The 530,139-nt window shown below is 40.2% G+C and overlaps 13 protein-coding genes, 1 long non-coding RNA gene, 1 other non-coding gene and 2 pseudogenes across 30 annotated transcripts; 7 read left to right on the forward strand and 10 right to left on the reverse strand.

Moving 5' to 3' along the window:
- Nucleotides 1-86,419: 86,419 nt before the first annotated feature.
- LOC136385827 (uncharacterized) lies at nucleotides 86,420-127,472 on the reverse strand. 2 transcript variants are annotated; one of them, XR_010747870.1, is made up of 6 exons: nucleotides 127,350-127,472; nucleotides 126,175-126,248; nucleotides 125,826-125,874; nucleotides 125,085-125,218; nucleotides 108,471-108,596; nucleotides 86,420-92,289 (listed from the first exon to the last, which is right to left on the reverse strand). It is a non-coding gene; the product is annotated as an uncharacterized lncRNA (long non-coding RNA). The 2 variants fall into 2 exon arrangements; XR_010747871.1 differs by lacking the exon at nucleotides 86,420-92,289 and adding an exon at nucleotides 95,189-95,433.
- Nucleotides 114,820-114,895, forward strand: TRNAS-GGA (transfer RNA serine (anticodon GGA)). The gene has a single exon. It is a non-coding gene; the product is annotated as a tRNA-Ser (tRNA).
- A 10,725-nt stretch (nucleotides 127,473-138,197) lies between the features above and the next one.
- Nucleotides 138,198-139,233, reverse strand: BEX3 (brain expressed X-linked 3). Its single transcript, XM_066356398.1, has 2 exons — nucleotides 139,158-139,233; nucleotides 138,198-138,809 (listed from the first exon to the last, which is right to left on the reverse strand). Exon 2 carries the CDS (start codon nucleotides 138,780-138,782, stop codon nucleotides 138,444-138,446), a length of 339 nt encoding a protein of 112 aa, XP_066212495.1. The 5' UTR covers nucleotides 138,783-138,809; nucleotides 139,158-139,233; the 3' UTR covers nucleotides 138,198-138,443.
- A 12,642-nt stretch (nucleotides 139,234-151,875) lies between these two features.
- On the reverse strand, nucleotides 151,876-455,266 carry TCEAL9 (transcription elongation factor A like 9). 6 transcript variants are annotated; one of them, XM_066357025.1, is made up of 4 exons: nucleotides 153,702-153,846; nucleotides 153,352-153,498; nucleotides 153,130-153,196; nucleotides 151,876-152,747 (listed from the first exon to the last, which is right to left on the reverse strand). In XM_066357025.1, the coding sequence occupies exon 4, from the start codon at nucleotides 152,688-152,690 to the stop codon at nucleotides 152,355-152,357; it is 336 nt and encodes a 111-aa protein (XP_066213122.1). In that variant the 5' UTR covers nucleotides 152,691-152,747; nucleotides 153,130-153,196; nucleotides 153,352-153,498; nucleotides 153,702-153,846; the 3' UTR covers nucleotides 151,876-152,354. The 6 variants fall into 6 exon arrangements, with proteins under 6 accessions (XP_066213122.1, XP_066213119.1, XP_066213120.1 ...); XM_066357022.1 differs by having other exon boundaries at nucleotides 151,876-152,750; nucleotides 153,702-153,845; XM_066357023.1 differs by having other exon boundaries at nucleotides 151,876-152,750; nucleotides 153,352-153,454; nucleotides 153,702-153,843.
- On the reverse strand, nucleotides 186,329-186,753 carry TCEAL7 (transcription elongation factor A like 7). Its single transcript, XM_066357244.1, has one exon. It carries the CDS (start codon nucleotides 186,623-186,625, stop codon nucleotides 186,329-186,331), a length of 297 nt encoding a protein of 98 aa, XP_066213341.1. The 5' UTR covers nucleotides 186,626-186,753.
- On the forward strand, nucleotides 196,813-198,350 carry LOC136385905 (protein BEX1-like). The gene is made up of 3 exons (XM_066357243.1): nucleotides 196,813-196,966; nucleotides 197,302-197,375; nucleotides 197,725-198,350. Exon 3 carries the CDS (start codon nucleotides 197,730-197,732, stop codon nucleotides 198,114-198,116), a length of 387 nt encoding a protein of 128 aa, XP_066213340.1. The 5' UTR covers nucleotides 196,813-196,966; nucleotides 197,302-197,375; nucleotides 197,725-197,729; the 3' UTR covers nucleotides 198,117-198,350.
- On the forward strand, nucleotides 209,576-212,535 carry LOC136385499 (transcription elongation factor A protein-like 3). 6 transcript variants are annotated; one of them, XM_066356468.1, is made up of 4 exons: nucleotides 209,576-209,691; nucleotides 210,665-210,722; nucleotides 210,931-211,036; nucleotides 211,673-212,535. In XM_066356468.1, exon 4 carries the CDS (start codon nucleotides 211,700-211,702, stop codon nucleotides 212,279-212,281), a length of 582 nt encoding a protein of 193 aa, XP_066212565.1. In that variant the 5' UTR covers nucleotides 209,576-209,691; nucleotides 210,665-210,722; nucleotides 210,931-211,036; nucleotides 211,673-211,699; the 3' UTR covers nucleotides 212,282-212,535. The 6 variants fall into 6 exon arrangements, with proteins under 6 accessions (XP_066212565.1, XP_066212564.1, XP_066212566.1 ...); XM_066356467.1 differs by having other exon boundaries at nucleotides 209,576-209,680; XM_066356469.1 differs by having other exon boundaries at nucleotides 209,576-209,680; nucleotides 210,931-210,998.
- Nucleotides 226,268-228,074, forward strand: TCEAL8 (transcription elongation factor A like 8). The gene is made up of 3 exons (XM_066356297.1): nucleotides 226,268-226,370; nucleotides 226,781-226,852; nucleotides 227,404-228,074. The coding sequence occupies exon 3, from the start codon at nucleotides 227,446-227,448 to the stop codon at nucleotides 227,797-227,799; it is 354 nt and encodes a 117-aa protein (XP_066212394.1). The 5' UTR covers nucleotides 226,268-226,370; nucleotides 226,781-226,852; nucleotides 227,404-227,445; the 3' UTR covers nucleotides 227,800-228,074.
- Nucleotides 267,209-268,979, reverse strand: BEX4 (brain expressed X-linked 4). The gene is made up of 3 exons (XM_066356704.1): nucleotides 268,869-268,979; nucleotides 268,474-268,547; nucleotides 267,209-267,778 (listed from the first exon to the last, which is right to left on the reverse strand). Exon 3 carries the CDS (start codon nucleotides 267,771-267,773, stop codon nucleotides 267,411-267,413), a length of 363 nt encoding a protein of 120 aa, XP_066212801.1. The 5' UTR covers nucleotides 267,774-267,778; nucleotides 268,474-268,547; nucleotides 268,869-268,979; the 3' UTR covers nucleotides 267,209-267,410.
- On the forward strand, nucleotides 307,833-313,555 carry LOC136386383 (nuclear RNA export factor 3-like). Its single transcript, XM_066357824.1, is given in 10 exon segments — nucleotides 307,833-307,922; nucleotides 308,047-308,161; nucleotides 309,112-309,197; nucleotides 311,103-311,162; nucleotides 311,276-311,394; nucleotides 311,466-311,524; nucleotides 311,630-311,745; nucleotides 311,838-311,880; nucleotides 312,427-312,499; nucleotides 313,390-313,555. Coding segments are annotated over 10 exon segments (927 nt in total).
- Nucleotides 333,299-334,859, forward strand: LOC136385469 (protein BEX1-like). The gene is made up of 3 exons (XM_066356430.1): nucleotides 333,299-333,412; nucleotides 333,772-333,852; nucleotides 334,225-334,859. The coding sequence occupies exon 3, from the start codon at nucleotides 334,230-334,232 to the stop codon at nucleotides 334,614-334,616; it is 387 nt and encodes a 128-aa protein (XP_066212527.1). The 5' UTR covers nucleotides 333,299-333,412; nucleotides 333,772-333,852; nucleotides 334,225-334,229; the 3' UTR covers nucleotides 334,617-334,859.
- LOC136386384 (E3 ubiquitin-protein ligase SIAH1-like) lies at nucleotides 346,028-347,015 on the forward strand (annotated as a pseudogene).
- LOC136386385 (extracellular tyrosine-protein kinase PKDCC pseudogene) lies at nucleotides 348,931-356,428 on the reverse strand (annotated as a pseudogene).
- GPRASP3 (G protein-coupled receptor associated sorting protein family member 3) lies at nucleotides 440,499-467,282 on the reverse strand. 3 transcript variants are annotated; one of them, XM_066357019.1, is made up of 5 exons: nucleotides 458,519-458,592; nucleotides 458,272-458,362; nucleotides 445,135-445,231; nucleotides 444,491-444,561; nucleotides 440,499-444,168 (listed from the first exon to the last, which is right to left on the reverse strand). In XM_066357019.1, the coding sequence occupies exon 5, from the start codon at nucleotides 443,883-443,885 to the stop codon at nucleotides 442,248-442,250; it is 1,638 nt and encodes a 545-aa protein (XP_066213116.1). In that variant the 5' UTR covers nucleotides 443,886-444,168; nucleotides 444,491-444,561; nucleotides 445,135-445,231; nucleotides 458,272-458,362; nucleotides 458,519-458,592; the 3' UTR covers nucleotides 440,499-442,247. The 3 variants fall into 3 exon arrangements, with proteins under 3 accessions (XP_066213116.1, XP_066213114.1, XP_066213115.1); XM_066357017.1 differs by lacking the exons at nucleotides 458,272-458,362; nucleotides 458,519-458,592 and adding an exon at nucleotides 467,197-467,282; XM_066357018.1 differs by lacking the exons at nucleotides 458,272-458,362; nucleotides 458,519-458,592 and adding an exon at nucleotides 446,675-447,000.
- On the reverse strand, nucleotides 462,163-467,304 carry LOC136385782 (G-protein coupled receptor-associated sorting protein 2-like). Of its 3 annotated transcripts, XM_066357014.1 has the most exons (5): nucleotides 467,197-467,304; nucleotides 466,641-466,724; nucleotides 466,051-466,119; nucleotides 465,645-465,722; nucleotides 462,163-465,342 (listed from the first exon to the last, which is right to left on the reverse strand). In XM_066357014.1, exon 5 carries the CDS (start codon nucleotides 465,019-465,021, stop codon nucleotides 462,484-462,486), a length of 2,538 nt encoding a protein of 845 aa, XP_066213111.1. In that variant the 5' UTR covers nucleotides 465,022-465,342; nucleotides 465,645-465,722; nucleotides 466,051-466,119; nucleotides 466,641-466,724; nucleotides 467,197-467,304; the 3' UTR covers nucleotides 462,163-462,483. The 3 variants fall into 3 exon arrangements, with proteins under 3 accessions (XP_066213111.1, XP_066213113.1, XP_066213112.1); XM_066357016.1 differs by lacking the exon at nucleotides 466,641-466,724 and having other exon boundaries at nucleotides 467,197-467,236; XM_066357015.1 differs by lacking the exons at nucleotides 466,641-466,724; nucleotides 467,197-467,304 and adding an exon at nucleotides 466,729-467,098.
- Nucleotides 467,305-492,837: 25,533 nt separating this feature from the next.
- On the reverse strand, nucleotides 492,838-497,006 carry ARMCX5 (armadillo repeat containing X-linked 5). The gene is made up of 3 exons (XM_066357020.1): nucleotides 496,937-497,006; nucleotides 495,445-495,511; nucleotides 492,838-495,112 (listed from the first exon to the last, which is right to left on the reverse strand). The coding sequence occupies exon 3, from the start codon at nucleotides 494,635-494,637 to the stop codon at nucleotides 493,150-493,152; it is 1,488 nt and encodes a 495-aa protein (XP_066213117.1). The 5' UTR covers nucleotides 494,638-495,112; nucleotides 495,445-495,511; nucleotides 496,937-497,006; the 3' UTR covers nucleotides 492,838-493,149.
- LOC136386386 (nuclear RNA export factor 2-like) lies at nucleotides 496,426-520,512 on the reverse strand. Its single transcript, XM_066357825.1, has 21 exons — nucleotides 520,462-520,512; nucleotides 519,771-519,854; nucleotides 519,559-519,663; nucleotides 519,367-519,447; nucleotides 519,181-519,250; nucleotides 518,962-519,050; nucleotides 518,756-518,863; nucleotides 518,488-518,597; nucleotides 516,713-516,749; nucleotides 516,223-516,291; nucleotides 516,087-516,142; nucleotides 515,838-515,945; nucleotides 515,654-515,712; nucleotides 515,433-515,548; nucleotides 515,298-515,340; nucleotides 514,659-514,731; nucleotides 513,962-514,144; nucleotides 504,959-505,019; nucleotides 497,454-497,665; nucleotides 496,937-497,058; nucleotides 496,426-496,442 (listed from the first exon to the last, which is right to left on the reverse strand). Exons 1-21 carry the CDS (start codon nucleotides 520,510-520,512, stop codon nucleotides 496,426-496,428), a joined length of 1,854 nt encoding a protein of 617 aa, XP_066213922.1.
- Nucleotides 520,513-530,139: the final 9,627 nt, after the last annotated feature.

Here is a 530,139-nt window from a genome sequence, read left to right on the forward strand (position 1 = left end):
TAAAATACTGTAAAAGGCATTCAGATTGGAAGGAAAGAAGTAAAACTATGTCTATTTGCATATGACATGATTTTGTATATAGAAAATATCAAGGAATCCACCAAAGAACTATGAGAACTAATGAGTTCAGCAATGTGGCAGAAAATATATACATAAAAATATTGTTGAAAAAAATTAAAGAATACCCAAATCAATTGAGGGACAGCTTATGCTCATAGGTTAGACTACACACACACACACACACACACACACACACACACACACACACACACGGGCAGGGAGGGAAATGATGACAAGCATCAACTCATTGTTGCAGCAATTTTATTTGTTCATTGATTGCTTGCTCATACATCCTTTGATCAGGTGCTCCAGCTAAGCCAGTGACCCCTTGCTCAAGCCAGTGATCTTAGGCTCAAGTCAGTGACCATAGGATCATATTTATGATCCCTCTTTCAAGACAGCAACCCCATGCTCTAGCTGGTGAGCCCATGCTCAAGCTGGTCAGCTTGGGGTTTTGAACCTGGGCCCTCAGCATCCCAGGCCAACACTTTATCCAACTTTTATCACCTGGTCAGGCATGGATGAACCTTGATAACATTGTGCTAAATGAAAGAAATCATTCATAAAATACCACATATGGTATGATTACATTAATATGAAAGGTCTACAATAAGCATATCCATAAAAACAGAAAGTAGATTCGTAGTTGCCTAGGACTCAGGGGAAAGATGGGGTGAAATAGGTAGTGACTGCTAATGAGTTTTTTAGGGGAGAGGTGATAAAAATGTTTTCAGATTCACCCTGACCAGTTTGCTCAATAGATAGTGTTGACCTGGTGTGTAGACGTCCCAGGTTCAATCCGTGGTCATGTGTGCCCTCACAAATGAAAGGTGTTCATCTGCTTATCTTCCCCTCCTTTTCCCTCCTCTCTCTCTCTTCCCCTCCTGCAGCCAGTGGCTTGATTGGTTGTAGTGTTGGCCACAAGCACTGAGGATAGCTCTGTTGATTCGAGCATTGATCCTAGATGGGGGTTGCTGGATGAATCCCAATGGGGTGCATGGAGGAGTCTCTCTACTTCCCTCCTTCTCACTTAAAAAAATGTTTTCAGATTGATTGTGGTAATGGTAGCACAACTCAATGAATAACTAAAAACCATTGAATTATGCATTCTAAGTAGATGAGTTATAGTGTATGGCAAGTATATATCAATAAGTCTGTTCTTTTATAAATCTGTCATAACATAATTTCAAAGTATTTTATTATATAGATTTTCTATACAATAGATTGAAATAAAATTACATGGGTTTTTTTTTTTGGGGGGGGGGGCTGTATTAAAGATGCTTTTGTGTCTGGCCTGTGGTGGCACAGTAGATAGAGTCTTGAATTGGAACGCTGAGGTCGCTGGTTTGAAACCCCGGGCTTGCCTGGTCAAGGCACATACGAGAAGCAACGACTATGAGTTAATGCTTCCCACTTCTTCCATTCCCCTTCGTCAAAATCAATTTTTAAAAAAATTTTAAAGGTTAAGAAAAGATGCTTTTGTATTTACATCTTGGTGCAATTGTCCGGTCATTTTATCTAGATTTATTCTAAAACACTGAGTTGACAGATCAAAATTAATAAAAACGTTAAGGTTTCTTGATACATGTAGCTAAAAGTTAACTATGTTGTCAACTATAAAAATTTTTGAATAAACACCAAACCTATAATATAGAAAGTAGATCTGTATGCTGTGCATTATTAATTTTTTCTATGCTTATTTCATATGCACAATTTTCATATTTAATGGAGTTATACCATGTATACTGTTCTGCTACTTGATTTTTCTACTTAAAAGTATATCTTCAGTCCCTGGTTGGGTAGCTCAGCTGGTTGTTGCATCATCCTGATGTGCCAAGATTGTGGGTATCTAAGACCTCATTTGCATACAGGGTGTGTAGAAATGGACACCATCAGCTTCCCAACCACCCTTCTCTTTCACTCCAAGTTACTGGAAAAAGATGTCTGTCATGGCTAAGCATCTTCTAAATCTACCTTTCCAAGTAAGGTGTCAGAAAAGCCACTTCCAAAACAGAGAAGAGGAAGATATGAAAGTTGCCCCAAAGACACTTACTCTACCTCTATCTATAATGCTTTCCTTCTTGGGCTCACTCCACTCAGTGCTCCACTGTCACCTTCAGTGGATCCAGAGGGCCGTGTGCTTGCTCCTGGGGGGATTGCAAGCACACCGTGTCTGAGGCAACCAAGGCCATATTCAGGTACATCAGCTCCAAATGAGCTGCCTCCAACTGCCAATACCACAGAGTCTGTAGGGGTAATGTTATTTACATCTTTTATTCTCATTTTCTCGTGACTGTATGACATAATTTTCCAGAGGTACATTATGTACCACAATGAGAACAGATTCGGTGCAGAAGATATAAGAATCCAAGAGACATCTATTAGGACAGATATTAAAGAGATTTTTCAAATATTTTGTTAATGCTCATCTCCTCATGAGTTTCTTTTTTTAGGAAATAAATTTTCTGTATGGATTTACAATTTAGATTTATATGAGGTAAGGATATTTAATTGTAAGTTTTAAATGAATTAAAAACATATTAAAATTCTAAATTTTAATATTAACATAGCAAATATAAACAGCTGTAACCCACGTAAAATTTTTTAACCTCTGTAATTTTTAAATCTTTGAAGTTCTCTGAGACCAAAACTGCTGCTGTGTAATCAGATCAACTGAAAATATTTAGCTTCTTTCCCAGGGACTTCTCTGCAGGAGGGGATGGCTGTCTTTTCCCCACCTTGCCAAATTTCATTTGCACATTTCTGGCAGGAATTATTTCCATTGCTGTACAATACTTAAAACATGCACTTATAAATAGCTCCCACAGATTCAGAATTAAGTAACCCGGAATGTTGTACACCTAATTTTCTTTTGAAGAGTAAAGTTTTCCCCATAGTCTCCACATTTGTGGTAAACAATAAATTCAAAGATTTTTCTTTTTTAATTGAAATATAATTGATACACGAGCATTACATTAGTTTTAGGTGTACAGAATAATGATTTGATATTTATACATATTGCAAAATGATCACCACGATAAGTCTAGTTAACATTTGCCAACATACATAGTTAGACAGAATTTTTTTTTCATGATGAGAAATTTTAAGATTGACTCTTAGCAACTTTCAAATATATAATACAGCATTGTTAACTATGGTTGCCATGCTGTACATTGCATTCCTGTGACTTACTCATTTTATAACTGGAACTTTGTACTTTTTGATTCCCTTCATCTATTTGTCCCACCAGCTGCCCACCACCACACACCCACCAACAAGCAATGGCCTGCAACTGGCACCATCAATCTGTTATCTGTATCTATGTGCTTGTTTTTTGTTTTGTATTGTTTTTTTAGATTGTACATGAAAGCAATATCATAGTGTATTTGTCTTTCTCTACCTGACTTATTAGCATAATGCTCTTAAGTTCTCTCCATGCTGTTACAAATAGCAATATTTTATTCTTTTTAATGACTAAATAATATTCTGTTGTGTATATATACTACATTTTCTTTTCTTTCTTTTTCTTCAACCAAAGTTTACTTTCAGTATTATTCTGTACCAGCTTCAGATATACAGCAAAATGGCTAGAAAATCATGCACCTTACAGAGTGGTCACACTACTGCCCCAAGCACCTACCTGGTCGCATACATAGTTATCATGACACTATTGACTGCATTCCACATGCTGTAATCTACATCTCTTTGTTCTGTAACTACCAATTTGTACTGCTTAATCCCGTCACCTTTTTCACCTAACTTCCCAACACCCTCCCCTCTGACCACTGTCAGTCTGTTTTCTGTATCTAGGAGTTTGTTTCTATTTAGTTTGTTTTGTTCAGTAGATTCCACATATAAGTATAGTCATATGATATTTGTCTTTCAGTCGGACTTATTTAGCCTAATACCCTCTAGGTTATCCAGTTATCTGTGATAGAAACTTAGTTTATTGGCCAATTTTTTAACCCTGTTATTTGTTTTTTTGTTGTTATTGAGTTCTCAGAGTTGTTTATATATTCTAGATATTAACCCCTTATCATATATGTGGTCTACAAATATTTCCTCCCAATTAGTTGGTTGTATTTTACTTTGTTAATTGTTTCCTTTGCTGCACAGAAATTTTTAAGTTTGATGTAGTCCCAAGTGTCTGTTTTTGTTCTTGTATCATATCCAAAGAACCATTGCTAAATCCAATGCCATAAAGATATTCTCCTGTTTCTGAACAGGCTGTAAGACAGTCAATAGAGTGTCAGCCTGGGACGCAGAGGACCCAGGTTTGAAATCCTGAGATAGCTGGCTTGAGTAGCAACTCATCTGGCTTGAGTGTGGGCTCACCAGTTTGAGCGCAGGGTTACTGGCTTGAGCATGGGGTAATAGACATGACTCCATGGTCACTGGATTGAGCACAAAGGTCACTGGATTGAAGCTCAAGGTTGTTGGCTTGAGCCCAAGGTCGCTGACTTAGCTGGAGCCCCCGGTCAAGACACATAAGAGGAAGCAATGAATGAACAACTAAAGTGCTGCAATGAAGAATTGATGCTTCTCATCTCTCTACCTTCCTGTCTCTCTGTCCCTATCTGTCCCTTTCTCTGTCTCTCTGTGTCTCTGTCTCCCCTTCAAAATATTCTCCTGTGTTTTCTTCTAGGAGTTTTATAACATCAGATCTTACTTTTAGGTATTAAATTCACTTTGAGTTAATTTTTATATATAATGCATGTAGGGGCATTCTTTTGCATATAAATATCCAGTTTTTCCAACACTATTTGTTGGAAGGACTATTATCTTGCCGGATAGCTCACTTGGTTGGAACATTGTCCCAAAGTGCAGAGATTGTAGGTTCAATCCCTGGTCAGGGCACATATAGGAGCAGATGAATGTTCCTGTCTCTCTCTCCCTCTCTTCCTTCCTCTCTATCTAAAATCAATACAATAAACATTTTTATAAGAAAAAAAAAAGAAAGAGCAATTCTCTTTGAATAGACTGGGCATCCATGCCAAAAATCAATTAACCATGTGTGTGAGCATTTATTTCTTGGTTCTTTATTCTGTTTCATTGGTCTACTTGTCTGTCTTTACGCCAGCATCACATTGTTTTGTTTTGTTTTGTGACATAGACAGAGACAGACAGAGAGAGGGACAGATAGGGACAGGCAGACAGGAAGGGAGAAAGATGAGAAGCATCAATTCTTTGTTGCTTCTTCTTAGTCTTTTTAGTTGTTGATTGATTGCTTTCTCATATGTCCTTTGACTGAGGTTCTAACAGCTGAGCAAGTGACCCCTTGCTCAAGCCAGGGACCTTTGGGCTCAATCCAGCAACCATAAGGTCATGTCTATGATCTTATGCACACGCCAGCGACCCCACGCTCAAGCTGGTGAGCCTGCGCTCAAGCTGGCAACTTTGGGGTTTTGAACCTGGGCCCTCTGAGTCCCAGTCCAATGCTACACCCACTGTGTCACTGCCCGGTCAGGCAGCATCACACTGTTTTGATTACTAAAGCTTTCCAGTAAGTTTTGAAATTGAGAAGTATGAGACCTCCAACTTTGTTCTTTTACAAGATTGTTTTGGTTTTTCAAGGTCACTTGAGATTCAATATGAATTTTAGGATGGATTTTTCTAATGCATTGAACCTATATATAGATCACTATGGATAGTATTGATTCCTTTTTAAAATTCTTTACTTTTTGAGAGAAAGGGGAAGGGAGAGAGAGAGAAAAAAAAAACACTGATTTTTTTTTGTTCCAGTTATCAGTGCATTCATTGGTAGATTCTTGTATATACCCTGATCAGGAACTGAACTCACAGACTTGGGATATTGAGCTGACACTCTTAGCTACTGAGCTACCCAGACAAGGTAGGTAGTATTGATTCTTAATAATATAAAGTCTTCCAATTCATGAACACAAAATGTCTTTCTTTTTATATCTGTCTTCTTTCATTTCTTTCAGCAACATTTTGTAGTTTATAGTGTATAAGTCTTTGCTTTATTGGTTAAGCTTATTCCTAAATGTATTATTCTTTCTGATGTTATTGTAAATGAAATTGTTTTCTTAATGGCCTTTTTGGATAGTGTGTTTTAGTATAAATGCAAATGACTTTTGCATTTTGGTTTTTCATAGTACAACTTTGCTAAATTCATTTTTTAGTTCTAACAGTTTTTTTTGTGGAATCTTTAGCTTTTTCTACATCTTTGATCATGTCATCTGTGAACAGACAAAATTTTACTTCTTATTTTCCAATTTGGATGCTTTTAATTTATTTTTGTTACCTAATTGATCTGAATAAAACATTCCCTGCTATGTCGAATAAGAGTGGCCAAGGTAGGCATCCTTGTCTTGTTCCTGTTCTTAGAGAAAAAGATTTTAGTCTTTTAACATTGAGTATGATGTTAGATGTGGCTTTTTCACATTGGATTTTTAAAAGTCTCTTATTATTTGCTTATCTCAAGGCTAAGATGGAAAATCAAGAAACTCTCCACCAGTTCACCTGCAACATGTATAAATTATTTTTTTCAAGTTTACAAAAATAGTCTCAGAGTTCCTGGCTTATTAGTAAACGACTTTCCTTTCTCTCCTTTATGGCTTATGACCCTGTAAGCCAACAAGGTCAAGACAGCTTTCTTTACTGGTCTCCCTACAGTCAACTTTAATTCTTTAACTGTAGCTGGTCATACCTGATTAAATGAACATCATTCTCAAATATAACATTTCAGGTAAGGTCTTAGTTGTATAACCAACATTTCTAATTATATTCTTGTAAAAAGGAGAACAGGTTCTTTCTTTTAAGTTTTTGTTTTTTGGGTGTTTTGTTTTGTTTTTGTTTTTTTTTTTGAGAGAAAGAGAGACAGACAGACAGGAATGGAGAGAGATTATCAACTCATAGCTGTGGCACCTTAGTTGTTCATTGATTGCTTTTTGTTATGTGCCTTGACAGGGGGGCTCCAGCTGAGCCAGTGACCCCTTGCTCAAGCCAGCAACTTTGGGCTCAAGCCAGTGACCTTTGGCTTCAAGCCAGTGACCTTTGGGCTCAAGGCAGCGACCATGGGATCATGTTGGTGATCTCATGCTCAAGCTGGTAACCTCATGCTCAAGCTGGATGAGCCCACATTCAAACCAGTGAATTTGGGGTATTGAACCTGGGACTTCAGAAGCCAGTATCCAAAAATGTACTCTTTCAAGTGTCAACAGGCTGAAATACCTAGCATAACCCTTTTTGGAAAGACAGTGTAACAGCACACTAATTTTGCACCCTTAAAGCTGATTGGTGATTAATGCAATCCTTATATACTTTATAGAGACAACACTGTGCATATGCCATCCCTGTCATAAGAGGACCCCAGAACTAGGAATCTTTAGCTTGTGGAACTCAAGTAATGGAAATTTGGCCACCAGAGCCCTTTACAAAGTTAAAGGTTCTTTATAAGAAAGATCTGGGGGCCTGACTACGTGGTGGTGCAGTGGATAGAACATCAGACTGGGATGCAGAAGACCCAGGCTCAAAACCCCAAGGTCACCGGCTTAAGTGCGGACTCATCCAGGTTGAACATGGGCTCACCAGATTGAGTGCAGGGTCGCTGACTTGAGTGTGGGATCATAAACATGACCCCATGGTTGCTGGCTTGAAGCCCAAGGTTGCTGGCTTGAGCCTAAGGTTGCTGGCTTGAACAAGGGGTCACTCGCTCTGCTGTAGCTTAGCTCAATCTGTTAGAGCATTGTCCTGAAATGCCAAGTGTGCAGGTTCAATTCCCAATCAGGGCACATACAAGAATTAATACATGGATGCATGAATAAGTAGGACAAATCGATGTTTCTCTTTCTCTCTTTCTCTCTCTCTCTAAATCAATCAATCAATCAATAATTTTACAAAAAGAAATATCTGGATAAGAAACAACAATCTTTCCTCTTCCTCTCTGCTCAGCAGCTGCAAATCAGCATCCAAGTGTGAGTGCATCTCCATTCACGTTGGCCAGGCTGATGTTCAAATGAACAGTGCCTTCTGGGAGTTCTACTGACTGGAATATGGCATCTAGCTTGATGGCCAGATGCCAAGTGACAAGACCAATGTGTAGTGGGGGGATGAGGGAGGTGACTCCTTCAACTTCACCTTCAGTGAAACAGGTACTGGAAAGCATGTATCCAGGGCAGTGTTTATAGACCTGGAACCCACAGTCATTGATGAAGGTCACACTGGTACTCTCCACGAGCTTTTTCACTCTGAGCATTACCTGATGCCACCTTGTTCTTCCTTACCCTTAAAACTTGTCCAGACTCAAGATTGAGAAGACAGATTTGAGTTGTGTCTTCTGTCTCCTGCAGGTTGACTCAGCAATAAATAAATCTTTCTTTCTCAAAGGCTTGTGTTCTACTTTTGGCTCCTTTACACATCAGGCAGTGGGCCCTTGCTCAGTAGCCATAGCTTATTTCCATCACCCCAACAGCTTTGCATGTATTCACAATGGCCATATAGACAAGGGTTGAACCGTTGTTCATCTAAGTTATAGAAAAATGCCTTTTGCTCTTCCCAGAGCACAAGAGCATGCAAGGCTTCCGGTCAGCTGTTATCATCACCCCATTCTACACTTACCACCCCCACCTCTATCTAGCAGGAAGTTATCAGAGAGTTTTTTATTTGTTGCCTCCTGGATTCTGATGAGATGTGTCTTTAGGACCACAGCTGTAGACTATACAACTTTAGCTGCAGGACAACATAGACACCTTAGAATCAGGGTATTCTATCATACACATTGCAATCACCTGAAGCCTTTTGTTTTTCCTGTTACCAGGGACAAGGAGAACTATTTACCTTTGGCTACTCATCTTTTTCTTCTTCTTTTTTTTTTCTTTTAGAAAGAGAGAGAGACAGGGACAGATAGGAAGGGAGAGAGATGAGAAGCATCAACTTGTAGTTGTGGCACCTTAGTTGTTCATTGATTGTTTTCTCACATTTGTACCTTGATGGGGGGGTGGCTCAAACCAAGCCAGTGACCCCTTGCTCAAGCCAGCGACTTTGAGCTCAAACCAGCGACCATGGGATCATGTCTATAATCCCACATTCAAGCCGGTGATGTCCCTGCTCTATTCAAGCCAGTGACCCTGTGCTCAAGACAGGATGAGCCCGTGCTCAAGGCAGCGACCTTGGGGTATCAAACCTGGGTCCTCAGCATCCCAGGATGATGCTCTATCCACTGCAGGCTACTCACCCATTTAATGTCCATGTAAGTAATGCACTGTATGAATCTAAAAAGGGCTCATTGCCTGACCTGTGGTGGCACAGTGGATAAAACGTCGACCTGGAATGCTGAGGTCGCCTGTTCGAAACCCTGGGCTTGCCCAGTCAAGGCACATATGGGAGTTGATGCTTCCTGCTCCTCCCCCTTCTCTCTCTGCCCCTTCTCCCCCCTTCTCTAAAATGAATAAATAAAATCTTAAAAAGGGCTCATTGTTTCTTTTACTAATAAAATCCACCATATTGTCTTTGTGTTGACATCCATTTCCACAGGGTTCTGAGACAGTTCTTTTTTCAAAACACAATCTTTGGCCTGTGGATGACTTATGAGTCTTCAGGCAAGTATCAGAGTAAAACAAAAGCTGTTTATAGATGTGATGTTGTGATTTATAATTAGAAATATATATTTGCTCTTTAACCTTGTTCCTAGCAGAGCTCCTAAAACCCTTGAAATTTCCTAAGTAATGACAGCCCCTTCTTCCCCCCAAAAGGTATCTTTTGTTATGTTAATGAAATGGATTGGGAAACTCCTCAGTAACTAGGTGTGAGCTGGTTACCAGGGGAACCAATCTAGTAATTAGAAGTTTGGAACTTTCAGTCCCACCCCTTCCCCCACCTTTGGGAAAGGGAGAGGGGTTAGAGATTGAGTTCAATAACCAATAGCCAATAATTTAATCAATTACATGTAAACGATGAAGTCTCCATAAAACCCCAAAAGAATGGGGACTAAGATCTTCCAGTTTGGTGAGCCTATGGAACTTTAGGGACAGTGGTGTACCTGGAGAGAGCAAGGAAACTTTGTGCATCTTCCCACTTACCTTACAGTATGCATCTCGTACATCTGTCTGTTCATGAGATATAACTTGTTATTTATTTATTTATTATTTTATTTTGTATTTTTCCAAAGCGAGAAGCCAGGGGTGGGGAGGAGGCAGACAGACAGACTCCTGCATGTGCCCAACCGGGATCCACCCAGCATGCCCACCAGGGGTGATGCACTGCCCCCTGGGGCGTTGCTCCTTTGAGGCTGGAGCCATTCTAGCACCTGAGGCAGAGGCCACAGAGCCATCCTCAGTGCCTGGGCCAACTTTGCTCCAATGAAGCCTTGGCTGCGGGAGGGGAAGAGAGGGACAGAGAGGAAGGAGAGGAGGAAGGGTGGAGAAACAGATGGGTACTTCTCCTCTGTGCCCTGGACAGCAATTGAACCCGGGACCTCTACACACTGGGCTGACACTCTACCACTGAGCCAACCGGCCAGGGCCTATTTATTTTTATTTTTTAATTTAAAAATATTTTTATTTTTATTGATTTTAGTGACAAAGGAAGGGAGATAGAAAGAGTCAGGAACATCAATCTGTTCCTGTATGTGCCCTGACCAGGGGTCAAACCAGCACTTTGCTTTAGGATGATGCTCTAACTAACTGAGCTATTTTACTGGGGCATATTACTTTTCATAATAAACTACAGCTAGCAAGTAAAATGTTCTTCCAAATTCTGTGAGCCACTAAAACAAATAATCAGACACAGGATGGGGTTATTGAAACCTCCAAATTTATAGCTGATCAGTCAGAAGCACAGAACTTTTTTTAACTGATGATTAAAACTTTTAATTAAGTAGATAGTTTTATAATTGAGTTGAATTGTTAGATATCCAGCTGGTGTCAGAGAATTGCTGAGTGGTATGGAAAAAAAACACTTCGGAATTGGTGTCAGAATTGGCATAAATGACAGAGGCTTAAAATAGCTGTGGTTAATTAATTTTTTTATTTTTATTTATTGATTTTTTGACAGAGTGAGAGAGATGGGAAAGAAGAGAGAGAGAAGAAGGAGAGAGACAGAAAGGGAGAGAGATGAACAAGCATCAACTCATAGTTGTGTCACTTTAATTGTTTATTGATTGTTTCTCACATGTGCCTGGATGGATGTTGGAGGGGGGGGGATTTCCAGCCAAACCAGCATCCTTAAGCTTCAAGTCAGTGACCTTTGGGCTCAAGCCAGAGACCTTGGGATCATGTTTATGATCTGGCAGGCACTCAACCCCAGGACTCCATGCTCAAGCCTACAAGCCTGCGCTCAAGCCTGTAACCTCAGCGTTTCGAACCAGGAACCTCAGCATTCCAGGTCAATAATCTATCCACTGTGCCACCACTGGTCAGGCATGTGGCTAATTTATTGATGGTAATTTTCTAAAGTGAAAGAGCCGATAAGCTCATAACAAGACTAATACAATTGACAAGGAAGTTTTATTGTTTTTGTAGCATGAAAAAGAATGATAATGAAGCCAATCCACGAAATTTTAGACAAAAATAGGTATTAGGATCATTATTACACATATTTTCTATAAAGACAACAAATGTTATAACTGACTTACAGAAACTGATGAATATAATTTTTATAAAGGAAAAAATCTCAAGACATAATATATAATAATCCAGGCACATAATATACCACAAATATACCAAGCATTTAGTCAGAATATATACCAAGAGAAAGTCAAAAGATTATTAAGTCTGGAGTAGGTCCTAAACATGTATATTTTAATAAAACTTTATAGGAAAGTCTTTGCCAGCATCTGTACATGGATTTAACTAGTATCATTATATAACTCGCAATTATTTACCACACATTCTGTTTCAGAGCTTTATCTACATTCTAATTGCTGTGGCTCTAGTTCATACATTTTGAATAGTGTAGTGTACTTTGCTGTATAATTGTACCATGATTTATTTATCCAGAATAATCTGTTGATGGATCTCTGTGTTGTTTCTGGATTTGCGCTTTTAAAAGGAGTAGTGCGCCTGGCCTATGGTGGTGCAGTGGATGGAGCATTGACCTGGAATGCTGAGGTCACTTGTTCGAAACGCTGGAATTTCCTGGTCAAGGCACATACAAGAAGCAAACAACAACTAAAGTGAAGCAACTATGAATTGATACTTCTCACTCCACACCCCCTCCTCTCTCTGTAAAATCAATAAATAAAATCTAAAAATCTAAAAAAAAAAGAGTAGTGCAAGGACATTTCATGTACAGATCTGTCTGAGCACACCTGCCAGGGCTCTGGGTATATACTTGTGGGTCCATTTAAAATGTCATTAGATAGGTACAATCTGCTGATATGACCGAATTACTCTGCAAAGGTAGTGTACTAGGTCACAATCCAACTAGTTGTGTATGGAAGTTCCCATTGCTCTACATTGTCCATCTAAAGAGGAGGCTGTGTGCCTGGTCCAAACACTTGTTTTTGAGTCAAGTACATAGGAATTATGATAGTAGCTCTTTCTCTTTGCTGTGCGACTCTAGAATATGTACTTAGCCTCTCTGAGCCTTACTCTTATAGTCTGTAAAAGGATATCCTGATAACAGACAAAATATATAGAAAATATAGACTAACTGCAAATGTTTATTTCCTTCCCATTTCATCTTTTCTCCTCTTTAAAAGAGATTTTTGTTTTAACCTTAAGATGATCACCATATCTTAGAGAACATTTGGGGAATGTTAAAAGAAAAAGGAGAACAAACACACTCATGTTTATTAGGTAACAGATTTTGAGTCATTTCTGTAATAAAAATCATGTTATGCAGGAATGAGATGTCTGTCAGAATCAGGTGGGAGAAAATGGTTTTTCCTGCTGAGTGGTTATGCCTCTGCTTTGGCTTTTGGGTTCCATTCAGTCCTGTACCTGATGATCTAGTAGTCTAGGCCCTTTTTGGAGCTCCGGAAGATGAGACACTTAGAAAGTGTGGATAAGCAGGGAGGAGCACTGGAGCAAGAATCAGAAGTGCTTCCTGAGTCCTAGTGCCTGAGCCTTCACAGCTGACAGGAACACAGGTAAGTAATTTTCTCTCTCTTTTCCTCAGCAACCAAAGAGAATTGCATCAGGGAGTCAATTCTACGAGGGTGTGCCAGAATGAATGCGTACGTTGCACTGTGCCATCTGTTTACCTGCATTTCTTCTTTTTTGTCAAGTACTTTTGCTCCAGTGGCCTTTATGGAGCAAAGTCCAATGTCCTATGAGAGAACAATATTGGAGATCTAATTTGGATGCTAAGGAGGCACAGAAATCCTTTCTTAGAAATTACATTTAAAAGGTAAGCTGAAGCCCTGGCTGGATAGCTTCTATTGGTTGGAGTATTGTCCCGAAGTGCAGAGGTTGCTGGTTCGATCCCTGGTCAGAGTACATACAGGAACAGATGTTCCTGTCTCTCTCCTGCTCTCTCCCTTTCTCTAAAATAAAAAAATAAACATTTAAGAAAATAAAAAAATAACCTGAAGTGTGAAAAAGAGAGAGCAAGGGTGGAAGACTCCCAAGTAGGGGAAGCAACATGTGCAAAGGACCTGGGGTGGGTAGTAGCTTGGCTCTTTTGGAATAGAGTGAAGCCAGTGTGACAGAGTAAATGTAGGTGAGATAGAAGTAGTGAGTAAGGTAAGAGTTGGAGCTGGCAGGGCTTTCTAAGCAGTTATAAGGAATTGGCATTTTAGGTGCTGAGTTCTGACAAGACGCTGGAGAGATTGTAAACAGGTGGAAGCCCACTTGCCTTTGGCAGGCAGGAAGGGGTTGAATTCTCAGAGTAGAAATATTACTCTTCCACTATTCCTGTGATCAGGGCAGGACTACCATGGAGAACAGTCTTGTGGATAGAGCCTCTGCTACTGAGGTGACAGAAATTTGTTACTATGGTGACAGAGTTATAAAGGCATTTGACAGGACTTCAGCTGGCCAGAGAGAATCTCCTAATTCTCCCACCTAGTGAGTATATTGCACAAGATAAGGAGAGTTGGGAGGTAGCTGATCCTTCCTGAGAGGTTCACGCTAATCTATTGGTCCTGATAAGAGAAGATAGAGTTCTACTTCCCTTGTCTGGCTCTGAAATACCTGGAAATTCCTCTGTTCATGACAAGAGACCCATATTCCTCCAGACATTTTCCCTGTTATACTCACACCCAGCCACAGTTCCTGAATATTTGATGTTCTTAAAAAGATACTATTATTATCTCCTCAGGGCATAACATTTTTCCTTAATGGACTATAATTCAGAAAGAACACAGACCACATTTATTTGGCTTTTTAACTATATCCACTGAGCATAATTTTATTTTTTGCATTTTTAGAACATAAACCACATGGAGCTAATAATTATATATTTCTGCATTGATATTAGTAGAACAAAGTGTTAGACAAATGTGTTTCAAATGTATATTGAATATGATTTTTATTTTCAGTACCCTTACTGCTTATCAGAATATTTTCTGTGTGTGCTGTTTCATAATGGATTGTAAGTATAAATAATTCATGTGTGGTTTAAAATGCCTCACAGCCAGACAAAGTGAAAGGCCCTTTTCTAACCAATATTCTTTTTTTAATTGATTTTTTATTGATTTTAATTTATTGTGTTTATATAGATTCTAGTGTTGCCCTGAATGCACCCCCCTCCCCCATATTTCCCTCAATATCTCCGTTGCTCCCCTCCTCATAGCGCCCTCCCCCCTTTCCTTCAGGTTTATCTCATCCTATCATCCTCTTTCCCTCTGTTCTCTTTTCCTCTGGTCCCTTTGATCCCTCCTCTGTCTCAATCTAACCAATATTCTTAATCCCACTCCTCACCAGGAGCCACTGCTATCATTTGATCTGTAAACTTGGCATAAATTTTCCTATGCATATTGAAATACATATCTGTGAAAGATACATTGGTTTATTCATGAACTGGTTTGTTTATTTCTCTTTAGATGCACATTTAGAATCACAGAATAACACTGATCTGGCACTTCGTTTTTCACTTAACAAGGTTCGTGCGTTTTAAACTATTTTCACTAAGGTTTAATTTAGAGAAACTAAAATTCATTTATTTTAGTATACAGCTCTGAGTCTTTAAAAATATGTATACAGTGAGTACTCATCACCACAACGGAGATACCACGCCAAAAATTTTGTCTGTGCTTCTCTGTAGTCAACCCATTCTCCTCAATCTCAACCCTGACAATGGCTTATTTGTTTTCTGACCCCAAATTTTGACAGCTGTAAATTTTCATTTGTTTTTTTTAATATTTATTTATTTATTTATTTATTTATTTATTTATTTATTTAGAAAACAAAAGAATGAGAGACAGAGACAGGAAGAGAGAGAAATAAAAAGAATCAACTAGCATTTGTATCACTTTAGTTGTTCATTGATTGCTTTTTGTACATGCCTTGACCAGGGTACTCAAGCAAGCCAGCGACCTTGGGATCATGTTGATGATCCTGTGTTCAAGCCAGCAACCCTGTACTCAAGCTGGATAAGCCTCTGTGTTTGAAATTGGTACCTCAGCATATCTACTGTGCCGCCACCAGTCAGGCTCATTTGGTAATCATATTTTAATTTTGTTCTATGTATTTTGTTTCCCTTGGAACTTCCTGTTTGACTCATAAAATAATTAAATATGTGTTTAGTTTCCAAGTTTTTGGCGATTTTTCTGTTATCTTTCTATTATTGATTTCTAGTTTTATTCCATTATTGTCAGAATATTCTATTTCTTTCTCTTTCTCTCTTTCTCCTTCCTCCCTCCCTCCCTTCCTTCCTTCCTTCCTTCCTTCCTTCTTTCCTTCCTTCTTTCCTTCCTTCTTTCCTTCCTCCCTCCCTCCCTCCCTCCTTTCTTCCCTTCTTCCTTCCTTCCTTCCTTCCTTCCTTCCTTCCTTCCTTCCTTCCTTCCTTCCTTAAGTGAGAGGAAGGGAGATAGTGAGAGACTCCTGCATGTGCCCCACTGGGATCCACCCAGCAAGCCGATCAGGGGCTGATGCTTCAGCAATTTTTAGCATCTAAAGCATCATGATGCACTCCAATGGAGCCATCCTCAGCACCGTGAGCCACACTTGAGCCAACCAAGCAACTGGCTGCGGGAGGGGAAGAGGGAGATAAGGGGGAGAGGGGATGGGAGAGAAGCAGATGGTCACTTCTCCTGTGAGCCTTGACCGGGAATTGAACGAGGGATGTCCATAGTTAGGCAGATACCCTATCCACTGAGCCACTGGCCAGGGTTTGATTTCAATTTTTTTAATTTCTTAAGGTTTGTAATATAACCCCGTTTTGCTTCATGTATTTTGAGACTCTATATTGTTAACTATAATACACATTTTAAAATATTTATCTTCTTGGTGAATTGACAGCCTTATCTCTAGTAATTGTGTTCGATTTTGAGTTTACATTGACTGATAACACTGGGGAACAAAATTTTTGTTGCATCCACAAAAACACTTGTTCTTACCTAATTCAAGTGTGCTGATCTCAAATCTAACATTAGCTTTTCTCTGTAAGCTACAGTTTTTTTTTTCAATTCAAGATTTTAGGTTTTCATCTTATTGTAAAATTTTCAACATTTAGTTTAACATAATGAAGTAGAATGTCTTCTTGGGTATCATCTTTGTGAAAATATAATAATTTATATAATGCAGCAAATACACTAATACACTGAAAGATATGATTGCATCAGAATTTGTCTACAATTTCAAAATAGAACATATTAAAATACTTATTTTAATCATAAAATTTGCGCAAAACTTATTTAAATTCTATTCAGGCAAAAATTTGCATTTGTAGCTCTTGCGTTTGTGTACTTGTTGAGGACAATCTCGTTTGATGCTCCAGCAGTAGTCTGCTCATCACTAACAGCTCCAAGATTTTCGGGAAACTTATCAAGGTGACTGTTCAGGAAGTGAATCTTAATGCTCATGTTACATCCAATATCGCGGAAAGCCAACAGCATCCTTTGAACCAGAAGTTATAGTTTTCTGCTTTTTTGTTGCCAAGGAAGTTCTTTGTAACTGCCACAAAAGACTGCCATGCTGCTTTCTCCTCCTTATTCATCTTCCTGGCAAACACTTCATCACGTATGAGGGTTCGAATTTGAGGTCCATCGAATACACCTGCTTTTATCTTCTCGAAAGACAAGGCAGGAAAAGCAGAAATAGTATATTGAAAGCATTCATTTTCTCTATTCAAAGCCTGAACAAACTGCTTCATTAAGCCAAGTTTGATGTGAAGTGGGGGAAAAAATGATCCTGTCTCGATTAACTACAGGTTCATTCACAATAATTTGCATCCCTTCTTCCAGAGTTTCTTGTTTCAGCCACTCCTTCTGTGTCCAGTATTTCTCCCGAGCTCGGCTGTCCCACAAACACAGAAAGCAAGAATACTTTGTGAAACCTCTCTGTTGTCTTAGCAGGAAATTTACCATTTTAAGATCCACACAAATGATCCAGTTATGCTCCTCATACTTCAGAAAGTCAAGAACAATTTTTTTGTCATTCTTACTAAGTCATTCAATTCTGGTTGGCTAAACTGCTGAGGGGTTAATGACTGCTTGGCATCAGAAGACCCTTTAGATGCTACAACCATTTCTTCATGCATCTTATCAAAATATACTTGATCACAATGTTCACTTTCTTTGTCCTTAGAAGAAATAAAACCATTGAGAATTGGAACCGGCAGTGTCTCAAAGTGTGGGGTATGTCGTATTGATGAAGGAATATTAGGATATGCGATTATATGCCATTTTTTCTTGCCAAGGCCCTTTGTATGGATCAGACAGAAATACCGTCACTGCTGTGGTCCTTAGGTTCACGCCAAACCATGAGAATACCATAAGGCATTCCTTTGCGTTTTCCTTTTGTCCAGTCATGAAGCATTTCCTCACAATTATGACAAACAATATGAGGAGCTCAAGTCTTGTCTTGAACACCAACGGGAACTTGAAAATAGGCAATATATGCACGTGTCACAAATGATGAAATATTGCGCCTTTGATGTTGAAGTGCGTAACAGCCACATATATAACAGAAGGTATCAGGACTATTCTTACATTTACGCCTATTTGAAGAAGCCATGATTCAATCTTATAACAAAATAAGAGGGTATTTTTATTAGATAATAACTTTTTACATTTAAAAACAACTACAATTATGTAAAAGTGATGTTTTTAAAACATTAATTGCCTTGTGGTTATATTCAATCCAAGAGTCGTTGCCCTTTAACTCCAATTTAAAAACCAATGCATGCCATTAACTGTAACAAAAAGAAATTAAAATTGCATAAAAACTAGAGCATTCACCAAAAAACAGATTTCAGATTTGGAATGAACGATGCAGAAATATATAGAAACAGTTATAAAACCTCATGCAACAGAAAATGGAAAAAAAATTGTTCCCCAGTATAATATATACATACACTCTCACTTAAATTTTTTTAAATTGATTTTTAGAGAAAGAGGAAGGGAGAGAAAAAAAACCCATCCATTTGTTGTTCACTTATTTATGCATTCACTGGTTGATTCTTGTATGGGCCCTGACCAGGGATTGAACCTGCAACTTTGGTAATATCAAGAGGATGCTTTAACCAACAGAGCTACCTATCCAGGGTTCTGATTAAATTTTCAAAACCTATTTAGAATCAATACTTTACCACTTTAATGCACATGTAGGGACTTCACCTTAATAGGTCTCTTGCCCTTCCCCCTTATGCTATATTTGCCTTATGTATTAATATCTACACTGAAATCTACAGAGATATCTACTACCTGTACATTATTGAAAGCTCCATCAGTCAATGTTATATTTTGCTGTGGTTTTCCAACATTTGTCATGCTTTTATAAACCCATTCAGCTATATCCTCATATTTACTTTCTCCCTAAATCTCTGAGTCCCAAACTGGGGTGGGAGGCAGTGGGAATGAAAAATTCACCATTCATGAGTGCTTTAAAATTTGCAATATTTTATTTTAAAAGTAATATAACTCATTATTAATAATTACATAATACCCTGGGAACACTGCCCAGAGAGATTAGAACATTTATATCCCCGGTGGTTTCAGGGCACAATGGTAGAAGCTTTAGATCAATTTCAGGTCCCACTACTAAGTAAGCATTGAAAGCAGTTTCCTTGATTTTCTTTTTTCTGCTTTTCATATGTGCCTTGACCAGGCAAGTCCAGGGTTTCAAATTGGTGACCTCAGCATTCCTGGTCAATGCTTTATCCACTGAGACACCACAAGGTCAAGCAGTTTCCTTGATTTTCTTAACCTCTCCTCACACCCTACCATGGTCTGAAATATGGGATTAAATAGGTAACTTGAGTAAGTGTTAAGTTAACGGAGATAGAATTTAGGGTACCACTTGTGTACATTATTATTTTTTTTTCTTTTCTTTTTTGTGTGACAGAGACAGAGAGAGAGAGACAGAGAGAGGGACAGATAAGGACAGACAGGAAGGGAAAGAGATGAGAAGCATTAATTCTTCGTTGCGCACCTTGTTCATTGACTGCTTTCTCATATGTGTCCTGATTGGGGGGCTACAGCAAAGAGAGTGACACCTTGCTCAAGCCAGCGACCTTGGGCTCAAGCCAGTGACCATGGGGTCATGCCTATGATCCCACGCTCAAGTCAGCAACCCCACACTCAAGCTGGTGAGCCCGCACTCAAGCCAGTGACCTCAGGGTTTCGAACCTGGGTCCTCTGTGTCCCAGTCCAACACTCTATTCACTGCATCACTGCCTGGTAAGGCTGTACATCAATTTTATAAACATTAATTTTCTACCTTTCTCATCATCTTTCTCAGAGGAAACATCTGCTCTGACTGATCACTTTCTACCTAAAATATTAAAAGCAAATCAATTCACATAATCCCTATACTAAATTCCCTTGACCTGGGAGGCAGGTTTTCATTTCTATCATCCTCTTCTATCACCAACACCAAGAATGGTTGTTGAAGGAGTACCCATGGGAAATTTAAATGACCTGTCCTTAACTTCTGGTGGCTCATAAGAAGTCACTGTGTAGATAAAGTATTGATCAAACTTTTTCCATTATCACCCCCAGAAGCCTTTTTTAGACATTTCTTGCCTAATCACCCACAACCCCCAGCACCCAGAAAAATGTGAAATTTTTAATACCACAGATCTAGTTTATTTGTTTGGAATAGGAAAATTTTAATACCACAGATATAGTTTACCTGTTTATATACTGTGATCTTTTGGAGGTTCACAGACCATTGTAATATCTATGAAAATCTAAGAACCAATCTTCAGTCCTTTAAAACGATGTTACCTCTGTTGAGAATGCATGGTATATTGAATACAGCAAAAGCTGTAATCCCATTCCTGTTCCATCTACCTCTGGATGCACACAAGGCCTAACCAGGTGGTAGCGCAGTGGATAGAGCATCGGACTGGGACACAAAAGACCCAGGTTCAAAACCTTGAGGTTGTCAGCTGGAGCAGGGGCTCACCAGCTTGAGCGTGGGGTCACTGGCTTGAGCAAGGGGTCACTTGCTCTGCTGTAGCCCCCTTGTCAAGACACATATGAGAAAGCAATCAATGTTCAACTAAGGTGCTGCAACGAAGAACTGATGCCTAACATTTCTCTTCCTTCCTGCCTATCTCTCCCTATCTGTCCCTCTCTCTGTCTCTCCCACTAAAAAAAAAAGAAAAAGAAAAAAAAAGAAAGAAAGAAAGAAAGAAAGAAAGAAAGAAAGAAAGAAAGAAAGAAAGAAAGAAAGAAAGAAAGAAAGAAAGAAAGAAAGAAAGAAAGAAAATCTGACCTGGCTCTGGCCGGTTGTTCAGTGGTAAAGGATCGACCTCGTGTATAGAAGTCCTGGGTTCGATTCCTGGTCAGGGCACACAGGAGAAGTGACCATCTGCTTCTCCACCTGCTCTCCCTCCCCTTCTCTCTCTCCCCCACTCTTCCTCTCCTGCAGCCATGGCTTGATTGATTTGAGTGCATTGCCCTGGACACTAAGGATGGCTCTGTGGAGCCTCTGCCTCAGGCACCTAAAATAGCTCAGTTGCAAATATGGGTCCCAGATGGGCAGAGCATTGGCCCCAGATGGGGATCACTGGGTGGATCCTGGTTAGGCACGTGCAGGAGTCTGTCTTTCTGTCTGCTCTCCTTTCACTTAAAATAATTATAATTATGATAATAAAAATACTCTGACTGGAAGCCCAGCCTCAATAAACCATCCATGGTGCCACCCAGTTGTTGATATGGAGAAGTATTCAGGTCTCTACTTTTTTTATATTATTCATTTTTAGAAAAGAGAGAGACAGGGGAAGGAGCAGGAAGCATCAACTGCCATATGTGCCTTGACCAGGAAAGCCCAGGGTTTTGAACCAGTGACCTCAGCATTCCAGGTCGATGCTTTATCCGCTGCTCCACCACAGCTCAGGCCAGGTCTCTACTCTTAAAGGTACCTGTAGACCTGCAACTTCATCCCTATCTGTAAGAAATCCTCCTTCCTTCTCTGTGTCCTCAGAGGCCCTTTTCTCCCTACCAAGTACATTTCCATAAGTTTAAGTTTTCACAAAGGTTGGGGGGAAAAAAACAGGCTCCAAACAGCTTCTGCTTCCAGTTCCTTCACAACAGCCCCTGAGTCAGGGGGAAGGGGCACCAGGCCTGGCTCCCCGGTGCAGGTAGGGTCAACAATGAGAGAGCAGAAATTGACCACCTCAGCAGCACATGTCCTGATACTTTTCCTAAAGCTCTCCCACCAGCAACTGAAGGTACCCATGTTGCCAGTTTCCATCCCTGGTTCTGGTAGCAGCACAGGAAACAAACAACCTCTTTACCACTCTGTGCTCTGGAGCATGTGCTTTGGAGTCAGGTGCATCCAGGAAGAGAGGATAGTGATACCTAACCATCAGGATGGTTGCTCATGAGGATTAAATCTGGCCACTAACATGAAAAGCCTGGAGCTAGGCCCCTATAAACAACATGCTCCATTAATAGCTGTCTTTCCTCCCTGGATCAGGGAGCTCACGTGGTCCTGTCCTGCCCCCTCAGCCAGAATCCCTTAACCAGACTGTTGATCAGAATCATCTCTGGGGCCTGACCTGTGGCAGTGCAGTGGATAGAGCGTCGACCCGGAACACTGAGGTCGCCTGTTCGAAACCCTGGGCTTGCTCGGTCAAGGCACATATAGGAGTGGATACTTCCTGCTCCTCCCCTCCTCTCTCTCTCTCTCTCTTTCTCTCTCCTCTCTCTCTAAAACTGAATAAATAAAATCTAAAAAAAAGAGTCACCTTGAGGATCCTTTTCTAAACCCTCATAAGAATTTCCTTTGTTGGTAGAAATAGGACTTCAATATCAAAGGCCATTCAAGTTGTTCAGCTGTCATAATATGGGCCTCAGAAAATGAATATGCCCATTTGGCACCAACAGTGTATATAAATATCCATTTCCCATTCATTCCACAAACATCAGGTATTGATAGTTTTTATCATTATTTCCAAATCTGATCTCTTCTTTTTGCCCAGACCAGCCCCATCAGAAGTCATCTCAGAAGTTCTGTTGTTAAAATTACAAATGTAGCTTGACCTGTGGTGGCGCAGTGGATAAAGTGTCGACCTGGAATGTCGAGGTCGCCAGTTCAAAACCCTGGGATTGCCTGGTCAAGGCACATATGGGAGTTGAAGCTTCCTGCTCCTCCCCCCCCTTTTCTCTCTCTCTCCTCTAAAATGAATAAACAAAAATAATTTAAAAATAAAATTAAAAAATTACATCATAGTTAAAAAACATTACAAATGTACAAGCTCCTTCCTTTGGGTTGACAGATTTAGGACACCTAGTTGAATTTGAATTTCAGATGAACAAATAATACTGCATGTGACACACACTAAAAATTATTTGTTGTTTATCTGAAATGCAAAATGATGAGTTAAATATAATCTGGCACCCTTACACATGGAGGAATCTGGAAAAAAAAAACAAGGTCAACAACCCCAGCTGAGCCTCCAACAGATGCTAACACCAATTATCATCCATGTGAGTGAGCTATCTCTGATGTCCCAGCTTAGTGAAACGATGCATATAACTGCAGCCCCAGGTGACAGACTCCACATGGAGCAGAAAAACACCCAGCTGGGCTCAGCCAACCCACAGAATTCTGAGAAATAAAAAGGACTATTGTTTTGGTAGAGTTTGTTGAACAGAAATGGATAACTGAAATGTGTGGTTTTGGTGAACTCTTTCCCTTCTCCTGTTGTCTATAATCATTGAATAAGATAAAGGTTTGCTGATCCTTGAAGATTTGGTGACTTCATTATAATTTCGGCTGTGGCCTGCGTATGGGTTTGTGTGTAGGTATAGATTCTGAACATTTCTTTGATTCTTTCCCAAAATAATTTCCAAGTGAAACTTGCATGATATATGATTTTCATTCTGTTCTTGGAATTTAGAAATCTTTTCCAATATTTTTCCACAAGACAAGCTTTCCTGCAATCACAGTTTTTGAGGGAATAAGGAGGCATTGCTACAAACCGCTCCCTGAGACAAGAGAGAGACACACAGAGACAGAGAGACAGACACAGGCAGGGACAGACAAGAAGGGAGAGAAATGAGAAGCATCAACTCATATTTGCATAGTTCACTAATTGCTTTCTCATATGTGCTTTGAAGGGAATGGGAGAGTGCTCCAGCCAAGCCAGTGACCCCTTGCTCAAGCCAGTGACCTTGGACTTTAAACCAGCGACCTTGAGATCATGTTGTTAATTAGGTGCTCAAGCTAGTGACCTCAAAGTTTTCAACCCAGGACCTCAGTGTCCCAGGTCGATGCTCTGTCCACTGTGCCACCTCTGGTCAGACACTCATCCCTATTTTAAAGAACAAAAGCTAAGAAACAGGGAGAAGAAGGTCTTGGGCCAAGACTGAACAGTGAGGGGGCAGGACAGCTTGGGTTTGTACCCAGCACTTCATGCTCCAAAGCCTACGAACCTGTCAGAGAATTGTTGTTAATTGTCAGAAGCAGTCTGCACAACAAGCATGCATATTTTACAAGGTCATTAGAAGTAATATTTATATATAATATGTTTTATGAATAGCCGGACCTAGTGACAAAAGAGGTGACTGACATTGGGACACTAGGCTGATTGCAATCAATGGGAGAGAATTGACAGTGCACTAAGATAAGGAGTCCGTGGGAGGTGAAGAATGTTAAGGAATGTAGAAAACTCTCGAACTTTGATGCAAGAACAGAGGAGGTATTTAAAAAAACTTTAAATGCTTGAAACGTGAGCCAATTTTAACCTTCATGTGAAGGAGTACTCTCATCTAGGATTTAACACCTGAATTTCCCTTATTGTTTTCCTTCTGACCCTTGTAGAGGATGAAAAATGATTTCTCTTCTACACTTGAAAGTTCTTCTGGCTGATCTAATAATCAAATTGACATGAAAGAAATTAGCAGAAGAAAATAACCAAATTTATTTTGCATGTACATATGAGACCTGAAGACAAATGGGGAACTTGAGGCTGTCAACTGGTTGTTGGCTCCAATTCAATGCCAACGGGCATCCCCAATTTGCAGTGTGGTGAAGGACACTTTATTCAGTGCAAACAGTTCAACTGTGCTACAGCACAGCTGTGAGGCAGTCCTCACACCCGGCCCCTCTTCAGCTGGGCAGCTCAGCTTTGCTCTGTTCTGGGGATATGCAGTCTCAAGCTGAGCTGTGTCACAATAAAGTTTCCCTCTTCATTGCCACCCCAAATTGGGGAGTGCGTTGGTGCTGAATTGGCTGAACTGGCAGGGCATGAGCAGAGAGGCAGACCAGCAGACCAGTGCAGAGTGTGTTTAGGGGCCCAACCTACTCTAAGATGACCTCATCTTAACTAATTACAAGTGCCATAGCTATAATTCCAAGTAAAGATATATTCTGAGGTACTGGGGTTAAGATTTCAATATATTCTTTTGGAAGAGACAATTCCACTCATAACAGCCAATGAACTAGTTGCTAAAGATGCAGCACAGTGAACAAGACAGTGCAGTGTCCCTGCAGAGCCTTTATTGTAGCTTGGGAAAACTGGCAGTGAGCGGGGAAATAACTCAATAAGCAGGACAATCTTATATAGGAATGAGTGCTTTTTAAAGATGTTTATTGATTTTTAGCGAAAGAGGAAGAGTGAGAGAGGGACAGGAACATTGATCTGTTCCTGTATGTGTCTTGACCAGGGATCGAACCGGCACCTGCTGAGCTTTGTTCGGGGTGATGCTCTAACTGGCTGAGCTATCTGGCCAGGGTGGGGGATGAGTGCTTTAAAGAAAGTAAAATTTATTGAGTAGATAATGATGAGGAGGACTATGATTATTATGTGGTTGGTTGTCAGTGAAGCTCTTTCTCAGGAAGTGATACTTGAGCTGAATACTGAATGACAACCTTTACTAAAGTCATAGAAAAACTTTTTGTAAAAGTAACAAAACTGCAGAAACCTGAATTTACATATCTTTATAAAAATTGTAGCATTTAGCCTGACCTGTGGTGGCACAGTGGATAAAGCGTCAACCTGGAAACGCTGAGGTTGCCAGTTCGAAACCCTGGGCTTGCCTGGTCAAGGCAACATATGGGAGTTGATGCTTCCTGCTCCTCCCCCCTTCTCTCTCTCTCTCTCCTCTCTATAATGAATAAATAAAAATAAATAAATAAATAATAAATTAATTTAAAATTGTAGCATTTATCAATCTGTTACTGTGTACCTCACACTGTTCTAAGTGTTTTCATGTATTCAATTAATTCTCAGAACAAAACCCTGTGCTATTGTGCGGGTCCAGAACAGTCTCACGAAGATGTGCCTCACTGGTATGCACTCTTTTCAGCTAAAGGCAGTAAATGTTTGATCCTCAAGAGAAATTTCTCCCAGTCCCTTTAACTACTTAGAAGAACTTGAATTAGGGGCTTTGCCCATAAAAAGTGATTATCCCACCTATATGGCACAGCAAACTTGTATTTACTAAACATCTATTCTTATCATCCAGTAATAACCCTTTGAAGAGCCCAAGGTGCATTATTGCATCCCTGGGCCAGAATGTCTAATATACCTCAGTCCCCCTTTCTATCTCTGAACCTCTCTTGCATGTGGGCTCCCACACATATGGATGTATTAAATTTGGTCACTTTCTCTTGCTTAATCTCTCTCATGTATATTTTTAAAATCTATTTAGTGAGTGAGTGAGAGAGAGAAACAGACAGACAGACAGGGAGATGAGAAGCATTAACTCATCACTGAGGCACTTTAGTTGTTCATTGATTGCTTTCTCATATGTGCCTTGACCGGGATGGGGGGCCTCCAGCTGAACTAGTGACCTTGGGCTGAAGCCAGTGACCTTAGGCTCAAGTGGGCGACCTCGGGGTTCCAAACCTGGTTCTTCAACATCCCAGGTTGAAGCTCTATCCACTGTGCCACCTCCTGGTCAGGCTATTTAATTGTTAGAGGAAACTGTCTTCTCCCCCACATTCCTTAGGAAACACTGATTCAGGCAGAAACCCAAGTTGTGCTCTGTTTAAGAGGTGAAGGCAAGAGGTATTTTATGAAAAAGGGAAGGGAAAGAATTTCATGTGTCAGTGTAAAAACAAGTCCAGATCAGTAGAGAATTTTTAAAGGAGTTTATTTGAGCCAAAGTGACAACATATGCCTTGGAGCAAGATCCAAAATGCAAGGGAGGACAACCTGACCTGTGGTGGCACAGTGGATAAAACATCAGCCTGGAATGCTGAGGTCGCTGGTTCAAAACCCTGGGCTTGCCGGGTCAAGGTACATATGAGAAGCAACTACTATGAGTTGCTCCTTCTCTCCCACCTTTCCCTCTTTAAAAAAATGCAATAAAGGACAGTTTTGCACTTTCTTTTATGCATTTGGAATTAAGGAGAGAACATAAGAAAGACGATGTGAAAGTGGGAGAAAGCAAGGCAGGGCAGGGATTGGACTACATCCTTCATGCTTCCTAAGAAGCACTGATTCAGGTAGAATCCCCAATTGAGTTCTGTTGTGTGCTCTTTTGAGGGTGGTCATGTCTTCAAAAGAGGAGTATTACTTCTGGTATTTCAAAGGTGTGTTAACCTAGATGCACAGAACAATGACCAGGGCTAGTTTAAAAACCTGTCACTAAAGACATTATAGGCCTAAGACATGACAACTCACCATGACCTGCCCAGTTAGGAATTTATGATTTATTACAACACCCCCTTTTCTTCATGAATGAATATAAGTAAGGAATTTCTGTGAGTGTGCTGTACAAAGGAAGGATTTGTATTGATGCAGGTAAGAAAACACAGTGATGCTAATTCTAAAGAATATCTTTAAGCCTGACCAGGTGGTGGCACAGTGGATAGAGCAGAGGACCCAGGTTTGAAACCCCAAGGTCACCTGCCTGAGTTCAGGCTCACCAGCTTGAGCGCAGGGTTGCTGGCTTGAGTGTGGGATCAAAGACATGACCCCATGGTTGCTGGCTTGAGCTCAAAGGTCACTGGCTTGAAGCCCAAGGTCTCTGGCTAGAGCCCAACATCATTGGCTTGAGCAAGGGGTCACTCACTCCGTAGTAGCCCCTTGGTCAAGACACATATGGAAAAGCAATCAATGAACAACTAAGGAGCTGCAATGAACAATTGATGCTTCTCATCTCTCTCCCTTCCTGTCTGTCTCTATCTGTCCCTCTCTGACTCTCTCATTCTCTCTCTTAAAAAAAAAGAGAGAGAGAGAGAATGTCTTTAATTTTCATTTCCATAACCATAATGTCTGCTTTCCTGTTATCTTTGCAAACAGTTGTTTGGAATACAATGCTGCTTAGACACAGTCTAAAGGTTGTTTTGACCAGGTTTAACATTGCAAACATTTGAAGGCTAAAGCTTGCAAGGCATTTCCTTTGGGATGGCAGTTCTGGCTCCTTTTTGAAGTGGCTCCATTTATATTAGCTTTTTACAAACCCGTGAGGTAAGGATGATTGTTTTCTCCATCTTACAGAAGAGTAACGTGAAGCACAGAGAGGTTCTTTCACTATTCCAGGGTTTGGAGAGAGCCAGCTATCCCAAAGTCTCTACAGCAGAATTTTTAAAGTGATTTTATTTCTAACCATTTATTCTTGTGTTAACATAAAATGTCTGAACCTGTTAAGAATCTTTAAAAAATATATGTGAACTAAACAGAGGATACACCTGGAAACAAGATCTCAACAGACTGAGAAAAATGCTTCAGAGAATAACAGTTTGCAGTTTATTTCATTCTTTTTCTTAATTGAATTTTAGAGAGAGACGTGGACTTATTGTTTCACTTATTTATGCATTTATAGGTTGATTCTTTTCAAAAAAGGTTTCATTCATAGATTCTAGAGAGAGGAGAGAGAGAGAAAAGGGAGGAGGAGCAGGAAGCATCAACTTGTAGTGGTTGCTTCTCGTATGTGCCTTGACCAGGCAAGCCCGGGGTTTTGAACCACAACCTCGGCATTGCAGGTTGATGCTTTATCCAGTGCACCACCACAGGTCAGGTCATTGATTGATTCTTATATGTGTCCTGACCAGGGATTTCACTCACAGCCCTTGACATATTGAGATGACACTCTAACCAACTGACCTACCCAACCAAAGCTAGTTTGCACTTTCTTTTATGTGTTTGAGATTAAGGAGGGAAAGGAAAGAAGATTACATCAAGGTGGGAGAAAGAAAGACCATGGTTGAATAACTGGATATGTGCTTTAGAGTCAGAGGAGTGGACTGACTCTTAGCTCTGGCCAACCATTGGCATCTCTGGCCTCCCTGGACCTGGGAGAGGAGTAGGCAAGCCAGATGTCTTGGAGCAATGGGCTTGCCAGGCATGAGCACAAATTTGTCAAGCCTCCAGACTACAAATGCAGAGAATCAGCCAAAGAACTTTAGGTATGGGTGGTGACTAAACCAAGCTACTTTCAAAAGCCAGATATGAAATATGCTGCATTGCGCCCTGATTGTCAGGTTTTTTGCTTCCCAGATACCATAGTTGTTGTTAAAGAGGTTATTTTATTCTGGAATTAATATTAAATCTCAGTTTCAGCCTTAAAAACGATGATGTGCTCTCTTGCAGGTGTTAGAAGGAGGGAACTGAAAGGGGACATTTCAAAGGTGCATTAACCCCGATCAGTGATTTTCAACCCACGTGCTGCAAGAATTTTTAAGACATGCCGTAATACCTATTTAGTCAGGGGCATTGTCCTCTTTTCCCTTAGATTGTCCAATTAAAAAAAATGACAGCAGCCAATACAACAATAGCCATCTGGTGTGAACGAATAAAAAATATATATACCTATTCTTTTTTGTTAGTTTGACAAAAAATATAATGCAGTTTTTGGTGTGCAGCAGAATGTTAGTAATTAGCTCATATGTGCCATGAGATAAAGTAGATTAAAAATCTGACCTAGATGCACAGAAACAACGGACAGGCCTTGCCTAAGGCAAAGATAAGCCTTTTGCTAAAGAGGTGGTTGTATTCCTGAGGTGTGACTACCCACCATGAAGCACTCACTTAGGAATTTTTTATCAGATAACACTGTGAGGTTACTTTCCACACAACCCCATTTTTGTCTACACTTGTAAAAACCAAAACAAGCTAGTAGTGAAAAAACAAAACTGACTATAGTCAGTACTGTATATTTCTGGTTTTGCAGATGAAACAAGTGACTGTAAGAAGGAAAAGTATTTAAATTCACACAGTGACAGAACTAGGGTTTGGATCTGATCTGTCTGCAGACCCCACACTCCTAACCAGTACACTTAGGAAAAAGAAAGAGACATTTCTTGAGCTATGTTACCCCGCATTGGGGAATGGTTGTTCAAGGCCTTATCATGTCAGTGGAGTGTCTCAGTAGGCATTTTTCCATATACAGAAGGTATTTACTTAAGAAAAAGGAAAGTATAAGTATAAAAATAAAAAAAAACTAATAATCACAGTTACATTGAATTAAACAATTTGATATTTTCTCTTTTTTATTTTGCTATACGCTTGTGATGGGGAGTATCTCAATGTGGTGTTAGCTTTAACTTCTCTGAAATCTTAAGTCACTTTTTATCTAAATGGCTTCCTCTCTTTTAAATCTTCCATTTATTTGATTAACAAAATGGATCTTTGTTCTGTGGAATTTGTAGTCTAGATTTTGTGATTGTATTTCTATGTGTTGTTTATTCTGTTCCTCTGGTTGAAATTGGTAATTACATATAGATCTTGCTCAGATTGAGTTTTTTGGAAAGAGTACCTCCACTCTGTTGTACTTCCTTTAGTGCTACATACATAATAACAGTGTTTTTCAACCAGTGTGCCACGGCACACTAGTGTGCCATGAGACATGGTCAGGTATGCCGTGGAAAATTAAACATGGGTCCCCAAACTACGGCCCGCATGCCGGGTACGGCCCAAGGAGGCTATTTATCCGGCCCGCCGCCTCCATCCGAACATAAACATTCCCTTCACAATCCCTCCAGCTATCAGCGACAGGAAGAGTGGAGGCACAGGGAACGCTCACTGACCAATCACCTTCTAGGATTCATCCCGACCACTAGCGATGAACCAATAGTAGGCAGCCTCTCATCCACACCCAGGAAGGTCCCGGCTCGGGCTGCGGGGCACTTGTCATTGTGTGGCCGTGGCGAGTAGTTGAGGCTACTACTCCTCCCCATGATCCCTATTTCTTTTTATTTTTTTTAAATTTTTTTAATGGGGCAACATCAATAAATCAGGATATATATATTCAAAGATAACATGTCCTGGTTATCTTGTCGTTCAATTATGTTGAATACCCATCACCCAAAGTCAGATTGTCCTCTGTCACCTTCTGTTGGGCAGATAAAATGTATTATGCTCACTTTGTTAAAGATTACGCTGCCCACAATGAGGCCATCGCCCAGGTGATATTAATGTATGTTGGGGTGGGCTAAAGGCAGGCAGAATCCTTGTAGCCTGGGGCTTGGTTTTGGGATTAAGCCTTTCCTACCCTTTTTTGATGTGGGGTGGTACAATCCAATCATGCCTCAGAGAAGTGACTTTGTATTAGAGACTTCCCTACTTTGTATATTGGATTAGAGGTTGTGAAGCTACAGTATAAAGTGGGGGCAGAACGGGAGTTTGCTCTCTTGGTTCCTGGGATGATTAGCATGAGAGAGCAGAGGGAGCAGAGCAGAGAGCAGAAAGAGGCCATGTGGCCAGGAGAAGCAGCCAAGATGGCGGAGTGCTAAGTGAGATGCCAGTTTGTGCAGAGTTTGTATCTGGGATAAGGAAGGAGATGGGGAACTGAGGAGAATAAGGCTGGTGAGCTAGAAACCTTTGATTCTAGGAAACGCGGATAAGTCAGTGGCTTTGTGAGCACTGAATGTGAGTGGGTTTTGGAGCCCAGTGTGTATTTTTACTTGCCCGCCGGGTGCAAGCTAGAATGAAAGAAAATGACCTATCAGTTTTTGGCTCCGTTGTTTCTTTACCGACTGTCCGAATCCAATGCGAACCTGCATGGGCCGGGCTGCTGTAGTGGTGGCCCTGGCTGTGGATACTGGCTTTACACCTTCTATCTAGTTTTCTTTGTGCCCCTCCCCCTCCCCCTTAACCTCTCTCTCTCCCCCCTCCCCCCGTAACCACCACACTCTTATCAATGTCTCTTAGTCTCACTTTTATGTCCCACCTACATATGCAATAATGCAGTTCCTGTTTTTTTCTGATTTACTTATTTCACTTGGTATAATGTTATCAAGATCCCACCATTTTGCTGTAAATGATCCGATGTCATCATTTCTTATGGCTGAGTAGTATTCCATAGTGTATATGTGCCACATCTTCTATATTCAGTCATCTATTGATGGGTTTTTTGGTTGTTTCCATGTCCTTGCCATTGTGAACAATGCTGCGATGAACATGGGGCTGCATGTGTCTTTACATATCAATGTTTCTGAGTTTTGGGGGTATATACCCAGTAGAGGGATTGCTGGGTCATAAGGTAGTTCTATTTTCAGTTTTTTGAGGAACCACCATACTTTCTTCCATAATGGTTGTACTACTTTACATTCGCACCAACAGTGGATGAGGGTTCCTTTTTCTCCACAGGCTCTCCAACATTTGCTATTACCTGTCTTGTTAATAATAGCTAATATAACAGGTGTGAGGTGGTATCTCATTGCAGTTTTGATTTGCATTTCTCTAATAACTAAAGAAGATGAGCATCTTTTCATATATCTGTTGGCCATTTGTATTTCTTTCTGGGAGAAGTGTCTATTCATGTCCTCTTTCCATTTTTTATTGGATTGTTTGTTTGTTTGTTGTTGAGTTTTATGAGTTCTTTGTATATTTTGGATATTAGGCCCTTATCTGAGCTGTTGTTTGAAAATATCGTTTCCCATTTAGTTGCTGTCTGTTTATTTTGTTATCAGTTTCTCTTGCTGAGCAGAAACTTCTTAGTCTGATGTAGTCCCATTCATTAATTTTTGCCTTCATTTCTCTTGCCTTTGGAGTCAAATTCATAAAAAGCTCTTTAAAACCCAGGTCCATGAGTTTAGTACCTATGTCTTCTTCTATGTACTTTATTGTTTCAGGTCTTGTGTTTAGATCTTTGATCCATTTTGAGTTAATTTTAGTACAGGGGGACAAACTGTAGTCCAGTTTCATTCTTTTGCATGTGGCTTTCCAGTTTTCCCAGCACCATTTATTGAAGAGGCTTTCTTTTCTCCATTGTGTGTTGTTGGCCCCTTTATCAAAAATTATTTGACCATATATATATGTGGTTTTATTTCTGGGTTTTCTATTCTGTTCCATTGGTCTGAGTGTCTATTTTTCTGCCAATACCATGCTGTTTTGATTGTCATGGCCCTATAATATAGTTTGAAGTCAGGTATTGTAATGCCCCCAGCTTCATTCTTTTTCTTTAGGATTGCTTTGGATATTCGGGGTTTTTTTATAGTTCCATATAAATCTGATGATTTTTTGCTCCATTTCTTTAAAAAATATCATTGGAATTTTGATGGGAATTGCATTAAATTTGTATATTACTTTGGGTAATATGGCCATCTTGATTATATTTATTCTTCCTAACCAAGAACAAGGAATATTCTTCCATCTCATTATATCTTTTTTGATTGCCCTTAAAAATGGTTTATAGTTTTCATTATATAAGTCCTTTACATTCTTTGTTATGTTTATTCCTAGGCATTTTTTGTTGTTGTTGCAATCGTGAAGGGGATTATTCTTTTGAGTTTGTTCTCAATTGTTTCATTGTTGGCATATAGAAAGGCTATTGACTTCTGTATGTTAATTTTGTATCCTGCGACCTTACTGTATTGGCTTATTGTTTCTAGTAGTCTTTTTGTGGATTCTTTGGGGTTTTCGATGTATAGTATCATATCATCTGCAAAAAGTGATACCTTTACTTCTTCTTTTCTGATATGAATGCGTTTTATTTCTTTGTCTTGTCTGATTGCTCTGGCTAGAACCTATAATACCACATTAAATAAGAGTGGAGAGAGTGGACAACCCTGTCTTGTTCCTGATTTAAGGGGGAAAGCCTTCAGTTTTGTGCCATTTAATATGATGTTAGCTGATGGTTTATCATATATGGCCTTTATCATGTAGAGATATTTTCCTTCTATACCCATTTTGTTGAGAGTCTTAACCATAAAATTGTGTTGTATTTTATCAAAAGCCTTTTCTTCATCTATTGATAAGATCATGTGGTTTTTGTTGTTTGTTTTGTTGATATGGTGTATTACGTTAACCGTTTTATGTATGTTGAACAATCCTTGAGATTCTGGGATGAATCCCACTTGATCATGATGTATTATTTTTTTAATATGTTGTTGTATTTGATTTGCTAGTATTTTGTTTAGTATTTTAGCATCTGTATTCATTAGAGATATTGGTCTGTAGTTTTCTTTTTTTGTCCCATCCTTGCCTGGTTTTGGTATGAGGGTTATGTTGGCCTCATAAAATGTGTTTGGAAGTATTGCTTCTTCTTCAATTTTTTGGAAGACTTTGAGTAGAATAGGAACCAAGTCTTCTTTGAATGTTTGATAAAATTCGCTGGTATAGCCATCTGGGCCTGGGCTTTTATTTTTGGGGAGGTTTTTAATATTTTTTTCTATTTCTTTTCTACTAATAGGTCTGTTTAGGCTTTCTGCTTCTTCTTGACTCAGTCTAGGAAGGTTGTATTTTTCTAGGAATTTATCCATTTCTTCTAGGTTGCTGAATTTAGTGGCATAAAGTTTTTCATAGTATTCTACAATAATTCTTTGTATATCTACGGTGTCCGTGGTGATTTCTCCTCTTTCATTTTGGATTTTGTTTATATGAGTTCTTTCTCTTTTTTCCTTGGTAAGTCTTGCCAAGGGTTTGTCAATTTTGTTGATCTTTTCAAAGAACCAGCTCCTTGTTCTATTAATTTTTTTCTATAGTTTTTCTGTTCTCTAATTCATTTATTTCTGCTCTGATTTTTATTATCTCTTTTCTTCGGCTGGTTTTGGGTTGTCTTTGTTCTTCTTTTTCTAGTTCCTTAAGGTGTGCAGTTAAGTGGTTCACTTGGGCTCTCTCTTGTTTGTTCATATATGCCTGAAGTGATATGAACTTCCCTCTTATCATTGCTTTTGCTGCATCCCATAGATTCTGATATGTCGTATTGTCATTTTCATTTGTCTGTGTATATCTTTTGATCTCTGCACTTATTTCTTCTTTGACCCATTCATTTTTTAAAAGTATGTTGTTTAGTTTCCACATTTTTGTGGGATTTTTTTCCTCTTTTTTGCAGTTGAATTCTAGTTTCAAGGCTTTATGATCAGAAAATATGCTTGGTACAACTTCGATTTTTCTGAATTTGCTGATGTTGTTTTTGTGGCCCAACATATGGTCAATTCTTGAGAATGATCCATGTACACTGGAGAAAAATGTATACTCAGTCACTTTGGGATGAAATGTCCTATAGATGTCTATCATATCCAGGTGCTCTAGTGTTTTGTTTAAGGCCAATATATCTTTATTGATTCTCTGTTTGGATGACCGATCTAGAGCCATCAGTGGTGTATTGAGGTTTCCAAGTATGATTGTATTTTTGTCAGTTTTTGTTTTAAGGTCAATAATTAGCTGTCTTATATATTTTGGTGCTCCTTGGTTTGGTGCATATATATTAAGAATTGTTATGTCTTCTTGATTCAGTGCCCCCTTAGCCATTATTAAATGGCCATTTTTGTCTCTGAGTACTTTTGCTGTCTTGTAGTCAGCATTATCAGATATGAGTATTGCTACGCCTGCTTTTTTTTGGATGTTATTTGCTTGGAGTATTGTTTTCCAGCCTTTCACTTTGAATTTGTTTTTATCCTTGTTACTTAGATGAGTTTCTTGTAGGCGGGGAAAAATACCTTACATTTTGGTGCCGAAACCCGGGAGGAGTTAGACGTCTGCAAGGACCACTCCTTTACCCTCCCCTCCAAGAAAGAACCAGGATCTCTGACTTACACCCACTTTGGCGCACGGTGCAGTAAGTCCCCTGCCTCCAGCATTCCTCTCAGTTCTTTCCTCTGAGACTCCCTGTCCAAAACCGTAGCTACATCAGGGAAGTCTTTTCCATCCATCCAAATGAGCCTGTGCTTGTGGAGGCCTCCCCAAGCAAATCCACTTTCATCTGTGGCTGGACCTTGAGTTTTTAGGATGCTAATGCTCAAGTCTGACCACTCCAAGAACTGAGGTCAGCTGTTGGGGCACAGGAATCTCCCTCCCTAAGGAAGAAGAAACTGTTCTTCTTCTCTGCTGTGGCCAGGCCACAGAGCCCACTCAATTAGCCTCCTGAAGGGACTTGCAGTGTTAACACCTTCACCAATTTAACTATCGCCAAAAAAGCTGGGAACTGATTGGAGATCTCTTACATACACGGCTTCTAATTATTTGCGCACCTGTCCTTAATCTCTGTGCCGCCTGTTCCACACCGCACAGGCCTTTTTCTGGCCAGAGAAACCTCACCTAAAACCTCCACTCCTAATCTTTCCTTCTCCGTGAACTCCAAACTCGATCTTTCCTCTGAGAGCTTCCTCCCCTCCCTTCGCAAATACCTGTTTCTTATTTGCCATCTACTACCATCTCTCTTTCTCCTCCTTGCTGGCCAGGGGCCACTCCCTTCACTCTAGTCCCGCCTCCATCAGGCCTTTCTCAGCCTGGCATTGGCTCTTACACTGGTTTTCAGGACATCCAACCCCAATTTTCTTGCAGGAAGTTCCTGCCCTGTCCAGCGTTTTTCCTGCAGGATCTGGATGCCGGGCTCCGCATGAGCCCTCCTCCTCTTATTCCCAAACCCTCAAACCCCTATCCGGAACCTGTGAACACAGCATTTAAAGTTTTTAATGGTCCCAATTAGTAGAAACAGGCCAAGACTGTTTTGCCAGGCCCCCATGCAGCGGATGGTAATGCTCCAAACCCCGATCCTTGTGGCTACCCTGTGACCAACAGAGCCACCAGAAGCTTGCTTTAAGTGTGGCAAGCAGGACCACTGGTCCCAGCAGGGCCCCTGCCCGCGGCTGCCCACTGAGCCCTGCCCTGACTGCAAGCAGCCCAGTCACTGGCGGAGTGATTGCCCCTTTGGGCAACAGGTTTTTTCCTCAGTGCCTCTACGTGGAGGACAAGCCGCCGAAATGGAAGGCCAATCCAGCCAGGTGGGTGCATCGCTCGAACTCCTAGGACATTGCCTGGACTCGGAGAACCCAGGGTTCTGCAACAAGTGGGTAAGTCCATCTCATTTCTTATGGACATGGGGCTACCTTCTCTGTTTTTGCCATCACACTCTGGACCTCTAGTTCCCTCATAGGTTTTGGTTATGGGAATGGATGGGACCCCTTCCTTTCTCCTTTTTATGTCACTCCTGACATGCAGTTCTGCCTCAAGCTTGCCTCCTTATAGGACCTCTGGCAGTCAGAACCACTGGACTTCATCCATCTCCAGCTCACCAAAAGGCTGGACCCTGCAAATTCCCCTATTACTCCTCTCTTCTTTTAAATCTTTACAGGACCTTATCCATGAAGTTTTTCCAATCACGACCACACAAATGTTCCTCCTGACACCCCTCAAAGCCACCACCTTCCAATCTCCCCTTCCCCATGATGCCCCTACTCAGCAGGAAGTAGCCAGATGAATAAACGGCGCCATTTTTCTATTTAACACAAAAGGTCAGAATGTAAGGTCGGTGGATAGGGGGATGGTCATGTGGGAACCCAGGCCCAGGAACTTTGGCTAGGACTGCCCACTTTGGCTAGGACCGCCCACAATCAAACCCGCCAAAGGAAGCTTCCCAGGAACCATTTGGAAAGAAACGATCGTCTGCCAGCAGTGAAATTTCACCACGTCATGTTGGCTCCCTTCCCTAGAGGGACCCCTTTAAATATCTCCCACATGGTTTAATACGTGCAACTTCCCTGACCTCCATTTTTTCTCCATCTTTCTTTCTTCAGGGCCAGGGAACCTTGCTGGGTGGGATGTGCGCTCTGTACTCAATAAAGCCGTTTGCTATTCCACACTTTGTGGCTCTGGCCCTCTTCCTTCCTTCTCGGCAGGGAAAAATACCTTACAGCATACAGTTGGATTTTCTTTTTTAATCCATTCTGCTACTCTGTGCCTTTTTATTGGTGAGTTTAATCTGTTTACATTTAGTGTAATTATTGACACTTGTGAGTTCCCTATTGCCATTTTATAGATTGCTTTCTGTTAGTTTTGTGTCTTGTTTGATCCTTCTCTTTTATTTTTCTATCTTTTGTTTTTATTTGGTTGTATTCCATACATCTTTCCTCTGTTGCTATCTTTTTTATCTCATGTGCTTCTGTGGTGGTTTTTTCAATGGTGGTTACCTTTAAGTAATGAAAAGGGTTCCTACCCTGTTCATTGTAGTGCACTATTTTGTGAGTACTTTTGCACTCCATCGTCCTTTGCTACTGTTAATCTCCATCCTCTCCCTCCCCTTTCTTTTTGTTGTTGTCACAGTTTAAATTTGGTTTTATTGTGTTCTTGGAGCTTTTACTTGTGGCTTTGTTTTTTTTTTTTTGTTCTTTGTATCTGATTGGAGAACCCCCTTTAGTAATTCCTGGAATGGGGGTTTTCTGATGATAAATTCCCTCATCTTTTCTGTATCTGTAAATGTTTTTATTTCTCCTTCATATTTGAAGGATAGCTTTGATGGGTATCGTATTCGTGGCTGAAAGTTCCTTTCTTTCAGGACTTTAAATATTGGGGTCCACTCTCTTCTAGCTTGTAGAGTTTCTGTTGAGAAATCAGATGATAATCTAATGGGCCTTCCTTTATATGTTGTATTCTTCTTTTCCCTGGCTGCCTTGAGAATTTTTCTTTGCCGTTGGTTTGTGCCAATTTTATTATGATGTGCCTTGGAGTAGGTTTGTTGGGGTTAAGTAAACTCGGAGTTCTGTTTGCTTCTTGAATTTGAGGCTTTAGTTCTTTCTACAGGCTTGGGAAGTTCTCATCTATTATTTGTTTGAGTATGTTCTCCATTCCATTTTCTCTCTCTTCTCCCTCTGATGTACCTATTATTCTTATGTTATTCTTTTTGATGGAGTAAGATAATTCCTGTAGGGCTATCTTATTTTTTTTTTTATTTTTGAGTCTCTTTCTTCTTCTCTCTGTTGTGCCTCAAGTTGCTTGTCTTCTATTTCACTAATCCTACCTTCTATCTGGCCTGTTCTATTAGCTAAGCTTGTTACCTCATTTTTCAGCTCGTGAATTGAGTTTTTTGTCTCTGTTTGATTTGTTTTTATAGTTTCAATTTCCTTGGAAATATATTCTTTGTGTTCATTGAGTTGTTTTCTGAGCTCCCTAAATTGCCTTTCTGTGTTTTCTTGTATATCTCGGAGGATTTTTTAGGATTTCTATTTTAAATTCCCTGTCATTAACTCCAAGGTTTCCAATATATTAAATTTTTTCTCCATATATTTTTCCTCATCTATCTGTGTTACCTCTCTTTCTTTTGTATCCATGATATTCGATTTTCTCTTCCTTAATGGCATCTGAGGGTGGTTTTGTTGATAGTTTTAATGAGATTTAATAAAGAATAAAAAGTTAAAAAAATAAAAATAAAAAATTGAAAAGAGTTGTTGTTTTTTAAAGAAATTAATAATTAAATAAAGAAAAATAAAATAAAATTAAAATTAAAAAAAGGAAATTATCCCCGGCCATTTGGCTCAGTGGTAGAGCGTCAGCCTGGCGTGCAGAAGTCCCGGGTTCAATTCCCGGCCAGGCACACAGGAGAAGCGCCCATCTGCTTCTCCACCCCTCCCCCTCTCCTTCTTCTCTGTCTCTCTCTTCCCCTCCCACAGCCGAGGCTCCATTGGAGCAAAGATTGCCCGGGCGCTGGGGATGGCTCCTCGGCCTCTGCCCCAGGCTCTAGAGTGGCTCTGGTTGTGACAGAGCAACACCCCGGAGGGGCAGAGCATCGCCCCCTGGTGGGCAGAGCATCGCTCCTGGTGAGCGTGCCGGGTGGATCCCGGTCGGGCGCATGCAGGAGTCTGTCTGACTGTCTCTCCCCGTTTCCAGCTTCAGAAAAACACACACACACAAAAAAGGAAATTATTCCCCCCTCCTTTTTTCCTCTCCTCTCCTCTCCCCTCTTTCTTGAGAAAATCTTGTGGTGAACTGTGAATTATATTGTACTAAATAGAACAAACAATGCCTGTAATGGAGGGCCTGAATTGGGGAGAAGTAATAAAGGGGCAAAAAACAACAAACATACAAACAAACAAAAACAAAACAAAACAAAAGAAGGGGGGTATGGACCCACAAAAAGAAAATAAGGAAAAAAATTGGGTCAAGAGTAAAATGATTTGCTTTTAGGTGTTGGTTGACTAAGAGTTATGATGAGAGGAATAAGAGGGAAACAGGAAAATGGGGTGACAAATTAAAATGTTACTATTGTATTTAGTGGAACAAGAACTAGATAAAATGGAGAGCCAGGGATGGGAGCACTGCTAGTGAGTTAAAAAGGTGAAGTAAAACCCCCCCAAAATGCCACAAACATAAGTTTGATTCCCAGATAAGATAATTTGTTCATTATTGAGGTTTGAATGAGAGGAGATGTAAAGGACAAAGGAGGAAACTAATATAGATGGAGAAGAGAGAGAGAGAGAGAGAGAGAGAGAAAAGAGGGAACCCCTAAAAGAAGGAAAAAGAAAAAAGAGGAGAGAGAGATAGTTAAGGGTTTTGGAGTGCAACCCTCATAGAGAGAAAGGAAGAGGAAAGAAAAGATAATGGGAGATGTAACACTTATGGGTAGTGTAGTTCAAGGAGAGGAGAGAGTAAGACCGGCAGAGAGTTAAACGACCAAATTGGAGGAGGAGAAAAAATCAAGGATGAAGATAAGAGAAACAAACCAACAAATATAATAAAATGGGATAGGTTATAAAGTCTGCGGATTATTCTTGATTTTGAGAGGTTATCTTCTTGCTTTTTCTTTTCTCTCCCTCTTCCTGGTCGGTGACTCTGTACCCCAGGTTCTTCCCCTTTGGCATGCTCAGGTAGAGATTTGCAGTTGAATAGTCTCTATGGCGATGTCATGTATTGTGCTTTAGTCTCGTTGGCAGTTGAGGCTCATTAGCATTTATAGGCTCCGACAGTGAGAGAGTCTGTGTTCCTGGAACCTCTATCCTAGTCTTTCCTTCTTCAATTAGTAGCCTGATAATCCAGCTATGGGGTTGCTGCTGCCTCTGCCTGGATAGTAAGAGGCTCAAGGAGCTGGCAACTCCCCACTCTGTTCCCACTCAGCACAGGGCTCTGGGTAAGGCTCAGTCAGTCAGAGCTGCTAGCATAATCAGGTGGGGCTTCCACCCACTCAAAGACCTCTGGCTCTGCCATTCTGTCCAGTAACACGGCCAGGCGCCCACTCCCAGGGTGCTTGGAGGAAACTCTCACTCACTATCTGTGCGCGCAGACCAGGATATCAGGCCGGAAGTCTCACACTCTGAGTGAAACCTCCTCCCGCACAGAAAAGTTCCAGCGTTGGAATTGGCTCTCCCTCCTTCCCCGTGCACAGCTTTTTCAGGGCACTGGGGCGGCCCCAGATTCCGCTTTTGGCCCACACAAAGGCCTCTGACTCTGCCCCTCTGTGGGATAACACGGGTGCCCACTCCTGAGGTGCTGGGAGGAGTCTCTTGCCCACTCTCCATGCGTGCAGACCAGGATATCAGGCCGGTAGCCTCACCCTCTGAGTGAAACCCCCACCTGCACAGTAAAGTTCCAGCGTTGGAATTGGCTCTCGCTCCCTCCCCGTGCATGGCTTTTTCAGGGCGCTGGGGTGGCCCAGAGATTCCGCACACACAGGCCCCTGACTCTGCCTCTCTGTGGGGTAACAAGAGCGCCCACTGCTGAGGCACTCAGAGGAATCTCTCACCCACTATTTGCGCGCGCCGACCAGGAGATTGTGAAAATGGCTACCCCGCTTGTCTTTCTTTGTCTGGGTTTGGCGCGAGTGTTAGCCTGTATTGACTGGGTTGCCACAGGCACAGTTTTTCCTCGGCTTGGATCTCCATGCCACAGCCTGGTTCAGCCATTTGTGCCGCGGCCTGGATCTATTCACCCCCTTTGCCCACCTTAGTTTCTATATTCTCAGTTCCAAGTGAAAGCAGCCCTGTTTAGGTTAGTGAGGAAGGCGGAGCATTTCTTACTCCCTATTTCCTTCGGGGTTTGACTATATATTTAGCCAATTTTTCGCTCGACCATACCTTCGGGTGTATTGCGAAACATCTGGAGGCTCCAAGGATAGGTTTTTCTGTTTCTGGTTGAAGATCTTGTTGAGTTTTGGGGGAGATTTATCGGTATCGCTTCCTACCGCGCCATTACTCTGACGTCATCTCCATCCTGATTTCTAATCCTGGTCAGAACTGGAGGTAAATGTTGCCACCACTAGATGAAGCCTCAGCCTCAGCTGGTTATGACTATCCCGATGGTGTATATAGATATTTGACCTTTTTCTTTTTAGAAGAGGCTTCCGCAGAGGGTGATATACAATGCATCACAATGTTATCTAACTTTAAAGCTAAAGTTTGCTAATCTTCCTTTGGACAGTTTTTGGTTATCTGTTGCCAAGGAGTTCCCCATTCTGGCCAACAAAGCTATTTTGACATTGCTCCCATTTTCAACCACATATCCATGTGAGCTGAGCTTCTCTAGCTTGACTGCATAAAAAACTAAAAACAGAGAGAGACTGAGAACTGTTGAGGAAGAGCTTCGTGTGTGTCTACCATTCCTGCCAGGATATCCCTTTTGTGTTCATTGAAACAGGCCCAGGTTTCACACTAAGTGAGTATAAATACATTTCAAAACTATATTATTAACTATGTGTATAATATGTACTGTGTTAGAGTGTCATTTTGGTAGGTGGTGTGCCCCAGGATTTTGTAAATGTAAAAAAATGTGCCACGGCTTAAAAAAGGTTGAAAAATCACTGCATTGCTTCAGAAAAATACAAAAAAAAAATCATGGCATTAGAAGACTCTTCACACTGGTTGTCACTCTTTCTGAGTCATGAGATTGATCACTGGGTTCAGATGCTGTCACCCTGATCTATCTGTTATGAAATTTCTCATCTGCCTTTTAAAACGTATGTATTTTGTAGCCTCTTACAGATTATTGCATAGCTCTACATTTTATTGGAGGTTGCAAGAGGGCCACGTTTTACTTCTGTACTTTCTTCTGCATTTATTAGCTGGAATTCTATGAAACAAACTTCCTGTCATCAACTACAATTATAAGGATGCCCGGAATTATTTTCCACACAGAAGGGAAGGGTGAATGCTGACTTCTTCTGCTGAAATTCCTGTTTTAAAAATAATGAGATGTTTTCTTGGGATCCTCTAAAAGTGAACAGTGACTTGGTTTTGGTATTTTGTTTAATTTTAAGGTGTCATCATCAGTTTTAGGTGTTTATATATTTGCTGTTTTAATTCATAGCAGACATTAATATTTTTTGGTTTTTAAAAAGATTTTACTTATGTATTTTATAGAGGACAGAGGGAGAGAGAAAGAGGGGGTAGGAGCAGGAAGCATCAACTTGTAGTGGTTGCTTCTCATATGTGCCTTGACCAGGCAAGCCTGGGGTTTCAAACCAGCAACCTCAGCATTCCAGGTCAATGCTTTATCCATTGTGCTACCATAGGTCAGGCTGTTTTTGATGTTTTGAGTGTTCCATTTTTGGCATATATGAGCCCCTCAAATTGGCTTCTGTGTCTTTGACATGCTTTCTGGTATGGGAGTTTGGTCCAGACTCACCTGGTACAATCCCTATTCAGACCCAGGATCAACCTTTTCTCTAAGGACGCCTGGTTCCTTTTAGTGAGAAACAGCTTCAGAGATTTAGTTGGGGATAAATTTGCTCATTGCTGCTGGGGTGGTCATTGCTTCTTGCCGTTTTCAGTGCACAGAGCTTTTAAATATGTATTCTATTTCTAAGAGAATATACATTATCAGCTTCTATACTGGGTTGCTCCTTTATCACCTTATAAGTAAGGTTCTGTATCTGCACTATCTGTCCTGCATGGGAATCACTAGTTACCTGTGGGTGTTAAGTACTTGAAATGTTTGCTTCCAAAGTGTTTTCATATATGTGTGTTGTTGATTCCTCCTGGCGCTGTCTTCTGAATGAGTTCATGAATGAACTTTTCCACTGAATCTCACTGTTGAAGCGTTTTCCCCTCCAGAAGCTGTGGGGCTGAAAGTTGGGAGATCTCCTGTAGACCCTCCTCCTCCCCTCCACCATGGCATTCACTGCATGGCTACCTAGGTGTTTAAATCTATGAGTCAGCTTTCAGTTCAGTGCATTTTATTTGGGAAAGAACATAAAGAAGTATGTTGTAAAACTGCTTTCTGATCATGACCTTCACTAATTCCAGGGAAGTGGTAACATTGTCTGCCTGTGGATTGTAAGATTTATTTGACAGGCATACTAGTCCTTTGTGTGTGTGTGTGTGTGTTTATAAATAAATTTTTATTTTAATGAGATGACATCAATAAATCAGGGTACATATATTCAAAGAAAACATGTCCAAGTTATCTTGTCATTCAATTCTGTTGCATACCCATTACCCAAAGTCAGATTGTCCTCCGTCACCTTCTATCTAGTTTTCTTTGTGCCCCTCCCCCACCCCTACCCCTCTCCCTCCTTCCCTCCCCCTGCCCCCCGTAACCACCACACTCTTGTCCATGTCTCTTAGTCTCCTTTTTATGTCCCACCAATGTATGGAATCCTGCAGTTCTTGTTTTTTTCTAATTTACTTATTTCACTCTGTATAATGTTATCAAGATCCCACCATTTTGTTGTAAGTGATCCGATGTCATCATTTCTTATGGCTGAATAGTATACCATGGTGTATATGTGCCTCATCTTCTTTATCCAGTCTTCTATTTTTTTTTACAGTGATTAAAGCATTTAAGAAAACTCTTGGCCAATACAGCAAGAATCCATAAAAGAGTAGTGTTCATAACATGTTCACCAAGTCCAAGTTGGCCTCAACACCATGCCAAATCCGCAAAAAATGCAACCCAACCCCAGTTCAGTCTGTTAGGAGCTGTCACAAGGAGCAGGAGTCCAGGAAAAGTCCACATCCAGGAAAAGTTCGCATGGAATTGTTGTCACAATTCTATACTTTGCAGCTCACATCCAAGTCCCAATGATCGCTGCTTCTAGCTGGTAATGATTCAGGTAGACTGGAAAAACCATCTGCAGCATGTGTGGAGATGGAGCTTCTGTTCTCCTCTGCCTGGAGAGATGAGACCAGGTTGTTTTTCCTGGAGCTCTGTGACTGTGGCTTGGTAAAGAGAACCTCGGGATACACTAAGCTGGGTGGCAAAGGTAGATTCATAATAGAAGTTGGCTAAAGGAGGAAAGAGAGCTCTAAATTAGAAGTAGGTCCCAGCCTGAAATATGAGTGGGGCATTGAGGTAGGAGGAATAAAGGAAACACTATATATTAAACAAAGCAGCAGAAAATAGGACTATCAACACCTACAACAGAGATTTTCGAGGGAAGAATAAAAAACCTGACTATTCAGACAAGACATAGTTAAGTAGCCCTTATGCAAATGAGATCAGTTTACCTGCTTCTTGGAAGAAATACCCTAGGCTCGTCCACAGTGTCGTAGATGGGGCCAACGGCTCTGGGCACCTTCAGCCTTCAGTGGCGAACCCCAGCATTCTGGGAAAGGTTAGGTCATAGGTGGCTGGAGCAGGGCTGGAAGAGACTGAACCCTCCCTTAGAGGAGCGAGGGAGAAGCCTACCTTCCATTGTCCCTGTTTCCTCACAGCAGAGGCATGTAAGTCTGGCAGGCTTTAGCTCAATGACCTTCCTTTCCACTACTGAAGCAGGACCCAGATGGCATCCTATGAGACCCCTTTAGGGTGTTGGAGCCTTTAAGGGCACATCCTAAAAGCTGGTAGTTCCCCTGATCTCTATTGGGCTTTTTCTGCCTCTTGGTATCTTAAAGGCCATGCTCAGAAGATCTCGCTGAGGGGTTTGAGGATCCCCATCTACCTATATAAATCTTCTCCGTATATCTGGAGCTATTTGGAAAAAGACAAAACAGTATATTAACTGGATCAAATAAAAGAAAGTAGTAATTTGCAGGAGAAAAAGATTTGGCATCTCCTGTTCATCAGCATTCAAAAGAAATTTAAAAATTTTTAAGTAAAAAGCATGATATGGTAGACCCGTAGGAGTTCCAGAATATGACTCCCCCCTTTTAAATTTTTTTAATTGACCTTAAAATATTTGCTGGGTACACTTTAATAATACCTTGACTTTAAAGATTGTAAGAATGACAAAATACAGTAAATGCTTTTGCTCCATATGCAGGAGCATTGTCAGTTTAACCAGTTTAGGAAATCCTATAATAGAACAGTGCATACAGACAATGAGCTATATATAACATGCTTAGCAGCCTCTCCTGTTCTGACAGAGGTTACTATAAATCCAGAATATGTATCCACTGTAACGTAGACATAGTACTGTTTGCCAAATGAAGGTATATGAGTAACATCCATTTGCCAAAGCTGTCCTGGTCTGGGTCCTTGAGGATTAACTCCAAATGAAGGGGCAGATTGTAGTATAGGACCCCTTGGACAGGATTTCCCAATCTGCCATGCTGCTTCCCGAGAAAGTTGAAACTGTTTACACAGGGCCGCAGCATTCTGGTGATGAATAGTATGAGACTGAATTGCTTGATCTGTCATGATTGCTCCAAATAATTTTCTTTTGGGTAGCTTGATCAACAAGGGCATTACTAGGCCCTGGCCGGTTGGCTTAGTGGTAGAGTGTCGGCCTGGTGTGCAGAAGTCCCGGGTTCGATTCCCGGCCAGGGCACACAGGAGAAGTGCCCATCTGCTTCTCCACCCCTCCCCCTCTTCCTCCCCTCTGTCTCTCTCCTCCCCTCCTGCAGCCAAGGCTCCATTGGAGCAAAGTTGGCCCAGGCACTGAGGATGGCTCTGCGGCCTCTGCCTCAGGTGCTAGAATGGCTCTGGTTGCAATGGAGCAACACCCCAGATGGGCAGAGCATCCCCCCCTGGTAGGCATGCCAGGTGGATCCCGGTCAAGCGCATGCAGGAAGTCTGTCTGACTGCCTCCCTGTTTCCAACTTCAGAAAAATACAAAAAAAAAAGGGCATTCCCTTGTGCTAAAGCTCCAGGGAGCATGGAGTGAGCTCGAGTATGTCCTATAAAACATGGAGCTCTATGTTGACATACAAGTCTTTGAAGAAGGAGGAACTGCTGAAATAGTTCATCAGCATTTGTCCCTAAGACAGCAGTCTTTATAGTGGAAACACCATAAGTAAATATTTGCTGTCTGTATATAGATTAAAGGGGGAATATGGCAAATGCTGAAAAGCCATGATCATGGCATATAATTCTAGACTTTGAGCTGATTTTAAGTTGACAGTTTCAGTATAAAGTTGTCCATTGATTTGCAAGAGTGATTTGCCATTTAGTGGAAGTTTTCCAGAGCCATTGTTGTTGATCCTTTGAAAAAAGGAACAACAATAATTTTGAGGCTCAAAACCTATAAGCTGTAAGGGTTGCCTGTGCCCCTTGATAATCCAGGAGGCAAGAAGATCAAAATATGGAAGTGTATTCCATGGGCTATTATATGGTTCAATGTGTCCAAGCTGTAGCTGCTCTTGTACCAATTGAGCAGCTGCCCTAAGTTTCTCCTGAGAAAGGGGCCATTGGTATACCCAAACAAGATTATCTGATTTCCAAGTAATTGGGTCTGCACAATGCATTATTGGGGTAGCAGGAGCTACCAAGGCCCCTATGCTAAATTTTGATATCCTAATCCACACCTTCTGGTATAAGGTGCCATTTCTATGGGGGTGAGAATTCCTCGCTGTTCTTTCCCTAGTCCCTTGGTGGGCAAAAATCCCCGATCAAGCATCTGAGTACTGACTAAATCATTAGGACTGACAAGCTATGGTTCCATATTTTTCAAAACATCTCTACCCCACAAATTAACTGGCCATCCAGGGAGCACATAAGGCTTAAAAAATCCAGAATGACCTTAATCTTACCAATGTAAAAAACTAGAACTTTGTTGAGGGAATTTACTCTGTCCTAAACCTTGTAATTATGTGGCTGCTGCATGAATAAGCCAGGAAGGAGGCCAATGTAGCTTAGCAATAACAGATACATCAGCTCAAGTATCTAAAAGTCCTTTAAATTTATGCTCATGTATTTTTAGTTCCATTTCAGGGCGTTCGTGACCTATTTTTTTAAAATCCATTTGGCAAAATCAGAGGAGAAAAATCACCAATTTGCTTGGGGTCCCTTTTGCAGGATGTGGACTGAGAAACAGAATTAGTATTCTTATATTATTCTTCTAACTGCCTGAATTAGCCATGAGACACATCCTTTTTTTTTTTTTTTTTTTTTTGATGGGGTGACATTGATAAAATTGTCTTCCGTCACCTTCTAACTGGTTTTCTTTGTGCCCCTAACCTCCCCCAATCTCCTCCCTCTCCTCCCCCCCCCACCCTGTAACCACCACACTCTTGTCCATGTCCCTGAGAATCATTTTTATGTCCCACCTACGTATGGAATCATATAGTTCTTATTTTTTTCTGATTTACTTATTTTACTATAATGTATAACAAACATTATACTTATAACAGTATGTTATCAAGGTCCATTCATGTTGTTGTAAAAGATCCGATGTTATCATTTCTTATGGCTGAGTAGTATTCCACAGTATATATATATACCAAAGCTTTTTAATCCACTCGTCCACTGACGGACACTTGGGCTGTTTCCAGATCTTTGCTATTGTGAACAATGCTGCCATAAACATTGGGGGTGCATTTCTTCTTTTCAAACAGTGCTATGGTGTTCTTGGGGTATATTTCTAACACTGGTATAGCTGGGTCAAAAGGCAGTTCAATTTTTAATTTTTTGAGGAATCTCCATACTGTTTTCCACAGTGGCTGCACGAGTCTACATTCCCACCAGCAGTGCAGGAGGATTCCCTTTTCTCCACATCCTCGCCAGCACTTATTCTGTGCTGTTTTATTGATGAGCGCCATTCTGACTGGTTTGTGGTGATATCTCATTGTGGTTTTAATTTGCATTTCTCTAATAATTAGTGATGTTGAGCATTTTTTCATATGCCTATTGGCCATCTGTGTGTCCTCTTTGGAGAAGTGTCTATTCATTTCTTTTGCCCATTTTTGGATTGGATTGTTTGTCTTCCTGGCATTAAGTTTTACAAGTTCTTTATAAATTTTGGTTATTAACCCCTTATCAGACGCACTGCCAAATATATTCTCCCATTGTGTAGTTTCTCTTTTTATTCTGTTCTTATTGTCTTTAGCTGTGCAGAAGCTTTTTAGTTTGATAAAGTCCCCGTTGTTTATCCTGTCTTTTATTTCAGTTGCCTGTGGAGACAAATCAGCAAATATATTGCTGTGAGAGATGTCAGCGAGCTTACTGCTTATGTTTTCTTCTAAGATGCTTATGGTTTTACAGCTTACATTTAAGTGTTTTATCCATTTTGAGTTTATTTTTGTGAATGGCGTAAGTTGATGGTCTAGTTTTATTTTTTTGCAGGTAGCTGTCCAATTTTACCAACACCATTTGTTGAAGAGGCTGTCTTTACTCCAATGTATGCTCTTACCTCCTTTGTCAAATATCAGTTGTCCATAAAAGTGTGGGTTTATTTCTGGGTTCTCAGTTCTGTTCCATTGATCTATATGCCTGTTCTTATGCCAGTACCAGGCTGTTTTGAGTACAATGACCTCCTTATAATATAACTTGATATCCGGAAGTATGGTATCTCCCACTTTTTTCTTCCTTTTCAAGATTTCTGAGACTATTTGTGTTCTCTTTTGGTTCCATATAAATTTTTTGGATATGTGTTCTATATCTTTGAAGTATGTCATTGGTATTTTAATTGGTATTGCAATAAATTTATACATTGCTTTGGGTAATATAGACATTTTAATGATGTTTATTCTTCCTAACCATGAGCACGGAATATGTCTCCACTTGTTTGTATCTTCCCTGATTTCTTTTATCAATGTTTTATAATTTTCTGAGTACAAATCTTTAATCTCCCTGGTTAAATTTATTCCTAGGTACTTAATTTTTTTGGTTGCAATGGTAAAGGGAATTGATTCCTTAATTTCTCTTTCTGATACTTTATTGTTAGTGTATAAAAATGCCTCTGACTTCTGAGTATTGATTTTATATCCTGCCACCTTGCTGAATTCCTTTATCAGGTCTAGTAGATTTTGACTGCGACTTTAGGGTTTTCTATATACAATATCATATCATCTGCAAATAATGATAGTTTTACTTCTTCTTTTCCAATTTAGATGCATTTTATTTCTTTTTCTTGTCTGATTGCTGTGGCTAGGACTTCCAGAACTATTTTGGATAAGAGTCGTGAAAGGGGGCACCCCTGCCTTGTTCCTGATCTTAAGGGGATTGCTTTTAATTTTTGCCCATTGAGGATGATGTTGGCTGTGGGTTTTTCATAGATGGCCTTTATCATGCTGAGGTATGCTCCCTGTATTCCCACTTTGCTGAGAGTTTTGATCATGAATGGGTGCTGGATTTTATCAAATGCTTTTTCTGCATCTATTGAAATTACCATGTGGTTTTTCTCCTTCCTTTTGTTTAAGTGATGTTCTCATTGATTAATTTGCAAATATTGTACCAGCCTTGCCTCCCAAGAATAAGTCCCACTTGATCATGGTGTATGATTTTTTTCATATATTGCTGGATCCGGCTTGCTGATATTTTTTGAAGATTTTAGCATCTAAATTCATCAGGGATATTGGCCTATAATTTTCTTTTTTTGTGTTGTCTTTGCCTGGTTTTGGAATCAGAATTATGCTCCCCTCATAAAAGGAGCTTGGAAGTCTTTCTTCCTCTTGAATTTTTTGAAATAGCTTGAGAAGGATAGGAGTTAGTTCTTCTTTGAATATTTGGTAGAATTCACTTGTGAAGCCATCAGGCCCAGGACTTTTCTCTTTTGGGAGTTTTTTGATAACTGTTTCAATCTCATTTGTTGTAATTGGTCTGTTTAGGTTTTCTGATTCTTCCAGATTGATTTTTGGAAGATTATATGTTTCAAGGAATTTCTCTATTTCATCTAGGTTGTCTAGTTTTTTGGCATACAGTTCTTCAGAGTATTTTCTTACAATATTTTGTATTTCTGTTGTGTCAGTTGTTATTTCTCCTCTCTCATTTCTAATTTTATTTATTTGAGTCCTCTCTCTTTTTTTCTTGGAGAGTTTGGTTAAAGGTTCATTGATCTTGTTTACTTTTTCAAGAACCAGCTCCTGGTTTCATTGATCCTCTGTATTGTTTCTTTAGCCTCTATGTCATTTATTTCTGCTCTGATCTTTATTATTTCCTTCCTTCTACTAGCTCTGGGCTTTACTTGCTGTTCTTTCTCTAGTTCTTTTAGATGTATGGTCAAGATTTTTATTTGAGCTTTTTCTAGCTTCTTGAGGTATGCCTGTAATGCTATAAACTTTCTTCTCAGGACTGCTTTTGCTGTGTCCCATAACTTTTGAGTTGTTGTAAGCTCATTATCGTTTGCTTCTAGGAATTTTTTAATTTCTTCTTTGATCTCATTGTTTACCCATTTGTTATTTAATTACATGCTATTTAATTTTGAAGTGTTTGAGTATTTTTCAGTTTTTCTGTTGTGGTTGATTTCTAGTTTCATGTCATTGTGATCAGAGAAAGTGCTCGATATGATTTCAATCTTCTTAAATTTGTTAAGACCGCTTTTGTGCCCTAACATGTGGTCTATTCTAGAGAATGTACCATGAGCACTTGAAAAGAATGTATATTCTGCTGTTTTAGGGTGAAAGGTTCTGAAGATATCTATTAAATCGAGTTGATCTAATATGTCCTTTAAGTCTGCTGTTTCTTTGTTAATTTTCTTTCTTGAGGATTTATCTAATGATGTTAATGGGGTATTAAAATCCCCTACTATTATAGTATTGCTATTGATCTCACCCTTTAAATCCATCAAAGTCTGCTTTATATATTTTGGTGCTGCTATGTTAGGTGCGTAGATATTTATTTATTTATTTATTTATTTATTTATTTATTTCATTTTTCTGAAGCTGGAAACGGGGAGAGACAGTCAGACAGACTCCCGCATGTGCCCGACCGGGATCCACCCGGCACGCCCACCATGGGGCGACGCTCTGCCCACCAGGGGGCGATGCTCTGCCCCTCCGGGGAATCGCCGTGCTGTGACCAGAGCCACTCTAGCACCTGAGGCAGAGGCCACAGAGCCATCCCCAGCGCCCGGGCCATGTTTGCTCCAATGGAGCCTTGGCTGCGGGAAGGGAAGAGAGAGACAGAGAGGAAAGCGCAGCGGAGGGGTTGAGAAGCAAATGGGCGCTTCTCCTGTGTGCCTTGGCCGGGAATCGAACCCGGGTCCTCCGCACGCTAGGCTGAAGGTTCGTAGATATTTATAATGGTTATATATTCCTTTTGGATTGTTCCCTTTATCATTGTGTAGTGACCTTCTTTATCTCTAACTATAGTCTTTGTCTTAAAGTCCATTTTGTCTGATATATGTATTGCTACCCCAGCTTTTTTTATTTCCATTTGTGTGAAATAATTTTTTTCCATCCTTTTATCTTCAGTCTATGTGCATCTTTTGATTTAAGGTGTGTCTCTTGTAGACAGCATATGTATGGGTCCTGTTTTCTTATTCACGCAGCTACCCTATGTCTTTTGATCGGATCATTTAATCCATTTCCATTTAAGGTTATTATTGATATGTAATTGTTTATTGCCATTTTATATTTTAAAACTGTATTCCTCTTTTGCTATATTCTTTTTCTCCTTTGATCTGTCTACAACAGGTCCCTTAGCATTTCTTGCAGCCTTGGTTTGGTTGTAGTGAATTCCTTGAGGTTTTTTTGGTCTGTAAAGATTTCTATTTCTCCTTCAATTTTAAACAATAGCCTTGCTGGATAAAGTTGTCTTGGTTGTAGGCTCTTGTTCTGCATTATTTTGAATATTTTTTGCCATTCCCTTCTGGCCTCAAGTGTTTCTGTTGAGAAGTCAGAAGTCATCCTTATGGGGGCTCCTTTGTAGGTGATAGTCTTTTTTTCTCTAGCAGCTTTTAATATTTTCTTTTTATCACTTAGCTTTGGTATTTTAATTATGATGTGTCTTTGTGTTGATTTCTTTGGGTTTCTCCTTAATGGAGTTCTCTGTGCTTCCTGAACATGTGAGATGTTTTCCTGCCATAAGTGAGGGAAGTTTTCAGCTATGATATGCTTGAACAAAGTCTCTATCCCTTGTTCTTTTTCTTCTTCTTCAGGAACCCCTATTATGCGAATGTTGTTTCTCTTCATGTTGTCACAGAGCTCTCTTAGAATTTCCTCAGACTTTTTGTGTCTCTTTTCTTTTTTCTGCTTTGCTTCCATGCCTTTATTTATCGTGTCCTCTAACTCACTGATTCGATTCTCTGCTTCATCCATCCTGCTTTTAATTCCTTCCACTGTGTTCTTTATTTCAGATATTGTATTTTTCATTTCTGACTGATTCTTTTTTATTATTTCAATGTCCTGTTTTATATTTGCTATCTCTTTATTTAGGTTTTTGTAATGACCATCTATTGTTGTTCTAATGTTTTTGAACATTCTAACAATTGTCATTTTAAACTCTGCATCTGGTAATTTGGTTATATCTGATTCCTTTAGGTCCTTTTCTGGGGATTTCTCTTGGTTCATTTGTGTTGCATTTCTCTGCCTCCGCATTTTCTCTGTGTAAAGGAAGGTTTTGGCCCCTGGAGTCCACTGGGTATGGCCTCTGTTCCCTAGGTATGGTCTGTCTGCAGGCCCGCCACCCCCTCTGCTGTTGCTGCTTGGGCTTTTGGGTTTGGGCATTTCTGGTGCCTTCCCACTGGGGCTGTTGCTGTGGTTTCCACCTCTCCTTCACGGGAGTGGCTGTGATCACATGCTCAGGTGTACAAGCCTTGGTGGCCTTGGCCTTTGCCCCGCCCCCGTGGGTGGCATTATGCTCAGTCCTGAGGGCAGTGGCGAGCACCTTTGCTCAGCTGCAGGTCTCTATTTCTGGGCTTTCTCCCCACCCTTGCAGGAGGAGCCCACTCATGGAATGGCTGCTAGCCTTGGCTCTACTGGCCGGGCAGGACTGCGTGCCCATGCTCAGCTCAGTAGTAGAACTCTGCCTGTTCTGGGCTTTTGGCTCCACCCTCGTGTGAGGAGCCAACTCCCATGTCAGGCCACAAGCCTCAGTTCCACGGGCGGGGCAAGGCCATGCTCCTGCACCCTTGCTCAAGGGTTGGTCTCCACCCCTTCCTGGGTTCCCACCCCTCTCTCGCAGGCTGGATTACAAGCTGCCGGCAGCTGGGCTTGACCAGTTTTGCATGCCTACTCCTCCCCAGCTGGGCAAGACTGAGCTCACACGTGAGCCCAGTGGTGGCCAGCAGGCTTCCGCCCCTGCCAATAGAACCGCCCTCTGCATCCCACTGCTTCCCGCCCTCCAGCGAACCCTCAGCCATTTGGGGTGCAGATGCTGCAGCTCAGACCCTAACACTCACTACTGTAGCCCTGAAAGCTCCCTCCTTCTAAGCAACTCTGCTCTCAGTGCTGCGGTGGAGCTCACTTGGCTGCTCTCCTGCTTCCCTTTGGTGGTATTGCTGTTCCGGGGGGAAATATTCACTTCAGATTTGGGGAATGGCCTGACCTGTGGTGGCACAGTGGATAACGCGTCAACCTGGAAATGCTGAAGTTGCTGGTTTGAAACCCTGGGCTTGCGTGGTCAAGGCACATATGGGAGTTGATGCTTCCAGCTCCTCCCCCTTCTCTCTCTCTGTCTCTCTCTCTCTCTCCCTCTCTCTCTGCTCTCTAAAAATGAATAAAGAAAAAAAAAGAAAAAAAAGATTTGGGGAATGACTCGACCCGGGGGTTAGGGTGGCTGTCTCCCAAAATGTTTCTCCCTGTGCCTCCTACATTACACTCTCTTCCTGCTACTCCAGTCCTTTCTCCCCATCCCCCGGAACCCCGGGTGAGTGGTTGTGAGAGAGGTGTTCTGCTCAGTCCCTTTAAGAAGAATCCTGGGTCTGAGAAATCAGACTCTTTCTCACAAACAGTATCCTGACTTGTTTCCAGCTAAATACTGTCCTTACGCCTCTTCTGGGCTCTGGGGCTGCAGGCTGGGGCTTTGTTCCTGGGGCTCAGGACCCTCCCCTCTCTGCTAAACTCACTTCCCGCCACGCGAGTCTCTCCCGGCTGCCGTTTTCTCTGGGGAGCTGGGCAGCCCTCTCCGTGTTTCCACTTTTCCTATCAGTCTTGGTGTGGCTTCTTCAGTGTTCCTTAGTTGAAGAGTCCTCTTAGTCTAGTCCAAAGTTGGTTTTTCCAGATGATAGTTCTTAAAATTAGTTTGTAATTCACTTTGGTTCTGGGAAGTGGATGTTGGTACATCCGCCTACTCCAGCACTATCTTGTCTTCCTCCATACTAGTCCTTCACCTAGGCATTTGTAATGTCTCTGAAGATGCCCAACTGGAACTGTCATGTAGTAGATTCATAAATTATTTCTGGGACCATCTTATTACCTAATTCTCTGGACTTAAGGATGTTTTCCACTCTGACCCTGAACCACTTTCCTATGTGAAGGTCTGGGAATATTTATTTATTCTTATTATTTTATTCCCTTCTAAAACAAAGAGATTTTTTTGTAGCTGAAAATGGATAGAGCACAAAAGTACAAAAGTCATTTAAAACCCTTAAAATTGATTTCCCGTGGATAAGCACTGTCATCATTTGATCTTTTTTTTTCCTGAAATTCCATGCAAATATAACCATGCACTTTTGACAGTAGTAATGACATGATAGCTTACTGACAGTTTTGTAAACTACCTCTTTTAAAATTTTTAAATTCTTTTATTTATTGATTTTAGTGAGAGAGAAAGACAGAGGGAGAGAGACAGGAACATCAATCAATTCCTTCATTTGTCCTGACTGGGGATTGAACCAGCAACTTCTGTGCTTCTGGACAACATTCCAACCAATAAAGCTATCTGGCCAGGGCAATAAACTACTTTTTTATGATAACTACCATATTATTAAAGTCAATGAAAGCCAATCAATAAAATCCTGCCTAATAACAAAAATCCTGTTGGACTGACAGGGCCTGGCAAAAAATAGGCATCTAATTTAATACAATGAGACTCTCTACTGATCCATTCTGGTATGATAATAATGATAACAGTGATAAATACTTTTTGCTGAACAATTCAATACCCATGCTGTTGTAGGTGTTGACCATGCACTGATTTAACCCTCACTATAGCCTGAGGAAGACCTATTGCATGACTAACCATCAGGGAACTGAGGCACAGTGAGGGAAGGGTTAGTCTGTCACAAGACTAATGAGTAACCTTGACCTGTGGTGGCACAGTGTATAAAGCACCGACCTGGAATGCTGAGGGCAGCTATTGGAAACCGTGGGCTTGCCTGGTCAAGGCACATACGAGAAGCAACTACTACAAGTTGATGCTTCCTGCTCCTCCCTTTTCTCTCTCTCTCTCTCTCTCTCTCTCTCTCTCTCTCTCTCTCATCTTTTTAAAATAAAAAAAAGAAAGAAAAGGTGTGAGCAGATTCAGTGCAGCTGCTGAGCTTCCCATCTAACTGGTGTGTTACTATCTCTGAGCTGATAAGATCATCAACCGTACTGTTTATTAGGACACAGCAAAATAAAACAAACTGAGAATCACTTTTTCCCCAGTTAGATGGACAGAAATTTTTTAAAAATCCATTTTGGGGGCAAGGGAGATGTTGAGGGGAATACAGGGGAGGGGGGATGCATTCGGGGTGACACTAGAAATTATGTAAACAGAATTAATTAAATAAAATATTATTTCAGTTTTCTGCACACAAAAAAAATCATTTTAGGGAGTAAAGAAAGAGAGAAGGAAGTGTAGGAGCAGAAAACATCAACTCCCTTAACCGGGCAAGCCCAGGGTTTCAAAGCTGCAACCTCAGTGTTCCAGGTCAATGCTTTATCCACTGTGCCAACACAGGTCAGGCCATAGGCTGAAATTTAAAGTACTGATAATAAGCAGTGTGGTTGGAATTTGGAGAACCATGTCCTGTTATACTGAGGAAGAAAAGTGCCTCAGGAATGTTCTCATTCTACAGTAACAGATTTCCTGTGGGTGGAGTAGAGCTTGGTTATGTTTGTCAGTGATTTCATTATTTTCTGTATTTACAAGAGCAATATGTGTTTAATATAGGGAGAAAAAGTAAAACATAGAAAAAGAGATAATAATACCCCAAACATAGCACCCTAACATAAGTCCTGCAGATGTTTTCATCTGCATTATATTCTCCCAGACATTTTCTTTTTTTTTTTTTAATTTTTTTTGCTCTGTGGTTTATTTTATTGCTAAGAAACTAAAATCCAGTATAGTACATTACTGTAAAAAATATACAGAACATTCAATCAAGCAAAAGAGAAAATTATCCAATCAAGTGATGCAGTAAATATGAAAGAGAAAATTATTGCTGATCTGACACGGCATATTGTTTCATAAACTTCTTTTTTGTAAGTAGAAAACGTACATTCTAAAATAGCAATTAAAAGTATAATAAACAGGCCCTGGCCGGTTGGCTCAGTGGTAGAGAGTCGGCCTGGTGTGCAGAAGTCTCGGGTTCGATTCCCAGCCAGGGCACACAGGAGAAGCGCCCATCTGATTCTCCACCCCATCCCCTCTCCTTCCTCTCTGTCTCTCTCTTCCCCTCCCGCAGCCAAGGCTCCATTGGATCAAAGATGTCCCGGGCGCTGGGGATGGCTCCTTGGCCTCTGCCCCAGGTGCTAGAGTGGCTCTGTTCGCGAAAGAGTGATGCCCCGGATGGGCAGAGCATCACCCCCTGGTGGGCAGAGCGTCACCCCCTGGTGGGCGTGCCGGGTGGATCCCGGTTGGGCACATGCGGGAGTCTGTCTGTCTCTCCCCATTTCCAGCTTCAGAAAAATTAAAAAAAAAAGTATAATAAACACATACACTAGTAGCATCATTTACTATCGTTCTCATGTATCATGTACTGTATGTATTGCATTGTTACTCTTCTTTTTTAAATAATTTTAATGGGGTGACATTGATAAATCAGGGTATATATGTTCAGAGAAAACATCTCTAGGTTATTTTGACATTTGATTATGCTGCATTCCCATCACTCAAAGTCCAATTGTATTCCATCACCTTCTAACTAGTTTTCTTTCTGCCCCTCCCCTCCGCCAACCCCCTCCCTCTCCTCCTCCCCATCCATAACTCCCACACTCTTGTCCATGTCTCTGAGTCTCATTTTTATGTCCCACCTATGTATGGAATCATATAGTTCTTAGTTTTTTTCTGATTTACTTCTTTCGCTCAGTATAATGTTATCAAGGTTCATCCATGCTGTTGTAAATGATCCGATGTCATCATTTCTTATAGCTGAGTAGTATTCCATAGTATATATGTACCAAAGCTTTTTAATCCACTCGTCCTCTGACGGACACTTGGGCTGTTTCCAGATCTTCGCTATTGTGAACAATGCTGCCATAAACATGGGATTGCATTTCTTCTGTTCAAACAGTGCTATGGTGTGCTTGGGGTATATTCCTAACACTGGTATAGCTGGGTCAAAAGGCAGTTTGATTTTTAATTTCTTGAGGAATCTCCATACTGTTTTTCACAGTGGCTGCCCCAGTCTGCATTCCCACCAGCAGTGCAGGAGGATTCCCTTTTCTCTACATCCTCGCCAGCACTTAGTCTGTGTTGTTTTGCTGATGAGCGCCATTCTGACTGGTGTGAGGTAATATCTCGTTGTGGTTTTAATTTGCATTTCTCTAATGATTAGTGATGTTGAGCATTTTTTCATATGCCTATTGTCCATCTGTATGTCCTCTTTGGAGATGTGTTTATTCATTTCTTTTGCCCATTTTTGGATTGGATTGTTTGTCTTCCTGGTATTGAGTTTTACAAGTTCTTTATAAATTTTGGTTATTAACCCCTTATCAGACGTATTGTCAAATATATTCTCCCATTGTGTAGTTTGTCTTTTTATTCTGTTCTATTGTCTTTAGCTTTGCAGAAGCTTTTTAGTTTGATATAGTCCTATTTGTTTATCCTATCTTTTATTTCACTTCCCCGTGGAGATAAATTGTCAAATATATTGCTGCGAGAGATGTCAGAGAGCTTACTGCCTATGTTTTCTTCTAAGATGCTTATGGCTTTATGGCTTACATTTAAGTCTCTATCCATTTTGAATTTATTTTTGTAAATGGTGTAAGTTGGTGTCTAGTGATGTTAGTGGGGTACTGAAATCGCCTACTATTATAGTATTGCTGTTGATCTCGCCCTTTAAATCCATCAAGTCTGCTTTATATATTTCGGTGCTCCTATATTAGGTGTGCAGATATTTATAATAGTTATATCTTCCTGTTGGATGGCTCCCTTTATCATTATGTAGTGACCTTCTTTATCTCTTATTATAGACTTTGTTTTAAAGTCCATTTTGTCTGATATAAGTATTGCTACCCTAGCTTTTTTTTCATTTCCATTTGCTGAAATATTTTTTCCATCCTTTTATGTTCAGTTTATGTGCATCTTTTGTTTTAAGGTGTGTCTCTTGTAGACAGCATATGTATGGGTCCTGTTTTCTTATCCATGCAGCTATCCTATGGCTTTTGATTGGATCATAAATCCATTTACATTTAAGGTTATTATTAGTATTTAATTGTTTATTGCCATTTTATTCTTTAAAACCGTAATCCTGACCTGACCTGTGGTGGCGCAGTGGATAAAGTGTTGACCTGGAATGCTGAGTTCACTGGTTCAAAAACCTGGACTTGCCTGGTCATGGCACATATGGGAATTGATGCTTTCTGCTCCTCCCCCTGTTCTCTCTCTATCTCTCCCTCTCTCTCTCTCTCTAATAAAAATGAATAAATAAAAAAAATCTAAAACCATAATCCTCTTTTGCTATATTCTTTTTCTCCTTTGATCTGTTTACAACAGGCCCCTTAGCATTTCTTACAGCCTTGGTTTGGTTGTAGTGAATTCCTTGAGGTTTTTTTTTTTTTTTGGTCTGGAAAGCTTTTTATTTCTCCTTCAATTTTAAACGATAGCTTTGCTGGATAAAGTTGTCTTGGTTGTAGGCTCTTGTTCTGCATTATTTTGAATATTTCTTGCCATTCTCTTCTGGCCTCAAGTGTTTCTGTTGAGAAGTCAGATGTCATCCTTATGGGGGCTCCTTTGTAGGTGATAGTCTTTTTTTCTCTAGCAGCTTTTAATATTTTTTAAATAAGTGATAAAGCTAACTTTATTACTTAGCTTTGGTATTTTAATTATGATGTGTCTTGGTGTAGATTTCTTTGGGTTTCTCTTTAATGGAGTTCTCTGTGCTTCTTGAACTTGTGAGATGTTTTCCTGCCTTAATTGAGGGAACTTTTCAGCTATAATATGTTTGAACAAAGTCTCTATCCCTTGTTCTTTTTCTTCTTCTTCAGGAACCCCTATGATGTGAATGTTATTTCTCTTTATGTTGTCACAGAGATCTCTTAGAGTTTCCTCAGACTTTTTGAGTCTCTTTTCTTTTTTCTGCTCTGCTTCCATGCCTTTATTTATCTTGTCTTCTAACTTGCTGATTCGATTCTCAGCTTCATTCATCCTGCTTTTAATTCCTTCCACTGAGTTCTTCATTTCTGATATTGTATTTTTCATTTCTGACTGATTCTTTTTTACTATTTCAATGTCCTTTTTATATTTGCTATCTCTTTATTTAGGTGTTTGTAATGGCCATCTATGGTTGTTCTAATGTCTTTGAGCATTCTAACAATCATTATTTTAAACTCTGCATCTGGTAATTTGGTTATATCTGTCTCATTCTGGTCCTTTTCTGGGGATTTCTCTTGATTCATTTGTGTTGCATTTCTCTGCCTTCTCATTTTGTCTGTGTAAAGGAAGGTTTTGGCCACTGGAGTCCACTGGGTGTAGCCTCTGTGTTTCCTAGGTGTAGTCTGTCTGCAGGCCCGCCACCCCCTCTGCTGTTGCTGCCTAGGGCGTTGGGATATGGGCATTGCTGGTGCCTGCCCACTGGGGCTGTTGCTGTGGTTTCCACCTCTCCTTCACGGGAGTGGCTGTGATCACATGCTCGGGTGTACAAGCCTTGGTGGCCTTGGCCTTTGCCCTGCCCCCGCGGGTGGCATTATGCTCAGCCCTGAGGGCATGGGTGAGCACCTTTGCTCAGCTGCAGGTCTCCGCCTTATTCCGGGCTTTTGCCCTGACCCTGCAGGAGAAGCCCGCTTGTGGGATGGCTGTAAGCCTTGGCTCCACAGGCCAGGTGGGACTGTGTGCCCAAGCTCAGTAGTGGGACCCCATCTGTTCTGGGCTTTTGGCTCTACCCCCATGGGAGGAGCCGGCTCCCAAGTCATGCCACAAGCCTCGGTTCTGTGGGCAGGGCAAGGCTGTGCTCCTGTGCCCTTGCTCAAGGGCAGGTCTCCACCCCTTCCCCCACAGGCTGGATTACAGGCGACCCGCAGCTGGGCTTGACCACTTTTGCACGTACCCTCCTCTCCAGCCGGCCAAGACCAAGCTTACACCTGGGCCTCAGTGGTGGCCAGCCAGCTTCCACCCTTGCCGACAGAACCACGCTTCTGTGTCCCACCGCCGCCCGCCCTTGGGTGAACCCTCAGCCATGTGAGTGGGGGCGCTGCAGCTCAGACCCTAACACTCACTACTGTAGTCCCGAAAGCTCCCTCGTTCTAAGCAACTCTGCTCTGAGTGCCACCAGAAAGCTTGTTTGGCTGGTGTCCTGCTTCCCTTTGCTGGGATTGCTGTTTCCAGGGGAAATATTCATTTCAGATTTGGGGAGGGACTCGTCCCAGAGATTAGGGTGGCTCTCTCTCCAAATGCTTCTCCCTGTGCCTCCTAGATTACACTCTCTTTCTGCTACTCCGGACCTCTGCTCTCTCCCCATCCCCGAGAGCCTGGGTGAGTGGTTGTGAGAGAGGTTTTCTGTGCGGTCCCTTTAAGAAGAGTTCTGGGTCTGAGAAATCAGTCTCTTTCTCACAAACAGTATCCTGTCTTATTTCCAGTTAAATACTGTCCATATGCCTCTTCTAGGCTCTGGGGCTGCAGGCTGGGGCTTTGTTCCTGGGACTCAGGACCCTCCTCTCTCTGCTAAACTCACTTCCCACCAAGTGAGTCTCTCCTGGCTGCTGTTCGCTCCGGGGAGCTGGGCAGCCTTCTCCACGTTTCCACTTTTTCTACCAGTCTCAGTGTGCCTTCTTCAGTGTTCCTTGGTTGAAGAGTTCTCTTAGTTTAGTCCAAAGTTGGTTTTTCCAGATGGTGGTTCTTAAAATTAGTTTGTAATCCACTTTGGTTCTGGAAGGTGGAAGTTGGTACGTCTGCCTACTCCATCACCATCTTGTCTTCTCCCCCAGACGTTTTCTTATGCAGGATTTTTTATATTTATGCATGGATGAATATGTTAATATATTTATATGTAAAATATAAGATTGCATTTTAGTTTTTTAAAACTGATTATATCACTGTAGTAGGTTGAATTATGTCCCCAACAAGATATGTTCAAACCTTTAACACCTATGCCTCTGAATGTGACCTTATTTGTAAATATGATCTGAGCATATGTAATTAATGTTGAGATGATTATGGATTTAAGGTAGGCCCTAAACCCAATGACTTGTCTTATAAGAGAAAGGACAGTGAGATCTCTCTCTCTCTCTCTCTCTCACACACACACACACACACACACACACACACACACACACATACACACACACACATACACGGAAGAATACTCTGTGAAGATGGTGGTAGAGACTGGATTTATGGTACTGAAGCATGTTCTTGCCAACACTCTGATGTTGGACTTTTGGTCTGTGGTGATATGAGAGAGAAAACATTCTGTTGTTTTAAGCCACAAAGTTCATGCTAATTAGTTATGGCAACCTTAGTAAACTAATATACCTAGTAACAACATACCTCAAATGCACTGATTGTGAATAAAAATCAGTCTAAATCTTATTTCATGGCTTCAGGGCTAGTAATATTAACAAAGATAGAGAAAATAGAATACTGAGGGTGGTTATTGGATCTCTCATCTAACCAGTGTGTTACTGCCTCTGAGCTGATAAGATCATCAACCGTACTATTTATTAGGGCACGGCAAAATAAAACAAACTAAAAATCACTTTTTCCCCAGTTAGATGGACTGGAATTTTTTAAAAATTCATTTTGGGGGCAAGGGAGAAAAACAAAAATTGGCTGAAAATCATTATGTGCTATGTGCTTTTTGTGTATGAGTCATTCAGTGCTCAGGGCACCTCTGTGAGGTAGACACTGTTGCTTATCCAGATTTTATACATGATAAACTGAGGGACAGAGATGGAAGGACTTGGCCCAGGGCTGCACATTTAGGAAGCAGGACAGCTTGGTTTTGTGCCCAGAACATCATCTCAGAGCCTGTCAGAGATTTCTTGCTAAGGGGCAGAGACAAGCTGTACCAAGAATGCATATTTTAGGTGGTCATTAATAGTAACACTAAATATGTTAATATTTTTACAAAGTAGCTGGACCTAGTGACGAAACGGTGACTTGTGACCTTAGTGAGATTGCGTTCATTGCAATCATGGGGACAGAAGCTACAATGCTGTGAGATAATGAGTCAGTAGCAAGTGAAGAATGTTAACGGAATGTAGAAAATGTTTTCTGGAACTTTGATTTAAAAGGTGAGAGAGAGGCAGAGATAGATATTCCGTGGCTGAATGGAGGTGATGGGACCAAGGAGGATTTAAAAGACATTTCCCCCCGATTTCTTGAAACTTCAGCAAGTTTAAAAGTTTATACACAGGAGCTATCTCATATTAAAATTTAACTCCTGAATTGGCCCATATTTCCCTCTTACTTGCACAATAGGGTCAATGAGACGGCTCTAGTAGAATAGTATGGGTTTTGAGTTCAATATACATTTAGTTATTAGTGAAGAAATGAAAAAGAATGGATAACTGTGTATCAAAAAAATAGTAATAGTTCTTAGATTTTTGCATCTCAGGGATGTAAGAGATGGCTGGAATTCTGGTGTGCTGGGCTGGATATGCATGATATGAAGCATGCTGCACTGATGACAGTAGGCCAGGTCTAGAACGTTTCTATTAAGATAGGGAGCATTCCAGGAGCAACAGCTAGGCTGTCACCACACCCTGCTGCCTGGTGTGATCTCTCCTGGAGCTCACCCAGTGAGTCAGAGACAAGCTTTTCTTCCCAGCCTGAGAACTAGGGTCTGCTCAGAGGCATGATGAGGAGCAGCTCTTAGTGAGCTTCCGAGTCACCCAAACAAGTAGAGAAGCTTCTGTATGAAAAAGTTTGAACTGAAGGCCTATTAGAGAGATACTTGCTTCCTTCAGAAAGGTATCTATCTTTCAATTCGGAGAAACAATGAGAAATGACTTCACAATGGCTGCCTGGGCCCTGACGCTCAGCGGGCTCCCACTGCTGTGTCTTTACACTTAAAGGGCCATTGAAATCCTACCCTCTATATGTCATATCCTTGGGCAGATGTTCTTATTTACCATTCAGGACAGCTATGAGGAAGGTATCAGGAGTCCCACTTCACAGATGGCCAGGCTTGCACTGACAGAGCCTATGTCAGTCTCCACTTAAGTGACAGGACGGGAAGGGAGTTCCATCCCCTGCTCTCCCTAGAGGATACTAGGTAATCTCCCATTTTAGAAGATGGGCTTCCAGGGCTGGCAAAGTGGTCAGATCACACTCCCTGCTATTGTGGCCACTCAGGGACTCCCTCGATAGCCACTCTGAGTGATGAACATGACAGAGGAGATGAAATCCCACCCTTGTGCCGGAGACCTGGGTGTTGGCCATATCTCTGAAGGGAGGACGGGGCTTGGGCAGAAGCTCGGATGTTGCCCTTGGGACAGGTGAGCTACACGGAGGGGAAGTGATATACAGACCTGCTTTAAGTGATTTTATATTTTATTTATCTCCTTTAATCTTAACAGCTATTCAAGATATATATTATTCAAATCAGGGAATTGACTTTAAGGGAGTGTAAATAAATCAGGGAAACAACTTTATTTTGTCAGGATCAACAGTTAAATTGGATTTATTCTGAAGGTTTTTACTTTTTGCCTTTAATCCTCCTGGTCTCTGAGTGAGTTAAACCCTAGAAGCTGAATTACATGTAATCAAGGTGTTATTCATTTTATTTTTTGAATTGTGAACACATTCTAAGTGGAGAGTATAGTAAAAATTGTATGGAAACAAAGGAGAAATCATTTGCAAACTATAGCTCAGCTACTGGGTTAGTGTGCATGATTTGTGATACATATTAACAAACAGATTGGTTGGTAATTAAACTTCATTCATGTAAAATTATAAATGAACGTTAAACATCTCTAAACATGCCAAAACCACAAACATTAATAAGATGCAAATATGAATCCTGAGAATTCATATCGAGTGAAAAACACAATATTGAAAACAGAAAAAAATGACCCTCAGGTCCCACTTCCTGTTGCCATGAATACCAAGTACCCAACACAGGTGCTGGTGCAAAGGAAAGAGTTTTATTCAAGCACTGGTCACCTGAGAAGATGGAGGAACTCCAGTCCACAAAAAGCCATTTTCCTCTTCTAATGGAGGCAGGGAGTTTTATGAGGAGGAGGAAGGAAGGGGAATAAGCAAAACTAGAACAAAGGGATCAAAAGGAGAAGGTTGAGAGTTCTTTGCTGAAGGGGGTGGGTGGTAGTGCAAGCTATCTCAGTGTGCTCAGATAACAGATTGAAGGCCATACAGCTTCTGGAGCTGGCATATCTGAAAGTTGGAGTCTGTTCCCTCCCTTTGTTGTCGCAAAAAATAAAGCTAACATGTAATTTATAAATTAGGATTTTTGTTTCACGTAACAAGTCACGCAGGCTTCCCCAAACTACAGCCGTGGGCCACATGTGGCCCCCTGAGGCCATTTATCCGGCCCCCCACCACACTTCCAGAAAGGGCACCTCTTTCATTGGTGGTCAGTGAGAGGAGCACTGTATGTGGCGGCCCTCCAATGGTCTGAGGGACAGTGAACTGGTCCCGTGTAAAAAGTTTGGGGACCCCTGGGGAGTCTGTTACAGACTCCCACAGTCAGTTTGTCTTTTTGGCCTTGTGTGAGAATCAGAACTGCTAGCGCAGCATGGTGGGAGTGAGAAGTGGTTTTACTTCTTGCTTGAATGTTAACCCTTGATGTGCTTCATTAGGAGGGGAACAGGCTTTTTAACTGGAATGAGAGCTTGACAACAGAGGTCAAAGTTCAGGATTGATTATATACATTTGATTTGTTATGGAATACATTATTTTTATTACTAAACCAAAAATATTGAATATGGTTATAAAAGCAATAAACTGAATTTAACATTTTACAGGAAGCCTTTTATAAACTTACTTTGTTAGTACATTCTTTTTTTTTTTAATTTAAGTGAGTAGAGGGGAAATAGACAGACTCCCTCATGCACCCAACCAGGATCAACCCAGCAACCTCCATCTGGGGCCGATGTTCTCAATGAAGTTATTTTTAGCACCTGAGGTTGGAGGTTCCATGAAGTCATCTTCAGTGCCCAGGGCCAACACTCTCAAATTAAGTGAGCCATGGCTGTGGGAGGGGAAGACAGAGAAAGAGAAGGAGGAAGGGGGAGAAGCAAATAGTCACTTGTCCTGTGTGCTTTGACCAGGAATCAAACCTGTGATTTCCACATGCTAGGCTGACACTCTACCTTTGAGCCAACCAGCCAGGGCTTGTTAGCACATTCTTGTTTAGCTCTATTTTATGGCTAGTCAGACTAACATCAGATAATCAGTAATATGTGTATTTATTCCCAGTTACAATATGAGAGAGATGTGTAATGTGATTCCTCTTTTGAAAAAGACCATGAGTGTTTGCAGGTGTCTATGTTTATGTGCCCTTCACCTTCAGGGACACAGCTGGAGAGGAGGCACATTTTTTGACAATGGACCTCTTTGGGTCAGGAAGTGGGAGTCAGGCCAGTGAGAGGAGCAGGATAATTTTATTTGATAAATCTTTCACATAGTTTGAAATATTGTATTCAGGAAAAAATTATTTTTATGACAATTTGAAAGCAGAAATGCCTGTAAGCAGATTCTAAAAAGTAATGTATAATGCATTATTTTTATTTATTTATTTATTTATTTGTTTGTTTGTTTGTTTTAGAAAGGAGAGAGAGAGGGAGAGAGAGAGAGAGAGGAGAGAGACAGAGAGAGAAGGGGGGGGAGGAGCAGGAAGCATCAACTCCCATATGTGCCTTGACAGGCAAGCCCAGGGTTTCGAACTGGCGACCTCAGCATTTCCAGGTCGACGCTTTATCCACTGCACCACCACAGGTCAGGCTATAATGCATTCTTTACTTTAAGAAAAATCATCCCTTTTATTTAATTATGTAGAAATATGAAGTAGAAAAAAGAGAACAGAAAGTGTTTTGGCCCGCACATGTGTGAGTTTCTAGGTTTCCTCTAGCGCTATCCTTCTAAATATACTCACCGGTATAGCTTTCTCTTCACTTCAAACCAAAGCTGGACTTCGATCTCAGTAGGTATTCCAGAAAATGAGGGATACATCTATGTGGCCACCAGGAGATTAAAATATTCAATAAAATTCTTGCTGTGAAACCATTAGTCCAATATCTTAGCTTCTGTCCCTGACATCCCTTGCTGAGCTCCTTGGTCTGAAACTCAGAAATGGCATACTAAATCCAGCTACTTGATGACATCTACCTCGATTTTTTTTCTTTTACTAAAACAAAAGAGAGGGGAGTGCCTGACCTGAGTTGGCCCAGTGGATAAAGCTTGTACCTGGAATGCTGAGATTCACCTGTTTAGAATCCTGGGCTTGCTTGGTCAAGGCATGTACAATAAGAAATCAATAAATTACTAGGGTGAAACAACTGTGGATTGATGCTGCTTGCTCCCCACCTACTGTCTCTGTAAAATCAATAAATAAAGGCTTTTTAAAAAGCGCAGTTAACAAAGGGGAATATCATCGAACCTTTGTTTTGTCTTTCTTTTCTTTTTTTTTTTTTTTTTGCTAAGATACCAATTCTATTTGGAATAGTCATATGTTTATTAAACAGTTCCATCGATTGTTGACCCCAAATCTATATCATGTTCATTGATTTGTCTCTTCCCTCACCAGGGTAGGTTGAAGTGTCCACAAGGAGAAGGAGTTCCTTCCAGAGAGCAGTGAGTTCACTCTGTCTTTCCACACCTACGAACAGGCGGCCAAGTCCTTCTCCCACCCTCTGTCTGTCATCCCCTGTCCACGACACTAGACACAGATGTCCAGACTCCTCTCTAAGGCCGCATGATCTCTCCCCTGCCCCTGCCCTGTGCAGCTCTGAGATAGTCCACCGCCCACCGCCAAGGTGCGCTACTGCCACCTCGTGTTTTACACCTTTTTGTTTCTTGACCATCCTCTTTTATATCTACCAAATTTTTCAGACAAAATTAGAATTATTCCATAGGTAAGTTCAAAATCTGGGTTTTGAATCAGGGCATTGTGTTTGGTTGTGGCTGAACATTTATGTAGAGGAATTTGGTGCTATCTCTTGACAGAATCCTGAACAGCAGCTTCAACATGGCAGAGCAGGAAGGTGGGAGGGAGAAGCCATAACCCAAACTCACCATAGAGCCTTCCAGAAATTTAAGTGGAAAGGGGACATACCCAGTGTACAGGATACTGAGATATATGAAGTGCAGTCTCTTTCTCTGTTGAAGAGAAAGTTTCATGGGAATAAGAGTAAAAGATTGCCCTGGCCGGTTGGCTCAGCGGTAGAGCGTCGGCCTAGCGTGCGGAGGACCCGGGTTCGATTCCCGGCCAGGGCACATAGGAGAAGCGTCCATTTGCTTCTCCACCCCTCCGCCGCGCTTTCCTCTCTGCCTCTCTCTTCCCCTCCCGCAGCCAAGGCTCCATTGGAGCAAAGATGGCCCGGGCGCTGGGCATGGCTCTGTGGCCTCTGCCTCAGGCGCTAGAGTGGCTCTGGTCGCAATATGGCGACGCCCAGGATGGGCAGAGCATCGCCCCCCTGGGGGGCAGAGCACCGCCCCTGGTGGGCGTGCCGGGTGGATCCCGGTCGGGCGCATGCGGGAGTCTGTCTGACTGTCTATCCCCGTTTCCAGCTTCAGAAAAATGAAAAAAATAAAATAAAAAATAAAAAATAATAAAAAAAAAGAGTAAAAGATTATTCTTTATTTTTACTCTTTGAGTGCTCTGGCTAAAATAGTTAGAGATTTATATCAGCAAAAATGGATCAAGGTGGGCCCTGGCCAGTTGGCTCAGTGTTAGAGCATTGGCCTGGCGTGCAGGAGTTCCAGGTTCGATTCCTGGTCAGGGCACACAGGAGAAGCCCCCATCTGCTTCTCCATCCCTCCCCCTCTCCTTCCTGTCTCTCTCTTCCCCTCCCGCAGCCAAGGCTCCATTGGAGCAAAGTTGGCCCCAGCGCTGAGGATGGCTCCATGGCCTCTGCCTCAGGCACTAGAATGGCTCTGGATGCAACAGAGCAACAGCCCAGATGGGTGGAGTATCGCCCCCTGGTGGGCATGCCAGGTGGATCCCAGTCGGGCGCATGCGGGAGTCTGACTGCTTCCCTGTTTCCAACTTCAGAAAAATACAAAAAAAAAATGGATCAAGGTGATTTATGATCTTTGTAACCTACTTTTGCACTTAATATATTCAACTTTCTATGTAAACATGCATATTTTTGTGACAGAGACAGAGAGACAGAGAGAGGAACTGATAAAGACAGACAAGAAGGGAGAGAGATAAGAAGCATCAATTTTTTGTTGTGTCACCTTAGTTGTTCATTGATTGCTTTCTCGTATGTGCCTTGACTAGGGGCTTCAGCTGAGCAAGTGACCCTTTGCTCAAGCCAGTAAACTACCTTTGAGCTCAAGCCAGCAACGTTTGGGCTCAAGCGAGTGATCATAGGATCATGCCTATGATCCCATGCTCAAGCGAGTGACACCATTCTCAAGCTGGTGAGCCTACACTCAAGCCAGCAATGGCGCGGTTTCAAACCTGGGTCCTCTGCGTCCTAGTCCAATGATCTATCCACTGCTCCACCGCCTGGTCAGGCCATGTAAATATATTTTATGATAACATTTTAAGTATTTAAATTGAAAATTTTGTTTATGTAATTGAGTGTTTCATCATATATATAATGCTCCAAGTTATTTTACCAGAACCTAAAGGATGAAAATTTAGTTCCCTTACCATATTTTCTGTTACAAACAATAGTATACTTAACAGCCTTGCTTCTATATAAAGAAATATCTCTGTAGCTATTTATAAGTCCTTGAAAATGTTCTTTATAAACAAGGGAAAATGCAATATTCATATTAACACAACACTGGAAATATTTTCACTAATTTATATTCCTGTTTCTCCACACATTATGAATAACTTAAGTCATTGTTTTTCTGATAGGCAACAAACCACCTCTCTTTATTGTTTTGATTATAACTTGTTCTTGCTGCCTATGTAGAATTCCATCCTATGGATGTGATATAATAAATTCTCACAACCCTGTGATACAAAGTGTTTCTGACAGTCCCTGTTATCAACACCATGGATGAAATCTCTTCAGTGTCTGTACACTGCTCAAGACACATTACCCATGGGTATTTTTACAGGTGAGCTGAATGTGTCCTCTTTGAGTCCAGAAAACTGTGTTGAGACAATTTTAGTATTGTGTTAACAGAATCCTGTGTGTGTGTGTATGTATGTGTGTTAACACAACATTTTCCTTGTCTTCTTCTGCCTTTTCATGGCATTGCTTCCCCTTTGATCTCCCTTCCTAAATTCAAACTCCAAAGTGAAACTAAGGAAGTAACAGGATAGGAATCCATAAAATCAAATCCTCATCAACATCCTTAACCATGTTTTGAAGGTAAAGTTCTTACAGAGAAACGATTATTGTAAAGGGTGTGCACCTATGTAGCCCTTTGAAAAGTCTGCCCATACTGTACCCGGAAAGGTAGTTAGTCTCCCCTAAGCAAAGCCTTGTTGGAAAGGACACGAAAGATTGGCTTTAGTAATGCTGACAACATGTCACACACACCACACCTGGACTCTGTCATGGATTCACTCTCAAGTCACTTCCACAGCCAGAAAATGTAGAAGTGATCAGATGTAAATCAAATTTTGCATACAAGTGCAAAGCATGTATGGGGGAAGGCCATTGTTTGGAGGAACACAGGACATAGAGTCAGCAAGCCTGGGATATAGCCACAATTTTATATAAAGTAACATTTATATAAAATGTGTACCTAGGCCTTTGTATGAAGAAGTTTGGTGTTACTGTGGTAAAACAGAAGATCAGGTGCCTGACCAGCAGTGGTGGAGTGAATAGAGCATCAGCCTATACATTGATGACTCAGGTTCAAAACCCCAAGGTCACCTGCTTGAGTGCAGGTTCACCAGCTTCAGTGCCAGTTCATTGGCTTGCGTGTGGGATCATAGACACGACCCCATGGTCCCTGGCTTGAGCCCAAAGGTCACTGGCTTGAGCAAGGGATCATTGGCTCAGCTAGAGCCCCCTGGTCAAGGCACATATGAGAAAGCCATCAATGAATAACTAAGGCACCACAACTAGGAGTTGATGCTTCTATCCCTGTCTGCCTCTTTCTCTCTCTCTCTCGCTAAAACAAACAAACAACAACAAAAAACAGAACACCAAGACAATATCATAGTTTTTTTTTTTTTTTTGAGTTTATTTATTTATTTATTTTTTATATATAATTTTATTTTTTTAATGGGGTGACATCAATAAATCAGGATACATATATTCAAAGATAACAAGTCCAGGTTATCTTGTCGTTCAATTATGTTGCATACCCACCACCCAAAGTCAGATTGTCCTCTGTCACCTTCTATCTTGTTTTCTTTGTGCCCCTCCCCACCCCCTATCCCTCTCCCATTACCCCCTCCCCCCCCCCCGTAACCACCACACTCTTATAAATGTCTCTTAGTTTCACTATTATGTCCCACCTACGTATGGAATAATACAGTTCCTGTTTTTTTCTGATTTACTTATTTCGCTTCGTATCATGTTATCAAGATCCCACCATTTTGCTGTAAATGTTCCGATGTCATCATTTCTTATGGCTGAGTAGTATTCCATAGTGTATATGTGCCACATCTTCTTTATCCAGTCATCTATTGATGGGCTTTTTGGTTGTTTCCATGTCCTGGCCACTGTGAACAATGCTGCAATAAACATGGGGCTGCATGTGTCTTTACGTATCAATGTTTCTGAGTTTTGGGGATATATACCCAGTAAAGGGATTGCTGGGTCATAAGGTAGTTCTATTTTCAGTTTTTTGAGGAACCACCATACTTTCTTCCATAATGGTTGTACTACTTTACATTCCCACCAACAGTGTATGAGGGTTCCTTTTTCTCCACAGCCTCTCCAACATTTGCTGTTACCTGACTTGCTAATAACAGCTAATCGAACAGGTGTGAGGTGGTATCTCATTGCCGTTTTGATTTGCATTTCTCTAATAGCTAAAGAAGATGAGCATCTTTTCATATATCTGTTGGCCATTTGTATTTCTTCCTGGGAGAAGTGTCTATTCATATCCTCTTCCCATTTTTTTATTGGATTGTTTGTTTGTTTGTTGTTGAGTTTTATGAGTTCTTTGTATATTTTGGATATTAGGCCCTTATCTGAGCTGTCGTTTGAAAAAATCATTTCCCATTTAGTTGGCTTTCTGTTTATTTTGTTATCAGTTTCTCTTGCTGAGCAAAAACTTCTTAGTCTGATGTAGTCCCATTCATTAATTTTTGCCTTCACTTCTCTTGCCATTGGAGTCAAATTCATAAAATGCTCTTTAAAACCCAGGTCCCTGAGTTGAGTACCTATGTCTTCTTCTATGTACTTAATTGTTTCAGGTCTTAAATATCATAGTTTTAATAGCTTTCTTACAATGTAATTTACACAGAACACATTTTAAGAGTACTGTTTGATGATTTTTAGTAACCATGTAGAGTTGTACAATAATGAACATAATCGAGTTTTAGACATTTTCATCATCCTAAAAAGTTTCAGCCCACACCTATCCCCATCCCCAGGAATCACAGATATGCTGCTTGTCCATGGACTTGCCTATTCTGGACATTTCATATAAACAGAATCATACAGGCTGGGGTCTTTTGTATGTTCAGAATCTTTCACTGGTATAAAGTTGTCAAGGATTATCTATATTGTAGCATGTAGCAGTACTTCATTCTTTTTTATTGCTAAATAATATATCACATTTTTATCCATTCATGAATTGGTGTATATTTGGCTAATTTCCCCTTTTGGTTATTATGAATAATGATGCTCTGTCCATTCATATACCAGTTTTTATGTAGACATGTGTTTTCATTTCTCTTGGCTATGAACTCAGGAGTGGAATTGCTGGGCCAGATGGTTACTCTGTTACACCATTTGAGGAACTGCCAGACTATTATCATTACCCTGACAGTGTTGAAGAGTGCAGGTATAGTCTTATTTTATTTATTTATTGAATTCATTGGGATGACATTGATAACAATTTATAATACATTATCTATATATTGTGTTGTATGTTCACCACTGCAAGTCAAATCTCCTTTCATCACCATTTATCCCCACTTTACCTTCTATTGCCTCCCTCAACCCCCTTTCTTCTTGCAATCACCGTACTGTTGTCTGTGTCTATGAGTGTTTTTTCTTAATCCCTTCATCTTTTTTGACCCAGCCCTTACTCCATCGCCTCTGACAGCTGTCAGTCTGTTCTCTACCTATAAGCCCATTTCTATTTTGTTTGTTAATTTTTTTCATTAGATTAGATTTTTTCTAACAATGTAATTTACACAGAACACATTTAAGTGAAATCATATGGTACCTGTCTTTCTCTGACTGGCTTATTCCACTGAGCACAATACACTTCAGATTCATCCATGATGTCACACAAAAGGTAAGATTTTTTTTCTTTTTCGAATGATTTAAAAGCTGGTTACAGCTTTTAAGAAAGAATAATACAGATTTGAAGTGCCCATACTGTCACATCATATCTGGGGAACAAGATACCCACATGACATCACTGAGTCACTGGAAATGTTGACATTCATCACAGGGTTAAGGTGGTGTTTGTCTAGTTTCTCCAGTGTACAGTAACTGTTTTCGATTCATCTACTCTATTCTTTCTTTAAATTTTATTTATTGAGTTGAGAGCGAGAAGAAAGGAGAAAGAGATAGATAGTGAGTCACTGGAAATGTTGACATTCATCACAGGGTTAAGGTGGTGTTTGTCTAGTTTCTCCAGTGTACAGTAACTGTTTTCGATTCATCTACTCTATTCTTTTTTTAAATTTTATTTATTGAGTTGAGAGCGAGAAGAAAGGAGAAAGAGATAGACAGTGAGTCACTGGAAATGTTGACATTCATCACAGGGTTAAGGTGGTGTTTGTCTAGTTTCTCCAGTGTACAGTAACTGTTTTTGATTCATCTACTCTATTCTTTCTTTAAATTTTATTTATTGAGTTGAGAGCAAGAAGAAAGGAGAAAGAGATAGACAGAAATATTGATCTGTTCTTGTATGTGCCCTGACCCAGGATCGCATCTGTGACCTTTACATATTGGGTGGATGCTCCAAACAACTGAGCTATCTGGCCAGGGTTTACCTACTCTATTCTTTAGAGGTGAGTCACTAAGTTGGTCTTCCCTCAAGGGTGAGAAGCAAATTTCAGGTTCACTTCATGGAGGCAGGGTATCTATATATATTATTTGAAATTATCTATAAAGATAACTTGTCTCTAATCATTCATTTTATTATTATTAATAATAATAATAATTCAAATACTTATATAATTATTGATATTAGTATAGCTTTGTTCTTTTTAATTCCTATTTCACTCAGAGTCATTCTACTGTTTTCTTTTCCGGTCTAGATTATTTCATTTTCAAACCAGAAACCTTCATGATGTGCATTTATGCATCACTTGACTAATGGAACCTTCAGTGAGAGCAGCTCCCTCCCCAACCGGTTGTTGACTGGCTCTGACAGACAGGACTTGCAGTCTCTGAGCTCCAGCCATCATCTCCAAGTGTGGGAGGTGACCTGGGTTCAGCCAGTAAGAGACTTTCTGAGATGTTTAGAAATTGTGTGGTGCTTGTCTATTGTTTGCTTCCTTTTAATCATGGAGATACAAAGACATGAAGCTAGAGCTGCCAGTGGGCACACTTCTCCTCTCACAGAAAATTGGGAAATAATGGTGACTAATGAAAATAACAGGGTGACACTCTCTTTTTCTTCAAAAGATTTGAATATTGAATTATTGTTTTCATTTTCAAGCACACGTGTTTGACAAATAAAACCCACCACATTAACTTGGCACATGGACAATTATACCCCAGTTCAGTGCCCAGTAAAGTGAGATTAGTCTTCATTCCATTCCTGGCATCATCAAACTTCCTCTTTAATCACAGCACTGATTATCCATAAAGAGCATTATGTGTAGATACATGTGTATATTTGTGTGCATGTGTGTGAATGTGTGTAGTCTAGAGAAAAGTGAGAGTAAAAAATTTCTAGATATATAAGAAATCAGACTAATCCATCAGAACAGCAGTTAAATGTTTTAGTACTTACTGAAAATAGCCTTTATAACCGCACACAAAAATAAAATGGCCAGGAGGCATCCAAATTATGCTTAGTTCTATTAATGAGGCTAATTTTCATTAGTTTGTATGTTAGAAAAAAATCTGTGTGATAAAATGTACATATAACAAAAACCTATGCAGATTATGATATAAAAATTTATCTAAATAATTAAAACTTGTTGAGATGAGAAGTGCTTTGGTCTGAAATTTTGTGTCCCTCCCAAATTCATATGTCAAAATCCCAACCCATAAGGTGGTAGGTAATATTATAGGGCCTTTGGAAGGTGATTATGTCACGAGGGCAAAATCCTCATGAATGAGATTAGTGCTCTTGTAAAAGAAGTCACAAGGAAATCACTCACTTCCTTCCAACATGTAAAGATACAATGAAAATTCTGTGACCTAGAAGAGGGTCCTTACTATGACCATGTAGGTATGCTGATCTTGGACTTGTAGCTTTCAGAATTCTGAGAAATATGTTTCTGTTCTTTGAGAGTAATGCAGTCTATGGTATTTTTGTTGTAGCATACCTAATGGGCTAACTCAGGAAGTTAGGCCTTAAACAAGAAATAAAATGAATTTCATTAAAATTATGAAAGCCAGAGATTGAATTAGCTATTTATAAGCACTCAAAAGTGATTTTTGATGAGGTGGTCCATGAACCACACTTGGAATCTTGACCTAAAGAGTTGACCAGTGTGTAGCATCAATTTAATGTCTATTGTGCAGAGTTCTATGGTCTCTAGAGGATCTTTGTTACTGTAATGACTGGAAAGTGCATGGATCCTTCCCTCCCACCTACAGCCACAGCTTGCTTTCCTACCTGGGTCACACCTAAACTCCACAATGTTCCTAGGTGGGCAGCAGCAGTAGGTACTGTCACCCTGTTGTGTAGGAGACACTGGAGGAAGTGGTAGTGACATAACTGAAGGGTCCCCATGATGAGACTGCTCAGTCTTGCTCCAGGAACCCGTCTAGTACAGCAGATATCACACCGGGCTTCTCTCTCTCAGCTCCTGTTTCTGGGACTCAGAGTTCACACCGTTCTCTGATGCTCCACTAGAATAGAGAGATGGGATAAGACAGTGCATGGAACAGAGAGGAACACGAGAGGATGGGAAAGCACAGGAAATGCAGGAAAAGGGTGAGGATGTGCTTCCTGTTCCCACTCAGTTGTGCATTGCCACTTTGTGTCTTCCCCAGCTCCATCAAACACACACAAACATACACTCTCTCTCTCTCTCTCTCTCTCTCTCTCTCTCTCTCTCTCACTGGCACATAGCAATGAGACGGTAAATTTTGCAAAGTAATGTCTTGGAATGGTTTGTTTACTAAGATATCAATTCTATTTGGAAAATTCATATGTAAATTAGAGCAGATCTACATCACATTCATTGATGTAGTCCTTCCTTCATCAGTGTGGTTTTATGTGTCCACCCTGTAGAGAGCAGGGCGTTCACCTTCCCTTACTCCACCCTATATAGGCTGCCCAGTACTCTACCCTATCATCCCCTTCACTGCTGTGCATACCCTGCCCTAAGAACACATAATCTGTCACTTCTGCCTGTGCTGCACCACCCTTTGTCCATGGCCTACTGTCAAGACGTGCTATCATGTGCAGGCCACAGAGTATATGTTACGATTCTCTCTTACACCTACCAGTTTCCTCAGACAGAATCATTTTGTGCATGGATTCAAAAGCTGGATTTTACCGGAGAGTATTGTGAGATTTTGCTTCTATTGACCCCTTTATGTCCTTTGATGATGGTGCTAGTTGATGCCACCTTGTGACAAAAACTTGAAGTGCAGCCTGAATGCGCAGAGCAGAAAAGTGGGAGGGAAGAGCTGTAATTCACCTCCACGTCCCTCACTCAGACAGCTTTCTGAAAAGAACATTCCACTCGGGGTACAAGGATGCTGAGGGACCCATACAGAAACTGTAGCCTCCTATGCTGAAGAAAAAGAGCTATGTGAATGGAAGTAAAAGATCATTTTCTTGACCCATGAATTGACAAATTAATAAAACAATAGAAACTGTGACATTAGCCCATTATATTTAAAAGTTTAGAATGTGATTAAAGCAGCATTTCAAATCAGTGGAGATATGATTGGCTGTTTATGAAGTGGTATTCAGATAGATAACTGTAAGATTAGAAAGGTAAGACAGGATCCATTTCTCCATTTCACAGCATGATAAATTCCACTCAAGTGTGAATCAAATGTAAAAAAAAAATCCATAGTAAAAAATATAGGTGATTTCATCTATAATCTCCTATCTCCTCCCCTATCCTCCTTTCCCTCTCATAATCACCATACTGTTCTCTGTGAAGATACCGTATCTTAACTATTAGATTGGCAAAGATTTAAAGGTTGTTAACACAATCAGAAGATGAGGTGTGCAAAAACATGTCTTTTTACACTTTGCCACAAGAGTGCAAAATGATATTACTATAATAGGCTTAATAGTGGTCTCCAAAGATATCTGTCCTAATCTATGGAACATGTAAATATTACCTTATATGGGAAAGGGTCATTACAAAAAGGATTAAATTAAGGCTCCTATGAGGAGATTATCCTGGATTATCCAGATGGGCCCTAAATGCAAACCTAAGTGTCCTTATAAAAGAAACACAGAGTGTGAGTTGACAAAGACAGAAGAGAAGAAGACAGTGTGACCAAAGAGGCAGAGGCTGGAGTGACAGAGCCAGAAGCCAAGGAATGTCAGCAGTCACCAAAAATTTGAAGAGACAAAGAGGTTGGACTAACGATGTTAGCATCTTTTTATGTGCTTATTTGATATATATATATATATATATATATATATATATATATATATACACACACACACACACACTACACACACACACACACATACACACACACACACACTTTCTTTGGTCTTCTTTCTCTTCCTTCTTTTTTTTTATCTTTTTTTTTTAATTTTATTTATTTATTTATTTATTTATTTATTTATTTATTTATTTATTTATTTACAGAGACAGAGAGTAAGTCAGAGAGAGGGATAGACAGGGACAAACAGACAGGAACAAAGAGAGATGAGAAGCATCAATTATTAGTTTTTCATTGCGCGTTGCAACACCTTAGCTGTTCATTGATTGCTTTCTCATATGTGCCTTGACCACGGACCTTCAGCAGACCGAGTAACCCCTTGCTGGAGCCAGCGGCCTTGGGTTCAAGCTGGTGGGCTTTTCCTCAAACCAGATGAGCCTGCACTCAAGCTGGCGACCTCGGTGTCTCGAACCTGGTTCCACTGCATCCCAGTACAACGCTCTAACAACTGCGCCACCGCCTGGTCAGGCTCTCTTCCTTCTTTCTCTTCCTTCTTTCCCTCCTTCCCTCCCTCCCTCCCTTCCTCTTCCTCCCTCTTTCTTTCTCTCTTCTTCTTCTTTTTCCTCTTCCTCTTCCTCTTCTTCTTCTCCTTCTCCTTCTCCTTCTTCTTTCAGGAAAGCAGTAGTTGCTTATCGTATGTGCCTTGACTGGGCAAGCCCAGGGTTTAGAACCAGTCACCTCAACATTACAGTTCAATGCTCTCTATCCACTGAGACACCACACATGTCAGGCATTGGTGAATTGTCTATTCAAATCTTTTGCCCACTTATTTATTGAAATATTTTCTTCTTATTGGGTTTTGTGAGATTTTTTCATTCTGGACACCAAGTCCTTAATCAGAGTTATGATTTACAAATATTTTCTCATACTCAGTGGTTTATCTTTTTATTCTGTCAAAGTGTCTTTGGAAGAGCAGAAATTTAACTTCAAGAAAGTCAAATTTATTGATTTGTTCACTTATGGATTGTGCTTGTGGTGTTACATCTATGAAGTCTTTACGTAAGCTAAGATCACAAGGATTTCTCCTGTACTTCTTTTCATATGAGTTTTAGGTTTTATATTTAGGTCTATGATTAATTTTCAGTTGACTTTTGTATATAGTACAATACACAAGTCCAAGTTTATATTTATACACATGGATATTTATTTTTCCCGGTCTATTTGTTGAAAAACTATTTATTCTCTACTAAATTGCCTTTGCAACTCTGTTAATAACCAGTTATCCGTATAGGTGTGGGCCTATTTCTGGACTCTTTTCTGTTCCATTGATCTACTTTTCTACCTTGATGCCAATATCACACTTTCATGATTACTGAAGGTTTGTAATGACTCTAAAATCAGGAGTGTTGATCCTCCAACACAGTTCTTTTTCAGAGTTGTTTTTCATAGTCCAGGTCCTTTGTATTTCAACATGAATTTTAGAATCAACCTATCATTTTCTAAAAACAAATGTCTGCTTGGATTTTTGTTATGATTACAATGAATCTATATATCAGTTTGAGGAGAAGAGACATCTCAACAATACTGTATTCTGATGCATGAAGATGACATGTCCCTCCATTTATTTAGATCTTCTTTTAATATGTCAGAAATATTTTGTAATGTGCAATATACAGACCTTACATATATGTGTAGAGATTAATTCTGAGTATTTCATACTTTTCAGTGTTATCATGAATGACAGTGTTTTTACATTGAAAATTCCATAGATTATATTTCTTTTTAAAATTTATTTATTGATTTTTACAAAGAGAAAAAGAGAGAAAATAATCAACTTGTTGCTCCACTTATGTGCATTCATTGGTTAATTCTTGTATGTGCCAAGATTGGGGATCAAACCGACAACTTTGCTATATCAGGACAACACTCTAATCAACTGTGTTACATAGCCAGGGCCCACACATTATATTTTCATTAAACTGTCAGCAGCCAAATGTCAAAATATAGCCATTCAACATCCCCCTCAAATGAGGGGAATGTTGAGGGAGACATGAGGGAGGGGGAATGCATTCAGGGGGACACTAGAATCTATGTAAACACAAATTAAAATCAATAAAAATTACATATATGTATATATATGGCAATTGAGGGAACTTTTTGGATGAAAGGTCAGGCTCTGGGAAAGACACTTGATGTATAACATGCATTTGCTTATATTTCTGTATCAGCTTTTAGAAGTTATTGGCAGTGTATTGGCTGGTGACAAATGTCCCAGAGAAAATTCTACCATTCATCTCCTGAAAAATCCATCATTAAAATAGTTTAGTAGTTTTCATCTTATGTGTTTTTTAAATTGAATCTGTTGAATTGTTGTGTTTCTTTTTCAACACCCCCCCCCCCAGCTGTTTCACCACAAGGAATTCCTGGGATCTTAAGTTGGGAGAGGAAGAGAGAAAAAGATCATGGATGTATGTGGGTGTGTATGTATGGAAGCACAGAATTTGCCGGTTCGATCCTCAGTCAGAGCACATACAGGAACAGCTTGATGTTCTTGTCTTCCTTTCTCTTTTTCCCTGCTGCTCTCTAATAAATAAATAAATGTTTAAAAATTAGGTCCCCATTCAGAGTGATACCTCTGATATTAATATAATAGCATGACAACTGGAGGGAGCACTTGGAAATGTAACAGCAAGCAGAGATAAGCCCACATTTCCATGGTGTGTGAGCTTCTATGTCAATTTGTCTACTCCATTCTAGACCCACTCATGAGGGCAGAGTAAAATGTCTCCATAAGGGCAGCTTGCCCCAAGAGCTTTGATGGGAGAGGACACGGACTGTGCAACCCCTTATCCTTTCAGCCTTACTAATCAGGTAAATGACTCTCTAAATAGATGAGGTGCCATATAGAGAGGTTAGATATGTTTGGTTGTGGATGTCCCTCCACTTGGAAGAAAATATGGGGAATGGAGGATCAGAATTCCCCAGAAAAAAAGCAATGTTCAGTTCAATTGACAAAGTTTCCACCACACTGAAGAAAAAATATTTTAGGATTGTCTCCCTGAAGTAATAGAGTTTTTACATTACATTTTTTGTGTATGTATATAGATTGTCCTGTTACATAATCATAGATGGTCCCTGAGTTTTCTGCCACAGACAACAAACTGCTTAGGATGATTTTATACATTCACCCTCTCAGGCCTGACCAGGCGGTGGGGCAGTGGATAGAGCATTGCCATGGGATGCTGAGGACCCAGGTTCGAAACTCTGAGGTCGCTGGCTTGAGTGCAGGCTCATCCAGCTTGAGCACAGGTTCACCAGCTTGACTGTGGAATCATAGACATGACCCTGTGGTCACTGGCTTGAGCCCAAAGGTCACTGGCTTGAGCAAGGGGTCACTCACTCTGCTGTAGCCCCCTGGTCAAGGCACATATGAGAAAACAATCAATGAACAACTAAGATGCCGCAACTGTGAGCTGATGCTTTCCATCATTCTCCTTTCCTGTCTGTCTGTCCTTGTCTGTCCTTCTGTCTCTCTCTCTCTAAAACAAAAAACAAAAACAAAACACATTCACTCTCCTAGTCTAGACCATCTCTAGGTACCCTAGGTTACATATTTGAGCCTCTGTACTGATATATTGATAATATTCAATATGGGGACAATGAGGCCTTTTTAAAGGAGATAGACCTGTTTTGGCCAAAAAACAGGTTCCACCTTTTGGTATCTGGGACGCAGCTGAGGGTATGGGTTTCTGCAGTGGGGGATGCATCGCTCTGGGATGTGGGGAGCAGGTGTCTAGATCCAAATAACGTCTTTCCCGCCTTGGAGTTTGGTGCGCCGGTGGTCTTGTAGGTAAAACGATTGTGGTCTTTCCAGGCTCCAGTGAGTGTGGTGTCTCACCCCAGGGTGCCCTGGAGCTACTTTTCTGCTAAAGGCAGGAGGAACAGACAGAGGGCAATGGCAGAGCCCTGGATCCAGGCTCAAGCCCAGCACACTGTCCATGTGTTGAGAACATGTCTCCTGAACCAACTCAATTCTGTGTCACACAGAGGCATTTAACACGACTTAGCAGCATTACTAAAGTAAAGGCCATGCTCAAACTCTCCAGTTGTCCCAACAATGTTCACAGCATTTTTGTTTCCTGTTCAAGATCCAATAAATGGTCATGCTTTGTGTTGAGGGGAGAACTCAGCCTGACACTCCCCACCCTCGTTCCTTCCTGTGGAATCCACAGTAAAGGCTCCTTTGAGTCCTGACCCACCTGGTACCTCCCATGTGGCCCCATAGCATGATGTGGTCCCTCCTTTTGGGGACTGTGAGTAAATTGTCATTTAAATGGCAGTCATCTTCTAATCTATTGGCCTTTCCACACCTGAATAATAGGACAATTTATATTTCAAACCAAATGCAATTAATATGTTTGGTCTACAGAACCTCACATGCAAAATAAAGCATAGAATGTTCATTCTTTTAAAGCATTTGTGAAACACTAAGAAAAACTGACCACCTACTAGGCCACAAAACAGCCTTGGTAAATTTCAAAGAATCAGTACAATACAGCTTGTGCATTCTGATTATAACATAGTAATATTAGAGATTGGTAATAAGTGGATGATTTTCAAAAATAATTTCACATGTCTGTGGGTGGTGGCTCGCAGCAGCATGGTGACTTCAAACTTTCGATTGTTAATATTTTATTTTGTGTGTGTGGCTGACAGAGAGACAGAGAGAGGGAGAGATAGGGACAGACTGACAGGAAGGGAGAGAGATGAGAAGTATCAATCAGTTTTTCGTTGCGACACCTTAGTTGTTCATTGATTGCTTTCTCATATGTGCCTTGACTGTGGGGCTACAGAAAAGTGAATGACCCCTTGCTCAAGCCAGTGACCTTGGATTTTAAGTCAGCTATCTTTGGGCTCAAGCCAGCGACTATGGGGTCATGTCTATGATACCATGCTCAGGCCAGCAACCCGGCACTCAAGTTGGTGAGCCTGCGATCAAGCCAGTGAGCCTGCCCTCAAGCCGGATGGAGCACACTTAAACCAGCGACCTTGGAGGTTCAAACCTGGGTCCTCTGCGTCCAAGTCCGATGTTCTATCCACTGCGCCACTGCTTGCTCAGGTGTTTTGATTTTTGTTACACCAAATTTCAGCTCAGATATGTGAGATGAGTGTTTCATGAAGTGACACAGATATAAACAGAATATTGTCCCAGGAAATCAAGTATAAAGTATGGAAATTAAACTGCTTTTTTTTCTTTTTTTTTAATTTTTTTTAGATATTATTCATTTTAGAGATGAGAGGAGAGAGAGAGAGAAAGAGAGAAGGGGAGAGAAGCAGGAAGCATCAACTCCCATATGTGCCTTGACCAGGCAAGGTCAGGGTTTAGAACTGGTGACCTCAGCATTCCAGCTCAACATTTTATCCACTGCTCCACCACAGGTCAGGCACTGTTTGTTTTTCTTCCGATTCATGAAGAAGATGTAACTCTTAAATTTCATTAAGAACTTGAACAAGCCTGACCTGTGGTGGCGCAGTGGATAAAGCGTCAACCTGGAAACACTGAGGTTGCCGGTTCAAAACCCTGGCTTGCCTGGTCAAGGCACATATGGGAGTTGATGCTTCCTGCTCCTCCCCCTTCTCTCTCTCTCTCTCTCTCTTTCCCCCCTAAAATGAATAAATAAATAAATAAAAATTTTAAAAAAAGAACTTGAACAAGCATATAACTTTGAACCAGTGGGTGTGGAATTTACATATAACAGGTAGTGCTTTCAATGACTCTTCTGCAAATGTGTCCTTTTTCTTTTTTTAGTAAGAGAGAGCAAAAGAGAGAGACACACACAGGGACAGACAGAGAAGGGAGAGAGATGAAAAGCATCAGCTCATAGCTGCAGCACCTTAGTTGTTCATTGATTGCTTTCTCATATGTGCCTTGACCAGGGGGGCTACAGCAGAGTAAGTGACCCCTTGCTCAAGCCAGTGACCATTGAGCTCAAGCCAGCAACCATGGGGTCATGTCTATGATCCCACACTCAAGCCAGGGACCCTGCACTCAGGCCAGATGAGCTCACACTCAAGCTGGCAACCTCAGGGTTTCAAAGCTGGGTCCTCCGTGTCCCAGGCCAACACTCTATCCACTGGACCACTGTATGGTCAGTTATGTCTTCATTCTTCATTGTGGTTGTCTTCTCCTCCATCAGCCCCTTGACCTCAGTGGTGCAGAAAGAAGATGCTGGTCAAAGTGTTTGTGCTGAGAGGTTTTGACTGAGCTCCATACACCACTTTGAGTGATGTATGATTGCAGCTTATTGTCAGAATTTTTTAAAATATTTTTTTAGAGAGAGAAAGAAAGAAAGTGTGTGCATAAGAGAGAAAGAGAACAGTGGGGGAGGAGCAGGAAGTATCGACTCAAAGTACAGTGGTACCTTGAGATATAAATTTAATTCATTCTGTAACCAATCTCCTAAGTCAGTCAACTCATATATCAAACTGGCGATACTGGACCCGTGCGCCAACGCGCCAACTAGCGGCAGCTTCCTGAATCACGACTTGTATCTCAGAATTTCACTCAGATCTTGAACAAAAATAATGACCGAGTCGCAGATTGTTATCTTAAAAAAAAAATCGTATGTTGGTCTGTTTGTATCTCAAGGTACCACTGTATTTGCTTCTCGTATGTGCCTTGAGCAGGCAAGCCCAAGATTTACAATAGCCACCCTCAGCATTCCAGGTCAGTGTTTTACACACTGCTCCACCACAGGTCAGGCTGTCTGACAGATTTAAGGTATAAAGTCACAAATATTTACTTCTTTATTCTTCTTTGGATCTTAAGTCCTTGGTTCATGATACACTGTGACCATTACCTTTATTATGTCATGAGCATGACGACCCTGCGAACCAGTCTACCCATCCCCTTTGCCACCATTGACTCGGATCTTATGTTTACCTATCCCTTGCTATTTATTTCATTGATTTTATTTATTGATTTTTGGAGAGAAGGGGGGCAAGAAGCAGGAAGTATCTACTCATAGTAGTTGCTTCCTGTATGTGCCTTGACTGGGCAAGCATAGGGATTAGAACCAGGGACCTCAGCATTTCAGGTCAACATTTTATCTACTGCGCCACCACACATCAGGCTCTCTCTTGCTTTAAAAAAAATGTTATGTGTCTGTGAAAACACACACACACACACACACACACACACACAGGGAAAATGTTATTTTTAACTGTCTGAACTTGCATCTGTGGTTTCTAGAACATTATGTCACAGTCTTCTCTGTGCTGTGTTGTGTGACTTGTGGGTTCATGCTCTGTGTCAGCTGTGCAGTCCGTGGGCGTTTCCCTATCTCCTGTCTTAGTCATGCACTTGTTGTTGCTCTTGAGGGTGCTGTTGTGAAGGACCGGGTCACAAAAGGAGCATACATGCTGAGTCAAAACGTAATCCTTTGTTTTGCTGTCATCACAAAATGTAGCTTTTTTTTTTTTCTGAAGCTGGAAACGGGGATAGACAGTCAGACAGACTCCCGCATGCGCCCAACCGGGATCCACCCGGCACGCCCACCAGGGGCGACGCTCTGCCCACCAGGGGGCGATGCTCTGCCCCTCCTGGACGTTGCTTTGCGGCGACCAGAGCCACTCTAGCGCCTGGGGCAGAGGCCAAGGAGCCATCCCCAGCTCCCGGGCCATCTTTGCTCCAATGGAGCCTTGGCTGTGGGAGGGGAAGAGAGAGACAGAGAGGAAGGGGGGAGGTGGAGAAGCAAATGGGCGCTTCTCCTATGTGTCCTGGCCGAGAATCGAACCCGGGTCCCCCGCACGCCAGGCCGACGCTCTACCGCTGAGCCAACCGGCCAGGGCCAAATGTAGCTTATTTTATTTGTAAAGATTAATTCAAAAAAGAAACAAACTTTTTCAGCAGCTTTTTATCAGCTATTCTGTATTTTCATCATGTTTTAAGGGGAGTATGACCTGTGATCCATTCAAGGAACTGTTCAATAAATAAAGCCAGTGTTACACTGGTAGATGTTTGTTTTCTCTTTAGATTGAGCCCATGTAAACACAAAGCTTTTTTTAAGCCTTTTTTTGAGGAGTGGCATAATTTTTTTCTGAAATAAAAAGCTGTAAAGGGCCAAACTAAGCCTGCCACCAAGGCGAGGTAGGCAGGTGCCTAGGACACGCTGAGGCCAGCAGCCTTTGTTGCAGGGACAAGTCATCTGGCTGAGTATTATGGGGGTTGTGAGGAGTTGTGACTGTGCCTGGAAAATAGGCCTGCCATCAGAGAAGACCTTAGTACAGGGGACTTGTCCTTCTTGTCCGTCATGCTCGCAAGAACAAATTCAGCCAAGAGACAAAATGCAGTGTTCAAGCAAAGCAAGCAGTTTATTAGAGGCATATACTTGTCATAAAGCACAAGTGTGAAGCAAAGACTAGCTGAGTTGCCCCGCCTGTGGGGGTTTTAGGGATTATATACTGTTAGGTGCAAGCTTCAAGTCTTCCCTTCCCTGATATCAGGACTAATAGGGCTTTAAAGTGTCCCCTCTCCGGATATCAGAATCAGCACACAGTCTTAAGGCTGCCCTTTTGTGTCATTGTACTTTTTCTGGTAACTGTTGGGACATCTGGTGATTTTGTTCTGGCAAATTTTTAATTAAGACCGCTGACTTCTTCATTCAGTGGGTGAGATAAACCCCATTGTTTTTCTCTTCCCCTTCTCTTGCCTTAATAACTGTCTATCTTCCTTAACATTCCCTTCTCAAGTGATACCATCCAAATGCATTTAGGGTGTTGAAGGTCAACAGTCAGTCTTCCTATCTACTTCCTGCTGATTAAGGACATAGAGCTGGTTCTGGGATGGTGTCACTTATTCCCTGTCTGGGCAGGTAAGGGGCAGTGTTCTGTATGAAATTTATCAGCAGCCTGTTCTAGGGGTTGAGGGTTATGTTTACATATCCTGGCTGAACAGCCACTATTTCTAGCCTGAAAGATACAAAACAGACAAGGGTATTAAGAATACAGAGTCTAAAAAGGAGCAAGAGAAGCAGGAAAGCCAGGAGACCTAGAAGGGACAGTAGCCAAGAGCTTCATGACCAGACACTGGACCAGAATCTACATCCCTGTTCAGCCTGGGCTTGGAGGTGCCTGGGCTTGTCTAAAAAATGCAGGATATGGTTTTAAACTTGGCCCACTTGATTGACCTCCAAAACTGCACCTTTCTTGAAGCATGGCACAGACACCTCCCTGGGCAGCAGCTAACTGATCTAAATCTCATCTATTGTTGAGGATGACCACTGCCAAGGAGTTGATTTGAGCCTGGAGGATGGAGAGAGAGGCTACAATCTAGGAGTTAAGCTGAGCCATCTCAGAAGAGAGACTGACATAGATATTGTTTGTTGAGACTACTCCAGTAGTCCTTGTGATGGCTCCTGCTACTCCAACCAATGTGCTGATTCCTATTAGAATGTGAATTAGGGACCCTCCACTTTTAGAGATCCTGCAAGTGGTGCTTAAAGTGATAAGTATAGAAGCTGTAGCTTTGGCAACAGATATATAGCTGTAGCTTTGGCAACCTTAAACATAATTCTAAGGTGCAAAGTCCCATCCAGTTAGTGGATAGGCATTGATAACTAGAGTCTCCAAGGTGAAATATAATCCTTTTGGGGGAGGCATCCTGACATATGAAATATACTGAATTCAATTTTATTGAATATGGTGCTGCATGAGTTCTGCTAGAAGCATATTTACAAAAGTTATTTACTGGCAAAAGCTGCTGCAATTAAAGGCTAAAACAAGCAGTGTTATTGTGGGAAGCATTGCTCATTTTGTCCTCCCAAAACATCACAGTTCAGGTGGTGTTAATAAAAGCGTCTCCAGGAAGTGTTATAAATGAATGAGCAGTTATCTATTCCTGTTTCCCCAATAGGAGTTGGCTTTTATAGTAAAGTTATAAGGTGTATTACTCAGAGATTTTACAGGGTGCCTCTCATCAAACCCAGAGGAATGGAGACAGAGGGGGCTTTGAATTTTGAGTTTGACTCTAGTATAGATAGGCCCCACAACAACGTAAGCGAGACCATTTTTGGCAGTTGATACATATAAACCCTGGTGTTCAGAAGGAGTTGAAAAGTACACAAACCCCATTGTTTGGGCTTAGAGTTGTAGAGGAGTCAGCTGTGCCTCTCCAAACTGGCCTAGAGCTTGTAAACCTATCCAACAAGAGTGGTAGTTTATAGGTAGTTAAGTTAACTGCAGCCTGTAGGGGCTTAATAGATGGAGATGTATGAATTAGGAGTACAGGTTTGAGACAGCAATAGGGAAAGTGTAAAGATTTTGATCAGGAGTCCCTAGAACAAGGGCAATTTTAAGGCCTCATTATCAAATTATTACTTATCTGGTATTTTTAAAGAGTAGTCACAGGTCTTCTATGGGTTCATAGGTCCAGTTATTGTCTTCTGGTATTTATTGTTCAGCTGGATGATAAGACTTCACTCTAGAATGGTGGCTACAACTGGCTATTCCTGGAACTCTAGTTGCCATGGGAGTAGAGTATGATTGTGTAAGGTCCCTTCCAACTTGGGGTGAAGTGGGAAGCCAGGGATCCCTCTTCCCAGGTTTTTATTCAAGCCTGAGATCCAGGTTCACATAAAGGGGTTGTGGTGGTTGAAGGAACTGTATTTACTCTAATTTATTGAATGGACTTTTGGAAGTTTGCTAATGAAGTGATCTATCTAATGGCATGATTGAGTGCCTCTTCAAATAGGAGGTTCATGTAAAGAAAAAACCTTCCATATAAAGCTTCAAATAGACTTAAGACCTAAATACAAAGTTAAGCTTACGCACATTCTTAGTAGAACAATGGGTAGAATTAGGAACCAGTTCTAATGAATTTCCTGGCATAATTTAGCCAATGTTCTTTTCAAGGTCTGATATGCCCTATAGACTTCTCTGATGACTGAGGTCTCCAAGCTGAGTGAAGATGCCATATGATGCCTAAGGTTTTTCTTTTGAGTTATTTGTGAAGTAAATGCAGGACCATTATCACTTTGTAAAGACCAAGGAAGTCCAAATCATGGGATTAGTTCTTTCAGTAATATTTTTTTTACTTCTGATGCCCATTCTGTCCTAGTAGGAAATGCCTCAATCCATTCTGTAAAAGTGTCTGTTAGAAGCAATACATATTGATGTCCCTGACAAGAGGGCATTTGGGTAAATTCTTACTGCCAATCCTCCTACAGATAGGGTCCCCTCTTTTCTGTACCAGCTCTACCAATGGAGGGGGTGATATTGAGCCTTAAGGATTATTTAAAGTGCAGAGAGGGCAGTTTTGGCTTGTCTGATAGTCTTTTGCAACCCCTGGCTGGTAGAGGCGTGTACAGATTCAGGTTGAATTATCTTTCCCAAAGTGACAGGAACCGTGTAAGCCCCTGACTCCCTTCCATTGTATATTTTGGGGAAGGTGGATAAGGCCTTCTTTTGATACCATCTTGCTCTATTTTTAGTATATTTGCACTGGTTAACCCATTCACTCTCCTCCCTTATGTACTGAGGTATAAATTCACTTGTTGTGGGTATTAGAGCCCTGACTACTGGTTCTCTTGCTGATCCAGGGTCTTTTAGCCTTCAGAGCAGTCCCTCTTCCAATGGCTAAACTTTTGGAATAAGAAGCAAGGTTTTCAAGGGGGCCTTGTATGGTGAATGGGACCTGGACTCTTACCATTTCCAGTAAGGGAAAGAGCCAAGGGGGTATCGTCTTAAATGGTGGTCTGTATCCTTTTTAGCCTTAGTTATCCCATTTCTTCCATGGTCTACAGACTATATATGGTGGTGTTGACCTGGGGCCAAGGGGGTCACTGGCTCCTGTGGTGCCAAAGATAGGGGCACAAGGTCCATATCCCCAAGGTCAGGTTCCTTTTTACTCATAATCAAGAGAGTGAGATCTACCCTACCGTTTTTATAGAACCTAGGGTCATTTCTTAGTGCCATAAAGGCCTGGACATATGGCACGTCTGTCCATTTTCCTTGATCCAGTTGTAAGATAGTGTTATAATTTGAACTACCATTTTTAGGCGAAACCTCATCTCCTAATTTATAGTGAGGCCATGCTGTATTACAGAATATCAATCTTTTTTTTTTCTTTAAGGTTTAAGGTCTGTGGGTCAAATTTATTCCAATTTTTAAACATGCATTCCAAAGGTGTATCTTGTGGTATTGAGCATTGATTTCCCATCTGAAAGAGAATAGAGGAGATCAGGGGAGAGACTGGGTTTCCCCTGCTTCTCTTCCCATATTTTATATACTGTCTAGAGAGGGCATCGAACATGGTTTTCCAGAATTAGCTAGCCTTACTGGGTAAACCTTAATCCCAGCCCAGCACTTCCTGGGCTTCCCTTATGTCTTTATTCTTACAATAGATATCTACCTCTTTGACCTCCATTTCTTGCTTCCCTATGGAGGGCCTTTAGGAGGAATTTTAACTCCTTCAGGATATACCCCAGTCTTAAGCAAATGACAGCCGCACCATGGTTAACTCTTGTTTCCTGCAAGATTCCTTGTTGAAATAAGAATTGCAATAATTCTATTCCTGCCAATCGTTGCAAGGAGGGGACTGACTGTGTTTCTTGCATTATCTTCATTCCTTCCAGAAAGTTTGCTATCCAATATTGGTGTCCACTAGAATGCCTAAAAACCTGCCATCTTCTTTTATATTCCCAGTCCCGTGGGTCTTGGGGCTGCATACACAATAAGTGCCTGAACAGTATTGGTAGTCCTTCCTTTGTCCATACCCATAAAGGCAAGTTCCCAATATTTCCCAAGTTTTGGTAAGGTCTTTCAGGGCAAAGCCAGCACCTGCTAGAGAGGTGATCAGCTTTCTCAAGATACATAACAAATTGTCGATGAGTCTGAAAATTTGGCATCATGGCTCGAAGTAAATACATGAAGAAGGTCCCCTCATCCCATTTGTTCCACAACTGTTGCGGGACCATCTTCCCATTTAATGGGGTGGAATATAGAGTTCTGAATAGCCGGGTAAACAATTTGAGAATTTTTGCTTCGACTTGCCCCACCAGCGTGCCCTTTGGGTGTCGCTGGCCACATAAGATCAGTAGTTGTCGGTTAATGGCCTCTGCCCAATGTTTGTTCTGACAGTGTAGATATAGGCAAGCCAAAGGGGGAATCTCTTCATCCAAACTTGGGTAATATCTTAGAAATATTTGTGGTCCCCTTTGGGGCCTCTTTTTCGCAGCCTCGCAAATGCAACAACATCCTTCCTTACACATCTTACAGGGTGGATATAAATGTAAATAAAGCTGCCAAAAGCCAACCGGGGAGGAGAGGTGCAGCAATTCAGTAGCCGATTTATGGCTTAAACTGATTATGTTGGAGGCCATGCTTACACACAGAAAAACTAAGGTTTTGGTGTAGTAGAAGTGAGTGTGCTGCCTGTGAGCTGGGTTCTCAGAGGCTGTTACCCTTCTGGTCACCCCTTGCTCTCTTATACCTCTTCGTTTTTCTCCTGTATGTTTAAAACATCCAGGAGGGCTCAGAGCACTAGATGATCAGTCTTTATATGTGTCGGGATGAGCCAAATAAGTTAATTACAATTGAAGTGGAAGTCCCTATGAGACCCCTGTACTTCTTGGTAATAATTGCAGACACTTCTAGGTTCTCACTCGGGTGAGAACATCCAGAGCCTGGATCAGAGGGAGGAAATGCCTCTTCAATCTTCAGAGCCCGAGCAAACTCAAGCACTCACTGTGAACTATGATTTTTGTCTGCAAGCATAATCCTTTATATACACATTATCTAATTGAGTTGATATAACTGTACTACTCCTCTCATTCATAAAAACACAACACACAGAAGCAGAAAATTCCCTGAAAGGGACTAAACTCACTGCAGTTCATTAGCTGGAATCAAAGACGACCAAGCAGCAATCCAAGTCAGGGTACCAGAAAAGATGTCAGCTCGTCTGAGTCGCCCTACCTTTTGGGAGTTTCAGGGGTTATATACTCTTAGCTATAAGCTTCAAGACTTCCTTTCTCTGCTTTGGCCAGTGGCCCAGAGCGTTGTCCCAGAGCACCAAGATTGTTGGTTCAATCCTAGGGTTGCCGGCTCAATCCGGAGGTCAACGGCTTGATCCCGGGGTTGCTGGCTGAATCCCAAGGACACTGATTCAATCTTGAGGGTGCTGGGTTGATCCTGAGGTTGCCAGTGTGAGCCTTCGTCAGAGCATCTATAAGAAGCAATCAGTGGGGGCACAACTAAGTGGGATGAGTTGGTGCTTCTCTTTCTCTTCCTCTCTCTCAAAATCAATGGAGGAAAAAGGACTTCCCTTGCCTGATACCCAGACTAACAGACAGGGTTTCCAGGCTCCCTTCTCCATACATTGGAATCAGTACACAGGGTCTCAAGACTTCCCAATTGCGTTATTGTAGTTCTTCTTGTAACTGTTGGGATGTCTGGTTATCTGTTTTGGCTGGCCTCAGGACTGCTGACTTTCTCATTCAGTGTGAGATAAATTCTATTGTTTCCCCTTCTCCTTCTTCTGCCCTAGAAACTGTCTACCCTGCCTAATAGGCCCTTTTAGAAGCTGTTGTCCCACTTGGGGGGGAATATGGTTGTGAAAGTTTTATAACCAGGAAAATGACGAAATGTTCTTATTGTGAGACTAGAACTTGATATTTTAGGTTAGATCTTTTCAAAGACTTAAGATTATGGCTATTTTTGTCAGCCAGTGTAAGGTGATGTCTATAACGTCTTAGGTGATGCTGCATGTGAAGGTGGGAGAATGAGCTGTCCTGTTTTTGCTCTCAGCCTAACTTTCTTAACTCTGTTCAATAAAGCTCAGAGGGTAACAGAAGGACCACTTCAGGCTGCTGCCTCCCGGTGTCACTAGAAGAACTTCCCTGCTGACTGGTTGTTGCTTGGCCTTTGTGGGCCTATTATGGTGTGTTTGTCCTCCCACTGCTCAGCACTGTCTGACGTCTGCCTAACACTGTGCTCCACTTCAAATATAGGAAATTCAGACCCAGGAAGTGAAAGAGAAGGAATTTTTCACTCCACTGTTCAGCGAAAAACAGAAGTTGACCATTAGAAGAATTCTGAGTGGCGACTGCTGCTGCCTCCTGGATATTCTTTTTGGATCTCCTGGAACTGGGAAGACAGTGACAATAACAGAGGCTATGTTACAGGGGACAACAGCGACATGGTCAACAGTAAACTTAGCTCTGTGGTATGTTCATCTCCACAGGAATTCTGCGTTCGATTAAATTATACAATCAGAAAGGTGGAAAAAACTTGAAAATTCCAGTTCCTGTTGACAAATGTCAAGTGTTTAGGTCAGGATTGCTCCAAGTGTGGTCCTCAGACTAGTTCATTGAAATTGTCAGGGAGTGCTTGTTAAAATAGCAGATTCATGGGCCCACCTATGGTTTGCTGTATCCAAAACAGGGTGGTGGGGTCATAGGTCATACATTTTGAACAGTTTCTCCAGGTGGTTATGGTATTCATCCAAGTGTAAAAAGCATCACTATGGATTTGCAACAAGGTGTTCTTACAATTTTGAATATTTTAATATCTAATATTGGTACCTATTTCTCCTGCATCTTAGCTTTAAATATATGTGTCTGCTCCTAGTAGGCCAAACAGGTATCAATTCTTTCTTTTCAGCTGTATTATTCAGTGATTTCTATGTAAGGGACTGCACCCATTTCCCAAGGCTGCCATAATGGAGTATCACAAGCTGGGTGGCTTTAAACAATAGAAATTTACTGTTTCACAGTTCTGGAGGCTAGAAGCCCGAAGTCTAGGTGTTGCCAGGGGTGCACACCCTTTGACACCTGTCAGGGACTGTCGCTGTGCTATTTTCAGGCTTCTGGTGGTTTGCTGACAGTCTCTGCATTTCTCACATGCAGCTGTGTAACTCAATCCTCTGCCTTGGCATCACATGGCACTACCCCTGCTTTTCTGTCTTCAGGTGGCTGTCTTCTTGTATGGATACCAGTCATATGAGTTCAGGGTCCCATCCTACTCTTGGATGACCTCAGCATAACTAATTAGATCTGCGACAACTAGAGTTCCAAGTAAAGGTACGTTCTGAAGTTCTGCGGTTATGACATCAATGTATCCTTTCTGAGGAGACACAATTCAACCCATAACAGCTGCTGAACTAGTCAGCCAATATAAATCTACATGCTGCAGATGGCTTTTCCAGTCTACCTGAATCATTACCAGCTAGAAGCAGCGGGCATTGGGACTTGGATGTGAGCTGCAAAGTATAGAATTGTGACAACAATTCCAGTGCCATGAGGACTTTTCCTGGACTCCTGCTCCCTGTGACAGCTCCTAACAGACTGAACTGTGGTTGGGTTGCATTTGCAGGGATTTGGAATGGAGTTGGTGCCAACTTGGACTCGGTGAACATGTTAAGGACACTACTCTTTTATGGATTCTTGCTGTATTGGCCAAGAGTTTGCTTAAAGGCCTTAATCACTATAAAAAAAATAGAAGACTGTATAAAGAAGATGTGGCACATATACACTATGGAATACTACTCAGCCATAAGAAATGATGACATCGGATCATTTACAACAAAATGGTGGGATCTTGATAACATTATACGGAGTGAAATAAGTAAATCAGAAAAAAACAAGAACTGCATGATTCCATACATTGATGGAACATAAAAAAGAGACCAAGAGACATGGACAAGAGTGTGGTGGTAACGGGGGGGGGGGAGAGGGAGGGGCACAAAGAAAACTAGATAGAAGGTGACGGAAGACAATCTGACTTTGGGTGATGGGTATGCAACAGAATTGAATGACAAGATAACCTGGACATGTTTTCTTTGAGTATATGTACCCTGATTTATTGATGTCACCCCATTAAAATTAATAAAAATTAAAAAAAATAATAATTAATATTTGTTGCTCACTTCCCCAGGGTCTGACATTGTTGTGCATACCAAACCTATACTTGATGACTTAACCCTCACCACAGCCTAGTAGGAGGAGCTATAACTGCCTGAATTTATCCATCAGAAAACAGAAGCACAGTGAAGGAAGGGCTAGCCCTGTCACAAGCCTAAGATGTGAGCAGATTCTGTGTGGCCACTAAGCTTCCATATATAGCCAGTGTACACTACTGTTTCTCATCCAATAGGATCATCAACCTTCCTGTTCATAGGGTACATCAGAATAAAACTAAGGTCCCATGTTTTTTTCTCACTTCACTATGCAAAAATTTAAACTTCTGATCTTCTGAGTGTGGTTTGAAATGTGGGGACCTGTGTCCTGTTAGGCTGTAACAGTGCTCTGCCATCACCGTGTCTCCTTCCCTGGGCCTCAGGGACGTTCCCATTCCAAAGTGAATGACTTTCCTGTGGTCAGAACAGAAAATACTTCTATGTCATAGTCATTTAAGTATTTTGTGTAATTGCAAGAGCAGTAGGTGTTTATTTCAGTTAAAAATACTTGCTGTAATAAGGAAAACAATACCTCCTAGCCTACCAGCCAAAGAAAAGCTCTTTTAATGTTTTTATCTGCATTATTCTTTCAGAAGTATTCTTATGCAAGCATTTATGTATTTATGCATGTACAGATACATTTATTTATATGTTTATATACAAATGTAAAGTCTCATCTGACATTAAATTTTGTAACTTGCTTGTCTTACTGTAGTAGATTAAATTTTGTATGTACCTTAACCAAAATATTTTCAAATACTAAAGCCCTATTTCTTATTTGGAAATATGGTCTCTGCTCATATAATTAAATTAAAGTCTCGAGAAGAGATAATCTCGGATGATTCCTAAATTGAGGATGTAGGATGGTCCCTAAATGCAAGCACTGCTGTCCTTAGACCAGAAAGGAGAGGGAGACCGCACACACACAGGGAAGAAGGCCATGTGAAGACAGGCAGAAACTAGAGTTGAGCTGCCACAAAGCAGGGAAGTCAGTAGCTAGCTGAAGCAGGAAGAAATAAGGAAGCTATTGGTAAGGCAGCATGGGCCTGCCGATACTTGGATTTCAGATTTCTGATGTCTACAATGATGAGAAAAAACATATATATTGTTCTAAGCCACAGAGCTCCTGGTAATTAGGTACGGCAGTCCTAGGAAACTCATAAACACACTAGCGCATACCCCACGTCACTGATTGTAAATAGACATCAGTCTGCATCCTATTTTTTCATGCCTGTGCAAATAGTAATGCCAATGAATATATATAAGTAAAATGAATATATTGTTCAAATAAGTTTGAAAATATGATGTATATGTTTGCTAGCTTGTGGTTTGCATTGGGGGCTGGGCAATGCCAGATATAGTGGTCTGTGAGGTTGTAGGTCGCCTTCTTGCTTGGGAGGGGCCATTGTCTTCCTAATGTTTACAGGAAGGGAGATTGTGCCCCACCACCGAGAGGTGCAGGACGATTTCTTTTTCTTTCTTCCCTGATCCCTTGCCCTCCATGGGAAAAACAGGTTTCTGCTTTTCCCTTGGCTTTTCTTGTGACTTGCCTGTCTTGGTGAGACACCAATAACAGAATGGCCCACCATCCTCCGACTCCACTGTTTCTTCACCAAATTCAATGAGAACCTGCCTGAGAATGGTCACAATGGTGGCCCCTGGTTATACATATACCTAGTATTTTTTTACATAGCAATGATTTTTTGGTATTGATTCCTTTCAGGCTTATAGCTCTTGTAAGATACATACTGTTGCTAACCCCCCCTTTTTTTTTACAGAGACAGAGAGTAAGTCAGAGAGAGGGACAGACAGGGACAGACAGACAAGAACGGAGAGAGATGAGAAGTATCAATCATTAGTTTTTCATTGCGCGTTGCAACACCTTAGTTGTTCATTGATTGCTTTCTCATATGTGCTTTGACCATGGGCCTTCAGCAGACCGAGTAACCCCTTGCTGGAGCCAGCGACCTTGGGTTCAAGCTGGTGAGCTTTTGCTCAAACCAGATGAGCCCGCGTTCAAGCTGGCGACCTCGGGGTCTCGAACCTGGCTCCTCTGCATCCCAGTCCGACGCTCTATCCACTGCGCCACCGCCTGGTCAGGCCTAATCCCCATTTTAAAGAAGAAAAGCTAAGAGACAGGGAGAAGAAGGTCTTGGGCCAAGACTGAACAGTGAGAGGGCAGGACAGCTTGGGTTTGTGCCCAGCACCTCATGCTCCAAAGCCTACGAACCTGTCAGAGATTTGTTGTTAATTGTCAGAAGCAGTCTGCACAACAAGCATGCATATTTTACAAGGTCATTAGAAGTAATATTTATATATAATATGTTTTATGAATAGCCGGACCTAGTGACAAAAGAGGTGACTGACATTGGGACACTAGGCTGATTGCAATCAATGGGACAGAATGGACAGTGCACTAAGATAAGGAGTCCGTGGGAGGTGAAGAATGTTAAGGAATGTAGAAAACTCTCGAACTTTGATGCAAGAAAGAGGAGGTATTTAAAAAAACTTTAAATGCTTGAAATGTGAGCCAGTTTTAACCTTCATGTGAAGGAGTACTCTCATCTAGGATTTAACACCTGAATTTCCCTTATTGTTTTCCTTCTGACCCTTGTAGAGGATGAAAAATGATTTCTCTTCTACGCTTGAAAATTCTTCTGGCTGATCTAATAATCAAATTGACATGAAAGAAATTAACAGGAAAAAATTACCACATTTATCGTGCCTATTCATATGGGGCTTCTGGAGCAATATGGGACCTGAAAAAAAATGGGGCAGTTGAGACTTATATGCCATCTTGAGCTTAAAGAAAGGGGGTAAGGCAATTTACAGGTGGATTAGGAGCAACCATTAGGTAAACAAAATGTTGTCATCAGTCATCCAGAATCAAGGGTTCATACAGGGGAATGTAACTGACAGACCTGGCAGGCTCCTCTCTGTCTGCCGCAATTAGTTCATAATAAAACAGTTATGTATGAAGACAGCTCTCTCCCTGAAGCATGCTTTTCTACCTGAATTCCCTTTGAAAGTAAAAGGCTCTTCTTGAATCTTTTGTTTCTTCAAAATAATCAGCTTAAAATACTCATTATCCAGAAGATGTGGCACATATACACTATGGAATACTACTCAGCCATAAGAAATGATGACATCGGATCATTTACAGCAAAATGGTGGGATCTTGATAACATTATACGAAGTGAAATAAGTAAATCAGAAAAAACCAGGAACTGCATTATTCCATACGCAGGTGGGACATAAAAGTGAAACTAAGAGACATTGATAAGAGTTTGGTGGTTACGGGGGGAGGGGGAAAAGGAAGAGGGAAAGGGGGAGGGGGAAGGGCACAAAGAAAACTAGATAGAAGGTGACAGAGGACAATCTGACTTTGGGTGATGGGTATGCAACATAATTGAAAGACAAGATAACCTGGACTTGTTGATCTTTGAATATATGTAACCTGATTTATTGATGTCACCCCATTAAAAAAATAAAATTATAATTAAAAAAAATAAAAAAAATAAAGGGCGAATTTTATGGTATATGAATGTTATCTCAATTTAGAAAACAAAGGTCAAAAAATAACAAAACGCTCCATCTAGGCACTCCACTAAAGAGCGACACCCCTGTGATAAGGGGTCTTCCCCATAATTGCTCCACTGAATCTATGGAATGGGCTCTCAGTGGCCCCCCAGGAGAGCGGGGCTGACACAGGAAACAAGGGTAGTTATTTTCTGGGTGTAGAATGTCCCTCAGCTTTTTTATGCTATCCAGCACTCACATTATTAAAATTCTTGCCTGTTCTACACACACACACACATACACACACACACACACACACACACACACACACACACACACAAAATACTCATTATCCCCAAAAGGTAGATTTTGGGGTGGCAAAGTCTGTTCATCTTCACCCTCTTGTTTCCACTGCAGAGTTAACAAGATTTCCCAAATGAACTAGCATGGGTTTAAGCTCAATATATATTTAGTTATTAGTGAATGAAAGAATGGATATAAGTGTGCAAAAGAAATGCTAATGATTTTAGACTTTTGCCTCTCAAGGAAGCAGCATATTGCTGCCAGCCTGGTGATATGGCTGGATAATGCATGAACCGAGTGAGCATCCCTGCACTGGTGATCATATAGCAGGCCCAAATACGTCTTCTAACTATTTTAATATAGAGCAGTCCAAATGCATTGTTGGGCAAACACTGTGCCTTCTTTCCCTGGTGTGATCTCTCCTAGAGCTCACCAAGTGAGTCAGAGACAAGCCTGTGTTCCTAGCCTGGGGACTGGATAACTGTCTGCTTAGAGGCACGATGTGGAGCAACTCTTACGTGCTTCTGAAATGCCTAAAAGTAGAGACTCTTGTGTCTTCAAAAATTTGAACTCATGACATACCAGCAAGATGTTTTTTTTCCTCAGAATAGATATCTATCTTCTCGTTAGGAAAAACAGTAAGAAATGAGTTTTGACAATGTCTACCTTGTCCCCAAGGCTCAGCCAGCCCCCGCTGCTGTGTCCCAACACTTGAAGGCCACTGAAGTCCCACCACATGCCATATACTTAAATAGGTTTTCTCATTTTCTGCTCGGGATAGCTCTGTGACGAAGTTAGCCCAAGTCCCACTTCACAGATGACCGGAGTTGGGCTGACACAGTAGTGACAGGATGGGAAAGGGGTTCCATTCCCTGCCCTCCCTAGAGGACACAGAGCAGCCTCTCTTTTGAAGATAGGCTTTCAGGGCTGGAAAAATAGATCACACTCCCTGCTATTGTGGTCCCAAGGGGATGGTCCTCCACCACCCTTCTGTGTGATGAAGATGACAACAGTTAGGTGAAATCCTGCCCTTGTACCAAGAGACTTGAGTATTGGCCACAATCATGGCTGATCCCTGAAGGGAGAACGGGGCTTGGGCAGAAGCTCAGATGTTGCCCTTGGGACAAGTGAGCTACACGGAGGGGAAGTGATATGTACGGACCTGCTTTAAGTGATTGTTTTATATTTCATCTCTTTTAATCCTAACAACTATTTAACTTACCTATTATTATGAACAATACTCATAGCAGGGTACTGACATTAGAAAAAATATGTGTAACTCAAAGAAATGCTTTTGTTGTCTCACTCTGCAATTGTTCTAATTTTCTTTTTATTTTGTCTTCATGATTCCAGGTCTCTGAATGCCCTAATCTCCTTATCAGGTGCCAACAGAAAGACCCCTTTAGATCAGGGGGTAAAAGTAGCACTAGTGAGAGATGCAGGGCAATTTCAGTTTATAAATATACTTTTATATGTTGTACGCAATGTTGTAATCAGGAAGAATGGAATTTTGATAGAACTGAAAAAATATATTCGTGAACAGTTCAAGAAAGATAATGAGCACATATTTTCATTACTATGTAAAAGTAGTCATTTTGTTCAATTTCATGGAAAAATGAAGTAGATTTAGAGAAACCGAATTGACTCTGTGTTTCTATGTTTAGCTCTTGCACCTGAAACGTATGCTCACAGTTGCAATTTTACCTCACTTCAGACCAGAGCTGGGCTGGGATGAGGGAGAAGAGAAATCAAAGAATGATTTCTCAAGATCAGACATCCCAGAAAATTCTTTTATATCCTAGAAAACTGAAGGATATAGAAGGACTGCTCCAGTTAACGCTGGCTTTACCCACAAAGTCAGCTCCCAACCTCCATTCCCCCCTCCCCCCTTGCTGAGCCCCCTGGTCTGAGACTCTCAGAGCTGCAATCATGGACTTGGTCACAAGGTGGCATCACATATATCTCCAATTCAGTGTTTTTTTGTTTGTTTGTTTTTACGGAAAAGGAGTACATTTTGTGAAGAATAAAAATATCATGAAATGGTTTGTTTACTAAGATGCCAATTTCGTTTGAAAAATTCATAGGTATATGGAAGGAGATCTCTCTGCTATTGACCCTAAATCTATGTATATCCCATTCTTTGATTTCTCTCCTCCCTCATCAGTGTCTGTTGATGTACAATGTGGACTGTACAGTCCTTACCAGAGAGCAGGACTTTCTCCTTCCATTATTACCCCACCCTCATACAGGTTGTCAAGTCTTTCTTGCATACACTCTTTCTGTCATCTCGGTCCAGATTACTATGGACACAGCTGCCCAGACCCTGCTCTGATGCTCCATCCTTCCTGTCACCTCTCGCTTCCCCAGGGACTGCCGGTGCCCATTACTGCTACCTGGTGTTGAATCATGTGTGCAAGTACTAGGTAGAGTACGTATTTTTTACTCTTCTTTTACAATTACCTTAAAAAACCCAGAATTTGAATCACTCCTTACATAGGTTCATACGCTAGATTTTAAGGAAGGTTATTATATTTTTTGTTCTTTGAATAAACGTATTTGTAGAGTAATTTGAAAATGGTGGTGCGTTGGTGCCATCTCCTGACAGAAGCCGGAACTGCAGCTTGAACATCCTGGACACTGAAAGTGGGAGGGAGGGCAGGCTGTGGCCCAAATCCACCAGACAAAACTTTCTGGAAGTCTAGGTGGAAAGGACGAATTCCTTGGGTATAGGTATACTGATGGTCCATTTCCAGACACGTCATATAAATGAAATCATATAATACATAGTCTTCTGCATATTCAGCTTCTTTCACTAGCATAATGTTGTAGCATGTACCCTGTTGTAGCACGTAGCTTTTTTGATTCCTTTTTATTAGCAAATGATGTCATATTTTTTATCCATTCATTAGTTCATGGACATTTGATTGGTAACACATTTGGTTATTATGAATGTGGATGCTATATGCAGTGGTAAACTAGTTTTTATGTAGAAATGTGTTCTCATTTTTCTTGGCTGTGTACTTATGAGTGGAATTGCTGGGCACTATGTTTACTCTCTAACCTTAAAGCAACTGTCAAATTGTTTTCATGACCCTGACAGTCTTTTTTTTTTTTTTTGTATTTTTCTGAAGCTGGAAACAGGGAGAGACAGTCAGACAGACTCCCGCATGCGCCTGACCGGATCCACCCAGCACGCCCACCAGGGGCCACGCTCTGCCCACCAGGGGGCGATGCTCTGCCCCTCCGGGGCGTCGCTCTGCCATGACCAGAGCCACTCTAGTGCCTGGGGCAGAGGCCAAGGAGCCATCCCCAGCGCCCGGGCCATCTTTGCTCCAATGGAGCCTTGGCTGCGGGAGGGGAAGAGAGAGACAGAGAGGAAGGAGGGGGGGGGGTGAAGAAGCAAATGGGCGCTTCTCCTATGTGCCCTGCCCGGGAATCGAACCCGGGTCCCCCGCACGCCAGGCCGACACTCTACCGCTGAGCTAACCGGCCAGGGCCGACCTTGACAGTCTTGAGGGAATCAGGAAGTTTGTTATATTTCTCATGGTTAGACATGGTTATGGGTTTTGAGAAAGAATACCACAGAGTTAAAATGCCTATCTTGTTACATCATATCTGGGAGGATAAGATAGACATGTGACTTCACGTGGCTCACTGACCATGTTGAATTTCATCACTAGGTAAAGGTGGTGCTGCAGCACACCAGTTCAAAACTGCTCACTTACACAAATCCCAGTCAACCAAGCAGTACTTTGATGATTTCTTCTGGAAACAACACTTTTAAAACAAGAAAAGGTAGCAAGCTTTACTGAAAAGCTTCCAGCCCTGAATGTGCTTTGAAACAAAAAGCCATTTATTTGTCTCTTTGTAAGTACAAAAAATAAACCTATGAAGTGCGCAATGATTTCATTTTCAATAATTTAATGTGAGGCATGCATCTTTCTTTGCTTCATCAAAAAGGATTTTGCGCCTGAGCAGGAGGTGGCGCAGTGGATAGAGCGTCGGACTGGGATGTGGAAGGACCCAGGTTTGAGACCCCGAGGTCACCAGCTTGAGCGCGGGCTCATCTGGCTTGAGCAAAAAACAAACAAACAAAAAGCTCACCAGTTTGGACCCAAGGTCGCTGGCTCGAGGTTACTTGGTCTGCTGAAGGCCCGCGGTCAAGGCACATATGAGAAAGCAATCAATGAACTAAGGTGTCGCAACGAAAAACTGATGATTGATGCTTCTCATCTCTCATCGTTCCTGTCTGTCTGTCCCTATCTATCCTTATCTCTGACTCCCTCTCTGTCTCTGTAAAAAATAAATAAATAAATGTTTAAAAAAAGGATTTTGCAAATATGTTTAGTGCATGTTAAAAATTAATTTTGTGTTCACTTTGATAACTTCTGTCTTATCTGTTTTTCATCTCATCTAAAGGATTTACCAAGTATGGAATAAGGTCTTCTGAAATTATATCATTCTAAACTCTCCCATTGTTAAATATGTCATATAAAAGTATTGTCTAATGTACCATATTAGGTAGTATGATGGTGGTGATAGGAAACGCTTTTGCATTTCCCTGTCAAAGTTGTGGGGTCTGAGAAAGAAGATACCCACTAAGGTAGGCTCCTGGCATTTAACTGGTCTCACATTTAAAAGCAAGTCTAGCAGCTACTTCTACACAGGTGCCTCTCAGGCAAACTGCACTACAGGGAAAAGCTTTCACTTAACTGTAGGCCTGCACTATGCGTCTGTCATCTGAGCCAGTCCTTTAAAAACTGTTCTGGGGATTGTATTTCAACCAATAAGACTGAGGTTTTCTGCAATCTGAGCTGCACATCTCTATCCTCATCAGCATCTTCACCAACCAATCAGAGTGGTTCTATTCTCACCAATCAGAACAGTGCTTTTTAGGCTTTGGAGTCCGCATTTGCATGAGAACAGACCAATCAGGCATCAGGGGCAGGGACTTCTCTTCCTAAAAATAAGGTCTCCTATGGCTTAAGGAGTACACATTCCCTTTCCACTTAAGACTGTTCCCACTGCTGGAGCTGAAACACTGAAGACAGCGCAGGAGTAGATGGGACCAAAGCAGAACAGAGCACAGCTGTCTAGGTGGAGAGGGTGAACTTAATGCAAGGCCACCATGCTTTGAGGTCACCTAACAGCCATTGCTGCTTCATATTTAAGCTGGATCACATTGAGCTATTTCACAGCCATGCTGTTCTCACAGGTATGCTGTGTCACATTTGAGCTTTCTGTACTGAATAAAGTTTCCTTCTTCACTGCCCTCCCCAAATTTGGGATTGAATTGGTGCCAACAACCATTTATTGACAAGTCAAAATTATTTTATTGCACATTAGTAATCTTTATGTTGGACTTTCCATTAAATAAAAAAGACAGCAACCACCTGACCAGGCGGTGGCACAGCGGATAGAGCGTCGGACTGGGATGCCAAGGACCCAGGTTTGAGACTCCGAGGTCACCAGCTGGAGCGCGGGCTCATCTGGTTTGAGCAAAAGCTCACCAGCCTGGACCCAAGGTCGTTGGCTCGAGCAAGGGGTTACTTGGTCTGCTGAAGGCCTGCGGTCAAGGCACATATGAGAAAGCAATCAATGAACAACTAAGGTGTCGCGATGCGCAATGAAAAACTAATGATTGATGCTTCTCATCTCTCTGTTCCTGTCTGTCTGTCCCTGTCTATCCCTCTGTCTGACTCTCTGTCTCTGTTAAAAAAAAAAGACAGCAACCTACAAAGGTAGTATACATGAAACCATACTCAATAAGTGTTTGAATAAATGTCAACTGATGGTCACTGGCACTAATTCACTTCCAACAGCAATCCCGTTTGGGGTGAATGGAGACTTTATTCAGAGCAAACAATTGTGATAAGAATGGCTGTGAGGCAGTTCCAGCTTGGGCCCTATGTGGCTAGACAACTGTGCTCTGCTCAGCACTGCTGTAGTCCACTATGCTTTTTCCAAGATGGCTCTGCTCCACTTGGTTCTGGGGAGTGTCTTTGGTGTTTCAGCTTGAGTAATCAGAACATAGTCTTAGGTGGGAAGGGAAGTGGGCTCTCCTAGCCAGAGAAAAGCTGACTATAGAAGTCTCTGCCCCTCATCCCTGACTGGTCTGTTCTCATGCAAATAAGGACTCCAAATCTTTGCAATTTCATTGGTCCAAAAAACACTGTCTTAACTGGTTGGAATGGAGCTGCTCCAATTGGTCAGTGAAGATGCTAATGGGGCTATACCTTCACAACTCTGATTGGATAGGGAAGTTCTTAGTCTTATTGATTGAAATACAATTTCAGGAACTCTTTTATGAGAGTTGCCTTAGCTGGCTGTAACACAGTGCAGGCTAGCAGTTTAGTGCTGGAGGCAGCCCATTTATTATAGGCTTCAACCTGAAGCATGGCTTTCATGAGAGGTTCATGTTTAGTAATAGCTGTTAGGCTCTGGGTCTTTTTAAATTAATTTTTAAGTTCAATTAGCCAACAAGGACCTTTATTGGTAAGTATGTTCTTTCTCGGTGTCAACATAAAGAGATGATGACTAGAGATAAACTGTCTTTAGGAAATAATAATTCCAAATAATAAATGTAGGTACTCTGCAATCATGTGGTGAACCTTAATTCTACCTCTGGCCCTCGAGGGCAGGGCCCACTTAAGACTCACTTCTAAAGGATAGTGTTAATGAATGGAAAACAGTTACTGTACATTGAAGAAAGTTGGAAAACACCATCTTAAACCAGTGACTCAGTGATGTCATGTGGGCATCATGTCCTCCCAGATACGATGTGACAAGAATGATATTTCAACAATGGGGTATTTTTTTTCTCAAAACCCATAATGTCTCTCCAATCACAAGAAAAGTTACTAACTGCCTGACTTCTTCAAGACTGCGAAGGACATGCCTGACTGATAGTGGCACAGTAGATAAAGCATTGATCTGAAATGCTGAGGTTGGCAGTTGGAAGCCCCAAGGTTGCTAGCTGTGAGCATGGGTTCATCAGCACAAGATTGCCAGCTTGAGCGGGGGATCATCCACATGATCCCAAAGCTTGCCAACTTGAGCCCAAAGATCACTGGCACGAAAAGCCCAAGGTCACTGGCTTAAGTAAGAGGACACTAATTTGGCTCAGGTCAAGGCATGTATGAGAAGCAATCAATGCACAACTAAAGTGAAAGCAACTACAAGTTGATACTTTTCACCCTCTCTGTCTCTTCCTGTCTCTCCTTCTCACACTTGTTCTCAGGAAAAAAAACTGTCAAGGTAATGAAAACAATCCGACAGCTATTCAAAGTTAAACAGAAAGTAAACAAACGTCCCAGTAATTCCCCTCCTAGGTACAAGGCCAAGAGAACTGAGAACAAAGGTCTACATAAAAACTAGTATACAAATGTATGTATCATCATTCCTAATAACCAAATATGATACCACTGAAATGTCTACCAATTAATGAGTTGATAAGTAAAATGTGGTATATGGTTTGGCAATACAAAGGAATGATGTACTACTACTTGCAACAACATGGCAGAACCTTGAAAACACGCCAACAGAGGAAGTTGAATGTGCAAAAGAACACACATGGTATGATTTCGTATTAATTAAATGTCCAGGCAGAGGACAGCAGTATGGCTGTACCCAAGGAATTCCCCATTTTTCACTCAGACTTTCAAAAACCACTGGTCGTTAGGTTTGGGCCACCGTCCATCCCATTCTGCTCTCCGATGATCAAATTGCAGTTCAAACCTACAGCACAAGGTGGCACCAATGAACCTCCATTTACAAATTTTTCTACAAAGATTATCAAAATGCAAAAAAGAAAAAGAAAAAGAAAAAGAAAAAGAAAAAGAAAAAGCTTGACCAGGCAGTGGCGCAGTGGATAGAGCGTCGAACTGGGATGCACAGGACCCAGGTTTGAGACCCCAAGGTCACCAGCTTGAGCGTGGGCTCATCTGGTTTGAGCAAAAAAGCTCACCAGCTTGGACCCAAGGTCACTGGCTCAAGCAAGGGGTTACTTGGTCTGCTGAAGGCCCGTGGTCAAGGCACATATGAGAAAGCATCAATGAACAACTAAGGTACTGCAATGAAGAACTGATGCTTCTCACCTCTCCCTTCTTGTCTGTCTACCCCTATCTGCCCCTCTCTCTAACTCTCGCTCTGATCCTGTAAAAAATATATACAATACCCTTTCTTAAAATCTAGCCTACGAACCTACATACAGAATGATTCTAATTCTATCTGAAAAAAACAAACATAATGTAAGAAATGCGGTGGCCCTGTCCTGGGTTTGATTCCCAGTAAGGGCACACAGGAGAAGAGCCCATCTGCTTCCCCACCCTTCCCCCTCTCCTTTCTCTCTGTCTCTCTCTTCCCCTCCCTCAGCCGAGGCAAAAATGGCCCAGGCACTGAGGACAGCTCCATGGCCTCCGCCTCAGGCACTATAAAGGCTCCGATTGCATGCCAGGTGCATTGGGAGTCTGTGTCTCTGCCTCCCTGCTTCTTACTTCAGAAAAAAAAAAAAGAAAAGACAAAACTTAGAATAATAGTCTTTAAACTGTCTCCTGTGCAGACTCGACTGAACACAGTGGAAAAGGTCTGAGAGTGTGGACAAAAACAAAATGCACAGTTAAACCAAGCATAAGGGGGTGTTTGATCACTAAATGCATTTCTGTTTATTGGGGGGTGGTCATAGTTTCAGATTAACCCTGTAGAAATGAAAAGTGCACAAGCAATGTGTAAAAAGTAGCGAAGGTGAATGTTAAATTTTTCCTAAACCTGTCAGAGCCCCGGGGTGCTCTGCTGCACCTCACTGAGCTGATGAAAGGAATGGAGACAACAAAGGAGGCGACAAGCCTGAGTGACCTCTGGGAAGGTGCAGAGATGAAACCGCGTATAAAGGAGCGCGTGTTCTGCATAAGAATGTGAGCGCAGGAGGCAGGCAGGAACGTGCTGGCAAATGGGAGTCCGAGGGACCCAGGGTTAGTGAGAACTAAGGAGGGTGTACGATTTCCAGACAGCGTGGGGATCCATTACTGAAAATCCTTCCCTTTGACGGCTGCTTCCTGACTAGTGAACATGTAGAGAGCTGAGCATCAGCTCAGTGTCACTCCTGGCGGTGCTCCTGCTTCTTCCCTGCCCCCGGGGACCAGTGACAGCCTGGCAGGGCACTTTCCTTCCTACCAACACTGTTGTCATTTCAGCATGTAAACGGGCTGGGTAACATCCCATGGAAGCAAATGTGTCTTTCCTCCACATTTCCTCAACCTGGACGGCCTCAGAGCCCTGGGGTGTCCAATCAGTCCTCTCTGAGCCCTGTCTGCTCACCTGGGAGCCCCATTGCTGACTCCAGTCAGGCCGGACTCCCTGGTCCCTCCCTCCCATCTCACCCCCGTTAGTCTTGCCCACCGTACCAGGCCCACCTCCTCTCTGAGAAGTCTCAGACACTTCCCGTGAAGCTCTTTTCCTCTTCATAAACTAGGCAGGTTCTACAGTGGCCACCCTAACTTCACAGGGACCTGGACCAGGTGAACCCATTACTGCGAACTCTGTAGTCCCTGGATCACTACAGGTGTGAAGAGTGACAGCTGCCCAGTGAACACCTGTGTGAAGACGCAGGTCATGCAGGAGCAGGAACTCACCTTAGGATCGCTCACGCACTGGGACCCGGAAGAGCTCCTGAATGCCACGGCGGTATCCCACCCTGCAGATCCAGTCACCGCCTCCAGCAGCTTCCAGTGGGGTCAGATTCCAGGTTCCATGAGTTCCTGATGTGAGCACAGCGGGCGTTAACAGAGGAGAGGAAAAGCATAATTATTCCATGGGAAGGATAAGGACTTTTCCCTAGCCCAACTGCATTACACTGCATGTCATAGAGATGGCACCAAATTTCCTGTCATTTAGATGAGTGAGGTTAGTTTCCTCTTAAATTTCCCCGATACTTAAGAAACAACATACAAGTTAAAGATCAGAAGTGGGGTGGGAGGAAGTAAACATCAGTGCTGTGGGTGACGCACCAAACGCTGTGCTGGGACCTTGGTCAAGTTTTCCCCCTGGACCTGTCACAATGCTCCCTTGAGTGTAGGGACCAGGATCTATACATATATATTATATATATTTATATAACTTATTTAATATTTCCTATACATAGTTAGACCCTATATATAATATTCACAATATTTTATATTTAATTAAAATAAATATATATCACAATATATAAAAATACATCAGCAAGCTGAAGAATAACAGTGTACGTATATAGTGAAAACATGCAAAACAATATCATATTTTGTTTAGGAAAGCTAAGAGAGTAGATCTTAAAAGTTCTCATTACAAGAAAAATACTTTGTAGCTATGCGTGGTGATGGATGTTAACTAGTCACAGTGATCATTTTGCAATATATACAAATATTTAATCATTATGTTGTACACCTGAAACTAACATAGTATGTCAATTTTATGTCATTAAAAAGAGAGAATGCCCATAAAAAGCTATATAAGTCCCTAACAAATACTTGGAAACACATCAAAACAAATAAATAAAATGAAAAGAATAATATTTATTCAACCAGGTAAGTAACAAATGATAATGTCTCATTATACAAAAGAATATATATATCAACATGGCTTGTAGAAGTACAATTAAATATAAGTTACTCTATTAAATACAGAGGAAAAACTCTGGAGAATAGGTACCAATAAATTAACAAAAGTTACCATTATATTGTGTAGGGGGGAAAAGGAGAGAGAATAATTTTAACTTCTAATACACATTTCGATATTGTTTGATACTCCTTAAACAAAGGAAGAATTAACTGGCAATGTGACAAATAAAGGTGAGGGGAGGCCTGGCCTGAGAGCAATTGTCACACATCCTTGAGCAAAACAAAGGCGTGCTCATTGAGTCTGACAGAGAAAGATATTCCCACACAAGGCAACAAGCCTGACACAGGCTGTGTGGGCCCTTCATCTCTTGGTAAGGATGTGTCCCAGGGCCAAGGTCCATTCTTATGTGGCTCAGTGGGGGTGGAGAGACTGAGCCCCTGAGACTTCCTTGCCCAAAGGCAGGAATACAGCAGGACCACCACAAGTGTGTAGGAAATTTCAGGAAGCTTTGGCCTATAGGGTGCAATCCATACACCTCCCACTCTCCCTCCCCTCACCTCATCCTTCACCAGGATCCCTAGGACAGACTTTTACACCTGCAATTCTGACTCTGATCGCCAGGTGGCATCTTTCTCCACTTTCTACAGGTTGGTACTTTTATGCCAATGAAAAGGCCTAATTTTTAGAAACAGATACAAAATGTTTTCCTCAAAACAGATTATGAAATAATAAGTAGTGAGTGATCACAACTCCCTTTGAAAAATTCACATTTATAAAAAAAATTGAGAGAACAAACTTATTCTGCTTATTCTTGCATCTACGCCTCATTAATTGATTAACATGTACTGGGTATTTACTGTGTGCCAGGCACTGTTGTGCAGTCCCGTATCTTCATCCCACATCGTGCTTCTTGATCTCTAGACCTGAAATTTGAAATGGCCACAGAGAGCCTGATGGATATTAGTGGACTATCCCATGGCATAGACCTCAAATGGACTCCATTCCAAGCAAATTTAGTCCTAAGTCCTGGAAATTCAGTATCTAAGCAGAAAACCATGTTGTTGAAAAGGGGAAACTTGAAACTTGAGAAGCTTCTGTACCTTATAACCCATCCTACCCTCCTCTTCCACAGTACTAACAGGCTCCCACCTTCTTCTTACAGGACCTCACTCACATAGACATGAAGAACAAGGTATTCCTTGACAGGTTTCAGCGTTGTTTCTTTTCATAGCAGAAACTATCTACAGGTTTTATTTGTTTACTTTAGCCCACAGAGATAGATTTCCGAACCTGTTTTGTGCCTGCATTATCTCTAGAGGGAAGTCACCTCCACTTAGTATTCTGAGGTGGCACGGAATTTCTGCTTCACATGGAAATCTCCTCTCTCACTTGGAGGGGCCTGGACCCAGATCCAGAGGAGACAGAAAGGAGTGGAGCCAGAGTTTTCAAAGACAAGCACAGGACTAGGAGCCTTGTCCAAACATCTAATTCTCTTGTTTGTTAAAATGGTTTGCACAGATATCTCATATCATATTCACCTCCCCTCAGGGCTCCTCTTAGGTAGTCTGTGAGGAAAGAGACATTCTCATGCCTTTCTGGAGGTCACGTACAATCCCTCAGGAGGGGATCTGATATTATCTACTATAATTACAGGTATTCTTGGAACCAGAAATCACCCTTCTGACAATCTCTCCCAAGGAAAAATGCAAAAAGACAAAAGGGCATAAGCATAAATCCAGTCCTGGCAGAACAATTAATAACAGTGTAAGACTAGAAACACCACAGCTGCCTACCAATAAGAGACTAGTTGAATAATTTAAGGTAGATCTACATCCTAGAGAACTATGCAACTTTAAAGCAGTAAGGACTATCTCTTGAGACTGCTGTAGAGTGATCTCCAGGATACAACGGTTCAGTGAAAAATTAGGTAGAGAAAAGCATGTAGAACTTCTCCTGCCCAGTGCAGTAGCCACTCACCATAAGGGATATTTGTATTAAATAAATCAAATTTAAATAAAATTATAACTAAGTTCCACACTAGCACTCACCAGGTTTTATATTGGGCAGTGCAGATATAGAACGTTTTCATTTCCACAGAAATTTCTGTTGGACTGCAGTGGTGTTAAATACGCTACTTTCTACCTATGAACAGAAAGTAAAACTAATATATAGCCCTGGTGGATAGCTCCGTGGGTTAGAGCATTGTTTAAAGCACAGAGTTCCAGTTCTAACCCCAGTCAGGGCACATACAAGAACAGCTCGATGTATTCCTGTCTCTCTGTCTCTCTCCCTTTCTCTCTCTAAAATCAATGAAATGAACATAAAAAACTAATATGTGTTATATTTGCTTATATTTTCGAAAGCTGGAAGTATAAACAAAAACTGATAAAAATGATTACCTATAAAGGGACAGAGGAACAGCCTATGATAAAAGTCAATTACATATAGGCCCTGGCCGGTTGACTCAGCGGTAGAGCGTCTGCCTGGCGTGCGGGGGACCCGGGTTCGATTCCCGGCCAGGGCACATGGGAGAGGCGCCCATTTGCTCCTCCACCCCCTCCTCCTTCCTCTCTGTCTCTCTCTTCCCCTCCTGCAGCCAAGACTCCATTGGAGCAAGGATGGCCCGGGCGCTGGGGATGGCTCCTTGGCCTCTGCTCCAGGCGCTGGAGTAGCTCTGGTCGAGGCGGAGCGACGCCCCGGAGGGGCAGAGCGTTGCCCCCTGGTGGGCAGAGCATCGCCCCTGGTGGGCGTGCCGGGTTGGGCGCATGCGGGAGTCTGACTGTCTCTCCCCGTTTCCAGCTTCAGAAAAATACAAAACAAAACAAAACAAAACAACAACAAAAAAAGTCAATTACATATATATTAACACTATTAAAAACACAGAATATAACTTCTGGTTTCTAGTTCTGCTATGTAAAATGTTTGGAAGTAGGTAATCCATTCTAACACGTTAAAAAGCTGAATCAACTGAAAAAGAAATCAACAACTCTTCTTAGATCCATAAGAGAATATCCTAATTACCAACTTAGAATCCTATACCTTGTAAAATTATTTTTCAAAAGACAAAAAATTTCTCAGAAGAACAAAAATTGAGGCATTCTGCTGTCAGTAGACATGCCTTGTAAAACATCTTTGAAGTTCTTTAAAGATAAGGAAAATTAAGTAGGTAGGAAATTCAGATGTACACAAAAAAGAGGAAAATAATTAGAGAAACAATAAGTAAAGGTAAACTAAAAACCTTTTTTTTAATTCTTAATTGATCTAAAAAGGAGATATTTGCTCAAAACAATGATAGCAACCCTGTATTTGACTATGCCTATGTATATACTTGTGTTTTATGTATGCTTATGTATAGGAAATGAATGACAGCAATGATACAAGGGATAGGTGCAGGAATTATAATTATTTGATTATTGTAAAGTACTTGCATGACTCATGAAGCTGCATGTTACTTTAATGTGGATTTGGATTACCTCTAAGTGCATATTGCAACTTCTAAGGCAACTACTGAAAAAAAGCTTTTAAAAAGTATAATTGATATGCTAAGAAAGGAGAAAAAGAAATATAAAATATTCGATTAAAAGCATAAAATGCAGGAAAAGGGTAATAGGAAAAACAGAAATAGAGCAAGGGCAATAAATAAATAATAATAACAAATTAGTAGTCACTTTGAATGTCAAAAGTCAAAATGTACCAGTTACAAGACATAAGTTATCAGAGTGGACCAAAAAGCAAGATCCAACAGTATGTTATCTATAAGAAACCCACTTTAAGTGCAATGACACATACAGATGAAAAGTAAATGGATGGATAAGGATATACAATGCTAACACTACTCAAAAGAAAGCAGGAGTGGCTATACTAATTTTATTTATTTGTTTATTTTTTTGGTGAGAGAGACAGAGACAGGAACAGATAAGGACAGACAGACAGGAAGGAACAGAGATGAGAAGCATCAATTCTTTGTTGCGGCACCTTAGTTGTTCACTGATTGCCTTCTCATATGTTTCTTGACCAGGGGGGCTACAGCAGACCAAGTGACCCCTTGCTCAAGCCAGCGACCTTTGGGCTCAAGCCAGAGACCATGGGGTCATGTCAACGATCCCACGCTGAAGCCAGCAACTTTGTGCTCAAGCTGGTGAGACCAGATTTAAGCCAGTAAGCCTGCATTAAAGCTGGTGAGCCTGCATTCAAGCTGGATGAGCCCGTGCTCAAGCGGGCAACATCAGGGTTTTGAACCTGGGTCCCTTGAATCCCAGTCCAATGCTTTATGCACTGAGCCACCACCTGGTCAGTTTCAGAGTAAGAAAATTTATGACATAAATGGGCATTACATAATGATAAAGGGGTCAGATCTCCAAGAAGACATAATGATTCTTAATGTGTAAGTGTCTATGTAACAAGAGTGTCAATGTACAGAAAGCAAAAACTGATAAAACTGCAAGGAGAAAAAGATGAATCCAATATTATAGTTGGACACATCAACAATCCCCTATCAGGAACTGAGAAATCTAGCAGGCAGAAAATTCATAAAGCTATACAGTATTTGAACTCAACAGTACCATCAATCAACTGGATATAATAAACATCTACAGCCCTGGCTCAGCAGTAGAATGTCCACCCAGTGTGTGGAAGTCCCAGGTTCAATTCCTGGTCAGTGCACACAGGAGAAGCAACCATCTGCTTCTCCACCCCTCCCCTCCTTCTTCTTTTCTCTCTCTCTCTCTCTTTTTCTCTCTTCCCCTTTTGCAGCCATAACTACAATGGTTTGAGCAAGCTGGCCCCAGGCACTAAAGATGGCTCCATGGCCTTGCGTCAGTCACTAAAATAGCTCAGTTGCTGAGCAACGGAGCAGTGGCTCCAGATGAGCAGAGCATGCTCCAGTAGGGGGTTTGCTGGGTGGATCCCAGTCAGGGCACACATGGGAGTCTATTTTTCTGCCTCCCCACCTCTTACTTAATAATAAAAAAATATTTTGAACTAAGTGAAATAACAACCTATCAAAATTTGTGGGATACAGTGAAATCAATGCTTAGAGAGAAATTCATATGTATTTATAATGAATGCATGTATTAGAAAAGAAGAAAAATCTCAAATCAATAATCTAAGCTTCTATCTTAAAAAAACTATAAAAAGAACAAATTAAATTCTAAACAGAAGAAAAAAATAATAAAATTTAGAGCACAAATCAATTAAATTGAAAACAAGAAATCAATAGAGAAAATCAACAAAACGAAAACCTGGTTCTTTGAAAAGATCAGTAATATCTATAACTCCCTAGTCTGGCTCACAAAGGAAAAAAAAGAAAACACAAAGTACTACTACCAGAAATGAAAAAGGAGACAACTCTTCAGATCCCATGGACATTAAAAGAATAATAAAGAGGCCCTGGCCGTTTGGCTCAGTGGTAGAGCATCGGCCTGGAGTGCAGAAGTCCCGGGTTCGATTCCCGGCCAGGGCACACAGGAGAAGCGCCCATCTGCTTCTCTACCCCTCCCTCTCTCCTTCCTCTCTGTCTCTCTCTTCCCCTCCCGCAGCTGAGGCTCCATTGGAGCAAAGATGGCCCGGGCGCTGGGGATGGCTCCTTGGCCTCTGCCCCAGGTGCTAGAGTGGCTCTGGTCACGACAGAGCGACGCCCCAGAGGGGCAGAGCGTCGCCCCCTGGTGGGCGTGCCGGGTGGATCCTGGTCGGGCGCATGCAGGAGTCTGTCTGACTGTCTCTCCCCATTTCCAGCTTCAGAAAAATACAAAAAAAAAAGAATAATAAAGAAATGCTATGAACAATTACCCACAAATTTGATAACTTTAGTGAAATGGACCAATTACTTGAAAGACACAGTCTGCCAAAAGTCACAAAAGAAATAAATAGTCTGAGTAGGCCTATATCTATTAAAGAAATTGAATTAATAGCCTTCTAAAATATTTATATAAAGCACCAGACTCAGATAGCTTTTCTGGTAAATACTACAAAATATGCAAGGAATAAATTATACCAATTATCTACAAACTCTTTCAAAGTAGAAAAGCAGAAGTAATACTTTCTAATTCATTCTATGAGGGAAGTACTATCTCAATACCAAAACCACACAGAGACATACAAGAAAGAAAATTATAATCAATACCTCTTATGAACTTAGATACAAAAATCCTCATTTAAATGTTAGCAAATCAAATCTAACAATGTATAAAAAGAATTAACACCATGATCAAGTGCGATTTATCTTAAATTTTAAATGTAATCTAATCATATCAATAAGCTACAAAAGAAAAATCACATGATCATATAAAGACATACAAAAAACGCATTTGACAAAACCTAACACTGATTCATGATAAAAACTCTCAGTAAACTAGCAATAAGAGTGGGGAACTGCTTCAACTTGATTATGAATACAAAAATCTTAAGAGATAACTTCATACTTAATGGTGAGAAAACTAAAACTTTCCCACTAAGATATATTTTTTTAGTGTATGAGAGAGAGAGAAGCATCAACTCATTGTTGCATCACTTTAGTTTTTCATCATGTGCCTTGACCGGGGGCTCCATCTTAACCAATGGCCACTTGCTCAAGCCAGCAACCTTGAGCTCAAGCCAGTGACCTTGGGCTCCAAACCAGCAACCTTTGGGGTCATATCAATGATCCCATGCTCAAGCTGGCAAACCTCTGCTCAACCGGGTGAGCCTGTGCTCAAGCTAGGTGAGTCCATGGGGTTTTGAACCTAGGCCCTCAGCATCCCAGGTCAATGCTCTATCCACTGTCACATCACTGAGTTAGGTACAAAGCACTGTTTTTCAACATCATACTGAAACTCCTAGCTAATGCAAAGACAAAAAAAGGAAATAAAAGCTATACAGATTGGGAAGGAAGAAATAACACTGTCTTTCTTCATAAGACAACATAATCATCTAAGTAAAAATTCCAAAATAAGCAATAAAAATTCCTGGAACTAATAAGCAATTATAGTAAAGTTGCAGATACAATATAAATATACAAAAGTCAACAGCTTACCTATACACCATCAATAACAAGTAGAATTTGAAATTAAAACAGAGTAACATTTATATTAGCCCCACCTAAAATGAAATACTAAGTTATAAATCTAATTAAATATGCATAAGATCTGTATGAGGAAAACTACAAAACTCTGATGAGTGAAATCAAAGAGAACTAAATAAATTAAATGAAGAGATACCCCATATTCATGGATAGGAAGGCTCAATGTTGTCAAGATGTCAGTTCTTCCAAAACTGATCTATAGACTTAAAGAAATCCCAATCAAAACCCTGGGAAGTAATTTTATGGATACCAACAAATTGATTCTAAAGTTTATATGAAGGGGCAAACGACCGAGAATAGCCAACACCATATTTAAGGAGAACAAAGTTGTAGGACTGTCTGCCAGACTTCAAGACTTACTATAAGGCTATAGTAGTCAAGATGGTGTGTATTAATGAAAGTATAGTCAGATAGATCAATGGAACAGAATAGGGATCCCAGAAATGAATCCACAAAATACAATCAACTGTTGTTTGAAAAAGGAGCAAAGGCATTACAAAGGAGCAAAGAGAGTCCCTTCAAGAAATAGTGCGGCCCTGGCCGGTTAGCTCAGCGGTAGAGCGTCGGCCTGGTGTGCGGGGGACCCGGGTTCGATTCCCGGCCAGGACACATAGGAGAAGCGCCCATTTGCTTCTCCACCCCCACCCCCTCCTTCCTCTCTGTCTCTCTCTTCCCCTCCCGCAGCCAAGGCTCCATTGGAGCAAAGATGGCCCGGGCGCTGGGGATGGCTCCTTGGCCTCTGCCCCAGGCGCTAGAGTGGCTCTGGTCGTGGCAGAGCGACGCCCCGGAGGGGCAGAGCATCGCCCCCTGGTGGGCAGAGCGTGGCCCCTGGTGGGCGTGCCGGGTGGATCCCGGTCGGGCGCATGCGGGAGTCTGTCTGACTGTCTCTCCCCGTTTCCAGCTTCAGAAAAATACAAAAAAAAAAAAAAAAAGAAAAAGAAAAAGTGCTGGAATAACTGAACATCCGTATGCAAGAGAATGAATCTAAGCACAGAATTTACTTCTTTCACAAAAATTAAATTAAAAATGGATCATAAACCTAAATGCAAAGAAAATAACAGTGGAAAAACTCAAGACAATCTTGGGTATGGCAAAGACTTTTTAGAGACAATACCAAAAACATGATCCATGAAAAAAATGTGGTAAGATAAATTTAATTTAAATGAAAAAATTCTGACCTGACCTGTGGTGGCACAGTGGATAAAGCGTCGACCTGGAAATGCTGAGGTCGCCGGTTAGAAACCCTGGGCTTGCCTGGTCAAGGCACATATGGGAGGTGATGCTTCCTGCTCCACCCCCCTTCTCTCTCTCTGTCTCTCCTCTCTCTCTCTGTCTCTCTCTCTGTCTCTCCCTCTCCTCTCTAAAATGAATAAATAAATAAATAAATAAAATGAAAAAATTCTGCTCTGAAAAAGACAATGCCAAGAGAATGAGAAGACAAACCACAGACTGGGAAAAAATATTTGTAGAAGACACATCTGATAGAAGACTGTTATCCAAAATACACAAAGAACATTTAAAGTTCAAAAATAAGAAAACAAAACAACCCAATTAAGAAATGGACTGCCTGACCTGTGGTGGCGCAGTGGATAAAAGCATTGACCTGGAACGCTGAGGTTGCCGGTTCAAAACCCTGGGCTTGCCTGGTCAAGGCACATATGGGAGTTGGTGCTTCCTGCTCTTCCCTCCTTCTCTGTCTCTCTCTGTCTCTCTATCTCCTTTCTAAGAAATGAATAAAATATATATATATATTTTTTTTTGTATTTTTCTGAAGCTGGAAATGGGGAGAGACAGTCAGACAGACTCCCACATGCGCCCGACCGGGATCCACCCGGCACGCCCACCAGGGGCGACGCTCTGCCCACCAGGGGGCGATGCTCTGCCCCTCTGGGGCGTCGCTCTGCCGCGACCAGAGCCACTCTAGCACCTGGGGCAGAGGCCAAGGAGCCATCCCCAGCGCCCGGGCCATCTTTGCTCCAATGGAGCCTTGGCTGCGGGAGGGGAAGAGAGAGACAGAGAGGAAGGAGGGGGGGTGGAGAAGCAAATGGGCGCTTCTCCTGTGTGCCCTGGCCGGGAATCGAACCCGGGTCCCCCACATGCCAGGCCGACGCTCTACCACTGAGCCAACCAGCCAGGGCTAATAAAAATATTTTAAAAAGGAAAAAAGAAATGGACCAAAGTCTGACCAGGTGGTGGCACAGTGGATAGAGCATCAAACTGGGATACAGAGGATGCAGGTTTGAAACCCTGAGGTTGCTAGCTTGAGTGTGGGCCCATCCAGCTTCAGCACGGGCTCACCAACTTGAGCACGGGGTCACTGGCTTGAGCATGGGATTCTAAATATGACCCCATTGTCGCTGGCTTGAGCCCAAAGATCACTGGCTTGAAGCCCAAGGTTGCTGGCTTGAGCCCAACGTCGCTGGCTTGAGCAAGGGATCACTTGCTCTGCTGTAGCCCCCCAGTCAAGCCACAAATGAGAAAGCAATTAGTGAACAATTAAGGAAACTAAGGAGCCACAACAAAGAATTGATGCTTTTCATGTCTCTCCCTTCCTGTCTGTCTGTCCCTATCTGTCCCTCTCTCTGACTCTTCCTCTGTCAAAAAAAAGAAGGAAAGAAAGAAAGAAATGGACCAAAGACCTTAAAAGACACTTCACCAATGATGACATACAGATAGGAAGTAAGCATAGGACAAGATGCACCACAGCATATGTCATCGTGAAAATGCTAATTAAAACAAGATGAACAAAATCCAGAATACTGAAAACACACAATGCTAGCAAGGATGTGGAGCAACAGAAGCAAATATTGGAACAATCACTTTGAAAAACTGCTTGGCAGTACCTACTGAACTCAACATACACATGCTCTATGACTAAGAAATTCCACTCTTTACTATATGTCCAAGAGAAATAAAAATGTCCACCAAAGATTTGTGTAAAGGAATGTTCACAGTCCTACTATTCATAATATCTCCTAAATTTAAAAATAGCCTTGGCTGGGTGGTTCAGCGAGTAAAGCACTGTCCCACACCGCTGAGGTCGCAGGTTCAATATCTGGTCAGGGCAGGTACAAGAGCAATCAATGAATACAAATACAAATGGAACAACTAAGTGGAACAACGAGTTGATGTTTCTCTCTCTCCTTCTCCCTTAATCAATAGAAAAATTTTTAAATGTTTTCATTAAAAATATGTAAATTCCCAGAACAGACACACATATTGTGAAATATCTACATAATGTAATATTATACACCAGTGAGAATAAACGATCCACAACTGTAGACAACAATGTAAATCACACATATACATTTTGTTCATTGAAAGGAGCCAGACACAAAAGAATACATGCTGTTTGATTCCAGGAATTTGTCATTTTAAAATTTTATTTTATTTTTCTAGCAAAAGACAAAGACAGAGAGAGAGAGACAGAGGGACGGGCAGACAGGCAGGAAGGGAGATGAGAAGCATCAATTCCTTAGTTGTTCTTTGATTGCTTTCTCATGTGTGCTTTGACTGGGGGGCTCCAGCTGAGCCAGAGTCCCCTTAGTGAAGCCAGCAACCTTGGGATTAAGCCAGTGACCATGGGTCATATCTATGATCCCACACACAAGCCAACGACCCCATGCTCAAGCTGATGAGCCTGCACACAAGCCAGGTGAGCCTGCACTCAAGCTGGCTACCTTGGGGTTTTGAAACGAGGTCCTCTGCATCTCAGGCCAATGCTCTGTCCACTGCACCATGCCTGGTCAGGCTTCAGGAATATTTCTGATAATCTGCCCATTGAGTCCAGGGAAGGACAGGATTATCAATACCCTATTTCTTTTTATTTGAAGACATTTAGTGTCCTCTTATATTACTCACAGGTTAACTTCAGAAAACCATGTATCCTCTAAGTCCTTGAAATGTGATTCACCACACATAGAAACAAGGCTAATGCTGTCTGGTGGACAGAAAACTGAATGCAAGTCAGGACACACACCTGGCCCCAGGACCAGATATAATCCATTAACATTGCATAAGCTACCAAACCTCTTCTGACCTCGGTTGTCAAAGGACGTCAGAAAAGCTCTGCCACCCAAACAACAAAGCCTAGAGCACAGAGCTGTAATTCTCACCTGGAAAGCACATGGAGTTGATAAAAGGGAAATAATTCATCATGGAAGTCCAAGGAATTATTTTATTTTATTTTTATTTATTTATTTATTTTAATTTTATTTTATTTATTCATTTTAGAAAGGAGAGAGGGAGAGAGAGAGAGAAAGAGAAGGGGGGAGGAGCAGGAAGCATCAACTCCCATATGTGCCTTGACCAGGCAAGCCCAGGGTTTCGAACCGGCAACCTCAGCATTTCCAGGTCGACGCTTTATCCACTGCACCACCACAGGTCAGGCTATTTATTCCTTTATTTGTGTGACAGAGACAGAAAGAGGGACAGATAGGGACAGACAGACAGAAAGGGAGAGAGATGAGAAGCATCCATTCTTCATTGCAGCACCTTAGTTGTTCATTGACTGCTTTCTCGTATGTGCCTTGACAGGAGGGCTACAGCAGAGCAAGTGACACTTAGCTCAAGCCAGCGACCTTGGGCTTCAGGTCAGTGACCTTTGGGCTCAAGCCAGCAACCAAGGGACCATATCTATGATCCCACGCTCAAGCCAGCAACCCTGCGCTGAAGCTGGTGAGCCCTCGCTCAAGCTGGCGACCTCGGAGTTTCGAACCTGGGTCCTCTCCTCCAAGTCTGACGTTTTATCCACTGTGTCACTGCCTGGTTATGCCCAAGGAATTATTTTAATAGCCAAGTTGTCTAATTCTTAGTAACTATGATGATTAGTCCTTTTTTTCTTTACAATTATTACCCTTGACAAAAATTCTTTTTTTTTTTTTTTTTTAAGAGGGAGAAAGATGGAGAGAAAGAGAGAGAGAGGGGAAGGGAGAAAGATAAGCATCAACACATAATTTCGGCACATTTAGTTGTTGATTGATTGCTTCTTATATGTGTCTTGACTGGGAAGTTCCAGCTGAGCCAGTGATCCCTTGCTGAAGCAGGGACCTTGGGTTCAAACTGGAGATCTTGGGTTCAAGCCAAAAACTGTTGGGCTCAAGCCAGTGACCACGGGGTCATGTTAATGATCCCATGCTAAAGCCAGTGACCATATTCAAGCTGGTGAGCCTGCACAGAAGCTGGCGACCTCGGGGTTTCGATCCTGGGTCCTCAGCATCCCAGGCTGACACTCTATCCACTGTACCACTGCCAGGAAAGGTCCCTTCTTGCTTTTTGTAATTTTTCACCTCCCTGGCTCTTCTGAGCCCCATTCAGCCCCCTCATTTCCTCATTCTCCCTTTAAATGTCCCTGTCACCTCTGTACAAAATGAAGCTGACATCAGATCACACTGGACTCTTTTGGTGTCATGTTAGTGTACAACTGAAATCTACCCTTACCACTAAGGTTTGGCTTCATTCATCTTTGTTACCCTTTTGTTTCCATAATTTTCACCTTTTGGTTTTTCTTAAATAAATACCATTTGGTACATGGCAAAATGCCCACTAAAGTACAGTTTCCACTCAGAGATATGGATGGCCCTGATCCATCATGGAATGACATAGTTGAACACACATTTATTTTCTTTTTCCTAAGTGTACTGGGTAGGAGGGTGGGCTTTGGAGACAGACCAGGTTCAAACCCTAGTTCTGTCACTCATAAACTGTATGAGTTTGAATACTTTTACCTTACCTTACAGCCACGCAACTGCCTCATATATAAAATTGGGATTATGCAGTACTTACTGTAGAAGACAAAACATTTTTTAAACAAATACTGTTCTGTGTTTCGGTCTTTACAAGGATAAACAGTCCATAATCCAATTATTTTTTTAAAATTCTACTGCAGAGACATTGGGATCTGATCTTAGAAGTTTGGAAGAACCCCTCTGTGCTTCAGTTTCCTTTTTTGTAACATGGGGAAAACAATTATCACTACTTCATGGATTGTGGTGTTGAGAATTAATTGTGCTAATACATGAAAATACTTAGAGCACAGCTAGACCCACAGCAACAGCTCAAAATGCTAGCTGTTTTAAAAAATAGAATGTGAGATTTTTATAATTCTATAGTTTGCATGTGTATTTAAAGTTTAAGTCTTACAATTGAAAACTTTTCATCAACTGATGCATGTTTTAAATCACTAGTTTTCATAGCCACTGTTGGGTACCTAACTAATTATCATGAGACTATCTCTAAAACACTTGGACCAACTGATCTCAGGAAACACAACCATTTCTGCACGTCGCTGGACAAAAAAGTGAGGGCTCATCCAGGACCTTGGTTTCTCCTCATGTGCCCTCTACGCACAGCCGCTGCGGTACCCTACCTCCAACACACCCTGTTCAGGGCCACCCTGTTCTCTGCACACTGCGGCAGCACTGGGCCAATACACCCTCGCCCCTCACCTGGACACTGCAAGGTTCTTGTAATGGTTGAACCCACAGCTATCTTGACTCTGTTCAGTACCTTCTCCACACAGCAGCAGAGTCACCATCTGAGAACATGAATCAGAACACTCAACTCCCACCCTCAGAATACCCTCCACAGTCCTCATATGATCCAAATGATGTGGCTTCCCTCTGCCCTTTGACCTCCTCTCTTACCTGGCACTTTGCCAGGCTCCAGCCACTCAAGTTGTTGTCTTGTCCTGGAACCACTGGGGCACTCACGTCGCAGGTCCACTGACCAAAGACCTGCCCAGGCCTGTTTTCTTCTTGTCATAAAGGACTCAGCTCAACTGTCACTTCCTGACAAACACCCTCACTGACAACTTCATCTTTAATAATCCCTGCCCCATTCTTTTCTATTCTATTTATGTTTACTTTCTTAGAATTGATTTATTTTTTTATTCTATTAAAAAATTTTAATTTATTCTGCTAACATGGATTCAAGTGTCCCACTCAATATAACACCCTCACCCCCAACAATATGCCCCCCATTATATTTCCTTTACTCTCTCACTCACTCTCCCCTTCTCTCTGGCATTTGCTGTCCTGTTATCTGTATCTCTGTGTTATGTATATATAGTTTCACTAATCCCTTTACCTTCTCTGGTCCCATCCCCTCATCCCCTTCCCTATGACATCTGGCCCTCTGCTCCCTGTGACCCCGCCTCTGCCTCTATTCCATTCCTCAGTTCACCTTGTTCATTAGATTCCACAAATAAGTGAGATCACATGGTATTTTTCTTTCCCTGACTGGCTTATTTCTTTTTTTTTTTCCTTCTTTTTTTTAATTTATTCATTTTAGAGAGGAGAGGAAGAGACAGAGACAGAGAGAGAAGAGACAGAGAGAGAGAAGGGGAGGAGGAGCTGGAAGCATCAACTCCCATATGTGCCTTGACCAGGCAAGCCCAGGGTTTTGAACCGGTGACCTCAGCATTTCCAGGTTGACGCTTTATCCACTGCACCACCACAGGTCAGGCATGGCTTATTTCACTTAGCACAATAATCCCCATGTCTATCCAAACCGTTGTAAAAGGTAAGATTTCCTTCTTTTTTACAGCCATGTAGTATTCCCTTGTGACAATAATCCCCAAGTCTATCCATACCACTGTAAAAGGTAAGATTTCCTTCCTTTTTTACAGCCATGTAGTACTCCATTATGTATATGTATCACAGCTTTTTAATCCACTTGTCCACTGATGGACACTTGGGCTGTTTCCAGGTCTTGGTATGTTTATACTCTTCAAAGCACTCATCCCCATATGGAATTGCCATGCTTATGATGTGTTTACCAGCTTATTGCCTGTTTTCCCAAACTAGAGTGGAACTCGAGGGCCCCTGCTGGTCCTGTTCTCTGTGCTGCATCCACAGTGCCTAGTTTAGTGCCTCACATACAAATCTCTGAGTAAATATTACTTATGTGAAGGAATTGTAATCTACTTGGTGACAGGAGCAGACACAGATATTTAAGTCTGATTTGCAGGAAAAGTTGACAGGAAATTAGACATCAAAAGGATTAAAAATTTTAAGTGTTCACTGCAAATTTACAGCAATGCTTTCTAAACCCAGATGAGTACCAGAAACAACAGGAGATATTACTCAAAATGCAGACATCTCTACCTCACCTTCCTGGTTTTAATTCAGCAGGCCCAGGGTGGGCCCAGGGAGGGCCCAGATAGCCACAATTTTATCAAGCACCCATGATGATTGTGATGAAATAGGCTATGGACCACACTTGGAGTAATCCTGACCTAAACAGTTGACCAGTGTGTAGCATCAATTTAATGTCTATCGTGCAGAGTTCTATGGTCTCTAGGGGATCTTTGTTACTGTAATGACTAAAAGTGCACGGATCCTTCCCTCCCACTGAGGCATTGAGGACAAAATAACAACCTACAATGCATGGCACCTAGTAAGCTCTCACCAGATTTTATTTCTTCATTCCCACTTTATATCCTTTATTCTGCCAATGTGATACCTACAACCACAGCTTGCTTTCCTACCTGGGTCACACCTAAACTCCACAATGTTCCTGGGTGGGTGGCAGCAGTAGGTATTGTCACCCTGTTTGTAGGAGACACTGGAGGAAATAAATGGTAGTGACATACCTGAAGGGTCCCCATGATGAGACTGCTCACTCTTGCTCCAGGAACCCGTCTAGTACAGCAGATATCACACCGGGCTTCTCTCTCTCAGCTCCTGTTTCTGGGACTCAGAGTTCACACCGTTCTCTGATGCTCCACTAGAATGGAGAGGTGGGATAAGACAGCGCATGGAACAGAGAGGGACATGAGAGGATGGGAAAACACAGGAAATGCAGGAAAAGGGTGAGGATGTGCTTCCTGTCCCAACTCAGTTCACTGGAAACTCTGCAATGCCACTTTGTCTCTTCCCCAGCTCATCACACAGCCGCTCCTCTCATAGCAGTGACCATCATGGTTATGTGGGCTTATCCCTGCTTGTTGTTACCTGTCCACGTGTACTCATGCTATGATCTTAATTCCAGAGGTATCACATTGACAGAATAAAGGATGTAAAGTGGGAATGAAGAAATAAAATCTGGTGAGAGCTTACTAGGTGCCATGCATTGTAGGTTGTTATTTTGTCCTCAATGCCTCAGTGATGCTCTGAGATGGGTATAGATTTGGAGACAACCTCAGAGAGCAAAGTACATGTTCAAAGCATTCTAAGGACGTGTCAAATGGACACAGCAGCCAACTTAAAGGTGTTTTCCTTGGCCAATTCTGTGACAATCAGAGCATCAAAATAAATAATTATTGTGTCAGATGATAACCCTTAGTGCAAAATAGAAATCTACGATATAAATAAGTACATACATACATACATACCTAGGGAGAAGAGAAATCTCTATATCTGGTCCAATTTCAATTAATAAATCTGGAAAAAAATGAGAAAATTAGAAAAACAGTATATGACAACAATCATAGTAATAGGTGATTCAGCCTAGAATTATAAAATGATGCTTGATCTGCGCCAAATCCCACTGCAGTCAGGAGTCACCATGGTAACCATGCTGGGCAACTGAAGATGGAAAAACACCCCACTTCTGATTTTCGGTTTCTATGATGTGGTTGGAAGGGAACAGGGCTGATGTGATCATAATAATTCAACTCAAGTTTCCTCACAATAATGATTCCTGGCAGCTTCAGCAATCCGCACACGTACAAACACACTTACTCATATACATACATGCTGTCTCCTTCTGTCTGTGTCACCATCCAAGAACCCAGGAATTCATTGAGGTGGATTTGCTAGGAAACAAAGAAGAAAACACCCACAATTTAACTGGCACAATTCTAACCACACATATAAAGTTGAAAGCTCCCATAAGTATTTTCTTTTAATGAGTGATTTTCTTGGAGATGGCCAGTAGAATTTTCTCTGACATTCTTCTCCTAGTATCAGTACATTGCCATATGCCTAGGTGTTGATAGAGAAACACAGTCAAATTTATGTTGTGCATCAAGTAGCTTTTCCATCCTGGGAGAGCCTGTTCTTTAGACCAGAAATATCATTCAATGGCTATTATCAGTCATTTGGCTTTTAATAATTTAGTGAAAATATAATAATTGGGAACTGTATTTATAAAATAATGTCTTTTACAATAGCATCAAAAAGTATGAAATACTTATGGATAATCTCTCTACAGATAGGCAAAGCTTGTTTATTGAACACTACAAAGTACTGTTCAGAAAAATTAAAGAAAATCTAAATCAATGGAGAGAAAACTATCTTCGTGGTTCAGAAGATTCTGTATTGTTAAGATGTCACTTTCCCTCAAGTTGATCCATATAGTCAATGCAATGCCAATACAACCTTAGGAAGTATTTTTTAAAAGAAATCAACAGGCCAATTCTGAAATTCATGTAGAAATGAAGAGGACATAGAATATGAAAGATAACTAAAAAAGGAAAATAAAGTTTGAGGGTGAATACTCCTAGATTAGAAGACTCATTATAAACCTATAGTAATCAAGACAATGTGGTATTATAAATTAAAACAAAATTTTGATATCATTACACCCCCATGAGAATTTCTATATATAAAAAGACAGGATACCAAGCATTGTCAAGGTTGTGGAGGATGGAATTCACACACACTGCTGGTGGCTATGAAAAATGGAAAAACCAGTTTAGCAGTTTCTGAACAAAGGTAACCTTACATCTACCATACAATTCAACCATCGCACTCTTAAGTATTTACCCTTGGGAAAGAAAGCATATGGCCATGCTAAAACTTATATGCCAATGTTCATTGGAGCATTTCTTTAAAAGAAAGAAAAAGAACAAATTCCGAACAAATTGAACAGAGGGGTACCCTGGGGCTCAGAGTCGTTGCCGTTCTGTTCTTACCTCCTGCACCTCTGCGTTTTTCAGGAAAGTAGTTCCAGGGCACCCTGGGGCGGGACACCACACTCACTGGAGCCTGGAAGGACCACAATCCCTTTACCTACGAGACCGCCGGCGCACTGAACCCCAAAGCGCGAAAGAGGCGATTTGGATCTGGAACCCTGTCTCCCCACAGCCCAGGGCAGTTCAGCCCCCACCCATACCCTCAGCTGAGTCCCAAATACCTGAAGGCAGAAACCAAATACCTTCAGGTCAAGACAGGTCTGTCTCTTTTAAAAAGTCGTCACAATCGCCATGTGACGTCATGTTTCTATGGCAACCAGATGCGAAGCCTGGTCCTTTCAAAAGAAATGCCTTCGTACATCCTTCTACCCACTGGCGCTTAGCTCAAAGCAAACCGCCTTTACTTTTCAAGCCGCTACGTGAGAAAGCATACTAATTAGGGGCACTAGACTGGGAGCCAGGCAACTCAACAGAACTTTGCCCAGATTACTGAAACAGAAACCTGTTTCAGGAATTGTTTTTTATTTAAAAAGAAATAGTAGGGCAGTATTATTAGTAAATAGAGACCCAGGGAGAAACCTAGGGTTCTTAGAGACGAGCTAGCCTCAGAGGGTGACCATACCAAGCATCCGCAAAAGGTCGCTGTCACTAATCCAATTCCAACAGGAGTCCCCAATCTAGAATGTAGTAAAAAGAAGAAAAAAAAAAGTAAAAATTCAAGTAAATAGTTTGCATACCGAGAAACAGCCTCAGGAGGAAATTGAAAGTGCACTCCCCTGAGAAAAAAGGGAGGCCCACTTACAGAAAGTGCCCACTCTGGTCTCTGATTGGTTCATATTATGCAAATAAGGAATCCAAAGCTGAACAGTTTGATTGGTCTAAAAAGCACTGTCCTGATTGGTCTAAAAAGCACTGTCCTGATTGGTCAGAATCCTGTGTCCTGATTGGTCATTATGGAGATGCTCTGATAGGCTGGTAAAGATGCTAATGAAGATATAACTGTGAAGCTGTGATTGGACAGGGCAGGTCTCAACCCATTGGTTGAAATATAATTCCAGGAATTTATTTTACAAAGGCTGGTTCAGCTGGCAGGAACCCAATGCAGGACCTTGGCAGTCCAGTCTGAGACTTTTCCTGATATTCAGTCATTGCTAGACTGATTATGAATTTGGGCCTTATTCACCTCATGGAGTCCTTTTGGTAATTATATTTGTTCCTGGAGTCAATATAAATCATACACAATAATAAAGAGCCATCTGTGGTAGAGAACAAACAGCTGTCTATAATCATGTGACTTAACGATATAGAAACACACAAGCAAAGTTTCATTTGAGAAATTTGGGAATTATTTCAAGGAAGCAGGCCTAGAATATTGAAGTTAATTAGTTTAGGCAGAAACTGAATCAAATGAATAATACATTAATTTAATTTGTCCTGGGGAATTCTAATCACCCATTCCTGATAATTACTTTTCATGTGAAGGGGCATCCATGTCCAAAACACATCTAGTCTACACACTTTTTTTTTTTAATGCGAGATAGAGAAACAGACAAGGACAGACAGGAAGGGAAAGAGATGAGAAGCATCAACTCACAGTTGCAGCACCTTAGTTGTTCATTGATTGCTTTCTCATGTGTACCTTGACCAAGGGAATCCAGCTGAGCCAGTGACACCCTTGCTCAAACCAGTGACCTTTGGGTTCAAGTCAGTGACCATTGGATCATGTCTATGATCCCACGCTCAGGCCGGCTACCCTGCACTCAAGCTGTTGCGACCACGCTCAAGCTGGTGACCTCAGGGTTTTGAACCTGTCTTCAGCATCCTAGGCCCATGCGCTATCCACTATGCCACAGCTTGGTCAGGCTTCACTCACTTCTTTATCACAGGAATGACTTACCTGAGTAGTGAGACTGAAAAGAGAAAGGGATTGCACAGCCCAAACCCTCTCTCTTTAAAGCTCTTGGTGGTAAGTTACCCTTATGAAGCAAATCTTCTTCTCTGCCCTCAGGGGAGAACCTTACAACTGCTCACAGTTCTCCCTTTTCTGTGCCTTGCTGGCTCCCACCTATTATATGGTCTTGTTCCAAAATGCAGAATATGAAAAAAGATTAAAGAGAAAAATATATAGACTTTATTCCTTATAAAAGTAATATTATTGAAAATGGTTTAGATCTGCAGGCAAGTCATTTCCTATTAATAAACCCCAGAACCGGACAGACTTATTCACCTAGCAGTGCTGCACTGAGACAGTTACAAAGGGCGAGGACTAAAATGCACATCTGTCTGCTGTCTGGTGAAGGAACCCTGCCTGTGAGTGCCCAAGGAAAGAAGTTCCCTTGTAAAGCTGTCCCTGTAGCAAAAAAAAATTTTTTTTCAGAAAACTTGCATTGAGGAATACTTCTCAAAGTGAATAAATACCCTATGTTCTGTTTAAATACTCAACAAGCAAAGGTCTGAGAATGTGGCTTTCTTTGTGACTCATTGAACAGCCTCTTACTTAACACATACGATTGGCATTGGGGCTCATCTTCTGAAAAGGTAGTGGAATTAGAGTCTAAATTCCAAGAGTGGGGGGGGGAATCACATATTGTGACATTTAACAAACACTCCAAACTATTAGCCATGTATTGTTCTTCAGGGTTCTGTGGGTCTGTTGGACTCAGCTGGGTGGGACTTCTGCTCCATGTGGGACCTGTCACCAGGGGCTTCAGTCATATGGAGGCTCCACTTGGCTGGGGCATCCAGGAGAACCCATGCACGTAGATGGTTGGTGTTGGCATCTGCTGCAGGCTCAGCTGGGGTTATTGACTGGAGCACTTCTGTTCTCCTCCAGATCCCTTCACGTGAAAGTATGCCAGATTAAATGTAATACAGTTAAATTTGAGCTTAAATGACCAATAAGTACATTTTAGCATAAATGTCTCATGCAAAATTATTTCATTTTTCTGACATTCAAATTCAACCAGGTGTTCTGTATTTACTAACTCTGTCAACTCTCAGGGATGAGACTATGAATCCGTGAGCTAAATGACCATCTGAGAAGATGCTTCCAGTGGGAAAGGTCTGCAGAAAATGAGAAGGTAAAGACACCAGATGGTAATACCTGGTAGTGGTGAAATGAAAGGGCAACTGACATTTACATACACTCTTGGTGCTAAATGCACATATCTGTTTTCTGAGGCCTATATTATTTGAATGGCCTTTGATACAGAAGCCTTATTTCTACTTAATAAGGAGGGGGTTTAGAAAAGGATTCCAAAGTTGATCCTGACCTGCATTCAGCTTAATGTGCCCTGGCTGAGGGAGCAGTTCAAGGAGACACATGAGCTTCCTGCTCGGGGGAGGAGATACAACTAGAATTTATGGGCCATATGGTTGAGCTAAGCTCTCGTTTTTCCTACTCCTCCCTTAGACAACTCTACAACAAAGAAGTGGCAACAACTTTTATACACAATGTGGGTCTGCGTAAATTTGTTTTCCTCTCTATTGTCAGATTTTCAGAAGCTCTTTAGAACACAGTTATACTGTTTGTTTAGGGCAGGGGTCGCGAACCTATGGCTCGCGAGCCAGATGTGGCTCTTTTGATGGCTGCATCTGGCTTGCAGACAAATCTTTAATTAAAAAATAATAACGCTAAAAATATAAACATTCTCATGTATTATAATCTATTCATTTCCTACCACTTATGTTCATAGTTGCGGGTGGCTGAAGCCAATCACAGCTGTCGTCTGGGACAACACCAAATTTTTATTGGATAATGCGTAATGTACACGGATCGTTGTATGGCTCTCACGGAATTACATTTTTAAATATGTGGCATTCGTGGCTCTCTCAGCCAAAAAGGTTCCCGACCCCTGGTTTTGGGTTATGAACTTTAAGTTAAAGTCATCTCAGAAGCAGAAGTCAGGAAGTGGGATGGGAAGAAAACTAACATGTCAAGGGCTTACTAGAGGTCAGACACTGCAGTAGTAACTTTACATATTGTTTCTTTAACTTGCTACAACTAGTTTGTAAATTAAGTATCAATAATCCTGATCTAGGATGCTGATACTTCATTCTTCCTCCAGACATGGTCTACTAAGGCTCATAGAGGTTAAATACATTTTCTAAGGAAACACACCTTGTAAGGGAGTATTCTAATCCAGGGTTGTTGGACTCCAAAGATGGGTAGGGAAGGCTGGTAGTAGTATTTACTTTGATCTAGAGCAGGTTTTCTCAACCACAGCACTATTGACATTTTGGGCCAGAGAGTACTTTTTTGTGAGGACTGTTCTATGCATTGTGGGATGTTTAGCCTCCAACCACAAGATTTTAGTAGCACCATCAGTTGTGACTATTAAAAATGTCTCCAGACATTTCCACATGTCTTCTGGAGATGGGGAGCACAATCACTCCCATTTGAAAACCACAGCTTTAGATATACATTTCTGATAGGCAGTTGAATACCTGAGTCTAGGACCCTGGTTGGCAGAATGTGGCTCGCGAGCCCTATGCGGCTCTTTGGCCCCTTGAGTGTGGCTCTTCCACAAAACACCACATGTGGGCACTGTCTTGATAAGGAATGTACCTACCTATATAGTTTAAGTTTTAAAAATTTGGCCCTCGTAAGAAATTTCAATTGTTGTACTGTCAATATTTGGCTCTGTTGACTAATGAGTTTGCCAACCACTGGTCTAGGAGAAAGTTCTGAGATAAAGACATGATATGTGAGCTTGTGGGACCTGGCAAGACATCCCATAAATAATTGTTAAATAAATGCAAATGATTTCTAGAAATCAGAGTCATCAGTCCTCTTCCATCCTTATATCAATTCTACAAACTAAAGTAGAATTATTCTTCCAAACTATCAAAATTTATATTTTCTGGATCAAAGACCTAAATATAAAATCTGAAACAATAAATTACATAGAAGAAAACATAGGTACTAATCTTATGGAACTAGGCCTTAGAGAACACTTTATGAAATTGACTATAAGGACAAGGGAACTAAAGGCAAAAATAAATAAATGGGACTATATTCAAACTAAGACGCTTCTCCAAAACATAAGAAATTAACAACAAAAAGACAATCAACTAAGAGGGAGATGATATTCACAAACAACAACTCTGATAAGGGGTTAATATCCAAAATATATACAAAACTCACAAAGCTCAGCAATTATCATGCAAATAATCCAATCTAAAAACTGGGGACTGCCTGACCAGGCAGTGGTGCAGTAGATAGAGCATCAGCCTGGGAAGCTGAGGACCCAAATTTGAAATCCTGATACTATTGGCTTGAGTGCAGGGTCATCAGCTTGAGCGTGGGATCATAGACATGACCCATGGTAGCTGGCTTGAGTCCAAAGGTCGCTGGCTTGAAGCCCAAACTCTCTGGCTTGAGCAAGAGGTCACTGGCTCTGCTGAAGCCTCCCCACCCCAATGAAGGCACATCTATGAGAAAGCAATCAATGAATAACTAAGGTGCCATAACTATGAGTTGATGCTTTTCATCTCTCTCCCTTCCTGTCTGTCTAACCCTTTCTATCCCCTCCATCTATCTCTTTCTCTCACTAAAAACAAAAATATTTGAACTGGTTCCATATGAGATTGCAACTGTATTACATGCCATCTTCTTGAAAATTTAAAAATGGGATCATTCATAGCAAAATCAGTATGTTTATTACATTATGTGAAGTTATATTATACATTATTACAAAAAAAGAAGATAGAAAATACATACGGGATTTTGTCCATTTCATTCATGTAATCCAGTCATTTTTCTATGTTAGGCACAGCTTTTAAGTTGCAAAATAATTAGTATTCTCTTGTTCTGTAAGTAATTGTATTCACTAATTGTTTCCAAAATTTGGCAATTGAGAGTGGACTCACTAAAATGTAATGACTGTTATTTTCAGTTTTGAAATCCAGGAGCTAATTGAAAGTTGGTCAGATGTGATCCAATTAGCTTTGATGACTGAAGAGGAGAGCGAGACAATAAAATAAACATAAGCTAAATGTATTTCATTGGCAGGGGCTTTGTAAGATGCTGTAGTACGCTAAAGAGGTTCTAAGCCTGGCTTTAACTTGACTAAATATAGGAAGATGATAAACTTATAAGTGTTTTCTTTAGATGATTGGATTATCGTATTGTTTATATTCTTTATATTCTCTGAAAAAGTCAAATATGTATAATAACCTTGTTTTACATAATTATAAAAATGATATATTTTTAAATGCTCCTCATAGAATCTTTCAAAACATAAGCATAAAAAATTAATAGTCCTTAAAGACTCAAGTTATTTTAAAATGTTTAATATGAATAACTTGATAAAAGAATAATTAAACGGCCCTGGCATGATAGCTCAGTTGGTTAGAACGTCATCCTGAAGCGCAGAAGTTGTCAGCTTGACCCTCGATCAGGGCACATATAAGAACAACTCAATGTTCCTGTATCTCTCTCTTTTCCCCTTCCTCTCTCACTGAAATAAATAAATAAAAATAAAGAATAATTAAATGCATTACATTAGTAAGTATCTACTCTATCAAGTACTGGGCTAGAAACTGAGCTTCATGGTGATTAAGACAAAAATCATTGCTGTAAAAGGGCACAGACTTGCATAGAAATGATAATGCTTGCCTGACCAGGCAGTAGCACAGTGGATAGAGCATTGGACTGGGACCCAGAGGACCCAGGTTTGAAACCTCAAGGTCGCTGACTTGAGCACCGGCTCACCAGCTTGAGCAAGGAGTCGCTGGCTTGAGCATGATATCATAGACATGACCCCATGGTCGCTGGCTTGAAACCCAAGGTCGCTGGCTTGAGCCCAAGATCACTGGCTTGAGCAAGGGGTCACTGACTCTGCTGTAGCCCCCTGGTCAAGGCACATATGAGAAAGCAATCAATGAACAACTATGGTGCTGCATCAAACACTTGATGCTTCTTATCTCTCTCCTTTCCTGTCTGTCTCTCTCTCTTTGTAGCAAAAAAATAATAATAATAAAGCTTAACTTTGTTTAATAATTTAATAATTAAACTTATTAATACTAGGTTCATGATTAATAATATTAATAATATCCATGCATTAATAAGGATATCTGGAAAAATAAAAACAATACTGGTTTAAATATGTTCATTGATTAATGCAATCCAAGTTCAGAAACATTTTTTTTCTCAGAGAGAGACACACACAGGTAGAGAAATGAGGTCCAACCAAGGCAGTGAAGCCTTGATCAAGTCAGCAAGGTTGAGTTCAAGCCAGTGTCCTTGGGATCCTGTTGATGATCCCGCACTCAAGCTGACAAAGAGCCTACACTCAAGCTGGTGACCTCAGGGTTTGAAACCTGGAACCTCAGCATTCCAGGTCAACACTATCCACTGTGCCACCACCAGTCAGGCCAATTTTAGAAATATATTTTGGGAAAATATTTTCATTGTGGAATCAAATAATGGAATTTACATCACAATGTTTGTGAAGTGGTATAATCACTGATAGTGTTTCCCTTTGATTATGTTGTCAGAACTCAGATGCATCAAAATCACCTGTTCCAATTTGAGGAATTATCAAAACAGTAGTTCCTGATCAGGTGTCACAGGGGTGACAACAGGAGTTGAGAGCAAAGAAGAGTCATCATTTCTAACATTTTCTCTAGATGAGTACCATGTAAGTAAGTAGACTGTGTTTACATAAACACTGACACATACAGGTTTTTAAAAAAATGAGGACCTGGCAGGTTTGCTCAGTGGTGGAGTAATGGCCCTGCATGTGGATGTCCCAGGTTTGATTCCTGATCAGGGCACACAGGAGAAGCTACCATCTGCTTCTCTACTCTCTCTCTCTCTCTCTCTTTCTCTCTCCCCTTTCTCCTGCAGCCACGGGTAGATTGGATTAGTTCGGCAAATTGGCCCCCAGGGGCTGAAGATGGCTCCATGGCTTTGCCTCTGGAACTAAATGTAATGCATTTAATTATTCTTTATTTTTATTTATTTACTTCAGTGAGAGAGGAAGGGGAAAAGAGAGAGAGACAGGAACATTGAGCTGTTCTTCTTATATGTCCCCTGATCGGGGATCAAGCTGGCAACTTCTGCACTTCAAGATGACGTTCTAACCAACTGAGCTATCATGCCAGGGCCGTTTAATTATTCTTCTATCAATTTATTCATATTAGTTGCTGAGCAACAGAGCAGTGGTCTCAGATGGGCAGAGCATCGCCCTGTAGGGGGCTTACCGTGTGGATCCCAGTCAGGGTGTATGCGGGAGTCTGTCTCTGCCTCCCCACCTCTCACTTAATAATAATAATAAAAAGTTTTAAAAAAATTGTGGATTGCGCCTGACCTGTGGTGGTGCAGTTGATAAAGCATTGACCTGGAATGCTGTTGCCGGTTCAAAACCCTGCACTTGTCTGGTCAAGGCACATATGGGAGTTGATGCTTCCTGCTCACCCCCCCCCCCGTTCTCACTCTCTCTCACTCTCTAAAACGAATAAATAAATAAATTTTTAAAAAATTATGGATTTAGGGTTATAGAATTTTCATACAAAGTTGCTTTGGAAATGAAAAGTAATACTTTCCAGGTAAGTAGTTACTTTCCTTAGGCCACTTAATTATAAAGGACAGTTAAGCCTAACCTGTGGTGGTGCAGTGGATAAAGCATCGACCTGGAAATGCTGAGGTCGCCGGTTCGAAACCCTGGGCTTGCCTGGTCAAGGCACATATAGAAGTTGATGCTTCCAGCTCCTCCCCACCTTCTCTCTCTGTCTCTCCTGTCTCTCTCCCTCTCCCTCTCTGTCTCTCTCTCTTCCTTTCTCTCTCCTCTCTAAAATGAATAAATAAAATAAAACTAAAAAAAAAATTTTAAAAAATAAAGGACATTTAAAAACAATACTAAGCTGGATCCTGAACTCTATTATACTTATTTATCAATCAAAATAATTAATTAAATATCTACTAGGTCAGGCAGTACACTAGAAACTGAGCTCCAGGATGATTAAGACAAAAATCATTCTTAAGGAGGGCACACACTTAAACAAAAATAATGCCTAATGGTTAATATTGTTTTTAAGAACTTACAAAGCGGCCCTGGCTGGTTGGCTCAGTGGTAGAGCATCGGCCTGGTGTGCAGAAGTCCCGGGTTCGATTCCCGGCCAGGGCACACAGGAGAAGCGCCCATCTACTTCTCCACCCCTCCCCCTCTCCTTCCTCTCTGTCTCTCTCTTGCCCCCCCCCCCCCCCCGCAGTGAGGCTCCATTGGAGCAAAGATGGCCCAGGCGCTGGGGATGGCTCCTTGGCCTCTGCCCCAGGCGCTAGAGTGGCTCTGGTTGCAACAGAGCGACGCCCCAGAGGGGCAGAGCATCGCCCCTGGTGGGCAGAGCGTGGCCCCCTGGTGGGCGTGCCGGGTGGATCCCGGTCGGGCGCATGCGGGAGTCTGTCTGTCTCTCCCCGTTTCCAGCTTCAGAAAAATACAAAAAAGAAAAAAGAAAAAAAAGAAAAGAACTTACAAAGCAGTTCTCACATTTCTGGTGTGGTAGTGATAAAAAATGGGAGTGTTTCAGCTTTAAAATGTGCTCTCCTAGGCCCTGGCCGGTTGGCTCAGCAGTGGTGCGTTGGCCTGGCGTGCGGGGGACCCGGGTTCGATTCCCAGCCAGGGCACATAGGGTAAGTGCCCATTTGCTTCTCCACCCCCCCTCCTTCCTCTCTGTCTCTCTCTTCCCCTCCCGCAGCCAAGGCTCCATTGGAGCAAAGATGGCCCGGGCGCTGGGGATGGCTCCTTGGCCTCTGCTCCAGGTGCTAGAGTGGCTCTGGTCAGCAGAGCGACCCCCCAGAGGGGCAGAGCATCGCCCCCTGGTGGGCAGAGCGTCGCCCCCTGGTGGGCGTGCCGGGTGGATCCGGGTCGGGCGCATGCAGGAGTCTGTCTGACTGTCTCTCCCCATTTCCAGCTTCAGAAAAATACAAAAAAAAAAAAAAGTGCTCTCCTAATGTAGTTTACAATTCTCCCAGTTAAGTCTGTAAAACTGGTTGGGCAGGCCTGCCCAGGGGTTCTTTTGGGAACCCCCCAAAGGTAGAAATACAGGCAAAACAAATCTTATTATGCTTGTTTTGGTGTTTTGAAGTCAAGCAATTCTTGACACATTGGGGTGAGACAAGTAGATTTGTCTCCTGAGCTAGGCCCCTAGTGCCTTTACGTCTGAGTTCTTTAAAGAGAAGGGGCATAGAAATAAAACCAAGAACCACAGATTAAGTAAGGCATTCTCCCCATTTCTATAGAGGTCAAAGACGGATTTAGCTCACCAAGGAATCCAGAGAAATCAGTGGGGTTTCACCACCTGGACTGCTTTGGCACATGAACAGGACCCAGCAGAAGGGAAAATATGCCCAACTGACAAGGCAGTAAATCAGAAATATGTACTGCAAATATCAGAGGCATGACATGGTGGAACTCACCTATTTTTGCCCTCTAGACCTGAGCATGGATGAAAACTCCCTTTAGGCCTCCCGTGTACCTGATGGGGACCAGGGTTCTGCTAAATGCTGGGCAACTGCATAGGAGGTAGCTCAGCACATTCCTCTTAGCAGCCTGTAAGGTGATGCCCCATTTTACAGAAGGCTGACTCTTCCAAATTCAGTTTGTTGAACCAGTGATTATGTACCTGTACTACATTCATGGATTCATTGAAAAATTGTTTTACTCTAAAATTCCAGATAATAAAAGGGGGAAAATCCTGTATTACCCACCACAGATAAATGTACTTTAACACCTTGGGGATTTAAGATTTTTGAGGGGAATTCATATATACAGCGTGGGACGAAAGTAGGTTTACAGTTGTGAGTATAGGGTGTTTTTTTTTTTAAATGAGACAACAGTAGATAGCTTTCTTTTTAATTGCTTTATTAACTTCACATGTTTCCATGCAAAAGGGTGAAACTACTGTTGACAGAAACTTAAGACTCTGTGCCAAGGCAATCTGCAGTTAGAAGCTGGTAACACAGAACCCACTTGACACACGGAAATTACATGAGGCTCCCAGCAAATGAATCCATAAAGGCATATCAGGAAATGCAAAGAAAAAAGAAAACAGTGGGAATCACAGTATTAATCTCACGAAAAATGGCAGGAATCAAGGCATAAGGCAAAATTCATCATGATGGTCATGGTGATTAGAGAGCTCCCCCATAAGGATACGCAGACAATTCCTCAGCTGCAGCTCCCTAAGTTTTCTCCTGATTTCTCTCATCTCCTCCATGAACATTTCCATATCATCTCCTTCTCCACCCATCCCATCATTAACCTGCCTATTGGGTATGGCCCATCGGAAGTTCGGGGCCAGGCGGCGAGCCTGTCCCCGTCTATTATTTCCAGCTGGCTGCTGGCCATTGCCCCCTCCCAAAGGGCGGTCTTCCTCTCCATTCTGCATGTGCTGCTCCATTTCTTCGTTTTCATGGTGAATATTTGCCATGATGAAATTTCTTTCCTGGTTGTTTTTCTTTGAACACAAGAAAGACAAAGGCAAGGAGAGATTGAATGTTTGGTGCACTGACCAGCAGAATTCAGAACCCTGATATTAAAGGGTTTTTTCTATTTCATTTTTTCTCACCTTGGGAGTTTCTTGCGCCCTCTAGGGGGCCTCCAATTCGAGCCCCTCCCTCCAGCTCTCTCCTTTTCCCTCCCTCCCCGAAAGCCCACCATTTTTCCCTTCCCAGGATTCTTTCCTAGAGCTCAGCAGACAGCAAAATGGAGGACTGGGGAGGGGGAGCGGGTGGTGGGGGACTTGAGGGCGGTGTTTCAGACAAGGCTCCGCAGCCGCTCGCCCAGTGCTTTCCCCCGCACCCACCTGGGCCTATCCTTGCTGTCTCCTCCTTCGCCGGCTTCTCAGCGAGCGAGCCTTCGCGACACTTGGATCCGCAGACCTGCAGATGGCCGGGGTGGGGAAGCGGGTGCCGCTGCAGCCCGGCGCTCGGTGCGCCCCCCCTCCCCCTGTCCGCGTCTTCCGCCCTCTCTCCCCCCACCGACTCCCCATTTCCCTACAGGAACTCGGGGTGAGCTCCCATGCGGAGCGATTCTGCTGCCCTCCCTGGAACCTTGCCGCCCCAGCACCCTCACCCCGGGGAGGGGGGATCACTGTTTAAGTTCCCGAGAATGCCGGGGTGGAGAAAGCGGGCAGGGACGCTGCACTGATTCCCTGCGCCCGCCTCCCGGCTGGCGGGCGGCTGCCGCCCTGGCCTCCGCGCGGGCCCCGGACCCTTACCTGCTCCGCTTTCCCGGGCCCGATGCCAGCCCGCCGTGCGCAGGGCAGCGGGAAGCTGGTACCCAAACCGAAGTGACGACTGCACCAAAGGCTGCGTCGCCCTGCAGCTCTCGGTCACGTGAGGGTCTCGCGTCACCGACAAGCTCGCCCCCCAACTCCAGCGGCCAGTGCAGCAGGAGCGCGCGCCCCCTCCTCTGCCTCGTGCACACGCACAGACAACCCCCTCCACGGGATGGTGCTCCGTAACCAAGCGTGCACCGCCCTGTCACTCACCTTGGTCCGCTCTGATCTGAGGGCCCACAAGTGCCATCACCTTCCTGGGGTTGGAGTTGCCTTTCTCGGTTTACCTACTTGGTTCTGCGACACCCACCCCCACCCCCCACCCCTGCTGACCGCCCGGGGCCATGGTTTCGGCGTTTTCTGCTTTCTCTCTTCTCGCTGGCCATCTCGACCCCACACATACACACACCCTGCACAAGCGCAGCCACCATTTCTCACCTTGTCCCCTGAATTCACACCCTAGAAGGAAATTTAGAATGAGGACTAGGGTGGGGGCGCAACAGGGGCTTGTCAGAAAGAGAGGCAAGGAGTTAGAGTGGGTTGTGTATATATTTCCCAATAATTTCTCTTATTTCCTGTTTTTGAAATGATTAACATGCCTCAAAAAAAAACATTATGAGCTTCCATTTTTGAAAGAAATGCTTCATTCTGCGGAATGAAAAAGCCTCATTTTTATTTTCACCTGTACCACACAGAATATTTCTCTGGCTCCACACAAACTCAAATTACTTTTGAAACATACGAACATGTTTCAGATTTTCATTTTGCAAGGAGGAAGGCATTTCCCTGAACACAGTGTTTTCAAAATGATCCATAAGGTAAATCTTCAGGGAGAAATCCAGTTGTCAGATCTTGACCATTTCATGTAAATTTATGTGATGTTTTTAATACCAGAGTCTTTGAAGAAAAGAGGCCTGTTTATTCCCTGCGTCTTATTTATTTATTTATCTCCTTTTTTATTTCTCTCTTTCTTTCTTTCTATTTTTTCTTTTTTTTTTAGACAGAGAGAGGGACAGACAGACAAGAAGGGAGACAGATGAAAATCATCAATTCTTTATTGTAGCTCCTTAGTCTCCTTACCTGTTCATTGATTGCTTTCTCACATGTGCCTTGACCAGGGGGCTCCATCCAATCCAGTGACCCCTTGCTTAAGCGAGTGACTTTGGGCTTCAAGCCAGTGACCTTTGGGCTCAAGCCAGCAACCATAGGGTTGTATCTATGATCCCACATTCAAACCAGTGACCCTGCGCTTAAGCGCGCAACCTCAGGATTTCAAACCTGAGTCCTTTGAGTCTCAGTCCAACACTCTATCCATTGCACCACAGACTGGTCAGGCTTCCTGCTTTTCTTTCCAAACCTTCCCACTGATCCCTACAAATATCTCCTTAGGATGATCTCATGGCCCTAGTTGGCTGGCTGAGTAGATATAGATAGAGCACTGGCCCAGTGTACGGATGTCCCGGGTTCAATTCCCAGTCAAGGCACACAGGAGAAGCGACCATCTGCTTCTTCCCCCCTCCATCTTCCTCTGCTCTCCTTCTCTTCCTACCACAGCCAGTGGCTCCATTGGTTCCAACATCAGCCTAGTGCTGAGGATAGCTGGGTGGGTCCCAGCACCTGGCCTCAGGAGCTAAAAATAGCTTGGTTGATTGAAGCATTGATGGGTTGCTGGGTGGATCCTAATCAGGGTACATGCTGGACTCTGTTTCACTATCTTCCCTCCTCTCACTTAAAAAAAAAAAAAAAGAGGAATGATCTCAAAGGTCTAGTACATAATATACAGAAGTGACTTCTAAAGCTATATGCCTTTTGATGTGAATGTTTCAAAAATATTAAAAATAAGCAGGGGGGAAGTAAAGCAATTAAACTTGAGACTGAAACTCACCCTGAGTACAAATGTTCTTTTCTCTAACTTGAAATAACTAAAAATATATATAATATCACAACTAGAAAATAGAGATGTCTTTAGGAAAATGGTTTTATTATAAAAAAATAATTAGTAGGTGTAGTTTATGATAAAGGAACAAAAATGAATTGTTTGTATTGAGGGAAGACAGGCCAGACAAATGCTTATTGCATCTAAGTTTGGCTCCAAGCTCCTATATAATCTCCTGTCCTGCTGAACAGTGACATTGAATAAAAGAAGATTATAAGCCTAGTGTATATATATTTTGGAGATATATAAAGTTATTATATATATAAATATTTATATTAAGTTATATATATTTTTATATATCTCCAAAGTTATCCATATATATATATGCTTTTAGAGATATATGATGTCAACATAAGGTCACTGCCACTAATCCAATGCCAACATGAGTTCCTAGTCTGGGCTGTGTTAAATGGAGAGACTTTTATTCAGGTGAACAGTTTGCAAAAATGTGGCCTTAGGTGAAAACTCAAAGCATGCTCCCCCAAGACAAATGGGAGGTCTGCTTATATATAAATAGTGAATGCCCTGATCCCTAATTGGCTGAGTATGCAAATAAGGAATCCAAATTTGCGCAAAAATTTTTGGTTGAAATAGCACTGTCCTGATTGGTCACTATGAAGCTGCTCTGATTGGCTGGCAGAGATGCAAATAAAGATATAGCTACTTAACTTCAATTTGGCAAGGCAGATCTCAGCCCATTGGTCAAAATATGATTTCAGGAACTCCTTTATAAACTAGTGGGAATATGCTAGCAGGTTTGACAGCTCAGTCTGCAACTTTCCCAGATGTCTTTTAAAGGGAAGCTAGTAATTCCTGGGTTCTGTCTTACAATGAACTTCATACAGATAGCTCTATTAGTGACATTGGCTGAAAAGACATTGAATAGGAATATGAGTTGTGTTAGATGCATCTCGGTAAAAATCCTGTGTCTGTTATTAAATTGACGTGTGACTTTGGGTTAATTACTTATCAAGGTTTTCGTGCTTTCTTTGTGAAATGAAATGTTAGATGAAATAAATCACATATCAAATACTTATCACAAAGCCTAATAAATTGACAATAAAAGTTTACTCATTTTTACTAGTATTAGGTGGTTTCTAACAAAATTTGAAGAGTAGGCAGAGTTGAATTCTTTCCTTAACTAGATCAACTTGTCTTCAAAATCCATGAAGACCCAACATATCTGCTTTTTTCTACTTTACACATCTAGTGACTGATTTCCTTATACTAAGTAAGTGATTAGTGAATATTTGTTGAGTGAATGTATCCACAACTGAATTGTTCTTTATTCAGGGGACTGTATTTAGAGCAATACAGAAAAGTTTTTATGAAAATTAAGAATTACCTAGAATCTTCTTAAAGTAGAGAAACCACTGTGACATAACCATTGACTATGAAGTTTAGCAAATGGGGTTTTATTTCTTTCAGTGGTTTAATATTTTGCTGTTGTCCTTTTGACTCATATGGAATACGTTTTGTTTGAAACCACCAAACTCTCTTGGATGAAAGTATACATTAGTATATTGTTCCATATCAGATGTTATGCTATATAAGAAGTTGGTTGTAATGAAGTGATGTTTTAAATATAGGTAAGAATTGTCTTGGAAACGATGTTATCTTTACTAAAATGTTATAAGGTGTTGATTAACAGCTTTTCTTGTACCTTAGAGTTTTCTGGGGAATTGGAGATAGATAGCAACTTATTGAAAATTTTATTGAAATAATAGAAAGGTAGTGCAGTACGAGGAAGGAGGAGACTGGATTCACATCTGAGAAAGTACAGTGCTTGTAAAAAGAACTTATCCCCTCTCCTTATCTCTTGTTATTATGATAAATAGTGGCGCTTGATTGGTTCCCCTCCTCAAAGCCTAGGGAGTGGGATCCTAAAAGAATTGTACATAAAATTTAGAAATATCTACAAGCTGGGAAGATTCACTTTTCATTCCTCTGTTAGATGTCTGTTTTGTCACTAGAATTTTGAATTACCTAAATATTATAGGAGCCTGAAAAGAACATTTTTGCAGAGATGATGTGTTGATGTGGCTGAGTGGAGAAAGTGCTAGAATTAACTTCTTACCAGTTTCTGGGGGGGGGGGGGGGTGAAAAAGAAATCCTACCAGGCCTACAGGATCTGGAATTGTTGCTGGGGAGAGGGTAGGTGTATGGCCAGTGGTTACGGCCATCTTCACAGCCTCCTGGCTCTTACAGGTTTGCATTTGATTCAGACAGACGGTAAGGAATCAACAGAGCCAAGAACTGGTGGTTCATTCTCCTTTATTCTAGATTTGCACTCAGCAAGCGAGTAAATACACACAGCGGGAAACACTTATCTTTCCATTCAGGGCTCCCAGAGCCACTGACTCATCTGAGTTTTCCTAGAATCAAAGGCTTCCACCTCACCAGTCTTATTCACCTCTGTTCCCCATCTCCTTTTCTTCCATGAACTGGCTTCTCCTTCCCCCGTTCCACCATTTTGGCTGCGTCCTTCCCTCCACGTGGCCTTTCTCTCTCCTGCTACAGCATGGGCTCCTCCTCTCTACAAGAACATGGCCACTGTCTCCAAAATGACTCCTAGCTCCTCCTTTTAAAACTTTTTGGGCACGAAAGCCCTCCCTCAACACACACAGTATAACCAAGCCCCTTCCCAAGAAGAAGGGCATTTAGCTGTATCACATGAGAGCATCACCACATGAGAGCAGCGTCCATCTTTAACAGAGTGAGCAAAATATAATTTATCTGCCTGACAGTAGGTTTTGAGATACAAGATGACCAGAAACTGTTGCAGAGTAGCACAAAGAGATCTATGAGTCACAGGAATGCTATGTGAGGTTCATCAACTAGAAGTCACATGCAAGATATGGCGTCACATGCAAGATATGGCTCAATCTTCCAACATGTCACTAAAATCTAAGGGAACTACTTGGGTGTGAGTTCTTTTTGTTTTTCTTTCCCGCTTTCAGGGTGGTATGGCCTAAGATTGGGTGTGAGTGCTTAGCAGCAGACTATAAAAATAAAACATGAACCACAGTGATGATTAATGACATTGGGATAGCAATCTTACCCTAAGTAATCAGGTACAGAGTGTCTTTTTATTGTCCTCTTCCAAACTCTCAAACCATCTGAGTAAACAGGGAAAGGGGAAGTGATGGTTAATTTCATGTGTCTGCCAGGCCATGGGACGCCCTTATATCTGGATAAACATTTCTGGGTGTGTCTGCAATGGTATTTCTGGAAGAGCTTAGCATCTGAATTGGTGAACTGAGTAAATCAGATGGCTGTCCCCAATGTGGGTGGGTATCACCAGTGGTGGGATTCAGCCAGTTCACACCGGTTTGGTTTGCAGAACTGATACCTAATTTTTTTGTTGAGTTTGGCGAACTGGTGGTTAAAATGGCACTTGTCATCAGGGTTCTCTCTAAGGAGGGCGCCTGGGCAGCCGCCCAATGTAGAAATCACAAATTTACATTCCTTACTCTTTTTGAATGTTCGTCTGCACAACAGCATATTCTCAATGCCCGTAGTGATGTTCATTTCATCCATAGGTGAAAAAAATTGCAAGTGAGGATGCCAATCAAAAAGCAATATAAAAATATCTTAAATAATAGTTTTATTGTTTTTGTCAGGTATTATTTAATATTTTTCATTAATATTTTAAAACTGTTATAATCTAGTTTTGTGTGCCTCTTACTGTTCTTATTTAACTATTAAATGCATGAAATAATAAACTACCTTTCAGTATATTGTTTCTTTAAATTTAAAACAGTCATTAAGGCATAGATCAGGTTGTTAAATTATTTGAATACCACCACTGGCGTCATCCAATGCATTGAAGGCCTGAATAGAACAGAAAGGCAGAGAAACATTGAATTCACTCTCTGCCTGACCATTTGAGCTGGAACTTTGATCTTGTCCTGCCCTTGGCATTCCTGGTTTTCAGGACTTCTAATTTCAGACTGGCATTTACACATCAGCTTTCCAAATCTCAAACCTCTGAACTATACCACTGACCTTCCTGGCTTTCCAGCTTGCAGATAGCACACTGCGAAACTTCCTAGCCTCCATAATTGTGTGAACAAAGAACTTATCGAACTTATCAATCTATCTCTCCATCCATCCATCCATCCATCCATCTATACTTATCTTGTAGGTTTACACAGATTATATGTAAAATCAAAGTAAATATACTAATATTTTATTTATAATTGCTTTTGGCTCTTGTGGTGATGGGTGATATGCCAAATTATAAATCTGCTGATTTATAATTTTCTACATTTTTCAAATATTTTAAAAATTAGGTAGATATGAGAATAAGCAAAAACTGATCATTTTTATGTGTTGGTAGTACAGATAATTTTTATCTATCTCTATTAAGTGTAAATCCTCTCTCTCTCTCTCTCTCTCTCTCTCACACACACACACACACACACACACACACACACACACACACCTCTTCCCTTCTTCTTTCCTTCCTCCTGCCACCCTTATACTCCTACCTCAGCTCCTGAATCAAGGGTTACATTTCCTCTCACAAATCTGAGACTCAAGCATTAGCAGTATGACACTATCTTGCACCACATTTTAGACTTAGAGACCTATATCTATAGTGACTCAGTGTCCCTGTTTTTTCCTCATTCACTCCTGTTTTAATTATCTTCATCTTTGAGATTAAAGATGCATTTCAGATGCTGCTTCTCAGATACTGATTACTTCTATCTTCTAAATTGTCTAAGGAAAATGTATTCTTTTTGCAAGTAGAAGGAAAACAAAAAAATTATTTTAAATTCAGGTTATGAACTAGCGTGTGAAGACTTATTCTAGTTTTCTTAAACATGCGTAGTGATGAAAATAAAATAAAACAACACATATATTTAAATGCTGATATGTGACAGACATTGTTGTATATGTATATTCATTACTGCATTTTATTCTCCCCAAAATGTTTTGAGGTAGATGTTAAGATTATCCCTCATTTTACACAGAAGAGAATTTTAAGATAATGAAGCTAAACAACTAATAGGAGTTATAGAGCTGGAATTCAAACAGTTTCATTTCTTAATAAGTCCCAAAATCTATATTTTATTCACTTTTCTATCCATTTACTGTTTGAGCCATTTTTTAGGCCTTGCCTCTCTTTTCTACTTCTCAATCTCAATACCATATTTAGAAATTCTGATTCCCCAGACATAGCTCTTTACACGTAATAAAAGTATAAGAAATATATTTTCAGTTTAACCATAATTTATTGAGCATCTACTATGTGCAAAGCAAGACCCTGGAGATATAAAAAAGAACAAGGCAGATATATAAAAAAAAGACCTTCATATTCTTATGGAGCTCATAGTTGAATGGGAGGAAACCAGAAGGTGTGTGTGGTAAATACTGAAGGGTCATTTGGAGCTCTGAATAAGAGGACTTAACTCAGTTGCCAATGAAGTCTTCCAGGAAGAAAGAATGTCTAGGAGGCCTGACCAGGCGGTGGCGCAGTAGATAGAGCATCGGACTGGGATGCGGAGGACCCAGGTTCGAGACCCCGAGGTCACCAGCTTGAGTGTGGGCTCATCTGGTTTGCGCAGGCTCACCAGCTTGGACCCAAGGTCGCTGGCTCGAGCAAGGGGTTACTCGGTCTGCTGAAGGCCCACGGTCAAGGCACATATGAGAAAGCAATCAATAAACAACTAAGGTGTCACAACGAAAAACTAATGATTGATGCTTCTCATCTCTCTCCGTTCCTGTCTGTCTGTACCTATCTATCCCTCTCTCTGACTCTCTCTGTGTCTCTGAAAAAAAAATCTGCAAAAAAAAGGAGGAAAGAGATAAAAAAAAAAAGAATGTCTAAGAGGTCAGTTTCTGGCATGACAGAGTGAGGACTTTTGTGGATCTAATATCCAGCGAAACTGGTGAAAATTCTGTAAAAAAAAAGAAGAAGAAGAAGCAGTTTAAAGCTCTGGAAATGGTCCAAAGAGCATATATGAAGTGGAGAAATATCTGTTCAAGCAAATGTTGTAAAATTCCATAAGAAAGGGAAGAGTCTGTAATATTTGAACCTAGCCCACTCCCTCCTTCCTCATTCCCAGGTCAGGGAGTGATAAACTGTACTCTGTCAGTCTGTCAGCCAAAAATGCAAGGCATCCTCTTTTTGCAGCTCCCAACCATGAACTCCTGCAGCACAGAAGTCACCAGTTCCATCCCTGGTCAGGGTACATACAGGGGGAGATCGATGTTCCTGTCTCTTTCACTAAGATCAATAAATAAAAATAAAATAACATAAAAAGTAAACATTAAGCACATTAAAAAATAAAATAAAAAAGTAACATCTATTATTGGATAAGTGAGTTGGAGTTACCAAGGCTAAGTGTGTGAGGAGTAGTTGAGAGAATGTTTCAGGCAGGGAACATCATGGGAACCAAGACCAGGAATTGAAAGGGCATGAGCTTGAAGAGATGACAGAAATTCATTCAGCACAATGGTGTTGTTATTATTATTTATTAAATAGCAACTGTTGCAGAGCAGAGATTAGGAGCAAGGGCTTTGACCTTAGGCATTCCATTTAATAGATGGCTGACCTTAGCCAAGACAATCCTCTATGCTTCACTTTCCTTTTCTCTTAAATAATAGGTTAGTGATATAAGACCTGAAAAAGAACTCAAGAGTTCATGAAGGAAAGGAAGACTCTATGTCAGTCCAAGGAACTATTTTGACAGTTATAATGCAAGGATAATAAAATTATTCATTAAGATAAAGTTTTTTTAAAATTTATTTCTTAAACAACCAGGTAGCAGGAGGCCAGGTGAGATCTCAAAATTCCACTTAAAAAGACATGATCCTTTTCTTTCGTGAGCTAAATAGCTTCATTTTGTTATTTGTCAGTGTGTGTGTGTGTGTGTGTATAATACCCCTATCCTTCATTTTTTCCTTTACTAGCGCATGGTGAACATCTGAATCTACCTCATTTTTTTACATTATTTACCCACACTAAACTAAAAATATTAAGGGGGATTCAGGCAAAATATCTGAGTAGACATTTTTTCAAAGTAAGATGTAACAATGGCCAATATGTACACAAAAAGATGCTCCATACCCAACCAAATTATCCACCAAATGATGCAATTGTTTATACTAAGGCTCTTGCAAAGTCCTGTTGTCAGAATATCAAATGACTGCTTTTGGATACTGTTATGTGTGAGTGACCCCCCTCAAACCTGACCTACCTTGAAATTTTCTTGTAGAGGGAACAGACCAGTTTTTCCCTTAGCTTTTGCCTTCCCTTTTATAGAGGCAGCAGTGGTATACGGGATCTGGGGCTGACTTTCAAACACGTGCACTTTCTTGTCAGTTTCACAGTGCAAAGTTTGCATAAGATCACACCTATCATTAGCATCCCGGTAAGCTCATTTGTATTGCTCTTCTACTTCTTTGATTTTGTGTGTCATGGTAGCTCTGTGTTTCTGTAATTTTAAAGTTCCTCATAGGCTATTTACATTTAGTTTCTTAGTTGATGTTTTCATTCAGTTATTTAGTAGTCACTTAAAATCCTATGTACTTAAGTAAAAACTAGAGAGAGTTACAATTGCCCTGTTTAGTATAACACATTATTTGCTTTATTGAACTTGGAATTAAAAATCAATGTTTGTGATGTTAGGAAAAGCTTGCCATTCACATTAGGATTTATTGCACAGAGACAACTGTTATTGGGAGGCAGTGTGCTTTGGATCCTGAGCATCCTTGCACTTTCTAATTGGGTATACCAAGAGGTACAGCCTTGAGCACTCTTTACCCAGGCAAGCCATTTCTCAGAGTTGTGTATGCCACAGGCAACTCTGAGGGATGAGGTAATGTCTTTCACTGGAGAGAGAACAAGGCTTGCTTCTTCTTACTAAGAAAGCGGTGAATTCTCCAAAGTCAGGATTCCTTGCCTGCAACAATGCACTACATATGCAAGTATCCGTAAGGGGCCCTTGTTACCCTATGGGACTTGAGGATCTTGGATAACTGATACTAACCAGTCTGAAATTCTGGCTACTACTACTGCCGTGAGTAATGTCTTTTGTCTCTGACCTGAGATTCTAGTGTCTTTTGACAGTATCCTTAACCAGTGGCAGGTTAAACTGTTTACTTCTAAGTAGGGTAAAATCTTAGACTGCACAATTCTTGGTAGATGTTTCCAGATATTATCCCTATATCAATTATGTTAGGGCAATATTTTCCGGCAGAATGATTTTTTTGTCGTATTGGTATAACACCTATGCTATTAATATTGCTCTACTTCATTATCTTCAAATTGACTCACTTATTAATTTGAATATTTTGTGAAAAGGAAAATGTACAATACCACCTTAAATCTAAACTATCATTATTTGCCTTAGAGAGTGTTCATTAATACACATTTAAAGAAGTACAAGGATATTATAATTTACAATATTGGTGTACTATCTAAAATCATCTCCACCTACCACAGGGCCCAAGTTAGCTGATTACATCAGAGTAGTCACGGCTGGGACAAAGACAATCAAAACCAATGTTTTTAGTTAGGGAATTTTGAGGTCTTCTCTCCTGCCCTATAAAAAATTCTCATCAAGCCATCCTGTGAAGGAGAAAAGGGGGAAAGGAAGTCTAGTATTCTGACCTGTAATGGAGACAGTTGTTATCCTCCAGGTAAGTACATGCAGGACTGCCTGGCCATCAGACTAGGAGAGCCTGGTGTCTGCTGCAGGCTGGCGCAGAGAAGCCAAAACCAGATCTTGGAGAGGGGTGTGGTTATGGTGAGTCCTACATCCTCAGAGCCCCGGGGGATGGGTCCATCCTGTCTGGGAAACTGGCACAGTGAGCCCCTGGACCTTCGTCTCACTTTGGCCGGAATCCGGCACCCATCAGGTTGTTGCTAACTTGAACAGTCTGGAGACATGAATTGTACCCCCCTCGATTAAAAAAAAAAAAAAAAAGCATCACAGAGAACTGACCTGTGATGGCGCAGTGGATAAAACATCAACCTGGAACACGGAGGTCGCTGGTTTGAAACCCCAGGTTTGCCTGGTCAAGGGACATACAGGAAGCAACTACAAGCTGATGCTTTCTACTGCTCCTCCTGCCCACATCTCACACTGCCTTTCTCCCTTCTAAAAAAATCAGTAACTAAAATCTTTTCAAAAAGCATCACAGAGGAAAAATAATACTGGTCCAGCTGTGAGCCAGACACATATATAGATATACAGGTTTACATACAGATATAGATACACTGTTCTTATGTAGCACCTTCATGTTTCCAGGTAAGGATGGGAATATCTACCCCCAAATCTGACTTGAACATCCCTTTACAATTTACACGTTTCAGGGTATCTGTTGAACTGGTGAAAAGAGCCTGCCACCCGTCTTCTGGAAGACATCACCCTAAGAAAATAAGCCAGGGCCTGGCCTGTGGTTGCGGAGTGATAAAGCATCAACCTGGAATGCCGAGGTCACTTGTTCAAAACCCTGGGTTTGCACTATCAAAGCACATATGGGAGTTGATGCTTCCCGATTCCCCCCTCGTTCTCTTTCCCATCCAAAATGACTAAAAAATTTAAAGTCAGGAAAATAACACTATAAACTTTAGACTCAGAGAAGCAGCTCTGACTAAAGCATATCTGTTATTTAGACTTGTCTCTGTGTCCAACCCCCAGACAGACCCATTGTACTTGAGTCTCATGGGGAAGGGGCCTGTGATTAAAATCCCGGTTGCTAAGATACCTATATCATGGCTCAAGTGGCCCTGAATGTCTGTCTAAATTGAACAGTTGGCATTCTCCCCACTTTTGTAAAGATCAGTCTGGGAATCAGACTGCTGGGGGTTCTGAAAAATATGTTGGGCTTCACTATTTGAGAATTCCAAAATATCAGCAGCTGTAGGGGCCTGAAAGTACAGAACCTGGATGAAGGGGAAGGAATATCCAATATGGTATATGGGGGGGGGCAGGGTATGGGCAGTTGGGCAGGTACAGCAAGAGAGGAACATAGGTGGCATCCACCTAACAGTAGGCCTGGATTTGTTCTTAAGCACAGGTGAGAACTACTTTCTCTACCTTCCCAAATAAGCTGAAACAAATCTCTTGGGAGTTGGGATCCTGCATGGGCTGATGAGGAATAAAGCCTGTTAGATAGAACTCAGTTATTACCTTATTTGGTCCTTACCAGGTCCCTTTTAAATCATTATTCCTTTTTTTATAAATAAGATACAAAATTCTGGTGGTAATTTGGAGTTCACATTTACTTCTAAAATACTGTCAACAAGTATCAAGTGTCCCAATACCTTTAGAAAAAAACTGTTAAGTGCCATTGGTTACTTTTTTTTGGTACCAAACTTTTATTATTTTAACAATGCGTGTACATTCTAGGAATAAGGAAAAATACAAGTAAGCAGAATTTTAAAAATCACTCACAATCCCAGGACTTAATGGACTATTTTTGTCTTCCATCACTCACGTTTTTCTGTGTATATACGCAACATACAAATGTACTCTTCCCTTTTAAAAATATGATACTCACATATTCCTTAGTAACTTTTTTTTTCATTTTATACACTGTCAGGAACCTCTTTTTGTACAAATGAGTAAAGCTCTTTCTCTTATTAAAATGCAAAGACCTGGAGAATGGTTCAAAATACGATATACAATAAGATGCAGAAACAGGAGATGCATCTAAAACCACTAATAGCAACAAGTTAAAAGTAGCAAAGTGGACAAAGGTTTATCAGGAAAATGCAAATAAAAAGAAAGCTATATGGCAATGTTAATGTCAGCAAAATTCAAGGGAAACTACATTAAATAGGGGTAAGGATGGTTTCGATTAACCTTCCAACGCATCACTATAAGCTTGTTTCTTACTCTCCTTATCTCATCTATCTCATTCACCTCTCTAAACATGTCATCCTTGCTTAAGTGCCTGTTGTGTATGTCTTCCTTAAAATCCTGGAGAGACTGAATCAGCCTTTCTCTAAAAGTTCCTTCTGTTTTTTCCTCCTCTTCTGGCTCTTGCTCTTCCTCCTCTTCCTCCTCCTCCTCCTCTGGGTTTTCCTCAGACTTTGGCTCTTCCTCAAGCTTTGGTTCGCTCTCATTTTCTGGGTTTCCTTCAATTTTCTGACAAGGTTTCATCTTGTATCTGTCTTCTTCCTTCTTTCCTTTTTCTCTGCTTATTCTTGAGTGTAATTACTTCTAGGAAGCAAGAAGGAGATGGTAAGTCTGAGGCTTGGTAACGGGACCCGACATAAGTCTCGGCATTTGCTTTTTCTGTTTGTTCTTGAGCCATCATCAATTGTCTCCTACCCAGGAGACTCATTTAGCAACCAGGGTTTCCCTGAGCCGGCCCCCTTTACCTCTCCTTTCCATCGCCTCACCTCCTGCCCCTCCCTTCAGCCATTTCCAAGATTCTCTTCAACCATTTTCTTGCACAAAAGCATAACACTAGACCTTCCCAGAACAGCAGGCTGAGAGAAGCGGAGTGGGGAAGAGGGGGGAGAAACAGCGGAGCCCACATATCGGTCCCGCCCTTGCCCACCTCCACCCCAGGCGTCTTTATATTCCCCTCACCTACCGGCACTGGCCCGGTCGGTTTATTCCTCGTCTTTTCTAGCCGTTGTGTAGCGTTGAGAACAACAGACCTGCAGATCCGCGGACAAACGGGAAACGATGGGGGAGGGGGTGGGAGAGGGAGAGGGAGGAGAGAGTGGAGGAGTGGAGGTGGGGCGAGCGCTCGGTGAACAGCACCACGTACCTTTTTCTTCAATAAGGCTCTCGTTTATGGAAAATTTCTCACCTGTTTTCCCCCAGTTATCCCCCTCTCCACAATGCAAGTCAGCTCGAATTTCCCACCAGACAGGGAGTAGTAAAAGCAGATTATTTCCGAACTGTCTTTAAGACTGAGGCGGGGGTTTGGGGGAAGGGAAGGTGTTGGGAAGGAGGACTGAGATGGCAGAAGATGATTATTTTCAAATTACCACAGGTCCCTCTGTCCTTCTCCCGAGACCCCTAGCCCCTCCCTTTCCCAAGGGTCATCATTTCCTGCAGGCGCGGAGGTGGGAGGTGGAGTGGTCAACGTGACCAAGATTCTAACCTAGGCCACCCTCACCTTAGAAATCCCGAAGCGGCACCCATTTTGACACCAACCTGCAAAATTGCGGCCAGCTGACGCTTTCTCCTTCCCTGGCCTCAGGCTCCGCTGTCGCGCTGCAGAAGGAAGCTGGTACCCAGAACAGAATAAGGAGCAGACTAGCAGGACTTCTGCACACGTCGACTCCTGGTCACGTGAGATATACGTCACCCGTTAGCTTGAGTCCCTAATTTCCACTCCCACCAAAAGCGCGGCAGAAGAAAGCCCGCCCTCTGTTCCCTCTCCGGTTATACATTTGGCTCTGTCAGTCTTTTTTGTTGTTGTCGGTTATTCCAGGGGGAAATATTTGCCTTTCTCTGATTACTAGGGAGCGGCGACATCTTTTTCTGGACCTACTAAATTCTTCTACTTCTTTCCAGAATTCCCTTCCTGCCTTCTCCTTCCAGCATTAAGAATTCCCACTGCCATTGCCCCACCCACCTCCAGACTCCATTTCATCTGCAATCTGGTTCTTGGCTGTTGTGGAACTGGGTTGGTTTGGCAGCGGGTTGTAACAGCAACAACAAAAGAACGTGGGACAGGAATGAAATTTTTGAATGTATTTTTTACTTTATTATTAATATTTTTATATTCTTTTTTTTTAGTAACATCCTTTTCTTATAGTTGGAAAAGATGAAATTATTTTAGTTAAATGAGTTAATGCATACAAATTGGCAATTATAAAATAGTCAGGGAATGTGATGTATAGCCTAGAAAATATACTCAATAATATTGTAATATGTATGTGTGATGCCAGGTGAGAACTACACTTATGGAGGGGCTTGCTTTGTAAGTTATATAACTGATCACTATGATGTATATGTGAAACTAATATGATATTGAGTCCTAACTGTAATTGAAATAAATTAAAAACATAAAAAAGAAGATGATAGGGTCATCTCAGAATAGAACCTCAAGCTAGCCAGGCTACATTTTCACAATCAGCTTCTGCAGAGCAACAGCACCAAAGTAGGATATTCCTACTTATTTAGAAAGGGTCACATAGTGTGGAAACTTGGGAGTTTTGGTGTTGGTGTTAGCAGGAATCAAGAGACTTAGGGGAAAACTCACTAAAGAATACTCAGGAACAAATCAACTTATGTCACTCAAGGGAGGGGATCACACTTATAAATTTTCCCAGGGGACACATTCTTTCGGCCTCTAACTTTTGGAATTCAGTGTTTTTGTCACACTTGCAAAGTATGGGATTGGTGATGGCAGACTTATGTCCCTATATCCTTTAGCCAAATCATTTAACTTCTTTGGGAGTTTGGGATCTTTTATTGGTAGAAATCAATGAGATTAATAAACAGGTTTCAAATATTTTTTAAAAAGTTAATGTATGTATACCCCTGAGAATAGTGCTTGGCATATGGTAAGTACTTTAAAAGCACAAAGTATTATTATGATTATATTAAGATTTCATTTGGGAAAAAGCATTCAAAATGGAAAAAAAAAATTGAGTCTAGAGCCCTGGGGCTAGTATTTGCCAATAAGCTGTGCTGCTTGTAGAATCATCAATTGTTTCCTGATCTGTAAGAAGACTGTAACATACACCTCATATAATTGACTGTTGGGAATTCTAAATAATAACATTTGGCAAGAAACACTTCACTTATATAAAATCTTCAACGGATATTGGTTAGATTTCAACCTCAACTCAGTCTTTGGTAAAAGTCATAAATTTACCAATAAAAAATTGCATAGCTCTCAGAGGTAACATTTGAAATATAATGAGGAGGCATAAACACATATTTCTGCTGTATAAGGTTTGGTGCCCCTTTGTGAAGCAGAACAAAGTACTCACTGAATTATGGGGAAAGAAGAAAAAACCCTCACTGCATCTCCTTTTATTTCACTTGCTTTTCTGTCATATTATTCTATCTCCTGGGAAGTATGGGTATTTGAGCACCAGAAAACTCAAGATATAATGGTTTGAGTCTGCTGGAGAGAACACTGGTACGAGAGCCAGGAGATGTTAGACCAGTGCCAGACCTACATGTTACTGGCCCAAAGTCCATGTGCCCAATGCTTCCAAAGACCAAAACTCAAAACATCAGGGTTTGGAGCAAGGAAAGGTTTATCATCAAGAAGTCTCCAACTGAGAAGATGGGAGACCTAATCCTTAAATCCACCTTAAAGTATAGATTTCAGGCTTATTTTATGTGAAGGGAAGAAAAAATGGAGGGACAGGAGAGGATTAATGACAACAGACATCTGGCCGCCAGCAAGGGCCGAGAAAGATTGTGCTTAGTCTGTTGACCTTAGCTGATGTAAGTCCAGATCACAAGATTCCTGCATATTTTTGATAAACAATACATACTTTCCTTATCTCCTTGGGGAGAGTCATCCTCTGGCAAAGGGTTGTTTTTGTAAACTTCCAACTGAAAGCAGAATTCCTCCAGCATAAGCATATCTAGATGCACGAAGCTATCAACCTGAAGGCCATGGGAACAAAGCAGGTTTGAACAAGATGGGGTCAGAGAGGCCGAACATTTCACTCTGTTACAAACTGACCATGGGAACAAAGCGGGTTTGAACAAGATGGGGTCAGAGAGGTGGAACATTTCACTCTGTTACAAACTGACCATGTGACCCTTAGTAAGTTACTCTCCCTATATCTCTAGAAACAGGAGAACAAAGGCAAGCTGTAAGGACTTAAAAAAAAGCATGTTATTGATAAAATATTAGAATATATTGTCCTTAGAAAGATTGAAACATTGTGAATGGCAGCTGTTTTTCTCCAGCTTGATGGAAATGGTTCCAGAAATCTTTAGAATGTCTGAAAAGGAAAAGGTTCTTTGCTGCCATTATCTCATTATACTCTTAACAACAGCTTCATTTCCATTTTATCAATATATATGAAGAAACTAAACAGAGTGTAAACAATATACCCAAAGACGTTATCTCCTTAGATCTGAGCAGAAAAGGCCTCCACCCAAGACTCTGCTTTTAGAGGGTTAGCATCCGTTTGGTCTTCTCTTGAGGCCCTCTTCCCTCAGTTTTGCAGAGTCAATGAGGCAAGATGTGCCTGCGTGGAGCCTTCACTTCTTTCCTTCTAAACCACACTCTAGATACCTAAAAGACCCGAAGCACAAATCCAAGGCCTGCTTACACCCCCTTCTCCAGGTCTATCCTCCCGAGAATGGGCCACATCCTTAGTAGATTTACCCTAAGGGTGGGATAGAAGATATAACAGCAGAAGCAGGACCCCCTAACATGAAGCCACGTGAAGAAAGGGGTAAAGCAAAGGGTGGATTTCCAGACTAACATAAACTCAAAGAAGGCAATAGCCAGTTAGTTAATTAGTCAAAGACAGCCTCAAGGAGGAAATAGACCTTGACCTGGGACTTGAGAGGGTGGGTAGGACATAGAGGGAGGGTGAGAAGAAAAAAGGAAACCAGTCTGACTGAATCAAGACCCTGTGTCATTATCATTACCCTGGCCTGTTCTTCTTCTGTCTTACTGGGTAAAAGTCTACTTGCTCCTCCTTAGGGGTGCTTAAGTCTATTGATGATGGCTGTCATTTAAAACTAGGTTCAATGCAAACATTTTTGGACATGTTCTGCACTACCCCCAAGGAATTTCTCATTTATTTCTAGTTCATGAAATATAAATCAGTCAACCTTTCTGAATAGTACATAATTATTTGTTAGGTATTTAAATATGCATTCTTTTTGAGTCTGTAAACCCATTCTTAGGTATGCAGCTTAGAAAAGTACTTAATGGCAGTCACAATGATTTACAACAACGAAGTTCAAGGACCTGCATTTCTAGTATCAATTCTTTGACTTGGACCTAAATATTCAAAAAGAAGCCACCACTAAAAAGTATTAATGAAGAAGCTGAAAGAAAGAGACAATTGTTCTAAGAAATAGCACATGTGCACCCAAGCATGTACAGAGGCATATGCACATTCACACATGTATGTACACATTCTCATAACCCAAGGATTCTCCCAGATGATTTTACTACAGGAAAAAAAGGCAAACTTATAATTCTTTTAAAACTGTCTCAGTGATATATATCATTTACAAATGGAAAATTACTATTAAGATAGTCAACACAATTCTTTATCATAGGAACAATTAAGAAGAAACTTAAAAGCCCTACAATAGGGAGCAGGTTAAATCAATTATGTGACAATCATATCAGATTTGTAACAAAACATTAAAATATCTATTGAGAACAAAAACAAGAATTAATTTTTCACATATACAGTTAGACAAGATGAAAATTTTGATTAATCTCAGAGTTGGTGAGACTATGAATAAACAAGCATTCATTCACATGTGGTTTGAGAATATAAAATAGTGCAGGGATACAAACTAGACTTATTAGGGTGATCATTTCACAATATGTACAAATATTGAATTATTATGATGTACACCTAAAATTAACATGTTATATGTCAATTATACCTCAATAATAATAAATAAATGAAAATATGTGCAAAATGTAAAAAAAAATAGAATAAAATGGTACATTTTTGGAGGTCATTTTGGCAATATCCAAATTTAAAATATATGTGCTCTTGGACACATCAATTCTTCTTCCAGTGATATCAGACAGAAATAGTTTTGTGCCAAATATGGTCATTATAGTAGTTGTGGTAATAGATTTTTTATTTTTAAAGAAAAACCCCTAAAAATCCCTAAAAGGAAATTGGTTAAGAAAAGTTTGATCATTCATATAATGCAATACTATTCAATGATGAAAAAAAATTATATTTACTCTCATGAGAAAATGTCCAGTAAAAAAGGCAAATTGGAAGTTAATACACATGAAAGTACACTTTTGTTACAGCATGCATATATTTATTTTTGTGTATTTAAAATATGTGACTATAATGAAATTCCACCATAACATGATAAATGAAGTCCACACAATTTATATCCCTGTAAAATTTTAGATTATATGAATGAAAGAACTGATGTGAGTATATTTGGTTAGCTTGCTGGTCAACCCAAACCTATCAGGGTCTTACTGTGTTTTGATGGCATTTCATAATAGTTGTTTATTCAGCACTTGAGTTTAATTATCTTCTTTCCAGTTTCCCCTGTCCTCAAATCTCATCACCAATCATGTTATATTCAATTTAAGTTACTGTGGCATCTTACTGTATTTTTACATCATATTAGAAATTTGAATGAATATATACTTAACTATTCCCATAGGATATATTTGAATAAGTATCTAATAAAAAGGGAACTTTTTTCTCTGTTGCATTTATATATTTAAATTTTATCTTTAATAGGCATGTATTAATTTATGATAGAAAAATAACTGAGATGAAACTTTGAAAACCTTGAGAAGAAATAAAATGTCTGACAAATATAAGACAGTCATAGCTTTATTGAAATAAAAATGATTGTGTAATGTATCAGCACATGACAAAAAAAAACAGGTTATGAACAGTAACCTGCTGAAGATCTAATGTTTTCAAATATATATATATATCTCGAGTATATATATTGATATTTATATGGATGCATGCATAGAAAATATTATGGAATAACATACATGAAAATATTAGAAGTGGGTATGAGTGGATGGTTGGTTGGCTTATGGGTGATTTATGTATTCTTTTATACATTTCTTTATAGAATTTTTACATTTTCTTACTGCGTATGCACAACTTCTACAATACAGAACAGTCTACAAATACTATGATCTTATTTTATGACACATTTCACATATATACTGTAGTTGAGCAGGATCTAATTTAAGGCCTCTAATACTTCTTTGAGGTATGGGGTCCTTGCAATGGTTGAACATCTCACATTTGCTTCTTTTGGCCCATTTGTAACTAGTAGGGATTAAAATGAGACTCTCCTCCCCATGCTCTAACTGTGCCTCTTGCCAATCCAAGTCTGAGATAGTCAACTGTAGTATCAGACATACATAAGAAAGGAGGTATCTCTTTCCTAAATTTTATCCACTGAGCAATCTTTTCTAGGAACTTTTTCTTTTGCTAAGAAAAGTAATATTGTTGACAATAATATAACCTATCTTCCTTTGTCTCTTTCTCTCTCTCTTTCTTTCTCTCTCTTTCCCTTTCTTTCTTTCTTTCCTTTCTTCTTTTTTATTCGGTGAGAGGAGGGGAGGCAGGCAGAGAGACTTCCAGCATGTGCCCAGACTGGGATCCATCCAGCAAGCCCACTAAGGGGCGATGCTCTGCCCATCTGGGTACACTGCTCTGTTGCTGAGCAAGCGAGCTTTTCTTATATCCTGAGGCAGAGGCCATGAAGCCATCCTCAGGGCCCAGGTGCAACTCACTCCAATTGAGCTATGGCTGCAGGACGTGAGAAGGAGAGAGAGAGAGAGAGAGAGAGAGAGAGAGGTGAGAAGGGGAAGGGTGAAGAAGCAGATGGGTGCTTTTCCTGTGTGCCCTGACTGGGAATCGAACCTGGCACATCCGCACACCAGGCTGACGCTCTACCACTGAGCCAACCAGCCAGGGCCATAATATAATATTTCAAGCAGATTATAATATAGTCTTATTTATCAATTCAATTATTTTAAAACTATAGAAGAATAGAAAAAGAAAGAATTGTATTTCTGGCTCTGCTTGATAGGTGACATTTATTTATAGTTCTTTAACTTTTTTTTTCCAGTGAAAATGCTTTACTTTTGCAAATGAAAGCATTAAGTATTATTATTTAAAAGGATATCATTAAACAATATGTATGAAATCATCCCAGTTATATTTAGAATACATATAGAAGGAAAGAAATCGCTCTAAAATCTACACTCAATTTATCTGATGACTCTCAAACACATATTTCATCTACCTATTCATTCAATAAATATTAATTAGGTGCTTACTAAGTACTGTCAACCCAAATCCATATGTATCTTCCGGACTTTCATCTCAATTATCATTCCTGATTGGACATGTTAGTTCAGTGGAATTACATCTTAAGATGAGGCTGAATTATAAAGTCAGCATATACAATGAAATCCCACCTACTCAACTTTACCTTTGAAATATTTAGATCCTTACTTCACAGCATATAAACATAAAATGTAATGTCATACAAAAGTATTTAAACTTATAAGTACCTATAAGTTTTATGAGAATATGGAGTTTAAAAACTTATAGGTACTTATAAGGCTAAAAATCTTGTACTTATTCTTCACATAGCTGTCTTCTTTGGTCCATACCCTATTGATGTCTTTTCACCAGTGTTTAGGCTGTGATTACCACTGTGATTTTGTTGATTTTTAAAGAATATTTTATTATAGATAACCATCATTTCAGTTAGTCTCATTGTTTGTAAGGAATAGAGACTCAGGCTAGCTCAGCTGAGGCAGGATTCATGGTGAGACTTTATAAGGCTTCAAAGAAGAATTTGATCTTAAGGAAATCTGAAAACTGACAGCCATTTTCTAATGGACCTCTAGGAACCAGGACCTGAGCATTGTTATAATGCTCTGCACTAACTTGGCTCAGCTGTTGTCTCAGTCTCTTCTCCCTTCCTCTTATCCCCCTTCTCTTCCTATGTCTTGTCTCTGTCTCACAGTTTTGGCTTCCTTAGAATGTCATCCTGCTCATATGTCAGGCTCTCTCAGGTTCCTAAGGTACAAACCGTCCTCTCACAGAAGTGCATGTACCAACTAGCCCCAAACACGCACAAACTTGCATACAATTTTAAGCAGTCTCCAGACTTCCCCAGTTGAGAAACCTGGTTTATGTGAAATAAAAGGTTAATGGGTGAGAGTTCCTTGAATGCTGGCTTAAGGCTGGTTGAGGGGCCACCAAGGCTGGAATGGAATGACAGGCAGCCACCCTGCAACCAGGCTAGGCCCCTCCTAGTTTCTTTACAGGCAAGGAGGCCAGAGGTGAGAGGCCTAGTGGGTTGCATTCCTTTAATGGAACATAACTAAACCAATGATTTATGAAGATGAAATACTCCCAGGAGTGAAAAGACAAATCATTTTTCTAAAACAGGACAAAAATAACATACTGATTAGGCTCTACTGGGATTGATTTACTGAACATATAAAATGTTGATTTGTTTTAGGGAAATTTAGGTTTCAAATTCTCAAACAAATTAGTGTGCATTTTATTTTTTAATTTTTAATTTTTATTTTTTGGTGGGCCATTACCTTTAATCCTAGCTTGCACCCGGCGGACAAGAAATACACACAGTGGGAAAACACTTCCCTTTTCACTCAGGGCTCCCAAAGCCAATAACTTATCCGAGTTTCCTAGAATCAATGGTTTCTATCTCACCAGCCTTATTCATCTCTGTTCCCCATCTCCTTCTCTCTGCACAAACTGGCTTCTCCTTCAGCACTCCGCCATCTTGGCTGCTTCTCCTCTCCTCCCCGTAGCCTTTCTCTGCTCTCCTCTTAGTGTTCATTTTAAAAAGGTACTTGGGAAGTATCATTAAGACATTTCTAACTAATAAATAGAAACATGACTAAGTTATGAGGGATTTTTCTATTTAGTAGAAAATCTTATTTTTTATTGTAAATTACTTTTCACCCTCAAGATAGGAAAAGGTTATGAATAATTAGCATGTTTAAAAAATGCATTCTTTCCTTTGTACCGGATGGAAAATATTTTCTACCTGATATATGTCAACTTAGCGAAATAATAAAGAAATGTTGGAATAAATACCTGTTCTCCTCCTCTCCCTAAAATGTAAGTATTATTGTTCTGTAATGTAAAAGAAAGCATTCTGAGTTTAGAAATTAGCACAGAAAAGTACATAGACAAAAGTTAATGTTTCACTTTCCACTCTCGGTATTCTTTGACAGCTTTCTGGCCATTTAGATGCAGGTAGGACCTCAGGGGAAAACAATTATTACAAAGAGAGGAGGTGGGGAGAAGAAAGCAGGTTGAGGGCGGTTAGAACAGGGCAAAGGCCTCATTTCACAAGAATTGTAAGTGGACAGTAACACCAAGAAAAAACGCTGCCGCTCCCTGATGATCACAGAAAGCCAAATACTACACCTGGCCTCTTGAAGTGCCAAGGTGGGGAAAAAGACATTCCAGATTCTGGGTGAAGGGAGGGGGACAGGTTTAGAGCCCTCACGTGAAAGGAGTCTACTTGGGCCTAAGTCCCTTTCCCCCTGTCCTTTGTATCCTCTGAGTAATGTTTCCTATTGCAGAGGAGGAAAAACTTCTGGTTGAGGAATGAGGGAAAAGCAATTGTCCCAGAATGCTGTGGACTTGTGTTTCGACTGGAGTAGCCTGGGTTATCCTGGGCACCGGTATTGCTGGCAGCTGAGGGCACAAGCCTCAAGTGGATCCGAGTCAGTGTTCTTGACGCCCATTCCTTTCCTCCATTTTGGATGGTCTTGGAGGGCAAACGGGATATGAATATAGGTATATGTTGAAAGCTTTCTATTCATATAAGCCCTGCCTGCCGTGTTCCATACCCATTTTGGTGCAAAACATTTTGGTAATAGGGGTGTGAAAAAGAATCACAGGATAAGGACAGAGAGAAAAGGGGAGTTAAAGTGGTGTTTTAAATAGTTCTCCTTTTCCCACCATTGTGGGTATTTAAAAGACAAGGAGTATCAGAGGCTGAGAACGGCTTCGTAGAAGGAGAGAGGCTAAGGGGGGACAAAATTGAGATACCCGGTTCTGGGAGACGCGGGGTGGGTGGGTCCGGGAAGGGGCCGGCAGGCGTATGGTCCGCACGGAGTTCTGGGTGCAACAGCCCTCACTTCACCCACCCCAGCGTCATCAGGTCTGTGGGTCAGCATGTCAGGGCTGTGTCCCTCGCAGCGAGAATACAGAGGAGGAGCAGGAGCCAGCAAGGTTTGGCGCAGGTTAGTGCGAGGAACAGTGGTGGGGAGCGGGAACAGAGCACAGTCTGAGGCTCCCCTCTCCTTTAGTGCCTGTATAAGCTTGGGGTAGGATCTACAAGAAAAAAATGGAGAGTTTCAGAGGAAGGAGGAGAGAAGCGAGCAGGAGGGAGGAGCTCCCGCTGGAGACCCCTTAGAGGCCACATGATTCCTCTCAGGTGGAAAAATTAAAATTTAAAAACCGTTGATATAAATGGCATTGAGTCATGAAAGGTGCATAGTAGGGCCTCTGTCCTCGGTCCTGATCTTTCCACCAAGCATTCAGTCCTTTCGCTTGCCTTTTGTCTCGAGTAACGGAGTCGAAAGTAGATACGCCGGAGTGGTGGCGGGATAAAGGGAGGAGGATGGGGGAGGGGAAGCCCCAATATGGAGAATGTCGTCAAGGAAAAAAGGTCCCTTTGCACAATATAGAGGAAACTCGCGGTCCGTGAAATCAGGAGCCTGAAGGCAATATTAGAATGGGTTGGGCTTCACTTCTCCAGGATTTTAGAGGCGGTGTGCCCGTTTATCTTGTCAATAACATTAACATGATAGATGGAGATGCACATGATATGGAATGTTTCATGGCAGAGATGAAAGAGTTAAACCCAAGGCAATGAAGTTAAGGTACAGTCCACACGTCTTTAATGGGAACTACCGTCATCATCACCACCATGATGTTTTTCTTTATGCCTTGAAAACTGAGGATTTCACTGAGTTTAATACCTTTCATCCCTGCTTTCTGTATCTTTGTCTTTTCTTGGTGTAATTTTGCTAATTCAAATGTTTCAAAATGTTTAGTATTGCCAGCTTCTATCTGAAGTCAACAAGTCTTTTTTGCAGCAGATGTGTTCACCAATTTTAATATAAACGTGTTTACTATGTATTTTAAATTTAAAAAGTTACAAAGCAGTGTGTAAACTTATCATTGCTTCATTTTAAATCATGTATATTTATGTATTATATACATAAATAAAGAGCCTTAAGGTATATATACTGAAATGCATGTGTTTATATGGCATAATTGTGAATGACTTAATTATTTCTTTTTGATAACTGTATTCTTTCCAAATTTTTATGTATTACTTGTATCCCTAAATATAATAAAGCAATGTGCCAATCAGTTTTTAAAGCTGTCATTTAATACAAATTTGTTAAGAGAACAAAAAATGCACTTCAAACTTTTTAATATATTGTTTAGCAATATAACCCTAGTATTTATCACCATGACTTTAAAGGGTCACCCTTGTCATCTGTTAAGAAGTAAGATTATTTGCTGTTGAGTGGATCAGATGAGGTATTGAATGTGTGAGCTGTGTTGGCTTAGACCCTACCCCACTCTCTTGGCCAGACCCCAGGGATACTTGGGGACAGCTGAGAGATGTCTAACCTGTGCTCAGGGAAAAGTTCGGGCAGCTTAGAAGTGGGTGCCACTCTCTTCTGGATACTTCTATGTCTTCTACACTACTGTCGCTTCTCTATCTTTTTCCCTCTTTTGGCTGTGATTTGATGTGTTGGAATCCTCAAGGTGATCAAGCTCTACTGATTTATATGAGATTGTTACACTTTTGAATGTGGGCACCGCACAAATGCAACTTAGTAACTAATAACTTAACCAAGGTCTTAGTATAACGAGGCCTCTCTTACTTTACTTATAGGTCCTCTACTCCCCAGTGACTCAGACATGATTCCGTTTGGGTGAATGGTCCTGGGTCAAGACATGAATATAAGACTTCATTAAGAAAGTAAATGATGATTAAATAAAATGATCATTTGAACAGTTAGAATTAGCCACTTATCACCTTAATTATAATAAAGATTGTTTGTTTTATAATAAAAATATGTTGTTTTCTATATATTTTAGTGGTGGAACTTTGAAAGAATACTTTTTATATGGTGACAACATGGACTCTTTATGATTGCTATGTTTGTTTGTTTTTGTTTTTTTTTTTTTTGAGAGAGAGAAGCAGGGAGAGAGAGAAACAGGAGCATGGAGCTGGTCCTGTATGTGTCCTGACTGGAGAATCTAACCCAACAACTTCTGTGCTCCAGGATGATGCTTCAAACAACTGAGATATCTGGCCAAGGCCTGTCATGTTTTTTCAGAGGTAACTTTTCTTTCAGGATATTCCACACTGTCTCATGGAAAAAATTCTGGGCAGACCCACCCACTGAGACAAGAGACATACATGAAGTTTATAAATTACAAAGATATTTGCCTTTTTAGATCAAAACTGAATAACACCCCATACCTGATCTTGTCCCTACATGGAGGAGTTTAAAATATTTTGTAAGATAAAAAAGTCTATAAAAGTGTTAATAAGTATTCTTCTGCAAAACTGTGCCATTCTCATAGCAGTTACAGTTTCTTTATCAACTGTATACTTCTAGCGCTTATTACAATGTTTGACACATTGTAAATGGTGAACAAATGTTCAATATGGCCATTATAACTCCATGAGATCCTCAAGTCCTTGACCCAGTTATGCTCTTGACTAAAGAACAACAGATAAGTTATTTCATTTTTCTAGAGACAAAGACTTGCATTTCCAAAGGAGCTTAGTAGGAGACAAATGGAATGCCAAATTAAAACATGAGGATAATTTGCTGGCTTGTGGTGGCACAGTGGATAAAGCTTTGACCTGAAATGCTCAGAACCCTAGTTGGAAACCCTGGGCTTGCCCGGTCAAGGCACATATGACAAGCAATAGATGAACAACTAAAATGAAGCAATTATGAGTTGATACTTCTCATTCCTGACACCCCTCTCTTTCCTCTCTCTCGTAAAATCAATAAATTAAAATTTAGAGGAAAAAGCATGAATAAAATTCTGTGTTATGTTCAATGCATGACAAATAAACGACCTGCTTCAAATTTTCTGTCTCTCTTGCTAACAATGCAGACTTTGGCATCCCTCCCTAGATTCCATGACTCAAACACACTTCCAACCAGGCCCCAAAATATATATTATTATCAGGCTTCCATGGGAGATGTTAATGCATGCTAACACTGGAAAAACATTTCGTAGTGCACTGGAAACAGAATTGTATTGAGTATTCTTTTAGTCCACTCAGGTTTAAATAACAAAAATACCATATATTGGGTGGCTTAAGTACAGAAAAAATATTTTTTCACAGTTGTGGAAACTGAGAAGTCCAAGATCAAGGCACTGACATATCTGGCCTCTAGAAACAGCCTACATTTTGTTTTGTAGACAGCTGTCTCCTGCATGTACCTCATGTGTTGGAAGGGGCAAGGGAGCTTGCTAGGGCCTCTTTTATAGTGACACCAATCCCATTTATAAGGGATCCACCCTCAGGATATAATCACCTCTAAAAGATCAAACTTTCAATTATTACAGTTGAGATTAGTTTTCAATATGTGAATTTGGGTAGGGGTGGCACAAAAACATCCAGTCTATAGTCAGTAGAAATATGCTTAGAAAAAACTCCAAGGAAAAACATAATAATGTCAGTGATTCTAGAAATGCATATAACACATTACCTAAATTTTCTTGTTAAGATCTATTTTCACAAAAGCATTCAATATTTCTGATATTGGGACACATCATGAAATAGATGTGTATGTGATAGTTTTATTTTTCTCCAAATAGTGTTTCTGAATCAATGATGTATGTATGTTGCTGATGCTGTAATCAGGGGTAGTCAACCTTTTTATACCTACAGCAAGTTAAAGCATATAATAATAATTACTTACCAAGTACTTTATGTTGGATTTTCGCTAAGTTTAGCAAAATAAATCTTTATAAAACAACTTACTATAGTTAAATCTATCCTTTTATTTATACTTTGGTTGCTCCGCTACCGCCCACCATGAAAGCTGGAATGCCCACTAGTGGGCAATAGGGACCAGGTTGACTACCACTGCTGTAATCTAATAATCAAGAAGGTAAGGTATATAAATATGTATGGAAATGTGCATATGCAAATAGAAAAAAGACAGAAAGAAATTCACCACTGTTGATATATGGGAATGAATGTGTGATTAAAGGTGATTTTTTCTGTTGTTATTTGCTTCAATTTCAGGTTGTTACATTTTAATTTTTTGCACAGTTCCAATCTTATTGCCAGTAAACCAATTCTGAATATATATATATGTCATTGTGTTAATTTGTGATATGCATAAAATAATGGTAATAATAATAATAGTTGTAACATACTTTTAGTGTGCACCCTAGTCCAGACAGTATTCTAAGCATTTACAGGTACTAATTAATTCATTCTTCAAAAGAAACCTGTGAGACCTATACTATCAATGTCCTCACTTTCCATAGGAAGAAATTGAGGCACATGGAGATTAAGCAAATTACCTGGGTTTGTAAAACTAGTAAATTATAAAACCTGGATGTAGCCAAAATTGTTGGGCTCCAGAATCAGTGATCTCACCCTCTTATAAATAAGTAAATAAATAAATAACTCCATCAAAACTGATGGAAAAACAGATGACAGCCATTTATTTTCTTAAATATAATTTTATTATTTTTAAAAGATTTTATTTATTGATTTTACAGAGAAAGGATAAGGGGTAGTGGAGCAAAAAGTATCAACTCGTAGTTGCTTCACTTTAATTGTTCATTGGTTATATTGTCTTATGTGTCTTGACTGGGGAAGCCCAAGGTTTCGAACCGGTGACCTCAGCATTCAGGTCAACAATCTATCCTCTGCGCCACCACAGGCCAGGCTTAAATATAATTTGAAAATTAAATTGTTTTTCTAGGTATTTTCCCTCACATTGAATACTGGGCATGATGAAGATAATAAGGCAATTGATATTGGGAACCAAGGGAGAAAAAAGGGAGTCTCCAACATTGAGAACTTGAGAGATCATCATAGTAAGTCCAAGCTGTGAGAATTTTGAAATTAGGAAGGAGAAGAAAGTCTGGAGAAGCGAAGCAAAAAACAGAGAAAAATATCCAATAAAATTAAGACACTTTTTAGTAATGGGAGAAAAATAGACATTTGTTGTGTGAATACATGTTTTATGGGACATAAATCACCAAGTAAATTCCTTCAGGTTTTTTTTTATCCATACACATTTTAAAAATGAGTAAGTATTGATATTTTGTAGTAAATATTATGTCTTAATTTGTTTTACAATATCAGATGTATGTATCTCCTTTAACAAAACTTGAATGTTTCTTAGAGAAATTTAAGAGAAAAGAGCCTTATGATCCAGCAATTCCATTTCTGGTAATGTATCAGAAGAAACCCAAAACACTAATTTATAAGAATACATGCATCTTTATGTTCATTGCAGCATTATGTACAATAGCCAAGATGTGGAAACAGCCCAAGTGCCCATCAATAGATGAGTGGATAAAAAAACTGTGATACATTTACACAATCAGATGCTTCTCAGCCATAAAAAAGGGGGAAATCTTACTTTTTGTGACAGCATGGATGAGCCTGGAGATTATTGTGATATATAATAAGCCAGAGAAAAACAAGTACCATATGATTTCACTTATATGTGGAATCTAATGAACAAAATAAATTAATAAAATAGAAACAGACTCATAAATACAGAGAAGAGATTGACAGCAGTCAGAAGAGGCTGCTGGGTAAAGGGATTAAGGAAATAAAAAACCTATAGACACACAGAACACTGTAGGGATTGCAGGAGAGAAAGAGGGTGGGGAAAGGTAGGGGAGATGGAGAAAGGTGGAGGGAAGACAGACAGATGGTGATAGAAGAAGACTTGACTTGAAGTGGTGAGCACACAATGCAATACACAGATGATTTATTATAGAATTGTACACCTAAAACCTGTATAGTTTTATTAACCAATGTCACCCCAATAAATAAAAAATGAAGAAAGTAAAGGGCTAATTTGTGACTAGAGCAAGCCCTGTAGCTTGAACGTTGCTGAGCAGGAAGCCTGGGGCAGAGAAATTAGGTTAATCTTGATGAGTGGTGGAACAAATTTTGGACCTGTTTAGATTGAGATTCTCTTGAGACATTCAGGAGGAGAATTCTACTAGAAAAGTGGATAAAAATCTGTGGATCCAGCCTGACCTGTGGTGGCGCAGTGGATAAAGCGTCGACCTGGAAATGCTGAGGTCGCTGGTTCGAGGCCCTGGGCTTGCCTGGTCAAGGCACATATGGGAGTTGATGCTTCCACCTCCTCCCCCCTGTCTCTCTCTCCTCTCTCTCTGTCTCTCTAAAATGAATAAATAAAAAAAATTAAAAAAAAATCTGTGGATCCAGAGGAAAGAACAGTCTGGGCTAAAGATGTGGAATTGGGTGGCCACATCACTAAGATTAGGAAGCCTGGGGCAGAGAAACAGGGTTAATCTTGATTAAGGGTGGAACAAATTTTAGAGCTGTTTAGATTGAGATGCCCTTGGAAGGAACACTCAGGGGGAGAGTTCCACTACAAAAGTGCAAAAGCATCTATAGAGCCAGAGAGCAGTTTGGGGTATAAATGTGGAATTGAGTTTCCTCATGACTAAAACTGTAGTGACAACTGTGGAAGTGGATGAAATCAGCCATGGAGAACATGAAGACTGAGAACAAAGAGTACTTGCAATATTTAGTGAAGCAATACAGCTCAGGTTGTAAGAGTCGAAGGGTTGAAACCTGTCAGTTCTAGGTGCAGCTAAATCTCCACTCTGTCCCTTATGATTCCAAGTAAAAGTAAAATGATAAGATGGTTATGTAAGATTAACAATGAATGTGAAACAGAAAAGATGAAGGTGAAAGGATGTTACAAGTTACACAAAATGTATCTATAAGGAAACTTGTATTGCTGTTAAAATATCAAGCAAGGTAGAATTCAAGGCAATGAGCATTTATATAGATAAAAAGGGAATTTAACAAAGAGAAAAGATCAATCCACCAGGAAGGTATCATAATTCTTTATATATACTTAAAGACATAAAGCAAAAAATAAAATTAGAATAAAATGACAAGTAGAAAAATTCATAAGTGGGAGACAATAATATAAGTTTCTTAGTAACTAGTAATATCATCATAAAAGTATCAATAAGGCATTGGAACCAAATCAATGTTTTGCCTCTTCTTAACTGGGTGACCCTCTTTTTTATACATCATAAACTTTCTTCTGAAACTAATGAGAATTATAGATTCATCAGAACATGCACACACTTTGAAGAAATGGATACATCCATCCTCTCACACATATATGTGTGCATAAAATTGAACACAAGTTTAGAAGATACACAAGTTTCTCCTATCTATTAAGACCTGTGATACAATTTAATTCAATAGAAACATAGAACAAAAGGTTCAAATAAAATACAAATAGTAAGGTGAGAGGCACAAATACAAGCATATCAATGATTAGAGTGAATGTAAACAGACAGAATATTTTAAATGAGGCTGGATAAATAATAATAAATCATGCTGCTTAAGAATACACACCTTAAATGTAGGAACGCAGAAAAACTGAAAATCAAAGTGTGGAAAAACACATACATTTTTGTGCTATGAAAATAGCCAATAAGGTAGGTATTAAGTCAGGAAATACTACTAAGATAAAGAGATATATTTTAAGCCTGACCTGTGGTGGCGCAGTGGATGAAGCATCGACCTGGAAATGCTGAGGTCGCCGGTTCAAAACTCTGGGCTTGCCTGGTCAAGGCACATATGGGAGTTGATGCTTCCAGCTCCTCCCCCTTCTCTCTCTCTCTGTCTGTCTCTCTCTCCTCTATGTCTGTCTCTCTCCCTCTCTCTCCTCTCTAAAAATAAATAAATAAAAAAGAGAGATTTTATAAAGAAAAATAATCTAATAAAAAAATTCTAAAATTCTAGATAAATCTAAAGTCATTGTGGGATATAGAAATAGTTGATAGAAGAATGAGAAAAAAAATCAGTAGAAATATTGAAGATTTAAGAAATAAAATCAACAAATTTGTCTAATTTACAATCTACAACTGTAGAATATAAATTACTTTCAAGGGTAAATGGGACATTTGCTAAAATTGACCTTCCATTAGGTCCGTTAACCAAAATATCAGCAAATATCAAAGTACTGAAATAATTCAGCATATGTTCTGATGACTGATGGATTAAGGTAAGAATTAATAATATAGATATCAACAAGAAAATCTCAAAGTGTAAGTAAATTAAGCAATACATTTCTCAATAATTCATAGGTAAAAACAAATGAAAATCAAATTTAGTATTATATTTAATGAATGATAAAAAAAAACACACAATACATGGAAACCTATGGGATGCAGTTATCTGTGCTTAGTAAGAAATTTCATGTCCTTAAATGCATATATTAGAAAAGAAGAAAGGCTTAAAATATCAATAAGCTTGCTTGTATATAAATTTTGGGGAAAGAACCAATATAAGTCCACACATTCCTTATAGAAAAACAATTATGAACTTCCGCTATCAAGTTTGTGGGCCAGCAAGATCTTGGCCTTGGGAGCCGGGAAGGGGGAGTGAAGGTAGGAAGTGGGAGGAGGGGGAAGGGCAGGAAGAGTGAGTGCGGCTGGGCTGTCCTGGGGCTGATTCTGGGGCTGGCTTCCTGCCCTTAATCAGTTCAGCCAGCAGAAGCCTCAGTCCAAGTCCTTGTCCCTCATTCTTGGCGGTGGAGTGGGATCCCAGAGAATCAGGGAGTAAAAAGAAACATTGATGAATAGAAATTATTCAAAGAGAAATGAAACATTCAAAACAAAGAAACAAAATGTGATTCTACATAAACACTAAGAAAATCAAAGCCCTCTAACAAAAGTGATCAAGAAAAAAAAAACCACAAAAGAAATACCAGGGATAAAAGAAAGAATAACAGTGTGTATTCTAAAAATTTTAAGAAGATAATGAAAAGATAATGTGAACAACTTCATACCAATAAATTTAAAAATTGTTATTAAATGCATGAATTTATTTTAAAAACCCAACTTCCAAGGAAGAGAAAAGAAGAAATAGAAAATCTGAACAGTCCCATATCTATTAAATTCATTGAATTACAATAAAAAAGGACATATGTTCACTTTTGTGATAATAGCAGGAGCAGCTATGAAGACTCAAAAACAGCAGACAAAAGAAACTATAAAAAAAACCCAAACATTTAATGTCTCTAAAAATTGTCCTAAGGGAAAATAGAAAATGAAGGAACATTTATTGTAGAAAAATAGTAAAAACAACAAGTGTTTCTGGTGTTTGAACCAGGACATACTCTCATGTTCCTCTCCACCCAGTTCAGGTAAACAGTGTTAAATAAAAACCTACGCATGTGAAAACTTTTCTGAAAGATTTTATTAAGCAATAGGCTAGCCAGAAAAAGGACCATATCCTGGGACATAGAGTTTAAACCCACCAGTAAATGAGCTACATGGAAAAGATGAACATCTCTGCCGTCCTGAAGCAGACAGTGCTGTTTTGTACAATAAGTTTGGAGAAGAAAGACATAAGTTGTTCTGAAAGAATTTACATTGGCTATATATAGATGGAGAGGGTGGGAATAAGTGAAAGGAGGGAGGAAAAAAAACAACAAACAATAGATGCATAGTCCACAAGAAAAAATATTATTACTTGATTGGTTGTGAGCAACAGTCTGGAAAGTTCATGCATAAGTAGGATGTGCTGATGTCTGGTGGTTGGCTATTTTTTTAATTAATTAATTTATTTATTTATTTATTTTTGTATTTTTGTATTTTTCTGAAGCTGGAAACGGGGAGAGACAGTCAGACAGACTCCCGCATGCGCCCGACCGGGATCCACCCGGCATGCCCACCAGGGGACGCTCTGCCCACCAGGGGGCGATGCTCTGCCCCTCCGGGGCATCGCTCTGCCATGACCAGAGCCACTCTAGCGCCTGGGGCAGAGGCCAAGGAGCCATCCCCAGCGCCCGGGCCATCTTTGCTCCAATGGAGCCTTGGCTGCGGAAGGGGAAGAGAGAGACAGAGAGGAAGGGGGGGGGGGTGGAGAAGCAAATGGGCGTTTCTCCTATGTGCCCTGGCCGGGAATCAAACCCGGGTCCCCCGCACGCCAGGCCGACGCTCTACCGCTGAGCCAACCGGCCAGGGCCTGGTTGGCTATTTTATTTCTTTTCTTCTTTTTTTTTCAGAGCCACCTGGAATTTGGTTGAAAGTCCCAACAAATATTCAAGAATGTTATTAATCTTTTCTTAGTTTCAACCCACAGCTGCTAGCTGATTACTTCAGTCTCTTTCTCCCCCTCTCCTGCTTGCTGTAATTTAAATTAGGTTGTCTCAGAATTTTTCTCCTATCAACAGAAACTCAAGACACTGGTGGCCAAGAACACAGGATTTCCTTTTCCCTCAGCTCCCAATCAAGGCTTATAACTTCTCACTTTGAAGGCAGGCCACCAGCATTTCTTATCCTTTCCAAATTAGAGTTGAAGAGGCTAAATTTTTGGTTAGTGTGGCCAAAAGGTCATGGATTTCCTCTTTAACCAGTCACTTACCCGTTGGACAAAGGTTCTACCCTACAGTGGCAGACGGGGAATTATAAGAGTCCTCCTGATTGGTCTCACTCCAGTTCTGCCCCAAAGTAGCAGCTCAGAGTCGTTGTGCAGGGAGAGAATTCCTATATGCTCACTAAAAGAGCTGACTTAATTTAAAACACAGTATGAGAAAGATCCAGCTCAAGGGGATAGTAGAAAACAAATAGATTCCCTTAAGGGCAAACAAGTAAAACCACAGGCCAGCTAGTACACCAGGGAGAGAGTTAGTAAAAAAGAGTCTGCTGGGGAGGGGGTCAGAGTAAATTTCAAATATTGGCCTCAGAAACTGTCCCTGACAATTTAATTTGATCAGACTGTTGAACATTTTATGCCTCATTTTTTTAAAACAACAGAGCAATCAGCCTATAATTAGTGTTGCCTAACAGGCCAAGTGTAATAATACCAAGTGAAGCACACAGCTTAACACAGAGATCAAAGAAAGAGACAGTCAAAAAAAGATTGTTGGTAAAAACTACTGTAATCCCAGGATGCCTGTGCATGTGCCTAAATTTGCACTCTCTGAGGAGTGACATCAAAAGGGTCACACAATAGGGGAAACAGGCTTTACTAACATAGCCTAGCCAAGTCACAAAACTAATAAGCAAGCAACAACTAAACAGTGAGCGGGAGGGGGTGAATCAGTATCTAATGAAGCTTATTTGGTGAAGTACAACTTATCTATTTTTATTTTATTTTTGCTAATGCTTTTGATGCTATATTTAAGAATCCATTGATTAATACAAAGTCATGAAGATTTACTTCTATGTTTTTTTCCGAAAGGTTTATCGTTTTAGCTCCTATTTTTAGATCTTTAATCCATTTTGAGTTTATTTTTATTATTCCAATGTTTAATTTAATTTAATTTTTAAATTATTCTTTAATTTTTCAATTACATTAGTTGATATTCATAATTATATTAGTTTCAGTTGTACATCACAGTGTTCAGACATTTATATAATTTACGAAGTGACCTCCCTAATAAGTCAAGTACCCCGTGACATCAGTCATAGTTATTACAATATCATTGAATATATTCCCTATGTTGCTTATTAGTCCTGTGACTGTTTTTTCTAATTTTCTTTAGATTTTATTTATTAATGTTTAGAGAGAGAGGAGAGAGACAGAGAGTGAAGGGGGGAGGATCAGGAAGCATCAACTCCCATATGTGCCTTGACCAGGCAAGCCCAGGGTTTCGAACCGGCAACCTCAGCATTTCCAGGTCGACGCTTTACCCACTGAGCCACTGCAGGTCAGGCTCCCTGTGACTATTTTTAGGTTCATTATTTCTTTAAAACTTTTTTTTCCAAGGGGGGAGGGCACGAGGGGAAGGAGGGCAAAAGGGTTGTAATGTGGGACACAGGGGTGGGGACTGAGGGTGCTATATTGAGTGGGACACTTGAATCCATGTTAACACAATAAATTAAAATTAATAAAAATTTTTAAAAAATATTTTAAGATCACCATTTGTTACTATAGTAGCTAATGGGCAAATTTCCAGAAATTTGTCATGTTTCTATAATCCCTTTATTGGTTTCCCGAATTCATATTAGCCAAAAATAGTTGAAATGGACTTATCTTTTTCTGAGTTGTTACTTCATTGGTTTAGCTTAATAACTCTGCCTTAAGAAATACTTAGTGTTGTTCAGCATAGCACTTGGTTAAGGAAAGCTCTATCTGCACTGTCATAAACTTTTGATATGAAAGAAAAATTTTTTCCATTGATTTGAGAGAGAGAGAGGACAAGGAGAGAAACATCAGCTAGTTGTTCTACTTAGTTATCCCACCTCCTTGCTTACTCACTGATTGCTTCTCATATGTGCTCTGACCTGAGATTGAACCTGCAACCTTGGAAAGCAGGGATAACGCTCTAGCCACTGAGCTACCTGGCCAGGCCACTGTGACTATTTTTTTTAACATATTGTTAGGTAGGGATCTAACTTCATTCTTGTGGATGTGGATATGTAGTTTTCATCTCATTATTTGAAGCGCTTTTTCTTTGTTCTATTGAATGAACTCATCACCCTTGTCAAAAACCAAATGATCACAGATGTATGGGTTTATTACTGGACTTGCAGTTCTATTCCATTTATGTGTATATTCATCCTTATGATACTCTTTTGATTGCCAAACATTTTTAGGGTTTTGAAATTAGGAAATGTCAATCTTCCTGCTTTGTTCCCAAGATTTTTTGTCTATTTAGGATTTCTTTATATTCCATATGAATTTTACTAACATCTTTTTATTTCTGGAAAAGACTCTGTTCTTATTTTGATAGGAATTGCACTCAATCTGTATATTGGTTTGGGAATTATTATCTTAACAATATTATGTCTTTAGATCTGTGAACATAGGAAACAGTTCAACTTAATTAGGCCTTATTTAATTACTTTTAGCAGTTTTATCATTTTCAGTGTACAAGTCTTGAATTGCCTTAGTTAAATTTATTCCTAATTATTTTTTTATTTTTATGCTTTTATACACAGAATTGCTTTCTTAATTTTTTTTTTGATTGCTCATTGCTAGTGTATAGAGAAATACAACTGATTTTAGATGGCTGATCTTATAACCTGAAATTTTCCAAGTTTATTTATTAGCTCTAGTAACCTTGCATATTATCTATATTGGATAATGCTAGCTGCAAATAAAAAATAATTTTACTTCTTCCTTTCTAATATGAATTATTTGATTAATTATTTTTACTTTAAATGCGTTTTTTATTTTGCAATTACACTTGACATACAAATTATGTTAGATTCGGGTGTACAACTCAGTGAGTAGATATTATATAACTTACTAAGTTATCACCTCAATAAATCTAGTTCCCATCTGAAGCCATGCATTGTTATTAACATATTATTGACTACATTCTTTATGCTGTACTTTATATCCCCTTGACTATTCTGTGACTACCAATTTGTACTTTTTAATCCTTTCACCTTTTTCATTCATCCCCCATCCTTCTCCCATTTTAAAAAAGAATAACATTTCTTGTAATACTGGTTTGGTAATGATGAATTTCTTTAACTTTTTCTCATCTGGGAAACTCTTTATCTGTCCTAAAATGACAGCTTTTCAGGGTAGAGGAGTAGTCTTGGTTGTAGGTCCTTGCTTTTCATTACTCTAGATATTTCTTGTCAATCCCTTCTAGCTTGCAAAGTTTCTGTTGAGAAATGAGCTGACAATCCCAGGGAACTCCCTTGCAGATAAGTAACTGATTTTCTCTTGCTGCTTTTAAGATTCTCTTTGTCTTTAACGTTTGGCATTTTAATTATGATGTGTCTTCATGTGGGCCTCTGGGTTCATCTTGTTTTGGACTCTTTTTGCTTCCTGGGCTTATGTGTCCTTTTTTCTTATCAAATTAGGGAAGTTTTCAGTCATTTTTTTCACATAGGTTTTCAATTCCTTGCTCTCTCCCTTCTTTTTCTGCCACCCCCATGATGCAAATGTTGGTATGCTTGAAGTTGTCCTGGAGGCTCCTTACGCTATCTTCATTTTTTTTGGATTTTTTTTTCTTTTTGCTCTTCTGATTGGGTGTTCTCTGATCCTTTATATTCTAGAATCTCTGCTTTGATCCTCTGTTTCATCTACTCTACTGTTGATTTCTTACAATGTATTCATTTCAGTTAATGCATTCTTCATTTATGACTCATTCTTCTTTATGTTTTCTCATTTCATTTTTTCATGTTTCTTCTTTGTTACAGTACTCACTAAGTTCATCTACTCTTCACCTAAGTTCATTGGACATCCTTATAATCAGTGTTTTGAACTCTGCATCTGGTAGATTGCTTATACCTCTTTTGTTTAGTTCTTTTTCTAGAGTTTTGTTCTGCTCTTAAATTGGGAGATGTTTCTTAGTCTCCTTCGTTTGGCAGCCTCTCTGTGTTTGTTTCTATGGGTTAAGTAAAGCTGCTCTGTGTCCTGGGGCTTGGTAGAACGCAGGCTTATGTAGTAGGTATTCTGGAGGGTCCAGTGGCACAGCCTCCCTGATCACCTGAGCTGGGCATTCCAAGGGGACCACTCCCCATGGGGTCTTTGTACACCCTTCTGTTGTACTTGGGCCTTGATTCTTATTGGCATGTAAATAGGAGGGATTTATGCCCAGATCGATTGGTTGCAAGGACTGTCTGCAATCACTGTGGAGGATTAGTTGTGCAGGGGCCCACCTCATGGAACAGAATTTACCTTAGAGAGGCTATGGTGCCTACTGATTCTAACCCTATGTTGTATCACTTGTGGAGGTGGCTCTGTGGTCTCCTGGGAGATGCAGACCAAGGTCAGCCACCACCTGTGTCCTGCCCAGGGCCACAGGGCATGAGCTACAAAGTGATTTGCAGGTAGCTTCTACTTGTGTTGGGCTTGGATGTACCTAAGAGAGCACAAGCTGTGAACCAAGGCTGGCTGCCATAAGTGCTGGGTCTGGGGCCACTTAGCAAGAGGTATGGAGCACAACCAGGCCAGATGCTGCTTGCATGAGAGATTTTGGGATAGTCTGAAGTGTGCACCATGACAGGTCATTTGTATGGAAAAGTCACTGGAAATGGCTTGGGCGGGTCTGCAAGTTGGGTGAGATGGGGAGGTCTCAGGGAATCACCAGTGCAGGATAAACAGTGTTAGCCAGGTTAATGAAGATTCACATATGGTGCCCACTTGCTGACTCTGTGAGCAGAGGGCTCAGCAAAGGCACAATGGTCTCTGCCAACACTTCTGTCTGGGTCAAAGCTGCCCCACCAATGCTCGTCCTAATGCCAGACAATTCAGTTCCTCTGCATATGTCCTTGCTGCCTTTCAAGCTGTTGCTCCAGTGATGGAACTCAGAGTGATTGAGACTGAGCAAGTGTGTATGCAGGCCTTTCAAGGGGACTTCCAGACACTCCAGCATCCCTCCATCTCACTCAACTACAGTTCCTGCCGGTTTTCACAGCCAGAAGTTATGAGGACTTAAATTGTTGGCACTGGAACTCTGTGTTGGGGGAGGCTGCTATGCAGTGGGACCCCTTGCACCTCATAGGTAACCTCTGCAAGTGAGACATTCCTCTCGATTTTTAACTGCCACACGTGCGTTTGGGACCAGCCCATTCAGCGTCTCTGCTCCTCTTACCAGTCTCAATGTAGCTTGTTTCTTATACCCTTAGTTGTTGGACTTCTGTTGAGCTGAATTTCAGGTCTTTGTGAATGATGGTTGTTCTGTAGTTTAGTTATATATAAAAAGAAGGGAGAACTGGAGTATCATATTTACCTATGCTGCCACCTTGACTGCGACCCTGGATTTGATTGATTTCTTTTTCTTTTTTTTTTAAAGACTTTATTTATTCAATTTTCAGAGAGAAGAGAGAGAGAGAGAGAGAGAGAGAGAGGAAGGAGGAACAGGAAGCATCAACTTCCCATATATGCCTTGACCAGGCAAGCCCAGGGTTTCGAACCAGCGACCTCAGGTCCCAGATTGATGCTTTATCCCACTGCACCACCACAGGTCAGGCTCATTTCTTTTTCTTGATTAATTTCTCTGACTAGAAATTTCAGTACAATATTGGTGAAAACAGGTATTCTTGTCTTATTCCTGATCTTACATGGAAAACTTTCCATCTTTCACTATTGCTTATCATTTAGCATTGAGTTTTTCATAAATACCCATCATCATGTTGAGACAACCCTCTTAAATTCTTATTTTCTGGTGTCTTTTTTAGTGAAATGGTATAAGAGTTTATCAAGTGTTTTTTCTGCATCATTTGAGAAAATGTTGCATTTTTTCTTTTCTTATGTTACTGTAATATATATTACATTAACTGATTTCCATATGTTGAATAACCTCCTGCATTTCTGTGGATAATCCCCAATTCATCATGACATAAAAATTTCTTTAATCTGTTGCTGGCTTAATTTGTTAGTATTTTGTTGAGGATTTTTACATCAATATTTGTCAGGATTTTGGAGATGATGAATAGGTTTATGGCATATAATGTGGTAAATAAACATACCAGTAAAAATATGTACATATCATATGACCCAGCATTTCTACTGTTTTATATTACCATAAAGATATACATACACATGTGCACAGGAAAACATCGATGGATGTCCATTGTGACATTGCTTGTAAAAGCCAAAATATTGAAAATATCCTGTCATCCCAGGGGAAAATTTAAATAAACTGTGGTCTACTTGTACCAAAAATACCTACAGAATCATTAGAAATAATGAAATTCATATATTGAAGCATCTTTAGGAATATTGTTAAGTAAAAACAGTATGACAGTAGACATAATATTATAACATTTAGTTAAAATACAAAATAGAAGTATAGAAATTTCTAGATGGATATACTACAAACTGATAAATGTTTAATTGTGGGGAGGGAATTGAAGTGGAGGTTTGGTTAAAGCAGTATATTAAAATGAACTAGGCTATCTCAGTGGTTTTAAAACAATTTCTTACTCCTTCATGTCATAGTTTAATGAGAGTTACTGGCTTTCTTGCACGCCTCTGCTCTGTTGATTATTCGGGTTTCTAGCCTGCATTCATTTCACAATCATGTGTTCCAGATGGCACACATGGTTTCCAAGGTTACGGAAAGGAGAGTGGAGAGATCACACAGTGTTGTTTGTGAGCCTTAGAAGTGTCTTATATTACAATTGATAGCCCGAACATATGTGCAAAGGAGGCTGGAAAATGTAAGAAAGCACATACTTTTTGATACAACAATCTTATTTTCCAGAATCTATTCCACAGAAATAAGAACGTCAGTAATTTAATATGTGTACAAGCATGTTAATTGCAGGCAACATTGCTTTTGCTGGGCAAAACAGAAGTAACTTGAATGTTAATTAACAAGAATATAAATATAAAAGGAAGTAGTTTTGCACATTTGGTTTATAGCTCCTCTTTTTATTTTTCTTTTCTTTTCATTCTTAAGTGAGAAGAGGGAAGATAGAAAGATATATTCCCACATGTGCCCTGACCAAGATCCACCCAGCTACCCCATCTGGGGCCAATGCTCGAATCAACTGAGCTATCCTCACACCTGAGGCTGACACTTGGACCAACCAAACTATCCTCAGTGCTCAAACCAATGGAGACACTGGCTGCAAGAGGGGAAAAGAGAGAGAAGGGTGAGAAGGAGGGGAGGAGAAGCAGATGGTTGCTTCTCACTTGTGCCCTGACTGAGGATCAAACCTGGGATGTCTGCAGCCTGGCTAATGCTCTATCAACTGAGCCAACTGTCCAGGGCCAACTCTTCTTTTCTTCTATATGACTTAAAAGGTATGTGCATAAAACAATAATTATAAATCTATGTTAATATGCATAATCACTATAGACCATGTTTCAGCTGAGTTGTGCAGAAGTCTCCTTTACAATAAAAGAGTCTAATGGTTTATAATTCATAATTAAGGGCACCTGAAAGTCATAATGTAATATTATAATTTTTTTTTGTATTTTTCTGAAGCTAGAAACGAGGAGAGACAGTCAGACAGACTCCCGCATGCACCTGACCGGGATCCACCCGGCATGCCCACCAGGGGGCGATGCTCTGCCCACCAGGGGGCGATGCTCTGCCCCTCCGGGGTGTCACTCTGTTGCTACCAGAGCCACTCTAGCGCCTGGGGCAGAGACCAAGGAGCCATCCCCAGCGCCCGGGCCATCTTTGCTCCAATGGAACCTCCGCTGCGGGAGGGCAAGAGAGAGACAGAGAGGAAGGAGAGGGGGAGGGGTGGAGAAGCAGATGGGCGCTTCTCCTGTGTGCCCTGGCCGGGAATCGAGCCCGGGACTTCTGCACACCAGGCCAACGCTCTACCACTGAGCAAACCGGCCAGGGCCTAAAGCAGTATATTAAGATGAACTAAGTAATTTATTATCTGTGACAATATTATTTGTGATAATAATATTAAGATATATAATGTCTTTACTTAACAATATTTCTAAAGATGCAGCATTATAAGAATTTCATTCTTGTCCTGTCCAGTTGGCTCAGTGATAGAATGTCAGCCAGGTGAGCAGGAGTCCTGGGTTCAATTCCCAGTTAGAGTACACAGGAGAAGTGACCATCTGCTTCTCCCCGCTTCCCCCTTCTCTTTCTCTCTCCCTATCTCTTCTCCTCCTGCAACCATAGCTCAATTGGTTAAAGGAAGTTGGCCCCAGGCACTGAGGATGGCTCTGTGGCCTCCTCAGGCATTAAAATAGCTCAGTTGCCGAGCAACTGAACAGTGGCTCCAGATAGGCAGAGCATTACCCTGTAGGAGGCTTTCTGGGTGGATCTTGGTCCAGAGTCTGATTCTCTGCATCCCCACCTCTCACTTAATAAAAATAAATAAATAAATAAATAAAATTTTATTCTTTTAAACTAGAGTGTAGTGTTTTTTTGTTTGTTTGTTTGGGGGTTTTTTTTGTATAGATAGACCACACTTTATTTAAAATTTCCCTTTAATATCTTAGGCTATTTTCAATATGTTGGCTCTTACAAGCAATGCCACAATAGACATCCATCTATGCTTTCCTATGCACATGGTACCCTTATCTCCATGGTAATACAAAACAATAGAAATCCTGGATCATTTGCTATGCACATTTTTACTGGTATGTTTTTGTTTGTTTGTTTGTTTTTTATTTATTTTTAGTGAAAGAGAGAGATACAGACAAACATACAGGAAGAGAGAGAGATGAAAAGCTTCGGCTCATAGTTGCCACACCTTAGTTATTCATTGATTTCTTTCTCATATGCGCCTTGACCGGAGGGCTCCAGCTGAGCCAGTGACACCTTGCTCAAGCCAACAACCTTGGCCTTCACCAGCAACTTTGGGCTTCAAGTCAGCAACCTTTTGGCTGAAGCTGGTGACCTTGGGGTTTATGAACCTGGGTACTCAGAGTCCCAGGCCGAGGCTCTATCCACTGTGCCACTGCCTGGTCAAGTTGTTTTTTTTTCTTTTCTTTTTTTTTACTGGTTTGTCTTTCTGCTTCTCATTTGTAAAACTGTTGAGGTATTGGAGATATTTTCCCATTATTTGTCATGGTATTGCAAAAAATTTTCTCCCAGGTTATTTCTTGTCTTTGGACTTTTTATATGTTTTTTCTTTATAACTTCTAGATTTTCTTTCATAGTTTAGAAAATAATCACATCACAAGATTATACATTTTTTCTTAATTTTTATTGCAATATTTTATTTTTGTGTTTTACATTTTTTGTCTTTAATCCACCTGGGATGTATTTCTATGTATGTGGTGAGTAGGACTCTATGTTCATTTTCTTCTGATTAGATAGTCCATTTACTTGATTCTTAGTTTTAAAAAAAATCTTTGTAAATATATTAAATCCTTAAATAAAAGTGTTCATTGCTAAACATTTGTTTATCACTATGATTATTTCCTTAGGACAAATTCTAAGCAGTAGATAGTTGGGTCATGGAATTTGATACTTATTGTGAATAGGAGCCAAAAGAAATAGATGTAAAAATTTACTCTTCTTTGAGTATAGAAATGCTAAGATTTTTTAATAAAATTAGGTATTGTAAGTAAATATTTGCCTGTTTGATATCTAGATAATAACTTGTTTTTACTTTGTTTATTTTTCACTTCATGCTAAAGCTGAATAATATTTATTCTCCACATAGACTTACTTGATGGATATCCTAAATTTTAAGGCCATGAGAACCACTACTTTGACTTTCAGGCTCTTAATAATGGATTATAAACCATTAGGCTCTTTGTTATGAGGAGATTCCTTTTTCACTGCTCAGCTAAAACAAAGTCTATGATTAGGGCTTATGAAGTAGCAGTAATGGAGATCATGATTTTATGGGAACCCTGAAATGGAGAGTTCAAGGCCATAGGACAAGGATTCTGACTCAGTGTGTTTGTAAGAGTGTGTGTGTATATGGGGTGATATATGTTAGAATTTTGCATTTTTTAAAGATTTTATTTATTAGAGAGAGAGAAGGGGGGGAGGAGCGGGAAACATCAACTCCCATGTGTGCCTTCACCAGGCAAGCCAAGGGTTTCGACCCAAGTGACCTCAGCATTCCAGGTTGGTGCTTTATCCACTGCGCCACCACAGGTCAGGCAGAATTTTGGCATTTTTAATAATCTCTAGATGACTATAATGCAGGGAGCTGACTTTTAAACAGGTCTGTAATACAATGTTGCAATAATTTTTTTAAAATTTTTATTTTATTCATTTTAGAGAGGAGAGAGAGAGAGAGAGAGAAAGGGGAGGAGCAGGAAGCATCAACTCCCATATGTGCCTTGACCAGGCAAGCCCAGGGTTTTTTGAACCGGAGATGTCAGCATTCCAGGTTGATGTTCCATCCACTGCACCACCACAGGTCAGGCCACAATGTTGCAATAATTTTATAGACTGAATTTGGCAAATGATTCCTTTCCTGTTGGGTTCTTTTTGAAAATGTAAGTTATAGTTCCTAGAGAAACAGATTATTGCCAATTTTATGCAACCAAAAGTAAAACTGAGCCAAGAACACTAGAATTCCAAGTAAACATTTATTATATACCCACTATATGTAAGTCATAGCACGAATCAATGGAAGAGTTATAAAATATATGCTATAGTCTTTCAGATACAAGATTCAAAAAGTCCAGTTAGAAAAAAACTTGTGTATATATGCATATATATTTATATACATAACTTTGTAAGACTAAAATATATACACATATATATCACATATATACATTGAATATATGTAGTACATATGTATATATTCACTAAAAGTATATATTTTATATATGTATATATATTTATAAATAATGTTATATGTATTAGTCTTAACAAAGAATGAGTACATAAGTTTCAGCAGGAGAAGGGATGGAGAGAGATTGTTCCTTTCGATCTATTTCCTGAATCACTTTGTGTAATTTACACATGCCCAGGAAATTCATACGTACTTCTGAACTTGTAAGGAAAGCCTGCCAGAAGCCTTCAGGAAGAGATCATGTTGCAAGAAAAGGAAGACAAATCCTTAGTCTTTAGATTTAGAGCAGCAGCTCTTGAATACAGCATGATAACTTTCACTCAAACTTCTATCCCAGTTCAGCTCCCAAAATGGACTCATGTCTAATTTCTATGGAGAGAAGAGGTTCTGGGATTGAAAACGAAAGAAGCTTTTTTGCTAAGAGGTCTGCAAAACATTGTGCTCCATGCAATCCTACAACAGTTCCCACCTGTGTTAAGTGTCACTATAAAGCAGAGAAAGAGGCTTTAGCAAACAGAGTGGGGAGGTCAACCCACTGGGTTCTCCAGGTAACTCAGTGGGGATTCAGCACTCCACTCCATTGCCCCAGCAGTGGTATGGTCAACAGAGAGCAAAGGAGCCAGCAGACAGGCAGGATCCCAGGGAAGAGACAGGGCTGGAGCTCAGCAGCAGAGGACTGACACTGAAGCCCCCACTCTGCCATTTGGACTTGTTCTGGAACACAAGTTGAGTCCTGCTGGGGCCCTACCTCAATTAGCTATGCTCTGCAGTGGGTTGGGATTCTATATGCACATGTGGGAACAAGAAGGCCCCCGAACCCCACCCCCAAACACAGTTCAGAGTCCCCTTCTTTCCTCCTCAAAACAGCCCTGGGGAAAATGTTTTCCCCATGAAAAGACCAAGTCTTAAGCAAGTGTGTCTATAATAATAGCTAGTTTTATTCTTCTGGCTAGGAGAAGTAGAGGTGATTTAAAGTTTGCATTTCTAGTTCTAAGAGTTTATTTTTTTATTGCCCTTCAAAGGTGACTGATAGTTCTTTTACTGTCTCTGTTTATTTTAGCTTCTGTGATACAAATAATGTACACACACACATATTCAACTTTTAGAAAATGAGAAGATGCAGATAGACAAAAAAAGAAATAAAGTACAGAACACACTGAGAGCCATTGTTAACATTTTGGTGTATAATAATTCAGATTTTTTTTTGCATTGTACATATATAAATGTAATATATAATGTTTTGCAACATTATTTTCACTTTATAATATCCAATGAGAATCTTCTCATGCAAATGAATAAAATGTCCTATTTAAATGAATGCAATTGGGTCAAAAGATGAGATGTTGGTAACAAGTGTCATATGTAAATCAAAGGAACACTGAAGAATTGGAGTAAAATGGTAGCAAATATTTATCAAGAAAATGAAGACAGGCCTGACCTGTGGTGGCGCAGTGGATAAAGCGTCAACCTGGAAACACTGAGGTTGCCAGTTCAAAACCCTGGCTTTGCCTGGTCAAGGCACATATGGGAGTTGATGCTTCCTGCTCCTCCCCCTTCTCTCTCTCTCTCTCTCTTCCCCCCTCCTCTCTAAAATGAATAAATAAAAAAAAGAAAGAAAATGAAGACAAAGAGAAAACTGTGGTGGCAATATTAATAACAGAAAATAGTTGAATGCAGGGAAGAAATGCATTAAATGGGATAAGGACGGTACCGGGAATGCCTATGGTTGGAATGCAAAGCCCTAAACTTCTTTCTCAGACCCCTTATCTCTTCCAAATACCTTTCCATTTCATCTCCCTCTCTTGTCATTTCTTCATTATTAAAATGCCTATAATCTATGTCTTCTTTAAATTCCTCGAGAGACTGAAGCAGCCTTTGCCTAAAATTCCCTTCAGTTTGCTGCTGTTCAAACTCTCCATAGGGCAGTTCTCTCTTTGGCATGCTGCATTTGGGTTTCCCTTCATGTTCTCTGTAGGGTTTTTGCATGATGTAGCTGTTTACTGCTTAAATTCAGGGAGAAAATGTACAATAAGATTGCTTTTTTCCTTTAGTTTAGGACTGTCAGTTTCTCTTTGAAGCAAGATGTTTGCCTAATCTCCCACCTCTGACACACAGGTCCAACCCTCAGAAGTTTGAGATTCTGCATTTTCCTACCCCCACCCCCACCCCTCTCCGTCTCTTTTCTCCTCCCTCAGCAACCCACCATTTATCCAGCGGAGGAGGCTAATGGCCTCTCTGATGGGCGGAGAAGGGGAAGCAGACCCAGAAGGAGCTGTAAGGCTGCAATTTTCACAGCTCTCTGCCTTCCCAATACCCACCCTGAGAGACCTCAATCTAAGTACATATTTCCCTTTCACTGATCTGTGACAATTCCGGAGTTTCCTCCTATTTTTCTTGCCTCAAGATGTTTGTGAACCCAGATCCTTGGATCTGCAGACAGAAAGGAAAGGGGTGGGGAAGGAAGAGTTCTCTGAGGATTCATTACCCTCAAAGATAAGATGAACGTTTTTTACTTGAATTCAGGATCTTAACAACCACCCTTGCCCAACATTTTCAACCTCCTGGTTCCCCTCCAGTCTATCCCTTTCTCCTGGATATCTGTCTCCACCCACATATCCCCAACTCTTAGGCCTGGTCCTTGCAAGGCACACTATTCCCTCCCTCCTCACCCTCTCAGGCTGTCAATGAATGAGACGAATTATTTTCAATTTATCTCTAAAGTTCTCTGTCTGTACCCTAGGAGTCCAGCCGTTCTCCACACACTGGTCCACACCTCACTTCCTTCAATGGAATTGGAAAGAGAAGAATAAGGATAAAGGGAAAGCTTATGCCAATCTGAGAGAAGCTGATTATTTCTAAACTCATTGAATCTCTAGTGTCTTTCAGGAGACTGCCACCACCCACTTCAGCTTCCCCCCACCTCACACCTTCCCCTACCACCCTCTTTCAAAAAATATATATAATGATCTCTGATGCGGGGTTTGGGGAAAGCCACTAGATTCCACGATAACCACCCCAGGGGCCCCAGTGGTTTCCTCACACCAACCTGCTGGGATTTAAGGAATTTATGCCCTCCTTTTGGCCACAAGCATCATCACCTGCAGGACAGTATGGAGCGGGTACCCAAAGGAGAAAGAAGTCCAGGAATATAGGGACTTCATGGCAACTCTTGGTCACATGAGGATTATGTCATCCTACAACTCTGGTCCCCATTTTCCCCTCCCACCAGCTGTGCAGCAAAAGTAGACTAGCTTACCAACCTCCCACCCCCCACCACACCAGGCCCTGTCATTCATTTTTGTTATTAATGACAGAGTTCAAAATTGGTCCTTTCTTCCTGTGAATAAAATTTGCTTTTCTCTGATTACCTGAGAAGGGCTACATCTTCTCATAACCATATTAACTATTGTTACTTTTCTAGTGGCTGCGCTGACAGAGAAGATTACTCATCCTTTTCTAAACCACAGAAAAGATCCCCTATTATCAGTCATTAATAGTCACCATTTCCTTTGCAGTTCAGTCTTTGAAACCAAATTAGAGCAGGTAAAATAAATTAAGAAAGGTAATGATTGGGATTTTGTTTTCTATATTTGTTCTGATAATTTCCTATCTTTTTCCATAAATTTATATTCTTTTAATAATCAGAAATATAATAACAATAATCAGAAATACTATCCAAATATGTACATTTGGACAAAAAGATCCAAAATAGAAAGATATAAAGGTCTAGCCACCTGTTTCTGCTGCTGAGTCACAAGATAAATATAGATCCTCCAGGCAGACATGTTTTTGGAAGTTTAAAATGTACAGGAAAGCTGGACAGGCTGTCCTGTTGAGGAATCCTGGGTATGTAAAGCACTTTCATCAGGTGAGCTACTGAAGCCATAATTCCACAGCACCATGTCCTTATAGTTTTCAAATCTCTAAAGTCTGTCATAAAAATTTACTAGTTCAATTTCAGTATTATGTCCTCTCTATCCCAGCTTGTACCATGTCCTTTTATTTCCTTCAATAGTGTATCTAAAAACTCCGACGTTTCCTCAATACTCTTATTCAGAATCAAATAGTGTTTCATTTTCTTGTGTTTCCTTAGACTTTACTTGGCCACAATGGGGAATTAGAAGCACTAAATAGAAACCAGCCACTTTTAGCCTTATTCATTATCGTAAAAAGTTGAAAACATCTCAACTGTCCATCAACTGATGAATGGACAAATACAATGTGATATATTGGTACTATGGAATAGTCTTTGACAATAAAAAGAAATGAACTACTCATATATACTACAACATAAATGAACCTTGAAAACAGTAAGTAAAAGAAGACTATCAAAAAAGACCACATTTTATATGATTCTATTTGAATGAAAAGTCCAGAATAGATAAATTTATAATATAAAATTAGATTGATGGTTGCCAAGGCTTGGGAGCTCGGGGGAAAATAGGCAGTTACTACTAGTAGGTTTCTTGTCAGGGTGATTAAAATGTTCTAACATTGATTGTAGTAGTGGTTGCATTATTCTGTGAATACAATAAAAATTGATTTATGTACTTTAAATTGGAGAATTAAATGATATGTGAATTATGTGTCAATCAAGTTGTTACAAAAAGGTCGGTTAACACATAGCAATAGAAATTATTGAAACTGAATCACAGCGAAAAATAAGAGAGCCTCAGTGGCCTGTGGATAAATATAAAGCATTATAACTGGCAATATGACTCTCAGACAAAGAAGAAATGGTGTGAGAAAAAAATATATATTTGAAAATATAATGGCTGAAATATTTCTAGATTTTATGAATATTATAAACTCACCGACCTGAAAAGCACATTGAATTTCCATCAGGATAAATAAAAAGAATGCCATATCACCCTCGTGTTCATTGCAGCATTATTTACAATACTAAAGATATGGAAATAACTTAAGTATTCACTGATTGATATACCATATTTCCCCATGTATAAGACACTCATTTTGGGGGGAAATTTAGGATCTAAAAACTGGGTGTGTCTTATATAGTGGTTGTAGATTTTTTTTACTTGCATTTCCAGCTTTTTTGCATGAGTGAGTTGTATGAATTTTATGATGAATAAAACTTGAGTTCGGCCTGACCTGTGGTGGCGCAGTGGATAAAGCATCGACCTGGAAATGCTGAGGTCGCCGGTTCGAAACCCTGGGCTTGCCTGGTCAAGGCACATATGGGAGTTGATGCTTCCAGCTCCTCCCCCTCTTCTCTCTCTCTGTCTTTCCTCTCTGTCTGTCTGTCTGTCTCTCCCTCTCCTCTCTAAAATGAATAAATAATAAAAAAATAATAAAAAGTATTCACATTATAAAAAATTTGAGTTCAATAACTTTATGTAATACTTTTTCTTTTTCAAATTTCGGGCCCCAAAATTAAGGTATGTCTTATACATGGGGAAATACAGTAGCTACTGATTATCTTACATTTTCTTATCCATTCACCATGTATTAATATATATGAGCACACACACCAGAATATTATTCAACCGTAAAAAGAAGGAGATTTTGCCATTTGGACTTGAGGACATTATGCTAATAAAATAAGCCAGAGTTGAAGAGAAGTCTTTTAACCAAAGATTTATAGAAGAAGCCACACTGAGACTGGTAGGAAGTGCAGAAATGCGAAAAGGGCTAGCTCTACCCTCAAGGAAGGGGGCTGATATTCTGGAGGTATATCTTATTTGCAAAGTTCCTTGAGATGCTTGAGAAGCAAGGGGTCTCAACCCCAAGCCAGGCTACCCAGTTCAGCACACCAGAGCTAAGAAGAGGCACCTCCATAACATTTGGCTGTGAAAATCAGCAGGGATTCTGTCTGTCAGGGAGAGACAGGAGTCTGCTAGAAACACAGGCGCACTTGTAAAGGGCAAATGTCCAAAACCTCATTTGTAGCCACTCACTCTGAGTTCCAGTGATGGAGAGCAAAGCAGACTAGAGTCCTGAAGACAAAGTGGGTTTTGTGACTCTGGAGAGAGAACGGAGGGACAACTGCTGAGATCCTTAGTGTTGAGTCACTCTACCATACTGAAGCCGCTATCTTTCTTGGGTGGAGCACAACCCTCCACAGCATTAACTTGTGGGAAATGGACTCCTGTGGCTCCACCCTGCTTAGCTCTAGCCCTGCTGAGGAGTCAGCTGCCTAGGCTGAAGTGTAGAGGTCTGGGCAGATTCAGGGGGTGTCAGTGACTGAGTTGTGTGATTTTGAGCCGGGGTCATTTCTCTCACTTTCTCATGAATGTGACTGGTACCTCCTCTACACAGGACATAGACTAGCTCCACTCTTTGGGTTCCTGGTGGCCCTACTCTATGACCTTTTGGTGGCTGTGCCCCACCGAGGTCTGGGAAGAATCTGGGACAAACTAAGTTGTGTGGCTCTAGGACAGGAGATATATTTCCCTTGCGTGCCTGACTAGAGCAGAGCCTTCTCTTCACACAGCCAAATCTTGGTCTGTTTGGGCCTGATAAATTCTGCCGTCCTCACCCTTATGACTTCCTGAGACCCTGACCCACCACAAACATTTGAGAGCACCCAGTAGGTGACAGCTTGACTTGGTATAACTGGGTACATTTGCTAAAAGACCTCAGAACTGGCAACAAGTTTGAACCTGTATAGATCTGGTGAACACTTCCTGCCCCTATCTAGTGACTCACTGAGAATCTATCTTGTGCAACTTGAGTACTGCCAGAAGATCTTTCAGTGACAGATCCTAACAGAGAGCTGACCGGCGAAGGCAAACAGAGGTGGACCTGTGAGCTCCTTGGGACCTTTGCTGATTAGCCCCTGGGCTTAGTGCTGGAAAAGGCCAGTATTGGTGCACAATTTGATTATTCTTGCATACACCAGGCCCAGCAAAGGCAACCACAAACTGTAGATCACTTTGCAACTTCAAACGGGTTGCCCAAGGCCAGCCAAAGCAGCATCTGACATTGGCTTGCACCAGAGTCCCTCCTAAAAGGCCCCAGAACATACCCAAAGGTTAGCTTCAGACATCAAAGCAAGATCCTATTCACTTCACAAGAAGCATATCAAAAGGGCGATCTCAGCAGACACCAGACCTTCCTGAGGCAAATTCTGCTTTGTGAGGTAAGCACCTGCACAACAGCTCATACACTGTGGTTGGGACTGATCCTCACAGTTAGCCAGCTTGAGGGTCTATACCATGCTGAAAGGGCCAATAGCAATCAAGACTCAATTACAGCAAGGGGTTTCACTTAATAAACACTCTTGCAGACTCCCCCATTGGGTCCCACAAGGCACCTAATATATAAGGCTATAATACTAAAAATGGGAGTCATAACAGATCTGCCTAACACATAGAAACAAACACAAAGAGGAAGCTAAAATGTAGAGACAAGGAAAAATGCCCTAAATTAAAGAACAGGAGAAAGCTCCAGAAAAAGAGCTAAATGAAATGGAAGCAAACCATTTATCAGATATAGAGTTCAAAATTATGGTTATATGCTCATGAACTTAGTGAGAACTACAATAACATGAAAAAAGACATAGAATCTATAAAAGAACCAGTCAGAAATTATGAATACCATATCTGAAGTGAAGAATACACATGAAGGAATAAACAGTAGGTTGTATGAAGTAAAGGAACAAATCAGTAATTTTGGAAGACAAAGTAGCAGAATACACTCAATGAACGCAGCAAAAAGGAAAAAAAAATTTTAAAATAAGGTAAATTTAAAGGTCCTTTGGGGCAACATGAACCATAACAACATCTGTATCATAGGTGTACCAGAAGGAACCGATTTGAAGAAATAATGAATGAAAACTTCTCTAACCTGGTGAAGGGAAATGACACACAACCCCAGGAAGCACAAAGAGTCCCAAAAAGATGAATACAAAGAAACTCACACTGAGACACATCATAATAAAAAACAGTAAAGAGGTTCTCTGATGGGTCATAAAAAAAGGAAGAGACTTTGGCTGGGTAGTTCAGTGGATAGAATGTTGTCCCTGTGTACCAAGGTCGCAAGTTCAATTTCTGGTCAGGGCACATATGAGAAGCAACTAATGAGTGTAAAACTAAATGCAACAACTAAGTAAAATGAACTGATGCTTCTCTCTCTCTTTCCTCCCCCTCCCTTTCTCTCTCTCTATTTCTCTTACATCAATGGAATTTTTTTTTACAAAAAAGAAAGAAAACAAGACTCACATATATGCTATCTACAAGAGACTTAACTCTGAACAAAAAATACACACAGCCTAAAAGTGAAGGGATGAAAAAATAAAATATATTTCATGCAAATGGAAATTTAAAAAGAAGCTGGAGTAGCAAACATACCTGAAAAAGTAGACTATAAACACAGACTATAGTAAGAGACAAAAGGAGCAATCCAACAAGAGGGTATTGTAAACATTTATGCATGCAACGTAGGAGCACCTAAATATATCAAGCAAATCATATCGACATAAATGGAGAGCTTAACAGTAATACAATCAAAGAAGGGGAATTTAACACCCCAGGGACTTCAATGGATAGATTTTTCCCAACCAAAATCAACAAGGAAACAGTAACCTTAAGTGATATATTGAATGAGATAGATTTAATTGATATCTTCAGAGCATTTTACCCCAAAGCAGCATAACACACATTCCTTTCAAGTGTACATAAAAAATTTTCTAGGATACACCACATATTAGGACACAAACCAAGTTTCAATAAATTTAAGGAAACTAGAATCATATCAAGCATTCCAATTTCATTAATGGTATGAAATTAGAAATCAATTCCAAAAAAAAAAAAACAAAACGCAAAACACATAGAAGGTAAATAACATATTACTAAACAATGAATAGGTTAACAATGAGATCAAGGGAGAAATAAAAAAATACTTTGAAAAAAATGAAAATGAGAACTAAACAACCCAAAATCTATGGGACACAATGAAAGCAGTCCTAAGAGGGAAATTCATAGCAGTACATAGCAGTAAAAAGAAAGAAATATATAATAAAGATCCAAGCATAATAAATGAGAGTCTAAAAATAAAATGCAAAAGATCAATGAATCTGAGACCAAGTTCTTTAAAAATATAAAATAGATGGAGAAACCTTTAACCAGACTTATCACAAAAAAAAAAAAAAAAGAAAGAGGCTAGGCCTGACCTGTGGTGGCACAGTGGATAAAGTGTCGACCTGGGAACACTGAGGTCGCTGGTTCAAAACCCTGCACTTGCGTGGTCAAGGCACATATGGGAGTTGATGCTTCCTGCTCCTCCCCTTTCTCTCTCTGTCTCTCTCTTCTCTAAAATGAATAAATAATAAATAAATTAATTTAAAAAAAAAGAAAGAGGCTCCAACTAAATAAAACCAGAAATGAAAGAGGATGAGTAACAACTGACTATAAAGAATGTACAAGGGATTATAAGAAAATATTACAAAATTTTTTTTTAAACTCAACACTAAAAAAAAAAAAAATTAAAAAATGGGCAAAGGACCTGAATAGACAGTTTTCTTAAGAGGACATAAAGATGGCCAATAAACATATGAAAAGATGCTCAACATCACTAATCATCAGAAAAATGCAAATTAAAGCCACAATCACATATCACCTCAAACCTGTCAGAATGGTTATCATCAATAAATTAACAAACAAGTGCTGGTAAGAGTGTGGAAAAAGGGAATCTTAGTGCACTGTGTGGGACTGCAGTTTGATACAGCTACTGTGGGAAGCAGTTTGGAGTTATCTTGAAAAATTAAAAATGGATCTGCCTATTGTCCCAGTGATTCCACTTTTGGGAGTATATCCTAAGAATCCCGAAACACTAATTCAAAAAAGTATATTCCTCCCTCTGTTCATTGCAGCATTATTTACAATAGCCAAGAACTGGAAACAGCCTAGGTACTCATCAGTAGAAGATTGAATAAAAAGCTGTAGTACATTTACACAATGGAATACTATGTAGCCATAAAAAAGAATAAAATCTTCCCTTTTGCAACAACATGGATGGAAGTGGAGATCCTTATGCTAAGTGAAATAATCTTATATGTGAAATCTAATGAACAAAATGAACTAACAAGCAAAATAGAAACAGACTAATACATAGAAAGCAGGCTGACAGATGTTGGGCAGGGGAGTTGGGCAATCGAGGTGGAGGGATATAGCAAAAAGGGGGAAAAACCCCTATACCCTCATAAGCAATCCAAAAATCCTCATCTTGATAAGTTACTAGCATATGATGTCGATATGTAAAAAGAATGAGGACGAAGTGAAGTTAACCTCAGGGGAATGCAGTTAGTTGAACATTTAAAAATCAAGCAATGCAGCTTGACCTGTGGTGGCACAGTGGATAAAGCATCGACCTGAAACGCAGAGGTCACCAGTTCAAAGCCCTGGGGTTGCCCGGTCAAGGCACATATGGAAGCTGATGCTTTCTGTTCCTCCCCACTTCTTTCTCTCTCTCTTCTTTCTAAAGTGAATAAATAAAATCGTTTTTTAAAAAATCAAATAATGCACATCACTTATTTTCAGAATAAAAGAGAAACAACATAATTTTAATAGATGCATAAAAATATGTGACAAGCCTGATTGACCCGTGGTGGTACAGAAAACAGTGTCAATCTGGGACACTAAGGTCCCAGGTTTAAATCCTCGAGGTCGCCATCTTGAGTGCAGGCTCATCCAGTTTGAGCGCAGGGTCACTGGCTTGAGTGTGGGATCATAGACATGATCCCGAGGTTGCTGGCTTGAGTCCAAAGGTCACTGGCTTAAATTTCAAGGTTATTGGCTTGAGTCCAAGGTTGTTGGCTTAAGCAAGGAGTCACTGGTTTGGTTGGAGGCCCCCCACCAGTCAAGGCACATGTGAGAAGCAATCAATGAACAACTAAAGTGCCACGACTGTGAGTTAATGCTTCTCATCTCTCTCCCTTCCTCTCTTTCTCTTTTTGGAAGCTATCACAAATTTTATACACACACAATTTCAATTTCCACTTATTCATTATTAGCATACAGGAATATAGTTGAGTTTATTGTATATCTATAATTGCAGCCCTGCTAAATTAAGTTCTTAGTTCTATAGTAGTTTTATTTTAGACCCGATAAGAATTCTCTAAATACATACATGATCCTGAGGTATGCCAATAAAGATATACTTTTACCTTTTGAACCAAAAATTTTAAAGAAGCTTTTCTTGTTGTTGTAGCTCTGAAAAGCCAAGGCTCTACTGCACTATATACACATTAGTTCACCTCATGGGAGGGCCTCATGCATCTAGGGGCTCCTCACAAGAGGGGCCATCAGCTGCCCTGTCCATTTCCAGGTTCTAAAAGAGTAGCTGCCTGTACAGTCTATATTTATATAAGAACTTAGCAGAAGAAACAGGTGGTTAGTTTTTTTCCAACTTGAATACTAATTTTCAGCCTGACCGGGCAGTGGATAGAGTGTCAGACTGGGACTCGGAGGACACAGGTTAGAGACCCTGAGGTCACCAACTTGAGCACGGGCTCATGAGCTCATCTGGTTTGAGCAAGGCTCACCAAGGTCACTGGCTTGAGGAAGGGGTCACTCATTCTGCTGTACCCCCCGATTAAGGCACATACGAGAAAGCAATCCATGAACAACTAAGGAGCCACAACAAAGAATTGATGCTTTTCATCTCTCTCCCTCTCTGTCTCTCTGTCTCTAGCTGTCCCGCTCTCTGTCTCTGTCACACACACACACACACACACACACACACACACAGTTTTTCAGATAAAACACCTTTTTTTTTTCTTTTCATACAAGTGTATTGTTTTCTCGTTTAATATAAAAGGATCAGAACAGAGAAATATTAAGAATATTTAAAAATCCACTCTCTTGAGCTCTTTTCCTGACCCATTTCTTCTACGCATTTTAGTGGAGGAAAATGGAGAATATTGGTAGCAGAAAAGACAGCAGGTGGAAGGAGGCGTGTCTTGGGAGCTCGGGAAGGAAGAGGCAAGTCCTCAGAGAGGCAGTGGGAATGGACAATAGTACCCTGAAAAGATCCTGCTCTTCCCTGGCACCAGAGAAAGACCCAGGAATGCACAAAGAGGGAACGACGACGGGGTCTGCGCTGACGTTATTGAAAGGAAACAGGAGTGGGGGTAGGGCTGGTGTGAGGGCCGCAGGGCTCTGCGTGACCCTGAAGCAGGAGGGGGGCGGGACGGAGGCGTCTCCGTTGGCTGTGACGAAAGCCTCACGTGACCAGGCTACTTTAAGTGGCGCGCGCGTCGCTGGAGCCAAACCCAGCGGTGGCTTGGTCGCTTTCTTTTGTCGCTTTCTGCTCCCGGTGGTCCTAAGGGCGCGGGCAGGGGATCCCCAAGAGGCGGAGGCGGAGCAGGTAAGGGACCCGGGGCGGCTCCCTGGGCCGGGTGTGGACCGTGGTCCTGGCCGGCGGAGCCTTCCCGGGGGTCGCGAAGCCGCGCACGGACCGCCGCCCCCACGCCCCAGGGCAGCCCCGCGCGTGTCTGGGGAAGTGCAGAGCGTTCCCCGGGGCGGGCGGGGGGGTCCCCAGGCGGCCACCCCTCGGAAACACCTGCCTCTCGGCCCCCGCCCCGCCCCCGTCCCTCTCGGTGCTGGACGCGGTGCTCACGGCGGGGAGGGGGCGGCCGTGCGGGAGGGCGGGGCGGCGGGCGCCAGGCGCCGGGCTGCAGCGGCCCCGCTCCCCCCCTGCAGGTCTGCGGGCCCAAGTGTGGCGGCGGCGCGTGCTCGCGACGACAGCGGAGAGCAGCCGACAAGGATAGGCCCAGGTGGGTGCGCGGGACACTGGTGGGAGTGCAGGGGTGGAGATCGAATGGAGAGCTCCGAGACCCCAAATCTTTACCCCACCCCCCACGCCGTCCTCCATTTTGGTGGCTGCAGAGGCCTGGGCTTGGATCGCAGGGAAAATGGTGGGTTTGGGGCGAGGGAGGGAGGGGAGTCAGAGGGAGGGGGGAGATCTGGGACTGGGGGCCCCTAGAGGGCGTCGGGAGCCTCTCAGGTGGGAAAAATGCTTTGAAATCCAGTGCTTTCAATCTTGTAAGATGCATAGTAGGGCCTCTGTCCTCGGTGCTGATCAGTCCACCAATAAAATAGTCTCTCCTGTCTCTTGTCTCCTAGGAGCAATGGCGTCCAAAGAGGAACAAGCGGTAAAAAATCTCAACATGGAAAATGCCAAGCAGGAAAATGAAGGAAAGGACGAGAAGGAGCAGGCTGCTAATACAGGAGGGCCGCTGGGCCTCCCTGTGGTCGCTGGTGAACATTGTGAGCCCAGGGGGAACCGTAGGCGGTTCCGTGTTAGGCAGCCCATCCTGCAGTACAGATGGGACGGGGGTCAGCGGCTGGGAGAGCCCCAGGCCAGGATGAGACCCGAGAACATGGAAAGGGTTGGGGAGGAGATGAGACAGCTGATGGAGAAGCTGAGGGGGAAGCAGTTGAGTCACAGTCTGCGGGCCGTTAGCACTGACCCCCCCCACCATGGCCATCATGATGAGTTTTGCCTTATGCCTTGAATCCTGACGTTTTCCCTGAAAAGTAGGGAGACACACCTGCTTCCTAAACTTACATGTTTGTAATGTACATTGTAAAGTTTTGTTGGTGTATCCTGTGGGTTTCCTATTACCAGCTTCTAACTGAATGTTGTGTTTTGACCCATTGTGTAAGTTTCTGTCAGCAGGGAAGTTGACCTATTGCATGGAAAGATGCTCATTACTATTGTGAAGTAAATAAAGCAGTTTAAAAAAGCATTTTTATTTTTTACTTCGGATCTTGTATATCATATATGAATATGCAGTCAAAGAATACATGAAGTAAAAAGTTAGTGTTCATCTCTTCATGATAGAATTATGAATAATTTCTATTTTCTTACCTGTTTTCTCATTTTTTAAAAATCAAACACATTACCAAATATAAGACCTTGACCACATGATAAAAACGGTCTCTATTAAACATTGGTGTCAGAGTCTCAGTTTTAGCTTACCTCTGGATCTCTAATAATAAGACACATCTTTTTAAAGATTATTATATTTATCAAGATGAAGACAGTGGTCACCTTCCAAAGCTACTTCGTGTACTTGTTAAGGCAGTAAGTTTGCGAGTTTTTTGCAAGCTCTTGTTCCCACTGAGATGTACATAACCCAGCCCTTTATATAATCCATTCAGCTATTTGGGGAACTAATTAAAGCCACGTGCATCCTATACTCAAACAATGTAAGGCAGGGGTCCCCAAACTTTTCACACAGGGGGCCAGTTTGCTGTCCCTCAGACATTTGGAGGGCCTGACTATAAAAAAAACTATGAACAAATCCCTATGCACAATGCACATATCTTATTTTAAAGTAAAAAAACAAAACGGGAACAAATACAATATTTAAAATAAAGAACAAGTAAATTTAAATCAACAAACTGACCCGTATTTCAATGGGAACTATGCTCCTCTCACCACCAATGAAAGAGGTGCCCCTTCCGGAAGTGGAAGTGCGGCAGGGGCCGGATAAATGGCCTCAGGGGGCCGCATGCGGCCCACGGGCTGTAGTTTGGGGACCCCTGATGTAAGGGGTAGATACCTTCATTTTTCTTCTTTGTACCATTCTCATTCTCTTGAGTATTGATAAACATTTAAGAAGTCTCAAGGTGAGAGTCCCACTGTTTTATTTGGAATTCCCAATAAATTGAATCTTCATGCTATTCTATAAAAGTGGAGAAATCCCTCTCCCTGTTTAACATCCTGGAAAGACCTTGTTGGTCTGGTTCCCTTTCCTTAGATGTAGTTCTTTCCTAAGAAACCTCCTTACTTAGTTCATTAAACTTTACAAGATGTGTGAGATAACACATCTCACTTTCAGTCTGAGGCAGTTCTCACACCAGTACCTTAAAACCTGTGAATATAAAGAATTACCTTATATTCAACTGGATGTCGGTGAAATCAGTGGATATCCAGATGTAGAGATGTTTATGAGAAGTCCAATGGAGAACTATTGGGTTTAGGTGTCCCAATAGAACTTTGGGCCTTGGAGTGTGCTAAGTGGGTGAAAAAATTTTATGTATGAAGTCTGTCTTTTGTGGAAATAAACTTAGAAGTTAGGATTCTAGGACAGAAGTTGGCAGCCAAAACCCATAAGCCAAATCTGGCCTACTGCTTTTTTTTTTTTTTTTTTTGCTAATGAGCTAAGAATAAATTCTACATTTTTTAAGGGTTGAAAAAAATTAAGACTACTTTGTGACATAGAAAACTTTGGAATTCAAAATTTAGTGTCCATTAAATAAGGTTTTATTAGAATATAGCCATACTTGTTAATTTACATATTTGTATATGGCTGGTTATGCACTGCAGTGGCAGAGGTGAATTGTCAAAGAGACAGTACAGCCTGCCTTCAGAGCTTACATATTTATTACCTGGCCACAACAAAATAAATTTCCCAGACCCTACTCTAGAATGTATCATCACAGTAACACGGGTCAAAACATCATGTAACAGCAAACCTTAGACATGAATAAGATACTTAAGTAACTCCAAAGTCCTTTTCCAGGTACTTGAGAAAGGCATATTCATGCAAGACAGAAGTTTATAAAGAGAAAGCTGGAGTTGAAAATAAAATTAGTGAGCAGAGAAGCTTGGCCCTACCAGACTTTTTTACTCTTGCTTGCCAATATTCGCACGAACTTCTAACAAGCATTCTGTCTTCATTGGCCTAATATTCAACCGTTTCTTTGTAAAGATAAACTAGAAGTTCATGTGTGACCCCATGGCATATAATAGAAGGTTAGGTATGCATATGCCCAGAAAGATGTACATTTCTTTTGTGTGTAAGCAAGTCCAAGTTGCACTGTCAGCCTCAGAGGAAAGTGGGTTTAAGAGTCTAGTTTTTGGAGAGAGAGTCCTCTGCTAACCAGTTTCCCTTGGTTCTTAACAGAATGTTTGGATCCAAAGGGGGATATGAGAGACTATAATATGTGAATTGTTAAGCTCCGTGTAAAATGCTCAGGCAACAAACAACCATCAGAAAGTGAGCAAAAGGCAGTAGGAGACCAGGGCATGAGGTTCCCTAGAACGAACAGCCATATCTAAAGTTCTGGTTGCATTTGCCTATTATTATCACTGCTATATGGTGTATGGTGAGACACCTTTTTCTCTCACAGTAATCACTCTTCTCAAAAGGGACAAATTTTTCTTATAAATGTCTAAAAAGGCTATTTGTTGAATGAAAAACGAAACAAGTACAGGTATATATATATATTTGAATCCTATTTATTTCTAAAAAAATTTAGTTAATAATGCAAATAACATCTCATAAATTTTGAATAAAAAAAATTACTAGGTTGTTGGGGTTTTTTCCCTGAAAAAATTCCAGACCATTGAAGGATATTCAGAAAATAAACCTAAGCGCCACCTTGTGACCAAAGAAAGCAGTGCAGTTAGAACTTTCTAGTCAGAGGCAGAGCAGGGATTGTACTCAAACACTGGACTCTTCTAGGAAGGCCAGAGAAAATAGGCAATGCTCTTTGGTTAGAAGTGAAATAAAGCCTTCATGATTAACCATCATTTAAAACATCAAACCATATATATGTTTCAAATAAAAATGGAGTAACAGGGACTGATTTCCTAATTTAAACAACTAAAACCTGGACAAACTGTATGAAATAACAGTTTTCAGTTATTGAATATTAGATAGTGGAAGACAAAGTTAGCTGAGAAATGGGAAACAAATAATATGAGCTTTGTGATTTTCCCCAGATTACTGTGTATTGTAGGATTTATAATATATGTGGAAGTAAAATGCATGTCAATATTAGCTCAAAGGCCAGGAGAGGGAGAATGGAAAGCACACAATTTTAAAGTTCTTATTTTATACATTAATACTGCTTGAAGGAAGATTTTGGAATGTTAAAAATGTATATTATAAACCTCAAAATAACCATGAAAAATATCATAGCTAATAAGCTAATATAAGAGATAAAATGGAATTTTCAATATTTTCAATCCAAAAAGTGTTAGATAAAAAAGAGAACCAAGAACAGATGGGACAAATGGAAACAAGTAGCAAGATTGTTGAGTTAAACCCAAATATATTACTATTGATAATCATAGTCATGTAAAAGGTCTAAACCCCTCAGTTAAAGCAGAGATGATCATATTGCTTAGAAAAAGAAGACACGCCTGACCAGGCGGTGGCACAGTGGATAGAGCGTTGGACTGGGATGCAGAGGATCCAGGTTTGAGACCCCGAGGTCACCAGCTTGAGCGTGGGCTCATCTGGTTTGAGCAAAAGCTCACCAGCTTGGAACCAAGGTCGCTGGCTCAAGCAAGGGGTTACTCGGTCTGCTGAAGGCCCACGGTCAAGGCACATATGAGAAAGAAATCAATGAACAACTAAGGTGTCACAATGCGCAACGAAAAACTAATGATTGATGCTTCTCATCTCTCTGTTCCTGTCTGTCTGTCCCTGTCTATTCCTCTCTCTTACTCTTTCTCTGTCTCTGTAAAAAAAAAGAAAACAAAAGAAAAGGAAGACACAAATATATGCTGCTTATAAGAACCTTATTTTAAATTTAAAGATACAAATAATTACAAGAACAAGAGTGGAAAAAGGTAGACAATCTTAACACCAATCAAAACAAAGTTTAAGTAACTATCAGCAAAGAATAATATCAGGGATATTATGGTCATAGAAAGTCACTGCACAATTTTTTTTGGTCACTACACAATTTTAAGTGTTGAGAGGACATAATCCTAAACTTTCACATATTACAAAGGGCTTCAAAATAGATGGAACAAAACTGATAAAACTGCCAGGACAGAAAGTTCATAATTACAGTCAGAGATTTCAACACCTTTTCTTAAAAAAAGTAGAACAAGTAAGTAGACAGGAAATCAGTAGATCTATATAAGACTTAAACACTATGAACCAACTTACCTAGCTGACAATTGTAGAACTTGCCATCAGCAACAGTAGAATGAATATGTTTCATATGTATATAGAACATTAACCAAAATAGTCTATATTCAGTGTCATAAAAGAAGTCTCAAGAGTGTTTATAGGATTTATATAAAATGTATGTTCTCTGAACAAAACAGAATTAAATGAGAAACTAAAACAAAACGATCTTTGGACAATCCCTAAGTATTTAAATTAACATCAAATAACATGAATAACTAACTCAAAGAAGAAGTCAAAAGGAAAATTATTAGCTACTTTGAACTGAGTAAAAATGAAAGCTCAACATTTGATAATTTGTGGAATGTGTCAAAAGAAGTACTCAAGGGGAAAATTTTTTAAATTTAGAAATTAAATTTGATGAGATGACATTGATCAATAATAGTACATAAGTTTCAGGTGAATATCTCTATAGCATTTGAACTTGAACTGTTCATTGCACTGTGTGCTCATCACCCAAAACCTAATCATTTTTTGTCATTGTGTATTTGTCCTCTGGGGAAATTTATAACACTAAACATTTAGACTAAAATAGTATAAAGTCTGATAGCTTAAATAAATGGAAATTTTCTTTAAAGCACTTTCTTCAAATTAAGATGGCTTGGCTAGTAGTTCTACAAAACATTTCATTTTACTTAAAACACCAACTTTACTCAAAATCTCCCAGAAAATTAAGAGGAGGAAATGCTTCTCAAAGCACCCTGCAAGGCTATAATTACCTAAATAACTAACCAGATAATTATGTTACAAAAAACCAAAACAAAACAAAACAAACTACATACCAATATCTGTCATGAATATATATGCAAATTTTTAAAATAAAACCTTATTGTAAAAAAATACAATACCTCATAATCAGCCTGACCAGGTGCAGTGGATAGATCATCAGAATGGGACTCAGAGGACCCAGGTTCAAAACCCCAAGGTTGTTGCCTTGAGCCTGGGCTCACCAGCTTGACCACAGGATTGCTGGCTTGAGCATAGGATCATAGACATGATCCCATGGTCACTGGCTTGAATCCAAAGGTCGTTGGCTTGAAGCCCAAGGTCGCTGGCTTGAGCAGGGGCACTCTTTTTGCTGTACTCCCCCCCCCCCACCAAAGCACATATGAGAAAGCAATCAATGAACAATTAAGGTGCCACAACGAAGAATTGATGCTTATCATCCCTCTCCTTTCCTGTCTGTCCCTCTCTCTCTCTGTCTTTCTCTCTCTCTGTCTCTGTCAGACACACACATACAAATACAGTACACCATAACCAAGTAAAGTTTATTTCAAGGATTTAAGATAGGGTTGATATTTGAAAATCATTGGAATTCATCACATTAACATAAAATAGAAGAATCATAGATTCATTTCAATGAAGAATAAAAAGAAGTTTGTTAAAATAATAATTAAAAAAGTACTCATTTAAAAAGAAAACATTTTTGTCAATAACTACCATACTCTAGAAAAATGCCAAAGAAAAACGGACTCTTCCTTAATCCTGCAGTTCAGGGTGATGGGAGCAATTGGAGCTGATCTTCCACTTCATTTCACTCGTCACTGCATAATTTGGGCAGAAAAAGATTAGCTCCCTACAACAGTATCTGGGCTGGAGAATCAGAGTCACGTAGTAAGATTGAAAATAAGCTATTTTATCTCTGCCCTGCTGATGATGCCGGCAGTGTCACACTGTTCTGGGGCAAGCTGAACTTCTACTCCTACACAACAGTAATGAGATTTTTTTTTTTTTGTATTTTTCCGAAGCTGGAAACGGGGAGAGACAGTCAGCCAGACTCCCGCAGGCGCCTGACCGGGATCCACCCGGCACGCCCACCAGGGGCGATGCTCTGCCCACCAGGGGGCGATGCTTTGCCCCTCCGGGGGGATCGCTCTGTCGCGACCAGAGCCACTCTAGCACCTGGGGCAGAGGCCAAGGAGCCATCCCCAACGCCCGGGCCATCTTTGCTCCAATGGAGCCTCGCTGCGGGAGGGGAAGAGAGAGACAGAGAGGAAGGAGAGGGGGAGGGGTGGAGAAGCAGATGGGCGCTTCTCCTGTGTGCCCTGGCCGGGAATCGAACCCGGGACCCCTGCACGCCAGGCCGACACTCTACCACTGAGCCAACCGGCCAGGGCCACAACAGTAATGAGATTTAACAAAGCTATCTATACAAGGCAAGGCCGGAAACCACTAGATTCTATCTCCTCTTCGGTTTAGCAGGATCTAGTAGGGAGTTGAAGCTGTACCTGGCATCAAGAAGTCATTAAAGGGGGGTGGAAGGTGAAACTAGTTGGCAACCAGCATTTCCCTTCTCCCTCGGTGTGGGTCGGGCCAAAAATAAAGTTGAGCCACCATGTGACTAGCCGGAGTCAGCCCTCTTCTAACATCCTCCTTGGTAGAAATGGCCCAATGGAGAGCTGATCTTATACCCCTTTTAGAGGCAAAAGGGACTGTGACAGTTAATGCCTTACTTTCACCAAGAAATTGTCCGTAGTGCCAACAAGGGAACTGCACTTCTATGCCATACATACATCATGATGCCATGTGACCCAGCCCGTGTTTTTACCAGGGACGTCTGCAGGACCCAGGGTGAAGCTAAACATGCATAGACACTCCTAGTGCTCATGCTACAACCCAACAGGGGAACTGCCTGTTCAAAAATAGTGGCAGGGCGAGGAGACTGGATGAAAGAAGGTAAAGGGGTTAGAATATATATATATATAATCACATAGACACAGACAGTGCAGAGATAGCTAGACGGAAAGAGTTAAAGCTAGGTGGAGGTGAACAAAGAGGGGTGGGAATGGGGATGGGAAGAGATTTTGTTTGGGGTGGAGGGTACAGGATATGGTGTACAGGTGGTGTTTTACTGTGCTGTGCACTTTGAAACCTGTACGGTTTTGCAAACCAATGTTATCCCAATAAATTCAATTGATAAAAGTAATAATCCTACACATGGTTGTTTATGAAGATTCAACCTTGGTCACAGCAGGAAGTATCCTTTTAATATTGTTACAAAATCTCCTTTAAACTTTATTTTTAAAAATTCTGTAAGGTATAAAAGGTCTCTATGATCACAGGGTTTTTTTTTTTGTTTTTTTGTTTTTTTTTTGTATTTTTCTGAAGCTGGAAACGGGGAGAGACAGTCAGACAGACTCCCTCATGCGCCCGACCGGGATCCACCCGGCACGCCCACCAGGGGGCGACGCTCTGCCCACCAGGGGGTGATGCTCTGCCCCTCCAGGGCTTCGCTCTGTCGCGACCAGAGCCACTCTAGCACCTGGGGCAGAGGCCAAGGAGCCATCCCCAGCTCCCAGGCCATCTTTGCTCCAATGGAGCCTTGGCTGCGGGAGGGGAAGAGAGAGACAGAGAGGAAGGAAGGGGGGGGTGGAGAAGCAAATGGGCGCTTCTCTTATGTGCCCTGGCCGGGAATCGAACCCGGGTCCCCCGCACGCCAGGCCGACGCTCTACCGCTGAGCCAACCGGCCAGGGCCAGATCACAGTTTTAAATGAAGAAAAGCCTATGCTTGTGAAAGAAAAAGATACATATATTTATAAAATAAAATCTGGAAAGGTATGAACTAAAATTTCAACAGTGATTACCTTTGGTTTGTAGAGTTTTGAGTAATTTTTTAAATCTTTCTTTTTCCTATTTTTATTGTTCTAAAACAAATTTTTACTTGTGTAATTTTTTAAAGGAAAATATTTTAGAGAAATTTTGTTGGTGATCTTAAACCATAGTTATGTGTATGTGATTACAATAATTTTTAAAGTATTGGACCTGTCAAAGTTGTCTTTGCATCTCATTAAAAATATCTGTCCACATACTCTAAAAAGAAATCAAATAGGATCAATCATCATATAATAATTAAAGTTTTCAGAATATAGTCAAACCTGTACACAAATGTTCAAAACCAGCTTATTTGTAGTAATCAAAAGGTGAAAAAAATAAAATGTTCTTCAACAGCTAAAGATTAAACAACTTGTGATGGTACATCCATATCGTAAAATAATACTCAGTGATTAAAAAAAAAGACCTATTGATGTGTGTAACAATTGGATGGCTCTCAAAGAAATTATGCCATCAAAAAACTCAAATGGTAAGTTCAGTTTTATAATATTCTTAAAATAACAGTAATAGAGATGAAATCTAGTGATTGCTAGAGGTTAGGAGGGGAAGAAGGAAGTTGGGGGGCTGGTGAAAAAGGTGAAGGGATTAAGAAGTACAAATTGGTAGTTACAGGATAGTCACAGAGATAGAAGGTACAGCATAGGGAATATAGTCAATAATATCATAATAACTATGTATGGAGCCAGTTGGGTATACTTGAAACATCAGAGGACCACACTGTAAAGTACACTATGTCTAACCTCTATGCTGTACATCTGAAACTAATACAGAATAATACTGAATGTAAACTGAAAAAATAATTTTAAGTATATTTTCTAGGCCATTTGGGCTTCATGTTTTTTCATTTGTTTGGTTCTTTGTTTTTGTGTAAGAGAGAGATAGAGAGAAGGACAGACAGACAGGAAGGGAGAAAGATGAGAAGCATCAACTTATAGTTGAGTCACTTGAGTTGTTCATTGACTGCTTCCTCATACGTGCATTGACAAGGGGGCTCCAGCTGAGCCAGTGACCCCTTGCTCAAGCCAGCGACTTTGGGCTTTAAGCCAGTGACCTTTGGGTTCAAGCCAGTGACAATGGGGTCATGTCTATGATCTCATGTTCAAGCCAGTGACCCCGTGCTCAAGACAGCAACCTCGAGGTTTTGAACCTGAGTCCTCAGTGTCCCAGGTCACTCTATTCCCTGTGCCACCACCTGGTCAAGCATCTTCGTGTTTTTGTTTTTTTTTAATATTACATATCCCTTTGAGCATCTAATGTAAACAATAGACCTTACCCTAGCACTATGTACACACCTAGTAAAAAACATACATATTCTATCCCTCTTGTGACACACACACACACACACACACACACACACACACACACACATCATTTTGAACATAACTCCAGGGGATTCGTAGGTGTCTCTAATTAAGAATGTCTGAACCTGCCTGACCAGGTGGTGGCGCAGTAAATAGAGCATCAACCTGGGATGCTGAGGACACAGGTTCTAAACCTCAAGGTCGCCAGCTTGAGCACAGGTTGGTGAGCGAGGGATCATAGACATGGCCCCATTGTCGCTGGCTTGAGCCCAAGGTCACTGGCTTGAACAAAGGATCACTAGCTTGGGTGGAGTCCCCCTCCCCCCAGGTCAAGGTATGGATGAGAAAGCAATCAATGAACAACTAAGGTGTCACAGCTAAAAATAAATAAATAAATAAATACAGTAAATAAAAGAATGCCTGAACCCAAGGAGTAAGTGCTCTCCCTTTAACATGTCTGAGCTGTTATTTGTGTCTTCCACTTTTTGTCTCATTCCCAAGTAGCATCTTCTCCTTCTCTTCTTTGTCCTTTCTCTACCTCATGGCTTCTGATTATTTATAATGTCAACTGCTCATATACCAGGGTTTCTCAGGTTCCTAAGTACAGATCCTCTTTTTCATAAGTGTACATACTTGCATACCATTTCAGGTGGTGCACAGATTTTCTCAGCAGGGAGCACCTGGTTTAAGTCAATCAGTATAGTCTACATGTCAGAGTTCCTTAGACATATGGACTGGTAGGCATCAACTTTGCAGCACAAGTAGACTCTTTCTAGGTGCCTTGGACGTGAGGACACTGAGGTTGAGAAACCCAGCAGGCTGCATCTCTTTAGTCACTTAGTAGGCAGGATCAGGGAAGTTTCCACCTGGCACTGTGCATATGGTTAAAGAGCAAGTAGGTCTGGAAGTTCCCCCTACCAATCACTTCTTCAGATTTTATGGAAACCCTCTGGTGCAGGGGTTTAAAAGAGATCTGTTCTGCGTTCCAGTTGTCAGAACAACATTCCCATCTCTGCTGATATTGAATTACCTTTGAGAGAACTTGGGGAGAGAAGGAAGGAGCCAATGGCATTTACTTTGGTCACCATCTTGGACACCTTTCCATGAATATTTTTGGAGTGAACAACTATCAGATGCCTGAATACAAAGGGTGAGAAGCCCTGGAAGGTAAGAAGCTGTGGGAAAACAGCATATCTCTTCCCTCTAGCCAAGGCAGGGAAGATCAGACCATGTCTGCATACCTCAGACCCTCAAATCCTCAGCTGCCTTTCTCTCAGCTAAGTATCTGAATGAAAATAGCCATAGGCTAAATTTTCAAGACTAATATTGTGTCAGCCACTAAATTGCAGCAAGTCTACTTAACACCCAGCAATTGTTTGGGAACATTACATACATGTATTTTTAGTAAAACATAACAGAACCAGCTATTTATAAAAATTGAGCACTTTGTGTATAGCCAATCAAATTTTCTGTATAGTAAAAATCAGTGTAATGAGCTTAACTTGGTCTCAGAATTTTAGAACCTTTTGGGTTTTCCCCTCTATCTTAAACACGTTCCCCCCCCCAAAAATGAAAATACCTTTATTTAATTTTTTTCTTTATAGGAGTAACCCGTGCTGAGAGTAGTAAACTAAAGAAAACTAAAAAGAAAAAAAAAATAGAATAAAATAAAATCTTTATTTCGACTACCCCCTTCTTTATTTGATAATTCACTTTGTACCTATTATGTGAAAGTCCAGAGGACAAGGAGAAATGAGCATTCATGGCTGAGTGGAGAAGTAGATTCAAGGTGTAGGTGCTCCAAGATCAAAGAAGAGAAAGAAAACATTTCTCAAAAACGTACCAATGGCCAGTAGCCCTAAGAGAGGATGCAGCCCTTCCCTGAGAAAACATAATACTTACCACGGGGAGAAGGGACCACAGTTGACCTCTCTGATTAGCAAAGGCTAAAGTGAGTGACAAGGCCTCCCCCCGGTGAAGGAAGGGTACAGAAGGGGGGCGAGGGTAAGGGGGCTAGTGAGGAAAAAAAGTAGGCTGGCTCCTGACGCACTTTCTTCTGGTGGGAGGGGAATAGGGGACCCAAGCCCACTGGTGACGTTTCCCTCACGTGATCAGGAGCCGACGTGTGCAGAAGTCCCTCTCCTCCAGGTACCAGTTTCCTCTTTCCGTGGAAGAAGAAACATTTCAGACTGAGGGACAGAGGAGCTAACTGCCCTATAGCCCTGCAGGTCGGTACGAGGTGCGTGTGGGCGACCCTGGGGTGGGGTGGTAACGGACCGGACCGAGGCTGGAAGATCCCCTTCGCTTTCCAGATGCCGCCTCCCTCTCACCCTCATTCATTTTGGCGCAGAAAATTGAGTGAGTGTTAGGGGAGAGGTCTGGGTACTATCTCTTATTCTTTTGGCTGAATGCAGGCTTATGGCAGAAAGAAATGTGAGGAGAACGAGGTATCTTCCTGGGAAGGCTACAAATCCGTTGCCGCCTGCGGAACCCTGAGGTGGGGGTGGCAGAGGGCAAACGCCAGATTGGGTCCAGGACGGAATTCTCTTTACCCTTCCCCAGATGCCCATCGTTTGGTGCAAGAAATGGAGGGCTTCGTGGGAGGAGATGGAGAGGGTCCAGGGGTTGAGAATGGGTACCAGTTCGGCTCTCCTAGGAGGCAGGCTATCTGGATACGTCTGACGGAAGGAGGAGGGTACCGGGGGTGGAAGATGGCAAGGAAACAGTCTGATCCCGGCAGGGCAGCTGTAGGAGGGCACAGGCTGAGACCTCGGGATGGGAGTGGAGTGCCCCCCCCCCCCGAAAAGGGTCAGAACTGCGCTCTCCGTATCTCTTCCCCACCTTCCGTCCATTTTGGAGCCGGAAATTGTGGGCTGCGGGGAGGGTGCTGGTGGTGCTGCTGCCCAAGTCTGGAGACTAGCTCCCCATCGCGGGGGAGTGGCTTCTGAACTAGGAGGGTGGAGAGGAGGCAACAGAGACGCACAATTTTTCTGACTTTGTATCTAATTTGTCCCTGCGTGGTAATAAAATGTGGTCTTTTTGTGTGTGGGGAGAGGGAAAGAGTGGCAGGAACGTTGTGGACATTTCTGCCCTGCTACCGTGTTCAGAGAAGTGATGGGCTTTGTGCCATCTGGACACACTGGGGTAGGGAGTTTGGAAGGCTGAGACCCGAGCCTTCTGAACACCACTGTCCTGAACCTCATTCATTTCAGTGCAAGAAAAGGTGAGACAGAACTTTGAGAGGAAGACTCAGAAACATAGAAACACTTGGTAAGTAATTTTTCTCTGCCGTTGCTCAGTAGTAGAGAAGTGGAAGTTGTTAAGGAGAGGCTGTAGAGAGGGATCAGAGGTGCAATGGGAGAGGGCTCAGGAGGACTGATAACTAGAGTCCAAAAAGAGGCACTGTTGCCAGTGTCTCTGTTGCCAGTCATTTGCTTCTCAATCCCTCATTCACCATCTGTCTTCTGTCTCTCTGCAGGTCTTCGGGTCTGTGGTGGCAAGCTCCAACTCCGACAAGAAAAGGGAAAACCTGCAGGATCCGTGCAGGTCAGTGGGAGAGAGCGACTGCCTCGACATCTCTGGAAGTAAGAATGACTTAAGCCCGAGCAGAAGTTGGGGAGGCCACTACCTGCCACCCTTCTTCTAAGCTTTCCTACTGCAGTATCGGAATACATGGCCTCTGTCTGGACCCTAAGGGAATGTGTGTTTTATATGGGGGTGAGGAAAGTGGGAGAGAAAAAGGAAGTGAGAGGTGGAGGTGTTACATCTGTGAAGCCTGCTGAGGATATAAGAGTAGCCCTGAAATCTGAGAACTGGTCATTATTGTTGCCTGTACTTCTGTAAGTCTTACAGTTGCAGGCAAGGGGTCAAAAAGAAACCTGTTGGAGATTCTTACACATCAGTTGGGGCTACCCAGTTAAAATTGTAATGGATAGAGGCAAAGCCAAAGCAAAATTTAGGGCCACATCTGTTATTTATTACACACTTCTCAGCACACCCCACTTAAATGCAGGAAGAAGCACCTGTGGAACATTCTGCATGGTTGGCTCGTGCATACATGCGTGGAGTGTGAAGAAAAGGGAAAAAAATATATTGGTGGGAGTGTACCTGGAAGTGGGGATCGGGTGAGGAAAACCCTGAGTCATAAAGGCAATTACTGTTGGGACCTGTATACTACCACCTAAATCCTCAGTCTTCTTTGTCTCCTCTTTGCCTCCCAGGACAGCAGAAGGAGGGGCCATCTCGACATGGAAAAACTCTACAAGGACAACGAAGGAAAGCTGGAAAACGAGGGAAAGCCAGAAGATGAAGTAGATACAGAAGACGAAGGGAGGTCGGATGAGGAAGAAAAGCCAGATGTGGAGGGGGAGCCAGGGCACGAAGATGAGCACCAGGAGGAGGCGCAGCCAGGGGGTGAGGGGGGGCAAGAGGAGCAGAGCGAGTCCGCAGGTGAGGGCAAGGCACGCGGTGAGGGCAAGCCGGAGCCCCAGGCCCAGCCAGAGAGCCAGCCCCGGGCCGCGGAAAAGCGCCCGGCTGAAGATTATGTGCCCCGGAAGGCAAAGCGGAAAACGGACAGGGGCACGGACGACTCCCCCAAGGACTACCAGGAGAACCTTCAGGAAAGGCATCTGGGCAGTGAGGAGATGAGAGAAGGTGGAGATGTGTCTAGGGCTCAGGAAGAGCTAAGGAAAAACCAGAAAAGGGGTGGTTTGCATTGGATGCAAAGAGAGGTACAGGATCCATTAGTGCCAAGGGGCCAACGCGGTGTGAGGGGAGTGAGGGGTGGAGGTAGGGGCCAAAAAGACTTAGAAGACCTTCCATATGTCTAATGCCTTTGGCCTTTAAATCTGATTTCTCTGATGGGAATATTGCCAACCCTGCTTTCCCTGGTAGGCATTTGCCAGGTGATATGCTTTAACCTTATGCTGATACTTTGCTTTAGGTGTCTTTCTTGTTACCAGCAGCCTTTTGATCCAACTGCAGCACTCTGTCTTTCAGTAAGTGATGCTCACCCATGTGCATGGAAGAGATGTTCATGGTACATTGCAAAAATAATAATAAAGTTTTTGGAACTGCTTCTACAGCATCTGTCTATTTTTTTGAGGAAAAATGTTACATCATACATTAATGCACAGGGAAAGCTACAGGACAACAGACCAAAAGAGAAATAATGGTTTTCTCTGTATTGTTACAGTGAAGGAGATTATCTTTTCTTTCAAGTGCACATCTCCCCCTAAAAAACACATTACTTTTGTTATAAAATAAAGAATAATAGACTTTTTTAAAGTAAAAAATATATATACCAAGCAATCAGAGTAACTATTTTATGAAGGTAGTGGAGACACATCAAATTTCTGTTGTTGGGATATGAAATTATGTTTAAAACTCACTTTATCTCTGGAACTCAAGGCGTGAGGAATCAACCAGGGAGTGATGGATCATTGCTGTAAGGGACAGTCGTGTCATCTGTGAAATGGGGATAAAACTTGCCTTCCAGGGCTGTGGTGATCATGAGAAACTGACTGTGTGAGCTGTGTTGGGCTGGCTCCTACCCCTCCCCTTGCACGAGTACTACCAGATCCCTGCCATATGTTTGGAGGAGGGTGAGGGAATTTTCATCTTTGCTCAGAATTAAGTCCAGACAGCTGAGAGTTGGATGCCACTCTCTCCTGGGTAATGCCATGTCTGATGGACACTCTGCCTCTTTTCATGGGCCCTGCACCCTCCCAAGGCCCCACTGCTCCTGGTAGATTGGAATCCTCAAGGTAACAAAGCCTCTTTGAGTTCCCTGGAGTCCCTGGTGAGTTGAATCCCCACTATGCTCCCTACTGAACTGTGAAGGAGGTCTCTCTTCTCATGTTACACTTTTATTAATCCTGACATGAAATGTGAAAAATACTTCATAGAAGCTTTATTAATGTATTGTTTGGGCATTTTAATTACCCCACTAGTCTTGCCCTTTTCAAAGCAAAGAATTTATCTTACTCATTTGGGTACCCACAACACATAGTAGAAGCTTAAAAATCAATATATTAATTATGGAGTCAGAAGGCCTCAATTCTTGGCCCAGTTCTTGGCCTGATTGAATACATAGCCTTAAGCATGTAATTTCATTCTTTTAGCAACTGAAGCTTGCCACTCTAAAGGGAACACAGCAGGAGGTTATATCAAAATTCATTGTTAAGTGATTTTTAACATTGGATATAAGTTTCTTGACATTTTCTAGTTATTAGCACATTACTTACACCCAAATCACTTATCTTGAAAATGCAGCATCCTGGCCCCCACCTCAGATACAACGTATCAGAATCTCTTTTGACCTGTCCTCAAAATATCTATAGGTCCTTTGTTTTTGAACTCATTTTAGTTTTTATGTAATGGATACAAGTACAAAATTTTAAAATCCAGTAGTGCAAAATAATTTATTATTAAGAACTGTGATCTGTCTTGCCATTCTACATTCTCCCTCTCCAGAGACAACTACCATAAATGTTTTGGGTTACTTCTGGTATTCACTTCTGTATTTCTGAATCAAATGCCTAGGTTGTTTTTTTTTTCATTTTTCCGAAGCTGGAAATGGGGAGTCAGTCAGACAGACTCCTGCATGTGCCCAACCGGGATCCACCTGGCATGCCCACCAGGGGGCGATGCTCTGCCTCTCTGGGGCTTCACTCTGTTGCATCCAGAGCCATTCTAGTGCCTGAGGCAGAGGCCACAGAGCCATTCCCAGGGCCCGGGCCATCTTTGCTCCAATGGAGCCTCGGCTGCAGGAGGGGAAGAGAGGAAGGGGAGGAAGGAGAGGGGGAGGGGTGGAGAAGCAGATGGGCGCTTCTCCTGTGTGCCCTGGCCAGGAATCGAACCCAGGACTCCTGCACGCCAGGCCGACCCTCTACCGCTGAGCCAACCGGCCAGGGCCCAGGTTGCTATTTTTTTAAACAGTGTCATTGAAGTGTAAAAGTTGGCAACTCAGTGATTTTTAGTTTATGAGCAGTTCTGATACCATCACAATTGTTTAGTTCTAGGGCATTTTTATCACTCTAAGAAGAAACCTCATGCCCATTAGCACATACAGTACTGGTGTTTTGCATTCTTTCTTCCCCCAGCATCTGGCAAACACTGATCTATTTTCTGTCTCTGGGTTTGCTTATTCTAGACATATCATATAATACATTGTCTCTTGCATCTGACTTCTTTCACATAGCAAAATGTTTTCAAGGCTTACCCATGTAGTAGCCTATATCAGTACTGAACATTCATGTATGGGTTTTTTGTTTTTTTTTTTTGGCTTTTTAAAATAAACTATTAAGTCAAAATATAAAATTTACAAGTACCGTAATGATGGTTCTGCCTTAGTTTATTATGTAGATAAACTCAGAGCACAGTAATAGAGAGGTACTCTAAATTTAATTTATTTGTTTTCCATCTGGTTTAAAGAAAACACAAGTGTGTAATATTTAATACTAGTTAATAATTTCTGTTTGAAGAAGAAATTTTTTTTTTCAATTTTTTCTTCTTCAATTTTTATATAACAAAGGGAATAATAGACTAGGGAAAAGGCAAAGTTTAACAGCTTACGATGAAAAGAGTTCCTGTCATTGGAAAGTATTGAAACTACCACCTGATGGGCCAACAATGTTGATAAGATCAGAAATATAATACTAGATATCTACTTTGCTTTTCCCTCACTATCTTCCCAAACACAAGAAATGTTCCTGGGATAAGGAGAAAAATGTTTCTGAGAATACTACCCAACTTTCCATCCACTGCAAGTCACTAGAGCAAAAGATTTTGTACTGCTTATGGGAACCTAAGAGAATTTAAACCAAATGTTATATTTAAGTTGTAAAATGAGCAAGACAATGTTTGGTTTCAGCTCCAAATGGCGAGCTGAAAAGAAGGTTACGTTTATAGTAGGAAAAAAAGTTGGATAAAATGAAAAACAACATATTTTCTTAAAACCACCCTAGAACTGAGGCCACAGTGCAAACAATTACCCAGAATCTAAAGAGAGACTCATGGAGGAAGAAATAGTACTCAAGCATTATTTTATTTGGGATAGAAACAAGCAAACAACCATGTAGGAAAGTAAGAAAATTTAGCTAAAAATTGCTTAATGAATTTCTACAGACTGAGTGAGGGCTAGCATGACAGTCTGAAGTCTCCGAGGGCTGCAGACATAAAGGGATTTGCGCTTTTCTTTCGGAGTTTACTCCAGAAACTCCACTAGGTGATCCCAAAAATGACCAAAGAAAAACTGAGGAAACTTGCCCCATAGTGCTAGTTAAGAGAGGGACACAGCAGTCACCATTGAAATTCCAACCAGACCTTTTTGCCCTATTAAGCAAATAACTTAATCTGCAGGAAGAAGGACAATTAAGCCCATATCCTGAAGGCAGTATTGGAAACCCAATGTAGCTAGGAAATGGAAACAAAAAAACTCCAAAAAGCTCTATGAGGGGAGGGTGCAGGCATGCGTCTAGGCTCAACACTATATTTGGAGGAAAGGCATGAATACAGGTAAAGGTTAGACCACAAATACTCAGGTTCACAGTGCTTGCCTAAGATGAAGACTCTATCAGAACATCAGAGGATGCCTGCCCCTCTCCAGAACATATCTTCCCCTTCAGAAACTGTCTCTGCAAAGCAACCAAATTTAATTCCATGAATCCGTGGAACAATTTATACCCCAGTGCATTGTCAAAAGCAATAGAGCAGTCAATCAGCTTATTAGTGGGGCTTAAGAGCTAAGTGTGTTCCAGGAAAGAGACAGTAAAGAGAGGACTGCCAAACCCACTGGTCGTCTCAGAGAGACTGTGGGCATATCTAATGCTGTGTCCTCTGAGGAGCAAAAACATTAGAGGCTTCATGTAACAAGGAGGAAATAGACATCAGTGAAACAATACAGCCAGTTACTAAACAATAAGCAAATAACAACAATAATAAGCCCTAGAGGAAAAGACTAGGAGGCAGAGTTACCAAAATATATTATCTGAAAAGAAACAAAGCAAGACATGCAGAGAAACAGGAAAGTATGACAAATACATGGGGAGCAAAGCAGACAACAGATGCTGCCAGTGAGAGTGACCAGATGGTGAATTTGACAAAAAACTCCAAAGTATTTAATATAATATGTTCAAAGAATTTTAAAAAAACAACCACCTTGTGATTAAAGAAGTAAAGCCAAGTATGATGACAATCTCACATTAAATAGGGGGAAAAAAAATCAATAGATAGATATGAAAAGAAACAAGTGGATTTTCTGAAAAGTACAAAGATTGAAATGAAAAATTCACTGAAAGGGTTCAGTAGGAGATTTGAGCTTTCAGGAGCCAGGATTATTGAATGTTAAGATTCATTGATTTTATGTAATCTGAGGAACAGAGAGAAAAAAGCATAAAGAAAAATGAAGTGTCCCAGTGTAACATGGGACACCATTAACTGCGCTGACATATAAATATATATAATGAGAGTACTCAAAGGACAGGAGAGAGAAAAAAAAAAAAAACAGAAAAAAATTCAAAAATATAATTTTTGAAAACTTCCCAAATTTGATGGAAAATATTCATCTACTTATCCAGGAAGCTCAATGGATTTTAAGTAGGATAAACACAAAAGACCAACAAACAAGCATGACATGGTAAAAATGCTGAAAGGTAAATACAAGAAAAAATGTTGAAAGCAGCAAGGGAAAAATGACTCCTAATTTACAAGAGAACCTCAATAAGATCAGCAGCTAATTTATTATCATCTTTCAAAAATGAAGGCAAAATACATTTCTAGATATAGAAAAAATGAGAGCATCTATTGCTAGCGTACACCTTACAGGAAATACTAAAGGAAGTTCTTCCAGTTTTAAAAACAAATGACCTCAGATATTTAAATCAATGAAAAAAAAAAGTAAACAAAAGGGTAGTCATGCAAGATTAAGACAATACAAATGCAAATGTCTTATCCTTCCTTCTCTTAACTTATTGTACTTTCTCCTATAAAAGGTAGTTTTGTTTCTTCATGTATAATCCCAGATACTCTTATTAGTTTTCCTATTTACTTTTCTTTATTGTATTTCTAGGACCTCCAGTACAATGTTGAACAATAGTGAAATTATTTTTAAATTCAAGCTGAAAACTATCAGTATTATAACTTTAAGTATAATATTGTCTTAGCTACTATTTATAAATAATTCGTCAGATTAATAAAGTTTATATTGTGAGTTTGCCAGCAGGTTTTTAAAAAAATCATTAATGGTTGTAGGATTTTCTTTCTTTTTTATCATATTTTATTTTTTGCTGAAACTAGTGAGATGGTCAGTTTTTAAAATACGTTTTGTTGTTGTTTAGCCTGGGCATGTTTTTGGGTTTTTTTGTTGTTGTTTTTATTAAATTTATTGGGATGACATTGGTTAATAAAATTATATAGGTTTCAAGTATAGTTCTATAATACATCATCTGTATTGTATTGGGTGTTCACCACCCTAAATCAGGTCTCCTTCCATCACCATTTATTCCACATTTACCCTGTTCTACCTCCCCCCAGTCCCCCTTCCATCTGGTACTCACCACACTGTTGTCTGTGTCTGTTTCTGGTGTTTTTGCTTAATCCCTTTATCTTTTTCTCCAAGTCCCCCCAACCCCCCTCCCCTCTGACAACTGTCAGTCTGTTCTTCCTATCTGTGAGTCTGGTTCTATTTTGTTTGTTAGTTTATTCTGTTCATTTGATCCTACATATAAGGGAAATCATATGGCATTTGTCTATTTCTGATGGGTCCATTTCACTTAGCATAATAATTTCCAGGTCCATCCACGCTGTTGCAAAACATAAGATTTCATTCTTTTTACAGCTGAATAATATTCCGTTGTGCAAAAAAAAAAAAAAATCACAACTTTTATCCATTCATCTACTGATGGGCATTTGAGCAGCTTCCAAATCTTCCAAATCTCGGCTATTATGAATAAAGCTGCAATGAACATAGGGGTGTATATATTCCTTTAAATCAGTGTTTCAGGTTTCTTCAGATATAATTCCAGAAGTGGAATTGCTGGGTCATCAGATAATTCCAGTTTTAATTGTTTAAGGTAACTTCATACTACTTTTTACAGTGGCTGTGCCAGTCTGCATTCCCACCAACAGTGCACAAAAGTTCCCTTTTCTCAACATCCTCACCAAGAGTTGTTTGTTTATGTATTGATGATAGCCATTCTGGCAGGTGTAAGATAATATCTCATTGTGGTTTTAACTTGCATCTCTCTGATTGCTAGTGACATTGAGCATTATTTTATATATCTATTGTCCATTTGTATGTCTTCTTTGGAGAAGTGTCTATTCAAGTCCTTTGCCCACTTTTAAATTAAAATTTATTTGGTATTGAGTTTCATAAGTTCTTCATAAATTGTATGTTAACACTTTATCAGATGTATTGGTCAATATGTTCTCCCATTCAATGGATTGTCTTTTCATTTTGTTGATGGTTTCTTTTTCTGTGTAAAAACTTTTAAATTTGATATAGTTTCATTTGTTTATTTTGTTTCCCTTGCCCAAGCTATATATCAGAAAAATATCGTTACCAGATATGTCTGAGATTTTATTGCTTATATTTTCTTCTAAGATTTTTTTGGTTTAAAGTCTTGATTTTAAGTCTTTAATCCATTTTGAATTTATTCTTGTGTATTGTGTAAGAAGGTGGTCTACTTTTATTTTTTTCACGTATCTGTACAATTTTCCCACCACCATTTATTGAATAGACTGTCTTTACCCCATAAATTCTTATTTTTTTTGTCAAATATTAATTGACCATATAGGTGTGACTTTATTTCTGGGTTCTCTATTCTGTTCTATTGATCTGTATGTTTGTTTTTATTCTAGTACTATGCCACTTTAATTATTTAGGCCTTGTAATATATACTGCTCACAAAAATTAGGGGATATTTCAAGTGATAAAATATCCCTTAATTTTTGTGAGCAGTGTAATTAGATATTAGGTAGTATGATTTCTCCAACTTTGTTCTTCTTTCTCAAGATTGCTGTGGCTATTCAGGGTTTTTGTTGTTCATGTAAATTTTTGGAATATTTGTTCTAGTTCTGTGAAATAAGCCATTGGTTTCCGGATAATAATTGTATTGAATCTATAGATTGCTTTGTGTAGTATAAACATTTTTTAATGATGTTAATTCTTTCTATCCATGAACACAGCATATGCTTTCACTTATTTGTATCTTCTTCAGTTTCTAATAATTTATCAAGTACAGTTCTTTTACATCCTTGTTTAAATTTATTCCTAGGTACCATTTTATTTATTTTTTTATGCAATTTTAAATGGGATTGTTTTCTTAGTTTCTCTTTCTGATTGTTCATTATTGGTGTATAAAAATGCAACTAATCTCTGGATATTTATTTTGCATCTTGCTACTGTACATAATTCATTTATCAGTTCTTGTAGTTTTTTGGTGAAATCAAAAGTTCACTAAATACAGTGTCATTTTGTCAACAAATAATGACAGTTTTACCTCTTCCCTTCCAATTTAAATGTATTTTATTTTTTCTTCTTGTCTGATTGTTGTGGCTAGGACTTCAGTACTAGATTTAATAAGGGTGGTGAAAGTGTACATCCCTGTTTGTATTATGACCTTAAGGAAAACACATTTAGTTTTTGGCCATTGAGTATGATGTTGGCTGTGGGTTTGTCATACATGGCCTTTCAGGTATGTTCTCTCTATTCCCACAAGTGGAGAAACCTGGCAGACATCACCTTAATTAACCAAATGATCAAAGTTAGTAACACCAGTGATCAGTCATGTTGATATTATGTAACTCTGAGACTATAATTAAAAGGGGCACTTTATCACTGTAGTATTCTTCCCCCAAACCAATAACCCCAATCTAATTATGAGAAAACATCAAACAAACTCAAATTAAGGAACATTCTACAAAATAAGATCACTTTTCAAAAGTGTCAAGGTCAGGGGAATAAAAAGAAAAAAACAGAGAACTGTCACATGGTAGAGTAAACTGAAAAGACTTGTTAACTAAATGCAACATAGTATCCTGGATTGAATCCTGGAACAGAAAAAAAGTATATTATTGAAAAACCTGGAGAAATCTGAATAAAGTCTGTAATTTAGTTAATAGTATTGCACAAATGTTAAATTCTTTGCTTTTATAAATGTACCATAATTATTAGGCAAAGCTGGGTGTAGGATACAAGGAAACTCTTTGTACTATTTTTAAGATACTTCTTTAGAACTGAAATTATTTCAAAACAAAAAGTTTAAAAATAGACCATACTGAGCTTCAAGGACCCCAAATAAAACTCTCTTAATGAATGGAAGTGACTGAGTAATTGAGGAAACAAACTGAATAGTCATTAAATGAATTCATTATTCAATAAGAAAGGAAGAATTTTACAGAACACAGTTGACAGGAATTACTAGAAAAAATAAAAGCATTCCACATTTATATCAGAAAATTGTAACTACTTAATGAACTAGTCACATTCATATATATGTATTATGTCTATGTGCATGGAATAGTATTCTCTGAATACTGTTCTGCCACTTTCTTTACTCAAATATGTATATCACTTGAATATCATTTGATATGCATTAATTCATTCTTTTTTATATCTGCACAATTTCTATAGTATGGATAATTCATTTAATCATTCTTATATTAATGGAAACTTTAATCGTTTCTAACAACTTGATATTTCAACATTGAATTGGTTACAAGGTTGAACTACATCAGGTTTATGTCCTTAAGGAACTTTCAGATAAGTGAGAAATACAAACAGAAAGCCAACCAACAAGGTGAAAGAGTTAGGATGAGTAAATAAAGGGACTAAAGGATAATGTAGCACAGGCAACTAAGGCAGAATCAAGAAGTCAGTGAAACCTGACCAGGTGGTGGTGCAATGGATAAAGTGCCTGCCTGGGATGCAGAGGAACCAAGTTTGAAACCCTGAGGTCGCAGGCTTGAGTGTGGGATAATAGACATGACTCTGTAAAGCCAGTGGCCTCCGCAATGGCCCTGCACATGCAGGCTCTCATTGGATTCAGGCAGATGGTAAAGGAACTGCAGAACGGGAAAATGGTGGGCCATTCTGTTTATTAAAGTCTCATAATGGCGGACAAGCAAACCGGCAGGGAAGACTGCTCCCCTTTCTTTTAGGGCTCCCAAGCCCCTCAGCACTCCAGACTTAGCCAGACTCACAGACCCCACCAGCCTCAGCAGGGCTCCCCAGCCAAACAGGCTGGGCGGAAATCAGGGCTCCCAAGCCCCAATTCGGTCTCCAGTTCCACAACCCGGCCCACCCTCCAGACTCCTCAGTTCAGCGCTCTCTCTCTCTCTCTCTCTCTCTCTCTCTCTCTCTTCACTCCTCTGCCCATCAAAACAAGCTGGGGGGTACCCTTCTGCAGCAAACATTAGCAAACAATCTCCCCTCTCAAGCAGGAAGGCAATACTCAGTTTGCAATCTGCCGCCCTGAGGGCAAGCACCCGCAGCCTTCCACAGACCACACACACATGTTGCTGCCCCAATACAAGCCAGCAAACTTAAAAAACATTTGTTTACCCAACAGACCTCATGGACACTGGCTGGCTTGTAGCCCAAGGTCTCTGGTTTGATCAAAGGGTCACTGGTTTGGCTGGGACACCCTCCCCAAGCATATATGAGAAAGCAGTCAATGAACAACTAAGGTGGCTCAACGAAGAATTGATGCTTCTCATCTCTCTCCCTTGCTGTCTGTCCCTGTCTGTCCCCACCTTTCAAAACAAACAAACAAACAAACAAACAAAGAAATATGCAGGCCCTGGTCAGTTTGCTCAGTGAATAGAGCATCGGTCCAGTGCACAGGTGTCTGGGGTTCGATTCCTGGTCAGGGCACACATGAGAAGTGACTATCTGCTTCTCTTCCCCTCCTTTCCCCCCTTCTCTCTCTCTTCCACTCTCTCAGCCAGTGGCTCAATTGGTTCGAGCATTGGCCCTGGGCAACAAGGATAGCTCAGTTGATTCGAGCATGGGCTCTAGATGGAATTGCTGGGTGGATCCCAGTCAGGGTGCATGCAGGAGTCTGTCTCTCTATCTCCCCTCCTCTCAGTTAAAAGAGAAAGAAATATGCAAAAGAACTTGCTGAATATAGCTCCTCAGAACACAAGACTGAAGAAGTGACTTCTAAAGGGAATATGGAAAATGATATTCTGAATATCAAAGTTTTATATAAGAAATCCTGAATAGTAAAATGCTGCCTTCTTTTTCCTCCCTTCACACCACCTGGTGGACTTTGAGTTCTAGAGCTATCTATGCCTAGTGCCCTCTTGGTGAACAAAACCAGGGCATTGATTAGGTCAGAGGCCCAGGATGTCTACTCTCTAGAACTCATGTCTTCATTGTTAAAATTAACATGTACATCTTTTTCACTCCTTTTTAAAAATAGCTTTTACTTCAATATATTGCTATTGTCTTAAAAGATCTACTTATATTTAAAAACTACTGTGATTAACTTAATTTAAAGCTGAATGTTATTTTGATGCACAAAAATTGTTCAGGAACAAGGTTGAAGGTGAAGGTTTGTGTCTCTTGTGAGCATTTAGGAAAACAAGATCAGTATCTTCTGTTAATAGCTCCATAAATATTGTGTTGGGGTTACTATGACTACATGTAAGCAGAATAAGCAGAGGAGAGGACAATGAAACTTCTGCTCCAATTTGCATATAGTCAGGAAGAAGGGTCCTCTGTGAGCCAATTGGCCAACAACTGCTTCTGAAACGCTAAGATTTCTGGGTGATGCACCATATAAAATTACAAGAGCCTCAAGAGTCATAAAAACTGGAGCATGACCTCCACTATCCATGCCCAACTCACACCTGACTATGTGCTTGGTTAGATAACCCTCCCCTATCCACTCAAAACAGACAGAAAAGGGGAAAGATACACACAGCAACATTCGCTAAGGGTAATATGAGGGGCGCACGGATGCTTTGTGCAGCACCGACAGGGTAGGGAGAGATCACTTTCAGCTGGGGTGGTTTTAGAAGTTGGGTGATGAAGGCTGAACCCTTAAGAATGAACAGGACCAAGACCTAGGAAGAAGAGGAGGGCAATCAGGAGGAAGAACATGTCACACAAGGACAAAGAGAGACAAGAGGGCATATTTGGGGCAGAGTGAATGAGAGTTCCTTTTGGGTGGGGCAGAGAAGTAGATGTCTTGCAACCTGAGGCTCAATTCTGATCAAAGCTGAATGTCAGGGTGAGGAAAACAGGGTTTACGTTGTGGATGGTGGGGTTGCCATCCAGGGGCTTTGGGCAGAAGAATGAGAAATTTTAGAGAAGGAAGAGTGAAGTTTAATTTGATGGTAACATGCAAAGTAAATTGGAAAGGGAGAAGGAGGTACTGAATGTGGATAGGTCAGAGAAGGGGTTACTTACATAAAGCAATAAGGACCAAAACCTGTACACAAATGTTGATAGCAGTTCTTTTCATAATTACTCAAAACTGGGAACAACCCAAATATCCTTCTGTAGGTAAATGGACATAAGAACTGGAACATCCCTATAACTACTCAGCAAAAGAAAAGAAGAAACTATCGATACACGAAACAGCTTAAATGAATCTGAGGACATTATGCTGAATGAAAGAAGCTTGTCTTTAAATGTGACATATGGCAGATTTATATATTATTCTGAAAAAGGAAAAACTATAGGAATATAGTGCAGATACTATAAGAGGTAAGACAGGACTACAAAGGGGTAGCATGGGAGTTTTTAGGGGGTAAATGAACTATATATCCACTGTGGTGATGGTTACACAAACCTATATACATGCTAAACTTCATGAAACTGTACAACCAAAAACGGGTCAATTTTATGATATGATAGTACTTTTGAAAAAAATACCAGAGTTGTCCCTAATAAAAGTAACACCTGATAGAATGAATTAATTACCATTTTGTCATGGTAATTAATGACTATATCTTTACAACTCATTAGCTATAGTTACATTAAAAATTCTTCCTCAAATAATAGAAAATGTATCCTTCAACTTTGGAATAAGATTTTTATGCTAAAATGTAAATTATAAAACATTAAGCCAGCAAAGAAACATTTCTTTTTTCCAACGCTCCTTTCCCTGTCGTGGATTCGGTCACTGGCTATCATAGCCAGTGTAACCATCCTAGAAAAGAGACGCTTTCTGCCCATTCCCAAGACTCTGCCAGGTTGCCATTTCAGGCACCAACACACCTCCAAGTACCAGTAGAATCTGGGTTGCTGGGATATCGGTTTCCTCTTTGAACTTAAAAAAAAATTTTTTTTACAGCAATGATGTTCCCTCTACATTCTGATCACAATAGTTATACATGTTGATAGTCGTCTTTTTAATGGAATAAAGTGAATGATATCAGAATATTTCAAGAGTGCCAATGAGACTTGACCAGGTGGTAGTGAGGTGGATAGAGCGTTGACCTAGGATGCTGAGGACCCAGGTTTGAAACCCCATGGTCGCAGGTTTGAGCCCAAAGACCACCGGCTTGAGTAAAGGGTCACTCACTCTGCTGTAGCCCCCTCGGTCAAGGCACATATGAGAAAGCAATCAATGAACAACTAAGGTGCTGCAAGTATGAGTTGATGCTTCTTATCTCTCTTCCTCTCTCTGTTAAAATAAATAAATATTTTAGCCCTGACCTGTGGTGGCACAGAGGATAAAGCATTGACCTGGTCAAGGCACATATGGGAGTTGATGCTTCCTGCTCCTCCCCACCTCTTTCTTTCTCTCTCTAAAAATGAATAATAAAAAATTAAATAAATAAATAAACATTTTAAATAAAAATTTTAAAAGAATGAAGGAAAATTCAATCGGCTAATAAGGCTCACACCAAAGAGTGAGATGCTCTCTTAGTGTTTCACAAAGTTGTGAGGATTGTTTTTTAACATATTTCTTTGAATTCCAAAATAAAGCTCACTCCACGAAAGGAGGTTTTTCCGTGGGCTCATTTGATTGACAAGGCACTGGTCCACTAGGTCTGTCTGAAGCCTCCATTTAAAACCCAAGCGGCATTATCCAGCATTCATCGATGAAAAGGTCAGACATGTAGCACCAGAAAAAGTCGTGAATTACTTATACAAACTTGCTAACAAGAGGAAACTGGGCCTCTTTGCACAGATTAATTTGGGAGAATTGTTAAAGGTGCTGTTTCTGTAAGAGTTAAAAAGTTTTCCTAACACATCAATAATGCTGTGAAAACTATCATTTCATTTACAGTATAGCTATTAGAAAAATTTTCCAAAGTCTTAAAATTTTATATAACTAATTTGTCCTCCAAATTGATATATAACTAATTTGTGTCAAATATTGCTTATTATGTAGCACCGCTTTATAAATATTTTAAAAGTATGACTATTGTTTAAAACATTAAAAACCCCCACATCTATTCAAGAGAACTAGGGAAGAGAATCCCTACATTCTTTTCTAGTCATCCCCCCATTTCCCACCTTTGCCCATTTTAATGCTAAATAAGACCCCAGGGGAAATGGTGAGCTGTAGGAGCGTTGGGGGAGGAGGGGAGATGGGCAAATTGGAAGCAGGCAAGAGAAAGAGGTGATTTCCCAAACAAGAAATGGTCATTTAAACCCAAAAGCCTGATCCTCCCTAGTCTTCCGAAGAAGGCAAATAGAAAATGCAGGGAGAAGAACCAATTTTATTGTCTCTGATTGGCAAATATGAGAAAAGATTGACAGCATCAAGAGGAGGGAATGCAGGGGGCGGGCTGCAGTGTTAAGTGGGAGGGGTAACAGAGGACTCCAGCTCATTGATGACGCGCCACCCTCACGTGACCAGGAGTCGACGTGTGCAGAAGTCCTTATAGTCCGGGGCCTGTTTCCCTGTAGCAGCTCTGTATCGCTGGAGGAGAGAAGTGTCCGGATCCTTTCAGGTGAGTGTAAAGGTGGGAGCTCCCTTAGGGACTCTGGGCCCTAGGAGTCAGAGAACAGCAACCAAGCGAGGCCGGCGCTGCCTTCTCAACAATAAGGTTTCGCCAAACTCCCATTTTTTTGCGGAAAATTTGGGGCTGTCTGGTGAGAGTGGGGGAGGGGGTGGAGAAGGCGAAGTGTAGCCAATTGAGGGTCGCGCGAGAGAGACTTGGAAGCAGTATGGAAATAACTTGCGTCGCCCATTCCCTGCTTGCAGGGAATCGGTGGGCACCGGGGAGGGAGGGCAGGGTTGCCTTAAAAGGAGAGAGGATGAAGACGTGGGGAAACTTCAGACGAACAAGGCCTAGAATCGCGAAGGGGACCGATGGTTCGGGAACTGGCCTGCCCACCGAGCACTCTTGTCCCTCTGCAGGACTCCTGGTCTGTTGGGCGCGACGCAAATCGAGTGAGGGAAGAAGGAGAAAAATCTCCCGGATCCCTACAGGTCTGTGGAAGGGTGTAATTGTCTTCGGGCCCTTGGGGTGGGGGTGGGGGTGGGGGTGACACCGAAGCACAGCGCATCTCGCGGTCAGCTCGCTGCAGCAGCCTCGCACCACCCGGATTGAGCCCGGAGGCCTTTGCAGAGCCTGCGGCGGGAAGGAGGTGGGGGAGGGGAAGCCAGAGACTGGAAGAGCGGGGCTCAGGTGAGAGGCTGGAGATTGGGATGGCCTGAGAAAGCCGGAAAGGGCGGGAGTGTTGGATACCGGCGGTGAGGGAGGGGTTAATTGCTTCCGCGCAGCCTGCATTTCTGGGCCTGGTAGCAGGGCCTGCTGGGAAATGGTGGTCTGGAGCTGGAAAAGAGAAGATGGAGAAGAGGGGGAGGGAACAGAGGTGGAGTCAGGGGAGCTCTGAGCCTGAGGATCTATCCTTCCCTAGTTGGAAAACTTTGAAAATTAAGGATCTGAATGAGAAAAGGCCAGTCTCTCCGGGAACCCCTACCCTGGCTGCTGGTCTGTTTGCCTGTGGCATCTAGTTGTTTTGTTCTTTGTTTTCTAGGATTAATTTATTTAAAAAGGAAATAATAGAAAAATACTCAACATGCAGACGTCTTCTGAGGAAAATGAAGGAAACCCACAGAGCGTGCCAAGGGCCGGCCAAGAGCACCCTTCGGAGGATGTACCCCAGGAGGCAGGAGGGGACCCTCAACCTCCCCGGGACGGAGTGAGGCAGGAAGCAGCAGGAAACCTTCGAGGCGGGCCCACTCAGCCGGTCCAAGAATTTAAAGAGGACACTCCTGTTAGGTATTTGGACCCTGAAGAAATGCTGAGAGGAGTAGATGAGTTGGAAAGGCTTAGGGAAGAAATAAGAAGAGTAAGAAATAAGTTTGTGATGATGCATTGGAAGCAAAGACATTCACGCAGACGTCCTTATCCTGTGTGCTTTAGGCCTTGAATTCTTTTTTAATCTGATAGTAAAATCTGGCCCCTGCTTTCTTTCTGTTAGCATTTTCTGACATATCTTTTACCTTCCTTTTACTTTTAATCAGCTGGTGGAATTTTGTTTTAGGCAGTTATTACCAGCATCTTATTGGATTTTGTATTTTGATCCATTCTCCAGGCCTATTTTTCAATTGGGCAGTTTCACACAAATGCATGAAAATATGTTAAGTCCATATTGTGTAACACATAACAAGTTACAAAGCAGTATATTTAGTATCAGCTCTCAAATGTAGGATAAAAACGCAAACGGTGTGTACGTGTGTGTATACATACATACATCCAAAACTTAACTGCATATTTCTGTGTGATGTGAGTTTTCCTTTTGCTTAATACGTATTTTTTAATGAACACGTGTTGCAAACAATTAAAAAATTTTTTAATAAGAGAATCAAGTAATTTGCAGCCAGCTTATAAGGGCAATGGGGGCACCTAAACTCTTGATTGAAGTAACTATTAAAATGTAAACCTCAAATTACCTCTGGATCTCTTAAACAGAGGAATAAAACTGGCAATTATTACAGACACACTTGTTTAAGACCTGGTTTTTTCATGGGGAGACATTTGCCTCGGGGCTGCTGTGGGGAAGGAGGGAACTCTGAACTGTGTTTGGGGGGTGGGAGTTGGTGGGAGGGGGGGCCTCTTGTTCCCACTTGTGCATATAGAATCCCAACCCACTGCAGAGCATAGCTGTTTGAGGTAGGGCCCCAGCAGGACTCAACTTGTGTTCCAGAACAAGTCCAAATGGCCGAGTGGGGGCTTCAGTGTCAGTCCTCTGCTGCTGAGCTCCAGCCCTGTCTCCTCCCTGGGGTCCTGACCGGTCTGCTGGCTCCTTTGCTCTCTGTTGGCCATACCGCTGCTGGGGCAGTGGAGTGGAGTGCAGAATCCCCACTGAGTTACCTGGAGTCCCCAGTGGGTTGGCCTCCCCACTCTGCTAAAGCCTCTCTGCTTTATAATGACATTTAACAAGGTGGAGATTCTTCCAGGATTGCTTGGGTCACAGTGTCCTGCAGAGTTCTTAGCAAAACAACTCCTTTTGGGTTTCAGTCTGACAACCCCTCCATAAGAGTGAGACATAATGAGTTTATTTTAGGAGTTACACGGGCTACAAGGTTGAGTGAAAAACACTAGTCAGAATTGCTGCCCTAAGGATTTTTTATTTTATTGATTTTTAGAGAGGGGGGAGAGAGAGAGAAAGAAGGGGGAGGAGCGGGATGCATCAACTCCCATATGTGCCTTGACCAGGCAAGCCCAAGGTTTCAGTGTTCCAGGTCGACGCTTTATCCCACTGTGCCACCACAGGTCAGGCTGCCCTAAGGATTTAAGAACCAAGATTTTGTCTTATGTGAGATTATGTCTCTGAAGGCTCCTGGTAGGCCTGCCTTCCTGGTTCAGAAGACTGAATATGCAAAAATGGCACAAAGCAATACGGGAAACATCTAAGGGAATGGTTTTTTACCCCATCCCATCCCCAGTTGAAATGTAGAAAATGAATCTTGCAAAGGCAGTAAGAATGTTATAAATACACTTGAAGTCAAATGGCTACTATGTAAATGTTAGGAATTATACTTTCCCAAAGATCAAGGCTATCTTTTCCTCTTGATAATCCCTCATACTTGTGTTTAACTGACACATTATGTTTTAATATTTAATTGATTTATTAATTATTTATAAGAAACCAGTAGGTTTGTCCAAATTCTGCTATTGACTCAATAATCTTACCCAAATCTTTATTTCTCTAGTATTGATAACAAGCAAGTCTAAAAAGAAACATTGCATGGGATGGATTGCACTCCATATGTTTATCAACCTTGCATAAAATCCTTTGCATCAGAATTACCTGGGGAACAATAAAATACTGATTTCTGGACCTTACCCACTGACTAAAGGTGGGCTGTAGAAGTAACAGTTCACAAGTTCCTCCAAGTAATTATGATATATGCTGAGGCATGAAGACAACTGGTATATAGAGTGTGCTTTCCATTATAACAAATATGAACCATAAAATAATTAGAAGAAAATATTGGTGATTATTGAAGTTTGGGAAACAGAATTCTATAACAGCATTTATTTTTTTACGTATGAACTAGGCTGATGGTGGGTTGTTTTGCACATACTTACATGGAGGACAGCAACTGTCCCCCTTATAGGTCAGACACTCACTCTGTCTTTCCCTCCTTTTCCTTTTGTCTTTTGGGGAACTTTTGTAGGGAAGGAGATAAAGCCTCCGGGATTTCTAACTAGAAACATTGGTTGGGATAGTCTTTGGCCAAGCAGTTACCTAATCTGGGCCTGACTAAGTAATTTGCAGTTAAAGCAGAAGGGACTGACCTCCCAAAACAATTAGGGCAAAAATGACAATAGAGCTCAAAAAATTCTCCCTTATCCCTTTCCTACCTGTTCATACTTCCAGAAAGGCCTTGGATGTGCCCGGGCATGGTTGGGTGGTTCTGCAATGACTTTTAACTGTGTGTGTGCCTGGCGTGGTGCTTGTGATAACTGCATCAGCCCAGGCTCAGAGGCACAAAAAAAAACCCATGTAAAGGAAGCTTGAAAAGCACGTAGTTCTATATAGCTCAGGAGAAAAGGGGTGTTTTCTCCTACGTGAGCGCTCCTATACACTAGGCTCAGCTCACATCACTGCTTGGGGGCAAGGCAGTTGAGCTGTGATTTGGTGGAAGGTGCTTTTGAAGACGTTTATGATGGAAGAAACTGCCATTATGACCCTTGGTCTTTAGGTATGTCATCTGAGGACATCCTATCAGACTCATTGGGCAATAAGGTGAAGATGAAGATGAAATTCAAATTCTTGGGAAAGGTAAGTGGTTAGTATACGGTCTTAGAGCCAGAGTAACTTGGGTTCCAATCTAGGCTATTCTCTTTATAGTCTGTGACCTCATATAAATCACTTATTTTCTTCTTTTTTTAAAATTTTATTTATTTACTTTTTACAGAGACAGAGAGTGAGTCAGAGAGAGGGATAGACAGGGACAGACAGACAAGAATGGAGAGAGATGAGAAGCATCAATCATCAGTTCCTCATTGCGCGTGCAACACCTTAGATGTTCATTGATTGCTTTCCCATATGTGCCTTGACCGCGGGCCTTCAGCAGACTGAATAACCTCTTGCCTGAGCCAGCGACCTTGGGTTCAAGCTGGTGGGCTTTTTGCTCAAACCAGATGAGCCTGCACTCAAGCTGGCAACCTTGGGGTCTTGAACCTGGGTCCTCTGCATCCCAGTCTGACGCTCCATCCGCTGCACCACCACCTGGTCAGGCTATCTTCTTCTTTCTAGCAAGAAACCTACTATCTTGGCCTGACCTGTGGTGGCTCAGTGGATAAAGTGTCAACTTAGAATGCCAAGGTTGCTGGTTCGAAACCCTGGGCTTGCCTGGTCAATGCACATATGAGAGTTGACACTTCCTGCTCCTCCCCCTTCTCTCTCTCTGTCTTTTTCTCTGTCTCTCCTCTCTAAAAAAATGAATAATTAAAAAATAATTTAAAAAAAATAACCTACTATCTTGGAGACAAGGCCATATATGGGGTCCCCAAACATAAAACTCTTAGATCAAAGAGAAAAATTTCCACCAACACATTGCTATTATCATCATCATTGTCATCATCATTATCATCATCAAGGTATGGTATTGAGTGTACACTCAATGGATTCCTGTGGGGCACAGGCCATCTACTGTGAAGTTTATAACAATCAGTGGCCAAGCCCTGGAAATTCATCATCTGAAGGGGCGGACCCAGTATGATGGTAAAACACTGACTAGAGTTGGATTCTCTGCTTATAAGAAGTATGAGGCAGCCTGACCAGGCGGTGGTACAGTGGATAGAGCGTAGGACTGTAATGCAAAGACCCAGGTGCGAAACCCCAAGGTAACCAGCTTGAGCGTGGGCTCATCCGGCTTGAGTGCGGGCTCATCAGCTTGAGCCCAAAGGTCACTGGCTTGAAGCCCAAGGTTGCTGGCTTGAGCAAGGGGCCACTCGCTCTGCTGTAACCTACCCCACCATCAAGTCACATATGAGAAAGCAATCAATGAACAACCAAGGAGCCACAATGAAGAAGTGATGCTTCTCATCTCTCTCTGTTCCTGCCTGTCCGTCCTTATCTGTCCCTCTGTGTCTCTGTTGCTAAAAAATGAAAGAAGTGTGAGGCCAGATTGGTTCATTTATATGTAAAATGAGTACTACCCTATATAACCCACAAAACTGTTGTGTGAAGTGCAGAAAACAATACAAAATTTCTGGCATATAATAGGCCTCCAGAGAATGTTACCTCTTTGATTATAATTATCATCAGTGTTGTCATTATCATCATCACCATCATCAGATAATGTTGAGATAATACTCAGAAACTCAGAAAATCTGAACTTCCTTGACTTCACACCAATCTTAAGCAAAAGTCTAAGCTCATTCATTTTGTCCAATCTTCCCTCTTTCATAAAAGAAGTAAATAGTACATAAATCAAATGGAGTGACTATTATTCATTGGAAATTATAAAAGAAATAAATTTTGTTGGCATTTACATCATCTATGCATGCTGGTATCATTTTTGTATTGTAGGATGAGAAAGAAGATTCCTCTCCACACTTCCATTTTATTTAGTTACCTGCCAGATAATTTGAAACCATGAGGAAAAGCTTACTTTCATGAATTGCAGAACATGATGTAGAAATATATCATAGACATGGAAAGCTGTTCCTGACATATTGTTTTGTGAAAAAGACAGCTTCAAAACACAAACACACACACACAGGTATGCATGCATGCACACACACAGAGATTAAAGATAAATATCAAAATACTTAAAGTGAGCATTTCCAGATGGTGTTTTCATGGGAGATTTCTAACTTCATCTTTATCCTTCTATTTCCAGTTTTAACTTTTTCAATTAGCATTTGGAGTTTTTGTGATCAGAAAAAAAGTAAAGGTGAAAATAGTATAATTCTGCTCTGTAGGAATGTTCAGTGGATAGAACGCCATTCCTGCACACTAAGGTCACAGGTTCGATTCCCGGTCAGAGCACATATTAGAAACAGAAATGAGTGAATAACTAAATAGAACAACTAAGTGAAGTACAGAGTTGATGCTTCTCTCTCTTTGGTCTCTCTCTCTTTCTCAAGTCAATGGATAAATTTTTTTAATTGTTATTTATTTATTTTTCTTTTTAAGTGAAAGGAGGGGAGACAGAGAGACAGACTCCCATATGCACTCCCATCAGGGATCCACCCTGCAAGCCCCCTACTGGTGATGGTCCGTCCATCTAGTGCTGTTGCTTGGCAAATGAGCTATTTGGTGTCATTCTCAGTGCCTGGCGGAGATGCATTCAAATCAGTCAAGCCATGGCTGTGGGAGGAGAAGAGTGAGGGGGGGGGAGGGGAAGAGGTAGAGAAGCAGATGGTCACTTCTTCTCTGTGCCCTGATTGAGAATCAAACCTGGGACATCACACACCGGACAGACTCTCTACCACTGAGCCAACTGGCCAGGGCCAAAAAAATGCTTTTTAAGTATAATTCTGTTTCTCACTTTTAGTTGAGAGAGGAGCTGTTGCCTCTTTCAGTTCTTCATTGCTTTCTGTGTGAATGGTGTAAGTGTCAGATCTCTCTGGTTTCTGACTGAGAAGCTCTCCCTCTCATGCTACCTCCTTGCTACTCTTCCTTGCTAGCTAAATTGATGCTGTATTTCTGTCTGGTCATAAGGTGTTATTTCATAGCTACGTTCTAAACATCCTCCCATAAACTGATATTTATTTTCCAAAAATGAAATGTCAATAAACAAATTTCAAAAAAACATAATAAAACTGATTCCAAACTCTACTTTAAAAATAATAGGAATAGCCTGACCTGTGGTGGTGCAGTGGATAAAGCGTCGACCTGGAAATGCTGAGGTCGCCAGTTCGAAACCCTGGGCTTGCTTGGTTAAGGCACATATGGGAGTTGATGCTTCCAGCTCCTCCCCCCTTCTCTCTCTCTCTCTCTGTCTCTCCCTCAACTCTCTAAAATGAATAAATAAATAAATTAAAAAATTAAAAAAAAATAGGAATAAAAAAACCACTGGAAAAAAACAAAGAATCACATTTGTTCACAACAATACATTTGTTTATTTACTCATTCAACAAATATTTACTGGATGCCTACTATGTGTCAAATTGTGCCAGCCAAAATCAATATATTCATTGTAGACTTTTCTCCTGAAACACTATATTTAACTGCCTGCTGCTATTGGATTAGATAAATGTTATTCAACTGTACGGGTTTAACCTTGCATGGACATACTCATCACTTTTAGCCAGTTTATTCCTAATCTGGGAGGTTCACCACAGACATATGTACTCACATATGTATATATATACATTCACACATTTACATCTATATTTGTTTTTAAAATTTTTTTCAATCAGAGTTGACATTCAATATTATTTTGTATTTAGTTTCAAGTGTATTAGACAATCATATTCTTTTTTTTAATAATTTTATTTTTTTTAATGGGGCGACATCAATAAATCAGGATACATATATTCGAAGATAACATGTCCAGGTTATCTTGTCGTTCAATTATGTTGTATACCCATCACCCAAAGTCAGATTGTCCTCTGTCACCTTCTATCTAGTTTTCTTTGTGCCCTTCCCCCTCCCCCTCCCCCTTTCCCTCTCCCTCTCCCCCCTCCCCCCGTAACCACCACACTCTTATCAATGTCTCTTAGTCTCACTTTTATGTCCCACCTACGTATGGAATAATGCAGTTCCTGTTTTTTTCTGATTTACTTATTTCACTTCGTATAATGTTATCAAGATCCCACCATTTTGCTGTAAATGATCCGATGTCATCATTTCTTATGGCTGAGTAGTATTCCATAGTGTATATGTGCCACATCTTCTTTATCCAGTCATCTATTGAAGGGCTTTTTGGTTGTTTCCATGTCCTGGCCACTGTGAACAATGCTGCAATGAACATGGGGCTGCATGTGTCTTTACGTATCAATGCTTCTGAGTTTTTGGGGTATATACCCAGTAGAGGGATTGCTGGGTCATAAGGTAGTTCTATTTTCAGTTTTTTGAGGAACCACCATACTTTCTTCCATAATGGTTGTACTACTTTACATTCCCACCAACAGTGTATGAGGTTCCTTTTTCTCCACAGCCTCTCCAACATTTGCTATTACCTGTCTTGTTAATAATAGCTAATCGAACAGGTGTGAGGTGGTATCTCATTGCGGGAGTTTTGATTTGCATTTCTCTAATAACTAAAGAAGATGAGCATCTTTTCATATATCTGTTGGCCATTTGTATTTCTTTCTGGGAGAAGTGTCTGTTCATGTCCTCTTTCCATTTTTTTATTGGATTGTTTGTTTGTTTGTTGTTGAGTTTTATGAGTTCTTTGTATATTTTGGATATTAGGCCCTTATCTGAGCTGTTGTTTGAAAATATCATTTCCCATTTAGTTGGCTGTCTGTTGACAATCATATTCTTAACAAAGTGATCTCCCTGATATTTCAAGTACCCACGTAACACCATACATAGTTATTACAATATTATTGAGTACTTTTACTATGTTGTACTTTACATCCCCATCATTATTTTGTTTTTCTGTTTTTTAAGATTTTATTTATTCATTTTTAATTTGTTACTTTTTAAAGGTTTTATTTATCCATTTTAGAGAGAAGAGAAAGAGAGAGAAGTGGGGTAGGAGCAGGAAGCATCAACTCCCATGTGTTCCTTGACCGGGCAAGCCCAGGGTTTTGAACCAGCAACCTCAGTGTTCCAGGTTAACGCTGTATCCACTGCGCCACCACAGGTCAGGCCCCCATCACTATTTTGTAACTACCAATTTGTACTTCTTAATCCCTTTACACTTTTTACCCAAGCCCCAAAACCCCTCCCCTCTGGTAACCATCAGTCTATTCTTTGTTTCTATGAATCCTTTTCTGTTCCGTTCATTTACTTTGTTCTTTAGATTCTACACATAAGTGAAATCACATGGTATTTGTCATTCTCTGTCTGACTTTTTTACATAGCAAGATTTTATTCTTTCTATTACCGAGTAGTATTTTACTGTATACAGTATATATACCACCACTTTTCTATCCACTCCTCTACTAATGGGCACTTGGGTTGCTTTCATATCTTGGCTATTGTACATAATGCAGCAATGACCGTAGGGGTGTATATATTCTTTTGAATTAGCATTTTGGGATTTTTTAGACATATACCCAAGAAGTGGAGTCACTGGATTTTTTAAATTCACTTCCAATTTTTTTAAGGCACTTCCATTTTTAATTTTCTGAAGATGCTTCATACTGTTTTCCATAGGGGTTGCACAAATTTGCATTCCCACAAACCGTGCACAAAGGGTCCCTTTTCTCCACATCCTTGCCAACACTCGTTGACTTTTTGATAATAGCCATTCTGAAAGGTGTGAGGTTTTACTCATTGTGGTTTTACTTTGCATTTCTCTGATTATTACTGACATTGAGCTTTTTTTATTTTTATTTTTTACAGGGACAAAGAAAGAGTCAGAGAGAGGGATAGACAGAGACAGATAGGAACGAAGAGAGATGAGAAGCATCAATTATCAGTTTTTCATTGAAAGACCTTAGTTGTTCATTGATTGCTTTCTCATATGTGCTTTGACTGCAGGCCTTCAGCAGACTGAGTAACCCCTTGCTCGAGCCAGCAACCTTGGGTCCAAGCTAGTGAGCTTTTGCTCAAACCAGATGAGCCCGCACTCAAGCTGGCGACCTTGGGGTTTTGAACCTGGGTCCTCGGCATCCCAGTCCAACGCTCTATCCACTGCACCACCACCTGGTCAGGCAGCATTATCTTTATTATATGGGGCTTAAGTGTCTGTTTGTCGCCGATAGCTTATTGGTTGCTTGCGTAACTGTACTAGCCAATGGGGTGAAGTTGCTACGGCTGAACGCAAATTGAGCGGGTCAGGGGGAAGGTGAACATTTGTTTGCATTGGCATTCATCTGTTTTACATAAAAACTACGTCTTAACGTAATTTCTTTTAAGAATGCCTCCTAGAAAATACAGCACTGAAGAAGAGAGAAAAGGAGCTACAGCTGCACAAAACCGGCTTTCTCGACAAAAGGAAACCACTGAGCAGAGAAAGACAAGGCTTGCTTCAGTCGCAGAGCAAATGCGTCTTTCTCGGCAAGGCGAGCTTAAAAATGATGGAAAGATCTACACAAGAAATGTTGTGTACAAAGAGATCTTTGACATGTGAATTAACATTTTATTATTTAAATCACCTTTATTTATTGAGCTAGCGGTGGCTCTTAAGAAATGTACCGCCAGTGGTTTCCTTCATTGCACTCTACTTTAAGCAATTAAGCAAGTAGAAGGGAAAAACCCCGTGGGGCAGTAAGCAAAGGAGCGTCCTCGCCGCCTGCCCTGGGTAATTCAGTTTGAATTAGCAGACACCTTTGCACAAGTCATTTTAATTACAATTTATAATATCTAGAACAGCGGTCATTTTGTATGACCGCCGGGTTTTCTAGTATATATATAATGGTCATGTGTAGGTCCTCTTTGTGCAAGTTTCTATTCAGGTTCTCTGCCCATTTTTTTTTTGTAATTGGATTTATTTATGGTGTTGTTGCATGAGTTCTTTTAAAAAATTTTTTTTTCTTTTATTGATTTTAGCCAGAGAGGAAGGGAGAGAAAGACAGGAATATCAATCTGTTTCTGTATGTGCCCTGACCAGGGATTGAACTGGCAACCTCAGTGCTTCAGGCTGATGCTCTTACCAGTGGAGCTATCCAGCCAGGGCACATGAGTTCTTTTTAAATTTTGGATATTAAACCTTTATCGGATGTATCATTAGTGAATATGTTCTCCTATTCAGTGGGTTGTCTTTCCATTTTGTTGATAGTTTCCTTTGGCGTGCGATTTTAGTTTGATGTAGTCCTTTTTGTTTATTTTATCTTTTACTTTCCTTGTCTGAGGTGATATATCAGAAAAGATATTTCTATGAGACACACCTGAGATTTTAAAATATGGCTGAGATTTTAATGTCTATGTTTTCTTCTAGGAGTTTTATGGTTTCATTTGACATTTCAGTCTTTTTGTGTGTATGTGTGACATTGACAAAGAGAAGAACATATAGGGACAGACAAACAGGAAAGGAGAAAGATGAGAAGCATCAATCCTTTGTGAGGTTCCTTAGTTGTTCATTGATTGCTTTCTCATATGTGCCTTGACTGGAGGGCTACAGCAGACCGAGGGACCCCTTGCTTAATCCAGTGACCTTGGCTTCAAGCTGGTGAGCCTGTTCAAACCAGATGAGCTCGCACTCAAACCGGCAACCTCGGGGTTTTGAACCTGAGTCCTCTGCATCCCAGTCCAATGCTCTATCCACTGTGCCACCCCCTGATCAGGCACATTTCAGTCTTTAATATACTGTGAGTTTATTCTTGTATATGGTGTAAGAAGGTGTAGTCTAGTTTCGTTTTTTTTCATGTCATCTGTCCAACTTTCTCAAAACCATTTATTAAATAGACTGTCTTTACCCTGCTGTATGTTCCCACTTCCTCTGTCATATATTAATTGGCCATAAAGGTATGGGTTTATTTCTGGCCTCTCTATTCTGCTTCATTGATCTCTGTGTCTGTTTTTTTTTATGCCAATACCATGCTGTTTTGATTACTATAGTCTTGTAATATAGTTTAATATCAGGTGGTATGATATCTCCAATTTTGCTCTTCTTTCTCAAAATTGCTGAGGCTATTCAAGGTCTTTTGTTTATCCATGTAAATTTCTTTTTCATTTTTTTTGGAACAGAGACAAAAAGAAAGACAGGGAGAGGGACAGATAGGGACAGACAGACAGGAAGGGAGACAGATGAGAAGCATCAACTCATAGTTGCAGCAACTTCATTGTTCATTGATTGCTTTCTCATATGTGCCTTGACCTGGGGACTACAGCAGAGTGAGTGACCCTTTGCTCAAGCCAGCGACCTTGCGCTCAAACCAGTGACCTCGGGGTTTCAAACTTGGGTCCTCTGCATCCCAGTCTGATGCTCTATCCACTGTGCCACCACCTAGTCTGGCGCTCCATGTAAATTTGTAAAATATTTGTAGTAGTTCTGGAAAAAATGCATTTGGTATTTCAATAAGATTGCATTGAATCTATAGATTGCTTTGAGTGATATGGACATTTAAAAATCTTTATTTATTCATTTTAGAAGTGGGGGAGAAAGAGCAGGAGAGAAAGATACAGAGAGACAGAAGGGGACAAGGAGCAGGAAGCATCAACTCCCATATGAATCTTGACCAGGCAAGCCAGGGGTTTCAAACCGTCAACTTCAGCATTCCAGGTAGATGCTTTATCCACTGCGCCACCACAGGTCAGGGTTAGTGATGTTAATGTTTCCTATTTAAGGACAGAATATATGTTTCCATTTATTTGTATCTATTTCAATTTCTTTTTCCAATGTCTTATAATTTTCCAAGTACAGATCTTTTACCTCTTTGGTTAAATTTATTCCTAGTTATTTTTTTATTCAATTGTAGATAGCATTATTTTCTTAGTTTCCCTTTCTAATAGTTCATTGCTGGTATATAAAAATGCAACTGATCTGTAGATATTTATTTTGTACCTTGCTACTTTACTGAATTAATTTATCAGTTCTATTAGTTTTTTGTTGGAATCTTCAGGGTTCACTCTATATGGTATCACATAATCTGCAAAAAATGACAGTTTTACTTCTTTCCCAATTTGGATACCTTTTATTTCTTCTTCTCTGATTGCTATAGCTAGGTTTTCCAGTACTGTTTAATAAGGGTGGTGAAAGTGTCTTATTCCTGATATTAAAGATAACACTTTTAGATTTTCACCTTTGAGTATAATGCTGGCTGTGGGTTTGTCCTATCTGGCCTTTATTATGTTGAGGTAATATTTCCCTTGTTCCCACTTTGCGGAGTTTCTTTTTTTAATGATAAATGAAAGTTAGATTTTGTCAAATCTTTTCTGCATCCATTAATATAATCATAAGTTTTTTATATTTCTTTTTGTTTATGTGGCATATTGCACTTATTGATTTGCAGATATTGAATCAACCTTGCATCCAAGTAATAACTCCCACTTGATCATGGTGCATGATATTTTTTAAAAATTGCTGAATTTTGTTTGCTAATATTTTGTTGAGAACTTTTGTATCTATATTCATCAAGGATATTGGCCTATGATTTTATTTTTTTGTTATGTCTTTGTCTGGTTTTGAATTCACAATAACGTTGACCTCATAAAATGAGCTTGAGAGTCTTCCCTGCTCTTGACTTTTTAAAAAATATATATTTTAAGAAGTATAGCTGTTAATTATTCTTTGACTCTTTGGTAATTTTTACCTGTAGAGACATTTGGTCTAAAACTTTCATTTGTTGAGAATTTTTTTGATTGCTGCTTATTTCATTTGTTGTAATTAGTCTGTTCAGATTTTATGGTTCTTCTTGATTCAGTCTTGGGAGATTATAGGTGTTTAGAATTTTTTTTCATTTCTTTGAGATTTCCAATTTGTTGGCATATAGTTGTTCATAGTTAGTGCTTTCTCATAATTATTTATATTTCTGTGGTGTCACTTCTCCTTTTTCATATCTGATTTTATTTTTTTATTTATTTGGATTCTTTCTTTTTTTTCTTGATTAGTCTGGCTATAGGTTTATCTCATTTATCTTTTCAAAGAACAAGCTTTAGTTTTATTTCTCCTTTCCCATTTTTAAAACTCTGTTTATTTCCACTTTGATATTTATTATTTCTTTCCTTCTATCCCTCTGGGCTTTGTTTTTCTTTTTCTCGTTTCTTTAAGTGCATGGTTGCCTGACCTGTGGTGGCGCAGTGGATAAAGCGTCAACCTGGAATGCTGAGGTTGCCGGTTCAAAACCCTGGGCTTGCCTGGTCAAGGCACATATGGGAGTTGATGCTTCCTGCTCCTCCCTCCCCCTTCTCTCTCTCTCTCTCATTCTCTCTCCTCTCTAAAAATTAATAAAAGTTAAAAAAAATAAAATAAAATAAACTCAACACTTAAAAAAAAAAAAAAAGTCCTGACCTGTGGTGGCGCAGTGGATAAAGCGTCGACCTGGAAATGCTGAGGTCGCCGGTTCGAAACCCTGGGCTTGCCTGGTCAAGGCACATATGGGAGTTGATGCTTCCAGCTCCTCCCTACTTTCTCTCCTCTGTCTCTCTCTCTCCCTTTCTCTCTCCTCTCTAAAATAAATAAATAAAAAATTTTAAAAAAAGTGCATGGTTAGGTAGTTTATTTGAGATTTTTCTTGTGGTTTTTTTTTTTTTTTTTTTTTTTTGTATTTTTCTGAAGCTGGAAACGGGGAGAGACAGTCAGACAGACTCTCGCATGCGCCCTACCGGGATCCATCCCGCACGCCCACCAGGGGCGATGCTCTGCCCCTCCGGGGCGTCGCTCTGCCGTGACCAGAGCCACTGTAGCGCCTGGGGCAGAGGCCAAGGAGCCATCCCCAGCGCCCGGGCCGTCTTTGCTCCAATGGAGCCTCGCTGCGGGAGGGGAAGAGAGAGACAGAGAGGAAGGAGGGGGGGTGGAGAAGCAAATGGGCGCTTCTCCTATGTGCCCTGGCCGGGAATCGAACCCGGGTCCCCACACGCCAGGCCGATGCTCTACCGCTGAGCCAACCGGCCAGGGCCAGAGATTTTTCGTGTTTCTTAAGATAGACCTGTAATGCTATGAGCTTTCTTAGGGCTGTTTTTGCTGTAGCTTATAGATTTTAAGTGACTTTTTTCATTTTTCATTTGTCTCAAGATACCTTTTGGTTTCTTCCTTGATCTCAATGTTTACCCATGTACTGTTTAGTAACATGCTATTTAGCTTCTCTGGATTTGTGTGTTTTTCAGAGTTTTATAAAAAATTGATTTTTATATTTATACCTTTTGGTCAGAGAAGATGCTTTAAATAATTTTAATTGTTTTAAATTTATTGAAAATTGTTTTGAGTCCTAATATGTGGTCCATCCTGGAAAATGTTACATCTACACTTGAAAAGGATGCCTGATCTGTTATAGCACAGTGAATGAAGTTTTGATATGGAATGTTGAAGTTATAGGTTGGAAACCTTGGGCTCGCCTGGTCAAGGCACATATGAGAAGCAGCTACTACAAGTTGATGCTTCTGCTCCTATCTCCCTTCTATCTTTCTTTCTCTCCTCTTTCTAAAATCAATAATTTATAAAAAAGATATGTGTTCTTCTCCTTTAGGGTGAAATGTGGCTTAATGTGTCATTCAAAGCCACTGTTTCTTTGTTGATTTTCTGTCTAGAGATCTATCCATTTATGTCAATAGACTGTTAAAGTCCACTATTTTTATTACTATGGATCTATCCCATTACATTCATCAGGTTTCATATTATACACACACACACACACACATACACACACACGCGCGCGCGCACGTACACACACACACACACACACACACACACGGTGATGGGATTCAAATAATTTAACAACTGGTTCTCTGCCCTAATGACCATTATAAGTATAAAAAAGATATACCAAAAGGTAGTTTATTATTCCATAGCACTTAATACTTCAAGAAGATCAATAAAAGAGGTACACAAAAACATTGTTATAAAAAAGTTTTAAAATATTAATGAAAAATATTAAATAATATCCGACAAAAAACAATAAAAGTGTTATTTAAGATATTTCTATTGCTTCTTTTTTTAAAAATATTTTATTTATTTATTTTTAGAGAGAGAGGAGTGAGAGAGAAAGAGAGAAGGGGGAGGAGCAGGAAGCATCAACTCCCATATGTGCCTTGACCAGGCAAGCCCAGGGTTTTCGAACTGGCGACCTCAGCATTTCCAGGTTGACGCTTTATCCACTGCACCACCACAGGTCAGGCCTGCTTCTTTTTTTTTGACAAAGACGGAGAGAGGGTCAGGGAAAGGGACAGATACACAGGAAGGGAGAGAGATGAGAGAGATGAGAAGCATCAGTTCTTCATTGCAGCTTCTTAGTTCAGTGATCGCTTTCTCATATGTGCCTTGACCAGGGGACTCCTGCTGAGCCAGTTACCCCTTGTTCAAGCTAGCAATCTTGAGCTCAAGCCAGTGACCTTGGGCTTCAAGCCAGCAACCTTCAGCTTCAAGCCAGTGACCTTTGGGTTCAACTCAGCCACCATGGGATCATGTCTATGATCCCACATTCAAGCCAGTGACCCCACTCTCAAGCTGGTGAGCCTGTGCTCAAATCATTGAGTTTGAGGTTTCAAACCTGAGTCCTCAGCATCCCAGGCCGATACTCTATTCTCTGTCCCACTGTCTGGTAAGACTAAATATCTTTTATTTTTAAATACCTTAAAAAACAACAACGAAGTGAGAGACAATAAGCATTTATATGAGATTCAAATGAATAGCTATTCTGGAAACACAGATTCAGGCAGAAATTCAAATAGTGCCCCAATTAGGATTTGAAGGCAAAGGATATTTATGATAATATAAAGGGCAATAATTATATGAATAGAAGGAAGGAATTTTATGAGTGTCAATAAACTAAGGAAAAAATTTCTATCAGTACGAATGAGTTAACATAGTGATGCTAATTCTAAAGAATGTCTTCAATTTCAGTTGATAGTTGTAATGTCTGCTTTCCTGTTAGCTTTTCAAACAGTTGTTGGAATACAATGCTGTTTTAAGCCCAGCCCAAAGGTTATTTTGTGCAGTTTAAACATTCCAAAGGTTTGAGAAATAATACCTTCAAGGCAATTCTTCTGGGATGGTGACTCTGAATCTATTTTAAAGTAGCTTTATTTATATTATTTTTCACAGTCTCCCACCTGGAAAGTGCCAATACTAGATTGCCATAACTTTACTGGTTCTATAAGACTAATTTTTTTCTTACTGCCTCTCTGCCCTCATTGAATGGAAACTGTTTTTTCACTAAAACTGGTAGGAGGAGGAGGTTCCAAGATGGCCACAGAGTAGACAGATTCTCCAACTCCCACTCTCCAGAACCCAGGTGGATTACAACTTAAATATGAGAACACTCATCATGAAAGACAAACTTTGGACTAAACTAAGAGGACGCTATAGCCAAGGACCACCAAAGAACCCACACTGAGACTGGTAGGAAATGCAGAGATGTGGAAAAAGCTGCCCCATTCCTGGGAGCGAGCAGTGGCCTGAAGGGTCTTTCATGATGGGGAGGGCTATTCAGTGAGTTGTAGGTCCTTATCCCCAAAGCCGGTATCCCAGCCTAGAGCCCTGGAGCCTGGAGGAAGCTTATGGACTATATTTGGCTGAGAAAAAAGCCTAGACAGGGTTTGAAAGAAGGAAGTAGGACTCTCAGACCCAGGCTCCATATTAAAGGAACTACATGGAGAGCCTTGCTCACAGCCACTTTCCCAGAGCTCCAGGAGGACACCCTAACCTCTGGGCTGAGTCACTCCCCAAATTGAAAGTGAACATTTTTCCTGGGAACAGCATCACCAGCAAAGGAAAGAAAGTCCCTGCCCACTGGAGGCTCCCCTACCCTAGTTAGAACAAAGGCACTTAGAGCTAGGAGCCATGTTAGGGACACAAATAGGGAGTGCAGAGGTCTAAGCTATTGCCTCCCCCCAAAAAACTGCTGAGTGCTTGCCGGGACAGGCAGGCCGGAGGCAGCCGGGTGCCACTGCGGAAGTTCAATTGGGCATCTGCAAGCCAGCCCGCAGAGCCAGAGCTGCCGCTGTCGCTGGGAAAGTCCAGGCTCACACACAGTCCTACTCACTGAGTGGCCCACCCTTGGCGGGGGGCCAAGCGTTGGAGGAGGGGTATAAACAGGCTCGCGAGAGCAGGCCAGTGAGGGTGAAAGTTGTGCAGCTGCTGCAGGGATCCATGCAGGTGTGCACTTAGCAGCTGGGAAAGCACGGGTGACCTCCATGGTGATTGGAGCGGGCGCGCACAGCACGCCCAAGGCAGCTGCTGAGGTCTGAGCCCACTGAGGCAGTCCCTGAAGTGGTCCGACTGGGAGTGCGTGGCCCCAACCGCTGGGGGGAGGGAGTGAAAGCCAGGGCAGATGCCCAAGCCTGTGAGCAGAAGTGCCTGTGGCACACACAAGCCCTCAGAGGCAGTGGAGGCTGGGGCAGCCATGAAGCAGTCCAAATAGGCACGAAGGCACACACGAGCCCGATCAGGGCAGTGGCAGTCACGGAGGCGGGCTAGCACCAGCAGCACCTGACCCCAAAAGACGGGGGCAACAACAGTGGTGGTGGCCTGGTAGAGAGACAACAAAATGGGAGCACAGGGGCCACACCCACTGGACCCCTGTGACTACACCCTACTGAGTGCTGAAAAAGAATAAAAAAACAAAATAAAAGAAAATAAGTAAATGTCTGGATAGAATGACACCTGGGGCTAAGGAGTAGGCCACATCTAATACTGTACCTAATCACTGAATTACAGTACTGAGCCCAACAAGTAGCCAGCAATAAGAGGCAACAAAAGCGGATTTTACAGGAACTTGAAGTGTTAAAGGAACTTCTCCCAGGTCAAGAGTAGATAAAAGCAAGCCTAGGAGTGCAGCTGATATTTACAACAGGACCTGGACCAAGCAGAGCCAGCCACAAGATCTGGATAACCTGTAGCTTCTAAAGGTGGATAAGAACCAGTCATAGGCAGTGACCACCACTGATCTGAGCCAGGCCCCAGACAGGGAGGTCCAGGGCAACACAGACAAAATGGGAAGACAGAGAATGCCAATCCAAATGAACCAACAAGAGAAACCCCCAGAAAATGAACTGAGTGAGATGGAAATAAGAATCTACCAGATGCAGAGTTTAAATAATGATTATGAGAATGCTGAAAGATGTTAGAACAACAATGGATTCACACAGTAAGCACATACAGATATAACAAGCATCAAAAAGGACATTGAAATAATAAAGAAGAACCAGTCAGAAATGACAAATACAATATCAGAAATGAAGACTACACTAGAAATAATTAAAAGCAGGCTGGATGAAGCAGAGGATCAAGTCAGCGATTTAGAAGACAAGATAAATGAAAACACGGAACCAGAGCAGCAAAAAGAAAAGACACTGAAAAAATCTGAGGAAACTCCAAGAGAGCTCTGTGACAACCTAAAGAGAAACAACATCTGCATCATAGGAGTTCCTGAGGAAGAGAAAGAACAGGGATAGATACCTTGTTCAATCATATCATAGCTGAAAACTTACCTAAATTGATGCAGGGAAAAGTCAGACAAGCTCAAGAAGCACAGAGAATTCCATTAAAGAGAAACCCAGAGAAATGCACACCAAGACACATCATAATTAAAATACCAAAGCTAAAAGATAAAGGGAAAAATTAAAAGCTGCTAGAGAAAAAAAGGCTATCACCTACAAAGGAGCCCCCATAAGGATGACATCTGACTTCTCAACAGAAACACTTGAGTCCAGAATGGAACGGCAAGAAATATTCAAAGTAATACAGAACAAGAGCCTACAACCAAGACTACTTTATCCAGCAAGGCTATCGTTTAAAATTCAAGGAGAAATAAATAGCTTCCCAGACAAAAAAAACAAAAAAACAAAAAAACAAACAAAACAAACAAACAAACAAAAACACAAAAAAACAACACAACTAACTCAAGGAATTCATTACAACCAAACCAATGCTGCAAGAAATGTTAAGGGGCCTGTTGTAAACAGAACAAAGGGGGAAAAGAATATAGTAAAAGAGGAATATAGCTTTAAAGAATAAAATGGCAATAAGCAACTACATATCAATAATAACCTTAAATGTAAATGGATGAAATGATCCAAACAAAAGAAATAGGGTAGCTGTGTGGATAAGAAAACAGGATCCATACATATGCTGTCTTCAAGAGACACACCTCAAAAAAAAATGCACATAGATTGAAGGTAAAAGGATGGAAAAAATATTTTATGCAAATAGAAATTTTAAAAAAGCTGGAATAGCAATACTTACATTGGACAAAATGGACTTTAGAAAAAAGGCTATAGAAAGAAATAAAAAAGGTCACTACATAATGATAAAGGGAGCAATCCAACAGGAAGATATAACCATTATAAATATCTAGGAACCTAATATTGGAGCACCTAAATATATAAAGCAGATTTTGATAGACATAAAGGGAGAGATCAACAGAAACACTAAAATAGTAGCGGATTTCAATACCCCACTAACATCAATGGATAGATTGTCAAGAAAGAAAATTAACAAAGAAACAACAGAATTAAGGGATACACTAGATCAACTGGATTTAATAGATATCTTCAGAACCTTCCACCCTAAAACAGCAGAATATACATTCTTTCCAAGTGCTCATGGTACATTCTCTAGGATAGACCAACTATTAGGGCATAAATGATTCTCAACAAATTTAAGAAGATTGAAATCATATCAAGCATCTTCTCTGACCACAATGGCATAAAACTAGAAATCAACTATAATAGAAAAACTGAAAAACACTCAAACACTAGGAAACTAAACAGCATGTTACTAAATAATGACGGGGTCAACAATGAGAGCAAGGAAGAAATAAAAAATTTCCTTGAAACAAATGAAAATAAGCATACAACAACTCAAAATCTGTAGGACATAGCAAAAGCAGTCCTGAAAGGGAATGTAATAGCATTACAGGCATACCTTAAGAAGCTAGAAAAAGCTAAAACAAACAAAACAAACTTGATCCTGCAACTAAAAGAACTAGAAAAAAAAACCCAGCAAGTAAAGCCTAGAGGAAGTAGAAGGAAGAAAATAATAAAGATCAGAGCAGAAATAAATGACATAGAGACTAAAAAACAATACAGAAGATCAATGAAACCAAGAGCTGGTTCTTTGAAAAAGTAAACAAGATTGATGAAGCCTTAGCCAGACTCACCTAGGAAAAAAGAGAAAGGACTCAAATAAATAAAATTAGAAATGAGGGTGGAGAAGTAACAACGGACACAGCAGAAATACAAAGGATTGTAAGAAAATACTGTGCAGAACTGTATGCCAAAAAAGTAGACAACTTAGGTGAAATGGACAAATTCCTTGAAAAATGTAATCTTTAAAAATCAATCTGGCCTGACCAGGCAGTGGCGCAGTGGATAGAGTGTCAGCCTGGGATGCAGAGGACCCAGGTTTGAGACCCCAAGGTTGCCAGCTTAAGCGAAGGCTTACCGGGTTTGAGCAAGGCTCATCAGCTTGAGCCCAAGGTCGCTGGCTCTAGCAAGGGGTCACTAGGTCAGCTGTAGCCCCCTGGTCAAGTCACACATGAGAAATTAATCAATGAACAACTAAGGAACTGCAACAAAGAACTGATGTTTCTCACCTCTCTCCCTGTCTGTCTGTCCCTATCTGTTCCTCTCTCTGACTTTCTCTGTCTCTGCTACACACACACACACACAAAATCAATCTGGAAGAATCAGAAAACCTAAATAGACCGATTACAACAAATGAGATTGAAACAAGTATCAATAAACTCCCAGCAAACAAAATCCCTGTGCCAGATGGCTTCACAGGTAAATTCTACCAAACATTCAAAGAACTAACTCCTATCCTTCTCAAGCTATTTTAAAAAATTCAAGAGGAGGGAAAACTTCCAAGCTCTTTTTATGAAGCAAGCATAATTCTGATTCCAAAACCAGGCAAAGACAACACGAAGAAAGAAAACTATAAGCCAATATCCCTGATGAATTTAGATGCTAAAATTCTCAACAAAATATTAACAAACCGAATCCAGCAATACATGAAAAAAAACCATACACCATGATCAAGTGGGATTTATTTTGGGGAGGCAAGGCTGGTACAATATTCACAAATCAATCAAGGTGATTCATCACATAAACAAAAGGAAGGAGAAAAACCACATGATAATTTCAATAGATGCAGAAAAAGCATTCGATAAAATCCAGCACCCATTTATGATAAAAAACTCTCAGCAAAGTGAGAATACACGGAACATATCTCAACATGATAAAGGCTATCTATGACAGGCCCACAGACAACATCATACTCAATGGGCAAATATTAAAAGCAATCCCCTTAAGATCAGGAACAAGGCAGGGTGCCCCCTTTCACCACTTTTATTCAACATAGTTCTGAAAGTCCTAGCCACAGCAATCAGACAAGAAGAAGAAATAAAAGACATTCAAGTTGAAAAAGAAATAAAACTATCATTATTTGCAGATGATATGATAACTGTACCTAGAAAACCCTAAAATCGCAGTAAAAAACTACTGGACCTGATAAATGAATTCAGCAAGGTGGAAGGATATAAAATTAATATTCAGAAATCAGAGGCATTTTTATACACCAACAATGATCTGTCTGAAAGAGAAATTAAGAAAACAATCTCCTTCACTATTGCAACAACAAAAACAAAAATACCTTGGAGTAAATTTAAGCAAGGAGGTTAAAGATTTATACTGGGAAAATGATAAAACATTGAAAAAAGAAATCAAGGAAGATACAAACAAGTGGAAGCATATACCGTGTTCATGGATAAGAAGAATTAATATTATTAAAATGTCTATATTACCCAAAGTAATTTATAATTTCAATGCAATTCCTATTAAAATACCAAGGATATACTTCCAAGATATAGAACAAATATTCCAAAAAATTATATGGAACCAAAAAAGAACATGAATAGCCTCAGCAATCTTGAAAAAGAAGAATAAAGTGGGTGGTATCACACTTCCAGACATAAAGGCCATTGTACTCAAAACAGCTTGGTACTGGCATAAGAACAGGCATATAGATCAATGGAACAGAACAGAGAACCCAGAAATAAACCCACAACTTTATGAACAATTGATATTTGACAAGGTTGGTGATAGCATACAATGGAGTAAAGACAGTCTCTTTAACAAATGGTGTTGGGAATATTGGTCAGCTACCTGCAAAAAAATGAAAGTAGACCACCAACTCACACCATTCACAAAAATAAACTCAAAATGCATAAAAGACTTAAATGTAAGTCATGAAACCATAAGCATCTTAGAGGAAAACATAGGCAATAAGCTCTCCGATATCACTTGCAGCAATATATTTGCTGATGTCTCTCCATGTGCAAGGAAAATACAGGACAGGATACACTAATGGGACTACATTAAACTAAAAAGCTTTTGCACATCTAAAGACAATATGAACAAAATAAAAAGGCAAACCACACAATGGGAGAAGATATTCGACAATATGTCTGATAAGGGGTTAATAACCAAAATTTATAAAGAACTTGTAAAACTCAACACCAGGAAGACAAAGAACCCAATTAAAAAATGGGCAGAGGAACTAAATAGACACCTCTCCAAAGAGGACATACAAATGGCCAATAGACATATGAAGAAATGCTCAACATCACTAATCATCAGAGAGATGCAAATTAAAACAACAATGAGGTAACACCTCATACCAGTAAGAATGGCGCTCATCAACAAAACAACACAGAATAAATGCTGGTGAGGATGTGGAGAAAAGGGAACCCTCTTGTACTGCTTGCTGGTGGGAATGCAGACTGGTGCAGCCACTGTGGAAAATAGTATGGAGATTCCTCAAAAAATTAAAAATGGTACTACCTTTTGACCCAGCCATCCCACTTTTAGGAATATATCCCAAGAATACCATAGCACAGTTTGAAAAGGAGATATGCACCCTTATGTTTATGGCAGCATTGTTACAATATCCAAGATCTAGAAACAGCCTAAATGTCCATCAGTGGATGAGTAGATTAAAAAGCAGTGGTACATTTACACAATGGAATACTATGGGGCCATGAAAAAGAAGGAAATATTATTTTTTGCGACCACATGGATGAAACTGGAAACTATTATGTTAAGTGAAATAAGCCAGGCAGAGAAAGAAAAATATCATATGACTTCAGTCATGTGAGGAATCCGACAAACAATATAAACTGAGGAGCGGAATAGAGACAGAAGTGGGATCAAAGGATCCAGACGGAAAGCAAACAGAGGGAAAGGGGATGATGATAGGGTAATAGGATGGGATCAGAGCAGAAAAGCAAATTCTGTAGGGAAGGTAGGATGGCGTTATGGGGAGGGAGATAGCGGGGATGTACTATGGAACACAGGTGACATTAGCATCTATATAAACACAATAAATTAATTTTAAAAATAAAAATAAATAAATATCTACACACTTAATATAGGAGCACCTAAATATATAAAGCAGACCTTGATGGATATAAAGGGCATGATCAACAGCAATACTATAATAGTAGGGGATTTCAATACCCCACTAACATCACTATATGGATCCTTAAGAAAGAAAATTAACGCCTGACCTGTGGTGGCGCAGTGGATAAAGCGTCAACCTGGAAATGCTGAGATCGCCAGTTCAAAACCCTGGGCTTGCCTGGTCAAGGCACATATGGGAGTTGATGCTTCCAGCTCCTCCCCCCTTCTCTCTCTCTGTCTCTCTCTCCTCTCTCTCCCTCTCTGTTTCTCCTCTCTAATAATGAATAAATAAATAAATTTAAAAAATAAAAAAAGAAAGAAAATTAACAAAGAAACAGCAGACTTAAAGGACACACTAGACCAACTGGATTTAATAGATATCTTCAGAACCTTTCACCCTAAGGCAGCAGAATATACATTCTTTTCAAGTGCTTATAGTACATGCTCTAGGATAGACCACATGTTAGGGTACAAGAGCGGTCTCAACAAATTTAAGAAGATTGAAATCATATCAAACATTTTCTCTGATCACAATGGCATGAAACTAGAAAACGACCACATCAGAAAAACTGAAAAATACTCAAACACCAGGAAAGTAAATAGCATGTTATTAAATAATGAATGAGTTAACAATGAAATCAAAGAAGAAATAAAAAAAAATTCCTAGAAACGAATGATAATGAGCATACAACAACTCAAAATTTATGGAACACAGCAAAAGCAGTACTGAGAGGGAAGTTCATAGCATTACAGGCATACCTTAAGAAGCTAGAAAAAGCACAAATTAACAACCTAACCCTGCATCTAAAAGAACTAGAAAAAGAACAGCAAGTAAAGCCCAGAGGTAGTAGAAGGAAGGAAATAATAAAGATCAGAGTGGAAATAAATGACATAGAGGCTAAAGAAACAATACAGAGGATCAGTGAAACCAAGAGCTGGTTCTTTGAGAGGGTAAACAAGATCGATGAACCTTCAACCAGACTCACCAAGAAAAAAAGAGAGAGGACTCAAATAAATAAAATTAGAAATGAGAGTGGAGAAATAACAACTGACACAACAGAAATACAAAATATTGTAAGAAAATACTATGAAGAACTGTATGCCAAAAAATTAAACAACCTAGGTGAAATGGACAAATTTCTTGAAACATATAATCTTTCAAAAATCAATCTGGAGGAATCAGAAAACCTAAACAGATCTATTACAACAAATGAGATTGAAACAGTTATAAAAAAAAAAAAAAAACTCCCAACAAAAAAAAGCCCTGGGCTAGATGGCTTCACTGGTAAATTCTACCAAATACTCAAAGAAGAACTTACTCCTATCCTTCTCAAGCTATTTCAAAAAATTCAAGAAGGAAGACTTCCAAGCTCCTTTTTTAAAAAATTTTATTTTTTATTTATTCATTTTAGAGAGGAGAGGGAGAGAGAGAGAGAGGAGAGAGACAGAGAGAGAGAGAAGGGGGAGGAGCTGGAAGCATCAACTCCCATATGTGCCTTGACCAGGCAAGCCCAGGGTTCGAACCGGTGACCTCAGCATTTCCAGGTCGACACTTTATCCCACTGCGCCACCACAGGTCAGGCTCCAAGCTCCTTTTATGAGGCGAGCATAATTCTGATTACAAAACCAGGCAAAGACAACACAAAGAAAGAAAGTTATAGGCCAATAACCCTGATGAATATAGATGCTACAATCCTTAACAAAATATTAGCAAACAGAATCCAGCAATACATGAAAAAGATCACACACCATGATCAAGTAGGATGCAAGGTTGGTATAATATTGTAAATCAATTAATTTTGTTTATGTGTGATTCAACACATAAACAAAAGGAAGGAGAAAAACCACATGATAATTTCAATAGATGCAGAAAAAGCATTCGATAAAATCCAGCACCCATCTATGATAAAAACTCTCGGCAATTTGGGAATACAGGGAAGATACCTCAACATGATAAAAGCCATCTATGACAAACCCACAGCCAACATCGTAATTAATGGGCAAAAATTAAAAGCAATTCCCTTAAGATTAGGAACAAAGCAGGGGTGCCCCCTTTCACCACTCTTATTCAACATAGTAGTGGAAGTCCTACCTGCAGCAATCAAACAAGAGGAAGAAATAAAAGGCATCCAAATTGGAAAAGAAGAAGTAAAACTATCATTATTTGCTGATGATATGATAATGAACCTAGAAAACCCTAAAGTCGCAGTAAAAAAAACTACTGGACCTGATAAATGAATTCAGCAAGGTGGCAGGGTTTAAAATTAATACTCTGAAATCAGAGGCATTTTTATACAACAACAATGATCTGTCTGAAAGAGAAATTAAGGAAACAATCCCCTTCACTATTGCAACAACAACAAAAAAAAAACCTAGGAGTAAATTTAACCAAGGAGGTTAAAGACTTGTACTCAGAAAATTATAAAACATTGATTAAAGAAATCAAGGAAGATACAAACAAGTGGAAACATATACCGTGTTCATGGATTGGAAGAATTAACATCATTAAAATATCTATATTACCCAAAGCAATCTATAAATTCAATGCAATACCAATTAAAATACCAATGACATACTTCAAAGATATAGAACACATATTCCAAAAATTTATATGGAACCAAAAAAACACGAATAGCCTCAGCAATCTTTTTTTTTTTAAAAGATTTTATTTATTCATTATAGGGGAGAGAGAGAGAGAAAGAGAGAGAGAGAGAGGAGGGGGGAGGAGCGGGAAGCATCAACTCCCATATGTGCCTTGACCAGGCAAGCCCAGGGTTTTGAACTGGCAACCTCAGCGTTTCCAGGTTGACGCTTTATCCTCTGCGCCACCACAGGTCAGGCCAGCAATCTTGAAAAAGAAGAATAAAGTGGGAGGCATCACACTTCCTGATATCAAGTTATACTACAAGGCCATTGTACTCAAAGCAGCTTGGTACTGGCATGAGAGCAGGCATATAGATCAATGGAACAGAACTGAGAACCCAGAAATAAACCTATGCCTTTATGGACAATTGATATTTGACAAAGGAGGTAAAAGCATACAATGGAGTAAAAACAGTCTCCTTAACAAATGGTGTTGGGAAAATTGGACAGCTACCTGCAAAAAAAATGAAACTAGACCATCAACTCATACCATTCACAAAAATAAACTCAAAATGGATAAAAGACTTAAATGTAAGTCATGAAACCATAAGCATCTTAGAAGAAAACGTAGGCAATAAGCTCACTGACATCTCTTGCAGCAATATATTCGCTGATTTATCTCCACAGGCAAGTGAAATAAAAGGCAGGATAAACAAGTGGAACTATATCAAACTAAAAAGCTTTTGTACAGCTATAGACAAGATGAACAGAATAAGCCTGACCTGTGGTGGCACAGTGGATAAAGCGTTGACCTGGAAATGCTGAGGTTGCCGGTTCAAAACACTGGGCTTGCCTGGTCAAGGCACATATGGGAGTTGATGCTTCCAGCTCCTCCCCCCTTCTCTCTCTCCTCTCTCTCTCTCCTCTCTAAAATGAATAAATAAAATAAAATTAAAAATTAAAAAAAAAAAAGAAATAAAAAACAACAACAAAAAAAAGATGAACAGAATAAAAAGACAAACCACACAATGGGAGAAGATATTCAAGAATATGTCTGATAAGGGGTTAATAAGCAAAATTTATAAAGAACTTGTAAAACTCAATACCAGGAAGACAAACAACCCAATCAAAAAATGGACAAAAGAAACGAATAGACACTTCTCCAAAGAGGACATGCAGATGGCCAATAGACATATGAAGAAATGCTCAACATCACTAATCATTAGAGCAGCGGTTCTCAACCTGTGGGTCGCGACCCCAGCGGGGGTCGAACGACCAAAACACAGGGGTCGCCTAAAGCCATCGGAAATACATATTTTATTTAAAAATGTATTGTATAATAAATATGTATTTTCCTATCGCTTTAGGGGACCCTTGTGTTTTGGTCATTCGACCCCCGCCGGGGTCGTGACCCACAGGTTGAGAACCACTGCATTAGAGAAATGCAAATTAAAATCACAATGACATACCACCTTACACGGGTCAGAATGGTGCTTTTTAACAAAACAACACACGATAGGTGCTGCTGAGGATGTGGAGAAAAGGGTCCCCTCCTGCACTGCTGGTGGGAATGCAGACTGGTGCAGCCACTGTGGAAAACAGTATGGACAGTCCTCAAAAAATTAAAAATGGAACTGCCTTTTGACCCAGCTATACTACTTTTAGGAATATACCCCAAGAACACCATAACTCTGATTCAAAAAAAGAAATGCACCCCCATGTTTATGGCAGCATTGTTCACAATAGTGAAGATCTGCCAAGAGCTCAAGTGTCTGTCAGTTGACAAGTGGATTAAAAAGCAGTGGTACATATATACAATGGAATACTATGGGGCCATGAAAAAGAAAATATTACCTTTTGCAACATCATGGATGGACCTGGAAATTATTATGTTAAGTGAAATAAGCCAGGCAGAGAAAGAAAAATATCATATGACCTCACTCATTTGAGGAATCCAATGAACAATGTGAACTGAGGAACAGAATTAAACCTGAAGGAAAGAGGGGAAGGAGCTATTGGGAAGGGGGGCAAGGGAAATGTTGAGGGGAAGATTGGGGAGGGAGGATGCATTCGGGGAGACACTAGAATCTATGTAAACACAATAAATTAAATTTTAAAAAATTATATATAAGTAGTAGTTCAGACAAATGCTTACATTGTTTTGTATATATTAATTATAATTAGTGTTAGAGAGTAAAACATCACTTAATACAGACTAAATTCTTTAACAATCCAAATATGTAAAATGTCTCAAATAAAATGATTTTCTTCTCTTGTTCACATAAAAGCATTTGAAAGCTTTTGACAGATGTTGGTGGGTGTTGTTTGTATGCAGTCATTCAGAGATCTTAGTCTGATGAGACTGCCAATTTAAAGAGAAGCGTCCAAGATTGAATTGGATCTATAGATACTCAGTAAATAAGGAGAACATGGATTGTTGTGTGAATATAACACTGTCAGCTAAATGATGCAAAAACAAACAAACAAATAAATAAAATAAAACTGATAGGAGGACTTTTTACTTTACAAGAACAAGTAAAAGAGTCATGTGACATACCCTAGATTTTGCCTAAGGAACAGGAGAACTAATGCCGAAGTACAGGTTTGCATAAATATCAGGAAGAAAATAATTGTTTTAATATAACATCCTACAAGTTATGCTCTATGTATAACTTTTAGAAGAACTGCTAAACTGTTTTTTACCTATGATGATTGCATGGTAATATATTCCCACCAGCAATATATGAAGGTTACAATGCTCTACATCTTTGCCGAACCTTATTGTTGTTTTACAATAGCCTTGCTAGTGTGGGTGGGTGTAAGTGCCTAATAAGCACATACTTAGTGCTTAGTGTTCTGCTCTTGTTTAACCATTCTGCAGAAATTAAACTTCTTGACATTTCTCCTGTACCAGACTCTGCCATTCACTTGGAAACGTTGGTTCTAATGGTCAGAAAACACACAATTTGTATTGTTTTCCACAATGTCCTTAGACATGTTGTGAGCAAGTCCTTTTGCCTTCCAAATGCAATTCCTGGACCCTGCTATATTTCTCAGAATTCCTAATCAAAAAGGATCTGAATAGCTCATTTATATGAAATTATATATGACTCATTGTGATGAGTGCGGGAAACCCAAAAATGAGAAAAAGAGAGACAGAAACCTCTGTGAAAATCTCAGTGTTCGGCTTCTTTCAGTTATAGAGACTCCAGGGGCTTTGCTCTTGCCCTTGAGTGCTGTGACAAGACTCCTGTTCTTGTGTTTTTCCTGACAAGAAATACTGTCCCTATTTGCAGATAATATAAATGCTTATGTAGAAAGCTGTAGGGAATTTACAATCAGCTATTACAGTTACTGGTCATAAGTCCATATGCCTGATGCTTCAAAGGGCCAAAACTCAAAATATCACAGTGTGAGAGTAAGGAAATGTTTATTGATTAAGAAGGCCCAGATTGAGTCTGACCAGGTGGTGGTGCAGTGGATAAAGCATCGGACTGGGACCCAGAGGACCCAGATTCGAAACCCCGATATTGCAGGCTTAAGCGTAGGCTCATCTGGTTTGAGCACAGCTTGCCAGCTTGAACTCAAGGTCACTGGCTTGAGCAAAGGGTCACTCAGTCTGCTGTAGTCCCCCCCCCCATCATCAATATGAGAAAGCAATCAATGAACAATTAGGGCGCCACAACGAAGAATTGATGCTTCTCATTTCTTTCCCTTCTTGTCTGTCTGTCCCTATCTGACACTCTCTGTCTCTGTCACAAAAAAGAAGGCCCAGATTGAGAAAATGAGGGTGCTAGCAAGTACTGAAATCTATACTAAACAAGCACAAAGTTCAGTCTTCTTTTATGTCACAAAGAGGGAAAATGGGAGGGTCAAGAAGTGATTGAGCATCATAGATAATCTGGGTACCGGCAGGGGTTCATGGAAGACCTCAAAAATTCAAAATCTCTTTGTTCTGGGTCCATTAACCATGACTGATCTAAGTCTGAGCTTTTTTTATTTTATTTATTTATTTATTTATTTATTTATTTATTTATTTATTTATTTATTTTTTACAGATACAGTGAGTGAGAGAGAGGGATAGATAGGAACGGAGAGAGATGAGAAGCATCAATCATTAGTTTTTCGTTGCACATTGCAACACCTTAGTTGTTCATTGATTGCTTTCTCCTATGTACCTTGACCGCGGGCCTTCAGCAGACTGCGTAAACCCTTGCTGGAGTTAGTGACCTTGGGTTCAAGCTGGTGGGCTTTTGCTCAAACCAGATGAACCCGTGCTCAAGCTGGCGACCTTGGGGTCTCGAACCTCGGTCCTCTGCATCCCAGTCCGACGCTCTATCCACTGCACCACCACCTGGTCAAGCTCTAAGTCTGATCTTGAGGCTTCTGCAAATCTTCCATAATTATTATTCTGTACACACTTTCCCCATCTCTGCAGGAGAAGCAACTTCTTACAAGTGACTGTTCTCTTAAAAACTCAAGCTACAGGCAAGATTCCTCTAATGATTAGCATGTCTATAGCAGGAGCTATTTCCTACAAGCCATGGGAACAATGCAGGCCAGATTAAGATAGAGTCAGAGAGACCAAGCATTTCATTCTGTTACACTACAACTAATAAATGAATGTAGAAATTTAATGAGATACAAGGTTAATACAGAAAAATCAATTGTATTCTTAGACAGTAGCAACAAACCTCACAGTAAGAATGGTGCTCATCAACAAAACAACACAGAATAAGTGCTGCCGAGGATGTGGAAAAAAGGGAACCCTCCTGCAGTGCTGGTGGGAATGCAGACTGGTGCAGCCACTGTGGAAAACAATATGGAGATTCCTCAAAAAATTGAAAATCAAACTGCCTTTTGACCCAGCTATCCCACTTTTAGGAATATAACCTAAGAACACTATAGAACTATTCCAAAAGGAGAAATGCACCCCCATGTTTATGGCAGCATTGTTCACAATAGCGAAGATCTGGAAACAGCCCAAGTGTTTGTCAGAGAATGAGTGGATTATAAAGCTTTGGTACATATATACTATGGAATTCTACTCAGCCATTAGAAATTATGACATTGGATCATTTACAATAACATGGATGGACCTTGATAACATTATACGGAGTGAAATAAGTAAATCAGAAAAAACTAAGAACTATATGAATCCATACATAGATGGGACATAAAAATGAGACTTAGAGACATGGACAAGAATGTGATGGTTATGGGGTGGGGGGGGGGGGTGGGGGGGAGGGGAAGAGGAAGGAGAGATAGTGGGTGGGGGGAGGGGAAGGGCACAAAGAAAAACAGATAGAAGGTGATAGAAGACAATTTGACTTTGGGTGAGGGTTATGCAACATAATCAAATGTCAAAATTATCTGGAGATGTTTTCTCAAAACATATGTACCCTGATTTATCAATGTCACTGCATTAAAATTAATAAAAATAAGATAAAAAACAAACAAACAAAAAAAACCTTAAGCTACAGGCAAGATTCCTCTAAGGATTAGCATGTCTATAGCAGGAGCTATTTCCTACAAGCCATGGGAACAATGGAGGCCAGAATAAGATAGAGTCAGAGAGACCAAGCATTTCATTCTGTTACATTAGAACTAATAAATGAATGTAGAAATTTCATGAGATACAAGGTTAATACAGAAAAATCAATTGTGTTCTTAGTAGCAACAAACATTTGGAAAATTGAATTTTAAAAATTCTATTTACAGCAGCAACAAAACCTGTAACATACCTAGGAATAAACCTAACAAACTACATCCAAGACCCCCACAATGACAACTATAAAATGAGATAATTTAATAAGAACCTGAATAAATGGAAGTTTTAGCAGGTCCATGTATTGAAAGAGTATATAAATACAGCTATTCTAAACAACAACACCTGAGGCCGTTGCTCAGGTGATATTAATGTGTGTTGGGGGTGGGCTAAAGGCAGGCAGAATCCTTGTAGTTTGGGGCTTGGTTTTGGGATTAAGCCTTTCCCACCCTTTTTGATGTGGGGTGGTACAATCCCATCATGTCTCTGATAAGTGACTTTGTATTAGAGACTTCCCTATTTTGTATATTGGATTAAAGGTTTTGAATCTACACTATAAAACGGGGGCAGAATGGGAGCTTGTGCTCTTGGCTCCTGAGATTATCATTAGAGGAGAGAGCAGAGAGGAGAGCAGAAAGAGGCCATGTGGCCAGGAGAAGCAGCCAAGATGGTGGAGTGTTGAGTGAGAAGCCAGTTTGTGCAGTTTGTGCAGAGTGAAGGAAGGAGATGGGAAACAGAGGTGAATAAGTCCGGTGAGCTAGAAACCTTTGATTCTAGGAAACTCGGATAAGTCAGTAGCTTTGTGAGCACTGAATGTGAGTGGGTTTTGGAGGCCAGTGTGTGTTTTTACTTGCCCGTCGGGTGCAAGCTAGAATTAAAGAAGATGGCCCACCAGTTTTTGGCTCTGTTGTTTCTTTACCAACTGTCCGAATCCAATGTGAACCTGCATGGGCCGGGCTGCTGTGATAGTGGCCCTGGCTGCTGGCTTTACACACCCTGATTGGGATCCACTTGGCAACCCCCGTCTGGGCCAATGCTTGGACCAACCGAGCTACCCTCAGTTTCCTGGGCCAATGCTCTATCCACTGAGCCAGGGCCTTCAACAAATTTGTCTAGAGATTTCTGATAAAAATTCCCAAATGCTTAAAAAATAGATAACTGTCTGTTTCTAGAATTTATATAAAAATTCAAAAGTATATCTAAAGCAATTTTAATAGAGAAGAAAAAAGTTGAAAGAGCTTTCCATACCTAATTACAAAACTTACTATAAGGCTACAGTAATCAAGACAGTTTGATATTAGTGAAGAGATAGACATATAGATCAGTTGAATAGAATAGAATATAGAAATAGACTTACACGTATAGGAACACTTGATTTTTGGCAAAGATACAAAGGCTATACAATGGAGAAAGAAGTCTTTTCAAGAAATGGTGCTGTATTAACTAGATATCAATATGGAACAATATGAACACTAGAGTTTACTTCACACCATACATAAAAATTAGCTTGAAATGGTTAATAAACCAAAAATTAAAAACCTAAAATATAAAACTTTTACAAGAAAATATAAGAGAAAATATTTGTAACATTGGATTAGGCAGCACATTTCTTAAATAGAACACAATTATAAAAACAAAAAAGTAGGTTAAATGAACATAAAAATTTTAAACTTTTGTTGTTTGAAATCATTAAGTAAATGGAAAGGCCCGCTAAGACAGAAAAATTTAAGGCTATACATCAAAGAAATAGAATGTAGACTTTATATAAAGAACTGTTGCAACTCAGTAATAAGAGGACAGGCAACCAAATTTAAAAATAGGCAAAATATTTGAACAAATTATTTCACAAAAAAGATATGTAAATGGCTAATAAGTACATAAAAAGATGTTGAACATAAATAGTCAACAGAGAAATAGAAATTAAAATCACAAGATATCACTACATATTCTTTAGAATGGTTAAAATTTAAAAGTATTAACAAAAATACCCTGGCCATTCTGTGTTGATGAGGATGAAGAGAAATTAGAATCCAATAATCTACTGATGGAAATGCAAAATGGTGAAACCACCTTGGAAAACAGTTTACAAGCCTGACCTGTGGTGGCGCAGTAGATATAGTGTCTACCTGGAATGATGAGGTCGCCAGTTTGAAATCCTGGGCTTGCACAGTCAAGGCACAAATGAGAAGCAACTAGGACGAGTTGATGTTCCCAGTTCCTCCCCTTCACCTTTCTCTCCCTCTCAAATTAATAAATAAAATCCTTAAAAAATAGTTTGTAAATTTCTTAAAAATTAAATGTAGCCTGACCTGTGGTCATGCAGTGAGTAAAGCATCGACCTGGAATGCTGAGGTCGCTGGTTCAAAACCCCAGGCTTGCCTGACCTGTGGTGGCGCAGTGGATAAAGTGTCGACCTGGAATGCTGAGGTCACCGGTTCAAAACCCTAGGGCTTGCCTGGTCAAGGCACATATGGGAGTTGATGCTTCTAGCTCCTCCCCCCTTCTCTCTCTCTGTCTCTCTCTTCTCTCTCTCCCTCTCTCTCTGTCTCTCTCTCCTCTCTAAAAATGAATAAATAAAATAAAAATAAAAATAAAATAAAAAAAAAGCTTTTTTAAAAAAACAACAACAACAAAAAACAACAACAAAAAAAAAAACCCAGGCTTGCCTGGTCAAGACACATATGGGAGTTGACACTTTCTGCTCCTCCGCCTTTGTCTCTCTCTCTCTCTCTCTCTCTTTGTATCCTCTCTCTAAAATGAATAAATGAAATCTAAAAAAATAAATTAAATGTAAAACTTTCATAAAACAGCCTGACCAGGCAGTAGTGTGGTGCATAGAGTGTTTACCTGGGTCACTGAAGACTCAGGTTTGAAACCCTGAGGTCACCAGCTTGAGCATGTGCTCATCTGGCTTGAACGTAGGAACATATACATGACCTCCCGATTGCTGGCTGGAGCCCAAGGTAGCTGGCTTGAGCAAGGGGTCACTGGCTCAACTGGAGTCCCCTCCCAATCAAGGCACATATAAGAAAGTAATCAATGAACTACTTAAGTGCCACAACAACGAGATGATGCTTCTCATTTCTCCCTCTTCCTGTCCGTCCCTGTCTGATTATTTGTCTGTCTGTCTCTCTCTCTAAAAAACAAACAAAAAGCTTCCATAAAACATAGCCATTCCATTTCTAGGTGTTTATCCAAGAAAAATGAAAACATGTCTACACAAAAATTGGTATGCTCATGTTCACATCAGCTTTATTGTAATAGCTCCAAAATGGAAAGTACCTAAATGTCCATCGAAAGATGAATAGATAAACATTTACCATATCGTGGAATACTACTCAACAATTAAAAAGAATATGTATTATTACTTGCAACATCATTATATTTAATGAATAAAGCCAGATAAAAATAAAAGACAAAAATAAAATAAAAGACAGTGTGTGCTCTATGATCCAATTTATATAAAAATACTATAAAATGCACACTATAGTGATAGAAAATAGATTAGAGATTTCCAGAGATTGAGAATGGAAGGAGGGATGGATTAAAATGCACGAAGAGACTTTTTGAGATGATGGAAGTGTTTGCTATTTTGATTGTACTCATGGTTTTATAAGCTTAAACATATGTGAAGCAGACCAAATTAAATCTGCTTTAGGTACTTTTAAAATTTAAAATAAGGCCCTGGCTGGTTAGCTCAGTGGTAGAATGTCGGCCTGGTATGTGGATGTCCCAGGTTTGATTTCTGGCAAGGGCACACAGGAGGTGCTTCTCCACCTCTTCCCCTCCCCCTTCTCTCTCTTTTTCTTTCTCTCTTTCTTTCCTACAGCCATGGCTCAATTCGTTCAAGTGTATCAGTCTCGGGTGCTGAGGATGGTTCTGTGGAGCCTCTGACTCAGGCACTAAAAATAGCCTGGTTACAAGCATGGCCCAAGATGAGCAGAACATTGGTCCCAGGTGGGGGTTGCCGGTTAGATCCCAGTCAGGGTGCATGTGGGAGTCTCTCTATCTCCCTTCTATTCACTTGGAAAAGAAGAAAAAAATTAAATCTTTAATTATATTTTAATAAAGCTGAAATGCAGATACAGGCTGAAAGTATTAAAAGTGATAATCTGTTTTTGAGTTTTATTCCCATGATATTTAGCTTATTTGTTTTTATTATTTTCATTGTAAGTTCATTTGTTTCTCTTGCTGACCACTTTAGACTCCCTCAGTGATATCTCCATTTTCTGTATTTGAAGACAACAAAACATGCTACTGAAAGTCTGATTATTCTTCTCAAAGATCTCTTCTTCTTAATTATTAGGTTTCTATCCCAAGTCTTGGTTCAAACTCTATAAAAACATATACATTTTCTTCAAGAAACTGAAAAATTTACAAACATGAATGTATAAATGATTGATAGAGATGAATGTGTTAGTCCTTTTAGTCGTTTTGGGTTGATTTATTTTTCTTTCGTTTTCATATGAGATTCATTTTATTTTCTTACAGGCTTCTTTAGGGACATTCCTTAAAAATTAAGAATGTATTGCCCATCAAGATCAGAAAAAGTTGATACTCCTTTGAGATGTATAAATTAATGAAAATGTTCACTGTGGCAACTCAGTTATCCTTCAATCACCTTCTGACTAAGCCCCCTGATTCTTACTTTTTCCACAAAGTTCTGTTCTCACTTCTCTACCCTTGCTGAAACACTCAGGAAAAGGTGCTTCCTTCAGTTCATCTTCAATTATGTTTTGATCATGATCCTGGAATTTTATTGCTTCTAGAAAGCTCTGTACTCATCTCCCGGGCCATCAGATAAACACACCCAAGAGCAAGTCTTAATTTGGTTCTGCTTCAACCAATCACATTGTGATGTTGTTCTCTGACCATTACCACTTTTGGAAAGTTCTAACCACATTATACCACTCCCTTAGAAACAACAAAGGAAGACCGGCAGTGGTGCATTGGGTAGAGCATCGACCTAGGACGCTGAGGTCCCAGGTTTGAAACCCTGAGGTTGCGGGTTTGAGTGAGGGTTTATCCAGCTTGAGCGCCAGGGTTGCCGGCTTGAGGGTGAGATAATCGATAATCGACACGATCCCATGGTGCTGTCTTGAGCCCCAAGGTCACTCATTGACTTCAACAAGGGGTCACTTGTTCAGCTTGAACTCCTTGGTCAAGGCACATAGGAAAAGCAATCAATGAACAACTTCTAAAGTGATGCAACTTAGAGTTGATGCTTCTCCCCCCCCCCCCCACTCTCTCTCTCTTAGCTAGAGAAAGACAGTAAGAAGAGGAAAAGAGGAGATTTATTTCAGGTCTTCAAAAAACCACATTCTGACCCCTAACATTGCCCCTTAGTCTGTGCTTAACTCCATCACCATCCAAAACCCTTGGTGAAGCTTCCTTCAGCTATTCCATTAGTCAGGTTCTGATCTCACTTTCTATCGCCAGATTTTTTTTTTTTTAATTGAGGCTACCTTGGGAAATCTAGGCTTGCTATAGAAGGTATAGTATTGATTTTCAGAGGGACCCAAAGCCCATTCATGAACACCACTTAGTAACCTAGCTTTTAAGAAGTGCCTATGAGTTCACCACCTTGCATTTTCAGATCAGACCCTCCATCATCCCTTTCTTCTAGACAGAAGATGCCATGACCACTCCAGCTCTAAAATGTTATAAGGGGCACAGAGTCCTCCCTAAACGTGTTTCTCAATTGAACATGCAGAGGCTTTGATGACTATAGTGTAAACATTAAATAAACACTGATTTTCTGTAAATTGCACGTTTGTTTATACGCATTACTGGTAATCAGTACACACAGTAAGAACTTCCAAATAATGCCTGCTGGAGGAACAGTGGTGAGGAGACAAGCACCTTGAATGGGAATTGTAGTTCCAGCTCTACCACTAACTGGCTGAGACCTCGGGAAAAATCCCTTTCCTACCTAGTTTTCACATTTGTGAAAACGAAGTTTGAATTTAAAAAGTGGCTTTCTTTTTCTTTAATAAATTTTATTTATTGATTGATTTTAGAGAGAGAAGGGCAGAGAGAAACACTGATCTGTTGCTCCATTTAGTTATGCACTCAATGGTTAATCTTGTATGTATTCTGACTGGAGATCGAACACACAACCTTGGTGCATAGGGATGCTGCTCTCATCAACTGAGCTATACTGCCAGGGTGGAAAAGTGACTTTCAATTTCTTTACTCTGTGACCGATAGTTGGAAATATCTTTTAAGATACCTTTTATAAGTGACAATATTTCCTACATGTCAAACTAGTTTCTCAAAACCTTAACAGCACCCATCGGTGAACTCTTGTTTTTTTCCTCGTGTGTGTGTGTGTGTGTGTGTTTGTGTGTATGTGTGTGTTTTAATTGCTGTTATGACCCACATAACTGATTTCAAGAGCTGTAGTGGGTGGCAATCTTCACTTTGACACCGGATTAGAGGGTCTTGAAGATTTCTTTCTGCCATATTCTAAAAAATTAGTATCTGCACTGGGAATATAGAAAAACAAAATATAAAACAGCAGCCTCAGTCTGGCTGAGTCCTCCTTGATTTTCCTTAGCTTACGTTACAAGTCAGATAGTCTGTATTGTCAGGTGACAAAGTCCTATAGAAAATGGCCCAGGCCAGAGTCCCCTCCCAAAATATACAGCAGTTGATAGCCTTGGTACCTAGCATCTCTAAACTCCAGTACCTGCATCTGTCACTTTCCCTACCATTTTATTAATCAGTCCATTTTAAGGTCTTGTATTTTTTTATTTAAAGTTTTTATTTATTGATTTAAGAGAGAAAGGTGGGGGTGGGAAGGAACAGGAAGCATCAACTCATTTTTCCTTCTTGTATGTGCCTTGACCAGGAAAGCCTGGGGCTTCGAACCTGTGACCCCAGCATTTCAGATTAACGCTTTATCCCCAGTGCCAACACAGGTCAGGCTTTTTTTTTTTTAATTTTTAATTTTATTTTTTTACAGAGACAGAGAGTCAGAGAGAGGGATAGACAGGAACGGAGAGATGAGAAGCATCAATCATTAGTTTTTCATTGAACTTTGCGACAACTTAGTTGTTCATTGATTGCTTTCTCATATGTGCCTTGACCGCGGGCCTTCAGCAGACCGAGTAACCCTTTGCTGGAGCCAGCGACCTTGGGTTCAAGCTGGTGGGCTTTTTGCTCAAACCAGATGAGCCAGCGCTCAAGCTGGCGACCTCGGGGTCTCGAACCTGAGTCCTCTGCATCCCAGTTGGACGCTCTATCCACTGTGCCACCGCCTGGTCAGGCAGGCTTTTTTTTTTTTTAAAACGCATTTTGCCCGTTGAATTTAAATCAGTATCCACCAGTTACTTTGTTCACACTTAATATGGCTTGGTTATATGTAGACACATCCATACACACATCAATATATATACACACACACACACACACACAATGGTAACCTCAGGCCTTGTTGCGTATTAGTTACCTGGGAAGCTTGTTAAAAAGGGGAGATTCGGCCTGACCTGTGATGGCGCAGTGGATAGTGTTGACCTGGAACGCTGAGATCACTGGTTTGAAACCCTGCACTTGTCAAAGCACATATGGGAGTTGATGCTTCCTGCTCCTCCCCTCTTTTCTGTCTCTATCCTCTCTAAAATAAGTAAATTTTAAAAAGTGGAGATTCTCGAGCCCCACTAGTTCTTAAGTCAGAGATCCTGCCTTCTCTAAAGTTCCTCAAGCAAGGTGTTTTAAAGATAATTTTCAAAAGACATTTTATTGATCTTTTTATACAGGAGAGAGGGGGGAGCAGCACGAAGCATCAACTCCTGTCAACTCATAGTACTTGCTTCTATTATGTGCCTTGATCGGGCAAGGTCCGGGTTTCACGATCTCAGTGTTTCAGGTCAATGCTTTATCCACTGCCCCACCACAGGTCAGGCTATAGAAAGCATGTTCTTAAAATAGTACTAGATGTTGAATTATGAATAGGATCCTTCCTTACTAATTGGTTGGGGACAATAAAAATAGTAATTGTTGATTGAGAATTTGAGTCCAGGTAGTTAGGAGAGGAAAGGTAATATTAACAAAAAATAAAAACTGAGGTGCAAGAGAAAGATTGCTTTTAAACTGCTTTATTAATTTCACATCATGAAAAGATTTCCCCCAAAATTGGTGAAATGACCTTGCTGTAGTTTTGCACTGAGAAAAAACAATACTCAATTAGAAACACCAAAAGGCTTTAGAGAAGAGTAAATCACAAAACTGCTAAGTTTTAAAGCAGAGGCTACACTGTTAACCTTAGGGTTCAAGGTATAAGGCAGAAGTCATAATGAGTATCAGGCTCAGGAGTTTGGAAGTGTGTATCATGTCTCAGTTGCAGCTCCCTAGTCTTTCTCTTGATTTCCATTGGCTGCATTGCTATCTTTTCTACATTATTCCCCACTTCATTGTGATCACCACGCTTGTTAGATATGGCCCATCGAAATGTAGGGACCAGTCGCCTAACCCAGCCCAGCCTAGCATTTCCTCCAGGCTTCTGGCCTTCCCCCACTCCCAGATTGCGTGCTTCCTCCCCATTCTGCACAGCAGCCTGGTCCCCTCCTTCGTCCTCCAGCTGGGCATTCTCCACGCTGAGATTTTTCACTGCTTGGTCCTCTTTGGATGCCATTGCTCCTAGGAGACAAGGGATAGAAGGAATTATTTAATGGATGGACTGATCAGCACCGAGGACAGAGGCCCTACTATGCAACTTGATTCAGAGCCCTGGATTTCAAAGGCTTTTAAAAATTGCATTTTTTTTTTAAAAAAAACAAAAACAAAAAACAAAAAAACCCCCAACAAAATAGAAACAGACTCATACAGAACAGACTAACAGTTGTCAGAAATGAAGGGTGTTGGATGAAAAAGGTGAAGGGATTAAGCAAAGAAAGAAAAACTCATAGAGAACAGTATGGGGATTACAAAACAAAAATGGGGTGAGAGGTAGGTGAGGAAAAAGGGGTAATGAAAGGAAACTTGACTTGACTTGGGGTGTCGAACGTGCAGTGCACTGTCCAGATGATGTAGAATAGAACAGTACACCTAAAACTTATGTAATTTTATTAACCAATGTCATCCCAATTAATTAAATTAAAAATGGCATTTTTCCCACGTGAGAGGCTCCCGACGCCCTCTAGGGGCCCCCAGTCCCAGATCTCGCCCCTCCCTCCCTCGCCCCAAACCCACCATTTTCCCTGCGATCGAAGCCCAGGCCTCTACAGCCACCAAAAATGGAGAATGGGGTTGGGGGTGGGAGTAATGACTAGGGGTCTCGGAGCTCTCCATTCGATCTCCACCCCTGCACTCCCACCAGTGTCCCGCGCACCCACCTGGGCCTATCCTTGTCGGCTGCTCTCCGCTGTCGTCGCGAGCACGCGCCGCCGCCACACTTGGGCCCGCAGACCTGCAGGGGGGGAGCGGGGCCGCTGCAGCCCGGCGCCTGGCGCCCGCCGCCCCGCCCTCCCGCACGGCCGCCCCCTCCCCGCCGTGAGCACCGCGTCCAGCACCGAGAGGGACGGGGGCGGGGCGGGGGCCGAGAGGCAGGTGTTTCCGAGGGGTGGTCGCCTGGGGACCCCCCCGCCCGCCCCGGGGAACGCTCTGCACTTCCCCAGACACGCGCGGGGCTGCCCTGGGGCGTGGGGGCGGCGGTCCGTGCGCGGCTTCGCGACCCCCGGGAAGGCTCCGCCGGCCAGGACCACGGTCCACACCCGGCCGGGTCCCTTACCTGCTCCGCCTCTTGGGGATCCCCTGCCGGAGCTCTCAGGACCACCGGGAGCAAAAGCGAGAAGAGCAAGCGGCCACGGCTTGCGCTTGACTTCAGCACGCTGCGCGCCAGTTAATATAGGAGGGTCACGTGAGGATTTCGTCACAGCCAATAGCGACGCCCCCGTCCCGCCCTCTCCAGCTCTGAGGTCCTGCACAGCCCTCCGCCTGCACACCTGTCCTACTCCCGCCTCCCCACCTATCCCCCTTTAATAACCTCAGCATGGATCCTGTCATTTATCCTTTTGATGCAGGATAGTAAGAAGTTAGCAAAATTACTTGGCAAGTAGAATGGGGAAGCTGAGACAGACAGCTGAATAAATTGGCTGAGTGATTCACAGCCAGGTACAGGTCACCTCCGTAGAGATACCGTATAGGCCTTCATTGTATTTTAGCTCCAGGCCCAGGTGGGGGACCCCAGAACCAGCGGTAGTGACTAATGACCTACCCCCTCCCCGCCCCCTGCTCCGGGCATGATCCATTAGTAGAGATCTTAACCTTTGAAAGGGCACAACTGGAAAAACTGATGAAGATTCTATTACAATCCTCCCCTAAAATTCTAGTCTTTCAAAACCCTCAAAACAAAGGAGCCAGCATGTGCTCTCCCTCCCTGGAGGACGCCCCACTTTCCCCTTACTCCTCCTTCTCCTCTTCTTTCCCCTCAGGCAGGCATCTCCTAAAGTTTAAGGGACTCCACAAGACTTGTAACCAGGGGAGCAGTGGGCAGTGGCAGCTCCTCCTAGGAAACCCCCTGAACCTGTCTCCAAGGCCCCGTTTTCTCTGACTTCCCAGTGAGCTGACAGAAGCCCTGCCTAGGCTCATTTCTTTCCTGTAAAGCTTTCAGAGAGCCAAAGCCTGCCCCCTTCGGCTCTCTCCTGCCGCTTAATTCTTCCCTTTACAGCCAAGACTTCCTTTGTTTGTCCGGCTCATTCATAGGCCTTGAAGCTTTCATAGAGAGCCTGGACAGGCCTCCAGCTGGGTAATTAAGAATGTAAATAAGGCTGAGGTAACTGAAGAAAATAAGTGCTACTTTTAAAAAAACTTAAGTTCTAAATTGCCCCTGCGTTCTTAAAAGTTATCAAGAACAAAAGAAAAAAAAATCTTGTGCCTTCTCTACAAAATTTAGTAATTTGAATTGTGTGTATGGTCTTTATATATGTCGTCTTTATATGATGCGTTCGTCTGTGTATTATATGTGGTGCGTTTTCTATCTCCGGAATGTATAACGAGGGTATAAGATTTTATTAGCCTAAACAGATTAAATGCTTTCACAGATTAAACATGATCCTGTGGTCTGGATAAAATATTTGATGTTAAAACCTGTTTAAGTTTGATTGATATATTTTGGAATTGTGGCCACAAAATATGTTTGTTTCACCCAGGTTTACAAGAAGTATGTCATAATCTTTTGGTTACATATGTGTGACAATTTCCCCAAGGTTTGGGTTTTACGAGACTGTAGGGCCAGTGGCCGCTGCTGTTGCCATGCACATCAGGTTCTCACTGGATTCAGGCAGATGGTAAAAGAACGGTGGAACCAGAAAAGGGTGGTCATTCCGTTTATTAAAGTCTCCTAATGGCAGACGAGCAAACAGGCGGCAGGGAAGACAGCTTCCCTCTCACTCAGGGCTCCTAAAGTCCTGACTCATTTTCTGGACTTTCCCGGACTCAGGGTCCCCCACTAGCTTCAGAGCATGCTCTCTCTCTCTCTCTCTCTCTCTCTCTCTCTCTCTCTCTCCACTGTTCAGCCAAAACCAGCTGGGGGAAAATACCCTTCTCCAGCAAACAATGACCCCTCCCAAGCAGGATGGCAACCTGCAATTTGCAATCTGCGGCCCTGGGGCAAGCACCCTCACCCTTCCAAAGACTATACACACATGGTGCTGTCTCAATACAAGCGAGCAAACTTAAAAAAAAAATTGTTTATTTAAGAGAGAATTTCTTTTTTTTAATTACTTGACTTAATCGGGATGACATTGGTTCAGAAAACCAGATAGGTTTCAACTGTACAACTCAATATAACACCATCTGCCCTCTGTATCGTGTGCACTCCACCCCAAGCAAAGACACTTTTTCTTAAACCTAGAAATGAATTTGAGTTATTCCAATGAGCCCCTGTACTACCTCAAAGGTTCTTTCTCCTCATGAAACAGAAATTTTAAACTAATTAGGCCTATTTTGATATGCTTGAAATTACATGGAAAGCTTTGTCAAATTAATAATAACAACTATGTTTTATTTGTATATATATATTTTTTATTCAAATGGATGGTCTAAAAATTTCAGGCACTTCCAAAGATTCAAATGGAGCTCTAAGTAGTAGCAGTTGTCCTGTCAGATAGCAGGCAAGCCAAGAGTGATGGTTCCTTGTGGGGACATCAGTCAGTGGTACTCTGACTGTTTGTGGTCCACACATTGGGTTGTTTACAAAGTGTTTGCAGAGCTCAGTGCACACTTCCAATGAGTTATATGCACTGTTTTAAACTCTCGCATACTTTTTGTTTTTATATATTGAAATTGTGTGTTGAATCTAAAAATGTGAGCTTTGTATTGTTCTTCTATGTCATTTCATAGTAATTATTATTTACTAAGGAATTATCTTGGAGTTATATCTTACAGAAAAGCAAACTTCTTTAATAATTGCATTTTAATCATGTCTATTACCGTGTCATTTTAAGTTTCATCATTTATAGACAGCCATTGCTTTTTACCGATGAATTTGCAAATATGTTATATCTTTACAAAAAATCTATGAGAAAGACCCTGACTTATTCTAAATTACAGGTTTCTAAGCAGGTCATATCTTTGAACCAGATGAAGGTTTATAGAACTCTAAGAAATAACTGGATCCATGGAAACACTGGCAAATAATCAGGATAAACAAAAATTGATTATATGGAACTGAGTGAACTGAGGATTATTATTCATATAACTTTGTTCAAAGTATTAATAATTTTAAAAATCTGTTTTTCAGATAAAAGGAAACTTGTTTTTATCCTTCCTAGAGCAATTTGGTAAATTATACCCTTATAAGAAATATGGAAGCATTTATACTTTTCTTCCTGCCTAATCCCCCCAAGAATTTGGCAACTCATTAAGACTGAGTATTATTATTTGCATGGCAGTATGTTTGTTTGCATAGATCCACTAAGAATCTATTCTCTTTATAATAAGACACATAAAATCAGTTTCCAACTGTGGCTTTAGTAACCATGACTTTGACTGGAATGTCATGTTTGAAAGAGACATGCCTGTACTCTGGATGTCACCATAAAGCTTTAAGGAATTAAGATTGACTTTGAGGCCGATAAGAGCCAAAAAAGAAATAGTCTAGTACCTTGCTTATTCGTATAGTTCATAGAAGTCTTTCCAGGTGCAGAACAAAAGTTGCCTTCCTGAGAGATGTCAAGGAAGGAACCTCAAGACGTTTTTGGGAACTTCTAGAAATTGAAGAATTTACCCAGACCTGTATAGATATTGCAGGCCAAGCTGGATGGCAATCCTGTGGATCAGTTTATTCGCTCTGAGAGGCTAACTGAAGCCTAATCTAAAGATTCTTTCTGAGATTTCAGCAGAACAGATTTAAAAGAGCCTATATCATCAGTTACTATTCTTGTGTTTATGCAAATCATCAGGCCAAATTGTAACTCGACTTCATGCAGTAAATAGTCTTGATTTGGCAATCTTTCATAAAAATGAGGGTGGTTTTAGGGGAAAAACATGTTTCAATAGAATCTATAATACACAATTGGGGATATTAGACTCTAGTTAAATTTATTTTTCACCTACAAATTGAATTGGATCCTGAATTTTCTAGTTTTCTTTCAAACTGATGTTTCATTTCTCTCCCGTCCTTTGACTTGGCATTATTGAGAACTACTGATGTGGTATAAGCCATTCAGAATTTACCTGAACACCTGTTGATATCACCAGAGATATTTAAACTGCAAATAAGGAGAATCTATCTTATTGTGACTGCTTTCTTTCATTCCAGCAAAAGGAACTTTAAGACTTACATCTAAAAATCTTTTCAACTGACAGCCTTACACACTCAAAAACTAGTTGATAATTTTCTGTAATCATTAAACTTTGTGTGTTTTTTTTTCCTTTGGTTTTCATAGGCATATGCCTTATTACATACTCAATTGCTTGTTTATATCTCATTTTTAGGCCATGCCTTGTAACCTTGTCAAATTTGTTACCTCTAGGATCCAACAATTCCATATCAAAATGATGTTGCTTCAGGGATTCCTATCCCATCCCTACTTCGAAATCAACTAACAGCCTCTCCGTTCCATCTCTGATCCCATTCCCTTGTCTTCCTTACATTAGGTGGAGAGGGCCTTTGGTACCCTCTGCAGTCCGGGACCATGATCCTTGTCAGCAGGAAGCATTTACTGAAGACAGACCCTCCTCCTTCAGCACCCCTAAAAGATTTCCGAGATGGAAATCTCTGAGGAGAGAGGGTAGATGATGAATGTTAGTAAGAAGCTAGGAAAAATTCGTGGTAAGTGGGATGGAAAAAGTGAGACAGAAAATTGAACAAACAGGCCGAGCATTTTACAGTCAAATACAGAACGTCACCTCCCTAGAGGGCTCAGTTGTACTTTAGCTCCAGGCACAGAAACGCATCAAAACCAGGTGGGTGATACCTAGAGCAGCTGTGATGACTAATGACCCCCTGTCATGGGTCTGACCAATGAGTAGAGACCATGACCCTGAAAGGGCACACCTAGAAAAGCTGATGAATAAATCCTCCCCTAAACTCCTAGTTTTTAAAAGCCCTCAAAACAAAGGACCCAGTGAGAGCTCCTAGGAGTACAGCCTGTGTCTTTCCCTTCCCTCGTCCCATGCACTTCCCCCACAGGCCTGTGTCTCCTAAACTCTAAGGTCCCCATGAGACTTGCAACCAGGCGGGCAGTGGGCAGCGGGGCTCGGCCAGGCCTCACCCCTCACCAGTCCCCAGGGCCTTTTTTGTCTCACTTTCCAGCATAGGCTCATTTCTCTGCCATAAGGTTTCTAGAGGCCAAAGCAGCCCTGCCTAGACTCTCCTGTTGCTTCTTCTGTTCTAGATTCTTCCTTGTCTGTCTCACTGTCCCCAGCTTTAATAAATGTCCTCTCAAACTTACCTGGACTCTTGTTGTGAAACCTCTACTGCACAGACCCTACCAGCAGGCTCTAGGCAGACACTCCGTAGGCCAGGTCCTCTTTCTGGTAGCAGGAGGACGGGAAATAAGTCAAGAATATATAGATTTTTTTTCTTATTATTCCTAATACTTTTTATTGTTTCTTGTATAAAACTACATTTTAAAATATAGTTTACATTAACTTTTATTATGAAAAGCTTCATACAAAAATTGAAGTGTAGGCCCTGGCCGGTTGGCTCAGCGGTAGAGCGTCGGCCTAGCGTGCAGAGGACCCGGGTTCGATTTCCGGCCAGGGCACACAGGAGAAGCGCCCATTTGCTTCTCCACCCCTCCGCTGCGCTTTCCTCTCTGTCTCTCTCTTCCCCTCCCGCAGCCAAGGCTCCATTGGAGCAAACATGGCCCGGGCGCTGGGGATGGCTCTGTGGCCTCTGCCTCAGGCGCTAGAGTGGCTCTGGTCGCAACATGGCGATGCCCAGGATGGGCAGAGCATCGCCCCCTGGTGGGCAGAGCTTCGCCCCATGGTGGGCAAGCCGGGTGGATCCCGGTCCGGCGCATGTGGGAGTCTGTCTGACTGTCTCTCCCTAGAAAGACAGCTTCAGAAAAATGAAAAAAAAAATTGAAGTGTACAGTCCTCCTTGTAAATCCATGGGGACTTGGTTCTTAGACCCCAGGGATACCCAAACTCAGAGACTCTCAAGTCCTTTTTAGAAAATAGCATAGTATTTGCATATAACCTATGCACATCCTCCCAAAAACTTTAAATCACCCCTAAATTATTTATAATATGTAACAAAGTAAATGCTATGTCAATAGTTTATACTGTATTGTTTAGGAAATAACACGATTAAGTCTCTACACGTTCAGGTGCAACCATCATAAGCCTGACAACACAGTACATGTCAGCAGCAACATAATTTTTAAAAATATTCTCAATCTGCAGTTGGTTGAATCTGAGGATGTGGAACTCAAAGATATGCAGAGCCCACTGTATGAAGAAAGAAAATGTACTCATTACCCATTATTCACAGTTAACAACTCATGGTCAATCTTTTTTTTTTTTTTTATTACAGAGACAGAGAGAGAGTCAGAAAGAGGGATAGATAGGACAGACAGACAAGAACAGAGAGAAATGAAAAGCATCAATCATCAGTTTTTTGTTGCAGCTCCTTAGTTGTTCATTGATTGTGTTCTCATATGTGCCTTGATGCGGGTGGGAGTAGGGCTACAGCAGAGCGAATGATCCCTTGCTAAAAGCCCTACTCCCACCCGCATCAAGGCACAACTAAGGAGCTGCAACAAAGAATTTATTCTTATCTCTCTCCCTTCCTGCCTGTCTGTCTCTATCTGTCCCTCTCTCTGTCTCTCTCTCTGTGTCTCTGTCATACACAAAAATATAGCTTTTTTGGATCAGGGTTTAAATAAGAGCTAATACATAATGCTTCTTTCAAGATACTTTCTTTGTCTTTGACAATTTGATTATTATGTGTCTTGGTGAGTGTATCCTGCTTAAGATTTATTGAGCTTCTTGGATGTGTATATTCATGACTTCCCTTAAATTTCAAAAGTTTGTCCTTCATTTCTTCAAATAGTATTTCTGCTCTTCTCTCTCTCTCTCTCTCTCTGCTTTCTCTGTCTGCTCCTCAGAATTCATAAATTCAATGGACTTATCTGAAAGTTGCCTGTTTCTTTCTTCTGACTGTTCTTTTTTGTTAATTTTAAAATTTTATTTAGAAAATTAACTTTAACAGAGTGACATTGATCAATAAGAGTACATTTCTATAGCATCTTCACCACCCGAAGTCAAATCATTTTTTTTTTTTTGTATTTTTCTGAAGCTGGAAATGGGGAGAGACGGTCAGATAGACTCCCGCATGCGCCCGACCAGGATCCACCCGGCGCGCCTACCAGGGGGCGATGCTCTGCCCCTCTGGGGCATCACTCTGTCGCGACCAGAGCCACTCTAGCGCCTGGGGCTGAGGCCAAGGAGCCATCCCCAGCACCCGGGCCATCTTTGCTCCAATGGAGCCTCGGCTGCGGGAGGGGAAGAGAGAGACAGAGAGGAAGGAGAGGGGGAAGGGTAGAGAAGTGGATGGGCGCTTCTCCTGTGTGCCCTGACTGGGAATCGAACCCGGGACCTCTGCACGCCAGGCTGACGCTCTACCACTGAGCCAACCAGCCAGGGCAGTCAAATCATTTTCCATCACATTATACACCTTCCCCTGTCTCCCTTTCCCACGTCCGCTTCCCCTGGTAACCATTTCACTTTTATCTATGTCCATGAGTCTCAGTTTTATATCCCATCTATGTGTGAAGTCATATAGTTCTTAGCTTTTTCTGCTTTACTTATTTCATTCAATGTCACCATATTGCTTTGTATATATGTTTCTTTCTTTCTTTCTTTCTTTCTTTCTTTCTTTCTTTCTTTCTTTCTCTCTCTCTCTCTCTCTCTCTCTCTTCCCTCCCTCCCTCCCTCTTTCCTTCCTTCTCTCTCTCTCTCTCTTTCTTTTTTCTTTTTTTTTTTTTGTGACAGAGAGAGGAACAAATAGGGACAGACAGACAGGAAGGGAGAGAGATGAGAAGCATCAATTCTTCGTTGTGGCACCTTAGTTGTTCACTGATTGCTTTCTCATATGTGCCTTGACCAGAGGGCTACAGCAGAGCGAGTGACCCCTTGCTCAAGCCAGTGACCGTGGGCTCAAGCTGGTGAGCCTTGCTCAAACCAGATCAGCCCACGCTCAAGCTGACAATCTTGGGGTTTCAAACCTGGGTCCTCCACATCCCAGTCCAATGCATTATCCACTGTGCCACCACCTGATCAGGCTGTACCACATCTCTTTATTCAACTTTCAATCTAGGGACACTTTGGTTGTTTCCATGTATTGGCCACTGTGAACAATGCTGTAATAAACATAGGGATGCATGTGTCTTTATGTACCAATGTTTACAAGTTTTGGGGGTAGATACCCAGTAGAAAGATTGCTGGGTCATATGGTAATTCTATTAATTTTTTTGAGAAACTATCATACTTTATTTCATAATGGCTGTACTAATTTGCATTCCCACCAGCAGTGAATTAGGATTCCTTTTTATCCACAGCCTCTCCAAAACTTGTTGTTACCTGTCTTGTTGATAATAGCCAATCTAACGAGTATAAGGTGGTATTTCATTTTAGTTTTTTTTTTTTGCATTTTTCTGAAGCTGGAAACGGGGAAGCAGTCAGACAGACTCCCGCATGCACCCAACCGGGATCCACCCGGCACGCCCACCAGGGGGCGATGCTCTGCCCATCCGGGCGTCGCTATGTCGCTATCAGAGCCACTCTAGCGCCTGGGGCAGAGGCCAAGGAGCCATCCCCAGCGCCCGGGCCATCTTTTGCTCCAATGGAGCCTCGGCTGTGGAAGGGGAAGAGAGAGACAGAGAGGAAGGAGAGGGGAAGGGGTGGAGAAGCAGATGGGCGCCTCTCCTGTGTGCCCTGGCCGGGAATTGAACCCGGGACCTCCGCACGCCAGGCCGATGCTCTACCACTGAGCCAACCGGCCAGGGCCTCATTTTAGTTTTGATTTACATTTCTCAAAGAGCTAGCGAAAACGAACATCTTTTCATATATCTGTTAGTCATTTGTATGTCCTCTTGGGAGAAGTTTCTGTTCAGGTCCTCTCCCCATTTTTTAATTGGATAATTGGATTGTTTACTTGTTTGTTGCTGAGCTTTGTGAATTCTTTATATACTTTGGATATTAACCCCTTATCGGAGCTGTTGTTTACAAATATCATCTCACATTTAGTTGGTTGCCTATTTGTTTTGTTGTCAGTTTCTTTTGCTATGTAGAAGCTTTTTATCAATAGTTTGATATAGTACCATTCACTTATTTCTGCCTTTACTTCTTCTGCCTTTGGGGTCATATTCATAAATTTTTCTCTACAGCCAAGGTCCATGAGCTTAGTACTTATGTTTTCTTTTCTTCTGACTGTTCACATCTGACATTGAACCTTCTATTGAATTTTTCATTTTAGCTACTATACTTTTTTAGCTTTAGAGTTCGTATCAGTACATTATTTAAAGAAGATTTTCTTTATTGATTTTACAGAGAGAGGGGAGAGAGATGAGAAGTACTGAGAAATATCAACTCATAGTTGCTTCACTTTAGTTGTTCATTGTTTGCTTGTTGCATGTGCCTTGACTGGATAAGCCCAGGGCTTCAAACCAACAACTTCAACATTCTAGGTTGATGCTTTATATACTATACAATGACATACGAGGCCATGTGTTGGGCAGATAAAATATATTATGCTCACTTTGTTAAAGATGGCACTGCCCATGTTGAAGCCGTTCCCCAGGTGATGTTAATGTGTGTTGGGGGCGGGCTGTGGGCAGGCAGGATCCTTGTAGCCTGGGGCTTGGTTTTGGGACTAAGCCTTTCCCACCCTTTTTGATGTGGGGTGGTGCAATCCCATCATGCCCCAGATAAGTGACTTTGTATTAGAGACGTCCCTATTTTGTATATTGGATTAAGGTCTGGATTTCTGCACTATAAAATGGGGGCAGAACGGGAGCTTGCCCTCTTGGTTCCTGAGATTATTATTAGAGGAGAGAGCAGAGCAGAGAGCAGAGAAAGGCCATGTGGAGGAGGCCAGGAGAAGCAGCCAAGATGGCGAAGTGTTGAGTGAGAAGCCAGTTTGTGCAGAGTTTGTGCAGGGAGAAGGAAGGAGATGGGGAACAGAGGTGAATAAGTCTGGTGAGCTAGAAACCTTTGATTCTAGGAAACTCGGATAAGTCAGTAGCTTTGTGAACACTGAATGTGAGTGGGTTTTGGAGCCCAGTGTGTGTTTTTACTTGCCTGCTGGGTGCAAGCTAGGATTAAAGATGATGGCCCACCAGTTTTTGGCTCCGTTGTTTCTTTACCGACTGTCCGAATCCAATGCGAATCTGCATGGGCCAGGCGGTTGTGATGGTGGCCCTGGCTACTGGCCATACACAGTGTTGCTACATTTTTACAACTTTTTCCTGTTTGTTGATTGTAAAGCCAGTAGCCAGGTCTACCATCACAGCAGCCCGGCCCATGCAGGTTCGCAATGGATTCGGACAGTCGGTAAAGAAATGGCGGAGTCGGAGGATGGTGGGCCATCATCTTTAATCCTAGCTTGTTTTACTTGCTTGGTGGGCAAGTAAAACACACACATTGGGCTCCAAAACCCACTCACATTCAGTGCTCACAAAGCTACTGACTTATCCGAGTTTCCTAGAATCAAAGGTTTCTAGCTCACCAGACTTATTCACCTCTGTTTCCCATCTCCTTCCTTCTCCCTGCACAAACTCTGCATAAACTGGCTTCTCACTCAACACTCCACCATCTTGGCTGCTTCCCCTGGCCTCCTCCATGTGGCCTTTTTGCTCTCCTCTCTACTCTCTCCTCTAATATTAATCTCAGGAACCAAGAGAGCAAGCTCCCGTTCTGCCCCCATTTTATAATGTAGAAATCCAGACTGTTGGTCAAATAAGTTTGTAAATATGATATATATGTTTGCTCGCTTGTGACTTATATTGGGTGTGGGGGACAGGCTATAAGCAGGCCAGGTCGTTGTAGCCTGAGGTTTGGTTTTGGGACTAAGCTTTTCCCCACACCCTTGACTGATTGTATGATCTGGGTGGTGCACTCTCATGAGGAATCCAATCATGCCTTGGATAAGTGACTTTGTATCGGGGACTTCCTTGTTTGTATATTGGATTAAGGGATTTTGGTTTTCTACACTATAAAGTGGGACAGACCAGGAGCTTGGACACAGTTCCTGCTATCACAATTGCAGGGGCTTCCCTGATCCCTTGCCCTTCATGGGAAGAGCTGGTTTTCTGCTTTTCCCTTGTCTTCTTTTGTGGTTTGCCTGTCTTGGTGAGACACCAATAAATAGGATGGCCCCCCATTCTCTGACTCCGCCATTTCTTTATCGTCTGCCCGAATCCAATGGGAACCTGCATGTGAATGGCCACGATGGCGGCTCCTGGCCTTACACAGACCTTAATCCAGGGGTCTCAAACTCAACTCAGCATGTGGGCCGCAGAACAAGATCACAGCCGTTCGTTGGCCGCACTAGGTCTACAAAAAGCAACTGTTACGCAACACTTTTCTCACTGCAGTTGAAAACAAAAAAAAATCAGTACAAAATTGTTCGGCGGGCCGCATGCGGCCCGTGGGCCGCGAGTTTGAGACCCCTGCCTGCCTTAATCCAATATACAAAATAGGGAAGTCTCTAATACAAAGTCACTTATCTGAGGCATGATGGGATTGTACCACCCCACATCAAAAAGGGTGGGAAAGGCTTAATCCTAAAACCAAGCCCCAGGCTACAAGGATCCTGCCTGCCCACAGCCCACAGAGACACACATTAATATCACCTGGGCAACGGCCTCCACGTGGGCAGCGCCATCTTTAACAAAGTGAGCATAATACATTTTATCTGCCCAACACTGATATTCGTTGTCTGGTGAAACACAATTCTCCTGGTTTATTTTAGTTCTTTGTCTATGATTTCCTTTAGCTCTTTGAGCACATTAAAGATACCTGTAGTTGATTTAAAGTGTTTGACTAGTATGTCCATTGTCTGGGCTTCCTCAGGGACAGTTTTTATTAATTTCTTTTTTCCTGTGAATGGCCATATTTTCTTTGCATGCTTCATAATTTTATGTTGTTGTAGAAACTGGACATTTTGAACATTATAATGTGATAATTCTAGGTATCATATTTTTCCATCTCAGAATTTGTTGTTGTTGGCTGTTGTGGGTTGTTTTTCCTTGTTTGTTTAGTGACTTTTCTAAATTATTTTTAAAAAGTGTGCAATATTTATCATGTATGTCCACTGAAGTGGGTTTTGTCCTACCTTAGTGGTCACCTGGTTTTTGACAATTACTTTAAATACTTGGAGCCAGTAAAGCAAAAAAGAATAAGAAAAAAGAAATACTCTTCCAGTCTTTGCAAATTGGTCTGGCTTGGGAACTCATTCTTTGCTTATTCAGGCCATTTACAATTCTTCATTAGTTTTCATTTCCTACTTGCAGGGGGTCTGAAAGTCTGCCAGAGGTGAGAGCTTTGAGTCTCCTCAGGCCTTGAAAGCACGCCCATCCCATCCTGGGTATATATGTGGCCTTCTCAATCCTACTGTATATTGGTGAACTTTAAAAATTTTTTATTTCCTCATGTATCTTCTTTCCCAGAATCTTCTTCTCAAGCTTATCATTCTGTTATTGTTTGTTTCGAATGTCATCCTTTGCCCTAGGCTGCTGCTGCAAAAGACACTTACTTCACTCCTGGGAAGGCTCTGAGTCAGCAAAACAAAGAAACACCTTTGTGCTGGCCCTGGAGGGAAACCTGCCAAACAGGTTGAGACCCACAGCCCCAATTCTTTGTGCAAACAGTAAGGTCCATATGTTCAGAATAAGGCACTAGCAACTTTCAACAGCTGATGTGAGGTATTAAGGATGGTGAGCTGGCAATTTACAACACTATAGCACTTTCTAACTGCAATGCATAAAAGTTCTCTCTTCAACAAGTCCTTCCCTGGTTGTTTTAAATTTTGCATTGGGTTCCAGAATTCTGCAAAAGTTGATTCTGAAAGTTTTTGGCATGGAACCTGTGAATGTCCTATTCTCCTATTTTGGATGATGTCTTCCCTTTATATGTTTTTTAATTCTCTAAAGTAAAATGAAAGCATATAGTTATTTAAAAAAATATCCTTTTTAAGAGAACAGTACAATGCTATGTTTGCTTTCTTCTCTGGAATTTTTAAATAAAATACTTGGTTAATTATAAAGTTTATTTGTCACAAATAATATTTGATATATTTCAATTGATTTTAAAAACACTGTTTTATAATTGCTTTCAGAAATATAGCTGTGGAAATTTCATATCTCTAAATATGTTTAAAAGTTCTAGGCAAGGAGAAAAAATGATAGATGAACGTCAAAAAGTAACAAAAGTCTTGTTATCACTGTGAATAGCAACTATTTGGGTACCGGTTGATTCCTTTTCAAAACAATAAATAATGTGTTTAAAAATGATATTTGCAAAAAAAATGATATTTGCTTAAAAATGTTTTCTTAGGTTTAAAAGGTTTCTAGTAAACATTTTTCCCTTTACCTCATGTTTTTTCTGTCTGCTGAGAGAATACATTTCTTCCCCAAAGTTTTTCAAAATAACCAGGAAAAATGAACAGTGAACAAAAATAACTACATATGTTAAAAGATCCAAAATTATAAAAAATAAGTTGTTATAGAAAATAATTAGTTCTGACATTTAAAATATCCATCCATGTTGTAACAACACCTCCCAAACATATGGAAACCAGCACATTATACAAACATGCTTGCTCCATGAACCAGACCCTGCAATTATCCAGAAATTACCAACTGCAAAAATGAAAAAAGAATTTGCATATTAAAACTCAGAACTGGCCCTGGCTTGGTAGTTTCATTGGTTAGAGCATCATCCCGGGGTAGGTAGCCAAGGTTGTTCAATCCCCGGTCAGGGCACATACAAGAATGTATAAATAAGTGAAACAACAAATAGATGTTCCCCCCTTCCTCTCTCTCTAAAATCAATAAATAAACTCAATAAATTTAAAACTCAAAGCTTTATTGTTTGAAATATACCACATAAACGTTGGGAGTCAAGGTTCATTTCATTAATGGCCAATTGACTTTGCATAAACATCAGCTTTATTTTCCAGCCATAATTGCAGAAAGGAGACTGAAATGCAAATTTTCTTATTCTGAATTAGGTATATTTTTCAATACACAAGGATACTTCTCAGTTCAATTCTCTTTATCAGAGATAATTGGAAGGAAGTTATTATACATCCTTGGACACTCCTCATTCTCTCCTAATAGGCAAGGCATTGTCTATAAAACAAACAAACGTCCATGATTCTGTCACTATCTCTGTGTGCCTAAACAAGCCACTTAACTTTTCTTAAGTTCCGTTTACTAGCTTATAAGCAAATTAACTGATGTTCAGAGTATATGTTGTGACCTGTGGTGGCGCAGTGGATCACATGTCAACCTGGAATGCTGAGGTCGCTGGTTGAAAACCTGGGCTTGCCTGCTTAATGCACATATGGAACTTGATGCTTCCTGCTCACCCCCCTTCTCTCTCTCTCTCTTCTCTCTAAAGTGAATAAAGTCTTAAAAAATAAAGTTAAGAGTATTTGTAAAGATTGTCTGAGGCAATATACTGAAAGGTAATTGAAAATTATAAACACTATTCAAATATATTGTTATTAATAACTATCATCTCTCTCATAATATACACACAATGGGGTGGGTCAGCCAGGAGCCAAAAGAATTGGTGGCTTGGACAAGAAAGACTAGGTGGGAAATAATAATATAAACCATAAACTTAAAAACAGATGTATTTATTAAATACAGAAATATTATTAAGAGGGAAATAAAGAATTATGGTGTGTTTATACAATAGAACACTATGCACAGTTAAAATGAATGAGCTATATGTCCACATAACAGTATGTGTGAATGTCTTAAAGGTAATATTACATAAAGAATGCAGGTTGAGCCCGATCTGTGGTGGCATAGTGGGATAAGGCATCGACCTGGAACACTGAGGTCTCTGGTTCGAAACTCTGGGCTTGCCTAGGTCAAGGCACATATGGGAGTTGATGCTTCCTGCTCCTCCCCCTTCTCTCTCTTTCTCTCCCGCCCTGTCTCTCCTCTCTGAAAAAAACAAATGGAATAAATAAAGTTAAAAAAAAGAATGCAAGTTGAAAACAATTTCTTTGACAATGTAAACATTATAAAATGTTTACATGTCCATAAGTAGTCTATATACATGTTTTATATTATATCATATGTTATATATTTTAAGTATTTTATACATTTAAATTTTATCTATGCGTATCGAGTAAAAATATGGAACCATATATGGAAAGAGGTACATCAACTTAGGAGTGTGGTTTCCACTGGGGAGAGGCTGGGATAAATGGAAAGGGAGGCGAACTCAGCTATATTCGCATCATGTGATTATTTATCAATGAAAGGGAATAGTCTTCATACATTTCAGAGCACAGGATAGCTGTATTTTAATGACAAAAACCGATAACCAAGACTTATTTTAAGTGAAAATCAGATTGGTATTCATCATTTGAATCCACTAAACATATTATAAATATGTAATATATGTGCTTCGGTATATGCATATAAAAATGTTTTAAGTCTACACACTAATTTGTTTTACTTTCTATATCATTCTGGTTGTTTATTATTGTATAGCAAACAAGGTCCAAAATTATTAGCTTAAAATATTTGTTTTCTTATTGTTGTTGTTATTATTATCATCATCATCTCTTATAGTTTTCTGTAGGTTGACTGAGCTCAGGTATGTGTTTTCCCATGGCATCTCTTATGAAGTTGCAGTTCAATCTCAGCTGCAGCGTTGAACATCTGAAGACTTATATGGGCTAGATCTCCCGGCAGTGGATGCTGGCTGGCAGCAGGGAGCTCAGCAGGGTCTTTTGTCCAGAGTGTCTAAGGTGTTAACATCAAGCTGAAGTGTTTCAGCTACCTATTGCCATTGTAAGAAACCACACAAAATTTGGGGCGGCTTAAATAACACCAAATCTTAATTATCTTTCATGGTTCTGTGGGTTGACTTGGCTCCGCTGAGCAATTTTTTCGTCCTGTGTGGTTTTGTTTGAGGATGTAGCAATCTGGAGGCTCAACCGAAGGAATATCTGGAGTGGCTCACTCAAATGGCTGGCAGCCAGAGCTGGAATAATTCTGCTCTGCTTAATTAGTACATTTTCCACAGCAACAGAATTGGAAACAAACAAGTAACGCTGCATATTCTGTTCTACCCTTGTCATTTGCTTTACATAATAATATATCTAATATATGATTCCACACCACTGTGTATAGAATTACACCTTTTTGTTAAATGGCTGCATGGTGTTCTGACATGTCTATGTATTCTGTCATGCTTGTGTATTCAACTAGAACCCTATTAATGGAAATTTAGGCTAAATCCATCTGCTCTGGGCAAAAGAGGACACAGTGATGAACAGGATGGTATTCAGGTACTTAAGAGACTTATATCCTAGTAGGCTATATGCAGAGGGAAGCAGGCCATCACAAAAGAAAGTGGGACAGTTACGTGTCCAGAGAATTGCAGTAACACCTCCATCTTATACTTCATCACTCAATTCTCAAATCTTTTATATGAGTTCATATATGTTTTTATTCATGCATATGTTCATTAATCCAGTAGAGAGAGAAATATTGTTGGCTCAAGGGAGAAGGGGGTAATTACACAATCCCATTCTTGGAGTGTGTGATCCATTGTAAAGAGAAGGATTACCTTAGGCAGAGTATAGTCGCTGATGTAAACAAGTTGGTAGGTTTGGTGGTAGGAGAATATAGACAACACTTTCTGTGACAACATCTACTTTTCCAAAGAAACAAAAAGCCAAAAGGGTAGTTGAGAATGTTGAGGTGTGAGAGAGAAGTGAAGATGTGCCACAGTAGTCTCAGATGTTAGAAAGTATATTGACTAAAAATGGTGGTAAGATTGCCAGTCAAGCTTGAATACTGTCCCATACCTGCAATAGCTTTCTTTTTACCTTATCTCTCATTCCTCCCCACCACCCCTTTTTCTACCAGGCTCATTACACTAGTTTTTCTCTTTTTCTGGAACAAGTCATGTTTCCTCCCACTTCAGAATGTACTGTTCCCTAGTCTAATATCAAAATATCTTTACACCCACACAGCTCTTTCTTGTTGTCAAGGTCTCAGCTGAATAGTCACGTTCATAGCGTGGCCTTCTCAAGTGATAAAGCATGGCACAATTCCACGGATCTTTATGCATGCCTAGTCTAAGTAAGTGATAGTCTTTGAAGTTGTTTAAATTGGGTAGCCCTAAACATTCTTTTTTTTTAAAAAATATTGATTGATTTTATAAAGAAAAGAAAAGAAGAAAGAGGGAGAGACAGGAACATTGATCTGCTCCTGTTTGTGCCCCAACCAGGGATTGAACCAGCAACCTCTGCACTGTAAGACAATGTTCTAACCAACTGAGCCATCCGGCCAGGGTGCTAGACATCCTTGACTGCCCTCTCCATAAATATTATTTTCTAACCTATTTCCCTGTTTTATTTTCTTTTTTTCCCGTTTTATTTTCTTTATGTCACTCTTTATCCACTAAAATTACATTGGCTATTGTTTATTTTATGTGTATCTAAAATAGAATGTAAGCCCCATAAGAGGAGGGCCCTTTCCTGTCTTGTTGCCTAATAGCCAACCTGCTAGGCAAAGAGTAAGTGCTCAGTAAACAAGTGCTAGGTGTCTGGATAACCTACCAGACACATCAAAACAGAAACAGGTACTTAATGTTGAGTGGCAAAACAAATTGACATTGGAAACAGAGATGACAGTAATTTAAAGAAATCTTGTATACTATGTTTTTAGCAGCTCTCAAACTATAGAAAACATTAGAATCTACCAGGGAAATAGTTTAAAATACAGATCCCGCTCTGGCTGGTTGGCTCAGTAGTAAAGCGTCAGCCCAGCATGTGGAAGTCCTGGTTCAATTCCCAGTCAGGGCACACAAGAGAAGTGACCATCTGCTTCTCCACCCCTCCCCCTTCTCTCTCTGTCTTTCTTTCTCTTTTTTCCCCTCTCGAAGCCATGGCTCAAATGGTTGAAGCAATTTGGTCCTAGGAGCTGAGGATGGCAGGATGACCTGACTCAGGTGCAGAAATAGCTCGGTTGCCAAGCAACAGAGCAGTGGCTTCATTCATATGGGAAGAGCGTTGCCTGTAAGAGGCTTGCCAGGTGAATCCTTAGTCAGGATGCATGTGGGAGTCTGTCTCTCTGCTTCTTTGCCTCTCTGCCTCTCATTCAAATAAATAAATAAATAAATAAATAAATAAATAAATAAATAAATACAGATTTCACAGCCTCAACCCTTAGGGAAAGGATTCAACAGATCTAGGGTCAGGTCTCAGAATTTGCAGTTTTAACAAGATACCAAATGTTTTAATAAAGGTGTCCTGCTACTTATATTTAGACCAACGCATATTTTTAAAAATAGTGTTTTACTAGGGGAAACTACTTCTATACAATTAATCTATTACCCACCATGCAGAGGTTTATTATATCTTCATTTTGACTGCTGGTGTAATTATTGGGAAGCACAGTGTTCGTATAGGTCCTCAAAGTGATTTTTCAAATGGGATTTCATTTACTCAGTTTTCAAATGGGATCACATTTTCCTAATTGTATGTGAGACAGAGACTCATTTCATACTTCCTGTTTGAAATTCTGCTTTTTTAAAAATTAGTTTTAAAATGTTTTGGGGTTTTTTTGCTTTGGCAATGTAAAATACGGACTTTAGTTGATAATGCATGTGTTAACATAGGCTCATTGGTTATAACAAATGTAGCCTTTTGAGTCATGATGTTGATAGTGGACAAGAAGGAAGACTGTGTGGGAAGAAAGGGTATATGGAAACTGTACTTTCTGCTCAATTTTGCCTTGAACTTAAAATTGATATACAAAATAAAATTTATTTAAATATACAACAGTGGTTATTATTTTGATTTTCTTTCCTTGTTAAAAAGGTATGCTTGAGTCTGACCTGTGGTGGCGCAGCAGATCAAGTGTCCAACTGAAACGCTGAGTTTGCCAGTTGGAAACCCCGGGCTTGCCTGGTCAAGGCACATATGAGAGTTGATGCTTCCTGCTCCTCTATCCTCCTCCTCCTCCTCTCTCTCTCTCTCTCTCTCTCTCTCTCTCTCTCTTCTCTAAAATTAATAATTTTTTTTTTTTTTAAATTAAAAGGTATGCTTGAAAACATTTTAGGAAATTGAGTTCTTTGCACTCTGGTGATGAGAATTGGAATTGCGCCTTGAACCTCAAAGTTGAGGAAAACAGATTAGGAGAAGATGAGGGAGAAACAGGGGTTCCTTAAACCTACCAGATAGAATTTTCTATAAATGTGTCACAAGACCCTGGGATACCACTACTATTATCCTTGCAGTCTTTGAGCCTCATGATAGACACATCTTGTCAGATTAGTAAACGTTGGGATGACGTTATGCATAGTTTTTAATCTGCCTCCCCTTCTACTTCATGTGCAGTTGTGGACACATTTTGAGAAAAGTAAATCTCTCTCTACAACAACAATTTTATGCATAACTTTAAGACCATATTCTCACCTCCCATTTTAAAATGTAATTATATAAGTAGTAAGGCCTGATTGTAAGGCAAATGCAAACACAAGAATGTTTAAATTCTGTATTTCTTCAAAACCCTGGAGATATTCATTGCTTGTAGTAGCTTGGTGTATGTTCTTGCTATAGCTTTATAGCAAGACCTTTTTTTATTTAGTAATTAAATTTAATGGGGTGACATTGATTAATAAGAGTACATAGGTTTCAGGTAAACATTTCTATAGCATTTGAACTGTTGATTGTGTTGTATATACATACCCAATGCCTAATCATTTTCCTTCACCATATATTTGTCCCTCTTTACTCCCCTCCCCTCAACCTTCATTCCTCCAGTCCCTTACGTCTGGTAACCATTTAACTTTTATCTATGTCTATGAGTCTTGCGTTTATATCCTACCTATGTGTGAGATCATATAGTCCTGATTTACTTATTTCACTTAGTATAATGTTCCTAAGCTCCATCCATGTTATAAATGTCACTATGTCATCATTTCTTATGGCTGAGTAGTATTCCATTGTTTATATGTCCCACATCTTTAGCCCTCTGAAAATATTGAATTGTGTGTTTGCACATTGCAATGCAGGAGAGACAAACTAAAGGCTGAGTGTTTCTTTTCATGTGAACTTTTAAGCCTTGATCCCTCTAATTTTCTTTACTTCATTTTCCTTTTTCATCATTAATATACACTGTTTTTTTTCCAATATCTAGGCAATCAAATATACAGAAAAACCCTTCTACAAGTTGATTGCTGTAAGCTACATCCTCCCCTTTCCTTTTCTCATTTTCACAAACAACAAATTTTTCAAAGTGGTGGACACATTATTCACTGTCTCCCCTTATCAAGCTCCTCAACCCACTCCTATTTGCTCTCCATTCCACTGAATCTGCTCTCACCAGGGTCACTGATGGCATCATTGTTCTAAAACCCAAAAGGGTTCCTTTCAGTCCTTATCTGCAGTGTAAACCCATATTTATTTTGTTTCTAATAAAAACAATATTTGCTCCTTGTTTTTTGTTGTTGAAAAACATTACAAACTTGCAGAAAAGTTGCTGGTGTGAAACAAAGAATTCCTCCATTTCTCTGCATATTATGCAAGTAAGTTACTAACAAGATGCCCCAGAACTCCCAAATACTTTAGTGTGAATATCTTACAGAAAAAAACATTCTCCTATATCAGTGATTTTTAACTTTTTTTGATCTCATAATACTAATTCTTAAAATTCTGCAGCCCACCAAAATATATATTTTTTGTTAATTTGAAAAAAATAGTTATTATTTTTATTTATGCACACAAGATGACTTATTGTGTTAGCTGTTGTCATTTTTTATTTGACAATCTAAGAGAAAAGAGGTCACTGCTCCTGATTAAATAGGTAATTGCATGTTTCTTTTTTAAAGATTTTATTTATGCATTTTAGAGAGAGGAAAAAGACAGAGAGAAGCAAGAAGCATCAACTCCCATATGTGCCTTGACCGAGTAAGCCCAGGGTTTTAAACTGGCGAACTCAGCATTCCAGGTTGATGCTTTATCCACTGCATCACCACAGGTCAAGCAGGTAATTGCATGTTTTAAAAATTATTGCGGCACACCAGTGTGCCGCCTGTGGCCCACTGGTTGAAAATCTCTGTCCTATATAACCACAAGACAATCATCAAAATCAGGAAATAATCATTGAGAAGGTAACCAAAAGCTAAGCCTCAGACCCTGTTCAGATTTCACCAGTTGTCCCAGTGATGTTCTTCATAGCAGAAAGATCCAGGATGGAATCCTGTATTATCATGTCTCTAGTCTACAGTCTAGAAAAGTTCCTCAGTTTTGCCTTGACTCTCATGAAGTTGGCGTTTTTGGAGTATGGGCCAGTTACTTTGTACATTGCCCCTTGATTTGGGTTTGTCTGAAGTTTCCTTCCTGATTACATGTAAGGATATTATAGAGGTGAATCTGTGTTTTCCTCATTGCATCCTAGCAGACAATGTGTAATTGGATTTTCTTATTATAATATTCTACTTTGATCAGCTTATTGAGGTGTTGTTTTCCAGCCTTTCCCACTATAAAGAAACTCCCTCTGCAATTAATAAGTATTTGGCACTATGCAAATATACTATTCCTCATTAAAGCTTTAAATTTATTAATCACTACTTAAATTATTACTAAATTTAATTATTGATAATACATTTATATCATCGACTCATGTTTTCTTGTGTAATTGAATTGGCTATAACATATTTTATTGCTATGTGTTTTAATACTCAAATTGTTCTCTTCAAGCTGCTTTCTCTGTCCTTTGAATATGCTCCCAATCTTCTTTGAGCAGTTCCTTGCTATGTGGCACGTAATATCCTAAACTCATCTTGTACTTTTCTTGTCTCAAATTTGGAATTAAACATTTCTTCAAGGAGCCCTGATTCTTTTTAATATGGAAAATGATTTAGAAGGCAAGATATAAACACTAGGTGGCCCATTTCTATTAGAGTGTTGCTGCTTCCAGGTTCAGTGGACAGAGAGAGGGTATGCACACAAACATTTTCACATCTGATTTTTTCCCCAAATCTCTTTAAACACCTTGGAAATTATTGGTTCCCATTCATAACTCCAATTCCAATCCAACATTCTTGGGTTCATTCCAGTTTTCTCCATTTTCATATTCGTAACTCCCTTTTCTAATAGTGAGAAACCTGTTTCGCAATTTCTTTAATATATTTACTTATGTGTCCAATACATCTTTATGCAATCACCGATCACCTGTACATAGACAATTTCTCATTGAAAACACCTTCTCCTTTACTGAAGGCTTCCTTGCCTGACTCAAGCACTTATACACTGAATAGTCCATTTCTGCTACCTCGCCCACCATGAAAAAAAACCTTCCTTAAATTCCTGTGCTCACACAATTCAAGCCAACCTGCTCCCTGCATGAAGGTCCTTCTCCTCTCCCCACTTAGGCTCCAAGTAATGGTGGCTGACCATTGCAGTGTTCCTGGAAATCATCTTGGTTTTAACGCTGAAAGCCTTGCATGATGGTTAATCCATCCTCAAATGTAAAACTTGTGGTTTTGGCAATGGTTGCAGAAGATTGAGGAGCAAAATCTATAAGCTTGCCCCAAAATTACAGAACAAAAGCTACACTGTTTTTTAATGTTGAATGGATAAAAAAAAATTCATTTTTTCTAGACTGTATTGGTAGTTTTTCTCCACTATGGATGTTGGAAAGTGTATTTTGGGTTCACAATAATGCATCATCTATTGTTGCATCACTCTCATTGGAGCATCTTAAGTGTGTGTCATAAGCACAAACAATAACATATGTTTTAACTTTCCTGGTAGATTAGCCATTGTGTTTTTTATTGAGATAGTACTATTTAATTATTAACATTGTAAAGATAGTGACTTTGTTTTTTACAAGTTCATATAATGAAAATGGGAACAATTAAAATATCAAAGGTTGCATGACCTGGACATCACTAAAAAAGAAGACTAAATGACTATGTTATTTTAATGACAGATGGAAAAACACATAAAACTAGACTTAGGAAAGTAAATACTAAAATAGAACACCTTGCACAATATGCAGAAAATAATTTAGAATTAAGCATGGCAAAGAAGGTGATGCGGAATCACATATAAAGATTGAATCTCTCAATTACAGGACAAGAGAAGCAAGTTTTTCTAAATCAGTCTCCATCGCCTCCATTTTACAAAAAGACACTACACTGAGTTAAAAATAATAGCAGTTGAATTAGCTTGGGTATACCAAACCCATGAACTTGCAATAATACTGTGATTTTGATTGCTGTATGCAATTGAGTAAAATTATACTCCGTGATCTAGAATTGCAACTAAAATGTCCTGTGAATTAACAAAAAAGGAAACTTTGGTAACAAATGTGAAGGCCCATTACAATGGAGGACCGATTCTGTCAGATCTTATCAACAATCATGCTTTATACAGTAGATAAAGTTATATCTCAAGTCATGGCCAATAAAACAACTAAAATTCCCTTATCTCTTAGATACTTTTCTTTGAGAAAAATTGAGATTTAAATTATATTTCTTATTTTTTAAAGATTTTAATGTGACCACAGAAAACATAAAACTAAGGATGTTATATTTTGTCCATATTCAAACTAGAGTTTGATCATTTATGTGCATATTTGGAAGACAGAGCAAATATAAAATTTGGCAAATTGCATTCAATTTATACCAAAGAAAATGAAAGGATCTTACTTGTTAAGTGTGGTGTACTACTTGTAAATAACATGTAAATTGTAAAAAGATAGGTGATTTACTCTCCTAGGATTTTGAGAATGTCACAAAAAAAGGTTGGGTCACTTTTCAGTTTCCACAAAACAAGCAGAAGCTCTCACTGAGATTTTGGACTATACAGAAATGAAAGGAGATAGCATCCTTAGGCATGTGCTTTACAAGATGGCTATCATTGTTGCCGGCCATAGAAAAGGAGTTAAAATTTTGGCAAGACATAAAATCACACTTCCAAAGTGTTTGTGAGGTAGAAGAATGTCCTTCTATAATTTGGAAATACATTGAAAATGAGAATGAAAAAAGAAATTAAACTAACAAAGAAATTCATATGATATTTCTCCAAAACTTTTTTCAGGATTTTAAAGAGACGTTAACGAGCCAAGAAAAGGATTAGCTGACTGCTCTCGAGTTGTTCAATATTACATGTACCTTGTAACAATTCATACAGAAAGAAAAAGACTTCCTTTTTTGAAATAATACTGCTACTGGAAACACACACATATTCACAGATAAGGTCAGAAAAGTTAAATACAACTTTCTCTTTTTTGTTACTAAAATTGTAATTTATCTGGAATCCAACTTAAATTCCACAAGTTCAAACAGTCTATATGCTTTAAAACTATTTTCCTTGAGAAAGAGAGATTTTACTTATTATGGTAGTGGACATGCTTTGTAGTCTTTAAAAATAGTAGATATTTTAGAAATAGATACCCTATAATGTTAATTTATAGATGAAAAGGACCTTATTGGCAAACAGCTGGTCTACCAAAAAAACAATTCTGTAGATATAAAATAAATGAACATTGCCTGACCTGTGGTGGTGCAGTGGATAAAGCATCGACCTGGAACACTGAGGTTGCCGGTTCAAAACCCTGGGCTTGCTTGGTCAAGGGACATATGGGAGTTGATATTTCTTGCTCCTCTCCCTTCTCTCTCTTTCTCTCTCTCTCTCTCTGTCTCTCTCTCTCTCTCACACACACACACTCTTCTCTCTAAAATGAATAAATAAATTTAAGAAGTAAAATAAATGGACTTTTTAGAGAGCTAGAAATGAATTCCTACAAGTCTTATTTTTTAAACTTTTAATTTTTATTGAATTGATTAGGGCAACATTGGTTAATAAAATTATATAGGTTTCAAGTGTACAATTACACAATACCTCCGCTGTATATTGTATTGTGTGTTCACCACTCAAAATCAAGTTTCCTTTTATCACCATTTATTTCCCCTTTACCCTCTTCTACTTCCCCCACCCACTTTTCCCTTTGCTAATGACCATACTATTTTATGTGTCTATGAGTTATTTTTTAAAATAAATTCCTTCACTTTTTCACCCAGTTCCTCAACCCCCATCCCCTCAGACAGCTGTCAATCTGCTCTCTGTATCTATGAGTTTCTCTATTGTGTTTGTTCACTAGATTTCACATATAAGTGAACTCATATGACATTTTTTCTACTTTCATTGACTTATGTCACTTAGAAAATGGTAAAATTTCATTTTTTATGGTTAAATAGTATTCCATTATGTAAATGTGCCATAACTTTTTTTTATCCATTTGTCTACTAATGGGCACTTGGGCTATTTCTAAATCTTAGCTATTGTAAATAAAGCTGCAATGAACATAAGGGTGCATATGTTCTTTCAAGTTAGTGTTTTGAGTTTCTTCAGCTATATTGCCAAAAGTGGGATTGCTAGGTCATAAGGCAGTACCATTTTTAGTTTTTTGAGGAACCTTCATACTATTTTCCACAGTGGCTGTATTAGTCTACTTTCCCACCGGCAGTGCACATCCTTGCCAACACTTATTTGAAGATTTATGATAGCTATTCTGACAGGCATGAATAATAAGTCATTGTAGTTTTATTTTGCATCTCTCTGATAATTAGTGACATTGAGCATCTTTCATTAGTCTATTGGCTATCTGAATGTCCTCTTTGGAGAAACGTCTACTCAGATCGTTTACCCACTTTTTTGTGTGACAAAGACAGAGAGAGGGACAGATAGGGACAGACAGAGAGGAAGGGAGAGAGATGAGAAGCACCAATTCTTTGTCGCAGCACCTTAGTTGTTCATTGATTGCTTTCTCATATGTACCTTGTCCTGGGGCCTTCAGCAGACCGAGTAACCCCTTGCTCGAGCCAGCGACCTTGGGTCCAAGTTGGTGAGCCTTGCTCTAACCAGATGAGTACAATCTCAAGCTGGCGAACTTGAGGTTTCAAACCTGGTTCCTCAGCGTCCCAGTCCAATGTTCTATCCACGGTGCCACCTCCTGGTCAGGCAGATCCTTTATCCATTTTTAATTAGATTGGGGTTTTTTTTGGTGTTATTTGAGTTCTTTATACATTTTAGATATTAACCCATTATCAAATGTATCACAGGCAAATATCTTTTCCCATTCATGAGTTCTTTTCATTTTGTTGATGATTTCATTTCTGTGTAAAAGCTTTTTAGTTTAAAGTAATAGCATTTCTTTACTTTTTCCTTTGTTTCCTTGACCAAGGAGATATATTTGCAAAAATACCACTACCAAAGATTTCTGAGATTTTACTGCAATGTTTTCTATTTTTAAAATTAATTAATTAACTAATTAATTAATTTTTTGTGAGAGAGACAGACAGATAGACAGACAAGAAGGGAGACAGATGAGTAGCATCGATTCGTAGTTGCAGCATTTTAGATGTTGTTCATTGATTGCTTCTCATAGGTGTCTTGACCAGGGGGTTCCAGCTCAGCCAGTGATCCTTGTTCAAGCCAGCATTCTTGGACTCAATCCACTGACCTTGGGCTTCAAACCAGTGACCTTTGGACTGAAGCCAGCAACCATGAGATCATGTTGATGATACCATGTTCAAGCTGGTGACACTGTGCTCAAGCTGGTGAGCCCATGCTCAAGCTGGATGAGCCTGCACTGAAGGCAGTGACCTTGGTGTTTTGAATCTGGGATCTCAGCGTCCCAAGTCAGAGCTTTATCTACAGCACCACCAGTCAGGTGTACTGCCTATGTTTTCTTCTAAGATTTTTATGGTTTTAAGTCTTGCATTTAAGTCTTTAATCCATTTTGAGTTTCTTCTTGTGCATGGTATAAGTTGATGGTCTCTTTTCATTTATTTGCATGTATCTGTGTAATTTCTCCACCATTTATTGAAAAGACTGTTTTTACCTTATTGTATGTTCTTGCCTCCTTTGTCAAATATTAATTGACCATATAGAGGTGGGTTTATTTCTGGACTCTCTATTCTGTTCCATTGATCTATATGTCTATTTTGTGCATGTGTGTGTGTGTGTGTGTGTGTGTGTGTGTGTGTGTATGCCAGTACCATGCTGTTTTGATTACTATGGCTTTGTAGTATAGTTTGATATCAGGTAGTGTAATTCCTCCAACTTTGTTCTTTTTTCTCAACCTTGCTAAGGCTATTTGGATTCTTTTGTAGTTCCATATAAATTTTTGGAATATTCGTTCTAATTCTCTGAAATACACCAAAGATATTTTGATGAGAATTGCATTGAATCTATAGATTGCTTTGGGTAGTATGACTATTTTAATGATGTTAGTTCTTCCTATCCATGGACACGATATGTGCTTCCACCTATTTGTATCTTCTTCAATTTCTTTTTATAATTTTGAGTACAGAATTTTTATCTCCTTGGTTAAATTTAATCCCAGGTACCTTATTTTTTTTGTTGCAATTGTAAATGGGATTTTAAATTTTTTCTCTTTTTGATAGTTTATTATTGGTGTATAAAAATGCCACTGATTTCTGAATATTAATTTTGTATTTTGTTACTTTACTGAATTCATTTATTAGTTCTAGTAGTTTCTTGCTGGAGTCTTTAGGGTTTACTATATACAGTCTCACTTTAAAATAATGACAGTTTTACTTTTACTTTCCAACTTAGATGCCTGTTTTTGTTTTGTTTTGTTTTGTTTTTGCGAGAGAGAGAGAGTGAGGAAAAAGGAGAGAGACAGGCACAGACAGACAGGTAGGGAGAGAGATGAGAAACATCAATTCATAGTTGTGGCACCTTAGTTGTTCATTGATTGTTTTCTCATAGTTCTGTGAAAAATGCCATTGATGTTTAATAGGGATTATGTTAAATCTATAGATGGTTTAGGATAGTATGAATATTTTAACAATATTAATTTTTCCCATCCATGAACACAGGATAACTGTCTATTTATTTTTGTCATCTTCAGTTTATTTTATCAATATCTTATAGTTTTCAATATATATTCTTCCAAATTTTGACCAAAATATGTATATACTATTTTTCATGTGTTATATACATGCTTATGTATGTACATATATGTAAATACAGTATACATATACATGTATAAATATATAATTGTTTTTGTATTTTTTCAATAATTATGTTAATGATGTATAGTTTTTATTTGAATTATTTTAATAGACTTTGAATGAAACTTTTACTAATCAGATTTATTTATATAACAATATTAAACACTTACTTATAGAGTATGTTTCAAGTACTTTTCCAATAATTCACATTTTACATGTAATCTTTTGAGATAGACAATTTTTAAATCTCCACTTAAATTCCCCAATTAAGTGGGGAATTAAATTAAATTAAAAACCTTTCCCTTGTCACATATCTTGTTTTGAATTCTCTTAGTGCACATGTCACAGTGATAGGGTACTCAAACAACTCTCTCCCTCATGGCTTGGTCTTGAAGAAAATGGTGGAGATAGAGCTGAAATCCCAGCCCTTAGGCCTGGAGGATTAAAGATAAAGTCACATGGATTGAACTGTCTTGGGAATGATGTGTAGACTCAGGCAGAAGCAGAGGAAAAGCAACCTCCATGGAGAGAAGAAAATTATTGTTTATAGAATTATTTTAAATCAGATACACTTTATGGTATCTCTTAGAAGAAAACAAGTATTCAATTACTTTCCTCATTATTCATTAATGTAAAATCAGTTCTAAAGTTTTTTTTTTCCATTATGCCTTGAACTTTCAGTACTTTGATTCTAAAAGTCTTAGCGTACGAGTATTTGATGAAACCCTATGTATTTCTCATTTTTTGTCATAGCTGAAGTATTTTAAAATAATTAAAATTAAAACAATTTATGTACTGCCAAAAGAAAAATATTAAAGTTTTAGAAAACCTGGGAGTAAATATTTGCAAACAGTGTTACAGAATTTGTGCTAATATGAAAGATCATAAAAAACTTTTTTTAATTAGTAGAGAGAGAGACAAGAAATAACAGTAAATAATTCACCTAAAGAGCAAAATATTTCTCTTATAAACATCTGGAAGGATGCTAAACTGCATTTGACAAAGAAGGCAAGAACGTATAGTGTAATAAAGACAGTCTCTTCAATAAATGGTGTTAGGAAAATTGGACAAGTACATACAAAAAAAATGAAACTAGACCACCAAATTATACCATACAGAATAATAAACTCAAAATGAATTAAAGGCTTAAATGTAAGTCATGAAACCATAATACGCCCAGAAGAAAACATAGGCAGTAAAATCTCAGACATTTCTTGTAGCAATATTTTTGCTGATATATCTCTGTTGGCAAGGGAAACAAAGGAAAAAAATAAGGAAATGGTACTACATCAAACTAAAAAGGCACAACAAAAGAAAACATCAACAAAATTAAAAGGCAATCCAGTGCATGGAAGAACATATTTGCCAATGATAAATCTGACAAAAGGTTGATTTCCAAAATATATAAAGCATTTACACAGCTTAACACCAAAAAACACTCAGAGAAAAACAAAACAAAACAAACAAACAAACAAACAAAGAACCAATCCAATTAAAAAGATGGCAGAGAACCTAAGTAGACACTTCTCCACAGAGGGCATTCAGATGGCCAACAGATATGTGATAAGATGCTCATTGGAACTAATCAACAGAGGGATGTAAGTTAAAACCACATTGAGTTATCACCTCATGCATGTCAGAATGGATATTATCAATAAATCAACTAACAAGTACTGGAGAGGAACCCTTGTGCAGTTTTGGTGGGAACGCAGACTGGTGTAGCCACTGTGGAAAACAGTATGCAATTTCCTTAAAAAAAAAAAATTGAACTGTTTTATGACTGAGTGATTCTATTTTTGGGAATATAGTCAAAGAAACCCAAAACACTAATTCAAAAAAATATATACATCCTTATATTCATTACAGCTTTATTTACAATAGCCAAGATCTGGAAAAATCCCAAGTGTCCATCAGTAAATGAGTAGATAAAAGGGTTGTGGTACATTTACACAATGGACTACTAATTGGTCGTAAAAAAAGAAAACTAACATTTTATGACAGTATGGATAGACTTGTAAATTATTATAGTAAGTGGAATAAACTAGTCAGAGAAAGTCAGTTTCTTTCCATATGATCTCACTTATATGTGGAATTTAATGAACAAAATAATTTAACAAACAAAATAGAAAGAAAGTAGGCCCTGGCCGGTTGGCTCAGTGGTAGAGCGTCGGCCTGGCATGCAGAAGTCTCAGGTTTGATTCCCGGCCAGGGCACACAGGAGAAGCGCCCATCTGCTTCTCCACCCCTCCCCCTCTCCTTCCTCTCTGTCTCTCTCTTCCCCTCCCGCAGCCGAGGCTCCATTGGAGCAAAGATGGCCCGGGTGCTGGGGATGGCTCCTTGGCCTCTGCCCCAGGCGCTAGAGTGGCTCTGGTCGCAAAAGAGCGACCCCCCCCCCAGGGGCAGAGCATCGCCCCCTGGTGGGCAGAGTGTTGCCCCCTGGTGGGCGTGCCGGGTGGATCCTGGTCGGGCGCATGCGGGAGTCTGTCTGACTGTCTCTCCCCGTTTCCAACTTCAGAAAAATACAAAAAATAAAAAATAAAATAAAATAAAAATAGAAAGAAAGTATAGATTCAGAGAACAGACTAACAACTATCAGAGGGGAGGCAGTTATGAGGTTGGGTTAGAAAAAGTGAAGAGATTAAGTTCATATATATATATATATATATATATATATATATATATATATATATATGACACAAAGATACGGACAATACTATGGTGATGGGGAAACGGTAGTGGTGGGATGTGGAAGTGGGTAAAGGGAAGATAAATGGGGCCAGAAAGAGACTTGACTTTGGATTGGTGAGCTTACAATGCAGTTTTATTGAGTTATATACTTAATAACCTGTATGGTTTTATTAACTAATGTCACCCCAATAAATTCAATTAAAAAATGAAAATCTGAAGATGTCATAATAAGTGAAAATCTTAATTTACAGAAACTTATTCATGTGATTGAAAATTTAAAAATATATATCTATACATAAATATTTTAAGGTAGTCATATACATTACCCAAAGAGAAATACATCCGGAAGATGTTTGCCAATCTATTTACATTGGATATCTTGGATATCTGTGAGGGATTGTGAAGGAATCATATAGATGGAAGGTGCACAATGATTTTATTTTTTAAGTATATATATTTTAATGTTTAAGCAAATTTGTTGAAACACCTGAAAATATCAAAAAACTAATTGACAGAAAAGTTCACATATACAGTATTTACCATTCTATAAAGATGTTTACATGGGACTGCTTTATATCAAAAAAATTTCAACTTTTCATCTGACAGTTTATCTGTGTATATCTGTGTGCTTTTCTTGTATGCATTCCTCACCCCAAATGTTCACTCTCTTATGTGCAGATTTTTCTTCACTTCTCCCAGTGGCTGGACTTCTTCTCTAAGGGCATAGAGATTTAGTGAAGGATGATGGGCAAGGAGTGGAAAATTCAAAGAAGTTTTGGCTGATGCAGTGGAAATCTTCTCCCCACAACTCGTTTCACCTTGCCGGGCTCCTTTCTTCTTTCCTTCCCCTTGCAAAACCTACTGGTTTTCTGCCTTTTTTTTTCCTTTTTAGAAAGAGGTCATGATTTTTTTTCTACTTTCATTACAGTGGTCTACCAAACTGTTTACTATTTTCTTTGTATTTTCCAGGTCTGTTTTTTTTGTTGTTGTTGTTTTATGTTTTTGGTATCATCTTTCTGGGGTGGGCTGGAGTGAATTCCATCCATATGACTATTTTGAGAACGTTTTGTTACATTGTCTTAACTTAAGAAAATCCCACATATTTCAGCAAGAATTTAGTAAAGCTATGCCTAGAGAGGTCAATTCTAGTGTCTGCTTCTCTAGTTAGCATCTGAATGCCTCCAGGTGAGCTCAAGCACAACATTAAGCCTCAGCAACCTTGGAAAGCTGGTGATGCTGGTATCAGAGTCCCTTGTGAAGAATACATGGAAGAACAGATGCAATCTAGCAAGTACAGAGCCTGGCCAATAGCTGCCATTCAGAGTTCTCTGGGTTTACAAAATGAGGAAACAAAGGGTAGTGCAGCCATCACTGAGCCTGGCATTCAGAGTTCCCTGTGTTTAGATACAAGTGCCTATATTGCAGGCCTCCTGATTCTAGTTGGCCTTCTCTACAGGGGTGGTTCATTTGAAAACAGTTCCCTGGGTGTTAGGCTGGTAGCAGACTCAAAGGGCAGTAATAAAAGAAAATTTAGACTCCTCTGGTCCCCAGAGATTTCTTCTTTATGCCTTTAAAAAAGGTACTTCTTATAAAAATTTCATCTTGTTTGTCTGCCCCTGAGGAAGTTGTTTGGGACCAGCTCTTTTCTTCCTCAGAAGCCTATCTTGATCTTCAAACCTCCAACTCTAGACCACAAAAATTCTCTTAACAAGCAGCCTGTGAGGGCATTGGTGACAGGTCACTGCCTTCAGGCCACACCATGGGTGAGTTGATCAACATGAGGCCTTGGACTCTCCCAGGGCTAGAGGTCTTTGGGGTCCCCTCTTGCAACCCCAACCCACAGATAGTTCATCCAGCTGACCCCCTCTTTAGAAGAAAGATGACAAGAGCCCAGGCTGTTTTCTACGCTCTTGAGGAAATGGGCCAAGTAGACCCTGACATACCCATCCTGGTTTCACATGGAAAAGCTTCCCTCCTATGGATGCACCTGAAATGAAATTTATTTTCCTGCTTGATGGAACCTGAGTCATGTAGTCCTCTTAGGTCCAGAGTTTGGAGAGTGGGGAGTGTCATCTAGGTTTGTGAGATTTGGTGTGAATTAACATTCTTTGGATGTATACTAGAGTAGGGGGGGGCCAGAGAACCCACTATTACCCTTGAATCTTACATTGGTTATTCAGGGTAGATTGTATCACCCCATAGCAGTTTATTGAAGCTTGCTTTGTGGCCCAGCATATGACCTATTCTGAAATGTTCCTTGAGTGGTTGTTATGTGCATTGTTTTCTGTTAATTTGTTAATTTACTTAGTTCACATTTTAAAATCTCCATCTAGCTGATTTTTTTGTTTTACATTTTATGTGTCAATCAGTGAGCTGTGTTAAAATTTTCCACTGTGACTATGGATTTACCTATTTATTTTATTTTTTAATTTTTAATTTTTTAAAGAGAGAGAAAATGAGAGAGAGAGAGAGAGACAGACAGACAGGAACAAAGATAAGAAGGAAGAGAGATGAGAAGCATCAATTGGTTGTGGCACTTTAGTTGTTCATTGATTATTTTCTCACATGTGCCTTGACCAGGGGACTCCAGCCGAGCCAATGACCCCCTGCTCAAGCCAGTGACCTTGGGCTTCAAGCCATTGACCCTTGGACTCAAACCCAGGACCATGGCATCATGTTTATGATCACACGCTCAAGCCAGCAACCCCATACTCAGACTGGCGACCTTGGGGTTTCAAACCTGGGTCCTCAGCATCCCAGACTGATGCTCTATCTACTGCTTCACAGCCTGGTTAGATTCCATTTCTTCATTTACTTTTACCAGTTTTTGTTTTGCATGTTTTGGCTCTATAGTAAGACAAGCATACAAATTTAGAATTCTGTATTAATATATTTTTATTACATTTAACCTGTTGTAATAAATACATTTCACTCTTTAATATACTTTATAAAAAGTATGCCTTTTCTTTTAAAATTTTTTTTTTATTATTCATTTTAGAGAGGAGAGGGAGAGACAGAGAGAGAGAGGGGGGGGGAGGAGCTGGAAGCATCAACTCCCATATGTGCCTTGACCAGGCAAGCCCAGGGTTTCGAACCGGCAACCTCAGCATTTCCAGGTCGACTCTTTATCCACTGCGCCACCACAGGTCAGGCCAAAAAAAAAAAAAAGTATGCCTTTTCTTTTACTAATAAGGTAGTCCAACTTCCACACGTCTAAATGATATACATTTTACCAAATTATTCAAGTTTTCTAGATTATTAAATTTTGAATGTATTGCTTTTTTTTTTTTTTTGTATTTTTCTGAAGCTGGAAACGGGGAGGCAGTCAGACTCCCGCATGCGCCCGGCCAGGATCCACCCGGCACACCCACCAGGGGGTGATGCTCTGCCCATCTGGGGCGTCGCTCTGTCACGACCAGAGCCACTCTAGCGCCTGGGGCTGAGGCCAAGGAGCCATCCCCAGCGCCCGGGCCATCTTTTGCTCCAGTGGAGCCTCGGCTGCGGGAGGGGAAGAGAGAGACAGAGAGGAAGGAGAGGGGGAGGGGTGGAGAAGCAGATGGGCGCTTCTCCTGTGTGCCCTGGCCGGGAATCGAACCCGGGACTTCCGCACGCCAGGCCGATGCTCTACCACTGAGCCAACCGGCCAGGGCCAAATGTATTGCTTTTAAAGAGCATTTGGTGGATGTTTTTTAGTAAGAAGGAAAGACAGACAGATAGACAAGGACAGACAGACAGGTAGGAAGAAACATGAGAAACATCAACTCATTGCTGTGGCACTTTAGTTGTTCATTGATTGCTTTTTTTTATTGCTTTTTCATGTGTGCCTTGACCAGGATGAGGGTGGTGGTGGGAGCTTCAGCTGAGCCAGTGCCCTCTTGCTCAAGCCAGAGACCTTGGGACAAGCCAGCAACCTTAAGCTTCAAGTCAGCGACCATGGTGTCCTGTCTATGATCCCACTCTCAAAACAGTGACCCTGTTCTCAAGCTGGTGACCTCAGAGTTTCAAACCTGAGTTTTCAGTGTCCCAGGTATATACTCTATCCCCTGCATGTCCACCTGGTCAGGCTGATGGAATGTTTCTTATCTAGTCTAATAATTGTCTTTGTATTTGGATATTTTGTCCGAAACTGTTAATGTAAATATAAATATCAATTTGTTCATGTATACCATATTACTACTACTATACAATTTTATTTGCCTGTTCTGAGGTCTTTTCTTCTTACATGATTAATATATTTCACTATTGAATTGACTAGAGTGTTAAACATTCTTTTTCCTTTCTTGTAATGTTCATCCTTAAGGTTACAGTTTATACTTTTGCCTTTTCTAATGTAATGTAAATTAGTTCTTTGAAGCTCCTCAAACAATGAAATGACCTTGAAACACTGTAATTCCATCTACCTCCTAATTTATTGTCATGGATTTTAATTTTATATACATTTAACCCTTGAAATAAATTATTATTGTGTATATAACCAATATTTTTTTAGATTTGCCTACAAAATCATAAATGTCATTAGCCTTTCTTCCTTGTGTATGTGTGCCTCCATCTGGTTAATATACCATATTTCCCCATGTATAAGACTCACCCTTTATTGAAAAATTTGGGGTCTAAAAACTGGGTGCATCTTATATAGTGTGTGATACCATAGATGGAACTGAGGACAAGGCAATATATAAAGACAGTGATTCGTCATCAGACACAGATGAAGACAAGCTAATGGATGGGAGTTTTGATAGTGATGAGGAGTTGTATGAATTTTATGATGAATAAAACTTGAGTTTAATAACTTTATGTAATACATTTCCCCCCAAATTTTGGGACCCCAAATTAAGGTGCTTCTTATACATAGGAGCGTCTTATACATGGGGAAATATGGTGTTTTTTGCCTGGAGAAGAATTTTAGTATTTCCTTTAATTTTTTATTTATTTATTCATTTTTAGAGAGGAAAGGGAGGGAGAGAGAGAGACAGAGAGGGAGAAGGGGGGAGGAGCTGGAAGCATCAACTCCCATATGTGCCTTGACCAGGCAAGCCCAGGGTTTCAAACCGGCAACCTCAGCATTTCAAGGTCAATGCTTTATCCACTGCGCCACCACAGGTCAGGCAGTATTTCCTTTAGTTTGAGTCTTCTGGTCACAAATGTTCCCAGGTTTTGCTATGATAACATTACTATGAAATGTATGTCTTTTCTTTAAGAATGTTTTTTCTTAAAGCATAATTTTAATCTTATTATTACTGTTATACTGTCTTAATATCTTGTAACTTTTGGAAACTTCACAACCAAGATCTTTTCAAATATCACTTCTGCACTATTCCTTCTTACTGGGGCTCCAACTAAACATGGGTTAGTTATATTCACTGCATCTCCTTTAAATCTCTCCCCTTCTCTTTTGGTATTCTCCATATTATGTCCCTCCAGACATTATTCTGGATATTTTCATGACTTTAATTTCTCTAACTGCTTTTTTCAGGGGAGAACTCACCTTTGACTCTTGAACCATAGCACTAAACTTTCAGGGTAGATAGATATTATTATCCACCTAGAGCAGAGGAGTAAATTGAGAGTTAGAAATGATTAACAACTTGTTCCAGGTCACCTAGCCTTTAAGGGGCAGGTCAGGGACTAACATCACACAGATTAAACTCAATACCTAAACCTTTTCCTCTGTACTTGATTTCTTCTTGTCTGCAAATGCTCTTGACCTCTCATCTCCCAGGAAGTTGAACCACAATGAAGTTTTTCTAATATTAGGGCCATTGATGTGTTGTTCTTAATTTCAGGACACAATAACAAAGAAAATATCATAAAAAGAAGATCAAACTAGGGTATGTACTGAAGGAGATATATCAATTTGTCTCAAGAAGTAAGTTCTAGCATTCATCCCTCCAGCAAAAAGATGAAGATCAAGAAAAAAGTGTTGCTCATGTGGACCACCTGAGTAATATAGTAAGTGACCAGTGAGCATGGCTAAAATATACCTGCCAATGGGAAACATAAACGTGTAGTTAAAAATGTCATTCTTGCCTGACTTGTGGTGGTGGAATGGATAGATCATTGACTTGGAATGCAAAGGTCGCTGGTTTGAAATCCTGAGCTTGCTGGGTCAAGGCACATACCGACAAGCAAACAATGAACAAGTAAAGTGAAGCAACTATGAGTTGACATTTCTTGCTCAGCCAGCCCCCCTTTGTAAAATCAATAAATAAAATATTTTCTTACTCTTTATTTAAAGACTTTATTTATTCATTTTAGAGAGGAGAGAGAGAGAGAGAGAGAGAGAGAGAGAGAGAGAGAGAGAAGGGAGGAGCAGGAAGTATCAACTCCCATATGTGTTTTGACCAGGCAAACCCAGGGTTTTGAACCAGCGACCTCAGAATTCCAGGTATATGCCTTCAGGGGTCGAGAACCTATGGCTCGCAAGCCAGATGTGGCTCTTTTAATGGCTGCATCTGGCTTACAGACAAATCTTTAATATAAAAATAATAATGTTAATAATATAAAACATTCTCATGTATTACAATTCATTCATTTCCTACCGCTCCTGTTCATGGTTGCGGATGGCTGGAGCCAATCACAGCTGTCCTCTGGGACAACACCAAATTTTTATTGTTTAATGCCTAACATACATGGGTCGTTGTATGGCTCTCATGGAATTACATTTTAAAATATGTGGCGTTCATAGCTCTTTCAGCCGAAAAGGTTCCCGTCCTCTGCATCCACTGTGCCACCACAGGTCAGGACAATAAATAAAATCTTTAAAAATTTTTCATTCTTCTTTTCAACCTGGAAGAATGAGAAATGATAGGATTAGATCAATGGTGGAAAAAACTTTATTATAACCTTGGTATCAGTGAAACAAATGTGTATAGAAGACTTTCTGATCATGTATGGACTCCTTCTTTCCACTGCCACACAGCACACCCTATGCCATTCCACGTTATCATCAGAGAGCTTATTTTCAAAAACAGAACAGAATCCATGCTAATATGGAGAGAGCAAAATCCCTCAGGGTCAAAAATGAAGATGACGGAGGATGAGATCTCAGGAAGCTGGTTCAAGTTCACTGTGAGTGTCCTTGAAAACTGAGTTTAATGTGTAGAAGATGAACCAAAGAAGTTATGTTGGACTTGTGTAGAGATCCTAGATACCTTTCTAGGGCAGAGGAGTTGGTAATGTGTCCTTTTTTACTAGGAGTTAGGTCATCTAAGAGCAGACTCAGGGAAGCAATATAAAGGGAACAGACTACATGTAAGTAGAATGGGACAGGTAGTGCCACGACCAGTGCTAGGAAGTGAAAACCTGAGTGGGGGCAATAAAGGATGAAGGAAAACACAGAGACATAGATAGAGTTTGGGCTAGGTGGGACACTGTGCTCTGATGGAGACACAATGACCCCGAGCCTGGAAAACCCACTTATTTTATATGCTTAAACAAGAGGGCACTGTGCTGGAGGGTGGAGGTGATAACTATGTAGCACTCTATCCTACAAGCATATCAGGACATCGTGAGCCTCCAGTAGCGGTAGCGGTAGCGCTGTGTGCTTGCCGCCCTGCTTTTGGCGTCAGTGCCACGAACAAGCTTCAGATTGTTTTAGTGACCTTGCCCTGTCAGGTCACTCAAGGCCCAGCAAAACTCTTCCTCTGCTCTCAGCTGCACGTGGGCCAGACGCACTGAGATGCAGGGGCTCTCTACAGATAGTCTAAAATCAAAGGAGGAAACCACTGCCAAAGAGATGGAGCAAGTCCACACCAGAAGGCAGTTTGGCCCACTCTGAATGTGGGAGGATGTCGAGTTTCTGCGATTTTGTGAGAGGTGCAGATCAGGTCTAACTTAAGTACGATTTCTTGGAATTTTATAAAAGGAAGTACATGCTAAATATCTTAAGTTGATTATTTGAGGAAAACTATTTCGATGGAAAGAAAGAGTATTTAGAAAATCTATGTCTGATACAAAAGTTAGCAATAATGGATATTGTCCTATCTTGAACAATTATTTTAAAGGCTGAAAAAAAAAAAAAGATTTGCATGGAAAACATGTTTGGATTTTATCTTAATCTTAGATTCCATTATGTTAATCTCCTTTCTTATCTTTTCTTTGGCTCCTAGATTTCATTTAGCATAAAATATGATGAAAAGTGGCTGCTGAATTTGATTCAGAAACAATGCAGTGTCCCATCCCATCCACTCCAGTCAAAGTAAGAAGACAGTTAGGTGAATGAGAAGAAACAGGACAGATGAGCAGTGGTTCTGGTCTCATATTGTTTCTCTTGTCAGTCTGCCTATAGTTGCACTGTGAGAAAATGCAGGCTCAGTTCTTCGATGAGAATGCCAGCATCACCTTCGCATTAAGGAATGTCAACTCTAAGATTTGGAATGAGGATAACGAAAAGGTGTGTATCAAGAACATGACTCTGGCTAGCTAGGGGCATGAGGGCAGGACAGGGGCAAGTTCTTGCTTGATCCCAAGGCTGAGATTTCCTAGTTCTTACCCAGTTCCTCTTGTGTTCTCTGCAGCTACCTATCTTTGTCAACCCCTCTGATACACCCCAGACTATGCAGAAGAATCTGAAGTCAGAAAAGGAGGAACAGCCTGATCAGGTGGTGACACAGCAAATAGAGCATGGACTTGGTAAACTGAGGACCTAGGTTTGAAACCCTGAGGTCACCAGCTTGATCGCTGGCTTGATCACAGGATCATATCCCTGACCCCACAGTTGCTGGGTTGAGTCCAAAGGTCGCTGGCTTGAAGCCCAAGGTCGCTAGTTTGAGCCAAAGGTTGCTGGCTTGAGCAAGGGGTTACTGGATTGGCTGGAGATCTATGTCAAGACACATGTGAAAAAGCAATCAGTGACTAACTAAAGTGCTGCAACAGCAAATTCATGCTTCTCATCCCTCTCCCTTCCTGTCTGTCTGTTTCTCTCTCTCTCTCTCTCTCTCTCTCTCTCTCTCTCTCTCTCTCGCTAAAAAAAAATAGCCTGACCAGGTGGTGGTGCAGTGGATAGAGCGTCAGACTGGGATGCCGAGGACCCAGGTTCGAGACCCCGAGGTTGCCAGTTTGAATGCGGGCTCATCTGGTTTGAGCAAAAGCTCACCAGTTTGGACCCGAGGTCTCTGGCTCGAGCAAGGGGTTACTGGGTCTGCTGAAGGCCCACGGTCAAGGCACATATGAGAAAGCAATCAATGAACAACTAAGGTGTCACAATGAAAAGCTGATGATTGATGCTTCTCATCTCTCTCCGTTCCTGTCTGTCTGTCCCTATCTATCCCTCTCTCCGACTCTCTCTGTCCCTGTGTAATAAATAAATAAATATTTAAAAATTAAAAAAAAATAAAATAAAAGAAGGAGCAGATTAGGGTAATGCAGACTCAAGACAAGTTGTGCATCTACAGTCAGACCCACCTCTTCTTCCCCCACTCATTGCTCCCCTCCAGCACCTCAGACTCAGAGCCGCTAAACCACATGGGGATGGTGACAAGGGGCAGTAAACTTGATTTGTAAAAAAAAAAAGAAGAGACTGGGGGTACAGGTCATCTTGGCTCACTTTCTCTGGTCTATATGTTTCCTCTTCACAATCACAGGTAAAATCAGCAAGGAAATTGGACCAGGGCAGAAAGCTGGAGAGAGAAGAGTGCAAACAGAAACCCACAATGTACTAACTTTTCAGGTAATTCTACTAACATAACGTTGGTGGTATCCTCTTTGACCCTTTCTGAGCCTGAGCTACCCTTGATAGTGTCTGCTTGTAGAAGGCAGCAGTTTCTCTGGGAGAACCACGGGCCTTACGTTCTATTTTCTGTGTATTTCACCTGTGTTTAGAGGTCTGCTTTCCTACCTCTGAGCTGCTCATCTGGTCTCCTGGTCTGGGGTCTTTTTCCTGAGTATGCAGCCAGGCTTCTCCAACATACCCTCCTACCATTGTATGTCAGGAAGTATGTCATTTGTTCCTGACCAGTACCAGGGGTGACCAGCTTTGGGCCAGATATTGGTTACCTGGAATGTAAATGGTTATTCAGCAGAGGTCCGCATGTTGAGGTAGGCCTTTCTATTCTGTTTTGAGATGGGGCTACCTTCCTCTGCCCTGAAAGAAACCCTCTTTTCCTTGTTCTAAAAGGGTTTCTTCTCTGATCCCAGGCTGACATGGGGAGTTTACTGCCTCATGCTGGAAATTGAGGTCTTTGGCAACTGCCATCATAACTTTAGTTCTTTAGGACCAATGCCATGAGATGGATGCTCCTTGAGAAAAATCAGGGTTCCTTAGTCACGAGGTAAGAAATGGGTCACTATCACTGAGCAGAGAGCCTCCTAAGGCAGCAGTCAAAGGCAGAGGGCAGAGGGGTTAAGGAGACAAAAGGACAGTCTCTCAGAGGCACTGTCCCTCCCTCCACACATCACATCACCTGCCTTATCCCTCAGAGGAGCCCTGGGTAGCCTGACACGGGTAGGATTCCTCAGGCAAAGAAAAACTAAGACAAGCACAGGTTTTCGGGGACCATAAGGAGGGAAGCTGGTGATCATAAGAAGAAGCCACAGACCCCCAACTCCATGCTGAGCTGAGGACTGACCCTTTACTCCTTCTGGGGAAGGTCTCCTGACCCTTGGTTGCTGCATTTCCCATGCCCAGTTCAGACTGAGCTCCCACAGGTGACACTCAGTCAGCATCCAATGGGCCCACAGTTCAAATTGTTCAAGTTTTTCATTCCTACCTGGCCTCCCAGCTCCAGGTGAAGGAAATGTATGTAGCATCAAATGCTGCTTCTTATGCCACTGGAGAAGGAAGTCAGAGCACCTAGTTGGTAGCTACCTAGCAGGATGGAGGGGGAGGAAGAAAAGGGCAAGAGGAAGGGTGAACATTCTTCCTATGGATCAGTCTATAGGGAAGGTTCCCAGGTCACTGGAACAATGGGACACTGGAATATAAGTAAAACACACTGGGCTGTATGTCTGGTATATGTGTACTTGCTCCAGTGAGTCAGGGCTACTCTGCAGATTCGGTTACATTTCTGTTTTGTCTTGATTTGGCAGTTCCATCCTGAAATTGTTCCCCAAGTTATTTTGCCTAGTAAGTGTGTTCTGTGATCACAGACTCCTGTAAGTGGCACAGATACCTCCCACAACCTGCTCTCAATCCATTTGGGTCTGACCCAAGTTATAATTTTGGATTTGACACTTAATCCTCATCGGTAGATTGACCCGTGTGGGAAACTGATAAAAGCTCTGGACATTCTTCACATAAGTTCACCACAGGCTCCAGGGCCCCCATGATGATGACACAATGCAGTCCTGCTTATGGAATTTCCAGGGCTTTTTTACATCTGATGTCTCTGATCCTCATCCTCTCCTGGGCCCATCCTTTGTCTGATCAGTCAGCACCACCTGGTGGTCTGCAAGGTTGATGTTCTCTTCCCTCTCCCAGGATGGTCAGGAGCCATCCCCACCAACTAAATTTGGACTTGAAGCTTACAAGAAGTTATCAATCTGTAAGGCAAGGAGGGGAAGATCTAGCAGGGTTTTGGGTGGAGAATGAGGATGAAGTTATCAGCCATGGTACTGAGGACTGTTTTGATTTCAGGAAAGCGTCTTTGGATCTGACTGGCTGAAAAGTTTAGTTTTAGAATTTCTGCAGCAGTAAGTACTCCTGGAAACATTAGTAATAAGAAGAACTGGGGCTGCTGACTGGGATTCTCACATCTTCTTTGGAGCCTGGTTAATACAGGCAGTCTGTCCCCTTTGCTCCCCCACAAGTATTATTTCATCTATGACTCTGGAGACCAATACTGTCTTCTCTGTGTTTATCATGATGAGGCCTGCTTCTCCCTGACAATTCCCTTCAACCCTGAGGACCCAACCTCTGTCTTTGGGCTGTGTCTCTCCACAAGATAAATAAGCCTACTCACTGGCCAGACTATCAGAATTGTTCCTCTTTTCCTCCTAGAAGCAGCTTGTTTGAGTACCTCAAGGATAACAGGGATACGAAGAACATCAAGGACCCCAGTGCGTGTGGGATGGGGACGATTGGGCAGGAAAAGGGGACATGAAGGGGTCAATCTAAGGGCCCAGAGTGTCACAGCCCTGACCTTTGCTGTCCTTTCCCTACAGACCTGTGTTTTCAGCTGCTGAAACATACAAAACGTGACATTGTTTGCTCTCTCTGTCGATTGCCCAAAACTCAGCATGACACCAGATCCTTTGTGGTGGACATGTGGTTCAGCTCGGTGAGCACCCACTCTCCCTCGTGCCGGTCCAGAAAGATGCAGGTGGGTGGTGACGTAGACAGTGACTGAGCACCTGCACTCTTCTCTTTCAGGGAAACCTGTTCTTCTTCTGTGTCAGTGGGCTGTTCAAGGAAGGTGAGTGTGTGTAGAGCCCCCTCCTCTGATGCCCCACTGCTCCCTTTGCCTGGCTGATTTCTCTCTCAGAACTCTCACAGCCTGCCTGATTTTTTTTCCTTTCCTTCCTATTCCCTGTATGTTCTCCTGCCTGCACGATGCCCCTAAACTATCCTGGTCTGATCTGCATCCATGCCTGTCAGTCCCGCACAGCTGGGGCTTTGGGGGCATGGACATTAAGGTTTGATGACTGTCATCTCAGATCCATACAGTGCAAACTTGGACCCATTACCTAATCTTTCATTTCCTTCATTTGCAAAATGATGCTAATAGTATCTACCTCTTGGGTAGCTGCAAAAATGAATCAAATAAACTTAAAGTGGTTTTCACAGGTCCTGGCACATAGTTGGGTCCATGTTAGTGGGGGCAGATTGTTCCATTCCTGACACTGACTCCGAGGGAACAGCTGTCCCCTTGGCATGAGTATGGAGCCCAACACTGACTTGGGAATACTGTGTGAGCATGTGAAGCATGTGTAAATTTAAAGGGTTCTTGTTGTTGTTGAAGTTGAAGGAAGGTCTCAGGGTTCTATGCGTACCTTCACTCAGACCTTCGTCACTACTCCTACCAGTAATTCCAGGTGAGTGCTGTGCTTTGGGTGGGAACATGCAGCCTGGCTCAGAGGTGTGGGAATGTGGTCATGCATGTCCTCGGTGTTTCTCAGTGTCATGGGAAGCCAACAGATGGATCCAACAAACAATGTAGCATAGGGGTTAAGAGCGTTGGTCCTAGAGTTAAAACACTGATTCTCTTCCAGACCCCAGCACTCACTAAGTGTGTGATGTTGGTCAAGTCACATGACCTCTCTATGACTCAGTGTGTTCCTTTGATAATAGGATTAGACCAGTGGTAGTGAACCTGGTCCCTACCGCCCACTAGTGGGCATTCCAGCTTTCATGGTGAACGGTAGTGGAGCAACCAAAGTGTAAATAAAAAATATATTTAACTATAGTAAGTTGTTTTATAAAGATTTATTCTACCAAACTTAGCAAAAATACGACATAAAGTACTTCGTAAGTAATTATTATATGCTTTAACTTGCTGTAACTCTGCTTTATAAATTTTATAAAGTAAAGTTACTTCCCTACTTTATAAATCACCATTACTGTGGAACCGGTGGGCGGTTAGAAAATTTTACTACTAACAAAGATACCAAAGTGAGCGGTAGGTATAAAAAGGTTGACTACTCCTGGATTAGACTGTCCACTTTCTTAGGCTTTTGTAAAGGATAAATGATTTACAAAATCATCCTTGTATTGCAGGTAGAGTACAAATCTATTGAAGCCAATGGACAATCTCTTGAAGGGTGAGCTCAGTGAGAGGAGCAGAGCTACCAGGCAAAAATCTTGGGGGGCAAGTACAGCAGGGTATGTAAAGAATCTGGTTGCTGAGTGGCAGTGGAAGCAGTATCCTTATTGGGAATGTGGAGTTGTTCATCTGCTTGTTGTCTGAAAGCCCACTTTTCTCCAGTCTATACATTGTGAATGGTGAGCTGTTTGGGAGGGATACCACTCCCAACACGACTCAGAATCTGCACCTTCCATCTGAGTACTCACACCTTCCTGTAGCTCTGGGTCTACCAGCTCCCAGGAGCAGCAGGAAATGGTCCAGGTTTTTCCCATCATCTCTGGGATGATCCTTCAGTCATCTCAGAAGTGAGTGATGGGTGTGCATGGGCACAAGAGGGAGCTGGGAGGAGCAGAGGAGTGAATTATAAGAACTTGCAACTGGTATCTTCTGCTGGTTTTATTTTACTTATTATCATCCTGAACATTTCACTCTCAGTACATATTAAGCTTAGTTTTTTGAATATGTATGTATATTTATGAAATTTATAGATCTTGTTTCTTTATGAACACATTTGGTTTTCAGGAGTTTTTCCCATGACATGCTATGTTATAAGAATTCATTCTGCTGCATATTGTCACAATGAATGTGGTGGGGAAATCACCTCCAATCACAGCACCCAAAACCCTGAATGTTTTCATCTGCGTTATTTTTTCCAGAAGTTTCTTTATTCAGATATTTGTATATTTATGCATATATTTGTATACTTATCTACACAAGATAAAGTCTCATCTTGATAGGGAGAGAGAGAGAGAGAGAGAGAGAGAGAGAGAGAGAGAGAGAGAGACGCTTTTGGCTGCATGGAGGTGATGGGTCCAAGAAGGGATAAGAGAGATTTTGAAATCTTCAAACTGTTGTGTTGAGCAAGTTTAAAAGTCAATGTGAAGAAGTAATTTCAGCTCAAATTTAACCCTTGAACTTGCTCATGTATCCGCTTCCTTTCTCTTTTTTTTTTGTTTCCTATAGAGTTAATGAGACACCTTTCATGGAATAGGATGAGTTTTAAGCCCAATATATATTTAGTCATTAGTGAATGATAAAATGGACAATTGCATGTCAAAGAAATTCTAGTAATTTTTAATATTTTTGCCACACAGAGTGGTAGCAGATGGTTGAAATCCTCGTTGGATCGTGTGTGATCTGAGGACTCCTGCACTGGTGACTGGTGGGGCAGGTATAGAATTTTCCTATAAATACATTAAGATAGAGAACCTTCCAGGACAAACAGTTGGGCAGACACCACACCTTGTTTACCCTGGTGTGATCTCACCAAGCTCACTGGGTGAGTTAAAGTCAAGCTTGTCTTCCCAGAGTGGGAACTGGATTAGATTGTGATCAGAGTTACAATGTTGGTAAGTTTTCTGAGCTTTAGAAACACCCAAAACAGTGAACTTTCTATTTCCAAAACTTTGAACCAAGGTGTATCATAGATATTTTCTTCCTTCATAAAAATACTTATCTTCTTATTAGAAGAAACAAAGAAAAATGACTTTTTACAATGTCTGCCTTGGCCCTGAGGCTCCGCCAGCCCCTACTGTCATGTCCCAACAACACTTAAAGGTCATTGAAGTCCCAGCCTGTGCCACATACTCGGACAGGTTTTCTCATTTACCTCTTTTGGACAGCTGTGAGGAAAATATCAGGAGTTCCACTTCACAGATGACCAAGCTCATCCTTATAAACCCTATATCACCTCTCCAGGTAAGTGACAGGATGATAGTGAGCTTTTACCCTTGCCCTCCCTAGAAGACACAGAGCACCCTCTAGAGGGGTCGGGAAACTTTTTGGCTGAGAGAGCCACGAACACCACATATTTTAAAATGTAATTTCGTGAGAGCCATACAACGACCCGTGTTCGTTATGCATTATCCAATAAAAATTTGGTGTTGTCCCGGAGGACAGCTGTGATTGGCTCCAGCCACCCGCAACCATGAACATGAGTGGTAGGAAATGAATGGATTGTAATACATGAGAATGTTTTATATTTTAACGTTATTTTTTTAAAGTATTTTTAATACATTTTTTATTTTAATAAACACTTTTTTTAAATTTTTTATTTTATTTATTCATTTTAGAGAGGAGAGAGAGAGGGAGAGAGAGAGACAAAGAGAGAGAGAGGAGAGAGAGACAGGGGGGAGGAGCAGGAAGCATCAACTCCCATATGTGCCTTGACCGGGCAAGCCCAGTGTTTCGGACCAGCGACTTCAGCACTCCAGGTCGACGCTTTATCCACTGCGCCACCACAGGTCAGGCCTACGTTATTTTTTTTATTAAAGATTTGTCTGCGAGCCAGATGCAGCCATCAAAAGAGCCACATCTGGCTCGTGAACCATAGGTTCCCGACCCCTGCTCTTTTAGAAGATGGACTTCCAGGGAGGAGAAATGGTCCTTTTGTTCTCCTCTGATGTGAGAGGCCTCATGGGTATTCAAAAGCCCCTCTTGATGATGAAGATGATAGTGCACATATATGTATATATACATTCATTATCTTAGAGGAGCATTTATTGTAATCAATTTCATGGGAAGATGAAGTAAATTCAAAACAGAATTGACAGCCTATCTCTCTCTGTGTGTGTGCATGTTTCTATGTCTCCTCTAGTCAATCCAGTAACCTAGAAAATAATAAACACAGAGGGATTGCTACCAGTTGGTAAAAAAATTACCAGAAAACTGCCATGAGCCAGCATGGCTAGTAATTCCAGGTCCTGAGTGAGAACGATGGGAATGAAGAAAATAAACTTAAAGAGAAATAGGATGGGATCGGGAGGTCTCTGCAATGCCTTTAGCTTGCAAGAGCAAAACAGCTCCTGGTTTGCTTTATTATATAACCATCTGCAAACAAGGAAATCTTCCATACAAAATCACACATCTCCAAGGCAACCGAAGAATTCTTCCAAGTGCAGAAACCTTCCACCCTGCATAACTGAAATCAATCAACATCAGAACAAACAAAGGGTGAGAGGAAAGGCATGTAAACTGCTTCCAGTAACTTAAGCAAGCAAGTGAAGTGGGGGGATAGGATGAGTGCAAATACTTAACTTCATAGCCAATATGGAGGTGTGTGGGGGGAGAACTCAGCTTTTTGCTAAGCCTCAAACTGCAAGGGCTTTGCCACTTTCAGTCTCCCGCAGAAAACGCTGACTGAAATCATTAAACCCATATCCCAACCTCCATCCCTCCCTCCCCTTTGCTGAGCCCATGGACTGAGACTCAGAGCTGACAGCTTGGATCTGGTGACCTGGTTGGTTGCATCCATTTTTCTTTTTCTTTTTTAAGGAAAAAGAGTACAATTTGCAAAGAATAACAAATGTCTTGGAATAATTTGTTTACTAAAATTTCAATTTTGTTGAGAAATTCATATATATAAAGTTCACATTATACCATATATAAAATTCACATTTATATCATATATAAAATTCATATATATACAGTTTCATCTGCTATTGACTCCAAATCTATGTTGCATTCATTGATTTACTTATTCACTGAAGGTTAGTGCCCACATTGTAGAGGCATCTCTCCCTGAAAACTGGAGGTTCACACACCCTGTACATGCTGTCTATCTTTCCTTACCTACTGTCTGTCGTTCACTGTCCATGATACTGGCTATAGCGGCCATGATTCCAATGTGGCACTACATTTCTTTTAATTCTCCTTCCATTGCCCTGTGCTTCCCTAAGCCTCTGTGCCTTCCACTGCCAAGGCACACTACTGTTACTTGGTAATTCAATGGGTGCAGGCCCCAGAATATATGTGTTTTCAGTCTTTTTACACCTCTCATTTTTTTCCAGACAGAATTAGAATCATTTTGTACATAGGTCCGAAGATTAGGTTTTAAAGGAAGGCATTGCATATTTTTTGCTCTTTGCATAAACTTTTTTGTAGAGCGGGTTCATAATGGAGGTACATTAATTCCACTTCATGACAAAAACCTGAATTGTCACTTGAGTGTGGTAGAGCAGGTAGGTGGGAGGGAGGGCCTTGTTTGGCTAAAACCCATCAGACAGAACGTTTTGGAAATGTGGGAGTAAAGGGGAGATACCTACGTTACAAGTACACTGAGGTTTCCGGACAGAAAATGTAGCCTCTGTCCATGTGTTAGCACTCTCCACCCTTTGGTTTGTTTTCTCTCTGTATCCTCCTAGAGATTGTGCACTGAGGGATTTCTCCTCTTTTTTTGCCTAAATTCTTTCACCAGCTCACAGAGCGGTATCACAACACAACACTTCTCTGATTAGCTTACACAAAATTTAATATTAACCTTCACTATTTATTTATGGTAAAATACATAATATAAAATTTACTATCTTCATCACTTAATCCCTTTGAAGTGTATGGCTCGGTAGTATTAAATATATTCACAAGGACAAATATATACCCTACAGAGGTGGGATATAAAACTGAGACTCATGTACACAGAGAAAAGTGAAGTGATTACAGTGGTCCCTCATCTATTGTGGGGGTTAGGTTCCAGAATCCCCTGCAATAGGCGAAAATCCCCGAATTGGGGACCTTATATTTATTTTATTATTTATATATATTTAAAATTTTTATAAACCTTCCTCACACTCTTATAAACCTTTCCCACACTGTTATTAACCTTTCCCACACTTGTTTTGCTAATTTTACAGCAAGAATAATTAAAATAATAAATATATAAAAAATACCTATATACCGCAAAATCCCGCAAAATAGCAAAAAATCTGCTATACAAAATCAGATTGCTGCATTCTACTTAATTTTTTGAAAACCCTCCATACTATTTTTCATAGCAGCTGCACCATTCTCCATTTCCACCAACAGAGCACAAGAGTGCTAATTTCTTCACATTTAAAAAAAAAGTTATTATTTTATGTGACCATAATGATGGGTGTGAGCTGATATCTCATTGTGATTTTGATTTGCATTTTTCTAATGATTAGTGATGTTGAGCATCTTTTCATATGATTGTTGGCCATTTATATGTTTTCTTTGGAGAAATGTCTATTCAAGTCCTTTGCTCGTTTTTAATCAGGTTGTTTCCTTGTTGTTGAATTACGGAAATTATTTATATATTTTGGATATTAACCTTTTGTCAGATATGTGATTTACAAATATTTTATTCCATTATGTGAGTTGCCTTTTCACGTTTTTGTTTCCTCTAATGCACAGAAGTTATTTTTATGTAGGCCCATTTGTCTATTCTTGCTTTTGTTATCTGTGCTTTTGGTGTCATATCAAAGAGAGCATTGTCGGATCCAATATCATGGATCTTTCTCCCTGTTTTCTTCTAGCATTTTGTAATGTTAGCTGTTACATGTATAGGTCTTTGATTTATTTTAATTTTTTATGTGGTAAAAGGTAAGGGTCCAACTTCATTATTTGCATATGGATATGCAATTCTTTCAACACCATTTGCTAAAGAGATTCTCATTTCCCTCATTATATGGTGGTAAGATCATTTTACCATATATATTAGAGTTTATTTCTGAGCTCTCTGTTCTGTCTCCAGCAAGTTCTTCTGATAGTAACACAGGTCCAATTAGCATGAGTTCATTTGGTGTACTTGGTAATATCTTCAACACAGTTGGGGTTAGGTGTCTCTGCGAAACAGCTGCAGCCTAGCATCTCTGAGACCATTTGCCTCCTGGAATTACCTGCAAAAGACACTCTAAATTTTCCTTGGGAGATAAAGTAAAGATTTAAGATTGGTGAACTAAGGTTCTAGTTATTTATAGGGCCTTGACTTTTCTTTCTTTCTTTCTTTCTTTCTTTCTTTCTTTCTTTCTTTCTTTCTTTCTTTCTTTCTTTCTTTCTTTCTTTCTTTCTTTCTTTCTGTCTTTCTTTCTTTCTTTCTTTCTGTCTTTCTTTCTTTCTTTCTTTCTTTTAGAACTCTCTTTTTCTTTTCTTTTTTTTTAAGAGAAAGAGAAAGGGACAAACAGATACGAAGGGAGAGAGATGAGAAGCATCAATTCATAGTTGTGACACCTTAAGTTGTTCATTCATTGCTTTCTCATATGTGTCTTGATTGGGGGGGCTCCAGCTGACCCAGTGACCCCTTGCTCAAGCCAGTGACTGTGCGTTTAAGCCAACGACCATGGGGTCATGTCTATGATCTTATGCTCATGCCTGCAACCATGGTGAGCCCACGCTCAAGCTAAATGAGCTCACACTCAAGCAGGTGACCTTGGGGTTTTGAACCTGGGTCTGCAGTGTCTCAGTAGATAGAGCTGATGCACCACTACCTGTTCAGGCAATGACATGATTTGTTCAAGTACCACAGGTTGCTGATGCTTTGTTTCGTCTTTTTAAAAATTCTATTTTCTCTCTGTTGTTCAAATTGGGGAATTTCTGTTCTATCTTTATGTTCACTGATTCTTTTTTTCTCTCCTCGCCATTTCAATACTGAGTTCATCCACTGAGTTTTAATTTCAGTTATTTCATGCTTCACCTCTAAAATTTCCATTCAGTTTTGTGTATCTTCTATTTCCTTATTGAGACTTTCTAATTTTTATTGTTTTTAAACATGTCTGTATTACTCTTTGCACCATTTCTATGATTACTTTAAAATTCATTTCAGATAATTTCAATATCTATGTCATCTCAATGTTGGCATCTGTGGATTATCTTTTCTCAGGTTAAAATTTTCCCAGTTCTTGCATAGAAAGGGATTTTTGTCTGTATCTGAATATTTTGGATGTTATGTTATTAGACTCTGGGTATTAATTAAGTAATCTGTTTTAGCAAGGTTTCAGTGACACCATTCCCAGGGGGGAAGGAGATTGCAATCTCATAACAAACAGCTGGGGACAAAGGTCCAGGTTCTCCTCTTAACCTTCTCTCACACTGGATTTGGGGTGGGAGGAGAAGAGGCACCTCATTACTGTTTGATAGATGTGATTTTTCAGATTGTCTACATACACTACGCTGTCTGGAAAAGGAAGCATATCCCAGTGCCACTCCCCGTGTGACCTCTCTGACCCCATGGGTTAGGGGGTGGATCTCATAATCGCCAGGCAGTCATAAAAATCCAGGCTACCCACTCAACCTCCACTGACATGTGTGTGTTGTTGGGGAGAGGGATAAGATGCGGGAGTGGAAGGATTCTCAATATTTTGTTAGAGATATTAGTTGTAAATATTCTTTCCCTGTGCCTTTTTGATTGGCTAGCATGTATTTTAGTATGCTGAGTCACTGTTACTCTTACCTTGTCAAATTTATCAATCTTGTTTTCTTTAAAGAGCTTGGATTTTGAGTCATAGTTAGGAAAGTTACCTCTACTTCCAGATTATAGAGATGTTCACCCATGTTTTCTTTTAATACTTTTATGATTCTTTTTTATTTTTACATTAAATCTCAACTATAATGTTATCCATTTATCACAATATCAGTTATTAAACCAGCTATAATATATTCACTCACTTAAAATGTGCATTATTATGTTGAAATTTTCTGAATATAATTGGACCTATATCAATATTTTCTAGTCAGCTTCATCAGTCTTTCTGTCAGTTCAAGAGACAACACCACACTCTTATACTGTACATTCTTTATGATATGTGTTAGTATCTGGTAAGAATATCTGTCATCACCTCTCATCATACTTCTTTTTAATTAGTTTAGCTGTTTTTTCTTCTAAATAAATTTGATAATCAAAAAGTTATTGTCTAATATAATAATTGTCTAAATCCACAGAAACATGCTAATGGTATTTAATTTGTTTTTTTTAATTAATTTTAATGGAGTAACATTGATAATCAGGGTACATATGTTCAGAGAAAACATATCCAGATTATTTTGACATTTGATTATGCTGCATTCCCATCACTCAAAGTCCAATTGTCTTCCGTCACCTTCCAACTGGTTTTCTTTGTGCCCCCTCCCTAACACCCTCCTTCTCCCCCCCCACCCATAACCCCCACACTCTTGTCCATGTCTCTGAGTATCATTTTTATGTCCCATCTATGTATGAATTCATATAGTTCTTAGTTTTTTTCTGATTTACTTATTTCGCTCAGTATAATGTTATCAAAGTCCATCCATGTTGTTGTGAATGATCTGATGTCATCATTTCTTATGGCTGAGTAGTATTCCATAGTATATATGTACCAAAGCTTTTTAATCCACTCGTCCACTGACGGACACTTGGGCTATTTCCAGATCTTCGCTGTTGTGAACAATGCTGCCATAAACATGGGGGTGCATTTCTTCTTTTCAAACAGTGCTATGGTGTTCTTGGGGTATATTCCTAAAAGTGAGATGGTTGGGTCAAAAGGCAGTTCGATTTTTTATTTCTTGAGGAATCTCCATACTGTTTTCCACAGTGGCTGCACCAATAAATTAATAAATTAATTTGGGAAAATTTGTGTATTTATGGTGTTGAATCTTCCTAACCAAGAATATTATATTTATTTGTTTAAATTTAGTTTTGTTTTCTATGTAGGTTTTGTTGTTTTTTTATTTTTTATATTTGTATTTTTCCAAAGTTAGAAGCGGGGAGACACTCAAACAGACTATCGCATGCACCCAACCAGGATCCACCTGGCATGCCCACCAGGGGGCGATGCTCTGCCCATCTGGGGCATTGCTTCTTTGTGGCCGGAGCCATTCTAGCACCTGAGGAGGAGGCCATGGAGCCATCCTCAGCATCTGGGCCAACTTTGTTCCAATGGAACCTTGGCTGCGGGAGGGGAAGAGAGAGACAGAGAGGAAGGAGAGAGGGAAGGGTGGAGAAGCAGATGGGTACTTCTGTGTGCCCTGACCGGGAATCAAACCCAGGACTTCCATAGGTTGGGCTGATGCTCTACCACTGAGCCAACTGGCCAGGGCCATTCTATGTAGATTTTGAACATTGCTTCTTAAGTTTATGTCCAGCCACTTTTACTTCCATTATGTTTTCAATTTTTTTTAAGTTGTACATGAGAAGCCTATTGATTTTGGATGTTAATAATATAACCTGCTATTTTGATAAATTCTCTTTTTGTTTGTAGCAATTTGTCAATTTTTTTCTTTGAGTGTTTCAATGTGTGACCATATTATCAGCAATTATAGATTGACATCCTTTACTTTTAATTGCTTGTTTTTTCACTTACATTGGAAAATATCATCCACAAAGTTTCAAACATTGAGGAGATAAGTTGGTATCTTGTTTTTGTCTCTAACGAGAAAAGAAAGACCTCCAGTATTTCCTCATTAAGTAAGATGCTGGCTGTTGGCTAGAGTGTGTATATATGTTGCTATGCTAAGAAAGTGTCAACCAGTTCCTATTTTTTTGACTTTTAGAAAACCTGAATGGACATTAACATTGTCAAATACTTTTTCTTAATCTTTGGACCTTATAATATGATTGTTTTCCTTGACTTTATTATAAAAAGAGATTGCATTAATGAATTTCCTTATATAAAAATACTTTATGCAAGTATGTATGTAGGTACATACATATGTATAATGTGTGTGTGTTATCTTACAAAACGTTGTATATCTAGAACCCATTCCTACTTCTTACTAGATGTATGTAACCCTGGAATAGTAAGTTATACTTTATAAGCCTGATTTTGGTCAACTATAAAATGGGCATATTAATCCTTACCTTCCAGAGCTGTTATGAAGATAAAATAAACAAACTTATGTAAAGTGTTTAACATGTAATACTTCAACAAATGTATGCATTGGCACCCTTTCCACAAAAGATATGACTTTACCATGAGCATGTCATAGAGATAGTTGGATTTCAAGGAGCATGAAATGTCTACATATTTATATGATGGATAAGATTTGGTATATATGTTTTTTATTAAGTGAGAGGCTGGGAAGCAGAGGGGCAGAGAGCAGATCCTCGCATGTGCCCTGACCTGGATCAACCCAGCAAGCCCCGTACAGGTAAATGCTTGCTGCTCTGTTGCTCAGCAACTGAGCTATGTCAGCACCTGAGGTGAGGTCATGGAGCCATCCTCAATGTCCAGAGCAATCTTCTCAAACCATTTGAACCAACCCATGGCTGTGGGAGGGGAGCAGAGAGACTGAGAGAGAGAGTGAAAAATAAGGGGAGGGGGTGGGGTGGAGAAGCAGATGGCTGCTTCTGTGTGCCCTTACTGGGAGTCAAACCGGAGGCTTCCACATGCTGGGCCAATGCTCTACTGCTGAGCCAACCAGCTAGGGCTTATAACTTCTTACAGAATGAGACACCTAAGGATAGTAAAGAAAAGGAATGAGACACCTGAAGATGATAAGAAAAAGGGTGAGAACAGTCTGACCAGGCTGTGGCACAGTAAATAGAGGGTTGGACTGGGATGAAGAGGGCCCAGGTTCAAAATCCCAAGGTTGCCGGCTTGAGCATGGGTTCATTCGGCTTAAGCACAGGCTCACCAGCTTGAGCACAGGGTCATTGGCTTGAGCATGGGATCATGAACATGACCTCATGGCCACTGGCTTGAGCCCAAGTTTGCTGGCTTGAGCAAGGGGTCACTTGCTCTGCTGTAGTCTCCTAGCCAAGGCACATATGAGAAAGCAGTCAATGAACAATTAAAGAGCTGCAATGAAGAATTGATGCTTCTTATCTCTTTTCCTTCCTGTCTGTCTGTCCCTATCTGTCCCTCTCTCTGACTCTCTCTGTCTCTGTCGGAAAAACAAAACAAAACAAAACAAAACAAAAAAACCCCATGAGAACAATAAGAGGATTTATTATATTATTTAACAAGAATTCTGGTGGATAGTTCCTGGATTGGTTAATTTAGCTGTTCAACAGTGTCATTGAGGACTCAGCAATGATTAATATCTACTGCTGCTTTCCTTGGTGACTGACACTGTTATAATTGCTAAACCTATACTTATTTCATTCTCACCACAATCTATGAAGAAAAACTATTTTTGCCTAACTTTAACCATCAAAGAACTGTGACAAAGCAACAGCAAGGCCAACTTGCCACAAGACTAAGATGTAAACAGAGTCTGTGTGGCTGCTGAGCTCTCCCCCATCTAACCAGTGTACACTACTGCTTTGCATATAATAAGATCTTCACCCTTACTGTTTGTTCATCAGGGTAGAGCAAAATAAATTAAACTGAAGTACCATGTTTCTTTAGTCAGTTTATGCAAAAATTTAAAATATTGATAATAATCTGTGCTTTAGAATTGGGGAAATACATTCTGTTAAACTGTGGGAGGGGCTCTTCCAACATCTTGTCTTCTTTTCTATGCCTCAGATATGTTTCCCATTTTAAAGCACAGTGACATTCTTGTGAGGTAGAGAATGTTTATATTTTACTGCCTTTTTATCTTATTTGTTTTTTGTAAAATTGTAAGAGCAATAGGCATTTCTTCTAGGTAAGTGAAATGATAGAAAACATGAAATAAAATAATAATATCCAAAAGTCAGCCCTGCATTGTATTCTTTGAGAAGTTTTCTTACTTAAGTATTTATAGTTTTATGAAGGTATGCATGCATTTGTAGATTTATTTACAAAAGATAAGAGATATCTTGCACTTATTTTTGTAACATGCTTGCCTCACTGCAGGAGGTTGAATTGTGTCCACCCAAAACATATGTCTACGTTCTAACCCTCCATATTTGTGAATGTGAACTTATTAACTTATTTGGAATTAGCATTCAAATAATTAATTAAGGGTCTCCAGATGAGGTAATCCTGGATTTAGGTGTGCCTTAAATCTGATGACTGGTGTCTTTATAAGAGAGAGAGATTTAACACACACAGGGAAGAAGACCATTTGAGGACTGAGGCACATTTTGCTGCCACACTCCAAAGAAAGGCAGAAGCAACCAGAAGTTGGAAGAAGCAAGTAAGACTTCTCCAGAATCTTCAAAGGATATGTGGCCCTGTTAGTGCCTTAATTTTGGACTTCTGGCCTCTGAATATGGAAGAAAATGAATTTTATGTTGTTTTAAACCACTGTTTATGATAACGATTTTTATAGTGACCCTGAAAAACTAATATACTCACTAACAGCATGTTTCAAATGTAACTGATTATGAATAAAAAAACAGCTGATATCCAATTTTTTATGCTTGGAAATAGTAATGTCAACAAATGTACCATATTTCTCCATGTATAAGATGCACATTTAAAAAAAATGTGGAGTTTAAAAACTTGGGTGCATCTTATACAGTGGTTGTAGTTTTTTTTACTTGTATTTCCCACTTTTTCACGCTTGTTTTTGCGCTCATTGTTAAAAACAGTGATTCATCATCAGACACAGATGAGGACAAGCTAATGGATGGGAATTTTGACAGTGATGAGGAGTTGTATGAATTTTATGATGAATAAAACTTGAATTCAATAACTATGTAATACCTTTTTTTCAAATTTTGGGCCAAAAAATTAAGATACATCTTATACATGAGAGTGTCTTATCCATGGAGAAATATGGTATACACTGATCACAAAAATTAGGGGATATTTTATAGCTCATATTCATTTTGAAATATCTTCTAATTTTTGTAAGCAGTGTATATATATATATATATATATATATATATATATATATATATATATACATATATATATATAAAACAATAAATTATGCCTAACATTTATTAAGTACCAAGTGATTTTATTTATTGACTTATTTTATGCTCACAATACTTATAAGGTAAGTATTGTTTCTAATCTCTATAGATTAAAAAAACTGAGGGACATTCAACAATTGATGTTGGAACGATTGTATACCCACATGCATAAAAATGAATCTATACACAGACCTTGCTCTTTTCACAAAAAGTAACTCAAATTTTATTACAGACATAAGTAAAAAAACAAACTATAAAACTCCTAAAAGTTAACATAGGAAAAAAAATCTAGATATCTTTATATTTGATAATTTTTATATACCAAAAGTACAACTATGAAAGAAAATATCAATAAGTTGGACTTCATTGAAATTAAAAACTTCTGCTCTGCGACAAACACTGTTCAGAGAATGAAATGACAAGCCCTAGACTGGGAGAAAATAATTTCAAAACCTGAGGTTGCTGGCTTGAGTGTGAGATCATAGACATAATCCCTGGTCGCTGCCTTGAGTCCAAGGCCACTGGTTTGAACAAGGGGTCACTGGCTTGGCTGGAGCCACACCCCTCCCTGTCCCACCACATACCATATAAGTTGGGCAGGTTTTTCATTTACTGCCTGGGACAGCTCTGTGATTAACGTATCAGTTACCAGTGAGTCACACTTCACAGATGATCAAGTTTAAGCTGACAGATCCTGTGTCACTCTCCAGATAAGTGACAGGATATTAATGAGAATTCACCCCCTTCCCCTCCAGGAGGATAAAGAGCAGCCTCTCTTTTAAAAGAAGGGCTTCCAGGGCTGGAGAAGTGGTCAGATCACAGTCCCAGCTATTATGGCCTTGAGGGTACACACAACAACCCCTCTAGGTAATGAAGATAACAGAAGAGATGAAATCCCTGCCTTGTGCCAGAGACCTGGGTGCCAGGCCACATCCATAGTTGATCCCTCAAGGAGGAAGTAGGGACTAGGCAGAAGCTCAGATGGGACAGGTGATCTACAGGGAAGGGATGTGACAGACCTGCTTTAATACTATGTAGTTTATATTTCATCTACTTTAATTCTAACAACTATTCAAGTTATTCATTTTTTTATTGTTTGAAAAAATGTTTATTTTTTAACTTACTGTGTGGACATAGGTTCAAGTGTCTCACTCAGTATAACACCTTTTATATACCACATCATGCTCCCTCCTGCCCTATGGAAAATATTTTTCTACACTCATTTCTCCTCCTTTCCCCTCTCCTTCTACCTCTACTTCCCCCTTTCCCTCTGGGATTTACTCTCCTGTTGTCTGTATCTATGCGTACTATATATATAATTTGGCTAATTCCTTTACCTTCTTTGATCTTATCGCCTCATTCCCCTTCCTTCTGATAGCTGTTCATTTGTTCCCTGTGACCCTGCCTCTGTTTTTATTTTGTTCTCAGTTTATTGTTTTCATTAGATTCTACATATAAGTGAGGTCATAAGATATTTGTCTTTCTCTGCTGGCTTATTTCACTTAGCATAATAATCTCCAGGTCCGTCCATGCTGTCACAAAAGGTAAGATTTAAAAGTCCATATTTTGAGATAAGGAGCTAAAAAAGAATAGAAAGCTAAAGATTGTATTTTCAGAAAAGTATGTGTGCACATGTGCATATGTACATGCATCTGTATTGCTGTATTAATTTTATAGGTTTTTTTTTATAACAAAACTACAAAATGGATGGGTTAAGATAACAGAAATGTATTCTTTTACTCTTCTGGAGGCCAGAAATCAAAACTCAAGTTGCCAGCAGGGCCTTGCTCCTATCAACACTCTAGGGAACAATCATTTCTTGCCAATTTCAGCTTTTGGTTGTTCCTGGTGTTTTCTGGCTTGTGTCAACATAACTTTATCTCTGCTTCTATTTTCGCATGGCCTTCTTCCTCGTGTCTCTGTTTCTTTTCCTTTCTGTTCTTTATTAGGTCAATCATCACTGGATTTATAGTCCACTCTAATCCATGGTGATTTCATTTTGCAATCGTTAACTTACTTTTATCTTCAAATACCTTTATTCCAAATAAGGTAACATTCTGAAGTTCTGTGGGTTTGTCATAAACAGCCTTTATCATGTTGAGGTATGTTTTCTGTATTCCCACTTTGCTGAGAGTTTTGATCATAAATGGGTGCTGATTTTTATCAGATGCTTTTTCTGCACCTACTGATATTATTATGTGATTTTTTTTTTTCATTTTTCCGAAGCTGGAAACAGGGAGACAGTCAGACAGACTCCCGCATGCGCCCGACCGGGATGCACCCGGTACGCCCACCAGGGGGCGATGCTCTGCCCATCTGGGGGCGTCGCTCTGTTGTGTCCAGAGCCATTCTACCGCCTGAGGTAGAGGCCACAGAGCCATCCCCAGCGCCCGGGCCATCTTTGCTCCAATGGAGCCTCGCTGCGGGAGGGGAAGAGACAGACAGAGAGGAAAGAGAGGGGGAGGCGTGGAGAAGCAAATGGGCGCCTCTCCTCTGTGCCCAGGCTGGGAATCGAACCCGAGACTCCTGCACGCCGGACCGACGCTCTACCGCTGAGCCAACCAGCCAGGGCCTATCATGTGATTTTTATCCTTCCTTTTGTTTACATTCTGATGTTCTGGATGGACATACCTTTTTTTAAATTTTATTTAGAAAATTAAATTTAACACGGTGACCTTGATCAATAAGAGTACATAGGTTTCAGGTAAATGTTTCTATACCATTTGAATTGTTGATTATGTTGTATGCCCATCATCTAAAGTCAAATCATTTTCCATCACTCAATATTTGTCCCTCTTTACTCCTTTCCCTCCACCCCCCTCCCCCTGGTAACCTCTTCACTTTTGTCTAAGACATACCTTTTAAAATTCACTCTTCTCCCCTCTGCTCCCCCTGCCCAATTCACGTCAATCCCATGTAAGTAAATACATTCACCTCATCACACCATCCCCCAGTCTTAATTAATTATAATCTTAACTTTAAGTCAAATATTTCATCTTAATATCAACTCAAAAAGTCTCATCATTTATATCAAGTATGGGTGAGACTCTACCTATGACATATGTGCAGGTAAAATTTCTTTCCATTTGTAGACCAAAAACAAACAAACAAACAACCCAAACGAAAGCAAGTTATATGCTCCAAAATTTAATGATGGAACAGGCATATGATGCACATTCTCATTCTGAAAAGACTACAAAAAGGTAAAAGACTCACTGGTCTCAAGCAATTTTAAAACCTAGCAGGGTAAATTCTGTTAGGTTTCAATAACCCATGCTTATCTTTTGTGATTTCATGTTGTATTCTCTAGGCCCACGGCAACAGCTCCACACTCTCTAGTCTCTGCCTCTGTATCTGTATCTTTGTCCTCAGAGTTATTCTTTGGTTTCATTTCTCCTTCCTTCCTTCCTTCCTTCCTTCCTTCCTTCCTTCCTTCCTTCCTTCCTTCCTTCCTTCCTTCCTTCCTTCCTTCCTTCCTTCCTTCCTTCCTTCCTTCCTTCCTTCCTTCCTTCCTTCCTTCCTTCCTTCCTTCCTTCCTTCCTTCCTTCCTTCCTTCTTCCTTTCCTTTCCTCTCCTCTCCTCTCCTCTCCTCTCCTCTCCTCTCCTCTCCTCTCCTCTCCTCTCCTCTCCTCTCCTCTCCTCTCCTCTCCTCTCCTCTCCTTTCCTTCTTTCCTTTCCTTTCCTTTCCTTTCCTTTCCTTTCCTTTCCTTTCCTTTCCTTTCCTTTCCTTTCCTTTCCTTTCCTTTCCTTTCCTTTCCTTTCTTTCTTTCCTTTCCTTTCCTTTCCTTTCCTTTCCTTTCCTTTCTCTCTCTCCTTCTTTCCTCCCCCCCTCCCTCCCTCCCTCCCTCCCTCCCTCCCTCCCTCCCTCCCTCCCTCCCTCCCTCCCTCCCTCCCTCCCTCCCTCCCTCCCTCCCTCCTTTCTTTCTTTCTTTCTTTCTTTCTTTCTTTCTTTCTTTCTTTCTTTCTTTCTTTCTTTCTTTCTTTCTTTCTGACAGATACAGAGGCAGAGAGAGAGTCAAAGAGAGGGACAGACAGGGACAGACAGACAGGAAGGGAGAGAGATGAGAAGCATCAATTCTTCATTGCGGCACCTTAGTTGTTCATTGATTGCTTTCTCATATGTGCCTTGACCAGGGGGCTACAGCAAAGCAAGGGACTCCTTGCTTCAGCCGACCTTGGGCTTCAAGCCAGTGACCTTTGAACTCAAGCTAGTGACCCTGTGCTCAAGCTGGTTAGCCCATGCTCAAGCAGGATGAACCCATGCTTAAGCTGGCGTTCTCGGGGTTTTGAACCTGGATCCTCCGCATCACAGTCTGACACTCCATCCACACTTTACCATAACCTCGTCAGGCAGGCAATATGTACATTTTAAATGGCAAATCTTATATGTGAATTATAGCTACATAATATTGCTTTTTTATAAAGATATAAAGTTAGTCTCAGCCAGATTTGGTTATTAACTGAATATGGGGGACAATGGAGAGTGATTTAAGGATAATGGCTAGGTTCCGGGTAGGACAATGGATCAATACTAAGGTGAAAAACTGGAAAAAGAGCTGGTCTAGGTGAGAATAATTTACTAGAGAGTAAAACAGCATATATAGAGACTTTTAAACTTTTTGAGATATATGTGAGGTATCACAGCTTTTTTTTTTTTTGAGAACCTGCTAAAAAGTATTGTCTCTCTCCCCACAAAAAATGTTAATTTATTAACACCCCTCCACACACGTACAGATAACTTTGAATAACATTTAATAGTTTCCACAGAAACTGTGTTTAGAATGCCTGATCTAAGGTTATTCAGGATAGTCCGCAGAGTGTTCATCAGGCCCTGGCATAAACGAGGGAGTACTAGGGTGGGTATGGACTGGCAGGTAGTGACCTTGCAGCAAGGCTGGGTTCTTCTTGAGAGCCCTGGAGGTGAGGCGGTAAGGGTGAGGATCTCAGGAGGCTCCACTTCCTAAGCCAGGTGAGAGATAACAGAACGGTCTGAGAGAGGCCTCTCCCTGGACAAAGTAAAAAAGAGAGAGAAAGCAGGCTGACTGGGGAGGTTCTTCCTCCAGCAATTACCTCTCTCTGATTGTTGGAACACTCCACCACAAAGGTGTAGTAGCGTCTCCCCATCTGGTTTCCAGTATGAGAGCAGACTCTGCCCTCACCATATATCTGGGAGATGAGTCACTAGGTGGGAACTTAGGGAATAAATGGGGGAACCAAAAGATTTGCTCAGGTCTGTACCTTGGTCATCTCTCCATCCATATTTTTAGAGTAAGTCAGTCAAGAGGGTCCATGTAGGGGATGAGAAGTTCTGGAACGTGGCAGTGGGAAGACCAGCCTCTTCCCAATCTCTTGGCAAGGAAGAGATAATCTATCTGCATCTTTCAATCTGCCTCAAATTAAATTTCAGAAGATGACTTCAATTGTCAACAAATGCTTTTCCACATTTAATGTTTATTATAATAGAATAATATATATATAAATCTACTAATAAAACTTGAAATTTGACCCAGAAGGTAAAAAAGGTAGATTATTTACATTAAAGCAGTGGTCCCCAACCTTTTTTGGGCCACGGATCGGTTTAATGCCAGAAAATATTTTCACCGATCGGCCGTTAGGGTGTGACGGATAAATGTATCACATAACCGAGACAAGCATCAAGAGTCAGTCTTAGACAGATGTAACAGAGGGAATCTGGTCGTTTTTTAAAAATAAAACATCATTCAGACTTAAATATAAATAAAACAGAAATAATGTAAGTTATTTATTCTTTCTCTGCGGACCGATACCAAATGGCCCACAGACTGATACCGGTCAGCGGCCTGGGGGTTGGGGACCACTGCATTAAATGACTAAGACCTGACAACTGGATTTCTTCTTGAAGGTTCACTTTACAGGTAATTTTCAAAACCACAACTGTGTTTAGAAATGTTTCCTTCCTCTTTTCCATAATTTAAAAAAAAATAATTTTATTTTTTTAATGGGGCGACATCAATAAATCAGGATACATATATTCAAAGATAACATGTCCAGGTTATCTTATCGTTCAATTATGTTGCATACCCATCACCCAAAGTCAGATTGTCCTCTGTCACCTTCTATCTAGTTTTCTTTGTGCCTCTCCCCCTCCCCCCTTTCCCTCTCCCTCTCCCCCCTCCCCCCGTAACCACCACACTCTTATCAATGTCTCTTAGTCTCACTTTTATGTCCCACCTACGTATGGAATAATGCAGTTCTTGTTTTTTTTCTGATTTACTTATTTCACTTCGTATAATGTTATCAAGATCCCACCATTTTGCTGTAAATGATCCGATGTCATCATTTCTTATGGCTGAGTAGTATTCCATAGTGTATATGTGCCACGTCTTCTTTATCCAGTCATCTATTGATGGGCTTTTTGGTTGTTCCCATGTCCTGGCCACTGTGAACAATGCTGCAATAAACATGGGGCTGCATGTGTCTTTACGTATCGATGTTTCTGAGTTTTTGGGGTATATACCCAGTAGAGGGATTGCTGGGTCATAAGGTAGTTCTATTTTCAGTTTTTTGAGGAACCACCATACTTTCTTCCATAATGGTTGTACCAGTTTACATTCCCACCAACTGTGTATGAGGGTTCCTTTTTCTCCACAGCCTCTCCAACATTTGCTATTACCTGTCTTGTTAATAATAGCTAATCTAACAGGTGCATAATTTTTTTAACCGAGAGGAGAAGAGATCTAGAGACAAATTCCCACATGCACCCGGATGGGATACACGCAGCAAACCTTGTCTTGGGCTGACGCTAGAATCAACTGAGTTATCCTCAACGTCCAGGCCTATGCTCCAATTAATTGAGCCAGTCTTTGTTAGAGAGGAAGAGAGAGAGAGAGAAGGGGGACAGGGAGGGAAGAGGAGCAGACGGTGGCTTCTCACCTGTACCCTGATCGGGGATTGAACCTGTGACTTCCCCAGGCCGCTTCAACACTCTATCCACTGAGCCAACTGGCCAGGGCCTACATAAAATTTTGAAACAAGCTATAATCTTCTAAAAATGTTTTGTGGAGCCCAGAGAAAATAATTTTTTTGTGTGTGATGCCTGAAAACAAAAACAATGTTGTTTTTTTTTACTTTCCTAGGTTGAAGCACGTCTTTTAAAAAGATAATTTTCAGGTTTTTGAAACATCCTGATTTTAAAAAAGGAAATAAAGAGAAATGATTAGAAAGCAGATGTACAGCCAGGGAGAAAAGGAGAGAAAACAGAAAAGGCCAAAGCCAATGACTAGGCTGTAATGGTGGTGGTGATGTTGGGGGGGGGGGGATGCAGACTCTCCCTGGTAACCAGAGAACAAACCACAGCCGCAGGGAGGGGAGGCGATTTGTGGGCACTCAGATTGGAGAGGATCGAGATGAGTGACAGGGCGGTGCACGCTGGGAGCAACAGACTTGGACAGGGAGTTCGGCGTGCGGAGTGGGGGGAGGGTCCTGCCGAACTCCCCGCAGCCGGTGGGGGTTGGGGGGCGAGCTTGTTGGTGACGCGAAACCCTCACGTGACCGAGAGCTGCAGGGCGACGCTGCTTTCGGTGCAGTCGTCACTTCGGTCTGGGTACCAGCTTCCCGCTGCCCTGCGCACGGCGGGCTGGCATCGGACCCGGGAAAGCGGAGCAAGTAAGGGTCCGGGGCCCGCGCGGAGGCCAGGGCGGCAGCCGCCCGCCAGCCGGGAGGCGGGCGCAGGGAATCAGTGCAGCGTCCCTGCCCGCTTTCTCCACCCCGGCATTCTCGGGAACTTAAACAGTGATCCCCCCTCCCCGGGGTGAGGGTGCTGGGGCGGCAAGGTTCCAGGGAGGGCAGCAGAACCGCTCCGCATGGGAGCTCACCCCGAGTTCCTGTAGGGAAATGGGGAGTCGGTGGGGGGAGAGAGGGCGGAAGACGCGGTCGGGGGCGGAGGCAGGGCGGGGAAGGGGCCTGGCGGCCCAGATAGCATTTGGCTACAGCAGCCCCTGCTCCCTCTCCCCGACCCTCTGCAGGTCTGTGGGTCTGTGTCAAGTATCCGGCGGCGCACTCGAGGCAAGAATTGAGAAGAGGGGAGACGAGGAGGATAGGCCCAGGTGAGTACGGGGGAGAGTGGTGCGGGTCGGGCGTAGAGACCAGCCTGAAACCTCCCTCATCCCCTACCACCAAGTCCTCCTTCCCGGTCACTTGTCCTCCATTTTCATGCCTGAAGAGGCTTGGCGATGGATTTGTAGGGAAAATGGTGGGTTTGGAGGGAGGGAGGGGAGAGAAGTCAATGGCGGGGTGGGGGGGGGGGACTGAGACTGGAGGCCCACTAGAGGGTGCAAGGAGCCTCTCAGATGGGAAACGAGATTCAGAAAGTAATCTTTGTTGTTCAGGGCTCTGAAAGATGCGTACTATGGTCTCTGTCCTCGGTGCTGATCTGGCCACAAAAAATTAAATTCCTTTCCTCCCCTTTTATTTTATAGGAGCAATGATGTCCAAAGAGGAACAAGCGGTAAAAAATCTCAACATGGAGAATGCCAAGCAGGAAAATGAACGAAAGGACGAGAAGGAGCAGGCTGCTAATACAGGAGGGCCGCTGGGCCTCCCTGTGGTCGCTGGCGAACATTGTGAGCCCAGGGGGAACCGTAGGCGGTTCCGTGTTAGGCAGCCCATCCTGCAGTACAGATGGGACGGGGGTCAGCGGCTGGGAGAGCCCCAGGCCAGGATGAGACCCGAGAACATGGAAAGGGTTGGGGAGGAGATGAGACAGCTGATGGAGAAGCTGAGGGGGAAGCAGTTGAGTCACAGTCTGCGGGCCGTTAGCACTGACCCCCCCCACCATGGCCATCATGATGAGTTTTGCCTTATGCCTTGAATCCTGACGTTTTCCCTGAAAAGTAGGGAGACACACCTGCTTCCTAAACTTACATGTTTGTAATGTACCTTTGCTGTAAGCCTTTTGATGTACCTTGTTTCTACTGGTTCTCTACTAGCTTCAAGTTGGATGTTGTGCTTTTGACACAGTCTGTGAAATTTTGTTAGCTGGAGAATTTTACCTATTGCATGAAAAGATGCTTATTATATATTGTGGAGTTAATAAAGTAGTTTTAAAAAGCAATCTCTTTATTATTTTTATTTCAAAACTTATTTATTTATTTAATACATGAAGAGAAAATTGCTGAAATTAAATATACCAAATGGTTAATACAGGGACTCATTTTTGTGACACGAGTTAACCCTTTAAATAATATGAACACTCATGTATGTCTTCGTGCCTCCTGACCATCCACAGTACGATCGATTTTTTTTAAATGTGTAAGGCAACATTAATAAAGGCAAATGTATGTTTTTCTTGTTTCCATAAATTGGTTATCAAACAAAGAGGATTTTAAGTTAATAAAACTGTAACTGGAACTAATTTCATTTTTTGAATAAAACTCCCACTGGGAGTGAGCATGAAAAAGCCACACTATTCAAAGGGTTAATGTGTTTTACTTTATATTATCTCTAGTTTGAGAAGAAATGGAAACTATTTTTAATGATCATATGAAAGCAGGACAGTCATTTAATAAATACTTGGTCACGACATTTAAATATTTTAGTCATATGAATAAACCCAGGACTTCTTTATATATTAGAGATTATGTTTATTTCACATAACAACTTAAGAAGTGTTTGAGCTGTGTTCACCTATTTTTGTCCCATCCCCACTTATTAGGTCAGATCCCCTATCCTTAGATTTTCCTTCAGATATTTAGCAGAGTCCCCAAAGATAGGTCTCATCAGTCCATCATCCCTCCAACTGAGGGATGCAGTGTCTGATGTTTAAGCTGCAATTTCTGTATGACAAGAGATAGGCACTTAAAGTACAATTAATGACTGAGTGAGAAGCTTTTGAGTTCCTGTCTCAGTTCAGTTCCCGAATAAAATAACCTTGGATGTCTAACTTGACTCCTGTAGAAGAGACTACAGTAATGTACTTGGAACTCTTGAATTTATTTAATTATGTCCTAGTGTTTTTAAAAAGTATGCTAATCTGCTACTTGTGTGAGAATCACCTCAAGACTTTTTCAAATGTGGATTATTGCTTCTACTTTTAATCAGAATGAGATTCCAGAACTTTTATTTTTAACAGGCTTCCCTGGTGATTCTGATGCACATTAATGTCTAAAAGGCACATTAATGTCTAAAAGGTCAGGTGGCGGCTCTGGCCGGTTGGCTCAGCGGTAGAACATCGGCCTGGCATGCGGGGGACCCGGGTTCGATTCCCGGCCAGGGCACATAGGAGAAGCGCCCATTTGCTTCTCCACCCCTCCCCTCCTTCTTCTCTGTCTCTCTCTTCCCCTCCCGCAGCCAAGGTTCCATTGGAGCAAAGATGGCCCGGGTGGCACTGGGGATGGCTCCTTGGCCTCTGCCCCAGGCGCTAAAGTGGCTCTGGTCGCAACAGAGCGATGCCCCGGAGGGGCAGAGCATCGCCCCCTGGTGGGCAGAGCGTCGCCCCTGGTGGGCGTGCCGGGTGGATCCCGGTCAGGCGCATGCGGGAGTCTGTCTGACTGTCTCTCCCCGTTTCCAGCTTCAGAAAAATACCAAAAATAAAATAAATAAAAAATAATAATAAAATAAAAGGTCAGGTGGCCTGACTGGGTGGTGCTGCAGTGGATAGAGCGTCGGACTGGGATGTGGAGGACCCAGGTTCAAGACCTCGAGGTTGCCAGTTTGAGTGCAGGTTCATCTGGTTTGAACAAGTTTCAGCAGCTTGAGCTCAAGGTCACTGGCTCGAGCAAAGGGTCACTCAGTCTGCTGTAGCCCCCCAGTCAAGGCACATATGAGAAAGAAATCAATGAACAACTAAGGTGCCACAACGAAGAATTGATGCTTCTTATCTCTCTCCCTTCCTGTCTGTTCCTCTATCTGACTCTGCCACAAAATAAATAAATAAAAAATATTAAAATGTTTTTTAAAAAAAGCTTTAGAAACTTAAAAAAAATAAAAGGCTACTGGTGTGTATATATTTTTTATAATCTTAATTTTTTTTTTTTTGACAGGGACAGAGAGAGTTGGAGAGGGACAGATAGGGATAGACAAACAGGAAGAAATAGAGATGAGAAGGCTCAATTCTTTTTTGCGGCACCTTAGTTGTTCATTGATTACTTTTTCATATATGCCTTGATCAGGGGGCTATAGCAGACCGAGTGACCCCTTGCTCAAGCCAGCAATCTTGAGCTCAAGCTGGTGAGCCCATGCTCAAGCCAGATGAGCCTGCACTCAAGCTGGTGACCTTAGGATTTTGAACCTGGGTCTTCCCAGTTCGACGCTCTATCCACTATGCCACTGCCTGGTCAGGCTATAATCTTAATTCTTAAATAAAAACCATAATAACTAGAAGAACATAAAGGTGAATGCAGTGGAGAGAAGCATTAAAATACAAAGGGTGAGAGAATCTTGAAATCTAAAGATTTACTACATAAAAATTAACATTGAAAGTATATACACTAAAATTTAACAGTGGTTATCTCTTGTGAAATATTGGATGATTTTTTCTTTGTAGTCTACATATTTCTTAATGTGCATTATTTGTGCTAAAAAGAAATAAAAGCCAACAATAAATCCCAATCCAAAGAACTCTTCAGTGAACTTATAAATGCAATGATGGCACGTAAAAATTTTCATTGTCAGAACCTAGATATGTAGATTTCAAGTTACCTTTGGATATGATATTCATGCCTTGGTGTAAGTGTCCCTCCTATTGAGTGTGGAAAAAATCGTAAGTCTTCTGAGATATACAATACAAACAAACTGATGTGATGTCACTTCTGTGATTGCGTTACAGGAGACTGTGATTTTTGTCTTGCTGGGAGACTCCCTCCCCATTTTCAAGCCCCTCTTTGTTGGCCTTGATGAAACAAGATGCCATGTTAGAGAAGTCCATATGGCAAAGAACTGAATCTATCTGGCAGCCAATAGCCAGTGAGGAACTGAGATAAGAGGATGTGAATCCTGCCAAACAACATAAGTGAGCTTGGAAGCAGCTCTTTTCCCATGCAAGCCTTCAGATAAGACCCTGGCCCTGGCTAGCATATTGATTGCAACTTTGTAAACTATGTCAAGGCAGAAAACACAGATTAGCTACATTCAGACTCACGGAATCGCTGAGAAAAATAATGCATGTGGTTTTAAACTGTAAAATTTAGAGGTAATTGTTACACAACAATAGATAATATAATATGTACCTCTAAAGGACAATGGTCTTTTTAAAAAATAATCACAGTAATATGCTCTGGCCAGATAGTTCAGTTGGTTAGAGCATTGTCTTAATATGCAAAGACTGCCAATTCAATCCTCGGCCAGGGCACATACAGAAACAGATTTGATGTTTCTGTCTCTCCCTTCCTTTCTCTAAAAAAAAAAAAATATAATAACCACAGTACCGTAATCACACATTAAAAGGGACAAATACGTCTAGATCTAAAATTTTCAAAAATCTCATAATTTTAAAAAAATTTAATTTGTTTATTTTAGTAAGGAGGGAGAGAGAGAGAGAGAAAAGGGGAGAGGAGCAGGAAGCATCAATTCTGGCAACCTCAGCATTCCAGATTGACACTGTACCACCACAGATCAGGCAAAGAAAGCTCATAATTTTTAACTCCAAATAATTTAACCAACAAAGAACAAATTACATTCTTAAACAACTATTGGCCTTGACAGGTTGCAAATGACAGGAACAACCTAATATAAAATTTTGTACTAGGAAACCAGCAAGAGTATGTGTTTGAAAAACAGTTTCATATCCAACATAGGCCTTGAGTCACAGACTGAAAATCTAGCCAATTCTAAGAGAAAAACTGATCTGTTCTATGCAATGAAAATATAAAGTAAGGTGAGAATCAGGGAGGGGCATCACAAACACATGTGCATAACCCCCTTTTGGGACTGTATAAATGGCCCTACTACAGTTGATTTTCAGCTACGAACGTGATGTCACTTAATGCAGAGTTTGAAAAAGTTACGCACAATTAGCTGTCCTGAGTTAGTAAGAACCAGCGTCAACATAATATTGGTTCAGACTGTTCTCTTACCAAAGTGGGTAAAAAAAAATCATGCAATGAAAATGAAAGATGAGAATGAGAAAAGGAAAATACCTTTAGTAAAGGAGTAGTAGGGTAAAAATAAAGTTGTAGAGAAAGATAGAAGAAAAAGATGATGACAGAGGTCCAATGTATGAAATATTATGGTAAGAGACTAGGTAAGTATGTGTGTGTGTGTGTGTGTGTGTGTGTGTGTGTGTGTGTGTGTGTGTGTGTGTGTGTGAGGGAGGGAGAAATGGAAGGAGGGAGAGAAAGAGAGAGAAATTGGTAGATTACCTGGATATGGAAATATGGAAACTCTTAGGCTATTTATTTATTTATAATAGATTTTTTTTGAGTGAGAGTAGGGAGATACAGGGACAGATTCCTGCATAAGCCCCAATGGGGATCCACCTGGCAACCCCTATCCGGGGCCGTTGCTCTGCCCATCTGGAGCCATGCTTGCAACAGAGCTATTTTTAGCTCCAGTGGCAGAGGCTCCACAGAGCCATTCTCAGTGCTCAGGGACCAACGTGCCTGAATCAATCAAGCCTTAACTGTGGGAGGGAAAGGCAGCAGAGGGGGGAGGAGAGAGAAAGAGAGAGAGAGAGAGAGAGAGAGAGAAGGTGAGGGGGAAGGGTGCAGAAGCAGATGGTCACTTCTTTTGTGTGTTCTGACCTGGAATCGAACCAGGATTTCCATACACTGGGCCGATGCTCTACCACTGAGCCAACTGGCCAGGGCTATACTGTAATAGAATTTCTAGGGATGATACTTGTTCACAAAATCATACAGATTTCAAGTGTGCAACTTAACAAAACATCATCTGCACACTGCATTGTGTGCCATCACCCAAAAGAAAGTGTTTTTCCATCCCCATTTCCCCCCTTTGCCCACCTCCACCTACCCCCAACACTAGCTATCACCACACAGTTGTCTGTGTCTATGTGTTATATATGTGTGTATGTGTATATATATACACATTATATACATATACACACATATACATATTATATATACACACACATACATATTATACATACATACATACATACATATATATTATATGTATATAATTTTTTTCCTTAATCCTTTCACCTTCTGTCATCCAATTTCCCAACACCCTTCCTCTCTGACAGTTGAGAGTCTGTTACATGTAAACATACCTGTTTCTTTTTTTTTTTCTGACAGAGACAGAGAGAGCGACAGATAGGGACAGACAGACAGGAAGGGAGATGAGAAGCATCAATTTATCATTGTGGCACCTTTAGTTGTTCAGTGATTGCTTTCTCATATGTGTCTTGACTAGGAGGCTACAGTGGAGCGAGTGACCCCTTGCTCAAGCCAGTGACCTTGGGATCAAGCCAGAAACTTTGGGCTTCAAGCCAGTGACCTTTGGGCTCAAGCCAGCAACAATGGGGTCATGTGCATGATCCCATGTTCAAGCCAGCGACCCATGCTCAAACTGGTAAACCTGTGCTCTCAAGCCGGTGACCTCAGGGTCCTCTGCATCCCAGTCTGATGTTCTATCCACTGTGCCACCTGTCTTGTCAGGCTGCTTTTTCAACTCTTATTCAACATAATACTGGAAGTCCTAGTCATAGCAATCAGACAAGAAGAAATAAAAGGCATCCAAATAGGAAATGAAGAAGTAAAACTGTCATTATTCACAGATGACATGATATTGTATAGAAAACTCTAAACTCCACCAAAAAAACTACTAGATTTAAAAAATAAATTCAGGCTGACCAGGCAGTGGTGCAGTGGATAGAGTGTTGGACTGGGACACGGTTGACCCAGGTTTGAAACTCCGAGGTTGCCAGCTTGAGCGAGGTGGGCTCATTTGGCTTGAGCACGGGCTTACCAACTTGAGTTCAAGGTCGCTAGCTTGGGCATAGGATCATAGACATGACACCATGACTGCTGGCTTGAGCCCAAGGTTGCTGGCTTGAACAAGGGGTCACTCGCTCTGCTGTAGCCACATAGTCAAGGCACATATGAGAAAGCAATCAATGAACAGCTAAGGAGCCACAACGAAAAATTGATGCTTATCTCTCTCCGTTACTGTATGTCTGTCCTTATCTGTCCCTCTCTCTGACTCTTTCACTGTCTCTGTAAAAAAAAGGGGGGGGAATTAAAGCCATGACCGGTTGGCTCACTGGTAGAGCGTCGGCTTGGAGTATGGAAGTCCTGAGTTCGATTTCTAGTCAGGGCACACAGGAGAAGCGCCCATCTGCTTCTCCACCCTTCCCCCTCTCCTTTCTCTGTATCTCTCTCTTCCCCTCCCACAGCCAAGGCTCCATTGGAGCAAAGTTGGCCCAGGCACTGAGGATGACTCCATGGCCTCTGTCTCAGGCACTCAAATGGCTCCGATTGTAATGGAGGAAGCCCCAGATGGACAGAGCATCACCCCCAAGTGGACATACCAGGTAGATCCTGGTCAGGAGTATGCAGAAGTCTGTCACTCTGCCTCCCTGCTTCTCACTTCAGAAAAAAAAAATGAATTCAGTAAAGTAGCAGAATACAAAATCAATATTCAGAAATTAGTGGCATTTTTACAAACCAATAATAAACTATCAGAAAGGGAAATTAAGAAAATCCAATATACTATTGTGACAACAAAAATGTAAGGTGCCTAGGAGTAAACCCAGTATTTAACCCAGTAAGTAAAAGACCTGTACTTGGAAAATTATAAGATATTAAAGAAAGAAATTAAGGAAGATACAAATAAGTGTAAGTATACACTGTGTTCATGGACAGGAAAAATTAACACCTGCCGACTGTCAATAAAAAGAGGCACTTCATTTCTTCCCTCATTTTATAAACTCACAGGACAAAAGAAAACTTTGAATCTGTTGACTGGATTCTTCCTAATGGAGAATATCACTGACAACACATGATGGTGCACAGTTTCAGAGAAAAGGCTTCTATGGGGCTGAATCTTCTTTGCAAAGTTTCAGCAAGAAACCATAGGACCACATGGTACTATGAGAACTGAATAATACAGTAACTGAAATTTCAATGAACAGGCTTAAAAGCAGAGTAGAGAGGGCAGAACATCATTCTACAGGAAGGTAGGTTAGCTGTCCTAGCAGGCTCCAAGAAGCACATTGACATTCATTTTCTTGGTCAGATATTTTAGACCTTTCTTGGGAGAAGCAAAATCACTACTCAAGGCATTATGACAACAACTTTGTTTTGAGAAAATGGTGTAAATTAAAGAATGAAGTAGGATGAATATGTAGGAATATTTAAGTTAGGTTCATAAATATATGTGAACGCTGACTGAACTAGGAGCAATCAAAGATCTCAGATAAACTTGCAACTACAAGGTGAACTTTGATTGTATAGAAGATTTAGATTGACAACAGCTGATTAGTAAGCAAATCAGAGAACAAATTGATGGTCACCATATGGGAGGGTGTTGGGGTATAGGTGAAAAAGGCAGAGGAATTAAGAAGTACAAATGCCAGTTTTAAAAATAGTCCTGTGATGCCTGACTTATGGTGGTGCAGTGGCTAGAGCCTCGACCTGGAATGCTGAGGTCACCAGTTCAAAGCCCTATGCTTACCCGGTCAAGGCACATTCGACAAGCAATTAAAGTGAAGTAACTCTGAGTTGATACTTCTAGTTCCCCCAAACCCTCTCTCTTCTCTCTCTGTAAAATCAATAAATAAAATCTTAAAAAAATAGTCATGGGTATGTAAATACATATAGGGTATGAAATACAGTCAATAATATTATAATAACTATTTATGGTGTCACATATGTACTAATCTTATCAGGGTGATCACTTTGTAAGATTTATAAATGTCTAATCACTAAGTTGTACACCTGAAACTAATATAATGTTGTATGTCAAATGTAATTGAAAAATAAATTAAAAAAAATTAGTAAGCCAATCACAACATATCTCTAATTCTTTTTTTTTTTTTTTTTTTTTCTTTTTCATTTTTCTGAAGCTGGAAACAGGGAGTGACAGTCAGACAGACTCCCGCATGCGCCGACCGGGATCCACCCGGCACGCCCACCAGGGGCGGTGCTCTGCCCCCCAGGGGGCGATGCTCTGCCCATCCTGGGCGTCGCCATATTGCGACCAGAGCCACTCTAGCGCCTGAGGCAGAGGCCACAGAGCCATGCCCAGCGCCCGGGCCATCTTTGCTCCAATGGAGCCTTGGCTGCGGGAGGGGAAGAGAGAGACAGAGAGGAAAGCGCGGCGGAGGGGTGGAGAAGCAAATGGGCGCTTCTCCTATGTGCCCTGGCCGGGAATCGAACCCGGGTCCTCCGCACGCTAGGCCGACGCTCTACCGCTGAGCCAACCGGCCAGGGCCATATCTCTAATTCTTTAAGGTATCTTTTGGTAAGAAATTTTCTTACAAGAATACTAGAATTATTTAATATTGAGAAACTTATAAATATGATTTATATGAATACGCTAAAAGATACGAAACATTTTCATCTCAAAAGTTGCTAAAAGAGCATGTGTTAATGTTTGATATTTCTTATATTACCTAAGAAGCTTGGAAACACCAGAATTTCTTTTAAACAGATAGACCTCATAAAAGCCTAATATCATGTGTGCTTAAGAAATGTTAATGCCATAGTTCTAAAAATCAATATAAGAAAATTTTATATCAGTATTATTTGAAAGTATACATATATTAGGCAACTGACATTTAGAGAGATTTGACCACTGAAAAAGAATAAAGAAAAAAATGGTTCCAGATATTTACTGAATTGCAATGTAATTGTATCAACTGAAAATATTTATCTCTTTTTTCAGTATGTGTCCCAAATATTGCATGTAATGTATGAATACTAAAAAATATTCATTGTTTATCTGAAGTTCAAATATCTTTCTTTTTCTTTGTCAGAAACGAAGAGAGAGAGAGAGTCAGAGAGAGGGACAGATAGGGATAGACAGGAAGGGAGAGATGAGAAGCATCAATTCTTCGTTGTGGCACCATAGTTGTTCATTGATTGCTTTCTTATTTGTGCCTTGACTGGGAAGGGGGCTACAGCAGATTGAGTAACCTCTTGTTCAAGCCAGTGACCTTGAGCTCAAGCCAGCATTGATGCTATCATGTCTATGATCCCACACTCAAGCAAGCAACCCCGTACTCATGCTGGCGAGCCTGCACTCAAGCTGAATGAGCCTGTGCTCAAGTTGGCTACTTCGGGTTTCGAACCTGGGTCCTCCATGTCCCAGTCCTATGCTCTATCCACTGCATCACTGCTGGATCAGATTGAAGTTCAAATTGCATTGGGTATTCTGTATTTTTGTTTGCTAATCTGGCAAACCTAATTACATGATACCATAAAAGGCAAGTTTTCATGAAAAATGTGTTTTTCTAAAATAAAGCACTGTGGACAAAAAAAGGGACCACATATTAAACTCGAAAAATTCAGTAGAGGCTTGCATGGTGGGCTTTACAAAATCAGAGACTGAAAGTAAACACATAGATGGTCTAAACATAAAATTTCCAAACTAAAAACAGGTCATTGAGGGTAGTCACATCTTAGGCCTGTAGTTTCCTTGAAAAATATCAACATTTGCCTTAAGTGAGCATTTCTATTGTCCATTTGACATCTAATATAACACATTTTTGAAATGGCCTGACCTGTGGTGGCGCAGTGGATAAAGCGTCGACCTGGAAATGCTGAGGTCACCGGTTCGAAACCCTGGGCTTGCCTGGTCAAGGCACATATGGGAGTTGATGCTTCCAGCTCCTCCCCCCTTCTCTCTCTCTCTGTCTCTCCTCTCTCTCTCTCTCTTTCTCTCCTATCTAAAATGAATAAATAAAAAATTTTAAAAAACCACAAAAAACCTTGGAAAGAAATGTCAGCACACTCTCTTTTTCTAGACCACTCAAGGGCCCACCAGTGACATCAGAGCACAAGACCACAGAACCCTTAATTCTTATCTTATTTCCTGCATACCATCGCCATGCAGTATCCTGTACTCGCCTCTGTAAAAGAAGAATGTGTCTCTCCATTTTGCCTTTTATCCAGTCCCAGAGATTTCCACCCTCTTTGCTTTCTCTTGCTTCCTTAATCTACCGCCAATGAGTGTCATGTAAATCTTCTTATGTCTCCTCCTTTTATTCTAATTTATAAAATAAGCTGAAAAAGTATCATTCTCTGGAGCATTTTCTCAATCCGTTGAGATTTTGCTTCCTAGCAATTGTCGTCAGTTTGGCTCAAATAAACTAAAAAATTCTCTACAGGTTTGGATGTTCATTATGTTGAAAGCAGTAAACAGATTAACATTGTTTTACATATTAAAAATTGCCTTGCTACATGGCTAAGTAGAAGTCCCCTGAATTTTATGTTTGCTTTCAAATTAATCTATTGACATCCCATGCATGATATACCTCTGGAAATTCCACTGTACAGCTGTGGAAGAATGAGGGTGAAAAAACAATAAAATACTTTTCAAAATAGTTTTGACAATACAGAACTCTTGAAAGGCTTATCTAGAAATATAACTAGTAGACTAACTTTATAGTAAAGTAGTAAAATAGAGCATTATTGGACACAACTCTACTCTTTCCTCTGAATAAATTTCAGTACAGACATGTAAACTCGAGATGATAATATTTAGTTTGTAATAAGAATGACATCTTCAAACCACATCAAAGCACAACCCAATTAGCTCCACACAACACACACAAAGGGAGATCACAGCAGGCACCAGACTCTGCTAGGGTAAATTCCACTCATAGGGTCAACCCCCACACAGCAGCTCGTACACTGTGGCTGGGGTCAGTCCTCATGGTCAGCCAGCCTGAGGGTCAACTCCACCAACGGACAGGACAACGTCAATAAAGACTACACTTAAACAGCAGGGATCACATAACCCACACAAGGGACATTACTAGAGTACCTAGCTAACGTGTAATCAGAAAGACTGTGTCACTGAGACACCTACTACAGACTGAAAGTAAAGGGATGACCCCCTCTGCGGTATGTGGTATTTAGCGGGAATACAGCTGGGAGAGGAGTGCGGGCTGGAGGACATAGAAATGGCAACTGGCTGCAGCAGCCAGGGTGGAGCTCTGGCAACAAAGGCTGAAGTGAAGCATCCCGGGTAACCCTGGCAACGCAGAAGTGATGGCCAAGGGGTAACCCTGGCAATGCAGAAGTGATGGCCAAGGGGTAACCCTGGCAACGCAGAAGTGATGGCCAAGGGGTAACCCTGGCAACCGTGGCCATTAAGGGTATGAGCTTTCCAGTGGCTGTGGTGGCTGCGACAGCAGCCCAGAGTATCCTGTTGGCTTCTGCACCAGGAAAAGGTGGCGGCTCTTCCTGAGATTGTCAGGATTAGTGGGGAGATGGAATATCTGTGAGGAGGAGACAGTTGGAGGTTCGCTCTCCACCCAGGGACACGAGCTGCCAGACTGGGACAGTTTACTGCTGAGACCTCCAAGTGCACACTGTCCTATGGGATGACCACCCTGACCGGGATAGTCACATCCAACAATGACTTGGACAGTCCTTTTGGGCATCTCGTCTGCTTTGACCATGTGTCACCACCTATTCTTCAGTGTCAGAGTGGCCATTTTGTTGGAAGCCTGTCATCCAAAGCTAAAGTGTTGTCCAACCTGCTGGGCCCACTGGGATCCATTCGCCACTTGGCGATGGAGAAAGTGGCCCACTCAGTACTTAACCCTGTGAACATGCTTCTTCTGGCTGTCAGATAACTCTGCCACACACGGAAAAAGCAGACCATCAAAAGCTTTGTGACTTTCAGCCCAGTGATTCCTGTAAGTGGCAAGGGTCTTTGAATGATGTCATCCCTGCCCTGAATGGTCAGCATAAGTCCATCGGAACCCTGCAGGGAGAGAAAGTAGTCTTTCTTGCTATAGGCTTCGCTTGTCCTGGTGTTGTGGACTGGGTCATGATGCAGTCTTGTTATGGCTTTCATTTCACCATAGTCTTGAAGAAACAGAAAAATTATGATGGTCACCAGCAGTTCTTTGCAGCTGTACAGCTGATAGAAACACACAGTAAGCTAAAAATTTTACTTACAGACTTGAGCTAAATGGTCATACATTGTGATTGACTTGGGAAGCTAATCCCCGATATTTCATGAGGAGACTGAAACAGTGATTATGAACAGTGACTGTCTAGTCTTTGACACCAGCATCGCACAGTTTATTGCAGAAAGTAGCAATTTAGGCATCAATGTATATTTTTCTATGTGTTGAAATGGCAATCTGCCTGACCTGTGGTGGCTCAGTGGATGAGGCGTCGACTTAGAATGTTGAGATTGCTGGTTCAAAACCCTGGGCTTGCCTGGTCAAAGCATGTATGGGAGTTGATTCTTCTTGCTCCTCTTCCCTTTTCTCTTTCTCTCCTCTCTTCCCTCTCTCTAAAAATGAGTAAATAAAATCTAAAAAAAAAAAGAAATGGCAATAAAACATTTTCTGTTCACTATGTAAAAACATTGTATTCAATTTCATAGAGCATAGGCACTTTTCTGCCTGCCAACCTGATACTTTTGGTAGGTGGAAGGTAGTCATATGAATGCAAATAAAATAAAAGGCTGTTAAATGGAAACAGTTGTATGTGGTAACACTAATATGTTTAAAAGATGAGTCAACAGTTAACCACTGGAAAAAATATATCTATATACACACCATAGAAGGGCATCTTTTGCATTAAGAAAGGAAGCATTGTAAAATAATTCTAATTTTGTGTTTGTTGTAGATTGAGTGCAATGTTGAAAAATACTAGATTTTTGTTTTGTTTTATTGTTGCTTTCGTGATCACGTGTGTTTGTTTTCCTTTAACTGACAAGTCACTTTGGTCTTAAACCACTGCTCCCCCCTTTTAAAATTAAACTCATTGGGGTGGTGTTGGTTAAAAAAATTATATAAGGTTCAAGTGTAAAATTCTATGATATATCATCTGTATATTGCATTGTGTGCCCACCACACAAAGTTAAAATTTTTTCCATCACCATATATTTGACCCTCTTTACCTGTTAGTAGCTTCCCAGTCACCATTTCCTCTGGTAACCACCATATTACTGTCTGTGTCTATGAGTTTTTTCATTGTTTTTCTTGTTGTCCACTTGTTGCTTTCAGTTTTATATTCCACATAGAGTGAAATCAATTGGTTCTTAAAATTTTATGCCTCATCCATTTTGCTCAGCATGATATTCTTAAGATCTTTCCATGTTGTTGCAAATGGCAGTATTTCCTCTCTTCTTATAGCTGAGTAGTATTCCATTGTATACTACTTCCTCTCTCTGTCTTCCACATCTTCCTCTCTCTGTCTCCTTTTCCTTTTTTTTTGTCTTGAAATGCCATTTTGTTAATTGATTAAATTTAAAAAATAAACATTTAAATGAACAAGAAGTACAAAAGCTTCTGAATATACAAACTTCAGGAGGAGGGAGAGGCTGTTTCTGGCTGTTTTGTGGCTTTCACTGAAAGCCAGTGAGGCAGAAAGGGCCCATTACCACCCCACTCTGGGATCTGGATCAAACCACAACCTGTTGCTCAGCCCCACATCTTGACTCATACTGTGTGTTTCTTCTGCCTTTGTCCCTAGGCTGGCCTGCGAGAGACTCCTAGTCAGATGGCCAGAGGTGGCTTTCTCAGGTACAGAGTCACTGACTTCTTGGAGTATCCTATCAAGTCACCTTTCTGGAGCTCGGTTGAGAGAACATTTTGTGACCAGTTGTCCTTACACAGCTCCCACTAAGTCATGGCACCTGTAGCAGCAGTAGCAACAGCAGCAGTGGTCGTGGCTTTGGCTACATTCTCACACTATGAACACGATGATGGGGCTGCCCATGGAATTGTCCCACTAAGAGGCAGAACCCAGAAAAGGAAACCAGTCTGAGCTTTGCTGGCAGCCCAGAGTGTTGGAGAGGCTGTCAGCCTCTCATGATTCTTAGCCTTAGGCATCCCATACTGAGACTGGTAAACTCACATTTTAACATTTTTGCATTATTGCATATTGTCCTGGTCACCTCGTTCTCTCTGGGATGTCAGCCTTGTCTGCAGTGGTTCCTGGGTAAAATGCAATGTTGCTAATGCAAATCATTCCCTCTACAGGCAAACCCAGTAGGGGTATATGGTCAGCTGGTTAGCTGAGCCCTCAGATAAGTCATCAAGAGGCCATCAGATATGTGGTCTTGCTGAGATCAGAGACCACATGGCTCTATCTTGTCTTGACAAAGATCAGCTGCTGACCTGTCCAGGTGGTTTGGTTGGTGACAAAGAAAGGCTCAACACTGGTATGGCTCTAACAGACGTTCATGGCTTGAGCCAAATTGAACTAAAAAAACATGCAGCTTCTATGATGATAGGATGAACAGCAGTGGTGGTCTTCCTGGGGGAGAATGTGGTCTGCCCTGTACTGATTCTCAGCTCTGCTGCCTGTGGTGGGGTTCTGCAGATACTGCAAGCTCAGGTAAAGGTGCAGTATTCTTTCCAGCTAGGCCAAGGTCCTTTGCACCTGCCAAGTACCGTAAGTTCTCCTGTGGCATTGCTAATGCTGTCCAGCAGAGGCTATAGTGAGCCTGCGGCACTGTGAGGAAGGAGGCATGTGAAGATATAACCTGTTGGCATTGTAGTGGGTATGCTTCTCGTTCATGCCCTGGCACTAGCCCTGGGCTGAGCAAGATGGAAGATACAGTTCCAGGATGGAAACTCCAGTATGCACCTGGAGTTGCTTGCACATGGTGTCTCCTCCATGCGTGCATTGGCTTCCCATTCACCCACACAAAACTTTTGGGGGCAAAGTCCAGCAGAGTGACTGAGCTCAGCAGGGAGTGAGACCGTGGTGGAAAAAGTGGCCCATACTCAGGCAGATTAGGAATTGATTTTTCCAGGACATCTGTAGTAGTTAGATTATGTCCACCAGGGTGTCCAGCTCTGTGACGGTGGTCAAGGTGTCTGGGATGTCCTTGCTGTCTTAGTAGCAGTAGCCATAGAGCTGCAGCACGTTAGGATGCCACAGCCACTTTGGCAGTAACATCTCTTTGAGCAGCTTGTGGGCTGCCAGCCAGTAGCAGACCCTCTGTGCCCCAAAGTCACTCATGCAGCGGTGTAAATCGTGGCCTTTTAAGTCCAACACCTTGAGTGCCACCGAGGTTCCGCCAGGCAGGAAGCCCTTTCAGGATCTTGGCATAGCCAGAGCCCACATACGTGTGTGCAGGACACATTGTGGTACGCCACACAGCCAAGGCGCTGGCATGGGCCAGGCAGGTAGCGAGGGCCAACTCAAAGAGTCATAAAGAAGGGGCCTGCCTGCAGGTACCCTGGGACAATGCAGGCTCGGCCCTCCCTTAGCCAGGTCCGTCAAGCTCCTCTGCTCAAGCTGGCCAGCCAGTCTCTCACAGGAATAGAGCTGCACCTTCTGCTGTGGTGCTCAGAACTGCCAAGCAAGATCCCTGTGACCCCCGCAATGGCCCAGAGGCCCAAGGCTGGTGAGGGACCCAGGGACTGATCAGCGGGGAGGCACAGAGCCGGGTGCTAAAAACACTTTCAGAACTTGTACCACATCTTTTTTTAATGTTTATTTTATTGATTTTAGAGAGAGGAAAAGAGTGAGAGAAAGACAGGAACATCAATCTGTTCTGCATGTACTCTGACTGGGGATCGAAACAGCAACCTCTGTGCTTCTGGACAATGCTCTAACCAACGAAGCTATCTGACCAGGGCACCACGTCTTTATCTAATCTTCTAGCAAAGGAGTCTTTGGTTATTTCTATGTCTTGGCCACTGTGAATAGTACTGCAGTGAATATTGGGATGCATATATCTTTGAAAATAATTGTTTTCAAATTTTTGGTTAGCTATGCAGAAAAAGGATTGCTGGGTCATATGACAACTCTATTTTCAATTTTTAAAGGAGCTTCCATATTATTTTCCATAGTGGCTGTACCACTTTACATTCCCACCAGCTGTGATTGAGAGTTCCATTTTCTCTACAGCCTCTCTACCACTTATATTGGTGATAAAGGTCATTCCAGCAAGTGTGAGATGACATCTCATTGCAGTTTTGATCTGCATTTCCTTAATAGGTAGTGAAGTCGAGCATCTTTTCTTATATCTGTTAGCCATTTGTATGTCTTCTTGGGAGCAGTGTCTCCTTGGGCCTTCTGCCCATTTTGAAATTGGATTGTTTGTTTCTTTGGTGTTGAGTTGTATAAGTTCTTTATATATTTTGGATATTAACCTCTTGTTGGAGCTGTTGTTTGCCAATATTTTCTTCCATTCTGTTAGTTGCCTTTTGTTGTTGTTGTTGTGGTTGTTCTTTTTTTTGCTGTGCAGAAGCTTTTTGGTTTGATATAGTCATTCATTTATTATTGCCTTTCCTTCCCTTGCCTTTGGGTCAAATTATCAATAAAAATCCTCTAATACTAAGGTCTATAAGTTTAGTATCTAGTTTTCGTCTATCTAATTTATTATTTCCGGCCTGACCAGGCGGTGGCGCAGTGGATAGAGTGTTGGACTGGGATGTGGAGGACCCAGGTTTGAGACCCCAAGGTCGCCTGCTTGAGCGCGGGCTCATCTGGTTTGAGCAAGGCTCACCAGATTGAGTCCAAGGTCGCTGGCTCGAGCAAGGGGTCACTAGGTCTGCTGTAGCTCCTCAGTCAAGGCACATATGAGAAAGCAATCAATGAACAACTAAGGAACTGCAACAAAGAATTGATATTTCTCATCTCTCTCCCTTTCTGTCTGTCTGTCCCTATCTGTCCCTCTCTCTGACTCTCTGTCTCTGCCACAAAAAATTAATTAAATAAAGAAATAATTTATTATTTCCAGTCTTATATTCAGTTCTTTGATCCATTTTGAGTTAATTTTTGTATATAGGAAAAAACAGTAGTCTAGTTTTAGTCTTTTACATGTGGCTTTCCAATTTTCCCAGCACTATCTATTGAAGAAGTTGTCTTTCTCCATTGAATGTTTCTGGCTCCATTGTCAAACATTATTTGTCCATATACATGTGATTTTATTCCCAGGCTCTCAATTCAGTTTATATTGGTTTGTGTGTCTGATTTTCTGTCAATACCATGCTCTTTTGATTACTGTAGGCTTGTAGTATAATTTGAAAATAGAGAGTGTGATACTTCTGGTTTGCTCTTTTTTCTTAAGATTGATTTGGCTTTTTGGAGTCTTTTGTGGATAAATACCAGTCTGATGATATTTTTTTGTTCTATTTCTTTAAAAAATGTCATTGGGATTTTGTTTGGGTTTGCATTAAATTTGTATATTGTTTGAGTAATATTAGTATTTTACCAATGTTGATTCTTCCGATCTATGAACATGAAATATCTTTCCATTTCATCATGTCTTTTAAAATCTCTTTTAATAATGCTTTGTGATTTTCAGTAATAGGTCTTTCACATCCTTTAAGTTTATTCTTAGGTATTTTAATACTTTAAAAAATATTTATAAAATTAAATTTAATGGGATGACATTGATCAATTAGAGTACATAGGTTTTAGGTAAACATTTCTATAGCATTTGAACTGTTGATTGTACTGTGTGCCTATCACCCAAAGTAAAATATTTTATTTTTTTGAAGAAATTGCAAAAGAAATAGTTTCTTCCATTTCTTTTTCTGAAATATATTTATTAGTATATAGGAATACAGTGAATTTTTCTACATTGATTTTGTATTCTTCAACTTTACTATACTTATTGTTTCTAATATTTTTTTGATGGAGTATTTAGGGTTTTCTATATAAAGAATAATGTCATCTGCAGAAAGTGACAGTCTTACTTCTTCATTTCTAATTTGGATGCCTTTTATTTATTTCTCTTTCCTGATTGCTCTAGCTAGGACTTCTAACCCTGTGTTGAACAAGAGTGGTGAGAGTGGACATCTTTATCTTATTTCTGATTTTAGAGGAAAAGCTTTCCGTTTTTCATCATTAAGTAAGATATTATTAGCTGAGAGCTTGTCATATATGGCCTTTATTATGTTGAGGTACTTCCTTCTATACTCATTTTATTGAGTATTTTAATAATAAATGGGTATTGGATCTTATCAAATGCTTTTTCTGCATCTATTGATATGATCATGATTATTTACCCTTCATTTTGTCAATGTGGTATATTACCTTGATTGATTTGCTTATTTTAAATTATCTTTGTGCCCCTGAAATGAACCCCACTTGGCTGTGATGTATTGTTGTATTTGATTTGCTAGTATTTTAGTTAAGATAGAACACATATTAAACTAGAAAACAAGTTCATTAAATTAAAAAAATACAAATCATATAAAATATTGCCCCCAAACATAATGGAATAAAATTAGAAATCTCTAACTAAAGGAAAACTAAACAATTAAAAAATATGAGGAAGTTAAACAACAAATCAAAGAGAAATCACAAGGGACATTAGAAAATTCTTTGAACCTGAATACACAAAATATCACAATTTATGGAATACATTGAAATCAGTGCTCTGAGTGATATTTACAGCTATAAAAATGATATTAAAAAAGAAACATCTCAAATTAAAAATAACTTTACACTAAATCTAAATAGAAAAGTAAAGCAAACTAAACCCAAAGCTAACAAAAGGAAGGAAACAATAAAGGCTAAAGCAGAAACAAATGAAATAGAGACTAGAAAAAAATTCAATGAGGTTAAAAATTATTTCTCTGAAAAGATCAACAAAATTGACAAACTTTATTTAGATTGGGCAAGTTAAAAATAGAGAAGACTCAAATTACTAAAATTGGCCTGACCAGGCAGTGGTGCAGTGGATAGAAGATCAGTCTGGGATGCTGAGAACTTAACGTTCAAAAACCCAAGGTTGCCAGCTTGAGCATGGGCTCATCTGGCTTGAGCCCAGACTCACCAGCTTGAGTGTGGGCTTGCCGGCTTGAGCCCAACAGGTCGCTGGCATGAAGCCCAAGGTAGCTGGCTTGAGCAAACGGGTCGCTGGCTTGAGAACGGGTCACTGGCTTAGCTGAAGCCCCTCATCTTCAGTCAAGGCACTTATGAGAAAGCAATCAATGAACAACTAAGGTACCACAATGAAGAATTGTTGCTTCTTATCTCTCTTTCCCTTCATGTCTGTTTGTCCCTCTCTGTCCTTCTCTCTCTCACCTTTTTTTAGTTAAAAAGATTACTAAAATCAGAAACTACTGACCTTATAAAAATAAAAAGGATTGTAGAAGAATACTATAATAATTATATACCAAGAAATTAGATAACTTAGATAAAATAGGCAAATATTTAGACATACACAAACTACCAAAATTGTCTCAAGAAGAAATAGTCAATGTGAATATACCTATAATGTGGGAGACTGTGAGTTGACAGAAGTCCTCGCAGTTTAAGAATTAAGCCAAAAAGATAAGCTTTTCCTCACAAATCTCTGATTGTTTGATAAAGTTGCTAAAGGCTATGCCTTTCTCCACACAACCATGTTAGCTGTGTTTCCATTCGTCCCATACCCCATGTTCCTTGAAGAGACTGGAAGCAGTTTTCTTTTTACCCTTTGTTTTGTGAAGTTAAGATGTTATGCACAGTAAGGGTTTTCTGCACTTGGGAGAATTCTTGGTTTTCCTCAGAAGTGTGACTTTGTATTGAGCTTTCTTTGATTTGCAAATGACTTTGTTTTACACTACAAAAATAAAACTTTTGGGAGTGCAGGCACTTTTGGTAGGCCATCAGCTACCATAAGACCTCCCGATATCATCCCTTTTTTCTGTGTTTATTTTCTAATCCTTCACCATTCCCACCCGAGAACTGCAAAATCATTTGCCATGCTGGTTTGTGACAATATAACAAGTAAAATAATTAAAACAAAACAAAACAAAAACCCCCACAAACCCCTACAAAGTAAAACCTAGTTTCGGATAGCATCACTGCTGAATTCTATAAAACATTTAAAGTGGAATTAATAACACTTCTTCATCAACTTCTTCAAAAATTAGAATATAAGGAAACACTTCACAACTCATTTTATTGCCCCAACATTCAAGCCATCACAAGGAAACAAAACTACAGACTAGTATCTTTTATAGATATTGATGCAATTATCCTCTATAAAATACTACAAACCAACCCTAACAATATATAAAAAGAATTATATGCTATGACAAAATTAGATTTATCTGAAGGATGAATGTTCGTTCAGCATCCAAAAAAATAAATAAAATAATGTAATACAGCATATCAATAGAATAAAAAATTAAAATCACATGATCATCTCCCTAAATATAGAAAAAGCTTTTAACAAAAATCTAAAACTCTTTCATGACAATCATCTCAAGAAACAAGAAATAGGGGAAAACTTCTTCAATGTGATAAAGGGCATCTATAAAATCCTACAGTTAACATCATATCTCATAATGAAAGACTGAATTCTTCCTCCCATAAAATCAAGATCAAGACACTCTCATCATTTCTATTCAACATTAAACTGAAGGTTCTAGGCAGGGTTATTAGGCAAGAAGTAAAATTAAAAGCATGAAATTTGAAAGGAAGAAGCAAAGCTACCTGTTTGTAGATGGCATGATCATATATAGAAAATACTAAAACAATAACAAATAACTATTAGGTCTAATAAACAAATTCAGCAATATTGCAGGAGATAAGATTAATCTACATTATATAAACTAAATAATTTACAGTGACAAGAAAATAATTCTGACTACAAAAATATCTAAAAGAATAAAATGTTTAGGAATAAATTTCACAAAAGGATTATAAAACTTATGCTCTAAAAATAAAAATCAGTGTTGAAATTAAAGAAGATCTAAATAATTAAGAAAATATACCCTGTTTATGGATCAGAAGACTAAATAGACATGGTTAAAATGGTAATTCTCCACTAACTGACCTACAGATTCAATAAGATTTATATCAGAAGCCCAGTTGAATTCTCTTTAGAAATTGACAAGTTGATTCTAAGATTTGTACGGAATTACAAGAGACTCATTGTGTTGTAATGCAATGCTTTCTAGATATTCCAGACTGTGCTAACACTGCCAGTTAAATTTTGTCAGATCCATTCCTTAAGTATTAGATGCTTCTGTTCCAAGATCAAAAGGTCCAGGAATAATTTTCAATCATTTTTACTAATCCCTATCACCTTCAGTAAATTGGCAAAAAAGTAAATTTGAGACAAACGAAAGGGGCATTGTGGTAAACTATTGAAGCACTCCAAAAATAACCCAAAGTAACAGGGCACACTGTCTATAAGGGAACATGTACAGATAACATGATTGAAATCCAGAAACAACTCATTATCGTGTCTTAGGGGAACTCCTATGCAGAGATTCTACTGAACCTGGTTAAATGGGTCTAGGTAGTGTGGACGACAGCAAAATGAACATTTTCATTAAAGTAGGCCAAGCTCATCTTTCTTCAACATCACAGAGCTGCCCAAGAATAAGGGAGTAAGTTGCTTAGGGAGAGGTAGTCATGTATTAATTCTGTAGAAATGACTAAACAGGAAGCAAAGCCATGAAGGGGTAGAGGAAGCAGAGGGAAATGTGGTTCTCAGTACATGCCCATGTACTCAGGCTCTCTCTCTCTCTCTCATTCATCAGGTTCTCTTATAACAATACTAGAATTTACCCAAGAGTTCAAAAAGGACACATTCAACCGTTGTAAAGCCAGTAGCCACGGCCACCATCACAGCTGCCTGGCCCGTGCAGGTTTGTATTTGATTTGGACAGATGGTAATGAAACAATGGAGCCAAGAACTGGTGGGCCATTACTTTTAATCCTAGCTCGCACCCGGCGGGCAAGAAATACACACAGTGTATTTCCCTTTCCATTCAGGGCTCCCAAAGTGACTGACTTATCCAAGTTTCCTAGAATCAAAGGTTTCTACCTCACCAGCCTTATTCACCTCTGCTCCCCATCTCCTTCTACCTGCACAAACTCCGCACAAACTGGCTTCTCTCTCAGTACTCCACCATCTTGGCTGCTTCTCTGCAATGTTAATTTCAGGAACCAAGAGAGAGAGAGGAACCCGGTTTGCCTCATTTTATAGTGTAGAAATCAAAACCTTTAAGCCAATATACAAATAAGGAAGTCTCCGATACAAAGTCACTTATCTGAGGCATAAATGGGATTCTTTTTTGTTTGTTTGTTTATTTATTTATTTTTTAAAAATTAATTTTCATGGGGTGACATTGATAAATCAGGGTACAAATGTTCAAAGAAAACATCTCTAGGTTATTTTGACATTTGATTATGCTGCATTCCCATCACCCAAATTCCAATTGTCCTCTGTCACCTTCTATCTGGTTTTCTTTGTGCCCATTCCCTCCCCCAACACCCTCCCTCTCCTCCCCCTCACCCCTTAACCCCCACACTCTTGTCCATGTCTCTGATTCTCATTTTTATGTCCCACCTATGTATAGAATCATATAGTTCTTAGTTTTTTCTGATTTACTTATTTCGCTCAGTATAATGTTATCAAGGTCCATCCATGTTGTTGTAAATGATCCGATCTCATCATTTCTTATGGCTGAGTAGTATTCCATAGTATATATGTACCAAAGCTTTTTAATCCACTTGTCCACTGATGGACACTTGGGCTGTTTCCAGATCTTTGCTATTGTGAACAATGCTGCCATAAACATGGGGGTGCATTTCTTCTTTTCAAACAGTGCTATGGTGTTCTTGGGGTATATTCCTAAAAGTGGGATAGCTGGGTCAAAAGGAAGTCTGATTTTTAATTTCTTTTTATTTTATTTTATTTTTTTAAAATTAAATTTAATGCAGTGACATTGATAAATCAGGGTACATATGTTGAGAGAAAACATCTCCAGATTATTTTGACATTTGATTGTGCTGTATACCCCTCACCCAAAGTCAGATTGTCTTCCACCTTCATTCTGGTTTTCTTTGTGCCCTCCCCTCCCCCACCCCCCCTCTTCTTCCTTGACCCATCCCAGCTCCCCCACCCTCCCACCCCCATTACCATCACATTCTTGTTCATGTCTCTGAGTCTCATTTTTATGTCCCATCTATGTATGGATTCATATAGTTCTTAGTTTTTTTCTGATTTACTTATTTCACTCCGTATAATGTTATCAAGGTCCATCCATGTTATTGTAAATGATCCGATGTCATCATTTCTTATGGCTGAGTAGTATTCCATATATGTACCAAAGCTTTTTAATCCACTCATCCTCTGACAGACACTTGGGCTGTTTCCAGATCTTCGCTATTGTGAACAATGCTGCCACAAACATGGGGGTGCATTTCTCCTTTTGGAGCAGGTCTATGGTGTTCTTGGGGTATATTCCTAAAAGTGGGATAGCTGGGTCAAAAGGCAGTTTGATTTTCAATTTTTTGAGGAATCTCCATATTGTTTTCCACAGTGGCTGCGCCAGTCTGCATTCCCACCAGCAGTATAGGAGGGTTCCCTTTCCTCCACATCCTCGCCAGCACTTATTCTGTGTTGTATTGTTGATGAGCGCCATTCTGACTGGTGTGAGGTGATATCTCATTGTGGTTTTAATTTGCATTTCTCTAATGATTAGTGATGTTGAGCATTTTTTCATATGCCTATTGGCCATCTGTGTGTCCTCTTTGGAGAAGTGTCTATTCATTTCTTTCGCCCATTTTTTGATTGGATTTTTTGTCTTCCTGGTATTGAGTTTTACAAGTTCTTTGTAAATTTTGATTATTAATCCCTTATCAGATGTATTGTCAAATATATTCTCCCATTGTGTGATTTGTCTTTTTATTCTGTTCTTATTGTCTTTAGCTGTGCAGAAGCTTTTTAGTTTGATATAGTCCCTAAGTCGGATTATTCATAAGAGTGCACCACCCCACATCATACAACAGTCAAGGGTGTAGGGAAAAGCTTAGTTTTGAAAAGATCTTAGTATTAAAAGGGCGGGAAAGGCTTAGTCTTAAAATTAAACTTTAGGCCAGGCATGGACAACATACAGTAATGAGTTTATGCGGCCCGTGATCAATTTTTTAATATTCTTCACTACTTTAAAATCTCAGCTACTCAGAAGTGGAAGCATCTTTGATTATTGGAAATCGAGATATTTAAGAAGATAGTGATACATGGAAAAGAATTCCACATGTGACTAATCTAGGGTTAATTTCCAATAATTGGTCGAATGGTTTTGCGATACTTCTTTATATTTTAAAAAATTCCATTATGAAGATTTAAAATTTTTGTACTCGTCTGTACTCAATATGAACTGTTTGATGTTTAGTGGCGATGTGAAACCCATTCTTTTAGGCGGAGTTTGCCAGTGTGCACCCAAGGTGCACAATTCGTTATTTTTGTGGTCAAGAGTGCTGAATCAAGTGGCATTGTAGCATAGACAATAGCTGCAGTTGATAACTGAAAATGTGTCCAGGCTGTTTGTAAAACAAAATAATTGTTTTATTTGCAATATAACCCCTTCAAGCTCATTCTATTAATTAAATATTGTTTAGATTGTATCCTGACCTGTGGTGGCGCAGTGGATAAAGCGTCGACCTGGAAATGCTGAGGTCGCTGGTTCGAAACCCTGGGCTTGCCTACTCAAGGCACATATGGGAGTCGATGCTTCCAGCTCCTCCCCACTTCTCTCTCTGTCTCTCCCTCTCCTCTCTAAAATGTATAAATAAAAAATTAAAAAAAATACTTAAAAAATATTGTTTAGATTGATTGCAATACAGTTTGGATATTTATACCGTATGTAATTATATTTTCATTAAAATATATTTTTATTAAAATAATATTGTATATTAAAAATATTTTTCACTTACATTTATTCATAAACAAATTACATAATAAAAATTTTGTTTACTTAAACGAATCATTTTTGTATTTAACATTTTTAAATTTTAATATTTTGTCCAGCCTGTGAAAAATGTTTTCTTTTTAATCTGGCCCGGGGGCAAAAACTGTTGGCCACTCCTGCCTTAGGCTATAATGACTTTGCCAGCTCGCAGCCTGTCTCCCACACCCAATGCAAACTATAGGCGAACAAACATATATATCATATTTACAAACTTATTTGGCCAACAGCTGTCTAATGTGAATAGACAAATGAAATGTAGCCTAAACTGTGCAATTTACCAGAGTACAGACACTGAAAACATGCCATCTACCCAGTGTTGATAATAGGCAATATCAGAAAGATTCTGAATTCCAAATAACAGAAAGTTGTAAAAATTGAGTATCACATCATTAAGATGGAATTCAAGTAGGGATTAAAAGTGAGTTATAATGAAAACAAATGAGAGACGATTTATTGTTTATTAGATTAGCAATGATTCAAATGATCTCCAACATGTTGAAAACAAGCATTATAATAATGTATTGTTAAGAATAAATATAGGTAATAGAATTTTGAATGTGATGGGTTAATAGAAAAGCTTTTAGATTGTATAGTCTTGAAAGAAAGCTTTCAGAAACATAAAGAATGCTTACAATGATATCTGAATATATATGAACAAGAGTGTTAAATAAACTATTTTTGTAATAGAAATTATGGTAAAGGAACTAAATTTTGATCACTAAGATACTGGCGAAATAAATTTTTTGGCATCTATATAATGAAATGCCCATTTGATGTAAAACAAAGAAACAAACAAACCAATAAATCTGAAGTTTTATTTTTTTCTGAAATTTTATTGTGAAATAACTTGTTATTGTAAAAAACTATTTATGGGGAAAATTGGTCATAATAAATGTTAAACAGAGTTTACAACAATAAAAAATGACACAGATTTATTTTTGCTTATGGATATGTCCAGTGATTTATCCATAGGTCAGAGGATAAAAATAAAACTCTTTTTACTCTTACAGTTTTCTCTTCAGCATAAGAAGAGGGTGCACTTTCTGTCTGGAGGCCATCAGTACCCTTGTACACTGGCAATGCCCTCTTCCTTCCAGGATTTCCAAGAACAGCCACCTCACCCTCCCTCCCTGTCACCTTCCTGCTCTGCAATGTTCAAGCTGCAGTGCAGGCTTCTGTCACAAGATGGCACCAACCCACCATCATCATCAAACTTCTGTACAGAGCTTTTTCAAAGAGCAAAAATACACAATCCCTTCTCTCAAAACTCAGCCTATGAACCTATGCACAGAATAATTCTAATTCTGTCTGGAAACATGATAAATATAAAAGAAGATTGTTATAACATTGACTCCAGGGCCTGCACAGAATGGAACACCAGGTGGCATTAATGTGCCTTGGTAGTGGGAGGCAGGCCAAGGACAGCTCAGGGCAGATGGGAAATGACAGGGAGCCTAAGACATTACAGCAGGGTTTGGTCAGCTGTGTCCATTGTTTTGCTGAAAGGATGATAGACAAGGGTACAGGAAAAGGACTGGGTGGCTTATACAGAGGTGAGGTAATGGAGGGTGAACACCTTTCTCTCTGGGAAAGGGGCAAAAGTGGGAAGTGGGGGTAGAAAGAAATTTTGCATGGGGCATAGGGGGCATGATATGGTGTGTAAGTGGTTTTATATGGAATAGGACACTTGAAAGCATGCCAGCACAATTAAAAAATAAATTGAATTTTTTTTTCTGAAAAAAATAAAAGAATTGTACATCTGAAACCTATATAATTTTATTAACCAATGTCACCCTAATAAATCTAATTTATAACAAATCAGCCCTGGTCAGTGGATACAGCATCATCCTGGAGTTCCAAGATCACCAGCTAGATCCCGCAGGTGCCAGCTCCACTGTGAGGTCATTCGTTTAAGCCTCAGTCAAGGCATGTATCAGAAGTAATCAATGGGTGCACAACTAAATAAAACAATTAGATTATGTTTCTCTCTCTCTTGTTTCCTCTTCCCTCTCTCCCTTCCTCACTCTCAAAAATCAAAGGGGAAAATTTAAGAATTAAAAAATCAATAAAAAAATAAAATTACAAAAGAAAACACTGAAAGGAATATGTAGTTAGTTGGATGAAGCAGAGTATCAAATCAGTGATTTAGGAGATGTGGTAGAAAAAAAACTGATCAGAGCAGGAAAAAAAAAGAATTAAAGAGAATGAGGACAGTTTAAGGAACCTTTGGAACAACATGAAATGTAACAACATATGTATTATAGGGGAACCAGGAAAAGAAAAGAGAGAGCAAGGCAGTGAGAACGTATATGAAAAAATAATGACTAAAAATTTGTCTAACTTGGTGAAGGAAAAAGAAACACAAGTCCAGGAAGAACAGAGAGTCCCATGCAAGGTGGAGCCAAAGAGGACTACACCAAGACACATCATAATTAAAATAGGAAAGGTTGCCTGACCTGTGGTGGCACAGTGGATAAAGCATTGACCTGGAAATGCTGAGGTCGCCGGTTCAAAACCCTGGGCTTGCCTGGTCAAGGCACATATGGGACTTGATGCTTCCTGCTCCTCCCCCCCTTCTCTCTCTCTGTCTCTCTCTCTCTTCTCTCTCTCTCTCCTTTCTAAAAATGAATAAATAAAATTAAAAAAAAATAGGAAAGGTTAAAGACAAAGAGAAAATCTTAAAAGCAGCAAGAAAAAAGCATTTAATTACTAACACTTTAACTCCCATAAGTCTGTCAGATTATTTCTCAACAGAAACATTTTAGGTTAGAAGGGATTGGAATGAAATATTCTAAGTGATAAAAAGCAAGGGCCTACAACTGAGACAACTTTACACAAAAAGCTATTATTTAAAATTGAAGAGGAAATAAAGAGCTCCCCAGACATAAAAATGCTAAAGAACTTTAGCTTTTATACAGATTTGTTCCCACCAAACTTGTATAAAAGAAATCTTAAAGGGCCTGTTTTAATAATAATAATAATAATAATAATAATAATAATAATAGAGAAACATAGCTAAAAGAATAAAAAGGCAATAAATACATACCTATCAATAATAATTTTAAATGTAAATGGCTTAAATATACCAATCAAAAAACATTGGGTAACTGAATGGATAAGAAAGTCAGACCCATATAAATACTGTTTGCAAGATACCCATCTCAGAATGAAAGATACAGACAGACTAAAAGTAAAGTGATGGAAAAAGATATTTTATGGAAATGGAAATGAAGAAAAGCTGGGGTAACAATATTTATATCTGACAGAATGGACATTAAAACAAAGGCTATATAGTAAGAGACAAAAAAGGACACTGCATAATGATAAAGGGAGCAATCCAACAACAGGATATAACCCTTGTAAATATTCATGCACCCAGTGGGGAAGTACCTAAATATGCACAGCAAATCTTGATGTACATAAAGGGAGAGATCAAACGCAATACAATAATAGTAGGGAACTGTAACACCCCTATGACATCAACAGCTAGATCTTCCAGACAGAAAATAAGCGAGGAAATAGTGGCTTTAAATGACACATTAGAGCAGTTGGAGTTGCTATCTTCAGAGCATTTCACCCCAAAGCAGCAGAATATACATTCTTTTCACATACACACAGAACATTTTCTAAGATAGATCACATGTTAGGATACAAAACAAGTCTCAATAAATTTAAGAAGACCGAGCTCATATCAAGCATCTTCTCTGACCATAATGGTGTAAAATTAAAAATAAATCACAAGAAAAAAACCTGTAAAGCACACAAAGACATGAATGCTAAATAACATGTTCCTAAGAAAATGAGTGGGTTAACAATGAGATCAAGGCACAAAACAAAAGATATTTTGAAACAAATAAAAATGAGAAAACAATAACTCAAAATCTATGGGACACAGCAAAAGAAGCTCTAAGAGGGAAATTTATAGCAGTATAGGCCTACCTCAAGAAACAAGAGAAATCTCAAATGAGCAATCTTACTTTACACTTAAAGGAACTTGAAACAACAACAAAATAAACAAAGCCCAAAGTGAGTAGAAGGAAAAAGATAATTAAGATCAGAGCAAAAATAAATGCAATAGTGCCTATAAAAATACAAAAGATCAATGAAACCAAGACCTGGTTCTTTGAAAAGATAAACAAGATTGACAAACTTTTAACCAAACTCATCAACAAAAAAAAAGAGAGAGGACGGAAATAAATAAAATCAGAGATGAAAGAGAAGTAACATCAGACACCAAAGAAGATTATAAGGAAATATCACAAACAACTACATGCCAACAAGTTGGATAATTTGGACAAAATGGGTAAATTCCTAGAAACATACAATCTTCCAAAACTGAATCATGAAACATGAGAGCACCTGAATTGACAGATTAGAGCTAGTGAAATTGAAGAAATAATGTATTATTATTATATATTATATATGTATATAAAAAAGAACTCCCAACAAACAAAAATCCCTTTACCAGATGGTTTGTCTGGTGAATATTACCAAACATTTAAAGAAGAATTAACACCTATTCTGCTCAATTTATTTCAAAAAATTCAAAAGGAAGGACGACTCCCAAGCTCATTTTACGAGGTCAGCATTGTCATAATTCCAGAACCACCTAAAGACACTACAAAGAAATAAAATCATAGGCCAATATCCTTGATGAACATAGACACTAAAATATTCAACAAAATATTAGCAAAAAAGATCCAGCAATACATTAAAAAGGTCATATACCATGATGAAGTGGGATTTATTTCAGGAATGCAAGGTTGGTACAGCATCTGCAAAACAATAAACATGAAACATCACATAAAAAAATTGAAGGATAAAAATCACATGATCATATCAGTAGATGTAGAAAAAGCATTTCATAAAATTCAGTACTCATTTATGCAAAAACACTAAGCAAAATGAGAATTGAGGGAACATTCTTCAATGCAATAAAGGCCATCTATGACAAACCCACAACCATCATCATATTTAATGGGCAAAAACCAAGCATTTACTCAAGATTAGAAACAAGACAGGGATGTCTAGTATCACCACTCTTACCCAATATAATGCTGGAAGTCTTAGCCACAGCAATCAGAAAAGAAGGAGCCATAAAAGACTTCCAAATTAGAAAGAAAGAAGTAAAGCTGCCATTGTTTGCATGTGACATGATACTGTATATACTGAATCCTAAAGAGTACATAAAAAACTACTAGAACTGACAAATGTACCGTATTTCCCCATGTATAAGACAGCATTTTCGAAAAAGTTGGAGTCTAAAAACTGGGTGTGTCTTATACATTGGTTGTAGTTTTTCCACTTGCATTTTCTGCATTTTTGTGCTTGTTTTTGCACTTATTGTTGCAGATTTTATTACTCGCATTCCTTGCTCTTTTGCACTTGTTTTTGTGCTCATTGTTGCAGATTTTTTTACTTGCATTTCCTGCTTTTTTATACTTGTTGTCTTTGCACTCATTGTTTTGCACTTGTTACGGGTGCATTACAGTAGGTTACGTTTTGCCACGCTCTTCCCAGAAATGGTTCAGAAAAGATGTTTGTACAATGCTGAATTCAAGTTAAAAGTGATCTAGTTTGCAAAAGTGAATGGAAATCGTGCTGCTATACTTAAGTTTGGTCATCCTCCAACTGAGAAATCAATCTGAGACTGGCTAAAGAAGAAGAAACCCTACTGAAATTGCCATGGCAAAAGGAGGCCATGAGAGTCAAATCAGCAACATGGCCTGATTTAGAGAGGGAATTGAAGATATGGATGGAAGAGCAAAGGGCAATTGGAATTCCTGTGTCCACAAAGATGGTTCAGCCTGAGGCAAGAAGAATTGCTGATGAAAAAGAAGTTATTGATTTCAAAGGAGGACACAATTGGTGCTTCAGGTTCATGAAATGGAATGGACTAATTATATGTATGTGCACCAGACTTACCCAAAAGATGCTTGAAAGCTATGAGCAGAAGGTCTTTAAATTTCATCATTTTGTCATTCAATTTTGGAAGACACATCAGTTTGAGTTGGGACAGATTGCAAATATGGCAAAGTCCCCCTTCAATTTGATGTCCCAAGTAACAGAACTGTTGATAAGAAGGGGGTGAAAACTGTAACTGTGAAGACAAGTGGACATGAAAAGAGTCATTACACAGTTATTCTAGCTTTTTGTGCCACAGAACTAAGCTGCCTCTTATGCTGATTTTCAAGCGCAAAAAAAAAAAAAAAAAAAAAAAAAAAAAAAAAGCCAAAAGAAGACATTCCTTGAGGAGTGATTGTCCATGTTCATGACAAGGGTTGGATAGATCAGGATGAAATGAAGATCTGTTTGAGAAAGTTTGGAGAAGGAGATCAGGTGAGTTCTTACACAAACCTGCCCTATTGGTGCTTGATCAGTTCAGGGCACAAAACAAAATACACAAAGAAGATTGCTGCAGAGCAAAAAACAAAACTTGCCATCATACCTGGAGGCTTGACATTCCAGCTCCAACCACTTGATATCAGGATTAAGAAACCCTTCAAAGCTGCCATGAGAAACACATGAAACCAATGAATGAAGTCTTCTGGGGACAATTTGACACCAGCAGGAAGAGTGAAAAAACCAACTATAGGAAAAGTTTGTACCTGAGTGAAAAGATCCTGGAATAATATCAAGATTGAGATCATTGTGAAGTCATTAAAAAAGTGTGGCATTTCAAATGCCATAGATGGAACTGAGGACAAGGCAATATATGAAGACAGTGATTTGTCATCAGACATAGATGAGGACAAGCTAATGGATGAGAGTTTTGACAGTGATGAGGAGTTAGTTGTATGAATTTTTTCGTGGCAGAGACAGAGAGAGTCAGAGAGAGGGACAGATAGGGACAGACAGACAGGAAGGGAGAGAGATGAAAAACATCAATTCTTCGTTGCGGTTCCTTAGTTGTTCATTGATTGATTTCTCATATGTGCCTTGACCGGGGGGCTACAGCAGACTGACTGAGAGATCCCTTGCTCAAGCCAGTGACCTTGGCTCAAGCTGGTGAGCCTTGCTCAAACCAGATGAGCCCGTGCTCAAGCTGGCAACCTCGGGGGTCTCAAACCTGGGTCCTTCACATCCCAGTCCAATGGTCTATCCACTGCGCCACAGTGTGGTCAGGCAAGGAGTTGTATGAATTTTATGATGAATAAAACTTGAGTTCATTTATGTAATACATTTTTTTTTTCAAATTTCAAGCCCCAAAATTAGGATGTGTCTTATACATAGGGAAATACGGTATTCAATAAAGTAGTAGGATACAAAATATATATTCAGAAGTCAGTTGCACCCTGGCTGATTTGCTCAGTGTTAGAGCGTTGGCTTTCTGTGTGGATGTCCCAGGTTTGATTCCCAGTCAGGGCACACAGGAAAAACACCTATCTGCTTCTCCACTGCTCCCTTTCTCCTTTCTCTCTCTCTCTCTCTTTCTCTCTCTCTCCCTCTTTCACCCTCCTCCTGCAACCATGGCTCAATTGAAGTAAGTTATCCCCCAGCACTCAGGATGACGCCATGGCCTCTGCCTCAGGTGCTAAGAAGAGCTCAGTTACTGAGCAATGGAACAACGTCTCAGATGGGCAGAGCATCATTGTCCCCTAGTGGGCTTGCCTGATTGATCCCGGTTGGGGTACATGCGGGAGTCTGTCTCTGCCTCCCCTCCTTTCACTGAATTAAAAAAATAAAAAGCAACTCTGACCTGTGGTAGCATAGCAGATAAAGCATAGACCTGGAATGCTGAGGTCACTGGTTTGAAACCCTGTGCTTGCCTGGTCAAGGCACATGTGGGAGTTGATGCTTTCTACTCCTATCCTCTTCTCTCTCTCTCTCTCTCTTTCTCTAAATGAATAAAGTCTAAAAAAAAAGAAATACATTAAATTAAGAGAAGAAAAAAAGATCAGTTGCATTTTTATACACAAATAATGAACTATCAGAAAGAAAAACTAAAAAGTTAGTACCATTCACAATTCCTTTAAAAAAGAGTAAAATACCTAGTAACAAATTTAACCAAGGGTATAAAAGACTCAAAAAGTAAGACACTGAAGAAAAAAATCCAAGAAGATACATATAAGTAGAAACCTATATTGTGCTCATGGATAGTTAAATTAACATGATTAAATTGTCCATATTACCCAAAAAAATCTATATATTCAACACAATTTCTATCAAGACACCAATGATGTATCTCACCAAACCAGAACAAATATTCCTAAAATTTATATGGAACCAGAAAAGACCCTAAATAGCCACAGCAATCTTGAGAAAGAAGAATATTGGCGGAATCACACTACCTGATACCAAATTATAATACAAAGCCAAAGTAATCAAAACAACATGGCAATGACATAAAAACAGATAAATAGATCAATGTAATAGAAAAGAGAGCCTACAAATCAACCCATGCTTGCATAGTTGATTAATATTTGACAAAGGACACAGTCTATTCAATAAATGGTGTTGGGAAAATTGTGCAGGTATGTGCAAAAAAAAAAAAAAAAAAAAAAAAAAAAAAAAGGAAATTAGACCACCTTCTTACACCATACACAAGAATAAACTCAAAATGGATTGAAGACTTAAATATTAGACTTGAAACCATAAAAATCCTAGAATAAAACATAGTCAGTCAAATTTCAGATATTTCTTGTAGCAAAATTTTTTTCTGATATATTTCCTTGGGCAAGGAAAACAAAAGAAAATTAACTAATGGGATGACAACAAACTAAAATGTATTTGCACAGCGAAAGAAACCCATCAACAAAATGAAAAGACAACCCACTGAATGGGAGATGAATTCACCAATAAGGGAAAAATATTTAAAAGTTACAAAGAACTTGTAAAACTCAACACCAAAAACCAAACAATCCAATTTAAAAAATGGGCAAAGGACTTAAATGAACACTTCTCTAAAGAGGATATACAGATGGCCAATAAACATATGAAAAGATGTTCAATGTCACTATTCATCAAAGAAATGTAAATTAAAACCACAATGAGGTCGCACATCATACCTGTTAGAATGGCTATCATTAATAAATCAACAAACAGGTGTTGGCGAGGGTGTGAAGAAAAGGTAACCCTTGTGCACTGTTGGTGTAAATACAGAGTGGTACAGCCACTGTAGAAAGCAGTATGGAGTTATTTCAAAAAAAATTATAGATAAAATTGTCTTATAACCTAACATTTCCACTTCTACAAATTTCTTCAAAGAGAGCCAAAACACTAATTTGACAGAATATATGCACCTCCATGTTCAGTGCAAGATTATTTACAATAGCCAAGATTTGGAAGCTGCACAAGTGCCGATCCATAGATGAGTGGATAAAAAAGCTGTGGTATATTAACACAATGGGATACTATGCACCATAATAAAGAAGGCAATCTTTTCTTTTGTGACAGCATGGATGGACCTGGAAAGCATTATGCTAAGTGAAATAAATCAGCTAGAGAAAGATAAGCACCATATGATTTCACTTATATGTTAAATCTAATGAATAAAATGAACTAACTAGTAAAATAGAGACAGACTCATACATTTAGAGCAGGCTGACATCTGTCAGTGGAGGGGGGTGGCTGGTTGAGAGGCATGGAGGGATTGAGCAAGAAAGGACAAAAAAAAAAAAGAAAAAAACTCTTGGAGATGGACAACCATATGGTGACTGTGGGTGTGGGGAGGTGGAGGAGTATATAGGGAAGATAAATTGTGATAGACCAAGACTTGACTTAGAGGGTCAACACACAGTTTGGTTTACAGAGATGTGTTATAGAATTGGGCGCCTGAAACCTGTATAAGTATGTCAACCAGTGTCACCCTAATAACATCATTTAAAATATTTATCAATTTAGAAACACGTCCATATATTGTGTGTGAAAATAATACTTGGGGAGCTGGGTGAAAAATGGGAAAGGATTAAGCAAAATAAAACCCCCCAAAAAACCCCTCATAGATACAGACAATGGTATGGGGATGACAAGAGGGAAAGGGGTGGGGGAGGTAGAAGAGGGTAAAGGGGGGTAAATGGTGTTGAAAGGAGACCTGACTTGGGGTGCTGAATGCACAGTACAATATACAGATGATGTGTTATAGAATTGTACACCTGAAACCTATAACTTTTTATTTAGAGGTTAAATCATGGGGTGATGGGGTGACATTGATCAATTCTAAGAGTACATAGGTTTCAGGTAAACATTTCTATAGCATTGAAACTGTTGATTGCATGGTGTACCTATCACCCAAAGTCCTATTATTCTCCATCACCATATATTTGTCCCTCTTTACTCCCCTCCTCCCACCCTCTTCCCTGGTAACCACTTCACTTTCTTATAATGTTATTAACCAATGTCACCCCAATAAATTCAATGAAAAATTAAAAAAACCCCATTTATTTGGTAATAATTAAAAGTAGTGGATTAGTGGGAGTTAGAAGATATTTTCATTTTATAAATTTTCTTTTCCAAAATGTTTTAAATATGAAACATGTTTTAAATAAAATGTTGAGAACCAAATAATCATGAGGTGCTCAAAAATATGATGTTTATATATTCATTGTTTTGGAAACATAATCATAGTATAATTTTTTACCAGTAAAAGGAGAAGATTAAAACAAAGTATTTGAGACGGCTTTTCTGTGTGTGCATGTTTCTATCACCTCGAATTTCTTTATACCAATTATTCATTTACACACTTGTGCAGCTTTCCATGTAGTTCACATGGGGCTGGACTTCCACGCTCACAGCCTAATAATCCAAGGATGGGCATGAACATAGGATGGTCACCACTAGTGTGTGGGAAATTCCAGAAAGCTTTGTACTTACTGTCCATTGGAACTCATGCACCTCCCTCACTCCCCAGTCTATTACCTCACCTTTTGCCAAGATCCCCAGTTAACTTTCACACCTGCAATTCTTCAGTAGGTCAGCAGGTGGCATGTATGCTCATTTTCTACACATTTTTTCCCCAAAGAAAAGGCATACTTTTTGCAAATAAGAAAAATATTTTCTTAAAAAGTAGACAACTAATAAGTACAATGTAATACCAATTGTCTTTGAAAAAATTAACATATAAATAAAAAACAGAGAGGATGTTTGTTTCTTGGTTATTTCTGCATCTACATCTCACTTAAAATGTATATTGTCTACTGTGTGCCAGGCACTGTAACTCCCGGTTCACATCTGAATCTCATCCCTTCCCTCCCTGATCTCTAGACCTGGAAAATGGGAAATGTCCACAGGGAGCAGAATGTATTCTAATGCCCATCCAAAAGAGACTACATTCCACACAAGCGTAGCCCAATCTTCACTCAAGTCCTGGGAACCCAGTATCTAAACAGATGCAGTTAGGTGGAGAAGGTTTGCCACCTTGGGAAACGGAGGCTTCTTTTCATACACACACCTGTCCTTTTGCATAGTGCTAACGAGCTACTACTACCTTCTGACAGGATCTCACTCCGAGATAGAGTGTGAAGAATACAGTAACCCTTGTGTGCTTTCAGTCTTGGTTCTTCTCCTGAGTGTTAACTAGGGTTTTACTCCCTTTTTAGTCCTTGGCTAGGTCTTGTGGTAAATTTTGGAATGGTTTTGTGTTGGTCTTATCCCATTTAGTCCTCCAAGGGTTTCCTTTGAGGGGACATAGAGTTTCTGTTTCGTGTAAGATCTTTTCTACCAGTAAGGAGGCTTGGATCCAGTTCCACTAGATACAGAGAAGAGTATTGATTGAGTTCTCAAATATAAGCACAAGACCAAGACACTGATCTGAACACCGAGTCCTCCTGATTTAGTGGAATTTTTAAATAGGTTTCCCACATTATGGTCACTTTCCCTCAGAATTCCCTTATATCTAACACACAGTAGGATTCATAATACTTTTCTCTATCTCTTGTGCTTGGAAGTACACCCCTGGAAAAATTCCTCTATAACATGGTAGTGGAGAAAACTTAAAATCCTGAAGCAATAAGGGGAAAGTGTGCTACATATGAATTTTTTCATTAAAAAATATTGAATGGCAAAAACCAAACCCAAAAGCAAAGTAAAATTAAAAATTAAAAATTGGGAAAGGTATATACAACTTAGATTACAAAGAAAGGGGTATATCTCTAATATGTAGAAATCTTATTAATAAGTGAATACAAAAGCCAACAAAGGTGAGAGAGGAAAAAAAGCAATGAATACAAGCAGGTATTTTACCAAAAGATGTTGATGCAGGGTAAAACAAAATGATACTTAAATACAAGAAAAATGCTCAATCTGCCTGACCAGGCAGTGGTTCATTGCATAGAGCATTGGCCTGGGATGCTGAGGACCCAGGTTTGAAACTCCAAGATCAATGTCTTCAGCATAGTCTCACCAGCTTAAGCTCAGTTTTGCCGGTAGGATCATTGACATGACTACATGGTCTTGCTTGAAGTCCAAGGTTACTGGCTTGAGCAAGGGGTCACTGGCTCGGCTGGAGCCCCCCAGCAAGGCACATATGAGAAAGCAACTAATGAACAATTAAGGTGCTGCAACTATGAGTTGAAACTTCTCATCTCTCTCCCTTCTTACAAACATTTTTTACAGGGACAGAGAGAGAGTCAGAGGGAGGGATAGACAGGGACAGACAGACAGGAAAGGAGAGAGATGAGAAGCATCAATCATCAGTTTCTCGTTGCGACACCTTAGTTGTTCATTGATTGCTTTCTCATATGTGCCTTGACCATGGGCCTTCAGCAGACCGAGTGACCCCTTGCTCGAGCCAGGGGCCTTGGGTCCAAGCTGGTGAGTTTTTTATTTTTTTTGCTCAAGCCAGATGAGCTCGTGCTCAAGCTGGTGACCTCGGGGCCTCAAACCTGGGTCTTCCGCATCCCAGTCCGACGCTCTTATCCGCTGCGCCACCGCCTGATCAGGCTCTCTCCCTTCTTGTTGTCTCCACTCCCCTCTCTCTTGGAAAAAAAAATGCTTAATCTGATTCATGATAAACAATGCAAAGAAAAATAACTATAACCAGCTACTTCTTCTTATCAATTAGGTAGCCTGTGAAAAAACAGTTATTCTCATATATTGCTGGTGGTCATGTAAAATGGTACTAGCCTATGTGAGGATGTGATATTATCTAGTAAAATTACGTGGGTGTCTACTCTTAGAATCAGTATTCTTAAGAATTTATGCCAAGGAAACAATGCAAAACAAAACAAAAAGCCCCAAAAGTTCAAAACTATTGAGAAATCTGTGACAATAAGAGATTAGCAACAAGACAAATGCCCTCCATTTGAGGGTTGGTTGAGTAACCTAAGATATACCTACATTCTAGAGTACTATGCAGCTATAAAAATCAATGACTGCTATGAAGTGATCTCCAGGATATACTGCTTAGTAAAAAAAAGCCAGGCACAGAAAAATGTATAGAGCCGCTGCTGTCGAATACAGTAGCCACTGGCCACAAACAGATATTTAAATTTTATTTAAAAAATTAAGAATTCAGTTTTTCAGTCATACTGGCCACATTATAGATGCTCAGAAGCCACTTGTTGCTGGTGGCTACAGTGTTGGACAGCGCACACAAAGCTTTTTCATTTCTGCAGATATTTCTATTGGATATTGTTGGTGAAGAATGTCCTACCTTTTACTCATGATTGGGGGAGGAAACTAATATACATATTGCATTTGGTTATATATTTAAAATATGAAAGGTTAAAACAAAAAACTGACAAAAATTATTACCTATAAGAGATGGAAGAGCATCCCAGGATGGAAGCCAATTACCTGTATTCTCTTAAAAGTATAATACAGATTTCTAGGCTCCAATTACAAAAAGGGGAAGAAACAATGACCAACCAAGTAGCAATGTGCAACTCTAATCCGCAGACTGAAGCCTCTGAAAACATTTCCCAATAAAGGAACTAGGCATCCTTGGAGAAATGGCTGATTCCAGTTCTGGATAAGAATTGTACCAAGTAAGTCTGGACCAAACTCTCATGGCAGAAAGCATGTTAAAGACTCAGAAGCCAACCTGAGGGCTTCTACTGGACAAAGAACAATTTAAAAATCAAAAAGATTAAGGACCATAATGGGTTAAAATGCATCAAATATATAAGTACCTGTGAGCTCCTTATGACACTCAAAACAAACAAAACAAACAAACAAAGAAACAAATTCATTGTTCACCTTGGGAAGATCCTAAAGAAATAACTCATTCTGAAAAATGAAAATAATGCAAAATAATTAAACATTCATCCTACTCTTCCTATTTGTAGCATACTTCAGCATAACCTCATAGTTGATGAAGAGAAATTTCTTTATGGAAGTATTACAGATAAAAATATAAAAGAAAGTTATGAATCACCCTTATGCAACTTTTAATGACATATAAGTCTTCAGAGGCTGCAAAAATATGAAGTGAACAGTAGATGGGAAATTTGACAAAACCTGAACCCAGTGATCAATTTCAATGACACAGAAAGAGAGATAAGTGACAAGATGAACCTCCCAGTGTTATTACAGGAATTACACTGAATCACATCTGAGGTATGTTTGTCAAAACAGCTGAATCTCATCAAGCCTGAAAATCTACTTACCAATTTAAAGGAAATGGGAAGAGGCAGTGGAACATAATAAACAACACAATAGGGATACAAGTAGCAAAATCCAGATTGCAAATTCCACAAGACAAAATATATAGTTTCGTGATCAAATAAGCTAGAAGGTTATAAAAAAGAGGGATGGTGTTCTTTAGGTTAAAAGGAATTTAACATTTAAAAGAAATTAAAATTAAAGCCACATGAGATACCACCACACACTAATTTAAAGAATAAAAATGAAAAATGTGGAAAATGCCATGTTGAATTAATATGTAAAAAAATTTAGACAAGTGTTAGACATACAATAACAACTCAATAAATACTAGATATATTGAGTGCAACCATGTCAACATAATAAATTAAAAATAAAAGTAAAAGTTTATTTTAAAAAAGAATTATTTACAAGTTGAGATTTTTATCATTTCGATAGTTTGTTTGTATGTGTCAATAATAAAGCTTAATGATCTAACAACTAAGCTCTATTCATCAATTGCATATTTTAAATTATTAATTTTTATTATTATCACTGTTAGATACCACTGCTGAATAAAGGATGTAACGTTGGAATGAAGAAATAAAATTTAGTGAGATCTTCTTACGTGCACACTTTGTCGATTGTAATTTTGTCTTCAATTCTTGAAAGTGATGCTCTGAGGTAGGTATAGATTTAGAGATAACATAAAAAGAAAAGTACATGTTAAAGGCATTCTAAGGACATGTCAAATGGATACAGCAGCCACTTCAAGGTGCTTCCATTGGCCAATTTTGTGATAATATGAGCATTAAAATAAATAATTATAGCGTCAGCCAGTAACCCTTAGAGCAAAATAAGAATCTACAATATAAGATAATAAATAAATATATACCTAGGGAGAAGAGAAAGCTCTACCTCCAGCCCAATTTCAATTAATAAATCTACAAAGAATGCAAAAATTAGAAAAACAATATTCGACAATGATCATAATAATAGGTGATTCAGCCTAGAATAATAAAATGATGCTCGATCTGCACCAAATCCCACTGCAGTCCAGAGTCTCCATGGTAACCATGTGGGCAAGAGAACATGGAAAAACACTTATTTCTGTTTTTCAGTTTTTATTATCCGCTTGGAAGTGAACAGGACTGACATGATCATAAAGGTAATGAGGACGCAAAATGGGAATGAAAAAATAAAATTTGGTGAGAGCTTACTGGGCGCCATGCATTGTACGTTGTTATTTCATGCTCAATTCCTCAGTGATGCTCTGAGGTGGGTATAGATTTGGAGACAACTTCAGAGAGCAAAGTACATGTTCAAAGCATTCTAAGGACGTGTCAAATGGACACAGCAGTCAACTTAAAGGTGTCTTCCTTGGCCAATTCTGTGACAATCAGAGCATCAAAATAAACATTTCTTGTGTCAGAAGGCAACATATTGGGCAAAACAAGAATCTATGATATAAATGAATGAATGAATGAATGAATGAATGAATGAATGAATCAATACATAGGGAGAAGAGAAAGCTCTACCTCTGGTCCAATTTCAATTAATAAATCTGGAAAAATTGAGAAAATTAGTAAAACAGTATATGACAACAATCATAGTAATAGGTGATCCAGCCTGGAATTATAAAATGACGTTTGATCTGCACCAAATCCCACTGCAGTGAGGAGTCACCATGGTAACCATGTGGGCAAGTGAAGATGGAAAAACACCACACTTCTGTTGTTCAGTTTCTATGATGTGCTAGGGAGAGAACAGGACAGGCTTGATTATAATAATTTAACTCAAGTTTCCTCACAATCATGATTCCTGGCACCTTCAGCAATCTGCACACATACAAACATACTTATACATATACATACATGCTGTCTCCTTCTGTTTGTGTTACCATCCAATAACTAAGAAGTTCATTGAGATGGATTTGCTAGGGAACGAAAAAGAAAAAACCCACAATTTAACTGGTACAATTCTAACCATACATATAAAATTGAAAGCCACCAAAGTATTTTTTTAAATAATTGATTTCTCTGGAGATGACTGGTAGCATTTTCTCTGTGACATTGTCCTCCCTAGTATCAGCACATTGCCATATGCCCAGATGTTGATAGAGAAACACAATCAAATTTATGTTGTGCATCAAGTAGTTTTTCCATCCTAGGACAGTCTATTCTTTTGACCAGAGATATCATTCAATGGCTATTATCAATCATATGGCTTTTAACAGTTTAATGAAAATATAATAACTGTGAACTATATTTGCAAAATAATGTTTTTTACAATAGCATCAAAAAGCATGAAATACTTACAGATTATCTGTCTACAGATATGCAAAGCTTGTTCATTGAAAACTACAAAACCCTGTTCAAAAAATTAAAGAAAATCTAAATCAATGGAGAGAAAACTATTTTAATAATTCAAAAGACTCTATATTGTTAAGATATCACTTTCCCTCTAATTGATCTATATAGTCAGTGAAATCCCAATATAATCCCAGGAAATGTTTCTTAAAAGAAATCGACATGCCACCCTGAGCAGGTCAGTACAGTGGATACAGCGTTGCAGAGGGATGCAAAAGACCCAGATTGAAACCCTGAGGTTGCCAGCTTGAGCATGGGCTCACAGCTTTAGCGGGGTATCATAGACATGACGCCATGGTCACTGGCTTAAGCCTGAAGTTTGCCTGCTCAAGCCTAAAATCACTGTCTTGAGCAAAGGGTCACTCGCTCTGTTGTAGCTCTCTGGTCAAGGCACATATGAGAAAGCAATCAATGAACAACTAAGGTGCTGTAACAAAAAATTGATGCTTCTCATCTCTCTCCCTTTCTGTCTATCTGTCATTATCTGTCCTTCCCTCTCTCTTTCACACACAAAAAAAGAAAGAAATCAATAGGCCAATTCTGAAATTAATGTAAAAATGAAAAAGAGGTAGAATATAAAAAATAACTAAAAAATAAATAAAAAGTTGGAGGATAAATAATCCCAGGTTTGATGACTCATTATAAACTTATAGTAACCAAAACAATGTGGTAGTATAAATTAAAACTAAATTTTGATAACATTACATCCCATGAGAATTGCTAAAATAAAAAAACTGCCTATACCAAGCATTGTCAAGATTGTGAAGGATGGCAATCATGTACACTGTTGGTGGTGGTTAAAATGATTAAACTTCTTTGGAGGTTCTTAACAAAGTGCCAAAATAGGAATCTAGGGTTAAATAAATAAATAAATGAATAAACAAATAAACAAATAAATACCTAGGGAGAAAAAAAGCTCTATGTTCAGTCCAATTTTAATTAATTAACCAGGAAAGAATGAGACAATTAGAAAAACAATATTCGAGAATGATCAAAATAATAGGTTGAGAATTGAGGGAACATTCTTCAATGCAATAAAGGCCATCTATGACAAACCCACAACCATCATCATATTTAATGGGCAAAAACCAAGCATTTACTCAAGATTAGAAACAAGACAGGGATGTCTACTATCACCACCCTTACCCAATATAATGCTGGAAGTCTTAGCCACAGCAATCAGAAAAGAAGGAGCTATAAAACAATTCCAAATTGGAAAGAAAGAAGTAAAGCTGCCATTGTTTGCATGTGACATGATACTGTATATACTGAATCCTAAAGAGTACATAAAAAACTACTAGAACTGACAAATGTACCATATTTCCCCATGTATAAGACAGCATTTTTGAAAAAGTTGGAGTCTAAAAACTGGGTGTGTCTTATACATTGGTTGTAGTTTTTCCACTTGCATTTTCTGCATTTTTGTGCTTGTTTTTGCACTTATTGTTGCAGATTTTATTACTCGCATTCCTTGCTCTTTTGCACTTGTTTTTGTGCTCATTGTTGCAGATTTTTTTACTTGCATTTCCTGCTTTTTTATACTTGTTGTCTTTGCACTCATTGTTTTGCACTTGTTACGGGTGCATTACAGTAGGTTACGTTTTGCCACGCTCTTCCCAGAAATGGTTCAGAAAAGATGTTTGTACAATGCTGAATTCAAGTTAAAAGTGATCTAGTTTGCAAAAGTGAATGGAAATCGTGCTGCTAAACTTAAGTTTGGTCCTCCTCCAACTGAGAAATCAATCTGAGACTGGCTAAAGAAGAAGAAACCCTACTGAAATTGCCATGGCAAAAGGAGGCCATGAGAGTCAAATCAGCAACATGGCCTGATTTAGAGAGGGAATTGAAGATATGGATGGAAGAGCAAAGGGCAATTGGAATTCCTGTCTCCACAAAGATAGTTCAGCCTGAGGCAAGAAGAATTGCTGATGAAAAAGAAGTTATTGATTTCAAAGGAGGACACAATTGGTGCTTCAGGTTCATGAAATGGAATGGACTAATTATATGTATGTGCACCAGACTTACTCAAAAGATGCCTGTAAACTATGAGCAGAAGGTCTTTAAATTTCATCATTTTGTCATTCAATTTTGGAAGACACATCAGTTTGAGTTGGGACAGATTGCAAATATGGCAAAGTCCCCCTTCAATTTGATGTCCAAAGGAACAGAACTGTTGATAAGAAGGGGGTGAAAACTGTAACTGTGAAGACAAGTGGACATGAAAAGAGTCATTACACAGTTATTCTAGCTTGTCGTGCCTACGGAACTAAGCTGCCTCTTATGCTGATTTTCAAATGCACACACACAAAAAAAAAGTGCCAAAAGAAGACATTCCTTGAGGAGTGATTGTCCATGTTCATGACAAGGGTTGGATAGATCAGGATGAAATGAAGATCTGTTTGAGAAAGTTTGGAGAAGGAGATCAGGTGAGTTCTTACACAAACCTGTCCTATTGGTGCTTGATCAGTTCAGGGCACAAAACAAAATACACAAAGAAGATTGCTGCAGAGCAAAAAACAAAACTTGCCATCATATCTGGAGGCTTGACATTCCAGCTCCAACCACTTGATATCAGGATTAAGAAACCCTTCAAAGCTGCCATGAGAAACACATGAAACCAATGAATGAAGTCTTCTGGGGACAATTTGACACCAGCAGAAAGAGTAAAAAAACCAACTATAGGAGAAGTTTGTACCTGAGTGAAAAGATCCTGGAATAATATCAAGATTGAGATCGTTGTGAAGTCATTAAAAAAGTGTGGCATTTCAAATGCCATAGATGGAACTGAGGACAAGGCAATATATGAAGACAGTGATTTGTCATCAGACATAGATGAGGACAAGCTAATGGATGAGAGTTTTGACAGTGATGAGGAGTTAGTTGTATAAATCTTTTTGTAGCAGAGACAGAGACAGAGTCAGAGAGAGGGACAGATAGGGACAGACAGACAGGAAGGGAGAGAGATGAAAAACATCAATTCTTTGTTACGGTTCTGTTGTGGACCGTTAATGGCAAAAAGCCATTATAGATTCGAGGCTTGGCAGGGGGCTAAGTTCTCCCCCCTCCATCTCCATATTTGGCTTTGATGCTGAGTATTTACACCCACTCCACTTGCTTCCTTGGGTTGCAGGAAGCAATATACATGCCCTTCCTCTGACTCTTTGTTTGTTTCAGATGTTTGTAAATTTCACTAATGTATCCTGTTTTTGCCTTGGGAGAGTTCCTGTCTTAGCCTTTGATGTGCAACTTTGTATCAGGGTCCTTGATTTGCATAGGTCCATATAATAAAGCGAACTGGGGCTGTGAGGCACTCAGATGCTGCCAGGCAGTTTGAGGAGTCCTCCCGGTCCCATTGGTTTTGTTCTGACAAGTGTGTTTCCTCAATTCCGCACCGTTATTTGGAGCCGCGCTGGTCCGCAGCAAGTGGCGCCCGAACAGACGACTTGAGTACGAGGAAACTAAAACTGAAGGAAGGTGACAGAACTCCCCAAAGTGAAGTGCGCACAGTGAGTAAAGAAAGTTTTTGGGGAAAGTGTAGTTGGGAGTAAAAGAATATGGGACAGATAGGGTCAAAAATAAGGGACCTTTTTGTAAAAATGTTTCCATATGAAGACAAATCATTGTCTGAAGAGTATCAGGGTAAGCCGGAAACAGAGGGATGTGAATATGAGGATAACTTGAAGTCTGAGGATGACAGGGGGGATGAAAAATCCGTGGCTATGGCTGCCTTAGCCGTGGGGCCTCTGCTGCCCTCAGTTCCTTCCTATATTCAACCCTCTGCTCCTCCATTCCCTTATCAGGCTGATTACCAGGCTCGAAATGTAGGGGAAACAATAAATGATGGCTTTACCCATTTTCCTGTTGTAGAAAGACAGGATGATACAGGGAGACTAGTGTGAGAATATAAACCTGTACCTTTTAGAACTCTGAAAGAGCTTAAACTTGTTTGTGTTCAGTATGGGCCTACTGCCCCTTTTTCACTAGGTTTATTAGATACTATTAGGGCAAAGGCTCTTCCCCCAAATGACTGGAAGGTGATTGCTTGTACTTGTCTCTCCGGTGGTAATTATTTGCTGTGGAAGTTGGACTTTCATGAAGGGGCTTTGAGGTAGGAGAAAAATCTCAGCATAGTCAACCTGAGCCACCAGTTACAGTGAATATAGAATTTGAGAATGGATAGGAGGCTCAGGTATTAGGAAACTTACAGCTTTTTCTGACATGGGCTGATTTTCTTTAATGTTTTGACTGCGGTCTTCTGAACTATCATTTCATTTCTTTCTTGTTCTTTGCCTGGAGGTTGAGGCAGGGGACCTGTGTTGGATCTGACTATGGAAAATATCCCAGCAGCTGCCGAGAGCAAATTTTCTCGGGGAGATTTTGTTTAGTCACATCCTTCAGTCCCTCTGTCAGAAAATGCCCTGACTAATATGAGGCAGGCATCTTTCTAATCTGGATGTGCTCTGAAATCCCGGGTTTCTCTCTGGTTTGTCTGATTCATCTAATTCTTGTTTCTGTTTAGTCTTCGTTTAATGTTGTCAAAATGTGTCTGTTTTTAAGGCCTGAATTAAGTTTGTTTTTGCATGCAAAGGTTGAAAATGCTGGCTCTAATATTTAGAAAAAATAAAATGTTTTTAGAACTTGTAATGAGCGCTCATTTTAATTTAAATAGAATAGAATGTAGATCCTTAAGACTTACTGATTTGGTTAGTGCATTGTGAGGTGTGTTCAGAGTTAGGAGCCAAATAGCAACTTAAGTATTAGGAAACTCTTGCAAATCTTCTTTGTCATGCTCTTTTCACTTTAAATTTTTTGAATACTGATGTACAGGGTCATTCAGCAGCAGAGCGACTCTGGAACCCTGCGAGGAAAGCCTTCCCTGAAGTGCGATGGAGGGACCCACTCACAGGAATCTGGCAAGGGCCAGACCCTGTTCTCTTATGGGGCCGAGGATATGTGTGTGTTTTTCCTAGGTCTGCTGAAGCTCCTCAGTGGATCCCTGAACGACTGGTGAGACACCATGATTCTAGATGAGAGACTCACTTTACAAGAGCAATTGCATAAGACTTTATATGCTCTCTTCCCTTTCTCAATTATTATCTAATTTTTTTAATATTTTAGATCATTTTATTTTCCTGCTCCATTGCTTGAAAAGAGGGCGAAAGGGGGGCCTGATTTGGGTATTGCTGAATAGAAATCTCATACGGCCGTCTTGAGATTTTTCGAGAGAGATCTCTGTTTAGTATATATCCTTATTACGTTCCTATTAAGGTAGCCCTACTTAAGATCAAGCAGGCCATAGTTTAATCTCTAAAACCCCGGGTTTCACTCTTGATTTGTGTGATTGTATGTGAAGTCTTTGTTTAATGTCTAAGTGTTTTTGTTTATAAGGCCTGAATTAAGTCCTTACATGAAAAGTAATGATGATAATAGTTTTGGAAGTGCCGGCTCTAGTATTGAAAACAAAATGGGGATAATTTCATTTCCCTACATAAATAAAATTTTGTTTGGAACAAGTAAAGCGCACTCATTTTGGATCCAAAAGACTTGCTGGTTTGGCCAGGCTGCTCCAGGCTGCAAGTGAAAGGCTTGAAGCAGCATAAATTTACATAATAAAAGTGTAAAGATTTTTTTTTTTTTTTTTTACTATAGGAGAATAATGAAGATCACACTGGGATTTTTCAGTTTTGATATGTACTCTTTAAGGTACCTGCTAATTAATATTTAGGGGGTGTTTTGATAAGTGTGGGAATGTTGCTTGAAGGTGCATTTACTCTATTTTTGTTAAAAGTTAACAAAATCAAGAATTTCTTGCAATATTTGAAGTCAAAATATTGAAAAGTGTGCTTAACATTTGCTTGAAGATTCAATTGTAAATAATAAGAAAGGGGGGGGGGAGTCATGTCCTGGAGCTCCTGCAGGTCTACCCTGCTATGCTTTTTACTTCAAACAGTTTATCTTGAATGCTGATGTACAAGAGATGCCCAAATTTTTGTCCTGCAAACTACTACCCTTTTTTTATTTTTATTTGATTCCAGCTAATAACACTGTTTTGTTCTTTTCTGAATAGCTCAGATATATAGGCAGATAGGGACTCTCAAGCCCCTCAGCGAGATCTTCTGAGCATGGCTTTTAAAGTACCAAGAGGCAGAAAAAGCCCAAAGGAGATCAGGTAAAATACTAGCTCTTGGCATATGCCCTTAGAGGCTCCAACGCTCCAACTGGAACTTCATCAGGGCCCTGCTTCAATAGTGGAAAGGATGGTCATTTAAGCCAAAGCCTGCCAGGCTTACATGCTTTTGCTGTGAGGAGGAAGGGACACACTGGAAGGTAGGCTTCCCCCTCACTCCTCTAAGGGAGGGTTCAGTCTCTTCCAGCCCTGCTCCAGCCACCTGTGACCTAACCTTGCCCAGAATACTGGGATTTGCCACTGAAGGCTAAAAGGTGCCCAGGGCCGTCGGCCCCATCTTCGACACTGTGGACGAGCCTAGGGTATTTCTTCCAAGTAGCCGGTAGACTGGTCTCATTTACACAAGGTCCATTTAACTAGGTCTTGCCTGAATATTCAGGTTTTTTATTCTTCCCTCGAAGATCTCTGTTGTGGGTATTGATAGTCCTGTTTTCTGCTGCTTTGATTAATATATAGTCTTTCCTTTATTCCTCCTGCCTCAATGCCCCACTCATAGTTTAGGCTAGGACCTACTCCTAATTCAGAGCTCCTTTTTTCCTTTTTTGCCAACTTACAAATTTACCTCTGCCACCCAGCTTAGTGTATCCCAAGGTTCTCCTCACCACCCCATGGCTTTAAAGCTCCAGTATAGGACCCCTGGGTTCATCTTTCCAGTTTAAAGAAAACGGAAGCTCCGTCTTCATGCGTGCTGCAGATGGCTTTTCCAGTCTACCTGGGTCATTACCAGCTGGGAGCAGCGGTCATTGGGACTTTGACACTAACTGCAGAGTGTGGAAGTGTGATGGCAATTCCAGTGCCATGTGGACTTCTCCTGAATGTGGACTTTTCCTGGACTCCTGCTCTGTGACAGTTTTTGATGGACTGAACTGGGGTTGGGTTGCATTTGCAGAGATTGGAATGGTGTTGGTGCCAACTTGGACTTGGTGAACACTTTAAGGACATTACTCTTTTATAGATTCTTGTTGTATTAGCTTAAAGAGTTTGCTTAAAGGCTTTAATCACTGTGATGTATTAGTATACTTGTTTTTGGGTATCTGTTAGCATTGGCTATGCTAATTTTGTGTTTGTTCTGTATTTTTTCCATCTGCCTCCAAATTAGAAAATCAGATGAGTGCAAATATCAGCACAAATTAAAAAGAAAAGGGGGATATGTTGTGGACCGTTAATGGCAAAAAGCCATTATAGATTCGAGGCTTGGCAGGGGGCTAAGTTCTCCCCCCTCCATCTCCATATTTGGCTTTGATGCTGAGTATTTACACCCACTCCACTTGCTTCCTTGGGTTGCAGGAAGCAATATACATGCCCTTCCTCTGACTCTTTGTTTGTTTCAGATGTTTGTAAATTTCACTAATGTATCCTGTTTTTGCCTTGGGAGAGTTCCTGTCTTAGCCTTTGATGTGCAACTTTGTATCAGGGTCCTTGATTTGCATAGGTCCATATAATAAAGCGAACTGGGGCTGTGAGGCACTCAGATGCTGCCAGGCAGTTTGAGGAGTCCTCCCGGTCCCATCGGTTTTGTTCTGACAAGTGTGTTTCCTCAATTCCGCACCGTTATTTGGAGCCGCGCTGGTCCGCGGCACGGTTCCTTAGTTGTTCATTGACTGATTTCTCATATGTGCCTTGACGGGGGGGCTACAGCAGACTGATTGAGAGATCCCTTGCTCAAGCCAGCGACCTTGGGCTCAAGCTGGTGAGCCTTGCTCAAACCAGATGAGCCCGTGCTCAAGCTGGCAACCTCGGGGGTCTCAAACCTGGGTCCTTCACATCCCAGACCAATGGTCTATCCACTGCGCCACAGCCTGGTGAGGCAAGGAGTTGTATGAATTTTATGATGAATAAAACTTGAGTTCATTTATGTAATACATTTTTGTTTCAAATTTCAAGCCCCAAAATTAGGATGTGTCTTATACATAGGGAAATACGGTATTCAGTAAAGTAGTAGGATACAAAATATATATTCAGCAGTCAGTTGCACCCTGGCTGATTTGCTCAGTGTTAGAGTGTTGGCCTTCTGTGTGGATGTCCCAGGTTTGATTCCCAGTCAGGGCACACAGGAAAAACACCTATCTGCTTCTCCACTTTTCCCTTTCTCACTTCCCTCTCTCTCTCTTTCTCTCTCTCTCTCTTTCACCCACCTCCTGCAACCATGGCTCAATTGAAATAAGTTAGCCCCCAGCGCTCAGGATGACGCCATGGCCTCTGCCTCAGGTGCTAAGAAGAGCTCAGTTGCTGAGCAATGGAACAATGTCCCAGATGGGCAGAGCATCATCATCCCTTAGTGGGCTTGCCTGATTGATCCCGGTTGGGGCACATGCGGAGTCTGTCTCTGCCTCCCCTCCTTTCACTGAATTAAAAAAAATAAAAATCAACTCTGACCTGTGGTAGCATAGCAGATAAAGCATAGACCTGGAATGCTGAGGTCACTGGTTTGAAACCCTGGGCTTTCCTGGTCAAGGCACATGTGGGAGTTGATGCTTTCTACTCATATCCTCTTCTCTCTCTCTCTCTCTCTCTTTCTCTAAATGAATAAAGTCTAAAAAAAAGAAATACATTAAATTAGGAGAAGAAAAAAAGATCAGTTGTATTTTTAAACACAAATAATGAACTATCAGAAAGAAAAACTAAGAAGTTAGTACCATTCACAATTCCTTTAAAAAAGAGTAAAATACCTAGTAACAAATTTAACCAAGGGTATAAAAGACTCAAAAAATAAGACACTGAAGAAAAAAATCCAAGAAGATACATATAAGTAGAAGCCTATATTGTGCTCATGGATAGTTAAATTAACATGATTAAATTGTCCATATTACCCAAAACAATATATATATTCAACACAATTTCTATCAAGACACCAATGATATATCTCACCAAACAGAACAAATATTCCTAAAATTTATATGGAACCAGAAAAGACCCTAAATACCCACAGCAATCTTGAGAAAGAAGAATATTGGCGGAATCACACTACCTGATACCAAATTATAGTACAAAGCCAAAGTAATCAAAACAACATGGCAATGACATAAAAACAGATAAATAGATCAATGTAATAGAAAAGAGAGCCTACAAATCAACCCATGCCTGCATAGTTGATTAATATTTGACAAAGGACACAGTCTATTCAATAAATGGTGTTGGGAAAATTGTGCAGGTATGTGCAAAAAAAAAAAAAAAAAAAAAAAAGGAAATTAGACCACCTTCTTACACCATACACAAGAATAAACTCAAAATGGATTGAAGACTTAAATATTAGACTTGAAACCATAAAAATCCTAGAATAAAACATAGGCAGTCAAATTTCAGATATTTCTTGTAGCAAAATTTTTTTCTGATATATTTCCTTGGGCAAGGAAAACAAAAGAAAATTAACTAATGGGATGACAACAAACTAAAATGTATTTGCACAGCGAAAGAAACCCATCAACAAAATGAAAAGACAACCCACTGAAAGGGAGATGAATTCACCAATAAGGGAAAAATATTTAAAAGTTACAAAGAACTTGTAAAACTCAACACCAAAAACCAAACAATCCAATTTAAAAAATGGGCAAAGGACTTAAATGAACACTTCTCTAAAGAGGATATACAGATGGCCAATAAACATATGAAAAGATGTTCAATGTCACTATTCATCAAAGAAATGTAAATTAAAACCACAATGAGGTCGCACATCATACCTGTTAGAATGGCTATCATTAATAAATCAACAAACAGGTGTTGGCGAGGGTGTGAAGAAAAGGTAACCCTTGTGCACTGTTGGTGTAAATACAGAGTGGTAAAGCCACTGTAGAAAGCAGTATGGAGTTATTTCAAAGAAATTAGAGATAAAATTGTCTTATAACCTAACATTTCCACTTCTACAAATTTCTTCAAAGAAAGCCAAAACACTAATTTGACAGAATATATGCACCTCCATGTTCAGTGCAAGATTATTTACAATAGCCAAGATTTGGAAGCTGCACAAGTGCCGATCCATAGATGAGTGGATAAAAAAGCTGTGGTATATTAACACAATGGGATACTATGCACCATAATAAAGAAGGCAATCTTTTCTTTTGTGACAGCATGGATGGATCTGGAAAGCATTATGCTAAGTGAAATAAATCAGCCAGAGAAAGATAAGCACCATATGATTTCACTTATATGTTAAATCTAATGAATAAAATGAACTAACTAGTAAAATAGAGACAGACTCATACATTTAGAGCAGGCGGACATCTGTCGGTGGGGGGGGGGGGTGGCTGGTTGAGAGGCATGAAGAGATTGAGCAAAAAGAAGACAAAATAAAAGAAAAAAACTCTTGGAGATGGACAACCATATGGTGACTGTGGGTGTGGGGAGGTGGAGGAGTATATAGGGAAGATAAATTGTGATAGACCAAGACTTGACTTAGAGGGTCAACACACAGTTTGGTTTACAGAGATGTGTTATAGAATTGGGCGCCTGAAACCTGTATAAGTATGTCAACCAGTGTCACCCTAATAACATCATTTAAAATATTTATCAATTTAGAAACACATCCATATATTGTGTGTGAAAATAATACTTGGGGAGCTGGGTGAAAAATGGGAAAGGATTAAGCAAAAAAAAAAAAAAAAAACCCTCATAGACACAGACAATGGTATGGGGATGACAAGATGACAAGAGGGAAAGGGGTGGGGGAGGTAGAAGAGGGCAAAGGGGGGGTGAATGGTGTTGAAAGGAGACCTGACTTGGGGTGCTGAATGCACAGTACAATATACAGATGATGTGTTATAGAATTGTACACCTGAAACCTATAACTTTTTATTTAGAGGTTAAATCATGGGGTGATGGGGTGACATTGATCAATTCTAAGAGTACATAGGTTTCAGGTAAACATTTCTATAGCATTGAAACTGTTGATTGCATGGTGTACCTATCACCCAAAGTCATATCATTTTCCATCACCGTATATTTGTCCCTCTTTACTCCCCTCCTCCCACCCTCTTCCCTGGTAACCACTTCACTTTCTTATAATGTTATTAACCAATGTAAACCCAATAAATTCAATGTAAAATTTAAAAAACCCATTTATTTGGTAATAATTAAAAGTAGTGGGTTAGTGGGAGATAGAAGATATTTTCATTTTATAAATTTTCTTTTCCAAAGTGTTTTAAATATGGAACACGTTTTGAATAAAATGTTGAGAACCAAATAATCATGAGGTGCTCAAAAATATGATGTTTATATATTCATTGTTTTGGAAACATGATCATAGTATAATTTTTTACCAGTAAAAGGAGAAGATTAAAACAAAGTATTTGAGACGGCTTTTCTGTGTGTGCATGTTTCTATCACCTCGAATTTCTTTATACCAATTATTCATTTACACACTTGTGCAGCTTTCCATGTAGTTCACATGGGGCTGGACTTCTACGCTCACAGCCTAATAATCCAAGGATGGGCATGAATATAGGATGGTCACCACTAGTGTGTGGAAAATTCCAGAAAGCTTTGTACTTACTGTCCATTGGAACTCATGCACCTCCCTCACTCCCTAGTCTATTACCTCACCTTTTGCCAAGATTCCCAGTTAACTTTCACACCTGCAATTCTTCAGTAGATCAGCAGGTGGCACGTTTGACCATTTTCTTTTCTTTCTTTTTTTTTTTTTTTTTTTAAAGAGAGGTGGGGTTTATTTTTTTTCTCTTCTTATAAATTACATGGGGAATGAACAATTTCTGCTGTGAATATAAGAATATCTATTGACCATTTTCTACACATTTTTTCCCCAAAGAAAAGGCATACTTTTTGCAAATAAGAAAAATATTTTCTGAAAAAGTAGGCAACTAATAAGTACAGTGTAATACCAACTGTCTTTGAAAAAAATAACATGTAAATAAAACACAGGGAGGATGTTTGTTTCTTGGTTATTTCTGCATCTATAGTACATCTCACTTAAAATGTATATTGTCTACTGTGTGCCAGGCACTGTAACTCCAGGTTCACATCTGAATCTCATCCCTTCCCTCCCTGATCTCTAGACCTGGAAAATGGGAAATGTCCACAGGGAGCAGAATGTATTCTAATGCCCATCCAAAACAGACTACATTCCACACAAGTGTAGCCCAATCTTCACTCAAGTCCTGGGAACCCAGTATCTAAACAGATGCAGTTAGGTGGAGAAGGTTTGCCACCTTGGGAAACGGACGCTTCTTTTCATGCACACACCTGTCCTTTTGTGTAGTGCTAACGAGCTACTACTACCTTCTGACAGGATCTCACTCCAAGATAGAGTGTGAAGAATACAGTAACCCTTGTGTGCTTTCAGTCTTGGTTCTTCTCCTGAGTGTTAACTAGGGTTTTACTCCCTTTTTAGTCCTTGGCTAGGTCTTGTGGTAAATTTTGGAATTGTTTTGTGTCGGTCTTATCCCACTTAGTCCTCCAAGAGTTTTCTTTGAGGGGACATAGAGTTTCTGTTTCGTGTAAGATCTTTTCTACCAGTAAGGAGGCATGAACCCAGTTCCACAGATTCAGAGAAAAGTATCGACTGAGTTCTCAAATATAAGCACAAGACCAAGACACTGATCTGAACACCGAGTCCTCCTGATTTAGTGGGATTTTTTAATAAGTTTCCCACATTATGGTCACTTTCCCTCAGAATTCCCCTTATACCTAACACCCAGTAGGATTCATAATACTTTTCTTTATCTCTTTCCCCTGGAAGTACACCCCTGGAAAAATTCCTCTATAACATGGTCGTGGAGAAAACTTAAATTCCTGAAACAATAAGGGGAAAGTGTGCTACATATGAATTTTTTCATCAAAAAATATTGAATGGCAAAAACCAAACCCAAAAGCAAAGTAAAATTAAAAATTAAAAATTGGGAAAGGTATATACAACTTAGAATACAAAGAAAGGGGTATATCTCTAATATGTAGAAATCTTATTAAAAAGTGAATACAAAAGCCAACAAGGTGAGAGAGGAATAAAAAGCAATGAATACAAGCAGATATTTTACCCAAAGATGTTGATGCAAGGTAAAACAAAATGATACTTAAATACAAGAAAAATGCTCAATCTGCCTGACCAGGCAGTGGTTCATTGCATAGAGCATTGGCCTGGGATGCTGAGGACCCAGGTTGGAAACTCCAAGATCAATGTCTTCAGCATAGTCTCACCGGCTTAAGCTCAGTTTTGCCGGTAGGATCATTGACATGACTACATGGTCTTGCTTGAAGTCCAAGGTTACTGGCTTGAGCAAGGGGTCAGTGGCTCGGCTGGAGCCCCCCAGCAAGGCACATATGAGAAAGCAACTAATGAACAATTAAGGTGCTGCAACTATGAGTTGAGGCTTCTCATCTGTCTCCCTTCTTACAAACATTTTTTTTACAGGAACAGAGAGAGAGTCAGAGGGAGGGATAGACAGGGACAGACAGACAGGAAAGAAGAGAGATGAGAAGCATCAATCATCAGTTTCTCGTTGCGACACCTTAGTTGTTCATTGATTGCTTTCTCATATGTGCCTTGACCATGGGCCTTCAGCAGACCGAGTGACCCCTTGCTCGAGCCAGGGGCCTTGGGTCCAAGCTGGTGAGTTTTTCTTTTTTTTTTTTTTGCTCAAGCCAGATGAGCTCGTGCTCAAGCTGGTGACCTCGGGGCCTCAAACCTGGGTCTTCCGCATCCCAGTCTGACGCTCTTATCCGCTACGCCACTGCCTGGTCAGGCTCTCTCTCCCTTCTTGTTGTCTCCACTCCCCTCTCTCTTGGAAAAAAAATGCTTAATCTGATTCATGATAAACAATGCAAAGAAAAATAACTATAACCAGCTACTTCTTATCAATTAGGTAGCCTGTGAAAAAACAGTTATTCTCACATATTGCTGGTGGTCATGTAAAATGGTACTAGCCTATGAGAGGATGTGATATTATCTAGTAAAATTACGTGGGTGTCTACTCTTAGAATCAGTATTCTTAAGAATTTATGCCAAGGAAACAATGCAAAACAAAACAAAAAGCCCCAAAAGTTCAAAACTACTGAGAAATCTGTGACAATAAGAGATTAGCAACAAGAGAAATGCCCTCCATTTGAGGGTTGGTTGAGTAACCTAAGACATACCTACATTCTAGAGTACTATGCAGCTATAAAAATCAATGACTGCTATGAAGTGATCTCCAGGATATACTGCTTAGTAAAAAAAAGCCAGGCACAGAAAAATGTATAGAGCCGCTGCTGTCGAATACAGTAGCCACTGGCCACAAACAGATATTGAAGTTTAATTTAAAAAATTAAGAATTCAGTTTTTCAGTCATACTGGCCACATTATAGATGCTCAGAAGCCACTTGTTGCTGGTGGCTACAGTGTTGGACAGCGCAGACACAAAACTTTTTCATTTCTGCAGATACTTCTATTGGATATTGTTGGCGAAGAATGTACTACCTTTTACCCATGATTGGGGAAGAAAACTAATATATATATTGCATTTGGTTATATATTTAAAATTTGAAAGGTTAAAACAAAAAGCTGACAAAAATGATTACCTATAAGAGATGGAGTAGCATCCCAGGATGGAAGCCAATTACCTGTATTCTCTTAAAAGTATAATACAGATTTCTAGGCTCCAATTACAAAAAGGGGAAGAAACAATGACCAACCAAGTAGCAATGTGCAATTCTAATTCCCAGACTGAAGCCTCTGAAAACATTTCCCAATAGAGGAACCAGGCATCCTTGGAGAAATGGCTGATTCCAGTTTTGGATAAGAATTGTACCAAGTAAGTCTGGACCAAACTCTAATGGCAGAAGGCATGTTAAAGACTCAGAAGCCAACCTGAGGGCTTCTACTGGACAAAGAGAACAATTTAAATATCAAAAAGATTAAGGACCATTTTACTCAACGTCTTCCAAAAAATTGAAGAAGAAGCAATACTTCCAAACACATTTTATGAGGCCAACATAACCCTCATACCAAAACCAGGCAAGGATGGCACAAAGAAAGAAAACTACAGACCAATATCTCTAATGAATACAGATGCTAAAATACTAAACAAAATACTGGCAAATCGAATACAACAACATATTAAAAAAATAATACATCATGATCAAGTGGGATTCATCCCAGAATCTCAAGAATGGTTCAACATACGTAAAACGGTTAACGTAATACACCATATCAACAAAACAAAGAACAAAAACCACATGATCTTACCAATAGATGCAGAAAAGGCTTTCGATAAAATACAACACAATTTTATGTTTAAGACTCTCATAAAAATGGGTATAGAAGGAAAATATCTCAACATGATAAAGGCCATATATGATAAACCATCAGCCAACATCATATTAAATGGTGTAAAACTGAGGACTTTCCACCTTAAATCAGGAACACGACAGGGGTGTCCACTCTCTCCACTCTTATTTAACGTGGTGCTAGAAGTTCTGGCCAGAGCAATCAGACAAGACAAAGAAATAAAAGGCATCCATATTGGAAAAGAAGAAGTAAAGGTATCACTTTTTGCTGATGATATGATCCTATACATCGAAAACCCAAAGGACTCCACAAAAAGATTACTAGAAACAATAAACCAATACAGTAAGGTCACAGGATACAAAATTAACATACAAAAGTCCATAGCCTTTCTATATGCCAACAATGAAATATTAGAAAACGAACTCAAAAAAATAATCCCCTTCACGATTGCAACAAAAAAAATAAAATACCTAGGAATAAACATAACAAAGAATGTAAAGGACCTATATAATGAAAACTACAAGGCATTGCTAAGAGAAATAGAAAAAGACACAATGAGATGGAAAAATATTCCTTGTTCTTGGATAGGAAGAATAAATATAATTAAAATGGCCATATTACCCAAAGTAATATATAAATTTAATGCAATTCCCATCAAAATTCCTATGACATTTTTTAAAGAAATGGAACAAAAAATCATAAGATTTATATGGAACTATAAAAAACCCCGAATAGCCAAAGCAATCCTAAGGAAAAAGAATGAAGCTGGGGGCATTACAATACCTGACTTTAAACTATATTATAGGGCCACAATAATCAAAACTGTATGGTATTGGCAGAAAAATAGACACTCAGACCAATGGAACAGAATAGAAAGCCCAGAAATAAAACCACATATATATGGTCAGATAATCTTTGATAAAGGGGCCAACAACACAAAATGGAGAAAAGAAAGCCTCTTCAACAAATGGTGTTGGGAAAACTGGAAAGCCACATGCAAAAGAATGAAACTCGACTACAGCCTGTCCCCGTGTACTAAAATTAATTCAAAATGGATCAAAGACCTAAATATAAGACCTGAAACAATAAAGTACATAGAAGAAGACATAGGCACTAAACTCATGGACCTGTGTTTTAAAGAACATTTTATGAACTTGACCCCAATGGCAAGAGAAGTGAAGGCAAAGATAAATGAATGGGACAACATCAGAATAAAAAGTTTTTGCTCAGCAAGAGAAACTGATATCAAAATAAACAGACAGCCAACTAAATGGGAACTGATATTTTCAAACAACAGCTCAGATAAGGGCCTAATATCCAAAATTTACAAAGAACTCATAAAACTCAACAACAAACAAACAAACAATCCAATAAAAAAATGGGAAGAGGACATGAACAGACACTTCTCCCAGGAAGAAATACAAATGGCCAACAGATATATGAAAAGATGCTCAGCTTCATTAGTTATTAGAGAAATGCAAATGAAAACTACAATGAGATACCACCTCACCCCTGTTAGATTAGCTATTATCAACAAGACGGGTAATAGCAAATGTTGGAGAGGCTGTGGAGAAAAAGGAACCCTCATACACTGTTGATGGGAATGTAAAGTAGTACAACCATTATGGAGGAAAGTATGGTGGTTCCTCAAAAAACTGAAAATAGAACTACCTTATGACCCAGCAATCCCTCTACTGGGTATATACCCCAAAACCTCAGAATCATTGATACGTAAAGACACATGTAGCCCCATGTTCATTGCAGCACTGTTCACAGTGGCCAAGACATGGAAACAACCAAAAAGCCCTTCAATAGAAGACTGGATAAAGAAGATGTGGCACATATACACTATGGAATACTACTCAGCCATAAGAAATGATGACATCAGATCATTTACAGCAAAATGGTGGGATCTTGATAACATTATACGGAGTGAAATAAGTAAATCAGAAAAAAAGAAGAACTACATGATTCCATACATTGGTGGAACATAAAAACGAGACTAAGAGACATGGACAAGAGAGTGGTGATTACCAGGGGTGGGGGGAGGGAGGATGCAGGAGGGAGGGAGGGAGAGAGTTAGGGGGAGGGGGAGGGGCACAGAGAAAACTAGACAGAGGGTGACAGAGGACAATCTGACTCTGGGTGAGGGGTATGCAACATAATTTAATGACAAGATAACCTAGACATGTTTTCTTTGAATATATGTACCCTGAATTATTAATGTCATCCCATCAACATTAATAAAAATTTATATAAAAAAAGATTAAGGACCATAATGGGTTAAAATGCATCAAATATGTAAGTATCTGTGAGCTCCTTATGACACTCAAAACAAACAAAACAAACAAACAAAGAAACAAACCCATTGTTCAACTTTGGAAGATCCTAAAGAAATAACTCATTCTGAAAAATGAAAATAATGCGAAAATCATTAAACATTCATCCCACTCTTCCTATTTGTAGCATTCTTCAGCATAACCTCATAGTTGATGAAGAGAAATTTCTTTATGGAAGTATTACAGATAAAAATATAAAAGAAAGTTATGAATCACCCTTATGCAACTTTTAATGACATATAAGTCTTCAGAGGCTGCAAAAATATGAAGTGAACAGTAGATGGGAAATTTGACAAAACCTGAACCCAGTGATCAATTTCAATGACACAGAAAGAGAGATAAGTGAGAAGATGAACCACCCAGTGTTATTACAGGAAGTACACTGAATCACATTTGAGGTATGCTTGTCAAAACAGCTGAATCTCATCAAGCCTGAAAATCTACTTACCAATTTAAAGGAAATGGGAAGAGGCAGTGGAACATAATAAACAACACAATAGGGATACAAGTAGCAAAATCTAGATTGCAAACTCCACAAGACAAAATATATAGTTTCGTGACCAAATAAGCTGGAAGGTTATAGAAAAAAGAGGGATGGTGTTCTTTAGGTTAAAGGAACTTAACATTTAAAAGAAATTAAAATTAAAGCCATATGAGATACCACCACACACTAATTTAAAGAATAAAAATGAAAAATGTGGAAAATGCCATGTTAAATTAATATGTAAAAAAATTTAGACAAGCGTTAGACATACAATAACAACTCAATAAATACTAGATATATTGAGTGGAACACTGGAAACCATGTCAACATAATAAATTAAAAATAAAAGTAAAAGTTTATTTTAAAAAAGAATTATTTACAAGTTGAGATTTTTATCATTTCGATAGTTTAAGTTTGTATGTGTCAATAATAAAGCTTAATGATCTAACAACTAAGCTCTATTCATCAATTGCTGCATATTTTAAATTATTAATTTTTATTATTATCACTGTTAGATACCACTGCTGAATAAAGGATGTAACGTTGGAATGAAGAAGTAAAATTTAGTGAGAGCTTCTTAGGTGCATGCTTTGTCAATTGTAATTTTGTCTTCAATTCTTGAAAGTGATGCTCTGAGGTAGGAATAGATTTAGAGATAACATCAGAAAGAAAAGTACATGTTAAAGGCATTCTAAGAACATGTCAAATGGACATAGTAGCCACTTCAAGGTGCTTCCACTGGCCAATTTTGTGATAATCTGAGCATTAAAATAAATAATTATAGCGTCAGACAGTAACCCTTAGAGCAAAATAAGAATCTACAATATAAGGTAATAAATAAATATATACCTAGGGAGAAGAGAAAGCTCTACCTCCAGTCCAATTTCAATTAATAAATCTACAAAGAATGCAAAAATTAGAAAAACAATATTCGACAATGATCATAATAATAGGTGATTCAGCTTAGAATAATAAAATGATGCTCGATCTGCACCAAATCCCACTGCAGTCCAGAGTCACCATGGTAACCATGTGGGCAAGAGAAGATGGAAAAACACCTATTTCTGTTTTTAGTTTCTATTATCCGCTTGGAAGTGAACAGGACTGACATGATCATAAAGGTAATGAGGATGCAAAATGGGAGTGAAGAAATAAAATTTGGTGAGAGCTTACTAGATGCCATGCATTGTATGTTGTTATTTCATGCTCAATTCCTCAGTGATGCTCTGAGGTGGGTATAGATTTGGAGACAACCTCAGAGAGCAAAGTACGTGTTCAAAGCATTCTAAGGACATGTCAAATGGACACAGCAGCTAACTTAAAGGTGTCTTCCTTGGCCAATTCTGTGACAATCTGAGCATGAAAATAAATAATTATTGTGTCAGAAGGCAACATATTGGGCAAAATAAGAATCTATGATATACATGAATGAATGAATGTATTAATTAATCAATCAACCAATCAATCAATCAATCAATACCTAGGGAGAAGAGAAAGCTCTACCTCTGGTCCAATTTCAATTAATAAATCTAAAAAATTGAGAAAATTAGAAAAACAGTATATGACAACAATCATAGTAATAGGTGATCCAGCCTAGAATTATAAAATGACGTTTGATCTGCACCAAATCCCACTGCAGTGAGGAGTCACCATGGTAACCATGTGGGCAAGTGAAGATGGAAAAACACCACACTTCTGTACTTCAGTTTCTATGATGTGCTAGGGAGAGAACAGGACTGGCTTGATAATAATAATTTAATTCAATTTTCCTCACAATCATGATTCCTGGCACATTCAGCAATCTGCATATGTACAAACATACTTATGCATATACATACATGCTGTCTCCTTCTGTTTGTGTTACCATCCAAGAAGTCAGGAGTTCATTGAGATGGATTTGCTAGGGAACAAAAAAGAAAAAACCCACAATTTAACTGGTACAATTCTAAACATACATATAAAATTGAAAGCCACCAAAGTATTTTTTTAAATAATTGATTTCTCTGGAGATGACTGGTAGCATTTTCTCTGTGACATTGTCCTCCCTAGTATCAGCACATTGCCATATGCCCAGATGTTGATAGAGAAACACAATCAAATTTATGTTGTGCATCAAGTAGTTTTTCCATCCTAGGACAGCCTATTCTGTTGACCAGAGATACCATTCAATGGCTATTATCAATCATATGGCTTTTAACAGTTTAATGAAAATATAATAACTGTGAACTATATTTGCAAAATAATGTTTTTTACAATAGCATCAAAAAGCATGAAATACTTATGGATTATCTGTCTACAGATATGCAAAGCTTGTTCAATGAAAACTACAAAACCCTGTTCAAAAAATTAAAGAAAATCTAAATCAATGGAGAGAAAACTATTTTAATAATTCAAAAGACTCTATATTGTTAAGATATCACTTTCCCTCTAATTGATCTATATAGTCAGTGAAATCCGAATATAATCCCAGGAAATGTTTTTTAAAAGAAATCGACATGCCACCCTGAGCAGGTGGTAGTACAGTGGATACAGCGTTGGAGAGGGATGCAAAGGACCCAGATTGAAACCCTGAGGTTGCCAGCTTGAGCATGGGCTCACAGTTTTAGCGTGGTGTCATAGACATGACCCCATGGTCACTGGCTTAAGCCTGAAGTTTGCCTGCTCGAGCCTAAAATCGCTGTCTTGAGCAAAGGGTCACTCGCTCTGTTGTAGCGCTCTGGTCAAGGCACATATGAGAAAGCAATCAATGAACAACTAAGGTGCAGTAAAAAAAAATTGATGCTTCTCATCTCTCTCCCTTTGTGTCTATCTGTCATTATCTGTCCTTCCCTCTCTCTGTCACACACAAAAAAAGAAAAAAATCAGCAGGCCAATTCTGAAATTAATGTAAAAATGAAAAAGAGGTAGAATATAAAAAATAACTAAAAAATAAATAAAAAGTTGGAGGATAAATAATTCCAGGTTTGAAGACTCATTATAAACTTATAGTAACCAAAACAATGTGGTAGTATAAATTAAAACTAAATTTTGATAACATTACACCCCATGAGAATTGCTAAAATAAAAAAACTGCCAATACCAAGCATTGTCAAGATTGTGAAGGATGGCAATCATGTACATTGTTGGTGGTGGTTAAAATGATTAAACTCCTTTGGCAGTTTCTTAACAAAGTGTCAAAATAGGAATCTAGGGTTAAATAAATAAATAAATGGATAAAAAAATAAACAAATAAATACCTAGGGAGAAAAAAAGCTCTATCTTCAGTCCAATTTTAATTAATTAACCAGGAAAGAATGAGACAATTAGAAAAACAATATTTGAGAATGATCAAAATAATAGGTTGAGAATTGAGGGAACATTCTTCAATGCAATAAAGGCCATCTATGACAAACCCACAACCGTCATCATATTTAATGGGCAAAAACCAAGCATTTACTCAAGATTAGAAACAAGACAGAGATGTCTAGTATCACCACTCTTACCCAATATAATGCTGGAAGTCTTAGCCACAGCAATCAGAAAAGAAGGAGCCATAAAAGACTTCCAAATTAGAAAGAAAGAAGTAAAGCTGCCATTGTTTGCATGTGACATGATACTGTATATACTGAATCCTAAAGAGTACATAAAAAACTACTAGAACTGACAAATGTACCGTATTTCCCCATGTATAAGACAGCATTTTTGAAAAAGTTGGAGTCTAAAAACTGGGTGTGTCTTATACATTGATTGTAGTTTTTCCACTTGCATTTTCTGCATTTTTGTGCTTGTTTTTGCACTTATTGCTGCAGATTTTTTTACTGGCATTCCTTGCTCTTTAGCACTTGTTTTTGCTCTCATTGTTGTAGATTTTTTTACTTGCATTTCCTGCTTTTTTATACTTGTTGTCTTTGCACTCATTGTTTTGCACTTGTTACGGGTGCATTACAGTAGGTTACGTTTTGCCACGCTCTTCCCAGAAATGGTTCAGAAAAGATGTTTGTACAATGCTGAATTCAAGTTAAAAGTGATCTAGTTTGCAAAAGTGAATGGAAATCGTGCTGCTAAACTTAAGTTTGGTCCTCCTCCAACTGAGAAATCAATCTGAGACTGGCTAAAGAAGAAGAAACCCTACTGAAATTGCCATGGCAAAAGGAGGCCATGAGAGTCAAATCAGCAACATGGCCTGATTTAGAGAGGGAATTGAAGATATGGATGGAAGAGCAAAGGGCAATTGGAATTCCTGTCTCCACAAAGATAGTTCAGCCTGAGGCAAGAAGAATTGCTGATGAAAAAGAAGTTATTGATTTCAAAGGAGGACACAATTGGTGCTTCAGGTTCATGAAATGGAATGGACTAATTATATGTATGTGCACCAGACTTACTCAAAAGATGCCTGTAAACTATGAGCAGAAGGTCTTTAAATTTCATCATTTTGTCATTCAATTTTGGAAGACACATCAGTTTGAGTTGGGACAGATTGCAAATATGGACAAAGTCCCCCTTCAATTTGATGTCCAAAGGAACAGAACTGTTGATAAGAAGGGGGTGAAAACTGTAACTGTGAAGACAAGTGGACATGAAAAGAGTCATTACACAGTTATTCTAGCTTGTCATGCCTACGGAACTAAGCTGCCTCTTATGCTGATTTTCAAACGCACACACAAAAAAAAAGTGCCAAAAGAAGACATTCCTTGAGGAGTGATTGTCCATGTTCATGACAAGGGTTGGATAGATCAGGATGAAATGAAGATCTGTTTGAGAAAGTTTGGAGAAGGAGATCAGGTGAGTTCTTACACAAACCTGCCCTATTGGTGCTTGATCAGTTCAGGGCACAAAACAAAATACACAAAGAAGATTGCTGCAGAGCAAAAAACAAAACTTGCCATCATACCTGGAGGCTTGACATTCCAGCTCCAACCACTTGATATCAGGATTAAGAAACCCTTCAAAGCTGCCATGAGAAACACATGAAACCAATGAATGAAGTCTTCTGGGGACAATTTGACACCAGCAGGAAGAGTGAAAAAACCAACTATAGGAAAAGTTTGTACCTGAGTGAAAAGATCCTGGAATAATATCAAGATTGAGATCGTTGTGAAGTCATTAAAAAAGTGTGGCATTTCAAATGCCATAGATGGAACTGAGGACAAGGCAATATATGAAGACAGTGATTTGTCATCAGACATAGATGAGGACAAGCTAATGGATGAGAGTTTTGACAGTGATGAGGAGTTAGTTGTATGAATTTTTTCGTGGCAGAGACAGAGAGAGTCAGAGAGAGGGACAGATAGGGACAGACAGACAGGAAGGGAGAGAGATGAAAAACATCAATTCTTTGTTGCGGTTCCTTAGTTGTTCATTGATTGATTTCTCATATGTGCCTTGACCGGGGGGCTACAGCAGACTGACTGAGAGATCCCTTGCTCAAGCCAGTGACCTTGGCTCAAGCTGGTGAGCCTTGCTCAAACCAGATGAGCCCGTGCTCAAGCTGGCAACCTCGGGGGTCTCAAACCTGGGTCCTTCACATCCCAGTCCAATGGTCTATCCACTGCGCCACAGTGTGGTCAGGCAAGGAGTTGTATGAATTTTATGATGAATAAAACTTGAGTTCATTTATGTAATACATTTTTTTTTTCAAATTTCAAGCCCCAAAATTAGGATGTGTCTTATACATAGGGAAATACGGTATTCAATAAAGTAGTTGGATACAAAATATATATTCAGAAGTCAGTTGCACCCTGGCTGATTTGCTCAGTGTTAGAGAGTTGGCTTTCTGTGTGGATGTCCCAGGTTTGATTCCCAGTCAGGGCACACAGGAAAAACACCTATCTGCTTCCCCACTGCTCCCTTTCTCCTTTCTCTCTCTCTCTCTCTTTCTCTCTCTCTCCCTCTTTCACCCTCCTCCTGCAACCATGGCTCAATTGAAGTAAGTTATCCCCCAGCACTCAGGATGACGCCATGGCCTCTGCCTCAGGTGCTAAGAAGAGCTCAGTTACTGAGCAATGGAACAACGTCTCAGATGGGCAGAGCATCATCGTCCCCTAGTGGGCTTGCCTGATTGATCCCGGTTGGGGTACATGCGGGAGTCTGTCTCTGCCTCCCCTCCTTTCACTGAATTAAAAAAATAAAAAGCAACTCTGACCTGTGGTAGCTTAGCAGATAAAGCATAGACCTGGAATGCTGAGGTCACTGGTTTGAAACCCTGTGCTTGCCTGGTCAAGGCACATGTGGGAGTTGATGCTTTCTACTCCTATCCTCTTCTCTCTCTCTCTCTCTCTTTCTCTAAATGAATAAAGTCTAAAAAAAAAGAAATACATTAAATTAGGAGAAGAAAAAAAGATCAGTTGCATTTTTATACACAAATAATGAACTATCAGAAAGAAAAACTAAAAAGTTAGTACCATTCACAATTCCTTTAAAAAAGAGTAAAATACCTAGTAACAAATTTAACCAAGGGTATAAAAGACTCAAAAAATAAGACACTGAAGAAAAAAATCCAAGAAGATACATATAAGTAGAAACCTATATTGTGCTCATGGATAGTTAAATTAACATGATTAAATTGTCCATATTACCCAAAAAAATCTATATATTCAACACAATTTCTATCAAGACACCAATGATGTATCTCACCAAACCAGAACAAATATTCCTAAAATTTATATGGAACCAGAAAAGACCCTAAATAGCCACAGCAATCTTGAGAAAGAAGAATATTGGCGGAATCACACTACCTGATACCAAATTATAGTACAAAGCCAAAGTAATCAAAACAACATGGCAATGACATAAAAACAGATAAATAGATCAATGTAATAGAAAAGAGAGCCTACAAATCAACCCATGCCTGCATAGTTGATTAATATTTGACAAAGGACACAGTCTATTCAATAAATGGTGTTGGGAAAATTGTGCAGGTATGTGCAAAAAAAAAAAAAAAAAGGAAATTAGACCACCTTCTTACACCATACACAAGAATAAACTCAAAATGGATTGAAGACTTAAATATTAGACTTGAAACCATAAAAATCCTAGAATAAAACATAGGCAGTCAAATTTCAGATATTTCTTGTAGCAAAATTTTTTTCTGATATATTTCCTTGGGCAAGGAAAACAAAAGAAAATTAACTAATGGGATGACAACAAACTAAAATGTATTTGCACAGCGAAAGAAACCCATCAACAAAATGAAAAGACAACCCACTGAATGGGAGATGAATTCACCAATAAGGGAAAAATATTTAAAAGTTACAAAGAACTTGTAAAACTCAACACCAAAAAGCAAACAATCCAATTTAAAAAATGGGCAAAGGACTTAAATGAACACTTCTCTAAAGAGGATATACAGATGGCCAATAAACATATGAAAAGATGTTCAATGTCACTATTCATCAAAGAAATGTAAATTAAAACCGCAATGAGGTCGCACATCATACCTGTTAGAATGGCTATCATTAATAAATCAACAAACAGGTGTTGGCGAGGGTGTGAAGAAAAGGTAACCCTTGTGCACTGTTGGTGTAAATACAGAGTGGTGCAGCCACTGTAGAAAGCAGTATGGAGTTATTTCAAAAAAAATTATAGATAAAATTGTCTTATAACCTAACATTTCCACTTCTACAAATTTCTTCAAAGAGAGCCAAAACACTAATTTGACAGAATATATGCACCTCCATGTTCAGTGCAAGATTATTTACAATAGCCAAGATTTGGAAGCTTCACAAGTGCCGATCCATAGATGAGTGGATAAAAAAGCTGTGGTATATTAACATAATGGGATACTATGCACCATAATAAAGAAGGCAATCTTTTCTTTTGTGACAGCATGGATGGCTCTGCAAAGCATTATGCTAAGTGAAATAAATCAGCCAGAGAAAGATAAGCACCATATGATTTCACTTATATGTTAAATCTAATGAATAAAATGAACTAACTAGTAAAATAGAGACAGACTCATACATTTAGAGCAGGCGGACATCTGTCGGTGGGGGGGGGGGGGTGGCTGGTTGAGAGGCATGAAGAGATTGAGCAAAAAGAAGACAAAATAAAAGAAAAAAACTCTTGGAGATGGACAATCATATGGTGACTGTGGGTGTGGGGAGGTGGAGGAGTATATAGGGAAGATAAATTGTGATAGACCAAGACTTGACTTAGAGGGTCAACACACAGTTTGGTTTACAGAGATGTGTTATAGAATTGGGCGCCTGAAACCTGTATAAGTATGTCAACCAGTGTCACCCTAATAACATCATTTAAAATACATTTATCAATTTAGAAACACGTCCATATATTGTGTGTGAAAATAATACTTGGGGAGCTGGGTGAAAAATGGGAAAGGATTAAGCAAAAAAAAAAAAAAACCCTCATAGACACAGACAATGGTATGGGGATGACAAGATGACAAGAGGGAAAGGGGTGGGGGAGGTAGAAGAGGGCAAAGGGGGGGTGAATGGTGTTGAAAGGAGACCTGACTTGGGGTGCTAAATGCACAGTACAATATACAGATGATGTGTTATAGAATTGTACACCTGAAACCTATAACTTTTTATTTAGAGGTTAAATCATGGGGTGATGGGGTGACATTGATCAATTCTAAGAGTACTTAGGTTTCAGGTAAACATTTCTATAGCATTTAAACTGTTGATTGCATGGTGTACCTATCACCCAAAGTCATATCATTTTCCATCACCATATATTTGTCCCTCTTTACTCCCCTCCTCCCACCCTCTTCCCTGGTAACCACTTCACTTTCTTATAATGTTATTAACCAATGTCGCCCCAATAAATTCAATGAAAAATTAAAAAAACCCATTTATTTGGTAATAATTAAAAGTAGTGGGTTAGTGGGAGATAGAAGATATTTTCATTTTATAAATTTTCTTTTCCAAAGTGTTTTAAATATGGAACACATTTTGAATAAAATGTTGAAAACCAAATAATCATGAGGTGCTCAAAAATACGATGTTTATATATTCATTGTTTTGGAAACATGATCATAGTATAATTTTTTACCAGTAAAAGGAGAAGATTAAAACAAAGTATTTGAGACGGCTTTTCTGTGTGTGCATGTTTCTATCACCTCGAATTTCTTTATACCAATTATTCATTTACACACTTGTGCAGCTTTCCATGTAGTTCACATGGGGCTGGACTTCTACGCTCACAGCCTAATAATCCAAGGATGGGCATGAATGTAGGATGGTCACCACTAGTGTGTGGAAAATTCCAGAAAGCTTTGTACTTACTGTCCATTGGAACTCATGCACCTTCCTCACTCCCCAGTCTATTACCTCAACTTTTGCCAAGATCCCAAGTTAACTTCCACACCTGCAATTCTTCAGTAGGTCAGTAGGTGGCATGTTTGCCCATTTTTTACACATTTTTTTCCCCAAAGAAAAGGCATACTTTTTGCAAATAAGCAAAATATTTTCTTAAAAAGTAGACAACTAATAAGTACAGTGGTAATACCAACTGTCTTTGAAAAAATTCACATGTAAATAAAAAACAGAGAGGATGTTTGTTTCTTGGTTATTTCTGCATCTACATCTCACTTTAAATGTGTATTGTCTACTGTGTGCCAGGCACTGTAACTCCAGGTTCACATCTGAATCTCATCCCTTCCCTCCCTTGATCTCTAGACCTGGAAAATGGGAAATGTCCACAGGGAGCAGAATGTATTCTAATGCCCATCCAAAACAGACTACATTCCACACAAGTATAGCCCAAGCTTCACTCAAGTCCTGGGAACCCAGTGTCTAAACAGATGCAGTTAGGTGGAGAAGGTTTGCCACTTTGGGAAACAGACGCTTCTTTTCATGCACACACCTGTCCTTTTGCATAGTGCTAACGAGCTACTACTATCTTCTGACAGGATCTCACTCCGAGATAGAGTGTGAAGAATACAGTAACCCTTGTGTGCTTTCAGTCTTGGTTCTTCTCCTGAGTGTTAACTAGGGTTTTACTCCCTTTTTAGTCCTTGGCTAGGTCTTGTGGTAAATTTTGGAATGGTTTTGTGTCGGTCTTATCCTACTTAGTCCTCCAAGGGTTTCCTTTGAGGGGACATAGAGTTTCTGTTTCGTGTAAGATCTTTTCTACCAGTAAGGAGCCTTGGACCCAGTTCCACAAGATACAGAGAAGAGTATTGACTGAGTTCTCAAATATAAGCACAAGACCAAGACACTGATCTGAACACCGAGTCCTCTTGATTTAGTGGGATTTTCTAATAGGTTTCCCACATTATGGTCACTTTCCCTCAGAATTCCCCTTATATCTAACACCCAGTAGGATTCATAATTCTTTTTCTCTATTTCTTGTTCCTGGAAGTACACCCCTGTAAAAATTCCTCTATAACATGGTAGTGGAGAAAACTTAAAATCCTGAAGCAATAAGGGGAAAGTGTGCTACATATGAATTTTTTCATTAAAAAATATTGAATGGTAGAAACCAAACCCAAAAGCAAAGTAAAATTAAAAATTAAAAATTGGGAAAGGTATATACAACTTAGATTACAAAGAAAGGGGTATATCTCTAATATGTAGAAATCTTATTAAAAAGTGAATACAAAAGCCAAGAAAAGTGAGAGAGAGGAAAAAAGCAATGAATACAAGCAGGTATTTTACCAAAAGATGTTGATGCAAGGTAAAACAAAATGATACTTAAATACAAGAAAAACGCTCAATCTGCCTGACCAGGCAGTGGTTCATTGCATAGAGCATTGGCCTGGGATGCTGAGGACCCAGGTTGGAAACTCCAAGATCAATGTCTTCAGCATGGTCTCACCGGCTTAAGCTCAGTTTTGCCGATGTGAGTGTAGAATCATTGACATGACTACATGGTCCTGCTTGAAGTCCAAGGTCGCTGGCTTGAGCAAGGGGTCACTGGCTCGGCTGGTGCTCCCCAGCAAGGCACATATGAGAAAGCAACTAATGAACAATTAAGGTGCTGCAACTATGAGTTGAGGCTTCTCATCTCTCTCCCTTCTTACAAACATTTTTTTTACAGGGACAGAGAGAGAGAGTCAGAGGGAGGGATAGACAGAAACAGACAGACAGGAAAGGAGAGAGATGAGAAGCATTAATCATCAGTTTCTCGTTGCGACACCTTAGTTGTTCATTGATTGCTTTCTCATATGTGCCTTCAGCAGACCGAGTGACCCCTTGCTCGAGCAAGGGGCCTTGGGTCCAAGCTGGTGAGTTTTTTATTTTTTTTTGCTCATGTCAGATGAGCTCGTGCTCAAGCTGGTGACCTCGGGGCCTCAAACCTGGGTCTTCCGCATCCCAGTCCGACGCTCTTATCCGCTGTGCCACTGCCTGATCAGGCTCTCTCTCCCTTCTTGTTGTCTCCACTCCCCTCTCTCTTGGAAAAAAAATGCTTAATCTGATTCATGATAAACAATGCAAAGAAAAATAACTATAACCGGCTACTTCCTCTTATCAATTAGGTAGCCTGTGAAAAAACAGTTATTCTCATATATTGCTGGTGGTCATGTAAAATGGTACTAGCCTATGAGAGGATGTGATATTATCTAGTAAAATTACGTGGGTGTCTACTCTTAGAATCAGTATTCCTTAAGAATTTATGCCAAGGAAACAATGCAAAACAAAACAAAAAGCCCCAAAAGTTCAAAACTATTGAGAAATCTGTGACAATAAGAGATTAGCAACAAGAGAAATGCCCTCCATTTGAGGGTTGGTTGAGTAACCTAAGACATACCTACATTCTAGAGTACTATGCAGCTACAAAAATCAATGACTGCTATGAAGTGATCTCCAGGATATACTGCTTAGTAAAAAAAAGCCAGGCACAGAAAAATGTATAGAGCCGCTGCTGTCGAATACAGTAGCCACTGGCCACAAACAGATATTTAAGTTTAATTAAAAAAATTAAGAATTCAGTTTTTCAGTCATACTGGCCACATTATAGATGCTCAGAATCCACTTGTTGCTGATGGCTACAGTGTTGGACAGCGCACACAAAGCTTTTTCATTTCTGCAGATATTTCTATTGGATATTGTTGGCGAAGTATGTGCTACCTTTTACCCATGATTGGGGAAGAAAACTAATATACATATTGCATTTGGTTATATATTTAAAATTTGAAAGGTTAAAACAAAAAACTGACAAAAATTATTACCTAAAAGAGATGGAGGAGCATCCCAGGATGGAAGCCAATTACCTGTATTCTCTTAAAAGTATAATACAGATTTCTAGGCTCCAATTACAAAAAGGGGAAGAAACAATGACCAACCAAGTAGCAATGTGCAACTCTAATCCCCAGACTGAATCCTCTGAAAACATTTCCCAATAAAGGAACCAGGCATCCTTGGAGAAATGGCTGATTCCAGGTCTGGATAAAATTGTACCAAGTAAGTCTGGACCAAACTCTCATGGCAAAAAGCATGTTAAAGACTCAGAAGCCAACCTGAGGGCTTCTACTGGACAAAGAACAATTTAAAAATCAAAAAGATTAAGGACCATAATGGGTTAAAATGCATCAAATATATAAGTATCTGTGAGCTCCTTATGACACTCAAAACAAACAAAACAAACAAACAAAGAAACAAATTCATTGTTCACCTTTGGAAGATCCTAAAGAAATAACTCATTCTGAAAAATGAAAATAATGCAAAATAATTAAACATTCATCCTACTCTTCCTATTTGTAGCATACTTCAGCATAACCTCATAGTTGATGAAGAGAAATTTCTTTATGGAAGTATTACAGATAAAAATATAAAAGAAAGTTATGAATCACCCTTCTGCAACTTTTAATGACATATAAGTCTTCAGAGGCTGCAAAAATATGAAGTGAACAATAGATGGGAAATTTGACAAAACCTGAACCCAGTGATCAATTTCAATGACACAGAAAGAGAGATAAGTAACAAGATGAACCTCCCAGTGTTATTACAGGAATTACACTGAATCATATCTGAGGTATGCTTGTCAAAACACCTGAATCTCATCAAGCCTGAAAATCTACTTACCAATTTAAAGGAAATGGGAAGAGGCAGTGGAACATAATAAACAACACAATAGGGATACAAGTAGCAAAATCCAGATTGCAAATTCCACAAGACAAAATATATAGTTTCGTGATCAAATAAGCTAGAAGGTTATAAAAAAAGAGGGATGGTGTTCTTTAGGTTAAAAGGAACTTTAAAAGAAATTAAAATTAAAGCCACATGAAATACCACCACACACTAATTTAAAGAATAAAAATGAAAAATGTGGAAAATGCCATGTTAAATTAATATGTAAAAAAATTTAGACAAGTGTTAGACATACAATAACAACTCAATAAATACTAGATATATTGAGTGCAACCACGTCAACATAATAAATTAAAAATAAAAGTAAAAGTTTATTTTAAAAAAGAATTATTTACAAGTTGAGATTTTTATCATTTCTATAGTTTGAGTTTGTATGTGTCAATAATAAAGCTTAATGATCTAACAATAAGCTCTATTAATCAATTGTTGCATATTTTAAATTATTAATTTTTATTATTATCACTGTTAGATACCACTGCCGAATAAAGGATGTAACGTTGGAATGAAGAAGTAAAATTTAGTGAGAGCTTCTTAGGTGCACGCTTTGTAGATTGTAATTTTGTTTTCAATTCTTCAAAGTGATGCTCTGAGGTAGGTATAGATTTAGAGATAACATCAGAAAGAAAAGTACATGTTAAAGGCATTCTAAGAATGTGTCAAATGGACACGGCAGCCACTTCCAGGTGCTTCCATTGGCCAATTTTGTGATAATCTGAGCATTAAAATAAATAATTATAGCGTCAGACAGTAACCCTTAGAGCAAAATAAGAATCTACAATATAAGGTAATAAATAAATATATACCTAGGGAGAAGAGAAAGCTCTACCTCCAGTCCAATTTCAATTAATAAATCTACAAAGAATGCAAAAATTAGAAAAACAATATTCGACAATGATCATAATAATAGGTGATTCAGCCTAGAATTATAAAATGACGTTTGATCTGCACCAAATCCCACTGCAGTCCGGAGTCACCATGGTAACCATGTGGTCAAGTGGAGATGGAAAAACACCACACTTCTGTATTTCAGTTTCTATGATGTGCTAGGGAGAAAACAGGACTGGCTTGATTATAATAATTTAACTCAAGTTTCCTCACAATCATGATTCCTGGCAGCTACAGCAATCTGCACACGTACAAACATACTTATACATATATTGAATACCATACATGCTGTCTTCTTCTGTTTGTGTCACCATCCAAGAACTCAGGAGTTCATTGATATGGATTTGCTAGGGAACAAAAAAGAAAAAACCACAATTTAACTGGTACAATTCTAACCATACATATAAAATTGAAAGCCACCAAAGTATCTTTTAAATAATTGATTTCTCTGCAGATGACTGGCAGCATTTTCTCTGTAACATTCTTCTCTAAGTATCAGCACATTGTCATATGCCCAGATGTTGATAGAGAAACACAATCAAATTTATGTTGTTCATCAAGTAGTTTTTCCATTCTCGGACAGCCTATTCTTTTGACCAGAGATATCATTCAATGGCTATTATCAATCATATGGCTTTTAACAGTTTAGTGAAAATATAATAACTGAGAACTATATTTGCAAAATAATGTTTTTTACAATAGCATCAAAAAGCATGAAATAGTTATGCATTATTTGTCTACAGATATGCAAAGCTTGTTCATTGAAAACTACAAAACCCTGTTCAAAAAAATTAAAGAAAATCTAAATCAATGGAGAGAAAACTATTTTCATAATTCAAAAGACTCTATATTGTTAAGATATCACTTTCCCTCTAATTGATTTATATAGTAAGTAAAATCCCAATATAATCCCAGGAAATGTTTTTTAAAAGAAATCGACATGCCACCCTGAGCAGGTGGTAGTACAGTGGATACAGCGTTGGAGAGGGATGCAAAGGACCCAGATTGAAACCCTGAGGTTGCCATCTTGAGCATGGGCTCACAGCTTTAGTGTGGTATCATAGACATGACCCATGGTCACTGGCTTAAGCCCGAAGGTCGCCTGCTTGAGCCTAAAATCGCTGTCTTGAGCAAAGGGTCACTCGCTCTGTTGTAGCTCTCTGGTCAAGGCACATATGAGAAAGCAATCAATGAAAAACTAAGGTGCTGTAACAAAAAATTGATGCTTCTCATCTCTTTCCATTTCTGTCTGTCCTTATCTATCTTTCCCTCTCTCTGTCATACACAAAAAAAGAAAGAAATCAACAGGCCAATTCTGAAATAAATGGAAAAATTAAAAAAACATAGAATAAAAAAATAACTGAAAAGTAATATTAAGTTGCAGAATAAATAATCCCAGGTTTGATGACTCATTATAAACTAATAGCAACCAAATAAACCGTGGTATTATAAATTAAAACTAAATTTTGATACCATTACACCCCATGAGAATTGCTAAAATTAAAAAGACTGCCAATACCAAGCACTGTCAAGGTTGGGAAGGATGGCACTCATGTACACTGCTCGTGGTGGTTAAAATGGTAAAACTCCTTAGGCAGCTTCTTAACAAAGTGTCAAAATAGGAATCTAGGATTAAATAAATAAATAAATAGATAAACAAACAAACAAATAAATACCTAGAGAGAAAAGAAAGCTCTACATCTGGTCCAATTTCAATTAATAAATCTGGAAAAAAATGAGAAAATTAGAAAAACAGTATATGACAGCAATCATAATAATAGGTGATTAAGCCTAGAATTATAAAATGACACTTGATCTGCACCAAATCCCACTGCAGTGAGGAGTCACCATGGTAACCATGTGGGCAAGTGAAAATGGAAAAACACCACACTTCTGTATTTCAGTTTCTATGATGTGCTAGGGATAGAACAGGTCTAACTTGATCATAATATTTCAACTCAAGTTTCCTCACAATCATGATTCCTGGCAGCTTCAGCAATCTGCACACATACAAACATACTTATACATATACATACATGCTGTCTCTTTCTGTTTGTGTCACCATCCAAGAACTCAGGAGTTCATTGATATGGATTTGCTAGGGAACAAAAAAAAAAAAACCCACAATTTAACTGGTACAATTCTAACCATACATATAAAATTGAAAGCCACCATAAGTATTTTTTTTAAATAATTGATTTCTCTGGAGATGACTGGTAGCATTTTCTCTGTGACACTGTCCTCCCTAGTATCAGCACATTGCCATATGCCTAGATGTTGATAGAGAAACACAATCAAAGTTATGTTGTGCATCAAGTACTTTTTCCGTCCTAGGACAGCCTATTCTTTTGACCAGAAATATCATCAATAGCTATTATCAATCATATGGCTTTTAACAGTTTAGTGAAAATATAATAACTGTGAACTATATTTGCAAAATAATGTTTTTTACAATAGCATCAAAAAGCATGAAATACTTATGGATTATCTGTCTACAGATAAGCAAAGTACGTTCATTGAACACTACAAAACCCTGTTCAAAAAAACTTAATAAAATCTAAATCAATGGAGAGAAAACTATTTTAATAATTCAAGAGACTCTATATTGTTACGATGTCACTTTCCCTCTAATTGATCTGTATAGTCAGGGAAATCCCAATATAATCCTAGGAAATATATTTTAAAAGAAATCGACATGCCAGCCTGAGCAGGTGGTACTACAGTGGATAGAGCGTTGGAAAGGGATGCAAAAGGACCCAGATTTGAAACCCTGAGGTTGCCAGCTTGAGCATGGGCTCACAGCTTTAGCGTGGTATCATTGACATGACCCATTGTCTCTGGCTTAAGCCTGAAGATTGCCTGCTTGAGCCTAAAATCGCTGTCTTGAACAAGGGGTAACTCACTCTGTTGTAGCCCTCTGGTCAAGGCACATATGAGAAAGCAATCACTGAACAACTAAGGTGCTTTAACAAAAAATTGATGCTTCTCATCTCTCTCCCTTTCTGTCTATCTGTCATTATCTGTCCTTCCCTCTCTCTGTCACACACAAAAAAAGAAAGAAATCAATAGGCCAATTCTGAAATTAATGTAAAAATGAAAAAGAGATAGAATATAAAAAATAACTAAAAAATAAATAAAAAGTTGGAGGATAAATAATCCCAGGTTTGATGACTCATTATAAACTTATAGTAACTAAAACAATGTGGTATTATAAATTAAAACTAAATTTTGATAACATTACACCCCATGAGAATTGCTAAAATAAAAAAGACTGCCAATACCAAGCATTGTCAAGATTGTGAAGGATGGCAATCATGTACACTGTTGGTGGTGGTTAAAATGATTAAACTCCTTTGGCAGTTTCTTAACAAAGTGTCAAAATAGGAATCTATGATTAAATAAATAGATAAACAAACAAACAAATACCTAAGGAGAAAATAAAGCTCTACATATGGTCCAATATCAATCAACAAATCTGGAAAAATTGAGAAAGTTAGAAAAACAGTATATGACAGCAATCATAATAATAGGTGATTCAGCCTAGAATTATAAAATGAGGCTCGATCTGCACCAAATCCCACTGCAGTGAGGAGTCACCATGGTAACCATGCTGGGCAAGTGAAGATGGAAAAACACTACAGTTTTTTCGTTTCTCTGATGTGCTAGGAAGTGAACAGGACTGAGGTGATCATAATAATTCAACTCAACTTTCCTCACAATCATGATTCCTGGCAGCTTCAGCAATCCGCACACGTACAAACGTACCTATTCATATACATACTTGCTGTCTCCTTCTGTCTGTGTCACCATCCAAAAACCCAGGAGTTCATTGAGGTGGATTTGCTGGGGGACAAAAAGAAAAACCTCTCAATAAGATCTGGCTCCATTCTGATCACACGTAAAAAGTTGAAAGCTCCTATGAGTATTTTCTTTTAATGATTGATTTTCCCGGAGATGGCCAGTAGAATTTTCTCTGTGACATTCTTCTCCTAGTATCAGTACATTGCCATATGCCTAGGTGTTGATAGAGAAACACAGTCAAATTTATGTCGTGCATTAAGTAGCTTTTCCATCCTAGGACAGCCTGTTCTTTTGATCAAAAATATCATTAAATGACTATTATCAGTCATTTGGCCTTATTTTTTTATAACAGTGACAGAGAGAGTCCAAGAGACATATATAAGGACATACAGACAGGATGGAGAGATGAGAAGCATCAATCATCAATTTTTTGTTGCCGTTGTGACACCTTAGTTGTTCATTGATTGCTTTCTCATATGTGCCTTGACCGCAGGCCTTCACCAGACAGAGTAACCCCTTGCTCGAGGCAGCCACCTTGGGTCCAAACTGGTGAACTGTTTGCTCAAGGCGGATGAGCCCACGCTCAAGCTGGCGACCTCGGGGTCTCGAACCTGGGTCCTCCGTGTCCTAGTCCGACGCTCTATCCTCAGTGCCACCGCCTGGTCAGGCTCATTTGGCTTTTAACAGTTAAGTGAAAATCTAATAATTGGGAACTGTATTTGCAAAATAATATCTTTAACAATAGCATCAAAAAGTATGAAATACATATGGATAATCTGTATACCGATATGCAAATCTTGTTCAATGAACACTATAAAACCCTGTTCAGAAAAATTAAAGAAAATGTAAATCAAAGGAGAGAATACTATGTTTGTAATTTGAAATACTAAGTATTGATAAGCTGTCACTTTCCCTCAAATTGCTATGTACAGTCAATGCAACTCCAATACAATTCTAGAAAATATTTTTTTAAAGAAATTAACAGGACAATTCTGAAACTCACGTAGAAAGGAAGAAGACATAGAATATGAAAAATGACTTTGTAAAAAAAATAAATTTGAGAATGAATATTCCCAGATTTGAAGACTCATCATAAACCTATAGCAATCAAGACAGTGTGGTATTATAAATTAAAATAAAATTTAATACTACTACGCTCCCATGAGAATTGCTAAAAATAAAAAGACTGATGATACCAAGCATTGTCAAAGTTGTGGAAGATGGCCTTCATATACACTGTTGATGGTGTTTTAAAATGGTAAAGCAATTTGGGCAGTTTCTTTTTTTTTTTTTTTTTATGAAGCTGGAAACAGGGAGAGACAGTCAGACAGACTCCCGCGTGCGCCCGACCTGGATCCACCCGGCATGCCCACCAGAGGCGACGCTCTGCCCACCAGGGGGCGATGCTCTGCCGCGACCAGAGCCACTCTAGCGCCTGGGGCAGAGGCCAAGGAGCCATCCCCAGCGCCCGGCCATCTTTGCTCCAATGGAGCCTTGGCTGCGGGAGAGGAAGAGAGAGACAGAGAGGAAGGAGGGGGGGTGGAGAAGCAAATGGGCGCTTCTCCTATGTGCCCTGGCCGGGAATTGAACCCGGGCCCCCCGCACGCCAGGCCGACGCTCTACCACTGAGCCAACCGGTCAGGGGCCTGGGCAGTTTCTTAAAGTGTTAGATGTTAACCCTTTGAGCCAAATAGGAATCTACAATATAAATAAATAAATAAATAAGTACCCCGGGAGAAGAGAAAGCTGTACGTCTAGTCAACTTTCAATTAATAAACCTGGAACAAATGAGAAAATTAGAAAAACAATATTCGACAAAGATTGTAGCAGTAGGTGATTCAGCCTAAAATGAGAAAATGATGTTCAATGTGCGCTAAATCCCGCTGCAGTCCGGAGTCACCATGGTAACCATGCGGGCAAGTGAAGATGGAAAAGCACCCAGAACTGTTTTTCAGTTTTTTTTATGCGCTTGGGAGTGAACAGGACTGACATGGTCATAAAGGTAATGAGGATTCAAAATGGGAATGAAAAAATAAAATTTGGTGAGAGCTTACTAGATGCCATGCATTGTATGTTGTTATTTCGTCCTCAATTCCGCAGTGATGCTCTGAGGTGGGTATAGATTTGGAGACAACCTCAGAGAGCAAAGTACATGTTCAAAGCATTCTAAGGACGTGTCAAATGGACACAGCAGCCAACTTAAAGGTGTTTTCCTTGGCCAATTCTATCACAATCAGAGCATCAAAATAAATAATTATTGTGTCAGAAGGCAACATATTGGGCAAAATAAGAATCTATGATATAAATGAATGAATGAATGAATGAATGAATGAATCAATCAATCAATCAATAAATACCTAGGGAGAAGAGAAAGCTTTACTTCTGGTCCAATTTCAATTAATAAATCTGGAAAAATTGAGAAAATTAGTAAAACAGTATATGACAAAAATCATAGTAATAGGTGATCAAGCCTAGAATTATAAAATGACGCTTGATCTGCACCAAATCCCACTGCAGTCAGGAGTCACCATGGTAACCATGTGGGCAAGTGAAAATGGAAAAACACTACACTTCTGTTGTTCGGTTTCTATGATGTGCTAGAGAGAGAACAGGACAGGCTTGATTATAATAATTTAACTCAATTTTCCTCACAATCATGATTCCTGGCAGCTTCAGCAATCTGCACACATTCTTTTGACCAGAAATATCATTCAATGGCTATTATAAATCATATGGCTTTTAACAGTTTAGTGAAAATATAATAACTGCGATCTATATTTACAAAATAATAATTTTACAATAGCATCAAAAAGCATGAAATACTTATGGATTATCTGTCTACAGATATGCCAAGATGTTCATTGAACACTACAAAACCCTGTTCAAAAAAATTAAAGAAAATCTAAATCAATGGAGAGAAAAATATTTTCATAATTCAAGAGACTGTATATTGTTAAGATGTCACTTTCCCTCTAATTGATCTATATAGTCAGTAAAATCCCAATATAATCCCAGGAAATATTTTTTAAAAGAAATCGACATGCCAGCCTGAGCAGGTGGGAGTACAGTGGATATAGTGTTGGAGAGGGATGCAAAGGACCCAGGTTTGAAACTGTGAGGTTGCCACCTTGAGCATGGGCTCACAACTTTAGTGTCAAAATAAAAAACTGGGATTAAATAAATAAATAAATGGATAAACAAAAAAACAAATAAATACCTAGGGAGAAAAAAAGCTCTACCTTCAGTCTAATTTTAATTAATTAACCAGGAAAGAATGGGACAATTAGAAAAACAATATTTGAGAATGATAAAATAATAGGTGATTCAGCCTAGAATTATAAAATGAGGCTAGATCTGCACCAAATCCCACTGCAGTCACCATGATAAGCATGTGGGCAAGTGAAGACGGAAAAATACTAGTTTTTCGGTTTCTATGATGTGCTAGGAAGTGAACAGGACTGACGTGATCATAACAATTCAACTCAAGGTTCCTCACAATCATGATTCCTGGCAACTTCAGCAACGCACACACGTACAAACACACTTATTCATATACATACATGCTGTCTCCTTCTGTCTGTGTCACCATTCTGATCACACAAATAAAGTTGAAAGCTCCCATAAGCATTTTCTTTTAATGATTGATTTTCTTGGAGATGGCCAGTAGAATTTTCTCTGTGACATTCTTCTCCTAGTATCAGTACATTGCCATATGCCTGGGTGTTGATAGAGAAACATAGTCAAATTTATGTTGTGCATCAAGTAGCTTTTCCATCCTAGGACAGCCTGTTCTTTTGACCAAAAATATCATTCAATGGCTATTATCAGTCATCTGGCTTTTAACAGTTAAGTGAAAATCTAATAATTGGGACTGTATTTGCAAAATAATGGCTTTTACAATAACATCAAAAAGCATGAAATACTAATGGATTATCTGTCCACAGATATGCAAAGCTTGTTCAGTGAACACTACAAAACCCTTTCCAGAAAAATTAAAGAAAATCTAAATCAATGAAGAGAAACATATTTTCGTGATTTGAAAGACTATATTGTTAAGATGTCATGTTCCCTCTAATTTATTTATATAGTCAGTGAAATCACAATACAATCCTAGGAAATATTCTTTAAAAGAAATCTACATGCCATCCTGAGAAGCTGGTAGTACAGTGGATATGGCGTTGCAGAGGGATGCCAAGGACCCAGGTTTGAAACCCCGAGGTTGCCAGCTTGAGCATGGGCTCACACCTTTAGTGTGGTATCATAGACATGATCCCATCATCACTGGCTTAAGCCCGAAGGTTGCCTGCTTGAGCCTAAAATCGCTGTCTTGAGCAAAGGTCACTCGCTCTGTTGTAGCTCTCTGGTCAAGTCACATATGAGAAAGCAATCAATGAACAACTAAGGTGCTGTAACAAAAAATTGATGCTTCTCATCTCTCTTCCTTTCTGTCTATCTGTCCTTATCTATCCTTCTCGCTCTCTGTCACACACATAAAAAAGAAAGAAATCAACAGGTCAATTTGGAAATTAATGGAAAAATAAAAAAAAACATAGAATATAAAAAATAACTGAAAAATAAATATAAAGTTGGAGAATAAATAATCCCAGGTTTGATGACTCATTATAACCCTATAGTAACCAAAACAATGTGGTATTATAAATTAAAACTAAATTTTGATACCATTGCACTCCATAAGAATTGCTAAAAGTAAAAAAGACTGCCAATACCAAGCACTGTCAAGATTGTGAAGGATGGCACTCATGTACACTGTTGGTGGTGATTAAAATGGTAAATGTCCTTTGGCAGCTTATTAACAAAGTGTCAAAATAGGAATCTATGATTAAATAAATGGATAAACCAACAAACAAATAAATACCTAAGGAGAAAAGAAAGCTCACATCTGGTCCAATTTCAATCAATAAATCTGGAAAAATTGAGAAAATTAGAAAAACAGTATATGACAGCAATCATAATAATAGGTGATTCAGCCTAGAATTATAAAATGAGGCTCGATCTGCACCAAATCCCACTGCAGTGAGGAGTCACCATGGTAACCATGTGGGCTAGTGAAGATGGAAAAACACTACAGTTTTTTGGTTTCTATGATGTGCTAGGAAGTGAACAGGACTGACGTGATCATAATAATTCAACTCAAGTTTCCTCACAATCATGATTCCTGGCAGCTTCAACAATGCATACACATACAAACATACTTATTCATATACATACTTGCTGTCTCCTTCTGTCTGTGTCACCATCCAAGAACTCAGGAGTTCATTGAGATGGATTGGCTGGGGGACAAAAGATAAAACTTCACAATAAGATCTGGTTCCATTCTGATCACACATAAAAAGTTGAAAGCTCCCATTAGTATTTTCTTTTAATGATTCATTTTTTTGGAGATGGCCAGTAGAATTTTCTCTGTGAGATTCTTCTGCTAGTATCAGTACATTGCCATATGCCTAGGTTTTGATAGAGGAACACAATCAAATTTATGTTGTTCTTTAAGTAGCTTTTCCATCCTAGGAAAGCCTGTTCTTTTGACCAGAAATATCATTCAATGGCTATTATCAATCATTTGGCTTTTAACAGTTAAGTGAAAGTCTAATAATTACGAACTGTATTTGGAAAATAATGTCTTTTACAATAACAACAAAAAGCTTGAAATACTTATGAATAACTTCTCTATAGATATACAAAGATTTTTCAACGAACACATCAAATCACTGCTCAGAAAAATTAAAGAAAATCTAAATCAATGACGAGAAAAATATGTTTATGATTCAGGAGACTGTGTATTATTAAAATGTCACTTACCCTCAAATTGATCTAATCAATGCAATCCCAATACAAACTTTTTTTAAAATTTATTTTTTATTTTTTGGGGGGCGAGAGAGACAGACTGACAGCCAGGAAGGGAGAGAGATGAGAAGCATCAACTCATAGTTGTGGCACTTTTAGTTGTTCATTGATTGCTCTCTCACACATTCCTTGACCAAGGGGCTCCCGCTCAGTCAGTGACTTTTTGATCGAGCCAGCAACCTTGGGCTTCAAGCCGAGACTTTAGGGCTGAAGACAGTGATTGTGAGGTGATGTCTATGATCCCGTGCACAAGCCTGAGTACTGGTGCTCAAGCTGGTGAGCCCACGCTCAAGACGGATGAGCCTTCACTTGAGCAGACGCCTTGGTCGGCAACCTCGGGGTTTTGAACCTGGGACTTCAGTGTCCCAGGTCGACGTTCTATCCATTGCTCCACTACTGGTAAGGCACAGATTCTCTTCTTGACCAAACTCTACCCAGAGTCTTCCTAGCCCTCTTCACAAGTAGGCCTCACCCATGGAAAATAAAGTCTCAAACAGAACACTTACAGTTTTTGAAAGCTCAAGGTTGCATCCTTAAGATGACTCTAAGTACCCTTAATGTTACTGTCTGAGAAATATTAAGGCTTCCAGAACAATTTACCGTTTGTTTCAGCCAACAGCTGAAGATAGGGCCCCTGTCTTTCAGTCATTTTGGGAGAGTACAAATCTAACTTGAATAAAGACCAATTAGCAAACCCAGATGGGTTTCATGTGGACAGATATTCCCTTCTTGCTTTTTGTAATTTTTCACCTCCCTGGCTCTTCTGAGCCCCATTCAGCCCCCTCATTTCCTCATTCTCCCTTTAAATGTCCCTGTCACCTCTGTACAAAATGAAGCTGACATCAGATCACACTGGACTCATTTGGTGTCATGTTAGTGTACAACTGAAATCTACCCTTACCACTAAGGTTTGGCTTCGTTCATCTTTGTTACCCTTTTGTTTCCATAATTTTCAGGTTTTTCTTAAATAAATACCATTTGGTACATGGCAAAATGCCCACTAAAGTACAGTTTCCACTCAGAGATATGGATGGCCCTGATCCATCATGGGATGGCATAGTTGAACACACATTTTTTTTTGTATTTTTCTGAAGCTGGAAACGGGGAGAGACAGTCAGACAGACTCCTGCATGCGGCCGACCGGGATCCACCCCGCACGCCCACCAAGGGGCGATGCTCTGCCCCTCCGGGGTGTCGCTCTTTTGCGACCAGAGCCACTCCAGTGCCTGGGGCAGAGGCCAAGGAGCCATCCCCAGCGCCTGGGCCATCCTTGCTTCAATGGAGCCTCGCTGCTGGAGGGGAAGAGAGAGACAGAGAGGAAGGAGAGGGGGAGGGGTGGAGAAGCAGATGGGCGCCTCTCCTGTGTGCCCTGGCCAGGAATCAAACCCGGGACCTCTGCATGCCAGGCCGACGCTCTACCACTGAGCCAACCGGCCAGGGCCGAACACACATTTTTTTTTCTTTATCCTAAGTGTACTGGGTGGAGGGTGGGCTCTGGAGACAGACCAGGTTCAAACCCTAGTTCTGTCACTCATAAACTGTATGAGTTTGAATACTTTTACCTCACCTTACAGTCACGCAACTGTCTCATGTATAAAATTGGGATTATGCAGTACTTACTGTAGAAGACAAAACATTTTTTAAACAAATACTGTTTTGTGTTTCAGTCTTTACAAGGATAGTCAGAATCCAATTGGAATCTGCTCTTAGAAGTTTGGAAGAACCCCTCTGTGCTTCAGTTTCCTCTTTTTTTTTTTTTTTTTTTTTTTTTTTTTTTTTTACAGAAGCAGAGATAGACAGGGACAGACAGACAGGAATGGAGAGAGATGAGAAGCATCAATCATCAGTTTCTCGTTGCATGTTGCGACTTCTTAGTTGTTCATTGATTGCTTTCTCACATGTGCCTTGACCGTGGGCCTTCAGCAGACCGAGCAATCCCCTGCTGGAGCCAGCGACCTTGCGTCCAAGCTGGTGAGCTCTTTGCTCAAGCCAGATGAGCCTGCACTCAAGCTGGCGACCTCGGGGTCTTGAACCTGGGTCCTTCCGCATCCCAGTCCAACGCTCTATCCACTGTGCCACCACCTGGTCAGGCCAGTTTCCTCTTTTGTAACATGGAAAAAACAATTTTCACTACTTCATGGATTGTGGTGTTGAGAATTAATTGTGCTAATACATGAAAACACTTAGAGCACAGCTAGACACACAGCAACAGCTCAAAAAATGCTAGCTGTTTTAAAAAAATAGAATGTGAGATTTTTATAATTCTATAGCTTGCATATGTATTTTTTTAATAATTTTATTTTTTTAATGGGGCGACATCAATAAATCAGGATACATATATTCAAAGATCAACAAGTCCAGGTTATCTTGTCTTTCAATTATGTTGCATACCCATCACCCAAAGTCAGATTGTCCTCTGTCACCTTCTATCTAGTTTTCTTTGTGCCCCTCTCCCTCCCCCTTTCCCTCTCCCTTTCCCCTCTCCCCCCTTCTCCCGTAACCACCATACTCTTATCAATGTCTCTTAGTCTCACTTTTATGTCCCACCTACGTATGGAATAATGTAGTTCCTGTTTTTTTCTGATTTACTTATTTCACTTCGTATACTGTTATCAAGATCCCACCATTTTGCTGTAAATGATCCGATGTCATCATTTCTTATGGCTGAGTAGTATTCCATAGTGTATATGTGCCAAATCTTCTTTATCCAGTCATCTATTGACGGGCTTTTTGGTTGTTTCCATGTCCTGGCCACTGTGAACAATGCTGCAATGAACATGGGGCTGCATGTGTCTTTACGTATCAATGTTTCTGAGTTTTGGGGGTATATACCCAGTAGAGGGATTGCTGGGTCATCAGGAAGTTCTATTTTCAGTTTTTTGAGGAACCACCATACTTTCTTCCATAATGGTTGTACTACTTTACATTCCCACCAACAGTGTATGAGGGTTCCTTTTTCTCCACAGGCTCTCCAACATTTGCTATTACCTGTCTTTTTAATAATAGCTAATCTAACAGGTGTGAGGTGGTATCTCATTTGCATGTGTATTTAAAGTTTAAGTCTTACAATTGAAAACTTTTCATCAACTGATGCATGTTTTAAATCACTAGTTTTCATAGCCACTGTTGGATACCTAAGTAATTATTATGAAACTATCTCTAAAACACTTGGACCAACTGATCTCAGGATACAACCATTTCTGCATGTCGCTGGACAAAAAAGTGAGGGCTCATCCAGGACCTTGGTTTCTCCTCATGTGCCCTCTATGCACAGCCACTGCAGTACTTTACCTCCAACACACCCTGTTCAGGGTCACCCTGTTCTCTGCACACTGCGGCAGCACTGGGCCAATACACCCTCGCCCCTCACCTGGACACTGCAAGGTTCTTGTAATGGTTGAACCCACAGCTACCTTGACTCTGTTCAGTACCTTCTCCACACAGCAGCAGAGTCACCATCTGAGAATATGAATCAGAACACTCAACTCCCACCCTCAGAATACCCTCCACAGTCCTCATATGATCCAAATGATGTGGCTTCCCTCTGCCCTTTGACCTCCTCTCTTACCTGGCACTTTGCCAGGCTCCAGCCACTCAAGTTGTTGTCCTGGAACCACTGGGGCACTCACATCGCAGGTCCACTGACCAAAGACCTGCCCAGGCCTGTTTTCTTCTTGTCATAAAGGACTCAGCTCAACCGTCACTTCCTGACAAACACCCTCACTGACAACTTCATCTTTAATAATCCCTGCCCCATTCTTTTCTATTCTATTTATGTTTACTTTCTTAGAGTTGATTTGTTTTTTTCTTCTATTAAAAAATTTTAACTTATTCTGCTAATATGGATTCAAGTGTCCCACTCAATATAACACCCTCACCCCCAACAACATGCCCCCCATTATATTTCCTTTACCCTCTCACTCACTCTCCCCTTCTCTCTGGGATTTGCTGTCCTGTTATCTGTATCTCTGTGTTATGTATATATAGTTTCACTAATCCCTTTAACTTCTCTGGTCCCATCCCCTCATCCCCCTTCCCTCTGACAGCTGTCCCTCTGCTCCCTGTGACCCTGCCTCTATTCCATTCCTCAGTTCACCTTGTTCATTAGATTCCACAAATAAGTGAGATCACATGGTATTTTTCTTTCCCTGACTGGCTTATTTCTTTTTTTTTTCCTTCTTTTTTTAATTTATTCATTTTAGAGAGGAGAGGAAGACACAGAGAGAGAGAAGAGACAGAGAGAGAGAAGGGGAGGAGGAGGTGGAAGCATCAACTCCCATATGTGCCTTGACCAGGCAAGCCCAGGGTTTTGAACCGGTGACCTCAGCATTTCCAGGTTGACGCTTTATCCACTGCACCACCACAGGTCAGGCATGGCTTATTTCACTTAGCACAATAATCCCCATGTCTATCCAAACCGTTGTAAAAGGTAAGATTTCCTTCTTTTTTACAGCCATGTAGTATTCCCTTGTGACAATAATCCCCAAGTCTATCCATACCACTGTAAAAGGTAAGATTTCCTTCCTTTTTTACAGCCATGTAGTACTCCATTATGTATATGTATCACAGCTTTTTAATCCACTTGTCCACTGATGGACACTTGGGCTGCTTCCAGGTATTGGTATATTTACACTCTTCAAAGCACTCATCCCCATATGGAATTGCCATGCTTATGATGTGTTTACCAGCTTATTGCCTGTTTTCCCAAACTAGAGTGGAACTTGAGGGTCCCTGCTGGTCTTGTTCTCTGTGCTGCATCCACAGTGCCTAGTTTAGTGCCTCACATACAAATCTCTGAGTAAATATTACTTATGTGAAGGAGTTGTAATCTACTTGGTGACAGGAGCAGACACAGATATTTAAGTCTGATTTGCAGGAAAAGTTGACAGGAAATTAGACATCAAAAGATTGAAAACTTTAAGTGTCCACTGCAAATTCACACCAGTGCTTCCTAAACCCGGATGAGTACCAGAAACAACAGGAGATATTACTCAAAATGCAGACATCTCTACCTCACCTTCCTGGTTCTAATTCAGCAGGCCCAGGGTGGGCCCAGGGAGGGCCCAGATAGCCACAATTTTATCAAGCACCCATGATGATTGTGATGAAATAGGCTATGGACCACACTTGGAGTAATCCTGACCTAAAGAGTTGACCAGTGTGTAGCATCAATTTAATGTCTATTGTGCAGAGTTCTATGGTCTCTAGGGGATCTTTGTTACTGTAATGACTGGAAAGTGCACAGATCCTTCCCTCCCACCTACAGCCACAGCTTGCTTTCCTACCTGGGTCACACCTAAACTCCACAATGTTCCTGGGTGGGCGGCAGCAGTAGGTATTGTCACCCTGTTTGTAGGAGACACTGGAGGAAATAAATGGTAGTGACATACCTGAAGGGTCCCCATGATGAGACTGCTCACTCTTGCTCCAGGAACCCGTCTAGTACAGCAGACATCACACCGGGCTTCTCTCTCTCAGCTCCTGTTTCTGGGACTCAGAGTTCACACCGTTCTCTGATGCTCCACTAGAATGGAGAGTTGGGATAAGACAGTGCATGGAACAGAGAGGAACATGAGAGGATGGGAAAGCACAGGAAATGCAGGAAAAGGGTGAGGATGTGCTTCCTGTCCCCACTCAATTCACTGGAAGCTCTGCAATGCCACTTTGTCTCTTCCCCAGCTCATCACAGAGCCGCTTCCCTCACAGCAGTGACACTGAAGCTCACACATCGTGGATATGTGGGCTTATCCCTGCTTGTTGTTACCTGTCCACGTGTACTCATGCTATGATATTAATTCCAGAGGTATCACATTGACAGAATAAAGGATGTAAAGTGGGAATGATGAAATAAAATCTGGTGAGAGCTTACTAGGTGCCATGCATTGTGGGTTGTTATTTTATATTTTTTTTCCTGAAGCTGGAAACGGGGAGAGACAGTCAGACAGACTCCCGCAAGCGCCCGACCGGGATCCACCCGGCACGTCCACCAGGGGGCGACGCTTTGCCCACCAGGGGGCAATGCTCTGCCCCTCTGGGGCATTGCTCTGTTGCGACCAGAGCCACTCTAGCGCCTTGGGCAGAGGCCAAGGAGCCATCCCCAGGGCCCGGGCCATCTTTGCTCCAATGGAGCTTCGTTGCGGGAGGGGAAGAGAGAGACAGAGAGGAAGGAGAGGGGGAGGGGTGGAGAAGCAGATGGGCACTCCTCCTGTGTGCCCTGGCCGGGAATCGAACCCGGGACTCCTGTACTCCAGGCTGACGCTCTACCACTGAGCCAACCGGCCAGGGCTTGTGGGTTGTTATTTTGTCCTCAGTTCCTTGGTGATACTCTGAGGTGGGTATCGATTTGGAGACAACCTCAGAGAGCAAAGTACATGTTCAAAGCATTCTAAGGACGTTTCAAATAGACATAGCAGCCAACTTAAAGGTGTTTTCCTTGGACAATTTTGTGACAATCTGAGCATCAAAATAAATAATTATAGAGTCAGACAGTAACCCTTAGAGAGCAAAATAACAATCTACAATATAAATTAATAAATAAATATATTCTTAAGCAGAAGAGAAAGCTCTATCTCTAGTCCAATTTCAATTAATAAATCTAGAAAGAATGCAAAAATTAGAAAAACAATATTCGACAAAGATCATAGCAATAAATGATTCAGCCTAGAATGAGAAAATGATGCTCAATCTGCGCCAAATCGCACTGCAGTCCGGAGTCACCATGGTAACCATGTGGGCAAGTGAAGGTGGAAAAGCACCCAGAACTGTTTTTCAGTTTTTATTATGCACTTGAGAGTGAACAGGACTGACATGGTCATAAAGGTAATGAGGATTCAAAATGGGAGTGAAGAAATAAAATCTGGTAAGAGCTTACTAGGTGCCATGCATTGTATGTTGTTATTTCATACTCAATGCCTCAGTGATGCTCTGAGGTGGGTATAGATTTGGAGACAACCTCAGAGAGCAAAGTACATGTTCAAAGCATTCTAAGGATGTTTCAAATAGACATAGCAGCCAACTTAAAGGTGTTTTCCTTGGACAATTTTGTGACAATCTGAGCATCAAAATAAATAATTATAGAGTCAGACAGTAACCCTTAGCAAAATAACAATCTACAATATAAATTAATAAATAAATATATTCCTAAGGAGAAGAGAAAGCTCTATCTCTAGTCCAATTTCAATTAATAAATCTAGAAAGAATGCAAAAATTAGAAAAACAATATTCGACAAAGATCATAGCAATAAATGATTCAGCCTAGAATGAGAAAATGATGCTCAATCTGCGCCAAATCGCACTGCAGTCCGGAGTCACCATGGTAACCATGTGGGCAAGTGAAGGTGGAAAAGCACCCAGAACTGTTTTTCAGTTTTTATTATGCACTTGAGAGTGAACAGGACTGACATGGTCATAAAGGTAATGAGGATTCAAAATGGGAGTGAAGAAATAAAATCTGGTAAGAGCTTACTAGGTGCCATGCATTGTATGTTGTTATTTCATACTCAATGCCTCAGTGATGCTCTGAGGTGGGTATAGATTTGGAGACAACCTCAGAGAGCAAAGTACATGTTCAAAGCATTCTAAGGACGTGTCAAATGGACACAGCAGTCAACTTAAAGGTGTTTTCCTTGGACAATTCTGTGACAATCAGAGCATCAAAATAAAAAATTATTGTGTCAGAAGGCAACATATTGGTCAAAATAAGAATCTATGATATAAATGAATGAATGAATGAATGAATGTATTAATCAATCAATCAATCAATCAGTCAATAAATAGCTAGGGAGAAGAGAAAGCTCTATTTCTGTTCCAATTTCAATTAATAAATCTGGAAAAATTGAGAAAATTAGAAAAACAGTATATGACAACAATCATAGTAATCATAGTAATAGGTGATTCAGCCTAGAATTATAAAATGACGCTTGATCTGCACCAAGTCCCACTGCAGTGAGGAGTCACCATGGTAACCATGTGGGCAAGTGAAGATTGAAGAACACCACACTTCTGTACTTCAGTTTCTATGATGTGCTAGGGAGAGAACAGGACTGGCTTGATTATAATAATTTAACTCAAGTTTCCTCACAATCATGATTCCTGGCACCTTCAGCAATCTGCACACATACAAACATACTTATACATATACATACATGCTGTCTCCTTCTGTTTGTGTTACCATCCAAGAACTCAGGAGGTCATTGAGATGGATTTGCTAGGGAACAAAAAGAAAAAACCCACAATTTAACTGGTACAATTCTAACCATACATATAAAATTGAAAGCCACCATAAGTATTTTTTGAAATAATTGATTTCTCTGGAGATGACTGGTAGCATTTTCTCTGTGACATTGTCCTCCCTAGTAGCAGTACATTGCCATATGCCTAGATGTTGATAGAGAAATACAATCAAATTTATGTTGTGCATCAAGTACTTTTTCCATCCTAGGAGAGCCTGTTCTTTTGACCAGAAATATCATTCAATGGCTATTATCAGTCATATGGCTTTTAACAGTTTAGTGAAAATATAATAACTGGGAACTATATTTGCAAAATAATGTTTTTTACAGTAGCATCAAAAAGCATGAAACTCTTTTGGATTATCTGTCTACAGATATGCAAATCTTGTTCATGAACACTACAAAATCCTGTTCAAAAAAATTAAAGAAAATCTAAATCAATGGAGAGAAAACTATTTTCATAATTCAAAAGACTCTACATTGTTAAGATGTCACTTTCCCTCTAATTGATCTATATAGTCAGTGAAATCCCAATATATTAATAATTCCAGGAAATATTTTTTAAAAAAAATTGACATGCCAGCCTGAGCAGGTAGTAGTACAGTGGATACAGCGTTGGAGAGGAATGCAAAGGACTCAGGTTTGAAACCTCGAGGTTGCCAGCTTGAGCATGGGCTCACAGCTATAGCATGGTATCATTGACATGATCCCATGGTCACTGGCTTAAGCACAAAGGTCGCCTGCTTGAGCCTAAAATCGCTGTCTTGAACAAGGGGTCACTCACTCTGTTGTAGCCCTCCGGTCAAGGCACATATGAGAAAGCAATCAATGAACAACTAAGGTGCCGTAACAAAAAATTGATGCTTCTCGTCTCTCTCCCTTTCTGTCTATCTGTCCTTATCTGTCCTTCCCTCTCTCTGTCACACACACAAAAAAGAAAGAAATAAACAGGCCAATTCTGAAATTAATGGAAAAATGAAAAAAAACATAGAATATAAAAAATAACTGAAAAATATAAATTTGGAGGGTAAATAATCCCAGGCTTGATGACTCATTATAAACCTATAGTAACCAAAACAATGTGGTATTATAAATTAAAACTAAATTTTGATACCATTACACCCCATGAGAATTGCTAAAATAAAAAAGACTACCAATACCAAGCATTGTCAAGGTTGTGAAGGATGGCACTCATATACACTGCTGGCGGTGGTAAAAATGGTAAAACTCCTTTGGCAGCTTCTTAACAAAGTGCCAAAATAGGAATCTAGGATTAAATAAATAAATAAATGGATAAACAAACAAACAAATAAATACCTAGGGAGAAAAAAAGTTCTACCTTCAGTCCAATTTTAATTAATTAACCAAGAAAGAATGAGACAATTAAAAAACAATATTTGAGAATGGTCAACATAATTGGTGATTCAGGCTAATATTTTAAAATGAGGCTCGATCTGTACCAAATCCCACTGCAGTGAGGAGTCACCATGGTAACAATGTGAGCAAGTGAAGATGGAAAAATACTACAGTTTTTCGGTTTCTCTGATGTGCTAGGAAGTAAACAGTACTGACGTAATCATAATTCAACTCAAGTTTCCTCACAATCATGATTCCCGGCAACTTCAGCAATGCGCACACGTACATACAAACATACTTATTCATATACATACATGCTGTCTCCTTCTGTCTGTGTCACTATCCAAGAACCCAGGAGTTTATTGAGGTGGGTTTGCTGGGGGTCAAAAGAAAAAACCTCACAATAAGACCTGGTTCCATTCTGATCACACATAAAAAGTTGAAAGCTCCTATAAGTATTTTCTTTTAATGATTGATTTTCTTGGAGATGGCCAGTAGAATTTTCTCTGTGACATTCTTCTCCTAGTATCAGTACATTGCCATATGCCTAGGTGTTGATAGAGAAACACAGTCAAATTTATGTTGTGCAAGTAGATTTTCCATTCTAGGACAGCCTGTTCTTTTGACCAAAAATATCATTCAATGGCTATTATCAGTCATTTGGCTTTTAACAGTTAAGTGAAGATCTCATAACTGGAACTCTAATTGCAAAATATTTTTTTTTTACAATAACATCAAAAAGCTTGAAATACTTATGGATTGTCTGTCTACAGATATGCAAATCTTGTTCAATGAATACTACAAAACCCTTTTCAGAAAAATTAAAGAAAATCTAAATCAATGAAGAGAAAAGTATCTTCGTGATTTGAAAGACTATATTGTTAAGATGTCATTTTCCCTCTAATTTATTTATATAGTCAGTGAAATCTCAATACAATCCTAGGAAATATTCTTTAAAAGAAATCGACATGCCAGCCTGAGCAGGTGGTAGTACAGTGGACACAGCGTTGGAGAGGGATGCAAAGGACCCAGATTGAAACCCTGAGGTTGCCAGCTTGAGTATGGGCTCACAGCTTTAGCGTGGTATCACAAACATAACCCCATGGTTGCTGGCTTAAGCCCGAATGTTGCCTGCTTGAGGCTAAAATCGCTGTCTTGAGCAAAGGCTCACTTGCTCTGTTGTAGCCCTCCGGTCAAGTCACATGAGAAAGCAATCAATGAACAACTAAGGTGCTGTAACAAAAAATTGATGCTTCTCATCTCTCTCCCTTTCGGTCTATCTGTCCTTATCTATCTTTCCCTCTCTCTGTCACACACACAGAAAAGAAAGAAATCAACAGGCCAATTCTGAAATTAATGGAAAAATGAAAAAAACATAGAATATAAAAAATAACTGAAAAATAAATATAAAGTTGGAGAATAAATATTCCCAGGTTTGATGACTCATTATAAACTTATAGTAACCAAAAAAATGTGGTATTATAAATTAAAACTAAATTTTAATATCATTACACCCCATAAGAATTGCTAAAAGTAAAAAGACTACCAATACCAAGCATTGTCAAGGTTGTGAAGGATGGCACTCATGTACACTGCTGGTGGTGATTAAAATGGTAAAACTCCTTAGGCTTCTTCTTATCAAAGTGTCAGAGTAGAAATTTAGGATTAAATAAATAAATAAATGGATAAACAAACAAACAAATAAATACCTAGGGAGAAAGGAACCTCTACATCTGGTCCAATTTCAATCAATAAATCTGGAAATAATGAGAAAATTAGAAAAACAGTATATGACAGCAATCATAGTAATAAGGTGATTCAGCCTAGAATTATAAAATGAGGCTTGATCTGCACCAAATCCTACTGCAGTGAGGAGTCACCATGGTAACCATGTGGGCAAGTGAAGATGGAAAAACACCGCACTTCTGTTGTTCAGTTTCTATGATGTGCTAGGGAGAGAACAGGTCTAACTTGATCATAATAATTCAACTCAATTTTCTTCACAATCATGATTCCTGGCAGCTTCAGCAATCTGCACACATACAAACATACTTATACATATACATACATGCTGTCTCCTTCTGTTTGTGTTACCATCCAAGAACTCAGGAGTTCATTGAGATGGATTTGCTAGGGAACAAAAAAGAAAAAACCCACAATTTAACTGGTACAATTCTAACCATACATATAAAATTGAAAGCCACCATAAGTATTTTTTGAAATAATTGATTTCTCTGGAGATGACTGGTAGCATTTTCTCTGTGACATTGTCCTCCCTAGTAGCAGTACATTGCCATATGCCTAGATGTTGATAGAGAAACACAATCAAAGTTATATTGTGCATCAAGTACTTTTTCCGTCCTAGGACAGCCTATTCTTTTTACCAGAAATATCATTCAATGGCTATTATCAATCATATTGCTTTTAACAGGTTAGTGAAAATATAACTGCGATCTATACTTGTAAAATAATGTTTTTTACAATAGCATCAAAAAGCATGAAACTCTTTTGGATTATCTGTCTACAAATATGCAAATCTTGTTCATGAACACTACAAAACCCTGTTCAAAAAAATTAAAGAAAATCTAAATCAATGGAGAGAAAACTATTTTCATAATTCAAAAAACTCTACATTGTTAAGATGTCATTTTCCCTCTAATTGATCTATATAGTCAGTGAAATCCCAATATAATCCCAGGAAATGTTTTTTTTTAAAAGAAATCGACATGCTAACCTGAGCAGGTGGTAGTACAGTGGATACAGCATTGGAGAGGGATGCAAAGGACACAGGTTTGAAACCCCAGGGTTGCCAGCTTGAGCATAGGCTCACAGCTATAGCGTGGTATCATAGACGTGACTCCATGGTCACTGGCTTAAGGCCGAAGGTCGCCTCCTTGATCCTAAAATCGCTGTCTTGAGCAAGGGGTCACTTGCTCTGTTGTAGCCCTCCGGTCAAGGCACATATGAGAAAGCAATCAATGAACAACTAAGGTGCCGTAACAAAAAATTGATGCTTCTCATCTCTCTCCCTTTCTGTCTATCTGTCCTTATCTGTCCTTCCCTCTCTCTGTCACACACAGAAAAGAAAGAAATCAGTAGGCCAATTCTGAAATTAATGGAAAAATGAAAAAAAGAGGTAGAATATAACAAATAACTGAAAAATAAATATAAAGTTGGAAGATAAATAATCCCAGGTTTGATGACTCATTATAAACCTATAGTAACCAAAACAATGTGGTATTATGAATTAAAACTAAATTTTGATACCATTACACCCCAAGATAGAGGGAGGCGGAGGACAATCTGACTTTGGGCGAGGGGTATGCAACATAATTTAATGACAAAATAACCTAGACATGTTTTCTTTGAATATATGTACCCTGATTTATTAATGTCATCCCATTATCATTAATAAAAATTTATTTAAAAAACAAAAAAACAAAAAACAAAACAAAACAAAAAAAAGAATTGCTAAAAGTAAAAAAAACCTGCTGATACCAAGCATTGTCAAGATTGTGAAGGATGGCACTCATGTACACTGCTGGTGGTGATTAAAATGGTAAAACTCCTTTGGCAGCTTCTTAACAAAGTGTCAAAATAGGAATCTATGATTAAATAAATGATAAAAAAACAAACAAATAAATACCTAAGGAGAAAAGAAAGCGCTACATCTGGTCCAATTTCAATCAACAAATCTGGAAAAATTGAGAAAGTTAGAAAAACAGTATATGACAGCAATCATAATAATAGGTGATTCAGCCTAGAATTATAAAATGAGGCTCGATCTGCACCAAATCCCACTGCAGTGAAGAGTCACCATGGTTACCATGTGGGCAAGTGAAGATGGAAAAATACTATAGTTTTTTGGTTTCTATGATGTGCTAGGAAGTGAACAGGACTGGTGTGATCATAATAATTCAACTCAAGTTTCCTCACAATCATGATTCCTGGCAGCTTCAGCAATGCGCACACGTACAAATGTACTTATTCATATACATACTTGCTGTCTCCTTCTGTCTGTGTCACTATCCAAGAACCCAGCAGTGCATTGAGGTGGATTTCTGGGGGACAAAAAGAAAAACCTCACAATAAGATCTGGTTCCATTCTGATCACACATAAAAAGTTGAAAGCTCCCATGAGTATCTTCTTTTAATGATTGATTTTCTCGGAGATGACCAGTAGAATTTTCTCTGTGACATTCTTCTCCTAGTATCAGTACATTGCCATATGCCCAGGTGTTGATAGAGGAACACAATCAAATTTATGTTGTTCATCAAGTAGCTTTTCCATCCTAGGACAGCCTGTTCTTTTGACCAAAAATATAATTCAATGGCTATTATCAGTCATTTGGCCTTTTTTTTTGAACAGGGAGAGAGAGAGAGTCAACGAGAGGGATATATAGGGACAGACAGACAGGAACGGAGAGAGATGCTAAGCATCAATCATCAGTTTTTTGTTGCTGTTGCGACACCTTTGTTGTTCATTGATTGCTTTCTCATATGTACCTTGACCGCAGGCCTTCAACAGACAGAGTAACTCCTTGCTCGAGGCAGCCTCCTTGGGTCCAAGCTGGTGAGCTGTTTGCTCAAGCCAGATGATCCTGCGCTCAAGCTGTCGAACTCGGGGTCTCGAACCTGTGTCCTCCGTGACCCAGTCCAACGCTCTATCCTCTGCGCCACTGCCTTGTCAGGCTCATTTGGCTTTTAACAGTTAAGTGAAAATCTAATAATTGGGAACTTTATTTGAAAAATAATATCTTTAACAATAGCATGAAAAAATATGAAATACTTATGGATAATTTGTATACAGATATGCAAATCTTGTTCAGTGAACACTATAAAACCCTGTTCAGAAAAATTAAAGAAAATCTAAATCAATGGAGAGAAAACTATGTTTGTAATTCGAAATACTAAGTATTGATAAGCTGTCACTTTCCCTCAAATTGCTATGTACAGTCAATGCAACTCCAATACAATTCTAGAAAATATTTTTTAAAGAAATTAACAGGACAATTCTGAAACTCATGTAGAAAGGAAGAAGACATAGAATATGAAAAATGACTTTGTAAAAGAAAAATAATGTTTGAGCATGAATATTCTCAGATTTGAAGACTCATCATAAACCTATAGCAATCAAGACAGTGTGGTATTATAAATTAAAATAAAATTTAATACTACTACACCCCCATGAGAATTGCTAAAAATAAAAAGACTGATGATACCAAGCATTGTCGAAGTTGTGGAAGATGGCCTTCATATACACTGTTGATGGTGGTTTAAAATGGTAAAGCAATTTGGGCAGTTTCTTAACATAGTGTCAGATGTTAACCCTTTGAGCAAAATAGGAATCTATAATATAAATAAATAAATAAATAAGTACCCCAGGAGAAGAGAAAGCTGTACGTCCAGTCAACTTTCAATTAATTAACCAGGAACAAATGAGAAAATTAGAATAACAAAATGCAACAATGATCATAGCAATAGGTGATTCAGTCTAGAATTATAAAATGATGCTCAATATGCACCAAATACCACTGCAGTCAGGGTCACTATGGGTAACCACGTGGGCAAGTGAAGATGGAAAAACACCTCAGTACTTTTTTTGGTTTCTATTATGCACTAGGAAGTGAACAGGACTGATGTGTTCAATAAAGTAATGAGTATGTAATGTGGGAAAGGAGAAATAAAATTTGGTTAGAGATTACTAGGTGCCATGCATTGTAGGTTATTTTCAGACTTTATCTTCAAATCCTCAAATCAATTCTCTCAGGTGGGTGTCCTTAATTCCTTTCTACAGATAGGAGATAGGCTCTGAGATCAAAGTACATACTAAAATCATTCTAGGGAGGTGTCAAATGTACAGAGAAGTCAACTTGAAGAGGCTAACACTGACCTATTGTGATTCAATTTGTGCATCTAAAGATATAATGATAGTAACAGATGGTAGGTAATATTTTGAGCAAAGTAGGAATCTATTAGTGATACTATTTAAATATATACAGTAATAAATACATAAATAAGGAAAGGGAAAAGCTATACCCCACAGACAAATATCAACTAATAAATCTGGAAGGAATGAGGGAATTAGAAAAGCAACACTTGACAACTGCCATGGTAACGATTGATGTAAGAGTCCTGAACGCATGCTCAGTCCATACCAACTCCCACAGCAGGCACCAAATCACCATGGTAACTGTGCTGGCCATGGAAAGCTGGAGACAGCTGGTTCCTAACATGTATAATAAGACCAGCATAATGCACAAAAATTAACCTCAAGTATTTCTTACAATAAATACTCATGCCAGCTTCATCATATACAAATATATACATACATTCCAAACATATATAATGCTTTTACTGTCTCTCTCAGCAATAAAACTCCCAGGAATTCATTGGGGTGTATTTACTGAGGTTTAAAAAAAAACACAAACAAAATAAAAACAACAAAGAAACAAAAAAAGCAAAGAAAGCTCACAATTCAACAGATTTAATTCTAACCACATTTATACAATTGAAAGCTACTAAACTATGTTTTTTAAGTGATAGATTTTTTTCTGGAGATGTCCTAGAATTGTATCTGCACATTTTTCTCCCTAGTTTCAGTATATCACCAATAACGAATAAAAGCTGATCTGAAAATACATGCAAATTCATGTTATGCATCAAATAATTTTCTATCCAAGAGTAGCCTGTGCTTTCAAACAAAATGATTCCTCAACATCTATTGTTATACATTTGGCTGCTAACAGTTCAGTAAAAGCATAAACATTATCAATTGTAATAAAACAATGCCAATTACAGTAGCATCAAAAAGTATAGACTATTTAGAAATAATCTGCCCACAGATGTGCAAGGAGATGCATCAAAGAAGACCTAGTAAGTGGAGTTTTATCACATATTCATGGACCAGAAGACCTAGTATTGCTAAGATGTTAATTCTGCTCAAATTGATCTACAGTTTCAGTGAAATCCTAATAAAAATTCCATAGACATTAGAAAAATAAACTGACAGGATAATTCTAAAATTTATGTTTAAATAAAAATAACCTAGGTGTGAAAACTCCACAAGAACATGTCAGTGCACCGACCTCTTGGCTTCAGAGATGTCCACACCAGTGACATTGCTTCATTGTGCTCAAGGCCACCAAGGCTGCTGGCACCAATAAGCAATTCCAGAAGTTCTGAAACTGGATACCAGCCCACTCACCCAAACAAAACAATTTTCTCTGTCAAGCAAAGTGGAATTTATGTCAGTTTTCAGACTATATATTTCAAAGTATAGAGCCTTCAATCAAGCAAAGCCTGAACACAGGAATCTTTTCAGTAACATGAAGATTTTTTTCAAATGAAAAAACTTAGACACTAATATTTTCAGTGTTATGAATATATAGAAAGGCAACTCAACCATTAGTTGCCAGATTATTTTAAAATACATATGGATGATCATCTACAGATGTGTTCACACCAATTTTTATTTGGAGCAACCTTTCCCCAAACACACTCTTCCTCATAACCCCAAAGCGAAGGTGCTTTGATTGAAGGTGATATGGAGCACACACATTCAGCCCACTCTCCCTCCCATTGAACCTCTGCAGTGTCTTCTGAAGCATTTTCAGGTAATCCTGAAACCTGAGGAAACATTGAAAACCACTTTCCTGGAGTAAGGCATCCCACCGGTATGCCAGAAATGGGTTACAAGTATGCTAGAGATACCATTTCCCTCAGTGTTCAGAGTAGTTGTAGCAAGAACTGGGCAGTTGGAGTCACTGGAACTGATCACTTTAATGGAGAGCAGATGGGTCTGTTTATTCCACTACAAATATAATTTTTTATGTGTGTCATGACATGATAAAAATTGAGAACACTAGAGAACAGAAATTAACCATGGCTATAAAACAATGGTCCTGGCGTAACTCAGAAACTGGTTCTGAAGGCACTTCCAATGTTTTAAGCAATTATGGCATAAGTGTATGGCTTTCCATGGGGACTATTTTAAAGGATAATATTCATATGCACTTACATTTTGATGTGTTTTTAAGGAGTGCAATCTCATATGATATTGTCATCATGCATAAAATCAAGACGGTTCTGAAAAAATAGTGCTTTGTATCCTTAAGCCACAATATACTTGAAAGTTACATAATATAGCATGTGCCTAGTAGAGGGTACTCTCTCCAATGCAATATTCATTTTCTATTTTTATATTAAAATGACATTCCATCATCAAGGAGAGGAAACAGCACTTCATTGATTTAAAGCAAAGCATCTAGAAACACATACTTGCTTTCTGCATCACACTTTTCAAATCTTTACTAACATAATTAAGCATTTTGTCCATTCCTGCCTGACATTTTAAAGCTTTCCTACTGGACTGTGAGGAATAGAGTAGCAAGAATTTCCCCTTCTCACATGGAGGATTAACCACTTCTGAAGCAGAAAAAATCTACCCAAGTTTTTTATACTGTTTTATTTTGGGTACCACAACTAAGCTTAGTTTGCTAAATGAGATGTTCAATGTACACAAAAAAAGACATTTTTCAAGTTTCTGGAATTCTCCTCTGTCAGGGAAAATTTGGAGCAACTATTGAGAAGAACATAGTACCTATAGGAGGTGCAGAGCCAAAGCTTCTTTCAGAAAATTCGCTGACAGGGTACATAACATTCTCCAGAAGAGCATAGGTGTCCAGAGATAGCAAAGAGAGCCCTATGATTTCTGAAAGCAAAATCTGCATGTTGGTTTACTAAAGACTTTGATCAGCTCATGGTTAATTAAGATGCTGTTCTGAAGCTTATTTTATACAATAATAACCAATCTCTAATCTGAAGAACTTAAAAAATACATTTATAAAATCTTTATAAAACTGTAACTGGAAAGCAAGTCTGCTCACTGTAAAGCTTGTGCTTGTCTCATAATAGAAAGAGGCAGAAAGACAGAAGGGAGATGAGAAGCATCAACTTGTACTTGCAGCACCTTAGTTGTTCATTGATTGCTTCTCATATGTGCCTTGACAGGGGGCTCCAGGCTCAAGCCAGGGGCCATGGGATCATGTTGATGATCTCACCGTCAAGCTGGCAACCTTGTGGCTCAAGTTGATGAGCTTGCGCTCAAGGTGGTGCTCAAGCTGGTGACTTTGGGACAACTGAGTTTTGACAAAGATGTAAAGCAATTCAGTGGATAAAGAAGTCTTTTAGGCAAGTGATGCTGAAACAGTTAGTTATTACTTTACCAAAAAAAAAAAAAAAAAAAAAGAACTTCAACCAATAGTTTGTACTATATACAAAAAACTCAAAATGAATCAGACTGACTTGCGAAACCTACAACTAAAACATTCAGAATTTGAGATATAATTTTTGTAACTTGGTTAGGCGATGGTTTTTTATATGTAACACTGAAACACAACATCTAAAAAATTGTTCATCAAAATGAAAAATGTCTGCTCTTCAAGATATATATATATATATTAAATTTTTTATTGATTTTAATTTGTTGTGTTTACATAGTTACAAGTGTATCCCCGAATATATCTCCCTCCCTCCCTCCCTCCCTCCTGTGTTCTCCTTGATACCCCCTATAACCCCTCCCCTACCACCTTCCCCCCTTTCTTCCATGATTTACTATTCTGCCCTCTATCTCTCTGTGTTATGTTTATATACTTTCACTAATGTCTTTCCTTTCTTTGATCCCCTCTTCTCCTTTCCCTCTGGACTCTTTGATCTCTTCTTTGCCTCCCTTCCGTTCCTCAGATCACATTGTTCATTGGATTCCTCATATGAGTGAAGTCATATGATATTTTTCTTTCTCTGCTTGGCTTATTTCGCTTAGCATAATAGACTCCATGTCCATCCACGTTGCCGCAAAGGGTGGAGAAATACAAATTAAAACCACAATGAGATACTACCTCACACCTGTCAGAATGGTGCTCATGAAAAAAACAACACATAACAAGTGCTGGCGAGGGTGCAGAGAAAAGGGAACCCTCATGCAATGAAGGTGGGAATGCAGACTGGTGCAGCCACTGTGGAAAAACAGTATGGAGATTCCTCAAAAAATTAAAAATAGAACTGCCTTTTGACCCAGCTATCCCACTTCTAGGAATATATCCTAAGAATAAAAAATCACCAATTCATTGACTCCAAAGGCAAGAGAAGTGAAGGCAAAAATTAATGAATGGGACTACATCAGACTAAGAAGTTTTTGCTCAGCAAGAGAAACTGATAACAAAATAAACAGACAACCACCTAAATGGGAAATGATATTTTCAAACAACAGCTCAGATAAGGGCCTAATATCCAAAATATACAAAGAACTCATAAAACTCAACAACCAACAAACAAACAATCCAATAAAATAATGGGAAGAGGACATGAACAGACACTTCTCCCAGGAAGAAATACAAATGGCCAACAGATATATGAAAAGATGCTCATCTTCTTTAGTTATTAGAGAAATGCACATCAAAACTGCAATGAGATACCACCTCACACCTGTTAGATTAGCTATTATTAACAAGACAGGTAATAGCAAATGTTGGACAGGCTGTGGAGAAATAAGAACCCTCATACACTGTTCGTGGGAATGTAAAGTAGTACAACCATTATGGAAGAAAGTATGGTGGTTCTTCAAAAAACTGAAAATAGAACTACCTTATGACCCAGCAATCCCTCTACTGGGTATATACCCCCAAAACTCAAAAACATTGATACGTAAAGACACATGCAACCCCATGCTTATTGCAGCATTGTTCACAGTGGCCAGAACATGGAGACAACCAAAAAGCCCGTCAATAGATGACTGGATAAAGAAGATGTGGCACATATACACTATGGAATACTACTCAGCCATAAGAAATGATGACATCGGATCATTTACAGCAAAATGGTGGGATCTTGATAACATGATACGAAGTGAAATAAGTAAATCAGAAAAAACCAGGAACTGCATTATCCCATACGTAGGTGGGACATAAAAGTGAGTCTAAGAGACATTGATAAGAGTGTGGTGGTTACAGGGGAAGGGGGGAGAGGGAGAGAGAAAGGGGGAGGGGTAGGGGCACAAAGAAAACTAGATAGAAGGTGACAGAGGACAACCTGACTTTGGGTGATGGGTATGCAACATAGTTGAACGGCAAGATAACCTGGATATGTTATCTTTGAATATATGTATCCTGATTTATTGATGTCGCCCCATTAAAAAAATAAAATTTTTTTAAAAAATCACCAATTCAAAGAAGAAATGCACCCCCCATGTTTATTGCAGCATTGTTTACAATAGCCAAGATCTGGAAACAGCCCAAGTGTCCAGCAGTAGATGAGTGGATCAAAAAGCTGTGGTACATATACACAATGGAATACTATGTGGCCATGAAAAAGAAGATATATTTTTAAAAGAGTAAAAAGATAATCCACAGGCTGGGAAAAAATATTATTAGTAAGATATATATCTGATAATTGACTTGTATCCAGTATATAAAAAGAATAAACATGAACAATCCAATTAAAAAAGGCAAAAGATTGATGCATACTTCATCCAAGATACATGGATGGCAAATATACATATAAAAAAGATGTCTAATGGCCTGGCCTGTGGTGGTGCAGTGGATAAAGCATCGACCTGGAATGCTGAGGTCGCCATTTTGAAACCCTGGGCTTTCCTGGTCAAGTACATATGGGAGTTGATGCTTCCTGTTTCTCCCCTATTTCTCTCTTTCTAAAATAAATAGTCTTAAAAATATGTCTAACATCATTAGTCATTAGAGATATCCCAATTAGAAAAGATATGGCTAAAATTAAAGAGAATCACACCAAGTATCAGCAAGGTATGTGGAGGAATTAGAACTCTCACACACTGCTGCTAGAATGTAAAATGTTACAATTTAGAAAATGTAAGCTCAACATATAGTTACCTTAAAACCCAGCTATCCCACTCCTAGGTTATTTACCCAAAGGGAAAGCAATGTGCATGTCCACAGGAATAGTTCTACAAGAATGTTGATAGCTTTATTTCTAACATCCCAAATCTGGTAACCCAAATGTCCATCAACAGGTAAATGGAGAAGCAAAATGTTGTACAGTTATCTAGTAGAATACTACTTGGCAGTAAAAAGTAACAGCTATTGATATACATAACATGGTAAGATCTCAAATAATTATAGTTAAGTGAAATAAGCCAGACCCTCTCCCCCAAAAAACGATACATGCACTGATTCCATTTATATAAAATTATAGAAAATGAGAATGATTCTATACTGTCATTAAGCAGATCAGTGGTTGTCTGAGAGCAAGGAGACACAGAGAGGGGTAGGAGGGCGTGAAGAAACTTTTGGGGGTGGTGTACATGTTCACTGTCTTTACTGTGGTGGTTTTGCATGTGTATACATGTTAAACTTATCAAATTGTATGCTTTGAATATGTAGTTTAGTGTACGTCAAGTATACATCAAAAAGCTATTAAATAAGAAGCACGTTGCAGATCTGTATTGGACTAAATGAAAAGATAACTGGAAAGACAAAAAGGCAACTTGCAGAAAACTATAGCCCTATTTTTGCAAGAGAATTTGTGCATGTTGTTTAAGGGAATACACAATAAATGACTAGGCATTCTGCACCAAATTTTCACACACACACACACACCCACACACAGACACACACAGAAAGATTCAAAATATGTTGTAGAAGCATATTTATTGATATGGAAAGATGTTCACAATATACAGGTAGTGGGGGGGAAAGCAAGTTAAAACAGCATCTACAGTACAAGCTCATGTCAGTTTCTTAACGCATTATTTGCATACACTGAGACCTTCTCTTCAGCTCAGACTAGCTTGTAATACCTTGCCATAAGCCTTAGAGAACATCGCCATAGTCCAAAAGTCCTGGGGATGCTTTTTGAACCATAAAGACTTCCAGGAATCACTATTATGTCAGTTGAGGCAGCAGTTTCTCTCTCAGCTTTCTTTTCCTGTTCTGCGTTGACAAAACTGCAGTTCTGGATCTAAATTTCTCCAGTTAAGTTTATCCTGTACAGTTTTAGCTGGTGCAAATGCAGAAAGCGGCCCAGACTACTAGTAAAAGATGGAGCATTTTGACAACTCATGACACATATATGAAATAGAAAAAAATATAAATGGTAAAAAAATTGTGATTGTGCAAGGAAGATAGCAATTTCTTTTTAAAATGTGATGTATGAAACAATGTAGAGTGACTCCAGTTATTTGAAAAAAGATAGGAAAGATATATAGCAGATTTCACTTGTTGATTACTCCAAATGTACATCTTACTCAACAGTTTTGTGTACCTATATTCTCAGACACTGTCAGTTCATATCCATACACTCCTGCCAGACTTTTCTCCTGATCCCCGACAGGTAGCCAAATACCGAATCGACAAATGCATTCTGGGAAAGTGAAGTGAAAGACTGGCAAGGGCATTAACCACAGCAAATTGATTCATTAAACTGAGCCTTCAAGGCCACCATCTAAAAATATGAGAGGACTAGTGTAGTGAGAGGATTTTATTATCAGACAAAACAGCTATACCACCTGCCCACTATGGGGATCTAGGAAAATTTATTCAACCTCCGTAACTCTCATTGGAGGTGATCCCGAATAATGTCTTAAGAAAACAAACAAAAAACCTACCAGTACTTAGCTCATAAGACCATTGTTAGAAGAGGGGAAAAAACCTGCATACCTGTAGTGCCAAGTGTCTGACATTAAAAGCAGGTATTCAGGAAATGCTTCTTCCCTACACCTACCTCCGTTTTTTTCTGAGCTGACTCTTACATAAACGTTGTAGCAACATTTAAAAAGTGAGTATTACACTGTATCTAGGATTCAGGCCCATTTCTGTGTTGTAGAATACATTATATGATTCAGGCAGAATAGGAGGAAAATTAATCCCTCTTACATTAAATAGCTTATAGGAACCCCTGCCTTTTTTATGTATTGAGAGTGTACATTTCACAATGACTTTGAGGGTGTGAATATATGTAGGCCTGTTAGTTATCTTTTTATGTGTATATGCCATATTTCTGCAACTAGATGATAAATTCAAAACGATTTTTTTTTTTTTTTGCCATTTGAAGCCACAAACAGATCCAAACAGATACTAATGAACAAGTTAGCTTACTTAGGGTTAAGTGGTTCACTAATTTCTTAGGTAAAATGTTGAAAAGTGCCCCATCTACCACACAAGATAAAAATCAGACATTTTCATTTCATGATGTAATATTCATGTGATACTCCAAAAATGATCTAGCTCAAACCTAGAGACTGTCACAGGTAATACTGTTAAAGATGGAATTTATCATGTGCATGCACACTGTAATAAACAAAACATGCAAGGCTCTTTGAGAAGAGACAGCCTATTAAGAGTGTGGAGACAGTTCTGTGCTTTTGTATTTCTGGATCATTTTACATTGTTTCAATAATCACTTTAACTTCACGGAAAATGGCCATGAGTGTATTATAGCTCGAGTGATCAACGACAACAATCGAACCCTTTCTGATGTGCTCCTTTATGTTAATAAATATGGCCACAGCACTAACGAGATTGGCTTTTGCTTCTTTCTGATTAAAGATTAGTTTTAATGCTGCCAATGCCTGTGTATTGATCATGTCTCTGGCTGCAGCTGGGTTTTCAGACATATTCAAAAGTAATTTCAAAACCAGATTTCTGGTTTTACGATTTCCCTGGGTAAGCAGCTGAAAAAACTCCGTAAAGTAAGTGACGACAATATGATGATGGTTAGAACCCGTGGTCAGCTGCCCCAGTATTTTTAAGCCAGACTGCTGTCCAGGTGAGTTCAAAGGAAAAGACATGGTTTCTTTACACATATGTTTAACATGTAATTCCAACTTACGCTGTCTTTCACTCACCGAAGGGGGAGTCAGAGTAATTATAGCCTCTTTTCTCATTTCAGAGGAAGGAAAACTGAGCAAGCTCTCAATAAGCGTCACTACACCGACCTCATTAATGAACTCTTGGGCAAATGGATGAACATTAACGATGCCCATTGCAATTTGAGCTATTTTATGAATGAGAGGATCAGTAGTGGACTCAAGTAAGGAAATAAGTTTTTCAAATTCCTCAGAAGTCATGTAGCATTCCATTTTGCAAGGGCAAGCAAATGGCTTAATCCCATTCATCTCCCTGATCTTGATTTGACGTCTAATCTCCTCTATGGTCTGAGTGCAAGCCTCAGAACCAAATGCGTTCTCTGGGATAGACTGTGAGAGTATGGTCTTAGACAGAGACACTGGTTCCTCAGGCAAAGGCGGAGTACTTCCCTCAGCTTGTCCGCCCAGGACAATATATGAAGAAGGCTTTGCCTCAGCTGCACCTTGGGATCTAAATCCTAACACTGCTGGAGGTATAGCAGGGGCCTTGGGCCAGATAGTTACCTCAGACCAGTCCTTGGGTCTATCTTTTTCATTAATTTCATCCACAGGCTGGGGCCTAACAATCCGGCTCACAGGCTTAGGATTAGGGTCAAAACTAGTTTCATCACCATCCCAAAACCAGTTCCCAATAACGTCGTCTTCCTCCTCTTCAGCCCCTGCGCCAGCCTTACAGGTAGCCCCAGCCACAGGCTCCACCTTCTTAGCAGGGGACGGGGGACCATTAGCAGCTTTACCTTCAGCTTTGGCACTGGAAAGATTACCAGTCTCTGGCCCATTCCAGAGCCAGGACTCAACATCGTTCTCTTCCCCAGGCCAGAACGAGGCGTCAGTACCAGCCTTATCTTTACTCACGGACCTGGGCATGGCACTAGCCTCAGTCACAGAGCGGCTCCGAGATACTCGAGGAGCCTCGTCTTTTACTTTGGGACTGATATTTGCCTGGGCTCCTTTCTTCACTTCAGTAACAGTCTTGTTCTTAGCCGCTGCCTTCATCTCTGCCACTGCATCTGCCTGACCCCCTGCCTTGGCTTTTCCTTTGGCCTGGGTCTTGGCTACAGGTTCAACTATGCCAGTAGCCTCCTTCTTTGTCTTAGATTCTACACCAGACCTTTTCCCAGTTTTGGCCCTGTTTCTTCTGCTCCTAGTCATGATTAAAGCCCAGTTATATCGAGAGCCCTAGAGTCTTGGACTGGGTCCTCAATGTGTCCTAGGTCAATACCTTGACCTACTTTCACTGGATCAGAGATAAACCTTGTAGCAAGAGTTCAACAGTCACACAGTCTGTTTTCCAAACCCAAAGCTTCGTCAGTGAAACAGACAGAGGGCAGAGGCACTCAGACTGAGGGAAAAGGACAGTTCCTGAGTGAAGACCTGTTGAAAGCGACAGTCTTCTGCCACTCCAAGGCCACCGCAGCCACTGCTGGAGATGGACCTGAGGTGGGAAAAGGAAAGGGGCTTTGAGACTCTTCCAACTGTGTTCACCTATGCAGACCACCACACAGGACATGAGAGTAGAGATGGTGGTAGAAGTGAAATTGTAGACGATTGTTACCTCATTTTATCCTTTCCACACTCCCACAAATGCCCAACAACGTTCCCGCCCAGACACTACCACACTCTTCTTGCATCAAATAGGAGAAGGGATGATGGAAAGGTTTGCTAAAGTGAGAGAGGCTACAGAGCATGTAGCCCTTTTGGTGTACATGACCATACATACTAGTCTACAGGTCTATGTAGGTAGGACTCACACCAACCTGCACTGATCTCCTTCTTTCCTTGCTTGCTTCCGGTGTTGACAGCCCTAAAGCTGAAATCACAGGCAGACCTGTTAACAAAAAGACAGGAGGGACTGGAATTCACAGTCTTTGTAGACAGACATATACTTTGGTTTCTAAGCCCAGAACCTGCTTTCCCAAACCTGGGTGCTTTGGTTATACTTTTGACCCTTGAACAACATGGGGGTTACGGGCATTGAACTTGTACAGTGAAAAATCACATATAAAGTTGGCTCTCTGCCTATGTGGATTCTCAACTGCAGAGCTGAACCTTGAACAATGAGGGTTTGAACTGCAGTCAGTAGACCTGTGTGAGTCAACTGAATTGTGGTCAAATAAAATAAAATCTGCGTGTAAGTGGACCCATGTTGTTCAAGGGTCTACTGTATATTTATTGGCTTCTTGGTCTTCCTCAGGCCCTCCCTCTCCATTTCCTGGGTGTGTATCAATTACCTTATAGGCACAATCCTGCTTCACCCCATCCCCCATTTCTTATACACAAATGTGAGAGCAGAGTGGTTTAGAACGTTGAAAGACAATGGCTCCAAGATATGATCTGGTCTCAGCCACTGGCCAAAAGCCAATTCCCAATCAATAACAGGGGTGCTTAAGCTCACACTCACTTTCGATCCAAATGAACAGTTTTGGTCCTCTTCCTCAATTCAATTCAAAGTCAACAGCTACCTACAGATTCCCCCAGGAACCTATAAAGGAACAAACCTATAGACAGACATAGAAGAGAAAACAGAAGAGATTGAGATGGCCCAACACCCACGATAAGTGTTATAACATACGCTTTTGTACATTCAAGGTCATGTTACAGGTCTCCCACCTGTTTGCTCCTGCCAAATAATTCCCCATCCATTCCACTAACACCTGCAGCTTGTCTAATTACACCTCCCAACTCTGAAGTCATTTTCCCAGCAGAAGCCACACCTCTTTACCCAAGCCAAAATATTAGGTGCAAGAGTGCGCAGTGGAAAATACGCAGCTGTATTTAGTATGCACGAAGTAAAGATAACAGGGACTATTATTTTAATAGCATCTTTGTATGTCCTTCCACTTCCCCTTCTATACGTATACACACATTCTATCTCATTCACCACCTATGTCAGCCAGCCCACACAGCAGGGACCTCAGAAGATGCTATTCTTTCCACGAAAGAACAGTCTTCTAGCTGGAGAAGAGTCACGCCACACAGAAATATGGAGGGATATTCAGCAAAACACCAGGAAAACATGTTAATAATGGTAGAAAAAGATCAGGTTAATGGACAGATACCCAGAGTTCAGGTACTAATATTCTTATTTCAAGAAATCAGGAAATGGAAAGAAATGTCTCTCAACTCTCATGGTTCCTCAGGTATTCACGCTCAGGAAATCCACAAAATCTTTTGTGAAACCGTCTCTGTATCAAAATGAGAGGGGCTGTGAAGGGCAGTCGGAGATGGAGTTTAGGTTTCCTGAACCAGAAATTAAATAAGCAAACTGACTTCATGCGTTCAAAATGGACTCGTCAGAAAATTCTCCCCTTTTCTGAACCGCCATTACCTCAACATGTTCAAGTAGGCTGGGATGTTGAGTACACAGATCCTGAATGAGAAAGGTGGATTACTAATAGCACACTATTTATTTATATGGACTTTTCCTGTGAAAGTCTATTGACTCTTCACCGGGTCATTTGCTTGCATTTAATTGGGTACAAGACCTAAACATGGAAGGCCAAAATACCGCTACGTTATGAGACGGGTCAACATTGCATTTTGACGTCTTCTTAACCTACTCACTCAGTCCCCGTTTTGCTGAAAACGCCGGACCTACCGCGCAGACAGGAGACGCTGGCATCAACGCGGCGCCTGCGGGAAGGGGGAGCACCCAGGACGCGGGGCCCAACAGGTCCCATTTCCAGGATAGGCGCCCCCACCTACCGTCCCCCCCAAACCGGCTCCCGCTCCGCCATTTCTCCCCACCGGCCTCCCCGCTGCCATCTCCCAGCCCTGTCGCCTCCTCCTCGCCCGGGTCCCCGGCGCCGAGCACCTCTCTCAGGGACCCGCTCCGATCGGACGGGGCGCCCCCTTCTCGCAGGCTGCCAGGGGCTGGGTGCGGGCTGTGAGCCGGGGCAGTGTGGGGGGCCACCCTCTGTCCCCACAACACCCCCGCTTACCTTGACAGGCTCAGGGCCCGGGTGGTCGTCCTCCCCTGCTTCCCGCCGCCTTCCGTGAGCTCCGAAATGCAAAGAGCTGCCCGCCGCCGCGCCGCTGCGCCAAACCGGTCAGGGGCTGCGCAGGATGCGGCACGAACCGCGGGCAGCGAGGGTGTCGGGAAGGGGGGCGGAGGGATACGGCACGAACGGGCTCGACACCCCCTCCCAGACCCTCCGTCGTTCTAACTCCTCCTTCCGCCGGGAGGAGCTCCCGCACAGGCGCGGGTGAACGCCAGCCTGCCTCAGTGGTCCAACGCGTTCCCTCCCTGCGACCACCCCCGGGTTCCCAGCACTACAATCTATGGGACCCGCGGGCGCGCAGGGGCGCAGGATCGGGATGTTGGGAGGAGCTGCGCTCCAGGCAGCAGCGGATGGATACAGACCGTTCCTTGGTGGCTGTGAATCCCCCAGACTGCTCTGTCTGCCCATCCCCGCCCCCATCCCACCTGCCATCTTTCTTGGACTCAGATAGGAGAGGGGCTGTGAGCTCTGCAGGCTGGGGCTGGGGCTGGGGCGGGGGAAGGCGACCCAAGGCCAGACCACACCGCCTTAGGTGAACTGGGGTGACCCCCAAGGTTCTCTTTTATTGTTCAAGGTGCGAGGGAGGGGAGGAAGGTGGGAAGGGGCTGCCATGGGGGCCTCACCATTTGTCCCTCTTCTACAGGAGGGCAGACCTAGACCGCTGACCCTAGGAAACAGTCCACTGCTCTGCCCAGAGTCACTCATTCTGCCACACTGCTCCCCCCTCGTTTGAAATGGTTACACATATTGTCATTTTGCGGTCCTCACAGTTGCCCAAGAGATCCTTTCTGTCCGGACCCACACTGGTCATGCAATCCTCGCTGTCTGTTGCCCCCACAGCCAAGTGTCCAGCACCAGATAGGGCAGGTCCTGGCTGCTTGTCCTCCATACTGTCTGTCAAGTCTTCTCTTGCCATCACATCCAAGCTCTCACAATCTTTGGCCTTGTGGAAATGTGGCAGGGGTTTACCAGCTTGGATCTCAGCCACTTCCCGTACACAACTGTCTAGTTTATCCTTTAGTGTTGTTAACAGACTAACCCTACATATTTTAAATTTCCTGATAATTACGCAAACTGCATTATATCCAAGTTTGGTTTTGATGTTTGCTTTGTATCATCAAATGTACATTTTCATGCCTTATAGCAGGGGTCCCCAAACTACAGCCCCGCGGGCCACATGCGGCCCCCTGAGGCCATTTATCCGGCCCCCGCCGCACATCCGGAAGGGGCACCTCTTTCATTGGTGGTCAGTGAGAGGAGCATAGTTCCCATTGAAATACTGGTCAGTTTGTTGATTTAAATTTACTTGTTCTTTATTTTAAATGTTATATTTGTTCCCGTTTTGTTTTTTTACTTTAAAATAAGATATGTGCAGTGTGCATAGGGATTTGTTCATAGTTTTTTTTTATAATCTGGCCCTCCAATGGTCTGAGGGACAGTGAACTGGCCCCCTGTGTAAAAAGTTTGGGGACCCCTGCCTTATAGCATACCTCTTAATTTTTGTTGAATGCTGGGTATGATGCATTGGGCAATAGGAAGTGGGGTGACCAGACCGTGTGCAAGAAGTTTTATGTTAGGCTGTTTAGCAGTTGATCTGTGTATAATGTTTGCTGTAGCTGTAGGTGCCAGTCTTTAGATTCCTCTACTTTTTTTTTTGTCTTCCTTCTTATCTTTGGCGTTCCCTAATTACTCCTTGCAGAGTCCGCATGTTACAGCTCTTTTAGCTATACTTGGCTCTCATTACACTGGAGGCTTGTGACATGGTAAGAACGTGTGAAGTGTTCTATAACCTTACAATTAAATTTCAGTACTTCGTGGGCCTGTGTCCCTAGGCTGTGTCCTTCATGAATATTTCTTAGCTTCTTTCTCTTCTTCTGTGAAAATGGAAGACTAGAGTGGGCTTGTTAGGAGGAATGCCTTTCTCTCAGCGGGGCTAAGGCTCTCGGGAAATTTTTTCCACTGCAGAGTAGGTCTTTGTCATGGAGAAGACTCTGACGGTACTGCAGTTGAGCACACTTCCCTTCCCACTGTGAGTGCCATGAAGACATCTTTCAGGGATATTCACTGTAAGAACCTGCTAGAGTTCTGGATTTAAAGCCCACTAAACCTTTAAGACTGTAGCCTGGATTTCTCAGTCTCATACTATTCCACACTCAGTTTCCAGCAATTTGCCAAAATTACTATTTAAGTCTTCTCCCCTGTTTATGTCTCTGTTTGTGCTGTATGTAAGGAGATACAGGCTGTGAATCTCCGTATTTTTCTTTTCTCCAGAATTTGGGGAGGTCACTTGCCCTGTGGCTTCAGTTTTCTGATGAGTCTAAGATAAATCACTGATTCTAAGACTGTTCAGCTTTTTTTCTGGTTATAAGTACAGGACCAATGACTTCCAAGTTCTTTTCATGTCAGCTGACACTGGAAGTCTGACCTATGGATTTTAACTGGGTAATTAGAGTCCAGTGAACAGCTTTTGTCCTCTTCTGAAAGCTGAACTTTGGATCTGGAAATAAAGTTGCTCTTGAAATCCTAGCTGTTCCCTTAATATTAGCTCTTTTCTCTCCCAGATAATGAAAATTTATATAGCTCCCTGAACTTGTCATCTCAGCCTCCAAATTTTTAACCTGGAGTGAAGATTAGAATTCAGACTTCCTGAATCCAAGTTCCTGGTGGTGAGGTCTGAAAAACAGTGACTTAACCCATCAACCTGGGATGCTGAGGTTCCAGGTTTGAAACCCTGAGGTCCCTGGCTTGAGCATGAGCTCACCAGCTTGAGCACGGTGTCACTGATTGAGTGTGTGACATAATCCCATGGTTGCTGGCTTGAGCCAAAACTCACTGGCTTTAAGCCCAAGGTTGCTGGCTTGAACAAGGGGTCACTGGATCAGCAAGAGTCCCCTAGTTCCTTTAAAAATTGTCATCTAGTCATATTATGATGTAGGGTGGGGTAAGTAGGAAAGAGTAAATGAGAACTCCATGGTGGCTTTTAGTGGTCTTAACTGCTAAGACAGTACCCAGTGCTCTTTGTTACTATAACCTCAGTGCTTTTTAATACTCTGTTTTGCCTACCATAACTAACCCCTTACTAAAAGAACATCATTTTTTTGTGTAAGTATGCCTTCTTCCTCCTTGTGGTTGTATACCACAGGGAGGCTGATCCCAGTTCTAGGGGTGGGTCTGCAGTGTCTTGGGGGTAATCCATTCCCTTGGTAACTCTGGTTCAGGAAGGGATGATGATCTAACTCTGGTAAATGAGACATTAGGAGAAGAACTAAGAAGAGTGTCCTCGCTCATAAGAAAAGGCCATCAGGAAAAATTGTCTTTTTCTTTTTCAGAAAGTCATTTGATTCTTAGAATCAGGCTTTGCAGCTATGGAGTGGAATTCCAGCCTTAGGATGGAAGCTGATACTGTAAATGGCAAAAGGAAGAGAGGGGAAAAAACTGAGTCCTTAGTTGAATCAAACAACCATCCAGACCTCAGTACTTCCAATCTGTGGATCATAAATTTCTTTATTAAGTTAGTTTTAGTTACTTTTTATCAATATACAAAAGTGTAACAATCTTAAATGATATCTATGTTCAGGCACAGAACAACTCTTTAGTGAGTAATAGTTCCTGATTTGTGTCTGACACTGAGCACCTATCTCTTAAAACCAGTGGTGGAGCTCATGTGTTCAAGTGAAAGGAAAACTGTAGATTCTGAATGCTTTACCTAGTGATTGCTAGTGGTCTGACAACTGTGATTGGCATCTGTTCTAGGGTTAAGAGCAAAGCCTTAGGCAGAAAAACTTAAACCCTTACTTATTGAGGGGGTTCAGAGATACATTAAATACTTGAACTCATAGATAAGCCTGGTTTCAATTTGGAGTCATTTATGAGATGTCCATAATGTAAAGATGTCATCAATTCAGGGGACCGTACTGAGTTTGAGAAAGATAAATTCATAGTGTCAAGAGTCAGAAAGGTTTGTTTAACTTTCTCCCCAGGTACACTGCACTAAGCAATGCAGGTTTAAAAACAAGTGGACATTTGAGATTTATCAAGAGCTGGGATTTTGCTAGGATAGTGGAGCCAGGCACTAGATGATAAGGTAGAAGAGTCATAAAAATGATGGACCATGACTGACCAGTAAGTTGTGAAGGAAGAAAAAGCTGGAATAGATTGATACACAGGAAGAAGGGGAGAAGGGACAGGAGGCCTAACAATACACAGGTTTAAGTGTCTTTATGATGAATAAAGTGCTTTGCTTCAAATTGTAAGGAACAGAAAATCTGATGGTGAAGACAGTGACAGTGATGATGGCAGCTTTTGGTGATAATAGCACTAGAGCAGCGGTTCTCAACCTGTGGGTCGCGACCCCGGCGGGGGTCGAACGACCAAAACACTAGCGACCCCTGTGTTTTGGTCGTTCGACCCCCGCCGGGGTCGCGACCCACAGATTGAGAACCTCTGCACTAGAGGGACACATACACAGTACAGTGGTAATGTACACCAGCCCCAGATTCAAACTACGAAGGTTTGAGTCGCAGCTCTTTTGTTAACCAGCTCAGTGAGCTTGGCCAAGTTACTTAACCAGTGTATGCCTCAGCATTCTCCTATGTAAAATAGAGACAAAAGCATAATCTATTCCATAAGTTTGTTTTGAGCATTAAATAAGTTAATATATTTAGAACCCTTAGAAGAGTATCTGGTACATATCAAGCACCCAATATATCTTAACGATAATTACTTTTATAAGTAATAAAAAGCTCAGATGTTGCAGTTAGACAGATGTGTTTGAGTCACACTTCTGGAATTCAAGTTTCTTCCTCTATGCTACCTGTCCATCTACACTAGTTGTCTTTTTCATAAAAAAGACTCCAGTAGATAGTATAAAGACACAAATGCTGCCTGACCAGGCAGTGGTGCAGTGGATAGAGCATTGGACTGGGATGTGGAAGGACCCAGGTTTGAGACCCCGAGGTTGCCAGCTTGAGCGCGGGCTCATCTGGCTTGAGCAAAAGCTCACCAGCTTGGACCCAAGGTCGATGGCTCCAGCAAGGGGTTACTCAGTTTACTAAAGGCCCACGGTCAAGGCATATATGAGAAAGCAATCAATGAACAACTAAGCAGTTGCAACGCACAACAAAAAGCTAATGATTGATGCTTCTCATCTGTCTTTATTCCTGTCTGTCTGCCCCTGTCTATCCCTCTGACTCTCTCTCTCTGTCTCTGTAAAAAAAAAAAAGACACAAATACTAAAATAGGGGCAAATAACAAACAACGTATGCACACAGGACAGAGGAATTACTTCTTATCAAGGGGCAAAAAGTAAAGACTTTAAACAGACCCTAACATTTGAGCTGAGTCTAAAAGGATGAAAATGTTTCCTTAGGCAGAGAAAGGATTGTTAGAGTAGTTAACAATAGAGTGAACAGTGGAGAAAGGCACAGAAGTAGTAAAGCACAGAGTATAACTGGATTGGGAATAGCAGCTAGCCCAATGTGGCTTGAGTGCAGGCAAAGTGGAACAGGCTTTGGGTTAGACACCTGAGAGTGAGTGCCTCTTTAAACTATGTCTTTATCTCACCCTAGTCCTGAGCCTGACTTGGAAGTATGTGTTGGGAGGTGGAGATGGAAAGGTGGAATTGTAAAGAAGGGTACAGGGCCTTGAAACCCTCTGTGGGGAGCCTTGTAGTATTTTATAGATGAGATCCCATTGAAGGTTGTGCTCTCTCTCTCTCTCTCTCTCTGTATTTTTCTGAAGCTAGAAGTGGGGAGGCAGTCAGACAGACTCCGCATGCACTGACAAGGATCCACCTGGCATGCCCACCAGGCAGCGATGCTCTGCCCCTCTGAGGCATTGCTCCATTGCAGCCAGAGCCATTCTAGCACCTGAGGCGGAGGTTACGGAGCCGTCCTCAGTGCCTGAGCCAACTTTGCTCCAGTGGAGCCTTGGCTGTGGGAGAGGAAGAGAGAGATAGAGAGAAATGAGAGGGGGAAGGGTGGAGAAGCTGATAGGTGCTTCTCCTGTGTGCCCTAGTTGGAAATTAAACCCAGGACTTCCATAGGTTGGACTGACGCTCTACCGCTGAGTCAACCAGACAGGGCGAAAGTTGCTCTCTTGAAAGGGGGAAGAGAGTGTCAGTGGGTGATAGTTGTCCAGCTGTGCTGTAAGAAGATAGTTTTCTTTCATTCATGACAGGAGAGATGACAAATCCACTGTAGTTTTATCCTAAGGCAGCAACATTTTAGGTCAAATGACATTTGAATGGACCCTTATTATCTTATTGCATGAGACAGTCTAATATTTATCCAGAAAGGAGGCAGAAACAAAAAGGCCATATGAATGATGAAGTTTTACTTCAACTATATCCCAGAAAAAGCTTAGGAATGATCTAAGGAGTGATCAGAACATACAGGGGTTCCTCGGGTTATGACAGTCTCGACATACAACATTTTGAGTTCATGATGCTCACTCCCATGAAAACTTAAAAAAAAAATTGAGACATGAGTGTTCTGGTTAACACCGTTAACATTGTACTTATGGAATATGTGGGTGAACTAGTTTGGTTGTGTGCAGAAGAATATGCAGTAACACAGTGTACGAGTGAGGGAGTTGGCGTCTCCCATTACCCTTACCTACACCATTTTGGACCGTTCAAAGGTCAAGTGTTCCGTCTATGTTAGGCTATGGCAGTGGTTCTCAAAGTGTGTGCAAGGGCACACTGGTGCGCCCTAGAACATTTCCAGGTGTGCTCTATGATATTCCAGAGAAATATGTGCCTGTTGGGGACCAAAAAAACAACAGGGTTTTTGGAGTTTAGATTTTTGGGGGACAGATGTGTGGGGAATTGGCTGTAAGCTGACAGTCTGCCCAACCCCCCACCTCACTTGCCTGATTAGGTTGCAAAAGGCTGTTAAGCTGTGGTGCTGGATTGTTTACACTACCCCCCATGTTCCCTGGAAAGACTGGAGGCAAGTTTCTTCTATCCTTTGTTTGGTGTAAAGTTAAGATGATATGTATGGTGGGGGTTTTCTGCACTTGGTAAAATTCTTGGGTTGCCTTGGAAACATGATCAGAGACCAGTGATTTGCTAATGGCCTCACTTTGCCCTATAAATAAGGCAAGATGTCATTTTTGGGCATGCTTTGTTCTTGCCAGCACCAATTACAGGGCCCTCCCAACCCCGTATTTTCTTAATTCCACAGGTTTTCTTAATTCTACACCATTCCCACTCGGGACCTGGAATTACTAGCTGCGCTGTTTCCCAGCATGTGCCCAGATATAAAAATAAATATAGTTACTCTATTATACCATTTCACTATGAAAATAATGCTCTTTTTGTTAATACATCATTATATTATTTTTAGATAAATACACCCAAATAAAATGGATAGATTTTTCAAAAAGAAGTGTGATATTGAAGAATCTGATTCTGGAAGTGAGCAAAAATTAAGTGTAAATAAAATAGGACTTGAAGGCTGATGGGCAGAATTTAATTTATAGCATTTTCCATCAATTAACACTGAACAATACGATTGGATTAGAAACCCATTCATGGAAGCTTCAAGTGATTTTGGTTTAACATTAACAGAAGAAGAAAAACTGGCAGCTATATCCACTGATCGTGGATTGATGAATAAACATAAGGAATTGTCTCTTGAAGCCTTTTGGATTTCTATAAAAGAAGAATATGTGGCAATATCTAAAAAAGCTTTGAACATGTTACTACAATTATGAAAATCCTGTTTATGTGAATTAGGATTTTCTACCCTCAACACAATTAAGAGTAAAAAGAGAGGAATTCTTCAATGGATTGATGAGGAAATGAGAGTTTGCTTTCAAATATGTGCCCAAACATTGAAGAAATCGCTAGGACACATCAGGCTCATGTTTCTCATAAACACAAGAATGAAAAAACACATTTGTGCTGGGACCTGCCAAATTTACTAAATCTTACTAAGAATGTATCTCTCTCTCTCTCTCTCTCTCTCTCTCTCTCTCTCTCTCTATATATATATATATATATATATATATATATATATATATATAAAGATAACTTTTTGTCATTTTTTAACCCCTCTTTTTTATGAATTCTAAAAAGTATAACTCAAAAAATGTAACATAAAAATGTTTTAATGTCAGAATATAATTTTGTCGTGTTTATTTCATTTAATTACCATAAAAGCACACTTGGACTTTATATTTTTTCTTTAATATTTGACTTAATTATTCAAACATGTTTCTCAGAAATTTGTATATAGTGCACCTACAATTATTTGTAGGATTTTAAATGCGCCCCAACTTCAAAAAGTTTGAGAACCACTGGGCTACGGTGTGTTTTGACCTACACCAAAATTCGGGTTACATCACTGTTGTAGGAACGAAACTGTGTCGTAACCCAAGGACCCTCTGTAATCATCTATGTTCTTGTACACACGCATGCACACACACACTTTTTACCCTGTCTTTTGGCTGAGTTTGAAAAAATCCACAGGTGTGAACCGCTTAAATCAGTGGTCCCCAACCCCTGGGCTGTGGACCGGTACTGGTCCGTGGGCCATTTGGTACCGGTCCACAGAGAAAGAATAAATAACTTACATTATTTCCGTTTTATTTATATTTAAGTCTGAACGATGTTTTATTTTTAAAAATGACCAGATTCGTTCTGTTACATCCATCTAAGACTCACTCTTGACGCTTGTCTCGGTCACATGATACATTTATCCATCCCACCCTAAAGGCCGGTCCATGAAAATATTTTCTGACATCAAACTGGTCTATGGCCCAAAAAAGGTTAGGGACCACTGGCTTAAATATTTGCTTCCTGTGCATGTGGGACTAGGAGGTATCCATCCAGGCCACAATATGAAGCTCCACAAATACAAATGCAGTGCCTACAACAGGAATTCTAGGCTGAAGGAGCTTTGATAAGAAAAATAAAATTATGGAGAACTTTAAAAATCATCTAAATTCAGCCTGACCAGGTGGCAGCACAGTGGATAGTGACGAACTGAGATGCTGAGCACCCAGGTTTGAAACCCTGAGGTCGCCAGCTTGAGCGCGGGCTTGTGCAGCTTGAGCATGGGCTCATCAGCATGAGTGTGGGGTAGCTGGTTTGAGCATGGGATCATAGACATGACCCCATGGTCGCTAGCTTTAGCCCAAATTTCACTGGCTTGAAGCCCAAGGTTACTGGCTTGAGCCTAAGGTTGCTGGCTTGAGCAAAGGGTCACTCGCTCTTCTCTGCTGCAGGCCGCTGGTCAAGACACATATGAGAAAGCAATCAAAGAATAATTAAAATGCTGCAATGAAGAATTGATGCTTTTCATCTCTCTCCCTTCCAATTTGCCTTTCCCTATCTGTCTTTCTCTCTCTTGTTAAAAAAAAAAAATCTAAACGCAGGCACGTGTCACAAAAACATATTCTGTCCTCCATAATATACTGGGGGCTGTACCTCCTTCATTTTAACTTGTTTATCTATGATGCTTAGGATCAGAGGTATATTTCCAGATATTAATCCAGGGGTGGCTGCTAAAAGAATGACACCATTGTTCGGGTATCAATTCTTTGACACCAACTACCTAGTGTTAGCATCAGACTCCACAGATTCAAGGATTCAGACCCCAACAATATTGCCTCCACTTCAAATAAGATACCAGTTACAAGTCTTGGGGAGACCACCATACTTCTGACTGACCAGTTATAAATTCAGGGGTTCTCATGATCCCCTTATGGTTGATAATTTACTTGAAAATCTCAGAGAAACCACTAAAAGCATTATACTTTGCATTATAATTTTATTATAAAGGCTATACATAGCATAAGGTCTGGAAGGGTCACAGACATACAGCTTCCATGCCCTCTTCCTATGAATTCAGGGCAAATCACCTTCCCTGGATAACACTGTGTTTACCAACCAGGAAGCTGTACGGAGCCCTGAGTTTTCACTGGTGATTCCTTACCGATGCGTAATTAAATCAATGGCCACCTGATTGAACTCAAAATTCAGCTGTCCTTCCCTCTGTGGCCCAAAGTTCTAACTCTAATCATGTGGTTTGTCTTTCTAGGGACCAGTCCGCCCCATGAAGCTATCTAAAGGGTCCACCATAAGTCAGTAAATTAACATAATAAAGACACTTCTATTAGTCAAGAATTCCCAAGGTTATTGAAGGTCTGAGCCAGGAACCAGCAACAAAGTTCAGAGATGTTCTTTCTACATCACACCATGTTTGAGGTACACTTTTTTGTCAAACTCTAAAAACACACAGCCATAGACCAGAGACAACAAACCTTAAGTGGAAAGACAATAATTTGAAAATTGGCCCTAATCCTTATCTTACCATATTGCTGTAGAGTAGAGGAAAGATGATAACAATGGAGGCAGGGGTAAGAAAGCAGAAGGTAATCCTAGGTCTCAATCTCTGTCATTTTACCCCACATGCCCACTGTTCAATCCTAGCTCTTAAATGGAAACAGAAGGGCCTGAAGTAGTATGACAGCATAGTTTCATCTCTACATTGAGAATAAAAATAAGGATATGAGTAGGCTTAGGGAAATTACTTCCTAGTGACACTGCTTAAACTACCTTGATACCCAGCCTTGGGGCATCAGGGGTACCCATGACCCCCTCAGGTTTGGGAATATTCTGTTACAGGACAAGAACTTATTAAGCCCTGCTACCTAGGATGAGACCAAAGGAACAAGTTGTAAGAAGTGGGCAGAAAGTGAAACACATGGAAGAGAGCAAAGTATCTGCAGAGGGGAACCTATAAGACCATCCATAAAGTAGTTTCTGCAAGCGTTTGCCAGAAAAATCCTACTCTGAGGCTCAGGACTGAAAAGGGAGGAAACTTTAGATGGAGTAACAACTTGTATATTCCCAGATGGAAGGGAGCTGCCGCCTGGGGCTGAGATCCAGAGATTCTCTTGGGAGCTGAGAAGCAGGGCAGTATCAAGACAAGAAACCCTCTGTCGGAGACCCACAGCATGTAGCTCCCCTCCTCCTAAGTCTCTCCTACAGCCCCTTCCCTAGAGTTGTGCCAATTGGAATTTCTTTCTCCCTCTCTTGCATCTTCAAGCAGCTGGAGCTTTGCAGCATAAGGCAGATGTATGCCCCCCTCCACACACACACACACTCCTTCTGTCCCACTCTCCCCTTGTTTTGAGCTGGTCTTAGCAATCCCCATCCTCTGGAAAAGACAGACGGAAAATAATGAGTGGCCAAAAGGTGGGAGGACAGGAGTGTTGCTCAGGGTTCCCATCCTCACCTCTGTGTTTTTTTTTTCCGGAGCCAGCATCACTGGTTTATACAAATTCCATGTTCACGAACTCACACTTTACGGTTTCCTCTCTCTGGGCTCCCCTGACTCCAACTCCCTTCATGTGTCCACCTCCCTCACCCACATATAGAAACACAGAATTACACAGCACCGGGTAGAGCCTGGGGGTGAGGTGAGGTGTGTTCAGGAGGCAGCAGAAGGTTGCCAGGCACTTCCTGTACTACAATCTAGTTTCAGCCACCACCTCCAGCAGATGCCATTTCAGGGCCTCTTACCCACCTCCTCCGCATCCACCACCGCCGCTAGTGACCAACGCTTCTCTCCACAGAATACTTGCCTCTCGCGTAATGACTTCTTGCCTCTTGAGCTCCTGGACAAAAAAGAGACTCCGCTAAGATGCTCGCGATTGCCTGTGGGACTGTTTCTTCTACCAACAAATGCCTGAGACTAGTTTTCTGGCTAGTGCAGCACGGCGAGACAGCCAGCCACCCACCCACCAACCCACCTACCCACAATAACATCATACCACTCCTCCCGCAGCAGTCTGTCAAACGTCAGGTATATGTCTTTCCTTTTTTCTCCCCGTGGGATAAACCTCTAGGCCTATGGAAGGGCGAGCGTGGTCATGTGACCATCAACCCATGTGACCGCACAGTGCGTCTGCCACAGTCCCGCAGCACCTAAGAGCGGAATTTTCTGCCTCGGATTGAGAGCCTTGCTAGCAGAACCTGAATCTCCTGACCTTGGTGAAGATAGGCGAAGGGAGGCTGGATTTGGAGCCAAATCTTCCAGCCTTAGACCTGGGTCTTGCTCTACTGGAGCCCAGGTCTGGTCAGGAATACTGGATGGGGAGTTTGGATATAAATGACTTTGTGCCTTCTTTCTAAAACTCGGGGTGACATGTTAAAAGCACACACAGGATATGTCCGGAAAAAGATTATTAGGCAAAGTAAACATTCCAACTTCAATCTCCACCTCCAGGATGATCTCTGTTAACACTTGTGGTTTGTGAAGGGAGGCAAAAAGGCCACTTTCCCCTATAAACAAGCGCTTTCAACCAGTGTGTGGCAAGAGTTCTTAACACATGCAATACCTGACTAGCTAATCAGGGGAATCGACATCTTTTTCCTTAGATTGTCGAAAAACAGTAACAACAACCACACAACTATAGCTGTCCAGTGTGAATGAATCAATGAATCAAAATCATACCTTTTCTTTTTGTCAGATTGGCAAAAAATATATTTTTTGGTGTGCTGCAGAATGTTAGTAATTAGTTTATGTGTGCCATGAGATTAAAAAAGGTTGAAAATCATTGCCATAACCCCTGCATATTAGAACAGGAAAAAAAGCATGTTTCACTGTCAGAAAAATTACACAAAACTAGGGTAAAGAAAACACAGGTTACTGGATATTATTTCAGTGCAGAGCTAGGCTTCCCTTTCTAGTGATTGAGCGTTTTCAGCTCTGAGAGGCTGATGTTAACCTGCAGATACAGTATTTTATCCAATAGATAAGGAAATGATTTCTGTCCAGCGGAACAGATAACATCAATGGTTACAATTTATTGTCTTTAAGATAGTAACCAATTTTGTATTTAACCCAGTAATGCTATCCTAACACTTTTTGTGTAAGTGTAAAATTTAACATACATTTTATTATTATACTGTACACAATCTATACACATATATCTCCTTCAACCATTTTCATAATCTTAGTTTTTCATTGTGCTGAAAAAGCTTTCACATGTTCATTTCGAATTTGAGTCACAATTTAACCTTTTCAAAATTTAACAGCAGCCTTAGACAAAACAGAAATAACATTTCTACCATGTCTAAGAATAATAAAATATTGCCCTGGAAGGATAGCTCAGTTGGTTGGAAAGCCATCCTGAGGTGTGGGGATTGCCAGTTTGGTCCCTGATCAGGGCACGTACAGGAACAGCGATATGCTTCTCTATCTTCCTCTCTTCGCTAAAATCAATAAATAAAAATTAAATAAATAAAAATGATAAAATGTATTTCTCGCAAATCTGGATCCCCTCTCCAAACCAATTCTATCCTTGACTTCTGCAATTTTTATCTGAAGGTATAGTATAATCTTCTACTAATTATTGTGGAAAATACACATAACAAAAATATTTTTAAGTGAACAATTCACTGGCATTAACTACATTCACAAGGTTGTACAACCATCACTGCTATCTACTTCTAGAACTTTGTTGTCACTCCAAAAGGAAATGTTATCTTTTGAATATGTCATGTAAAAATGTTGCCATCTTTGTACAGTCAAGAGACTAATATAAACTTAGTAACCTGGATAAATTTTATTTAAATTTCATTTGAAAAGCTTGTTTTTTCTTTTTTTTTAATAAATTTTTATTAATGTTAATGGGATGACATTAATAATTCAGGGTACATATATTCAAAGAAAACATGTCTAGGTTATCTTGTCATTAAATTATGTTGCATACCCCTCACCCAGAGTCAGATTGTCCTCCATCACCCTCTGTCTAGTTTTCTCTGTGCCCCTCCCCCTCCCCCTCTCTCCCTCCCTCCCTCCTGCGTCCTCCCTCCCCCCACCCCTGGTAACCACCACACTCTTATCAATGTCTCTTAGACTCACTTTTATGTCCCACCTACGTATGGGATAATGCAGTTCCTGGTTTTTTCTGATTTACTTATTTCACTTCGTATCATGTTATCAAGATCCCACCATTTTGCTGTAAATGATCCGATGTCATCATTTCTTATGGCTGAGTAGTATTCCATAGTGTATATGTGAAAAGCTTGTTTTTTCTTAACTCTCATGGGAGCGCACTTTTCTGTCCAACTTTTCTAAGTGACTTTATCTCTAAAAATTCCTTCTAATGTAGTTCATTCATTTATACAACTACCCTTTCCAACATGTCTACCTATAACTTGAAGCACTAGAAGTCAGTATATTAAAAGAAAAAAAAAGCCATGTCTTATTAATTTTTCTATCTCCCTTATGTCTGTCTCTGAAGTTTGTTTAGCATGGAAGATTTTATGCCAGGTTATGGGATAGATGAAGTTTCTTAAAAAGTTATATTGAAAATCAAAACACCCAGTTATATTGAAATTGCACAGAGGTTGTTGATTCACACACGTCTTTAAAATGGGGTCTATTTTTCCATAATTGATAATATTCTTCTCTATTTAACCAGACATAAAAGAATCAGGGTCATTTCACGCCATAAATAAATAATTTTTAATAGATGTATGGTATTTTCTTATTCTTTGGACTAGGCTCACACACAAAATAAATTTAACTCCTTACTCTATTTAATTGGTGTGCTTTCTTACTTTTTTTTTTTTTTTTTTTTGAGAGAGGGAGGGAGACAGGATCATCATGCTGCTCCTGTATGTGCTGACTGGGGAATTGAACCGGCAACCTCTGTGCTCCAGAACAACACTCCAACCAACTGAGAATCGGCCAGGGCTTATTATTTTTATTTTTTTTTAGAGACAAAGAGAGAAAGAGAGAGAAGGGAGGGGGAAGGGCAGCATTCATTTGTTGTTCCACTCAGTTGTGCATTCATTGGTTGCTTTCCGTGTGTGCCCTGATTAGAGATTGCACCTGCAACCTTGTTGTTTCAGGACGATGCTCTTAACCAACTGAGCTAACTGGCCAGGGCCTTCACTCTTTTTTAAATTTTAGTATTTATTTTGTTGACATGGTGTCAAGTGTCCCTCTCAATAGAACACCTTCTACACACATCATGCCCCCCATGCCCCATGTAAAGTCACTTTCCATCCTCATTTCTCCCCTTTTTCTCCCCTCCCCTTCACCCCCTTTCCCTCTGGTTGTTGCTACTCTTTCATTATTCAGGTGGCACTGAAGCAGCACCTACACTTTGAGTTGTAAAATGTGCGCATCTGGCTAACTTCGCTCTCCAGACTCCGCACTCTCACTGCATCCTTCCATAAACTTGTCTCACCTATTTCAGTCAGACAGGATGCCCTTCAGTGACCAATTCAAGTGGGATCCTGTTCTCTGAAACATTTCTCAAGTACCACAGCCCTCAGTAATCTCCTTCTTAAACTCCAGGAATGGAATTTTCCAATGAGGGTATGCTTCTAATTTTCTGTTTGTAAGTGTGAATAATGTATCTGCACCTGGATTTTAAACTAAAGGGAGACTTCTGCCCACTTTCACACAGAAATTTATTGAAAACACAGAACCACATGTTTAAACAACAAACAGCAGAGGAACTTACATAAGCGACTCAGTTCACTGAAGCTCAATACTGAAAAATACTGCAATTTGGACAGCAAGACAAATACAACAAATATTTTTAGCTCTAATATTCATTTGGCATCCACAAAATGATCCAGCTCAAGCCAAGAATTGGACAAAGTTAACAACAGCATTAAAAACATAAATTACGACATAAAACCAGACTGTGAAAACCAAAGCACTACTCAGAACTCTTTGGGAACACAAGACTGAACAGATAGTTGGTTAACCATATTAGTTTGGTTTTCTCCCCTTAGGGTTCTTCTGATTGTCTATTTCAGTTTGTATTTCCTTAGCTAAACTCTCAAATTCATGGAATGCAGAAAGAAGTGGCTCAAGATTGAAATCATCATCAGCTAAGGCTATTGTTCCATCTTTTACAATTTTACTGATATTCTGAAACATTTTAATGACAATTTGAATATTATCATGTGACTCTTCTAAGTTAAACAGACCCACAAATATGGATAGAGCTTTGGCATTGAATAGATCTTTTGCCACCACAGGATTTCCAGACAAGTTCAACAGCATTCTTAGAAGGCTAAACTTTGTTGTTCCATCTCCTGTGACTAACAGGGAGAGAAACCCAGTCATAAAATTGGCAATCAGTGGGTGATAGGCAGTAGTCAGAGAGAGGTGCCTAAGCAGCCTTAATCCAAGCAGCTGCTCAGGGGAATCTACGCTTTGTGCAATGGTTTCTTCACACACCTGACATACGAATGTCTCAATCATGTTTAGATTTGGATAAGGTGGAGCCATGAGAATGATATTTTCCAAGAACCTTGTCCTAACCCGGGAGGAGGGATAATTGAGCAAGGTTTCAATAAGTGAGACAACACCTGAACTCCGAATGAAATCTCGGGTAAATTGAGAAGCACTTCTCATACCCATTGCAATTTTATATATTTCCTGAACAAAAGGATCTCGAACTTTTTCCATTAACAGCAGGAGTTCCTCAAACTCTTCAGAACCAATTTTAAGCTCACATTGTATACAACCGCAGGCCCAATTTTCAAGGTCTGCACTCTCCTTGGTCTTAAGATGCTCCCGGACTTCCCTGACTGACCGATAGGTCGATGCATACTGAAATAAGAACTGAGTGTTGGGCCGATCAGTCTGAAGTGAAGATTCATCCTCCCTTTCTGACGTAAGTTCAGCATTCTTAGTCTTTCCCGCAAACATTTCAACGAATGCAGCGGATACATCTCCAGAAATTCTAAAGGAGTTTGAGGATGGGAAGCCAATAGTATGACGAGGAACAGGTTTGAATTCAACCTCATCCCAGCTTTGGGGCCTGGATGATGTATTAATTTCCTCCTCAGCTGAATCTCTGAACCTGGAACTGACCTTGTACACAGGATTGGGGTTTTGGTCAAAGCAAGTCTCATCTTTGTCCCAGAACCAGGACCCAAATATGGCCTCTTCTTCAGACTCCTGTCTGGTCTCTTCTCTGGCCACAGACCCCAAACTGGACTTTTCCTCAGTCCAGAACAAGGATCCACCAATGGCCCCCTCCTCAGTCCCTGGTGTGGCCTCACATATGGCTGAGGCCCCAGCTTCCAAATCATCCTCCACACCAGCCTCTTTCTCTGCCCAGAACCAGGATCCAATGATAACATCCTCCTCAAACCTTGATTCTTGTTTGGCCTTATCTCTGTTTTTAACATCTTTCTGGCCCCTGGGCCTCAAGACAGTGTTAGGCTCCTCCTTGTTTCTGGGCCTAAATCTACTATTGGCCTCTTCTCCAGGCAGAAACCAGGGCTCCTTAAGGTAATCATCTTCAGACTCAGATTCAAAAAAGTCCTCTCTCTTTGTTCTGAACTTGGACCTAATGTTTGCCTCATCCCTGACTCTGGGTCTGAACAAGTTATTTGTATTTTCTCCAGGCCACAAGCAGAATGGGTTTACAGACTCCTCCTCAGACCCAGACCAGGAATCAACATAGGGATCTTGCTTGGATCTGGGCCTAGACCTGGGGTTAGGCTGATGTTTAGCCCTGTGCCTAGACCTGGTATTGACCTCTTCCCTTGGCCATGATCTGATACTGGCTTCTTCTCCAGCCCAGAGAGAAGATATTGTAGAGGTCTCATCTGCGGACCAGAATCCGGATTCATTAGAGGCTTCCTCTCTGGCCCTGGGCCTGGGATAGCACCAAGGCCCCGTACTCGTTTCCTCCCCAGATCCAAACCAGGGTTGAATTCCTGACCGACTCTGGGAGCCAGAAAAAGTCTCAACGTTCACATTCACCAGCTCCCTATCTACAGAGAGGACCATAGGTTTAGCAACTGACCCAGACTCAGTACTGACCAGTGACCAGGCTGCTGCATTGGTCTGAGGCATGCGTTCTGTTTGGGACATCGCCTCAGCGCCAAACTCAGTCTGGGCCCAAGCCTGGGTTTCATCTTTGGGCCTTGCCCCAGGGATTGCTTTGGCCTCAGTTTTAGGACGTGCCCCACGTACTGCCCTGGCCTCAGTTTTGGGCCTTGCTGCAACCATTGCCTGTGGTTCAGTTTTGGGCCTTGCCCCATTCACAGCCTTTGAATCAGTTTTGGGCCTTGCCCCATTCATACCCTTTGACTCAGTTTTGGGCCTTGCTCCATTCATAGACTTTGACTCAGTTTTAGGCCTTGCTCCCGACATTGCCTGGGTCCTAACCTTGGGTCTGACCACCATCAGGGCATCATTCTCTCTCTCAGTCCCACCCCCAACTTCTTCTCCAGCCTTCTTTTCAGGCTTCGCCTTGGCACCAGTTTCAACCTCAGCCCCAGTCATAGTACGAGTTACAGAAAAGATACTATTAAATGCTAGTACTACACAGTCTCAGCTTCTACACAGATGTGTCACAATTCTGTATCTTCACACTCTGATCTTTCAGCAATTCAGACGACACAGTGGGAAATAAGAGTTAGAGTCAATCACCAGTCCAGCTGTGAACAAGCCTCTTCCCTAAGACCAGCCTCAGCCAGTATTACAGACAGAGTGCAGAAGAGGCCCAACCAAGCTGGGGGAGGATGGATGGTTCCCAGGTGAGTGCAGATCTGTTGAGGGCAGTGGTCAGCAGCAATTCCAACACAGTTGCCACTAGAGATGGATCTAATGAGAGAGAACAGCATGGGGCTTTGAGTCTCTTCCAACTGTGTCGCTCCAAGCACAGAGACTCACCCACAGAGACTAGACCTTGAATTCTTGGTAGGGTTGTTGGGCTATTGGAAACTCTGTCCCCCTCATTCGCCCAGAGCTACCACACACATGGCATGCCACAAAACAGATGTGAGGTTGGTGAAAAGGTATGTTGGTAATGGGGCTAAGCAGCCCCCAGATTAGAGCCTCATCACTCTTCAATCTGTGTTCATCTCCACCACTCCACCCTGAGGTATACCCACTCTCATACCAACCTGCTTGGATGTGATGCAATATTCCCCTCCTTGCGATGTTGCAGTGGTGTTAAGCCCAACAGCAGACAAGAGGCAGTCCTGTGGGCAAGTAAACATACACGAGAAAACGGAGAATGAGTGCTAAGTTAACAGGCAGACACCCTGATCCCTGATATAAACATCTTTTTCTGCTTAAGGGTCAAATTCTTCTAACGTTTCCTGTCTCCTGGTTCTTGACCTCAGATATTCTCCTTCCATTCACAACCCAATCCACAGCTACCCAAATATTTCTAATACCTCTTGCAGAAAATGAACAAGGGAGGTTGGAGCAGTGTGCAAATCTGGCAGAGCAGGAGAGGTGGTTCACAAACACCTGCCGTGATCTTACTCTGTAACTGTGCCCTGCATGGACCCTCTTTACACCAACCTGCAGAGAATTGAGCCCGTCTCCTCTTTCTTTCCTTCCTTGCAGAAAATGATCAACCTTAAAGTAAGCCTGTGGACAAAAATATAAGACAGGAGACAACGGTAGCGACTGAGCACTTTGTGGACAGACCAACACCAATGAAAGGAATTTACTTTGTCTTTCATTTACAGTCTTCTTGGTCATATATTCTCATTTTATTAAGACCCAGTTTCAGAATTCTAGATAACGACATCTTTTCTTGACGTCACAGTTTTCCCATTGCTTCCTTCTCCAATTCTAAGGATTCACCACTAGGTGTACCACGTCCCTTTGCCTTGCGCAGCATAAATTGGGGGAAGGGCGTCCGCATATTCTAGAAAACAGGTTGTGCGGTGATACTTGCAATTATGAATCTGTCTCCCAAGCCATCTTTTTCTGCCCCCAGCTTTGGCTGGAGATAAAGGAGAAAGTCAAGGCACGTGCCTAGAAGCTGGTACACCGGGAAATTTTAAGATTTATTCCTGGATGCTTGAACTGTTATGCCCTCAGTCACCCCCCAATCCGGGTCTCCAGTCAGTGGTCGCTGTACACCAAACCCTATCCCCACACACCTCCGGAAATCCAGGCTACTTTCCTACTCCAACTTTTTCTCAAGCCGCTCTACATATGCGCTCCACCGCCTGAAAACGCCAGACCTACCGCGCAGACAGAAGACGCTGGCATCAACGCGGCGCCTGCGGGAAGGGGGAGCACCCAGGACGCGGGGCCCAACAGGTCCCATTTCCAGGATCGGGCCCCCACCTACCGTCCCCCCCCAAACCGGCTCCCGCTCCGCCATTTCTCCCGCACCAGCCTCCCCGCTGCCATCTCCCAGCCGTGTCACCGCCGAGGGCGGGGCCCGGGCGCCGGGACGCTGCCTGGGAAGCAGCGGCGCGGTTCGCCCCCGCCGGAAACCAGGGAGCATCTCCGGCCCCCTGCGCCCTGGGCCCGGCCGCGCCGGCTGTCGCCTCCTCCTCGCCCCGGTCCCGGGCGCCGAGCACCTCTCTCAGAGACTGGCTCCGATCGGCCGAGTCGCCCCCTCCTCGCAGGCTGCCAGGGGCTGGGTGCGGGCTGTGAGCCGGGGCAGTGTGGGGGGCCACCCTCTGTCCCCACAAAACCCCCGCTTACCTTGACAGGCTCAGGGCCCGGGTGGTCGTCCTCCCCTGCTTCCCGCCGCCTTCCGTGAGCTCCGAAATGCAAAGAGCTGCCCGCCGCCGCGCCGCTGCGCCAAACCGGTCAGGGGCTGCGCAGGATGCGGCACGAACCGCGGGCAGCGAGGGTGTCGGGAAGGGGGGCGGAGGGATACGGCACGAACGGGCTCGACACCCCCTCCCAGACCCTCCGTCGTTCTAACTCCTCCTTCCGCCGGGAGGAGCTCCCGCACAGGCGCGGGTGAACGCCAGCCTGCCTCAGTGGTCCAACGCGTTCCCTCCCTGCGACCACCCCCGGGTTCCCAGCACTACAATCTATGGGACCCGCGGGCGCGCAGGGGCGCAGGATCGGGATGTTGGGAGGAGCTGCGCTCCAGGCAGCAGCGGATGGATACAGACCGTTCCTTGGTGGCTGTGAATCCCCCAGACTGCTCTGTCTGCCCATCCCCGCCCCCATCCCACCTGCCATCTTTCTTGGACTCAGATAAGAGAGGGGCTGTGAGCTCTGCGGGCTGGGGCTGGGGCTGGGGCGGGGGAAGGCGACCCAAGGCCAGACCACACCGCCTTAGGTGAACTGGGGTGACCCCCAAGGTTCTCTTTTATTGTTCAAGGTGCGAGGGAGGGGAGGAAGGTGGGAAGGGGCTGCCATGGGGGCCTCACCATTTGTCCCTCTTCTACAGGAGGGCAGACCTAGACCGCTGACCCTAGGAAACAGTCCACTGCTCTGCCCAGAGTCACTCATTCTGCCACACTGCTCCCCCCTCGTTTGAAATGGTTACACATATTGTCATTTTGCGGTCCCCACAGTTCCCCAGAGATCCTTTCTGTCCGGACCCACACTGGTCATGCAATCCTCGCTGTCTGTTGCCCCACAGCCAAGTGTCCAGCACCAGATAGGGCAGGTCCTGGCTGCTTGTCCTCCATACTGTCTGTCAAGTCTTCTCTTGCCATCACATCCAAGCTCTCACGATCTTTGGCCTTGTGGAAATGTGGCAGGGGTTTACCAGCTTGGATCTCAGCCACTTCCCATACACACCTGTCTAGTTTGCCTAGTCATTCTTTGGTAAATTCATTGGAGAAAGCTCAAGCGTGCACCCACTTTCTAAGACAGAAACCTGGCATTTCTTGAATCCTTCACCTCTATATCCTTCTTCTAGTCTTGAGCTCCTACTTTCTGTGCCATGGGCAAACAGAGTAATAGTGGTTAAGCACAGCTGTGTTTGAGCACAACGCTGCTGGCACTATACCCCTTTTTAAAACCGAATTAAAGGCATCCTTCACTGTGGCAGGTTGAAGGAAGGTCCCCTAAAGATGTCCACGTCTAGTTCTCCAGAACCTGTAAATATGTGATATTACATGGCACAGGAAAACTAAAGTTGTTGATGGAATTAAGATTGTTAATCTGCTGAAGTTCAAGGTTTAAGAATATGCCAGATTATCCTGACCAATGGAATCACAAAGGTATGGTGCTTTAAATGTGGAAGAGCCAGGTAGAAGGGTAAATGTCACAGTGAAGTAGCATGAGAAAGACAGGACAGGCCATGGCTGGTTTTGAAAATGAAAGGAAGCCAGGGGTCCCCAGAACCTGGAATAAGAAACAGATTTTCCCTATAACCCCTTAAAGAAATCAAGCTCTGACATAACCTTTATTTTAGGCCAGTGAGACATTTTGTAATTTGTCTCATTGGAATAAAGAAAAAAAATCTGCAATTTAGTTAAAGTCATTTAAACTGCACAGTAAAAGTGGCTGTCCTCTGATAACTGACATACATTGTCTCCAGATATATACAATTTTAAAATTCCAACCTCTGTAATTTTAAGATAATAAATTTTCATTATTTAAGCCTCCAAGGCTGTGGTAATTTGATGCAGCTACAATACGAACCACATTCACTGAGCATCCCGATAAAGTCCATTCCCCTTGACTTTATTTTTTTGGATTTTAGCCCTGGGAGGATGAATTTTGGAGCTCATTTCTCACCACTATAACCTCCCTCTCCAGCAATCGCCATCTCTGTGTTTTCTATAGAACAGATATCTTTGCAAGGGTGTTTTTGGTTTATTTTTTTTGTATTTTTCTGAAGTTGGAAACACGGAGGCAGTCAGACAGACTCCGGCATGTGCCCGACCGGGATTCACCCGGCATGCCCACCAACGGGGTGATGATGCTCTGCCCATCTGGAGCATTGCTCTGTTGCAACCAGGGCCATTCTAGCGCCTGAGGCAGAGGCCATGGAGCCATCCTCAGTGCCTGGGGCAACTTTGCTCCAATGGAGCCTTGGCTGTGGGAGGGGAAGAGAGAGACAGAGAGGAAGGAGATGGGGAGGGGTGGAGAAGCAGATGGGCGCTTCTCCTGTGTGCCCTGGCCGAGAATTGAACCCAGGACTCCTGCATGCCAGGCCGAAGCTCTACTACTGAGCCAACTGGCCAGGGCAGCAAGGGTTTTTGAGGTGCATGTTGGAGAAAGTTCCTATTTGCTTAAGATATTGATGTTTCTCAGGATGAAAAGAGAAGCATATTATAACCATGAAACTTTGCAGCAGCTTTTGTTTTGAGATTTATTAAAACTGTGCAATGTTTAGGTAATAGCAAAAAAGAAAAATAAAAAACACCTGGAGATGATTGTATATATCTGGAGACAATGTATGTCAGTTATCAGAGGACAGCCACTTTTACTGTGCAGTTTAAATGACTTTAACTAAACTGCAGATTTTTTTTCTTTATTCCACATTATACTTTCTTGGGTGGGTGAATACTAGGCTTGAAGAAGGAAGTTTGAGTGAGGCAGGTTGGTAAGAGGCTAGGAAAATTCCTTGGCAAGTAGAATGGGGAAACTGAATCAAGATAATTAACTGGCCAAGCAATTTACAGTCAGATAATAAATCACAAGATCTTATCTCCCGTAATCGAGGGCACTTAGGAGCAAATAGTTTACACATTCCAGACTGTGCTGGGACAGATCGGCCTTGGTCTTGATCCTTCTTCAGTGACACTGTTTGAAGTTGAAACTGACCAGAGAATGAGGCTGACCTCTTTATATGCTCATTTTGACGGATCAGCATATTAAAGGCACACTTGGAAAGTTGATGGATATTCTACTGAGATCCTCCCTGGAGATCTCCCCTAAAACTTATGCCTTTAGGAAACAGATAAAAACCGTTAAGAAAAAGAGCCCAGTATGTACTCTCCCTAGAGCATGCCTGTGCCTTTTCCCACTTTCTTTCCTCAGGTGTGTATCTTGGTTTTCTTTCTCTAAAGTTCTAAGGGTTCCCAGAAGGCTCGAAACCAGGGAGCAGCAAGCAACAGCAGCTCGCCCTTGGATAACCCCCTTAATCTGTTTTTGAGGGACCTCCTTTTGTTTAACTTTTCAGTGAGCCAAAAAAAGCCAGCTCCACCTAGGTTCACTTCTGTTGTTCTGATCTTGCCTCTTCTATCTTAAGCCCTTTCTTTGTTTCACTTTCCCCAGCTTTAATAAATATCCTCTCAAAAGCACATGTTTCCAGGCAGGTCCCTTTCCAGTGACATGAGCACTGCTGGTGTGTGTGTGTGTGTGTGTGTGTGTGAGAGAGAATCTCTGGCTACCTGAACTCCTTCTCTTTCTTAAAGTTACTTGTGTTTTTCATTCATTCAAAAAATATATGGCTGTGTTTGTTTGTTTTTTATAGAGACAGAGACTCAGAGAGAGGGACAGATAGGGACAGACAGGAAGGGAGAGAGATGAGAAGCATCAATTATTCATTGCAGCACTTTAGTTGTTCATTGATTGCTTTCTCATATGTGCCTTGACTGGAGGGCTACAGCAGACTGAGTGACCCCTTGCTCAAGCCAGTAACCTTGAGCTCAAGCTGGTGAGCCTTGCTCAAACCAAATGAGCCTGCACTCAAGCAGGCGACCTCGGGATTTCAAACCTGGGTCCTCCACATCCCAATCTGACGCTATATACTGCCACTACCTGGTCAGGCAACAAGTATATATTGAGTACATACTTTGCTCTTGGCACTGGGGATTCTCTGTAAACAAAACAAAATGAAATTCCAGTTGTTCTGGAGTTTACATTCACTGTGGTTTCTATTTTATTTAATTTCTCAACAAAAAGTTTACAGTTATATCAGCATAAGGTATCTATCTGGTAATTTTTGAGGTACTGGAAAATCCAAGATAATTACTGGCAGAGGAGTAGATATGCAAAAAGCTGACTTTACTGTGAGACTTCAAATTATCTCTTGTGCAGTTTGTTATCAATTAATTCATAGACCAGGCACTATATGCCAATTAATATTTATTGAATTGAGAAAAGTCCTATTTTAAGCTCTTTAGGTGTATATACTGATAGATACGTGAATTCCAAACTGCCCTCTTGATGTTCCGCTTATCTGTCAGACCTCACCCTTACTGGACTAATGACCCTGAGACAGAGGAATTCCAAAAAGCTGAGAAGCCGCCCCAAGGAGGGGCTCCGGACACACCAGGACTTTTGATTCAACACCCACATGCTCGAAGCCCCCCAAGGAGGAGCATTCCGGACATACCAGGACTTTTGCCTCAGTATCCCCTCAGGCTCTCCCAAACACTATATAACTCGCCCCTAGTCTGTAACCGGTGCTCTTCTCCCCCAGGAGAAGTGGCTGGCAGGGTTCCTTTCTTCCTTTCAATAAAGTCTGTTACTCTGGTCTTTCGGACTCCCATGGATTCCAACATTTGGTGCCGAAACCCGGGACAGGGTACTAACTGCCTGGACGATCCCTCTTTGTGGTCCAAACTTACAACCAGGGAAGCAATGGGCAGCGGCAGCTCATCCTAGGCTTACTCCCTGATTCTGTTTGGACGTGTAATTGTGGGTTGATTGGCCGGCAGTCTAACCCTGTCCTGAACCCCTGCTGGACCAGAAGGTAAGGAGTTTCTCCCTTCCCCTTCCCCGGTTGGCCTCTAAATTTCTCTCTAAAAACATCCCTTTCTGGTCGGACAGTTTTCTCTGACATGCCTCACGTTTTGAGGGGTTTGACTTTCAGTCTCAGTGGACTGCACGGAAGACTAGGCGCCTAGCCAAACCTCTCCACTCTCTCAGACTTCTCGTCCTCGGAGCTCCTTGACAGGTGGTGACGACCTCTATCAGGGACGACTTCACAACACGGAGATTCTCTCCTCTTGGGACAGTGACAAAAGGCGGGGACGCCCCCTCTTGCTCACCTGTCTCCACTATGGGCTCTTCAGAGTCTAAGCCTTCCGACCAGACATCTCTAGGATGTCTCATAAAAATCCTCACCAAACTCGGTCTCTCAGACCTCAAACTGAAGAAATTAATCTTCTTCTCTAACACGGCATGGCCTCAGTACAGACTAGACAATGACTCCCATTGGCCTGAAAACGGGACATTAGATTACAATATCCTAAAAGATCTTGACAATTTCTGCCACCGGATGGGGAGGGCATTAGAAATTCCTTATGTGCAGGCTTTCTTCTCTCTTCTCTCCTGTCCTTAATTTCTGTACTTTCTGTTCTACACGCAGGCCGGTTTTGGCCAAAGAAACCTCACCTAAAACCTCTGCTCCTAATCTTTCCTTCTCCATGGACTCCCAAACTCTCTCCTTCTCCTGCCTGACCCCCGGGGCACCCCTCTCTCGGGACCCCTCTCTAGTCTATCAGCAAATCTTTTTTGCTGGAGTCTCTTCCCTCCAGAAAGCCTCTTCCCTTCACTAAATCCTGTTTTCTCATTTCACCAGTCTCTCTTTCTCCTCCCCTGCTGGCCGGGGGCCTCTCCCTTCCCCACTATGTTCTTCGTCCCCTCCCCCCTCCTTAGAAGCTGTGCCTGTCTCATCTCTGACCTCTCTTCCCTCTTTACAAACTGCAGTTCTGTCTCCTCTCTGACCCCTCCTCCTTCCTTACAAACTGTGACTGTGCCTCTTTCCTCCTTGTCCTCTCCTCTCTCCTCAGAGCTCTAAATCCTTTTGACTCCTCTGACCATGTGGCGCCACACCAATACTTTAACCTCTTTCTCTCCTCCTGCAGATTCTGACTTTCCTTCTTTCCATCCAGCTGCTCACACTGTCCATCCGTCTGCTTTCTCTCTTCCTCCCCTCTTTGCTGGCAACTCTCTGCCATCCTGAAAAACTTAAAAAACAGAATTGTATATTAAGCTATGTGAGTAAGTAATCTATCTTGTAACTTCACTAGGGAAATATCAAATAGGTAGGGATGACAGCAGGAAGAAGCCGCCCCTCAGCCAGAGAAGTTCCCTCCTGAATGTTCTCCAAACCCTCTTCCTTTTTACCACACATATTCAATCCTTCTAAAAATCTTACACCAACAGGTTTCCTGTATTTTAAAATCTCCACATGTCCTCCCACTTGAAGGAAACCAGTCCAGCACATCTCATGAGGCTCATCCAGGAGACCATGTATCACCATGTCACTCTGTTCACTTGGCACTAGCAGCAAGCAACTAACAATTATTACCTCGCAAAATTTTTTTTACTTCCTCACTCAGGTTTTCGGAGACATTCCTGGTTCAGACCTTACAGCGTGGAAATTGACGACCTCCTTAACTGGATGAGGACTTGGCTTGGCAAGATTCCCTTCTCGAGTTCTCTCCAGAAGAAGTAATAATTTTCCAATTTTTTCTCCTCTTTCTCCTCATTAACCCTTACCATATATTATAAAATTAATAACTGCCTTTCTTTTATATGTAACCACAGAGTTGAAAAATGATAGATATGTGAATTCCAAACTGCCCTCTTGATGTTCCGCTTATCTGTCAGACCTCACCCTTACTGGACTAATGACCCTGAGACAGAGGAATTCCAAAAAGCTGAGAAGCCGCCCCAAGGAGGGGCTCCGGACACACCAGGACTTTTGATTCAACACCCACATGCTCGAAGCTCCCCAAGGAGGAGCATTCCGGACAAAGCAGGACTTTTGCCTCAGTATCCCCTCAGGCTCTCCCAAACACTATATAACTCACCCCTAGTCTGTAACCAGTGCTCTTCTCCCCCAGGAGAAGTGGCTGGCAGGGTTCCTTTCTTCCTTTCAATAAAGCCTGTTACTCTGGTCTTTCGGACTCCCATGGATTCCAACATATACCAGTTAGGTTAAGTATCATCTTTAAAATCAGAGAGCAAAGAAAAGATTGAAACAGAATGCTAGTGACTTATGTCTGTATGAGTGCTAACTAATATTCTATTTACTTCTTCCTAAAAATGGATTTCAGTATGATTGCAGCAGACATTGTTCCACTCCCTATTGTCTCTATTAGCAACTGTGTAAACCTGACTAGCCTCTGACATTTAAATTTCTTTAGTCTAAGTATCTGACATTATGCCTTTTTATTACAGTGTAAGTACCTGACATTGAGCTTTTGATTGCTAAGGTGTCCATTTCAAAAGACATCCATCCTCAGTAAAGACATTGCTAGCTGTATGACACAACTACTGGATAAGGAACTAGACAACTTCCACCTATGAAGTTGTCTTTTTCAAAAAGTCCTGAGTAATCTAGATAACTGAACCCTTGAATGACCCCACTTTATCCTTCCCACACCCTACTTACTACTCGTATACTTTAAATTAGCCAATAAAGAGTGAAGCTGTCAAACCCTAGGCTCCCCACCCTTGAACGCTAATAAAGGCAGAGTCCTAGGTTTGTTGTGTTTCCCTGTCTCCTGCCCCCAAGCATTTCTGAGGGCACTACCAACAACACGCTCAAGACCTATGGAACAATTTCAGAACCAACTATTCTCTCAAGCATTAAGCCCAGGACAGAGAAGCAGCTGTGCTGCTGCATCATACCTACAGCTCTGCTTGCACTCACGCCCCCGCCCCACTTCTCACATACATGCACGTGGACTTTCACACTAGAATATCCTTTGTCTGTGCAGCTCAAATGATCTCTTGTCTCTCTCAGTCATCAAAGTCATGGACCTGTTTACACCCACTTAGTTTAACTTGCCTCTCTTCTCTCCATCATGTGCCTCAGACACACTTTCTTTCTGGGATCTTCCTTTTGTCCAAGGTTGAGCTAAACCCCATCAATTCTTAGAATGTATCTGTTCTTCAATCCCCAAGTTTCTGGAGTTTTACACAGGAACCCAAGTCCTTTGCAGTTAGATCAAGCAGACCAGGTTGGGTTCTTGTGATAAAATTGGTTCAACAAATGCCAACTTTCAGTAGAGGCTGAAGAACCTCTGCAGAAGAGTTCACCCTGTGTCTATTACTTCAGATAATGCACATCTGGAGAACTTTTGGGTAGGCCTGACCTGAGAATATTTTCAGGTCACGTTTGAGGTGGATTCTGCTTTTAAGAGAATTTATTCTGGAAACAGAACTAGGCAAAATGACTTCATCCCAGGAAGACTGCCTTGTCATTAGGGGAGCATAGTTCTTCTTAGTGGCAGCACTGGGATTAGGACTCCTATTTTTGTTCCAGTATATGCTCTCAACTGTATATCTGTCACAATAAAAGCAGATTCATAAGTTACCCCAGAAAGCTCTATTTTCAAATAAACTGTTATGCTCTGCTGTGCAGATTTTATTTATAAAGGGCAACTTAAAGAGAGGAAAACATTCTCATTTCCAACATGGTTTTGAAATGTGAACTAGTACTCACCCTGATGTCATAAGGACTCTAGATATGGGCAGTGCTTAGAAAAATTAGAAGGAGCTGTCAAAGAGATTTAAGTTTAACTGTAAAGATTAGTGGGGAAATAACACCTAGAAAGGTCATAAGAAAGCCATTGAAATTCAGGACACAAAAAATACCTTTGAGGATTTTTAGATTTAAAAGGACTGGTGAGGTGAGGTTAGTAGAATTGCAGAAAGAAGAAATTCTGAATTTTTACAATGCCAGCAAATACTTACAATTAATCAAAGCCCATAATACCTTTTGTTATGTTTTTCATTACCTAACCATCACTTACTTATTGCCTCACTACCATGAGACATAATCACATCCTGTGCCCATTTAGCAAAGTGGGGAAAAAAAAGAGTAGAAATAGTCTACACATCTCTTAAAATTCTTGGTCAAGAAATACCCACATCATTTTCACTCACATTCTGACCATTTATTGACAATCCTGTCTGTTCACAAGCCATGCTAAGACAACTAAATATCCACATGCAAGAGTAAAATTGGCTCAACAAACTAGGAATAGGGTAGAATTTCCTTGACCCGATAAAAACATCTACAAAAACCTTTTAACTGAAATCTCACTAAAGGTTAGGAACTAGAAGCTTTACCATTAGGATCAGGAAAAAGTCAAGTACATTCCTTCCTACTACTCCTTTACAACATTGTACTGGAATTCATAGCAAATGCATTAAGACCAGAAAGAAAATAAGAGAAATACAGATTGGAAGAAGAAATAACATAGTCTTTGTTCACAGATGACATGATTGTCTATGTAGAAAAATCTGAAAAAAAAAAAACCCAGAAAAAATAATCCTGGAACTAAAAAGCCATTCTATCAAGTTTAGAGAATAAGGTTAATAAACAAATACACTTGCTTTCTTTTATACTAACAATGAACAAGTGAAGTTTGAAATTAATAACACAATATCTGTTATATTAGCACCTCCAAAATAAAGTTGGAGAAGTTTTATTGTTTTCAGACAAAGCAAACTTCAGAGTAAGGTAAATTATCAAGGATGAAGATGCACACTACAAATGATAAATGGGTGAAATCAAAGGAGGTGTAATAACCATTACTGTGTATGCCCTAATAAAAAAATATCAAAATGTATGAGGCATAAAAATTATTATTAATGGAAAGCATAAAATTCATCCTATCTTCTCAGTTACTTAAGAAATTTAGGTTCGACCATTGGACCAAGTCAGACTAGTGTAGCTCTTAAATAGTTTGACCTGACAGAAGAGGGTTTAAAAGTTATATCATACAGGACTCTTCAAGTTTGGATTAGGTCAAGAAGAGTCTATTGTTATAAATACAGTGGTTCATTGTGGCAAGACAAGCACTAGAAATGTTGGACCTGAAAGCCGGAATTTAAAGACAAAAATAATTCTTTAACGGCAAATAAGACACTAGTGGAAACTAAATATGCCATGAAAAAGATGAATCACCTCCAGATAGAAAATGGAATGAATCTGTAAAGAGAAAGTTCTGAGTAGAGTATCTAATAGAGACTCACTCCAAATGAATTTGAATAATAAAAAATGGTTTAATGATACTTTATAATTATTTACTTTGTGTGTTTTTATTATATTATTTGCTTTATATTTTTATATTTGTCTTAAGTGTAGACTTTCCATCTTCCAAAAGTATGAGAAATAAATGTTTATTGTGTAAGCCACCCCCAAATCCAAAATGTGTGAAGCAAAAATTGATAGAACTTCATAATTAAATAGATGAATCTACTGTGATAGTTAAACTTCCACACACATATAATAGTAACTGACAGATACAGTAGGCAGAAAGTAAGGACACAGTTGAACTGAATACCATAATAAATCAGCTAGATTTAATTGACATCTATAGACTACGTCATCCAATAACAGCAAAATATAAATTCTTAAACTCACATGGAACACATCAAGACAGACCATGTTCTGGGTCATAAAACACACATTAAGAAATGTATAAGAATAAAAATCATATAATGTATGCTCTCAGACCACAATAGAATAAAACTAGAAATCAATAATAGAAAAAAATAACTGAAAGCTCTCAAAATACTTAGAGATGAAACAACACACTTCTATATTACAAAAGGGTGAAATAACTTGCAAGTTAAATTTAAAGTGATATTTTAAAGTGAATCAAAACAAAAGTACAACTTTCAAAATTTCAGGATACAACAAAAGCAATGATCAGGTTTTTTTTTATACATTTGAATGTATATACTAGTGAAGATTAAAGATCTACCATTTCTAAGCTAAACTTTCATCTTAGGAAACTAAAAATAGAAGTACATGTTAAATCCAATTGAACAGAAGAAAGAAATAATAAAAATTAGAACAGGGTTCAGTGAAATTGAAAGTAAGAAATCAATAAAGGAATCTAAAATAAAACTATAATAAAAGTTGGTTCTGCCTGACCAGGCAGTGGCACAGTGAATAGAGTGTTGGACTGGGATGCAGAGGACCCAGGTTCGAAACCTTGAGAAACCTTGAGGTCGCTGGCTTGAGCGCGGGTTCATTTGGCTTGAGCGCACAGTAGCTGGCTTGAGCCGGGGATCATAGACATAACTGCATGGTTGCTAGATTGAGCCTAAAGGTCACTGGCTTGAGCCCAAGGTCGCTAGCATGTGCAAAGGGTCACTCTTTCTGCTGTAGCCCCCCAGTCAAGGCACAAAAGAGAAAGTAATCAATGAACAACTAAGAAGACACAACAAAGAGTTGATGCTTCTCATTTCTCTCCCTTCCTGCCTGTCTGTCTCTATCTGTTCCTCTCTCTCTCTTTCTGTCTCTGTCACACATATAAAAAAAGTTGATTCTTTAGAAATGTTAGTAAAACTGATAAGCCTCTACCCTGGCTAACCAAGAAAAAAGAGAGAGGACACAAATTATCAATAGCAGAAATGAAAGAGGTGCCAGTATGGACATTAAAAAGCTAATAAACTAATACAAACAAATCAATGCACATAAATTTGATAACCACATTGAAAAGGATTAGTCCCTGGACACTATGTATCAAAATTTATACAAAGGAAATAGATAATTTAAGTAGGCCTATATCTATTAAAGAAATCGAATCAATAATTGATAAATTTCAAAAATAGAGAGTGCAAGGCTCAGATATTTTCACTGATTAATTTTAACAAATATTTCAATAAAAATCATACCAACTCTCCACAAATGAGAGAGTATAATTCATAACTCATTCGATGGTTGCAACATTATCTTAATACCCAATCTGGATAAAGACATTGAAGTAAAAGTACCGATAAATATATATAACAAAGCAAGATGTAAAAATCCTCAACAAAATATTGGCAAGTTGACTCTAACAATATAAATAATATATATCACAACCAAGTGGGATGTATCCAAGTACACAAAGCTTGTTTAGCATTTGAAAATGTATTAATGTATTAATCAACAAGGTAAAGAAAAAGATCACACATGATTATATCAATACATGCATAAAGGCATTTGACAAATTTCAACACATACTAATGATTAAAAAAAAATTCTCAGCAAATGTTAAACAGGGTAACTTCCTCAACTTAACAAAGAACATCTAAAAACAAAGTTTTAGCCAACATCATACTTCATGGTTAGAAAGTCGAAATTTTCACTCTGATATCAAGAACTAGGCAAGGATGGCCACTTTCACCTCTCCTAATCGACATACTTGAATTCCCAACTAATAGAATGAGACAAGAAAATAAAAGTTTCTCAGATTAGAATAAAAGGAATAAAACTACTTTTGTTCTCAGATAATAAGATTATCTATGTACAAATTTCAAAGAATCAATCAAAACACTTATGGAACTAATAAGCAGTTATCACAAGATTTTAGGATATATGTTTAACATATAAAAATCAATTTCTCATTTATACACCAGTGATTAAATTGAAATTTGAAATAAAAAGCACAATAACATTTACATCTATATCCAAAAATGACATATTTAGGTATAAATATAGCAAAACATGCACAAGACCTATAAAACACTACACGAATTATAAAGCACCATTGAAAGAAATCAAAAATCAAAATAAATGGAGAGATATTTCATGTTTATAGATAAGTAGACCTAGTATTGTTAAGATATCAGTTCCTCCCAATTTGATGTACACATTCAAACCATTCCAACAAAAGTCCAAGTAAATTTCTTTGTAGATATTAAAAAATTATTCAAAAGCTCATATGGAAAAGCAAAAAAACAAAAACAAAAATAGCCAACACTTAGACAACTTGTGGCGGGGCAGTGGATAAAGTGTCAACCTGGAATGCTGAGGTTACCAGTTCTAAACCCTGGGCTCACTTGGTCAAAGTATTAATACATACAGGAAGCAACTGCTATGAGTTGATGCTTCCTGCTCCTTTCTTTCTCACTCCTCTTTCTAAAGTCAATAAATAAAACCTTAAAAAAAGATTCCTGAAAAAAAATAAAAGAAAATGAGAAAGACACAGCTAGGCCTGAACTGCGGTGGTGCAGTGGATAAAGTGTTGACCTGGAACACTGAGGTCACTGGTTCGAAACCCTGGGCTTGCCTGGTCAAGGGACATATGGGAGTTGATGCTTCCTGCTCCCCCCTTCTCTCTCTCTCTCTCTTTCTCTCTCTCTCTCTCTCTTGTCTCTCTCTAAAAATGAATAAATAAAATCTAAAAAAATAACCAACACAATATTGAAAGATAAGAATAGACTTCTGGTCAAGATGGCGGGTAGGTAAACACAGTACTTGCCTCATCCCACAACCATATCAAAATTACAACTAAATCATAGAATAACCGTCATTCAGAACTACCTGAAATCTGGCTTAATGGAAGTATTACAACTGGGGGAATAAAAAGGAAACCACACCCTGACCAGGCGGTGGCGCAGTAGATAGAGCATCCAACTGGGATGCAGAAGGACCCAGGTTCGAGACCCTGAGGTTGCTGGCTTGAGCGCGGGCTCATATGGCTTGAGCAAAACACTCACTAGCTTGGACCCAGGGTCACTGGCTCGAGCAAGGGGTTACTCAGTCTGCTGAAGGCCTGTGGTCATGGCACATATGATAAAGCAATCAATGAACAGCTGGGGTGTCGCAGCGAAAAACTGATGATTGATGCTTCTCATCTCTCTCCATTCCTGTCTGTCTGTCCCTGTCTATACCTCTATCTGACTCTCTATGTCTATGTAAAAAAAAAAAAAAAAAAAAAAAAAAAAAAAAAAGGAAGCCACATGGAGACTGGTAGGAAGGGTGGAGATGCAGAAGGGGCTTTTAAACCTAGGGTTCCAAGTGCTGGGAAGAGAAGTCCCCATAACTTCTGGCTGTGAAAATCAGCAGAGACTGTGGCTGAGTGAGAGGAAGGGCTGCTGGAGTCCCCGGTATTTCTTCTTAAAGAGCCCACACACAGACTTACTCAGATTCATTCCCTCTGAACTGTAGTGCTGGGAAAGCAGCATGAAAATTACCAGAGATATATGGGGAAGAACTGAATTGTCAAGCATCAGAGTGAGGGCTGGGGAGTAGGAATAGCTTCCTCCCAGATAGAAGTGCTGGCAGAAGCCATGCTTTCTTTGCAGGCAGGCAGGCACCAGATCTAAGACTCCATCAACCTGACTCACACTGTTTGCCCCACCCTGGTGATTCCCTGAGACCCTGTCCCACCGAACTTTCAGGCTCACCCAAGCTGTTTCCAGTGGCTTTTCCATACAAGTGACCTGTCTTGGCTCACACTTCAGATTTTCCTAAAATCTTTGAAACAAATAACATCTGGTCTAAGCATGCCCCATATCTCTCACTAAGTGGCCCCAGCACAGGCACTAGCAGCAGTCAGCCTTGGTTCACAGGTTGGCCTTGCCTGGGAATCTCCAAGTAGCAGCCATTTGCAGGTTGCTTTGTAGCCCATGTTGGGTTAATCTGGATAGAACACAGGTACCAGTTGACCTTAGCCTGAACTTCCTGGGAGGTCTCAGTGCCAGCGCACACAGTAGACAGCTTCAGACCATTTTGAAGCATAACCGCCCAACCATGTCCACAAGCGACACACTCAAGGTGTAAACTCAGAGGGCATGAGAACCCTGTTGAAATAAGTAGTACTCTGTGGGGTGTGCTCCTGCACAGCTGATTCTTCACGGTGGTTGGAAGTCAGTGGTTGGTGGTCACAGTCAGTCCTTGTAGCTGATCAGCCTGGGGTTAAATACCTCCATTAGTGTGCCAGTAACAATCAAGGCTCAACTACAAGGGGAAGGTGTACACAGCCTACATGGCAGAGGCTTACCTTGAGTGCCACAACAAAGAATTGATGCTTCTCATCTCTCTCCTTTTCTATTTGTCTGTCCATATCCCTCTCTCTGTCTCTCTAGCAAAAGAAAAAAAGAAAGAAAAACAAGAGACTGAAAAAAAGGGGATAGTGTAAGAAGCCTCTGGGGCAACTTCAAGCATACCAACATTCACATCATGGGGTGCTGGATGAAGAAGAGAGAGAGAGCAAGAAACTAAAAACCTATTTGAAAAAAAAATGACAGGAAACTTCCCTAACTTGACAAAGGAAATAAACATGCAAGTCAAAGAATAGCACAGAGTGTCAAACAAGATGAACCTAAAGAGGCTCACAGGCAAGACACATCATAATTAAAATGCAAAAGGTTAACGACAAAGAGAGAACCTTAAAAGCAGCAAGAGAAAAGCAATTAGTTACTTGTAAAGGAGCTCCCATAAAACTGTCAAATGATTTCTCAACAGAAACTTTGCAGGCCAGAAGGGAGTAGAAAGAAATAGTCAAAGTGATAAAAAGCAAGGACCTATAAACAAAGACTCAACAGAAAGGCTATTAGAAACAATAAACCAATACAGTAAGGTTGCAGAATACAAAATTAATATACAGAAGTCTATTGCTCTTTCATATGCCAACAATGAAACTTTGAAAAAAGAACTCAAAATATAATCCTTTCTACAGTTGCAACAACAACAAAAAATACCTAGGAATAAACAGAACAAAGAATGTAAAGGACCAATATACTGAAAATTACAAAGCATTATTAAAGGAAATTGAAAAAGACACAATGAAATGGAAAAATATTTCTTGTTCATGGATAGGAAGAATAAATATAGTTAAAGTGGACACATTACTCAAAGCAATATACAAATTTAATGCAATTCCCATCAAAATTCCAATGTCATTTTTTAAAGAAATGGAAAAAATCATCAGGTTTATATGGAACCATAAAAAACCCCAAATAATCAAAGTAATACTAAGGGAAAAAATGAAGCTGGAGGCATTACAATACCTGACTTCAAATTATACTACAAAGCCATGATAATCAAAATAACATGGCACTGGCAGAAAAACAGACACACAGACAAATGGAACAGAATAGAGAGCCAGAAATAAAACCACATGTACATGGTCAAATCATCTTTGATAAAGGAGCCAAAAACACACAATGGAGAAAAGAGAGCCTCTTCAATAAATGTTGCTGGGAAAACTGGAAAGCCACGTGCAAAAGAATGAAATTTAACTACAGTTTGTCACCTCGCACAAAAATTAATTCAAAATAGATCAAAGACCTAAGTATAAGATCTGAAACAATAAATTACATAGAAGAAAACATAGCTACTAAACTCATGGACTTTGGCAGTAGAGAACATTTTATGAATTTGACCCCAAAGGCTAGGGAAGTAAAGGCAAAGATAAATGAATGGGACTACATCAGACTAAGAAGCTTCTGCACTGCAAAAGAAAATGACAACAAAACAAACAGACAGCCAACTAAATGAGATGATATTTTCAAACAACAGCTCAGATAAGGGGCTAATATCCAAAATATATAAAGAACTCACAAAACTCAGCAACAAACAAGTAAACAACCCAATAAAAAAAATGGAAGAAGATATAAACAGACACTGCTCCCAAGAAGAAATACAAAAGGCCAATAGATATATGAAAAAATGCTTCTCTTCACTAGCTATTAGAAAAATGCAAATCAAAGCTACAATGAGATACCACCTCACACCTGTTAGATCAGTTATTATCAATAAGACAGGTAATAACAAGTGTTGGAGAGACTGTGGAGAAAAAGGAACCCTCATTCACTGCTAGTGGGAATGTAAATTAGTACAACCATTATGGAAGAAAGTACAGTGGCTCCTCAAAAAATTAAGAATAGAACTACCATATGACCCAGCAATCCCTCTACTGGGTATATACCTCCAAAACTCAAAAATATGAGTATGTAAAGACACATGCACCTCCATGTTCATCGCAGCATTGTTCACGGTGGCCAAGACATGGAAAGAGCCGAAATGCCCTTCAATAGAGGATTGGATAAAGAAGTTGTAGTACATACATACAGTGGAATACTACTCAGCCATAAGAAATGATGACATATTACCATTTATGACAACATGAATGGACCTTGATAAGATTATAAAGAGTGAAATAAGTAAATCAGAAAAAGCTAAGAACTGTATTATTCCATACAGAGGTGAGACACAAAATTGAGACTCATGGACGTAGATAAAACTGCAGTGGTTACCAGGGGGAGGAAAAGGGAGGAGAGGGAGAGGGTGGGGAGGGGGAGGGGCTTGAAGAGAAACAAAATATAGGTTGATGGAGGATGATTTGACTTTGGGTGATAGGTATATGGCATGATCAACTGTCCAAATGATGTGGAGATGTTTTCTCTAAATCTATGTGATCTGGTTGATCAATGTCACCCTGTTAAATTTAATTGCCTAAAAAAAAAAAGATAGAGAACAAGATAAGGATGTCCACATTCTCTACATACAATGTAGTATTGGAAGTTTCATCTCATACAATAATAATAATAATAAAGGTATTTAAGTTGGAATAAAAGAATAAGATTATCTGTGCTCATAGATGACATGCCACATATGTAGAAAATCTTAAATATCCCACAAAAAATTCTCTTAGAGTTAAGAAGCAAGTTTAGCAAAGTTGCAGGATTCAAACAACATACTAAACTGGGTTATATTTCTATACAATAACGATGACCAATCTAAAAATAAATTAAGAAAGTCATTTCATTGCAATAGCATCAAAAGAATAAAATACTTAAGTATGCATTTAACTAAGTAGCCAAAAACTTATACACTGAAATCTACAAAACATTGTTGAAGTAAATTTTAAAAGATCGAAACATATGGAAACTCATCTTGTGTTTATCGATTGGAAAACTTAACAATATTAAGATGTCAATATCACCCAAAGCGATCTATAAGACCCAGTGCAATTTCTATTAAAATCACAACAATATATTTTGTAGAAATAGAAAAACTTATCTTAAAATTCAAATAGATAAAACAATATTGTTTTCCTTTCAATTTTATTTTGTATTGGTTTCAGTTGTAGAACTTTGTGGTTAGACAATCATATACTTTACATAGTGTTCCCCTTTACATTTCCAGTACTCCTACTAGCACTATATACAGTTATCACAATATTATTGGCTATATTCCCTATGCTTTACTTACATCCCTGTGACTATTTTGTAACTACCAATTTGTGCTTCTTAGTCCCTTCACCCTTTTCACCCAGTCCATCAACCCTCTTTCTCTTTGGCAAACACCAATTTTCTCTCTGTGTCCATGAGTCTGTTGCAACATTTTTGTTCATAATTTTGAAAAAGAAAAAAAAGCCAGCACTCACTCTTCCTAATTCCAAAGTAAAGGTGTCCTGAGCACCAATTCCAATGTGTGTGTGTGTATGTGTGAAAGTGTGTAGTTCTCACACCATCAAGCAATTCTTGGACATCAACAACATGTCTTACAATTTAATTTAATTCTAAATTGAAGCTTCCTAGAAGTAATATCAGATCCCATAGATTAAGGGTTCAGTCTTATAAGACTGTCCCCCCACCTTCAGATGCCGGACCCAAGTCCAGGTTTTATATGTGCTTCTCACTGACTGGCTATAGAAGGGAAGTGCCAATGACACTCTCCATAGGTCTGATTAATTTGCTAGTGGTTCACAGAACTCAAACATTTTATTTACTAGATGACTGGTATTTTATCAAAGGATATAACTCAGGATAATCCAGATGGAAGAGATATGGCAAGGTATAGGAAAAGGGCACAGAACTTCCATTCTCTTACTCAGCTCACAACTATCCCAGAATCTCCATGTGTTCATCAACCTAGAAACTTTCCAAAACCCATTCCCTTGGGTTTTTATGAATGCTTCATCGCATAAGTATGATTGATTAAATCATTGGTTGTTGGTAACTGATTAAACCTCTATCTCCTCTCCTTTCTTAAGAGGTGGTGGTGGGGAGTTTGGACTGAAAGTTCCAACCCTGTGACCACTTGGCTGGTTCCCCAGCCAACGAGCTAACATCTTTAGGTGCTTTCTAAATGTCACCTAATTAATGTAAGGGGCTTGTTATAAATAATAAAACACTCATTTCACCTTAATGGCTCTGAAGTAAATTACAGGAACTGGTGACAAGAGACTAAATATAATGACAAAAGAAGCTCCCATTATTCTTATCACTTGTGAAATTTTAACGGTTTTGGGAGCTGTCAGACAGGAACTGTGGACAAAGACAAACTATATATGAGAAGTATATTTTGGTCATCTGAATGACCAATATATATACATTTCTCACAAATCACAATAACTTGTTACAATAACTATGGTAATCTAAAAAGTATGGTATTGGCAAAGAAATAGACAATAAATCAGTGAATTAGAATAGATAGCTCAGAAATAATCCTTTGCATTTATGGACAAATGATTTTTGACAAGGATACCAACACCATACAACAGGAAACAAACATTCTTTGCAAGAAATGGTGTTGGAGAAACTGGATATCCACATAAAAAAAAGAATTTAGGACTTTACCTACACCATACACAAAAATTAACTCAAAATGGATCCAAGACAAATTTAAGAGATAAAACTTTAAAATTCTTAGAGGAAAACATTAGGAAGAACTTAGTGGTATTGGGTTTGGCAATGATTTCTTAGATATGACACTAAAAACATTTAAAAATAGATAAAATGGACTTCATCAAAATTAAAAACTGTTGTGTATCAAAAGACTCTTTCAGGAAAGTAAAAAGGTAGTCCAAAATAATAGGAGATAATACTTGCAAATCATATATATATATATATAAGGGGTTAATATCAACAATATAAAAAGGACTCTTAAAACTCAATTTTTAAAAGTTTATTTTTAAGGGCAAAGGCCATGAATAGACTTTTTTTTTATTTTTGTATTTTTCTGAAGCTGGAAACGGGGAGAGACAGTCAGGCTCCCGCATGCGCCTGACCGGGATCCACCCGGCACACCCACCAGGGGCCTCGCTCTGCCCACCAGGGGGCGATGCTCTGCCCCTCCGGGGCGTCACTCTGCCGCGACCAGAGCCACTCTAGCACCTGGGGCAGAGGCCAAGGAGCCATCCCCAGCGCCTGGGCCATCTTTGCTCCAATGGAGCCTTGGCTGTGGGAGGGGAAGAGAGAGACAGAGAGGAAGGAGGGGGGGTGGAGAAGCAAATGGGCGATTCTCCTATGTGCCCTGGCCGGGAATCGAACCCGGGTCCTCCGCACGCCAGGCCGACGCTCTACCGCTAAGCCAACCGGCCAGGGCTGACTTTTTTTTTCAAAGAAGATATACACACGGCTAATAAACACATGAAAATATGTTAGATATCACTAGACATTAGGGAAATACGGAGCAAAACCACAAGGTACCACTTCACACACACATTGAGATGAGTGTTATTAAAACAGAAAATAACAAATGCTGGCGAGGATATGGGTCAACTGAAATCCATGTGCACTGTTGATGAGAATGTAAAATTAATGGTCCAGCTGCTTTGGAAAACAGTATGGCAGGTCCTCAAAACATAATTAACATATGGTAATTCTATTTTTTTTTTTTTGTATTTTTCTGAAGCTGAAAACGGGGAGAGACAGTCAGACAGAGTCCCGCATGCGTCCGACCGGGATCCACCCGGCACGCCCACCAGGGGCGAAGCTCTGCACACCAGGGGGCGATGCTCTGCCCCTCTGGGGCATCAATCTGCCTTGACCAGAGCCACTCTAGCACCTGGGGTAGAGGCCAAGGAGCCATCCCCAGCGCCCGGGCCATCTTTGCTCCAATGGAGCCTTGGCTGCGGGAGGGGAAGAGAGAGACAGAGAGGAAGGAGGGGGGTGGAGAAGCAAATGGGTGCTTCTCCTATGTGCCCTGGCCGGGAATCGAACCCGGGTCCCCCGCACGCCAGGCCGACGCTCTACCACTGAGCCAACCGGCCAGGGCCTGATAATTCTATTTTTAACAATTTTACTTTTATTTATATAACCAAAGTAATTGAAAGCATGGACTTGAACAGATATCATATTTATACAACTTCTTAGCAGAATTATTCACAAGAGCCAAAAGGTATAAATAAGCAAAATGTCTATTGACAGACAACTTATTGCTAAAAATAAAGATTTACATAGCCCGACCAGGCAGTGGAGCAGTGGATAGAGCACTGGCCTGGGACGCAGAGGACCCAGGTTCAAAACCCCAAGGTTGCCAGCTTGAGCACAGGCTCATCTGGCTTGAACACTGGCTCATCAGCTTGAGTGCAGGGTCACTGACTTGAGCATGGGGTCACTCGCTTGAGCGTGGAATCATAGACATGACCATATGGTTGCTGGCTTGAGCTCAAAGGTCTCTAGCTTAAAGCCCAAGGTTGTTGGCTTGAACCCAAGGTCTCTGATTTGAGCAAGGAGTCAGTAGCTCAGCTGTAGCCCCTTGGTCAAGGCACATGTGAGAAAGCAATCAATGAACAACTAAAGTGCCACCACAAAGAATTGATGATTCTCATTTCTCTCCCTTCCTGTCCGTCTGTCCCTATCTGCCCCACTCTCTGTCTCTCGCGCTAAAAAAACAAACAAAAATATTTACATAAATTGAAAAGTACCTGTGTCCAAATATTGGAAGACTTAAGATATGGCAATACCCACAAAACAATCTATAAGCTGAAAGCAGTCCCTGTCAAGATCCCAGTGGCTTTTTTGTATAAGTGGAAAAGCTGATCTTAAAATTCATATAGAACAGAAAGAGACTCAGATTAACAAAATAATCTTGAAAAAGAAGAAACAGTTGGAGCATTTATTCTTCCTGTTTCTAAACTTACTATAAAGCTGTACAAATCAAAACCCTATGAAACTGGCATAAAAATAGACACAGAAAGGAATAGAATGAAATCGAGAGTCCAGAAATAAACCTAACATATCTAGGACCAATTGATTTTTTTTGGTTCCCTTATATACTTGCAGAGTTGTTTTAATCAAATATAAGCACATAGAAACATACATTCTAATGCCTTTATTTGCACAGACAGTAACATACTATAATTACTGTTCTCCACCTTGCTTTTTTCAGTAAATAATGTACCTAAGAAACTTCCATATCACCTCAGTTTCCTCATTCTTTCTAACAGCCACACATTATTCCACTTGATAAAAGCCTGTGATTTATTTAATTAGACCCATCTTATTACACATTGTGTTGTTTCTATTTTTTTTGCCATTTTTAACAATACCAAGATGAATAATCTTGAATATACCATTTGTCATGCATGCAAATATAACTGTAGGATATATTTCCAAGAAGGAAATTGCTGAATTAAAGGTTAACATATTTGCAATTTTGATAGATGTTGCCAATCTCCCCCCCCAGGGGTCACACCAATTTATTTTCCCTTTGATGATGTATAAACTGCCTGTTTTACCATAAGGGCTCAAACAAAATAAGTGTTATCAAAACTTTGAATTTTTGCCAATCTGATAATAAAAAATACTAATTTTGATTTCTCTTATAAACTATTTTCAATTGAATTTATCGGGGCACAGGTTCAGGTATGAAACTCAATAAAATATCATCTGCACACTGTATCATGTGTCCATCACCCCAAGGAAAGTCTCTTTCATTTCCACTACCCCTTTGCCCACCTCTACCTACCACCCACCTTTCACTCTGATTCCCCTTTGCTATCACCTCATTGTTGTCTGTCTCTACATCTTGTATATTTTGTTATTTTTTTTGCTTAATCCCTTCACTTTTTATCATCCAGTCCCCTCAAACCCTCCACAGCTATCAGTCTGTTCCATATCTCTGTTTCCATTTTGTTCATCAGTTTAATTTGTTCATTAGATTCTACATATAAGTGAGATCATATGGCATTTGACTTTCTCTGATTTGACTTATTTCACTTAGCATAACAGCCTCCAGGTTTACTCATGCCATTGCAAAAGGTAAGATTTCCTTCTTTTTCACAGCTGCATTGTATTCCATTGTGTATATGTACCACAGCTTTTTAATCTACTCGTCCACTGATGGACACTTGGGCTGTTTCGAGATCTTGGCTATTTTAAACAATGCTGCAATATACATGGGAGTGCAATCTTCTTTTGAATCAGTGATTTGGTATTCTTAGGATATATTCCTAAAAGTGGGATAGCTGAGTCAAAAGGCAGTTCCGTTAATTTTTTGAGGAAATGTCAGACTGCTTTCCACAGTGGCTGCAAATGTGAAATGAAATAAGCCAGGCAGAGAAAGACAAATATCCTATGATCTCATTTATATGTGGAATCTAATGAACAAAGTGAAATGAGGAATGAAATAGAGGCAGAGGCAGGGTCACAGGGACCAGAGGGATAGCTGTCAGAGGGAAGGGGGATGAAGGAATGGGATCAGATAAGGTGAAGGGGTTAGTGAAATTATATATACATAACACAGACATACAGATAACAGGACAGCAAATCCCAGAGGGAAGGGGGGTGAGGGAGAAGGAGGAGGGAAGCAAAGGGGGTGTGATGGGGGCATGCTGTTGGGGTTGGAGGGTGTTATATTGAGTGGGACACTTGAATCCAAGTTAATACAATAAATTAACATTAATAAAAATTAAAAACAAACAAACAAAAAAAACAAAAAGAGACTATCGGTTTCTTACTTATATACAAATAGCAACATACCAAACACTCACCCATTTCTATAGCTGATGGAAAATTTTATAGCCATCAACTAATTAAGTGTGTGCTCCATAGGGCAATTGAGACACAGATTATTCCAAAGGGTCTGGTCCAACTGAATTGTGAAGATTCTCAACTCTGAAAGCAATACCCTGATCTGGAATTCCAGGCTATGGGAGTCCTGTGGATTAAAAATCAAGTTATAAAGAACTTAAAAAATCATTTAAGTTGCGAAAAGCCTACCTGTTTTTTCATACCCTTAATACCCAAGTGTGGCTGACTGTGCTTCATTTTAACTCCTAGATATATGAAATATAAGTTTAGACTTGACCTTAATAGAAATTAAACTAAGGATAGCCACTAAAAAGGGGGGTACATGACACCTAGTTCTGATTCTCCAGTTTAGGCCTTCCCCCCAATGTATATAAAATTGAGAGAGAGAGGAAGTTCAATAGAAAGATTAATATTTATACATAGACCCTAATATCTCTATCTCCTAATTCTGAACAGTGAAAAGAGGATAATAACAGCAAAGAAAGAAGAGGTTAGAAGAGGCAGAGGAAGCCCTAGATCCCAATCTATACTCTGGCATTCTGTGACACAACCCCTAGGACAGAACCTAATTTTTGTTCTGGCTAAAGAGGAGGAGCTAAAGTAGTATAAACTAGTGGTCTTCAATTATTTTATACTTGAGGACCAGTGAAAATAAGATAATTATTTGGGGGACCGCTAAGACAGAAATCACCCTGAGCATAAGTGAATTTGACCAAGATCATTGGGTCTAGAATCTTCATACAGCATCTGTGTGGTTAACTCTTTTGTGGACTGGCGGTTAAAAATCACTGGTATAGACAGCAAGGCTTCAGCTCTGTAAACTGTACAAATGAACAGATAGGATAGTGATATTAGGGGAAATTAATTTCTTCATAACCATACACTTCTAAAGAACTTTGGTATCCTGTGACTGTCTCTCAGAGCTGAGCTCGGATAAAAAGGGATTAGTGAAAAAAGGGGCTACCACCAAGGATAGGTGCAAATCACCAAGTCTAAATGACTGGACAGCAAGCAAAAGCAAGGAGGAGAGTAAACAGTCACCAAGGCAAGGCAAACGAGACTATCCATGAAGCGGCATCTGTGGTTTATGCCCAGAAGGAACTTCCTCTGAGGCCCAGGATTACAGGGGGAAGAGAGTTTCAGATGAAGCAGTAGAACTGATACTTCTAGACCAAGGGTCCCCAAACTTTTTACACAGGGGGCCAGTTCACTGTCCCTCAGACCGTTGGAGGGCCGGACTATAAAAAAAACTATGAACAAATCCCTATGCACACTCACATATCTTATTTTAAAGTAAAAAAACAAAACAGGAACAAATACAATATTTAAAATAAAAAAAAACAAGTAAATTTAAATCAACAAACTGAACAGTATTTCTATGGGAACTATGGACCTGCTTTTGGCTAATGAGATGGTCGATGTGCTCCTCTCACTGACCACCAATGAAAGAGGTGCCCCTTCCGGAAGTGCGGCAGGGCCCGGATAGATAAATGGCCTCAGGGGGCCGCATGTGGCCCGTAGTTTGGGGACCCCTGTTCTAGACTGTAACTTGGATGTTGAGGGCATAGGGGAGCATTTCATAACCACACTTCCATGGCTTTGCTGAATGGAGGTGAGAACTAGGAGGGTTAAAAAGTTTAAATTATCCTGATGAAACATCCTATGTGAAAGGCTGAACACAAGTCTGGGACACAGAATGGAATGAAACCATCTGTGTTCCCTTTCTTCTAAGTCCATGTCTTCACCCCTTTCCCCAGCTCTGTCCAGATGTCCGCCAGTAGCATAGTCATGTCTTCTTGTGTACAGAGTGATTCTACTCTTTGAATATAAAACTAAAAGGTCTATCAGTGCCAACTTGTTTTATTTGGAAGCCCCTCCAGACAGACAGTGTTGCTTATTATCTTTGTACTGTTTGTGATATATTCCTCTGACTAGACTTCAACTGAAGAACTAGGACAATGTTTTCACCAGTTTTAGCATGCAGCTTTATTGTGTAAATGAAGTCTCAAATGAATACACTTATGTCAATATAAAACACAGGAGTATAACTTACTCAGGATGAACAACTTCATTATCTGATCACATTACAAAAATACTGAAAACATCTCAATTTATATAGCTCAATAAAAATCAACAAATAATCAAACTCTCAAGATCATTTGGTATTCATAAATTGCCTCCTTCAGTCAACACAGATAACATAAATACTGAACTTATAATACACACTGATTTCATATTATGACACCAACAATTGTTCAAGGCTTTGTAAGAACATTTAATAATTCAGAGTTTGAGTATTAATCGTATAACTTTATCTCTCACATCAGGATCACTGTGCTCTGCTAAGTCTAGGAGTTTTTCCTTCAACTGTTTTGCTTCCTCGAATATGGAAATAAGTTCAGATTTAGTGAACTCTTCTTTGGTAAATAACTTTGCCCTCTTTTTGAATTGGAAATTTATATTCTCAAAAATGTCAATGATATTAAGAATATTGGCCTTTGATTCATTCTTGTTAAAAGGTGCAAGCAGTGATGACAGTACTTTGGCACTGATCAATTCTCTTGTATTTGCTTGATTTTTAGACAAACAGAAAAACACTTTTAAAACATTAGATTTGGTTTTGACACTTCCATTGTCTAACAAGGTGAGGAAATCTAGAATATAGCTGGCAATAATATGGTGATGCTCAAATTTCACACTAAAGTGTTCCAATACTCTTAGTTCAGCAAGTTGCTTGGGAGAGTTCAAAGGATAAGAGATTATGTTCTTACAAACTTGATTTACGAATGACTCTTCTGTCATTGATTCTTCAGAAGACTCAGAGTTGTCATCCACCTTATTTAAAGGTCTAGGATGTTCTTTAACATTGGGATTATTGATCAAGTTTTCAATCAGAGCAGCAATACCTACATCATGAACTATATCTTGGGTAAACGGATAAGCAGGACCAATGCCCATTATCATTTTTGCTATTCCATGAATGAAAGGATCCTTAGTTAACTTAAGTAGAGCAACGAGTTTCTCAAACTCTTCAGGCTCTAAACTTATGAAACGTGATTTGCAGCGGCAGGTTTTTGGATTGGGATCATACATTTCCCTATCCCTAATCTGTTCTTTGATCTCAGCTAAGGTCTGGATATAAGGCCCACCATTGGGTGGGAACTTGGTCAGAGGCCGAATCCCCAGAGGAGTTTCAATCAAAGTGTCAACCAGAGTCCAATTCCTACCTGGAGGCAAGGGCTGCTCTTCTTTCTCTATTGGGACTAAGACAATATACCTGGCCCTTAACCATGCTCTTGCTTTTCGTTTCATAGCAAGTATGGGTTCAGGTATGGGCTCGGGTTTTTCCTGGATCTTAGGTGGAGGCTTATAAACTTGAAAAGGGTTCTCTTCTTTAGGCCAGAACCAAGATCCTAAACTAGCTTCTTCCCCAGACCAGAACCAGGAGCAGGTATCTTCTTCATCCTCATCATTGGACTCGGTTATACCAGCTCTGTCTCCAGCTCTGATGCTGGTCTTTCTTCTTGTCTGGGGCCTGGATCCAGGAATGGCCTTATCATCAGCCTTGCAAAAGGACCTGATATTGGCTTCATTACCAGCATCAGCCTTGACTTCATACTTGGTCACAGCTTTGACCCTGGATGTAGGTATGGCCTTTGAATCATTTGGGAACATTATGCCAGGTTCTGTCAGGGGTTTTTCCTTAGTTTCAGCCATGACTCTAGTTTTAGTCTTGGCTTCCGTCTTGTTCATTTCCCTTGCCATAGCCATAGACTCAGTATAAGTTACTGTCTGTGTCCTGGCCACTACTTCATCCCCAGCCTTGGCCTAGGTCAATGGTCCTGGTTTTGGTTCTGTCTCAGCCACTCCTTGGCCTAGAGCTTAGCCTTGGCTACAGTGTTGGCAGGGCCATTGAATTCAGTTTTCAAGCCAGCCCCTACCTCTCCTTTGCCTCTGCCTTCACCTAAAAACCAGTTATGATCTAAATTAAAGTCAAGGCCAATTCATATACTCCCACTCATGTCACAGCCTTCACTGAAGGGTTTGTCCCAGGTTGGTGTTTTCCTGCAAAGTCCAAAAGTCCCTCAGCCCCCTTTCCAACTATAGGCTCTGCCAATGATATAAACAATGTGCAGAGAAGCTCGCTTGTGGAAGGGAAGAATGGTTGTGTTCCCAAATGCGGCCCTGTGGAGGGTGGTAGTCTTCAGTCACTTCAAAGCTACCAGATCTGCCACTGAAGTTGAACCTAAGGGGGGAGGAAGGAAATGGGACTTTCAGTGTCTTCTGATTTTTTTCTCATTTTTATTAGCATACAGAGACAAGAGAGTATGGAAACTCAGTGCTAAGTGGGAGAGGACGATAATTAGCAATCTCCCCCTTAAATTCACATTCCCTTCATCTGCAGGTGCTACTAATCTTTCTAGACACAAAACAGGAATATGGACAATGGGAAAGCTGGGTGGAAGGGCGAGAGACTAAGGAATCCCTAGACCATTCTTTACCCATGCTAGATCCGAGCAGATCTCTACTACCTCATTTTACCAGACTACTGGGGAAGTCTCCATCCACAATACCAACCTGTACTGATCTGAAGTAATTTCTCCTTCTTTCCTTGCTTCCAATGATGATATGCCCTATAGAAGATCTATGGAGAGATAAATAAACAGGAGGTTATGGAAACTGATATCTTGGTAGACAGACCACAGTCCTTGTTCCTTATAATTGTTGTTTTTCTAGTGTTTCCCTCTTTCTGGTCCCTTACCCCCATTTTCCTGCTTCAGGGCTACTCCTTCTACTCCCTGCTGCTCACTATTTTCCTCTTTAGTGACTGCTCTGGCATTTCCCTAGTTCAGAATTGGGTTAGGGTGAAGCATATGGATAGGAAAATCAAGTGGAAAGTAAGAAAAGCAGATGTTATCTTTTCTTTATGCCTAATGCTTATAAAGACTCCCAACCCAATCAGTAGTGGGTCCAACAGGGGTTAGGAGACTGGCAAAAGAGAAGGGATATTATTCTCTAGTCTTAATCATCCCCTGTGCCTCTACCATCACACCAATCTTAACAGACACAGGGCACTTTTCTCTTCATCGTTTCCTAGCTTCAAGTTGGGTTACCATTTATAAACCTTCACAGCAAGTGAGAGTTCCATACACCTAGAGAACACACATAAATTTACAAAAGCAGAGATAGATAAATAGAGATACAGGAGACAATGGAGACTGCATCCCTGGTAGCATCTAGGACATCGATCTCTTCTAGATACAGGTACCTGTTCGTTAAAATTTTCTACCTTCCTTTCTCCACGCCCCCTCCAAATCTCCAATCTTCTCTACTCCATTCTCCAAATCTGATAATTCCTCTGCAGAGACAACTCAAACACCCCTGCATGGTAGTGGTGATGTCAATAGGAATAGAATGTGCAGACATGGAAGCTGGCTGGGAAATCAATGGGAAGTATTATTTCCAATTTCATCTAAGTTCTTTTTTCTTTTAAAAAAATTTTTTTTAGAAAATTAAATTTAACAGAGTGACATTGATTCTTATGTTTCCTAACTCTCCTCAAGGTCTATCATTTTCTGCAACACAATGAGAGTGAAAAGGGACTGTTCAGAAAGCTGGCAGAAGAGATCTGGAGTGTCCCCTAGACCCCCACCTGCTTTAGTCTTAGCTATCTACCACCATCAAGCATTGCCCACTCTACAAAAAATAAGCTAATTTTCTTTTTCTTATTCTGTCCCTTTGAGATCTTCTGACCCCTACAAATCCTTACAGAAGCATGGAGTACTGCAAATTTAGGAACGGACCTACACATATAAATGCATAATATACACCCAAACACCAAAAGAAATGACAGTGGTAGAGACTTAGCTATTACTGGTCAGACTAGTAACCACGACACCAGACACTTTTCTAATTCAAGACCTTGATTATCAAGCACAACCTACACTGCTTACAAAAATTAGGGGATATTTTATTGCTTCATATTCATTTTGAAATATTCCCTAATTTTTGTGAACGGTATATTTTACCATTCTCTCCCTTCCAAGACTTTCCAGGCAACCATTCTTACCGATAACAGCAGCGCTTCCTCCAATTACATAATCCGCCATTTCTCCGCTAGAAGTCGCAATTACTATACCCCTTTCCCTTCCCAAACGTGGTCGAAGGTGGGGCGAGGATCCGGAAATCAAACTATCAAAAGACATCATTTTAATTTTATAGTTGTGTGTTACTCAAATTACCTCAGTGCCTCCCACACTCAAACCGTCCGCACCTCATGACCAGGCCACATACCCCACATTCACCCCTGATACCCATATCCACACTCCCAAACCACGCCCGCCTTCTAACTCACCTGCTCTGCTTGGATCACGGGGCAGTTGTCTCATTTTCTTGCCTCAGGGGGTGCCGCGCTCTACAGAAAAAGAGGCGGACAGTCAGATAGACACAGGGACATAAGACAATGGTGGCGACTGTGTTTGGCGATTGGCTTCACATCTGGGTTGAGATACCTTTGGATAGTCCCCTTTCCTTCCCATCTCCGGGATCCTCAGGGACCGGCTCCTAGTGACGAAATTAACAATTACCTTTTCCTCTGCAGACTCTGCCTTGCCACGCCCCCAATACCCAAATCGACAACTTGAGGAGCCAGTGTAGTTTTAGGGAATCCGACCTGACGGAAGTGGATTGATACCAAGCTTTGCAGAACGCTACTTCTTTCTGTCGTTATGTCCCGCCTACGCTGGCCGTTCCTCGTATTGGAATGGGCAGGGGCGGGACCTGGATAGAGAAAGCAGAGCTGGAGAAAGAGAAGAAGGTTTATAGTAAGGATTTGGGTATTACTTCCCCTTTTAGGAGCTCCCTCTACCGACCCTACATCTTTTTCTTCCCCGAACTGCAATGTTCACGAGTTTCAGGCGGTGACGTCAGTGAATCAACTCCGGCATGATGAGGCTGACGGATACGGAAGTGTCATATTTAAACATTCACGTCACCAAAACCCCGTATTTACAAGTTTGAGTTGGAGGAGAGGCTCAAGACTGAGCGACGAGGATAAATCCTAACCTTTTTCAAAAACTGTGTGTCCCCTATATGAGAGAATCTCTTCTAAACACTCATTTTTTTTTTTTTAACACAAAACGAGGCAAAGTGTTTGGAAAGTTGCTCTGGTAGAATTTGTTGATGAATATCAAACACCTTAGTCTTTTCTTGCTTTTCTAAGTGTCTTACCCGTATTGCTTACCAAATTTCCTGCACGGGAATAATGAAGGTTAAAAGATGAGATAAGGATATAGGAAAAGCAGAAATGGAAGAAAGAAGCATATGAATACCAAACTACCGTTGTGTATACATGTCAAATTCTTATGCCTTGTCTCGCCTCCTGATGCCCACAATATTTTCCACAACCAACTATGTAGAGACCTGAGCATGGGCATGAGGAAAGCAATTCTATACTCTTGGAAGAGGATTAATGCTTAAATACCTTTGCACCCGTAAACCACCCCCATACCCCTATATCACATAGTTTGCTTTGTGATAGTTTGCTCCTACATTGGAGGATGAGGTAGAACAGAGGTAAACTACTAAAGTGAGAACAGATTAAATACCAAATTATCCCATTATTCCATTGTAAATCCCTTCTAGACCTGACCCATCGCGTCTCCTGCACAAAAACTCAGGTTGGGTAGAAGTGTCAAGAAAGCAGGCTGAGAGAGGGAAGGCAATTTAAGAGCAGACCACCCTGAAGATTTTGCGGTGGCCTTTCCAGGGTCTTCTTTCACTGTTCAGGGGACCATAGAAGGGGAGAAAGTGGGAAAGAGCTGTCATAGAGACCTCACCATTGGCTCTCTTTATCAGAAGACAAACCTGGATCTCAAACCCTAAGAAACAATCCACTGTTCTGTGCCCAGAGTCATTTCCTCAGCCACACTGCTTTTCCACCTCATTTGAAATAGTAACACAATTTGCCATTTTACAGTTTCCACAGTTGTCCAAGAAAGAGGATCTTTCCCTTTCAGGACCTGCACCAGGTCTTACCATCTTTCCTGTCTGTGGCTCCACAGCCAAGTGTCAGGCACCCTCTACACTACCCTTCCTAAGGAAAAAGACGCTACCCAAGTCCCCACTTTTCGAGGCAGATCCTAGCTGCTCTTCTGATGACTCTTTTTTACCACCCACATCCTTCTTAATGAATGCATATGCTCTTTCTCCCTGAATTTGTAAATTTTTCTGACTTTCCATTTCAAGCAGTGGCAGGAGGGTGTATGAAGGAGACTGTAAGTTCCCATGCAGGAAGGGCCCTTTTCTCAATCTTGTTCACTACTGTTTGCTCAATGCCACACTTAGAAGACAAAGTAGTCAGTCAGCAGTTGAAAGAAGAGACGAGCCATTGAGTAATGAGAATTCCATGGTACCTTCTATTGACTGTAGATCAATACTTATCTATAGATGTTTCTTTGTCTTTGATGTCTGTGACCCAGGCCTTAGCCTAGAGCCTGCAACGCAGGAGATATTCTATAAACAATTTTTTCAAAGGAGGAAAGAAGCAAGAATTTAAATATATATATATATATGAAAGAAACCTAAGGTATCTTAATACCTTATATGGTAATGAATATTTTGAGGGGTACATGGAATTGAAATTTTATATTGGTGATTCATTAGTCTTTTTCTGTATTTTATTCATGTTTAATCTATGCCTTAAATAAGCTCCTTAATAGGTACCAAACCCCTATGAATTCATAAAGACAAATGACCACCAATCCAATAGAAAAATAAGCAAATATATGAACAGTTTGTTCATAAAAAAGACAAATCAGTTTTTCTTAAATATTTGACAAAATATTTTATTTCACTAATAATAACAGAAGTGCAAATTATAAATACAGTGGTATATTTTCTCATCTATCAATTGGCAAAGAACAAAAAATTTGAAAACAAATTGTATTGGAGAAGAGGTGGGAAAAATAGCATTCTTATATATTGTCAACTACTCCCTCTGTGAAGGTAATTCAGCAATACTTATCAAAATACAAATGCACATGCTGGCTGGGTAGCTAGGTTGGTTAAACCACTGTCCCAATATGCCAAGGTTGTGGGTTTAATTCTTGGAGAGAACATATATAAGAATCAACCAATGAATGCACAAATAAGTGGAATAATGAATTGATGTTTCTGTCTCTCTCAAAAAAATACAAATGCACAAAAGCATTAACCAATAACTGTATTTTAAGAATGTATCTTAAAATAATAGTTGTAAGTTGCAAAATTCTTTGTATACAAGGATATTCACTGTAGAATTGTTTTTAATAGTGAAATCTTTCTGTGGAAAGATTCTAAATAATTATCAATAGGGGTAGGTTAAATAAATTATGATGTCTCTCCATGCAATACGAAGCAGTTAAAAATGTAAATATTGATATGGATCTCTGAAACACATCTTTAAGTGAAGACAAGGTGCAAAACAATGACTATTTTAGGGTGCTCTCATTGACTTAATAATATCAACAAGTAACTGGTAATAAGGCTTACCTTTCTTGGAGAGTAGCTTATTGGCAATCAATGATGGGAAAGAGCCTGACCAGGCGGTGGCACAGTGGATAGAGGGTAGGAGTGGAATGTGGAGTATCCAGGTTCGAAACCCCGAGGTCACCGGCTTGAGCAAAGGGACACTCGGTCTGCTGTAGCCCCCCTCCCGCCGTCAAGGCACATATGAGAAAGCAACCAATGAACAACTAAGGTGCTACAACGAAGAATTGATGCTTCTTGTCTCTCTCCCTTCCTGTCTGTCCCTCTCTCTGTCTCTCTCTGTCTTTTTCACACACACACACACACACACACACACACACACACACACACACACACAAATTAAAGAAAAAAAATGGGAAAGAGACTTGGGGACTTACTTGTATGAAATTCTGTGCTTTTTGGGGGTTTTCTTTGTTTTGTGTTATTTGTGTAATCAAAGTTAATTTTATTGACTATCAGTGTTAGTGGCAAGGAATGTAGGAAGCAGATGTGCTAGACCTATTTCTGTAAAGCAAGTTTGGAAAACCCACACACTTGAGACCTTGAATGTGTCCTTCCCTCTGCCATGTAACTTTGAGGTGAAATAAGCAGGGCTTGGTGGAATTTGTTGGCACTATTTCCTACTTATTTTGATATCTTTCAGCTCTGCTTTTGCCTTTCACTAAGCTGTTTTTGGTTCCAAAACATCTGGTTCATTACTGTTTCTCATTTAAATATACATTATTCTTTTGAACCCCATGTTTGTATTAACTATTCAAAAATAAATTCCAATTTGATGAAATATGACTTAGAATCAGACTATATTTAAAACGTTTATACCACATTTTCAGAAGTGCTCCAAAGTACTCTGTGTAAAGTATAGGCCTACACACCTGTACTCTAAGTTGGGCCAACATGTTAATCAAAAATAGTGAGAGAGGCCCAATTCTGAAATGACATTAAGGAGTGTAGATGGTTTACACTCCAGATTTGAAGGACAAGGTTCCATGAGTCCTTTAACTTCACATTTCTCCACTGTGATCTATAACCTAGTTTACTAGGTAAGTTTGTAGTAAATGTGGTGTGACTACTGCTGTTAAAGATAGTATTTCTTTACATTCAGAAGAATGTATTTGAGCCCTGGCTGGATAAGTCAGATGGTTAGAGCATCATCCCAAATTGCCAGTTTGATCCTGGTCAGGGCATATACAGGAACAGATTTATGTTCCTCTTTTTCTCTCCCTTCCTGTCTTACTAAAATAAATGAATAAAAAGTTAAAAAAAGAAGATTGTATTTGAATCCATACAGAAGTGTAATGTGAAACAGCACTTGAAAATTTTTTATTGAATTTATTGGGGTGACAATGGTTAATAAAATTTTGTTTCAATTGCCCAATTCTATAATACATCATCTATATATTGTATTGTGTGCTCACCACCCAAAGTCAAGTTTCCTTCCATCTCTTGATACTCATAAAGCCACCAAATTGTAGCAAACTCATTGAAAATAATTATGGGAGATATGCTTTCTCTGTTTTAGGCCTCTTTATTGTTTTGGGGAGGTCCCAGATTTTTTTTTTCATTGGAGAAAACACAGAGCAGTGAGATGATCTTCATAATCATATTCTTTTTTTATTGAATTTATTGGATGTGACATTGGTTAATAAAATTATATAGGTTTCAGGTGTACAGTTCTGTAATACATCATCTGTATGTTGTATTGTGTGTTCACCACCCTAAGTCAGGTCTCCTTCTATCATCATTTATTCCCCATTTATACCCTTCTACTTTCCACTACCCCCGTTAATCACTATACTCAAGACCATACTCTTAATTCATATGCTGCTTTAAAAATGTTCTTTGTTCTGAAAATGATTCAGTTTCTTTTCTATTTTTTTCAATGTTTATTGATTTCAGAAAGAGAGGAAGGGAGAGAGAGAGAAGGAGAGACAGGAAAAATGATCTTCTCCTGTGTGTGCCCTGACCAGGGATCAAACAGGCAACCTCTGTGCTTCAGGACGATGGTCTAACCCAGTGATTTTCAACCTTTGTTTCTCACGTACTCATAAACTAATTACTAAAGAAAAAGGGGCCCTGACCTCTTCTTCTTTAGTAACTAATTTATTTGTGCCATGAGATGAAAATGGTTGTATTTAGTCAGGGGCACTGACCTTAGTAATTAGTGTGTGTTTGTGCCATGAAAAAAAAAAGATTGAAAATCACTGGTAACCAACCAAGCTATCTGGCCAGGGCTATTGCAGTTTTTAAATCATTTTCCTATTGAAATTGCTGGGAATGTCTATTTCCCCCATTATTTAACTTATTTCTTTATTACCTAAGTTATATATGTTCACACTGGAAAAATAAGAAAATGAAAAAATGGTATTGTGTATCGTAACATTGTGGCAATCCTTCCAGGTTTTTATCAATGTATTTATGTGTGTTGTGTACACACACACACACACACACACACACACACACATACATCTTCACAAACAAGATTTCATTATAATCAATTACCTTTATTGCAGCATAAAATAATCAATTACCTTTTCTGTAGCATAAAATATGCTGTTATCTCTCCTCCCATTTTGAAAACATACTCTCTTGACCCTTCCTGCAAACGTTTCTATGCCTGCCATTTCTTGCCTCAACTACTTTCGTATTAGTTTATTTGTAATATTTTACAATTTACTTTAAAAATGTTTTGGAAGATTTTAGTGACATAGGGAAAAATCCAAAGAAATTATTCCAGGTTAAAAAATATATTCTCTAAAGCAATGTAATACAGATAAGTTACATAAGGAAAGAGTATGTACAAAGAAAATAAAAAATCAGCAGCGGTATTGTGCTCATGATTTGGACTGTGAATTTTTCCCCATGGTTTTATCCTCTTCTATATTTTCCACATTTCTACAGCAAGTATATTATATTCATGAAAAATGGAGTATCATTTTTTAATGGACTCCACTGTGGAGTTTTAAAGATTATGGTAAAATATAGACAGCATAAAGTTTAACATTTTGTTTTATTTTCAAACTATTTTAAAGTGTACAATGCAAAGGCTTTGAGTATGTTCACAATGTTGTATCACTGCCATTATATAGTTTCAGAAATTATTTATAGATCCCATAGCATTAATCACTTGCTGTCATTCTCCCTCCACCCAGGACCTGGCAACCACAAATCTGCTTTCCTTTGCTGTGGTTTACTTATTCTGGATATTGCATATAAATGTCCTTTTCTACTTCACAAAGTATATTCAGGGTTCATCCTTGTTTTTAGTGTTTTTTTTTAATTGTGGAAAAAGTCTCACAACATAAAATTAACTTTGTATCAATTTTTAAAGTGAATTCAGTGGTATTTAATACAAACAAATTTGGTACAGCCACCATCTAGCTCAGTGGTAGTCAACCTGGTCCCTACTGCCCACTAGTGGGCGTTCCAGCTTTCATGGTGGGCAGTAGCGGAGCAACCAAAGTATAAATAAAAAATAGATTTAACTATAGTTAGTTGTTTTATAAAGATTTATTCTACCAAACTTAACGGAAGTCCGACATAAAGTACTTGGTAAGTAATTATTATTACATGCTTTAACTTGCTTTAAATTTTATAAAGTAAAGTTACTTCCCTACTTTATAAATCACCATTACTATGGAACCAGTGGGCGGTTAGAAAATTTTACTACTAACAGAGATACAAAAGTGGGCAGTAGGTATAAAAAGGTTGACTATCCCTGATCTAGGTCCAGAACATTTTCATCATCTTAAAAGGATACCCTATATCCATTAATCATTCATATCCTGTTTTCCCTTTTCTCCTGCCACTGGCAAACACTAATCTACTTTCTGTATCTATGGGTTTTTATATTCTGAATGTTTCATATAAATGGAATCATATAATATGTAGTCCTTTTTTACTTATTTCCTTTATTTAGCATAAAGTTTTTAAGGTTTATACATGATGTATTAGTCATTCCTGGCAAAATCCCTTTGTGCCAGGTCCCATGCCTGCTTCTGCAGGCCTTTAGGTATATCCTCTGATTGAGACACTAGCTCCAAAATCCAAATTCTGGGAAGCAGCAAGTGTTCCTTTTCATCAGAATTTATTGACAAACTACCTATGGAATCAAGCCTGATGTATCTGTCACAGACTGCCAGGGTTAATGGTAGCTCTTGGTTGGACAGAGAAAGAGTGATACAAGACACACAAAGTACAACCTGTAATACCACCACTCTTTATTATCAAAATACACAGCTATCATTAGTGTGAAAAATAAACAGAATTGATACTGCAAGTGGTTAGATAACAGACTTCTTGGTCTGTCAGGCCCCCAACCCCAGTCCTGGGCCTGGCCTTTGGCTAGAGAAAACAGAAAGCAAAACGATGTAGATAAAGACACAGATGACATCCAAAAGCTTTTTTCAAGAGATCTATTTGAAGGCCTCTTTTGGGATCATGCCCTTGCTCTGCAGGGGAGGAATAAGAATGTCAGAAAAGCCAGCTCTGTGAGTTTCATTCCAGGGCACCAGCCTCCACCTTCTTGGCCTTCCCAAAGACCCAGAACCATCCGTCTTTAACCCACCTTGAGCCTAGTGAAGACCTCAGCAGCTTTAACGCAATTCCACTCATTTTCCTGTAGGCACCTGGAATGGGAGAAGAACAGGTGATCTTCATTAGTATTACAGGACAGACAAGCTGACCATGCAATTCCACTACTAAATCTGCGCCACTTACTCTATGACGGAACACATGTATCAGAATGAGCACTACGTAATGAGGAAGAAAGACCTAGTGAAACCAAAACCTATGTCACTAGCATTCATGCCCACTAGAATTCAAAACAGAAAAATGGAGACGTTCAAAAGAACAAGGGAGCTTAGTATACATTGATAAAGATGTTCAAGAAAAGAACAAACAGAAACATAAAAAATACAAGCTTTTAATTACATCTTATTGCTATAGTGAACATATCATAGCATTCACCATTTTAAAGTGTACAATTCAGTGTTTTTTAGTATATTGCAAGAATGTGCAACCATCACAAGTACCTAATTCTAAGATTTTTTTCATTATCTCAAATAGAAACTCCTTAAGCATAAGAGATCTTCCTATTCCTCCCCTTTCCCTAGACCAGGGGTCAGGAACCTTTTTGGCTGAGAGAGCCATGAACTCCACATATTTTAAAATGTAATTCCGTGAGAGCCATACAACAACCCATGTATGTTATGCATTATCCAATAAAAATTTGGTGTTGTCCCAGAGTACAGCTGTGATTGGCTCCAGCTACCTGCAACCATGAACATGGGCAGTAGGAAATGAATGGATTGGAATACATGAGAATGTTTTATATTTTTAATTTTATTATTTTTTTATTAAAAATTTGTCGGCCCTGGCCGGTTGGCTCAGAGGTAAAGCGTCAGCCTGGCGGGTGGGGGACCCGGGTTCTATTCCCGGCCAGGGCACATAGAAGTGCCCATTTGCTTCTCCACCCCCCCTCCTTCCTCTCTGTCTCTCTCTTCCGCTCCGGCAGCCAAGGCTCCATTGGAGCAAAGATGGCCCCTCTGCCCCAGGCGCTAGAGTGGCTCTGGTCGCAGCAGAGCGACGCCCCGGAGGGGGAGAGCATCGCCCCCTGGTGGGTAGAGCGTTGCCCCTGGTGGGCGTGCCGGGTGGATCCCGGTCGGGCGCATGCGGGAGTCTGTCTGACTGTCTCTCCCCGTTTCCAGCTTCAGAAAAATACAAAAAAAAAAAAAATTAAAAAAAAAATTTGTCTGTGAGCCAGATTCAGCCATCAAAAGAGCCACATCTGGCTCACGAGCCATAGGTTCCCAACCCCTGCCCTAGGCCCTGGCAATCACAAATCTGTTTTCAGTACTTGAACACTTCATGTAAATAAAATCACACAATATGTAATTTGTTGTGACTGGCTTCTTTCATTTAGTGTAATGTTTTTGACATTCATCTATTTCACGACATATATTAAGAACTGTGTTCTTCTTATGACTGAATAATATTCTACTATATGGATATACAGGATTTATTTATCCATTCATTAGCTAAAAGACACTTGGGTTGAGCTGGCAAGTGGCGCAGTGGATAGAGTGTCATCCCAGATTGCCAAGATTACTGGTTTGACTCCAAAGTCACTGATTGGAGCCCTGCCAAGGCACATATGCAAAGCAATCAGTGAGTGCACAACTAAGTGGAACAATGAGTTGATGCTTCTCTCTCCCTTTCTCTCTCTCATCATCACCCCCTTCTCTCTCGCTCGCTCAAAAAAAAAAAAAGAAAGACATTTGGGTAGTTTCTACTCTTTGGCTGTACGAGTAATGCTATGAACCTTCCTGTACAAGCTTTTGTGTGAACATATGTTTAAATTTTTCTTGTTATATATTTAGGAATGAGATTATTGGGTCATATGGTAACTCCACGTTTAAGACTTTGAGGAGCTTCCAAAAAGTTTTCCCAGGGAATGCTCCATTTTACATTTGTATCAGTGATATCTGAAAGTTCTACTAGTTCCACATGCTCATCTACACTTAATCTTTCATTTCATTTTCACAAAAGCCATCTTACTGTGTATGGAGTGGTATCTCCTTGATTGATTTGTATTTTCTTAATGGCTAATGATGGTGAGCATATTTTCATGTACTTGTTGGTCTCTTTTATATCATCTTTAAAGAAAGATCTATTCAAACAATTTCCACATTTTCAAATTGGGTTGTTTGTCTTTTTATCGTTGAGTTATAATTGTCCATCCTTCAGATACCTAGGAAGTATACCTTACCAAATATGAGATTTGCAAAACTTTTCTCCAATTCAGTGGGCAGTTTTTTTTACTTCTTTGATAGTCTTTTTTATTTTAATGAAGTGTAATTTATTTATTATTCATTTATTTGTTTGTTTTTGGTTTCTTATGCTTTAGGTGTTATATCAGAAACTGTTGCCTAATTCAAGGTCATAAACATATACTATATACCTATGTTTTCTTTTTTTTTTTGACAGAGACAGAAAGTCAGAGAGAGAGACAGGGACAGACAGACAAGAAGGGAGAGAGATGAGAAACATCAATTCTTTGTTATGGTTCCTTAGTTGTTCCGTGTTTGCTTTCTCATATGTGCCTTGACTGGGGGTCTACAGCAGAGCAAATCACCCCTTGCTCAAGCCAGTGACCTTGGGCTTCAAGTCATCAACTTTTGAGCTCAAGTCAGCAGTCATGGGGTCACGTCTATGCTCAAGTTGATGAGCCTGTGCTCAAGTTGGATGAGCATGCGCTCAAGCTGGTGACCTCGAAGTTTTGAACCTGGGTCCTCTGTGTTACAGTCAGATGTTCTATCCCAGGCGTGGCCAACAGGTTTTGCCCCTGGGCTAGATTAGAAAGAAAAATTTTTTCACGGGTTGGACAAAATATTAAAATTAAAAAATATTAAATACAAAAACGATTTGTTTAAGTAAACAAAATTTTATTATGTAATTTGTTTATGAATAAATGTGAGTGAAAAATATTTTTTATGGGATTTCCTTTTTTTTTTACAGAGACAGAGAGAGTCAGAGAGAGAGATAGGAACAGACAGACAGGAACAGAGAGAGATGAGAAGCATCAATCATCAGTTTTTCGTTGAGACAGCTTAGTTGTTCACTGATTGCTTTCTCATATGTGCCTTGACCGTGGGGCTTCAGCACACTGATAACCCCTTACTCTAGCCAGTGACCTTGGGTCCAAGCTGGTGAGCTTTGCTCAAACCAGATGAGCCCGTACTCAAGCTGGCGACCTCGGGGTGTCGAACCTGGGTCCTCTGCATCCCAGTCCAATGCTTTATCCACTGCGCCACCGCCTGGTCAGGCGTAAAATATTTTTAATATACAATATTATTTTAATAAACATATTTTTAATAAAAATATAATTACATATCGTATAAATATCCAAACTGTATCGCAATCAATCTAAACAATATTTAATTAATAGAATGAGCTTGAAGGGATTATATCACAAATAAAACAATTATTTCGTTTTACAAACAGCCTGAACATGTTTTCAGTTATCAACTGCAGTTATTGTCTATGTGCTACAATGCCACTTGATTCAGCACACTTGATCACAAAAATAATGAATTGTTTGATGTTGGGTGCGCACTGGCAAACTCCGCTTAAAAGAATGTGGGTTTCACATTACTGCTAAATGTAAAACAGTTCATACCGAATACAGATGAGTACAAAAGTTGTAAATCTTTATAATGGAATTTTTTAAAAAAAATAAAGAAGTAATCATGAATCCATTCGACCAATTATTGGAAGTTAACCCTAGATTAGTCACACGCGGAATTTTTTTCCAAGTATCACTATTTTCTTAAATATCTCTATTTCCAATAATCAAAGATGCTTCCACTTCTGAGTAGTTGAGATTTTAAAGTAGCGGAGAATGTTAAAAATTTAATCGCGGGCCACATAAACTCATTACGCGGGCCAGATCTGGCCCAAAGGCTGATTATTGGCCATGCCTGTTCTATCCACTGTGCCACCACCTGGTCAGGCTTTACCTGTATTCTCCTAAGAGTTTCTACAGCTGTAGATCTTACACTTAGGTCTTTGATTAATTTGAGTAATATTTGTATATAGTGTTTGGTAAGGGTCCAAATTCATTCTTTTCCATGCTGATACACAGGAATTCCAGCACAATTTTATGAAAAGATTATTTTTCCTTAATTATAAATTTTTAGCACCTAGTTGAAGATCAATTGACTATAAATGTCACAATTTACTTTTGGACTGTCAATTCTTTATGTTGACCTATATGTCTAACCAAATGTTAGTACCAATGCATGCTTGATTACAGTAATTTCCTAGTAAGCTTTTAAATTCTGGGGATTGAGAATTATGAGTCTTCCAAACTTATTTTTCCCTTTCAATTTTGTTTTTAGTATTATAAGTCCATTGCGTTTCCATATGAATGTTAAGATCAACTTATCAATTTCTTGAAAAGAATCAGCTAGGATTTTTATAGAAATGGTGTTGAATCTGTGGATTAGTTTGAGTAGTATTACCATCTTAACAATGTTAAATCTTGCAAATAGCATGTTCTTCCATTTTTAGGTCTTATTTAATTCATTCCAAAAATATTTTGAAGATTTTAAAGTATAAAATTTTTACTACTTTACTTTTCTTAAGTATTACACTGGGGAACAATTTTTTTTCCATTTTCTATTGCATGAGGTCTTAGAACTGTTTCTATTATATCTCTGCATCGCTGATTACAAATCTGAAATCTGTTTTTTGGTGCATGCTCTAGTTTTTATGCAATTTTAAATTCTTTTTGTTACAGTTAATGGCATGCATTGGTTTTTAAATTGGAGTTAAAGGGCAACAACTCTTAGATTGAATATAACCACAAGGCAATTAATGTTTTACAAACATCACTTTTACATAATTGTAGTTGTTTTTAAATGTAAAAAATTATTATCTGATAAAAACACCCTCTTATTTTGTTTTAAGATTGAATCATGGCTTCTTCGAGTAGGCGTAAATGTAAGAATAGTCCTGACACCTGTTACATATGTGGCTGTTACACACTTCAACGTCAAAGGCACAATATTTCATCATTTGTGACATGTGCATATATTACCTATTTTCAAGTTCCCCTTGGTGATCAAGACAAGAATTGGGCTCCTCATATTGTGTGTCATAATTGTGAGGAAATGCTTCCGGACTGGACAAAAGGAAAACGCAAAGGAATGCCTTTTGGTATTCCCATGGTTTGGCGTGCACCTAAGGACCACAGCAGTGACTGTTATTTCTGTCTGATCCATACAAAGGGCATCATCTAGAAAAAACAGCATATGATCGCATATCCTAATATTCCTTTAGCAATACAACCTATCCCACACTCTGAGACACTCCTGGTTCCAGTTCTCAATGGTTTTATTTCTTCTAAGGACAAAGAAAGTGAACATGGTGATCAAGTGTATTTTGATAAGATGCATGAGAAAATGGTTGTAGAATCTGAAGGGTCTTCTGATGCCAAGCAGTCATTAACCCCTCAGCAGTTTAGCCAACCCGAATTGAATGACTCAGTAAGAGAGTTGGGCCTATCAAAGAAAGCAGCTGAGTTATTAGCCTCCAGGCTTCAAGAAAAGAATGTACTTCACCAGTCAGCTAAAGTATCCCATTTCAGGAAGCGTGAACAAATTTTTGTGGACTTTGTTTTCAAAGACAAATGCTTTGTTTACTGTCATGATATCAGTAGTCTTCTCAGCCAGCTAGGTGTTACCACTTACAGACCAACAGAATGGCGGCTATTTCTTGACAGCTCTAACGGAGTCTGAAATGTGTTCTCCTATACAGCGGTAATGTTTATGCAGCGGTTCCAATTGGTTATTCAACTCATCTATGAGAAGATTATAATGATATAAAAATTGTCCTCGACTTTCTGAAGCATGAGGAGCATAACTGGATCATTTGTGTGGATCTAAAATGGTAAATTTCCTGCTAGGACAACAGAGAGGTTTCACGAAGTATCCTTGCTTTCTGTGTCTGTGGGACAGCCGAGCTCGGGAGAAACACTGGACACAGAAAGAGTGGCCAAAACATGAATCTCTGGAAGTAGGGATGCAAAATATTGTGAATGAACCTGTAGTTAATTGAGGCAGAATCATTTTTCCCTCACTTCACATCAAACTTGGCTTAATGAAGCAGTTTGTTCAGGCTTTGAATAGAGAAAGTGAATGCTTTCAGCATATTATTCCTGCTTTTCCTGGCTTGTCTTTCGAGAAGATAAAAAGCAGGTGTATTGGATGGACCTCAAATTCGAACCCTCATATGTGACGAAGAATTTGCCAGGAAGATGAATAAGGAGGAGAAAGCAGCATGGCAATCTTTTGTGGCAGTTACAAAGAATTTCTTTGGCAACAAAAAAGCAGAAAACTATAAACTTCTGGTTCAAAGGATGCTGTTGGCTTCCTGCGACATTGGATGTAACATGAGCGTTAAGATTCACTTCCTAATAAATATAATCAAAATGGCCATATTACCCAAAGCAATATACAAATTTAATGCAATTCCCATCAAAATCCCTATGAGATTTTTTAAAGAAATGGAACAAAAAATCATCAGATTTATATGGAACTATAAAAAACCCCGAATAGCCAAAACAATCCTAAGGAAAAAGAATGAAGCTGGGGGCATTACAATACCTGACTTTAAACTATATTATAGGGCCACAATAATCAAAACAGCATGGTATTGGCAGAAAAATAGACACTCAGACCAATGGAACAGAATAGAAAGCCCAGAAATAAAACCACATATATATGGTCAAATAATCTTTGATAAAGGGGCCAACAACACACAATGGAGAAAAGAAAGCCTCTTCAACAAATGGTGTTGGGAAAACTGGAAAGCCACATGCAAAAGAATGAAACTCGACTACAGCCTGTCCCCGTGTACTAAAATTAATTCAAAATGGATCAAAGACCTAAATATAAGACCTGAAACAATAAAGTACATAGAAGAAGACATAGGTACTAAACTCATGGACCTGGGTTTTAAAGAACATTTTATGAACTTGACTCCAATGGCAAGAGAAGTGAAGGCAAAGATAAATGAATGGGACTACATCAGAATAAAAAGTTTTTGCTCAGCAAGAGAAACTGATATCAAAATAAACAGACAGCCAACTAAATGGGAACTGATATTTTCAAACAACAGCTCAGATAAGGGCCTAATATCCAAAATTTACAAAGAACTCATAAAACTCAACAACAAACAAACAAACAATCCAATAAAAAAATGGGAAGAAGACATGAATAGACACTTCTCCCAGGAAGAGATACAAATGGCCAACAGATATATGAAAAGATGCTCAGCTTCATTAGTTATTAGGGAAATGCAAATCAAAACTACAATGAGATACCACCTCACCCCTGTTAGATTAGCTATTATCAACAAGACGGGTAATAGCAAATGTTGGAGAGGCTGTGGAGAAAAAGGAACCCTCATTCACTGTTGGTGGGACTGTAAAGTAGTACAACCATTATGGAGGAAAGTATGGTGGTTCCTCAAAAAACTGCAAATAGAACTACCTTATGACCCAGCAATCCCTCTACTGGGTATATACCCCAAAACCTCAGAAACATTGATACGTGAAGACACATGTAGCCCCATGTTCATTGCAGCACTGTTCACAGTGGCCAAGACATGGAAACAACCAAAAAGCCCTTCAATAGAAGACTGGATAAAGAAGATGTGGCACATATACACTATGGAATACTACTCAGCCATAAGAAATGATGACATCAGATCATTTACAGCAAAATGGTGGGATCTTGATAACATTATAAGGAGTGAAATAAGTAAATCAGAAAAAAACAAGAAATACATGATTCCATACATTGGTGGAACATAAAAATGAGACTAAGAGACATGGACAAGTGTGTGGTGGTCACCAGGGGTGGGGGGAGGGAGGACAGGGGGAGAGTTAGGGGGAGGGGGAGGGGCACAGAGAACTAGATAGAGGGTGGCGAAGGACAATCTGACTTTGGGCGAGGGGTATGCAACATAATTTAATGACAAGGTAACCTAGACATGTTTTCTTTGAATATATGTACCCTGATTTATTAATGTCATCCCATTACCATTAATAAAAATTTATTTAAAAAAAAAATCTAGAGACATGAAATAAATTTATCACAAAATAGCAAAAAAAAAAAAAAAAAAAAAAGATTCACTTCCTGAACAGTCACCTTGATAAGTTTCCTGAAAATCTTGGAGCTGTTAGTGATGAGCAGACTACTGCTGGAGCATCAAACAGGATTGTCTTCAACAAGTACACAAACGCAAGAGCTACAAACGCAAATTTTTGCCTGAATAGAATTTACATAAGTTTTATGCAAATTTTAGATTAAAATAAGTATTTTAATATGTTCTATTTTGAAATTGTAGGCAAATTTTGATGCAATCATATCTTTTAGTGTATTAGACTGTATTTGCTGCATTACGTAAATTATTATATTTTCACAAAGATGATGCCCAAGAAGACACTCTACTTCATTATGTTAAACTAAACGTTGAAAATTTTACAATAAGATTAAAATCTAAAATCTTGAATTTCAAAAAAACTGTAGCTTACAGAGAAAAACTAATGTCAGATTTGAGATTAGCACACTCGAATTAGGTAAGAACAAGTGTTTTTGTGGATGCAACAAAAATTTTGTTCCCCAGTGTTATTTTTATCCTATCATAAATGTAATCATTTTCTCAATTTCATTTCAGAATTTTTCAGTGTAGTGCACAGAAATACAAATGATTTTTGTATATTGACCTTGAATCCTAAAACTGTACTAAACTTCTTTATCTATTCTGGTACTTTGTTAGTAGATTCCTGAGCATTTTCCAGACAAAAATGTATGTCATCTGAGCATTATACTGTTTTAAAAATACTTACAAAATAATAAAATTAGGATACCTTCTTCATGGACTTACTTGTACTAAGAAGCGAACATCTAAATGCTTATATTTATGAATTGCTTATGTGTTCCAATTATTCATTCCATACTCACTGAGCTTCCTCCCACCCTTGTGCCCACTCAATACTTACTTCTGAGACCACTGTGGTTTCATGCCTGACAGGACGGAGAAAACCAGTATCATTTCCTCCAGCTCCTGAGAGAGAGTAACTCCAGAGCTGCAACAAGGTGTGAGAACTTGGGTGGACAATGCAGTCTGAGTCCCCTTGGGAGTGGCATCCTTCACAAACAGCTCCTCATTCACGACACACAGACTGGAGAAAAATGAAGCCTCAGACAACGAATAGATGGCCAACCCCACATCTTCAACAATGATCATGCTTACACTGCCACTGAGAAACCAGATTCCTTCCATAGCCTGACTAAGCATGCCCTCCACATTCCTTGCCTGGTAGCTCTATCCCTCTCATTAAGCTAATCGTAAGAGAGACTTTCTAGCAGTCTCACTCGATATGTATGATTAACCCCATTGAATTTACTCTGCAAGAGAGCCCAAGGGAGAGAACAGGCTAATTCCTTTTTCAGAGAAAGACACATAGAGTTCATGTGATTTCACAAAGGGATAAATCTAGTGAGTGCTGGGATCACAAAGAGAATCCAGTGTTCTAACTCCAAAGCCCACACTCCTACACCTTAAGCTGGATTGTTGCTTTGACATACCTGTAGGCTTTCTACAACATCTAGAAACCCTGAGGATATGGTCTGTCACATTCCCACACCCTGTACCCAGGATGGGCTGTGTGTTCTCACCCAGAGCACAGCGCTCACCTGGAATTATTTGCAGGGGTAGCGATGAAGGTCCGAGTGAAGGCACGCACAGAACCCTGTGACCTTCCTTCCACTTCAACAACAAACAAGACCCCATTAGAGTTGTCCAAGCTTGACATGCTCACATGCTCATAGAGTAGTGACAAATAGGGTTGGACTCCATACTCATGTCAATGGTTCCCATGGAGCCAGAGGGTCGAGAACAGGGAGGGTAACAATAGGAGTAATCTGCCCCCACTTACATGAACCCTACTATGTGCCATAGACTGGGAAAACCAATTTAAGTTCATTTAATTCATTTTTGCAGCTACCCAAGAGGTGGGTACTATTAGTATCATTTTGCAATGAGGGAAATGAAAGATTAAGTAAGTAATGGGTCCAAGTTTTCACCATATGGATCTGAGATGATAGTCATCAGACTCATAGCTGATGCCCCCAATGCCCCAGCTGTGCGGGACTGACAGGCATGGATGCAGATCAGACCAGGATAGTTTAGGGGCAGCGTGGAGGCAGGAGAACACACAGGGAATAGGAAGGAAAGGAAAAAAAATCAGGGAAGCTGTGAGAGTTCTGAGAGAGAAATCAGCCAGGCAAAGGGAGCAGTGGGGCATCAGAGGAGGGGGCTCTACACACACTCACCTTCCTTGAACAGCCCACTGACACAGAAGAAGAACAGGTTTCCCTGAAAGAGAAGAGTGCAGGTGCTCAGTCACTGTCTACGTCACCACCCACCTGCATCTTTCTGCGCCGGCACGAGGGAGAGTGGGTGCTCACCGAGCTGAACCACATGTCCACCACAAAGGAGCTGGTGTCATGCTGAGTTTTGGGCAATCGACAGAGAGAGCAAACAATGTCACGTTTTGTATGTTTCAGCAGCTGAAAACACAGGTCTGTAGGGAAAGGACAGCAAAGGTCAGGGCTGTGACACTCTGGGCCCTAAGATGGACTCCTTCATGCCCCCTTTTCCTGCCCAATCGTCCCCATCCCACACGCACTGGGGTCCTTGATGTTCTTCATATTCCTGTTATCCTTGAGGTACTCAAACAAGCTGCTTCTATGAGGAAAAAAATAAAAACAAACTGGAGGTGGTGGTCAGGCCAGTGTGGGTGTTTCCATGAGATGGTTGTTTTCTATCATAGGGAACATTCTCCAAATCAGAGCCCAAGCTGTGATACTCACGGGGCTGGGTCCTCGGGGTTGAAGGGAACTGTCAGGGAGAAGCAGGCCTCATCATGATAAGCATCAAGGAGACTCTGTCTGTCTCCAGAGTCATAGAGTAAGTAATACCTGTGAGGGGACAAGGAGGAGAGTCTATCTCCATGGTCTGGACCCCAAATGGCATTTTAAGTATATCTCATGAGCAGCCTGTGCCTGAGGGGCCTGGTCTGTCCCAGCTTTTTCCATTCCTGGTGTCCCAGGGGTACTTACTGCTGCAGGAATTGCATGACTAGACTCTTCAGATGATCAGATCCTTTATAGCTTTCCTGGAATAAAAGACATTTGAGACCATGTGGCTGATAAAGCCTCGCTTGAAATCCCCTCAATGTTGATCTCTCTACCTCACCTTGTTGGATGTTGCTAAGTGCTGTCTACCAGTGTCAGCGGTAATTGCTGGGGGTAAATCCTGGCCATCCTGGAGAAGGGAAGCGTCAGTTAGCAGTGTAGAGCAGGGAGGTGGTCCTGGATGATTAGGGAAAGCGTGGGCCCAGGAGATGGTGAAGGTCAGAGGTCAGGAGTAAAAGGCCCTCGAAATTTCATGAGCAAGATTACAGTGAGTGTCTGCATTATGAGGTATTGGAAGTCTCTACTGCTGTATGTAATTTGTGTGTGTGTGTGTGTGTGTGTGTGTATGCGCACACACACATATCTCTCTCTTCTTGTCTTTCTAATAAATTTTCACGGAAATCATTTGGCTGTCTTTTTCAAAAATCCATGTGCCCCAAAATGGGTAAGAGTCTGATGTAAACACATAGTCTATTTAAAACACAGAAGATTTAAGGGCAGGTGTGGAAGTTGACAATGTTATTAAGAAGATGAGGAATGTAGGCACTTACCAAACGTAACAGATCGGGAAAAAATTTCCTGATGGCACTGTCCAAATCCAAAAACAGAAAGTAGTGGTTGATAGTTTGGGTTGCAGCACTTCCGGTTAGTTAAAACACCGAGAGCATGAAGAGAAACAGGTGTTCTGCCCACCCAGGAGCCCCCTTTCCCCTCCTCAGCCTCTGACATCCAGAGTTCTGGGTCCACTTCTCTGTTGAGCCCTGGCCATCTGCCATACGGAATCTCTGAAATACATCATCTCTGTCCACACCTTCACATTCATATTCCCTCCCTTCCTTCTTCCCTCCCTCTCTCTCTTACACACTTTTCCCCCCACCCTTCTCTTTGTCTCCCTCTCCATCCCCCTGGTTAGTTCCCACCTACAGGGTCCTGACTCCCTTTCCAGTGCCACAGGACACAGCATTTGATCCCAGACTCCAAGACTTCGTTCCCTTCCCTGTCTCCCTGCCTTCCTCCAGGTCCTCATCGAAGACTCCAGAAAGAAGAGACAATGGGGTGGGAGCCCAGGGCTCTGCTATCACACTGCAGGTCCAGCACCCTGCCAGGACCAGGGCACACCCTGGGATGGCCCAAGGTGCTGGGGTAGGGAGGTGAGTGTGGGAGGCATCAGGGGCAGGAGAGAAAGGGAGGGGGAAGAAGACAGAAAGGGAGTGAAGACAGGAGCAGACATGGGGAGATGTAGAAGAGACAAAGGAGAAAAAGAAAGCAAAGCAATGGGAAGCGAAGAAGCTCTACCACGGGGTGGGATCAGGGAAGTAGAGAGAAGGAGGCATGGCTCCCCTGAAGCAGCCCTGTCCTTCCTCTGCCCCAGGCTGGCCCTGGGTCTCCAGATAGGAATAGAAAACGTGCCCTTGTTGGCCTGAGCACCATGGCATGCTGGTGGAGTCTTTGTCACCTGTGGGAGCTCAGTCTGAACTGGGCATAGGAAATGCAGCAGCCACGGGTCAGGAGACCTTCCCCAGAAAGAGTAAAGGGTCAGACCTCACCTCAGCATGGAGTTGTGGGTTTGTGGTTCCTTCTTATGATGAACGCCTTCTCTCCTCATGGCCCCCATGCACATGTACCTGTCTTAGTTGTTCATTGCCTCAAATGCCCCACCTAGGTCAGGCTACTCAGGGCTCCTCTGAGGGACTAGCAAGTGATATGATGTGTGGAGAGAAGGGCAGTGTCCCTGAGAAGATGACTGTTCTGTTTTCTCCACCCTCTGCCCTCTGTCTTCCACTGCTGCCTTGGAGGTCTTGTGCTCAGTGGTGTTGAATTACTTGTCCTGACTCAGGAAACACTGAATTCTCTGAAGGACAGCTTATCCCTCGGCATTGCACTAAAAGAACAGATATCATGATGACAGCCACCTGGGGTCTAGACACTTGGCATGACGTGGGAATGTCCCCTCGTCATTTTGGGAATCTAAGGGAGACCCTTTTTGAAGTAAGGCAAGTGAAGCTCCTCCCAGAATTGGATTAGGGTCACTATATATTCTCAGAACCATGACTCTGGACTGGAGGATGTTTCTCAGTCCAGGTCAGCAGTATCTGCCTCAACAGTCAACATTACTAGTCTTGGTGAAGAGAGAGAGTCCTGCATCCTCGAACACATTTTTGGGTGCATGCTAGAGAAAACTATATTGAGTGTCGGGAAGCAGACCCCAAATAGGAGTACAGGTGGACAGGTCAGAGGAAGGACAGGAGACCTCTAAGTACCTGCGAGGAACAAAGGCTTTCAGCTGTCAATGTTCCCAAGGAAAGGTGACAGGGTTCACACTGACCTTACATAAGTGGATTTGTTTGGGAAGGTGTTACACAAAGGGTTCCCTTCCAGCCGGAGTTCTTCGAGCTTCAGGCCTTTGATTTTTCCTAACTCCCCGGCTGAGCTCAGCTGAGAAAATTGGGGAGGAAACTGAAAATAGCTCCAGGGAAAGAGGAACATCTATGCCCCTAAACCCACATCTCACTTGCTGCATGCCCACCATCACCATTCTGATAATCACTACACACCACACTCAACACCCAACTTTGATCTGTCCCTCTTCTCACCTCATTTTTGGACAGGTTCAGGATCTTGATTGTGGGAGCTATCTCCATAATGTCAGATAAGCCATCCAGCTGGTACAGTCTGTTCTTGCGCAAGTTTAAGGACAACAGCTTTGAGGAAGAAGAGTTAGAGTGACAGTTACTATGACCTCGAAGACAAATGTACCCTCTGTCCCATCTGCTGCACCAGCACTGGTCTAAGGCCTCACCTTAGGGAAATTCTTTTTAATGATCTGCAGGGTGGCCGCCATGCAGTTTCTCCGATTCAGGATTATATCAATTTCAAGACGCGCAAAGCCTTCAAGAAGGTGAGAGTAAGGAATGAAAAAGTTGAGAAGCATCCAGGACCAGCACCAACACCTCTGTCATTACCATGCCTCCCTCCCAGGCAGACACCTCTGCCCTAGAATTACTGCTGTTAGCCATACCTGGATCAAAGCGTAACTTATAAAGGTCAAGAGCTTTGTGGGAGACATCATATCGTTTGCTCATGGTCAGCTGCAGAGGGACAGAGAGAGAGCTCTGAGGCTGTTGTGGTGACAGGGAATTGGAGGCTGGAGGAATATTAGGTGGGTCTGAGTATGGGCACACAACATGCCTTTTGTCTGCACTACCTTTAGCTGCTTCATTTCTTCTGGCCCCAGTTTATCTTGCACAGAGTAGGGTACAGGAGCACTAGTGACAAAGATAGGTATCTGCAGGAAGAAGAGGTGAGGTAAGCACCAGGAACTCTAGTCCAAGGAAGCTGACCAGCTCTGCGTGTCCTCCTGCCCCAGCACTAAGTACAGATAATGACCTCAACACACCTTTCGGTTCCCCTCATCACAAATCTTATTGCTGACCATCTTCAATGCAGAAGCAGCGCTATCATCCTGGACAAAGAACTGGGCCTTATTTCGAACATACTGAAACTACAGGGGTTGAAGCAACAATAGTGTCAGAGGTTGGTAGCTCCACCTGAGCCACATCTCTCTCTCTTCCCTGTGCCCCCTCATCTGACTCCATCAGAATTTCTTACGTCCACTGGAGTGAAGGGGACTCTGCAACGGCTCTGGAGTAATTTCATCAACGATGCCTTGTCATACTTTCTTCCGCAAGGAACCTAAAGGTGAAAACAAAGGCATGGAGACAGCACGGCCAACATGAAATAAAGGTGGAGAACAAACCCAATACAGTGTTCTTTTCCTACCTTCTACTGAGCTGCACAGGGCTTATAAAGAAGGAACCACTGGCTTGATTTTTATTTTTGTGACAAACTTACTTTTTAAATCCATTATCTGTCCATTCAAAGCTCTTCTTCTCATACACAACTTAAGGTGTTAGACATTTTCCTCCTTTTATAAAGTTCCAGGAGATCCTATCTAGGACACACTATTTGCCACTCTGAGAAGTTTTCCAGAAACTCGACCCCCATCTCCCACACTCAGCTTGAGCCAAACTGAGACATCCAGTGTGGACATGGCCATTTTCTTGACAGTTTTTTTTTTTAACCTTTGCTTTTGGACAAACCTCCTTTGTTTTCTATAGTGATTCCTTGTACTGTTTCTCTGAATTTTCAAATAGATGAGTAAGAATATTAACTCTTAGTAATAAAAAGGACATATCATAAACTACCTCCAGCAAATTACCAAGTGTCTCTTCATGAGACCAACATAAATTCATTCAACCTTTCTCTTTGCACACCCCATATATTTTTTCAGGACACTCACTGTGATCTTGAACCAACTCAGCAGGGTTTCATCTTGTCTGTTATCCTCCATTTCTATCTTGAGATGTTTTCTGTTAGTCCACAGAGTAATATGGATTTGACCTTTCTTATAGTATTTCCCTCTTCCCTTGTCCTATCCCACGGTATAGGAAGCACTGTGGAGAAGTGGAGAGAAAGCGGGTGGACATAAATGTTAAGAAAGTCTTCTATACTCCCCTTACCTCTCTGACACCAGGATTGCAATCAGGATTCCACAATGATAATTTCACTTCTGGTGTTCTTTATTTTTCCAGGAAGAGAAGAAAAACAAAACCATGGAGAGTGAAAGAGTTTCATAGTCCCTTGGGGCTGCTATATGCAAACCAGTCTGCACGGTCAGTTACTGTCTTACTTGGTACTTCTGGGCCTCTTTTATCTGTACATTTTTGTCAACCTTCTGAACATGTGATGGTTGAAGCTCATATTACCAGGTCACATATATTCCTCTTGCCAAAATTACCTTGAAAAGAATTCCAACCTTTCTTCCTTGAGGTGAGCTAACACCACCACTACCTTCTGAAATAAGGGAAAAAATGCAAGTTTGGAGACACAGCTGTGCCCACTAACCATGTACCACATCTCAGGTTAACACCATGGTAGGGCAGGCAAAGTGACAACTTGCCCTAAGAAGCAAACCTCAGACAGCCCAGAAAGAAATTCCTCTGTCCAGATAGAAGAGCATTATTGACAGATGGTGCTATCAAGTGAGAAATTATGAAGGATGAGGAAAAGGATGAGCAGGAGGAAGAAGAGGAGGAGACAGGAAAAAGAGGTTACTGTGTTAAAGTTTATTTAAAAAATGAAGCAGGATTTATAAGAACAGAGGTGTTTGTTGCCATGGATTAGACCTCATGACGCATACTTCAGGAAGGAATGCGAACCTTGCCTCTCTCGAGGCTCTCTAACAACTCCACCAGTACATGGGAGGCAACCACTCTCATGCTTCCCAAACCCAATTAGCCACCAAACCAATCCCATTAATACTCTGAATGCTGTGCTTCCTTTGCCGGTGCAATACAAGGTTTAACGTCGGTTGGAACAGGGGTTAACAGTCTATTTGAAGTGCTTTTGAGTTCAAGAGGAACCTCTTTTGAACCTCAGCTCTCCCATAACAACAGTCTGAACTACAAATTAGAATGATGTCTCAACTACCATTTCCAAATCTCTAAGGATTCTTCTTTTTTCCTTCTATTATTGATTTCTAATTTGATCCCTTTATGGTCAGAGAACATATTCTGTGTAATTTTAATTCTTTTTAAACTTGTAGAGATTTGTTTTGATGTCCCAGGAGATGGTCTATCTTAGTGAATGTTACAGATATTTGAATAAAAAATATTGTATACTGCTGTGTTGCATGGAATATTCTGAGTGTAGATCCTGTTAATTTATTGTCTTATTCAAATCTCCTAAAAGTTTATTTTCTCTCTAGTAATTCTGTCACTTGCTGAGAGAAGGTGTTAAAGGTATCAACTCTCACTCTCACTATGTACTTGACTATTTCTCCTTTCAGCGCCATCATTTTTTTTTAAGGGGAGGAGCAGGAAGCATCAACTCCCATATGTGACTTGACCAGGTAATCCCAGGGTTTTGAACCGGTGACCTCAGCATTCCAGGTCGACGCTTTATCCACTGCACCACCACAGGTCAGGCCAGCGCCATCAGTTTTTGCTTAATGTACTTTTTGTCCCTGTTGTTTTGTGTATACATCCTTAGGTCTGTTATGCCTCTGTGGTGAATTGGTCTTTTTATCATTATGTAATGTCTCTCTTTAGTAAATCTGTTATTAATTTTCTTTTTTATTTTAGAGTGAAGCCACAGGTATATTCATGAAATGATTGGTTATATTGCACTGTGCATTCGTTCCTAGGAGTTGTGTTGCTATCCACCCTTCCCCCCAACAAACAATCCCACTGACATATGTAATTCGCCACATGGAAGGATTTGGCAGTTTGGGGGGCACAACAGAAATAAGGAATTCTTCATCCTTTCTCCTATATATGGATTTACTAAGAGCATTTTATTTTTACTTTATTCAACTGAAACAGTATACCAGCAGACAACACACTAGTGGTTTGGGGAGACAGGAAGATTACAGGAATGAGACTGATAAAAAGCAGTGTCCTTTAGGGTCTCATATTTAAGGTTCTCTAGGTTTCTGTGTTGTACTTTTTGTACATTAATTACTCAATATTGTATCAGGGCCACTATGAGTAAAATTGCATTCATTGCTGATCATTCCACAATGTACTCATGACAACCAGACCTCAGATTAACTCCTCTCGGAAGTCATTGTTCTCACTGTGTGGCCCGCTGTCAGGACAATCTTGTATCTCACAGCCTTTGAGACCTCCCATGTGTGGCACTGAAAGTGAAACTGAACATGGGAAGAGCATCTGAACCAGAAATACTTGCTCAGTCCCCAATACTTGGAGGTAGCCTAAAGTATTGTCTTTCTCTTGCACATCACATCCCAGTGACCACAAAATTCACTGGGGCCCTCCTCCAAAGTATATTCAGAATCTAGCTGTTTTTCACCACCTCCATAACTACCCACCAAGGCCATGACAGATGGTGAGGGGCAAGGATGAATGCAGAGGGATGAGCTGGAAGGCAGTATAATCCAGGAGATACACGGTGGGGCCTTAGCCAGAGTGTAGGTCAAATCACTTCTCACCCCTGCTCAAAACCATGAAACAATAGTTTAAAGCCCATCAGCATATCAAAGATCCATGAATTTATAATGCTATTAAATAACAATAACCACAGTCACCTTATTGTTGACTTTTGGTGAATACCAAGAAATTAACTTATTTTCATGAAAATCCATACATGAAAGTAAAAAAAAAAAAAAAAAAAAAAAAAAAAGGGAGTAATGGTATGGGGTCAGTTTATGGTGTATATGAAGAGCCAGAGTCATTTTTGTGGCTGACATTACTTTCATAGATAAAGTCACCAAAGAAAAAGTATAAAAGTGAGCTAGCTAACAGCTTCAGCAATTCCCAGACTGACCAATTAAGTAATTCCGGTGTCAAAAGAAGGCCAGAGCCTTCACTTATCAAAATGATTCAAACAACAGCAACCTCAGGTATGGCCTTGTTTTGGGAATCTCTTAAGAGAGTACTCATGTGATAAAAGCCACAGAGGGATTCCCTCAATACAGAGACACACATCCACATCCATTTACTGAAGGTTTGCATTTCAGCATGATTCCTGTCTCAAAGTTTTGCTGCCAGAATCAAGAGTGAAAACAGGAGCCTGACCAGTGGAGGTGCAGTGGACAGAGCATTGACCTGGGACACTGTGGACCTAGGTACTAAACCCTGAGGTGACCAGCTTGAGCGTGGGCTCACCAGCTTGAATGCAGGCTGATCTGCTTGAGTGTGGGGTCGCCAGCTTGAGCATGGAATCATAAACATGACCCAATGGTCATTGGCTTGAGCCCAAAGGTCACTGGCTTGAAGCCCAAGGTTGCTGGCACAGCTGGAGGCCCTTGGTCAAGGCACATATGAGAAGCAATCAATTAACAACTGAAGTGTTACAACTACAAGTTGATACTTATCATCTCTCTCTTTCCCTGTCTCTCTCACTAAAAAAATAAATAAATAAAAATAAAAATATTAAAAAAAAAATTTTAAATGTGATAACAGGGGTATTACAAACAGCTAGTGCCTTTCACCCGGGATACCTGGGTTCCCTCGCAAGCTCCACCAGGTGTTAGCCAATCCTCCCACAAAGAAATAGTTGTGAGTTTCCTTTAAGACTTTATGTGTATATGTATAGCTACTTACTGTGTCACTTTGGAATTCTACCAACATCACTGCTGTGCTACTGAGTACATGGCATGAGATCTCTGCTATAGTAAAGAAAGAATGGTGTGGGAGGGGGAAACCCACACTTGCCCAGCAGCAACCAACACTTGCTCAGTGTTAGGCAGACTCACTGGATTTTTTTGGCCTCTCTACAGAAGCCCTATGGGAGTATATTCACGGTCCCTTTTCAGATCATGAATATTAGGTTCACAGGTGTTAAATATATTTTCAGGATTTCTCAGCCAAGTAAGAAATAGAAACAGAAATTGTGTCCTTGCTTATTGGTCTACATTCACATTCTAAGTGATTCTCAACCTATAGAACTGGTTCTCCTTCAATGGTAAATTTCCAGGTCTCAAGGAAAGATTAGTGAGAAAACCAGAGATACTGTTTTGTGACCAGGTCCTAGTCATTTCTGTTTGAGTGTCTTCCAGTGTGTTGGATCAAGTGAAGATATGTCTTGAACTAGATCTAGTAGTATGTTTGGGTTATAGATTTCAGATTAAGTCAATTTAGACTGTCAATGTCTGGTGTGTAACAGAGGCCTAACTAATATTTGTTAAATAAATGTATGTAATATAGATTTGGGATCATCAACAAAATTACTTTAGTGCATATGTCTATCTCATACATTTCTACCTACATCTATTTATTCCAGACAAATCTGAGATGCAGAATTGTTTCATAATATGCTTTGCAAAACTACCGTGAATTGCAAAGTTCATATTGTTCACTAGTTATAGTTAGAAAGAGACTGAAGTCCCTTCTGTGAACTAATATAAAACTATAGCTTTTCAAATCTCAGGAAGGGAGGATTTTGCAAACAGTGGGGACTAATGAGAAGAGACTTTCTTGCAATTCAAGAGACAAGGCTTCCTAGAAGTCTGTTCTATGTACAAAAAATGTTGTGGACTAAAGACATTTTTGTGGGTGCTCAGCTTTGTGACAGACAGTATATATGGCCTGTGTCTCAGAGGAAGGGCAGGGAAGAGTGTGTGTGTGCATGAGTGTGTGTTAATATTTTATGTTATGCTTTTATAATTAGGTTATAGAAACCATGTTGGTAAACGCATTGTCATACAAAACTAGATTATACAGTATATTTTGTTTTCATGTATTCTGTATTACATATGACCTAATTTTCATCTTTTTTAATATGCCTTTTTAAGTTTTTAACATCTTGATTTTTTAATATTTGAATAAATTAAAACAATAAACCAATACAATTCTCTATAATTTGGCTCCCTGGCCCTACCACTGGTGGTCTGTGCTTTATCACTATGTCTTCTCATTTCCTTTCTGTTTTATAAAAGGATTATTTTATTTTTCTTACATGGGAATTATTCTTCCCTGTTTCCCATCACAGCTTGCATTTATAGTTACTGAAATATTATATATTAAGTATTGAAATATTATTATTCCAAAACCACAAGTATAAAAATTTCAAATTAAGTATTTTAATATGTTTGCACAGTCAACACTGAAACTTTTAAGGTATTTCTCAGAGTTCTTTAAACAATCATCTACCTGAGGAGACTGAGATAATCACTAGCACCAGCCCACACAAACAACAATTAGAGTGTAATTGGAGTAAGACCCAGGCAAACATATTTTTAAACTCTCCACATGACTGAAGTGTGCAACCAAGGTTGGAAACCACTGTGGTAAAATATCAGCTTTTGGTTTTTCCAGAACTTCCTAGGAATGGCTGCCCCATACTTATGGTAACTTTCTACTCAGTGTTGTTTTAGGGTGCTAGTGATTCCATCAACTTAGATCAGGGATTGGAAAACTGTGATCCATGGGACAAACCTAACTGTAGCCTGTGTTTGTGGAGCCTGTAAGATAAGAATGGTTTTTACATATTTGAATTGTTGAAAAATCAAAAGAATATTTCTTGACAGGTGAAAATTATTTGAAATTCACATGTCAGCATCCATACATAAAGTTTTACTGAAACAGTCATACTGTTTCTATTGTGGCTTTCACTCTGCAATACCAGAGTTGAATAGTTACAATGAAGACCAAATGACCCACACAGCCTCAAACGTTTATGATTTTTCCCTTTCCAGAGAAGTGTGTTGAGCTCTGGCTTATGACAAATGTCCTTAAAACCAATTGCACAGTAACTCTGGTAAACATCTGAAGGTCCCTTTGGCAAAACTCAGTAAGAAGATTAACTGTAGTTATTTATGACTTCATTGTAGGGTCTTTCCTTAATAGTATATTAGTTCATGGTGTTCGCGGTCAGATGTGGGAATTAAGTCAAGGACCACTATTCACCATCAAGATGGCTCAAGTCTCCAGATCTAGAGAGAGTGTGTGTAAATTTTCTTTTATTATAATCGTATTTTATTTATTTTTCATTAATCAAATGCAACTTTTGAGAATATTTAGATATTTCAAGAGCCAAGGGATCTGTTGATCAATTAGTAACCTTCAAAGGTTGCTGTAGCTCAAACCAATTCACCAATGTCACTACCCTTCTGTCCTTACTGCCTATTAAGGTAAACAGCATTCACCTTGACCTGGGAGATTAAGTGCTTCTACTTGGCCTGTGACTCCAGGATTCCAACATCCCAACCAAAATTAAGGGCACAATGTAAATGGCAGTATCTCTCATTCCATCTGAAACCTACATAAGTCACGCACTTCAGAACACTTCAAAATGAAGATATTTCTCTCATCAATATGTCCCCTAATGTTGTGTGGAAAGGAGCGCCCTCTGAGTCCTTAAGAGCAGCTAGTTGGTCCATCCAAAATTGAGTTTAAAGATAATTCAATTCAAATGACCAAAGGTGATAGCTTTTGCCACTGTTTTACCACTGCCTACCGTGGAATACCAATATTTGACCCTTTAATGTCAACTAGATCCTTACTATCTTCTGATCCACCTAGGTCAGATAACTTATCCCAGTTCTCCATTTCCTTTGGGGCTCTTGGCTTGCAATTAATTTTGGTGCCAAGTACATGGAGTCCTCGGGTTATGACACAGTTCTGTTCCTATGATAGTGACGTAACCCAAATTTTGGTGTAAGTCGAAACACATCCTAGCCTAAGTCACTTACCTATCCTTAACACATTGTAAAACCATAATCTAGAACATAAAAACACAGCTAAACCACAGAAAAAAGAAAAGGACATAAATATGCTGTACTATACATTGTACTGTAGTAATAGAAAAAAAATGACAAAAAGTGAGTGTAAAAATATTCCTTACCTTTATTCTTGTGGTTGGCTTGCACACTGGAAGGGGTATTGCAGGTGAGAGAGAGTGACCAATTGGGAGGAGGAAGCTGGAGATGCAGGAGAACCTGCAGAAGGTGCTGGGGATACTGGGTCTGGTGAATCAGGGTTGCCTAAGGAACATGCAGGAGATACTAGAGATTATTCTACCTGTACTACAGGTGTTTCATCTTGAGAATCAGCTGATGTAGAGGGTATAGGATCTGTTGCAGGCCTCTTTAGCTTTTCAAAGAATCGTTCCAGGCTAGTCTGGAAGGTTGATGACTTCTTTTCCAAAATCTGCCTACAGCATTGCAAGGCATCTATAACAGCTCTGTAGACCTTACTGAATCTGTCATTGCTGTACGACATTAATGGCGTAAACTGAAACACTCACGTCTCAGTTTTTAAAGTTTTTATGGGAGAGAGGGTTGTGAACTCGAAATGTATGTCGAGATAGTTGTAACCCAAGGATCCCCCATACTCTCTTAATCAAGGTTCCCATTCGCTTACAACAGAGCTTTTTCTAGCTATTTCATAAATGTACGACATCCTTAATAAAATATATTACATAGCATATAGAAAGTCTGTGAGGGTCAGAAAAATGGGCTTAGATGCTATACAACCAGTGGAAGCCCTCTCATGCTATGGGGCTGTTAGAACTGAAACACCACTGCCACCTGACTGTTACCTGACATGTATGACAGACACTGAATTCCAGAAACTCTGCTATGGCTGTTCCATTAAAATCAGAGACCTCTCCCATTATACATAGCTGACTCTGTGTGCGACTCCCATATTACAGTATATAGTTCCACTTCCAGTACTCACTAGGTAAGTATGTTTCATACACGGAGATCTGACTGGGACCCTAGATGCAAGGACCTTTAGTACACGCGCACACTCACATAAGTATTTTTGTTTTAAGCTTTCCAATCTCTCTAGTACAGTAAAGTATAAGAGTATTTACTAGTATTGCACTACTTGTCAAGTTAGCTAGTTCATAGTATAGTTCACAAAATCATTTTTTTTAGAGAGAAACAGACAGACAGACAGGAAGGAAGATGAGAAGCATTAACTATGTAGTTGTGGCACTTTAGTTGTTGATTGATTGCTTTCTCACATGTGCCTTGACTGGGGGGCTACAGCAGAGCCAGTGACCCCTTTCTCAAATCAGCGACTCTAGTTTCATGCCAGAGACCTTGGACATCAAGCTAGTGACCTCTGGGCTCAAGATAGCTACAATGAAGTCATGCCTACGATCCCATGCTCAAGACAGAATATCCGCATTCAAGCCAGATAAGCTTGTACCCAAGCTGGTGACCTCAGGATTTTGAACCTGGGTCATCAGCACTCTACCCACTGCACTACCACCTGGTCAGGTCACAGAATTAATTTTTTTCTATTGTTAATGACATATTCACAATAAAGAGGCTATGTTTTATTTGTTGCAATTATTTTATATCTAATAACTTGTTAATCACTATTATAATTTTTGTTCATTCTCTTGAGTTTTATATAGACAATTATAATGTTTTGTTTCTTTTCACTTATATACATATTTACTAATCTATGTATATATGTATTTATTTCAGCTTAATGCAATGCCTGGGAGACTCAATAAGAGCTTGAACAGAGTTGATTTTTTAAGTCATCTTTGCTGCTTCTGATTTAAAGTGGAATGTTTTAAATGCCTCACTCTTATGTATGTAGCTCATTGTAGTTTTTAAAAAATATCTGATATTACTGGAAAGAAGTATTTTTGTGTTCCCAGTTAGTTGATAGAGTTATTGGTGTTCTTGCTTAATCTTCATTGGTTGTTAAACTTTATTGTATGCCTTTATTCTCCAGAATCATAGTGATAATCACCCTTTTCTTACTCTTTTATCTTATTAATGTGTAAAATTCCATTTGAATCACCTGATGTTAAACCTTTACAAATTTTTGGATAAACACAACTTGGTCATGTTGTATTGTCTGTTTTAGCCACTGCTGCATTTAGTTTGCTATTATTTCATTTTTATGCATTTCTTTCTTTTTTAAAATTAAGTGAGAGATGGCCTGACCTGTGGTGGTGCAGTGGATAAAGCATCGACCTGGAAATGCTGAGGTCGCTGGTTCGAAACCCTGGACTTGCCTGGTCAAGGCACATATGGAAGTTGATGCTTCCAGCTCCTCCCCCTGTCTCTCTCTCCTCTCTCTGTCTCTCTCTCTGCCTCTCTCCTCTCTAAAAAAATTGAATATAATAAAAAATAAAAAATAAATAAAAAAGATGCACCTTAATTTAAAAAAAATAAAAAAAATAAAAAAAATAAAATTAAGTGAGAGGTGGGGAGGCAGCAAAACCGATTACCGCATATGCCCTGACTGGGATCTGCCCAGCAAGCTTCCTACAAGGTGATGCTCTGCCCATCTGCAGTTGCTGCTCTGTTGCTTAACAAACAAGCTATCTTATTGCCTGAGGCAAGGTCATGGAACCATCCTCAGTGCCTGGGGCCAACTTGTTTGAACCAACTGAACCATGGCTGCAGGAGAAGAAGAGAGAGAGCAAGAGAGAGAGAAAGGGGAGGGAGAGAGGTGGAGAAGCAGATGGTTGTTTCTCCTGT

This window comes from Saccopteryx leptura, chromosome X, assembly GCF_036850995.1.
Source record: "Saccopteryx leptura isolate mSacLep1 chromosome X, mSacLep1_pri_phased_curated, whole genome shotgun sequence".
In the NCBI taxonomy this organism is placed as follows: Eukaryota; Metazoa; Chordata; class Mammalia; order Chiroptera; family Emballonuridae; genus Saccopteryx; species Saccopteryx leptura.

Excerpts from the sequence above, each read along its gene's own strand:
- ARMCX5 (XM_066357020.1), bottom strand. The coding sequence starts at position 494,637 with ATGGCTATGGCAAGGGAAATGAACAAGACGGAAGCCAAGACTAAAACT.
- TCEAL7 (XM_066357244.1), bottom strand. The coding sequence starts at position 186,625 with ATGCAAAAACCCTACAGAGAACATGAAGGGAAACCCAAATGCAGCATG.
- LOC136385905 (XM_066357243.1), top strand. The coding sequence starts at position 197,730 with ATGGCGTCCAAAGAGGAACAAGCGGTAAAAAATCTCAACATGGAAAAT.
- LOC136385469 (XM_066356430.1), top strand. The coding sequence starts at position 334,230 with ATGATGTCCAAAGAGGAACAAGCGGTAAAAAATCTCAACATGGAGAAT.
- LOC136386386 (XM_066357825.1), bottom strand. The coding sequence starts at position 520,512 with ATGGAGGATAACAGACAAGATGAAACCCTGCTGAGTTGGTTCAAGATC. Across the intron at positions 519,448-519,558 it reads GTGATGAGGGGAACCGAAAG|ATACCTATCTTTGTCACTAG; the intron begins GTGTGTTGAGGT and ends TTCTTCCTGCAG. Across the intron at positions 515,946-516,086 it reads GTCATGCAATTCCTGCAGCA|GTATTACTTACTCTATGACT; the intron begins GTAAGTACCCCT and ends GTCCCCTCACAG.
- LOC136385782 (XM_066357014.1), bottom strand. The coding sequence starts at position 465,021 with ATGACTGGGGCTGAGGTTGAAACTGGTGCCAAGGCGAAGCCTGAAAAG.
- GPRASP3 (XM_066357017.1), bottom strand. The coding sequence starts at position 443,885 with ATGACTAGGAGCAGAAGAAACAGGGCCAAAACTGGGAAAAGGTCTGGT.
- BEX4 (XM_066356704.1), bottom strand. The coding sequence starts at position 267,773 with ATGGCATCCAAAGAGGACCAAGCAGTGAAAAATCTCAGCGTGGAGAAT.
- BEX3 (XM_066356398.1), bottom strand. The coding sequence starts at position 138,782 with ATGGCAAATATTCACCATGAAAACGAAGAAATGGAGCAGCACATGCAG.
- TCEAL9 (XM_066357026.1), bottom strand. The coding sequence starts at position 152,690 with ATGAAACCTTGTCAGAAAATTGAAGGAAACCCAGAAAATGAGAGCGAA.
- TCEAL8 (XM_066356297.1), top strand. The coding sequence starts at position 227,446 with ATGCAGACGTCTTCTGAGGAAAATGAAGGAAACCCACAGAGCGTGCCA.
- LOC136385499 (XM_066356468.1), top strand. The coding sequence starts at position 211,700 with ATGGAAAAACTCTACAAGGACAACGAAGGAAAGCTGGAAAACGAGGGA.